This window comes from Rhinatrema bivittatum, chromosome 3 (genome assembly GCF_901001135.1).
Source record: "Rhinatrema bivittatum chromosome 3, aRhiBiv1.1, whole genome shotgun sequence".
NCBI classification, from domain to species: domain Eukaryota; kingdom Metazoa; phylum Chordata; class Amphibia; order Gymnophiona; family Rhinatrematidae; genus Rhinatrema; species Rhinatrema bivittatum.
The window spans coordinates 504,034,954-504,579,736 of NC_042617.1; the positions used below are offsets into that span (position 1 = coordinate 504,034,954).

At 42.7% G+C, this 544,783-nt stretch overlaps 3 protein-coding genes across 4 annotated transcripts in view; all 3 read left to right on the top strand.

Moving 5' to 3' along the window:
- Window positions 1–70,509, top strand: part of XKR6 (XK related 6) — a 767,984-nt gene extending 697,475 nt beyond the window's left edge. The window contains exons 2-3 of the mRNA XM_029596149.1: window positions 60,655–60,851; window positions 69,545–70,509. Coding sequence (XP_029452009.1) covers window positions 60,655–60,851; window positions 69,545–70,509 — 1,162 coding nt within the window. The remainder of the gene's footprint in view (window positions 1–60,654; window positions 60,852–69,544) is intronic.
- A 109,123-nt stretch (window positions 70,510–179,632) lies between these two features.
- On the top strand, window positions 179,633–454,333 carry PINX1 (PIN2 (TERF1) interacting telomerase inhibitor 1). 2 transcript variants are annotated; one of them, XM_029596151.1, is made up of 7 exons: window positions 179,633–179,765; window positions 199,547–199,656; window positions 205,561–205,653; window positions 212,298–212,376; window positions 233,987–234,079; window positions 264,592–264,674; window positions 453,211–454,333. In XM_029596151.1, the coding sequence occupies exons 1-7, from the start codon at window positions 179,747–179,749 to the stop codon at window positions 453,859–453,861; spliced, it is 1,128 nt and encodes a 375-aa protein (XP_029452011.1). In that variant the 5' UTR covers window positions 179,633–179,746; the 3' UTR covers window positions 453,862–454,333. The 2 variants fall into 2 exon arrangements, with proteins under 2 accessions (XP_029452011.1, XP_029452012.1); XM_029596152.1 differs by lacking the exon at window positions 233,987–234,079.
- Window positions 454,334–489,865: 35,532 nt separating this feature from the next.
- On the top strand, window positions 489,866–493,405 carry SOX7 (SRY-box transcription factor 7). Its single transcript, XM_029596153.1, has 2 exons — window positions 489,866–490,260; window positions 491,510–493,405. Exons 1-2 carry the CDS (start codon window positions 490,032–490,034, stop codon window positions 492,373–492,375), a joined length of 1,095 nt encoding a protein of 364 aa, XP_029452013.1. The 5' UTR covers window positions 489,866–490,031; the 3' UTR covers window positions 492,376–493,405.
- The last annotated feature ends 51,378 nt before the right edge of the window (window positions 493,406–544,783 follow it).

Genomic DNA, 544,783 nt, shown 5'->3' on the forward strand with positions numbered 1-544,783 from the left:
CGAGAACGGCGCTCCCACGCCGTGCTGGCTGCCGGCGTTCTCTCGCGGCTGGTCCCACCCCCTAGCCGCGCGCGCGCGCGGCAGGTTCCGGCTCTTAAAGGGGCCAGCATGGGAAACTGCAGCACTGCCCCAGGATGACGTCAGATGCCCTCAGGGTATTTAAACCCTGCAACGAGATCTTCTCCTTGCCTTGCAACGAGGTTCCCAGGTATTCCTGACTCCAGTTGCTGCGTTCCTGTATCGTCTTGGTCTCTTCCTGGCTTTTGACCACGGACTGGCTTACGGTGATTCTTTGGCTTCTGACCCCGGACTGGCTTACGGTGATTCTCTGGCTTCTGACCCCGGACTGGCTTACGGTGATCCCTTGGTTCCTGACTCTGGCCTGGCAAGCGACGATTCTCTGGTACACGACTCTGGACTGGCGGACGACGACCCTCCGGCACTCGATCTTGGACCCCGTCTGACTCGGCCCCCGCGGGCCCTCCTAAGTCCCAGCGGCCGGGTCCCTACGGGCTCCTCCTGGGGGGACTCCGGCTTCCAGGGTGAATCTCCTAAGTCCCAGCGGCCGAACTCCTACGAGCTCCTCTCGGGGGAGGATCGGCTTCCAGGGCGAAGATCTTCTCACCTCTACGCCAGCTCCACCGTCTCCTTCTTCCTCGCCAAAGCCCTTGGTCGCATAGGGCTTCCTTGGTTCTTCCTCCGGCCATCCACGACTCCGTCCTTGCCGCCTCCCGGTCGGGACCACTGCTGCCACCTCGCTCAGCAGTTCATCCTTTGGTTCCGATCGGCCCAAGGGTCCACGAAACCAACAAAAACAAGGTGGCCAGTCACAATAAATATCTGTGGAGGAGGAGCCCCTTGCCCCATTGTCATGACACCTATGGAGGAGCGCCTCATCGAATGGCTGGGACCAGATGTCTTTGAAGGGATGGATGAGCGGCTGGTCACCACACAGAGCTGGAGCTGGTAAGATCACCTCACCTGTAAATATCAAGGCTGCCACAGATGTCCACATATTTTGGCATAAGATGCTTACATTGATTTTTGTGAAGTACACATCTTATGCCAAACAGTACATATGTACTTCTTAGCATTCATACTTATCTCTTCTTCTTTGTTTCCACAACTCTTGTCCAGGAATCCAGCAGTCCCAGCCATCAAGCCCCAGGGATCAGCAGTGCAGCCCTACTTTCCATGCACACTTAACAATGGATGCAGAAACATAGGTCAGCAAAGAGGAGGAGGAGGAGCAACAGCAGCAACCTCAAGAACAGCTGCAGATGCTGGCACCCCTCAGCTCAGCAAGCCCTCTGAACATAAACCTCAACATCTCAGGTTTCATGGAAGACCCAAACCTGCAATGGGAGGCAGTGGAGCCATCACAACCTACCTCCAGCATACCATATGGCCAGCAGGAGGCAACAGGCACCCAGCAGAATCAGCCCACCAGCCCCATCATGCCACATTTGGAGGTCCAAACAGCAGCACCAACCACACCCAGCACAGCACCAGCAGCAACGGAGTGGTCTATGCATGAACCTGGAAAGAAGACCTGGAAAGAAGACATGGAGTTCACCTCCAACACATACAGGCAGAGCTAGTGCACTTGAGGAGGGCTCTCAGCACTTACACCCAGAATCTTTGCAATCAGACAGCATCCCACATTCAAGCTCTTAAGCATTGTGTCTACATCAATCTATAATATAACCAGTGTTTTGACACAAATCCTGCAAATAATGCCCAAGCCTCCACTTGTGTCTTCCCCAGCTTCCAAGGACTCCACACCACGCAGCATTCCATGACCAGAGAAATGACCCAGGGGTAGGACCCCCAAAGAGAAGCCACTCCCAATTGGAATGCCATGCCAAGGAAAAGGTCCATGAGGCTACAGTAGTGGATCCATATATTCACAGCTTACAAGACTTGTGAAAACAAGCCTGGCCAGTACTTTGTACAGAGTATCTGTTCTGGCTAAATGGAAGAAGCCAGCTGGGCCTGTCCTGACTATAGTGTTGCTGAGCTGGCTTGCTGATGGGGATGGTCTACAGTCTGCCTGTGTTGTCCTGCTGCCTACTTATAATGCCCACTTCTATGCTCTGCCCATACTCCAGCCCTCCTTGAAGTGGTCTCCAGTCACAGTCCTGCTGCTGTCTCTTTTCATCACATCTCCTGCTCCTGCTGCTGCTGTTTCATCTCATCCTGCCGCTGCCTCCATGCTGGTGTCTCATCTCATCTCATCCTGCTGCACCTCCATGCTGCTGTGTCTTCTCCTGTCCTCAACTGCCATGCTGCACTCTTCAGTCCTGTCCTGTTGCCTACTTCTTGAACTCTGCTGCCTTGGCCATTAGGCTGTCCCCTTTGAGTGCACTCTTTCAACAATGACTGTCTGGACCTTCTCTTGCTTCTTCATAGTTGTGCTAGTATCAATTCTAACATTAGAGCTGTACTGTAGCTATTGGGTTGCAACTTCCATTTTCTATGTTCTTTGCTGAAACAATTATTTTGGAAAAGGATAAGATGCTAATACTGTATATTAGGGATGTGAATCGTGTCCTCGATCGTCTTAACGATCGATTTCGGCTGGGAGGGGGAGGGAATCGTATTGTTGCCGTTTGGGGGGGTAAAATATCGTGAAAAATCGTGAAAAATCGTGAAAAATCAAAAAAACGTAAAATCGCAAAACCGGCACATTAAAACCCCCTAAAACCCACCCCCGACCCTTTAAATTAAATCCCCCACCCTCCCGAACCCCCCCCCCCCAAATGACTTAAATAACCTGCGGGTCCAGCGGCGGTCCGGAACGGCAGCGGTCCGGAACGGGCTCCTGCTACTGAATCTTGTTGTCTTCAGCCGGCGCCATTTTCCAAAATGGCGCCGAAAAATGGCGGCGGCCATAGACGAACACGATTGGACGGCAGGAGGTCCTTCCGGACCCCCGCTGGACTTTTGGCAAGTCTTGTGGGGGTCAGGAGCCCCCCCCAAGCTGGCCAAAAGTTCCTGGAGGTCCAGCGGGGGTCAGGGAGCGATTTCCCGCCGCGAATCGTTTTCGTACGGAAAATGGCGCCGGCAGGAGATCGACTGCAGGAGGTCGTTCAGCGAGGCGCCGGAACCCTCGCTGAACGACCTCCTGCAGTTGATCTCCTGCCGGCGCCATTTTCTGTACGAAAACGATTCGCGGCGGGAAATCGCTCCCTGACCCCCGCTGGACCTCCAGGAACTTTTGGCCAGCTTGGGGGGGGCCTCCTGACCCCCACAAGACTTGCCAAAAGTCCAGCGGGGGTCCGGAAGGACCTCCTGCCGTCCAATCGTGTTCGTCTATGGCCGCCGCCATTTTTCGGCGCCATTTTGGAAAATGGCGCCGGCTGAAGACAACAAGATTCAGTAGCAGGAGCCCGTTCCGGACCGCTGCCGTTCCGGACCGCCGCTGGACCCGCAGGTTATTTAAGTCATTGGGGGGGGGTTCGGGAGGGGGGGGGATTTAATTTAAAGGGTCGGGGGGGGGTTTTAGGGGGTTTTAGTGTGCCGGCTCACGATTCTAACGATTTATAACGATAAATCGTTAGAATCTCTATTGTATTGTGTTCCATAACGGTTTAAGACGATATTAAAATTATCGGACGATAATTTTAATCGTCCTAAAACGATTCACATCCCTACTGTATATGTCATGTTGCCATTTGTAACTATGTATGTATAGTTCTATACTAAATGTGTTGGTCATTTCAGTTGCGATGGCATGTGCTATTTGAACTCTTGTCCTTACAGAATGTGATTACCAAAGATGTTGACTTTCTTTGATTCTGTTGAATACAATTTTTTTGTAATAAATTAATCACAGGTTTTTAAACTTCACTTTCAGGTTGTGTCTTTTCATTGTGTGTTTTTTCCTTAAGGCTTCACAATGTTTGGGACCCACATGACCTTGCATGCTAGAATTATATTGGCCATTCTAACTAGGTACATTGCTTGCATGCAAGACTATATGGCCTAGGCTATACAACTGATGGCTCATTGTATGCTCCCAAGGAAGATAGCAAGAGCCAAACGGGAAACTCCTTACTATGGATCTTCACAAGTGGCTCTTGTTGCCTTCTCCAGAGATCATATTCTTAACTAATTCTTGGGTATATGGGCATGTATGTGAGATGGCTACTAGCTAGTTAGTATTCACCTATATATCCTAACCAGTGAAATAGGTGTAGAAAGACTTGGCTAGAGGTGCTGTTGCAATGTCTTCACGCTATTGATTACCAATAGGTCTTATAGCTACGCTAATGTTATAGTGCAGCTATAACAAATCTTTGGCCTCTCCCATTGTAAAGATAGCTCACCCCTAAACCAAACAATGACCCTTTTCTCTGGATCTAGCACCAGTGCTGTCATCACATAAGTCTTTACTCAGAAGCCCACTTGCAAAGAACATAACGCACTAGGGGGTAGATTTTCAAACCGCGCAAATTGGCGTACTTCTGCTGGCGCATCAGGCGCAAGCAAAAGTACGCGGGATTTTAGTAGATACGCGCGTAGCCGCTAAAATCCTAGATCGGCGCGCGCAAGGCTATCGATTCTGTATAGCCGGCGCGCGCCAAGCCGCGCAGCCTACCCCCGTTCCCTCCGAGGCCGCTCCGAAATCGGAGTGGCCTCGGAGGGAACTTTCTTTTGCCCTCCCCTCACCTTCCCCTCCCTTCCCCTACCTAACCCACCCGCCCGGCCCTATCTAAACCCCCCCCTTACCTTTGTCGGGGGATTTACGCCTCCCGGAGGGAGACGTAAATCCCTGCGTGCCAGCGGGCTGCTAGCGCGCCGGGACGTGACCTGGGGGCGGGTACGGAGGGCGTGGCCACGCCCCCGGACCACCCCGGGCCGTAACCACGCCCCCGGGCCCGCCCCCAAAATGCTTCCGACACGCCCCCAAAACGCCGCGCCGACCGGGCCCGCCCCCCGACACGCCCCCCTCGCCAAACCCCGGGACTTATGCGAGTCCCGGGGTCTGCGCGCAGGGCCCTGCTCGCCTAAATTGACACTCCCCCTTCATGGCATCCCCACAATCAGTAGAAGCATCTAAATCACACCCCCCCCCCTGCCAAAAAAAAACAAAAACAAAAACAACACAGTGCTTTTAACCATGTACACCCCCAAATACCAGTACAAATAGGCCCACTCCAGGTACTGGGTGGGAGAGCCTCAGGTGCCAGGGACAGGGGGTGCAGGTGGACACTACTGGCAGATATCTATTTGACAAGCAAAGTGGCATGGCATATCTGAGCTATGATACCGCCAATTTTCATACCCACTCTCGACGGAATGAATAAACAGTGTCAGGCCTTGGTGGAATTTTAAGCTATAAAGTGTTAAGACTTTTTGTCCACGTCCTATACTTTAACATATCTAAGGCAGCATCATAAAGAGTGGAAGCATAGGATTGTTTGTGTCAAAAGCCAGTGTGTGCTAAATGGGTGCACACACCAAGTATGCTCTGGTGTATGCATAAGTGTGGTAAGAAAGGGAACAATGAGCCCTACATCACACAGAAACACATATCTGTTTGGCCATTGTTTGGTACAGACTACCTCCAGCATTTAGAACCTCCACATGCCCAATGTGGATGTTCCTGGCCTGTTCTTCAACAACAATAATTGATGTCTCTGCCAAGCTTGTCCCTACCTGCTAATGAGGGAGTTAAGAGTCATGACTCCTCCCAGAAGATTATCTGCACCTGGCAGCATGACAAACATCTGTCAGAAACATAACAAAATTGTCAGGGTTACATACATGGTTCCCTCCAGCCCTCAGGTGTCTCTAAATTCTTGTCTTTCTTCAAAACAATGCTGAAAGTGCAGAAGCCATCACCTGATACCTCTGGGAGCACTTGGCCTATACATTTTGCACAGCAGCAGGCTTTAGATAGAGGCTAATGGTTGGCTCTTGAGGTCATCAGCTGACAACACCTTCTCTAGCCTACACAGAGCTGATGATTGAGAGTTTATCAGCATCTAGTGAGGCAGCCCACCACGTCGGGGATCGCTGGCAGCATTTCAGGACCACAAAGAACAGGCAGCAGCGAGGGTCAGAGAGCAACCAGGGTCAGGCAGCATTAGTGGTGAAGGCAGAGTCGGCGGTGCTCCTGTCCGCGAACACAGCTGAAGGAGATACGGCATCTGGGTGAGTCAGGACGCTCGTGGGGCACTCCTGCGAGCGGTATCACAAAAAATTTCTAGAACATTTGGGCTCCATGTCCTAGGCCTTGCTGGAGTTCCATCATACCTATGCCACTATCTCACTCACACGTAAGGGCTAGGACAGGGTCCAAGGTGTAGCCCCTGCAAGCAAGAAGGCACAAGCTAGGGCAAGCTATAGCCAATGGGTGGGCAGTCCTAAACGGATGCTATTGCAAGACATGGCTCTTTTAGTCTGACAATCACTCAGAATACATTAGGCCAGCCACATGTCTTTGGTGTAATTTTTATTTTGTGTCTATATACTATAGTCTATTGCTCCAGTGTCAAGATGTAGCCTAACTAGGCCTAACTGGTTTCTGTTACACACTGACCCAGACAGAGGACCTGTGAGTAAAAGAAAGATAGAAAGGAGACCAGCTGGAAACACTCTGCTGGGCTCTCTTTTATGGAAGGGGGAAGGAGTAGTTGAGGACTAACAGTCTGTGTGGTGTCCCCCATCTTTTGCGGGAGGACATGGGGACTCCTTGGGTAGATCTGGAACTATGTATATTGGGATACCATGGCGTAGAGCAAGATTATGGAATACAGAGCAGAGTAGCACTATCTCAGCAACTCTAGATGAGCATATATTAACACTTCCCCTGTTTTGTCCAAACACCAAAATCTACTTTTGAAAACTCTGAAGGTGCTTTCTAAGACACAACGGGTAGAACATAAAGCCTCATTGTACCTCATCTATGCCAGTGTGTTGGGAATAGTGACTGGTATGAGAAGCCAGGTTCTGCAACCACATTCTGAATCTCCTGTGGCAAAGAGAGAATGGCAAAAAAAACCCTCATTATACAGTCTCAAGCTAAGACAGCTTTGTAGAGAGCCAGCACATTCAAGGTGTCAATCCCTGATGAAGGAATAATTTTCTGAAACACTGCAGTGTCCTTAACAACGTGCATGGAGTAGCAAAGAAATCAGTGTTATGAGGAAGTTGCGGACAATACAGCACCTTGAAGTTAAGTGACTGTTGATTAACATATAAATACCAACAAAAAATAACAAAAGCACATCTCGAATAAGTGACCGATGATTATAAACATTCAAGCCTAATATCGGGTGTGTTATATTCAGAACTGATAAACCACCTGAGGTATATGATGGTCACTTTGAAATGATATATAAAAATATTCACATAATCTATATTTAGATATTGAAACAAAGATTCACAGAGTCTATTTTAGTGTAGATAACTCTATGGTGTGATCAAGATTATATGATTTTGTGTTTGTTTAGTTCTTGAAATTACTGGGTTTATTTGAAATTCTTGTAAAGAGAGAATGGCAGCATCAAGCACACCACCGTGACTTTGTGATATCGCTGCTAACCCATGGTGTGCTATAAGACAGTAGAAGCTATGCTCTAGCCTAGCGTGAGCCTTAAAAGACTCTTTCCAAACCCAAAGTCAATGCCGCCTTTGACTGTCACACTATATGAACACACTGGCACTTGCTTATGCTGTGTCAGATCTTTCTGAATGGAAAACTGCATCTGGGGTTCCTAGCAAATGTGCCATGTCACTCACAAACAAGCTATTGCGAGCATTTCTAGTACTCCTGTAACCCTGAAGTAGTTCATCACAGCTGCCACACATGTCATAGCTGATGAACATCAACCTGATGGTATGATAGTGCATGACCCTGCTGTTCTGCTGCAGATTCTCCAGAGATAAACTTTTGTCTGACTATGATAGGGCCTGAATGCACAGCCCTCAGCTTCTATAGAACCCATGTGATGGTCAAGACAAACTGTGGCTGACATCCTGGTTGACTGATTATTAACAGGCACACCTGACCTGGGAGTCCCTGCACTGTGCACAAAAATGTTTGGGTTTAACAAGTAACATTTCACCTGCTCCAAATGGGAGGATTTGAAAAGCCACTTGCTTAAAGTCAACCAGTAGAAAGTGAATAGTGCCTGGTCACATATAAAGCTTTGTGGTTATTGCCTTATTTGGGCAGGCCACATTAGCAGGCCTCTCCAGTATGGAGAGAGAAAGGCAGTGCCTGGCTCGAAGGCTGGTAGACCTAACTGTACAAGCCACGTGTCATGTAACTGATGTAGTCACATCCCGACAGCCCTCCCATCAGTGCCATTTGCTGTAAACATATAGCCACTAGAGAAAGAAACATTGTTCTTACCTACAAGCCAACCATCACTGTAGAGGCCATCCTCAAAGTTTACAAACAGGGCCGATTCCCTAAGTATAAAGGAATCGTGTGTAGCTCCCAAGTACCTGGCAACCATGTCGAGGATGTGCATTCGAGCATCACAGACCATTTGCAGACCACTCTGGAAGAGCTTTCTGTTACAGTAGATATCCTCCCTGCGAAGGGGGGGGGGGGGTGTTGGCTCTGTGAGTGCAGTCAATAGCTCCCAGTACATTTCAAAAGTTGGCAATGGCATAAAACCCTCTCTTCAGTTCCATCAAGTCCTGACTTTCACATGGGAATGTTATATAGTCATTAGTGCAGTTATGACTGGCCCAGACAGTGAGGAAAAAGAGGTTTGGGACATTCTCCCAACAACCCCCGATTGATGTTTGGAAGAAGCCAGATGCCACAAAATGCAGGATACACAATAGTTTGGTGAGGCCTGGTATAGCTTGAGACCTTTCCTTGACCAGATCTAGAGCCCTTCTGCGTTCTTGATATAATTTATTGATAGCCAGAGAGCTGAGGCGATACCTTTTAATCAAATGTCCCTCAGGCATGGCCAGAAATGTGGTGAGTGGATGAAAGATACGCTCCCTGTATTGCCACCGTGCCCTCCTGATTGGCAAGCCCTGTCGTGGGCCAGGACGCTCTACCATAAGAACATAAGAACATAAGAAAATGCCATACTGGGTCAGACCAAGGGTCCATCAAGCCCAGCATCCTGTTTCCAACAGTGGCCAATCCAGGCCATAAGAACCTGGCAAGTACCCAAAAACTAAGTCTATTCCATGTAACCATTGCTAATGGCAGTGGCTATTCTCTAAGTGAACTTAATAGCAGGTAATGGACTTCTCCTCCAAGAACTTATCCAATCCTTTTTTAAACACAGCTATACCAACTGCACGAACCACATTCTCTGGCAACAAATTCCAGAGTTTAATTGTGCGTTGAGTAAAAAAGAACTTTCTCCGATTAGTTTTAAATGTGCCCCATGCTAACTTCATGGAGTGTCCCCTAGTCTTTCTACTATCCGAAAGAGTAAATAACTGATTCACCTCTACCCGTTCTAGACCTCTCATGATTTTAAACACCTCTATCATATCCCCCCTCAGTCGTCTCTTCTCCAAGCTGAAAAGTCCTAACCTCTTTAGTCTTTCCTCATAGGGGAGTTGTTCCATTCCCCTTATCATTTTGGTAGCCCTTCTCTGAACCTTCTCCATCACAATTATATCTTTTTTGAGATGCGGCGACCAGAATTGTACACAGTATTCAAGGTGCGGTCTCACCATGGAGCGATACAGAGGCATTATGACATTTTCCGTTTATTCATCATTCCTTTTCTAATAATTCCCAACATTCTGTTTGCTTTTTTGACTGCCGCAGCACACTGAACCGACGATTTCAATGTGTTATCCACTATGACACCTAGATCTCTTTCTTGGGTTGTAGCACCTAATATGGAACCCAACATCGTGTAATTATAGCATGGGTTATTTTTCCCTATATGCATCACCTTGCACTTATCCACATTAAATTTCATCTGCCATTTGGATGCCCAATTTTCCAGTCTCACAAGGTCTTCCTGCAATTTATCACAATCTGCTTGTGATTTAACTACTCTGAACAATTTTGTGTCATCTGCAAATTTGATTATCTCACTCGTCGTATTTCTTTCCAGATCATTTATAAATATATTGAACAGTAAGGGTCCCAATACAGATCCCTGAGGCACTCCACTGTCCACTCCCTTCCACTGAGAAAATTGCCCATTTAATCCTACTCTCTGTTTCCTGTCTTTTAGCCAGTTTGCAATCCACGAAAGGACATCGCCACCTATCCCATGACTTTTTACTTTTCCTAGAAGCATCTCATGAGGAACTTTGTCAAACGCCTTCTGAAAATCCAAGTATACTATATCTACCGGTTCACCTTTATCCACATGTTTATTAACTCCTTCAAAAAAGTGAAGCAGATTTGTGAGGCAAGACTTGCCCTGGGTAAAGCCATGCTGACTTTGTTCCATTAAACCATGTCTTTCTATATGTTCTGTGATTTTGATGTTTAGAACACTTTCCACTATTTTTCCTGGCACTGAAGTCAGGCTAACCGGTCTGTAGTTTCCCGGATCGCCCCTGGAGCCCTTTTTAAATATTGGGGTTACATTTGCTATCCTCCAGTCTTCAGGTACAATGGATGATTTTAATGATAAGTTACAAATTTTTACTAATAGGTCTGAAATTTCATTTTTTAGTTCCTTCAGAACTCTGGGGTGTATTCCATCTGGTCCAGGTGATTTACTACTCTTCAGTTTGTCAATCAGGCCTACCACATCTTCTAGGTTCACCGTGATTTGATTCAGTCCATCTGAATCATTACCCATGAAAACCTTCTCCATTACGGGTACCTCCCCAACATCCTCTTCAGTAAACACCGAAGCAAAGAAATCATTTAATCTTTCCGCGATGGCCTTATCTTCTCTAAGTGCCCCTTTAACCCCTCGATCATCTAACGGTCCAACTGATTCCCTCACAGGCTTTCTGCTTCGGATATATTTAAAAAAGTTTTTTACTGTGAGTTTTTGCCTCTACAGCCAACTTCTTTTCAAATTCTCTCTTAGCCTGTCTTATCAATGTCTTACATTTAACTTGCCAATGTTTATGTTTTATCCTATTTTCTTCTGTTGGATCCTTCTTCCAATTTTTGAATGAAGATCTTTTGGCTAAAATAGCTTCTTTCACCTCCCCTTTTAACCATGCCAGTAATCGTTTTGCCTTCTTTCCACCTTTCTTAATGTGTGGAATACATCTGGACTGTGCTTCTAGAATGATATTTTTTAACAATGACCACGCCTCTTGGACATTTTTTACTTTTGTAGCTGCTCCTTTCAGTTTTTTTCTAACAATTTTTCTCATTTTATCAAAGTTTCCCTTTTGAAAGTTTAGCACGAGAGCCTTGGATTTGCACACTGTTCCTTTTCCAGTCATTAAATCAAATTTGATCATATTATGATCACTATTGCCAAGCGGCCCCACCACCGTTACCTCTCTCACCAAGTCCTGTGCTCCACTGAGAATTAGATCTAAAATTGCTCCCTCTCTCGTCGGTTCCTGAACCAATTGCTCCATAAAGCTATCATTTATTCCATCCAGGAACGTTATCTCTCTAGCGTGACCCGATGATACATTTACCCAGTCTATATTGGGGTAATTGAAGTCTCCCATTATTAATGCACTACCAATTTGGTTAGCTTCCCTAATTTCTCTTAGCATTTCACTGTCCATCTCACCATCTTGACCAGGTGGACGGTAGTATACCCCTATCACTGTAGTCTTCCCTGATACACAAGGGATTTCTACCCATAAAGATTCAATTTTGTATTTAGTCTCATGCAGGATGTTTATCCTGTTGGACTCTATGCCATCCCGGACATAAAGCGCCACACCTCCTCCCGACTGCTCCTCTCTGTCATTGCGATATAATTTGTACCCCGGTATAGCACTGTCCCATTGGTTATCCTCTTTCCACCATGTCTCTGAGATGCCAATTAAATCTATGTCATCATTTACTGCTATACATTCTAATTCTCCCATCTTACTTCTTAGACTTCTGGCATTAGCATACAAACATTTCAAAGTTTGTTTTTTGTTTGTATTTTTATTCTGCTTTTTAATTGATAGGGATAAGTTAGAATTTTTTAGCTCAGGTGAGTTTTTAGTTACAGGCACTTGGACTACTTTTCTAATTATTGGAACCTCACTGTCAGGATGCCCTAATTCTAATGCATCATTAGTATCCTTTAAAGATACATCTCTCCGAACCATGCGCTGCTGAGCGACTGTCGGCTTTCCCCTTTGTTCTAGTTTAAAAGCTGCTCTATCTCCTTTTTAAAGGTTAGCGCCAGCAGTCTGGTTCCACCTTGGTTAAGGTTGAGCCCATCCCTTCGGAAGAGACTCCCCCTTCCCAGCAGGGCTGGTGGATTTAGCTCCAGTGCAGGGACTTCCTTAGGAGGGGCTTCAATTTTCCTTGCTTGTTGTGGTTTTTGTGGTTCTTGTTGTTGTCACCACCTAGCTGCCTGAAGCAGCCAGTCCCGCTACAAGTAAACTTCCCACAAACATAGTAGCTTTAGGAAGAAAGGTCAAGTTAGAAAATCTGTTTTTTTTAGGCCTAGGAGGGCTTTGAATGTGTGTCCAATAGAAGGCCTCATTTTATCATATATGATAGCCACAAACCGCGATAACGGCTGCTGTGGCATGATAAAAAAAAAAAAAGTTCACCCTCTACCGCAAAAAAAGGTATTGTTATTTCCCACATTAAATCCCGCATGAAACGTGGTAGGAGTCCCTCATTTGCATAATTTTCTAGCTTTTGCATATTCATGATCATGTATGCATACTATCACGCTATCACACATCTAATGCATTAGACCCCTTTTAGCGCACCATACAGCCCTAACGCGATTTGATGATTGACCCTATAAAACATTTATTACCAAATTGCAAGAACAGTAAACTGAAAAAAAACTGTAATTTGCAAAAAGCCACAAGTAAAATAAGGATTAATGCAGTTAATGGTAAATGGACAATTTTCACTTATTTAGCCAATGTCTGGGGAGGTTCAGAAGAAGCTAGCCTCACAATGATGTAAAGAGCTGAGACAGGGCTCGATCCTTTGCACTCCCAGCCAAGACTAAGATTCCTGGCACATTCTGGGCTTGGGTCATTCTAGGGCTGCCCAAGGCACTGGCTTTCTGACCAATAGCAAGACAGTGTTGCAATATTACATCACCTTGTGGAAAGTGGGGAAGTATGCATTCTAAATCTCACTTTTCGGTTCATGGCAGTTTAACTTGTTCAATCCTAGCTGCCATAAACTGCAGAGCAAAGCAGAAGTTAGGTTGCCACCTGCCTGTCATTTCAATATTGCAAGGGAAAGGAGGTCTTACTAGGGAAACAAAAAGATCTCAGTGCAAAATAAGAAATCTCAACAGGCACAGACATGCTTTAGCAGTATTTTGGATGTATGTAGAGAAGGAAGGAGAGGCATCAAAGATGACTCCAAGGTTACAGGCTGAGAGGATGGAAGGATGAGGGTATCGTCCACACATAGACAGAGAAAAAGGGAAGAGGGGAAATGGGTTTGGGGGTAATTTAAGAAGTTCCATCTTGGCCATGTTAGGTTAAGGTGGTGCTGGGACATACAGGTGGCAATGTCAGAAAAGCAGGCATAGATTTGGGACTGGATCCTTGGAGAAATTTCTGGTGTTGAGAGGTAGATCTGGAACTCATTAGCATAAAAATGGGAGGAGATCAAACCATCAAAGGGACAAGTGTAGAGGGAAAAGAGAAGCAGGCCCAGGACAGAGCCTTGTGATAGCAGAACAGCGGTGGAGGAAGAATTACCATGGCAGGAAAGAGTTCCAAAATCAACTTGAGTCCACTTGAGTACTTTCATCAACTCTAGAATCCTCTCCAAACTCAGAGTGTCTCCTGAGTCCCTCTATGCATTCTTTTGGCCTTCTGCACTTCTTTGGACTTAGAATGACTTTGTTGTATAGACCTGGTTTTGTTTTTTTCACAGTTTATTCTAGTTCTGATTATCAGTTATTCCTAGGTTAAAATGCCAGTCCTAACCCACCTTCCATTCCCACAGTATTAAAGAAAATTAATTCAGTTACATAATTCATATTTTATCATTTTTGTATATAATATTTGTTTACCATAAATTTGCAGGTCTGTCTAATAAAAGATAGGTTTGGCTACCTAGATTATACAGAAAAACTGTCTTACTTTGGATGCATTAAAATGGAAATATTATTATGATGTTAATATATTGGATCCTACTATAGATTTGTATATACTTGTACATGAGCATCAGCCTCTGAGGGCATGCCTCAGGAACTGACAGTCATCTTAGCTTTTCCTCCACTCACTTGAAGCACTGCTATAATGCTGGTGTTAAGCTGTATCTGTGTCATTCATATACCAAGAAAGGAACACTATAGTTTACAAAACAAAGCTGAATGAACTCATCTAAGTGGGGTTTTTTATAGGATACCAGTTGGTTTCTCTGAACAAAGGCTGTCAATCAAACTCCACTTTCTCAAAGGAAAGATGTTTTCCTCAGTATTGATGAGAGAACACTGCTGTATAATCGGTCTTCTTATTTCATGTAACAGATGTAAAATAGATCAGAATTCCAAGATGTATTTTTAAGGTGTGAGAATATTTTCCAGCAAAAAAGCAAGCAACAAATCTTCCTGTTTTGAAATAACACATTTAGATATTAGTTAACCGATGCTTACTAAAAGAACACACTGGCTTCAGATTTGCACAAAATCTTTACGTTGGCCAGTAGTTCCAGAGGGTGGCATCTGTGTGTTTCTCAAAACTCCAGTGCAATGCCCTCAATGGACTGAACTTAGTCCACTGGGATGATGACATTTATAATGCTTTTGCATTATTAGGAAAGACTTGGGAAGGACTAGTCTAGTGGTTAGAGCAGTAGGCTACAAACCAGGGTTCAAATCCTGCTACCACTCCTTTTGACCTTGGGCAAGTCATTTTATCCTCCCTAGCCTCAGGTACAAATTTACTGGGTCATTTATCATTTCGCGTTAGGGCTCTAACACGCACGATAAATACCGCATCGCAAAATGTGTATGCAAATTTAAAATTAATATTCGAGTGGGAGGAGTTTGGGCGGAGTAAATGAAAAATGAGGGTCTGCTAGCACGGTGTGCAATAGAGTAACGCACACTGTCGTGAGATTTAACGAGATTTTTGCGGTTCGGTGAAAAAATAATTTATCGTGGGCAATAACGCAGATCACTGGTATTATCACAGCGATTATCGCACGCGATAAAAAGAGGAATGATAACGGACACACCTACCAGGCTTTCCTGGACCAATAAAAACACCTGTTCTTACCTGGTCTAGCTTCCTAAAGCCATAATGTTTGTGGCAAGTTTAATTGTTGGGGGATACCTGATGCTTCGGGAGGTTTGCCACAGACAACAAGCGGAACAACAACAACCTCAAGAACAGGTAAGGCCAGTTCCAAGCCCTTCTAGGGAAGCCCCTGTACTGCAGGCAAAGCCACGGGCCCCACAGGGTCGGGGCCCAGGGCAGCGCCTGGCAAGCAGGGGGACCACAGTGCAGGAGATACAGGGAGGGCATCTTCCCTCCGTGAACATCCTTGCTGGGCATGCCAGAGGACTATGTGGTTTGCGGGTATCGCCTCAGCTCTCAGGCTATCCTGGAATCATATGATGAAATCCGAGGGGATTTGGATCCGGTCTCCGCAAGGTCCCTCGCTGTGCCTGGCCTCACCAAACTGTTGGCCACCCTGCATTTCATGGCAAGCGGCTCCTTCCAAACGACAGTAGGGGTAGAAGGGGGGAATGTCCCAACCCACTTTTTCCTGCTGTCTGAACCAGGTCATCACAGCAATCTCTGACCACATTAATCACTACATAGAGTTTCCTCAGGACAGGCAGGACTTGATGGACTTGAAGAGAAGCCTTTATGCCTTTGCAAACTTTCCCAATGTTTTGGGAGCCATTGACTGCACTCACGTGGCCATCATTCCACCCCGTGAAAGGGAGGAGATGTACCGCAACAGAAAGCTTTTCCACTCCATCAACGTGCAAGTGGTCTGTGATGTTGCGGTCCGATCCGCGAGGCTCGCATACTGGCCCTTACCTCGAGGATCTTTTCCAGCGGGGAACAAAGCGGAGTTAGAACATGGGCGTCCCCGTGGGGGAGACGCCATTGCTGGCCTGCTTCTAGGCGCGCGCGCGCCACTGCCCCGCGGTTTTCTAGGCAGTTTCCCGACAGAGGGTGGCTCCGCCCCTGGTCTGACGTCAGACAGCGCGGCCTACTTAGGGTCACCGCGGACACCTGTTCAGCACTTTGCAACAGGGTTCCCTCGGTCCCCCGTTGCCTTGTGCCCCAGAGTCCGCCAGCGCACTGACTACTCCGTTCCTGCCTGCCTGCCTGCCGTACTGGTACTCGCCTTGCTCTCTTGTAAGGGTTCCTGCCTGTCTACAGCCCAAGCCGGGTTCCTGCCCGTCTACCGCCCAAGCCGGGTTCCTGCCTGTCTACAGCCCAAGCCGGATTATGAATTTTGTGTCTCCATTCAAATAAAGAATTTTTGGACAACATCTGGTGTCTAATCCACTATTTGCCTACATGGCGTTCTTAGATCACCTACCCTCTTGCTTCATCAGTTCTCCAAGTCCAAGGCAGAGATCCTTCCACAGCATCGACCAAACAATTGCGCCATAGACCTCCTGCCGGGTACGACGCCCCCTCGAGGTCGTGTGTACCCTTTGTCCCTGCCTGAAACAAAGGCTATGTCGGAGTACATAGCAGAGAATCTCGCTAAAGGCTTTATCCAGCCGTCGAAGTCCCCCGCCGGGGTGAGGGTCTTCTTTGTCGGAAAAAAGAACAGCACCCTGAGGCCGTGTATTGACTACCGCGGCCTCAACGCCATCACTAAGCGGGATCGCTACCCGCTCCCGCTGATTCCTGAATTACTCAATAGGCTCCAAGGAGCCAAAGTGTTTACCAAGTTGGACCTGCGCGGGGCCTATAACCTTGTACGGATTCGCCCCGGCGATGAATGGAAGACCACATTTAACACCAGGGACGGGCATTACGAATACCTCGTAATGCCCTTCGGTCTTTGTAATGCCCCCGCGGTCTTCCAGAATTTAATGAATGATGTGTTACGCGACCTGCTGCACAGCTGTGTTGTAGTCTACCTCGATGACGTCTTGATCTTTTCGCGAGACCTGCCCACACACCGACAACATGTCCGCCAAGTTCTGCAGATCCTGCGGCAGCATCACCTCTACGCAAAATTGGAGAAATGCTCTTTCGAGCAGTCATCCCTGCCCTTTCTGGGGTACATTGTGTGGGCCGATGGATTTCTAATGGATCCCAATAAAGTTTCAGCAATTCTAAACTGGCCACGCCCGAAGGGCCTGAAGGCATTACAGCGCTTTTTAGGATTCGCAAACTTCTAACGACACTTCATTCCCAACTATTCACGCATTGTGGCCCCACTAACTATCCTTACCCACAGAGGGGCCAATGCAACGGACTGGCCTGCCTCTGCCTGCCAAGCCTTCGAGGAACTTAAACAGGCGTTCCTTCAAGACACTTGCCTCCGCCACCCTGATCCAAATCGGCCATTTATCGTGGAAGTGGACGCCTCCAATATCGCAGCCGGGGCTGTTTTGAGTCAACATATGGATACGGGACAACTCCTTCCCTGTTCATACTTCTCTCGGAAGTTCACTCCGGCAGAATGTAATTACAGCATAAGTGATAAGGAACTGCTGGCGGTGAAACTAGTCCTAGAAGAATGGAGGCAGTGGTTGGAGGGAGCCAACCACCCTATCACCATTTATACCGACCACAAGAATCTCGCCTATCTCAGTCAGGCTCAGCGCCTAAATCCCAGGCAGGCCCGTTGGTCCCTGTTTTTTGACCGATTTAATTTCACATTATGATACCGCCCTGGCTCCAAAAACGTCCGGGCTGATGCACTGTCTCGAGCCACCGAGGTCGAAGAGATATCTGAGAAGCCCTGGTACATCCTAGATCCACAGAAGGTGTGCCTTGCCTCCTCCACAGTGGCCCCCGAGGAGAGAACCTGGGAACCAGCCCGTAACATCTTGGACAAGGAGCTGATTATAATCTTTCACCCGGACCACCCAGGTAAACCCGGGCCTGCTAAGAGGGGGCGTAAAGGAGGGGGTACTGTTGCGGTCCGGTCCGCGAGGCTCGCGTACCGGCCCTTACCTTGAGGATCTTTTCCAGCGGGGAACGAAGCGGAGTCGGAACCTGGGCGTCCCCGCGGGGGAGACGCCATTGCTGGCCTGCCTCTAGGTGCGCGTGCACGGCTGCCCCGCGCTTTTCTAGGCAGTTTCCCGCCTGAGGGTGGCTCCGCCCCTGGTCTGACGTCAGACGCCGCGGCCTACTTAGGGTCACTGCGGACACATGTTCAGCGCCTTGCAACAGGGTTCCCTCGGTCCCCTGTTGCCTTGTTCCCCAGAGTCCGCTAGCGCCCAGGCTACTCCGTTCCTGCCTGCCTGCCTGCCGTACTGGTACTCGCCTTGCTCTCTTGTACGGGTTCCTGCCTGTCTACAGCCCAAGCCGGGTCTCTGCCTGTCTACAGCCCAAGCCGGGTTCCTGCCTATCTACCGCCCAAACCGGGTTCCTGCCTGCCTACAGCACAAGCCGGGTTCCTGCCTGTCTACAGCCCAAGCCGGGTTCCTGCCTGTCTACAGCCTAAGCCGGGTTCCTGCCTGCCTCGTCCAAGCCTGGTACTCACCTGCTTCCACTCCATTGGCTGTCGTACCTATCCTAGGTCCAGCTCCGAGCCTCGCCTAAGTCCCAGCGGTCGAGCCCCTACAGGCTCCTCCCGGGGGGGCTCCGACTTCCAGGGTGAATCTCCTACGTCCCAGCGGCTGGACTCCCAAGGGCTCCTCCCAGGGGAGTACCAGCTTCCAGGGTGAAACCATCTCCACCTGTCCGCCAGAGGTCTGCCTCCCGGCCTGTTCAGTCGAGACCAGTGACGTCCTTCCCAAGTCTCCTGTAGGCCGGCCCAAGGGTCCACTAGTCCATTGATCACAACATGTGATGCTCAAATACGCATCCTCGACGTCGTGGCCAGGTACCCGGGAGCCGCACATGATTCCTTTATACTTAGGCAATCGGGCTTCTTTGAAAATTTTGAGGACAGCCTATACGGTGATGGTTGGCTTGTAGGTAAGAGAGATGTTTCTTTCTATATTCCATATCTGGCTCTGTGTTTTTCTGGCAAATGGAGCAGAAATGGGGCGTGGCTGGAAGGGGGGAGGGGGGAGGGAGAAAAAGCATCACTGCCATGATAAGTGGCTTGCACAGTTACCTGGCTTTTTTGCTCCATGCTGTAGAGGCCTACAAATCTTGTGATGGCAAACAATGCACCGGCCCTAGAACTCGGTGTGTGAGCTGACCCTATACACGTTCAACATGTTCCTTTTCAAAATGGCCCTGTTCCTATCCTCCCATTGGGAGCTATTAAAATCCCACTGGCTAATGTCGAGCTTGATGTGTCCACACTGCTGGTACTGCACGATCACATGTGGCCGGTTAGTGAAGTGTCATGCAGATTGTCTCCCACACTTTGTCTTGACCCTCATACACCTCAACCAGAAGCAGTGTCCTGTGTATGTTGGTGGCGTGGCATATTCCCTGGGTCTGGGCTCACAAGTTGCTTTCTATGGAGGACATACTGCAGAGCCAGCAGGGACATTCACAATCACACCATGATGAACCGTTTTTGCAGCTAACACAGGTGTGCCAGCTTTTATGTATTGCCTCAAAGGTGGCATCTTGCTACACACCAGTAGCCTTAGCTTGATTGTGAGAACCTGCCACTCAATTGTTTGAATACCCAGATATGATTTAGGAGTCCTGAAGAGGTGAGCTACTTTGGGCTACTGCTATCCTGCACATATACAGGCCCAGAACAATGTGATATGCACTTAGGCTAGGCAAATCACCCTTTAAGGCTCAGGGAAAGGTACAGGCTACCTTATACAGTCTGATAGGATGCAGTGGTTTGGCAGCCAAATCTGGAAGTGACAATACTATGATTGATGGCTTTAACCTGTCATTGCTGCAGAAGATTCTGGGTATAGTTGCAGGCCCTGGCTTGCCATTCCTAACCACACCAGCAGAGAGGAGGTACAACAAGGCTTTATGTGCTACCCACTGTGTCATCGAATGCACCTTCGGAGTTCTCAAAAGCTGCTTTCGCTGTTTGGACAAGAGAGGTGGAGCTTTAATGTATGCCCCACCCAAAGTTGCAGATACAGTGCTGCTTTGCTGTGTCTTCCATATTGTCACTCTATGCCATGGAATACGAATGGACATAGATCCAGATCTCCCCCCAGATCCCCCATGTATCCCCGCACCAGCCCAGGACAGCTCGCTGAGTGGCAGACGGCTTCGCCAAAACCTTATACAGCGCTACTTTGCCTGATAGGCTTCACCTACCACATCTCCTTCCAGGGAAGGTAGGCCATAAGAACATAAGAACATGAAATACTGGATCAGACCAAGGGTCCATCAAGCCCAGCATTCTGTTTCCAACAGTGGCCAATCCAGGTCATAAGAACCTGGCAATTACCCAAACACTAAGTCTATTCCATGTTACCATTGCTAGTAAAAACAGTGGCTATTTTCTAAGTCAACTCAATTATAGCAGGTAATGGACTTCTCCTCCAAGAATTTATCCAATCCTTTTTTAAACACAGCTATACTAACTGCACTAACCACATCCTCTGGCAACAAATTCCAGAGTTTAATTGTGCATTGAGTGAAAAAGAACTTTCTCCGATTAGCTTTAAATGTGCCACATGCTAACTTCATGGAGTGCCCCCTAATCTATCTGAAAGAGTAAATAACCAATTTACATCTACCTGTTCTAGACCTCTCATGATTTTAAACAGCTCTATCATATCCCCCCTCAGCCGTCTCTTCTCCAAGCTGAAAAGTCCTAACCTCTTTAGTCTTTCCTCATAGGGGAGCTGTTCCATTCCCCTTATCATTTTGGTCGCCCTTCTCTGTACCTTCTCCATCACAATTATATCTTTTTTGAGATGCGGCGACCAGAATTGTACACAGTATTCAAGGTGCAGTCTCTCCATGGAGCGATACAGAGGCATTATGACATTTTCCATTTTATTCACCATTCTCTTTCTAATAATTCCCAACATTCTGTTTGCTTTTTTGACTGCCGCAGCACACTGAACCGATTTCAATGTGTTATCTACTATGTCGCCTAGATCTCTTTCTTGGGTGGTAGCACCTAATATGGAACCTAACATTGTGTAACTATAGCATGGGTTATTTTTCCCTATATGCATCACCTTGCACTTATCCACATTAAATTTCATCTGCCATTTGGATGCCCAATTTTCCAGTCTCACAAGGTCTTCCTGCAATTTATCACAATCTGCTTATGATTTAACTACTCTGAACAATTTTGTATCATCTGCAAATTTGATTACTTCACTCGTCGTATTTCTTTCCAGATCATTTATAAATATATTGAACAGTAAGGGTCCCAATACAGATCCCTGAGGCACTCCACTGCCCACTCCCTTCCACTGAGAAAATTGTCCATTTAATCCTACTCTCTGTTTTCTGTCTTTTAGCCAGTTTGTAATCCACGAAAGGACATCGCCACCTATCCCATGACTTTTTACTTTTCCTAGAAGCCTCTCATGAGGAACTTTGTCAAACGCCTTCTGAAAATCCAAGTATACTACATCCACTGGTTCACCTATATCTACATGTTTATTAACTCCTTCAAAAAAGTGAAGCAGATTTGTGAGGAAAGACTTGCCTTGGGTAAAGCCATGCTGACTTTGTTCCATTAAACCATGTCTTTCTATATGTTCTGTGATTTTGATGCTTAGAACACTTTCTACTATTTTTCCTGGCACTGAAGTCAGGTTAACCAGTCTGTAGTTTCCCGGATCGCCCCTGGAGCCAGTAGACAGTGTAGGCTGCTACTCTCCTCGCTATCATCTTTCTTTCTCTCACTGTTTCTTTGTGTAGGTCAGTGTGAACAGAAAACACGTATGCTACTCAGGATTTGTCTTGTCAATAAAGCAGTAGACTGTACTTGAAAAACATTTGTGAAAGTAAAAATTTCTTCAAAGATATATGGCTGCAATAATGTGTTCTGCCCGATAGTGACACTAAACGATGCATGACAGTTTGTGGCCTAGCTACTGCTGTGTGGCTTGCTGGCCTTCCCCAATGGGCCCCATCCTAGCAGTCCCATGTGGATGACATAGTGCCACAAGTGTGATGCCACTCCAGCTGCTCCTCAAGCGTGGAGAGCTATAGCTCTAGAAATGCTGTACATCTCAAATAGCTCTGAAGCTAGGCACAGCCTAAAGGTCCAGCTAGACAGTTTAAAGTTTCACTGACAGATTTCTCATTTTACTGCCTCATTCTGTAGCTGAGAATCGTGTGCATGTGAAATAATACACCTGTAGTGGGTACATGGGTGTGCCAAGACACAGCTAACACCACTGCCTCAACAGTTTCAGAGCCAATGCAGACTAGGTTTTCCAAATGGATCCAGATTTACAGGACATGTTGATCCAGTCCTGTTATTACTTCCATGCATGCAGGCATTGATAGTCTCGGTTTTGCTCAGTAAAGCTATAGGGAAATCAGATGGAATCCCAGCATGTAATGGGTTCCAAACCAAGACAGGATTTACCTGTCCTGAAAATTTGAGACAGTAGCCAACTGTACTGCAGACATCAGAGTGCTCTATTAGTGCACCTTCCCTTACAGCCTTGGGTAAAGCGCCTGTGCTACCTGGTGCCATTCCCACAATGTGCACACATTCTTCCAAGCTAGCATTCCTCTTGGTGGTTGCATGCACCCTGACACAGATGCACCATACTACACCTAGCTATGCAATGTATAAATGATAATGTGCAGAAGGTGAGAGCCTTGCCCATTATGATGTCATGTTGTAACCGTCTCTTCAATGTAGGTTCCGTTACCTTTTCAGGTCTTGCTCTGTGAAGGCAGGATTGGAAATCAGATGGTGACCTCTGAGATGTCACCATCACAGTATAGTTCCTAAGCTCTCTTGGAGCACCCACATCTCTCCTGAGCAAAGTTTGATGTCATAGAAGCCAACGGTAAAGTGTGTTTGAACCTCCTGGCTTCAGCTCAGCTGTCACAGGTAGCCTTACTCAGATATGGAGATGTCAGGGTGCTGCAAGGCCGTTGGCTGCCATGGCTCAATGATAGGCATTTGATGCAGCTGTATGGACGTATGTATGTACCCAGAACATATACATAGTATTTTGCTTTTAGCTAGAGCTAGTATCTCTTACTGTGCTGGTGCGATCTGTGACCACCCTTAAAGCACATAGGCTGATCGCTCCTGCGCCAAACAGCTTGTAGATAGTTCCATTTCCAATGTCACTCCAGAAATTTCTGTACTTTCATGCTTGCAGGCCCTTGCTGATTGACATGCCTGTCACAACTTGGGGATGAATCAGGAAGAGCTGCTAAACCTCCAGATTGTGCCTCATGTGGTGTAAGTCACTTTTGCAGTTAGTGGGTTAGTGGTAAGCAAGGCAGGTGTGCTCCAACACTGTCAATGATCTGCTCTGTGCATATCATTATGGCTAGAGAAACTGTTGTCAACTGATGACTTCATGAACCTACAAGTTGCCTCCATTCTACTCGGGACACAGTGGTGAATGTATAGGCCTACCTCTCCCCAGTGGCATAGCCACGGGTGGGCCTGGGTGGGCAGCTGCCCACCCAATATAGACCCAGGCCCACCCAACTGACACCGGAACTGCAAGGCTGTCGCGGGATCCCATCCCCGCGACAGTGAAGAGGAAAACCCATGCCTGGTGCGCCATCATGGCACGCACACGTGGGGAAGCGGTCCTGCAACCATATGGCCGACCAATCTTCCTGTTTGGGGGGAGAAGAGAGCGGAAGTGCCGCTTCCTCCCCCCAGAGCAGGAAGATCAGCTGGCCTCTACTGCTGCCATCGGCCTCCTGCATACGGCCGACCGATCTTCCTGTTTGGGGCAGGAGAGCAGAAGCGCCGTGCACAGCTTCCGAACCCCCCCCCCCCCCCCCAGCAGGAAGATCGGTCGGCCGTACGGCCCGAAGATAGCAGGAGGCCGGTGGCAGCAGGAAAGGCCAGCTGATCTTCCTGCTCTGGGGGGAGGAAGCGGAAACTGTGCACAGGCTTGAATGTGTATGTGTGGATGAGAATGGGAGCCTTGGTGTGTGTGTGGGTGAAAATCGGAGCCTGGGTGTGTATGGGAGTGAGAATGGAGTCTTCAATGTGTGTGGGTGAGAATGGAAGCTTGAATATGTGGGTGAACATGGAAACTTGAATGTGTGTATATATGGGTGAGAATGGGAGCCTGGGTTTGTATGTGTGGGTGAGAATGGGAGCCTGGGTTTGTGTGTGTGGGTGAGAATGGAAGCCTGGGTTTGTGTGTGTGTGTGAGAATGGGAGTCTGGGTTTGTGTGTGTGGGTGAGAATGGAAGCTTGAATATGTGGGTAAGAATGGGTGCTTGAATGTGTGTATGTGTGGGTGAGAATGGGACCTTAAATGTGTGTATGTATGGGTGAGAATGGGAGCTTGAATATGTGTAGGTGTGGGTGAGAATGGGAGTATGGGTTTGTGTGGGTGGGTGAGAATGGGTGCCTGGATGTGCATCTGTGTGTGCATAAGAATATAAGCCTGGGGAGGGGTGATAAAGTGAGAGCTTGTATGTATGTCTGCAGAGAATGTGAGCTTGGGGGGGGAGAGCATACAAGAGTGAGAGCTTGAGTGTGTGAGGGAGTCTATGAGAGACTCCCTCACACACTATATATCTATATATATGTGTGTGTGTGTGTGTGTGTGTAAGGGAAGAAGACAGTAGTAGAAGAGACACTGAAGAGGAATTAGGAAATGAGCGACAAGCGAAAAAATGGGAAAAAGAGACCAGGACCAACTGATTAAAAAAATACAAATATCAGACAACAAAGGTAAAAAAAAATATATATATATATATAGAGAGAGAGAGAGAGAGAGAGAGAGAGAGAGAGAGATTTTAGCAATTTAAATATGTCATCTTTGGGAATGTGCATTCTTATATTTTTGTATTTTGCTCTTTCTTAAGTGTTCCACTGTTCAGATATTTAAGTTTCTTAGGAGGGAGGGTTATTTTTTGCTGAGATGACACCAGAATTTGAATTTTTTTTTTCATGTTACTTGTAATGTGAATTGCCCTAGCTCTGCACTGCACCTGTTCTGATGATTAATTATATTTTATTGTATTTATGAAGATTTCTGGGTTTCTGCAAAGATGGTTCATGAAAGAATACATTAATTTTTGTTTTATTATATGATTGGATTTGATTGTTTTCTATACTTGAAATAATTGAAGTAAATTATTTTAAAGTTTCATACATGACACATAATGGCTGTTGCAAACTACTTAGAAAGCCATTCTAGGGTGCAGTATATGGCATTATCAGTATGAAAACAACTAGTAGACCTGTATGCCTTGTGCCCACCCATGTTAACCTTGTGCCCACCCAAAAAAATAAATTCTGGCTACGCCACTGGTGTGTGGGTGAGAATGGGAGTCTGGGTTTGTGTGTGTGGGTAAGAATGAAAGCTTGAATATGCGCGTAAGAATGGGTACTTGAATGTGTGTATGTGTGGGTGAGAATGGGACCTTAAATGTTTATGTGTGGGTGAAATTGGGACCTTAAATGTGTGTATGTATGGGTGAGAATAGGACCTTAAATGTGTGTATGTATGGGTGAGAATGGGAGCTTGAATATGTGTATGTGTGGGTGAGAATGGGAGCTTGAATATGTGTGGGTGAGAATGGGAGTATGGGTTTGTGTGTGTGGGTGAGAATGAGTGCCTGGAGTGCGTCTGTGTGTGCATAAGAATATAAGCTTGGGGAGGGGTGAGAAAGTGAGAGCTTGTATGTATGTCTGCAGAGAATATGAGCTTGGGGGGGGAACAGCATACGAGAGTGAGAGCTTGAGTGTGTGAGGGAGTCTGTGAGAGAAAGCATGTATGTATATATGTGTGTGTGTGTGTGTGTGTGTGTGTGTGGAAGGGAAGAAGACAGTAGTAGAAGAGACACTGAAGAGGAATTAGGAAATGAGCGACAAGGGAAAAAAATGGGAAAAAGAGACCAGGAACAACTGATTAAAAAAATACAAAGATCAGACAACAAAGGTAAAAAAATATATATATATATTTTGAGATATTAGCAATTTAAATATGTCATCTTTAGGAATGTGCATTCTTATATTTTTGTATTTTGCTCTTTCTTAAGTATTCCACTGTTCAGACATTTTAGTTTCTCAGGCTTTCTATTTTGGCTTTATCTGCATGTTTCTGTTTCTAATTTATAGTCTCTTATTTCTACATTAGGTAAGGGTTGGTCTCAGTTTTGCCTGTGTGTGTGACGGAAATGCAGTATTTCTAGCATATAGTTTTTCTGTAGTAGTAGTCCATCTTGTTCTGTTATTCCAGTAGGTGATGTATTTATGTTCTAGGGCAGTGATAGCCAACCTTTTGAGCTCAGTGTATCAAAATTCATAAAAAAAAAACCGAGCATAACTCGGGTGGTGTGTCACTTCTAGAAAAATCCATAATTTTATGATATATGTAGCTCTAATTAATAACAAAAAGTTATAATTTTAATATATGTACTGTATTTATTAATAAAGCAAAAACAAATAATTCTTTACCTTACCTGCTTAATGACTTTTTTGTTGCTGAATTTCATTGGCTAAATCTTCAATTAAAACACTCTCCCCCCCCCCCCCCCCCACACACAAACTCTTACTCCCCTGGATTTCTCATATACACTTCATGCTCTCAATCTCACTGGCTCCCTCACATACACACAAACACACACACCCAGGCAGGCTCCCAGTCATTCTCACAAACACACACACACACACACACACACACACACACACTGAACCCCAGGCAGGCTCCCGTTCATTTTCACACCACTCCCGCTCCATCCTCCAGGCAGGCACCAATTCATTCTCACACACACAGATCCCCAGACAGGCACCCATGCATTCACACGCATACACCCCCAGGCAGAGTCCCATTCATACACATGCACACAGTGAAGGCAGACCCCCCTCTCTTTTGCCAGCAACCTCAGAGCCTCTCTCATTCCTCTGCTGCCACTGTCACTGCTGCCACATGGCTATTGGGGAGGCGCTGATTGCTGCTACTGACACTGAAGCCCATTCTGCTGCCTCCTCTGTGCAGGCTCCGTGGGCTTCCACTTTCTCCATGCTGATCTCGTACATTGTGAGATCTGTAGAGAAAGTGCTATTCTTGCACCTTCCCAAAGATTACATGTGCCAGTCACTAAAAAGTAATTTATTTTCTTTTTTACTTTTGCTGTCTGATCTTAGTTTTCTAATTGGTTGGTCACAGGCTTTTTTTTCCCCACCTTCCCTTTCTTATTTTTTTCCACCTTCCCTTTCTTATTTTTTTGCCAGTTCCTTTTATATTGTCTTTTTTTCTGTTTCTTTTCTCTCCATCTTCTTCCCTCAAACACACAGTCAGGTTTTCATTCTCACATGCATTTCTCTCTCTCACACAAACACACAGGCTCTCACTCTCACATGCTCTCTCTCATACAATCATTCATACACAGTCTCTCACTGGCACATACTGTCTGACTCTCACACACAGGCTCTCTCTCACTCCCACATGCTGTCTTGCTCAAGTACATGCTGTCTCTGCAAACTTTCAGGTCCTCACTCTCACACACAATCTCTCCACTCATCTCATACACGCGCGCGCACACACACACCCTCTACAGACCCTCAGCCTCTCTCTCACCTCTGGGCCTCCTCTTCGCGGGTCGCCGCAGGATGGGCTCTGCAGCGGCCCTGCTACCGGGCCTCTTCCTCTTCTCAGGCCGCTGCGACTTGGGATTTGCAGCGGCCGGTAAGCGTTGCTCCTCTTTTGCACGCGCTGATGCTTCTCCTCCTTCCTGCCCACGCGGCTCCGGCAACGTTTACTTCCAGGGCCGCACAGGCAGGAAGGAGGAGGAGCATCAGTGCGTTTAAACGCGATCTTTTTCTTCAGGCCGTGGTGACGTGAGCCACACCACGGCCCTGCCTATCTTCCTGTCGCTGCGCCGCATGAACCTCCCTGCGCCCGGGGGCATTGGGGGGGGGGAGGTACTAAAAAAGTTATTTTAAAGGGTTGGCGCAGCCGATAAAAAAAAGCCTTGGAGCAGCCGATAAAAAAAATAATAATTTCCCGATAGTCCACGAAATGCTGCGCGTGTCAGCAAAAACGTCTCGGCGTGTCACCTCTGACACGCGTGTCATAGGTTAGCCATCACTGTTCTAGGGCCTGGTGTAGTATTTGCATTGCTGCTTTTTCATAAGGTTGCTGTATGAATCCTGAGAGTCAGTGCTGTGACTGTATGGCAAGGTTCCAGATGCCTCTTTCTTTGCAAGAGTTTGTTACTTCATGGGTTTCAAACAACTAATTAAAGAACCGACCCACAAAGCAGGTCATACGCTGGACCTCATCTTCATCAACCAGGATCTTTCCACCTCCTCCCTCCCCACATGCCTCACTATTCCCTGGTCGGACCATAAACTGATCAACACCGTACTAAAAATAAACATACCTACCCCTTCAAAAAAGCAAAATAACACTATCCAATTCAGGAAAATATGCAGCCAGGAGACAATAAACAATAGCCTAACTACTGAACTCAACAATCTGGACCTCACTAACGCGGACTCAGCCATATTATCCTGGAACTTCATCACCAAAAAAGTGGCCGACTCTTCATGCCCAACCATCACCAAAACTGCCCTAGCTAATAAAGACAACAGAAAACCATGGTATACACCAAAACTAAAATCCTTAAAACAGGAGCTCAGAAAAAAAGAACTACTTTGGTGTAAAAATCCAACATCTTCCAACCTCTCGACATACAAGTCCACGATGCACCTATACAGAACATCCATCCTGCAAGCAAAAAAAGATTTTTACTCACAAAAAATACACCACTTCATCTTTGACCCCAGAGCACTTTTCTCACTGATCTCGTCCCTCACGAAACCTCCATCGACAGCCATTTCAGATGATAAAGCGGCAAGCAAAGCAGAAGAACTGGCAATTTACTTCAAGAACAAGATCCCAAACCTACTAACGCAGTCCAAGAACAACAACAGTTACACGCCAGTTTCACCACATATAACCTTCCCATCACAAAAGACATGCCTGAGAGAATTCGAAATGACTGCCTCTTTAGAAATAGAAAACATCCTAAAAAAAATGAAACCCTCCTCACATCCTCAGGATACCATTCCCATCAATCTCCTCATCTCATGCGCTAAAACCATATCCAAACCCATTGCACAAATCATCAATTGCTCCCTATCTCAAGGACTAGTCCCTGACTCCCTCAAAATGGCAATTATAAAGCCGCTCCTGAAAAAACCTAATCTATCACCAGATATCCCATCCAACTTTCGCCCAATAGCTAATCTACCTTTCATTGCTAAAATTTTAGAAAGAGTAGCAAACAAACAACTCACAGAATATCTAAACGATAACAACATTCTCTCTCCAGCCCAGTTTGGTTTCCGTCAGTCCAGAAGCACAGAAACCCTCCTAATCTCCTTAACGGATTCCATATTACTGAATCTTGAAAAAAGATGCCCTTGTCTACTCATCCTCTTAGACCTATCAGCAGCATTTGATACGGTCAATCATAATACATTATTAGATCGTCTGTCAGACATTGGAATTAGAGATACAGCTCTCAACTGGTTCAAATCGTTCCTCAATAACAGACAATATAAAGTCAAGGTCAACAAGGAAGAATCTCAACCAATCACCTGCGACCTGGGAGTCCCACAGGGATCGTCCCTCTCACCAACCTTATTCAATATTTACCTCCTTCCACTTTGCCAACTCTTGCTCAACCTAAATCTCATCCACTACCTATACGCAGACGATGTACAGATTCTAATCCCTATCACTGAATCTCTCCAAAAAACTCTAGATTTCTGGAATACATGCCAACAAGCCATCAACAACTTACTCACAAGTCTAAATCTTATTCTTAATCAAAACAAAACAGAATACCTACTCATTTCTCCAGATGGAACTCACTCACTTCCCGGCTCCAACCTCACCACTCAACTGACACTGTCACCACAAGTCAGAAATCTAGGAGTTATACTTGACAACCAAATGAATTACAGAGCTCTCATCAATAATATAGTAAAAGACGGATTCTTCAAATTACAAGTCTTAAAAAGACTTAGACCACTCCTCCATTTTCAGGATTTCCGATTGGTTCTACAAGCAATCATACTCACGAAAATAGATTATTGCAACTCTCTTCTAGTAGGCCTCCCCGCAAACGCCTTAAAACCATTACAGATGTTGCAAAACGCCTCGGCAAGGATCCTAACCAAGACAAACAAAAGAGACCACATCTCACCCATCTTAAAAAGCCTACACTGGCTTCCCGTCAATTTCAGAATACTCTTCAAAGTGCTTTCATCAATACACAAAGCAATACACAACCTGGCCCCACTGAAGCTCAAAATCCCTCTCCAACTCCACACCTCTACTAGACCAGTGAGACAAGCCTACAGAAACAATCTCCAGATACCACGAATGAAATCAACGTTAAGCAAAAGAGCATTCTCCACAGCTGGTCCCAAACTCTGGAATACGCTCCCGCCGGAACTCAAATCAGTGCAATGCCACATTATCTTCAAAAAAAGACTTAAGACTTGGCTCTTCCACCAAGCCTTTCCATAACATCAGTCTGCTGAACTATCTCTGCCAAGGTCCCCTTTAGGTCATTTCCAATCGAATTATAAAGAGAACTATTTATAAAGAGAACTATTTAAGATCCTCAGTTATTTTCAATAACCTACAAGAGAACTACACAAGAACCAGACAATAACCTACAAGAGAACTACACAAGAACAAGATCCTCAGTTATTTTCAATAACCTACAAGAGAACTACACAAGAACCAGACAAGTACCAGACAAGTACAACCCTAAAAATTCTTTGAACCCTCTATGAATACCCTAAGAACACCACAAAGAATTCTCTAAAGAATTATGCAATTCAACTTCAACTCCTTGGCAGTCCAAAACCCTGCCTACTTAGGCAATGTATATTATATCTCTTGTTATTAACCCCATATATTTATTTCCAAGTTATTTATACCTGTTCTTTGTAAGACATTTACTTGTCACTGTTATTGTTCAAAATGTAAACCGAATTGATCAGTAATTCTGTTACTGGAAAGTCGGTATAGAAAAGTTCAAAATAAAATAAATAAATAAATAAAATAGCAGTGGAGGGTTATTTTTTGCTGAGATGACACCAGAATTTGAATTTTTTTTTTCATGTTAGCTGTAATGTGAATTGCCCTAGCTCTGCGCTGCACCTGTTCTGATGATTAATTATATTTTATTGTATTTATGAAGATTTCTGGGTTTCTGCAAAGATGGTTCCTGAAAGAATACATTAATTTTTGTTTTATTATACTTGAAATAATTGAAGTAAATTATTTTAAAGTTTCATACATGACACATAATGGCTGTTGCAAACTACTTAGAAAGCCATTCTAGGGTGCAGTATATGGCATTATTTATCAGTAAGAAAACAACTAGTAGACCTGCATGCCTTGTGCCCACCCATGTTAACCTTGTGCCCACCCAAAAAATCAATTCTGGCTATGCCAGTGCTTCTCCCAGAGGTCTCATATGGTTGCCATGATGGCTGATGGCCTTTCTGTGTTGGTCTAATGCCAGACACCCATTTAGTGCCACCTAAGCCCTTGAGAGGCCCATGTCACTACCTCAGATCTCTGGGAGAAGTAGGCCTATACATTCACCACTGTGTCCCGTGTAGAATGGAGGCAGCTTGTAGGTTCATGAAGTCATCAGTTGACAACAGTTTCTCTAGCCATAATGCTATGCACAGAGCAGATCATTGACAGTGCTGGAGCACACCTGCCTTGCTTACCACTAACCCACTAACTGCAAAAGTGACTTACAGCACATGAGGCACAATCTGGAGGTTTAGCAGCTCTTCCTGATTCACTCCCAAGTCATGACAGGCATGTCAATCAGCAAGGGCCTGCAAGCATGAAAGTACAGAAATTTCTGAAGTGACATTGGAAATGGAACTATCTACAAGCACACACCTTTTGGACAGCAGTGATCGAGTGCTTGCCCTCTTGAGATTGGCACCTCTGACAGTTGAGCATATGGCCTCACGCCTTATACTCAAAAATGTCCCCAAGTACACTCACAGTTTATAACTAGTGTTGAGAGAGGGGCGGAGGTGTGAAAGTTGCCAGCGTGACACATCAGATATCCAGTCTTGCGTGTACATATTAGTTGACATTTGCCAGTCATGCACACCGTTCCCCCCTCCCCCCCCCCATACACACACACACACACATACAGGGACGCTTTTCCACCTAGTCCTTGGAGTGGGCCTAATAGTCCAGTTATTAGGGGCTGTGCAGGCTACCCAGATCTTAAGTAGTCCCAGAGGCTTGCAACTTTAGGGAGGGAGGTAGTGGGTGTTAAGAAACTCTCCTCTGAATGTGGGGATGTTGTCATGGATGGAACGTGGAGTGGCAAGGACCACGTTAATGCCAGTGGTTTGCATGATGATGGTTTAGAGCAGCATGTAGTGAGGTAGCCAGTGCAGGGGTGTGTGTGTGAGTGTGAGGGGTTGGCTTGGTTGCCAGGTGCCTGATGCCTGGCGGAGGTTCGATTTGAGAGTCCCTTTTTGCAGTCACAGGTCTGCTTAGCCTCCTCTCAGTTGATCATATCATGCACAGGTGCCATACTGGCTGCCACCCCAGGCCGCATCATTTGCCCCTCAGTCTGTCCTCTGTAGACACTGGCAGGATAGGGCTACCTTCATTCTGGCATATTTAGGTCAATAGGTTTCCTGTGCGTACATAGCATTTGTGCACCCATATGCCCTGTTAATTTTAGGGGACAGGGTTGGCTTAGCGCTTTAGGTGCTTCACTTGTACTCTAAGCTATCTTTCCTTTCCACACCCTGTGTACATGCTGAATGTTGGAACAGAGTATCAGTTGTTGTGTGACAACTAGGGAGAAGGAGTGAGGGAGTAGTGTCTTGTCCAGAATGTCCACAAGTGAAGAGCAGAGGGCCTAGAGGGCTGCTGCTGCTGCTGCTTGGGACTGTGTAGACTTCCACAGACAGTCTGCTGTCCCTGTAGTGGGCTGCCTTCAGGATCTGAATGCTACCTGTAAGGTCCTCCTTACCCTACACATATTATACAGATCCCCAAGCCATGCCAGTACAGGGGTGCCAGCTAGTCTGTGGAAGTCTGCCTGGTCCCCAGCAGCAGCAGTAGCCCTCTAGGCCCTCTGCTCTTCACTTGTGGACATTCTGGACAAGACACTACTCCCTCACTCCTTCTCCCTAGTTGTCACACAGTAGCTGACTCTGTTCCAACACTCAGCAAGTAGTTGTCATATTTGGTTTAGTGTGAAAGCTACAAATGCTGGTTTACAGAGAGGATGGCATTCTGCCCAGGGGCTCTGACCTGGGTGGGGGGGGGGGGGGCTAATCTCACTGAGGTCTATACTGGGGGTTACCTGAAAGGCTTACCCTATATAAACACACACAATTACTGGAATTATACTTGGGGGCTTAAACCCAGGAGCTTATTCCCTACACAAACAGCCACACACAAACTTTGATTCAGTACATTACGGTTCCAGATATTTAGGAATGTAAGTTTATTTGAGCAATAGGAGGATAGAAGAAATAAACTCAGATCTTACAGAAGAAATAATGGTATATAATAACAATTACTACATATATTAGAGATGTGAATCGGAACCAGAATTGGTTCGGTTCCGGTTCCGATTCAAATCTTATAATTTTTATCGTCCAGCCCGATTGGTTTTTTGTTTATCGGCTGCGCCCGATCTGATAAACAAAAAACCCACCCTGACCCTTTAAAACTGACCCCCTTAGCCTCCCCCACCCTCCCGACCCCCCAAAAAAAGTTTTAAAATTACCTGGTGGTCCAGTGGGGGCGCCGGGAGCGATCTCCCGCTCTCGGGCCGTCGGCTGCGCTAATAAAAATGACGCCGATGGCCCTTTGCCCTTACCATTTGACAGGGTATCCATGCCATTGGCCGGCCCCTGTCACATGGTAGGGGCACACGAATGCACACCCCTTTTAATTGTCAAGGAGAAAATTCACGCATATTTTCCCTTTGAAATGTATCCTACCAAAGTTACCCACACAAAATTACAGCTACTAATTTGCATGCAGATTTTTTTTCCATGCAAATTTATATCTGCGCTTTTGAAAATGCAAAACTATACTTCGAAGTACAAATTCCTCCCCAACTCTACTGCCAGGAATACTTCTGCTCACTGCAAGTAAACTTGCGCATATGCAGGCCACGTGCATGTAGATTTACCCGCATATTAGACGGGCAATTTTAGAACAGGCTACTTCCATGGGCAAAGAATTTCTGTTCTACTCACAGAAATGCCCCTTAAAAAGTTCCTTCATTGGGGGCAATTTCCAAAGGGGTTCTCCACAGGTAAATGGGAGTTAACCCATGGAGAAGGCTCCTTTGAAAACTCCCCCTCCTCCGCCTGCGGGGAAAAGGGAACAGTGTTGGAAGCAGGGGCCGGGCCAGACTCAAACCAGAAAAGCATGTGCGGGAGGTTTCCTTTGCAATCTGGCTTGCAGGCCCATGGGTATATTTGGGTCTAATGGTCAACAAGGTCTGACATTTCTTCCTATGGACACTTCAAAATATTTTTATATGTGGAAAAAGATGAAATTTAAAAGAACAAGCATCACAGCAATCTCAAATGTAACACGCACCTGACTAAACTCTCTGTAATTTCTAGAGCAAAATTATAAAATATGCCCACCTGTGCGTTCTTGAACCTAACTCAGAATTCATTGTGCAACATATATTGTCAGAAGGCAAAAGCTGATATGATAGTGTCAGCCAAGGGACCGGCTCAAAACACAGTAGGAAAAAAAATTGATTATGCTGGTGTCATAGTAGCATGTTAAGACTGTCTCAATAGACTTAACCATCATTAAAGAGACACAATTGCTGCCTCTGTCAAATAGCTAATCATTAGAGCTTGTAGTTACTTCAAAGAAATGTCAGCAGCGGGAAAAAAAAAGAATAAATATGTCATCTTTAACCAACAAAGTCTGTTTCTCACTAAAGTGTAAATTATCATGTCATCCTTGTCCATCACAATATGTAAAAACTGTAAAATATTCTGCAAGAGGCTGCAGGACACACTGCCTCAATCAGATGCTCAATGATAAAAATAGAACATATTAGGGCCAATACATAGTATATACAGCAGCTGCGCTGAAGCTGGTGTACTGGAACCAGCAGGAAGTCAGTGAAGAGGCGCACATGCATGTGGTCATGCCTCTAGAAAACTGGAATGGCAGGAGAGGTCAGCCAGGCCAGTGAGAAACCAAAAATAGAACTTATTTTTTGACAATTGCCAATTTTTTGACAATTTGCCTACTGCTGAAACAAGTTTCAGCAGTAGGCAAAATATAGAAATAGCTTCACATCAACTGCAATGGAACAGACTTTTGCCGATAGTGAGGCACATGACATTTCCTTAGGTCATTTCATAGTCCAAGACATCCTCAATAAAAGAGTTTTTAATTAATTGTTCCTGAAGCTCGTAGGCTAGGACTAGGTCTTAATAAAAGGCCATTCATAGAAAGGAGTTGATGAGTCCTTCAGAAGAGCCCAGCGAAGGGATGGGTACCTTAAGAAGACTTGGGAAAATATCCAATAGGTAGAGAGAAACCCCCAGGCATGAGTAGCAGTTCTGGCAAGATAGGATGCTATTAAAGAAAATCATGGTCCTTTAGCCCTGTTCTCTATCTGAGTGAGATAATCCAGGGTGTTACCTGGGGAGAAGATCTGCAGGGCCACATCTTTAGTCACGCAGTCCTAACTTCTCTAGCAGTCTGATCACAGAGGCCTCATCAGGATGTCCGAAAAGTAGTAGCACCACCTTAAGCCTCTACATCTAGACAACAGCAAAACCTTTTCAGGCTGCTCAGTCTGTTTCCTAATTAGCAGGCCAATACAGTAAAGTGCAGCCGCGGTTACCCTGCTTCTAACCCGCCTTCTACTCACAATTTGGCCGCGTTAGTCCAACCCGCGATTCACTATCCCCTTTAATCCATTCTTACCGCCTCTTTAAATCAACGAGTAACCCCTTCCACCCGCGGCATGTATATGAGATGTAAATGATCGGATTAGCTTTTCCCCCCATTCAGTAACGCACACCCCGACTATCACCTTTTTAACCTGCAGTTTAGCCACGCGTTTAACCTGCTAATTTACCGCCCACCCCTACCCCTGCATTAGAGGCAGGGGTAAGGGTAGGCGGCAAACGTTCCCCCAGCCCTCGCTCACCTGCCCTGGCCGCGTCCATGGGTGCCGGTCTCCGGGGCAGCCCAGTCCTCTCTACCCTCCTCCCGAAGCAACGAAAAGCGAAAAAAAGCGAAATTTGGGCACTCAAGCAGCCGGCGGCGATCCCCTCGTGACCCGACACACAAAGTTAAACTTACTTTTCCCGCAGCCCTCCCCCGGAGACGGACTGCAGCCCCCCTGCCTCCCGGGAGCTGCCCCCTGCCTCCCGGGGTCAGCCGGCGGCGAAAGCGGCCCTCGCCACCGGCAAAGACGGATGCCTGCACGGGCCCTCTCCCACGATCGCTCCCGGGCGGCTTCCTTACCAAAGCGCGGCCTCTCCTCCGCAGCTTCTCCGCCCTTCCGCCGTGACGTCCATTCGGGCCCCCAAGCCAGCAAAGCGCACAAACGGGCGTGCGTGCGTGACGTCACGGCGTACGCCCGTTCGGCGCTTTGCTGGTTTGGGGGCCCGAATGGACGTCACAGCGGAAGGGCGGAGAAGCTGCGGAGGAGAGGCCGCGCTTTGGTAAGGAAGCCGCCCGGGAGTGATCGTGAGAGAGGGCCCGTGCAGGCATCTGTCTTCGCCAGCGGCGGGGGCCGCTTTCGCCGCCAGCTGCCCCCGGGAGGCAGGGGGGCCACGGTTCGTCTCCGGGGGAGGGCTGCGGGAAAAGTAAGTTTAACTTTGCATGTCGGGTCGCGAGGGGATTTCAAATGTCATTTCAAATGTCATTTGAAATGACATTTGAAATGACAGGTACCAGAGCACCCAGGATACTGTATAGGCACTGTATAAAGCGCCTATACAGTAAAATGGGTTGCGCGGGCCTAACGCCTCACGGACGCTTCTTGGACGCGGCTTGCATTTGCAAGCTATTTAAATACAGTGTCGAGCGGTAGGTGAGCCGGACTGTGCGTGCGGCAAACGCGGGTGCGCCCGGCACTAACGCAGCTCTTCCTACCGCTCCTTACTGTATCGGCCCGATGGGAAGTATTTGGACTGGATGCAGCCAATTGCCAGGGGAAGGCAGAGGTCTGATCCCTAATTAGGGATCTTTCCACCTGATCAGTATCGGTCTTTCAAAATGTTATAGTTTTTCACCCAGCTGTGAAAACATTTGACTGCTCACTGGAGATCCTGGCCTGAATTACTAGAGAGGACTGTAATCTAATGTAAGAGCTTTGTATACTGTTAGCCACCCAAATCATCTTACTGCTGGGTGCCATCTTAAAAATGGCATTGAGGTTTCTGTAGTCTAACAGCTAAGCCAGTGAAATAATCAATTATTTACACAGTTTTATATGGCAGCCAGAGCAATAGTGTCACTTTGAACTGCAGCCACCTTAAAAAAGTATAGTGGATTACTTCAGATTTCACCATATTAGAACTACAAAATCTAACTTAATTCATAAAAAATAAAGAAAAATCAATATCTGTGTGGCAACCCTTTGGCACACACAGTCTAACTCATGAATCCTTCAAACTGATCAAACTAGTGGTCAAAACATGTACATATTGCAAAGTATGTGATTCATGTACTTAGAGGATAACTTTCAAGCATGCATATATGCCCACTTGTAGATCTCTGATAGTATTTTATAATCTGTGCATAGGATATATGCGCGTATTATAAAATACATATATCTTTACCCCGCAGCATACACACATATGCATGTTTATATGAGAATACAAGCAATGTATTAAAAGTGAGTATTTTTCTTTCCTATTTTTAAAATACACACGTATATTTTACATGCGAAAATAAAGTAGGATTTACTTGCATAAAATCCAATTTACACATGTAAATCAGCATATTTTAAAACATACACACTGAACAGTTTACCAATTAATCCACCAGTTCATCGGTTCTTCTCCAGATCATCGAGACACTCCTGGTTCTTCAGACTGAACTCCCCCCCAATCACCCAGATCTCTCACCCAGACAGCACTGTACAATAAACAAGTCTAATATCAATTACAGCAGATAATATATGGTAAAAGTAAAAGAGACCACATCACGGAAAACCTGATGGAATTACACTGGCTACCCATTGAGCAAAGAATACAGTATAAAACCCTTTGTACAATACATAAGCTAATACATAATGAAAATGCTGATTGGCTGAATACAGCCCTCCATTTACACGTTCCCAACAGAAACCTGAGATCAGCTAATAAAGCATTACTGTCCATCCCCTCAATCAAAACAGCCAAACTAACCCAAGTAAGGGAAAGAGCGCTCTCCTTAGCAGGTCCTATGCTATGGAACTCCATGCCTGTCGAGATCCGCTTGCAAAGAGACATCAAAACCTTCAGAAAACATTTAAAAACATGGTTATTCAAACAGGCATACAACAAAGAGAAAGGAGAGTAGAACACTGGGGAAAAAGAAAAGGGATTGGCAGCACACTCTAAACACACTACCCAAATCAACACGGGTACACATTCTATTTTAATCATTAGAATAAGATGACATAGTTTCTCTTTTATTCCCGCTCAAAATAAACGGACATAGCATAACACATCTAATTATGAGTTTTTTTATTACTAATTTGTTACCGTAAAGTCTTGGCACATGTATGATAGAATTCATAATCGTTTCCAATATTAATATTTGTGCCTTATTGTAAACCGTTACGATGGTACCTAACTTAGTGACGGCATAGAAAAGTTTTTAAATAAATAAATAAATAAATAAATAGATTAGCGGGCATAAAATTACACAAGTAAGTTGCCAGATGTACTTGCCTGTCTTTTAAAAGAGCAACCTATGTGTGTAACTGTTGGCCCCGCCCCAGAATGCCTCTAGCCCGCCCCTTTTTATGCAATATACATCTACTGCAAAGCGTGACGTATGCGTGCACTTTTGACTTTTATAAAATGCTGATTATGTGAGTAGAGGCTTCTTAAGTGCAGATATGCTAATTTTTACATGTATACCTCTCTGAAAATTCCTCAAACGTGGATCTATTAAAATGCACTAAGTATTGCATGTGATAGGACAAGGGGTGTGTTTTATGGTAATAGGAAGTTTATTGCAATTATACCAATGTGAAGTGCTTAGTGTAAATTGTGATAACTTTTCTATATTTTGTAATAAGTGCCAGAATTGTTGTAGTTCCCACATACAACCACTGGGGGGGGGGGGAGAAAGAGAGAGAGAGAGAAAAGCCATAATGTACTCACGCTAGATAGATATTTACATCTCTATGGGAGGCCCACCTAGTAACTCGAGGTAAGGTTTAGGTATTAGTGTAGGGGTTAGGGGCCACTTTGACATTCAAAGTGAGACGTATGAACAGAACAATGCTCTCTTGTGAAGATTTGATGACCTTCGGAGTGAGGAAATTCACCCAAAGATGAGATTTGTGCAATGCTCTCTCAACCTAGCTTGATGTAGTCTACTAATACGTAAACCTCACCTCGAGTTACTAGGTGGGCCTCCCATAGAGATATAAATATCTATCTAGCGTGAGGGCATTATGGCTTTTCTCTCTCTCTCTCTCTCTCTCTCTCTCTCTCTCTCTCTCTCGCTCTCTCACTCATAGCTTGGGTGACTCCCATCAGTATGTACAACAAAACCCTATTGCATGGCATTATACAAATAAACAAGGTATAAAAACTGTGAGCTTGGCCAACATCCTCTCATTTGCATCATACCAAACATTATGGTGCTTTTGCATGCAAAAACACCATATAGCACTTTGATAAATGACCCCCTTAGTTTGTACTTGTATATAGTTTGTTTTTTGTTTTTTTGTTTGCTTATTTGGAGGGAAGTTTGAGGTTTATTCAAATATTTGTTTATTTATTTATTTATTTATTTATTTATTTTAAATGACTTCTATGCTACATGCTCAAAAAAATATCACAGCAGTTTACAGGTATAAAATCACATGCATAAATTAAAATATAAAATGTTTTATTTCTAAGTTGGATTCTGTCTGACCCTTTTTCAGTAATAACAGCTGGCTGTAGTCCATAGTTCTGTTTTCTGGAACTTATTAGAGATTTTTACCACTCATTTCCGAATTCACACTGGAAATGAGAGGAAGTAAACAGTAGAGGAAGTAAATAGTTTTCACACTCTGTTTAGTAATATCCATGTACAACATATTACCTATTATGCTATCTTGTTTCCATTCATAATACTGATATGTTCCTTTTTTAGTGCAGTTGGAGGTAGTGGTGGAATAAAAACAATTAACTTATCTACAACTAGGATTTAGAAGAGAAAAAGGAACATGAGATTATGTACTTAAGTTATGAATGAAATCTAAAAGGATAAATCAAAAGAAGAATGATCTATTTGCTTGCTTTATTGATTATGCAAAACCTTTTGATCGAGTGTATCATAATACACTGGAGAAAATAATGTGTGGCTGGCACTAATATACCAAAATGTGAAGCTAAGCTAATCACTAATTTATATTGAGTTAAACTTTTACAGTCAGAACAATGGAAGGAAAAACAAGGTGGAAATACAAAGAGGAACATGACAAGGATGCATACTTTTTGCAATTTTATTTAATTAATATAGTGAATTTCTAATTACAGAGGCTCTGGAAAAATAGGATGGACTGAATTTCAATGGTAGACACCTAACAAGCATTCAATATGCCGATTTCATAGTACTAATGGTTTCTAGAAAGATCATTACAAGAGATGAGAAATAGATTATGTGTAGCCTATAAAATCTACGGAATGAGCTTGATCACCAAGAAGACAAAAATTGTTAATCAGCAAACTTTTTTCTGGTTACAAATATTTCAAGGACAGAAATTGAAACAAGTCATAGAATATAATATCTAAGTAGCTTGATCATGGAAGATGGAAAATAGTCAACAAAACAGATTTGAGAATGTTAAAATTATTCTTGGGATTGCATGGAGTTCCTTAGTAAGAACTTCAAATTTAAAAGTGTATAGAAATAATGCATGCATTTGAAAAGCAGTGCAACAGAAAATCCTGAAGGATAGTTGTAAGAACTTGATTTAAAATGAAAGGGTGCATGAGATGATGGAAAGTGGAAGATCATTAACAGAAAAATAAGATCTGGTCAAAAGCAAAATTAGATTTGCTGGTCATGTAGTCAGAAGCTGTAATGCCAAACTAGCTTACTGCTGGAAGACTTGATAAAGGGAAAAGAGACTGAGGAAAACAGAAAGCAATTTGGGATGATGACATAAAAAATGGTCATGATCAGGAACATGGATGACATTTAGAAGAGAATGGAGCATAGAGAGAACTGGTATATCATAGTTGGCAATCTTAATATCCAAATTAGCACGTCATGATGATGCAAAATGGGATTAAGATTTCAAGCTAATGATGCTGACTTACATTTTTGAAGGACTCTTAGATGGTAACTTTCAAACCAGTGTGCCGGCGCACATGTGAGCGCGAGTGTCAGCCCACGCCCAGGGATGCGGATATTTTATAACATACGTGTGCATATGCATGCATGTTATGAAAGAGGATGGCCGTGAATACATGTGCACCAAATTTTAAGTGGATGTGCGCCTGTTTGCACAAATGCCACTTTTACCGCGTAAGTGGGGGGAATTTAAAAAGGACATGCACCGACGCAATTGCCACTAAAACAGTCCATTCCCAATTCACCCAGTTAAGAGAAAGGTCTACCAACCCCCCCTCCCCCCTGTATTTTAATAGACTTCCTTCACCCCCAATTAGCCCCAACCCCTAAATCCCCTGCTGATCTGCCTAGTGTTGCGCTGGAGGTGGACTCTTGGGCCGAGGTGAGGTTGGCACTACCCGTAGGAGGGATCCTACAGGTCCCCACCGTCGGCAGGCAGAGAGGGCTGACGGATGGAGGCTGGCTGACTCTTCACCAATACCAGTCCTCGTTCCCCACAGGTTGAGCCTTTGGGTGCTGGGGCCGGTTGGACTTAGGTGGCCTCTGGTCAGTGGTCATCAATGGGTGGATCGAGGTCAGCCCAAAGGCAGCAACCAGTGTAGGTAACAGTCTATACTGGACGAGGCAGAGTCCCGGAGGCCCGGGCGCCAATAGGAACACAGTCTGACAGAGGGTGCCCGAGCAAGAGCAGTCCGAAGCCTGAATGAACCATGTCCAGGACAAAGGCTTTAAGCAAGCTGGATTCAGGACTGGTGGCAGGCTGGAAGCAGTGGCAAGCAATGCTGAGGTCTGGACGAGGAGATAGTCAAAGGATGGTCAGACAAAGCAGAAGTCCAGGGCTAGAGAGAAGCAACGGCATGGTCAGGCGATACAGAGGTCTGGGGTTGGAGAGAGGCAACTGAGTAGACAGGCGATGCAGAGGTCCGGGGTTGGAGAGAGGCAAAGGAGTAGTCAGGTGATGCAGAGGTCCGGGATTGGAGAGAGTCAATGGAGTAGTCAGGTGATGCAGAGGTCAAACCAGGTTAGCAATCCGAAGGAGAGACGAAGGAACAGGATCTCAGGAACAAGGAAACAGGAACGAAGGCAATCAGGATCAGGAACCAGGAACAGAAGAAGCAACGAGCACTCGACTAATGAGGGGACCTGTTGCAAAAGCAATTTGGGAGAGCGGAGCCCGACCTTATAAATCAGAGCTTAGACGACGTCATCATCTGGGGCTGCGGCCAGGTTCCAGCCGCGAGCCCTATTAAAGGATCAGCTGTACGCGAGCGCACCTAGGGAGGGGCGCAGCGTTGGTCAGGACAGCAACTCTCCATGGGCCACGCATAGAGGCCCGACGAGGAGCATCAGGAACTGTAGCAGAGCCGGAGGCCCCAGGGGCGGCCCGAGGACGGAGCCAGCGGCCAAAAGCCGCCAGAGATGAGGGACCAGGTGCTGGATCACTTTGAGAAAGGTGACGGGGCCGAGCCGCGAGTCTGCCGCAGCCTGCGCGCATAGCACCTAGTTTTCTTTATTTTGTAACTTGCATGGGATGCATAGCAGGAGTAAAGTTATGCGGCAGTGGGCATCAGCGTGCACTGGAGTATTACACGCACATCTCAGATTCATGCCTCAGAATACTCACGCCCCATTCAGACCAGGCCCACACCCCTGCCCCTTTTTTGAAAAATTCTGAGATGCACGCGCTGCGGCATTTACACGCATATCCAGGCGGCTTTTAAACTCTGCTCGGCGTGCACAAGCCTGACATATTCATGCATCCCCTAATTAATGCGCGTGTCAGGCTTTTAAAATTCACCTTTTAATTTTCAAAATGTCAGAAATCTGATTTCAGATCCTGAATTGCTATTCTTGAAAACCCTAAATAAAGTGGAATAACATTATTTGGATGGACTCATGATAAGGTGAGAGTGGGGTTTAGGGGTTTGATCATGGAGAGGAGACTGGTGGTGGTAAAATGTTTTGGAGATATGTTATTAATCTCTAATTGAAGAGTCTGAGATTTGTACAATATAAGATATTGTAATATGCAAGTTTTAAAATGTTAATATCTATTACTTTTGGACTCTGTGATGACGGACCTTTTAATTAAAAAAAAATTGTTAAAGCTGAAGCAGCACCAAACACCATCATAAATGGAAAAAGAAATTTCATTTGCTTCAGTGGTTAATAATCAGCAGGAAAGAAACTTCATTAAGAGCTGTGGAACTAGTGATCCATTTTCTGGATGATAATCAGAAAATAGTGGAACTAGTGATCCATTTTCTGGATGATAATCAGAAAATAGTGGAATGCAAAGCTTAAGATTTATAAAGGGAGAAAACTATAGCTTGAAAGTCTGAAGATTAGTACTATTCAGTGAATTCTCTTCATCTGTTGATACTGTTGGTTGGACAAACATAAGAATTTATCCAAAGACATTGTTATAGATGAGCTTTCAGTACCACACAGGCATGTGGTGACATTTAAAGTAAGGGATTCAATAAATGCAGAACATTCCCCTCTCAAACCTCTCCCCCCCCCCCCCCCTTCCACAGCATAACCACATTCCTTTCCCCTTCCACACACCCCACTCACTGGTATAATTATCTAGTGGAGGAGTACCCTAGTGATTCGAGCAGCAGGCTACAATCTAGGAAAACCAGTGTTCAAATCCCACTGTTGCACCTTGGGTAAGTCACTTTTCTCTCCATTGCCCCAGGTACAAAATTAGATTATAAGCCCTCTGGGGATAGGAAAATACCTACAATACCTGAATATAATCTGCTTTGATGAATACTTTGAAGTGCCGAAAATCAGAATATAAAAAATCTAAATAAATACCATTCCTCTACCCCCTCTATGTCAAAGAGTGAAATTTAACATCCCAAAGAGCGATACTGAAGGCCAGAGTGAGATTTTTTTGTGGTGGCTTTTCTGTTCTCTAAGTCTGGAAAGATTTGAGTATTATATTGCTTTGCAAATGAAAGCATCAACACAAAATGATATTTATCTGTAGGTGGGTCACCAGTTGTGTCCCCGTCCATGATTTGGTGTACAAGAAGCTTTAGAAGGGGGAGATTCTGGGATCTCTTTGGTTGAGAGGGTCATAGAGAAAACTTTACATTGTGCTGGCAGTATTGCTAACTGGCATTGGAGGGCAGTTGGCATAGTTCTGAGCAATTGTTTGTATTGTGTGCTACTGGGATGTTTTAACTTGAATGTAATAATGATGGATTTTCCTTTAGGCAGATTAAAGTTTCTGATTGGTGGGGGATTGGCCTAAAAGGGTATAAAACTAAGGTCAATCTGGTGTTCTTGGTTGGATTTGGGGAAGAAGAGAGGGACCTCTGGGAAATAGGGAGCATGCAGTGCCAACCCATGGTCAAGTGGTTCTGGGGCCCTCTCCAGTAATGGAGTGAGCCTTGAAGGGGCTCTTCCACGCATGGGGAGAGGTCCATGGCCAGGAGCAGGAGATGAGGGTTTTCCTCCTTCCAATCAAACAGCCAGAAGATGGAGATGAGAGAGGAGGAGAATGGGATGTTCGAAAGGAAATATTCCCTTCAAAGGACTACCATGTAAGGATACCAGGCAAGCCTACACAATGCAGGATAGGGGAACCAGGACCAGGAAGAAGAGGTGTCTAGTGCTCAGGAAGCTGTGAGTAGAAGACGGGAAAGGAGAAGATAGGGTATGGATTAAAGGACCCCAGGAGTTAGGGATGTAAGCCCCATTTCCCACAAAGGAGTTTAGTTGCAATGGTGGTGAAACTGGAGGGGGTGTTTTACATGTTCCCTCGTGAAGAAGAGATGTGTTACAATATTGGGTATTGCATAAGGTTATAGGAGAAAAGGATATAAGCTCTGCATTCTGAAGGAGTGTGGTACGGAAGGGAAAGGAGGGGAAAGGAGATTATTGAAAGGGAAGAAGGTATTCCAGACTTTGGGATGCAAATTATTACCCTTGTTTATTGAATGTTTAACTTGGCTGAGTACCTCATGAACTTTGAATAATCCAATATGCTCTTTATATCATCAATGTAATATGTATGTATAGTTGCTGGCTGAATATCCCAGAAAAAATAAAGTTGAGTGTTTGCTTGGAGTGGCATGAAATCTGTAGGACTTCAAGGATGGCCAGCACTTAAAGATCAATTGAGGGACAGGGTTAATGGAGGGGAAGGTACTGGATGACTCCCTGACCAGTCCAAGAAGAGTAACCCTACCCATCTACATTACCCCACTTCTGAACCCACCAAATAAATTAGAGAGACTCTTACTCTAAATGGGACAGATACTCTCGTTAGTTTATGTGCCTGAGGTAGAGGACCATAGCTTCCTTTAGTTTCATTCAAATTGCAATTCTTTAATCCCACATGAAAAGTCCTAAGTCTGTTCTTCCCCAACATCATCCTAGGTCCTCCCCTTCCCCCACTCCATCCTAGGCCCTTTCCAAAGAACAAAGTTTAATAAAAATGGACATTCAAAGTAGCCTTCTAAGGTATAAATATTGCTTACAACAAAATGGATATTATATGTACATGCGCTGCTGTGGTGCCAACCAAAAAAACCTGCAAAAAGCAAAGTTGACTCTTGGAACCCATATGGCATTACGCCTATTGTAAATTGTGTTCATATGGGCTTGGCTCTCAGAAAGCCATGAGTAAATTGAATCACAATTACAATATCATGAGGTTCCTATACTAAAATAGTACTAACTGCCAACATCAAACAGTAACAATCCTACCTATGGAAAGGCAACATTGAAATATTACACCAGACCCTAACACACCAATACATTACCTATTAGGAAAAAGAATGAACCTAGCTACTATAGATCCCTACACTGAAACTGCACACTAGCAGAATACCTCACCTTGATCACACATGCAGAACACAGTCAGACCCTCACCAAATACAGAATAAAGAGACCAGAAAATATAAAGAGAAACATACAGACAAAAACTGAATAGGAAATTACGACATGCTACACTGTATGCAGTGCAACGAGAAAACAGAGGCATCACCATTCCTAATAAAACATCAAGAAAAAAATCAAGAGCAATTATAATAAAAAGGATAAATATTTAAAAACAGCTGACAAACACCCAATAATTGAAAGTTCATATAAAATTTTTAAAAATTTTCCAAACACCAAGAAAATATTACAGAATAGCACGTTCATCAAATATAACACCCAATAATCAAAACCAATAAGGATTTTAAAAAACTATATATTTCCTGCCCTCCATATCTGGGAACTTTTGATTTCCACTCACTCAGAGTTTATTGTGAATTTGTAGAGGGAGAAAGGGGCACACAAACTTTCTCCTCTCTCGCTCTCATTCGCTCACACATGCATGCTGTCTCACATGTCAAGGTTGTTCTCACAGTCTCTCAATCGTCTTCATTTTTTCAGCCGTGGGTGGCCAGGCCAGATCCTCTCTCTCATGCAGAGACTGCTCTCTCTCCTCTGTTTCTTCAACTGCCAGTGTAATAGGCTCCACTGGGGCTGCTCTCAGTGCTTCATTTCTTTGGTTGTGGGGAGCCATGCCGGTGCTTCACTCTTCTGCTGGGCACCTGGACCTGTCCTGGGGAAGAATAGCAGGACAGCAATGTGCAGGAACCAGTAGAAACAGCATTTCCCTTATTCCTGCTTGTATGCCATCCCCGCAGCCTATTCAAAACACATGGGGCTGGTATTTTATCTATGCTGATCTCGTGCATCGCAAGACCAGCATAGAGGAAGGAAGTGCCAGCCGTGCAAGTTTTGAATAGGCTGTAGGGCCGGCGCACAAGGAGGAGCGACTAGTTTGTTCTCCTGGATCCAGGTCACGCATGGACTGAGGTGCAGCGTGCGCTCCTTAGAGGTAAAGGGAACATTTAATTGGTTTTCAGCAGGGGCCAATAATCAAATGAAAAAAAAATGATGTCAGTTAGGGCAGAGACTACCTTGAAGATCCTGACTGTATGCCCCTGGATAGGTCCCTTCTTCACATCAAGTCAACGACAAGGAAACATATGGATCTTGTATAGCAGAATTAACTTTTAGGGGTATTCAGAAGGTTTCACATGATGAGTAGTTTCTCTTTAATTGGCAGAAGCTTACTTGCTGGCAGTTTCTTAAAATTTATGAACAGGAACAGTAATGAAGTAATATTTCATCAGAACTGTGAGTGGAAGGTATTCAAAATAATTTTAATGAGCATTGAACCCAATGTCTTGGTTTAGGCCATTATTTGTAGAGTCTAATAGGTGAATGTACTGCAATTCCTATATCCTTCCTTTCTGTGAGGTCTTAAAGTTGCCATTAAGGACAAACGTAGATAAATCAGACATAGTGTCCCAATTGGGAGAAGTGCTGATCCAGGGGATGGTGGTGTTCAGGCTGGATATAGTGCATCGATGGGAGACGTGCTGATCCAGAAGGATGTGGTGTTCAGGATGGATATAGTGCATTGATGGGAGACGTGCTGATCCAGAAGGATGTGGTGTTCAGGATGGATATAGTGCATCGATGGGAGAAGTGTTGATCCAGGGGGACGGTGGTGTTCAGGCTGGATATAGTGCATCGATGGGAGAAGTGCTGATCCAGGGGGATGGTGGTGTTCAGGCTGGATATAGTGCATTGATGGGAGAAGTGTTGATCCAGGGGGACGGTGGTGTTCAGGCTGGATATAGTGCATTGGTGGGAGAAGTGTTGATCCAGGGGGATGGTGGTGTTCAGGATGGATATAGTGCATCGATGGGAGAAGTGTTGATCCAGGGGGACCGTGGTGTTCAGGCTGGATATAGTGCATTGATGGGAGAAGTGCTGATCCAAAGGGACGGTGCTATTCAGGCTGGATATAGTGCATCGATGGGAGAAGTGCTGATCCAGGGGGACGGTGGTGTTCAGGCTGGATATAGTGCATCGATGGGAGAAGTGCTGATCCAGGGGGATGGTGGTGTTCAGGCTGGATATAGTGCATCGATGGGAGAAGTGCTGATCCAGGGGGATGGTGGTGTTCAGGCTGGATATAGTGCATCGATGGGAGAAGTGCTGATCCAGGGGGATGGTGGTGTTCAGGCTGGATATAGTGCATTGATGGGAGAAGTGCTGATCCAAAGGGACGGTGCTATTCAGGCTGGATATAGTGCATTGATGGGAGAAGTGCTGATCCAGAGGGACGGTGCTATTCAGGCTGGATATAGTGCATTGATGGGAGAAGTGCTGATCCAGGGGGATAGTGGTGTTCAGGCTGGATATAGTGCATTGATGGGAGAAGTGCTGATCCAAAGGGACGGTGCTATTCAGGCTGGATATATTGCATCGATGGGAGAAGTGCTGATCCAGAGGGATGGTGCTATTCAGGCTGGATATAGTGCATTGATGGGAGAAGTGCTGATCCAAAGGGGCGGTGGTGTTCAGGCTGGATATAGTACATTGATGGGAGACGTGCTGATCCAAAGGGGCGGTGGTGTTCAGGCTGGATATAGTGCATCGATGGGAGAAGTGCTGATCCAGGGGAACGGTGGTGTTCAGGCTGGATATAGTACATTGATGGGAGAAGTGCTGATGCAGAGGGACGGTGCTATTCAGGCTGCATATAGTGCATTGATGGGAGAAGGTCTGATCCAGAGGGACGGTGTTGTTCAGGCTGGATATAGTGCATTGATGGGAGAATTGTTGACCCAGAGGGACGGTGGTGTTCAGGCTGGATTTAGTGCAACGATGGGAGAAGTACTGATCCAGGGGGATGAGGGTGATCAGGCTGGATAAGGTGCATTGACGGTAGGGGGACTCTTTGGTCTCTCCCACACAATCACTTGTTGGGACATTCGTTACAGTGAATGAGGTTCACTAGATTGCTGGATTTTAAAGTGAATCATTTGTGTACTTCTGAGGGTTGGGGTATGCTGTGAAGATATAGTTTATGTGCATATATGTATGACAGATTTTCATTTCTTCTTATCACAAGGTAGAGCATCTCTTTGGCCCATTGCCTGGTTAGATAATAACATTCTGAGTTCAGAGGTTGAATGTAGGCTAGGATAAGTAGTTCAGTGGGGATGTTTCTCAGTATTTGAACCACTGTTTGCTTTTCAGTGTGATCTAGTTATTCCTCTATTTCAAAGGTACCTACTGCTTGTTAAGATGTAGGAGAAAAAAAAAATTTATAAAAATTGTTTGGAGTCTTATGTGCCAGCTATATTTAGTAACATTTGCAACTGCACTGACTTATTGTGGCTTGTTCCAAAAGCAAATGCAAAATTCTTTAAAATATTCCTAAACATAAAACCAGAAGGTTATCTAGCAAAAGACTTTCCCTGCTACTTTTTTTTTTTTTTTTTGAGCTGGCAGTTTCCTCCTGCTTCTTTTTACTTCCAGCTCCATCGGAATTAGGGTGGGGATCTGGTACCATTTTCCCTATTTCATATCCCCAGCATACATAGGTGCCTATTCCAATCTGAGCTAATGTGTTTGAGCCCAGTAAACAGCATTAACACAGAAAATATGGAAATAGCATGCAAAACTTACAAGTTCCTGGCTCTCAAATCCAGCACAATGCAGGTATGCAAATGATCTGATTTGCTTACAAATGCATACAAAGTAGCCTATTGGCTGTTATGTTCGGTGTGTCTTTAACTGAATAGTGGGCCCTTGGGTCGAGGCGAGTGAAGACTCAGCCCACAAGCAGATATACAACAGAGAGACAAGGTTATTATACAGCAACAATCTTGAAGAGCAAACAGACGAGGCTGGAATCAGCTGATCAGTCCCATAGAACTCCGCAGCGCGGAGTTCTGGCTTATGCTGGCTGTCCCGGTAATGGTCCGCAGCGCGGGGTAGGCCGGAAGCCATTGGTAGAATGCATAATACACTATGGATCCGGTAGTGGTTCGCAAGCGGGGGTAACCCAAGAATCCGAGAAGGTCGAGGCAGAGATGGCAAAGTCCCGAGGATGACTGGAGCAGGATCAGCAGGAGTAGATGAGAATGATGCAGGAACTCACTGAAATGAGAAGAGAGAGAGATGGCTCTCTGAGGAGCGGATAGCCCTAAGTGCAGCAAGGCCCCCAAGGAGCAGATACCAAGGTCACCCAGTAGTCTGTGAGGAAGTCCCAAGGTAGCAGAACTAGCAGGACAAGATTCCTTGCTAACTCATAGCTCAGATGGTCAGCTGGGTTTAAGTATCGTGAGCGGATGATGTCATGCAATGGGGACGCCCCCAAGGTTCCTGCCATGACGTAGTTAAAAGGATGGCAGGCGTGCGCGCGTGCCTAAGTAACCCCAGATGAAAGATGGCTGCCGGGAGCACCCACGCTGTCCCGGGTCTGCCATGAGGGCCAGCATGTGGAAGCGGAGGCCGCCATTCTGCCCAGACTTGGAGCTGTGTAGAGAAAGGAGGTGAGAAGCATAGGTCGCAGCTGCCTGTGACCAATGAGCGCAACAGTATCCCCCTTCTTAGGGCCCCTCCCAGGGGTTTTCGGCTTCCTGGTATGAGCAAGGTGGAAGCGATGTAACATCTCTTTGTCCAGTTTGTTGGCAGCAGGCTCCCAGCTGTTCTCCTCTGGTCCGTACCCTTCCCAGGAGATGAGGTACTACCAGTGTTTCCCTTTTTTACGCACATCCAGGATATCATCTACCTTGTAGGTGATGTCATCTTCAGCATTGAGGGGTTGTGGATCAAGAGTCTTCTGAGAAAACTTGGATAGGATAAGTGGTTTCAAAAGTGAATCGTGAAAGGCATTATGTATTTTCATTGAAGGTGGTAACCTCAAGCTGTAAGTCAAAGGACCCAAACGTCGGAGGACGGTAAAGGGTCCAATGTATTGCGGAGCGAAATGAACTGAGGGTAGCTTGAGTTGAATATATCTGGTACTGAGCCATACCTTATCTCCTGGCTTAAATTGGGGAGCTGCTTGATGATGGAGATCATAGAATTTCTTTGCTCGTTGTCCAGCTTTATGAAGAAGTTCCTTGGTCTGGATCCAGAGTTGTTGAATTTCGTCAGCCGTAGCTTGTTCAGCAGGAAAAGTACCAGTCAATGGTAAAGGAAGTGGTGGAAGTGGTTGACGACCATACACAATCTGAAATGGTGAGGTCATCCTTGGGGCCTGCTCCAACCTTTGCCCATTCCAGATGAGCCGTGGACACATATTGCAACCAATTTTGTACTCGACCTGCCCTTTTCTAATGGTAACAATACAATATGGGTTACTGTGGACCGGTTCTCGAAGATGGTGTACTTTGTTGCTCTCCCAGGACTACCATCTGCTCCAGAGTTAGCCAAGCTCTTCGTTCGACACATTTTTCGTTTACATGGGATGCCGAAACATATAGTATCTGACAGAGGAGTCCAGTTCTCAGCCAAGTTCTGGAGGGCACTGTGTCGAAAGTTCGATATCTCTCTGGATTTGACGTCTGCATACCACCCTCAATCCAATGGACAAACAGAAAGAATGAACAGGACTCTTAAGCAATTCATTCGTGCCTATGTCAACTCGAGGCAAAATCATTGGGCAGAGTTACTACCCTCGGCCGAATTCGCCTTGAATTCACATCCGGCATCCGCTACAGGATCCTCACCATTTCAGATTGTGTATAGTCGTCAACCACTTCCACCACTTCCTTTACCATTGACTGGTACTTTTCCTTCTCGGACCTTCTCCCATCAATGCACTATATCCAGCCTTTACTCAACACAATGTACCCAAGGAATGGAACAGACTCTTGGGGAAAGGCACACTTCTCAAGCTTGGCATACAAATGGTTATCCCGGAGCCACTGTAAAACAGTAACAACATCTGCTTGGTGGGTTTGCACATCACGGGAAAAAATGAGGATGTCATCAAGATAAACGACCACACATTGATACAGAAGGCCCCGTAGAATGGTTCATCATATTTTGAAATACGGCCGAGGCATTACAGAGGCCAAAAGGCATTACCAAATATTCGAAGTGGCCATCGCAAGTATTAAAGGCCATTTTCTACTCGTCTCCATGGTGGATCCGAACAAGATTGTAGGCGCCCTTTAGATCCAATTTTGTGAAAATCTTCGCCCCCTGAAGCCTATCAAATCATTCTGAATTAGGGATACCAGTCCTTGATGGTGATCTCATTCAGACCTCTGTAGTCAATGCAAGGGTGAAGGGATCCATCCTTCTTGCCAACGAAAAAGAATCCAGCTCCTGCTGGAGATTTGGAGGGTCTAATAAATCCCTTTTGTAAGTTCTCCTGGATGTAAGCTGACATAGCCTCTGTTTCGACTAGGGAGAGTGGATATATTCTTCCCCTAGGTGGTTCAGAATTAGGCTTTAAATTGATTGCACAGTCATAGGATCTCTGTGGTGGAAGTACGTCAGCAGCCTGCTTAGAAAATACGTCTTGAAAGGAAGCGTATTGTGGTAGTAGACCAGGAGGAGCGGATGTAGTAGCAATACATGGCAGTGGTGTTATTTTTTTTTTTAACATCTGTTATGGCAGTCAGGGCCCCATTGAGAAAGCTCCATATTAGATCAATCAAATTGAGGAGAGTGTAGCCAGGGTATGCCTAGCACAATAGGGTGGATGGCTTTTTCGAGAACCAGGAAGGTGATGGTTTCAGTATGTAAGGATCCCGTGCAGAGGCAAAACGGCTAAGTGGTAACCTCTGCAGGCAAGGGTTCGCCATGAATGAACGAGAGTAGGAATGGCGTGGATACTGGCTCAGTTGGCAGTTGTAAATGTTCAACTAACCTCTTGAGAATGAAGTTCCCACCAGCACCTGAATCGATTAGGGCTTGGGTGGTGAATTCGAGAGGCCCAGAGATGATGGAAACAGGAAGAGAAGGAGCAGTTAGACCTAGGAAGCATCCTCCAGCAGATCCTAGGTCTGCATGTTTCCTGGACAGGTAGGGCAGGTTTGAACTGCATGGCTGGTCTTCCCGCAATACATGCACAGGCCCATCTACTTACGAAAGCACCTCTCTTTTGCTGTTAGATGGCTACGGCCTAATTGCATAGGTGCATCTTCTTCTTCTGGGCTAGGTGTAATCTGGACTGGAGTGGGCAGTAAATTCCGGGAACGGACGTCACTGGATACAGGTTTCTTCGAAGGTTTCACCTCAGTTGAGTGTTCGCATATTACGGTGGTCAATTCACCCAGCCAGGTCCATCAATGAGCTTAGAGTGTCTGGTAACTCCCGAGCAGCAAGTTCATCCTTAATGTGGGAATTAAGTCCTCATAGAAAAATAGCTCTTAGGCAACCTGAGTGCCATAGGAGTTCAGAAGACAGAGTCTTAAATTCAATTACGGAGTCTAGGAGTGGTCTGGTTCCCTGTTGTAGATCCAGGAACACTGATATGGCAATAGACTGGCGAGTGGGGTCATCAAAAACTGACTTAAAGAGAGCCAGAAACCCAGGCAAGTCATTTAATATAGAGTCATTGCGCTCCCAAAGGGGTGATGCCCATCCAACAAGGATAAAATGTAGGTAATCTTGGTAGCAGCTGTAGGAAAATAAACTGGTTGCAAAGAAAAATGCATTCAGCATTGATTGAGGAAACCCCAAAACAACAGGGAGTCTCCCGTGAAACGTGTGGGGACTGGCAGAGGAACTGGGGGGCTGGGCTGGGCAGACCACCGGGGGAGTTGCAATCATGCTGGAATTAGAAGTGTACATCAGTCTGGAATTCAGCTGGTTGAAGGCTGTAGTCAAAGTGTCAAGAGACCTCTGTTGCTCGGTGATCCGTTGGGCCAGGCCAGGAATGACCTGCAAGGCTGAGAGCTGAGCCGGGTCTATGGAGTTAGCAATCTGTTATGTTCGGTGTGTCTTTAACTGAATAGTGGGGCCTTGGGTCGAGGCGCGTGAAGAATCCGCCCACAGGGAGGAGCCTTGTGGGCCCTTGCCTTGACAGGCAAGGTCTCAGTAGATATACAACAGAGAGACAACTTTATTATACAGCAAAAATCTTGAAGAGCAAGCAGACGAGGCTGGAATCAGCTGATCAGTCCCGTAGAACTCCGCAGCCCGGAGAGTCCCAGTGTATACCTTATCTAGGCTGGCTTGTGCTGGCTGTCCCGGTAATGGTCCGCAGTGCGGGGTAGGCTGGAAGCCGTTAGTGGAATGCACAAGACACAATGGATCCAGTAGGGTCCGCAAATGGGGTAACCCGAGAATCCGTGCCACAAAGGTAGAGTACTCACACCGAGAAGGTTGAGGCAGGGGTGGCAAAGCCCCAAGGATGACTGGAGCAGGATCAGCAGGAGTAGATGAGTACGATGCAGGAACTCACTGAAATGAGAAGAGAGATGGCTCTCCTAGGAGCGGATAGCCCTGAGTGCAGCAAGGCCCCCGAGGAGCGGGTACTTAGGTCACCCAGTAGTCAGTGAGGAAGTCCCAAGGTAGCAGAACTAGCAGGATGAGATTCCTTGCTAACTCGTAGCTCGGATGGTCATCTAGGTTTAAGTATCATGAGCGGGTGATGTCATGCGGTGGGGACGCTCCCGAGGTTCTTGCCATGATGTAGTTAAAAGGATGGCAGGCGCGCACGTGCCTAAGTAACCCCGGATGAAAGATGGCTGCTGGGAGCGCCCACGCCGTCCTGGGCACGCCATGAGAGCCGTCGTGTGGAAGCGGAGGCCGCCATTCTGCCCAGACTTGGAGCTGAGCAGAGAAAGGAGGTGAGCAGCATAGGTCACAGCTGCCTGCGACCGATGGGTGCAACATTGGCATGAAAATGAGTAGCACAACTTGCATGCTGTACAGGTCCTGGAAAGTTAGCTACATCTCAAGAGGTGTCTCTAAATTTCCTCCAGAAGCATCAGAATGGTAACACACATTCTGTTGCTGCCAAGGTCAGAATTTATTTATTTATTTATTTATTTATTTATTTATTTTTTATTTTTATATACCGATGTTCCTGTAAAGAATACATATCGCACCGGTTTACAAGGAACTGAACAGACGCCTCCAGGGCGGAAATACATTAAAACAGTCGCCTCAAGGCAGAATACATTAACACAAGTATACAGGAAAACTATTAAAAGAGAACTTTCATAAACTCAATTAAATGTAACTGTGAAACATAAATCAGGAACATATGTACAGAGGTAGGTATATCGTCTGTCGCTTCACCAGATTTTAGCTCTCAGGGAAAGCTTGAGTGAATAGCCAAGTCTTTAGCTTCTTTTTGAATGTCGGAAGGCATGGTTCTTGGCGGAGGTCCGGTGGGAGCAGGTTCCAAAGATGGGGACCTGCAGTGGACAGAGCTCGTTTCCTCAATGAGGTTTTTGTTGGCTGGGTGTGAAGCATGTTCTGGTATGCACTTCTGATCGGTTATTGGAGACGTGTTGCTGTAGTTGGAAGGATAGGTTGAGGGGGGAGATGTTGTGAAGAGCCTTGTGAATCATCATGAGGGATTTAAATTGTATCCTAAATTTTATGGGCAGCCAGTGAAGATTTTGGAGGATAGGGGTGATGTGATCCCATTTTTTGGTGTTAGTGAGAATTCTGGCTGTCGCGTTCTGGACCATCTGAAGTGGTTTGATGGTGTTGGCTGGCAGGCCCAGGAGGAGTGAGTTGCAATAGTCCAGTTTAGGGAGGATGATCGATTGTAGTACCAAGCGGAAGTCTTGGAAGTGTAGAAGAGGTTTTAATTTTTTTAAGACTTGCAATTTGAAGAAGCAGTCTTTGGTAGTATTGTTTATGAACTTGGTGAAGTTGAGTTGGTTGTCCAGAAGTACACCAAGATCTCTTACTTGTGGTGTGTGGTCGATTGATGTGAAGGAGAGTTGGGTGGAACTAGTTGGGTTGAATAGAGAGCACTTGTCTGGAGCTATTATGAGGATTTCAGTTTTGCTAGTATTTAGCACGAGGTTGAGGCTTGTTAGCATGTTTTTGATTTCCGAAAGGCAGCTGTTCCAGTAAGACCACGTTTTGTGGAGGGATTCCATTATCGGGATGAGGATCTGAATGTCATCCGCGTATAGGAAGTGTGTTAGCTTGAGGTTAGATAGTAGATGGCAGAGTGGAAGGAGATAAATATTGAATAGTGTTGGTGAAAGGGATGATCCTTGAGGTACCCCCAGCTTTGATCTGATAGGGAGTGATTCTTTGTTGTTAAACCTGACCTTGTATTGTCTGTTTTCAAGGAAAGATTTGAACCAGTTGAGCGCTGAACCTGTTATACCAATATCTGCTAGACGCTGAATGAGGCAGGTATGGTTCACAATGTCGAACGCTGAGGAGAGGTCCAGTAAGACGAGAAGGAAAGGTTGACCATTTTCCAGGTTGATGAGGATGTTATCAGAAAGCGAGGCTAGTAGAGATTCAGTGTTCAGTGACTTTCGAAATCCGAATTGATTGGAGGTTAGAATGACATTCTCTTCTAGGAATTCGGATAGTTGTCTGTTTACTACCTTCTCCATGATTTTTGCAATCATTGGGAGGTTGGCAATTGGTCTGAAGTTAGCTGGGTCAGTGGGTGGAAGGTTAGGTTTTTTAAGGAGAGGCTTGAGAATAGCAAGCTTGAGTTGGTCAGGGACTTGACCTTGGGAGAGCGAGCAGTTTATGATGTCTGCTATCGGTTTAGCGATGATGTTAGGAATGGAGAACAGTAGATTGGATGGGATGTGGTCAAGTGGGTGGGATGAGGGCTTCATCTTCCTAAGGATGTTTTCAATTTCTAAGGCGGACGTCTGCTCAAGGGAAGCCATCGAAGCTGTAGTTGCTTTATATTGCATGTGGGTTGGGTGAGAGTGTTGTGTGCTGGTAGTGGGAGGGTAGTTCGGTTGAGGAGAGGGCACCTTGAGAGGAGCGAGGAGGGTGTCTATTTTTTTCTCAAAGTAGACCGCCAGTTCGTTGGCTTTGTTGGATGCTTGTGTGTCTGGTATAAGAGGGGTAGTTGGTTTAGTGAGGGCTGACACATAGGAAAACAGAGCTCTAGAATCGAAGATAAAGTGGTGGATCTTTTTTGAGAAGAATTCTTTCTTGGTTATATTGATGATGTTTCTGTAAGAGTTTAGGCAAGATTTATAAGCCAAGAGGGTAATAGTGGACGGGTTTTTTCGCCACCTGTGTTCCTTACATCTTAGCTCTTGTTTGAGCGACTTCAACTCCGGCGTGAACTCCGGCGTGAATTTAAAGGGAACTCATAGTCCCACGAAAGCCCCAAGCCCTCCTCCAACCAGAATATTACAAAAATCCCTGGGAGTCTAGTGGGACTTCTTCTCCCAACCCTACACCTGCACCTGGACCCAAAAAATGTCCTTCATCCCTTCCCTGGACTCTCCTTCCAAACCCCTGGATTCCCCCAAAGCTTACTTTAAATCCTAATGGTCTAGTGGGAACAGGAGCAAGCCCTTCCTGCTCCTGCGCCACCAGCACCATTTTCAAAAATGGTGCCAACTAAGCCCAGGTGTTCCTTTGCCCCTCTCCCATTCTGGATGCAGCAGCACCTGTGGCCCTTTCTAGCACACACCACTCAGCCTGAGCAGCAACTCCCTGTCAGTCCCATTCCCTCAAAGGCTCAGAGGCTTGCAGCCCGGGGGCAAGTCTAATTCACAGTGCTCTGAATGCTTTAGGCTTGCGAGCCCTCTGTCTCTTTAAGGAGGTGGGTTTGATCTGATGCTGCCACTCAGACCAAGTGGTGCTTGTGAGAAAGCACTGCCAGGGCAGAGAAGGAGATACCCCTTTCAGCCCAGTGACCCTAGGCAGTGTCCTACTTTGCCTGGTGGAAAATTCAGGCCTGGGTTTTGTCAGCCATCTGATTCTGTGTTTCTAGAGAATAAACACAGCATGGTAGTATGAGCTTGAGTTCTGCTGTGATCTTGAAGCCTGAAAATCACTAATCAGGATAAACGTGGAAGAGAGTAGACACAACCTTTTATTCCCAAAGAAGTGCTAAAGGGAAACCCCAGCACAGCACCATAAGGACAAACAGCCCAGCTGATACTGTGAGCAATCAAGATTACACAGTCCCTTTAACGCTAAAAGGCTGGATTTCATAGAAGGAATTAGTTCAGAGCCCCATCTTGTGGCACAGTCTAGCTTTGCCTTTCATTGTACAACAAATTCTCCCTTAAATTATTTCTTTCTTTTTCTATTGAATTTATTTGAATATGGTTCTTAAATAGAAGGAAAATGAAACTGATCACTTAGGCAAAGGAATTTGAACAGCCGTTCTCATCTAACCTTTCTAGCTAGTGGCTTTTGGTTTACAGTATTTGCTTATTCAAGGGAATATCTACGATGCAATGTGACACGTTCTTTCAGCTGGAATGCGCATAAGAAGAAAAATGCTTTTGGATTCCAGTTGGGCTTTCTCTGGAATACTTTCTTTCAGATGAAGTTTTTGCATGGAAAAAAATAGTAATGGAATTCAGTAGAAACAAAACTCACGTTTATAGTTGACATAGGGATAGGGTAAGAAGAAAATCTTAACAGTCATTTTTACTTAGTTAAAACAACATTGCCCACTGCATTGCATGCGGATCTGTAGTTACTGCACGTCCAATTAAAGCAGAAGTCCATAAAAGGATGGAGGGTTTAGAAAACTCGATTAGATCATTAAATCTTAGAGTTAATAATTTCCCAATTATTAAGAAACTGAATCCAATAGAGTTATTTAGAAATTATTTAATGCAGTTTCTGGGAATTCCTGATAAATGTCTCCAGGTAATAGTAAGAGCTTTCTATGTGGGAATTAAAAAAAAGAACCCAGGGCAAGAACAATTGATAACTGACGATAAAGATAAAGTTAATATATCTCTCGAGATAAAAACAGCTAAGGATAGTTCCTTAGATATATCAGACTTGCTACAAAAGTCTCAAGAAGAAATTGAAGTCAAACTAAGAGGAACATTACTAATCTAATGCGTTTTTGTTACAGATAAAGATACAATAATGAAATTTTTCTTTGGCAATCGCTTAAAAACTTTTTATGGACAAAGAGTCTGAATTTTTCCAGATTGTGCAAAATCCACACAATTGCGAAGGAAAAAATTCCTTTTATTGAGGAAAGATATATTGAATAAGGGAGGGTCTTTTATATTGAGATACCCTTGTCGATGCTTTGTTAAACTTGAAGGAAAGAATTATGTATTTACAGACCCAGAGGATCTCAGAAGTCTTCTTGCTTCATAGTTTTGGGTTTATTGAATGTATAGGGACATATTAATGCAAATTTTCCTTCAAACATAAAGTGTTTCTATTGAAATCTATCCGTTTGAAATAGTAGACTATCACTTTGATTAACCTAAAACTTAAATAATTGACTGTTTCTTTAGTAGGGATATTTACCCTAGGTTTCAAAATATGTATGTTTGATTTATGATTATATTTTATAAATCAATCAGTCATTATTGTATTTTCAAGTATAATTTTTATTTGTTGTACTTATGTGTTAAAACAATAAATAAAGATTTCAAAAAAAAAAAAAAAAGCATTATGGCCTCAATTCTGCAGAATTTAGGAGTAAAACCACTGGACAAATATCTGAAGATACTCAGCCCACAACATTTTCCCTCATGATGCAAACAAGATATTCAGCTAATATGTAGCTCTTCCACAAAGAGATTGCTCCTATAAATGCATATTTGTACATCTCTGATCCTCACAGAATAGAGATCTTAAGGTGGCCATATGAGGGGGTTTTGTTCACTAAAAGAAGCCATATTGGACAATTGTGTTTTCCCATTTGATCTTTTCCTAACAAATTAATCTCAATATGCAACCATATATTAGCTGAGTACAGTGTTACAATTGGGACCAGGTTAAGCATGGGGATAATGCTTTTTTCACTTGGTGCTGATTTGTGTTTACATTCATTTTTGTTATTTTGTTGTTCCAGATATATCCGAACGATGTACCTGGGTATTCAGAGCCAGAGACAGAAGGAACACCAGCGCCGCTTTTATTGGGCTATGATGTACGAATATGCAGATGTCAACATGTTGCGCCTCCTGGAGACATTCCTGGAGAGCGCCCCTCAACTGGTGCTACAACTCTGCATAATGATCCAAAAGAACCGTGCAGACACGCTGCCATGTGAGTAAGATGCAAGAGCTGATTCATTTCTGACTTTTGAGATATGCCATATTGAGGGGCCACATCACATCTCTACCCCATAAGCCACTGTTTGTTGAAAAGGAGATCTCAGCCTCACTATTGTACAGATACATTTACCAAATTTTCGCTTGCTTTCCCCTTCATTAGATGCTATGGATGTGCATTCATTTAAAATGAAATAGACAATGTCAATGATATTGCCTATTTTGTTTCAAATCATTGGAACCACAAAACTAAAGAAAAAGTGATGAAATGCCATTATTTTCTGAATTTCGTGTTAGGGCGCACTAACCTGGATTTAGTATGCTTTAAGTCCAGTCAGTGCACACTAACAGAATGTTGGAATCTGTGGGAGGGAGCGCTAGGGAACGCTCCCGATTCCAGAGGGATGTGTGCCCATGGACCACAATGTGACTGTAGAGAGGAGCTCCGTGGAAACGCTGCGGCAGGCAAGACGTGTCCCGACATGGGAGGAGAGGGCTGACCACCGCCCTAACCTCTGCTGAACCTGCATGCACCGGTAGAGACCCAACAACACAATGCTGGTCTCTGGGGTAGCCTTCCGGCCACTCGATAGCCCATTTGGACCTGCCACTGGGTAGCGGCAGATGCAGCAGGATGGACAGAGGTCGAGGACAGGCGATGGTACTGGAACCTGGAACAAGAGAAGACCTCAGCCTTAGACTAGGCTGATGGCTTGAAGAAGACGAGGAAGCTCGGAGGCTCAGATGAAATGAGGACACGTGGAGGTTGGGACTCAGACGAGACGAGGACACTTGAAGACTCAGACAAAATGAGGACGCTTGAAGACTCAGACGAGACAAGGACTTGAGGTGGCTTGGAACTCAGATGCAAGGTGCTCAGGCATAGGTAGAGATCAGAAGTGGATTCTAGAGAGTCAGGCGAGGATTCCAGATACTCCGATGAGGATTTGGAACTGTGGAAGACTCAGACGAGGATAAGGACTCAGGATACACAGACGAAGACAGAGGCTTAGGAACTAGGAGGAATCTGGGCAGTGCTCGAAGACAGATCCTGCTGGAAGAGGGCTTCAGCTACCAAACTCAGACACCAGATAGAAACGAATTTACTCCCAGGAAGTTCAGCTGAAGACGAGGTCTGGGGCGAGCGAGCTGAACCCATAACTTAAGGATTGACGGTACTTCAGGATTGGAACCTGACAGAGGGCATCAGAAGCAAGACTTGGAACATCAGGGTTGGAATGTAGGACATCGGATATGAATGGACACTGGTACCTCAGGACATCAGGACATCTATGGCATCTGGACATCAGGGGACTTCTAGAGAGGAGGACCACAGGGACGACTGGAACATGATGGACGAAGACATCAGGAGACTGGGACGTCTGGACATCCGAAGACAAGGGGACATCAGGACATCTGCAGATAGGGAGACGTTAGGACACCTGAAGATGAGAAGACATCTGCAGACACAGTGACATCAGGACATCTGAAGACACAGAGACATCGGGACATCTGAAGACAAGAGGACAGGATCCGACAAGAGACAAGAACATGGAATGAAGACAACAACGGAGGTTCAAGAACCATGGACGAAGACAAGGAGGACCAATGAAGAACAGAGTGCCTTGAAGAAGTGAAGAGGTATCACGGAGGACTCCTGGAGTGAAGAGCTGGAACTGAAGATCCAGGAGAGGTCCGACTCCATGTCCAACTCCTTGCGAAGGTGAAGACTGACTGAAGGCTGAGCCCTTTTGTAGGGCTAAAGAGGAAACGCCTGGATGACATCACAAGGAGGAGCCAGAAGGACTGGCATTTTAAATAAGCTGAAGAGGCGCGACCCCGCACCTAAGGAAGAAGGCAGGACCTCGGACAGCGGCCATGCTGTGAAGAGAAGCTGAAGCAGGCCCGAGGCATCGGAGGCAGGTTCTGCCACGAAGAAGAAAGACTGAAGATGATGGTGGCTTCCAGGCCATGTGAAAAGGAGCTCTGGAGCAACCCAGTTGATGGCGGCATGTGGGCCGCAGAAGAGGAGCTTCAGGGTGGCCTCCAGGCCACAGAAAAGGAAGGCTTCAGCGGCGGCCTCCAGGCCATGGGAAAAAGGAGCTTCGGTTGCGGCCTAGCCACACAGAAGAACGCAGGAGCAGCCCCAGGTCATGAAGAAGGAAGCAGCGGCGCTTGACGCGGCTTCCGGGCCGCGGAGAGGATATTGGCGTCTGCGGCGTCCAAGCTGCATGAAGAGCTGGTCAGCGGCGGCTCCCTGCCACAGGCAGGGGCGGTGAAGGAGGCAATGACAGTGGCCTCCAGGCCGTGAGGAGAGCGTCGGAAGGCTGGCAGAAGAAAGGTTAAGAGGCTGCTCGCGGCTAGGTCCATGGGCAGCATCGCAACACAGAACAGTGCACACTAAATAGGAAATTAGGAAAAAATGAAAAAAAAAACCCAATGAACCATTTTAAAAATGAGATCAAGCAAAAAAATGATGCAAAATGAAAACAAACAAAAAAAAATACACTGCACACCCCTATTAGATACCACCATTACAATTCATATGTCCTTTGTTCATCGAATTATGTATGCTATCAGCTAAAGAAATGTTTGTTCAGCATGTTAGTAGTAACCTGGATTCAGACATATGTTCAAGTTGTTGAACATGTATGTAGCACTTTATAAGGATACCTTGTTTGATTACTGTTAATCAAATTTACCATCTAGAGCAGCAATTCCCAAACCTATTCTGAGGGACCCCAAGTCAGTCGGGTTTTCTCAATATCTGCAATGAATATGCATGTGATAGATTTGCATGCATGCCTCCATTGCATGCAAATTTATCTCATGCATAGTTATTGCAGATATCATAAAAACTCAACTGACTGGGCTAATCTTATGGCCATGTCGAAACGTCTATTTTACTTAATCCTCATAATACAAGGTGTGTTGGAGCTTCAATTTAAATTTTACTATAAGACACAGACTTACAAAATTGAGTGAAAAATAAAACTGTGCGTCTTCAGAAGGAACAGGATAAGCTCACACTATTTTATGTTAGAGTTTAGAGGTTCTAGATTAATGCATTTACTTTTAGCCATAATTGAGGGAGTGAATTTTTCAAATAGCCAATTTATGCTAAGGATGTGCTTTTGTTTTTAATGACATAGCCAATGTCAACGATATTGCCTAGCTTGTTTCATTCTGTTTCTAGATTGAAACGATTAAAAAATTCATGAAATTTCATATATTTGAAATTTTTCAAAAGACTTATACATGTATATTTAACATGCCATCGTAGCAATTTTCCAAAGCCATTTACACACCAAAAGTGCACTTACATGTGCATAAATTATGAACAATTCAATGCCATATATTGTAGCAATTTTCAAAAGCCCACTTACATGGGTAAAGTGCATTTACATATGTAAAACCCAGTTTTATATGTGTGAATCCTTTTTTAAAATTACCCCCTATGTGAGTTAGCATGCACTATTACAACTCAAATAGTGTGCACTAAATCTAAATAGTGCGCACTAAATGAAAATTGTAAAAACACACAAAAAACTAATGAAACACAAAAAAAGGGGGGGAAATGAAAAGAAAGGAAACAAAAGTTTTATTGATACACAACACACCCCTAATGTACGCACATAAATCACTATTTACACACACAATGGTTTTGAAAATTGTCCTCATAGCTAACAATCAAGAACAAAGATGAAAAAGAGAATAGATGACAAATGAATACAGAAAGCATGGCAAGACTAAGAGAAAATGAAACAAATCAGCAAAGAGGACATTGTAGAAGAGATGACATGGAAAGGCAAAAGGGTGGCAAAGTCAGGAGAAGATAGGCTGTTAGACAACAGATTCAGTGAAGATGACACTGAGGAACATAGTTGTGGTTTGATGAACATGGTGGGCCATTTTCTAAATCATTCCAACTGATTCCTTTAATTATGATATTTAAATTGATTTTTTTTCCTATAATTTTTAATGGGCATTTACAATAGTTGTATAATCATAAGAATAAGTGGAATCAACCATAATTATTTCACACCATGAGAAGGGGGCACCTAACCACTGAGTACTGTTTGATGTCCCTTCCACAATTTGACCACTTGCTCAATACTTTCCAAGAATATTCTCTGATCATAGTATTTAAAAGTAAACTGATTACATTAACTTTGGAAATTATTTATTTGTTTATTTATTTATTTGAAAGTGTTTCTATACCGCTTTTACAAAGTTTAGTCAAAATGGTTTACATAAATGTAAAAAAACATAAAAATAATAAATAACTAAAAAATTACACGAATCACATAATAAAATAAAAGGTTAATAAGAGTTATAAATAATCTAATTAAATCAAAACAAATCAAAGTCGAAATCAAATGCCATCTTATAGCCGCTGAATATATATGGAAAAAAGGGGAAATCTGAGGGAAGGGGTGATTTTTTACAGAAATACATATAAAGACTAATGGGAGGTGAAAAGGGAGGGGAGGGAATGGGAAAAAACTAGGATTAACACACATCAACATCATAAAGGCAATGAAAATTTAGAAACCTAAAGATTAAGGCAGCTGTGCTAATCAGAGTGTGTCCGTGTTCAGAGGAAAATATTAGATAATTCAGTTGGTATTTAAAAGAAATAGAATTATTTATATTTCCTTTCCCTGTTCTGGTCTGTATGCTTCCAGTTTTGTGAGGAGAATTAGCTGTAAGGGTGGTAATAATGCCAAAATATGTAATCAAATATATCTTGGAAACCAAAATGTTGCCTAAATAGGAAAATATTTTATTATAGGGACTACAGATTCTACAAATTATGACACTAATCTGATTATAACATATGATTATACAGAAGTTTAGATATTTTGCATTCATTATGGATCATTAAAGAGAATATGTATGTAAACAAGAAGCAATCCTTGCAATTATTACAGTAGGACCTTTTGGTAGTTGGCCAAACTGCTTCTTGTAGCTCAGATGGGAGGGGAGGTTAGATTATCAGTCTGCACCTATATGTGCTTCATGATGCTAATGATGGCGAATCCACAGTTCCCTTGTCTTTTTTCATGTGTGACGGGGAATCCAAGCCATCACTATTGCCCTAATACTTTCGATATTTAGTAGGTGTAGAAGAGGTTTTTATGTTTTTGATTCCTCCCTGTGTGATGACCCCATCTTTTGGGGGTTATGGCATCTGGGGTATATATTTTCAAGGAGCAAGCTCAGAACTTTAGTAGGAAGGAGGAGCTGAAAGAGGGTAAAGGGCTAGAGACAGAGATTTCCCCTCAAGGAAGCAGTGGATTGAAGATAGAACTGCAAAGGAGAGTAAGTGATCCCTTCAGGATTTCAACTATATGGCAGAGCTTTGGATCCCCTCAGGATCTACAAGGAGGAGAGAGGAGACTGGGACTTTCTACAGGGTCTCAAAGGACAATAGCTGAGTATTTGTTGAATGGGCCTATGCTCATCACTTTTGCATTTTGATATTGAAGGACTTTTTGCTAAAAGATATTTTGGATGTTGACTTGACCAGTTTGAAGGGAAGGGCGTACTCCTAGTATCCAAGAGGATTGGGGCAAAGATCTAGTTGCCTGTGCGACCTGAAGAAGCAAGGGTAAGAAGATTTTGATACTTTTTGTTACAAGGACTCAAAAGGCTATACCCCATTTGAGACAGTGTGATACAGTTTTTCTAGTTTGAAGGAAAATTAAAATTTGGACCAACTGAAATTGGATATATTTCTACGTGGGGACAGTTGTCCTGAAGTTTTTGTACTTGGGGATTTTCTTCTATTTGGTGATTGACTTTATACTGGAAATCCCATCCCAGTTTTCCCACATTGCAAGGGACATAGTTTTTCTCCATGGATAACGGTGTAAGAAAAGTGAGAAGGGAGGTATCACCTAAGATGGACAAATTGACAATAATCTTCATTGCTATTACATATTTTATGTTATTCTTGATTTTTTTTGTATTGTGGCCTGGATTATCCCATTTAAGTTACAGTAAAAACTATTTTGTTTGAACATCGTTCTTGGACTCCAGAGAGTATTTTGTCCTGATTTTCATACTCTTTTCAGTGGTTGAACTGTATAGCTGGACATTGGTGTGAATCCATTTATATACCCTTGTTGCTGTTATTGCCTTCATTGCTCTTTCTCTGGACTGTTTGGCACCTGTTGGAGCTCCTCTACCTCCAGTGTGGGCATTGAGAGAGAAGAGTGGATAGACATGCCAGAGGTCCCTGAAGATTATTCTTCCTCCCTATCTGGACTGAACCTGGACCTGTACTACCCCTTAATGATGGTTAAAGCACTAAACACACATTTTATATCTTATTGGTAGCATGTCTCTGACTGTTACAGATAATGTCATCTTTCTCAATCATAAATCACTTAAAGGTGAATTTTAAAAAAGTTGTGTGCATAAAAATGAGCACATGCAAGCACAAATAGCACATATTTGCACAAGTGCTATTGTATAAACCTCAAACATACACGCCGCAGTGATGGTGCTTGAATAAATTTGCTTGTAATAAAAAGGGGTGGGCTAGAGTTAGGCCAGGAGTGTTCCAGGGCAGGGCCAACATTTATGCATATAAGGTATTATTTTAAAACCTGCAAATGCTAATTATCAGGTGTAAGTTGGAATATAATTCTTTATAGCCAAAAACTGACTGGGTGAGGATTCTGGGTAAACTGGGGGAGTGTAAGTTGAAGACCTAGGGAGGGTCTTAATGACCTAGAGATAGACTGGGCAAACTGGTGGACTAATTGGTTAAACTGGTTATTTCCTTCACACGTGCACATTTTAAATTTGATAATTTACACAGGTAAAAGCTGACAAGTGCAAAGGAAAATACACGAGTAACATTTCCTCGTGTTAATAATTAAAATTTGGAACACAAACACCCATGCATAGCAGATGTCCACCACTTATCCAGATAATTTTTTACTTATCTAGCAAAGTGGCGGCAAAGCCGCCACTTAGCCGGATAAGTCATAAACAGCACTACTTATCCGGATAAGTAAGAGAGCTGGACACGTCATCAAATGCTAGTTATCTGTCTATCTTACCAAGTAGCACATTGCTTTTACTTATCTGGCTATTTTACTTAGCTGAATAATTTGCCATAGCACTACTTAGCAGGATATTTGTCGGATAACTCGGAACTTATGCGACTATGTTTAAAATACATGCTGCATATTTTTTGATACGCGAACATTTTGTTGGGTAGATTACATTTATCTTATATAGTATGCATACATTTGTGCACACAATATAAAATACATGTGCATGCATGCATATCTTTATAGCTGTGTATAAGGGCTCACTTGAGTATGTTTTAAAGTTATCCTCATTGCATGCACTCAGCATAGAATCATTGTAGCTTTCCATTCAGGATGTGTTTTGGCTTTGCGAAGAGATGTGTCTTCCGTTGTTTTGATAAAGCAAGAGAAAACTAGGAGAGTGGACTTGCAATGTACGCAGAAGCTATAAACATTTTTTTGCAGTTTCAGCAAATATGTTGATCTTGGCTTTTTCAATAGCATCAGCGTTTTGTAGTATTCCATTTTGGTTAACATAAGTTGTCCAGAAGTAAGCATGACTAGCTGTTTTTGCATGAAACCTTGTTCCTTGTATCACATGCAATACTTAATGTCAGCAGAACTAAACGAGACACAATATGCACTCCATTCCTGAAGGCCTCCCAACATAAGAGTGAAATTAAACCCTGCTGCTTTTGCTGAAACTCCACCCCAGTCTCCAAAATTTGCCCCATCCCCCAAATCCTCACATGTGGGCCAAAGGGGACCTGCAGTTCAGCTGGTGCCATTTTGAAGGGCAGGGCAGAAGTGAGTGGAGATCATTCCTGCTCCTGGAGAGATCCCTTTTCTGTATAATTGGATAAGAGAGGTGAGGTATGAGGGGGCTCAGAGGCCCAGGGGATATTTAGAATAGAGGTGGGTTTTTTTTTTCAGCAAATGGGGTTTGGATTAATTTCACCCTTATGCTGGGGGTACTTGCCAGGGAGGGAGACTTGTAGAGGCATCTCAAGTGTAGGGCAGTCTGTTAAATGAGGGGAGGAATGCTTTATAGCATCGGGACAAGCAGTCTTACAATGCACTCATGGCCCCTTTGCAGTCACTGTGAGGTGAGGGTGGAGCTGGTGCCCCTAAGAGTATCAGCAGGTGGATTAGTCTCCCAATCCTCTTGTGAGTGATGTTAGTTAAACCTCTTAAGATGTAGTTAACTTTCTAGGAAGTTTATTCTGAGCCACATTACTCCATTTTAATATTAATGAACTGTGATGCATCCATTTGCATGCAGCACAGCTCATTAATCGGCACGAGTTGTATTTGAGTTTTTCCTAGAAATTTCCTGCCTATAATGTAGTTTTAGCACATGCTCAAATCCAAAATCAGTGTTTAATATAACATGTTAAGCAGCTTAATAATAGAGGCCTAAACCTAGGGAATGACTTTCAGATTTTCATAATGCATCGTATTGTTTTCCAAATTAATTAATATTTAGGCATTTCAGAGTGGATTGCAAATTGTCTTACTGTGGATCTTAATTTTTTCCCCTCTGTTTTTTTACAGATATAAAATACTACATAATCTTTGTGAGTTCTAGATGGTATGACCAGTATATCCTTTTTGTTTGATTGATTGTTTCTCCTGGCAGGTGTCTCCTCTGTGGCCTCTCTGATGTCCCTCGCTTGGGTGCTAGCCTCCTATCACAAGCTTCTACGGGACTCCAGGGATGACAAGAAGAGCATGAGCTACAGAGGGGCCCTCATTCACATATTCTGGCGTCTCTTCACTATCTCATCCAGAGTTATCTCTTTTGCCCTCTTTGCTTCCATCTTCCAGCTCTACTTTGGAATCTTTGTAGTCATCCACTGGTGCGCCATGGCCTTCTGGATCATCCATGGTGGGACAGACTTCTGCATGTCTAAGTGGGAGGAGATCCTCTTCAACATGGTGGTAGGGATTGTGTACATTTTCTGCTGGTTTAATGTCAAAGAAGGGCGGACTCGATACAGAATGTTTGCTTATTACACCCTAGTCTTGACAGAGAATGCCGCCTTGACGTTCCTTTGGTATTTTTACAGAGATCCCAATACTACTGACTCTTATGCTGTGCCAGCACTGTGTTGCATTTTTCTTAGTTTCGCTGCTGGGATTGCAGTCATGCTTTTGTATTATGGTATACTACATCCCATGGGGCCACGAGCGAAGATATTGGCCAGCTCCTGTTGCGCTGAACTGCTCTGGGGCATTCCTTTGCCACCTGAAGTTGAGCCCATGGCGCCTCACACCCCTGGGTACCGGGGGGCCCAAGCTACGCCCACCAGAGTGGTCACGGAGCAACAGGAGGATCTAACAGCTGACACTTGCTTGCCAGTTTTCCAGGTGAGACCAGTGGTGCCATCTACTCCATCTGGGCGCCCATACTACCCAGAAGGGCCCCTCATTAAGATTGACATGCCAAGAAAGAGATATCCTGCTTGGGATGCCCATTTTGTAGACAGAAGGCTAAGAAGGACTATCAACATTCTTCAGTATGTCACCCCCACTGCTGTAGGCATTAGGTACAGAGACGGACCTTTATTGTATGAGTTACTACAATATGAGTCTTCACTCTAAATCTCTTTCAAGGGGACCTTATTTTTGTTTACGGTAAACGCAGCTCATGAAAAAAAAATAATTTAAAAATGAAATGAAAAAAAGCTTTCATATAAGCTTTCTTTCTGGTTGTTCAATGTATACAAAGATATTCTCTATGTTTTGTAAGTAAAAACAAAAAGAAAATCTTTTCTTTTGTTTTTTACACACAAGAAGCAGTATTTAAACTTCCATGTTATGATGCAGGGTGGAGAAAAGGAGTCTCCACCAGAAGTTTTATATAATTACACACCAAGTGTAGAATATTTACGGGATCGGTGCTGATTGAAAAAAAATCAAACAAAAAAAAAAAAACCTGCAACTGCCTTATGCCCTTAGGTGCTGAGTTTCATTAAGTACTGTTACATTTTTTTCATGCAAAGCTCTGGTGATTTTATATCAGAATCTGCTTTTATTAAGTTAACTGGAATTAAGACAGAGAAATAAAAAGAGAGAAGGAAAAGCAGAGAACCACAGAACCAAGAAGTCTCTCACCCCAGGTGTTCTACTGTCACTGAATCACAAATAGCTGGCTAGTGCTCTCTGCTGGCTGGCTAGAGTCAGTCTGCACTAAATCCACATTGTCATTCCATGTTTATTTCTGGAAAAAGCAACATAAAACAAAAAAAAAAGTTCATCAGTAATCTTTCAATTATTTCTCATTCTTGTGTTATAATCTTCAGTAATAATAAAACTCAGCATAGTAGCAAAAAGAAGTACATATAAAGGCACAATACTTGATGGGTGACTGGCAAAATGGTTTGACCATTCATTTTAAGGCTGTATATACATATACATTATTTAAAGTACTGTTGGATTTCATTTATTCTGAGCCTTAAAGTGATCCTAAGCATTATACAGTACAATTTATTTTTAATTGCAAGGAACATCTTTGAGATAAATGCCCTTCCAGTGATAATCAATGCATTTTAACTTATAGATGGTGCTCTGTACTATTTCTGTTTTAACTGTCTGAGGATCATTCATCTCACTTGTTGCGCTCTGGGTCTGCTCTGAACACTTTTTTATAGCCTAGGTATATGCCAGAAACACTGCTGTAAACAGATATCCACTCTTGCACCGTGCTCTAGTTACAGTTCTGAGAGAAACATCTTCACCTCTGTTAAGGGAAAGCTTAAACATTTACGCTGTGCGCTGAGGGACGGCTTAAAAGGTTACGTTGTGCACTAGGGTACCATGGTGGCTGTCTGCACCCATGCATTGAACCTCTTCATTTGCTTTTTTAAACAGTTTTTGAACAAATCCTTTGCTTTTAGCATGGAATTAAAATCTCGTTGCTGAAAGTTCTGTATTGGAAACAACAAGAACATGAGTATTGCTCCTTTAAAAGAATATCTGGTTTTAGGGCACCTTTTCAATCCCACCATCCCTCTACTTGGCAAAAAGACTATATATATATATATATGAAATATTTTTAAGTAAATACTGTTAGTCTTTTCTGTGTGTAAGTGCAATTTTTTTTTTTAATTCCAAAAAACTATTGGCTAGGGTGCAACCCCATCTTGAGTCAAGCTGGAGTAATGCTCAAGATGGGGATAGTTGTTTTTGTTTTTTAATTGGTTTGTTTGGTAGGGAGTTTGTATTTACAAAGTCCTTTTTTATTTGGAAAAAAATGAGTGCAAGTTTTGTAACATCAGTGAACTGGGTGTTTTCGTTGCCTGAACATACATGAATTTTGAAACACACAAGCCCCTGCCCCTGCTCAGACGCTTTGCAGGGCTCTGCATGCATTTCTGTCTGTTCTATATTTTGCACTTCCTCTCTTGGGAGGGCGGGGCTGATTCACAATGTCTATAGACATGCAGCAAAGTTCATAAAACCAAATGGTTATGTTTTACTGTAATTTAAATCAAATCAAAGTGCTCCTAGGTTCCAATTAAATCCTGCCAAGTGCTACTACATCATTAGAAAACAACGGGTAGAGAATTGTGTTCTATGAGACCATAGATATATATATTTAATATAATACAGTCAAATATTATCCTTTGTGTATAGGGACCAGTCATCATTTTATTTAAAACCATTTTGATATTTGTTTGATTTCAGTCTACAAATATCCTGGTTTGGTTGTGTAGGTATCATTTATTTTTATTTACTCACATTTTTTTTACCCTTACTGGTCATATTTATTTCCTGCTGATTGAGTTTAGATTGCAGAATAATGAATCAGTAAATTTAAAAGCACGAAGATTTGTTAAGAATGCTGATAAGTGCGAAATCTCTTTTGTTTTGTTTTTTTCCTGTGTAGATCTTTTTGATACATAGTTGTCACTAACATGTACTTAGGGAACTTTGTTTTCAGTTTTTATTTTATTTGTCCTGGCAATTTTTCAGTATATATTGCAATAAGAGCCAAAATGATACTTACTCAGAAAAATGTCTCACTTTTTCCCACTAATCTCTCCTGTTTTTGTTCTTGTTGTAAGAAACACTGATTAATTTCCAGGAAAAAATAAAATAAAAACAGAAAATTAAGGTCTCTAAATGTTCTGTACCTAAAGTCACAAATTCATTCCCTATAGCATTAGCTTCTAGGGTTGTGCTGTTGGCTTTATTCATAGCACCATTCTCCTTAGATTTAAAAATCATCATTGACCAATGATAGAGAAGAAGGATTTTTTGTTTCATGGCTAATCTTAAAGGAAGCATCTTGATACAATATTACTTTATTTGCTTTTAATTTGTATAAATATATTGATTGCATTGATGCTTTAAGACTGTTTAGTGTGGGCTCTTGATCAGTGTGCTGGAAATCTCTTTTCAAAGCAACAATCCATTCTCTACATTCCAAAAAGTTCTAATAACATTTTGTAAAGTCAGCCCTCCAATGAGTAGCCTAGCCAGCTAATAAAGCAAAAACATGAAGCCCACAGTTGGCTATTAAATTAAGGGAAAATAAAATTGCTATGGAATAACTTGATATTGCCTTTGAGTTAACTACTTCACAATCAGCCACAAGTCAGAATAAACATTCTATCATAGGTTATTGGGCATCTTTCAGCCAGATCACCTAGTGCTTTCTGTATGCAAAGAAAAGCAGAGGCGTCAGCTAATTGCATGCTGCACCTCAGTTCATGCTGTACATTAATAAAGGGTGAAAAGTTGTCGATAAGCAGTCCTTTGCAGAAATATCAACTAGCTATTTGGAAGGGGGAGTAAAGTTCTAACATATAGGGCGTACTACGCTCCCTCTCCGCCCCTGCTGAAAAACAATGACATTTTGTATTTATTTACTTTTTTAATTAAACAGCATTAACAAAGTACCTCCTGGTCCTCATGGGGCAAATTAAAATGTGACTACGTAACTTTTGCTAAATCTATGGAAAAACCTGAGAAAATCTGACTATATTAAGCAGAGAAAATGGTTGGAGACTGGAGAGGTTGGTGACAAGAGCGGAGATAGAAAGGAAGGTGCATGTGTGTGTGTTGAAAACTTTGCCCATGTTGGGACTTAGCCATGCAGGAGATTGTCAACGTCCCCCAGAGCTGACAGATTTTTTCAAGGCAAATATCTTGGGTGCTTGTTCTCCATGTAGATTGGTAGTTCTTTTATTTTTCTGGCCGCTAGTAGTGTTTAGTGCTTTTTGCCAACAAATCTGAAAGATGAAACACCACTGAGGTAGCCATTTTCAAATCTCATCTAACCTTTTGCAAAAGTTCATGCCAAACTCACATCATTTCCCTTTTGTTTCATTTTCATTGATGATCTTTCTAGCTGATTCACAAGTTCCTCTGTTTGCATGTGCTACCTGGAAAATCTGCATCTTTCACTATGAAGATGTCATCTGGTGGGTAATGTCATCTGTGCCCCAAAATACTGTTTTACTTGGAGCCAAGGTGCACTTAGGGAAAGGGGTACTTATCCTTCTGCAACGCTCTAGTGCCTCCCTGCTTGCTCATTTGCAGGATGAAAATTTGAAAATGCCTGTAAGGTCAATAGAAAATTGTGGAGAAAAATACCTGTGTACAAAATGGTTCCTTCCCTTTATTTTTTTTTCTTTTTCTCGCCTAGATTTATATTGCTGTTGAATTTGGCCAAATAGATCCATATTTCTGGATTCATATTTACCATAAAGTACAGAAATTAGAATTATACTGTATGTATGTAACAAAACGTAGGGATGAGAAGAACCTCATTAAATAGCAACCCTCTGATGCTTCTGCAGATAATTCCTAGAATTTCCACAATTTGTCTATGACTCTGGGATTGTTTGTCTGATTAAAGACAATGGTTACTGCTAATCTGGTTTCCCCCCCCCCCCCCCCCCCCCCCCCCCCCCGGGAGCTCAGGTGTATTCTGGTACAGATATTCCCAGCCAGGGTTTGGATTATGACTGAACAGAGGTTATCCCAGTTCACAAGGGCCAACATTTCACTGCAGAATGTCCTGGAGAATGTACTATTGCACCATCATGAACTAGCGAGCCCTACTCCCTGCTTGAAAATGAACCAAGTTATGAAACTCACTATTATTCAGCATGGTTAGAGAATGATTACAATCAGTTAAACCTGAATTTCTTTCTCAATTTTTACAATTGGCATTTCAGCTGTGACTTCACCTGTTCCTATCTTCCAGGGGATGAATAGATGCATAATAAACTATTACACACTTCTGTTCTAGCAATCTGGAACTACAAAATACAACTGTAAAATTGAAATTTCAAGTCAAATACAGTTTCCATTCCTAATAGATATTTATATTTACATTAATAGTGTTTACAGTTCAAATTTCTCTATTTTAGCTTCATTTAGAAGAGAAGAAATGCTATATCATGCCTGTGTTCCCTTGACTAGGATATGAAAATAATTGAGGGATCCGTTCGTTGAAGGATTTCTCCCATAATGTGCCTATGGGAAAATTCTTAATGAAAAGAGCCCTGACTTGTCACACCAGTGATATAAAAATGCCCTATAATTATTTTTTAACTGCAGATGTTACAGACAGTACTTTCCTATATACTGTTCTAGATTACATTAGATCACTTGAAAACAACTCTGAGTAATACAGAGGTTCTTGCTCTGAGAAATACAGAGGTTCTTCTGATGCATTATAATGAGGGTCATTATCAGCAGCCGGGGAGGGCTCAGCTTTGTGTGTTCAAAGTGCACATAGCCTTTAGCTTTCATTTCCAAGCAGATTGACTCTCATACTTTCGAAAATCAAAAGTGGAGGTGGGAATGCTATCCCTGCCCCAGTTCTGCCCCAGAATGCCTCTGTGCTGTGCACATAAAAGTGCGCATGGAATCGCTTCTACGCATGCTTTCACACGCAGTTTTCAAAAGCTCATTTGCATGCATAAACCCCCATTTTATGTGCATGAATGCTTTTGAAAATTCAGCCCAATATGTTGTAATATATGCAGGAATAAACAGGGAAATAATTAAAGTAATTGCATACTTAACAACAAATATAAGAGAACAATGAACGATGAGACTCAAAGTAAAATCTTTGATTTCTTTTCTGTTGACAGAGAAATAAAATGAGTTTTGAGAAAAGCCTAAGTAAACACAGAATTATAGTGAAAACAGAGCTTGTCTTCAAATAGTCGCCTTCTTGTTTTTTTTCTCCACTTATATTTCTTTTCTTGCTCAGATTTTTTTTTTTTTTTGTGGAGGGTGGACGGGGTGGGGGGAGCAGGCAAGAAGAAGTAAATTTGCATAAGGAATCTTCTGTGCTTTCTTAGGCTTTTCCTCCAAATGTGCTCTCAATTTCTACAGTTTTTATAGATATGTTGATTCCTTTTTCTCTTTTTTTCCATTTTGTTTGACTATCAAATAGTCAATTTTGATTTTGAATATTGTAGTTTGATAGTTTCATTGGCTTCCCTGTTGATAAAACATTTTCTTGAGATTCAATGGCTGACTTTGCTTATTCAAGCAGTGAAATATTGGTGCAAACTGTTCTGGAAAATCCTTGACTTTTTAGAGAGACTGGTACACTGTTGTTTGCTGGGGACATTTATTAATTGTAGAGCATGAATCTTGACTGAAAAGAAGTTTATGTATTGTGTTGCCTTTGTTTATTGACTGCTTAAAATGATGGTCACAATTTCATTTATTATATGATTGGTTATCTGTTTTGCTTTGTTTTTTTAATGAAAAGAAAAAATGTCGTTTGGGAATGTATAAAGTAGCAAACTCAGGATTCTAAAACAAAGCATGTATAAATCTGTCCTTTATGACAGTGTTTTCAAGGTATTTGTATTTGACACTGTGCTCACTGAGAAACCTGTGAAGCACCCCTTGATTATAACATGTTTTAGAACCCTATAAAAAAAAAGTGTGTTCAGATAATTATATAATGCCACAGTAGTGACTTCTGTTATGTTGTTAAACAACTGAAGTAGTATGTCTTACCCAAACTGTAAAAAAGAAATTGGAGGGAGAGATTCCAAAGTGTTTTAAAATAATAATGCTCACATGATCCAGTGCCAATCTGTGCCCCTCACTGAGTGCAGTGTCCAAAAAGAGTGTGCAGCTATGATATGCTTCAAAACAAAAGCTTATCAGCAAGAGTTTCCATCGGTTTCCCCTTTTGGAAGTCAGAACTACAATGAGGAGATGGCACGGGTGTCTCTGGCTACAGATGTATAGCTTCTTGCATTTATAGGTCCCGAAGTTCTAGTAGCTTGATATTTCGGGGAGAAGGGGGAAGGATGGGACTAATGTTGTAAGGGGATATAGTACTAATTTCTCATGCATTTCTTTGTGTTGGATATTGTTTTTCCATTTCTTGTATTCCTTTTGAAGCTATTGAATTTGGTGCTTGTGCCATTTCAGTTCTAGATCTGTTAAGTGTTTCCCCAGAGAAAACTGAGAATGCTGTGACTTCATCCCTTTTGTGCCTTTGGATGGATGGTGTAGATCTGCCTGAGTGTTACTCACATGACCTTTGGATGCCCGCCGAACCTCATACCCTAGGGCTGTGTGGCCATCATGATTGTCATGGAGTAATCAGGATTTGGGGCATTTTCAATGACTTGGGGGATTTTCAATGAGACTTACCGTGATTTTTTATTTTCTCCAAAGTGGTTTCCAAGGGTTTGAAACATGTCTCATAGTCTTTGTGCATGCTTTTTATGACTTCATGACATTTCTAATGTTGGAAGTTGTCAAACTTCTATAGGTTCAACCCGAGCCACCTATTATTTTGAGCAATTACTTCCTTATTTCACCTTTTTAGGATACCTTGAATACAAGTATTATAAAAGAAAGAAAGTTTTGTCATAAAATATGTTGGTGATGTTCTCAGTATTTCTGCATTGCTTTCCATGACAGGACTTCTTTATCATCACCAATCCATGATTTTCCTAAAAATTCTATCCTGGCAAAATTGTAGCCCTAGTCATGTTGGTCCAGTCACATAAACAGACACAGCTTCAGAAGGTGAGGCCCTAGACATGAGTAGAGGGGCTTAAGAGGACACGTGGTACATTCAGTCTAAAAAATGTAAATATAGGTATCCTTTAAGCTAATTATGGGTTCACAACAGGAGGACTGTTGTATATAGTACAAATGATATCAAGGGCATTATATAATAGAAATAATGAACAAATAAAGTTTGCATTATTGTTCAGTAATGTTATCTGGTGCCTAAAAGCAACATTACTGAGCAGTAGTCTTAACTTTATCCTGTTTATTATTGATTGTCTTATTTTTAATTTATGTAAAATTGTTTCTTAATGCAAAGTCTATACTCATTTGTGATTTGAAAGTAACAGAAATGCATTTTGCTGATAAAAGGATATATTGTAGTTGGTTTGTATACATGCATATGTGTATACAGGAAGTGTAAACAAGTACAATTTTATATATATGTTTTAATATATATATTTATCACTGTAAATTTAGAGGGCTTTCAAAGTTAATGAACATGAGCAAACTACATAAATTTGGGGCTTTGTATTACTTGAAGTAATTCTTTTGTCTATGTCTTTCTCCTGAGGAAGTGAGAAGAAAAAACATCCCATTATAGTATGCACTTTTCAGATGAAGAAGCTGGATAGGGTCTTCCCATTACTTTAAAATCTATTCCAGAATGAATCAGAAAATGAGAACCCTGGATTTCAAACCATGCCCTATTTTACCTCCCCTTCCCTTGACCTTACATGTTCATTTAGTAACTAATTCATATTGAAAATAAAAAATGAAATTACACTACCAAACTCCAGTCTTTCAAAAGAGGAGCAAGTTGTTAACATGCAGATGGCATTAGTGTTGGTTTGAAGACCTGTGAAGCACTGAAAGCTCATGTGGAATAACATTCATCATAACCTCTAAATTATCCTATTTTTGTGAAGATCAATTCAGAAAATACTGCACTCAATGAATGACGAGCAATGATGAAAAACAAGCCAGGATATCCTCATACCTGGGTTGTTCCATATTTGATTAAATTTTAATAAGTTCTTCTTAGTATCATTCTCATTTCACTTTCATTTACGTTAAAAATGCAATCGCTTGCCCCTTTCTCTCATCTCCCACCTCTGATGATGCAGATCTACTTTTGCTTTCTCAGAAACAGTGAGGCTAGAGAATTATCAGTTCAAAAGGTTTGAGAAAGAAATGTCCAGAAGATCAGAATGGAATTAAATGGTTTAATTTCAGGATGTAGTTTAAAAAAGGCTCCAGAGGCGATCCGGGTAACTATAGACCAGTGAGCCTGACTTCAGTGCTTGGAAAAGTAGTGGAAACTATTCTCAAGATCAAAATCGTAGAGCATATAGAAAGACATGGTTTAATGGAACACAGTCAACATGGATTTACCCAAGGGAAGTCTTGCCTAACAAATCTGCTTCATTTTTTTGAAGGGGTTAATAAACATGTGGATAAAGGTGAACCGGTAGATGTAGTGTATTTGGATTTTCAGAAGGCGTTTGACAAAGTCCCTCATGAGAGACCTCTAAGAAAACTAAAAAGTCATGGGATAGGAGGCGATGTCCTTTCGTGGATTACAAACTGGTTAAAGGACAGGAAACAGAGAGTAGGATTAAATGGTCAATTTTCTCAGTGGAAAAGGGTAAACAGTGGAGTGCCTCAGGGATCTGTACTTGGACCGGTACTTTTCAATATATATATAAATGATCTGGAAAGGAATACGATGAGTGAGGTTATCAAATTTGCGGATGATACAAAATTATTCAGAGCAGTTAAATCACAAGCGAATTGTGATACATTACAGGAGGACCTTGCAAGACTGGAAGATTGGGCATCCAAATGGCAGATGAAATTTAATGTGGACAAGTGCAAGGTGTTGCATATAGGGAAAAATAATCCTTGTTGTAGTTTCACGATGTTGTGTTCCATATTGGGAGCTACCACCCAGGAAAAAGATCTAAGCATCATAGTGGATAATACTTAAAAATTGTCGGCTCAGTGTGCTGCAGCAGTCAAAAAAGCAAACAGAATGTTAGGAATTATTAGGACGGGAATGGTTAATAACATGGAAAATGTCATAATGCCTCTATATCGCTCCATGGTGAGACCACACCTTGAACTCTCTGTACAAATCTGGTCGCCTCATCTCAAAAAACATATAGTTGAGATGGAGAACGTACAGAGAAGGGCAACCAAAATGATAAAGGGGATGGAACAGCTCCCCTATGAGGAAAGGCTGAAGAGGTTAGGGCTGTTCAGCTTGGAGAAGAGATGGCTGAGGGGGGATATGATAGAGGACTTTAAGATCATGAGAGGTCTTGAACAAGTAGATGTGAATCGGTTATTTACACTTTCGAATAATAGAAGGACTAGGGGGCATTCCATGAAGTTAGCAAATAGCGCATTTAAGACTAATCGGAGAAAATTCTTTTTCACTCAACACACAATAAAGCTCTGGAATTTGTTGCCAGAGGATGTGGTTAGTGCAACTGGGTTCAAAAAAGGTTTGGATAAGTTCTTGGAGGAGAAGTCCATTAACTGCTATTAATCAAGTTTACTTAGGGAATAGCCACTGCTATTAATTGCATCAGTAGTATGGGATCTTCTTAGTGTTTGGGTAATTGCCAGGTTCTTGTGGCCTGGTTTGGTCTCTGTTGGAAACAGGATGCTGGGCTTGATGGACCCTTGGTCTGACCCAGCATGGCAATTTCTTTTGTTCTTACCAATATAGCTCATGCTGAGTGACTGTTAGAAATGATATTCAACTATATCATTAGTGACAGCCAAACTGAAAGCTACTAAAAAAAAAAAAATCTGAACATTTCTAGAGAAATTTTGAAGCCCTTCAAAACTATATATTTTTAATTGTTACAAATCACAAATTAAAAAAATATATTTTAAGCACTCAAGAGGTGTATTCCAATGTTCAATTTGTCTTTATTTCAATTTTTTGTTTACTAAAAAGTACCACAAAATTAAAGTTGATATTCCATCAAGGAGGTTCAGGATTGGACTTTGTGGTGTTCTTGTCATCTTGAGGCGTTTCTGACCATAAGTCCAATCTAGTTGTCTCTGCAGGAGCTGTGAGTTTGAGATGATATCAGGAGTCATCCTGTCTGGAGGCATAATATCTTTGCCTTTTAGGATTGTTTGGGTTGGTAAAACATTTACACCAACCGAGAACATTTGGTGAATATTTTGGTGTTTCATTTTAGTCTTTAATTTTCTGGACTCTTCTTTGGAAATCAGACTTGCAGTGCTACATTCCAAGAACTCTCTACTGCATTTTTTCCCCCATTTTAAATAATGACCTGTACAAGGCATAACTAATACTACATATTTTAGTCTATAGAAAGCGGCAATGAGTAGAATTGTTACGAAGGTTGATTGACCATTAAGGTTCATTGTAATGAATTTGACTTTTCTATTTTATCATCATATTGCATTGTACAGTATTGCTATTGACTTGTCATTGAGGTCTTTCATGCCATTTCAGTAAAATTTAATTGTGGAATCATGGTATACTGAAAAAAATTAATTAAAAGTTGTGTAACGTCCTTGCATGTTATCTGGCTTTACCAACACTATTGCTTGTTCACCCCAATCAGCGGCTAAAAGTACATCTATAGCATCTTTGCCTTTCAGTACAAGGTGCCTTCTACTGGTAACACATTTTAGAGCTTACATTTTATACTATCATGATGGAACATCTGATACCATCACAGTTTGTGCTTCTGCCTTGATTTTCATATACTCTATGTCTTCAATATATGGCAGTTTGTTCCTTTTTGGAGGACAATGGAGGATTAGTGGTTTATTATTAGTTTTTGAAGTAAACCACAATTTTAGTACTGTATGAGGAGTTATGCAACTACAATATATTTTGAGAAAAATGTGAGATACTCTTTTAAATCATGGACATAAATAAGAACATGGATGCACCGATTTTAATAATGCAAAGTGAAAAATTTCTTGCATTTTACTTTTAATGTTCCAGTATTCACTTTGAGCAAGAGCCTAAATTTGTGAAGCAAATTTGTATTTTTCTCTGGGTAAAAAGATCACACTTCAAGAGCAACACCCTTTCTGAGATCTGCTAAGACATTATTAATTTATCATTTTTCAAGAGAAAACTAAAGGAACTTTATTTTTCCACTTACTTTTTCCTGTTTTGTGTTTTGAATGATCAAGCCTGGTGAATGAGAGTCGAATAGTCCAGATATGCAGAACCTTTTATTGCTAAGAATCCATACAAAATTAATTGTTGGTGGACTGTTTAAAATTAAGTGGTGATATCAGTTCCTTTCCATTAGATGGATTGAATTTTAGATTTGATTACTCACCTTTCCAAACCTGATCTCAAGGTGAGTTGCATTCGGGTACAATTAAGTATTTTCCCTGCTGCAGAAAGACAACAGAGTATGAAATGACTTGCCCAAGGTCACAAGGAATGTCGGTGGGAGAAGTGGGATATGAATCATGGCTTCCTACCTGCTGCTCTAACCACTAGGGTTACTCATCCGCTCCAGGTGTTCCCATCCTTAACAAAACACTGTCACAATTGACATTAATTGGCACCCTTCTTGTCAGATTCAGCAAAAGCCAATGATTGAATGGGCATAGAAAATGCATTACTCATTCACCATTAGAAAGAGTCCCAGTATAACTGATCTGAGACAATATGGGAAACATTGCTTTGGCACTTTCTATGCGCCAGCTATTTTGTGGATAAATGGAGGCCTTAGGTTTCTAGTGTTTTCAGTTTAGCAACTTTCACAAATACCAAATGTTGAGAAATGAAGCCTAGAATGGAGCCTACATTATCTTTATGAATATATATATATATATATATTTTAAATTTTCAGTGTGCCCCAGGTTGTGCACTGGGATGGTATCTTTCAAACTGGCACACGGGCGCACATGTGTACACTACACATAGGTCTGCCCACACCCAGGGACTTGGCTATTTTAGAACCTTATGTGCGCAACCTTATGCGCGCAACCTTTTAAAATCCGGCCCCTACTGCGTAAGTCAGGGATTTTAAAAGGGGCATATGCCAACGCCACTGCCAGTTAAACCAGTTCATCCACAGTTTGCCCAGTTAAGGGTAGGTCTTCCAAACCCTCCTTGTTTATTAGCCTTTACTCCCCCAGAAAGCTCTGACCCTTAAAACCATGCAGATCTGCTTATTTTTCTTTATTATATAACTTACACCTCCTACAGAGCAGAAATCAGCTTATGTGGCAGAGGATTTGTGTGCATATCCAGGCGCAAAAGTATTTAGGTGCACATCTCTGGTTCACACCCAAAATACCCATGCCCTGCCCTGCCCCTTTTTGAAAAATTTGGAGATGTGCATACTGAGGGAGATATGTGTATATCTCGGTGGCTTTTAAAATACGCTCGGCGTGCACAAGCCTGACTTATTTGCACATCCCCTAATCAATGTGCACGCCAGGCTTTTAAAATTCACCTTTATGTATATTTGAAATCCAAGAGTATATGTAAACAGATTAATCAGGAGGAAGACATACACAAAACACTTTTCTGATATCTGGGATCAGACTTCTGAAAAATGTGTAACTTTAGGATAATATCAATAAAAATAAACTATTGGCTGTGACAGTAATAAATTAGAGATAGGTTCATAACCTGTTTCTTGTTCATGATCCCAGATTTCAAGCATATAAAGTCACTAATCTGATGTAGGATATTTTTTTTCTTTCAGTATTCAAAGATCATTTCTATGTGATCTGAAATTTGCCGCCTGGAAAACCATACCTGTTTGGTAATACCCAAAGTATGGGTGGGGGAAGTAGGTTTTAAGCACATGTTAGCCCAATAAAAATCACAGCTCTAGCATAAATAAAAACTGCAGTAGACCCTGCAAATAATTGAATGAACTTAATTTAGATTAAGTGAAGCAGATGGGTTGAGGGGGAACAGACATTTTTTGCAACCTCCTGTTTATGAGCGCCTCCTAATTGAGATTGCCCTCTACTAGCATGTCCTGTGCGCGGCAGATCTCTCAGTCCTTCGGTACAAATACATTTCAGTTTCATTTAATTCCTAAAGATGGCATGCTTCTGCTTCGTTAGGTGCCAACCTAATTTAGGAACCATGGCCTAAGATACATAGGTGCAAATACAAAATGGTGCTATTCTCTGGCAAACAGTGCCTGTTGACTTTTTTAGATTACCTAGCAATTTTCTTACCAAGTAAGCAGTTTGTCATTGATAATATATCTGTAGTATTGCATTTAAGAGTTCACTTTAGGAGGGCCCTACGTATGCTCTCCAACCTGTAATCAAAATGGTGCTTCTTATTTTTGAAATGCTTTAATCGTTATCAGTGCAGGAAAAAAAAGTTTAGGACTATTTATTGGCAACAGCAATGCAGGGTAGATTTGGAAACTCAGTGTCCCATTTGCATAAGTGTTTCCAGTTTATGTCAATTGCAAAAATCTCAAGAGGGAGAGAAGAAAGAAAAAATTTATAAAGGGAGGGGGGTGAGGGAGGGCTCTTTTTATTATACCATCTTCATTAACTGTGAAAGCCCTTTCTGTTTACAGACTTTGATAAGGGATAAAGGTGACAAGCAAACAACAATTAACTTCTTAAAACCTTGTGGTGCCTTTTCACATGGTGCTTATTGCTCATACCATAACTCCAGACAAGGCAACCACTTGCAGCAAACAACAATGCCAGTACTTTTTCTCTGTATTACGTGCCAGTGCAGTAACAGAATTTTATGTATACATATATAAATATATATCTCACAATAGTTACTATAACATATAATATTGAGGTTCTGATGCAGCTGTACGAGGAGTGGAACATTCCTCTACAGCAATCTTACTGTTATCAAGTGAAACGCACCACGTGTCTGACCGCGCTCAACATCCAAGGAGCCCCAATTTCAAAAGCATTACTCCTGCTCTGTGCCTCTGGCAAAGCTCTTTTGAAAATCGAGCTCTTCTGGAGTTTGCAAAAATGAAGCTTTCTCCTCAAAGGTTTTGTGCAGAGTCATTCTGTGAAAGTTGCTGCATTGCCCACCCAATAACATTTAAAATGCGAGTTTTTATGCTGTCAACGACCCCGTCCTTGAATTTTCACGCCCTCCTCACTAACATTGCCTCTCAAATTGGCCCCGGTGGCAAAGGATCACAAATCCCAAAACGCAGTCCATGGAAACCATATCTGCGATGCAGCAACTTGCTTCACATTTGAATGAATTATGTTTTCTATGCTGTTAACAGTTTGATGTCATATTTTCTTTTCCTCTTCCGTTGAGCAAAATCTTTGAGCTTTGCATAAGCGCGGCACTAGTGCTGCTGAGGATGCTGGGTAGTGCGTTTCTTTTCTACCAAGGGAACAACATCAATAAAATAAGGTGCTAGAACTGAACCTCATTTTATATACTTCGGTTCTTTCAAACAAAAATACAAAATCCACAGAACTCTTCCTGTGAAGCCTTACTGTTTATCCCAAAAAAAAAAAATGGAAAAAACAGAAAAGAACAAAAAAAGCAAGAATGCAAAGACCTTGTATATAATGTAACAAAAAATCTTTGCTATATCATATATATAAAAATGTATGTGATTTAATGTGTATCAAGATATACTTGGGGCAGACAGCAAGAGTGGAAAGCTTTTGAAATAACTTAAAAAAAAGCAAAAGAAAATTGTTACCTGCCTATCAATTTTGTTGTGATTTCCTTTTTCTAATTATTATTTTTAAACTTTTGGCTGTAGGGAAATAGAAGAGGCAAATATGCATTTCAGTTTAATTGATTCACAGATTTTGATGAAGGAAATTTGGGGAAGAAAAGACAAATTATTAACAAGGAATCCATTTGCCATCCTGTTTCTTTATTACCGACAAGGGGTTCTCTTAATCTTTCAGCTCCTCTCAAAGGCTTTCATAGCTTTGTAGTCTGCCATGGGTGTCAATAACTCTTACCTCAAGACAACTGAAAAGAAAAAGTACAGTTTATGTTCCCATCACTTTAATAACACACATTAAAACATCTACTGCACAGAGAAAACAAAAAGGAGAAAGACAAGCTGAGGTTTGGTGCAGAAACCAAACTATTATGGTGCTTTTTAGATTAATCACTTTTATTTTGCTAATGAGAAATAAACACTGAGATGGGTTAGGTAAGTCATGGTCATAAGACATAGCAAAAAGTGTATTTAAAAAATACAAAACTTGTATGGAGAGTAATGAAGATGGAATGGTTAAGGAATGGCTGTTAACATCAGGCATTTAAAGTTAACTTGTGTGCTGTGTATACCTTTTAATATGCTAAATGCAAAGTTGAGAAGGGAAAAATTATACAGAACCGAAAATAAAAATCATATACTATTTTATCAGATAATGCACTTTTCCACCTTGATGACAAGCCACTGTTCACTGCTATGCAATCTTCCAGTCTCTGTTTCTCTATTGCTCCAACCTCAGATTTACCAATAATTTTCCATATACAATTGTTTTTTTTTTTAATCTTTGGTTCAAGGTGACAGTGCTACAGTGACTTTTCTAAAACTGTAAGTGCTAAGATATATTTAAACAAGGTTGGTTTGTTCTTTTTTATTTCTGTAAAATGATATTCAATGTAATACTCTAGTTCTGTAAATGAATCAGTGTTTATGACAATGTGCCAGGCTTCTGTTGATTCTTCTGTACTCACTCACCTTGGATTTTTTCAAAACATTGTAATTCTCATTTTGTATTGTAGTTCTTAGGGATTTGAAGACTAAAGACCAAATCTGGCTTAACTTTCACACTAATTTAAAGGGTCTTCCTTGTACATCATACACACTGAGTGCAACTGCAACTTTTAATTATATTCAGCGAGTCCCTCTGAGGTATTCTGATTCACTGTGGGAAGGCTTATTCCACAGTTGCCCTTTCTCACACTAAGGAGTGAATTTTCAAAGGAGTTATGCATGTAAAAGTAGCTTATATCATAGCAATTTTGAAAAGCCCATTTACATGCATAGAACGTTTAGAAAATTCAGCCCCTATGGAATGAATTTTCAAAGAAGATACATGCGTAAAAAGTACCAATTTTCAAAAGCCCATTTATGCAGATAAAACCTTTTGAAAGTCACCTCATAAATGAGATTCCATCACCCCAATGTGTCTTTATTTTTTTTTTCTGATAGTTCATTCTATCCCATTATTTATTTTAATGTTTATTGATTTGTTAGTTTATAATTTGGCTTTATTACTCGCCTTTTTGAATAAGAAATCCACCCAAAGTGGGGTGCAACATATTAGAATGGCAGCTTACAATCAGAGAGCAGGAGGTGGTAGCAGTTAAAAACTCTAGACAGAAGAAGGTGGACAGTAACGACTAACTTAAACTAAATCAATAATAAAGACTAAGCTTAAAATCAATAAACATCTCAGCAAAACAATAGGTTGTAAAATATACTGTAGCAAATTTAGGCCTATATTTATCAAAATGTTATCATTTTAGCACCCACGATAATCACGTTGCACGTTATTTGTTTTGAGATAGGGAGAGAGAGAGCATTGTACAAATCAACTTCTCTTGTTGTTTCTTTCATCGATTCAAATGATAGAAATTCTTCAGGGATATCAAATTTGCAAGTAATTCCTCTGACTATGACCTAGATTCATCATTTTGCTATAGATTTCGCTAGAACAGTGCCCATGATAATAAAAAGGGGCATGGTTTGGGTAATTTTCCAGATACGACGTGTGCTATTTTACAACAACATGTGTTAAATGTATTTGCACTTTTGGGTCGATTTTGAAAACGTTGGGCGCATGAAAAATGGGGGTTAGGTGCATGGCTGGGCCTTGTGCGCGCTGCGCACATTTTCAAAGGGACCTGGCTGGATGTGCTCCCACTGTGAGCTGAGAAGTGCCCAGACAGACTTTTACCATATTTTGGGACTGCTGCTACAGAAAAAGAGAGAGAAAGAGAGAGAGCATTGTATAAATCAATGCTTCTTGTTGTACCTTTCATCGATTCAAATGATAGAAATTCTTCAGTTATATCAAATGTGCAGTTAATTCCTCTATGACCTAGATTCATCATTTTGCTATAAATTTCGCTAGAATAGTGCCTGTGATAAAAAAAAAAAAGGGGGGGCATCGTTAGGGTAATTTTCCAGATACCACAATGTGTGCTATTTTACCACAATATGTGTTAAATGTATTTTCACATTTTGTGGTAAAAAAATGAGGGGGAGAGAGAGAGAGAGAGTGAGTAAGAGAAGGAAAAAGAATCTTTCTAAGACTTTTATATAAGTAAACTATTTATACCACTGTAAGAGGAGCAACTAGTAACTTGGGGTGAGGTTTTGGTGACCTAGATTTTTGGGGCAGTTTTACATGCACAATCAGAGGTACGAACAGCACAGTACACATCAATGAAGATTTGATGTGATTTGGAGTGAGGAAAGGTACACAAAGATGAGATTTGTACATTGTACTCGCGACCTAGATGATAGCAGCTAGGTAGAGAATACATCAAACTAGGTTGAGAGTACACTGTACAAATCTCATCTTGTGGAATCCTTCATCTTCAGTGTTCTCTGGTACTTTACTGCAACCCATCTATAACTTTCTGTTAGATATGACAATGTCTACTATTGTCCAAAAATTACACATCTCAAATATCTCGTAAGGTATTCCACAGCATAATTTTGAACAAATGAAAAGTGTAAGAGGGTGGTAACATAAAGTGCAAAGTTTTTTGTTTTTTTTCATGGATCTGGGCTGCTGAAAATAGTTTTGATATCTTTATTTGGTTGAATTCTTTTTTTGGCCCAGTAATACCTCCTTCCAATTCAATCAAACCAATATAGGGATTCTGATGCCTTGAGCCTTCATTGGTAACTGGGGGGATTTTCCCCTATCTTAATAGACCCTCATGCTGTTCCTAGTTTGCTCATTGCAGCAATAATTCAGAGACTGGGAGCCATGCATAAGCGGTTACTGGAACCCTCTATCATGGGCTCTAAATCCAGCCACCAGGTGTCACCTTTGTTGATGACCACAACTACTTTTCTATTAGAATAGGAGGTTAACATCCCACTGCTGAACCCCATTGTGTAAATGAAACTGTCTGGAACTCAAACTAGGAGGAGTCAACCATCTATAAAAAATAATAATAATTAGAATTTTCAAATGATGCAATTTGAAATTTAATTTAAAATAAATATGTTGGTTAGCTCGGTGGCCTGGTGACCCAGTACATCAGTGGCAGTGCCATGGTCTGCCATGCGAATGTTCTTGGTTCATTCCCGAGTTAGGTCTTCCACTTGCTAGAGCTGGGGACCCTGGGAAGGCAGCAGTCACAGTCCCTGGGGGAGGGGGGAGACTAGAGTCATGGTCATCTCTCAAGGGTGACTCCTAGTGGCTGGATTCAGGGCCCATGGTTGCTGGATTCCAGAAGGAGCCCTATTGCATGATTTCCGGCCCAGGACCATTACTGCAATAACCAAGCCAGATATTTTGGGGGGGAATACTTAATAGGAGAAAAATCCACGGATAGCTGGGAATGTAGGTTCATGGTACCAGGATAGCAGCTCTAGTTCTGATTGAGCTGGAGGACCAAAGAAGCTGGAAGAAACTACTAAGTGAAAATACATATGAGGAGTAACCTAGTGGTTAGAGCAGTGGGCTAAAAACCAAGGAGACATAAATGTGATTTCTATCTTTATTATATTCCTTCAACATATTATTTTTAACCTTTACATTCTCTATGTGTCTCATAAATCCTTTTCCTGGTTCTTTCTTTTTCTTCCATATGTCAATCCCTTTTTCCATCTCTCCCTACCTGCTGCTCTTCCATGTCACATCTCTCCCCCTCTTTTCTCTGCCTCTTTCCTTTCACTCTCAACATCTTTCAGATCTCACCACTTTCTTATTCCTATCTCACCTACGATTGTCTCATCACTTCCTCCAGCCTTCCATTTGCCCAAATCTTCTTTCCAGTCCCCAAAAAACAGCTTTCTGTCTCCCTACTACTCCCTTCTCTGTTTCTCTCCATCTCCTAAAACTCCCCATCTCCCCACCCCACTACCCTGAAACCCCCATTTCTCTCAAACCCAGCATCCTCTCTCTTTCTTCCCTCAGTCTCTTTCCATCAGTGGTAATCTTCTAAATTTAAAAGGTACCTGGTGTGGTCCAGTGGCAGCCTCCAGCTTTCACTTTTTTCCAATGGGGTAAAGGAAGCAAATTCAAAAAAGTTTCCCAGTTGATGACCTGGCAGAAAATCACAACTGCTCTCCAACCCTAAGACTCCAGCAGCTTCCAGCCACGCTAAGACTAAGTGGTGTTGAAGGTGATCACCTCGGCTCGCAGGACCTACCTGAGGGCCATGAATCTTAACATCTTGATTCCCTTTCCTGCTTTACTCCTTTCCAATTTCATTTATTCTCTAAAGTCAAGCAGGGTCACAAATCATACAAATGGGTCATATGACTATATGTTGCTGAGCAAAATGAAGCTTCCAGCACTTTCTGGTAAAGATCAGATGTTTTTAATGCACATATGCCGGACTTCCTGCACTGCAGTAGCCCTACAACCTCTTTCAGCTTCTTTTTTTCCACCAGCCCAGACTCCATGTTTCCAGCAGACTCCATGTTTCCAGCAGACTCCATGGTTTCTTTAGCATTCACACTATATTTTCCTTCTTGCTTTGGCCTAAAACTTTGTTTTATCTTCTTGGTTCCCTATTCAAGTTTTTATCAATTGTTGATAAAGTGTTCTTATCTTAGTCAACATTTCTGCCAAAATAACCTCCCCTATCTTTTAAGTGGCAATTTTTCAGTTGACCTTTCTCTCACAGACATCATTTTTCTGAAGAGACAATTTTTTTATTTCATATGAATAGTTTTTCTTACCAAGTTTGATAAACAGGACAGTGGCTTCAAATTCTCTCTTAAGTGCACGTGAAAGGTGTCCATTGCTGGATATCACAAAGTGTGTGTGATGAAGTGTACCGACAATTCCCTCATTCTACCTCATTCTACTCCCTCATTTCTAACCCAGTCCTCCTTATGGCAGATCGCTGCAAAGGATTATGGATGAGGGGAGGTTCCCTTCACTTTACCAGGCCTAGAAAGATGGAGGAGGCTCCAGGAGCTGGTAGGAACAATGGATATATCCAGACAATTGTGCCTGATGCAAGGTGAGCTACTATTTTGTTTTTCTGTAATTGTGAAGCATTGTAAATAAACACTTGCACCAGAACTGGACTAATCAAGTATTGTGGTGTTCCTGGAGTGTTTCCAAGGCCGCAGCATGGCCAAATACACTACAGTGTGCTACATCTGCCTGGGGAATTACTATGATGCTGATGGCTGTAAAATCTGCTCCAGGATGTCATCAAGAGTGGTTTGATCCAGAAGAACAGACTCCAAGCCTGCCATGCAGGTAATCTTAAACTCAGTTCCAAGAAGCTGGCCTTGAAGGCTTGACTCATAGCCCAGGAAGACAACCATAATCATGCTGATGGCCAGGCCTTCAACCTCTGCAGCATCTTATTGTGTGAATAAGACTAAAAGTGAAGCCAAGTCTGGATCTCACCACTTGAGTCTGAGCAAGTTCTCCAAAGACTTGTACCAAGAGCCAAAAGTTCAACTTCTCAACATACAACATTGAGAGCCTAGATATGATAGAGGTTTCACACACTCTAAAGTAGGTGCAACTAGAAGTTAGCTCACCCTTCTCTGCCACTCTGTATAAATCTCCCAAGGGCTTACCTAAATCTTTCAAGTCATCTTTCAAATGAGCTTTTCAGGATGCACACTTCTATGAAGCCTATTCCATCATCATCATCATCCTTACTGTTCAATGCAAGTTGGAAATATTCAATGTATTATTGGTGCCAATGTTCAAGCATGAAATCCTTCAACCCCAATAGGTACATCAAGGATCCACCAGTAATTACTGTATATCTCCTGCAGCACTGAGTGTTTTGGAGCCATTCTTGTCTCAGCTTCCTGAACCTTTGTCTAAGCCAGCTATACCAATATTAAAAATATTGATGTATATCTGGAAAACCTGGTCAATTTCTCTTCTGATCTCAGTTTTAGGAAGGTCTTACTCTAAATCAAGCCCATTGGCACTGTCAGCTTCTGGGTCAGCACTGTCTTGACAGCCCTTCAGAGGTCAATATTCAAGGCTTGGTCTGGGTTACCCAGACATAAACTGAAATGTAAACATTTTCCTCTACTCTCCAGCTAAATTTTGTCTGAGTAACTCATTACCCACACAAAATTTACCCAGATAAAAAGATGCAATTTCGGGGGGAAGTGGGGCGTGAGGGGAGCCAAGATGGAGGGCTGAAGGCTGCATTGTGCTCCAGAGGAAGACCCTGATCCTGCTGCCATGGTTAAACTCAAAGGTAAATTTAGAGTATTTCTCTCTGTACCTGTGCAGTGGAACTGTCTATCCAGGGTACTATGGATGCCTTTGTTGCAATAGAGGTGGTTGGAGTGCCTCAGGGGCCTCTTCATTGGGAGATTCACTGGAGAGAGAGAGCCCAGCAGTTTCCCCAGAAGACACAGTTTATAGCAAGAGACAAGGTCTCCTCTGCTGGCTATGCCACATAGAGCTGAGCTCCCCCACCCGGGGATGCAGTTGGAAGATAGGGCTTGGCTGTCTCAGTAGATGGAGGAATATCTTTGAGGGGTACTCAGTGTAGCAGAGTTCCAGTGGTCAGCAGTTGGGTTGGAGAATGTCTTGGGAAGTTCAGAGGATTCTCTGGAAATCATTGGAAAGGAATTAACATTGATGCCAGATAAAGTTGAAGCAACTCCCTTTGTTCTTAAACACCCTGAAACTTTTGACTTTATTACTGTATGGGAAGTAATTGTAGCTATGCAGAAGTCATTGTCTGCTCAGATCTGTAATTTATCTGGATAATTCAGCATGTTAAAACAGAAATTGCTAAATGGTTGGTTTGGAACTGAAACTTAACCATTATGAAGTTTGTATTTCAAAGATGGAAACATATTAGTATTTTTTTAAATATAAGAATGATGTTATTCTTCATAATAAGTATGAAAACTTGGAAAATTTAGCCAGAAATAAAATCCTGCAGTTGATTAATTTTCCTAAAGAAATCAAGATGACACCTTTTGAGATCTTTAAAAATTATGTAGTAAAGTTTTCATAGTTCCTTTTGATTCATTTACATGCTAAGGAAAGAGGACTGAACTTGGGGGTGGGGGGGAGGGGGGACCAAGGTTTTTTCTCATTAAATGTTATTGATATTTCACAAATTTGGGGGAAATCAGAATTCAGATGTTTCCACCACTACTGCAACTTTATTGGTCCAGTTGGCATTAGATGCAAACCAGGAGCTTGTCCTTAGATATGTTTTTAAAAACCATGAAACTCTGTTTAGAGGGAGGAAGATATGCAAGTTTCTGGATATGGCTCGCTCAACTCAGAAAAGGAGGAAGCAATTTCTATTACTTAGACCTCAATTGTGTTGTGTCCGTCGCTGTCCAACATCTCTGCTCCGCCCACCTTACCTCGTTGGCGACTCCCTTCGGGGTTGATAGAAGGCTAGCTGCTGCGGTGTCTCCATGCCGTCCTCCTCCAGCATTCCCGGACCAGCTCGACGCTGCAAGCCGCCATGTTGACCAGATGCCTAAGGGCACGCGCACGGCCTGTCTGATGTACCAGAGTTGGCACGAACCTCAGGGGCGTCCCCCTGAGATGACGTCACCAGCTCCAGATATTTAAGGTCTCAGTTTTCGTTAACAAGACGAGTTAGCAAGGGTTCACTTCCTCCTGGTCGCTGCAGATGGGATTCGCTCTCCGCAAACCCAGCTACTCTGCCTCCTCGGACTTCACTAGAGGTACCCGCTCCTCGGGGGCCTCGCTCTTTCTTTTTCTTTTCAGGTCGCAGTCCAGAACCGGTACTTGCTCCTCGAGGGCTCACGTCCCGGACTTGCTCCTGAATACCACTTCTGCTAAGAAGTCATCACTGCTTACAACATTAGAGAGTTTCCATCTATCTCTCAGAGCTTTCCCTGTGTCCAGGTACTCGCTCCTCGAGGGCCTAATGCATACCATCTCCTGGGCTGCCTCAAGAGACTATTGTGTGAGTGTTACCATCAAGGACTTGTTCCAGAACTCTGCATATACTGCCTACTCACTTTCTTAGTTTCTCTACAGCTCAGCCACACTGGGATCACTGTTCCAATACCTGAGGATCTACAGCCCAGCGAGCACTTCCAGCTCACTACTGCCACCTTTGGTGGTTTAATATATTGCTTCTAAAAAGTCTTTGTTGCTTAACATCAGTGAGTCTTTATCTATCTCTCAGAGCTTTCCCTGGAACCAGGTACTCGCTCCTCGAGGGCCTAATGCATACCAACTCCTGGGCTGCCTTAAGAGACTATTGTGTGAGAGTTACCATCAAGGACTTGTTCCTGGACGCCGCATGCTTTGCCTACTCACTTTCTTAGTTTCTCTACAGCTCAGCCATCTGGGGATCGCTGTTCCAGTACATGAGGGACTATAGCCCAGCCGGGTGCTTCCAGCTCACTACTGCCACCTCTGGTGGTTTATTATATTGTCTAATAAAAGAACTAGTGTGTGTCTGTCTCCTACACTAAGCCTGACCAGTGGTCCCTCTCGGGATTTCCCCCGAGGGCGTGGTCACCTGCCACTGGTCCAAGGATCCACTCACAACTATTCTAAATAACAACAGCCTGCTAACTACCAGCTTTATCAACAGAGCTTTAATGACAGATTGCTGACTCCTCTACAGAGCTTTGTTAACAGATTAATGACAAATTGCTCAGTAAGGGGGCTACCTCTGTGTTGCACTACCCTTGCACATGTGTTGTTAAGTTTCAGGGGATGATATATGTTTTGTTGATCTTGTCCAACTTTCTATTTTTGTATCTGGGAAGATCTGAGTGGGATCTCCTACCAGTAGTACTCCTTGATTAGGAGTTTTGTAAATGCTGTGCATAGACTGGTTAAGTATTCCACTTTTTATTAGCTGCCTATTTTTCTTATTATAATTTCTTTTATGCTCTCTTTGATTTAGGTTTTTTTCCCATCATATGATTGTCTAAATTATAAATTAATTAGATTTGTTATGGTATCATTATTTCCTTTGATTTTCATAATAATGCCTTCCGCTGTAATGCCTATACATGTCGTTGTGAAATGTAACAAAATATCTGAAACAGAAAAAGGCAATTTGGGGGCATGGTCAAAGTGTAGCTGGTAAGCACTGATATTCAGAGCTAGGTAAGTTTCGGATTGAAAAAATACCCATCCTAAATTTGTCTGGCTAACTTTATCTAGGTGCATTTAGCCATGTATATTCAGCAGCAGATTTATCTGGCGAAGTGACATTGAATATCTACCTCTCAGCATATAGAACATTTGGAGTCTGAGCAATCCTGGTGCTTGAAATCTTTTTCTGCTGATAGTAGGCCTGAAGGGGACTATGTTCAGGTTTCCCCTGGGAACCCTTTCCACAACATGAGGAATTGCATTCTCTCCACTTGAAGACCTTTCCTTCCCCCATTTCATTCACAGGATGGCTACGGCCATACCTATGTATTATTTAGAGATTGCAGGAGAACCCAGAGTACAATTTGTTTAGTGTCCCAAAATACCCCGATGTTTCTCTACCCTCTTTTCCAGGATCTGCATAAGAAGATATGGGAAACTCCATACAATGTACTCCAAATGGGAAAAATGGTGGACAGAAAACAAAATACTGTAGGAAACTACTGGATTTGACAAGTCCCAACTGCTACATTAAAGTATGGTTGTCAAAATCACCCTCAAAAAGGCCATGCTCAGTACCCCCGGGTTATGAGCCTAAGAACTTGTACCTTATTGGGAGGCACAGTCATCAGAATGCTATTCTACAGTCCTGTATAACTTCTTACTAGTTCTGTATGGTTTAATGTTTGCATACCAGTTTGGAATGTTTGAAAAATCTGTTAACTGTTTCCCTCAAGAGAGGCAAAATGAATTTCACATTCTTATGTAATGTTTTCCAAATGGAATCAGTACCCTTTGCACTCCACCCCCAAAAACACAAAATGGTTTCCTGATTAAGTATTATTTTCCTCGAGACACTAGCAAGGGTCTTCTTGCCTGAGACAACTGGGATCAAGATTTTGCCACCAAAATCAGAAGAACTCTAAGCTCCAATCTTATCATCCTATTCTAATTTCATTTCCAGACCTCTCTCTTGGGAGGAGATTGAGGTTTTTCAAAGATGTGGGTGCATTATAACTTCAAACAGCTGAGTCGTTCAGACTATATGAGATGATTATAGATTACATCTATTGAAAATCCTTCCAAATCACCTGCCAAAAAAAATTGTATCAGCTTATCCCAAACTAGAATCTACTCACTTGACCTGGCCAGAGTGGTCAACCATGTTACAGAGTAACATGATAACATAAGAGAGTTTTAACTCTTGAAAGCTAGTCAAGAAATTTATTGTTAGTCCAATAAAAAGATATCACCTGATATACAGTATATATTATTTGTTTTTCCTTGTTAACCTTTATTTCTATGCATAGTAAATGACAACAGATAAAGACCAAAATAGCCCAATCCAGTCTGCTCAGTAGATTTTCAATAGATATATCCAAAGTAGATCATATTCCCACATGAAACGTAACTCCTGTTCCCACTGTGTGTCCTTTAGGATTCCAACTGCCACTCTGTGCTGGTTAGCCCATGCCTTCCAGGAAACACACTGCAGTCATAATCACTGCTACCGTGGGCTTCAACTGTCGCTCAGTGAAAACTGGCCAATGCTTCACTACCATTATCTTGCTACTAGGGATCTTCTATGTTTATCCCATGTTTTTTTAAATATGTTAGTTTTTGTCTCTACCACCAGGGAGGGCATTCCAGGCATCCATCACCCTTTCCTTGAAAAAATGTTTCCTGACATTGTTCCTGAAGCTACCCCCTTAGAGCTTCATATTCTGACCTCTAACTCTACAGCTTCCTTTCCATTGAAAAAGCTTGGCTTCTTGTGCATTAATACCATTCAAGTATTTAAATGTCTGTATCATATTCCACCTGTCACACCTCTCTTCTAGGGTATACATATTAAAATCCTGCAGTCTCATCTCTGTATCGTGTTGGTTGACCTTCTCTGGTCCATCTTTAGCCTCTCTAAATTATTTCTGAGATAGAGCCTTCAGAACTGAATGCGGTCCTCCAGGTGAGTCCTCACCAATGACCTGTAAAGAGGCATTATTAAATCTCTTTTTCTTCTGGATATGCTTCTTCCAAAGCATCCAAACATCCTCCTGGCTCTGGCCACTGCCTTATCATACTGTTTCACTACCTTGAGATCATCTCTCACTATTACACCAAGGACACTCTTATGATCAGTGTACATCAGCTCTTTACTACCTACTGCTGCCATTGATTTCTGCACCCTAAGTGCATGAGTCTGCACTTTTATCATTGAATCTTAACTGCCAAGTATTAGGCCACTTCTCAAGTTTTCTTATATCATTTTTCATTCTGACTACTCCTTCAGGGGTGTCCACTCTGTTGCAAATCTTAGTGTCATTTGCAAAATATGCAAACTTTTCCCTAAAACTCAGAATAGATCCGACCCTAGGACCAATCCCTGAGGCGCTCTACTAACCTTTTTTCTTTCTCTCCTCAGAGTGAATTCCATTTACCGTTATCCTCAGTCCTCTATCACTCAACCAGTTTCTAATCCAGGCCACTATCTTGAGACCCACCCTAAGGCTGCTCAGTTTATTAATGAGCCTTTTAACACAAGCTTTGCTGAAATCCAAGTAAACCATATGCAGTGCATGCCTTTGACCTAATTCTCTAGTTACCCAATCAAAGAAAACAATGAGATTTGTTTGACATAATCTGCCTCTGGTAAAACTAATTCACTGGACTGTAAATAGTCCACTATCCTTTCCTTCAGAAGAGTCTTTCCCACCACTGAGTTAAGGCTATAGTTTCCAACTTCCTCTCTGTTATCATTTTAATAAAGAGGGACTACACCTTCCCTTCTCCAGTCTTGTGAGACCATGTCCATCTCCAAAGATCTATTTAATAGGTGCTTCAGTGGACTCATCAGCACATCTCTGAGGTTTCTTAATATCCTAGGGTGTTTCTCATCCAGCCCCATGCTTTGTTCACTTTCACTTTTACTAGTTATACACAGACACTCTCATCTGTAAATGATGTCATATCTACACTGATCTCATATGTAACTCTCAGTGGTCCTTCTCCAACCCCTTTTCAGTTGAAACTGAACAGAAGTATTTATTTGGCATTTCTGCTTTTTCCTCAAATTTCTCTTGATCTTCATCTTCTCTCAACTGTACAATACTACCTCTGGCCTTCCTTCTTTCTCTGACATACCTCACTTTATCACTTTGCAGGAGAAAGGATGGAGATTGTACTACAGGTACTTTCTGGTCCTCCTAAATACTGGAGGATTCAGAGGAATCCTAGACCTACGGGCTTTGAACAAATTCCTAAAAAGAGAAAAATTGAAGATGATTTCCTTGGGCAGTCTTTTTCCAATTTTAAACATTCTATCAATGGACCTCAAAGAGGCCTACACCCACACAGAGCTATACACAGATCACAGAAAGTATCTCAGACTTGTGGTAGGAGCACTGCACTTTCAATATTGCATAAGGCCTTTTGCACTTGCATCAACTTTACAAGTTTTCTCCAAATGTCTAGTTGTCATTGTAGCTCATCTATGCAAACTGAGAATATCTGTGTTTCCCTACCTGAAAAATTGGCTGCTCAAGTGCACATTTAAGTCAGGTGCAGACAAATCAATGCAAGTCACCATCCGGGTGCTGGAGTCGATAGGATTTGTCAATAGCAACCACACTTCAGTTCAGATCTAGCTTTGCAAGATCCAACTTGGACCATGGTCTATCTCCCCTCAAACAGAGCCAATAACATTGGTCTGTAGTAAAACAGATATCAGCATTCTTCATGTTGAGAATGCTAGGTTTGTTGGCCTCTGTAGTGAATGCAATTCCCATTGCAGCCTCCATCTGAGACAGGCTCGAAAGACCTTGAAGTCTTAGTAGAATCACACCAAGCATTCTTCAGGATAACATTTATATGATGGAGGGGCTCAAGGATTCACTTTCCCATTATAATTTAACAGAGGATTTACCCTTCCAAATTTTCTCTCATAGAGACATAGAAACATGATGGCAGAAAAAAGATCATATTACCTATCTAGTCTGCTCATGCACACCAATCGCTCAGCTCTTCTTTCACATCACACATACATCCAGCTTGGGCTGGTGAGCCCATTTGGAAGGGCTTCATATCAGGGCCTCTGGTTCCTCCAATAAAATGTCTATACACAAATCTGGAGCTAAGGGCAGTATTGAATGGTATAAAGGTGTTCAGAAATCAAGTGGCCCTCAAAATTGTCCTAATGCTAACAACCAAATGTAGTTATCTTCTACCTGAAGAAGAAGGGAAGAACAGGTTCTCACTTGCTGTAACAGGAAACAGACAAGATGTGGAACTAACCTGTTACTCATGAGAGTCACATACTTTGTGGAAAAAGACTACAACCTGGCAGACAAACTAAGACATCACCTGGAACCCTATAAGTGGTCCCAGGATCAGGGCATAGCAAAAAGAATCTTTTTCCAATGGGGCACACTCAAAATAGTTCTGTTGCAATAGTCCTAAACAGGAAAGCACCAATTTCCACTCCAGGAGGAAATAATAGGGCAGACTAGCTGCGGCCATCTTCTCCATTTTTTGGGAGACAACCCTTTTGAATGTATATCCTCTGATATCCCTAGGAGCAAAACCTCAATATAATCAGAAGAGACCAGGGAACTATAATACTTGTAGCTCTTTTTTGGCCAAGACAGATTTAGTTTATAATTCTGCAGGAAATATCCCTCAGGAAACCAAATGGGGCTGGGACTTTCTCAACTTTAATTACATAGAACCAGTGATTGTGGTGCACTCTAGCATCCAGTCTCTACCCCTTATGGGCTGGATAATGAAGAGGATGCAATATGGTCACTTGGTTATTCAGAATGAGGTGTATCAAGTATTTTTGGCTTCTAAAAACAAATTTCCTATGGTTTCAGATGGAGTAAGTTTCTCATCTATTTTGAGGCCAGGGTCCTAGATCTCTTATCCTGTCCTTCTCAAAAACTGCTTAAATACCTTCTACATCTCAAGCTGAGTCTCATAACCATAACCAACTCTGTTGGGATTCATCTCAGTGCAATTGGTGCTTATCACCACTATGTAGAATGAAACCATATTTCTTTACAGCCTTTAAGCTGTCAGATTTATGTGGAGCTTGCTTCAATAAAGTCTCCCTCAAGTTCCTGCTGTGTCATCAATGGGACATCTACTAATAAAAGCATCATTTGAGCCTCTGAACTGTTGTAAGCTCAAATGCTTGCAGTCAGTGAGCTTCAAGCTGTAATGAATTATCACCTTATACTAGATTTTATCATAATAGGGTGGTGCCTAACATGCATAAGAAGTTCCTGCTGAAAATTATGTTAGATTTTTACCTTAATCACTCATCCTAACAACATTCTTCGCTTGGCCACATGTTCATACATTGAATTGCAAAGAGCTGCTGGCTTCTTTCTGGTAGGCAAGCTTAGAAAGTCTGCCCAGCTTTTTATTTCTTTTGACTGCAATAGGCCTGGCAATGGGGTGAAAAAATGCACCATTTCCCACTGGTTAGGAAAGTGCATCTTCTGTTAATGGTTATGCAAGACTAACTTTTATAACAGGCATGTCAAGGCCCGATATATTAGGGTTATGGCAATGTTGATTGCTAGTCTCCCAAGAGTAATTTTTCAAGGTTTTGAGGTGGAATTCACTCCTTTCTGTCACATCACATTATTGTCTGGATATGGCTTCCCACTGGGATAGTAGATTTGGATTGTCATCCTTGATGGCCTCTTTAAAGGATAAAGCACAACTCACTCCTTCCCTCCTAGATCCCATTTATATGATTTCAGGTTGTCTTCCCTGTTGTCAATGTTCTATTTATCTTGTTTTGTTTTGGAGGGTTTTAAAGAACAAAATTAAGAAAAGGGGGATCTTTGAACAAAAATATGTTTTCACCTTTTGACAATTGTCAGTTTTTCTCCTTTTGTTGAGGATAACCCTCACCTAGAAAATTCCACTTGTGTGACTGGTGAACCTTGTCAACTTTAGATAAAGTAAAGTTGCTTACCCTTGACAGGTTAACAGTTTTCTGTAGCAACAGCAATTCATCAGTCACAAAACCTTTCCTTCTCCCATTGAGAGAAGTTATCTACCTTCCATAAGGTTAATTAACATGGAAACTGAAAGAAGGAGTAAGGCTAACACAAACTGTAAAGTCCAGTGCATGTGCACTAAAGATATTTTGGGGTCTATGCAATAAACTTTATAATGCACGACAAGGCCCTTGTGTGTACACTAAAAATACTGAGCTATGCAGGAAGGCCTTACCATGGTCTTTTAAAGGGGTCCAAAATGATGTTAATGGGAGCTTGCAAAAATTGCATGCGTATGCAAATGAAGGAATATTATATGCAAATGAGGGATTACAAAGTTCACATTAAACACCATGGTATGCTCAGCTGCCACACTATTTAACAAATGCTCACTAACTAGATGCTATTTAATACTTGTTAAGACATGGTGTTAAGTAACATGCTTATGTTAGTAAATTATCAAGGACAAGATAAATAGCATGGTCATGCTAAACTGAGCATGTTTTTGAATGGGCTCAGCTAACTGGAAACAAAAGGCCTGATATATGAAGGCCATGGACAGGGGACAATAATGTACAACTTTACACATCGGCCATTGGGGATGAATACACTTGACCACACTTCTCTTTGCCAAAACAAACAAGGCACAGAGTTTTCATACTAGCATGAAAATGGGCAGGTTTCAAGGTATTGGCATGATTCTCAGGATCATTGCTATCTTGACTGTGGTGACTGGCCTCTGAGTACTACAGGCATTCAGAAGCTTTATCCTAAATATCAGTGTTGGGGGGGGGGGGCCAACCCTGCTTCCTAAATACTCACAAAAGTGGGGGGGGGGGGGGGTTTCACATGTAGGGGGAATTCTCCCAGGGAGAAGTGACTAGTTATGGGCCTTTTCAGTCCTTACCCCTCTCCCCTCTCCAATGAGAAAAGAGAGTGTTATTTCACAGGGTATCAACAAGACATGACATAAAGTGTAAAACATTGATAAGACAGACGAAGAGAGAATGTGAAATGAAGTTGGCCATAGAGGCAAAAACTCATAACAAAAACTTTTTAAAATATATCTGAAGCAAGAAACCTATGAGGGAGTCAGTTGGACCATTAGATGACCGAGGGGTTAAAGGGGCTCTTAGGGAAGATAAGTCCATTGCAGAAAGACTAAAGGAATTCTTTGTTTCCGTGTTTACTAATGAGGATGTTGGGGAGAAACTAGTTCCTGAGATGGTTTTCAGGGGTGATGAATCAGACGAACTGAACGAAATCACTGTGAACCTGGAAGATGTAGTAGGCCAGATTGACAAACTAAAGAGAGGCAAATCACCTGGACTGGATGGTTTGCATCCTAGGGTACTGAAGGAACTAAAAAATGAAATTTCTGATCTATTAGTTAAAATTTGTAACCTATCATTAAAATCATCCATTGTACCTGAAGACTGGAGGGTGGCCAATATAAGCCCAATATTTAAAAAAGGCACCAGGGGCGATCTGGGTAACTGTAGACAAGTGAGCCTGACTTCAGTGCCGGGAAAAATAGTGGAAACTATTCTCAAGATCAAAATCGTAGAGTATATAGAAAGACATGGTTTAATGGAACACAGTCAACATGGAGTTACCCAAGGGAAGTCTTGCCTAACAAATCTGCTTCATTTTTTTGAAGGGGTTAATAAACATGTGGATAAAGGTGAACCAGTAGATGTATTGTATTTGGATTTTCAGAAGGCATTTGACAAAGTCCCTCATGAGAGACTTCTAAGAAATCTAAAAAGTCATGGGATAGGAGGTAATGTCCTTTCGTGCATAACAAACTGGTTAAAAGACAGGAAACAGAGAGTAGGATTAACTGGTCAATTTTCTCAGTGGAAAAGGGTAAACAGTGGAGTGCCTCAGGGATCTGTACTTGGACCAGTGCTTTTCAATATATATATAAATGATCTGGAAAGGAATACGATGAGTGAGGTTATTAAATTTGCGGATGATACAAAATTATTCAGAGTAGTTAAATCACAAGCAGATTGTGATACATTACAGGAGGACCTTGCAAGACTGGAAGATTGGGCATCCAAATGGCAGATAAAATTTATTGTGGACAAGTGCAAGGTGTTGCATATAGGGAAAAATAACCCTTGCTGTAGTTACATGATGTTAGGTTCCATATTAGGAGCTACCACCCAGGAAACAGATCTAGGCATCATAGTGGATAATACTTTAAAATCGTCGGCTCAGTGTGCTGCAGCAGTCAAAAAAGCAAACAGAATGTTAGGAATTATTAGGAAGGGAATGGTTAATAAAACGGAAAATATCGCTGGTGGTCAATTGAATGAAAAGCTGCTGTAATATCCAGCCAAAGAAGACAGCTGTCACTGTACCTATCCCTGGCCAAACGTAAATCATCAGAAGCTAAGAAAGTGGTCTCTGTGCTATGGTCTTATCTGAAATTGGATTGATAGGGATCATAATAATCATGTTTGTCTAAAAATAAAATCAATTACCTGTTTGCCATCATGTGATAATTACCAGATTTCTTTGCATTCAAAGCTATTTTTTTCAACAGGAAATTAATTATTACTGTTTTTAGAATATCAGAGAGTGATCCCTGTTCCAAATAAGCATCAACTAATGATGCTAACAGTTAACTCAACCCTTCTTGAGCTAACTTCAACAATACAGATGGGGAAGAATCATGCTGACTTGTGGTAGCAAACATATACATCATGAACTCTTCGATCTTCACATGATTAACCGGGTGAATAATATCAAGTTATATCCATTCTTTGCATGGATAGATCAGAGATGTCTGAGGAGATAATATAAATATCAAGTTTGAGGTTTATTTCCTTGTAGACTTTCAATACTTTGATTGGGCCCCCAAATTCGGTCCACATCTTGAAGTGTGGCCTGGGAGAGATTTTGAGTGAGGGAAACCCAAGGTTTTCTCTTCAGGAAATTTGGGGGAAAATCACTATATGCAGTACTAGGGAACCAGCATTAGATGGCAAATGACATGGTTTACAGACCCTCTTTGAATGTTATTTAATAGGGAATTCTTTAGATGGCGTTATCATTGGGTATTAAGGATATTGTTTCCTTTAAAAGGGTTGGGAAGTTGATCCTCTTTGGGGAATGGTCAAAAGACTATAAAATCTGGTTCAGTGTTGTATGGGAAGAATTTTTGGAGGGAGCCTCCAGCAAGGCTGGTGAGCCCAAGAAGCCTTCCTTGTAGGACGGCAGTACAGGAGCTTTCCCCCTCGAGGGGGATCTATTCTGGGTCTGAGGAGAAGGAAGTTGTAGATGAAATTTACACCCTAGTCAGTGGAGGACCAAGAGAAAGAGAAGCATCTAAAAAAGGAGCATGCCAAGGATGTCCTAGAACACTGCTGGGGATTCAGAGTACTGGCCCTAAAGAGCGGGGATATCCTGATGCTGTGATGTGAGTACCCGATTCAAGTGGAAGCTATTGTTAAGGGGTAATAAGAGGTTGAGGTACCCTATAGTCTGAAGGTGAGATGTTGGCTGCTTGAATTTTGGTGAACTAAATTAAAAAATTTGAATAACATATGGAAGAAGGAAGAGTAATGTAGAGTATGGAGAAATCTTGAAATAATTTTCTGGAAGTTTTAATGCACCGTATTTGACAAATGTTTAATTGATATATTTTAGAGCTGTTCTTGGATGTGAAAGCCTGTGAACTCTGATTAATTCAGTAACCTTTAATATCCTCTACTATCAGTGACGGATTTACGATTTTGGCACCCTTAGACACTGTTGGTGCAGTCACCCCTCTCTCCCCCTCTCCCTACCTGAGGTTGGATAACAGGGAGCAGAAGGTCTACGGCACAGTCCCCTAGATTCCTGTGGCAGCTCAAGGGTAGATCCTGTGGCATAAATTAAAAAATTCAGAAGTAATTTGGCAAATATTTCCATCTTTTATATTACATTATAAAAATAAAGTAGTTTTACACTATAATTATTAATATAATTTATTTTATTTTTATTGGGTGAAGAAACATGGTCTTAAGTTTCAATATAAGGAGGAGACGATGGGGAGAGGAAGGGAGGAGATTCAGGAATGGGGTGAGCAGAAAGAGGGAGGAGTGTGAGGAGGAAAGAGAACTAAGGATGGGGAGGATGGGAGATGGGGAAGATCAGGAATCTTGGATGGGGACAAGGAGAGAGCGAGAGGGTGTCGCTATTCGGTGTGAAAGCCGGCAGCTGGCACACCGCAGTGGTGCAAAGGCTGCAGGCTTTCGCAGGCCCGCCCACCGTTTTCGCTGGATTCACCATTCTATGTTAGAATGGTGAATCCAGGCCTAAATCTTTTTACATCACTCATTAACCCAAGTAGAGAGTGCATCAAGTTAAGGCGAGAGTACATTGTAAAAATCTCATCTTTGTGTACCTTTCCTCAATCCAAATCACATCAAATCTTCACTGATGTTACTGTGCTATTCATACATCTGACTGTGCATGTAAAACTGCCCCCAAACCCTAGACCAGCACCAAAACCTCACCTTGAATTACTAGATGACCCTCCTACAGTAGTATAAATAGATGACTAATATGAGAACCTTATAAAGAGGTTCTCTCTCTCTCTCTCTCTCTCTCTCTCTCTCTCTCCCTGTGAAAATATCATGGGTACAATAAATTTAATAATGAACTCAAAAACTATTGTGCTCCTTAGGCTTATGAATCCTCGCTATGTAAATCTACAACTAACTAACCACAATATTAGAGGGACCTATCATTCACACTTTCTTAATTTAAACAATCTCAAAATTATTTATGGGAAATTGTATCAGAAAACAATGTGCTCTTACAGTCGTCTGGCTCTTGCCCACAAAGGGCTACAACCAGTTTCGTGTATATGGCATTCACAGTCATCTCATTTACTCTTTCCCAATGTTTATAATTTTTTGAATTTTTTTTTTTAAAAGACTCCAATCAGCTTCCTGTTAAGTATACCAACCAATCGACTTCTTTATTGAGACCTTCAGGTTGGACAGACCTATAAATTTAACACATGCTGCAGTAAAATACCTATGCAAACCACTAAAATAGCACATGTTATGGTAACTCAAAAATTAACCACACCCCTTTCTTATCACAGGCATTATTCATGCAAAATTTATAGCATTTTGATGGATCTAGGGGTTAGTGAGTAGTCCCTGAGATACCTATGCAATGTTTAAGACATTTGACCCTTAACATTTGATGAGTTTGCATATTTATTTTTTTATTTATTGCTTTTATATTCTGTCATTCTGTATTCAATCACTATGGTTTACAAGAAATAAGATAATAAAATCAATAAATCATAAAATTAAATTAAAATTAAAATAATGTCTTAGTAAAAAACAAGGAAATTACAAGAATTAATATAAAATAATAAAAACATAAGTATGAGATAAATCATGAATAACATATAATCAGTAAAAATGCATGCCTCATTCTTCAAAAAAATTATTTAACTTCCTTGCCATGATAATATCGAATTAAGCAGGTCCCTAAACGTTTTTTTAGAGCCATGTTTTTAGATTATTTTTTTTTTAAATCATAAAATCTGTTTGCAGCCTTAAATCAGCAGGTAAAGAGTTCTATAATTTAACATTGCTGTAGGGTATGGGTGAGATTTGCATAGTTTACTGCTTCTCATTTTAGGTTTTTATTCTCTACTCACAGCAGTTAATTCATAATTTTTTTTCCCACAGCTGTTTCATGGCTCTGAACCATGGTTACATTTGCTAAAATCCAACAGCAATTTGAATAGTCAGCTTGGTCAGTTTTGACAAATGTAACAGAGATGTATGACTGCTTACCGGCCCTGTAAATAATGTGTATCAACTCCCTAGAGTATGACATGACAGAAATATACGCCACTACCATATAAGAGCACAGGTTCAGATCAACATATTATCAATGCTTATACCATGAATAAAAAACAAATTTGCAATATGAACACACCTCTACAGTGCCAAAGGACGATCTGCTGTCTCTTGCCTCACAATGAGCTACAAATGGTGTCCGATATAAGGCACGAAATGCTCTCATTCATCTGCTAGTTCAACAACAAACGTGTACAAGTTTGAAAAAACATCCCAAAGAAATGGATTGGTGTACTTAGCTCAGAACAAATCACTGTGGAGTCATAACGAAAGCTGCGTTCAGTACAAAATGCCCAAGCAACACGGGCCCATGTTTCGGCATCTGAACGCCTGCATCAGGGAATTGGTTTGCTTAGTTGCCCTATAGGACCTTTAAAAATGTCTGATAGCTACAGTAACATTTGAGATTCTTGCTCATTGTGGGGTACATTTTAAAAGAAAGCGCGCGCGTGTACTTTTGTTCGCGCATCAGGCGCGAACAAAAGTACACTGGATTTTATAAGATACGCGTGTAGCCGCGTGTATCTTATAAAATCTGGGGTTGGCGCACGCAAGGGGGTGCACATTTGTGCAACTTGCGCGTGCCGAGCCCTGTGCGCGCTGCCCGTTCCCTCCGAGGCCGCCGTGAAATCGGAGCGGCCTCGGAGGGAACTTTCCTTGCCTTCCCCTACCTAACCCACCCTCCCAGCCCTATCTAGACCCTTCCCCCCACCTTTATCAGAAAAGTAACTTACGCGTGCCGGCGCATCAGGCCCCAACACAGGCCGCTGTGTCGGGGCCCTCGGCCACACCCCCGGACCGCCCACACGCCCCCGAACATGCCTCGATCCAAAACCGCGCCCCCTGGTCACGCCCCCGACCGCCCCTTTTTGCGAGCCCCGGGACTTACGCGCGTCCAGGGGCTTGCGCGCGCCGCCGAGCCTATGCAAAATGGGCTCAGCGCACGCAGGGGGGTTTTAAAAGGGTTACGCTCATACCTTATGCGCGTAACCCTTTTAAAATCCGGCCCTGTTTGTTTTAGAAATTTACACCAGCCATTACTCAAATGATTATTCTTTAATATATTCTGTATAATTCCAGAAATTTGTTTTCTGGGAATCTTGGATATAACTGAGATTTGAAAAGCTCCAATCTTCTATAAATCCTGGTGTACAAACACCAAAAAAGGCAAAGGCTCCCATCTTCTATGAATCCTGGTACACAGTATCAAAAATAGGCAACATTTCACCTTTTATGCTTTTTTAAATTTTGATCTCACAGTTTCCTTCTGCTCCTTTTGAGTTTTCAGTTTAGTCAAACCCTGCCTCTCGAGGGCTGCAGCTATGGGAGCTTTCATTCTCAACTACCTGGGAGGGTCCCCCTATTTTTGTAACCCACCTTCATTCAGCCATTGCAGCCCTTGGCCACTGGCTGCAGACTGCAATTCCTTCTGTAACCTGGTACTTGTCCACCCAATTCCAATAAGTGGGTGTCAGTGTTGAGCTATGGCTGAGACTCCTCTACCCAAGGGCTCTGATCACTACCTCTTTGCCATTGCCAGCCTGGGGAGCAGAATCCAAGGTCTGGAATCGAGCCAGGGTCTTCCACATGGCAGTACATAGCACTGCTGGTGAGCCATCAAAACGGCCCCCATATCTTATTCTTAGCAATAAGGTTCAACGTATTTAATCTATCTGGATCTAAAATCAAAAACCCGTTACTAGAAAATGGGAGGAATGTATTTTTTTATTCCAAACAAAAGAACAGTCTTGAAGAAACTGGACTAGATGCACAGGGAAGGTGTTACAGACTGAAACAGTACCAGCATTTAAAATATAAGGGGTAGATTTTAAAAAGGTTGCACGCAGGCCAGCGCATGCATATGTGCACCCTATTTTATAACTTGCGCGCACAGGCACGCACAAGTTATAAAATCAGGGGTCGGTGCGCGCAAGGGGGTGCACAATTGTGCACCTTGCACTTGTCAAGCCGCGCTGCCTTCCCCGAAATCGGAGCGGCCTGTGAGGGAACTTCCCTTCCTCCTAACCTGACCTTCCTACCCCTTCCTCTAACCTTTCCCACCCCCAGCCCTACTCTAACTCCCCCCCAAAATCTTTGTTATACCTTTTGCACCTGCATCTGGACAGGTGCAAGTTGCGCGCGCCGGTCAACTGCCGGTGCGCGATCCTTGGCACAGCAGCAGAGCCGCTGATCCCGCCCCCGCCCTGGACCGCCCACGTCCTGCCCCCTCCCCGCCCCTTTTTGCAAGCCCCAGGACTTACGCGCGTCGCCGGGCCTTTTTAAAATAGGCCCGGCGCGCGTAAGGCCATTTACGCAAGTAACCCTTTTAAAATCCGGCCCTAAGGGATAAGAGTATCATTGGATGTAAGAAATTGAGGGAAAAGCCTGTGAAAATCCCATCAGAACTGGGAAAACTAAATGGGCCTTGCAGTCCTCATCTGTTGTGATTTTCTCTATTTTTATGTAAACAAATCCTAATTTGTTCTCCAAAATCTAAAGCAGAAAGGAGAGAATTGGTAAAAGCTGAAAGAAAACATTTTTAATCTGAAATGTTCAAATAATACTGAATTATTGAAGACAAAGCACTTTATCTTAGAGTAAGGTAATGCCTGGACTAATTTTACTGTTCTACATTCAAATCTTATCTGTTTGCTGTCTTGCTATGTGTACATGTTCTTCTGGAATAGCAATAATAGTACTGTTCACATAAAATATGTGAAAAAATATGTTAATAATTAAAGAGGAGAAATGAGCTACTCGTATCCATAAGGTCAACTGGAAACACCAGAACTGGATATCAACTTCAAATGCCAAAGATATCATCACAGGGGACCAGCGTACTGATTTCCCTAATGCACCGAGGATTGTTTTCATTCCTTTGTTGGGATACTGCATCTACTATTACTATATCTTTGGCATCTGAACCTGATAGCCGGCTCTGGCATTTCTAGTTGATTTTTTTGCATACGAGTGGCTCATTTCTCCTCTTTAACTATTAACATATTTTTTCAGATATTTTGGGTGGACAGTGCTATTATTGCTGCTAATAAGTGTTCTGCTTTTTCATGATTTTTTTTTATATTTGGTAGCCTTCTCTCCATTCTTTCTGCGCTGATATTCTTCTGTCTTCATCTGCTTAAGATAGTCATGCTTTGCCTACAGAAGAGTCTCTTTTATTAGGTGTGCATATAGACCATATGATGCATGTTTGAAAGCTCTTCATGCTTAATTGAGCTATATTAATCAAGTACTTTTTCCATTGTGCACTTGTATCCTTCAATGTATCCTTATTGGGGAGAATTTGTAGGACTGTAGATTTCAGAAATGTATAGCATTTATCAGATCATTGAGAAGATGAGCTTGAGGTGACATATCTACTTGGTTAAAATAATCCTTTTATCTTAATTAATGCGAGGTATATTTTTAGCACGCTTTAGCAGTCGTTTCGACGCATTCTTAATGTTTGAGCTCTGACCCTCACAGTTTGCCTTCACATGTGTAGGATATCTATTTTGGTGAGTTTTGTTGGTTAGTATCACTTAGTAGGTGAGACGGCAATAACTTACCATTTTTGCTTTACACGTGAAATTATTTGCCGACCCTACTACTTATGAGCCAGAAATAGATTATGGTTTTTGTGACCCTTGCTTATATTTCATACCTTGATTGTTCTAAGGAGAGAGATAACCCATAGGTAATATGATGTGGTACAATTTAGATGCCACTTGAGAGCAATTTCAGTGCGTTTCATTTAACCCGTTTATTCATTTTAACTTATTTAAGGGCCTGATTTACTAAAGATTTTCTCCTACTCTGTATCTATGTGATAAAAGGCTTAGTAAGTTAGGCCCTTAATCTCCATATTTTCTCAGTGGTTTTGCATCTGCAAACCCATAATTTGCCTAAATTTTAGAAATCATTCCCAGATTGAAGCCCAGGGGTCTATTGTCTTATCTGAGTCTTCCGAAGGGGGATTTGTCTTTTGACCCACCTCTTTATCCCATCCACTTATTTAATCATTACATTTTTAAATGGTAGCACCTATTACACTGTCTGTGACCGTGCAAGTTGCTGTACAGTACAGGTATTTCATATTAATATCCACAATTATGTTAAGCCAGATTTGGTAATTTAGTTTTTTCTAGCCCTAATTGTTATGTATCTACCTCACTATGAGTTCTTTGATTTGTTTCTGCTTTAGTGTTATGTAAAATGTCAGAGTTGATATATAGATAAATATATATATAGATATATATAGATATATAGATATATATAGATATATATACAAATATATATTTTTTGCTTGCAATAAAGCTAAAAGCTATAAAACTGAATACTCCTTAAAAAAACATTACATTTACAATCCCGACCCTACATTCTGAAGATCTTTCAAGGTTCAATGTTTTGAGAGGAGCTAGAGTCAATATTGTTGCATTTGTTATTTAGTGTATATTTAGGCTTTATTTTTCTTTTTGTATGATTCTAAACATCAAACAAAACACTAGATTCCTAATAATTCTTTGTTCAAAAAAGGTGCTTTGTCTTACTGGGCTTGTCTTGCAATTGAGAGAGAATAAATCTGCAGTCCTGATCCTTCTCCAGCTTATGGTGCTATTCATAAAAATTAACAAAGTAAGGCCTAAAAGGCCTGATTCTCTAAGGCCTTTTTCTCCATTCTGTGTCTACGGAGTGAATCAGGCTCAAAATGCTCTAAATGTCTGAGCAATGAGTATGGAGCTGGCATCAGCATTTCTTTGGGTTTTCTTCCTTGTAAGGGGATCAATGAAATGACATTCTAAGCATCATTGTTTGAACTGGCTGTACAAATTCACTGTTATAGTGTAGCTTTCTTTATAGCTACAGTGCATGAACCTGGACCTCGTTTGAGTGTATTGGTCGATTTCTATTGACTCATTCTAAAAATGTACCCAAAAGAGTTGTATTTAGGACACATGTTTCTCACATAAAAAGAAAGGAAAAGAAGTGTATGAGCTTGTCTTCTAGTTGTTATTTTGGTTGTCTTATTTTATGATTATTGAAAGCAAATGCTTTGTAGCTCTTGGAAATCACTAGCCACTAGTGACTGATGTCTTGCACAAAAATGCTGACTGAGTACCAGGAAGGTCAATCCTGTACAGAAACGCCCCAAGCTGATGTTATAGGTTCAGCAAGTTACCTTTCTTTGTGTCCTATCCTTCCTAACTCTTTCACATCTGCTTAGATGAATCAATTCCAGCAGTTCATTGGTGCTCTCCCAACAGTTTCACAAACCCTTCCTTCTCCCCTTCACCACTTGCCCTCCCTCCTAACACAAACACACAAACTCTCCCCCCCTCCCCCCATTGTTTATTTTGGGCAAAAAGGGGACATAAGAGTCCATTAAGAAAAGCATTCAGTGGCAGAGGTGGTAAGAGACAATTTGAATTATAACTATAGAGTTATCCTTATAAACCTTTGGCTGTTAAGGTTTTATACCCTGATGGGGGAAAACAATCACAGAATTCTTAACTGAAAGTTTGAAATTTGGTGAATTTGAATCTAGCACTGTGAAATAAACTGAAACAGTGAATTATTATGAAATGTTCTTTGTTTTTAAACTCTATAGTGGTTTCCTGTAAATAAGACAGAACTGCACAAATGAGATGCTTTACTATTGATCGATTTCATGAGATCCAATTGTATTAATCCTTCACCTAATTTTTCACAACTTGTAAATTCAGTATAAATATATCTTTATTACTAATTTGCTGAACAGTTGTCCATATAATTCCAGATTGATTCTTTGCTTGTTCCTAGCTATTTCTCTCTGTCTCTCTCTCACTTTTTTTTTTTTTTTTTATAACTGTCTAGTATTTTGTCTTTGGAATGAGATGAAGATGTTCCATGAATTGTGTAAAGTTGCTGGAATACTGGTTGGAGATGAATAAGGAAACACAAATCTTTCAAATACAAAAAAAGATAAGAATGCAGAAAAACAGATGCTTCCAAAGTTTGCGTTCGATTGATTTAGACTTTGTCACTCTTTTGAGCTTCAGTATTTGGTTTTGTTTTTAAACAGCACTGGAGAAACCAAAAAGCACAATTACTGTTTGCATGTTCCTTTTGTTACTATTTTTTTTAATTATGTTCCTGTCGACATGTTTCATGCTTTTTCATACAAAATGAATGTAACTTCTTATCTTGAAATACTTTTCAACACGTCATACCAAATTTCATTCAGTTTTCCTAAGAAAACAGAGTACAACGCTTTATTCACTATTTAGTGTCTTGATTTGCCATGCTATCCAGAATTCTTGGACAGCTCCTTGCATATGATTTATGTAGAATTTCATTCATAACATCAGTCTGGTTTTCCAAATAATCCATAAATTTCTGCTGTAAGCTAGAAATTGTTTCTTGGTAGAGCTGTATACTCTGCAAAATAAAACAAGCTAATGATGAAAGCAAATAGATCATGAATTAGTGATCCAAATTACCCAAAGCATGTATTCCTAGGAACGAAGAAACACATTTCAACTTCAATTGTTATTTCTTTATATAAAATAGTTTCTCATAAACATATATTTCCTTTAATTGAACTATTCATGAGATACTTAAGTCTATGGAGGTGATTTTCAAATTACATGGGGGTTACATGTGTAAAATTAGCATATATGTATATAAGTAGCATGGGCATGTGCATATGCTATTTTTTAAGCCTCTAGAGTATGTACATACTTGCAGTATCATGCGTAAATGTTAAGAGGGGGAAAAAAAGAGTCGGTTTAGGTCATTCCAGGGAAGGGTTCATAAGTATGTGTCCAAGTACATGCACAAATATTTTCAGATGCAGAGTATGTGCATACTTTATAAATCACCTGACTCTGAATTTATTTCTGGGTTATTGCATGCTTATTGTTACAGTTAGTATGTATATAAAATATATGCTCATATTTTTATAAAATGGGTAAAGAACCTATGCATTTTCCTGCATTAAAGTATATGCATGTACTGAAGCATACATGAGTTCTTTCAAGGCAGAAATATGTGGCATTTTATAAACTGTGCAGCTTCCATCGCATAGTTTATAAAAGCATAAATCTCCATCCATCCACTTATGCATGCAAATGGTGTACTGGAGACAGTTTTCAAATTTGGGCTTTATCTTTATTCCTAAACTCCGATTTGAACTGCTTGTAGAAAACACTGAACACATGGTTAACAGACATATAAAAGGGCTGATTTAACTCATTTGAAACTTGTGAGCAGTAGTCCCAGTCATCAAGGCTTCAATCTTATAGGGTCATTCACGCTGAGGTAGATCTTTAAAAAGTATGCCAGATTTTATAAGATACGCGCGTAGCCACGCGTATCTTATAAAATCTGGGGTTGGCGCACGCAAGGCTGCACAAAATCGGCAGCCTGCGCGCGCCGAGCCAAGCTGCCTGCCTCCGTTCCCTCCAAGGCCGCTCCGAAATCGCAGCGGCCTCGGAGGGAACTTTCCTTCCTCGTCCCCCCACCTTCCCCTCCCTTCCCCTACCTAACCCACCCCCCCGGCCCTACCTAAATCCCCCCCTACCTTTGTTGGGCGGCTTTTCAATCGATAAAGCCACCCTTACACGATTTTTCGCATTCCACTTTCTCCTCCCCTTCATTATTGCAGGAATAAGCATCCTACATCTTCTATTCCTACACGAAACAGGCTCAAACAACCCCACCGGGTTAAATTCCGACCTTGATAAAATCACATTCCACCCATATTTCGCCTATAAAGACCTTCTAGGCTTTATTATCATACTTTCCATTCTAACTAATTTGAAGCAGGCGTAATTTGCGTGCGCCGCATCGCATCCCCCAGCACAGGCTGCAGTGCCGGGGGACTCGGGACCGCCCTCCCGTCCCGCCCCCGAACCGTCGCCACACCCCCAGACACGCCCCCTCCCGCCCCTTTTATGAAGCCCCAGGACTTACGTACGTCCCTGGGCTTTGTGTGCGCCGGCGGCCTATGCAAAATAGGCGTGCCGGCGCGCGAGTGCCCTGCGCGCGTAAATCCAGGAGGATTTACATGTGCAGGGCTTTTAAAATCTAGCCCTAAAGCTTTATCGCGTGCGTTAGGGCCCTAACGCACGCGATAAAGCCATATCGCATGCAAAAAGGGACTTTTCGCATGCGATACAATGCTAATTAGGGAGAGGGGAGGAGTCGGGGCAGGAGGAGGGAGGGAGGAGTTGACGGTGTCTTCACTGCAGGCGAAAATGTTACCAACGTTATCATCGGCAGTAGCGCGCCGAATAGCGCCACCTTTCACGCTGGCGCTATTCGGTGCGAAAGCCGGCAGCAAAGACACCACCGTGGTGCGAAGGCTGCAGGCTTTCGCAGTCCTGCCCCCCATTTTCACTGGATTCATCCTTCAGCGATGAAGGATGAATCCAGGCCTTAGTTACTGAGCATTTGTGCATCTTTCATAGCCATTCATAATTCAATTACATTAAAAGTACAAATAAAAAAATGAAGCATAAATTTGAATCTTTCATTCAGTCACCTGCTGCTTCAATTGATTGAAAACAAGGGTAGGCTTCCTGACTCTGGAGTCTTTTAAGAGCTTGCATTAGGCAATGCCAAAAAATAATACATATTTTACAAACACAATACTCACTATTTTTTCAAGCTATCACATATTTTCTGTGGAACCTATGCACCTCTTTATGGTGATGTAACTTTATCCTGGCTGTTGTGAAGTCACGTAGCATGCTTTAATCAGTGCTAAATCAATTGAAAGAACGATATGTAACCATAACACTTGAGTACCAGATTTAGCAATAATTTTGTATTGCTACATTTCAGCCAATGAAACCATCAGTTCATTCAAATCTGAAGTTTTTGCTACACTCTTTTTCCAGTTGAACTTGTGTTCATTAATCATGAAGAATGATAAAATTATAATCCAGATGCCTTAGCAGCAAGCAGTAGATCATTTATACAAAAAATGGTGCTGTCAATTGATATCCTATAGAACAGTTAAGCTTAACCCAGAGGCTTTTCTTGCAATGCCCACCCTGAAGATGGTACATGCTCATAATTCCTAAATTGTTAGGCACAAAATGGTAAAAACTGATAGTCATTACTTTAATAATAGTAAATCTGGCTTCTAATTTGGGCTCCATTTCTAATAAAAGGTAGGTTGTGAAATTCCTAACTTCTGTAATGACATACAGTAGATAAACTTTTTTTTTTTTTTGCTAGCAAATAGATTCAAAATTTAAAGTGTGATTTTTGTTGTATTAAGACTGTCTTTGAGGTACAACATTTTCTTCTTTTCTAAAAACATATTTCTGATAACATTTCTTTTTTTAACTTTTTTTTGTTTGGTTTGAGGGACTCCGTTAATGGTCCTGATTTTGCTGGTAGTATGTGTCCTTCTATTTTATATTCCCTGCTTCTCTCCCTTTGCCCACCTGACACTGCCGGCGTTTCGACGAAGGCTCGTCTGCTTCAGGGGCTAAAGGTTTAAGACATGGCGGCAGCGTACATGAGAAATGCAGCAAAACAAATAACTCTCTCTGTAGCCCCTGAAGCAGACGATCCTTCGTCAAAACATTGGCAGTGTCGGGGGGGGGGGGGGGGGGGGGCAAAGGGAGTGAAGCAGGGAATATAAATAAGAGAAGGACACATTCGAACATTTTCTCCATTAAAAGATAAGTGCAATCCCTGCAATGCCGATAATAACAGCTAAGAGAGAGGTCTGAATTTGAGATGCAAAACCGACGATGAGTGAGCCGAATGGTTCCGTAAGATTTTTAATTGCACATATAAAAAATACAAAAATAAAATATTAAAATGGTACATATTTGCACAAGCGGTTACATCCAAAGGAGCGGTGAGTGCCAATATTTATGTTACCGGACATCAGAGGTGGCCAAATAGGCTCTAACACTCTGGGTTAGTTGATTTTGATATTTTCTAGGGAGTATTAAGAAGAGGCACAGTGTTTATTGTGTAACATTCGGGCTTACACCTGATAAACAGCAGAAGTAAATGTGTGCAGGGAACAGCCGTATGCGCCCTGTATTCACGGGATATAAAATCTCTACTTAGGCATGTATGTGCTGGCCCCCACCCCGGAATGCCCCTAACCCGCTGCTATTCCATGCCTTTTTTTCAGGATGATATTCGTCTCTCAGCACTTGCGTGTGTATGTGCCGTGTTTACAAAATCACCCTAGCGCAAATAAGTGCTATACACACATCTCCAACTTTTTGAACACGCAACGCTTTTAAAATGTGCCCTTAATACTCTTCAGAAGCCTATTTATGGAAATGCAGTAACATGCATTATCCTACGTTAACCCGTGTTGTTAGTAAATAGTCCTATTAATGCATTATGGAGTTTTCATAAAGAAACCACTTCCTAAGAGGTACCTGGTACAGCATATATCCACTGATATGAATGACATTTATTAAAAGTACATGAAGAAACTGAGCAGAGGTGGTATCGATGTTCAGAAGAAGAAAGGGATTGTAGTAGCTCTGAAATCCTGTAGAATTAAACATCATGAGGTGAATTTTAAAAGCCCAGTGCGTGCTAAAATCAGGAGTTGAGTGCGCATGTGGGGCATACGTACACCTGATGGATTTTAAAAGCTGCCTAAATGTGTGTGCATCTCCCGATGCACGGATATCTCACTCTGGTTAAAGAAGGAGTGTGGTGTGGGTATGGTTTGGGCAGGGCGGGGGCGTTCCATGGCAGGACCCAGAGATGGGCATGCAAATACTTACGCGTGCCCAGGTCCAGTGCCACGTGACTTTGCTTCTGCTATGGCAGAGGAGTAAGTTAAAAAAAAAAAAATCCATCCCTGAGGTGTTTACAGGGTCCGGGGTAATTGGGGGGGAGTGCAGACTGTTAAACCAAGGGGGTTTAGAGGACCTAGCTTTATACTGGGCGAACTGGTGGATGAACTGTGAAACTGGTCATGGTGTGTACGCAAGCCAGTTATAAAATTCCCCCACTTGTTGGGCTGTGTGTACCCAGTTGCAAACTAGGGCGCACACGTACGCGTGCTCAGGCTATTTTATAATATATGCGCATATGTGTGCTTGGGATACTGTATTATAAAATAGCTGCATCCCTGGGTGCGCACCTGTGCTCCCCCTTTGAAAGTTACCATCTAATGGAATGTGTCAGCTCTAGCTGTGTTAATAAAGTTTGATGTTTGGTGGGTTAACATGACACTCCCTTTATTATGCTATAAAGAAGGAATTCCTGTCCCTGCCGCAGTCATTTACATTTCATGAAGTAGAAACACATTTAGTAATCTTCTGAAGAGTTGGACCTTGCATAATACATGTGCATGTGCTTCTTTCATAGTGCGTGATGATCTGTAGTTCGGTACGTTCATAATCTCCAGTGGGGAAAAAAAACCCAGTATGCTCTTGCTTTTGTAGGTCTCTGGTGTGATAACGATCATTCTGTTACAAGACATATATGAACAGCTTAAGCCTTCACGAACTTTATATAATCATAACTAGCTTTAAATACTTGTCACTTTGCTTGCTGCCTAACTTCCCATTTTACCATCGCCTCTCTTTGAGTAGCACACTTACTCTTCTCGTTATTCTTACAGAGCTCAATTTTATATCATAGAGCTCAGGACTGAAGTCCATGCGTGCTTTGCACGCATGGACTTCAGCCCCGATTTTCAAAGCCGAACTTCCACGCGTAAGTCCGCTTTTGAAAATTAGCAGGTGCATGCGAACCCTTACCCAGCATGCCCACCCACATTTACGTCTGCATGGGAGCGGGCGGGTGTGTTCACGCGTATATTTACAGGCATATACTTTTGATTTTCAAATGTGCACACATGAAGGGTTTCCCTGCCCCAGCTCCACTCCTGCAAGCACCAACTTCAAGTCCGCGTAAAAGTAGACGTGACATTGCTTTCACGGGTACTTTTAGCCATGCAACCTCCTTACAGGGATACTCTCTTGCCTGGAGTGGTACCTCTAGGATTATCACGGTGCCACCTCTGTTTCTCTGGCAGCCTCTGCCTCCCTGCAGCTTCCTTGGCTGCCTCCTAAAGAGAGCCCTTGCTGTCTCCAGGTAAATCCTTAATTAGCCTCGCCTGGCCGCACCAATCAATGTTACTTCTCTCTGCTATTTGTAACTTGCTCTGGGCCAGTTCTCTCCAGGACTACAACTTCTTACTTCATTTTGTTCTCATTCTTAAAGCAGTGTTACTTCTTTACTCTATTTCATTGTCTTCTCTGCTATTTCCTGCAGTAGAGTCCTCTGCCTCTCTAGCTAACTCCTCCACATCTCTGAATTCTTGCTGTTCGTGCATCACTCTGGCATTGAAACGTAAAATTGTGGCAAATTGACAAACAAGGTTGTTACAGTGAACATGCAATTTTATTTATTTTTTTTTTTTTAAAGGAAGTACTGTGCTCAGAAGAGTGACAAAACCTAGGAATCAAACTGCGCATGACCTTTCCCTCGTTCCAACTTTTCCTTTTCTTTAATTGTTGGGAATTTGAAAATACACATGGTTTTTACTACAGCAAAATATGTGCTTGTGAAATTGTGAACTTGATGTGTTATTTTGTAAATGTTTAAAACACTTGGTATTTAATGGTAAAACAATTATTATGGTGCAAGGTTCCTCTCAAACTGGTGCATAACAATTATTAACATCAGGGAGCTGCTCTACATAACGATAAGCTAACTGCACTTACTGTAACTGCATTCATACCTTTTACTGTAATAGTCAACCTTGTACCATAATGATTAATCTCTTTAAAAAAGAATTGTCAAAACAGATTTTGTATCTTTGATTATAGCTAAAAAAAAATGTAACATTTTTGTATACTATCATTATAAAAATAGCATTCAGAGAATTGATTTTCAGTTTTTGCCTAATCTAACTTGTGCATTGCTTCAGTATGTTGATGAGCCGGAACTGGGCCCAAAGAATCTGCCATGGGAACTTGATCATTATCCCTTTAGCTATTAGTTGATTTCATAAATATTCAGTAAAGAAACTGTACCGGGGTAGGCAACTCCAGCCCTAGAATGCCACAAACAGATCTATTTTTCAGGATATCCACCATGAATATGCACGAGAGATGTTTGCATATAATGAGGGCAGTGCATGCAGATATACTTCATGCATATTCATGGTGGATAACCTGAAAGCCAGACGTATTTGTGCCACTCCAGGACTGGTCAACTATACCAATCTACATTTTTGCAGTTGTCTTGTTAGCAACAAAGGTTACATAGCATGTACGCAATGCAACAGTAATTACTAATGATCATTTGGAGGTGTGCCCTTTCCCATGGAGGGGGCAGCTGCATCACCTAGCAATGCATCATGGGGTAGGTTAGAAAGCCCCATCCCCAAAAATACTACACATTGACTTTGCTGTCACAACATTTTGATTGTTTCATTTTATTCAATCCTTTGTGGTCAGACAGCATGATGTCACAATCTTTTCTTCTTTACAGTACCAATATGCCCCTGTATGTGCTGTCTTGTTTTTTCCTGGATGAGAAAATTTTAGATGTGGAGCTAAGATTCAGCCATTTTTCCTTGTGTACTGTGATTTGGATTATTTCAATATAATCATAATTTTGTGATAGGAATTTTTATTAAATTCTCATAATTTACGATGAAAATAAAAAGGAACAAATACTTTTCTTTCATTTCTCTAGGATGTGTAATGTTGTGTTGTCCAGATTCTGTATAAAAAAAATATGTATATGATGTATCTGATATTTGGCAGCCACTGGCTGTGACTTTAACCAGTATAATTAACAAAGAAGTGCATAATGTTGGTGTTTTTTAAAAACCTAGTTAAGATGTTTGTGTAATCTTGCATGGTTAAGATGTACTTAGTGCATTGAGAAATGTTGTCAAGGCCCTCCATGAAAAGGATGGTTTTTCTTTATGATTCTAATGGCGATTGGTTTGTTAACCAGAAATATTCCCCTTATATTCTGTGTGTTAATTCATTTAGCATACTTTCTTTTCCTCAAGTTCCAACCTAATGTATCTAATATCTCTATGTAATACTGTTCCTTAAAACCAGGTTGTGGAAACTATGTATGTCTGGCAGAAAAGAAAATCCAATGTTCTGGGTCACAGTTTTGATTCAGTCCCATGGATTTTATATGATGTTAAGTCCAGATCTGAGGTAGCCACATCTCAAAGCAACGTGAGGAAGGCTCACTTTGAGCATGCAGTTTCACTCTTAGCAGTTTGTTATATAAGCACCACAGCTGCAGGTACTGTATGCTATGCTGATTAAAACACTGTGCGTTCTACACTTATGTCTCCATTTTTTTTCCCATTGGCAAGTCTAGTTAATCCAAATCAGCTGGCGGAATAATGTATCTTTGTCCAGCAACTCTTCAGATGACCTGCAGTCGATTGCATATTGTTTTACACGCATCCAGATACCCAGACAAGCCAAGGGTGACTCTAACCAGGTCTGATTATTTCAAGTTTTGGTTTTGCCTCCAGACACTGCCCATGATACGTCACTTGCCAAAGGACTACAGATGATTGTTTTTCAAATACAATCTTTTCTTGTGTTTCTTGTGCTCTTATCCTCAGCACCTTTCACTCCAGTACCTAAAAGAAGTGGTATAGAGTCTAATTTATTCTCTAAGTAGGGTTTTCTTCCCATCAGGTTTAAAAGTAAGTGCATTTGACTGCAGCAGGGGGCCACAACCATGTGGCCATGCTCATCTCTGTTCCCATCAAATTCATTCTCTATGGATCAGTTTTACTGACTCGTTTTTCAATGCCGTTTGGCATCTCACTTCTTTTAACTATTCAAGAGGCTCCTATTTTAACAAGGATGATTGCCTCCCACTTCCAGTGGTCAGAGACCCTAATTGCTTGAGGTCATCAAGATAATTAGCTCCACTATATGTAAAAACGACTTCATGTAACAGTTTGCAAAATGTATGTAAATTGATCTAATGGTTTCACCTATTAGGATTTTTTCTCCAAAATAAAAATATAAGACAAGAAAGCTGAAAAATCTTTTGGAAAAGCATTAGTTCAGTTCACCTGGTGCATTTTAGTTATGCATTAGCCATTCGTGGAAGGCATTTCATGACTGTTTCCCCTCCTACGCAATAACACGGAGTGCTAGTTACTATAGCAACCCTGCTACCTCTGAACACCTTAAAGGAAAACACCCAGTCTCTCCTAGGAGCTCATGCACTTTGCAGAATATTTTAAGCTTTAAAGGAAAGATACATTTGTAATTAATAGACTTTTTATTTAGATTTTCATGGCTTAGGGAGCAAACAAATTATAAACCTTTCTAGTCAAATGAGAAAACACTAACAATATAGTAGGGGTCAAAATTAAAATAAGAGTAGCAGCTATTCAATTAAATGTGAGATACCATGCTATCTTTGACATCCAACTCATAGCAAAAAACACCTTTTGGCACCCTGCTTTGGAGTCATGGAAATGTATATTTTTATGAAATCACGACTGAATTCCATATGAGGAAGACTACTTTGGAACATCTTCACAATACCTATTTTTGTTGCTCTGTAGATTAATGTAGCCTAACATATTTATTTTGAGTTTTTAGCTCAAGCCCTGTCATTAGTAACTTAACACTAGCAGTCGTCACTCTGACTCGCTTTGGCCGTCGAGTGACCCTTATGCTTTAGACAACCTTATGTCACCCATATTCTTTGTATCATATTAAACCACACCGAAACTGATGTTGGTAGAATAAGGCCGCAGCTTTTATTTACACATCATATCATAAACCTTCTTGGGTACCCGGGCCAGTAATCTGTGTTCATCGCCGCCCGCCGTAGGGACCAAGTAAGGCAGCATTAATCCTTGCCCCCCCCCCCACCACCTTGTCCTCGAGCAAGGGGGCCCCGCCCATCGGCACCTTCCACGCCGTCACCTTTTGCGCTCCCCCCAGTGCTAATCGGCTACCCAGCCGTCTTGTGATACCGCCGGCACCACTTGCCATAGGCCCCAACCGGCCCGGGTCACCGCCCTCCCGCCAAGCTGCGACAATGTCCCCCAAACATTATACAATGGTTAAGTAATTAACTAAACATAGGTTTTCTACCTACTACCTACATAAACATGTTACATAAGTTGCACCTGTTAATCTTATCATTTCAACAACCTGACTGCTCCAGTATTTTATTATCTTCCAATTGCAGGGTGGGTGGGTGGGTGGGTTTCCGTCAGGAGGGATCCAAAAGGGATTGCCTCCCGGGTGTCACGGTCCTTTAAGGGGCCTGCGACGTCATCCTCCCGCGCCGGCATCGCTCCCTCCTTGCGTCATAGCCCTGGGCGGGGCTATGACGCTGGAGCTCTTTGTTTGCCTCGGGAGAGGCTCCTGCACTCGTGAGGGAGTGCGCGCTGGCGCCCCCCCTTTCTCCCTCTCTGTCCCTCGCGTGGGACGACCCTTCGGTTAAGGGTGAGCCCCTTTCAGGTGAGTCCCACCTATCAAGGTGAGTTATATTCAGGTACTGTACTTATTGCCCTGCCCTGAGGGCTTGCAATCTAAGGGCCTGATTTACTAAGGTTATTCTCCCATTCTGTGCCTATGGGAAAAATGCTTAATAAATCATGCCCTATGTTTTTAACTGATGCAATGGAAAGTGAATTGACTTGCCCAAGGAACATCAGTGGGATCTGAAAACTGGCATCCCTGTTTCTTTACTTGCTGCTCTAACCACTACGTTATTACTCCACTCCAACATTATTTGATTGCTTTCTCTAAGAAGGGACAGAATTCCCCCAGGAGTAATATATACAAGGGGAGTAAAACCAGAGCTGCTCAGCCTGAACCCTGGTAATGTGGTGCTCTCTTGTCACCATTGTGTAGTCAAATGTCCTCTTTTTGTACAAACAATTCAGAATAATGTACGTGTATTTCTAGCAAGGAATGGATGCCTTCCAGAGGTTTGGGGTTTTTTACATTTGTTTTGACTTCTTGTTTTCTTCACAAGCTATTTCGAGCATGTGTCATTATTAAGGCAACAATTCAGAAAAAAATATATATTTCTTCTTAACACTAAGCATACAGAAACTGCAGTATGATTTTATTTTTATTTTTTTTGCTGAATTTCCATGCAGAAAGAAACTGCTAGCTTCCAGTTATGAAATCAGAACTCTTTACAATACTTCTTGTATACTGTCCATCTGCTGCCATACAGGTAAAACAACAGAATGCTGGTTTAGCACCACAGACCTAATTTTTCCTGACACTTTAAATATGGTGCACTCTCCATAAAGACATTCAGAAGCATGGTTCTTGAAACTGAAATTGCTAAAACCAGAAAACCCTTCTCAAGTAAAATTTCTTAAGCACAGGTCAAAACAGTCAATTTTTATGTTCTGAATTGTGTTTAGAAATTTTATTTGGCGCATCTATTTTCTATTAATAGTTCAAGTAAAAGGATTCTCTAGCACTTCTGTGTAAAAGTGTGCTCTCAAATATTCAATTCTGCCTGCTGGAAGTCATCTTGGCTGTTCGCTGGTGGTTACAATTTTGGCCATAGATGAGAAACAAGACAACTATTTCAGCTATCTCCCAATGCAGCCCTCTTCCTTTTGGTTGCTAGGATCTGAAAGTAAGTACTATATGAGAACATAAGAGACTTGCCATACTGGGTCAGACCAAACGTTCATCAAGCCCAGCATCCTGTTTCTAGCAGTGGCCAATCTATGTCTCAAGTATCTGGCAGGATCCCAAACATTAAATAGATCCCATGCTGCTATTGTACAGTGAGAAGTAGTGACTAATTCTTAAGGCTTAGAACATAAGAACATAAGAAATTGCCATGCTGGGTCAGACCAAGGGTCCATCAAGCCCAACATCCTGTTTCCAACAGAGGGCAAACCAGGCCACAAGAACCTGGCAATTACCCAAACACCAAGAAGATGTTGGTTAATAACAGTTTATTAACTTCTCCTCCAGGATTTGTCCAAAATCTTTCTTAGACCCTGCTCCACTAACTGCCTTAAACTACATCCTCCGATAATGAATTCCAGAGCTTGATTGTACATTTATTTAGTGAAATATATTTTCACCAAATTTTTTTTGAATGTGCTCCTTCCTTCCTTCATGGAGTGCCCTCTATTCTTTGTATTATTTGAAATAATAAATAACTGATTTACATTTACCCATTCTATTCCACTCATGATTTTATAGACTGCTATCATATCCCCCCTCAGCCATTTCCTCACAGGAGAGCCATTCATCCCTTTATCATTTTGTTTGCCCTTCTCTGTACCTTTTCCAATGCAACATATATCTTTTTGAGATGTGGCAACTAGAATGGTACACAGTACTCTAATTGCAGCCTCACCATGGAGCGACACAGAGGCATTGTGACATTTGTAGTTTTATTCCCCATTCCTGTTCTATTAATTCCTAATATTCTTTTTGCTTTTTTGACTGCCACTGCACACTGAACCGAGGATTTCAAAATATTGCCCACTATGATGCCCAGGTCTTTTTCCTGGGCAGTAATACCTAACATAGTGTAACTATATTGTGGGTTACTTTTCCCCATTTGCATCACTTTGCACTTGTCCACATTCAATATATATATAAATGATCTGGAAAGGAATACGACGAGTGAGGTTATCAAATTTGTGGATGATACAAAATTATTCAGAGTAGTTAAATCACAAGCAAATTGTGATACATTACAGGAGGACCTTGCAAGACTGGAAGATTGGGCATCCAAATGGCAGATGAAATTTAATGTGGACAAGTGCAAGGTGTTACATATAGGGAAAAATAACCCTTGCTGTAGTTACACAATGTTAGGTTCCATATTAGGAGCTACCACCCAGGAAAAAGATCTAGGCATCATAGTGGATAATACTTTAAATTGTCTGCTCAGTGTGCTGCAGCAGTCAAAAAAGCAAACAGAATGTTAGGAATTATTAGGAAGGGAATGGTTAATAAATGGAAAATGTCATAATGCCTCTATATTGCTCCATGGTGAGACCGCACCTTGAATACTGTGTACAATTCTGTCACCGCATCTCAAAAAAGATATAGTTGCGAATGGAGAAGGTACAGAGAAGGGCAACCACTATTAACCACCCTCAAAAACAATGTAGCAGATTGGTGAGACAATTTTCCTTGTGTAAATCCATGATGGCTGTGTCCCATTAAACCTTGTCTTTCTATATGTTCTGAGAGTTTGTTCTTTAGAATCGTTCCATGATTTTTCCTGGCATTGAAGTCAGACTCACCAGTTTATAGTTTCCCCGGATCACCCCTTATTTCGAAATGCGGTGGACCTTTAAGAGGTACTCCAAATACAAAAGGATCTTTAAGATACATTTTTATATGCATAAAAAATATCAAAAAATTGTTATATATATAAGAGTGGTGTATTAAAGCCGATCATTGATTAATTATAAGGCAAAAGAAAGCAAGTATTGCCGGCAGTACCTATTATGACTGGTTTATAGCACACTTGGATGTGTTACATTTTTGGAAGAGGTTCTACCTGTGCATCATATGATTTTTAAACAATGACCATGCCTTATGTAAACTCTTAAACTCTGCAGCTGAACCTTTCAGTTTTTTTCTTTATCTACTTTCCTCATTTTGTAAATGAATCCCTTTTGAAAGTTTAATGCTAGAGGTGTAGATTTATTTAATGACTGGGAGGACAAATTTAATCACACTATAATTGCTGTTGCTGAGTGGCCCCACCACCATTATCTCTCACCCCAAATCTTACATTCCACTAAGAATTAGGACTAAATAGGCTCCCTCTCTCATCTGTTCCTGGACCAACTGCTTCATGTAGCAGTCATTTATTTGATCTAGAAACTTCTCCTCCCTAGCATGCCCTGATGTTTCATTTACACAGTCAATATTGGGATAAATTGAAATCTGCCATTATTACTGTGCTGTCAAATTTATTAACTTCCCTAATCTCTGTTAGCATTTCATCATCCGTCATCATTTTGGCCAGATGGACAGTAGTATACTCCCACTGCTAAACTCTTCCCCATCGCATATGAATTTTCCACCTGTAAAGATTCTACTGTGCATTTAGTCTCCTGCAGGATCTTTATCCTGTTGGATTCCATGAAATCCCTAACATAAAACAGAATTACTTCCCTTACTTCAATTATACAGTATACTGTGCTCAGTATGCAACATTAAGTGACACGACATAACTGGAATACAAATTCTAGCATACGAAATAGTGCCTCCCAAAAAACAAACAAAAAAAAACAAAAAACTTATGCAGCAATCAGTTTTCCCACTACCATGAATTTATTGACAATTGAAATGCTATACTACCTGTTCAATGGTTTAGATGTTACTTTGCTTACATATGCACTTACTTTAATAGCTATACATTATTTTTAAAGTCTTAACCCATTCCCCAGTTTTAATGGGGTAAAATGCAGAAGAATCAGAGGGAATGGCAAAAAAGCTTTATGGATGTTATTAAATGAAGCAATGTTTAGACAATTCATCTGTGACAGAGAAAAGATATCTGTATTCCTCTTCACATAAGCTGAGAAAGTAATGAAGTGAAGAAAGGCTCACATATTCAACATTGATAACTTATATTATACTATGCTCCTTCCATCAGGTTAAATACTTTATGGCACTATTTTGATTTCAATATGGTAGCAGTACTGTATATATAGGAGGTGACTTGGAAACTGTGAAATAGTCTACATATCACACTAATGGGCAATTAAAAGGTCTCCTGAAACTGCTCTTCTTATGCAGAAGAGTGTTAAATTAACTAATTATAGTTGTCCCTTTTTATTATAATGGGCTAGAAGCCATAAGAATATAAGAAATGTCATGCAGGATTAGACCAATGGTCCACTGAGCCTAGTATCGTTTTACAGTGGCCAGTGAATAAATAGCAAGATTAGAAAGGTGTTCTCCATTAAACATTTCTAAAAGTGTTCTTTACATTGATCACCAATTTTCAAAGTATGTTGGTGGGTGTCCATCTCCTGTCTCAGTTTATACATCTACTTTGAAAATTATGTCAATTACTCTCAGTCACGCATTTATGTTTCTGCTTATGTACAGTTGAAAAACAACACAGATGGACAAATGGTCAGGTACATAAGGCATTCAACAGTATACTTGTATATTTACTGTAAAGAACACATAAAAAGAAATAAATTAGTCTAGGGTCAACTGTCCTTGAAATTTATTAAATATGACAACATTCAAGGTAATAAATGCTTTGGTCAAATACAGTCTGTATATAGCTAGAATATTGTTTCTCTTTTTTAAAATGTTAATGTTATAAGAATGTAAACATTACACTCCCAAAAATCTCAATAACAAAAACGAAATGTACAAAAAAGAAATATAAAGTTATAAGCAAAATCATAAGAAATATATTTTTTCTCAATTACAGCCTATCTAGCCCTCAAGAAAGTGGGTGGGGGAGATCCGATACAGAAAACAAGCAGTGTTGTTTCTATTAAACAACTATATGAGCTAGTTGAGCGCTATTAGAAATAGTGGAAAATCTGCAAGAAAAGAACAAAGATTATAACATGAAAGAGGCCTGGGAGAGACTGTGGAGAATCATAGTGCTATGAAGGAAAACAGGTATGTGTTTCTGTCCATGTACCTTAGTTTTTCTTTGTATTTGTTTCCTCTTAACAGTAGCTCACCATCTTTCCTATTTTTTTTACAAATTGGGAAAGTTTAGTAATCTCAACTGTAAAAAAAAAAAAAAAATAGGGCTTCTCCCACTCCATGACTAGGACAAATATTCTAAAACTAATGTCCAATGTGCCCAGGGACCTTTATTGAAGAAACATTTCTCTTTGCACTCCATGAAAAATTAAACTTTTTTGGGTACAAGGGTAAACCAAAAAAGTAATCTGCTAGGGAAAACAATCAAGAAACTGTAACTGATCACTTTACAAAAGAAATATTCACAGCCATGTATGTGCTCCTCATGTTCTCATCCCATAAATCTTTTGGCTTGTACTGGATTTTAATTTATAATGTATATTTTCCATATAATTAGCACCACAGCTTATATAACTGATATGATCCACAACCAGAGATATATGGGATTACTTTTTTTTTTTTTTTTTTAAAGATGGTGAGGTATATTTCTGAAAGGTGCTATTTTAAAGCAATAATATCCTTCACAATGTGCAGTTACCCATGAGACAGAAACTTGAAACAGCAGGAAACTAACCACTTGGTCAAGGACAATTGCCCCTTCTTGTCCACGTGCAACCAGTAAAATACAAATAACTTCTTTCACTTGCTCTGTAAAATCTCCTCGCCTTGTAATTTTCATGTTTAAATACATAGGTATTAAGAACATATTTTAAATTTAAATCAACTGTAAAAAACTATGGTGAAGACATTTTCAATACAAACTGGTCCTTTATTAATGAGGATGTTCCTGACTGTGCACCATCAGACTACAGGATTAATTTTCCTCAAATTCTATAAGAAGAATTATAATTTCATACACTTTTATTTGTTGAATAGAATTTTTAAACTTTAAACAGTGTTTTTGTTACCTAACTTACAGGGTGCTAGTCGAAGAGATGCAAAAGCTGGGACAACAGGGCTATCTCACAAGTTGAAGACATCAATAGAACTAGCAGCCAAAATGCTAGTTTTGTAGAAATCAAGCCATAAAACGTCTTCTATAAAACAATCTTCATATAGCAGGGACATCACTACACTGCTAAAGCATTCTAGAACGTTTAGTAGTTTATTTAGTGAGGGGAAAACATTATAGCAATTGGAATGTAAAATTTGCAGTCTAGCAAATAATTCCATGTTTCATCTTACACAGATGATGATATTAAAAGAAAACCAATGTTTATTAAATCCAGCCTTCTTCTGATTGCCACATTGTCAGGATAAAACAAAATCTAATTATTCCCCCGGCCAGTTGGAATATCTGCAATGAAATATGCGTAAGACAAACGAGGTCGCCATGTTTATTCATTGCAGATATCCTAAAAACCCAGTTGATTGCAGGATCATAAGGACAGGTTTGGGGAAACCTTGAAATAAACTTAATATCAAAAATAAGAAGTATTAAACATTCAGCTATATCCTAGCTGCAGCACACAACCAAAATAGTGGCTACCCTACATGTAGGTTTATGCAGTTTTGGTGCACAATCAGTTTGACACAATGCTTAAGCTTTTCCAAAAGCCTTAAAGCAACTTCATTATAATCTGAGATTTCAAAGCATGGAAGGTCCTCTGCAAGAGAGTTTACTTATAAACATACTGCTAAGAATGATTAGCGTTTTGGTATGATCACAAAGCTAACAAGCTAACTAAGCTTCAGATCTGGACTACACACCAGCCTCTGCACCATCTTGTTTTTCTGATTGTAACTCCATGCAGTTTTTTTCAATGTTGATGTTTTTATTAATGTGTTAACTGTTGTCAGCCGCAATATATTTTGGGGGGGAGGGGCGGGGGGTTCATTTTAACCTCTTCTCTACTAAACTCTTTAGGTGAAAGTCAGTGGCTGTCTTCCCTTGGACAATAATGAATGTATTTCTCGTTAAGTGCAGACTACACAGAAAGTGGCTGAGTCATGGACAGAAAAGGATTTTGTAAAGCCTGTTTATTTTTTTAATATGTTAAGCATTTATATTTTGCCATTCACGTGGTTTTAGGGAACCCGGACTGTGTTAAGATATCATGCCAAAAGAAGCCAAAAGTTTTTATTTAACTTTTCTTCCATGAACCTTATCTTAAAATATACTTCAAATGTCATTTTAAATGTTTTATTGAAACATGTACTGCTGAAAAAAAATCATCTTGACAAGATTTATACATGATTCAGAAAGTATTTATTTCAATTTTGTACCTTTCCATTTTAATACATTATAATGTATTGACTCAATTGAGAAAACATAAACAGTTCATTTTAATAAAATGTTTGTGCATTTTTTTTCTCTCACTTCTACACTGGTAAGTGGAAAAAAGACAGACTAAAATCACCAGAGACATTTAAACCTACAAAATCAGCAGCTGAGATTTTAGTATGTAAGGTGGGACAAAAATCCAAGGGAAAGAATTGAATGTAAAATCTGAACTACTGCCAGACATACAGAAAGCTTTTCTAGTATCTTCAATCACTTAGAATTATCTTTTCATCTCTTGAGGGTCATAACCTAATCTTAAAAGGAACTTTAGAGCCTAAGGTTGATGCTAGGTGATTCATAACTCATAAGAGACTTTTGAACCTGTTCCAGCTCCAGTAATCTAACACACACACACACACAAAAAACAAAAAAAAACCCAAACTATTTTTAGCCTTGCACTTTTCCCAAGCCATTTACCCACATAAATAACAATTTATCTGGGCAAAATAGTTTAGTTGAAAATCGCCCTTCTCATCTCAGGCTTCCATGGACCGTGAGGCAGCATTCTCAGAGGTGTGATTATGTTATGGGAGGAAAACAGCACTGCCACATGACATCTTCACAAGCAGGTGTGCTATTTTATACCTTTCAGTAACCCGCACGAAAGAGCAGGTGCAAAGCACATGGGTGCCTTTAGGTGTGTACTTTATGGTCGTTTTCAAACAGAAAGTACCTTCATACTTTTTTTTTGTTTTTTTAAATTAGCATAGAATATGCAGGGCTATTTGAAAATGGCATCCATAGTGCCTTGCATTCTTCATTCTTCAGACGCTGTCCCAGTACCCAGCTGTTTATACACTGGGTACTGCTAGCCCCATAATGTCCATCCCAATACATTCTAGTGCTATATCTTATCTTCAACTGCTTCATATTTAAACACATTTCCAAGAACAACTCTGTACCTACCAGTTTTCTCCTCATTTCCTCCACCTGCTACACCATGCTCTCAATCCTCTACCTTTACTGATCTCACATCAAGCAGTATTAACACCTTGAAGTTAAAACAAACCTTTACTATCTTCGTATTGTGAAAGATATCACAGGCATGCACAAAAAATACTAAAACTCTCTATCAATTCAACATTTAACTGCTACGTCATTGCTTCTTAATTTCCTTAAACTGTTCCACTATAATGTCCCAAAATACCTCAGAAAAGCCCTGCTCTGAATAGTGTTACAAATTATCTCACATGGGACCAGATGCACTGGGTTTTTTTTCCATTTTGAATTAGTTTAAAGTTTTACTGTGTTTGCAATCTGATTATGTGAGTTCTACCAAGAACAATGTTTTGGGCTTGTGGACTATAAGTGCTAAAATAAATAAGACAAAACATGGAAAAATTCTTCAGCCCATCTGGCTCCATTGATTCGGACCTGGTCCTGGGTTCATGCAGTGTGAAATAGTTTGCATTTTATAACATCATAGCTAATGTGGATCAGTGCTATCCAATGATCATGTGTTAATTGTTTACTTTCTTGCTAGCATAGCTGCTTTCACAGTTTCTGGTGACATGCTTAAAGGTGACTTTTAAAAGCCTGGCTAAGCAAAATCGAGAGATTTGAGCACAAGTCAGGTTTCCACGCACCAACCGAATTTTAAAAGTCACCCAGATGCACACATATCTCCCGCTGCGCACACATCTAATTTGATTTTAAAAAAGTGGCATGGTGTGGGCATAGTCTGGGTGGAGCATGGATGTTATGGGGTGTGGCCAAAAGATGAGCACATAAATACTTACACCCAGGTCCACTGTCGCCTAACTTTACTTCTTCTATGGAGGAGGTATAACTTAAAAATAAAAGAAATTAGATATGTCTGCTGGGTTTAAAGCAGGGGTGTTCAAACCAGTCCTATGCCCCCCCCCCCCGGCCAGTCAGGTTTTCAGGTAATACTAATTAAGATGCATGAGATTTATATATTTGCATACCCTACCTCCTGTGCATGCAAATATTTCTTATTCATATTCATTAAGGATATCCTGAAAACCCGACTGGCTGGGGGTCCCGTAGGACTGGTTTGAGCACCCCTGGTTTAAAGGAACTGGGGTAACTGGGCAGAGTGCAAGCTATCAAAATAGGGTGGTTTGGAGGACTTAGCTCTTAACTGGGTGAATCAGTGGATGAACTGGCAAAGCTGGCAAATGCATGGAAGTGCGCCCTTTATAAAATACCCTGACTTACGTGGTAGAATTGATATTTACGCCCAATTAAAATTGGGCACAAGTGCGCATGGCCAGGCTATTTTTGTAAAGGCTAGTGTGAGCATTTGTTGCTATGGTGTATTTGACGTAGCCTCGTAGGCAAACCTATGAGGTCTATGCTGGCAGTTGGCGAATACGCCCTGTGGCAGGACAGGCTGGAGCTTCACCCTTACCAGCTGCCTTTCCCGCAGGTTGAGCCTTTGGGTTCTGGTGGCCGGCAAGTCTTAGGCAGGTCCCTAGGGCGAAGACAAGAAAAAGAGTCCAACAGTACACTTGGGTACTGTTGGACAGGAAGACAGGCCAAGGTCAGGGCAGGCTGAGAGCAGACATGGTTAGATCCAGGCAAAAGGTCAGGTCCAAGTGGCAGCAAAACATGGTCCAGGCAGAAGGTCAAGATCCAGAGAGTCAGCCTAAAGGAGGACGAAGACACACTGAAGCAACTGGGTGAGACGGGCAAAGAAGACTGGACGAGGCAGACAAGGCAAGGCTGGACAAGGCGGGCAAAACAAGCCTGGAGAAGACAAGGCTGGACGAGATGGGCAAGGCAAGCCTGGAGAAGACATGGAACACAGGAACAACAAGAAAAGCAGGAACTCGGGAATGCTGGCAACATGCACTGATAGGTAGGAGACTCGTTGCTGAGGCAATGATGAGCTTTCAAGGAGCCCTTATGTAGAGAGAGCTGTCTGATATCATCAAGGCATGCTCGGCAATGTTTCCTACCATGATCCCTTTAGATGGTTGGCTATCAAGTGCGCACATGCATAAGGGAAGCAGTGACCATGGTGGCATGGTAGCGTCTCAGGCCAGTGCTGGCGGCGTTCGGCCATGGAGAGAGGCAGGTGGCATTGTAACATCCTGGGCAGTTGTTGGCATTCAGCCACAAGGGAAACCCAGCAGATCAGTGAGCAAGATGGCTCATGGGGCTGTCCCTCAAGCCACAAAACATAACAGTAAACCCCCACCCCCCTGTCAAAAGCCCTCTCCCCTGTCTTCTGGACTTAGGTTTCCTGGGAAACCTTCTGTGAAATTCCAATACAAGTTGGGAGGCTTGTAGACTGAAAGCCAGCTCCAACAAATTTTCCTCGGGTCCATAGATCTTCCAGGGAATGAAATATTGCAATTGGTTTTGGACCCTTTGAAAGTCCAGGATTTCATGTACTTCAAATTGAGTATCCTATTCAGAGGCCACTTCAGTAGCCTGGGGTGGCGGTCTGCCCAGCCAAGAGAAAGTCACTGGCTTTAGTAGAGAGACATGTAATAAGTAGTTAATTTTCAGAGATGCTGGTACAGTTGTTGCTCCACAGGAAAAGGTCCTATGAAATGTGGTGCGAATTTCATGGAGGGAATCTTCAGTCATAGATTTCTGTTGCTAAGACAGACTAGATTTTCAGAATGAAGTGAAGGTGCTAGTGACATTTCTGTCAGCTTGCTCTTTGAAGTGCTTGGCTGTTTGGTCTAAAAGGTGGTGGGTCTTTTGCCATAGTTCATGGAGTTCTTGCCCCCTCAGGGTATCTGCTGGACAGCTGTCTGAGATGGGAATGAGCCTGGGTGACCGGGGAAGATGCCCAAAGATGATGTAAAAGGGCGAGGAACCTGTAGAACTGTTCACATGATTATTATAGGTGAACTCTGTCCAAGGAAGCAGGGGGCCCAGCTATCTTGTCTTTGGTTTACGTAGGCATGCAGGAAAGTCTTGAGAATCTATTCACCTGCTCTGTTTGATCATTGCTTTGAGAGTGATGAGCAGAGGTGAAGTCCAAAGTTATTCTAAACCTTCGACATACGCCTTTCCAATAACAAATAGTAAACTGAACCCCTCAGTCTGAGAGGATGTGACAAGGTAATCCATGTAGACAAAAGATGTGTTGAATGAAGAGTTTAGCTAATTCAGATGCAGATGGGAGGCATGGGAGAGGAATGAAATGTGCCATCTTTGAAAATGTATCCACAACCACCCATATGGTGGTGTTGCTACCAGAGAGGAAGGTCACAGATGAAATCCATGCCCACATGGGTACAGGGTTCTGTGGGGGCTAGTCACGGCTGTGAGAACCTGCATGATCATGCTCTAACACTTTTGCGCATGGCACAAGTAAGGCAGCATCTTATATAATGCTGTACATCAGTTTTCATATGAGGCCACCAATAGTGTCATACAATTAATTTGTTGGCAGGCTGGTAATGCAATTCAAAGTCAAAACAATTGAAAAATAAGGACCAGCAGGCCTGCCTGGGGTTTAATATCTGAGCTTGCACCAGATGTTCAAGGTTTTTGTAATCTGTATATATGGTTACTGGGTTCTTAGCTTCTTCCAGCAGATGTCACTATTCCTCCAGGACCAACTTGACTGCTAATAGATCACGGTCTCCCATGATATACTTGTGGCTCCCCCTTGCTTTGGATTATGAATTACCCCTATGCTTGGGGTGGGAAGTACCACATGAGAAATTATATTTACTAATATGATTTATCTTTGAGTTCGTAGCCTGAGTTGGGAATGAGACAGGGTCCCAGTTACCCCAATACCACAGTTCTGTGCCCTTCTCAAACAACCTCTCATTTGTAGCACCATAGACCAGACAAAATAATCACACCAGAATAAAATAGTAGTTAACCCTTTTACTAGTATTGTGTACATAGACAGTAAATCCAACCAGAAAATTAAATGGGAAAAGTACGGTAGTGAAGTATAATATAAACTTGAAGTTTTCTTATTTTAAATCAAGCAATGCAGAAATAACATTGGGTATGGCCTGTTAGCCAGGGGAATCAACATACTCATGTGGATAGTAAAAGAAAAAATATAAGGAACACTAATAAAGAAAGGTTGGGGGGGGGGGGGAGGAAGCAATGAAGTACACAGCTTTCAAAAATTGTCTTTACCCCTGAGTACTCAAAAAGGGGGAGATAGGAACAGATCCACCTCAATGTCACCAGTTAGTAAAGGGTGCATCCTGTTCCAAACACAAAATTGTATGGAAAAAAAGCAAGCAAGAAAATGAAGGAGTCCCTCTTTGATAGAGGAGCTTGTTGGATGACAAACCCAATAGATGAACACTACAGTATGAGAAAGGTCTCTCTATTTTGGGGACCTTCCCCAAATGGATTACTTGGTACTAAACAGAAAGCAGGCCTGGTTTCAGTCTCTTACAAAAAGACCATGGTCCATTAGCTTCTCTTTCCCTGCTCTATCTGGTGTGGCTGTGGCAAGGGTTTATGCTTGAAAGGCTGAAGCAGTTAAGATGAGATACAAAAGGCAAGAAAATAAACATTGTCCCTCCTCTACTAAGTGCAAAGTTTAGATTACTTAATTCAGTCTCTTAGGAGGATGATCCAGCCTGGATATCATCAGAAAGGAAGTCTCTCAGCTCCAGGCTCCTATGTCCCTTGTTTGGATTTTACATAAAACAAGAACAGCTGTCTGTCTCTCTATTTCCTCAGAGTGCAGACTTCTGTCTCTCCCTCTCGTTGATTAGCTATTCAGGAGAAGAACTGATTGCAGGACTTCCAGATGCACTCCTTTCTTCCTGGCTCCTGACTGCAACTCCTGGCCATCCCCATCTCACACACACAGACTTTTCTTCCTTAAATTGTCTCCCAGCATTGCTTTGACATTCTCCTCTTCTGGCTATGTAGTGCTGTTCTCTGGGCAGGCTAAACAGTACAGTCCTTTTCCCAACTTGTTAACACTGTGAGTGCTGGATACTGGTTCTTGCAGTTCTTGTCATTCATAGGAGAACACACAGGGATTTCTGATGTACTGTATTTTTATATTCCATCACTTTGGCTGTGGTGGCTTGCAGTGTCTGCAGGGGTGAAAATCCCTTTTTAACAGGTCCAAAACATATCACTCAGATCTAGATGCAGCTCAGTCCACATTGTAAGGTTCCAACACATTATAAGCTCATGGGGGAAGGACCCTGATTTATAATAGCTTGCCACATAGTTTTTCTCCACTGGGGAGAACTTTTTTGAAAAGTTGGAGCAGGTCATGAACATACCATTGAGGTTATGCTACAGGAGGTCAGTGCCTACCCTGAGGGTCAATGCATCTACTTCAAGGATGAATGGCTTGGATAGTATAAGCACAGGTCCCAGGTGAATTCCTCTTTGAGTTGCTTGAAGGCTTGAATGGCATCAGCAGTCCAGTTTTTGGTGTCAGGGTTGTGAGGGGAGCCACCAAGAAGAAGTAGTTATGGATAAATCGCCTATAGTAATTGACGAAACCCAGGAAGTGTTGCAATGCCTTGAGTCCAACAGGATGGGTCCATTACAAGATGCTTTAATTTTTATGGATCCATGCAGAAGCCTTGGCGTGAGATAATGTAACCCAGAAAGGGAAGTTCTTGCTGCTAAAAAGCACACTTCTCTAACTTGGTGCAAAGTAATATTCATGGAGCATCTGGAGGGCCTGCTTCACGTGACCATGATGTTCCATCAACTTGGAGAAGACTAGGATGTCATCCAGGTAGACTACTACATGGGAATAGAGAAGGTCCCGGAAGATCTTATTGACCAGAATTGAAATACTGCGGGGCATTACTTAACCCGAAGGGCATCACCACATATTCATGCTGTCTGTCACGGGTATTAAAGGCTTCACTTTCATGAATTCTAATTAGGTTGTATGCCCCTCGAAGATCCAACTTAGTAAATATATTTGCACCCCACAGGCAATTGAAGAGTTTGGAGATCAAGGGAAGAGGATAGTGGTTCTTCTTGGTAATGGAATTAAGATCTCAATAGTCCATGCAAGGGCATAGGAACTCAACTTTCTTGCCAACAAAAAAGAATCCAGCCCCAGCAGGTGACAAAGAGGGGTGAATAAAGCCAATGTCCAAATTCTCTTTAATGTAGTTGGTCATTGCTTCCATTTCTGGTGTGGAGAGTGGGTAGACTCGGCCATTGGGTGGGACCTTGCCTGGAAGCAGGTTAATGGCACAGTTGTAAGAGCAGTGAGGCGGCAAGTCCTCCATCTGTTGTTTGTTGAATACATTGGCAAACTCGGCATATTGTGGTAGGAAACCTGGAAGTTTAAAGGTAACGGTACAAACGATGGGAACAAAAGGTGACACATTGCTGAGACATTGTTCATGACAAGCAGGGCCAAGCTGTAATTGGCCCATTCAATATGGGGCTGATGAAGCATAAATCATGACAGGCTCAAGATAATAAGTACTTAGCAACTGGATATAAACTATGGTAATAATATGACAATCTTATTTATAATAAACCACGTTTGTTTGAGATGCCAATAAACATATATTTCTTGCAACAACAACCCTCATACGGGAGCCCAATCTTTACACTTAAGCCGGGCGGCTCCATTTTCTGAAACACGCCAAAACGCTAAGAGGAGTTCTATCCGCAGAGAAAAATTTAACTTGAAGCCCGAGCCCCTGATGAGTTCTTTAAACGAAACACACGCTATGTCGGGCGCTGTGGAGATAGCAGTTTAAGGTTGAAACTGCGGTACAGATTTGGGCATTTTGGGAAGGGCACATGAAGTTGTAATGCCTATGTGATTCAACATCACGATAAGTGTTTTTTTTGCTTTTCTTCATCTGTGGAAATATTTTGCAGTGAACAGATTGTGTGGACTTAAAAAAAAAGAATTAATTGGAAAAAAAAAGGAAAAAAAAGAAAAAACCGCCAAGGTTCACAGTCATTTTCGAATAACAAGTCATTGCAACAAACCCGATGATTATATAATATATATGGTGAGCTATTCACTTTCTAATGGGTTACAAATCCCATATATATTTAAGTGGATGAAAAAATACACACAGCTTAAGTGTAAAGATTGGGCTCCCATATGAGGGTTGTTGTTGCAAGAAATATATGTTTATTGGCATCTCAAACAAACATGGTTTATTATAAATAAGGCTCAAGATAATGGCATTTATTGCTTTAAGCAAGACATACAGGCTGATCTGTTATTTATGCAGGATTCCAGTCTGCACTGTAAGGGGTACAGTGGCTTGAGTAATGCATCCAGGCAATGGTTCTCCATATATGGAGGAGATGAAAAGGGAAGTGATATGTTTTAGGGTTTTTAACAAACAAAAATAAATTATATAGAGTTTTACTAAACATCATGGTAAAGGAAAATTTAGGGTCTAGAGAACATTATAGTGTGTGGTTTAAGTTTATATACTGTAATCTGAATGGAACCATACTAAGACTCGGTTCTTGAACTTCAGAAGCGTTGACTTCAAGATGACTGAGTGCTTAGGAGGCTCTTCTGGGGTTCTGAGAGCTGAAGAATAAGGAGTAACTTTGGTTGGTGACAAAAGAGAACATGGAGAAGGCAACAAATCTTTGCGTAAGCCCAACTTAGCAAATGTAAATAGAGCCAGAGACAAATACGGTTCTCTAAGAAAAGTAACAGAAATGGTAAGATTGATGCATTAAAAAAAAAACACGGGTGGAGGAGGACAGGGAAAATAATCAAGAAAAACAAAGGGAGGCAGGGAATGCAGTTAGAAATGAAAAGGCCCAAATGGAGGAGAAAACTACCCAATCAATAAAAAGAGAAAAAATAATCCATCTTTAGATACATAAGGAAGAGGCAGAAAAAAAACACAAAGGAGGAATAGGTAAGATAAAGGAAGAAAGTGTGATTTGTAAACAGCTGAGCTAGCAAAAGGCAAGAATTTTAAATACGCAATGGATGTAAACTGAGAAACATCTCTGATAGATGCAAAATGATTATAAAACAAAATAGTTAAATACTACAGAGGAGGAAACACTTGAAATACTTAAATGAGGATGGATGGATAAGGCCATTGATCTGCGGGATACTGAACGAGCTGAAGAATGTGTTCTCTTCATCTTGCCCTTAAAGATGGAGGACTGGAAGACAGCAGGTATGGCCCTAATAAACACAGGTGGGGATAAGGAGGAGAAGGGTCACTACCAGGGCCATAACTAGGGATGGGCAAGAGGGGCAACAGTCCAGGGGCACAAAGCCATTTGTTGTTGAAAAAATAACTGAAAAGAAAGGGCAGGCAGTCAGCAGAGGAAAAGCCAGAAAGAATGCAGTTCTCTTCCCCAGATTGGGGGGGTGAGTACAGAGTGAAAAAGGACTGGGGAACAAAGACGAGAGAGTTGAGCACTAAATCACTTGCCTCCCCTTAAGTGCTAAAATACCTAGTCAAAGCTCTGGCAAACTACTAACCAGTTAGTCTAATGTCAACAGCTGCTTTCTGTTTATGTAAAGGAGTCAGTGTATTGTGTGTATTACTCTTCCATAAAGTGTCGCTTACAGGCTAATGCAATAACCTGAGTGTTAAGAAACTGGAAACACTCGATGCAGTAGGCTAATGCTATGCAAATGCGTTGGGAGTTAAAAAGGCGCTTTGAGTATGGTTTTAAGTGCCAGCTGGAAACTAAACTCCATCTCTGACCCAGGAATTCAGTTTCCAGCGCTAAGAAAGACCCCGTTTGGCCAGCGCACTTCTCTGCATCGGGGAATACTGCTTAATACCCTCATTTGCATGGGATTTCCATGCAAGGGAGCTAAACAGTACTCCCATTTTAGAACGCACATTTTGTGGGAGTAAACATTACTGCCGATGCATTCTACTGCTGGTAAAACTGTGCATTCATCTGAATGCCCCTCTCTTTGCATTGTTCTCTAAGTTAGTGTAAGTCTTCATACAGACAGTGACTGTGTCTGGATATCAGTGTAAGAATAAAAACTCCAAGCTGCTGGTGATCTGTTTCAAATTCCATCATGCACTGGCATCAAAGGAAAAGCTGTTCCTCCAGAGAGACCAAGGGCCAAGACAAACAGAGATTTTTTTGTAAGAGGAGGAAATTAGCTAGAGAGGCAGGGTTGAGTGGAAAGCTGGAAGAGCTACTGCTCCAGTTTTCACTGTTCCTATGGTGCTGGAGCAGAAGACAGCAGATTCAGTGGATGGTATTAGCAACAGTGGTTTGGCAAGGGAGCACCAGAAGGGTCTGAGCCAAGGCCACCACACTGCTCCCTGTTTGGTTCTACGCTTAGTGTCTGAAAAAGATCTTTGAAGCTACTGATTCACATGAAGAATTGTGTCAGGTAATCAAAGAATGAGAGGAAGGGGATACTGAAAGTCTAGTAACTGCGGATGGTTTGTAGAACCTAATTACCAGCGTGATAAGTAGGTACAGGAGATAGCAAATTATCAGATCGATACTCTAAGGCCGCGGTAGAAACAGTGCGGCAGTGTCAGGCGCACCCTCGTTCCCCGCACGCACAGTTCTCTTCACCTACCGCTCGATACTCTCTTCTAATTGCATGCAAATGCATGCCGCGGCTGCGAAGCCTTAGGCAAGCGTTAGGCCCGCGCAACCTATTTTACTGTATAGAGCGCCTATACAGTATCCTGGGTTCGCGGGCCTAACGCTTCACGGCCACGCTCAAGGCGTGACGTCACGACGCTTGACGTCACGGCATGTGACTGCCTTGAGCGCCGAAATCGCACGGGCATTCATTCACTGCTGGCGGGGGCCGTGCATTCATCCAGGCAGAGGGAGCCGGAGGCCGCTTTCGCCGCCGGCTCCCTCTGCCTGGATGAATGCACGCCCACCCGGCCGCCTTGAGCGCCGAAATCGGGAGGAGAGGAGAAGGGACTACTGTAGCAGGCCCGAGCCTTGCTACTTTTTCGGGGGGTTTTTTGTTTTCCTTCGGGAGGAGGGGACAGGACTGGGGCTGCACCGGAGACCGGACGGGGCCTTGAGCGCCTGAATCGCACGGGCATTCATTCGCTGCCGGCGGGGCCCGTGCATTCATCCAGGCAGAGGGAGCCGGTGGCCGCTTTCGCCGCTGGCTCCTTCTGCCTGGATGAATGCACGCCCACCCGGCCGTGGCCTGGATCGAACACGCGCCCACCCGCCCGCCGGCTCCCACCGCCACCTGGATACAACGCGCGCCCACCCGCTCGCCGGCTCCCGCCGCCGCCTGGATGAACCGGCGCCCATCCGCCCGCCGCCGCCTCGATGCCCGCACGCCTGGGGGATTCGGAAAGTGACAGGTATTTATACATATATATAAACAACTTACGCTGCAATGTTTTTTACACTTTACGGTTTTACCCCCATTTTTTACACTTTATTCCCGTTTTAATTTTCGAACACCACACTAACACCACACTAACACCAAGTAGAGGGTAGGTGGTAAACTAACAGGTTAAGGACGCGGCAAAATAGCGGGTTACAAAGGAGATAATCTGAGCGCGCGTCACAGTATCGGAGGGGAATAGCTAATTCCTTCATTATACAGCTAATTCGTTCATTTACATATCATATACATGCTGCGTGCGGAAAGGGTTATGCGTCTGTTTTAAGACGCGCTAAGGACGCGTGAAACTGGAGACTGTATCGCTGGATCGCCTTACGCGTCCGAATTGTGCGCTCCCAGCACGTTACAGACGGGAAATTTTCAACCGCACATTACAGTATCGACCTGTATATTGCTGGGGCCAAGATCACTCTCCCAGGAAGAACAAGTAGTAGAAAGTGTGAGAGATGCCATTGGCATTGTCCCTCCTGGTTCCCCCTCAACCTCAGCTCTAGCAGTAGCACCCAAGAATTCAGAGAGGGAGAGGGGATCTAGAAAGTCAGAGGTGTAGAGGCACTTTACAGTTCTGAGGACCAGTGTTTTGCGGAATGCATTCACTGTTGGCAGTAGAGGAAAGGTACTGAGCCATCACTCAAACAATGGTAAGCAGCACCATTTGCAAAAACACCTGTTAGTATTTGTTTTAGGGGAGGCCTCCGGTACAGGTCTGGGAACCCTGTCTTCCATTCAAAGCAGCAGCATTCGGAAAGCCACAGAAAAATGGTGGGAGACCATGGAGGGGTGTTCTGCATCATTGTCTTAGGGCATGAGGGAGTCAGCATTGAAGATGGTGATACAGTGCATTGGGAAAATGATTGCTCTGCATGATCAACCTCTGCAGGTGGTAGAGAATGTGGGATTTCATTGACTGTTACACCTCTTTGCTCCCAATTACAAAGTACCCTCCAAGAAAATATTTACTAAGCAGGTGATCTCTACCCTGTATACTCAATGCCATACCTAGATGCAGGCACCATTAGCGAAGGTGAAGCGGAGTACCATCTATTTTGCCAGCCATATCTGGACCAGCCAGAATGGTATACATGCCTATTTCTCCCTGACAGCTGGATGATATAGGGTCATCAGCAGTACTATTGGGCACAGACCATAAGTGTACAGGTGGGCTGTGCTGCACACCCAGGTGATAGATCAGCGCCATACCTTGGTCCATATTTTAGCAACAATAAGAGGATGATTAGACTTGGCATCTAGGCTGAAGATACATGACTGTCGTTTTAGGGGGAGGGATATATTATAGATAATGGTAGTAACATGAGAAGGAGAGTGGAATATAGGGGCTGTAGAGACATCCTGATAGTAAGGGACATCTTGGGGGTGTAGACCAAGGAATGTATCAGCTTAGTCTTGAAGCAACTGATAGAAAGTTGCAGGGAAATAGTGGGGCATTTGCACCAGAGCTTAAAGGGTGGCCAGCAGCTCCATGAGAAGCAGGAAGTAGTGGGGAACCCCTGTACTCTCTTATTCAGATGTAAGCACTAGGTGGAATTCCACCTATGTGATGCTGCAGAGGTTAGTAGAGCAACAGACAGCCTTTCCTGATTTCTCTCCATAAACTGAAATAGGTATGAATTGCACACTAGGGTATCAGGATTTGTAGCATGTGACACAGATTGTACAAGTCCTGAAGCCATGAAGGATCTGAGTTCAGCAAGAGCCACTCTGGGCAAGATCATCTCCATAGCCATTATCCTGGAAGAGAAGTTAGAGGGGTTTCCAGCAGGAACAGGTACTGAGACCAGAGGCGTTGCTGCTCATGGACTCCTTGTAGCTACAACTGGAAAATCATCACCCACCTGGATTCCTACATGCTAGTCATGTCATAAGGCCCATGGATGAAAGGAAATATCACCATCTGGTCCAACAGTCCAATTTACTAGAATGATATGCTGATGGTGGGATCAGAAGCACCAGAGATAGAGGGACAGTAGGAATGCAGCAGAAGATAAAGTAGGCACCATACTCAGTACTGTCAACATAAGCAGCACCTGGTCAGCTACCACTTCTTCACCACTTTTATTCACCACCCTTTTCATAGCCACCGCAGAATGGACTATCCTGATATAGGCTATAGCTACAGCAGTTGGCAGCAGAGACCAATGTTCTCCCCCAGCACAGGAGACTCCTGCACAAATTTCAGTCACACACTACCTCACAGAAACCATCAAAGACATGGCTACAGATCCATTGGCATATGGAGCACACAACACTATTGTCAGACCTTGGTCAGACCTGTCCTAGGTGGCCCAGCATTTTCTTTTCTATTCATCAACCAGCATTCCTAACAAATGCCATATTCGCAATGCCATATCATTCACAAATGACACCAGAGTTGGTGAAAAGGTTGATTTTCATTCAAATAACCATTCAAACAAGTGAGAGTAGTACATTTAGAAAAATATTTTGTTGTTTCTCAACAAACACTCTTTAAAACATGGCTTCAAATGAGCAGTTTAGGCAGCTTTCTCAGCCAAGCATATTCTCTGTATTTCATCATTTGCCACTTATTATATAGAAAGCTCATTTTTCAACTTATAAATAAAAAATTCCCATTTTTCTTCAGTGTCAGTCCCAAAGAAAGTTGTACAAATTATTCTTAGCTTCATCAACTTGTAGACAAATTTCTCTCAACTCATCCCAAAATTGATGTTTCAAAATATTTGCTTCAGGGGACCTATAAAGACTGACAATATAAATCGATGTTGATCCATTTTCAAATGAATGCCAATATTGTCTTAACCAATCACACCTAAGTATCATGTGATTATATGGTCTACCATTTTCCAAAATTGTTTGTAAACATTGAAGCACTCACAAATCTGGTGGATATCTATAAAAACTGTATAGCAAAATTATCCATACCAAAAAAAAAATCTTTCAAAAAAGATTTTCTCCAAGTTCATCCAATTTTCAAGTCCCCTCCTCATTTTTCTTACAAATGGGGACAAAATCTTTTGATCTCATACATTCTTATACATCTCACTGCGATTCAAGCAAGGAAAGGTTTTCAATGATATACTAGTTGCTCAGTATGCCCCCAAGAGTTAGCTGTTCCAGTTCTTTCTTTTAAACACTGAGATCTGGTTCATTTAAAATTGAACATTCACTATAATAAGATTCATGTAGTTTATGTGTTTAGTTTGCCCTTGTGACTTATTGCACATTGGAAAAACATCAAGGCCATTTCAGAAACAGATGACAGAAAATCTGAGCTGTGTTCTCATTACCCACTGGGAAGCACCTATGGTGAATCGTTTCATTAAAAAAAATGTTCTTGAAATATGATGCATTGGTGTATTTTGGACAATGTTAGTCCATCTATTTGGGGTAAAGACGTGGCTTGCAAGCTGATCCATTTATTACAACACTGGATTTACAAATTGAACACCTTATGGGTTGAACATGGAGACAGACTAGTCAGGTTTTTTGAACACAATGAAACCCAAATGTTTTTTGTTGAGTTCAATCAAGGGTTATGGACTTTTCTGTTTTGATGTGGTTAAACTGTATAACTTTGATTGGACATTGTGTAGGTAAAAAATGAGTTTGTTAAAAAGTTTTATTTTCTTTTATTTATATTGTCAGTCTTCATAGGTTCTCTGAAGCAGATATTTTGAAACATCGATGTCAGGACGTGTTGAGAGAACTTGATTTATAAGTTGATGAAGCTAAGAATAATTTATTTGGAACTGACACTGAAGAAAAATAGGATGATTTTATGAGCAAGTTGAAAAATGAGCTTTCCATAAAAATAAGTGGCAAATGATGAATCACAGGAAATTGCTCAGTTGCAAAAGTTGCCTTTGCTGCCCATTTTAAACCATGTTTAAATCTTTTTTAGAGTGTTGAAAAACAATAAAAATATTTTTCTAAATGTACTGCTCCTGCTTGTTCGACTAGTGATTTTCATGTATTGTGGGTAGAGGTGACACGCCTTTTAGATAACATAAACCTCCTTAAAATAAACCTCCCTCTGCTGGGTTTCCCTGAATTTCCATGTGAGTGGCAGGAGGACTAAGCGCACAGCTACAGTGAACCAGTGCCCATACTTTTTTCCCTCACCAGCTTGCCATGTTGTTGCCAGCTCACCCAAGGTTGATCGAACAGGCTGAACCAGTTCTGGTTTTGCCATGCTACATGTATGGAGTTTATAATTCTGATTGTCCCATTGATTTCCCTTAATCAGAACTATAACTCCATGAATGCAATGGGTCAAGACCAAAACTGGATCAGCCTGTTCGACTGAGCAGAGGTGCATTGGAAACCCTAGAGTTGACAGTCTTATGGCTGCTTCCCAGCCTGTTCCACCCACCCTGCCTCTCCCCGGCTCATTGCCTTATTGTAGAATGTTGTTGCAGCGCCGTTATTGCTTGGCTTGTTACTGCTGCCGTGCCTGCTCCTAATGCTTTGCATATCTTCTGGCTCAGCATCTTGCAATGTGGTTGTACCACTGTTGCCCAGCCTGCTTCTCCCGCAGTGCCACTCTTTTGGTTATACTGGGGTGTTTTAGTACCCAAAACAAACTTTTTAAAACACAGCAACCCCAAAACCTCCTCCCACCCTGCCTTGCTCCTGTTTCAACACCTTGCTATGCTCTGCCAGTTTCTGCCTGGCTTGCTCCTGCCCCTCTTATGATGTCTTGGGGAACTCTTGCCACTGTTGTAGAGATTTGATCCTCTCATGATGTCTTGGGGAGCTCTTGCCACTGTAGGTGCTGCTTTGCTACTCTTAAAGCACTTTGAGGGTGTTCATGCCACTGACTGTGCCCTTTGCTCCTATTTTTGTGCTTTAGGCTGTTCATATCACTCTTGGTGGTGCTTTTCACCTTTCAGTGCCTTGTGGTTTTCATTCTAATGTTACTAGTGCCTTTTGCCCCTCGTTTGGTGGTTCTTGCCACTATTAGTGCTGCTTTGCACTGCTTTTGATGCCTTGGGTCTTCATGCCACTGTTCGTGCTGTTTTACCCTTCTCCCAGTGCCTTGGGGTATTTGGCCACTGTTAGAACTTTTTTGCCTGTCCCATGGAGCCTTATGGTGCTCTTGCCAGTGTTAGTGCTGCTTTGCCCCCTCACAGTTCCTTAGGGTGTTCCTGCCACTGTTGTTGGTGCCCTTTGCCCCTCTCACAGTGCCTTGGGCTATTCATGACACTCTAGGTACCACTTTACCCCACTCTAAGTATCTAATGCTGCCTGCCTATAAGTTTCCCATTATTAGTGCACTACCAATTTGATTAGCTTCCCTAATTTCTCTTAGCATTTCACTGCCCTTCTCACCATTCTAGCCAAGTGGACAGTAGTATATTCCTATCACTGTACTCTTCCCCAACACACAAGGGATTTCTACCCACAAAGATTCAATTGTGCATTTAGTCTCATGCAGGATCTTTATCCTGTTTGACTCTATGCCACCCCAGACATAAAGCACCATCCCGCCACCAAGATGCTCCTCCCTGTCATTGCCATATAATTTGTACCCTGGTATAGCACTGTCCCATTGGTTATCCTCCTTCCACCATGTCTCTGAGGTGCCAATTAAGTCTATGTCATAATTCCCAGCTGTACACTCTAATTCTCCCATCTTACTTCTTAGACTTCTGGCATTAGCATACAAACATTTCAAAGTGTGCTTTTTTTGTCTGTATTTACATTCTGCTTTTCAGTTGACAGGGGTAAATTGGAATCTTTTAGCTCAGGTGAGTTTTTAATTATAGGCACTTGGACTACTTTTCTTATTAATGGAACCTCTCTGTTGGGATGCCATAACTCTAATGCTTCATTAGTATCGTTTGAAGATACCTCCCTCTGAACCATGTGCTGCTGAGCGACTGTTCAAGTTAAAAGCTGCTCTATCTCCTTTTTAAAGGTTAGCACCAGCAGCCTGGTTCCACCCTGTTTAAGGTGGAGCCCAACCCTTCAGAAAACACTTCCCTTTCCCTAAAAGGTTCTCCAGTTCCTTACAAAACTGAATCCCTCTGCCTTGACTATCATCTCATCCATACATTGAGATTCTGGAGCTCTGCCTGCCTCTGGGGGACCTGAGTGTGAAATAGGGAGCATTTCAGAGAATGCTACCCTGGAGGTTCTGGATTTCGGCTTTCTACCTAAGAGCTTAAATTTGGCTTCCAGAACCTCCCTCCCATTTTTTCCTATGTCATTGGTGCCCACATTTCCCACAACAGCCGGCTCTTCCCCAGCACTGTCTAAAATCCTATCTAGGTGATGCATAAGGTCCGCCACCTTTTCACCAGGTAGGCATGTTACTAGGTGATCCTCATGCCCACCAGCCACCCAGTTGTCTACATTCCTAATAACTGAATCACCAACTATGATGGCCGACTTAACCCTTCCCTCCTGGGCAGTAGCCCTGGAAGAGACATCCTCGGTGTGAGAGGACAATGCACCACCTTGCTACAGGATCATTTCTTGCTGCACCAGGTTGATGCTCTCTGATCATGAGACCTTCCTCCTCCAAGGCATCACCAGGGCTGCCAGACTGGAGTTGGGACTTTGCTACTATGACCTTGAAGGACTCATCTATATACCTCTCTGTCTGCCTCAGCTCCTCCAGGTCGGCCACCCTAGTGTCCAGACATTGGACTCGTTCTCTGAGAGCCAGGAGCTCTTTGCATCGGATGCACATGTACAACTTCTCACCAGCGGGTAAAAAAATCATAAATGTGACACTCGAAGCAAAAGACTGGGAGGCCCCCTTCTTTTAAAATAAGTTACTATATCTTGTGATTGGGCATGCCTTCCCTCTCACTGTTCTATCACATCTACTAAGTCTCAGGGCTGGCGACCTATCAGCAATTCAAATGGGATGAGCCCAGCAGACACTTGGGGTACCTCTCTCACGGCAAAGAGGAGACAAAGAACCAGCGGGTTCCAATGCCCCTGAATCTCCTTCTAAACATTGGCACATAGCCTTTAGGGTCTGATTGAACATCAGTCTAGGGATAGTATGCTGATGTTTAATATCAAATTGAGCCCAGACTCATGCTAATTCTCGGGACATAAAATTAGCTCCCCAATCAGTATAGACGTCCTTAGGGAAGCCAAATTGATAAAATATTTTACTAATTTGCTAGCCACTACTTTTGGCAGAAGTGGAGCATAACAGAATAGCCAATGGAATAGATCATTATATATTAGTGTCTGTGCCTATTCTTCTCAAGCAGAACCACAATGTCCACCGCCAATCTATCGAGGAGTTCTTGCACTATAGGAAGAGGCATTAAAGGTGCCTGGTGGGGAAATGTGCTTCGATACTAGCTGACACACTCAACAAGAGAGACAGAATTTTTAACTGCTTGATATATCCTGAGCCAATAAAAACACCGCTTCAGGCAAGCCAAGGTGTAATGTATGCCTAGATGTCCTATTAAGGGATGAGTGTGGGTTACAAACAATACTAGCTCTTGAAATTTATGGGGTACTAGAGGTTATACCCAAGGTCTTGGCCTGCTAGACCCTCTTCAACCCTACAAACCAAATGATGGCCACTGTTGGAGACAGGATGCTGGGCTTGATGGACCCTTGGTCTGACCCAGTTTGGCATGTTCTTAAGGCAAACAAAGTGTTCTTTATTTAACAGAATTTTCTACCTCCAATACAGGATCTTTCCATTGATCACTTTGAAAATCAGAGAACTGCCTACCAATCATTTTTATAATCTTCTCCAAGCCTGCCTCTGGATATCAAGAGCACCGGAAGCCCAGCCTTGCCCGCTTTTCTTTTTTCTGTTACTCCTTAGGTTTATGTCTTTCCTGCAGACCACCAAATATGCCTGTCTCCTGAAAAGGAAAGATCTCCCCCTAAAGTCTGGCTCTCTCATAGGCCTTCATGGGTTTGTGCTCAGGCAATCACATATACTTCTCTTTCTTGCACTCTCTCTGTCAACCAGGGCCAATTGCTGCCGAGAATCTTTGGTACAGAAAACCCTTTTACCAATATTACTTCCAAGGTATTCTGGTATTCCCCTGTTGGACCTGAACGGGGTATATACCCTAGTCCTACATGTTCCCATGCACACACTTGACAGAAACCCTGCAGGAACTTCCCCTCCATGGGCCTCAGTCCCAGAGTTTTGGCTTCATACCCTGACATTAAGGTAGTTCTTCTTTGCTTCAGCTTGTCCATAGACTTCTAGGTAATCATCACATCTATCACTTACCTGGGGGGGGGGCACTAGTACCACAGTGAAGATCTAGGTCATAGGTAGTAGCTGATAGATAGGACTTGTGGCATCCTGTTGTAGCAGGATGCAGACTCGTAATCAGGTAGGCTAAATCAGGACAGGCAGTGTTCATACATAAGTGAGGGTCAATCTGAGGTCAGGAAAGGCAGTGAGCATAAGAAAATATAAGAAGCAGAATGAAGTCAAGACAAGGCTGGGTCAAAACGAGTAGCCAGAAGCAGGAACAGCAAAGAAACTCAGGAGCAAGACCTTTTGCTAAGTCACCCAGCAAGTGGAATGGGTTTCTATACATACTGGAGTACAGCTGACATCTTTAACCCCACAGGAGTCATTCCTATAAAATCTGAAAGTAGTTGCATGTCCCAGATAGAGTGAGATGTACAGTAGAAGCCAGATGCCGGGAGCCATGCTGGAGGAGCTCAACAACCGCAGGATTCAGCAGTGGGACATGGATTGTGAGACAGAAGAGCATGGTCAACAGTATGTTACAGTACACCTCCTCCAACGCCCTCTTCTAGTTTTCTGTTTTAGGGTTGCAGGAGGAAGAGCTAATGGAATCTTCGATTAGGGTTAGGTATGAAGATTTTCCACAGGTTCCCAGAATTGTTTCTCGGGGCCATAACCCTTCCAATCCACCAGATAATAAAGTTCGTTTCTTACCAGCTAGGCATCAATTATTTCATTAACTTCAAAACTCTGCAATGGAGTCAGATGAGACCAGAGTGAGTGAAGGGCCTGTCTTGGTGTACCTGTTGAGAATTAATGGTTTAAGTAATGAGACATGGAAAACATTAGGAATGTGCAGGCAGAAAATCTTGATTATATAGGTCACTGAATTAATCTGTTTTAAGATCTGATAAAGCCAATAAATCTGGGGATGAGTTTCATAAGAGGGCATCCTGAGCCAGATGTTCTTTGTGCTGAGCCACAACTTATCACCCAGAGAGAATTGAGGGACAGGCCTGTGTTTCCTCTCAGCACTCTTTTTGTAACAATCTGCAACCTTTCTGAGAAGAGACTATTTGGCCTGTTAAATCCCTGCAGGTTGGACGATATTGATTTAGCCACCAGGCTCTGTGGACAGTTTGACTGGAAGTGGTATTCTGGGGTGATGACCAAATAGTATGTAGAAGGGCGAGGAACTGGAAGATTAGTTGACCTGGTTGTTATAGCAAAACTCGGCCCATGGGAATAATGTCATCCAATCGTCTTACCTGGCGGAGACGTAGGCCCTGAAGAAGCCCTCGAGGAGTTGACTGATCCTCTTCAGCTGGCCATTTGACTGTGGGTGGCAAGCGAAGAAGTCTTGAATTATATCCAATTTTTTGTACAGGACATGCCAGAATCTTGAGGTAAATTGTACTCCACGGTCACTGATGATGCATTATGAGAGTCCATGTAATTGGAAAATGTGTTGAAAAAATTGAGCAAGAATTGAAGCGGTGGACAAGGATTTGAGCAGGACAAAGTGTGGCAATTTAGAAAATTGGTCCATAACTACCCAGATAACTGTGCATCCCATGGGGGTGGGGGGGGGGGGAGAGAGAGAGAGATCCATGATAAAATCAATGGATATGTGGGTCCGGGCTTTATGAGGGATAGGTAGCGAATGTAGAAATTCCAACGGATGCTAGAGTGGTGTCTTATTCTGGGCATAGCTGATGGAAGAGGATACATAAAGCTGTATATCTTTAGCTAAGATGGGCTAACAGCAATTATGGGAAACAAGTTCTACAATCGTGTGGATGCCCTACTGGCAGGCCAACTTGGAGGCAAGGGCCCATTTTAGGACTCTTTGATAGTAGCGTTTGGGCATGAGTGTCTTCCAAGGAGGAACCCAAATTGGTACTATAGCAGTGGATGCGATGATCTTGGCTGGATTGATGAGGTACTGGGAAGCCCTCAGAGATGTCGGTTGGGTCAAAGGATTGGGAAATGGCATTAGCCCTGATATTTTTCTCAGCTGGCCAGTATGTGAGTCGAAATTGAATCAATTGAAACACAGAGAACATCCTGGCCTGATGAGGGTTATTTTTATTTTTTTATTTATTTTTATTTATACGTCTTTTATATACCGAAGTATTGGCAGGGGCCTTCACTCCGTTTACAGTTATAACAACGCTATACATTGAAATCAGATGAACAGTTTTAACAGAGTTAAAGTTATAATGAATATATATAAAACCAGTCTCTTAGTCATCTGAAGGTAAAGGAGGTTCTTGTGATCTGTGAAAATAGTGAAGGGGTGCAGAAGATGGTGCCATTTTCCCAGGGATAGTTTAATAGTGAGTAACACTATCACCAATACTATAGTTTATTTTTCCCCAAGGGAGAAAACTTCTTTGAATAGAAAGCACAAGGTAGTAACTGGCCATTAGAAACAGACTGGGAAAGGATGACACCCACTCCTACCAAGGAGGAGTCTACATCCAAGACAAAAGTGGAGAGTAGTGTTGGGCCTGTGCAAGACTGATGTAGAGAGAAAGGTGGATTTTAGGAGAGCAAAGGATTAGCTGGCTTTGGGTGGTCACTCCTTGGTATTAGCCTCCTTTTTGTTAAGAGCAGTAATGGAAGTAGTGAGTGTGGAGTAATAAGGAATACATTGCCGGTAACTGGCGAAGCCTAAGAAAAGCTGTATTGGCTTTAAACAGACTGGTTAAGGCTGGTCCATGATAGCAGCAAGCTGGAGGGGTTCATGCGAATGCCCTGTGCGGATATGATGTACCCAAGGAAGGGAAGTTCCTCCTGTTCAAATGCATATTTTTCCAACTTGGCATACAGAATATTCATGCATAGTCGCTGCAGCATGTGACCAGTGTGATTGGAGGTTAGACAACTTAGATCATTATTCAGGCATACTATTACACAAGAATTGTCATGTCAGGGGAAAGTGAGCCCTTGTACCATGTTAAGTTTGCACTGCCTATCTTGCACAAACAAAACATAGGCCTTGACCTACAGCCACCGCTGCCTGTTTTCGCCTAGCCACACACCTCCCCCTTGGGGTGAGCCCTCAGGTTCTGGAGGCCGGCAGGACTTTCCTGTCATGATCCAAAGGTGGCAACAGAGGCTAGACAGCTGGCTGAGTGAGATCGGAGTCTAGTCTGAGGGTGAGATGAGACATGCAGGAACAACACAACAGAAGGACAATGGAAAGTAGAACAGGGACCCACTCACAAGGACAACACCAGGAGCAAGGCCAGAAGCAGGAACAGCAGTACATAAGAACACATTGGGCAACAAGTACTGCAAAAGAAGGCAGGAGACCTGTTATGAAGGCTTTGGGTAGTAGTTCTGAGCCTCCCTTTATACAAGACAGGATGTGATGTCATCAGAGCATGTCACAGGAAATCCTGCCAGCAGAACCTATAAAAGGGTTCAGGAGCTGCAGGAAGTTCAGCTATGGTCCTTGGATGCAGCATGATACTGGAGTCACTTCAGACTAGAGGTGAGGGGCATTATAGGTGTACAACAAGTCCTGAAATATGTCTTTAACAAAGTCTTGGAAGACCGCTGGGGCACTGCACAAGCTAAAGGGCATCACTAAATATTCAGAGTGACTATCCTGGGTGTTAAAGGCGGTCTTCCACTCATGTATGCAAATTAGGTTGTGTGACCCCCCCCCCCCCCTCACAGATCCAGTTTGGTAAATTTCGAAGCCCCTTGAAGGTTATCAAATAATTCTGATATCAGCATGATGGGGTATGTGTGCTTTATGGCGATGGCATTCAGCCTGCAATAATCAAGGCATGGGTGTAGTGATCCATCCTTCTTGCTTACTAAGAAGAATCTGGCACAAGCTAGGGACAAGAAGGGTCTAATGAAGCCCTACTTAAGATTCTTCTGACATAGCTTTGGTTTCAGGGATGGGTAGCAGGTACACTCTGCCCTGAGGGGGGGGGGGGGCGGCATCTTTCCAGGCAATAAGTCAATAGCACAGTCTTAAGTGCAGCCCGAAGGGGTAAGGTCTTAGTCTGTTTTTGTTTTTTTTCCGGAAGACATCCACAAATGCTGCATAGGGCCAGGGCAGCAAGATCTGAGAGACTAAGCTGCAGCGGTGGAGATAAGGAAAGCAGGCATTTCTGAAAGCAGTGAGGGCTCCAGGAACATATCTCCAGTCTGATCAGAGGATTGTGGTATTGTAACCAAAGTAGGCTGAGTACCACCGGGCTGACAGATTTCGGGAGGATAAGAAATGAGATACACTCCTGAGGTAGTAAGCCTACTCGTAGAGTTAAGAGTTCTGGGGTTTAGCAGATGGCCCCTGGCAAGGATTCCCCATATATTGATGATACAATGGATTTTTCCAGGAGTATAAGGGTGATAGAGAATTTTACTATCAGCCCACCACTCCCGAGTCCACAAAAGCCTCTGTGAAGAAGTCAAAAGTAGCAGAGTGCAGGTGAATCATCCAGATTATTCTTTACACGGGAGAGGGAAACATAGCACCTAGGGTTACTTCTGATAAAATCCAGCTGCCTTCCCAGAATCCCCAGCTCTGGATGCTCACTGTGCAGCAGGGAACTGCCAGTAGAGGCCCTGACATGTACACTATTAAGACCCAGTGGAGGAATGCACAGGCATACGTGTGCATTGGCACGCATGATTCTGTGCACATTAGAGGGAGAGCTGGACATTTGCCCCCATGATGATGTCACACGCTCCAGACTACTTAGCCTGCCTGAACCTGGACTATTTGCCTTGGCAACAGGTTCCTTAGCCTGATTCTTTCCTTGCTCGCTGCATGTCTGGTTTTGGATTCTGCCTGCCTGCCAAGACCTCGGCCTGGTTACTGGATTCTCCTCACTCGCAGCCTGCCTTGACCTCAGATTGTGTTTGATCTCATGTGCCTTCCACCTGCCGGACCCTGGACTTTCTATTGGACTCTGCTGCTGCGGTCTTCAGTTCTACATCAGTTCAGCTGTGCATTGTGCAAGCCATCAGCCTTGTTACAAGTCATCAGCCTTGCCCTTGCTAGTTCTCTACTTCAGCAAACTTTGTCAAACCTTCAGCTACAGGTCCTGCCTTCATACAGACTTGTGGACTCTGTCTGGTCTGTGTCAGGTTGCACTTGCCTGCCGTTGGTGCCAGGTTTGGGCCTTAACTTAAGGTTGCACCGCGGCACAGGGGCTCATGCATTTGCTGTTCCTGTTTGTCAGTCTGAAAAGACTTCACAGTGGCCGGAGGGCTACCCCAGGAACCAGCAGAGGGCTGCCTGGCCCTGACAGTTTGCCAAGACCATGAGCTTGGTCAACGCATCCCCATGATGGGCCATGGCTGTTCTGAGTCACCAGATGCAAGAGCAAAAAGCAGAACGGATTGGTCTCCTGCACCAGTTCGTGCAACAGACTCAGTAGCAATTTGATCAAGTAAAAGGTTCATTATTGACCTTGTCTCAGCATCTAGATAGGATGCAAGTCCCATATACGGCTCCTGCTCCAGTGCCTGTCCTGGGGGAACCTGCACTGACACCCATCTAGGCTGTGGAACCCTTGATTCAACTTCCTCTATCTCTGAGGTATAGTGGCTGTACTAAGGGGAGCAGAGGATTTCTCAATGTTTGCAAGATGCAGTTTGAACTTCAGCCAACTCGTTTTTTTCTAACTGTGTTAAGATTACCTATATTCTCTCCTTGTTGGATGGCCCTGCTTTCCCTTGTGGGAATAAAATGAGGTACTTGTCAGAAATCTGGATAACTTCAGGCAATAATTTTGCTTGATTTTTGACCAGCCCAGATGTTTCATCGTCTGACATAGAACTCCTTTGTATCTACCAAGGTACACGCTCAGTTGGCAAGTATACAGTTAAATTCCGTATCCTAGACTCTGAGCTTAGGTGGGGCGAAGATGGCCAAATCGCCATTTTCTGGTAAGGTCTGTCTGGAAGAATGAAAGATGAATTAGCAGCTCAGGATCTTCCCTCTATCCCTCGAAGCATTTATTGCCTTGGATATTCATATAGATCTAAAATTTCAAGCACAAGCTTGTGAATAAAAATAATTCCCAGCAGACTGCTCCTGTGGTTCCCAGACTTCCGTATTCCCCGCCAATTATCTCAGAAACTCCAAGGATGGCCACGTACGAAGAACTTATGCAATTGGGAAATACCTGGCAGTCGCTTGATGAGAAACAAAGGCAAAAAGCATATAACCTTTCTCTCTACTGTACTGCATCAAACCATTTTGTCAGTCTGTGTTCCCTGAGACCGGAAAATTCTGTACAAAGAAGCCTCATTGGGAAGGAAGCATTCCACGCTCCTGCTTCCTCTCCAAACATAATTATACCAGTGTGTCTCTCCTGCGGAAAACACAGTTCAGATTAAAGCCTTAGTAGACTCTGGAGCTGGGAGCAACTTTATCCAGGAGTCCTTGCTACATCAATGTGGTTGCCCTACTACCATTTTACCCACCTCTTGTATCATTTCATCTGTCTATGGAGAACCTCTAGCTGGTCATGTGACCAGTTTCCTTGCCCACTACAGTACAGATTGGGTCTCACCAAGAGGAACTTTGGTTCTATGTACTACCTAAAGCATCCAGCTCTCTTATACTTGGACTACCCTGGCTGAGTCTCCATCATTTATTGGAGCACTTTACAGATTAACGAATGGGGTCCATCTTGTCAGGAGCATTCTACTGTCTGGAATATCTCACCTGAATTACCAGAGTTGCCGCTCCAAAGTACATCCTGCTCTTATGCGAATTCTGAACCACGTGGTTTTCCTGCTAAAGATCTTTGTCCGATCAGGACCAGCCTCTGCCTCCAGCCAGGTCTTCAGTCTTGCCTTTAGCCACATCCACAGTCCTGCTTTGAGTCATAACCAAGTCCTCAGCCATGCCTGGTTCTTCAATTCAGTCTCAAAATCAAAAAATCTCTGGATCCGGTGTCTGGACCTCTGAGCTCCCAGTTGGTAAAGTAACTTCAGCTCCTCAAAAGCTGAAGAGGACTGAGGAGGGGGTGTTGTTAGAATCCAGTTCCCTTCCCAAAATCCCCGGCTTCGGATGCTTACTGTGCGGCATGGAACTGCCACTGGTCGTGCCGACACCTATGCAACTAAGACCCAGTGGAACACACAGCCGTACGTGTGCATTGGCACACACAATTCTGTGCACATTGGAGGGAGAGCTGGGCATGTGCCCCAATGATGATGTCACATGCTCCAGACCATTTAGCCTGTCTGAACCTGGACTCTTTTCCTCAGCAACAGGTTCCTAAGCCTGTTCCTTGCTCGCTGTGTGCCTGGTTTTGGATTCTCCTCTCTTGCTGCTTGCCTCAACCCTGGACTGAGTTAGATCTCGCTTGCCTTCCGTCTGCCGGTCCCTGGACCTTCTGTCGGACTCTGCTGCTGCATTCTTCAGTTCTGTCTGGTTCCAGTCTTCAGTTCTGCTCCAGTCCAACTGTACATTGTGCAAGCCATCAGCCTTGTTACAAATCAAGTCTTGTCTCAAGCCATCTGCCTTGCCCTTGCTAGTTCTCTGCTTCAGCTTGTCTTTGTCAAGCCTTCTACTATATGTCCTTCCTTCATACAGACTCATGGACTCTGTCTGGTCCATGTCAGGACGTGTGCACCTGCCGTTGGCACGGGCCTTAGGCTTTGCCTTTAGGTTGCGCCATGGCACAGGGGCTCATGCATTTGCTATTCCTGTTCCTCAGTCTGAAAGGGCTTCAAAGCTACCCCCAGGAACCACCAGATGGCTATCCCACCCTGACAACCTCTTCCACCAATTCTTGGCTTGGTCATTCCACGACTTCTCAGGGTAATAGGCAGTATATTGACCCTTGCTGGTGCAATGCAGACAGAAAGAGTTCTTCTTTGGCATTTCTTCTCTTCCAGGAATTTGGAACATCCCAGCTGTATGAATTTGTCATCCTGTATAGGCTAAGGGTGCCAGGCAAGTATGGTGTCTGAGGTGCTCCCCTTCTCGAGATCTCTCCTGAAAGCACATATCAATCTTCAGACACAAAGATATTAAGTTATCCAGCCTTGTGGGGGTATTTCATTCTGCCAATTTGTCCTTGATTTGATCCAACAGATCCTATCAGAAGACTGCAGTCTGCATCTCCTCATTCCAGGTGAGCTTGGACGCTGGGTTCGGAACTGTATCACATATTGCCCTGTCACAGACTGAGAAGCTCTGAGGTTGAAGGGAATGCTTGGGTGGGCTTGTCAAAGACCTTTCTGAAGTGTCTTAGAAATGTCTAAAGGTTGGAAAGAATAGGATTGTCTCTCCCATAAGTGGGATGCCCAAGCCAGAGCATGATCAGAGTAGAGCTATCATGAAGGTCACTGTAGCTCGCTCTGAGGCAAAACTAGTGGGCTGAAGCTCAAAATGAATTAAACATTGGTTGATAAAACCCCTGCAGGCCTTGGGATCACCATCACATCTGGGTGGAGGAGGCAGGTGTATAGGCTAGGTGGCTGGAGTTGCAGCCAATGGGGCAAGACTGAGGGAGGTGGTGCACTAGCTAAGAAGACTGAAGCTTGTTTACCAGTAAGGACAGGATTTGCAGGGCTGCCATGATGTGACTTTGTTCAGTCTGTTGTTATTGGACCTTTTGGGAGAGATCCTGAAGGAATTTGAGTAGCAGACATCCTGAGGGTTCATGGCCTTAGCAAACTGTCATGGCTATCACATAGCTAGTGTTGCATCTGTCGCTGCCCAACGGCTTCACTCTGCCTTTCTTTTTCGGCGACTCGTCCTGCTCCTTGTGGATGTCTGACTGCCGTGGCATCTGTCCGCCGTCCTCAGACCGGCTTGGGTGCTGCCTCCCGCCATGCTCCTCAGGTACCTTAGGGCACGCGCGGCCCTCATTCTTATTTCCTCTATGGCGCGAACCTCAGGGGCGTCCCCCTGTGATGAGGTCACGCTGACCGGATATTTAAGCCTTTTGTTTATTGCTGGCCGTTGAGTTAGCTCGGATTCCTACGGATGAGATTCACTCTCCGTACCCAGCTACTCTGCCTCCAACTTCTACTGGACTCTTTGCTGCTAATGGGGTACCCGCTCCTCGGGAGCCTCTCTGCTTCTTTCAGGTCACTATCAGGAACCGGTACTCGCTCCTCGAGGGCCCATGTTCCCTGACTCGCTGCCTGTGTCCATCTCCTCTGTTGTGACCATCGCTGCTCGACGTCCTCCTCTGCCCTCTTTACCTCTATGGCGACTCCCTCCGGGTCTGATGGATGGCTGGCTGCCGCGGTGTCTCCATGCCGTCTCCCTCCGGCGTCCCCTGACCGGCTTGACGTTGCAGATCCGTCATGTTGCCTGAAGACCTAGGGTGCGCGCTCCGATTGAAGTACCAGCAAGGGCGCGAACCTCAGGGGCATTCCCCTGAGATGACGTCATCCGCTTCCAATATTTAAAGGTCTCTATTTCGCTAAAAAACGGAGTTAGCAAGGACTTGCTTTGGCTGTCCAAAGCTACTCTGCCTTGGGGATTGCTTCGGCTACACCTCCCAAGCTACTCTGCCTCCTCGGACTTACCAGAGGTACCCACTCCTCGGGGGCCTCGCTCTTTTTCTTTACTTTCAGATTACAGATAGGAACCGGTACTCGCTCCTTGAGGGCCCATGTTCCTGGACACTCTGAAGATTCTCTACTGCTTGGAAGCTATCGCTGCTACAAACAATTGTGAGTTACCATCGCTCTCTCAGAGCTTTCCCTGGAACGAGGTACTCGCTCCTCGAGGGCCTAAACCTTTCCATCTCCTGAGCTTCCTTGAGACCTTACGTGAGTTTTGTCATCTAGTACTGTTCATGAACTCTGTCTATCTGCCTACTCACTTTCTACAGTTTCTCAACAGCTCAGCCATCCTGGATCTCTGTTCCAGTACCTGAGGGACTACAGCCCTGCCGGGTATATCAGCTCACTACTGCCACCTCTGGTGGTTTCAAAAACCTGTTTAATAAAAGAACTAATGTGTGTCTGTCTCCATACTCAAGCCTAGCCAGTGGTCCCTCTTGGGATATCCTCCCAGGGGCGTGGTCATCTGCCACTGGCCCAGGGATCCACCCCCAACTATATCAGATCTACATCAGATTGCTACTCCTCTAACACAGAGCTTTCCTAACAGATTGCTAACTCCTCACGGAGAATATAACAGATTGCTAACTCTACAGTCTAACTAACAGCAGATTTATAACATCCTCTTCTACTTGGAAGAATTTGCTACAGACACCATCTGTGAGTACTACTACCATCTACTCCTCAGAGCTGTTTCCCTGGAACCAGGTACTCGCTCCTCGAGGGCCTGCCTCCGTTCCAGCGCCAGTGCCATCTCCTATGTGCAACTGCTGTATGAGTACTTGCCAACGGGTCTCTGCTCCCAGGGATCTGGTACTCGCTCCTCGAGGGCCGGCTCTCCCTATCTCGAGGCTTCTCCATACTGGGGACTCTGTGAATGTCATATTGTTTTCATTCTCTCAGTTCTTTTCACTACAGCACTGCTACCGGAGGAACTGCTGTTCCAGCGCCCTGAGGAATACTAGCTCAGCCGGGCTCCATCTTCTACTCACTCCCGCCACCTCTGGTGGCTTCACAAATTGTCTAAATAAAGATATAATCTGTGTTTGTGTGTCCAGAGCTGAGCCTGCCCTGTGGCCCCTCACGGGACTTCCCCCCATGGGCGAGGTCAGCTGCTACAGTGTCCAAGAGTCCACCCAAACCTTACAAAACATAACAGCTAGAGGAGGGCCTAGGGCTGCAGTAAAAATCCAGGTCACAAAACGACCTCTGACAGAGTTATGTAGGCCTTCATAGATCTGGGTAGGACCTGGGGCACTGTGTTGTAGCAGAAGATGGAGGCGTGGTTGAGACAGGCAGCATTCAAAGGCAAAAGTCAGGGGCTAGGGCAGGCAGAGAACAGCATGAGATCAAGAATAAGGTCAGGTCACAAGGAGTAGTCAGAAGCAGGAAAAGTAAAGAAAATAAGGAGCAGAAAATAAGACTATAGCTAAGGCACCCAGCAAGTGGAATGAGCTTCTATATATACACACACATACACACATACAAGAGTAGTGCTGCAGACATCAGCCAGCGCAACAGGAAATTCAGGACATCAGACCTATAAAATCCAGAAAGTCATTGAGTACCCTAGAGAGAGTAGGATATAGAACAGAAGTCAGATGCTGTGAGCCCTGCTGGAGGACCTCAAACCGCAGGATTCAGCAGTGGGACAAGGATTGTGAGGCAGGAGCATGTGGTCGACGGTATGTTATATAATACATTAAGGACAAGTAGGAGAAAATATTTTTTTTACTCATTGTATAACTAATCTCTGGCATTCACTGCCAGAGGATGTGGTAAAAGCCGTTAGTGTAGTTGTGTTTAAATAAAGGTTTTAATAAGTTCTTTCAAGAAAAGTCCATAAACTGTTAAGGTGGAAGTGGGGAAATCCCCGAGATAAGTAGCATAGAATCTATCAACTTTTGAGATCCTGTCAGGTACTTGTGACCTGGATTGGCCACTATTGGAAATAGGATACTGGACTTGGTTTGACCCACTATTGAAAAATGGTTTATGAAAACTTAAAGAGTGGTTGAAGATTTGGCAGCTGGGATTCAATGCCATGAAGTGCAGAGTCATGCATCTGGGATTCGGTAATCCAAAAGAGCTGTATGTGATTAGGGAGTGGGGGTGGGGAAGGCTGATATGCACAGACCAAGAGCGGGATCTTAGGGTGATAGTGTTTGGCGATCCGAAGATAGCGAAGCAATGTGACAAAGCAATAGCTAAAGCTAGAAACGTACTGGCCTGCATAGTGAGAGGAATAACCAGTAAGAAAAAGGAGGTGGTAATACCCTTGTACAAGTCCTTGGTGAGGTCTCACCTGGAGTACTGTGTTCAGTTCTGGAGCCCGCACCTCAAAAGGGATAGAGACAGATGGAGACAGTCCAGAGAAGGGCTACCAAAATAGAGTGGGGTCATCAGAAAATCTATGAAGAGAGACTGAAGGATATGAATATGTATACCCTGGAAGAGAGGAGGCGCAGAAGCGATACCTTTTCTGTTGGAAAGAAATCAGTAGAAGTAGAGGTCACGAAATGAGACTGCAGGGAGGACGTCTCAGAACCGTTAGAAAATATTTCTTCACAGAGAGAGTGGTGGATGCCTGGAATGCCCTTCCAGAAGCAGTGGTGGAAACCAAACCAGTTAAAGAATTCAAAGGGGCATGGAATAAATACTGTGAATCCCTAAAGTCTAAAGGATGGAAATGAAGAACAGAGTGCATGGGGGTAACTTGCTGGTGAGGCGGTTACTACCCTCAACCAATAAGCCTTCATACTCATGATGCAACTCCATCATGGCTCTCTGCTTCAACGGCAGTGTGAAAAGGGGAACTGAATTTGTACAGCTCCCAATGAAGGCCCCGATTTTTACAGTCTGGGAAACTGACAAAGCATGAGGGTAACCTACACAGCGCAGCAGACACTACCATAAGCTTGCTGGGCAGACTGGATGGAACATTTGGCCCTTTTCTGCCATCATTTCCAAGTTTCTATGAGTGGCAAATCTTCTGTTATGACTTATTTTCAAATGATTTTTGCCTATAGGTACAGAATGAAAGAAACTCTTTTGAAGTCAAGTGCAGGAAAGAGTTCCGAAACATCACAGGCTTTGTTTTGTAGAAGTATTTTTTCCAAATCCTCTGGGTATTTGGCTCTAATCTTGAGACGATAAGGGTCATAAGTGATTTTCTGGGGTCATGGCTGTTATATTACTTCTCAGTCAAATCATAAGACAAGGAATGAAAAATGAACTCCTAGTAAATGGAAGAAGATATTATACCCTGGCATTCAGTAAAATGAAAGTCAACGAAAAAGGCAATTTTTATACTATCACAATGTTTAAAATTATAGCTTTAAAATAAGAATAATGGCTGAGGTGGAGAACCACACAACAATAAAGTACAACAGGGAACTAAGACCATATAATAAATATCTTAATTTTATGTCATGACACAGAAGCTCCCTATACAGTGCAAATAACCAAATAATTTAAGAACTCGAGTAGCCATAATCTATTACCTACATCTATTCTGACACTGCGAGTGCTACAAAAACTCTCAAACAGCCATCTTAGTTTTATTTTGCTGTTTAGTACCGTAATTGCAGAATTAGCTTATGTACAGATTCATCAAAAAAGGATGAAATAGTGACTTCAAAGGATGAGACTCTCCTCCCCCTCCCCCAATGTCAGCAGTTTCACTCCTACTTGTTCCATCCCATCCTTTTGAATTAAATCTCTTCAGCACCTCCCAAGTGAATCACTTAAGGAAAGAACCTTGACAAAGCCAAGTCTCACTAGGTCACCTAAATAGGCATCAACCCAGGTGGTAGCCTAAGATTTGTCTCAGATTTTCAAACAGTTGTGGAATGCACTGTGCTGTTTTGAAAACCCAAAGGCATATGCTGTGAGCAACAAAATGCATGCATCTTCCTGGCATGGATATGCTATGCATGTACTTTGCATGCATTCTTTTTGGTGGCTCCTGTGTGCAACAGAGCCCTCTCTCTGCCAGTACAACCACCATGATTCCCAAAACCACGGAGATGGTTGACCTTAAACTAATCAATATAAATCTTATTAGCAGATGAAATGTAGACAAGAATAACTGGAATAAGACTCTAACCTATGGCACAGATGAAAATTGAGGTCTCTTAAATACTCAGCTAAACCAGATGGAAAGCAATACTTGCTGTGGGGTTTCAGAGACAAATAGTAGGAACTGTAGCCTCAGCTGAGGGCTGCTGACTGCAAAAGGAGGATTCTCACACACAGGCTGATACAGTACAGTGAGCTCCAACGGAGCGCAAATGCATGTTGATGGCCCTATTAGGTATTCCCGCATGATTCAGAATGCAAAATGTGCAGCCAAGCCGCACATTTTGCTTTCAGAAATTAGCACCTACCCAAAGGTAGGCGCTAATTTCTCCGGGCACCGGGAAAGTGCACAGAAAAGCAGTAAAAACTGCTTTTCTGTGCACCCTCTGACTTAATATCATGGCGATATTAGGTCGGAGGTCCTGAAAGTTTAAAAAATTAAAAAAATAAAAATAAAAATTTAAATGGGCCCGCGGCTGGCGGGTTGAAAACCGGACGCTCAATTTTGCCGGCGTCCGGTTTCCGAACCTGTGGCTGTCAGCGGGCTCGAGAACCGACGCCAGCAAAAAAGAGGCGCTAGGGATGCGGTAGTGTCCCTAGCGCCTCTTTTTACAGCCGGGCCTAATTTTAATAAATTAAAATACTGACTCGCGCACACAGGAGAGTGGCCTGTGTGCATGCCGGGAGAGCAGGCGCTCGCCCGCTCTCCCGCGTTTTTACTGTATTGGCCCGACAGTGAATTCAGAACTGCCACAGTGCATAGCTTTCTGCCCACACTTAACCCAACAGAGCAAAATGTCACATTCTGCATTAAACAAGTGAACAGCCCTATTTAACAAAGGTTTTCTCCCATTTTGGGGATAATTTTGTAACTGCCCACATTGGTGTAAATTCTGTGGGCTTTTTTTATTAAATAGAATTTTCAAAGGGAAAATATGCATGCACTTTCCCTTTGAAAATCCTCACCAAAACTGCCTGCACACATTTGCACCTATTAATGTGTTTTTCCAGGGGGAAAAAAAAAATCATTCTTTCGAAAATTCTAAAGTTTGCATGTAAGCACACCACCATACCCTAACCCATTTCTGTGAACAGCTCTGTTCATGCAGGTAGAAGTACTCACGTACAAGCCCTATGCACATAATTTTACACGTGTTATCAGGCAGCTTTGTAAAAGCTCATTTCGGTGAATAAAACACTACTTTACCTGCAGAAATGGCTTAAAAGTTACCCTCTTTCGGGGTAATTTTGTCACACTGTGCATAAGTTAGCTGGCAAATACATGCACAGGTTACACTGATTTTCAAAGCAGACTTATGCACATCAATCTGCTTTGAAATTAGCACACCAAATTTATACCCAGAAAAGACACCTATTGGTGGATGTTGAAGACCAAGCCAGGCTGGGGAACCCCCATGAGAAAAGTCCAGGACTACAGGGCAAGGCAGAACTGAGCTAAGGAATCTTCAGCCCATACCAGCCACCTCCCCCGCAGGTTGAGCCCTTGGGTTCTGGCAGCTGGCAGGACTCAGACAGGGGCTGGTGTTGAGAGTAGTGCTGGACTGCAACCTGGACTGGATTGGATCTGGTGGCGGTGTGGCTGATCAGGACTGGAGGCTGAGGCAAGGCAAGGCAAGGCTGGAGGCTGCAACAAGATTGAGGTTAAGACAATGGCTAGGCACAAGAACAGGACAGGACAAGACAGACAAAACAGAGACTAGACCAGACAGATAACAGTGAAGGCTTGGAGACCATACACAGAAGACCCAAAGGTCACTTAGGCAAAAAACCTGAGAAGACCGCAGAGCTAGGCTGAAGCCAAGAGGCCACAGGACAGGGCTAGAGAAGAACACAGAGCAAGCTACAGCAGTAGGCTTAGGAAAGCCACAGAGCAAGGCAAAAGCAGAAGGCCTAGGGAGACCACTGAGCAAACACAAATGTGGGGCCAAGCAGTAGACTAGATGACAAGGCCTGAGCATAACCAAAGGCATAGTTAAATAGGGTGGGCCCTGCTGAGTCATGAGGTCATGGAAACTATGACTGGAGAGAGGGTAGAAGCAGCTCTTTGAGGACCTCTAGTAGTTGGGAGGCTGTATAACAGAATCACACGGTACCCTACCACTGGACAATAGGGCTTGAGTCTTTAAGAAGCGTGACTTGACCGTGCTACTCTGGAGTTGCAGGACCAAGCTGGAGCCGGACCCTTCCGGGGGTTGCAGGACCGAGCTGGAGCCCTCCAGGGATGGAATATTCAGGACAGAATCTGAGACAAACATAGAAACTGGAGTAGGGTTAGTGTTCTGTACAGAGATTAAGGGCAAGTTCTGGGTGCTGTGATCCTTTTCAGGTAAGGGAAAGGAAAACAGAAAATCTGAGGTGGAGTGTAACAATTCAATCTTGGGAAAAAGCATGTTTCAAAATGAGGCTCTGGGTAGGTAGTTGCTCTGGCAGGCTGAGACTCAGGGCTGGAGGTAACCTGTGCTCCTGCAGAAATCTTGAAAACTTCCTTCACATGGTCAGGCTTTGATAAACCAGGCTTCTGGCAGAAAAAGTGCAAGCTACCTTAGGTGGGGCTTGAGCTCTAATTAGCTTCTGATTAGGCCCAGCTGGAGTTTCAGGCTTCAAGGCCGAGCTTTCAGTATTAGTTAAAGAGTAGAAACCTGACCAGCAGTAGGAAGGAGTTTTACACTTCTTGTTCAAGCACTGATTCTACAGGAAAATCAACCAGAGCTGAGGATGGGATGGGATGGGATGGGATGGGATGGGATGGGGGGGGGGGGGGAATCAAAAGGTCAAATTGGTGGTAGGAGAAGCTGAAACATATGAAACAGTTAATAAAGCAGATACCTCAGAAACTGAATACTTTTCTTTGTCATGGTTCCTCTCCACAGCTTTCAAGTACAGGGATATTATTCTCAGGAAAAGTCTGGAGTAGATGTTTTAGGAGAAGAGTGAAACTGTCTTCCTTTTTCTAGTGCTTGAAAATTCACTCTTGTGCAATACAGATGTCTCTGTGAATGTTTTAACTGAAGCCACGATGGGACCAGGTTTCAGCTGCATGACTTCCTTCTCGCTAGCAGAAATATTGGAGTCCTCTAATAAAGAAAATACCTTTCTCACTTGATTGCAGTTTTTCTCTCTGTGTTCTGCTGAAACATCTTTCCTTCAGAAGAATTTAAGACAGGTAACTTAACAATTGCTCCTGTGTCTCCGTTTTAAATGTCAGTTGCTGCAGCTGAACTACACGGTGATCTAAAAGTCCCTGGGAGTGCACACTAGACAAAAACAAGGAGGGACCTGGCCTCTGTTGTAAGATTTTTTTCCCTTGTTTTTAAGTGCAACAAACTGGGGTTCTCCAACACAACAGGAACTTTACTCCTGGGTTATTGCATTTCCCTTTTGCTGCCTTCGGTGGAGAGAGGTTCTTTCTACAAGGAACATTAAGTGGTTGTAAATCAGATTTAACAGAGCTTTGTCTGGCATAGGCTTTACGAGTTTGTTTTTTTTGTTCCTTAGTGCAGGGGAAGGAGATATCAGTAGTGTTTAACACAGAAGGTATTTTAACTTGGGCATTACAGGCAACAACCTCCTCAGAGGCCAGATGCACTACGGCTGGATCTTTGTTTGGTATGACTCCACAGAGGAAACAGATTACTTCATTCCAAGGATTTACTACAGAACATTTCTCACATTTCCAAAGGGGGTTTGCATGGTTAGGATATCTGCAAGCACGAGGGACTAGGTCAGTGGTAAAGTAAAATAATGCGTAGGCAGGCTAACTAATGCTCCCCATAACCAGGGGTTGAAGGCAGAGCTCTAGGAACTGGGATTTTGTGGGAGAGCTGGTACTTTAACAGAACTAGATTTTGACAAAGCTCATCTAAAACAAGTCTCAATACATAGCATTCTGAAATTTGCACCTCTTGCACCCCGTATGTCAGAACTGATAGATATACTCATGGAGGAGTTGGGAAATCCTGTGGGTTCTAACAAGTCAGAAAAACTTTCTCTGGACGTAGCAGAAGACCCGCTGCCATGGGGACAGTATGGCCCTGTCATCCTGTTGAAGTTGAGAACCTAGCCAGACTGGAGAATCGCCTACGGGAACAGTCCAGGGCTACAGGGCAAGACAGAACTGAGCTAGGAAATCTTCAGTCTATACCAGCCACCTCCCCTGCATGTTGCACCCTTGGGTTCTGGCAACCAGCAGGACTTCGACAGGGGCTGGTGTTTAGTGCTGGACTGGAATCTGGACTAGACTGGAACTGGGACCAGTGAAGCTAAACAGGACTGGAAGCTGAGGCCAGGCAGGACTAGAAGATGCAACAAGACTGAGGTTAAGACAATAGCTAGACACAGGAGCAAGACAGAGACTATACCAGACAGTGAAGGTCCGGAGGCCATACACAGAAGACCCGAAGGTCACTTAGGCAAAAGGCCTGAAAAGGCCACAGCGCTGGGCTAGAGCAGAAGGCTTAGGAAAAGCCACAGAGCCAAACTGGAGCAGAAGGCTCCAGTTTGGCTCTGTGCATACACCAATATGGAACCAAGTAGACCTAGGCCCTGAGCATAACCAGAGGCAAGGTTAAATAGCCTGGTCTCTGCTGAGTCCTGAGGTCACAGAAAATATGACTGAAGAGAGGGTAGGAGCGGCTCCCCAAGGATCTCTGGTGGTTGGGAGGCTGCATAACAGGCAGAATCACAACACTGCTAAACCGTCCACACAAATTATTTATGAAAATGTATGTGCATTCTTTTTTAAAATCCAAAAGTATGCACATAAGTCCAAACCCCTTCCCAGCTCTGCCCCAGGAACACCTCCACTCAGTCTGGGTAAACTTACATTTATTTATTTAAAAAAAACAACTTAGGGGTCCATATTCAATGGCAACTTTTCAATATTTCCCCCACTTATTTGGCTAAAGTTTAGCCAGATAACTTATCATCCATCTAAAATGCAGGATTACTTAGGGGCACTCCGGGGCACAGTCAGCTTAGTTTGCTAAGCTATCCAGCTAACTCAGATATCCAGAGTAGCTGGATAACTTATCTAACTCTAGAGGTGCTATAGGTAAGTCCTAAAGATAACCGGTTAAACATATTCAGCTATCTTTAAGACTGCTGGCTATATTCAATGGTACAGCTCCCCTATTGCAATCCAGCCAGTGACTGATTACCACCCTTTCTGGTTCACTTTATATAACGTGTTCTAAACAGATTACATTATACAGGCATGAGAACATGACATTCACAGGCAAGGTTACCTGCACATCAGGCGGGCAATTTTCTAAAAGGCCATTTCTGCATGTAAAACAGTTTAAACCACAGAAGGCCCTTTGAAAATTACCCTTCCTGTGTCTGTGGGAAAAATGATAAGTAAATAGGGCCCCACAGTTGCAAATGCAATCTTTCCATACAACCACCAGGTGGCAATATGTTAAACCTAGGCAGGGGCACATGTGCTGCCCCCACCGCTGGTGCTGCTCTGCTCTCCCTTGCTCCCTTGGTGCAGGCGCAAAGCAAGGACCTTGGCTCCTCGAGCTCGCTCTCTGGTTCTCTGCCTGTGAGTGTATGCAGACAAAAGAAAAGAGACACAGCCAATGAGGGGAGAAGAGGACCTGCTGAGAGACATGGACATCAGAGAATTTCTGGAGCACACAACAGAACTTGAAAAGCCCAAGAAGAACAGACCTGTAATGCAAGTGTGCAAACTTGCCAGTTATAAACTGTTAGTCGTAGGCAGTTAAGAAGCATGAGAGCCTGCAGCTCTGTAGGTGGGATTCTCTAAAGGAGAGGTCCTTGCCCTTAAGATAGGGAAACTCATGCTGGGGGGAGGGGGAGAACCCGGAAGAGGCTGGGAGGGCCAGCCAGAACAAGACCAGGAAGGGTCAGTGGTATCTGCCTGTGCCTGACAGTGCCCATGCCGGAGCAGGAGCACAATCGGTGTGCTGTGCAGTCTCTACCTGCTGGACCAATCCAGCATCCCCAGAGCTGTGGGGGAAGTGCAGCATTGACAAATCAAAGTGCCCTGCATTTCGGGGAGACACAAGAGTGTGAATGGTTGGCTCCGCATGCAGTGTTCCTGTTTGTTGTGAAATTGCAATGTGACCCCTGTCTAGGTTCACTAGTCTGTACTTTTCTTTAAAATGAAGTACTTTCCAGCAATAGGCTGTTCAAAGGGTATTGTGACTGATAGGAGGGTTCTGCCCCCAAAGGGGATGAGCAAGTGGGGGTGGTATGTATGGTGCTTCCACGAGGCACTGGAGGAGCTTTGAGGAGTCATCTTTGATGCCTTGCTCTCCTTCTCTGTGGGGTGAACATCGTTGGAATAGGGGGTTGAACATCATTGGAGTGGAACAGCTTACATATGTATGAAAATATGTAATGTTAATGTAATGAATTAGAGGTTTAAATACGGGTGAACAGTGTTGGAATTGTGGGGATGGAATAGAGTAACATATGAAATGTTCAAAATAATGAGTGAATACTGAAATACTAATTGGATTTTATGGGTGGGTTTAGATTTTATGTGTATGACCTAGCGGACCCCTGCCACGCGTTGCAGTGGCTGAGTCAGATTCTTTGTCCTCCCTGCCCCTTCCCCTTGCTCATTTAGCTCAGTCACTCATCCTCTTCCCCCTTGGTCACTCTCCCCCCCCCCCCCTGTCCCCACTCCAACTCTCTCCCCTCACACTCACCTCTCCCCTCATTCTTCCTCCCCTGACAGTTACCTCCCTCCTCATTCTCCCTCCCCTCACTGTCACCTCAGTGACTCCCCACCTGGTGAGGGCTGTTTTGTAACCTTTCGGAGATGGTGCACATTTTGTGTATGTGTTTGTGTGTGCCCTCCCCCTTTGCACCCCAAAGTAATCCCCACAGAAACGTTGTGTTTATATAAGCCTCCCCACCCTCCCTTCCCACCCCCCCCCCAGGCCGGCGTAATAGACTAACCCACAAGAGTTGCAGAATCTCGGAACTGCCCCCTGGCCCCCCCTCCCTGAACGTGGACGCAAGAATATCCCCACGCCCCCTACCCCCCCCCCCCGCAGGCCCGACGATACCTTTCAAAAATGGTAGTCAGTGGAGCGGGCATTCGTTCTGGCATGGAAGTATTGGCGCCGGGCCCTCGAGGTGGAGCAATGGGAGTGGTCACCTTGCTCAGATAGTAAGGGCGAAGGTGCGCCGGTTGCCAGGTCAGAAAATGGTGTCGACGGGCCCTCGCCCTTACTATGTCACATGGGCTACTGCCGCTATTGGCGTTCCCAAGTGTCCTAGTAAGGGAAAGAGCCATTTTGATTGCTGGCAGCCGACAGCCGTAGTGTATGCGATGTGTCCCGGAGCGGTGTTGTTCCCCCCCCCGCTGGAGCAGCCCAAAGTATTCTGCAGTTTTCCGTGCGTTCGGAGGTTGAGGGCAGTAAGTAGAAAAGTCATGTGCGTGAGGGGTGTGAGGAGGGTGTTTGTGTGTGAGTTCGTAGGGTGTGGGAATTGCAAACATGTGGCATGTGAGTGGCCTCCTGGTGTAGCATGCTGGTATTTAGTGGGTTTTTGTGTGTTTTTTGAGGGTGTGTGAAATAAGTACAATTGGCATGTGTACGGGGGGGGTGTGAGGAGGGTGGATTTGTGTCTGCTCGGAGGGTGTGTGAATCGCAAACATTGGTCACGTGTGTGTGGGGTGTGAGCGTTTGTGCAAGGTGTAAGAGCTTCCGCTTACGTCCACCAGATGTCGCTGTTTTGTGGAACCAAATTTTAAAACTTTTTTACCAGCCCCCAGTGTGACAAATATGTAATGTAAGTGTAGAAGATCCTTGCCGTATGTGAGGTGAAACTTGTGTCCAAATTTGAACGCAATCGGTTAAGTGGTTGCTGAGATTAGCGATTTGGTACAAACTATTTAACATTTTTATTTATATAGATGAGTGTAAATGTGGACATGGGATATTAAAAGCATAGGGATATGAGATGTCTGGGGAATATTATAGTATGATATTATGAGATGTAAATATGACACTTCCACAGTTATAAGATGTATGAGGTTTCTCATCTTGGTTGATCAAAGTGTATATTTTATGCATATTGTGTGAATTGGTAAAGTGCAATATAAATTAATAAAAATTTGAAGAATATTATGCTCTCTTTGTATGGGATCATATACATGTTGTAATTGTAAAAAAGCTGACACCCCCCCCCCCTTTGACTAATTAATCCCATAAAGACCAGCTCTACAAAGGTCATAAAAGTAAGAGGTTTATTTATGGAGGAAGGTAGGGTTCCTCCAGGAGCAGAAGCAACACAAAACAAGTGGTATATCTGAGCCTGCTCAAAGACCTGACGTGTGTGCTCAGCAATTTAAGGGTTTCAATCAGCCAATCACAGATGTCTGCAAAATGCCCACCCATTACCTTATAGCCAATTAATACATTTTAGCATGTGTGTGTGCCCTGTTACTATGGGCAGGAGCCTCTTGTGGTCATTTTCAAAGAATAGGTCCAAGTTAACTTTTGTTTTCCCAAGAATGATGTCATCTGTGCTGGCTGATTCTCTGGTAAGTTTAGTTATCATAGTGCTTCATAGTGCTATCAATCTACTAGGTGCAATTTGGTGCTGGGTATTCTTACATAATATATAATGAATTGTAGCATTATGTAAATGTATGATATTAATTATTGATTCCTATTGTGTGATGATGATCTCCTTCTCTGCGCATATTCATAACACTGCTAAAGTATGTCAGTTCTTCCCCTATAACATTGCTAAAATCCATCCTTTCCTTTCTGAGCACATTACCAAAACGTTCATCTATTATCTCGTCTTCTCCCGCTCAGCCTACTGCAGTTTGCTCATTGCGGGCCTCCCACTGAACCATCTTTTCCCACTGCAATCTATTCAAAATTCAACTGCACGACTTCTCTTTTTTCACGTTGCTATGACTGTGTAATGCCTCAAGTTTCTACATTGTCTCCCTGAATGCTTATGCGTACAGTTCAAGCTTCACTTACTTGCCCATAAATGCATTCACTCTGCAGCTATTCATTACCTAACTTCTCTTTTCTCTCCATATCCTTCCTCATGAACTCCAGTCACTGGGCAAGTTACTCTTATCTGTGCCCGTCTCCTCCAACCAGAGGTGTTGCTATGTACCTAAAACATGCGGGGCACAGGCCCAACAATTTTGATAATTACCTCAGTCATGATCAGCAGCTTCCCTCCCCTCCACTCCAAAAACAATCCTATAAAAACTCATAACTGGACATCACACAAATAGTCCCTGTTATATGTTCCCATGCAGCTATCATTGGGGAGTCATCCTATATGACCTGTGACAAGGAACCCACCCTGTCAGTTTGATCCTGGCGGAGGTCCAATGGCTCTCTCCACACCTGCCCCTTACCAAATTCCATCCAAGCAGAGACATGACACCCCTGCTCATAAAACAGAAGGCCCCACTACAAACATTTTGCACCATTGTTGCAAGGTGCTGGGCATGCATGCCAGTGGTATCTCTAGACAGAAGAACCTCCTGTCAAGTACTTGTATCCTGCATTGGCCACTGGAAACAGTGGCCAATCCTCGGTCTGACCCAGTATGGCAACTTCTTATGTTCTTATTTTCTATGTAGCAAAGAAAGCCTGGCCAGTTTCAACCATCTAATGCAGTGGTTCTCAACCTTTTTTCGGTCGGGACACACCTGACAGATGGTTCTCACATGCGTGACACACTGAACACATGACCATCATAGGGCTAAATGTAAAAGTACAATTTGCATCCACAGGAACCCCCCTGACCGATAATTATGGATGTAAAGCAGAATTATGACATTCCCTGTGCAACTCACCTTACAAAAAAGATATTCTGGTTCTAGTGTCATCTCAGTAACAGCAACACAAACTCCTACTACCAGGCTCAACAGCCCTACATTTGAAAAGACAGCAGTTTATCACTAATGCCTGTCCTCTTGAGAAAATACTACAAATAAGACTGATGCAAACGCTTACATGCTAGTAAATACCTCACCTCGGTCACATACATAGAACCGACCTAACATACTCCCAGGATCTGCAGTAATGCACATAAACTAATCTGCACACTGTATTGTGGAATGCACTCAAACAGTAACAACCCTACCTATGAAAAGGCAACACTACAAATATTAAATCAGGCCCTAAACACTAATACGCCTCCTATTAGGAAAAAAGAACTAGCCAAGCAGCTATAGATCCGAACACAGAAATAATTGTATAATTATACTTATAAGCAGAATAAATTGTTTCACAACAACTATGAACAGAATAATATCTAACAATTAAAAACTCATAAAAATTCTTTAAAATTCTCGAAACACCAATAAAATATTTAAAAACAGCAGACACATCACATAATATTCAGTAATTAAAATGGTAGTCAATCAAGAAAAATTAACTTAAAAAGTCACCTTTATTAACCCCCTCCAGCAACTCTCCTACTCTTCTTCCACGCAGGCCAGTAGCACACACCAGAAGCAGTAGTGGCTGAAGCTCTGTACTTATTTGTATTTATTTTATTTATTTAATGAGTTTTATATACCGTCATTCGGTTTTACCATCATAACTGTTTACAAGTTTCGATGGAATAGAGTATTAAGGAGTTAATATAGACATTATGATAAAAATGACAATTAAAGATATGGTAAGGTTAAATATGTAAGTTCACACGTTGAGAGAGATTAAATAGATAAGGTTAGATATAAAAGTTATCATGATTGAGAGAGATAGACATGATGTCCAGTAACACAGTATATAGTGAGGAGGATGTATAATTGTCATTGGGTGTTTTGGTAGGCTTATGGTCCTCTTCCTTAGCCCACGACCAGTCTCTCTGTCTCTCACACACACACACACACACATACCAGTCACACCCCCATGACCAGTTTCTGTCTTTCACACACCAATCATCTCTCGACCAGCTTTTCTCTTACACACACACCAGTCACCTTCCGAACAGTCTCTCTCTCTCATGTACACCCATAAAGGCTTCCCACTTCCATGTTCTATCTACCTTATAAATGGGCTCTGACCGATGGCCCGCAAATGCGCAGTAGAGAGCAGCTCTACTGCGCATGCGCGGGCGGGAGAGCACGTCGGTCAGAGCGGAGCTAAGATGGCGCTGGGAGGAGCAGCAGCGGCGGATCGGCGGTGACAATATCGGGCGGAGCAGCGGCGGTATGCAAGTGTCAGGCGGGCCGAGCTACAATAGGTGGGAGGAGCAGCGGCGGCAGCAATATCGGGAGGAAATATGGCGGCGATGGCATGGAGCAGCTGAGGTGCGCGCTGTGGAGGGATCCCCGGAGACCTCTCATCCCCATGAGCAGGCCACACTGAAGAGCATAAGAGAGAGAGGGAGGGGATGAGAGTGAGGGAAGGGATTGAGAGAGGGTGGGGAATGACTGAGTCAGTGGGAGGGAGAAAGGGGGGAGGGGAGGGATGGAGAATGAGAGGGAGAGAGGGGGAGGGGGAGGGGAAGGGAGAATGAGTGGGAGGTGAGTGAGAGGGAGAATGAGGGGAGGTGAGAGTGAGGGGAGGGAGTGGGAGGAAGAATGAGGGGAGGGAGGGAGGATGAGAGGGGAGGTGAGAGTGAGGGTGAATGAGGGGGAGGGTGAGAGTGAGGGAAGGGGAGGGAGAATGAGGGGGGAGGTGAGAGTGAGGGAGAATGAGGGGGGAAGTGAGATTGAGGGAAGGGGAGGGAGTGGGAGAGAGAATGATGGGGGAGGTGAGAGTGAGGGAAGGGAGTTTGAGTGGGGGCAGGGGAGGGAAAGGGGGGGTGAGTGACCGAGGGGGAGGAGGATGAATGACCGAGGTGAATGAGCGAGGGGAAGGGGGAGTGAGGGAAAAGAAGTGTAGACAGGTGCAGTGTCCGAAAACAGACCGAATCTTTTTTTAATGTAGCCCGTTTTAACGGGCTTAATGGCTTGTCTTATATATACAGGCTTCTCACTCCCATGCTGTGTCTCACAGACACCCAGGTTTCTCACTCCTATGTTAGCTCTCGCCACATGCTCAGGCTTCTTATTTCCATAATCACTTTCTTTCTCTCTCACACACAAATACCAGTCACACACACACATACCAGTTTCCGTCTCTCACACACCAATCATCTCCTGATCAGTCTCTTACACACACACACACGTCACCTTCCCAAACAGTCTCTCTCTCTCATGCACACACACACACAGGCTTCCCACTCCCATGCTCTATCTTACATATACAGGCTTCTCACTCCCATGCTGTGTCTCATACACACCCACACACCCAGGTTTCTCACTCCTATGCTAGCTCTCTCCACATGCACAAGCTTCTCATTCCCATAATCACTTTCTCTCTCTCTCTCACAGACACACACACTCCAGTCATCTCCATGACCAGTCACTTCCATTGCCTCTCCTAAATATACACATCACCTCTCTGACCAGTTTCTCTCACATACATGCTCTCTCTCACACACTTACATAGATAAGAACATAAGAAAATGCCATACTGGGTCAGACCAAGGGTCCATCAAGCCCAGCATCCTGTTTCCAACAGTGGCCAATCCAGGCCATAAGAACCTGGCAAGTACCCAAAAACTAAGTCTATTCCATGTTACCATTGCTAATGGCAGTGGCTATTCTCTAAGTGAACTTAATAGCAGGTAATGGACTTCTCCAAGAACTTATCCAATCCTTTTTTAAACACAGCTATACTAACTGCACTAACCACATCCTCTGGCAACAAATTCCAGAGTTTAATTGTGCGTTGAGTGAAAAAGAACTTTCTCCGATTAGTTTTCAATGTGCCACATGCTAACTTCATGGAGTGCCCCCTAGTCTTTCTACTATCCGAAAGAGTAAATGACCGATTCACATCTACCCGTTCTAGACCTCTCATGATTTTAAACACCTCTATCATATCCTCCCTCAGTCGTCTCTTCTCCAAGCTGAAAAGTCCTAACCTCTTTAGTCTTTCATCATAGGGGAGCTGTTCCATTCCCATTCTCAATCAAATGCTCTCACTTACACACAGGCTCTCAATCACACATACATTCTCTCACTTACAGACAGGCTGGCTGGCTGTCTCTCTCTCTCTCACTTCCTGCACCCCCCGAGCACAAATGGTAGCTGCAGCAGCCTCTTCCTCCAGCCCCTGCAGGCCAAGAAAAAAAGAATCCCATCAGCCACGGGAGGCTGCCTCATTTGCCGATTGCTGGCTGCTTCGGATTTTGCTCCGGGCTCATGCTACTGCTTAGGGCTGATGCTGCCGCCACGACTTTGAAGAAAGATTTTTTTCTTTAACTAAAGAAGAAAAGAAATATTGCAAATTTAATTGATATTGATTTGTGTTTAAATTGTGAATATAGATGAGTAAACTGAGCATCAATCAACATCTTTTGGAGTAAGGAAATCCAGTGGTGTATCTATAACGGGGAGAATTTCGTATAAACAGCGTTTCAATAGCGGTAGAATACCGCACATATAGCGTATCTACAGGAACATTAGTAATTTATTGGTTACAAATTCCCCTGATGAAGCCGCAAGGTGAAACATGGGCCCGGTTGGGATAAATAAGAAGACTGAGTAATCAACAGTATGACCATATGTTTAAGTTTAAAAAAATTGAAGTAATGATAAAAATTATTGATGTTCATAGTGTGTGATTTTTGCTCTGAATGTAAACATCAAGGAGATTGTGCGTAAAAAGTTTTTGGAAAATATCCTGTAAAATAAGATCGAGTATTTATTGCTCCCTGTAAAGGAGAGTTGTTATGGTAAAAACATTGCTAGGAATTGCACAATTTTGGAAGTGAGTTATGAATGTAATCTGTGTGATTGGGTATGTATGAGAATGAGTGGATATGTTTTTTAAAAAGTTGTGAATAAATTTAACATTTTGAATGGATAATGCATTGGAAATATTGGATTTTTGATACAATTTTGTATAAATAAAAAATGTAAAAGTGATTTGAAATTGATAGTCTGTGCTTTTACTCCACTCTATAGGGAGTATTTTTTGATTCATGTTAATTAGGCACATAGTGAAACTATATAATGCCTAAATCTTGGGTTACTATATATATATATACACACACTGTGATGTCAGCTTTGCTCCATCTCCTGGTAGAGGTGCATAACCCCTTGTTCTGGTTTCACCTGTCTAAATGCTAAGAAAAAAGCAGTTTCCTATCTGATATCAGGGTCTGAGGAAGAAATTGGTCCTGGTAGTGATTTATGGAAATATTCTTAGTTGCATGAGAGAAGAACAAGTACACACTTTGATGGTAACTTTCAAACTGGAACGCGGTAGCACATGTGCGTGCACACGTCAACCTATGCCCAGGGGTGCAGCTATTTTATAACTTGCGTGCGAATATACACGCATGTTATAAAATAGCCTGGCCGCATACACTTGCATCAAATTGTAAGTGGGCATGAAAATCCCACTTCTACCGTTGAGTCGGGGGATTTTAAAAGGGGCGTGCGCTGACGCCATTCCCACTTTTACTAGTTCATCCCAAATTTGTCCAGTTAACAGATAGGTCCTCCAAACTCCTCTCATGTAATACCCTTCAATCCCCCAGTTGGCCCTGATCTTAAAACCCCGCAGATCTGACTAGTTTTCTTTAATTTATAACTTAGCAACTTTTAAAATCCGCTTGGTGCATGCAAGCACAACTTATTTGCGCATCCCCTTATTAATGCACGTGCCAGGCTTTTCAAATTCATCTTTTTGGGAATTGTGAAGTATCTAAGGACCTAATTTCCCTGCTTTTGTGTATGTGGGACTGTCTGCTGATTTTTTTTTCTGATTTTTGTAGACTATAGGCTCTTGGACTTTCAATAAATTACTTTTTGGAATTTTTGAATAACTCTGTGGTGTGGACTAGTTTTGTATAATTATTCCTTGGGCTCCACCAGTAAACCCTCCTACCAACCCAACACAGCATGTATTTTTCTAGAGGCTGCAACGAGTTAGCTAATGTTCAGCAACTACTGAAGGTGACCTCCCAGTTGGGAGGGGGCGGGGGTGGAAGGTAAGTGTTTACATGTACATCTGAATTAAAGCGTGAAGCCTTTTTTCTTACGCACCACCACCAAACCCACAGCCTCAAGAACAGGAAGGGGAGAAACCCTAAACATGTAACAGTATAACTCATAGGTTCTGTGAACACTGGACACCGGTTAAAAGAACAGTATTAAAACTTGATTCACCTCATATGTCTAAATATTAAAATACTTTAAAGCACCAAACATTTTGACACTATCCAGTACAAAGCCCATCGAAGGCGTAAATGACACCTGCACTGATGAGTAGAGAGATAGGTTTTAGCTTACCGATTGATAAAATTAACAGGCTGACGAAACACAAGGAAACTTCAGTTTACCCCAGGAACCAGTAAGTCAGAAGGACAAGAATCTCACCCCCCCTCCCGGCTTGTGCTATACTCTGCGCGCGCAGCGAATTATCAAACACGTGCATTTCAAAGGGACCAGATAACCCCGCCTACTATACAACGTCATCTACCACAGCCCAAGCCGCCCCCGATTATTACGTCCATTCCGAAATTGACTTCCGGCCACAACGCGCTGAAGGGGGCGGGCTGATTGGGATTCATTCGACCGTCCTCCAGGAAGATGGCGATGTTAGCGGAGCGTGAGTTTTCTGTCGGCGTTCCTCCATCATCATCTTTGTCGTTGGTGTCTTCACCGGGTGCCTGAAATGCAAGCTGGGAGGGATGGGGTAGTCTGACCTGCGCTCGTGGTCGCAGCGTCCTTGTGTGTGCGTGCGCGATCTAGTGAGATTCCTCTCTAATTCCCCGGTGCAGGCGAGAATGCGGAGGTCTGGGTAGCTTTACTCCTGCTTGAGGCCCTCTGGGAGTTGTAGTTTTTCCCTTCCCTCTCGCGTGTCTTTGGCATTGTCTAGGTCGGAGTAGAAACACTAGACTGACTTGGCTGAAAATAGCACGGGCGATCAGGTTAATTATTTGACAGGGATGGGCTTCGTTTTGATCTTATCGTATTGCCAAAGTTTTATTATGTTTTTCTTTTTTAAATATATGTCACCGAATACGTGGGATGACACCCTCATTTCTTAAAAAATACTTTCCTCCCTATGACTGGCAAAGTCTGACTTTATCCACTCTTTATGAAACTGATCAGGGCAGGTTTAAATAGAAACAAAAAGATTACAGTGAGTCCAAAAAATGTATAATAAAAACAGCAATGCAATACATAATATAACATTTTTTTGTTGGCAGGACGTGCATTACCACGTAACTTCCCCTAACCTGGGTTAAATGAAAAGGCTTTCTAATTTCCAATAACAAACACACTGATTGTGGAAACTTATTTTACCACCAAGGGACTGCACAAAAATATGTGCAATTCCGAATAGTAACCGACCTAGTTATCGTAAGTAACGGAACTACCTGCAGGATTTCCCCTTGGAAGCAATGCATTAATGGGTTTATAGCTCACCGACTGGTCTATCATATACACTGAATTTTTTAAGGCCATAATTAAAGTTTTAATTTTAACTCTCTGACCAATTGGTAGCCATTGGAAGGAGTTTAAAAGGATGTGATGTGAGCTCTCAGTTAACCACCAATCTGGCTGCACCATTCTGTATTAACAGCAAATGCCCTGTACTCTTAATTGGTAACCCCAAGTAGATAGGGTGCGTTTTTTAATTAACATTTATGTTCCACCAAGATCTCACCAGAGAACAACTTAATAAAACAGTATAGCAATTAACATTATAATCAAATTTCATAATGTCAGCGTAGAAGAAAAAATCTTTAATAAGAATAGGAAGAATAAAAAAATACAGCTTTTTTTTTTCTCCCTCGCATTTGCTGTGGAGGTGCGTTTCAAATAGGAGTAATCAACTTGTGATATAATAGCATAAACAATTTTCACAAAATCAACCTAATTATAAAGCCATGAATCATTCTCTACTGGCATAGATAATAGAAACAAATCTTCACCACAGAAGAAATGTGAAACTCTAGAGAGAGTGCTGCATTAGTTTTGATACCCAGATTCTGTACCTCATCCCAGATTAAGGAAGGCCACATTTATGTATTTTCCCCTTCTGCATCCATAGAACTTCAGACTTTTAACGCCTGTAAGTCTGTTCCATACATTTTGGTTCTTTGCAGGCAGTGATGAGGTTGTGATCCTTTGTATTAGGCTAAGAAGTATTCAGAGATGCTGTTGAAGCATGCCTGCATTTGTTCTTCTACTTCCTGGTCTATATATTTTCTTTGGAATCCTAGAGACTTGCTGTTATAGTTGAAAAAGAGAACAATGCATTCTTGAAAGTTCAAGTCTGACATCTTTGAATTATTTTTGTGTGCCAATAAAAAGTCTCACAACCTGCAAATGATCCAGCTTTTTCCAGGAGAAGTGTGTTTATTAGAACTTTGAGTACATTATTATTTATTGGCTTGATTAATTGGCATATCTCGCAAAAGTAAATCAATGTGATGTATGAGAATAAAACAAACCAGAATTACATGATATAAGCCTAAGCTGCTTTGTCATTTCTTCACCCTGAAAAACAAGATCACACATTTCTCAGTAGCTTTCATAGAGCTATTAGTACACATCAGTATTATTTCAGATTTTCTATAGCACTGTAACCCTAAGACATGTTAGAAAAAATTACACAGGAAATATGTCACTACCTAAGAGAGCTTAGTGTCTAAATGGGAACCTAAGGAAATGTTTCTGTACAAGAGGGAGGTACTTATACACCTTCAATTCCTGATAGATTCTCCTGATGATAGTTGATTCAGCGTTATAGAGCAAATTTATAAAATGTATAGTAATTTTCATTGTCTAAAAAGAGCTGTTGAAAATGTTACTGGCTGTTAGGTAGACTTGATAGATTAAACTAGTCGTAACTTAAAGGTAGTAATGGCAAATACCTGCTCACCTGGATGACCACATTTTCAGTCTTGGCATTTGCCAGGCTGCATTCATCTCTATATGCAGTGACAAAGTGCAGAGCCTTCAACAGCTGGAGTGAGCTCTTCCAGGGGGAGTAGAGATGGATGGAAGAGAGAGAGAGACAACCCCCCACCCTCCCCAACTAGTAGGAACAGATAAGAGATGAGAGAGAGCTTCAATAGAGGGTGCTGGGGAAAAAGAATGGAAGGAAGGTTAAAAAAAATAGTAGAAGAGGCAGGAGAGAGAAGGAAGATGGAAGAGAATGAGGCTAAGTGAGGGAAGTAAACAAAAGGAATATTTTTTTAACCCTGTAGTTGCCTCCTGCTTCTTTATACTTCTAGTTCCGGAATCAGGGGAGCATCTGGGGCCATGAGCCTTCATTCTCAACTACCTAGGCATTTCTCTCCCATTTTACATCCTCTCATCTACTCTGGTCATTGTAGTGGTGTTCCTCAGTTGCGGGGAGGGAGGCGTGTACCAGGGCTCCTTTCAGAACCCTACAATCATGGATTCTGAATCTAGCCACTAGGCGTTGCACTTAAGCAATGATCATGCCTTCCTCCCAGTGCCAGGGCTGTGAACACTACCTCTGCAGCATACCTAACTCCAGCCAACTCCGGGACATTCTGCACTGCCACTGGGCCTGCCTAATATTTGTTTAAATAAAAATCACTTTCCCCCCTTGCCCCCTCCCAATAAACCAACAAAAATAAAATTGTTCCAAAAAAATAGCAAAAAATAAAAAGCAAAGCAAAAATATAACACTCCACTACCCCCAATCCCCATTGCAAAAATAAGTGAAACTGTGAAGAGCGAAATTATATTTTGGCTGGTGACTTAACATTTCTCATTATGTTCATACCCCTTCTCTGAAGAAGGTGCTCCTTTACATTTCTGTTCCCCAGCATTCATCCTGACTCCTAGGACAGGAGGGGCACTTGAAAGACTTCCTAGGGCAAGTGGGGCCAGTGAGTAAATTATTATCCCATTGTGAGAAGAGAAGTCATTTATATTGAAGCACAGGTGGCATCTGAAATAGAATATTGTTTTCTGCATGGGATGAACTTCTGCCTCCCTCTGGGACTTCCCTAGAAGGGAGGATTATATGCAGCTTGTATGGGTCCGAGAGACATGCTCATATGCCATTGGTTTTGACATAGTTCTAGCAGTATTGTCGTGCAAGACGGCTAGTCAGAGTCTATCTACCCCACTAGAGGTGTCCAGAAATAACTCTGCGGTTGCCTATATAGTCAGGAAATGATTGATACAATTCACCATTCCCTGAGGAATGGTAACGCACAGTTAAAAGGCATTTTGTCATTGTGGTGCTATACGAATGCCTAGTAGAATATCTTTGGCACATCCTAATGGTGAAATCAGGTACGTAGTAATCCATGCTAACGTTACTGCTGCCTTGTGCACTTTGTCACTTTTTTACATTCCTACCTTTGTGGTAGGAAATGGTGGTAGGTAAACCATTTAACATTTGTTCATGGGACGTGACTATCTAAAAGTATCCCACTGCCTTACAAAATGCCCAGGCTGACCTTTGATTTTTGGATTGTAATTTTCGCTATCCAAAAGCCAGCCCACCTCTGCCAGTGAGTAATTTTGCAGAAGGTTTAGAAAGCAAAGGCTTATATATTTTTTTTTTTTCGTGGATGACACTAAGATCTGCAACAGAGTGGATACACCTAAAGGAGTAGAGAGAATTAGAAGTGATCTAAGAAAGCTTGATGAGTTGTCAAAGTTTGGTAGCTGGGATTCAGTGCCAAGAAGAGTTTTATGCATTTGGAGCGCAGTAATCCAAAGGAGCTGAACGTGACTGGGGGGCAAAAGACTAATGTATGTGGACTGAAAGAGAGACCTCGGGGTGATAGTGTCTGATGATCTGAAAGTAGAAAGGCAATGTGACAAGGCAGTGACGAAGGTTGGAAAAATGCTTGACTGCATAGAGGCATAACCAGCAGAAAAAAGGGGCAGGATCAAGCCCCTGTACAGGTCTCTGGTGAGGGCTCGCGTGGAATACTGTGTTCATTTCTGGAGGCCATATCTCAAAAAGGATGGAGTCAGGATGGAAGCAGACCAGAGCAAAGCCACTAAAATGGTGTGGAGTCTGCACACTGAAGGATCTAAATATGTATACCCTGGAGGAGAGGAGAGACAGGGGAGCTATGATGTAGACTTATTTTATTTATACCTTTCAGGTATTTAAGATGCACAAGAATCCGATCTTTTACATAAGAACATAAGAAATTGCCATGCTGGGTCAGACCAAGGGTCCATCAAGCCCAGCATCCTGTTTCCAACAGAGGCCAAAACCAGGCCACAAGAACCTGGCAATTACCCAAACACTAAGAAGATCCCATGCTACTGATGCAATTAATAGCAGTGGCTATTCCCTAAGTATAATTGATTAATAGCCGTTAATGGACTTCTCCTCCTAGAACTTATCCAAACCTTTTTTGAACCCAGCTACACTAACTGCACTAACCACATCCTCTGGCAACAAATTCCAGAGCTTTATTGTGCAATGAGTGAAAAAGAATTTTCTCCGATTAGTCTTAAATGTGCTACTTGCTAACTTCATGGAGTGCCCCCTAGTCCTTCTATTATTCAAAAGTGTAAATAACCGAGTCACATCTACTAAATATGACTGTATAGTTTACAATGGAAAGAAAGCTGTAGCACTAGAGATCATGATATGAAACTGAAAGGGGGGATAGGGTGAGGAACAGCATCATGAAATAGTTCTTCATGGAAAGAGTGGTGGATCCATGGAATGACTTCCCCAATGAAGTAGTGAAGAGAGAAATGGAATGCAAAGGGGCATGGGATAAATACACAGGATCCCTAGTGGATGCAACTAAAGAAACGGGGTAACCCGTAATAACTTTAGTTGTAACATTTTCTATGTGGGAGGTGGAACCTGCAGTTAGTACCCTGACAACTTGCTGGGCAGACTGGTGGACTGTTTGGGTCTTTATCTGCTGTCATTTTCTATGTTACTATGTCTACCCGACTAAGGTTTCCTTCTCTTACAAAGCCATTTAATGTATGTTTTAGTCTGGTTTTCATTGCTTTTGGCACTTTCCACTTGGGTGGTCATTGGAAGGGCAGTGTTATATTTGCAAATTCTGTTTAGTTCAGGGTTCTGTTCCGGTTTTGGAGTTTGTTCTGATTTCTTGTGTTCTTTCCTGCATTCAGCTTGTTTGCTTATTTGTTGTTGTTGTTCTGTTGGTGGTGGAAAGAGTGTGTAGCAGATTAAGCTTAGGTGTGTCGCCTCGATGAAGGTAACTGGAGACGGAGCTTCCCCCCTGACTGAGGAGAGGCATGGCTGATTGCTTCCAGCCCTAAAGTAAGGACATTCTAGAGAACATCGAAAGAAATCCAGACTGTTTGAAAGAAGAATTTCTGTAATTATTAATACAAGTAGCTATTATGAAGGAATTGTGTACAGTGTGAAGAAATTATCTTATATCTTTCCATTTATTTCTCTCACTGTCCTCGCCATCAGCAAGCGGACTCAGGCATAGCAGAGACCAGTTGGGGTCTTTGCCTATACTGGCCCGTGTTCCCTTTAGGTGCTGAGGGCAGAGGTCTGTTTTAAGTGTGGGTCGAGGCAGACGGAGATCAGACGAGTCCGAGGTCTGGGCGATGGTCAGAGGAATCCAAGAACAAGCTGAAGTTAAACCAAGTATCCATCCAAAAGGAGGGTAGGAATGGATAGGCAGGGTAGGCAGGCAAGGAACCCTGAACACAGAGCTGGACTGAAGGCAAGGCACTTAGGCAACTCGCAGTACTACAGGAGCAGACAGACCTGTTGCTGAGGCCTGTCTGAATGAGATCATCAAGGGGCGCCGTGGGACTTTTCCTTCCGTGGGCCCTTTAAAGTAATGTCGGGCAGGTCACGGCAGGAGGAAGTCGGTAGTGTCCTGTTGCTTAGTTGAGCAGCGGTGTTCACCGTGTTGAGAAGAGACTAGGCTGGCTGGGCGGAGGAGGTGAGTGCGGCGGACCGCAGGAGGAGCCCACGGACTGCCAAACGTAACACCCACATCCCCTCCTATCTGCTGAACAGGATTCAGCTCCTGCAAGACCTTTCAGGGCTGCCTTTTGGATGGCTAAGAGCAGCCCTAGGACACCCTCTTTTCTTACAGGCCATATGAGCGCTACTTCCAACACCAGTCAGCCTGAGGATTTTGGAATAAACTGTTCTTTTTAATCAACATCTTGAATCTCATTTTGGTGGCCTTCTCTCAGTGCTGTTGGAGTTGTGGCTTTTGATTTCCTGCTGTGCTCCCTCAATCTTGGGATGGGGGGGAGGGGTAGGCAGGAGTTTGTAGGTTCTTTGACTTCCTGTGTTTGTGACTTGGGATTCTTTGCCTTCTGGGTTGTGTTTTTCATGTATATTTGTTTGAGTGGGGAAGCCAGATTGTTCCAAAAATCCTTGCTTTCTGGTGGATTTGGGCTATAAGGGTGCATGGGAAAGGTAGAAGTTACGTTAGTAGTCATATCAGCAGGTGTTTCGAGTTTCCTATTGCATAGTAGTTTGAGTCATTTCATATTATACTTTGAGCTAAATTAACCTTGTCCACACCTCGACAAGTAGAAGCCCTATAGCTACTTGTTCAGGTAATAAACTGTTAGGATTTATTGAGCTCATGATGAAGATGAACTGGCTGATACTGCTCTGCAGTGGGTGTCTGATAATTTTCCCTGCCAAGTGTGTATGTGTTGCACCCTCGCCTGCTGCAGGTTTCAGCTGCTACAACAAACGGAGAATATGATGTGAGTAGAGACTGCAAGACCCAATCCGTCTGCTTACCCTTTCCTAGTGCAGTACCACAGTCTGCTTGCTGTCTTCTCTTCCGTTCCTCTCTGAAGATCCTCTCTCTGCATAGTGTATGCTTTCTTGAATTCTGATACCATTTTTTTTGCTTCTTCAGTATTTCCTGATGTTGCTCCTCAATTTATTTCCCCCCCCCCCCCCCCCCCAAGCAGAGACTACTATTTTTTTGGATTTATTGCCTGCATTTTTTAATATGAAATTCACCGAAGGCTGGATACAATATATTCAAGTGGTAACATAGTCGACGACCCGTAGGTATAACAGTGTTTAAATACCTCTACTAGAATAACCTTGAACTTACAACATAAGAATCTAAGGTTTGCCATACTGAGGTCAGACCAAAGTACCATCAAGCCCAGCCTCCTGTTTCCTACAGTGGCCAATCCAGGTCACAAGTACGTGGCAGGATCCCAAAAATAAAATAGATTCCATGCAAGAGGATTTCTCCCAAGTCCACCTTAATATTTATTTATGAACTCTTCTTCCAGGAACTTGTCCAAACCATTTTTAAACCCAGCTACACTAACAACTTTAACCACATCCTCTGGCAACAAATTCTAGAGCTTAATTATGCATGAGTATAAAATATTTTCTCTTATTAGTTTTAAATGTACTACCTACGTAGTAACTTCATTGTGTGTCCCCTAGTCTTTGACTTTTTGAAAGAAAATAAACAATTTTTTCATGTTTACCTGTTCCACTCCACTCATTATTTTATAAACCTCTATCATATCTCCCCTTGGCCATCTCTTCTCCAAGCTTAAGAGTCCTAACCTCTTTAGTCTTTCCTCATAGGGGAATCATTCCATCCCCTTTATCATTTTGGATGCCCTTCTCTGTACCTTCTCTTAATACAGCCAGCATGGATTTACCCAAGAGAAGTCTTGCCTCACAAATCTGCTACATTTTTTTAAGGGGTTAATAGATGTGGATAAAAGGGAACCAATAGATTTTGTGTATTTGAATTTTCAGAAGGCATTTTTCAAAGTCCCTCATGAGAGGCTTCTAAAAAATCCTAAAAGTCAATAAATAGAATGTGATGTTCTTTCGTGGATTGCAAATTGATTAAAAGATAGGAAACAGAGAGAAGGATTAAATGGTCAGTTTTCTCAATGGAAAAAGGTAATTAGTGGAGTGCCTCAGGGATCTATACTTGGACCGGTGCTTTTCAACATATTTATAAATGATATGGAAAGGGATACGAAAAGTAAGATGATCAAATTTGCAGATGACATAAAATTATTCAAAGTAATTAATTAATATGTGGATTGTGATAAATTGCAGGAGAACCTTGTGAAACTGGATAATTGGGCACTAAAATGGCAGATGAAATTTAATGTGGACAAGTGCTAAGTGATGCACATAGGGAAAAATAACCCATGCTGTAGTTACACGATGTTAGATTCCATATTAGGATTTACCACCCGGGGAAAAGATCTAGGTGAAATAGTGGGCTCAGTGTGCTGTAGCAGTGAAGAAAGCAAACAGAATGTTAGAAATTATTAGGAAGGGAATGGCAAATAAAATGGAGGATGTCATAATGTCTCTGTATTGCTCCATGGTGAGACTGCACCTAGAGTATTGTGTGCTGTTCCGGTTGCCACATCTCAAAAATGATATAGTTGCGATGGAGAAGGTACAGAGAAGGGCGATCAAAATGATAAAGGGAATGGAACGGCTGCCCTATGAGGGAAAGGCTAAAGAGGTTAGGGCTGTTCAGCTTGGAGAAGAGACTGCTGAGGGGGGGATGTGATAGAGGTCTATAAAATCATAAGAGAACTAGAATAGGTTGATATGAATTTGTTCAAAACTGTTAAATCACGAGAGGACTGAGAAATACCAAGAGGATCTTGTGAGACTGGGCATCCAAATAGCAGATGAAATTTAATGTGGACAAGTGTGCAAGGTTTCACATTAGGAGTTGCCACCCAGGAAAAGGATCTAGGTGTCATCATGGAAAATATGTTGAAATCCTCTGCTAAGTGTGCAGTAGTGGCCAAAAAAGCAAATAGAATGCTAGGAATTATGAGGAAAGGATAGAGACTAAAACAGAAAATATCATAATGCCTCTGTTTCGTTCCATGATGCTACCGTACCTTGACTATTGTGTGCAATTCTGGTCACCACATCTCAAAAAAGATACAAAAAGAATTAGAAGAGGTAAGACTATAAGAAGTTGCCATACTAGGTCAGAGTGAGAGTCTATCAAGCCCAGCATCCTGTTTCCAACAATGGCCAATCCAGGTTGCAAGTACCAAAACGTTAAATAAATCCCATGCTACTAATGCCAGTAATAGAGTGGCTATTCCTTAAGTCAACTTGTTTAATAGCAGTTTATGTACTTCTCCTCCAGGAATTTAACTAAACATTTTTTAAACCCCGCTACACTTACTGCCTTGACCACATCCTCTGGCAATAAATTCCAAAGCTTAATTGTGCACTAAGTATGAGAATTTTCACTGATTTTGTTTTAAATGTGCCCCCTAGTCCTCTATTATCTGAAAGAATAAATAAGTTTTGTATTATCTGCATATTTGATCACCTCGCTTTTTCTCATTTCTAGGAAATTTTATACATATGCTAAAATGTAGTGGTCCCAGTACAGATCCCTATAGCACTCTACTAGTTGCCTTTCTCCATTGAGAAAATCCAGCATTTAGTCATAATCTCTGTTTCCTATCTTTTAACTAGTTTGCAGTCTACAATAGTATTTTGAATCCTATCCCATGACTTTTTAAATTTTTAAATTTCCAAGAGTCTCTCATGAGGTACTTTGTCAAATGCTTTCTGAAAATCCATATACACTATGGGGCGGATTTTCAGAGCCCTGCTCGCGTAAATCCGCCCAAAACCGGGCGGATTTACGCGAGCAGAGCCCTGCGCGCCGGGAAGCCTATTTTACATAGGCCTCCCGGCGTGCGCAGAGCCCCGGGACTCGCGTAAGTCCCGGGGTTCTCGGAGGGGGGCGTGTTGGGGGCGTGTCGGGGGCGGGCCCGGTCGTCGCGGCGTTTCGGGGGCGTGTCGGCAGCGTTTTGGGGGCGGGTACGGGGGCGTGGCTACGGCCCAGGGGCGTGGCCGCGCCCTCCGTACCCGCCCCCAGGTCGCGGCCCGGCGCGCAGGAGGCCCGCTGGCGCGCGGGGATTTACGCCTCCCTCCGGGAGGCGTAAATCCCCCGACAAAGGTAAGGGGGGGGTTTAGACAGGGCCGGGCGGGTGGGTTAGGTAGGGGAAGGGAGGGGAAGGTGAGGGGAGGGCAAAGGAAAGTTCCCTCGCGCAGCCTACCCCGTTCCCTTGGAGGGAACGGGGTAGGCTGCGCGGCTCGGCGCGCGCCGGCTATACAAAATTCATAGCCTTGCGCGCGCCGATCCAGGATTTTAGTGGATACGCGCGGCTCCGCGCGTATCTACTAAAATCCAGCGTACTTTTGTTTGCGCCTGGAGCGCAAACAAAAGTAGGCTATTCGCGCGCCTTTGAAAATCCGCCCCTATATCAACTGACTTATCTTTATCCATATGTTTATTTAACTTAAAAAAAATGTGGCAGATTGGTGAGGCAAGACATCCCTTAGCTAAATCCATGTTGGCTTTATCCTATTCAACTATGACTGACTATATGTTCAGTAATTTTGTTCCTTATTATAATTTCTATCATTTTGCCTGGCACTGACATCACGCTCACCAGTCTATAGTTTGCTGAATCACTCCTGGAACCCTTTTAAAAATTGACATTAATTTGGCTACCCTTCAATCTTTGGGTACTATATTTGATTTTAATGATAGTTTACAGATTACTAATATTAGATCTGCAGTTTCATTTTTCAGTTCTTTCAGCATTCTTGGATTTCTACCATCTGCTCCAAGTGATTTACTACTCTTTAGTTTAATTTGTCTTATAATATGTTCCAGGTTCACTAAGATTTGTTTCTCTTCCTCTGAATCATCACCTTTTAAATATAATTTCTGGCATGAGTATCTGTCTACTTCCTCAGGAAAGACTGAGGCAAAAAATTAATTAGTCTTTCTACTATGGCTTGTCCTCCGTTAGTGCCTCTTTATGCCTTGATCATCTAATGATCTAGCTGACTCCCTCACAGGCTTTTAGCTTCAAATGTACCTGAAATAGTTTTTATCAGTTTTTGTTTCCATGGCAATCTTCTTTTCAAATTCTCTTTGCCTTCCTTATCAATGCTTTTGCGTCTAACTTGCCAGTGCTTATGCGACTTCCTGTTTTCTTCACTCGGATCTTTTTTACATTTTTTGAATGATGTTCTTTTGGCTTGAATAGCCTCTCTCATCTCTCCTTTTAACCATGCCACGAGTCATTTGGCCTGCCTTCCACCTTTTCTAATGCATGGAATACATCTGGTCTGAGCTTCCAAGATTTTTAAATAATGGCAATGTCTGATATAAACGCTTAACCTTTGCAGCTGCTCCTTTCAGTTTTTTTCCTAACCATTTCTCTCAATTTATTATAGTTTCTTTTTAAAATGTAAATGTTGTCGCAGTAGATTTTGTCTTCCAGTTATCAAGTCAAATTTGATCATATTGTGATCGCTATTGCCAAGTGGCCTCAGCACAGTTACCTCTTGCACCAAATCCTGTGTGAATTAGGTCTAAAATAGCTCCCTCTTTTGTTGGCTGTTGTACCAGCTTCTCCTTGAAGCAGTCATTTATTTCATCTAGAAACATTACATGTTTAGCACATCCTGATGTGACATTTATCCAGTCAATATTGGAGTAACTGAAATCACCTATTATTACTGTGGTGGTAATTTTTGTTAGCTTCTTTAATTCCTTTTAATATTTCATTGTCTGTTCATTCTGACCAAGTAGATGGTAGTACACTTACATTGTTATTCTTTTCCCATTCTCACATGAGATTTTTATCCATAAAGATTCTACAGTGATTTTTGTTTCCTGAAGAACTTTTATCCTGCTTAATTCAATGCCCTCTTTAAAGTATAGTGCCATTCCTCCACCAATTAGACCCATCCTATCATTGTGATTATAATTTGTACCTTGGGATCACAGTGCCCCATTGGTTACTCTTCTACCAGGTCTCTGAAAAGCTACCTCTTCATTCAATGCAACCTTATTAAATACTGTATCTGCCTTTCATCAGTTTGTAAGGTCTTGTTCAGTTTGAGAGTGAGCTACAGACTTTATGCTGATGACATTCAGTTTTATATGCTAATTGATACTTCTATGGATTCTGCATTATTTATATTAATCCATTATCTTTTTCTTATTAATTCTTGACTAGCCTTGAAAACGGAAATCATTTTGCTATCTCATTTTCCTTCATCTGATTTTCCATTGACCCTGTCTTTCAATGACCTACCAATTCCTATCATTTCTCAGGTTCGGCAAGATAGAAATAATCCAATATTATCACATAAGTTACGAATATGGAGACTAGCAAATAAAAATGTGGAGGAACTCCTCCCTATCTCCTCTCTGTATCTTTGGATAAATATGGATTCCCTTTCAATGTCCATAGAAATGAAAATTTGGTTTGATGGTTTATGAACCTTAGATCAATTATGGAAGGGTGAGGAATTTACAACTTTTCATGATTTACAGATAGAATTTGGGCTTCCTAATTATACTCATTATGTTTGTTTATAGTTTAAAAAAAAAAAAAGGAAGTATTGAAATTCCAGAGAATAGAGGGAGGGATACATCCTCATATGGGGTTGGAGATATTTCTTACACAACCCAGTTTCCGAAAATATCACAAATATATCTGTACTTAATGGAAGAAAGTCATGAACTTGATGCACCAATGACTTTGATCCAACGCTGGCATAATGACCTCTTTACATTTAGATGAGGATGATTGGCGTGCTATTTGGCTTGATTCCCTAAAATTATCTAGATGTAATAATGTAAGGGAATTCATGTTTAAAATTCTACATTGTAGATATCCAATGTTTTTCTCTAGATTCAGTAATTTGAGCTCTTTATTCTGGAGAGGATGTGGTGACCCAGTTTCTTACGTTCACAACTGAGCAATCCCACCACGTTTTGGGGAAATGTTCAGAAAATTGCCCAGGATATAATTGGTAGTTTAATTCCTTTTATAGCTACTCTGTTTATTGGGAAGATGGGGTGATATTGATGTAGCTTAGGAAAGGAAATTGTTGATACAAATTATACATGCAGCACAAAGATGTGGCTGGACTGCCTGATTTGGGTCCCTGCCCCCCAGACCTTACCTGGCGCAGGGAAGTGTGGTAACCCAGGGACAAGAAAAAAGGACAAAAGATAACTGGACTGGTGACAACTGTATCCCAGATTTGCAGCAATGGGACAACTGGGCACTGTTGTTTTTCCCTATGGAGCAGAGAGATATCATAATAAAACTTTTTCAGTTTAAATCCAGCATGAGACTTGTGCTGTTACAAACAAGCAGCCGTTATTGGATTACAAGAGGCACAGGGGGTTCAGTTACTAAAATGAGCCAATGGGGAGCCAGCTTACTACCCGGAGAGAGAAGAGAACCTCAGACCAATCAGTGAGGAGCAAGAAAAAAAGGCAGGAGGACAGCATGCTGTGTGGGAGATCGGGGAGAGGGAGCATCAGGGGAAGGAAAGCAGAGAGCTGTGCTTGGGCTAGGATCCCTCCTTGCCCTTCGCCCATGGCTACCAGGAAACAGAGCACAGCAGGAGAGTCCAGGAGCTGAGAGTTTACGTCCTCCTCCTGCAGGACTTTGTTCAGCTAAGTAATCCTAATTTGCTCAGCAGCCGTACAGTGATTCCTGCTGTCTTTCTGGACCCCAGACGGTTGCATCAGGGAGCTGCAAGATAAACCCCTGCTGTTTGCTACCAAGTAGAGGCCTGCCCAGACTTTCTAAATCCTTGCATCAGGGCAGGGAACCAGCTTGTTTCCTCTGTTTTGGAAGCCTCTATAAGACTGGAGTTTTCCCAGAGAGTGCCAATACATTCTCAACTTATACAGCCGGAATTGATTATGATTTAACAACCACTTTCTTACTCGTGCCCAACTTTCTTGTGATATTCCTTTTATTTATTTTTTGTGTATATACTCCTTGGACTGGGGACTAATGAAAGTAACAGTATACCATTTATTTTGTGCACTGGTATGACATCTACCCTTAAGGTCTTGGGTAACCATAAGGTTTGCCAGAGGGCAGTCTGAACAGGAGAATCCAGACTGGTACTGAAAATTCAAGATGCTCATAGGTTGCTTAATTTGCCAGAGCAATATTTGGCCAAATTGTCAGGCCAATACAGTAAAGCGCGGCCGCGGTTACCCTGTTTCTAACCCGCTTTGTACCCACAATTTGGCCGCGTAAGTCTAACCCGCGATTCACTATCCGTTTTTACCAATCCTTACTGCTTCTTTAAATCGACGCATTTTCCTTTCCGCCCGCGGCATGTATATGATATGTAAACCGTCGGATTAGCTATTCCCTCCCATACAGTAACATGCGGCCCGATTATCGCCTTTTTAACCAACTGTTTTGCCGCGTCTTTAACCCGCTAATTTACCGCCTACCCTGACCCTGGCGTTAGAGGGATGTGACAGCAATAGGCAGGCTCCGGTCAAATAAGTGGGTGGGTTGGAGCAAGCGAGTAACATGGTGTGGCCTGGTTCTCCTATGCTGGGGCATTGGGGATTGCCAGTCCTCTCTCTTCCCCCCCCCCCCCCCCCCCCCCCCCCCCCCCGAAGCAAGGCGCAGGGTGAAAATCGACTCGACATGTTATTAAAGCAAATAGAAATTGTAACAAAAGTAAACTTACTGCATGCTTCCAGGAGCCCCAGTCCTCTCTCCCCTCCTCCCGAGGCGCGCACCGCGGCTCCCCTCCCTCCCGGGGGCAGCCGGCGGCGAAAGCGGCTTCCAGCAGCCCCGCCGGCGAAGGTGCATGAACACACGTCCAAATTGGGCGCTCAAGGCAGCGAAGGCGCATGAGCGCACGCCGTGACCTGAGCGCCCGGATGGATGTCAGAGGTCACGGCGTGCGCTCATGCACTTTCGCTGCCTGCCCTCCATCCCCAGTATCCTCACCTTCGCTTCTTATCCCCATCCCAGCATCCTCTTCCCCGACTTATTCCCATCTCAAGTATCATCTCTGCTGCAGAATCTGCCTGCACACCCTTTCCCACTGCAGCCACCACATCCGCTCATTCCCCCTGCCTCCTCCCCAGGCAAAATATATATTTAACAGCAGAATTGATACTAACACTTCTTCCCCATCTGCACTGGCTTTGCAAGCTCACAAGTGGGCACTTCCTGTATGACGATCCCACAGTGCATGAGAAGTGCTGGTACGTGAGATTTGAATGTGCTGACACAGATGGAAAGGAGCCGTGGCTCAGCTCCTGCTGTTTCTCCAGATATCCCACTGGGGTCAAGAGCTAGGTCTGGGCCTGGGTCTGCACGGCCTAAAGTGCAGCGTGCACTGCTGCTTAAGGAACACCTGCTCAGGCGCACATGGAGCGCACCACAGGGGACAATGTTGATAGTGAGCCTGGACCAGCAGTGTCCCTCGTCACCCAGTGCCCTGGGCGATCACCCTGTTCACCCTATGCAAAAAACAGACTCTAACCACCTCTATACTTCCTCTTTCCACCACTCCTCCTATTGAACTCATCCATGTGCATCCAAATTTTCCTATGCATGGCCTTCACACCCATCAGCCTGGTCTGCACCTATTTCTTTCTGCTCCCCTCCCTTTCTGGTCAGCTCCTGTGACCCTGCGGCTCCCCTGCCTCCCGGGGGCAGCCGGCGGCGAAAGCGGCTTCCAGCAGCCGCGCCGGCGAAGGTGCATGAACGCACGTCCCATTTGGGCGCTCAAGGCAGGCAGCGAAAGTGCATGAGCGCACGCCGTGACCTCGGACGTCCAGCCGGGCACTCGGGTCACGGCGTGCGCTCATGCGCCTTCGCTGCCTTGAGTGCCCAAATTGGACGTGCGTTCATGCACCTTCGCCGGCGGGGCTGCTGGAAGCCGCTTTCGCCGCCGGCTGCCCCCGGGAGGCAGGGAAGCCGCGGTGCGCCCCTCAGGAGGAGGGGAGGAAGAACTGGGGCTGCTGGAAGCATACAGTAAGTTTTTTCTTTTATTACAATTTCTATTTGCTTTAATAACATGTCGAGTCGATTTTCGCCTTGCGCCTTGCTTCGGGAGGGGGGAGAGAGGACTGGCAATCCCCGATGCCCGAGCGTAGGAGAACCATCCACTTCCTGGTACCTGTCATTTCAAATGTCATTTCAAATGACAGGTACCAGCGCACCCAGGATACTGTATAGGCGCTGTATAGCGCTCTATGAGTAAAATGGATTGCGCATGCCTACCGCTTCATGGACGCGGCTTGCATTTGCGTCTAATTTAAATACTGTATCGAGCGGTATGTGATCCGAACTATGCGCGCGGCAAATGAGCGGGAGCCTGGCACTGCTGCACTTTTTCTTACACGCCCTTACTGTATCGGCCTGAGTGATTGTCAGGCTTATGGATGCGTGCTATTAATAATTATTTTCCCTTCTTTTGCTTTATCATTTCTGTAGTGTTCTGTGTCCCTGTTAATAGTAAAAGAAGTTAAGGTTTACAGTAAAGTGGTGATTTTTGTGCTGTACACTGTTCCCAGGTGTGGGGTGAGAACCACAGAGACCCCTAGAAGAGAGGATCGGGGCATTTGGATCATTTATCCCAGAGGTGCTAATGTAATCCGCAACCCCTCACTCTGATACTCATACCCACAGGTGCAGGTGGGGGTTATTCTTCTGGTGCAGCCCCTCCCCTTGGTAGCATAATACTTGAGGGGGCTACATATAACAGTGGTGTATTGGAAATCCGTATCAGTTGATATTGCAGTGATGGAGGAAACATCTTATACATTACAAAATAATATGATAGTATATGATAACATTTGGAGTAAATATTGACAATGGAGCCAGTCTGGTATATCCTCTGACTGTCTTAGAAGGTCATGCACCTTTTATTTTTCTTCCAACCTAAGATTGTATGCTTGTATTGAAGATGATAATGTAATTCTGGTCTCCTTTCTGGTGATCTACTTGTATTATCTAGTTTGCTTAAATAAAGAAATATATAGTAAAAAAAAAAAAATAGGGGGAATTCATTTGGACTCGGATCGAGAGCATGGTCAAGTTTTTTTTTTTTTTTTTTTTCTTCTTTAAGCTTCGTTTACTCCATAGTTTGAAACCCTTTCTCATGGCTGGGGACCTTAGAACTGTAGTGCAAGCACTCATTACTCCGCTCAACTATTGTTCTTCATATCTTGGACTGCCTCAATCCTCTTTGAGAGCGCTTCATCTCATTCAGAGCGCTGCTGCCAGCCTTGTTTCGGTGGTTCCTGTGCCAGGAGCAAGTTACTGCGATTCCTTATAAACTTCATTGGCTTCCAGTTTCATGGCACATTAAGTGCAAAATTTTAACCTTGGTTTTTAAGGCTATTAATAGTTTGGCCACTGAATGTTTTAATGCTGTTATGAAATGTACCATCCAGGTCAGCTACTTTGTTCATCCTTTTGTAGTTTACTTGTCGCCTCATTTAAACTCATTAGACTCACAGAATCACGTGCACACGTTTAATGTTGCAGGTCCAACACTTTGGAATGTGCTGCCAGAAGAATTGAAAAATAGAAACTCTTCACTTCATTTTAAAAGGCATCTTAAAGATCTCTTTTTTTTTTTTTTTTCTCTCAGGCTTTTAGTGAAGATTTTTCCTGATGGTTTTATCTTCTGGTTTTTCTGTTGGCATTGCCGGCAGTTGATTTTTCATATTGTTGAACCCTGTGGTATATGTAATTAAGGGTTCTCTCATGTACTGGTGTTCTTTAATGGTTTAAATGTTTATTTTAGGTATTGTTTTTAGTTATTTGTCTTGTGTGTGTGTGTGTATGTATATGGTTGTAATTTATGCTCATGGCTTCTTTATGGCAGGAGGTGGGGCGCTCTTGTTTTATCTGTATTCAGCTGTGTCCTGTTTTTGTATTATCTGTTTTATGATTGTAAGGCTGTAATCTGCCTAGATGATTGATGGTAAATAAAAGATTAAAATAATAACAGCCTGCTTATTAGTGGACAGGGATAATTTTGGAATCTTTCAGCTCTGTCTGCCCTTTTACTTAAGACACCTGGGTTATTTTAGCATTTATTGCAACCTCTTCTAAGGATGCCCTTGCTTTCCTGTTCTGTTAGTAGCCTTTAAAGATACGACATTTCGAACCATGCATCTCTGAGCATCTTGTCTGCTTTCCCCATCATCTAGTTTAAAAGCTGTGCTATCTTCTTTTTTGAAAGTTAGTGCCAGCAGACTGTTTCCACTCTGGTTAAGGTGGAGCCCATCCTTTCGGAAAAGGCCCCCCCCCCCCTTCCCCAAAATGATTCACAATTCCTAACAAACCTAAAACCCATGTCTCATCCACATATTGAGATTCCAGAGCTCTGCCTGCCTCTGGGGTCCTGCGCTTGGAATGGGGAGCATTTCTGAGAATGCTACCCTGGAGGTTCTGGATTTTAATTTTCTCCCTAAAATCCTAAATGTGGCTTCTAGATCCTCCCTCCTGTATCTTTCTATATCACTGGTACTCACTCATTGGTACTAAGACAGCTGGTTCTTCCCCAGCATTATCTATCATTTTATCTAGTGACACATGAGGTCTATCACCTTCACACCAGGCAGGCAAGTTACCAAGTAATCCTCATGTTCACCAGTAATCCAGCTGTCTACATTCCTAATGATCGAATCGCCAACTAAAACTGCTGTCTTCCTAGGCATGTTGAGGGCAGGTCCTAGCTACAGGATTGCCTCCTGCCACATGAAGGTGAACTTCCTCCTCCAAGGCAGCACTGTTGTACTATGTCCCTGAAAGTCTCCTCTCTCTCTGTCTGTCCCTCTTAGCTTCTCTAGGTCTACCACTCTAGCTTCTAGAGATTGGACTCATTCTCTGTGGGCTAGGAGCTCTTTGCACTGAGTGTGCACCCACAGCCTATTAGCAACTGGTAAATAGTCATATATGTGGCATTCTGTGCAAAAGACAGAGAGCTTTTGTTGCATTGCTAGCAATTTAAAATTTCTAAGGGAGCAGGGATGTTGAATTAATCTAAACTGCTTTTAGCCTGTTGGTTTATTTTATATTTGTCTGTCAGAGATTCTCAAGACACTACTACTTATAAGTTCCTGGTTACACACCTTATTGACTCTTGTTTTGAAATAGTTACCTTTTTAGTTTATTAAATCTGTTGTACATTTTTAAGAAGTGGTGGTATGGCACGTGCCTCTGCTGCATGAAAGTGTGTGGAGGCTGATGGCTTGCGGAGAAAACTACTGAGCAAAGTATTCTGGAAGCTTGGTCAAGGAGAAAACTGGAATACCTACAGTACCTGAATGTAATCCGCTCTGAAGTACCGAAAAGCAGAATATAAAAATAAACAATAAGTGGAATCTGTACTGGTTGTGATAGCTTTTACTACTGGATCAAAAGAAAAGGCATAGCTAGCAGGTGAAACTTTGAAACCATTCTTCAGCATCTGTTTGATTGGCCTCCTTAATTTGAAAGTGAATTTCATTGTGGTTTTGAAGCAGCTCTTTCACCCTGATAAATAACCTACTTGCTCTTTTTTTTTTTTTGGCTCTTTCACTGTAGCTCGTAGAAAGCAGAAGTGGTCGCTGGATCCAAGGAACAGTGCCTGGAGTAAGGATGAATCTAAGTTTGGCCAGAAGATGCTTGAGAAGATGGGGTGGTCCAAGGGCAAGGTAATGTGCAAGGCCCAGCTCATGGTGGTGGCTGGAGACCCAGGGTTGCAAGCGTCTCTCCCTCGCTCTTTGGGTAAGCTTGAGCAAGCAGTGCTACTAATCATGCTGCACAAGAGAATTTGCTGGACTCCTCCTCTTTCCTGACTCTTTTTTTTTTCTGTTTTGTATCAAAATGTTTGCCTGCTTGCATTTTATATGTTGCATTCTAAGGGATAAAAGCATCGCTGCATCTTGAAGGCTGTCTGTGGGACATTTGTCCTGGAAATACATCACGGTGATGCAAGTGACAGATGGTAAAAGTCACTTGATAGCAATAAGGTCATATTCTCAATATAAGGTGCTTTCAGATAGCATTTATGAATTTGGAGTTATTGGAGTTTGGGTCTTAACCAAGGGCCCTCCAAGCAGGTCCTGCTTACCCTTTTGGAAGCTCGATGATGTACCACCATTGGCTTGGGATTCGTGTGTGTGTGTGAAACATAGAAATGACGGCAGAAGAAGACCAATCGGTCCATCCAGTCTGCCCAGCAAGCTTCACACTTCTTTTTTTCTCATACTTATCTGTTTCTCTTGGCTCTTAGTAACCTTAGGTTCTATTTCCCTTTCACCCCCACTATTAATGTAGAGAGCAGTGATGGAGCTGCTTCCAAGTGAAATATTAAGTTTGATTAGTTGGGTAAGCGGCAGCATAGCTCTCTGCCCTTGAAGCAGAGAGTAATGCGGGATATGCGTGAAGTACCAGTTTTTCTTCTCCCCTGCTGTTGAAGCAGGGAGCCATGCTGGACATGCATTGAAAGTGAAGTATGCCTTGAAAGTCACATAAACTATCATCAAATATTGAAAAGCCTAATACTTGGTAATTGAATAAGCCTAATAATTGGTAATAACTATAGCCCATAAACCCATCCCTGTTTTGTTTTGTTTTTTTGTTTGTTTTTTTTACTTTTTTTAATTGGGAGATGGCAGCCCTCCATCCTTCCGCTCTGTGAAGGTGGAACACCAACCACTGGCCACTGGCATCCCGCTCCGTGAATGCCTCTGTGGCTACTGCCGCTCCGTGCAGGGTTTTGCTGCCTGCTCTTTATACGCGTCCTCTAGACCTGATGGATCCACAGTGTTTATCCCACGCCCCTTTGAAGTGCTTCACAGTTTTGGACTTCACCACTTCCTCCGGAAGGGCATTCCAGGCATCCACCACTCTCTCCATGAAGAAATACTTCCTGACATTGGTTCTTAGTCTTCCTCCTTGGAGCCTCAGCTCGTGACCTCTGGTTCTGCTGATTTTTTTCTGACGGAAAAGGTTTGCCGTTGTCTTTGGATCGTTAAAGTTTTTCACGTATCTGAAAGTCTGAATCATATCACCCCTGCTCCTCCTTTCCTCCAGGGTGTACATATTTAGATTCTTCAATCTCTCCTCGTATGACATCTGATGAAGACCCTCCACCTTTCTGGTCGCCCTTCTCTGTACTGCTTCCATCTTGTCTCTGTCTCTTTGAAGATACGGTCTCCAGAACTGAACACAGTACTCCAGGTGAAGTCTCACCAAGGACCTGTACAAGGGGATAATCACTTCCCTTTTCTTACTCGATATGCCTCTCTCTATGCAGCCCAGCATTCTTCTGGCTTTTGCTATCGTCTTGTCGCATTGTTTCGCACACTTCATATCATTAGACACTATAACCCCAAGGTCTCTCTCCTGCTCCGTGCAGATCAGCCTTTCCCCCCCCCCCCATCGAATACAGTTCATTCGGATTTCCACTCCCCATATGCATGACTTTGCACTTCTTGGCATTGAATCTCAGCTGCCATATCTTCAACCACTCTTCCAGTTTCCTTAAATCCCATCTCATTCTCTCCACTCCTTCCGGCGTGTCCACTCTGTTGCAGATCTTAGTGTCGTCCGCAAAAAGACAAACCTTACCTTCTATCCCGTCCGCAATGTCGCTCACAAAGATATTGAACAGGACCGGTCCCAACACCGATCCTTGCGGTACACCACTTAAAACCGCTCTCTCTTCAGAGAAAGTTCCATTTACCATCACACATTGTCTTCTGTCCGTCAACCAGTTTGCAATCCAGGTCACCAACTTGGCACTCACTCCTAAGCTTCTCGTTTTATTCACCAGTCTCCTATGTGGAACCGTATCAAAAGCTTTGCTGAAATCTAAGTAGATGACACAGAGCGCTCTTCCTCGATCCAATTCCTTGGTTACCCAGTCAAAAAAGTCAATCAGATTTGTCTGACAGGATCTTCCCCTGGTGATTCCATGCTGCCTCTGGTCCATCAATTCTCCGGACTGTAGATAGTTCACTATTCTCTCTTTCAACAGTGACTCCATTACTTTTCCCACCACCGAAGTGAGGCTAACCGGTCTGTAGTTACCAGCCTCCTCTCTGTTCCCACTCTTGTGAAGCGGGACCACCACTGCTCTTCTCCAATCACTCGGCACCACTCCCGTTTCTAGGGATCTATTAAACAGGTCTCACATCGGACCCGCCAGCACATCTCTGAGCTCACTCAGTATCCATGGATGAATCCCATCAGGTCCCATGGCTTTGTCCACTTTCAGATTCTTTAGCTCTTCCCATACATTTTCTACTGTAAAAGGGTTTTCGTCTGTTCCACTTCCCTCCAGTTTCTTGTTGTGTAGAGATGGTCCTTCTCCAGGGTCTTCTTTAGTGAACACAGAACTGAAGTATTCGTTTAATATTTCTGCCATTTCTTCGTCTTTCTCCACGCATTGATCATTTCCACCTTTCAATTTCACTATACCACTTTGAACTTTTTTCTTTTCACTGATGTATCTGAAAAATGTTTTGTTACCATTCTTTATCTCCTTGGCAATCCTTTCTTCCGCTTGACTTTTTTCCGTCTTGATTAATTTCTTTGTCTCCCTCAGTTGAATCAAATATTGTTCTTTGTGCTCCTCCCTTTGGGATCTTTTATAATTCTTGAATGCTGTTCTTTTAGCCTTAATTTTGTCAGCCACCTCCTTTGAGAACCAGATAGGTTTCATTTTTCTTTTGCTTTTCTTTACACTTCTAACGTGTGTGTGTGTGTGTGTGTGTGTGTGTGTCCTGTACTACACTGCCCACATTGACAGCTTTTATTGCATGATGTGAGGTGAAGGTTTACAGAAATTGAAAAAAACGTTAAAGTACTGATTCAAAGATGCATTGTTCTTTCGTTGTTAGCACTGAGTGCAGGAATTCATGGAAACGCTCAACCTGCAGCAATCCAAGCTGCTGCTATATTTTTACCTGCTCATCCCATGCCCTCTGCCTGCCGACTCTGCTGTAGATCTGGTGGTTAATTGACCATTAGAGCCTAGAGGAATAAGCTTTTGTGGTTGTTTCTCCATCGGTTTATGTGAAAGGCTTCCAGAATCCTAAGCAAAGGCATGGTGCCCGTCACTAGCCATAACCTCCTCCGAGTGATGCTTCAGTATCCTTCATCAGCTCATCGGTGTTCTGATTTCAGAGCAGTATCTGATCCCGCGCTGTGATAAGATCTCGCTAAAAACTCATAAACGTGCTGTTTAACTTTTAGCTTTGCAGTCTTTGAAGCGCTCTGGTTTAGCCCCCTGAGGAAATCCTATTTGGTGAAACAAACTTCCTCTGTCGGGGAATGAGGAACTCTTGATAGGATAGGGCGTTTCCCGAGAAATTATAAGAAACGCAAATAAGAGTGAAAAGAAGAATATTTGTTAAGCAATGTATGGACTTCAAATTATCGATCTGTTTTTATTTGTTTCTGAAAAAAAGTTAACTATGCAATGAATGCATTTCACTGTGGTGGCTAAAATGTGTGCTTTTGTGAACTTTGGTACAGGATCTGGTTCTATCCTGTTTAGCTGAAAGACAAATGTGAAACAAATGCATTTGAGCATAAACTGCAAGTATACTGTTGTTGATATATAGGGGATTTAGGTCTGTGATTACTAAAATTATACTATGTATTTCCATTACTTTGTAATAAAATTGTATTTTAATTAATAATTTGATAAATGTTTCATTAGTGCTCTATATTTCTTTAGTTCTCTCTCCATATATACACACTTTATATTATATATGTGTGTGTGTGTGTGTGTGATATATATATATATACACACACACACACACAGTACATCCTGTAGAGAGTACATACATATCTGTAGAGAGAAACTAAAGTGAAAACAACGAACAGCAGATACCTGCACAGTTTGTTCCTTCAGTAGTTACCTGTGAAGTTTTTAGCATGGCTATTTTGACACTGGAGGATGAACTACAAGTTGCAGCTTCAGCAAGTTTTCCAGTAAAAGTTCTTGGAGTTCAGTCAGGTTTTAACCCGGCTGTTGTACAGGGGGGGGGGGGGGGGGAAGGTTTCCCCTCTCTGTTCTCAGCTGTCTTTTTTAACATGGGCACATTGCCCACCTGTTCCAGCTCCTTACCCTGCATGTGTTCCTGCTCCCTCAGCTTGTTGCCTGCGAACTGTTACTCCTTCCTTGTTCTAATTCTTTTCCATACCTTGATGACACCTCCTTTTATTCCATCCTCTAGTTCCTTGCTATAAGCAGACCTCCCCATTCCCAGACTCCAGCTCCCTCTGTATACATATTTAGGAGAAGGCAGAAGTCTATGCGGAGTGGGCAGCCGTCTTGTCGTTTTGTTTTGGCTGCCCCTGGAGGTGAAGCATGCAGTTGACAGAGCTTCGTCACTGCTGTTCCTAACATTGAGTGAGTGATATCTGGTATTCTGTGAATGTTCTCACCATCTCACTGTGGGGACCAAAGAGAGGAGGTTAGGGACACGGAGGCGGCAGAGGTGGCACTGTGTGCAGTGTATGTGCTGCGTAATGCATTGCTGCATCCTGCATACTGCCTGTTAATTCCTACACTCTGGGATTTATGCTTATAATTTCTATGCTTATAAATAACTGTGTTGTGTAATCTGTGACAAAATAATCATCACATTTTCCTACCCACTACAGGTGTGGACCACTGTAATACCAAGCTGCACACCTTTTTGAACTGTATTTTAGTGTACCCACCTGTTGGTCAGCTAGGGTGAAAATCTGCTTCATATAAGATTCTGTTGCCTTACGAATGATTTCGAATCTGCCCTTTCAGTGTGAGAACAGTGCACTTCTAAGCAGTTTGCACATTGAAGGAGGACAAGCAAGGTCACTTTTGCCAGCATACATAGGCCTTACTAGGAGGGGAGGAATGAGAGCTTGAAGGGAGCAAACGTAGCAGAATTGCAGAAGAGAGGAAGAAATAGATCGACTGTAGAGGAAGAGGGGGTGGCAGAGGAGAAGAGAGAAGAAACCCAGGGCAGAAGGGTTGAGACTTCCTGAAAAGATATGAGGTAAAAGGAGGGAGAAGGAAATGTTGGGGGAGAAAAAAAGGAATGAAAGGTAAAAGCAGAGCTGAAAGGGTGAAATGAAATATAAAAAGTGGTGATCCAGAGACTCACAGCAAAAGTTGGTGTTTTATTTTTAAAGGAAATTATTGGCACATTTCTGCATTTTGAGAAATGGAAAGTATGTGCAGGTTTATGCAAATAAGCGGAAACATTTTTATCCACAGCCATAGAATCTTTCCCCAAACTTCCACAAGAGACTGGGGGTGTTCTTGGAGTGGGCATCATGACTGCAGTGTAGCTATTGGAAACTGCAGCCTACTGACTTGGTTCCTTGGCTGGTGGTTAGGCAGATTCCTGCATATTTGATAAACACTGAGGTAAAACTTTCTGTACTCATGGTTTTCTTAAGGCACTACGATGCTCATGTTGAAGTGTGCATGTATGTAGCAGTCACTGAAATGTGCAGGACTGCAGCCGGCAGTGTGCCCTGTGTCACATGAGGGAGTGTGTCTGCCTGTTAGAAATGTTTCTTATTTTTTTCCATTACTTTTGTGTTAATAGGGACTCGGAGCTCAAGAACAAGGATCCACGGAACACATTAAGGTCCAAGTTAAGAACAACAACCTTGGACTAGGAGCAACAAACAATCATGAGGTGAGATACTACCTCTCCATCTTTTATTTGTAAAGTGTCAGGTTGCCTGGGATAAAATGTTTTCCCCATGTGTGAAAACTGTATCTTGGACACAGTGTTCAGTAGAAAATGTTCCATGTGCAGATTTGCCAACTACAGGCTCCCAGTTCAGACTATTACCAGCAACTGTTTCCCTGTACGTACCCGGATCAGTCCAGACTCCTGGGTTTTGCCTCCCCTCCAGCAGATGGATTCAGAGAAGTTTTGGTGAACTCTGTCCTTAACCCTGAGGTGCCACCTACAGTCCGTCAGTATTTCTCTGTCTCCAGCAGATGGTGGAGGTGCAAAACCTACAGTCTGGTCTTACTCAGTTTTGTAAAAAAAAAAAAAAGACAGGATTTTAGTTTAAAAAAAAAAAAGAGAGAACAATCTACTGATCTTTATTTAGTGCTGAAGAGGACGGACGATCTAAATTCTCCACAGCCTTCTGAGCCTCCCAGGTTGACAGGTCCCGAGGGGACTATCCTCCCTCCACCGGGCCGGAGCAGGGGGTTGAGAACCTTCTTGTCTGCTCCGCCTCCCCCTAGGTTCTGGGGTGATACCGGGGAGCCCGGCTCACTCACCCTCAGAGGCAGAGGACCCAGGAAAACGTCGAACATGTTTAAAAAAAAAAAAAAAAAAAAAAAGTTTTGCCGTTTTGTTTTTTCCTGCTTCAGGGGCAGAATACTTTCCTGTGCCAGCTCTCCCTCCATTATCTGGCTGTGCTGGGGGCGGGCTTTTTCACTCAGTCAGCGTTCCTGTTAACTTGGTGCGGCCGTTTCGTTTTTTCTCATGCCGCGGAGAGCGGCTTGCAAAGCGTGTGGAGACGCGCGCATCTCCAAAGATGGCCTCTGTTCCACCTGCCTTCCTGGGGGGGGGGGGAGGGAACATCGGCCGCTGCCGGCAACGGCAGCTGCAGCAGGACTCCTCAGACCCGTTCCCGCTCAGGCCGCATTTTCAGGCTCCTGAGGGGGGCAAGCGAGCACAAGAGATTCCTGACGAGGAGGGACAGAGCCCCGAGGGGGATTCTGACTCCTCCTCTTCCTAATTTTCTTCTTTTTTTATTATGCTCCTCCATAAGGCCTTTAAAGCCTGCAAAGCTGCTAAGAGGGAGGCAGGAGCTGCCTCACTGGTCTCTGGGGCGCGTGGTCCTAAGCGGCCTCGGTTTTCAGAGAAAGGGGGTGCTTCAGTTCCTCAGTCCTTCCGTGGTTCTGGCCTGACTGGCGGGCGATGAGTCATCACTGGATTCTGACCCGGACGACATGAATTTGGGCGACAAGCCCCTGGGGGCGGATCCTGATGACGACTTGGACCACATCAAGCCTCCAGGCATGGAGGGAGATGACCCTAAGGTGGTCCGTCTCTTTAGAGACGGACCACTACCCCCAGATCTACGACAGGAACAATGCCATCTCGCCTTTAGAAAGAAACTGAAAACTTGGCTGTTCTCTCAAGCCTTCCCATGAGGAGACATCCCCCAACTAGCAATGCCCCATACACCTCTCCACTTCACCTTTCCTCCTCACCTGAAGCCTACAACCATTTCCCCTGCCACCCCTCCCTCTGGCCCAGGCCATCGCCCCTGTATGATGCCTCCGTGGCCAATTTTCTAAAGGTACTGTTATACTCGAACTACTTATTTATATTATCAGTTAAATTAACTCTCCTATCAAATCAATTGTTTTAGTGCTTTTTAGTGGGTTTTATTTTTTTTTTGCTATTTTGCATTACTCTTCTGGAACGTTTTCTCAAACTTCTTCTCTCTTTCTTAAATAATCCTGAATTGTACTCCCTTGTTCATTGTAACTTTCTTTCTTTCATCCAGTTAAATGGTTTCCCCTGGTTCTGCTGTAAACCGGTACGATAAGACTTGGTCTTGAGCATCGGTATATTAAAAATAAATAAATAAATAAAATAAATAGAAGCGATGAGTTGGACCCGCTCATTCCAGCTGTTTTGGAAGAATTAGGTATTGAGGTACCTAAGGAAGATTCCCATTTGGGCAACATTGACTCAGTCATGGTGGGTCTCCTGGGGCCGACAAAGTCTTTTCCCTTTCATTTGTCCTTCACTGATTTACTGTTCCGTGAATGGGACACTCCAGATTTGGGACTCAAGGTCAGCAAGGCAATGGATAGGCTGTATCCCTTGCCCAATGAGGCATTGGACCTATTGAAAGTGCCTAAGGTGGACGCGGCGGTGTCCTTGTAACCAAAAAGACCACCATTCTGGTGACAGGAGGCATCGGCACTTCGAGATCTTCAGGACCATAAGCTTGAGGTGCAACTTAAGCGCATTTTTGAAGTTTCTGCGCTGGGGGTCCGGGCTGCTATGTGCAGCAGCTTTTCTTTGTGTGCAGGGCTTTGTTGGGTCCAACATCTGCAGAATATTACCTCTCTTTCTCAGGAGCAGGCCCCTCAGGCAGTTCACCTGGAAGCCGCGGTGGCATATAGTGCTGATGCCTTGTATGACCTGCTTCGGACTTCAGCCCGGTTCATGGTGTCAGCTGTCTCAGCCCGCCGCCTACTCTGGTTGGTATCCTCTAAAGGTCAGTTGGGTTCCTTACCCTTTAAGGAATTGGAAGATATGATCCAATCCTTGGGTGAAAACAAGGTCCAGCGCTTGCCAGAGGATAAGCCTAGACCGAGGGGTGCCTTCCCTTCCCGGTCTCCTTTCTGAGGGAATCGTAGATTCCGAGCTTCTCGTTCATCAGGTTCCTCCCCCAGACAGTCTATAGGCCAGCAGCAATCTTGTTCTCAGTCCTTTCTTGGCCATAAATTCGGAAGATCCAGGGCCCCTCAATCCGCAGGAGGCGTTAATCCTCTCAATGAAATGCGGCTGGTCCTTTCTTCTGTTCTGCTTGTGGGAGGCAGACTGTCTTAGTTTTATGAGGAATGGGCCAAGTTAACATCAGATCAGTGGGTCCTCACAGTGATAAGACAAGGATACGCTTTAGATTTTGCTCGGTGCCTTCGGGATCGCTTCCTAATCTCCCCTTGCTCGTATGAGGAGAAACGTCAGGCATTCAGGGACACTGTGAGTCTCCTTATCTATCTGGGAGCGATAGTGCCAGTTCTCCCCGAGGGACAGCGAGAAAGCCATTACTCCATTTACTTTGTGGTTCCAAAAAAAGGCTGTACCTACTGGCCCATCCTAGACCTGAAGCGAGTCAACAGATGCCTCCGTGTCCCACGCTTTCGCATGGAGACTCTGCGGTCAGTCATAGCCTTGGTTCACAAGAGCTCGTTCCTAGCTTCTCTTGATCACACCGAAGCATACTTACACATCGACATCTGCCGGTACCACCAGAAGTTCCTGCGGTTCTCCATGCTGGGCAATCATTTTCAATTTTGTGCTCTTCCTTCGGTCTGGCTACAGCTCCCAGAACCTTTACCAAAATCATGATTGTAGTGGCGGCGCACCTAAGACGAGAAGGGCTTCTTGTGCATACCTATCTGGACGACTGGCTGATTCGGGCAGAGTAGGAGGATCTCTGTCGCTCGGCGATGAGCAAGGTCCTTCAGCTACTACAGTCTCTCAGTTAGGTAGTCAACCCTGCAAGAGCCACCTGGCTCCCTTGCAGTCTTTGGAATTCCTGGGAGCTTTGTTCGACACACGGCTGGGAAGAGTCTTTCTCACCAAGGACCGCATTGTCAAACTGCAAGGACAGATTTGAGATTTGTTGTCCAAAAATCATCCTCGAGTATGGGATTACTTGAGGGTTCTTGGTTCAATGGCCTCCACTCTAGAGTTAATGCCAGGGGCTTTTGCGCATATGAGACCTCTGCAGTCGCGTTGCTTTCCCGTTGGAGTCCCTTTTCCGAACAGTTTCACCTTCTCCTTCCTCTTGCGGATTCTGCTTGGTCCAGTCTCGACTGGTGGCTCCTCTCTAACAACTTGAACCAGGCTATGCCCCTGGAAATGCCCATTTGGACAGTAGTGTCCACGGATGCCAGCCTCTCTGGCTGGGGGGCAGTTTGTCAAGACAAATCGGTGCAGGGCCTCTGGTCCATGGAAGAATCAGAGACCAGAATAGTGAGGTTGGCGTTGCAAGCCTTTCTGCCGCTTCTGCGGGGGAAATCGGTCAGAGTCCTATCGGACAACGCAATAACAGTGGCTTATATCAGTCGCCAAGGAGGAACCAAGAGCCATTTGGTAGTACTGGAAGCTCAGCTCCTGATTCATTGGGCAGAACAGCATCTCGTCAGAATCGCAGCCTCTCACGTTGCAGGGGTCGACAACGTTCAAGCCGACTTTCTCAGTCGCCACTGTCTCGATCCCTGGAGAGTGGAAATGAAATTTCCACTCTCCATTTCTCTCACTGAGCGAAATCTGAAAACAGAAATTGAAGATAAGTTAATATTGTATTACTACAAACTTCACACCAGGACAGAAACTTATTATGTCCTACATTAATGGTTGCTTTCCAAGTAAAATTCTGTAACTGGAAATCATTGTTTCGGCATAACTTGGCACCTATCCAGCTAAATTTTAGCTGGCTGATAAGTTAGAGGCTAAAATGTTTAGCCGGTTAAGTTAGGGGAATTCCAGGGGTGCAATTAAGCGAAGTTGTTAGCCAGCCAAGGTAACTGGCTAACTCAGATCTTCAGAGTTAGCTGGCTACCTTAGCCAAAGAGCTTTCCTAAAGTTAGCTGGCTATCAGACTGATACAGTAAAGTTCACGGGAGAGCGGGCGCTCGCCCACTCTCTCGGCGCGCGCACAAGCCAGTGCCCTGTGCGCACGATACAGTAAAACAAAATATTTAAATTAGGGCCCGCGATAAAAAGAGGCGCTAGGGACACTAACGCATCCCTAGCGCCTCTTTTTGGACAGGAGCGGCGGCTGTCAGCGGGTTTGACAGCCAACGCTCAATTTTGCTGGCGTCTGTTCTCAAGCCCGCTGACAGTCACGGGTTCGGAAACAGGACGCCGCAAAATTGAGCATCCGGTTTTCAACCCACAAGCCGCGGGCCGATTTAAAATTTATTTATTTAAACTTTTTTAAACTTTCGGGACCTCCAATTTAATATCGCCATGATATTAAGTCAGAGGGTGCACAGAAAAGCAGTTGTTACTGCTTTTCTGTGCACTTTCCCGGTGCCGGCAGAAATTAATGCCTACCTTTGGGTAGGCACTAATTTCTTAAAGTAAAATGTGCGGCTTGGCTGCATATTTTACTTACTGTATCGCGTGGGAATGACTAATAGGGCCATCAACATGCATTTGCATGTTGCGGGCGCTATTAGTCTCGGGGGGGGGGGGGGGGGGGGGGGTGTTGGATGCGCTTTTTCGACGCGCTATTACCCCTTACTGAATAATGGGTAAAGCTAGAGCGTCAAACGCACGTCCAACCGCGTGTTAACAGTGCGCTCCACCGGCGCGCACTGTACTGTATCGGCCTGTTTATTTGATAGTATGACTGTACTATTGAATATGCCTCTAAAGATAAACCTTTCCTGCTAACTCTGCTGCCCAGACTGTGACTGAATATTGTCTTCACTGAGTTTTTCACACTAGGCCTTTGCATCTGTGTTCAAACCCTAATTCTGCTGAAATTTTAAGTTTATAAATAAACCAAAAAAATTTTTTTTTTCAAGTACAGTAACAGCAAAAGTACCTGAGGCTTCCTTGCCACATTTGCTGTTCTCCCAGCAGGCCTTCTTATTTAGCAAGTCTTATATTCTATCATCTCCACATAATGTTCGATGCAGAGTGCAGAAATAACATACACAATCAATATATGTTAAACAATGCAACAGACTAGAACAGAACACTTTAAAAATAACAAGATGAGTCATCTAATTCTATTCAGTAAAAGCAACAAAGTTCTGTTTGCTTGCAGCCTTCCATTATGGAACCAGGACTTGAGGATTGTCACTTGGGTTCAGAAGATGGGTCCTTTTTACAAATAAATGACAGCTTTGTGCTAATTGGATGTCTGTCTGAAAATACGAGAATTATGTCTGTCCTTTTATCTGTGATCTTCACAATAATATTGCTGCTACTGTTTGAGGAAAGCGTTCTTACAAGGGGCTGTATATTGACGGGAAGCTGGCCAGCTAGAAGAAGTTGGAGAAAGTAAAGGATGTTATGGGAAGGGAGATGAGAAGAGTTGCTCATGATTTAAAGAGAGGTAGTGTCTTATGAAGGATCTTCAGAACGCTGCATCTGTCAAAGAGAATTTAAACAGGAAGCCTCTTTAGCCTCAAAATGGGCGATGGGGGTTTACGTTTTTCTCTTCCTCACCTCCAAATTTTCATGCGTGAGACAGCGGAAGATCGCTTCCGGTGAGGCACCAGTCTGTGTCGTGCAGTGGGGAGAGATCTCCTATATCGCTGGAACTCTGTGAGCACCCAGCGAGCTTGTTTACCTTTTGCACATTGTGTGTGTTACAAACTCAGAAAACAGCTCATGCCTTTTCACTTTCTAAAGCTCAGCCAGTCTCTCGCCTTTGCCACTGCTTTTTATGATACTTTCAGTGTTACTCCTTCTTGGGGGAGTCTTGTGCTGCTGCTGCTGTTTTGTAGAGTTTAAACACTGAAGACTTGCTTTCCTCTCCTAGTGAAGTGCTGTTGGATTTACGACGAGAAGGCTTTGTCCTAATACGTTTTGGTTGTGCTTTACAGGACAACTGGATCGCGCATCAGGATGACTTCAATCAGATCTTAGCTGAACTGAATGACTGCCATGGACAAAGCAAAACAGGTAGAGTGGTGACTGAGCCATTCAGAGAGTTAAAACGTTAGTCTTGTGACCATTCCTCTCCTTCCTCCTCCAGAAAATCAATAATCCTTTCACTTCACTTCACTTTACAACATCCACTCCATCTGGCGCTGCTGTGGTTTTTGAAACCTGAATCAGAAATGAAATGAAGCAGGGCCCATCTAGAGCCGCAGGCACATGCTTCTTGGCATCCTGCAAGGTTTTCACGAAGGAGATCTAACCCACAGAAATTTGTGGCGAGATCGATATCTGCAGTGAAGCTTTTCTGTCTCTGATTTTACCCCACTGGGCCACTAATATTCCCTTGTGTGTGAGGACATTTCTTTCCGTACCCAGGCTGAAGACAGTCTTCACAGGATACTGTGCCACACGTTCTTTTCAGATCAAAATCACTGTCTGGTGCTGCAGATATGGTTTGATTAATTTCCTAACTGGTTTCCAGATCCAAAATCTTCAGCATAGCTGGATCGAGGATTTTACAATATGAAGGGGGAGTCTGCAAGTCATAAATAGATTTTTATGCTGGTACCCAGAATGCTTTGCCTAACCTTTTGCTGTATTTTTTTTTTAATTATACTGTATTAGATGACTAAATTAAATGTGGGGGGGTGTAATTCTGATATGGAAGGTTTGTGCCTTTTCTTAGTGTGACTTGGGGATGTGCCATGCTTAGCCACCAGGGGGCGCTTGAGACAAAGAATGTGATTAGTGTTACCTTTACATTGTGTTGTCCTTGTATTTTCAGGTTAGAGGAGGCGAGGAAATCACTCTTGGATCATTTCAACAAGCATTTACATTTTTCCACCTTTTTTGAAGGGAGGTGGGAACTGGTACAACAGGGTGATTTTTTTTTTTTTTTTAAACAGCATCTTGTTTCACTGTGTTTTTCCATACATTGAATAGAGAGGTGCGCCCTCCATTCTCTGCTTTTATTTCATACGCGCACAGCTAGTAAACCTCCCATATCAGTTGAGACATTACTATTTAAGTTCATTATTACAATTCGTTAAGCAGCTCCCTTTAACACTGGGAGCAGTCATGTTAGGGTCAGAGTGTCTCACCCTTGCGCGATTTGATTGGTCCATACAGAGTGTGGTGTCACCAGTGACTCACCATACATTCAGGGTTGCCAATTGATAAAAAGCCTTCTTTTTTTACTGGCAGTCTTCCAGATTTTCCCCAACTTTGTTTTACGGATGTTCTACCATCGCCATTCGATACCCATCTGGACTCAATATGCTGAGATTCAGCCCTATAAGTAGCACATTTACTGCCGTTCACAGCCTGGCATTCATTGTACTAACCAGTTGGATCCAATTCCTTGTGAGATAATTTGTGTCACTCTTCTGAATGTGGCCATTCCCTGGGTTTCAGGGTAATGGTATAAGCATAACCTGAAGAATTTCAAAATTAATGACTTGACAGTAAAATCTTTGAAGTAACATAGGAGAGGATGAGTAGTAACATTTGGGGTGAAAAGCATTGCACAGTAGAGAGGCTACAGCTGGCTCCCCTACACCTGTGTCTCTATTCATGCTTTCTCGATTCCTTACGAATGCCTTCTTAAATCCTGTTTCACCCCCTCCCCCCAACTCCCGCATTTCCAAACCACATTACAGTAGTGTTAAGTCAAGTGTCCTGTGGTCATTCAGAATGGGCTTCTTGCTTGTTAGCCAGTGAATGAGCATCCTTCTTAGATTATTTTTTATTTGAAATGTTACCAATATCTGTCCCCAAGGTTTTTTTCCCAAGAAGTTAAAACTTGGACACTGTACTATTATCTGGCAAAATAAGAAACCAGATCTCTCATAGTATATACATTGTGCTGAAAAAAATCAGTGGGGTTTGGATCACCCAGATTTTAGGCTTTGTTATTGGACTATATTTTTGAAATGTAGTGTTCATTAGTTTCATCACTATCCTATCAAGCATTGGGTCTTGATGGAGATGGAAATGGTGTTGGAATTAAAAAAAAAAAAAAAGTCTCCAGTTCCTAGGAGGAACTTATGGCATTCATCCTGTAATTACCTCGGTAGTTGAGTTTTGCTTTAAATTTCTAGTTATAAGAAATTAACATTTCCGTCTCCATTTTCTCCTTTGTAGGGCAGTCCTGATTGCCTTCAATATTTCTTGAAAACTTGTGAGTGCAGGTCAGCTGTTTGTGAACTGTTCCTTTTATCTCTTTTCAGCATTTTAAGGATAAATTATAGACCATGAATATTTCTGTTTACATATTTACAGTTGAAGGGTTTGTTTGCAAAAGAGCTATACAAATCAGGTTGTGTTATGGGCCTGATACCCTTTGAGAAGCTCTTAAAGGTGTATCCTTATAATAAAGGTTTCATTTCTGGAATTTATTATATATTGATTGACTTCAAGGGATAGGCTTTGGAGAAGTTAGAGTGTGGGAAGAAACAGAAATATGACAGCAGAAATAGACCTTATAGCTTATATTGTCTGCCCATCCATTCAACTTCTCCCTCAGATATCAGTTATTAGAATTCTCTTGTGGGAGGCAATTACACTCAGTGCTAATATCCAAGAAAATAGTTATAAGATTTGTTTTCTGATGATATTATACCCCGGACTGATTATATAAAATGGCTATTAAATCTTCACCATTTTGTTGGCTGATTTATGGTGTAGAAGTCATTTTTATGCATGTTTGGTGGATTGAGATAATGTCTTGGATTCATCATATCACAAGAATTCCTGCTATTTTATTAGGTCATAATCTAAATAATTTGGCTCCAGCAAATAAGAGTATTTAGTGGCAGGTAGGAGAAATATTGATATCCATTGGAGCTCTTCTAGTAGGCCTCCACTTAGCCACTTGTTTAAGTCTCTTAGATCAATTTCTCAATAGTATAGGTATGCCAGTCTGGTCAAAGAGGATCGCCTGGATGTGGCACAAATATGGAAATTCTTTATCGATTCAGTGACTGGTATCTAATTTATAAGCTGTAATAATTGGAATATTGGTGTATTTCTTTTCTGATTTAAATTTTGTATTTTGCGTGTCCTTTTTTTAGTAGAATTGCAATGTGTAGCGGGGGGGTATTGTGCATCTGTGATATCGGTATTGAATATTTTGGGATGTAACTTTTGTTGTTTGTTCTATGTCGTGTTAATGTTTTATTCGCTTTGCCTTTTGGTTATCCCAGTGAATCAGTGGTAATACTGTGCTCTACCGTGAAGGAGAGACTAGGGTTCAGTTCCTAAATCTGGCTTCTGTTTCTAAGGTCAGTTGTGACTGCAGTGGCTGTGATTGCAACGCATGGATGGAGGGAAGTCCCCCAATACCTGGGGCCTAATTCACTAACAGGTCGACTTTTTATTTATTTAATTTTTTTTTTTTAAGCGTTGCTCGCACAGAAATGGGCCGCGAGTGAGCAACGCCGATTTTAAAAGGCAGCGAAGTACGCGTGTATGTAACCATGCACGTATGAGAAATAAAGAGGTGAAGCATGGGTGATCTGGGGACAGGCCAAGACTTAATGCATGTAACTTCGAATTTTAAAAACGAAACTTGCAGTATGTGTACGGTAAATATCTGCGTAACTTTACTGCTGTTCCTGACGAGGAGCAAGTCTGCGGATCTCAAGTTTTAAAGGACAGAGTTTTAAAGGACAGGGTGAGAGGTCCAGGTCAACTGGGAAGCGTGAGAAATGAAAAACCAGAGGGGTCTGAAAGGCCTTGCTATTAACTGGACAAAACTGGTTGTCTAATTTAAAGCTGGGAATATGCCTCACGCTAGCAGGTGTTTAAAATCTGCTGACATATGTGCATGAAAGCCGCCAAAGTCCTATTGAAGATACCTGCATGCTAGCTGTACTCGAATAAGCTCTTAAAATAGAGCATACTTATGCGTGGTTGGTGCATTTTAAAACACATGCACTTAAGTGCGTGCACGATTAAAAATTCTAGCATATCCTCACTCATGCGCTCGTTTTAAAATCGACCTGTCAGTCTGTTCTCCCTTTCGGTGTATCTAGGGGAAAAAGCTTACAAAATCAGGTCCCTAGTGACCAGCTCAGGGGTTCACTTGTGACCGATATCCAAAGAGAACCTGTAGTCTTTGCCACTTAATTAGAAGTCTGTCCTTTTTGATAACTGGGCTAGATTGGAAAAACCCTGGATAGCGGCTTTTGTAAACTAAGGTTGAGGATAAAAAAAAAAAAAAAAAAAAATTGGCTTCTACTGTGCTTATGAATCCTATCTGCAGATGTCAGTAGAGAGTCATTAAACACACTCTATAGATGTCTATTAGATGATAGAGATGTACATTTTTTGCTTTGTACCAGCCCAGACTTTTTAACATTCACAAGACCAAAAGTGATATGAGCCCTGCACTGAATCCTGTGGCTAGATCAGCCTGTTGGCTTCATGGTTTTTGTTTTTTTGTCTTCAGGCAGGCTAATCCAGACCTGAGTTTGCCCCACTGCATGCAGGGACTCATAGTTATGCTTTTCATAGAGAAATGTATTTATTTCTTTAGATTTATATTCCGCTTTTTGACACTTCAAAGTGGATTTCATTCATTCTGTAGGTATTCCCCTATCCCCAAAGGGTTCACAATCTAAGGCCTAGATTCATCAAAATGCTACTTGAATACTGTGTACAATTCTGGTCGCCGCATCTCAAAAAAAAGATATAATTGCGATGGAGAAGGTACAGAGAAGGGCTATCAAAATGATAAGGGGAATAGAACAGCTCCCCTATGAGGAAAGACTAAAGAGCTTAGGACTTTTCAGCTTGGAGAAGAGACGGCTGAGGGGGGATATGATAGAGATGTTTAAAATCATGAGAGGTCTAGAACGGGTAGATGTGAATCGGTTATTTACTCTTTCGGATAATAGAAAGACTAGGGGGCACTCCATGAAGTTAGCATGTGGCACATTGAAAACTAATCGGAGAAAGTTCTTTTTTACTCAACGCACAATTAAACTCTGGAATTTGTTGCCAGAGGATGTGGTTAGTGCAGTTAGTATAGCTGTGTTTAAAAAAGGATTGGATAAGTTCTTGGAGGAAAAGTCCATTACCTGCTATTAAGTTCACTTAGAGAATAGCCCACTGCCATTAGCAATGGTAACATGGAATAAACTTAGTTTTTGGGTACTTGCCAGGTTCTTATGGCCTGGATTGGCCACTGTTGGAAACAGGATCCTGGGCTTGATGGACCCTTGGTCTGACCCAGTATGGCATGTTCTTAACTGGGCAAAGGTGTAAGCCTGCCCCCACTGATCTGACTAGTTCTCATGACTAATGCGAGCCTCCGGGGTTAGAGCTCACTGTCGGGAACTGACGGCCCAGGGGCGTTGGACCAAGGAAGAGGCGCACTGAAACATAAACTACCTGGAAGCTTGAGCAGTCAGACTGACGTATCTACAGTTCAGCCACATGCTCCTGGGTCAGGCGGGTCTGCTTGATGTGGGACAATGCAACAACGGTAGCCTACATCAACCACCAGGGAGGAATCAAGAGCCAGCAAGTGTCTCTGGAGATAGACCTCTTTCTGGAATGGGCACAATTGAATCTACACATCTCAGCCTCCCACATTGCAGGAAAGTCAGAGCAGACTTCCTAAGCAGGGAGAGTCTGGATCCAGGAGAATGGACATTGTCAGCCAGAGCCTTTCAGCTGCTGGTAGATCTCTGGGGCCTTCCATCCATCGATCTTCTGGCTGCATCTCACAATGTTGTAGAAGATCCCTTGGGATCGACGCCCTGGTTCACAGGCCTGGCCGTTGTCCCTGCTGGGCAGGGTCATTTGCAAGATCGAGCGCCACAGGTGATTAATTTTTCTAGTGGCTCCGGATTGGCCCAGACGCCCATGGTATGCCGATATGAGGAGTCTTCTAGTGGAGGCCCGTCTGTGCCTTCCACTGCACAGGGACCTGCTTAAGCAAGGGCCGGTCCTTCACAACTATCCAACTCGATTTTGTCTTATAGTTTGGCCCTTGAAAGGGCTCGCCCCATGAAGCGGGGATATTCGGCAGTAATTTCCACCTTTGTTCTGCGCATGGAGGTTTTTGACATCCTTAGAGTATATGCAGGTCTGGAGAGTATGTGAGGCCTGATGCGAGGAACGTGGTGGTGCCCCTCAGACAGCCAGGATCCCTCTGGTTCTGGAATTTTTACAGGACGGATTGAATAAAGGGTTGTCCCTTAACTCCTTGAAGGTCCAGGTAGCGGCTCTCTCCTGTTTTGGGGCGAGGCAAACGGAACCTGCCTGTTGGTGCATCCGGACGTGGTTCGTTTTCTAAAAAGGGTGAAGCACCTCCGGCCACCCCTATGGTGGGCAGTTCCCTTGTGGAATCTTAATCTAGTATTGGAGGTTTTGGCAGGGCCTTCCTTTCAGCCCCTTCATAGTCTGTCCTTACACCTGTCAACCCTTACAGGCATTGTCGTGTCAGGAACCATTCCTCCAGATGACCCCAGGAGCATTACGACTTTGTACCGTTCCTTCCTTCTTGCCTAAGGTAGTTTTGGGGTTTCATGTGAATCTGTCCATCTCGTTGCCATCCCTAGATATAAGCACAAGGACATGGAAGACTACTGCCTCCTCCGCCATTTAAATGTCAGTAGGCTTCTGATGCAGTATCTGGAACTTACAAAACTGGTGCACAAGACAGACTGCTTGTTTGTATTTCACGGTGGAAGGAGACACGGTGAACCAGCTTTATGGACTACCATAGCTTGCTGGATCAAGGAGTTGGTCTCGGGAGCTTATGTAGAGGCAGAAAAATCATTACCCTTTCAGGTTAAAGCTCATTTCACTAGGGCTCAGGCAGTATCCTGGGTGGAAGCTAAACTGCTGTCTCTCATAGAGATCTGTCAAATGGTGACTTGGTCCTCCTTGCACACCTTCTCCAGGTTCTATTGCCTGGACGTTCAGGCCAGAGTGGACGCAGCCTTTGCAAGGGCGGTGCTAACTGGACCATGGACAGCCTCCCTCCCCGATTGGGAGCAACTTTTGTACATCCCATTGGTCCTGAGTCCATCTGGTTACATGCTAGAAAATGGAGAAATTACTTACCTGATAATTTCATTTTCCTTAGTGTAGTCGGATGGACCCAGCATCCCACCCATGGCTGCCCAAGAACAATGCCAAGGAATTACCCATGAGGTGATTATAGATTCCAAAAGGTTACGGGTAAGACATTGCCCAATCCCTAGATCAGGGCATCTATTATCTTGCTGGGATTCAGCGTTTATGATTGGTTGAGTACAGTTACGGTTATCCATCTTTAATCAAGTTTTAATCAAGTTTTTCAACACTATGTTAACAATGGCTTTTGAAGAGAATATTGAGGAGCTGAGGTCAAGGCAGGGCTATATCTAAGGTGACGTCAGATTTGAAACCTGACTTCATCTCCATATGCTAGCAGGGGAGCATATAACCCATTCGTCCTGAGTCCATCTGTCTACATTAAGGAAAACAAAATTATCAGGTAAGTAATTTCTCCAGTATTTTTTACCAATTCTTTCAGGATTTATATAAAGCTGAGCCTTGTGATATTCCTTCCATACATGCTTGCTTAACTAAGGCATCTTTGCCCCAAGTTTCCAACAAGGATTTATAATGCTTAAATGTCCTGATAAAAATCTCAGAACTGGCCATGGCAATTAAATCATTTGCTTTATGTAAATCTCCTGGGCCAGATGGCTTGCCTAACATTCTATAAAATTCTGAGTGACTAGGTCTGCTTACCCTTAGGTCACTTATTCAAAACTTTAGTGGACTTTTAAGTTTTCTAATTGGCATGCTTATAAAGCCGCCATAGTAGTTCTACCCAAACTGGGATGTGGTCCCACTCTGCCTAGCTGTTATCACCCTATTTTGCTCTTAAATTGTGATATTAAATTATTGGCTAAGGTCATGGCAGGTCACTTGTCCTCTATCTTGCCCAAATTAATATTACATGTCCAGGTGGGGTTTGTTAAAAGTAGTCAAGCAGTTGTTAATGTGCGTAGGGTCCTGGCCTTTCTAGATTTCTCTCTCAAAAAGCTATTAAATTCATTATTAGTTAGTTTTGATGCCAAAAAGGCTTTTGATAGGATGAATTGGCAGTTTTATCTGAGGCTCTTAAGGGATTTGGTTTTCAAGGGCAATTTATTTTTCTCACTATGCTTTACAGAAATCCCCAGGCAGTAATTTTAGTTAATGGGGATTTCTCCAGGGATTTTATTTTGTCTAGGGGAACTTATCAGGGGTGCCCCTTGTCCCCATTACATTTTGTTCTTTCCCTAGATCCTCTTTTGAGAAATCTGAACTCTTCTGCTAATATATGTGGGATAGCATGTGGGAACACTTTTTTTTTTTTTTTTTAAGGTGACAGCATTTGCTGATGACTTGCTGATACACATTGCTGACCCCCATCAACTCTTTGTGTAACACTCTCTGTGCCATTGGAGAATACGGCCCTTTGGCTGGCTTCAAATTAAACTTTAACAAATCGGAGGCAGTGGTAATAGGCTCTTGGAGTACAGCAGAGAGGGGAATGGTTTTCCCTTGACATGGGTAGGGACCTGACTTAAATATTTGGGAGTGTGGCTTCCTAGAGACATTTCCAACCTTTATTCCATAAATATTTCCAAATTACAGGAAAAGACTGAGACATCGGTACTTTTTTGGATGCATCCCTGTCGCTCACAGGACGTGTCCACCTAGTAAAAACGGCTTTACCTCTCACATTGGCTTTATATAATATGAGTTCTCCCTTTATCTCTCTGTGAGTTTACCTTCAAAAGGTTTCACGGGGTACTTAACTGCTTTCTTTGGAGGGCAAAGGCTTCATTAACACCTTGTGAGCCAATGTCTGAGGGAGCTTGGGGGCTTCCTGATTTACAGATTTATAATCATGCCATAAATCTGAGGCATATAGGAGACTGGTTCATGAATACCACATTTTACTCAGACATCATTATAGAGACACAGCTTCCCCTTTATCTTTGAGGTTTATACTTCTGGCTAAATATTCCGCTGTGGCTTGCCATGTACTATCTAGGTTACTTCTTTCTCCTTTTCGCCAGACTTGGCGATGGCTGACCTCAAAGGCCTCTCTGTCCTCTTGTCTTTCTCCTTTCCTGCCTATCCAGGGTAATGGAAATTTTTTTACCAGGTATGGGTCTATCACATTTTCAAAAGTGGGAACTGCAAGGGTTGGTGTAATTTGTCTCAAATGTATAACATCACTGGATCCATGCTGTCATTCTCTGTAATATGCGCTAGATATCATTTGCCTTCTCAGGACGACTTCTACTATTACCAAGTGCAACATTATCTTCAAATTCTTCAGGTCCAAGACTTCAGAGATCCAAACTGGCAGTTTATTTTGGAGTAGTTTGATCAGGAGGATCCTCAACGTCGCTTTTTTTTTTTTTTAATAAGAGCCTGGAAACTCAATATAAAACTTGGTCTTTGGATGTACCCTGGACTAAATGGCAACATGAATTACAGATCCAACTTCCACTTTCAACTTTTATTGTTGCCTTCTCGACATCCCCAAGAACTCTTGCAATGCCCTGATGAGGAACCCGATATAAAGTGTTTTATCGGATCTATCTGTCCCAACGCCAAGCGTGTACCTGGCTAAGATTACAGATTCAGATCTATGTATTACATGCCAAGTGGAAGTGGTGAATTTGGGTCGCTCTTTTTGGAGCTGCAGTTTAATTCAGTCTTTTTGGAAAAAGGTTTTTCATTTTGCTGCTCCCTTTCTCTTCACCCATTGTGTTTGGGATGTTTCTGAGGTCCTTCTCGGGCACCCTGAAACACAAATTCTGGCTTAACAAAATCTTTATTCTAGCAGCAACAGCTATCTTACGAGTTTGGAGCCAAGCTGATGCCCTTTCAGTTATCCACTGGAATTATACTATCATTGCTTTATTATGCATGGAACTTTTCTCCAGCAAACACTCTTCTCTGCTGTCTAAGTGAAGGGTTATGGGTGGTGTGGATGCCCTTTACACAGTCTCTATCATACAGGACACATAGCCAAATTTTGAACAACTTTGACTACTGAACTCTGCCTTTTATTCTTAGCAGTCTATGTTCTTATTTTGTTAAATAAGACCAGCCTTCTCAGCAAGGTGAGGAGGGAGGCTTGGGTGTTTGGGGTTTAAATAAGTTCTCGACCTCGTATTCTTTGTAATAATGTGTGATATGGAGCAAAGTACATTATGTATCATATATTACCTTTTGTGTATACATCGTTCCTTTATATCTGAAAATTAATAAAACAGATTACACACAAAAAAGGTTTAGACATGTTCCTGGAGAAATCCATACACTGTTAACCAAGTAGACTTGGGGTGAATTTTAAGAGTTGCTCATATTAAAAGGCTCATATACATGAGTATATGGGCCGACCACAAGCAACTCTTATTTTAATACTGGCAAATTATGCGTGTATATGCATATGCATGAGCAACAGAACATGCAAGAAAAGGGGCATATTTAGGGTGGGTCAGGCATTTCAGGGTGGGGGCCAACATTTACATATGTAAATCCCAATTTTCACAACCAGTAAATGCAGCATGCATCAGGCTGTTACCAGTGTAGGTTTATTTCTGTTCATTTTCAGGTGTAAGAATAAAACTTGCTACAGCCAAAAAATGACTGGGTGAGATGTCTGGGTAAACTGGGGGGAATGCAAGCTGAAGAACCAGAAAGGTCTAGATGACCTAGAGATAGACTGGACAAACTGGTGGACTAAGTGGTCAAACTGGCTATTTTCTTCATGTGCTTGTTTTAAAATGTGCTCACTTGTGCGTATAAAAGCTGACAAGTCCTAAGCAAAGATACACCTATAGTGCCTGAATGTAATCCGCTTTGATGAACACTTTGAAGTGCCAAAAAGCGGAATATTAAAAATCCAAATAATTAAATAAATAAATGTTTATATGACCATCTACCCAAAGTGGACAAATCATCCAGACTGGATGGGCTGGTTTTTGGGTCTTGTGTCATTAACTGTGCCACTACCTTAGTGGTACTGGAAACCCTTTGTCCATGGTTTTGTTTTGGGTATTTTTTTAACTAGATAATGAAAACCATTGTTTTTAAACATTTTAGTAACAGTGTATTGATATCTAATTCATTGCATCCCTTTGTAAACGTGCCCAGCAAGAGCAGCCATTTTCATCCAGTACTCATGCTGAACACACACACTAAACTATCTGTGATTTTAAAATCCTGGCTTTCCCTTTTAGGCACTTAAATCTAGCAGATGTTCTCTTCCTCTAGTGTTTTCTTAGACACGAGTATTTTCCCACCTCGTTAAATTGGTCATTATTAGTCTGCCTGCGGTGTACTAAGCAGCTCATTTTACATGTTTTTCAGTGAGGTCTATATTTAATGCTAACACAGAGTAACAAGGACTAATGCAGCTTACTGTATAGACCCCCAATGTTAATTACATCATGTGAGAGTTCGATTTGATCATCCGTCACATAAGAGCATAAGCAGTGCCAGCAATGGGTCACACCGTAGCAGTTCTGGGTCACTTGGCAGCATTCACTACATCCTAATGCGGAGCTCCATACCCTTTTGCTCACTCCGTGAAATAAGAAGTGGCAATCCCTGAGTTTACTTGACTCATCATTTTTAATGGACCTAGCCTACCAGAGCTTACCCAAACCTTTTTTTTTTTTTTTTTAACTTTGCTATCCTATTAACCATAACCAAATCCACTGGCAATAAATTCCATTATTAATTGTGCCCTGATTGAAAAGAGACTTTCTTCAATTAGTTTTCCATCAGCTATCAGTTAGTTTCATGGAGTGTCCCTTGATCTGATTACTATTTGATAGGATAACAGACCAGTCCTTATTTACCCGTTTGCCCCACTCATGATTTTATATAACTCTATTCTATCCACTTTGTCACCTCTTCGCCAAATTGAAGAGCCCCTAATCTGTTTAGCCTTTATTCTTAAGGGAGCCGTTCATCCCCTTGATCATTTTTGTTGCCCTTCTCTGTACCTTCTCTAGGTTGCCTGCTTTATCTTTTTTTGAGATGGGGCAACCAGGACTGCACACAATACTCCAGGTGCAGTTGCTCCATGGACCCACATAGAGGCCTTCATTCTCCTAGTAATTATACTAGTAATATAAAGTGCCGGAGCTCTCTGAGGAAGGAGCAGCAGGGGGTGAAAAGAGGCACCATCAGACCCACAGTGCTCCCCTGGATCTCACCTTTTAGTAAATGTTGCAGTCATGGTTTTGTCTTTAAGGTGCCTGGGGTGCCTTGCCATATATCTCTTGCATTCTGAATGCCCATTGTGATGATGGGGGTGCTCATGGGAGCATTGCACAGGACAATATTGTCCCCAAGGTTCTGATGGGATGAATTTCTGTTGCAGGTTGCCTCATTATGCTTTGAGCTGACTCTGAAAGTGCAAGCACACATTTAACTGCTGGTGGGGAAAAAAATGTCTGATACCGTGTTGAAAAAAATAAAGCATGGTGCGGTGGCAGGATGGTATCACATCAGTGACAATAAGGACCCTCCTCCTTGGTGCCCTCTGCTTTGTGGAGGAGAGCAGAGTCTTTTACATAGCAAGGGATGCTGATGTGAAGAAAGTAATAAGTTATCTCCGGGGCCCTCATGTGGGAGAGATGCTGGCATTTATTTATTTATTTATTTAAGATTTTTATATACCGGCATTCATGATACAATCACATCATGCTGGTTTACATTTAAACAGGGGTGCATAATAAATAACAAAGTAACTTGGTGGTGTAGAAGAAGGCAGTTACAAATAACAAGGAGGATGGAACTGGGAGAAGAGAAATAAAGGAGAGGATAGCATTGGATAGAGTTATTTACAAGGGGAAGAGGCTGACCTGGCTGGGTAACGTATGTTGTTGGTGTGAGGGATTAATTGGGGTTAATTGCCATTGCAGTATTGGTACAGCCAGAATTCTAAGGATCGGGTATCTTGCCAGGGATGCAAAACTTTTTTTTTTTTTTTTTGCTACTGAGCTTTTGTGAAAGAGAAATCTCTGCTCTGTCCCCGTGGCCCAGCTCAAAACACACATGCAGACTTACAAACAGCAGTGAAGAGCAGGCAAAAGACAAGCTGCTGCAAAAGAAAGGGGAAAGGAGGTGAAGAAGCATTATTCTGTAAATCATATTAGCAATTGAGCTGAAAGGAAAGAGAGAGAGAGAGAGAGAATGGGACAGTGAGAGCCAGAAAAGGAGGAGGCAGGGAGGGTGAAGGTCAGCAAGGCAAGAAGGGAGGAGGGTTGCTGGATTAGAAAAGTAAGCGATCCACAAAGAGGAAAGGTGGATTCAGATGTAAGGAGACAAGGGGGGTGGGTGGGAGAGAGAGAGAGCTGCGGAGGGATGTCGTGAGAGGGAATGAGAATGTTGTGAGGGAGAGGAAGCAGAGATGTAGCTAGGTATTGTAGAGCGAAGAGTGAGGAAGAGAAAAAGGTGGATGTGGACTGGTTTGGGGAGAGAGAAACAGCAAACAGTAAAACATGGATACAGGCAGGAGTTTCAGAAGTAAAAAGAATGAAATGACAAACTAGATGAGAAGGAACAAATTGAGAGGAAAAGATCATCAGATACAAGTTTGAAAACGTTTTCTTCCTTCTGTCTCATTTACATTTGCTACCTAATTTTGATTCATTGCTATACAAGTTGTCCTTTAGTGCAGCAACTGCCACACATGCCTCTTAGTCCAGTCAACAGGGAATACTTTATGACAGTCAGGTTTGTTCCTATGCTATCTTGGCCATGGCACTGTCCTTATGGCCTTGCCTAGAGTTATCACTCAGGTGCTGTCAGAGAAGATTAAAAGGTAAGCTATGGAGCCTTTATCGTATCAACCTTCCCTCTCCCAACTCTGCCGTTTTCCAGCTTTTTCTGGAGCAGAACGTTGCGTTCTGCTTGCTTTTGGAGATCTGCCAGCATTTTGTTGAGAAATGCATCTTATCTTTCTAGAAGTAACCAAGGCCTACCATGATGGCAACAGGCAATTAAGGAATGTGCCTCAGAGCAAGTGGTGGATCTTTAATCCCAAGTTTTTAAAAACAAAATACCTGCCCCTTTGTTTAGCATGCCAACCCTTTTTGCTTATGCAGCCTCTCCCTAGAGCCCTGGCTCAGGTCTCCAGCAGGGCTGGAACCGTCACCATCCTAATGGGGTTACATGCCTGTGGGCAAAAGGCACTTACAGGAATACTGTAACATTATCACACAGCAGTTCTCCCTTTTCAGTCCTGTTTCATGTGTCTTGTCATAGATTGTGAACTTTTTTTGTACAAGGGCCCTTTATCTTCTCTAGCAATAAGTTGTTTTTTTTTCTTTTATAACTTGGCATATCTCACCAGCTTTATTGGCTGTGTGTACACTAACGGAGAACGATAAATCGTTTTGGTAAATTCCCTGCTGCAGGTGGCTTCTACCTATTTTGCTTTTTTTTTTTGCCTTTATCTGCAGTTTGCTGTGCTACCTGCTGCACATCCATACCGAACTTTCCTGCACCCACAGGAGGACTGAAACAGTTTTGAATGTTGATAAAATGCACAATTATTTTTTTTTTAATGTGTAATACCACTGTTATTCATCTGATGAATGTTTGTTTGTTCAGTGTTTTAATTATATATATTTTGTTGTTCCTCGCTCAGACTTCTATTAAGGAATTGACCATATAAGAAATCTTAAAAATATTTACATCAATTTCTATATTGCCTTTTCTACAAAAAAATATATATAAAGCTTGCACACAGTCATTTGAAATATGGCTAATATCATAACCATTTAGAAACCATCTTAAAATATCAAAAACTTGACTTGCATGTCATTGGTAAATGCTGTCCCCCTGAACTTTTTAAATATAATAAATCTTCCAAAAGCCCTGCTTTTCCATACCCCGCATTCTGAAAAAAGTTACCTGAAATCTACAGTAAATCTAGGTATGGGCTGGAGATCCTTAATTGCAGCTTCTTGCTAACCCATCCCTTCAGCCACGATCCAGGTATGCTCGTTGGAAAAGCTATGCATTAATATCCTTTCTGAGTGCAGGTAATCCTTTAGCTGCTGTAGCCCATCTGGTAGATTATTTCAAAGCTTAGGTGCAATCCCGGAGGAGGCTGTCTTCCACCACTTCTCTTTAATAATATTTATTACATACTTTACCACTAAATGATGATATGGTACAACAAGAAGATTAAAATACAGCAATACCAATGTTAACATCAAAACACTCAAAACTGAAAACCTGCCAAACCTCAAATATACATTCCTCAAGGCACAAATATAAAAATCCATTCCCAAATAAACCCCCCAACTTAACCAACTCAGTATAGTCATTTGTGTGTGTGCTTCAAATTTCTTAATCATAAACCTATTGACCATCCCCACCAAGCCCATCTCTAGCCTCGCATCTGAAACACAGGAGACACCAAAAGCTGTTTCTGGGCAGAATGCAACTGACGACATGGCACATTACTTGAAAGATAAATTGAATAGTTGAGCAAACTCAATTTGCATCTTAATGGTGGGGGATAATGATTTTGAACTTTATAGAGGTCTCCAGTGGAAGCCATTGTAGGGTTTTCAACATTGGGGACACGTGATTCCCTGATATTCAGACCACCTATAATATGAGCAGTGGTATTTTGAATAATCTGTAAATGGTGTAATTGTTTCTGAGTTAAACCAACATAAACAGTGTTACTGTAATATAGACCTAATATCATCATCGTTTATATCACGCCTTTCCAGCCAGAGAGTTCAAGGCAGTACAGTTGGTTTAAAATAACACACAGCAGTAGGATGTCTGTAGTTACAAGACTAGTATATAAATATAATATGCTAGAGAAAGAAGGATGTCATTAGACAAAGAGATTACTATAGTTTACCTAATATGTAGAGTTACTATGGTTAAAATATAAAGTGAGGGGGCCATCAAGAGCCTAAAGAGATTTATACAAAGTTATAAGGAGCTATGTACAGAAGTTTAAGTCCTTGAAATTCGGTACACTGTCATGGCATAAGGCTATCTATCAGTCATTAGGAGCCATGTACCAAGGTTTATAGATTTTATATCATTTAAATCCTGTAGACAGTCTTGGTGGGGAGGTTTAAGGTTGTACAGAATCTTTGATAGTTTTCGTATTATTAGTTGATAAAAAAAAAACCAAAACAAAACCTGCTTCAAAGAGCCATGTTTTCATTAGCTTCCTAACAAATAGGAGATCCAGAGCCAGTCTGATGTGGTGCGTCAAGGAATTTAATAGTGTTGGGACTGAGCCAGTAAAAGATTTCTTCCTAGTGCTTGCAAGGTTCATGGTTTTGTGAAAAGACACCAGTAGACGTGCCTGAACCTCTAAGTGCAGGAGGTGAGTGAATATATAAAGATGTAAGATGTCATGTCATGAGGTAGATTGGTTTATACTTTCTGAATATTCTTTAGGCTAGGACCAGTAATTTTGAATTTTGTGCAGTAAGGTGTTGGGAGCCAGTGCAGAGTTTTTAGAACAGGGGTTATATGTTCAAATGTCTTTATGTGAGCTGCAGTATTCTCTATAAGCTGCAAATGTTAGGTGTTTTGGGGACTCTAGTGTAGAGGGCCTTGCAGTAGTCTAGGTGTGAGATTGTTGAGACTTAACAGTTGCAAAGGCATTGCCATCCAAGAAGGATCATAGATGGCAGAGTTGGCAGAGGTAGAACAAAGCAGATACACTTGAATCTGGGCTTTTAGAAGTAAGATGAGTCTTACTTGAAACCTAGGCTCCGTATTTGAGAGCTGAGGGTTAAGGTTATTCCATCGAGGGCAATGGTTGGGAGGGGATAGTGGGTTCTTTTTTCCCAATTCATAACCGGATGGATTTTTAATGGCCCGCGCGCGTAAAATGGGTTACGCGCATGGCCGGGCCTTGCGCGCTTTTGAAAAGGAGCTGGCCGTGTGAGTAACCCCTGTTACGTGCACAAGAGCCGGGCCTCGGCAGAGGGGCGTGGGTAGAGGTGCCCGATACGGTGTCTATTTGCTGCTGTGCTGTGCTGGGGGATTGTGCGCTGGCGCAACTTGCTACAGCTCCTTTGCAGGAGCAAAACGTAAGGTAAAAAAATGGGGGGGCCCTGGGATAGTGGTCGGGTAGGATAGGGGGGCCCTGGGATAGTGGTCGGGTAGGATGGGGGGGCCCTGGGATAGTGGTAGGGTAGGATAGGGGAAGGGGAGGTTAGGGTAAGGGGGTAGGGAAGTTCGCTCCCAGTCCGCTCCTTAATTGGAGTGGACTAGGAGGGAACTGGGGAAGCCGGACGATGCTTTGCCACGCGATTATGGCCTATGTCTACTCCCCCTCGCACATCCTTTTTTAAAATCTACCCCAACATCTGTCTTTTTTCAGTAAAGACAGTTTTGATGCATCCAGTTGGTGATTATTGCTAGACAGTTGTTGAAGTTGGCAGTAGTTGAGTCTAGGTTTGTCTTCGGTGGAACCAGTAGTTTAGGAATAAAATGTGATGTGACAGCCCCTGAAGCTTCTGATTTAACTGTATGAATTTTTCAATTTGTGAGCTTGACACCAGTCTACCACAATGACCGAGGTTCTCAATACTCGACTTCCTCTCTGTCCCTATGGGGCATAAAATCTGCTCGTCATCTCCATATCAGTGATAGTTTAAACCTGCTTCTTGGAGAATTAAATGTAATTGAATATAGAGGTTGAGCAGATATCGAGCCTTTGGAGCACCACACACAAGCTCCCAGCCCTTAGACTCAAACTTGCCTGTAAATATATAAATTTGCTGTAGACCTTGCGCTACTTATGTAAATGTCACAAGAAGATTTGGAGAGCAAGTTAATCTTAGAGTAACCAATCCTGCTCAGTGAGGTAGTGGATTAGTATGGAAGTAACAAATATTGGGGGGTAAATGTACATGACCATAGGCAAAAGCAAACAACGTTAATTTCCTTTGTGCAGGAAAAAAAAAAGTAAGGATGAAATTTTATGTTTAAATCTGTTTATTGAAGATCAGAATTTAATTTAAATCAGATTTGGAGTATTGGAGTTACAATTTTACAGATATGATATGGGAGGTTCACAATTCTGCTCCCAGGTGTGTAATGCCAGTAAAACTTTTGTTACAGTATAGCTATGACTGGACCAGCCTCGTGAGATCTGCATCCTCTGTCTGCTGTGGCCACGTGTGCCACAGAGCCAGTGTTGCCAATCTTGCTTATTTCCTGCGAATTTGGGCTTTTCCCCCCCTAGCAATTCATTTTTTTTTTTTTTTTTTAATTCGCGGGTTGCTTATTATTGGATATTTTTTTTTTCTATCAATCGAGTTTTTTTGGGACTTGGTGGGTGGGACTTGAGCCCAGCTGTCCCTGTGATTGGCTGCTGCTGCCGATTGAGGCCTGTCCACGGTCAGAGGAGCACGTGGGCAGACAGGCACTGATGGCAAGCAACAGCATCCGGTGACCAAGGAAGATTTTATGCACCAATGTAGGCGTGAATGCTGAAGGGAATGAAGCATTTGACTGTCAACAATCATAAAGAAGTAGTACCTGGGAGGGGGGAGGAATGAGTGTGTGGGGCCAGACATGTGTCTGTGTGTGTGTGTGTGTGTTGGGGGGGGGGGGGGTGGGTGAGTGTATGGGGCCATCTTTTTTTTTTTTTTTCCCCTGCTTTGAAGGAGCTACAGAATTCAGTGGCTGAGACTGGAGTGGTGGTGCACCAGTCAACCATATAACTGGCCTGCATGGGATGAGTGGCTAGATAGAAGTCATTACTGAATAATGAATTGTGAGCTTAAAAATTTACTTTTAGTGCATACTGTCTAGAACAATCTGTGTAATGTCATGTGATCCACAAAAATCTGATGGACATTTTAGGGAGTTAAATAATATTACAAGGCACTGTGTTTCCTCCATTACACTCACAAAAGTATTTTTTAAGTGTTTTCTGTGTATAAATACCTTGTAATAAAAGTAGTTTTCATCTCATGTGTGTTGGGCTTTTTTTGGGCTTCATGTTTTGGAAAATAGTGCTTGTTCTTTCATAAAAACCTGGCAACCCTGCACAGAGCTGATGTGCTCAGGTCAGGGAGGAAAGCAGAAGAGCAGTGCTCGCTAGCTTGTGGCTGTTCAGGGCTTCTCTAGAGCCAGCTGGACTTGTCATCTGGGAATGGCGATTTGAAGAGGGATGAGGAAAAGACAGAAATGAAAAAAAAAAAATAGTAGTGACACCAAGATTAATTTCCTTGCACTTGTGAAAAGCACTTTGAGATCTCCACTGTGCACAGCGTAGGCAGGGCTTCAGTTTGTTGCCTCTGAAAGGTATCGTACTGAGCAGCATCATTCTCCCATTATTCTTTGCTGGGCTATTGTTTCAGTACTGGCCCAAGGGGACGGAAGCACCCAATGCTTATTGATGGCCTTCTGTCCAAGTGCCACTTTGCTCCTGAGATCACCTAGGATCAGAGTCTTTACCCGTCCGGCTGCAAGCAGGGGTAGGAAGGGGCAAGGCCCCCCACCCACCGGACAAGGAGCCTTGCTATCCCAGTCTGTGTGGATCACTTTGGTTGGAAGGAAAGGTACTTGGCATTTGCCCATCCTGAAATTCACTGTGTCCCCTCTATCTCTCCCCGCCCCCCCCCCCCCAATACAAAAATATTTTGGAGCCGCTGCTGGCTGCAGGAAACCAAAGAGGAACTAGAAAGCCTGCCCCCCATCCCCAAAAGCTTAAAGTAAAATGAATTGAATTAATTTTTTTTTTTTTTTTTAATTTATAGTTTATTGAATTTCTTATTACATTTTACAATGAAAAAAAGAAGCAAGAAAAATTTTTGGATTACAATACACACTTCTCCAACAAAGAAAATTAAAATAAGTAATTCAAAACATGTATTTCCAAAATTTACAGTCCACTTTATAGGGGAGCCATAGAAAAAAGAAAACTTTTATAACAGAAATCACAATGTATATTTTGGAGAGTATTAAATTTTTTCACCAGTTTATATTAATCCCAAAATCTAAAAACTGTTACTATGCACTCAGCCCACTTTGAAATACTTCAAGGTGGGCTGGTTCTGTAAAGACAAATTTATTCTTATGTAAAGTGACCAAGCACTTGCAAGGAAACTTTAGAAAGAATGTGGCCCCTAGGCCCAGTACTCTCTGCCTCAATAACAGAAACTGCTTCTGCCTTAATTGTGTGCTCCTAGAGACATCTGGGAACACCTGGACCTTTTGACCACAGAAGCTAAAATCTTTGTTTTTAAAATACTTCTGGAGGACCAGATTTCTTTCTTGTTCTAAACTAAAAACCACTATAAAATTGGCTCTAGTTTGAATGTCATCAACAGATGTCTCCAAAAAAGCTGTTAAATTTGGGCTATCTGTTGATAAAACATCTAATTCCCCCTCTTGTGCTGCTACCCTTCTTTTCAAATTAGATACATAATACAATTTAGATATAAGCATATCCTTTGAAATACACAAAACTTCTTTTGCATATTTTTTAAACAATTCTTGAGCCGAGATTAATCTGGTAGTTGGAAAGTTCAGAAATCTTAAATTTTTACACCTCATGGTGTTCTCTAATCCTTCTAATTGCTTATATATCATTAATGAGTCTTTTATAGAAGTAGTCCCAGATGCTTGTAAGGACATTATCTGTGAAGAAGAGGTTACACTCACTGATTCCAAGTGTATAATACGCTTGCTATGGTCTTCCAGTGGTTTCCTTGTTTCCAAAGTAAAATTGGTGGATTGGGCCATGGATAAAGATAACATCTTTTCCATTTTAGTGACAGCTTTCCATACATCCACCAGTGTTATATTATCAGGATTGGCCATCTCTAACTCAGAGTCCAAGGAAATACCAACCCCCATATTTTGTTTTACAAACGGTAGAGAGGTCTCATCCTGAACTGGTGGGGTACCTCCTCTGTCTGTTGGAGATGTTAATTCCAATCCAGGGTTAGTTACATTACTAGCCCCGTGAACTCCAGGGGTTAAATTGGGATCCTGGTATTGGGCGAGACTACTAGAGGCTCCCAACGAGAGAGAAATGTCAGGAATAACCTCTCTCGAGGTCTGACTCACCCTTCTGAGAATATGTTGGTCCATTGGTCCTTTAATCTCTTTTCTGACAGGAGTAGAGGCTACAGGTCTTATTTTTCCCCATCTGGGCCTGCTTTTCTGACAAAGAAACTTATAAAAAGAATTCTCTCCCAGGGGCGCGCCCCTGCACTGAGGTTTAAATAGGTGCAGCCGGCAGGCTTTGATGACGTCAAGATAGGGAAGTCAGATCTCACACCTCCGGGTTAGTCCCTCTCGCCCAAGTGCCTTTCGGCGCGGTCTCTCCGTCGGTGGGCTCCCCTGAATTGAATTAAATTCTTCCACATGCTAGTAGGGTTCATTCTTGCAGCTTGTACCTCAGCGATGATCTGCCTCAGGAAGTGAACGAGGACACCAGTTTGACAAAATCACCTACCGTATCAATGCATCTGAACTGAATGTTGACCTAATGCTTTAAATGGATGCATAAAGAAATAGTAGTTCAGAGAGAGCAATGGAGAGGTAGGATTTCCAAAATCTAAAATTTCTTTTTATATCTGTCTTTCAGAAATATCTGAGAACCAGCAGAAGAAAACATTCAGCCTTGAAGAAAAATCCAAATCCTCCAGAAAGCGCGTTCATTATATGAAATTTGCCAAAGGTACTCTTTTTTTTTTTTTTGCTGTTCAAAGCTAAAACATTTTGCTCCAGTAAGAACCTGAAAAATCCAACAACTCTGAGTTGAATGTATGTGCTCGGTTAGAAGTGCCCTTGACGGTGTTTGGTCTTGTGCCCACTGGAATTTCTGGCTCTGCACTGGAATATTGCTTTTCCCTAAACTCGTTCGGCAGGGGTGCTAACTGATCGAGATTCTCCCCATCACATCACTTTGCGGTCTGAGTACCTCATATCCTCCAAGGACAAGCAGGATGAATTGGCCATGTATTTAGGCGATGCCATGTGACTAAGTCTATGCGGAATGCTCAGCATCGTTGGATGACATTGCCCCCATGTGTGGCTGATTCATCCTGTGTATTTGTGGAGAGCTCCCATTACAGGTTAGCAGCTTACTTTTAACTGTATGTGTACGCAGTTTGTTCTGTACACACTGAAGGCAGTTTTGTTTCATAAGTAGGGCCAACCTGCCTGATTGGCACTTTTGTTTGCTGTGGTAGCAAATATGGTGTGAAAATAATCCTGATCTGTTCTTCCCTCAGTTCCCCAGACCGCCTTTCATGTGCTTTCCAGTTACAATGCTGATATGTCAGGATATAGGGTCTTGCAGCAGCACACTAGGGAGAAGGTCAGAGATCTGTAACTAAAAGCTAATACACTAGCAATACTGCAGGGCGATTTTCATGCAGATGTAATCCAGAATATTTTACAGACACAATGAGAAGTTTAGTAACATTCTACAGTATGTTTTAGGAAGGAAGAGAAAAATACAGAGGGGGCCATTGCAGTAAGACGTGTGCTCAAAACAGGCACTCATATTGAGCGCCCGTTTTCCTAACGTGCGCAGCCACATCCCCGTGCACCCGATGCAGTATTTTTAAATGAGGGAATTTGGGGCAGCGTAAAAAAGGGCGCGCTAAGGGAGGATGGTGCGTATCTGACGTTCAAAGGAATTTATTGCATCAGGCGCTCAAAATGAGCATCTGTTTTGATTGCCCTTTTTTGTTTTTTTTCGTTGAGGTGCTGATTTCAATGTTGGTTTATTATATCAGGCGTCCATTGCTATGGGCGTCTAAATTGTGGGGCCATAAGAAAAGTGCACTACTTTTTGATCAAATCAATATCCATATATTTTTCTCCATCGCAAGCAATAAATTCAAGAGTCAGGATGATACTAAGGAGGAGCACAGGAGCATATCTTTTAATTTTTCTCATGAGCTCATGACTGCAAGTTAACTTTACTCCACCTCTGGAGCTGGAGTTGAATTCCCCACATTAAAAAAATGTGTGTTGGGTGCCCAGCATTTGGGCGTGCTTTTCTGTATCGGGCAGTAATAGATAATTTCTTTATGAACACGCAATTTACACGTGTTGTGTACTATCGATTATGTGTTTGTTAGGGCGTGCTAATCTTCATCAGACGCTATTCTTGTGTACCCAAACGTGAGTAAACCCGTGTGCTAGGCTGGGCACACTTTATTGCATCGAGCCCAGAGTGGAGTTTCTTGTGTAATACAATTCTGGTGTTCGCATTTTGGTCCTGAAGATCAAGGTAGTGAGAAAAGCAGGAGGGAATGAATCAAAGGCATGATGGGACAGGTGTGTTCCAGATGGATGGTCAAGATGGAGAGCTTTGGTTTCGTGACAGGAAAAAAAAAAGTGAAATCTAGATTTTTGGGGCAGAGAAGGAACTCTTGGTCATGGATCAGTGAGGAAGCAGGAGCTGTAAGTGGCAGAGAGGGAGGGGGAAGCACTGAGTAGCAAGATGTGCCAGAGCAGCACACCCATGGAGGGTTTTGAGGACCAATAGGATAATTCTGTAGTGGAAAGAAATTTAAGGCAATTTGTAGGTTGAAAGACAGCAGTATAAACACATCTGATCCAAGGTGAAAGGAATAGATATGAATGAATATTTTGCTGTTGGAAGGACATGGCAGAGGCACGTGGAGTTATGTCGAGAAATGTTTAATACAGCTGCCAAGTTGCATTTGAAATTGATGGAGCCATATGGTCACAAAGCAGGTAATCATTTCCAGTATGCAGATTCCCGCAGAAATCCACCGTCCCTTCTCTATGTGAAATGTTGTTTGACATCATATGACAGCATTTCATGTCAGAATGTGATTCTGTTATAATAGAGCTATTCCCATCCATTTGCCTTGTGAAGAGACTGGGGTCAGGATTGGCTGCTGTCATTCAGAAGCCCACTGCAGACGAACCAGCATTGCTTCCAGTAAAAGGAACTCTATACCCTGTGCACTTAACCTTGTTATCCTTTTTTACTTTATTCAGATACAAGATTACCATAGATTTGACAGAGGCTGTATACAGATATGTTTTGATGCACCAACTTAGATCCAGGATACTTGCTAATATTAAACTCCTTCCGAAACATAGAAATGACGGCAGAAGAAGACCAAACGGCCCATCTAGTCTGCCCAGCAAGCTACGCACTTTATCCATTTTTTTTCCCCTTTTTTTCTCTCCCACCTGTTACTATTGGCTTCCAGTACCCTCCAGCCCTAATTCCCCTCCACCCCACCACCAATTTAGAGAGCAGCGCCGTATCTGCATCCAAGTGAACGTCCAGCTCAATTAGGGGTAGTAACTGCTGTAACAAGCAGGCCACACCCTTACCCCATACTCTTACCCACCCCTGTTTTTATTTTTTTTTTATTTTTTATTTTTTTGGAGATAGCAGCCCTCCATCCTTCCGCTCCGTGAAGGTGGAGCACCAACTACTGGCCACTGGCATCCCGCTCCGTGAATGCCTCTGTGGCTACTGCCGCTCCGTGCAGTGTTTGAATGCCTCTGTGGCTACTGCCGCTCCGTGCAGTGTTTGAATGCCTCTGTGGCTACTGCCGCTCCGTGCAGTGTTTGAATGCCTCTGTGGCTACTGCCGCTCCGTGCAGTGTTTTGCTGCCTCCTCTTTATTCACGCCCTCTAGACTTGATGGATCCACAGTGTTTATCCCACGCCCCTTTGAAGTCATTCACAGTTTTCGACTTTACCACTTCCTCCGGAAGGGCATTCCAGGCATCCACCACCCTTTCCGTGAAGAAATACTTCCTGACATTGGTTCTTAGTCTTCCTCCCTGGAGCCTCAGCTCGTGACCTCTGGTTCTGCTGATTTTTTTTCTGACGGAAAAGGTTTGTCGTTGTCTTTGGATCATTAAAGTTTTTCAAATATCTGAAAGTCTGAATCATATCACCCCTGCTCCTCCTTTCCTCCAGGGAGTACATATTTAGATAGTTCAATCTCTCCTCGTATGTCATCCGATGAAGACCCTCCACCTTCCTGGTCGCCCTTCTCTGTACCGCTTCCATCTTGTCCTTGTCTCTTTGTAGATACGGTCTCCAGAACTGAACACGGTACTCCAGGTGAGGCCGCACCAAGGACCTGTACAAGGGGATAATCACTTCCCTTTTCTTACTCTATATTCCTCTCTCTATGCAGTCCAGCATTCTTCTGGCTTTTGCTATCGCCTTGTTGCATTGTTTCGCAGACTTCATATCGTTAGACACTATCACCCCAAGGTCTCTCTCCTGCTCCGTGCACATCAGCCCTTCTCCCCCCATCGAATACAGTTCATTCGGATTTCCACTCCCCATATGCATGACTCTGCACGTCTTGGCATTGAATCTCAGCTGCCATATCTTCAACCACTCTTCCAGCTTCCTTAAATCCCGTCTCATTCTCTCCACTCCTTCCGGCGTGTCCACTCTGTTGCAGATCTTAGTGTCATCCGCAAAAAGACAAACCTTACCTTCTATCCCGTCCGCAATGTCGCTCACAAATATATTGAATAGGACCGGTCCCAACACCGATCCTTGTGGTACACCACTTAAAACCTCCCTCTCTTCAGAGAGAGCTCCATTTACCATCACACACTGTCTTCTGTCCGTCAACCAGTTTGCAATCCAGGTCACCACCTCGGCACTCACTCCTAAGCTTCTCATTTTATTCACCAGTCTCCTGTGCGGGACCGTATCAAAAGCTTTGCTGAAATCCAAGTAGATGACATCGAGCGCTCTTCCTCGATCAAGTTCCTTGGTTACCCAGTCAAAAAAGTCAATCAGATTTGTCTGACAGGATCTTCCCCTGGTGAATCCATGCTGCCTCTGGTCCAGCAATTCTCCCGACTGTAGATAGTTCACTATTCTCTCTTTCAACAGTGACTCCATTATTTTTCCCACCACCGAAGTGAGGCTAACCGGTCTGTAGTTACCAGTCTCCTCTCTGTTCCTACTCTTGTGAAGTGGAACCACCACCGCTCTTCTCCAATCACTCGGCACCACTCCCGTTTCTAGGGATCTATTGAACAGGTCACACCGCGGACCCGCCAGCACATCTCTGAGCTCCCTCAGTATCCTGGGATGAACCTCATCAGGTCCCATGGCTTTGTCTACTTTCAGTTTCCCCAGCTCTTCCCATACATTTTCTACTGTAAATGGAGTTACATCTACTCCACTCTCCTCCAGTGTCTTGTTAACTAGGGACGGTCCTTCTCCAGGGTCCTCCTTCGTGAGCACAGAACAGAAGTATTCGTTTAATATTTCTGCCATTTCTTCGTCTCTCTCCGCACATTGATCCTTTCCACCTTTCAATTTCACTATACTACTTTGAACTTTTCTCTTTTCACTGATGTATCTGAAAAATGTTTTGTCACCTCTCTTTACTTCCTTGGCAATCCTCTCTTCTGAGAAGTAGTGAAAATGAATTAACCGTTCCTAGTGCGCACTGTCACACTATGTCCAGGACAGGCTCCATATTTTGGTATAAGTTTCCTGGTAACCTTGGAGAGCCCCAATCAGTCTTTCGATTATGGCAATATACATACATTGTTGCTGCCAGAATTCAGGCTGAAGCTCAGATTTCCAAAAGAGTACAGTGTCTTGTTGCATGTATCAGCTGGGTGATTAATTTCTTGAGATTAGAAGGAAGAGCAAACCTTTCCCGAATCTCCAAAAAGGCAGAGAGAAAAAGTGATGGAGAAAATGCAGTTCTGATTACTGGAATTATTCTTTCTACATATGGCCAGAAAGTCTGACCTATATACTGCATGTACACCATGCATGCAGATGGGAGCCACGCCACCTGCTCCCGTTCCACCGTAAAGGTCTTGCTTAGCTAAATTTGTGCATTGGAGTGTGTGATATTTAAGTTCATTTTTGTACCGTATGTAGAATTTTTCTGCACCATCTGCCAATTAGGTCTCCAATCATCTGCATCGACATTAGCTTGGCGTGCTGCGTTTACCTTCTTATTAACTGTGTTCTTCATTATAACTAAGCCCTGATCCTTGTCATCAGAGCAGAAGGTGATATAGTGCCTGGTTCAAGTAAAAGAAGAAATTCTGTCTATGTGACTGAAGCAGAACGTTGAAGTTAATGTGCAGGCTTTAAAGCAGGTTGGCTGTGATTTGACAGGCAGTTGGATGCTGGCCAAAGGGATGGTGCAGTATTTTATTGCCGTACGTACGTAGGTACATATTATTGCCATGAATGCTCCTGTACTTTCTCATCTGTCATGCTCTTGCAGCTCTGCCAGTCTTGTTGCTCCTGTGATTATCCATTTCCTGTCATACTTGCTGCCTAGTGTAACACGAACAATTCTCATGTTAGGTATGTATGTCAGCCTTTTCTTCCCACTGAGTGGCCTGCATAGAATAAAGTGATATTGCACTTCATCGAAAACATTTGACCATCTCAACAAACTGCAGAAATGGATGGTGCTAGGGCAGAGATCTGGTAGCCACTCTGGACTTTAGAGAAAACTGGAGTCTCTACATACAGGTGGTGGTGGTACATTCCGCATTGAACTTTGTTTGAAATTGCGGCATATAAGTATGAATAAATACATTTTTATTGGATTAATAAAAAGATGTTGCAATTGAGGTTCCCTCTCTGATGGGTATGTAGTGTTCTATAACTAAGCTGAAACATTATCGAACCTGTTTACATGATGCCAGTGGCAAGCCAGTTCCCTTACCCATGAGATGGCTTTTGAAAGTCTCTTAAGCTGCTTTCCTTTGGAACCTGATGAATGAATTTTGCTGAAAAGCAAATTTTGCCTGTACTGTTATATTGGAAAAATACATATCTATCTATACTTTTTTTTTTTTTTTTGCATCAATGTTGTCAAGTGTGTCAAATGCACATAGACTATGATGTACTTCAGAACCACTCATCCTGTGTTGCCAGGAAATGTCAAAATTGGTATATTTTTGGCCAGTCAGCTCTCGACGTCTCTGGTAGCACTCTTAACTCGCATGTCTGCTGCCAGCAGAGGTGCCAGTCTCTGTGGTGATGTGCACTGGTGAGTGTCTCTAGCAGTTCCTTTCAACTGAGAACTCAGCCCGAGGATCCAAAGCTCTGCAGAAGGTGCAGGGTCCAGCATGGAGTTGGGACATCTCTTGCAGTGTGTACAGTCACATAGTAACAAAGAATATATGGAAGATAATGACCTTGCAGCTCATCTAGTCTGACCACTTTCTTTTCCTGCTGCAATTCTGCAGACCCTTACACATCTCCACCCTCGCTCCCTCCCACACCCTGTATTATACTGTGCCGCCTTGAATTTGGGGACTTTATATGGTTTTTTTTGTTTTTTTTTGTGTCTACCCTCACTGGGAGTTACATATTATTCCACAGAAAGAGTGGTAGATGTATTTCCTATTGTTACTTTTGAGTCTAATACTTTTTAGTTCCCTTCTGAAACTTCCTTTCCACTGGAAAATACCTGCATATTGTGCATTTATTTTTGCCTTGGAAGCATTTGAATGCCTCAGTCGTATAAACCTATAAAGGTAAGTCTTTCTGTTATATGATGAGCAAGCAATGAGATTTCGGTAACGAGGAGACATGTTAGTGTGCTTGTGTTTAGGCAATTGTTTGTGTTCATAATACCACTTTTTGAAAAAAAAAAAAAAATCAAAGCGGTTAACGATATTGAAGGAGCCATTTCTTATCTTGCTTTGAAAGCACTGTCTCGGTATAATTTTTTTTTTTTTTTTTTTATTAATATTCTTATGGGACAAAGCATATTCTGGCAGCACATGCCAGGAGCTGCGATACATAAGCAGTAACATCCAGCAGGGCGCCCCATCGCGCACAGTGCTGTGCTTTTTTTTTTGCAGGCACCGATGCAGTGCGGCTTCAACCCCCTGAGCACGCCACACGTTTCACGCAGTGGGAGCAACCCGAGGGCCATTTAATGCATGTTGATCTTTGAAGCAAAGAAAGAAGTGTGGGTGATTTGCAAAAAAACGAACCTATGAAGCCCAGCACTGATTTTTTTTTTTTTTCTATCACAGGGCTATAGAACTCTTACAGGGTATATAAAGTGTAGGGATGGCTGAGGCCCCGCTTGGTCACATTGCTGGCCTTGTGGATAATTTTCTGATCTGTTTTTGTGAAGGGAGATAACAGCCCCCCCCCCCCCCCCCCTTGCAGTGGGTGTCTCGTTTTTGGGTTTTGCCTTTTTATTCTACTTTTTTTTTTTTGTTTGCATCTTCGAGGTGTGGTGCTATGTGGTTAGAAGCACCCCACCCTCCTCGGTGCTTGTTGCTTAATTATGAGATGATCTACTGAGGCTGAAAAACTGGATTGTTGGAAAATGAGCTCATTATATCGGCACACTGTGTTACAGGGCTAGTATCTGTTACCGGGTTCAGAAGTTCATGGCTGAGGAGGGAGATTAATGGTGCATGTGGGGGTGGTTTCATGCACCTCCTGTATTGGCAAGGCAGTTGGAAAATAAGAAGAAAAAAAAAAAACCTACTCAAAATAAGGGCAACTGTGACCAAACGTAGCCAAACGTTGTATCTGGATGTTTGGTGCAGGCTCTGTTGTGGTGATTGTTAAAAAAAAAAATCATAAAAATAGGTAGCATGGGGACAATTGCAGTAAAATATTTGACTTTTAGCTGCTGTTTTTCTGGAATTTTTTATTCTAACCATTTTGATTTGTGAACTTCAGAGTCTTGTTTGGGGCACAGACCTGGGTAATGGAAGGAGGTCGGTGATTCTGATGTAAAACTTAGATATTTTTTTGTCCCATCTTGTTCTTGAAGTGACTCCTGATAAGCTTAAGGGCAGGTTGAGTTTGAGGGGGTGTGGTTTTTTTTTTTCTCCTTTTAATTGTGTTGAATGTGATTTTATGTGCTTTGTTGCCAGAATGGCACCTCGGTGAAATCAGGTTCCAGGGGAGCTCTGCATTTTTTTTTTTCATGCTCAGCTGTACACTGTGCTGTGTATGAGAAGGGGAAAGAAACCTTTATTAGATGGTTTTAAACAAAGGGAACACGGCCAATAAATACCCGAGAACTACAGATCCCAATTCTTAAAAAGCTTTTTGTAGGAGCAGTGGGGTACCCGGGAAGTGATAACATGAAGCTTTCATTGTTCAGTTTCCATTGGAGCCCAGAAAATGTGGGTCCCGATTAGATAAATATTAATATTTGAATTCATAGTTAAAAGATTAGGGCAGGGAAAAAGGTTTTGGGGTACTTTAGATACTGGGGATGTTCTTGGGTGGATAAAGATCTATACAAAAGGGATGCTTTGCATCCATCCAGGAGATACAATACAGTCTTCAGTCCCTAGCCAAAGTTTAAAATCCTGTTTAGAACAGCATTTAAATTGTTCTTCCCTTCAAGCAAAAACAATTGGTAAAAACAGAATAAGTCTTGAAGGGTTAAAAGGTCAACATTAACCAATAAATATTATTGGAAACAGCCATTGGTGTCTGAAGTATTTGGGGTCGAGCCTGGGTGGGGGGTAGGGGACGTAGTAGGGAGGGAGCAAACCAAAGTGACGCTTATACACATATGACACGCCAGTTCCCACAGCGTTGCCCACATCTTTAAATTGGTTATAAAAGACGCTGCAAGAAAGTCCAAAGGGCCTTCCATGCGGTATGCAATATGGGAGTGAAGCCAAATATAAACCTAAGAGCTCTTAACATATTATGCATTTGCAGAAACTCCTAAACAGCGGATGCAGAGCTGAACTAGGGCTTTTCCGCTTCCAACCCTATATGAAAACCTCACATACAACTCGCAGGCAAAAAATGTGTTCAGATTCTGGTGTCGTGTCCCCCCCCCCCCCCCCCCCCCCTCATTAACGGCAATAAAAATTCCCTCCTCTACCGGGCAGATTGTAATGCAATGCCACAACCCTGTCAAAAAAAAAAAAGAAAAGCAACCCTCTATGCCAAACCTGCCGTACCATAATGGCACCAACTCCCAGAACTCCAGCAGCAGCACAGCAATCCTACCTATGAAAAGGTAGGATTGCAAATAATGCAACGGGCCCTAGATACCAATACATCTCCTTCTGAAAAATACAGAACAAGCTGGACGCTACAGCTCCTTATACAGAAACTACCTCACCTCTGTTATATGTATAGAACAAATACAAAATAAGGGAACACAGATTATAAATAGAGGCATGCAAACAAAAACTGCCAGAATTTGCCTGTAGCTTAACATTGGAGAAAAATAAACAGGAATGTTTCCTCCTATATTGAACAAAATTAAAAGATATAAGAGATGCATGTTTCTAAAACTGACTTATTCCAATAAGTAAAAACTGAAAATAAAATGATCTGTCTTTGAAAATAAAATGCTTTTGTTTTTTTCTATCTTTGTCTGGACGTTTTAAGATAGATAATGAAAAAGGTTTGTCTGGATTACTTGTAAATTACCCAGCAAATCCTGAGATTTCAATTTCCTGTTCCGTTGACTGCCGAAATTTTACCCCAGTAAAATGTAGCCGGTAAAACAAGGCAGGACAAGGACGATAAGGGAGAATGGTCTAAATGTATCAAGGTAGCGCTGATATTCAGCGCTATCCCAGGTAACTTTAGGTGAGTATTTTAGGTGGAAGACTTGCGATAAGTCTTGCTGACTATTTTACCCGGGTAACTTGCTGCTCCTGGGCCTAGGCTGTGGCCTCTGCTTTTCAATTCGTTTTGGGGCTCCCAAATGAAACAAATCTGCTCTTATTCATAAATTTTGCATATTTGTTTAAAACAAATGCACATCCTTAATGCATACTGCTTTGGTAGAACAGCAAAAGGAATTGTACCTGCAAAGCAAAAGTTCATGGTAATTGTGAGGGTATGCGCCAAGTGCCCAGTAGCCCCTCCTGTAACCTAGAGCTGTGGGCTGGTCTCGTCCCTTCCCCCAGAACACATGTGGCAATTTGGTTCCCTCACCCCCTTCTTCTCCTCCAGGTTCAAGCCCTGTTGCATTGAGTATGACATGGAAGACAGGCGCCATATGATGACATCACTGGGGCCTTTTAAAGTGATACCTTTGCAGGTATTCCTCCTTTTCCTACAGTCAGCATTCCCTCCCACCCTCCCTAACCTGTTGCTCTGCTAGGTCTCTTCTGTCTTCTTGTGAAACGGAGGGAAAATTTCTGTGGTTTCCCTTCTTGTCTTCTTGCAATGTTTGTTAATTTGGATATGGTAGTTAGCCATTTCGATGTTAGATGATGATTCGGTTACTATACTCTTATTGATTGTCGAAGTTTATAGTTTAGAGCGGGTACACAAACTGGTGGGCTAACTTATGATGGCCCGGGTGGCCCCTCTGCTTGGAAAACAAGGGGGGGGGGGGGGGGGGGGGAGTCAGGCAGGATGGCTGTCTTGCTTGGCTAAAGGCGAATGGCATGTGTCACCGTTACTCAGGTGGCTCAGATACTGAGTAGTAGTGTTTTATGATGATAGCCATAAAGTTGTGGCCTTACACATCCAGCTGATGTTTCTACTCGTTTTTGTAGTATGGGGACAGGGTGGGTCATTTATAGCAGCTGCTGAAGTTTGTGTCTTTATATTGTTGCAATTAAAATGTAACTGACTAGCAAACCCATTTCCTAGCCCATGTTTACAGCAGATATCCATATCTTCTAGTAACGAGCCCTTGGCTGTGAGGTGATAGTGTATTTCTGCGCATGGATAGTGCTGCAGTCTCTTAGCTAGCGGTGCTTTTTTTACCTTTTGTCACAGCTTTCACCAGGAGATGATTATAGTGCTCATGAATAGGGTATAATATTTTTTCCAGATGCAGTGTGAGGTAAGGAGCAGCCAGTCAGAAAGCTTCTTACAAGAAATCCCTGATTAATTTCTGGTTCTGCTCAATGAACAGCTGAGAGCAGGAGAAAATATTTTTGTGTTTTTCGGATTAGTATAATTTAGAAGCACGGTACACACATACTTGACAATCCTAGGTAAAAAAAATTGGCCCACTGAAGTGACCACCTGGCTTATCAGCAGTGTATCTGTTTTGATAAGAGATTGTAAGAGCAGGCACTGTCTAATCTGTCCCTGTGAAGCACTGTGTACACCTTGTAGCGCTATACAAATGACAACAATAATAATGAGATGGCAGTTCTCCTGTACAATGGTGCGTTTGCTAGTGTGTTACAGCATCCCTAAATTTGTTAAAGGTTTAAGGGTGGTCGGCCCAGCCTGAGGCATTTGTAGGGCTTAGCTGTGGTCAGTGGCGGAGCTGGCAGAAATACCTAGGTGAATGCATTTGATCAGTAAATGAAAAGCATGGAAAGCCAAGAGCAGAAGATGATGCTCTTCCATATTCTGCAGTTTACTCTGTTACATCTGTTTCAGCTCTTTTTAGGCCTGGCAACCTCCTCCTTGTCCACGTTTGGGCTTCCAACCCTATTAGAAGAGTCCTCCCTTGGGCTACAGTGTCATGAGTCTTCAAGTCCCAACTAGCTGTAGTTTTCCTATTTTATGTTCTCCCAACTCTTTTAGCCCTGACATTGTAGCAACAATCCTCTTAACAGGACTCACCCACCAGGTGTCACTGTTGCATGATGACTGGGACGCCCTCCCTTCCAGGGGCTGTGAACACTGCCTCTATATCTGCGGTTGGCCTAGGGGAGGAAGCCCAGCCCAGAAACCAAACCCAGATCTTCCACATAATAGCATGTGGCACTTGCCACTGGGCCAACAAGCTGGTTCACGGTTATTTTGTTGTTGTTTTGAAGGACTTTTAAAATACAGTTTTAAGATTACTGGCCCAAATGGTGCCTAGGATAAAATGCTCGCCTGCATCTACATCACCTTAATGTTACCTTAACTTTCTAGGCCAGCACTAAATATTAGCCACCTCGCTGTCCTTGGGTAAGGTGCAGTAAAGCAGTGGTTCCCAATCCGATCTTTGAGACCCACTCCATTCAGTCGGGTTTTCAAGATTCCAGCAGTGAAAATGCACAAGGTCTGTCTACATGCGCTGAATGCAGTTATATTACAAGTGTATTCACTTAGACTATCCTGAGAAGCCAACCGGCCACTTGGGCCTTGAGGGACCGGTTTGGGAACCACAGTAAGAGTGGATAGAATGCAGTCGGCGAGGGAGGGAAAGCCGTTTTTCTCTTTGGATTGGTGTGCAACGCGGAGTGCTTCAGCGCAGGCAGTGATGGACCACGTCCTAACATGGCTAGAAAAACAAGAGCATGATTACGATGCATTATCTAAACTACAAATAAAAGACCCCAATAAAATTAAAAAAAAAAAAAAAAAAAATATATATATATATATATATATATATATATCTCATAAGCTTATTTTTAATGCAAAATTCCCAAATAACTAATAGCAACAAATCACGGAGATCATGTAACCCAATTTGAACTAGACGCGTAAACTAGAAAGAAGCAGCCATATCTGACAGAAAGTGGAAAATCAAAGCATGTGGTCATTCATTGGACACAGCTTAAATGGGATATTGCTTAGTCGTCTCCTTGGTTTTTTTATTTTTGGAAAAGTAACCTACTTTGCAGTAGTTCTCATAAAATGTGCCAGTGAGTAGCTAAGCCATTGATTGTGTTGCCTGCAGGTTGATGTAATGAATCATTTCCCCTACCTTGCTCTTTGCGACCGCATGCCAGTAGGTTTGCTGGGATGTTCTTGCGCCACGATGTGTGCAATATTTGTTGTGTAACTTAATTAACCTTGAAGGACAGGCTGGTTCCCAAACTGTTTGACTCACTGCCATGTTAGCAGATGAAACCAATCGGCGGTGGGGGGGAAAAGCAAAACTGCAGCTCTGGTTATTCTATCAGCGCGCGTGGTCCCAGTGTGTTACGTGGCAGGCTGGACGCTGCTCAGCATCTGAAGGAAAGGACCCCTGTCTTCTCACCTGTCAGATGCCGCCGCCTCCTCATTGGTGGATCCTTTGTTTGCCTAATGAGTTATTGCAACCTGCAAAGAATTTAAGAGATCTGACCTGGGCCTCCAAATCACTTGCTCGCAATAGGGGTGGTTGCATCTGTTGCAAGGTCTGCAAGTATTTTTACCTGTGGACTTATGCGCCTACTTTCCCGTTAAGAAAAGCTGCAACTTTCCCTTTTGAAAATTATCCCAGGAAAATGAAACCGTGGAGATTTGCAGCCCCTCCCCCCTCGGGTGCTTGTCCCCTTGAAAATAACACACGGAGATTTGAAGATGTAGTCTACATGCACCTAAGCACATCCCCGGGCCAGCTTACTTTTGACTCCACTAAAAGTACCCCCGTTATTGATCCCTGCATGCACTTGTAGCCAGGTAAGGGCTGGGCAGTTCTCGGACAGCTATTTTACATGGGTACATAGTAATGTTCTTTCACTTTTATATAGTATTAAACAGTTCATTCATCCGTGCTGGTACCGATGCTGCAGACGTTTTTTCCCCTGCGGAGTTTGCACTGATAATCAAAGCAAGGCTACCCAGATAGTTTTGCTTTGATTATTGTCCCCAGAAAAATGACTTGCTGTGATGTGCACTTGCTTTCTCTGAGGACAGTTTTTTTTTCTGTCTGAAACAATGCATGTAGTAGTATTTATTATTATTTTACAAAACTATATGTGGTGTGTAGTTTGTACTTCATGTGCCCCTTACCCTTTCCCCCCTGGGAATGCATCCTCGGTATCCAGATAAAAGTACCACACGTTCTTTTACACGCGCACAAGGTATGCAGTATTCAAAGACCCCCATTTCCACAAGTAAATTTACCTGTGATTATGCCCTCATATTGCGTATCTCACCCACAAGGCAGAGTTTAAAAAAATAAAAAAGTTACTACAACATATCTTCATTGAAACTGTAGCACTAGTAACAAACCCAAATGTTGTTGAGGTAAGAAGCCGAATAGCCACAATGCAACTGCATTTTGACTCTTAAAAATCTATTTCAAGTGGAATCTGGTACCGAGAGCCATTAAAAAAGTTCTTACCACCACACATAAGCTGGATTCCAGCCTATAATGCATAATTATTGGCATATATTTCAGGGTATCTTTTTATTAGTGGTTTGACTTGAAGCTGCATGGATGGTCATTTCTTCCTAATGGAAACTGCTAGGAGTTTTACGAACATACAGTTTGGATTTATAGTGCTTTTTTAAAATAATGTAGTTGTGGGATGCACCACATCACTTGCCTGGTCAGGGTAGTGGATGGGTAAGGCTGCATGGGGAACTGTGGGATTGTTTAAAATATTTTCTATTTGTTATATTGTTATGTTGGTGTAACATAACGGCAGAAAAGGACCAAATGGTCCATCCAGTCTGCCCAGCAAGCTGCTTCTGATATCTACTGCTCTGTGTAGGTCACACCCAGTTTTCTCTTAAGGGGTAGTCCATGCATTTACCCCCAACCCTTATGATAAGGGTAGTAATATTTACAATCAAAAACCAAGCAACTGTCAAACCCATTAAAAAAAAAAAAATAAATAAAAAATTACTGCCTTCCTGAAAAAAATTCTAGTAATGCTGACTTATTTTGCTTTTGGACTTGGCCGTAGAAGCAGTCCTGTGCTTATTTCCTTATCTCTGCATATCAGTATCCCCAGACCATAAAAGTCAGGGCCTGTGTTGGTTGCCACCTGAATCCAATTCCTCACCCCCCCCCCCCCCCCCCCCCACCACCATCAAAGTAGAGAGTGATGGTGCAGTTGCGTGTTTTATGTTATATTATATCAACCTTCTTGGGTCCCCTTAGGGACTAGAAAGGCAGTATATAAGCCTTAGAATGGATAACCATTAGTGATCCTTGCACATCAGCAGTGTACTTGGTGGAAGTTAACGGTTTTTAGCATGGTAGATACCATCAGCCCTTCATGGGTCTGCAGATGGTCTTATGCTTCTTGTAGTGAAGAGGAGGTAGGGCCTGACGTTTTCTGACACCAGGCCAGATAGAAACAGAGAAATGACGGCAGAAAAAGACCAATCGGTCCATCCAGTCTGTCCAGCAAACTCCCACACTTATTTTCCCATACTTATCTGTTTCATCAACCTCCAAGTTCAGGGCCCTAGTTGGTAACTGTTTGATTCAAATTTCCTGCCATCCCCTGTTATTGATGCAGAGAGTAATGTTGGAGTTGCATCAAAGGTGAGCATAAGGCTTAATGGTTAAGGGTAGTAAACACCGCATCAAGCAAGTTACCCCGATGCTTGTTGGATGTTGTCTGAATGTGAATCCTGTTTTGTTTTGTTTTTATTTAATTTTTTATTTTTATATACCGACATTTGATCTGAGATCACATCTGTTTACATTCAGGTACTGTAGGTATTTCCCTATCCCCAGAGGGCTTTACAATCTAAGTTTGTACCTGAGGCAATGGAGGGTAAAGTGACTTGCCCAAGGTCACAAGGAGCGATAGCGGGACTGGAACCCTTGTCTTCTGGTTCGTAGCCCACTGCTCTAACCACTAGGCTATTCCTCCTCCCTTCCACATTCCCCCCCTCCCCCCCCCCCCCCCTGCATAGGATAGGGTAGGAGCAGGTTCTTCATGAACTGCTTCCAAACAAAGGCTTGTGCATCACTGCATGAGACCATGGAATTCCTTGGGGTTTTGTATGTCGGAAATCTAAAACTTTTTCATGCTTTTTAGTGATTACCCAGTGCTCCACAGTGCATGAAAGGAGGTCTCCTGAGGAGAATGGCCACATTTATAAGACATGCTGTTTACTGCTACTGTCTAACTTAGCTGGCGACTGGACAAGGCTCATAGTTCAGTGCTACTTACCTTCATGAAAAAGTGTTAGGCATCATGAAATATGACAGTCGAACGCTGAAATGACAGAATTGCAAGGCCCGCGGAAACATTAGATGGGGTAGGTGGTGGCCTAGGGCACCGGGAGTGGGTGGGGTGGCAGGGTAGCCAGTAAGGGCGGCAGTTTTGAAAGGATGGACGAAATGGTAAGTGGCACAGGTGAGGCATGGAGCTGGAGGGCGTTTTCTATTTTGGGGTATGTATTTCTTTGAGGAGCTGGGGTCATTTGTCATGTGCAATTTGAGAAAGAGAGAGAGGTATCCATCATGTAATGTCATCACGGCTTAGGGTGGCTGGACACCCTTCCACCGGCACTGCAGAGCTGCAGCACTTTCCAAGCAATGTGTGACCTGCTTGACCAGAAAAGGTGAACCAGTTCACACATGCAGTGCAATACATAATTGTATCATTACATCAGCAAAAGTTCTGTACTGAAAATGAGCATGTCTTACGCTGTATGTCTCATACCCATTACAAAAGACACTTTAAAAAAAAATATCCTACTTTGAAACTTTATTATAGGTTTGATTCATTAACTGCTCCACATTGCTTACTTGGTAATATTAGAGGATAAGCAAGCGGCTAATATTATGGTCAGTCATATTATTGATAGAAAGCTTTGTCTAGTGCTTTTAGGGCATTTGACACAGGCAATCAACTGGGGTGAAATAGAACCATGAAAGGTATTAGGGAGCCTTTAATTGGGTTCAAACGTCTGTTGGTGAGTATTGGGGAAGTATCTCGCTTCACTTTACTGTTAATGTAACCCCTACCTGCTTTGGAAGAGCGTGTTATGGAATTGGTAGCTAAGTTAATCTTGGCATACCCATTTTTTATCCTTTTAGTTGGTTTTAACATCCATTTTGATGTTGACCAGCACTCGGCTACCTCTAGCTTATTTATTTATTTATTTATTAAAGGCTTTTATAATCCAACTTCTTGATACAAATCAAATCAACTCGGTTTACATCGAACTAGGCAGTAACTATAACCAACCAATCAACAAGAGACAATTTGAAGGAGTAAAAAGTTACATTATAACAAGGATGCCTTAACTGGGAGTAGGAAATAAGAAAGGGAGAACGAAGATAAAATACAATATACAAGAGAGTATGTGAGAGGGGCAAGGAGCCGTCCTCATAATAACTTGTAACATGATTTAGCGTTTATTTATTTACATAATTACTGGAACGTTATTATTATTATTACCTACACTTGCTGCAGATGTCAAATAAGAGTCTAACCATTCCTTTGCTTTTCACCTGTGCAGATAGCTCAACAGGAAATGACCTAATTTTAATTTTAGAAAATTGTTATGGGCAAGGGGAAACTCTCACCCATAATTTGTGTTTGATTTCAATTCCATTTCCAGGAATCAAAACCCATCCACTTTGCTGCTCTGAATTTCTCAACTTAATTTTTCTCCACACATATAGCTGGCCATACTGTTTATCTAATGGCAGCGTCTCAGTCATTTTTTGATAATATTGTGCAAAAATTAGATACTATCAACTGGATTTAGTCAGACCATTCCATGATGCCCCTTTCTTTAGTACAAAAGTTTAAAAGGATTAATCCTACATATATGGTCTCAGGCCAACACAGAGGCAAGATTGACCTGGAGAAATTCCAAGAGATACTTTCCCTCTGGCTGTGAAAGTTTAAAATTAGATTTTCTTGATAATGTAGTGAAGAATTTCCAAGTTTTATGCAAATATACATTGGATGTAGTTGCCAGTTCAGGGGCAAGAAAGACTTTCAGATTTATAAGGGATAAATAATTCTCTAGGCCAGTGCTCTCAATCCAGTTCTTGGGGCACACCTAGCCAGTCTGGTTTTCAAGATATCCACAGTGAATATTCATACGAGAGATCTGAATGCACTGCTTTCATTGTATACAGGTCTATCTAATGCATATTCATTGTGGATATCCTGAAAGCCTGACTGTTTAAGTGTGCCCTGAGGATTGGATTAAGAAGCATTGCTCTAGCCAGCTGAAGAGAAGATAGCAGCATTTGAAAACACATTTGTTAAAAACAAAGAGCTTAGATGTTTGTCAAGTGGATGGCTCAATTTAGAAAGCATAAACCCATATTTTCTGCTAAAAAGAGATTTTTACAAATAAGATGCTCAAGTCTAATTGCTCTTCAGAAGAGGTTTTTGATTGATCGTGATGCATTTGCATCATCTGAGTTAATTCTGCAATCTTCTAAGCCAGGATTGATGTTTTGGCTAAAGGCTATGAGGGTAAGATAAAAATATAATTCTTGAGGAACTTATCGATAGTCCCCCTGTTATACTGTACCTTTAATCTGCAAGCAATTGGTTTGACACAATCTACTAGACAGGATATAGGTCTAGAGAGGTCTGATGAGGAAACAGGTTTAAACTCTTGTTTTCAGGCAGTAGAAACAATGGAGTTACACCTTTGCTTATTTGATCTATATTCCACTTTTCAGCACTTCAAAATGGACTACAGTCAAGTACTGTAAGTATTTCTCTGTCCTCACAGGGTATATCATCTAAATTTGTTCCTGAGGCCCCGGAGGATAAAGTGACTTGTCACAAGGAGTGGTAGTGGGATTTGAACCCTGGTTTGTAGCCCACTATTCCTCCACTCTAACACTGTACAACAGAATTGACAGGTTGGCCAAAGGGGGATGTTCATGAGACCACTGCCCAGGTAGGTTATGTAAAGTCCTGCCAGATCAAGTGGCTAAGGGTATTGGCCAGTATCGTAAATCAATTATTTGAACAAGAATATTATCCAAGGCTGTTTAAAAGAGCTGCTATTAAAAACCTTTTATTGAAGGAGGCTTATTTGAATCCGGCTGATTGTAGAGGCTATTGGCTAGTTTCAAATTTGGCTATTGTCAAATTGCTAGAGTCCATTGTAACATCTTAGCTAAGATATATATATATATTTTTTTTAATGTCAGGAGGTCTGGAACTTGCGCTATCTGTTTTGTCAGTTTTTGCATGGAAACAATTTTGGTCTCCTTGGTAGATGATCTATGGCTGCTTTTGGATCAGAGGAATTGGGTATCCTGATCTTCCTTAATCTGTCAACAGCTTTTTATAGTTAAGCACCGTATCAGTCGCTGATGATTATCAGAGTATGGTCTTGAAATTGCTAGAGGTCTTTTTTGCAATATAGATCACAAAATGTGGCAATTAGGGTGCAACTGCCTAAATCTTGGCCCTTACTTTCAGGAACTCCTCGGGGATTTCCCTTATCTCCAATTGTGTTTAATATAAACCTTCACCCACTGGAATAGTATTAGGAACTGGGGGTGAGAGTATACATTTATGCGGATAATATTCAAATTGTGTCTCTTGGCAAGAGTCTTTTGGGATGATAAATATATTGTTTTAGACAATAGCAAAGTGGATGGGTTTTGATTCCTGGAAATGGAATTGAAATCAAACACAAATTATGGGTGAGAGTTTCCCCGTGCCCATAACAATTTTCTAAAATTAAAATTAGGTCGTTTCCTGTTGAGCTATCTGCACAGGTGAAAAGCAAAGGAATGGTTAGACTCTTGTTTGACATCTGCAGCAAGTGTAGGTCATCCTTTAAAAAGGCTTTTGTCTCATTGCTTTGTCCATTTTTGTAGGACTGAGACCCGAGAACTGTTATGCAGGCAATAGTCCTTTCCCATGTGGACTACGTCAATTCCATTTGTTGGGCTGCCAAAGAGACTGATGCCTATAAGTCCTATAGAATATGATTGTCAGGATAATCCATTCATGGTCCATGTTGGGAGAGAGCGTTCCCTTTGTTGATTTCATGACATTGGTTGCCTTTGAATTTATTTTAAATTTGTTAACATTGGTTTTTCATGCCCTCGCTGTGATTGATCTGTTTTATTTATCAGCCAAAATTAGGCGACATTTCTGGTTGGAGATCTAAAAAAATATTTCACCAAGGCCAGAATTATGGCACATTGTTTTTCAGGTTTGGCTCCCCTTTTGTGAAACACATTGCCTCCATTGCTCAGGAATTTATCAGATTATTTGATGACTTGAAAAATGCTGAAAAATCTGATTTTTCAATCAATTGAATTCTTAAGTAAACAGAGTAAAGACTACCTGTTTGGGTTCCATCTAATGATTTTTAGTTGCCGACTAGATGGATTGAGGTATAAAGGAAGGGCTTGATATAGGATTTATGCTGTAGGGGAGACCAAGTACATTATTCAGTCCGTCTTTATAGAAGTATAGTCTTGGATCTAAAATATACAAGCTGAAACAGAATCCAAATTATACACTCATCGCCTCAAGTTCTGTAAACAGTACCTTGTGTTCACGAAAAATCCCCTAACCAAAGGGTGCAGAATAGAGCCCAGGACATTTATTTATTTTATTTATTTAACAGCTTTTCTATACCGACATTAGTAGACACATCATATCGGTTTACATCAAACAGTAGAAAGAAAAATACAATGAACAGGGAGGGGGGCGGGGGACAAAATAACGATAGATATTGCAGCGAAGGGCTGCAGCAGAGGGCGGCTATACTGGTAAGCCTGATAAGAGAACTGGAGAGGAAACAAATTAACTTAGGAAGGCATATTAACGTACTAACTTATAGATGGCATGGGGTTGACGGTGAGGAGAGGAAAGGTGAGGTGGGCTATGGTGGTACATAGATCTAGTCTGGATATGCCTGGTGGAATAGCTAGGTCTTTAGCATTTTCTTGAACTTAAAGGGGCAGGGCTCAAGGCGGAGGTTTGTGGGAAGAGCATTCCAACGAGAGGGGCCAGCAATAGATAGGACATGATCCCTTGTTGAAGTGAGGCGAGCATTCTTGAGGGAAGGGATAAGAAGGGTACCTTTGAGGTTTGCTCTGGTTGGGCGGGAGGAGTGTGTAGGTCGGAAAGGTTCATTGAGCCATGTGGAGTTGTTTTTGTGTATGGCTTTGTTCATTATGGTGAGGATCTTAAATAGGATGCGAGATGGTATGGGAGCCAGTGGAGGTCTTTGAGGAGGGGGGTTATGTGGTCAAATTTGCATGCATTCATGATGGTTCTGGCGGTGGCGTTCTGTAGCATTTGGAGAGGTTTGATGGTGGAGTAGGGAAGGCCTAGATACAGAGAATTGCAATAGTCCAGTTTGGATGAAAGGGTTGCTTGTATGACTATTTGGAGGTCGTAAGTGTGGAATATTGGTTTCAGTTTTTTATGACGTTGAGCTTATAAAAACCTTCTTTTAAGATGGAGGTAATGTGTTTTTTTCGGTTTAGGTGTTGATCAATTAGAACACCCAGGTTTCGTACTGGAGGCTGTGATGTGAAGGTGCTGAGAAGCTGGGTCATTGGCAGGGGCGAACTTGCGTATTTTGTGGCTGTGGATAAGGAGGAGTTCGGTCTTTGAGGAGTTGAGGGCAAGGTGGAGGTTAGTAAGAAGGGAGTTAATGGACGTGAGGCATTTCTCCCAGAATTTTAGCGTTGTGGATATGGATTCTTGAATTGGAATAATGATTTGTACATCATCTGCGTAGATGTAGAATTTGAGGCTGAGTTCGGTTAGAAGATGGCATAGAGGCAGGAGGTAAATATTGAATAGGGTGGAGGAGAGGAGAAGCCTTGGGGGACTCCTTGGGAGAGGGAGAAATGCGTGGATTCTGAGTTGCCTAGTTTTACTGAGAATTGTCTGTTGGCTAGGTAGGATTTGAATCAGAGGAGGGCTGCGCCAGAGAGGCCAATGTCAGTTAGATGGGACAGCAGGAGATTGTGGCTTATCGTGTCAAAGGCAGAGGAGATGTCTAGGAAGGCAATGATGAAGCTATGACCTCTGTCTAGGCCAGTGAGGAGGGCATCAGAGAGGGAGAGCAAGAGTGTTTCGGAGCTCAAATTTTTACGAAAGCCAAATTGTGAGGGGTGGAGGATACTGTTGTCTTCAAGGTAGTCCATGAGTTAAGAGTTTACTACCTTTTCCATGATTTTAGCGATGAAGGGAAGGTTTGAGATGGGACGGTAATTGGCAGGATCTTTGGGGTCAAGGGTGGGTTTTTTGAGCAGGGGTTTAACAGCTGCATGCTTTAGGGAATCCAGGACTGTGCCGGTGGAGAGGGAGCAATTAATGATATCTGCTAGGGGTTTGGCGATTGTGTTGGGAATGGTTAGGAGGATTTTGGTGGGAATAGTATCGGAGGGATGGGAGGCAGGTTTGATCTTTTTGAGTATGGACTCAATTTCCTTGGATGATGTGAGGTCGATGGAGTCCAAAGACGCATTGAGAACAGTGTGTTGGTGGGGGGACATAGAAGGGGAAGTGTCAGGGAAGCGGGTAAGGATGTTTGTTATTTTGTTGTGAAAGAAGAGGGCGAGCTCCTCATTTCACTTTAATACTCGACATACAAAAATAATAATCACATTTTGATGTTGCCACAGTAAATCAACCCTTGGCTACCTGGAACATTGTGAAATAATACAAAACTCTGCAAAAAATATAGTCAGAACCTCTAAAGCCTACCATACTATAACACAATGCCTGCCAGATACAAACAATAACTCTGTCCTTGAAAAGGCAGCACTGCAAGTATTACAACAGGCCCTAGAGCAATTCATCTCATACTGGAAAAATAAAACAAGCTAGACTGTTCTAGATTCCTACACAGACCCTATGTTACATTTGCCAACTCATGAGGCTGGCTGTGAGCCAGATCATTCACCCCAATGCCGGCCTCCCTGAAGTGCAACAGGCCGCTGTCACCACTCCTGCAGCCTTCTGATGCACCCCTAGGTGAGTGTACATGCGCTGAACTCTAACACATTTAAAGGGTCTGCTGTGGGAAAAGACCCGCGTCATCCTCTGACACTGCATGCCTAGCCCTATAAGGGTGCTCTCTGCTTCTTCCTCACTGCCTCAGCATTGAGTTAACTAACTACCAGTAGTGTGAGTTGATGCTTTGCTGCCTTGCCTTGCTTCTTCACCTTCGTCTTCAGCCTCGTCCAGCTTTGCCTTGCCTCTTCGTCTTCAGCCTCGTCCAGCCTTGCCTCGCCTCGCCTTGCCTCGCCTCACCTCCCTTGGACTAACCCATGGTATTGACCATGGCCTGTGACCCGACCATCCTTGTACGCTGCCTGCCTTGACCACAGCCTGACTACAATAAATCTTCACCCTTCCAGAGACATTCACCTAAGACCTGTGGGCCCCAGAGCCCAAAGGCTCAACCCGCTGGGAACGGGACTGGTATATGGGAAGCTGCAGTCAAGTCTCTGCATCATCTTCCACACGGCAGTGAGGACCTACTGGGCCTTCTCAGTAGATGGCGTCACTCACTCCAACATAAGGGTCCACAAATCTGATACCTACTAGCAGAATACCTCATCTGTTTCACACAGACCTTCACCAAATACAGAATAAGGAAATTGGTTTTCTATGGGTACAGTACTACTTTACCCATAGAAATCCCTTTGAAATGGCCCTTTAGAAGATTGCTAAAATTACATGCATGCACCTACTTTTACATCCTATAGAGGAGAGGCCTTTAAGGGGGTTGGATGAGGTTGAAACTTATGCATATGTTTTCTCTAGGAAAATCTATGTGCACCAAATAGATGGAGTTATGTGCATGTAGTTTCGCTAGATAATTTTCAAAGCAACTATAAGTGTATAGGTCTGCTTTGAAATTGAACTTGAAACCCAAGAAGCCAGACACTGCACACAGTTTAACATCAGTGAAGAAAGAAAAACAGAAAAACAATTTCCTCCTGTACTGAGCAAAATACATAGATATCAGAGATGCACATCTCAAATCCAACACATTTCAATCACTAAACTGAAAATAAAATGTTTTTCTACCTTTGCTGTCTTAATATTTTATTTTTTTAATCATGTTGGTCCCAATCTCTCTTCTTCTCTATCTTCTCAACTCCATTTCCAGAGTCTTCTGTCCGTTTGCCATCTCCTCTCTCTTTTGGGAGGAGCTTTTGACAGATCTTGAAAATGTCTGTTGGAAGGAAGAAAGACTTGAGCCACCAGAGAGAAGAGAAGGGCAGTGACTACCATTGTAGCTCCCTGCTTTGAGCTCTTTCCATGACGACAGGAGCGCTATGCTGAAACTGGGGCAGGATTAGCCTACCTGGCTCCACCTCATGTGCCCCCCACTGATATCAGCTTGGCCCATTTGAAAATGAGGGAGTTGACCCTGGAGGTGCTGTTTTTAGTCTCATCAAAAGAGACAATCCAAAGTGAATCACCCTTGGTGAGCTCCTCAGGGAGTGACAGAAAGGGTTTGTTATTTAATTGGGGTTGGGAGACTTGACCTACCCAATCCCTCATTGAGAGAGGGAGATTAGTTTGGGACATTGAGGATAATTATAACTATTATATTGTATTATTGTATGTTCTATGCTGATTTTGTATTTATATGACTTTTTTGGAGTTAGTTTTCAAAAGGATTTACACGCCTAAATAGTGTTTCGAAAATTGCTACTTTTACACTCGCAGTTCCTTTGAAAATTCACTTCACAGGGCTGAATTTTCAAAAGTTTTACTCGCATAAATGCATTTTTGAAAATGGATGATGCTACTTATATATGCTTATAACTCCTTTGGAAATTCACTCCTATGCTTTTTGTTGTTTATAGCATTTTGAAATTTTTTTTCATTGTAAGCTACTTTGGGCAGCTTTGCTAAAACAAAAGGGATATTAAGAGTAAATATAAATTTTAGTCTTAATTGCATTTTGTGTGATTTGTTTTATTCAGGGTTCTATTTTATGTAATGTATTGCAATTTGCTTCTAGTGTTTTTATGCTGTTTATGAAGATGATGTGATCTGCTGTGATGTTTCTTTGGGGGTTATACAAAACAAAATATAAATGTGTACATTAAGTATGAGGGAGGGGAAAGACAAAGCAATGGAAAGCTATGAACTAAAGATAAGCTATAAATTATGAGACAAAATAGGAGCAAAAGAAGAACTGATGGGCCAAAAAGATTGATTACTTCATTTATTGAAGGACAGAGAAAAATTTTTTTTTTTTGTTTTCTGACTCTCTTCAAAGTGTGTGCTGTGACATTCCTGCTGCTGATTTGTTTGTTTTTGTTTTTTTTTACAACCAGGCCGATACAGTATACTGTTAACCTGCATTTGGACGCGCGTTTTCGACGCACTAGCTTTACCCCTTATTCAGTAAGGGGTAATAGCGCATCAAAAATGCACGTCCAACCCACCCGAGACTAATAGGGCCCGCAACATGCAAATGCATGTTGATGGCCCTATTAGTCATTCCCGCGTGATACAGTAAGTAAAATGTGCAGCCAAGCCACACATTTTACTTTATGAAATTAGCTCCTACCCAAAGGTAGGCGTTAATTTCTGCTGGCGCCGGGGAAGTGCACAGAAAAGTAGTAAAAACTGCTTTTCTGTGCACTTAATATCGCCATGATATTAAGTTGGAGGCCCCAAAAGTAAAAAAAAAAAAAAAAAATTAAAATGGGCCTGCGGCTCACGGGTTGAAAACCGGACGCTCAAGTTTGCTGGCGTCCGATTTCTGAACCCGTGGCTGTCAGCGGGTTTGAGAACAGACGGCTGTCAAACTCGCTGACGGCTGCCGCTCCTGTCCAAAAAGGGCCACTAGGGACGCGCTAGTGTCCCTAGTGCCTCTTTTTACCGCAGGCCCTAATTTAAATAAATTAATTTACTGAATCGCGCGCACAGGAGAGCGGGTGCTCTCCCGCGATTTTTACTGTATTGGCCCGGTTGTAGTCTCGCAGAACTAGGAGCTGTTCCAGAAGAATACATGAAAAATCCATTGCTGAAAACCTGCTTCTTGGTACCTTCTCCTGGATCAATGCCACGTTTTGGTTTTGTTTGAGAATGGGGGTAGTGGGTTTATCTCCAGATTTTAAAAGCAACTATAAATGATTTCTGGAAAATTTTGGCAGATATCAAGAGTTAATTTTTGGCTCTTTTAAAATAAATCTTATTCTGTTTCTTGAGGTCTTTTTAGGTTTTTTTTTTCTTTTTTCTTTTTTACTGCCAAGCCATTTTTCCTCTGTTTTCTTCATTGTAGCATTAAGTCTGAAACGTTGAAGAAACTCTAGGAGTACATAGCTTGTGATGGATGTAGAGAAAGATTGAGCATTCTCATCCATGAATACCCATATCAAGTGATGTGACTGGTTCTGTTAGTAAGAAGATATTTTTGATCACTTTAAACTGTCCACGATGGATGAAAAGAAATCGCACAACAATTGCAATAATTGTCTCACATCAGCACGCATGAAAGCAGTTTTTATGTATAAGGACCTGCATTTAAAAACTGCTTTGCACTTCACACTGTTACACCCGTCTGTCGCAGACGGCTGCGACCACTAATGCTCACCTCTTTTTATGCAGCCCTGACATCATTGGGGAAAGTGGCGACCTCCGCCAGCTACCACCAACCTCCCTGGCGTTCCCGGGACAGCGTGGGTGCTGCTGACCGCCATCTTGCTCATGGGATCACTTAGGCCCGCGCGCGGGCCAGTATTAAGTACGTCATGGCGGGAACCTCGGGGGCATCCCGTCTGGATGACGTCTACACTCTGCTGTACTTAAGCTGCCTGGCCCTGCCTATAGATGAATTAGCAAGGAGTTCCCTCATTGCTGAATCCGCTTCCTGCACTTCGGCGTGAGATGCTCTGGGTACCCGCTCCTCAGGGGCCCTTCCTCGTCTCTGGCTAACCTGGTGGTCCAGCGGGGGTCCGAGAGCGATCTCCTGCACTTGGGCCATCGGTTGCTAGTAATCAAAATGGCGCCGATGGTCCTTTGCCCTTAGTATGTCACAGGGGCTGACCAATGGCACCGGTAGACCCTGTGATGTAGTAAGGACAAAGGGCCGTCGGCAGCCCACGTGCAGGAGATCGCTCCCGGACCCCCGCTGGACCACCAGAGACTTTTGGCAGGTCTTGGGGGGTGTCAGGAAGGTGGGGGGTTGTAGTTAATTAAATTTAAAGGGTTGGGATGGGGGGTTCAGAAAGAGAACGATAAAAGTTTTCTGATCTGGGGAGTGGACCGAAATGGCCCTCCCCAGACCCGAAAATGAAATGGGGACAAAAAACAATTTTATGCACGCCTCTAATTTGCTCCATAAGACGCACAGACGCCTGGGAACAGAGCCGGTTTAGCACACCATTTAAAAAAATTTTTTGTTTTGTTTTCCCTCTCTGAATCCTAGGTGCGTCTTATGGAGCGAAAAATACGGTAATATTTATAGCATACATTTTTATTGAGATTTATTTTTTATCAAAAAATTGTATCCCTTTGAAACCTAAAAGAATACCATTCAGTTCTGGAAAATATGGTTAATTTAAAAAAAAAAAAAAAATCGTTTGATTCTGAAGATTTGGAATGATTTTCCTTTGTCTATCAGGGAAGAAACATGCTTACTATGCTTTCGCCGTAAACTGACGACCTGGCTGATGACTTCCAAGCTCTGAATTCAGGTTGTTTGCTTTAAGTTTTTAATCATGACTCCTCATTGATTACAGTATTTTATTTGCATATTTTATTTTAATATTATGATTTATTTTATTTTTGGTTGTACATTGCCTTGGAAGAACTTATTGTAAGTCCTGGAAAGTGATTCATAAATTTTTAGATATAGATTGGGGTTGATTCACTGCACCCTACCATCTGTCATAAAAGGGATAGTTGGCTGATATGCACTGTTTTCAAACTCGAAAAATTAGTTGGAAGGGCCTGATAAAGGAGATTTGGAGAAAGCAGATCTGTCTCTGTGCTACTTCCTTATTATATATACTCCAACATAGAGCAGGTATAAATGCAGCCACTCTTCTTTTTTTCTTGTGGCATTTTCATTATTTGTCTTGTGTTAAAATTTTATTTTTCTGTGCGTGGAAAATCATATCAGCCAGATGTGCCACACTTTCCTTTTACTCCATTGGAATGGAATCAGTTTCAAGAAAAAGTTGCAAAAATAGGTCCTGTTTGGATTTTTCTCCCTGCTCTTAAAGAGGTGGAGTGCTGTAGAAAAATGGCATTGATAGATCCTACCTATTGCATAAGTATCTCAACTCACTATTCACACATGTTCCCCTGGCCCTTCCCTTCCCTTCCCTCCCCTCCCTCCAGTCACACCTTATTCTCACAAAACTAGCTATCAGGACAGCTCCTGTACACAGGCATTCACACAGCATGAAGCACAGGATACACCCCAAAGGATTCCACATGTCAAATGAACAGAAGATGATGTATTTACTACAAATAAGCCCCAAAATATTTACATTCACTCCCCATTCTGAAAGGGTGGGCGGAACGGGAGGGAGCACTTTCTCCTGCTCCTGGAGACATGGTATGTACAGATGAAGCCAAAAGAGAAAAAAGGACAGTCTGTTAGTTGCAAAGCAGGAAAGAAGATAGTATGTCTCTATCTGTATCTATATATAATATCCTTCCACCTTCAATAAAGGGGGGGTATCTCTTGACCTGCAAGGAAAACCCTAAGGCATGCATGCTTTGTCTTCAGTGCAGCAGCCCTTTTGAAGAGGTTGTTACATACTCTAGGTAATCGAAGGAAAAGAGGAACTGGGAAGAAACTCAAGATAAGAGTTACAGTTATGTTAAGAAGCATAAATAAAGAATGCAAAGGTAGCATGCGTGAAAGGGTGAAGACACAGAGTAAATATTCATTAGGGTGCCTAACTGAAAAGTTAATTTGTACTTTTAAGCCCTTGCAAAATAACTCTATTTTCAAGCAGAAGGCAGTTGCATAAACTGTGTTTAAGTATGAGGTTGTTATGCAGCTAAATATGCTCCTAACTTTACCCGTTTGAAAAAGATGACATAAAGTTAGATGTGTTATCAACACGCCGATTACGCATGTACTCTGAAAATGTAAGTTGCATGTTCAGATTAATACCGCCACCCCTGGAAAACTGCTTTTGTGTGTCCAAATTTATGCATGTTATGAACTTGCGCATGTGATTTGAGTTGACCAAAAATACACGTGATCAACGTTCAGCTAATCTGCATGCAGTGCTTGATTAAGATTTTGATAATTTACCCCAGAGAGTTGTAACATGGCACACATTACTAGGAGGAACACACAAGGGTTCCTGTCCATTGCATGCATGCAAGAGAGAATAACATCTACAGCATACAGACGTGCACAACAGAGAGGGACAGAAGACGGCTGCAGGCACTGTGTTAAAGCTGGATCAATCGTACTCAAGACAGGAGAACACAGTGACAGGCCAAACAGAGATGGATACCATATGAAAAGTCATTTGCAGAAATAAAATGCCAGGCTTTATAATGGACAGATGATGTAGTGGGAATTTACAGAGTGGATCATCTCCATCAGCTGCAGCTGGTTCTGCATCGACCAGTGGGGCATCCAACTTCCTGGTATGCAGGAGCAGGTGCCTTGTGGGGTCTGGGTTGGTCTGGAAAACGTTCCAAAAAAAGTAGACTTTCATTAATGACTTGAGTCCAACAAGTGTAAAGCAAAATTTTAGTCTAGAGAAAAGATTTGCTTTCACTCTTAACAGCATGCATATTAGACCCATCAACAGTGTAGGCAGATCCTCCCTTTCTTAGACTGAAAAATAGAGGTTAAGACTTGGAGGCCTTCCTAGAGCTGGGAGGAGAACACATTAAGAATAGTCTTCCTTGTCACCGAGGACTAGTTGTAGGACTGAGCACAAGTGGAGATAAGGGCTCCCGGAAGAAGTGCTGGCCCTGACTGCCATCTTATCTCTGTCAAACAGCAAATTTGAGCATATGATGACTGCATATTTACACTGCATCCAGCTAGGGTGCCATTTTTTTACTAGCATTTGAAGGGCCCAGGTCTGTTTGTTCTGCTTGGGCACAGCTGAGAGGCATCCTGTATTCTTCAGTAATGCCAAGTAAAAGACTTCAGAGAGAGCACAAGAGTGCACGCCCTAGTGTCGCACAAGGAATGGTAGATGTGTGCTAGTGATCAGAGCACTGACTGACAAATCGGGGAAAACCTGGAATGTTTGCTCGTATCCTTTCTAGCATGTGATCTCTGTCACCAGAGAAGTCGTCTTCTCTTCCTATGCCTATATTGACCTGTCTGCAGTCAAACAAATTTCTGGAAATTTGTGTATTTGATGCACTGGTAATGAATCACTTGCTCCAGAGGTAACCTGTGTATTTTTAAATTGTTATGTACACTGAGACTCTGTTTGGATGAAAGAAGGTATTTTAGTCTCAGTTACTACTATTTACATTTTATTAATTGCAGAGTATAGAAAAATATCGAAAGCTGTCAAAAACAGAAAACTGTATTTTTAAAATTTTCATGCTTCCATTTAGAAACTCTTGCAGAAATAGGAGGGCCTGAAACATATCCAACTGCGTGACATGCTCATTGCAATCAGAAATACCAAGGTATGCATGCCCAATGGCGCAGACTCACCAGACCTGTGTGCACTCTCTCTCAATCTTGCAGGAAAGGATCTGTCTTCTCGCAGTGAAACAGACTTGGCTTGCATTTTCGGGAAACGGCAAAAGAAAAGCAAGAAAACATTTGAGGTAAGCTTATGAACATGAAAACCCTTAATATAATAAATACTTCTCCACCCCAATGATTGCAACTGTTGTGACTTATCAGAGTAATGCTGGATATTACCATCAGTATTTGGGCTGCTTCCTGATTCTGTGTCATAAGGAACAATTTGGTCTAGTCCTGATTTTATCCTATGGCATGCACGGATCTGTAGTCTTAGAAAAAGCAGGCACTACAGGTTCATGCATGCACTAAGTTAAAAGAAGGCATGATTAAGGTGGGGACACGGGGCATGAGCCCTCCCCTTAGTCCCTGTGGATACAATTACATGTGTTTAAATAAACTATGTGTAGGTCTAAACTCTAATACATAGCCTAATAGAACTGTTGATTCATTACTTAACTCCAATGAGCACATTAGTGCTTGGCGAAATTTGGGAAGAGGATCTATAAGCACATGGCAAAAAACCAACTTATTGTTCAACAAGAACCTGGCATGTTTCCTTTGAAGGGGTCTGACAAGTTGGCAACCCTGCTGCAGTAACCGAGGACCATGTGCTCGCTGATGCTATTGAGCAACTAAGGGCTTGAGGCTGCTGAGATACAATTAGAGCTAGGTTCATTTCCTGGAAAACAATACCTATGGTTTATTGCTTTTAACTTTTATGCGAGTATATAATGGTATGTAATTTAATATTATAAAAGTGCTACTTTTCAGCCTGGGAGGTGTAGCAGTAAAACTAGAAGAGACCTGCCTGGAATTATGTGACCGTCTAAGTGACACCATATTAGAAGGTGGAAAATGGTGAATTGCGAGAAAATGGAATCTCCTTTATATGGGAACCATTCCTTACATAAATTAGAATTTATACTAATACTTTAAAATAAATTGCCTAACTGTGTGTATGTTTAACTTTGGTATTCTTTTAGCTTTGTTTTTGTCAACTCTTATTTCAAAGTATGCATCAAAACACAAAAGTTTGTAATCCGTGATACTTGGCTACACAGTTAAAGATACTAGGAAAATGGGGATTGTTGTGTGTTGTCATCTTCCAACACTATTACAAAATTAAACATTAGGATATCTAACTTATTTCTCAAGTTGGAGGGTTTATATTGTATTTTGAAATTCTCTGGGGCCTATTTACCAATGTGTGTTAAAAATGCATATTGACACGTTTTAGTTTCTGGTGGCAACTCAGCATTTATTACAGATAACTGTAAGCATTGTATGTGCCCGCCATGTGGGCAAGACCACAAAGGTGCCCCCTGTTTTTAAGGCTCCCCCCAAAGTCTTAATTCAGCACTGAGTTCAGATCAGGGCTGGAGGGGGGAAATCACGTGATGTGCTGAAGGAGGTTGATGTGCACTGCTGATGCTTCCAAGTCTCTGGCATAATAACCTTCTTAATCTTCAGCACTCAGAGGATAATTGGATAGAGAGATGTCTTACAATATCCCCTCAAAATTGTTAAGAACATGCCATACTGGGTCAGACCAAGGGTCCATCAAGCCCAGCATCCTGTTTCCAACAGTGGCCAATCCAGGCCATAAGAACCTGGCAAGTACCGAAAAACTAAGTCTATTCCATGTTACCGTTGCTAGTAATAGCAGTGGCTATTTTCTAAGTCAACTTAATTAATAGCAGGTAATGGACTTCTCCTCCAAGAACTTATCCAATCCTTTTTTAAACACAGCTATACTAACTGCACTAACCATATCCTCTGGCAACAAATTCCAGAGTTTAATTGTGCGTTGCTGGCGATGTGGGCTGAGAAGCCCAGTAACCAATGAAAGCAGTAATAAAGCAGCAGCGGGCTGCAGAGAGCAGGCCGAAGAGCAGATTTCTGAGTGGGCCTCTGGTGACGAGTGGCCTGCTCTGAGAACACCAGCAGAAAGTTTGAGGCAGCTCAAGGCACTTTTCAAATAGTTTTCCACCAAACGTACTGCCACGATAAATAAAGAGCTGGTGGTGGTGGTGGTGGTGGTGGAGAAATTGGCAGAATTTGTGGCCTCCATGCAGGACATTGGCACGGATTGATGCAATGGAGACGAGAATGGAAAATGTGAAAATGGCACTGAGTAGCTTCAAGCATGGGGATGGACTTATTCCTGCTATGGAAGCAGTGGGGTATTTTTTATGAAAGACTACTCTTGTTTGGGATAGCAATGTGGAGCAAGCTGCATAACTGTGAGAAACTTTTGATTAAGAGGAATGTTACCGCTTCTAACTTTGATTGCAGTGGGTAGTACAAGGTGGATGGAGGGGTGGGAGGAGGGGTTGGGGATTTGCGGATGGATTGGAGGAGGGGATGGGCTGCATATGTTTGGTTGAAGGTGGTACAGCTTCGGCCCCAAGGAGACTCCTGCCGAAGGATGAGGTCAGCAGAAGGAGGGGAAGGAGGGAGGGGCAAGAGAGGGTGGGGAAGAGCTAGATGGTTAAGGGTTGGTTGTATGGGAAGAAGGTCTGGTTCTTTCATAGGTGGGGGAGGGGTCGGGAGGGGGGAGTTTTGGGGGAATTGTTCAAAGTTGGTTTGAAAAAAACAAAAATAGCAGACACTACATTTTTTTAGTTACAGCTCAATATTCCAGATACATATATACTGGATATTGAGAGGTCCATATTCAAAAGCATTTAGCTGGCTAACTGAGAAGTTAAACTAACTCCACCACTGAACAGTGATCTATAACTATAATCAATCACAATAGAACTATGATGTCCTGTCACTGTAATGTTATATCAGATTTTAATCACAATTTATATAAACTGTTCGTTTTTTTTATTATTTGAACAAACACCCACTGTGTTCTAACCGTTATTTATCTTTAAATTTAAAACATTCTTTAGATAAATTACTAAGAAAATATTTTTTAGAGGTAAGTTGAAAGTTTCATATGTTTAAAATAGTGCCCCTGCACCATAGTATTAATATAATCAACAACTTCCAACCACCTCCTTATATATTTTTTTAAAATTTTTTTTAATGTGCTAAAGTCCCAAAGAAATGTTTTAAATGGAATCCATTTTTTTTCTTCTTATTTTTACTAGAATCTTTAAAATATAAACCCTGCTAATAATCCTGGATAGATGTGAAAAATCACAACATGTACATGTTTCAAACAAACCGTCCTTCTTCAGGGGATGTTTACTCTGTAAACGCTGCGAAAACGGGTTCTTGCCATACTCCAATGTTATTTAAAGTGTCCTTTCTTGTTTTTCCTTCAGTCTTCAAATAGACGCCATGAATATCAGTTGATCCTAAGCGTAAAGTGTCTTTTATGCGTCACTCGAGCTGTTCAATTGAGCCAATCCAGAGTCACCTAGTAACTTCGAGCCAATCGTGAACTTACCATAAGCAAGCCTTCTTTAAACACACCTCCCATCCTACAATAACATTGCTAGATTAAGTTCCTCATTCATGCCATATGGGAGGGAGGTCTTTAAAGCCCCTGACTCTTATACCAGCTTTCACATCCTAATTTCAGTTTTAAATGTTCCTCTGTACATAGGTTTTGCCTCCTTTCCCCCTTCCGTTAATTTACTTGACTACCCTGTCAGTTTTCTGGAAGTTCTAATCTTGTTAATTTCACCATGTTCGATGTATTTTCTGACCTTGAGTTATATGTAAACCGGTGCGATATGTCTTTTCATGAGCGTCGGTATAGAAAAGTATTTAAATAAATAAAGTATATATCCAGAAGCCTTTATTGAGCTAGTTTCAATAAAGGCTTCTTTTACACCGATCATCCTTTGTCTGTTCGCTTACCAGCATATTGGATCGGCTTCCGCTTTGTTTTTTAAATATTGGAGTTACATTGGTCACCCTCCAGTCTTCAGGTACAATGGCTGATTTTAATGATAGGTTACAAATTTTAACTAATAGATCAGAAATTTCATTTTTTAGTTCCTTCAGTAGCCTAGGATGCATACCATCTGGTCCAGGTGATTTCCTACTCTTTTAGTTTGTCAATCTGGCCTACTGCATCTTCCCAGTTCACAGTGATTTGGTTCAGTTCGTCTGACTCATCTCCCTTGAAAACCATCTCCGGAACTGGTATCTCTCTAACATCCTCATTAGTAAACACGGAAGCAAAGAATTAATTTAGTCTTTCTGCAATGGCTTTATCTTCCCTAAGAGCCCCTTTAACCCCTTGGTCAGGTTTCTTGCTTCGGATATATTTAAAAAAGGTTTTATTATGAGTTTTTGCCTCTATGGCCAACTTCATTTCAAATTCAGAGTTAGCCAGATACGTTTATCCAACTAACTTTGATAGCCAGACTGTACCTGAATATGGACCTCTGGACGTGTTCCCGTTCTTCTTATAGCTGGTTCCAAAATCAGTTTGGTATCCTGGAACATCAGGGCCATTATATCCCAGATAAAAAGGAAACTGATTTTCAGTTCTTAAAGAAACGCTCAGTAAAGATTGTGATGCTGCAGGAGACTCACCTGACTGATATGGAACATGAGAAACTTCAGAGAGATTGGCTAGGACAGGTTTTACGCTTTTTTTTCATTCTAAAAGTAGGGGGATGTGCATACTTATACATAAAGACTGTAACCAATACGGGTGCACATGTACACATGTATGCCAGCTCGTGCCAAAGGATGTGACCATTTTATAACATACACGCGTATATGTGCACGTGGTATACGAACATACGTGTGCACACAATTTTATATAGACGCGTGCATGTGCGTGCAAATCCGCCTCTCCACGTAAGTGGGTGGATTTTAGTAGACGCACACCAATGCAATTACCAGTTTCTCCAATTCGTTCCCAGTTCGCCCAGGTAAGAGAGAGGATTTCCTAACTCCACTAGTTAAATAGCCTCCCTTTTACCCTCTTAGTACCAACCCTTAAAACCCTGCTGACTAGCCTAGATTTCTTTATTTTATTACTTACACGCCATCCATAGCAGTAATAAAGTTAAGCAGCAGAGGGATTCCGGCATGTGCTTGTGCGCGTAAAGTCCCGTAATGCCCGTGCCCCATCCAGATCACATCCACGCCTGCCCCTTTTTTTTTTTTTTTGCAACTTCGTATTTGTGCCCGTATTGGGAGATATGTGCGTGCATGGGCATCTGCTTAGCATACGCCAGCCGAACATACTCTCTTATCTCCCGGTTTTGGTACACGCCAGCCTTTTAAAATTCACCCCAAAGGCTTGCCCATCAAGATTCATAAAGTGCAAAAAGACCCCGGATTTAGATTTTTTGATTGAGGGGGTCCTGCGTGAGCAGCCAGCGGTGCTGGTGAGCACCTATGGGCCTAACAAAAATGAGAATGCACTTTTGTCACAGATGAAAGATGCGATGGTGGAATTTTTATCATATCCTCTTTAAGCTGCAGGGGTTTGGAATGTTTGAACTCGAGTGTGGACCAGACGCACCATGGGGGAACGGAGCAGGATAAAGGAATTAAGGTGTAGATTAAGAGGGCAGACTAGTGGCAGAGATGGCTGTGCACGACACAGTCATTTTACATGATTCCCTCTGCTTGCGGAGTCTGATGGGTCGAATAGTGGGGACTGACATTGTACGATGTTACTTGTGAGATCACCACCCTATAGAGCGCTCGCTTGATGTATCTCAGGCTCTGAGAAGGGAACGCTCATGATGGTTAAATATGTCCATCCTAGGGTAGGAGGACCTCATGGGTATGGTAATGAAGGATATTAAAGCCTTTAAAGAAATTCACTCTACAGAAGAATATAATCTGGTGGCTGTATGGGAAACACTTAAAGTGCTTTTGTGAAGTAAAATAATAGGGTATATGTGTTGTCAAAGGCAAGTCCGAGAAACAAAAGAAAAATCACTGGAAAGAGAAATCGTAAAAGTGGAGGCGCTGCATAAAAGAGGTGGCATTAAACAAGTTTGGAAGCAATTATTGGCGCAGAGACATGAACTGGAGTTGTTACATACTGATAAAATAGACTGATGTGTTTCAAGTGACAGAAATTTTACAAACATGCTAACAAGGCTGGAAAGCTGCTTGCGAATGTGTTTAAGGAAAGAACTAGCAATATAGTAATCACAAACATAGAGAGCAGTGGGGTGGCTGTCGGGCAATGCTAAGATTAATGATACCTTTCGAGTTTATTATGCAGATTTATATGCTGGGAGGAAGACCTGCTCTTTAGATGCAAATATGGAATATTTAAAAAAGGTACAATTACCTAAGATCACTGAAGAGCAGAATGAACGATTGAGGGAACCTCTTATGTTAGGGGAGTTGGAGAAGGCGGTGAAATTGCTTCCATGTGGCAAAAGCCCAGGGCTAGATGGCTTTCCGCTTGATTTCTACAAGATATTTTTCTTGGACCTTGCTCTGCCACTGGCTAATATATTTGATCATTTAAAGGAAAATCCCCAATGCCAGCATAGTTTAACAGATGGCACCATGGTGTTGGTTTACAAGAAGGGCAGAGAGGAAGAGGACGTGCGGGTCTTATAGGTCCAGGTCACTGCTGAATGCAGACATTAAAGTGTTGGCAAAGGTGCTGCAATTAAGATTAGAAAGTATATTGCCCCAATTAGTGAAGAACAATCAAACAGGGTTTGTTAAGGGAAATTATCCACCATCAATACAAGAGGGCCTTTCAAATGATCTTGCTTGCCCATTCCAGACCTGGTAGCGGCATTGGATGCTGAAAAAGCCTTTGATAGCCTGCACTGGCCTTTTCTTTTTGCAGTGCTCTGCACTTTTCATCTAGATATGGAGTTTGTGAACTTGATTTGGGCTTTATACGCGCATCCAATGGCGTGTGTTTTGACAAATGGGTCTTTATCTTAGGAGTGTTCCCAATTAGGCAGGACACTAGACAGGGGTGCCCGCTGTTACCACTATTGTTTGACTTATCCATAGAATTATTGGCACAGGTAATTTGAGAGGACAAGGAAATTGGGGGTACCATTTTTTTGGCAGGGATCACAAAATATCCTTATATGCAAACATGCTGTTGTATCTCACAGATGTTGCCAAATCAGTGCCTAAGGTTATTAGGGTTCTGGAGGATTATGTAGTGGTTTCGGGGTACAAGATCAATTATCAAAAGTCTGAGTTATTTTTGGCAGGTGGAATAATTGAATGAATGATACTGGAGAGCCAGCGGCACTTCAGGGTGGCAAAGGCTGGTTTCAAATATCTAGGTATTTATATTCCACAAAATGATCATATTTATATCGGTCAAGCTATGCATCAATTTTTAATAAGATATAAAAGGATCTGCATCAGTGATCAGGTCTCCTGACTACATGGGAGGGCCAAATAGGGATACTTAAAATGAAACATATCTGTTTCAACATGTCACTGTTGATCTGCCTAGAAAATTCTTTGATAACCGTAATGGGCAGCTATAACAGTTTATATGGCAAGGTAAGGCCCCCAAGAGAAAATGTGCATGCTATGGGAAACAACAAATGGGGGAAGGATGGTACTGCTTTACTTTTTAGTGATTATTGAGCTTCAAGACTTGTAAATTTAAGAACGTGGCTCAACAGGGATTATTCCTAACCTTGGCATTTGCTAGAGGCAAAAATAGCAGAGTGTAGGTATCGTGTTATTGTCTTGTATGTCCGCTGCCTCGGCATAGGTGCGGAAAATCAGACACTCTTGTCCAATGATGGAGCACGTGCTTAGGGTATGGTGGGCAGTGGTGATGGGGTTGGCTGTGTTTGTTCATGCATCAATGGCTGAATTGTGGAAGAACCCTTTCCTCTTAATTACCACCTTTCATGCAGTCTTTCAAAGTTGGTGGAGTGCGAGCTTAAGATATTTAGGGCAGGTGTGGGATGAAGAGGGGGGTGGTGTTCATTCGAGGATTTACCGCTAGAATATGATTTGGGAGAGGAGACCAGAGGATGCTGTGATTGGATAAAGACCCAGATGCTTAAAACAGAGGATTAGATGCTTATCGTCCCGAGTGGAACAGGTGTTACTGTCCACAGGGGCGAGTAAGAGGGGCATTGCTACTTTTATATTGTGCAATTATTTTTAAGTACAAGAAGAAGGAAACAAATGCAACAGAATGAGAAGGCATTTGGAAAACAGTGGATAACATTTCAATATGCAGTCTCAGAATGAAGTTGATGTATATATTGGTGAGATGAACTTATAGATATCCATTATATTTTGCTAAGTTTTCCCTGGAGGTGTCCCATCTTTGCTGAAGGGGCTCTGGGGAGGAAGGGCCTCATTTTCATGTATGGTGGACATGTCCTGCAGTACAGAACTTCTGGAAAGGGCTGGAAGTAAAAAATAATTGCAATTATGGGATATCTGGTGACTCTCACTCTAGTATTGTGTGTTTGGGCTATTGGCTGATATGGCGTTAGCTAGCTCTTTGGGTAAATTGGGGAATCATCTTATCCACACTGCTAGGTTCATGATTGCCACATATTGGAAGCTGCAACCTTTGATTTCTCATTGGTATAAGCAAGTACCAGGATATTGCCATTATTGAAAAAATTGACATTTGCTCTTCACAATAAGTCATTTCTGTACGTTAAGGTTTGGACGCCTTACTGGCAGAATTTGAGAGATGGGGGAGGAGGTTCCGCAATAAAGGGGGGGCTTCTGATGTACCTAATGGTGGACAGGGACACTCATTGATTGAATGGAGTTAGGATTGCATAGTTTACTGTACTCAGTGACTATGTCTAGAGATGTTACTTCAAGCTGTCTTGCTAGATGTTTATTGTTGAAATGTCTGCTGGTAGCTTAAATAGTAAAAATAAATAAATAAAATTAAAACAACCCATCAGGGCTGGATTATCCTGTTTCTTTTGACATGGAACTAGGTGTTCGCCCTAGTTCGCATCGACCATTTTTCATCTTTGGAGGACATGATTTAGATCCAAGCAAAATGTTTCCGTGCAAGCCCCTGCAAATCCGGACCATGATGGGAAGACGTGGGAATTCCTTGTAGCTATAGTCATGTCATTGTAGCCTTTTATTTTAATCCCAGTTGATTTTGTCAAGTGACATTTTATGTTTATGAGCAATGTCACCTCACGCATGCGTAGAGTTTAAGGACTATGAACTTGAAGTCATGCAGTTGTGACCCTCTGAGAATGCCAGAGGTGACCTAATGCTGCACCTGAAAAAATTGATTTAATGTGGAAAAATAAAATACAAAATAGGAAATGTTTTTTATTTTGTTGCCAGGAAAGAGGGGGAGGAGAAAGAGGAATGGTATTTAGTTAATGTAATCATGGAAGCATTTTGCACAGGCATAGGGTGGGGGGGAGGAGAGATGGTATTTCTATACCTGACCTGCTGAGACTTGAGATGTTGCATCTTGTGTTTATGGTACCCTCGTGATTGAATGTTCGTTTCTGTTGCCAGCATGCAGTCTCCCTAATTTCATTTTGTGCTTATTTATGTCTGCACAGAGGTCTTGCTAAATAATTATCCATAGCTTATAACATTTTTTTTTATACTGTAAGGTGCATTGTCCTTTAGATTTTGGGTCACTGACCCAGCCAAGTTTAAGCCATAGTGCCTAAAATGTGGATGCCTTGGTACTCGCCCTTGAAGATGGTATGTATTCTCCATACTGGTGACGTTAAAACATTACAGAGCTTTCAGATTGCAAAATGGATTTTTCTCAAGACTGAGCCTGCTATTTATTTATTTTTTTAGATAGGTCAAAATAATGAAAGCTAACTTTTCTAGAGGTGCTTCTGATGTGATATCTTAACCAATGAGAGGATAGACTTTTTTTTTTCTTTTTAGTATTTTTTGCCTTAGAATAAAGCATACATGATGCATTGTAGAGTTTACTTAGCATTAGAGCTAAAATGTGTCCCTATGTGAAAGTGTTGCAGGTACAGTAATATTACACATTTTCTGGTTTGAGATTAAAAGATTTGTTTGAGCATGTTCAGGTAAGCAGAACACCAAGTGGGTACACACATGAATTGTGACCATTCTAGCAATTGTTTTGCACACCACTTATTATGGAGTGGAGGAGTTAGAGCAGTGGGCTATGAACCAGGAGACCAGGGTTTGAGTCCTGCTGTTGCTCCTTGTGACCTTGGGTAAGTCACTTTACCCTCCATTGCCTCAGGTACAAACTTAGGGGTACATTTTAAAAAACAGCGCGCGCGTGTACTTTATAAGATACGCACGTAGCCGCGCGTATCTTATAAAATCTGGGGTCGGCACGCGCAAGGGGGTGCACATTTGTGCAACTTGCGCGCACCGAGCCCTGCGTGTGCTGCCCGTTCCACCCCCCCCCCCCCCCCCCCCCCCCCCCCGGCCCTATCTAAACCCCCCCTACCTTTATCGCACAAGTTACGCCTGCTCGAAGCAAGCGTAACTCGCATGCGCCGATGGCCCGCTGCTGCACCATCACCCGACCCGGGGGCTGGTCCGGAGGCCTCGGGAATGCCCCCGGGCCAGCACCAGGCACCCCGGAACGCCTGCCGGAACGCCCCGAACGTCGCGCCGCCCCGACATGCCCCCCGACACGGCCCCCTAGCAAAGCCCCGGGACTTATGCGTGTCCTGGGGCTTGCGCGTGCTGCCGAGCCTATGCAAAATAGGCTCGGCGTGCGCAGGGTTTGTTTTTTTTTAAGGGTTACGCGCTTAACTTAACTTTTAAAATCCGGCCCTTAGATTGTAAGCCCTCTAGGGATAGGGAAATACCTACAGTACCTGAATGTAATCCACTTTGAAGCGCTGAAAAAAGTGCGAAAAGCGGAATATAAAACAAAAAAAATTAAGCTTCTACAGATTACCCCCTATAAGTGTACTGTCAAGTACCTAGATATGTCACTAATATTTTTTTTTAATTTTGGCTGCAAGAAAAAAATTGTGATTGTTCTCTGCAACAGTCCAGCACTGGTGTTTAAAAAACAAACAAAAAATAAATATTGGGGGGAGGGGGAGAACTTGTTGACAACCCCCAAGTGTTAATTCATAAACCCTTTTGTCCGTACTGGAGAGGAAGACTTTCATGATATCTTGGATTTCAGAAGCACTTGCTAATGTGGCTACAGTTGTGTCCCTGTGCCATGCAGCTGTGCTGGATCAGGAAGCGCCTGCTGTAGCCTGGGAAATGGGGTGTTCTGGTCTGCTCCTGCAGGGAAGTTCAGGATGGAAACCCTAGGTCACAGAAAGACCCTTTCCTGCTCCTTGTTTTCAATTTTGAAAACATGAGGACTATTTGCCTGCCTTGTACATTTTACAAGTTAGATGTTTGCAGTATTCTCTCTCTGGCTTGCCTTTTTTTTTTTGTTTGTTTCTATAAATGCTTTTCACCCTTTCTTTAGAAAGTTGGTGTGTAGTCTGTGCCTGTCTGAAAAAGACATCTTTCATTGTAACCAAACTTTCTAAGGTAATTTTGTTTTGTTACCTTTTCTTTTCTTTTCTTTTTTTGTATTTCTGTTCTACCAACTTTATTCTAATCTTGTCCACGGGAAACACCTCACATCAATTGCACATGCCAGCCAGCCAATCCTCTATCCGCAAACTGTCCAGCAAGGTGGTGTCCAACAGTGCTCTTGTACCTGATAGTTCAAACACTGCTATAAGCCAAAGAAAACAATAGTGTAAGTAGAGTAGTGATTAGAAGATGCTTGAACTTTGGTTTGTTTGATAAAATATTTGAGAATAGCAGCTGGAGACTTCAAAAACTTCCTGCTTTGGCTGTAGAAGTTGCAAATATTAAACTTTCCGATGACAAGTCATTTCCTGGCACGGCCCTTAAGTTGGAATCCCCGGGAAGCTGGAGACACTCACCTCCAGGCTTGCTTAATAGAGAAAAATGTGAATTCCTGCACGAGTTGGAGGAGGAGTTATTCTCCGAGAAAAAGCAGGAGGCAGTCCTCAACCTGGGTTGATATCATCCGATGGAGCCCAGCCCACAATAACTATGTCAAAGTTTCTAGAACCTTTACTGCACCTCACTGGGCATGCCATTATGCCACATGTCAATGAAGGGTCCCTTTAGTCTCTTCTTTTCCATGGAGCCCTCTAGTTGCAGTATTGCCTCATATTTCCTATTCTGGTTTGATTTTTTTTAAGTTTTTTGAAATTTTCTCTTCTCAGCCAAAGGGGGGGGGGGGGGATTCTGCAGTCTTGTTTTTCCTCATTGTCACTAGGTAAGGTTTTTCAGCATTTCACCAAGTTTCTTTTCATGTTATTTCCCTCTGGGGTGGTGGGACCCTTTGGTGCCTGCCGGCCATCAACTCATAGCTCCCATCAAGTTCAATTTTTGTGTCCCTTTTGTTTGGTCCAACATATCTAATATGTTCCAGCGATGTCCCCGATGCAGAAGGACCATTTATGCCACAGACCCATGTGATAGATGTGTCCTTTGCTTGGGGGCATTGCATAATGTCCAAAGGTGTCACAAGTATGTGACCCATAACCTAGAAAGGACACCGATTCCAACTAGAACTTATGGAGAAACTGTTCAGGCTCTGGAAGACTAATGCATTGGAGGCATCAATATCAAGGGTCCTAGGAATTAAATCGATGGAAGGAGTCATCTGCATTGGGGGACATCAGTTCCCTCAGCGCAGTCAGCCATTAGGAAACCCAGAGACAGACCATCATCTAACTCTTCCCAATCGAAGAAAATGTCGGGTTCCATCTCTTTGACTCTAGTATCAAGGGGAGATAAAGAAGCATTAGCATTGATCTCCATTGATGCGTGATGCCAAGAGTGGGGAAGGTCTGGCGCTTGCTGAGAAACCCCTCCTAAGCAGTCCCACGGCGAGGAGAGCTCATCCTCAAGACAATCCAAGGACTTGTGACAGTCTCCATTGGTCCTGATGTTCACCATCGATCCATGTCTCAGTTCTGAAGGGTATGTGGTCTCGCCTTCTGCCTCCCATTAGTGTTGGCATTGGTGATCTCTGAGAAGGAATTGGGTAAGAGGATCCAGCAGGCCTTGGAGAAGCCACTGCAGGGCTTCAGTGTCAGGTCATCAATGACTCAGAGGCAGGTACTATCGCTCAATTCTCTCCTGGGCACTGGTTCCCACATGCTCAGGAGGGGCATTGAGGTCAATGGCTGCCATAAACCCTCCTCGGCTCCTCGGGAGAGGAAGCTTCCCCGAGACATCAAATTTCCTCGAAGTCCAGGCCAAAACAATCAATTGCCACGGTCTAAGACCTGTTAACTAAGGACAGAGCACCAAGAGAATCCTCACTGACAGACCAGGATGAGTCCGACTCTCAATATTCATAGGGGTACGGTTATGACTCTGTGGACACCTCTGAAGAAGTGTTTTCAAGTCGTCGTCCCCCTCTTTGACCTCTCTACTCTACCAGAAAGAAGAAAGTCCCTACTGAGGACCTCTCCTTTGCAGGTTTTGGAGGAAAATGGTGGAAGCCATTCCTTTTACATTATAGGTAGAAGAAGAATCCAGGACCAAGATGCTGAGCATCCTCCAGCTCATGGAGCCTCCTAAGGAGGTTGTAGCCATCCCAGTTCATGAGATCATTCAGAAGGTGTAGATGAGGATGTGAGAGGAAACACCCCCACCACCATCACCCACCCCATCTGTGGCTTCCCTCGATAGGCAGACTGACACAGTTTATTTTGTTCGGAAGACTCCTGAATTTAAAGATATCCGGTCAAATATTATTAATTTATTTTATTTATTTATTTTTTGTGCGTATATATTCTTGGTAGCTTCACACCAGTTTACATCAAATATAAAATCAATATCAGATTAAATAAACATTAAAACAATGGTAAGAAGACAACATTAATTATTAAATAAACAACAATACTAATCTAAAAATACTATTACTGTCTTTAAGGATATCCAGTTAAGTAGCATGTTATCTGGCCACACAAGGCTGGATAACTTTAAACCTGCTTGGAAGCCTAGCCAGATATACCCGATATTCAGCTAGATAGGCCGGATAACTCAGTCTCTCCCTGGAACACACCTGAATTTTTCCTTTTTTATCTTGCTAAATTAATGCCTGATAATGTTGGGATTTGCTAGGAAGTTATCAATCCGTTACGCTCTCCTTCTCCAAAGGGGAGGAACTAGCAATCTATTACGCTCGCCTCCTCCAGAGGGGAGGGGTTAGTAATCTGCTGTCACTCACTTCGCCAGGAAGGGGGAGTTGGCAAGCTGTTCTGCCATTCTCCTGAAAGGGGAAGGAGTAGCGATATGATATGACCTGCTCCTCCAAAGGGGAGGAGTTAGCTATCTGTAGATCTGTTAGCAAACTGTTGTAGATACTCCTGTAAGGAAGGAAATAGCAAGCTGTTACCAATCTGCTAAGGAGTAGCAATCTGTTAAGGATCAACTCTCCAAGGGAGAGGAGTTGGCAATAGGTATATAGTACTTCGCTACTGAGATAGCAATCCATCATGCCTCCCGCTACGGAGTAACAATCTGTGTCTATGTGTGTATATAGATAGATAGATAGATAGATATAGATATAGAAGTTGCTGGCAAGTTTCAGAGAAAGAGGAGTAGCTGTCTGTATAATACTTCTGTGAGCAGAGTTAGTGGTCTGTAGTGGTTGGCTCCCACAAGGTGACAATAGTGAAAGGAATGACCACTTAGAGGAAATGGTGAATCCCTGGGTCGATGGCAGATGACAGCACCCCCAGGAGGAGATCCTGAGAGGAACCACAGACTAGGCTAGAATATGAGATAAACACAATAGTTCTTTATTAGACTGGAAGCTGGACCACCAGGGGTGGCAGTAGGGAGGAGTCGTGTCCGGCAAGGCTGAAGTCCTTCTGATACTAGAATATAATCTCTGGGTTGCTGAGCTGTAGAGAGAGACTAGAAGTAGTGAATAGACAAGGTATACTGGATACAAGATGGTACACTCACAATAGTCGATGTCTGCAATGGATGTATGCCACAGAGAGTCTTCAGTACATACAGGAACAGGAGCCGTAGGCGAACACTGGTTCCCACAAACAGTCTGTAATAAGAACTCACAATTGTTGTATAAGATTCTAGGAACATGGGCCCTCGTGGAGCGAGTACCGGTTCCTATGTAATAGAACTCACTGTGTTCACGTCCGCGATCACCTCCAGGAGATGAGGAGTCTTCAGAGTGTACTGGCAATCTGAAATTAAGAAGAGAGAGTGGAGCCCCCGTGGAGTGGGTACTCCCGGCTGACTCGGATCGTTGGTTCAAGTAGCGTGGACTGCCGAAGCAAGTCCCATTGGAGTTCCTTGCTAACTCGTTAGAGATTAGCAAACAAAGGGGGTCATTTATCAAAATGCGCTAAGGTTTTTTCGCATGCGATAGGCCCTTACCGCATGCAAAAACGTGTTTAACGCATGCAATAGCACCATATCGTATGGTGCGATGCAAATTCGGAAAATTGGAGGAGTTAGGGGCTGAGAGTGGGCAGGGTTAGCCTGCCTGCGAAGAGCTATCGCACAGACTTAACGCCGATTTTAACTACACCTTTTTGGATGGCGTTAAGCTGTGCGATAGCTGCCGTGACCGGGCGGTAAGGTTTTATCGCCTTTCACGATTTCTCCCGCACAGCCTTTTTTAGGTGACTTGAAGCTCCCAGAGCCTCGGGGGAGAGAGAGAGCAAGATAGAGAGAGAGGTATTTGTATCCCTATGGGAGGCCCAACCAGTCACCCGAGGTGAGGTTTAGGTTTTAGTGTAGGGGGTTAGGGGCCACTTTGACATTCAAAGTGAGACGTACGAACAGAACAGTGGTCTCTTGTGAAGATTTGATGACCTTCGGAGTGAGGAAACTCACTCCAAGATGAGATATGGGCAATGTTCTCACCACCTAGCTTGATGTTACCCAGGTAGAGAGTCCATCAAGCTAGGTTGAGAGAACATTGCCCAAATCTCATCTTGGAGTGCGTTTCCTCACTCCGAAGGTCATCAAATCTTCACAAGAGACCACTGTTTTTTCGTACGTCTCACTTTGAATATCAAGGTGGCCCCTAACCCCCTACACTTAATACCTAAACCTCACCTCGGGTGACTTGTTGGGCCTCCCATAGGGATACAAATACCTATCTAGGGAGATGACATTATGGCCGTCTCTCTCTCTCTCTCTCTCTCTCTCTCTCTCTCTCTCTCTCTCTCTCTCTTTCAGGAATTATAACAGGTCTGGCACCTATCGCAAAGTCTGATAATGTTATCGCAGTTTGCACTAACTTAGCTCTTTGCATAGGCAATTAGCGCAAAGTGCGATAAACTGAATATTTGCATAAACCATGCCCCTTTTGCTATCGCATGCGATACTTACCGCATTTTGATAAATCTAGGTCAAAGACCTTTTAAAGTACAAATGGATGATGTCACTACGGGGGGATGCCCCCGAGGTTCGCGCGCTTGCTGGTACAAAGTCTGGAGCACGCGCGCGCCCTTACGTCATCGGGAACATGGCGGATCCGTAGCGTCAGGCCAGCCCGGGGGAACCGGGACCAAGAGGCGGAGAGAAGCCGCGGCTGCGCTCCGTCAGAGCCGAAGGGAGAGAAGGTGGAGCGAGGGGCGAGAAGAGGCACGAACGCAACAGATAAGTACTTATCTGGCTATAATTTAGCTAGATAAGTGGCTGAATATGCCATATTTTCCATTTAGACGGATAACTTTTCTAGCAAATGGAATGTTGGAAAGAATTCTGTAAAAGAGATAAATGTCTGTCTGTAGACATAACTACTTTCCCAAAAAGGGATGGAAATTCACCAAATTTGGCAAGCAGGAAGAAAATGTGAATATCTGAGTTCAAAAACGAGAAGCATTGAGTAAGTATTTTTAGAGAACCAAGCCTCCAAATAAATCCTCATTGTTTTCTGTGGGGAAGGATCCTATACAATAGTTACCTCTGCTTCACTGTAAAAGCACTCCTCTCACACTTCTGGCATTTTGGCACAGAGAACATAGGCAGAAAGAATTGGAAAACAATTGAAGCAGGCAACGAAGGGTGGCACCAAAAGATGCATGCAAAGCCACTTCCCCTACACTTCCAGTGTCACACAGTCACAGGCCCCCACACACAACTTCCCCGTCCCTCCACAGACACACATCGCACTTACACCTACCTCCCTCTCCACACACAGGAGAAATAACTGATGCATCTAATGAAGGAAGGTGCTAAAAGGTACCTTGCGAGCTACTTCCCCAAACACTTTTCAGTTTGCACACCCACTCACTCATCTGCCTCAACCATACTCCTACCTGCTCACACATCCATACCCCCAAAACAACATTCACACAAACCTGCCACATGCTCTCCCATTCTCCCATGGAATCCCTACCTGCTCAAACACATGCACACTCAGGGCCCACATTCATTCCCTCCCACACTCCCCTACAATTACACAAGCACATAGCTCTTAATATCCTCTACTCATACACACATTTATACTAAATCCCTTTCCTACACACAGCTGCCACCCCACAATCCCTTACACGTTTAACCCCTCCCCACATAACCCACACTCATATAGCTCCCCACACCCTATACCTTCACACATGCCCATTCCCACCCCACCCACAAACACTCTTCCCACAAGTCTGTGTTGGAGTGTGCTCCCAAAGTTATGCCTCTCCCTCTTTTCCCTACTTGTTTTCCCTGGGAAACCTGGGAGCTACCAGACTCCAGAAGATTTTGTAAAGAAAGTTAAAAGATCAAATAAATTAAAATATTCTGCAGGACTGGCAATTTCAGAATATAGGAAACACAAGAACTTAAGAAATTGCCATGCTGGGTCAGATCAAGGGTCTATCAAGCCCAGCATCCTGTTTCCAACAGAGGCCAAACCAGGCCACAAGAACCTGGCAATTTCCTAAACACTAAGAAACAGTTTGCCTGGATCTCACATTTTCAGGCTAGCTGTAGATACCCCTCAAAACCTTGCTTATTATGCAGCCAACAAATTGCCTGTTCCACCACCGGCTCTACTCCTTATCTGCAGGGAAGCCAGAACCGATTTCCATCGCAGATTCTACTCTTGCCTGCTTGAGTACCAGAAAAAAGGTGGCCTAAGGCCATTCTAGGTTGTTCTGCTAGAACTTAAGCCCTGGGCAACAGACACAAAAATAGGTTGAACTAGCACAAATTTGAAACTTGTGAACTGCAGTGCTAATCATCAAAGACAGGGTTGAAGCCTTAACGACTGCTACTGCTGCTAAGTTTCAAACTTTTTTGCTAATCTAAACTCTTTGTACCTATTCTTTACCCTGCAGTGTCTGCTTCAGTATTGCCTCTTTCCCTCCTGTTCCCCTATAGATCAGGAGGGGAAGGGGCTAGTTTAGAGAGCAGAGTGGTTCTCTGCTCTGTCTAGTCCAGACTGTCTGCAGGGGGATAGATGGAGCAGAACGCCCCTGCAACTGTGCCTCTTAAGCCTGAAAAGAAGTGGCAGAATTATATACTAACTGTTCCCCCACAAATTAAGCTCTGGAAAGGACCATAGAGACAAGAACATCATGTGACTCTCCCTGCCCGAAGAAGGCAAGGGGTAAGGCCTTTTCAGCTCTGGAATACAAGAGTTCTGATGCCAGGCATTGAGCAAAGGTGAAAAAGGTTCAGCATCTGTCTCCATTAGTGCACATTCTGGCCGCGGTCGTGAATCCCCCACAGCGTTCCTGCAGAGAGGAGCTCTCGTCCTTGATGCATTGCTGGGAACTGCAATTCTCCAGGGGTCCAGGTATCTGCCATCAGTGCAACTCTAGCTTCCCAGGAAGATGGGATCTATTTAATGTTTGGGTACTTGCCAGTACTTGTGACTTGGATTGGCCACTGTTGGAAACAGGATACTGGGTTTGATGCACCCTTGGTCTGACCCAGTATGGCATATCTTGTGTTCTTATGTAGCCTCTCCCAACTAGTGTTAGCATCATTAATCTTTGAGAATGAGCTGCATAAGAGAATCTAGCAGGCCTTGTATAAGGAGATGCAGAGAATCAGTGTTCCAGCATCAAGTTACACTGGTGCTGATGCAAGCCAGTTTCCAACCGCTGCTAGAGTCCTTGCAGCTGCTCGGTACAGGCATCGGTATCAATGTTGCTTCCTGGAGGGGAATCGCTATTGATGTTGGCTATGCCAATGGTGATCTTCAGCGCGTTAGAAGAGGAAGCTTCACTGATGCACAGGAGTTCCTCAGGTTCCAAGCCTCAACTGACAGGAAAGGCAGCATCTGGATCATCTACCCTGGCATACCAGTTGGCTTCAGACTCTGAGTATTTCTGGGGGTACAGCTACAGATATGGAGATGTCTTTGAAGCAAAGGTATCGATAGGTTTCCCCTCTGACCCCTTTCCTTCAAGCTAAAATTTGAACACAGCCAAAGATGGAGCAAAATGCTAGAATAGTAGCCCAGGTTGGGAATTCACCTATATTGTGAGTGTCTGCAGTTTTCTGAGCAAGAAAATGAAAACATCAAAACAATACTTTTGGAAATGGCATCATTATCCTGCATAGGCCTGGGGTGGGGACCTGCTGCAGCCAGTCATTGCCAGGAATCTTATTTCTTCACTTGCCCCAGAATACTAGGAGATGGCACAGACAGAAAACCAAATTCCTCTAGTTCCTATCTGGTTGAACTTCCTGTAATGCTCCCTGTACTCTTTGGATTTCCTGCCTCCGTCCAGCTGTGTTTCCTGACATGGCCTTATCACTGGAGAAAATATTCTTGGGTTGGAGTGAGGAAAGATACATGAGTTATATACCGTCCAAAACTTCTTAACTGAGTGGTGTGCTGCTGGCACCAGTTGTAGAAAAAGAAAGAAAGAGAGTGAGCCCCGCTAGTGGTTGGCATTATGGGGTTGGAGCATTTCTGCATTATTAATGGGGTTTGCAAATGCAAATTGTCACAAAATTGATCTGTCATGTCAAGAAATGAGGGTGAAAGCCCTATATTATATATGCAGTCGTTTGCTATTAGTTCTGCAGTATCGTAAGGCCTAATAAATGCAATAAAGCAATATTTTAAAATCCACAGTCATACTTCCCCTATAAGGGAATTGGTGTTAAGGCATGTGCAAGTTTTGTCATTCTTAATTAATCTTCTTGAATTCTTAGATTTCCTATCAATTTTATTTTATATCTTTATTTTCCAAATAGCATCATAGGATGCCTGCTTATTAAGAAGCAACAAATCTTTTCCATTATAGCAATTTCTGCCGGGTTTGTTTTCCCAACGGTCTATCAGAGGGGTAGACTTCCAATAGTAAGCTATGGTTATATGGGCAGCATGTCACAAGTAGTTTAACATATTTATTCAAAGAAATATCATCCCAACTACCCAATAGGCAAAGGGATGCAGTGAATGGTATTGAATAGCCCAGTATGGACTGCACCAAGTGCTGCAATTGCTGCCAAAAGTTATGAATAATAGGACAGTCCCACCACATATGAAAATAAGATGCAGATTCTCCACAGTTCCTCCAACACAAGGGGTTGGATGTACTAAATTTTAAGAAAAACATAGGGTATCAGTATGCTGTGTAACAGACAGAACATAAGTTCCTAAGCTTTATTACATCTAGATAGCTTAAGAGTAGAGCTCCAAAACTCTTTTCAATCATCTTCATCTAGGTTCAGGTATAAATCTTCATTCCATTTGTCTATTGTTGTGGGACTTGTCTACAGGGCAAGTCCTCTGAAATGTAATGAGGGTTAAGTATTGGGGAGAAGTAAAATATTGGGGTATATTATTTAGTGTGTTTGTGTATTTGTGCTTTTAATAGTCAGTAAGGCAGCTAATAAACAAAAGTTAGTGGGTTTGTATTTTCCCACCCCTAGCTCATCCTTTAATTTATAGGCAGATGCCATTTTCACTCTAAGAAAAAAAAAAATCAAATCAGCCTTTTAACTTCACTTCACGAATTCCTCACATCTTATTGAGAGTTTGATCATTCCCCTGTAGGCCACTACCAGACATATAGTGAAGTCACTAATCCATTTAAAGGATGCTAATTAGACACATTCCTACTCCCATAGCAACCTAAAACTTAACTAGGAACTGAACAAATTTGAGATGAAGGCAGCAGTCCAGCATCAAGAGGGGAGGCCTCCCAGTCTTTTGCATCGAGTGTCACATGTATGTTTTTTTTACCCACCAGTGAGAAGTTGTACATGTGCATCCGATGCAAAGAGCTCCTGTCCCTCAGAGAACAAGTCCAATCTCTGGAGGGTAGAGTGGCAGACCTGGAGGAGCTGAGGCAGTCAGAGAGGTATATAGATGAGACCTTCAGGGACATAGTAGCCAAGTCCCAATTTCAGACTGGCAGCCCTAGTGCTGCCTTGGAAGAAGAAGGTCTCATGATTGGAGAGCATCAAGCTAGTGCAGCAAGAAAGGATCCTGTAGCAAGGACCTGCTCTCCAGGTGGTGCATTGTCCTTTCGCACCAAGGATGTGTTTCCAAGGCCTACTGCCCAGGAGGATAGGGTTAGGTTGGCCGTCATAGTTGATGATTCAATTATTAGGAATGTAGACAGCTGGGTGGCTGGTGGGCGTGAGGATCGCCTGGTAACAAACCTACCTGGTGCGAAGGTGGTGGACCTCACGCGTCACCTAGACAGGATTTTAGGCAGTGCTGGGGAGGAGCCAGCTGTCATGGTACATGTGGGCACCAACGACATAGGAAAATGTGGGAGGGAGGTTCTGGAAGCCAAATTTAGACTCTTAGGTAGAAAGCTTAAATCCAGAACATCCAGGGTAGCATTCTCTGAAATGCTTCCTGTTCCACGTTCAGGTCCCCAGAGGCAGGCAGAGCTCCGGAGTCTCAATGCGTGGATGAGACGATGGTGCAAGGAAGAGGGATTCAGTTTTGTAAGGAACTGGGGAACCTTTTGGGGAAGGGGGAGTCTGATCCGAAGGGATGGGTTCCACCTTAACCAGGGTGGAACCAGACTGCTGGCGCTAACCTTTAAAAAGGAGATAGAGCAGCTTTTAAACTAGAACAAAGGGGAAAGCCGACAGTCGCTCAGTAGTGCATGGTTCGGAGGGAGGTATCTTCAAAGGATACTAATGATGCATCAGAATTAGGGCATCCCGACAGTGAGGTTCTAATAATAAGAAAAGTAGTCCAAGTGCCTGTAACTAAAAACTCACCTGAGCTAAAAAAATTCCAACTTATCCCTATCAATTAAAAAGCAGAATGAAAATACAAACAAAAAACAAACTTTGAAATGTTTGTATGCTAATGCCAGAAGTCTAAGAAGTAAATGGGAGAATTAGAATGTATAGCAGTGAATGATGACATAGACTTAATTGGCATCTCAGAGACATGGTGGATGGAGGATAGCCAATGGGACAGTGCTATACCGGGGTACAAATTATATCGCAATGACAGAGAGGATCACCTGGGAGGCAGTGTGGTGCTTTGTCCGGGATGGCATAGAGTCCAACAGGATAAACATCCTGCATGAGACTAAATGCACAATCGAATCTTTATGGGTAGAAATCCCTTGTGTGTTGGGGAAGACTATAGTGATAGGAGTATACTACCGTCCACCTGGTCAAGATAGTGAGACAGACAGTGAAATGCTAAGAGAAATTAGGGAAGCTAACCAAATTGGTAGTGCAGTAATAATGGGAGATTTCAATTACCCCAATATTGACTGGGTAAATGTATCATCGGGACATGCTAGAGAGATAACGTTCCTGGATGGAATAAATGACAGCTTTATGGAGCAATTGGTTCAGGAACCTACAAGAGAGGGAGCAATTTTAGATCTAGTTCTCAGTGGAGCACAGGATTTGGTGAGAAAGGTAATGGTGATGGGGCCGCTTGGCATTAGTGATCATAATATGATCAAATTTGAATTAATGACTGGAAGGGGGACAGTAAGCAAATCCATGGCTCTTGTGCTGAACTTTCAAAAGGGAAACTTTGATAAAATGAGAAAAATAGTTAGAAAAAAACTGAAAGGAGCAGCTGCAAAGGTAAAAATTGTGCAAGAGGCGTGGTCATTGTTAAAAAAAAAATAAATAAAAATACCATCCTACAAGCACAGTCCAGATTTATTCCACACCTTAAGAAAGGTAGAAAGAAGGCAAAACGATTACCGGCATGGTTAAAAGGGGAGGTGAAAGAAGCTATTTTAGCCAAAAGATCTTCATTCAAAAATTGGAAGAAGGATCCAACAGGAGAAAATAGGATAATGTATAAACATTGGCAAGTTAAATGTAAGACATTGATAAGACAGGCTAAGAGAGAATTTGAAAAGAAGTTGGACGAAGAGGCAAAAACTCACAGTAAAAACTTTTTAAAATATATCCGAAGCAGAAAGCCTGTGAAGGAGTCAGTTCGAGGGGTTAAAGGGGCAATTAGAGAAGATAAGGCCATTGTGGAAAGATTAAATGATTTCTTTGCTTCGGTGTTTACTGAAGAGGATCTTGAGGAGATACCCGTATCAGAGAAGGTTTTCATGGGTAACGGTTCAGATGGACTGAACCAAATCACGGTGAACCTAGACGATGTGGTAGACCTGATTGACAAACTGAAGAGTAGTAAATCACCTGGACCAGATGGTATACACCCCAGGGTTCTGAAGGAACTAAAAAATGAGATTTCAGACCTATTAGTAAAAATTTGTAACCTATCATTAAAATCATCCATTGTACCGGAAGACTTGGAGGGTGGCTAATGTAACCCCAATATTTAAAAAGGGCTCCAGGGGTGATCCAGGAAACTACAGACCAGTTAGCCTGACTTCAGTGCCAGGAATAATAGTAGAAATTGTTCTAAATATAAAAATCACAGAACATATAGAAAGACATGGTTTATGGAACAAAGTCAGCATGGCTTTACCCAAGGCAAGTCTTGCCTCACAAATCTGCTTCACTTTTTTGAAGGAGTTAATAAACATGTAGATAAAGGTGAACCAGTAGATGCAGTATATTTGGATTTTCAGAAGGCGTTTGACAAACTTTCTCATGAGAGGCTTCTAGGAAAAGTAAAAAGTCATGGGATAGGTGGTGATGTCCTTTCGTGGATTACAAACTGGCTAAAAGACAGGAAAACAGAGTGTAGGATTAAAGGACAATTTTCTCAGTGGAAGGGAGTGGGCAGTGGAGTGCCTCAGGGATCTGTATTGGGACCTGTACTTTTCAATATATTTATAAATGATCTGGAAAGAAATACGACAAGTGAGGTAATCAAATTTGCAGATGATACAAAATTGTTCAGAGTAGTTAAATCACAAGCAGATTGTGATAAATTGCAGGAAGTCCTTGTGAGACTGGAAAATTGGGTATCCAAATGGCAGATGACATTTAATGTGGATAAATGCAAGATAATGCATATAGGGAAAAATAACCCATGCTATAGTTACACTGTTAGGTTCCATATTAGGTGCTACCACCCAAGAAAGAGATTTAGGCGTCATAGTGGATAACACATTGAAATCATAGGTTCAGTGTGCTGCGGCAGTCAAAGGCAAAAAGAATGTTAGGGAATATTAGGAAGGGAATGGTGAATAAAACGGAAAATGTCATAATGCCTCTGTATCGCTCCATGATGAGACCAAACCTTGAATACTGTGTACAATTCTGGTTGCTACATTTCAAAAAGGATATAGTTGCAATGGTGGAGAAGGTACGGGGAAGGGCGACCAAAATGATAAAGGGAATGGAACAGCTCCCCTATGAGGAAAGACTAAAGAGGTTAGGACTTTTCAGCTTGGAGAAGAGATGGCTGAGGGGGGATATGATAAAGGTGTTTAAAATCTTGAGAGGTCTAGAACGGGTAAATGTGAATCGGTTATTTACTCTTTCAGATAACAGAAGGACTAGGGGGCACTCCATGAAGTTAGCATGTGACACAATTAAAACTAATTGGAGAAAGTTCTTTTTCACTCAATGCACAATTAAACTCTGGAATTTGTTTTTGTAATTTATATTTTATTTGCTTTTTCATAACTTTACATATTTAACAACAGTTACATAACCAAAATATGAAATCACGATAGGGTTGAAAGTCCTTCCCTATCTTCATTATAGAAAAATTATACATATCATATTGGAAAATTGTACTTTTGTCAACCTTTTGTAGAGGCTATATTAAACACATGGGAGAATTCCATACACAAAATTTTTTTTTTAAACCAAGAAAACACAACCTGTTCCCTAAATTAACATTGCTCTTCTCTGGATAGTGGGGAAGAGGTGGTTACTTTCCTCTGATCTACAAATAATTTTAATTGGTCTGGCGAGAAAAAAATAAAGACATCTTGATCTTTCCTTACCACACATTTGCAAGGAAATCTCAGATTATATGAGTACCCTAAATCTATTACATCCTGTCGATGAATCAAGAATTGTTTTCTTCTTAGCTGAGTAGTGAATGAGAGATCCGGAAATATCTTAACAGGATTATCATGAAATAAGACAGGGTATTTTGAGAAATATTTTTTCATGACCTTATTCAGGTCTGAAAAATTAATAAAAGATACTAAAAGGATACCCCTGTCTATTATAGGATTGTTAGAGTCCTCCAAGAAATCTGTTAAGTTTCCCTGAAAAGGTAGCTCCATAGCATTCAAATTTGAGTTTTTCTTGGGTAAGAAATAGCAATAGCTTATATTTGGAAATTCTTGTTCGGTAAATAATAATACTTCCAAGAAAAATCTCTTTAAAGTTTCTATAACAATTTCCCCTGCTACCCTAGGGAAATTAAGTAGACGTAAATTTAAACGTTTGGAGTTATTCTCAAATAACTCCATACGTCTAGATAAGCTCTCTCTATCTTTCACTAAAGCTGCTTGTAATTCAATATTCCTCTTACCAAGATCTTCTAATATCTCGATTCTATCTTCAGACTTTTTTATCTGACTTTGAATTTGTACTATATCTTGCTGATTTTTCCCTGAAACAACATCTATCTTTTTCTCTAGACCTTTAATATCTTTTGACATTGATACCATCAAGCCCCACACTAAGTCCAAAGTTACCACAGCAGGGCGTGTCGTTATCTCCATGGACCCAGCGGTGGCTTCTGTTCTCTCCCTTACACTCACAGACCCAGAGGTGCCACCTCCCTCATGCTCTAAATTCTGGTCTGTGTTAACTCCCATCCCATTAAGGGAGTCTATTTGGGCTGATGTTTTCCCCTGGTGATATCTCAATCACCCTTTGCATTGGTGGTATATCCGGATTTGGGCTCAGCGATGCCTCCTCCATATATGCATGTCTCTCTCCCACTAGACATGAATCCGCAGGATCCTTGGCCGCCGGAGTTTTGGGTACAGAAGCTGTCATAAACTTGACTATTTCCTGTTGGATAGGAGAGGCAAAGGAGGTCGAAGGATAAACCCTGACCTTACCCTTCCTTTTTGACGGCATAGTCATTAGTAGTTCAATAAACAGGAGGCCACTTATGTCAGCAAGTTGTGTAATTTCTCACCTCTGTGGCGGACTGTTGTGAGTCGCTTAGAGTCTTCCGTCCTCCCGGCCTTCTCCGGACTAAGCCGGAACAAGCCGGCGCGCCCCTTAGGGCGCGCGGCTTGGCGGCGCACCGGCGGCTGCGGTGCGCCGCTCCAGGGCCAATTTTATGGGCGCGTGGGACTTCCGCTCACGTCAGAGGCATCGGGGGGCGGAGTTCAGATCACATCTCGGGTTTGCAGGCAAAGAGGTCTCAGGTCAGGCCCAGCTGCTCCGACTCTGGCACGATGACTCCTCTGTATCCCAGGTAAAGCTCTCACCACTCACGCAGCCGCAGCGAAGTCTCTCCAAGGCCGGTTTTATGGGCGCGTGGGACTTCCGCTCACGTCAGAGGCGTCGGGGGGCGGAGTTCAGATCACGTCTCGGGTTTGCAGGCAAAGAGGTCTCAGGTCAGGCCCAGCTGCTCCGACTCTGGCACGATGACTCCTCTGTATCCCAGGTAAAGCTCTCACCACTCACGCAGCCGCCTAAACTCTGGAATTTGTTGCCAGGGGATGTGGTTAGTGCACTTAGTGTGGCTGGGTTTAAAAAAGGTTTGGATAAGTTCTTGGAGGAGTAGTCCATTACCTGCTATTAAGTTGACTTAGAAAATAGCCATTGCTATTATTAGCAACAGTAGCAAGGGATAGACTTAGTTTTTGGGTACTTGAAGGTTCTTATGGCCTGGATTGGCCATTGTTGGAAACAGGATGCTGGGTTTGATGGACCTTTGGCCTGACCCAGTATGGCATGTTCATATGTTCTTAACAAAACATCTAGTCCTGTGTAGGGGCATACCACCACAATTTATTCACCCCTTCTCACTGGGGGCCAGGCTTGTATAGCAGGTTCTCGACCCTAAGACTTTCATCATGAGGACTCGCCTTCTAAATTAAGGAGACACAATTAGAGCTGGAGACTCCCATCTGGATCTCCATCCATATGGGACCAAGACATATGTATGGGTATTGTAGAATGAGCTGAAAACTCAAATAGGACTGTTTTTCTGTGTTTGAGGTGTCACCTCCAGTAAGATTCCCATTAGGCCGCTGGGAGTTTTTGTGCACTTAAATATCACCAATGGGAAGTTCTGCCCAGACACCTGAAGTGAAGGACACCTACCCAGAAGAGAAACCCATATCTGAACCAAATTCAGCTGTAACTTCATACTTATGGATAAAATGGACTTTGATTTGACTTTTAACAGATCAGTAAACTTTTATAATTTAATACCTAGTGCCTTGCCCTGCCTGATTTGTCCCAGCATCTCTCCCCTTGGGATACTGCAGCTATCAACACACACGGGTAGATTTTAAAAACATGCACGTCTGTGTGCGTGTGCTACCCGGCGCGCGTACATGGACCTGCAATTTTATAACATGTGCGCGCTGGCTCACATATGTTATAAAATCCCAGGCGGTGCGTGCAAGGAGGGGTAGAATTTTGCAAGTTTCGCGTGGCAACGCATCACAGCCTTCCCCAGTTCCCTCCCAGTCCACTCCAGTTAAGGAGTGCACTTCCCGGCACAGTGGCAACACCTCACCTCAAGCTATTAGATGGCCCTCCTATAGAGATATAAATAGTTGACTACTATTAAGACCTTATAGTCGGTCTCAATTTCTCTCTCTCGGAATTATCGTGGGGCTACCGATGCAAAGCACTGTTACTGCGTGGTGCGGTAATTCTAAATTTTCCATAAACATGCCCCTTTTTCTTACCGCGGGCATTATCCATGCATTATTATAGCATTTTGATGAATTTAGGGGTAAGTTTGCTGAGGCAGCAGAGGGTAAAGTGACTTTCCTAAGTCACAAGGAGTGGCAGTGGGGTTTGAACCCTGGCTTCCGTTATTCACAGCCCATTGCCTAACCACTAGGCTGCTGCTTCACTCCTTGCCTCTCAGAAGTGGAGCTCAAATCTTTTAATATGAGCCACCTAGTGTTTTAGTGCATTTAAAGGCAAACTCTCAGACCAAAAAAAAATTTCTTTTGAGTTTGATCTGAAATTTAAATTTTGCCACTTCGGTGGCTCAGTGGCAGCATTATCCATTGCCATGCGGAGGGACCTAGGTTTGATTTCCACATCAAGTCTTCCATTACCCTGGTGGGGAATTCTGTGGGAGAAGGGAGACCCAGTCACTGTTGAATTATGATAGTTTGGAGTGATCTTAGAGGCTGTGGTTACAAGGTCTTGGAAGAAGCCCTGGTATGTGACCATTTCCCCCCCCCCAGTCACTGTGATGACTGGGCTAAGTGAGTTGAGAGGGCAATATAAACTAGGAAGAAACTCTGGGTGGTTGTGAATGAGGATTCATGGAGACCAGTTCCATGTGAGCTGGAGAAAACTGCCGCTCCCTCGCCGACCTCCCCAAGGAAAAGTAACTTTTCAATCCTCTATTTACTATTTCTTGAACTGACTGGAACTAGAACATACCGTGACATCATCAATTGAGGTTAAAACTGCCCTGCCATTGGTTGGTGTCTGAAATGTTTGTATGAAAAGATTTTGAGCTTCCTCGTGCCATTGCCATTCCCTTTCCCTTGTATTTCTTTCCTCAGTTTGCTGTCTTTTTCCACTGTACTCCTTATCTTCATGTCCAGGGGTGGTTCTATAATGAAGGCAGGGTGAGGCGGCCGCTTCAGGTGGCAAACTTTGGAAGCTGCAAAAACTGCCCCCCCCCCAAACTCCTCACCCTGCCACCAAAGCAAAGAACCGGTGCAAACTTACACCCCCCCAGCCCCCCCCCCCCCCCCCACGCGCACAGCCAGGGTCTCCTCCATCTTTGCCATATTCTGTGCAGAAAATGGCAGCAATGGAGAAGACCCCCATTTGCGGCGAAGATCTCTGCCCCGGTGTGCCGCACAGTGACGATCTCGGCCCTGGCGTGCCGTGCGGTGAAGATCAAGCCCCGGTGCGAGCGAGTGTGTGTAGAGGGGGGTGTGTGTGTGTGTGTGTGTGTGTGTGAGAGATTGTGAGCCTGGCGGTGTGATAGAATGTGTGAGGGTGCTTGGGGGGAGTGAGAGAGAGGGAGCCTGAGGGGGAGGGGGAGCCATCTCATCCCTCACCTCAGGTGGCAGATTGCCTTGAGCCGCCTCTGTTCATGTCCATCTGCCTCTTAATCTTTTGAATTTCATATAATTTCTGCTATCATGATGACAGCAAAAAGTGCCTGCTTATGGCTGCCAAGGCCCACAAGTTTGGGTTTTCTGACTTTTGCAAACCCGACCTCCCCAGATAACTACTGAGGCAACATCACTCCTTTGCTGGCTGAGGGCTAGAAGGGAAGTTGCTTCTGGAAATACTGTCTCTCCTCTCTAAAGGCTGCCCAATATGCCATCATATCAGATGGGTTGCATCCTGTGCTGCTCAAATTCACCTCTGTCGTAAAAAGGGCACTGCCTAGTACTTTGGGATCCCAGGTGTGCAGGAGATGGTACGGTCGCACTCTTTAGCCAGTGTTCCTAGTTACAATATTCAGGTTTTATTTTTTAATATTCCAGGTTTTGAAGGGACATTATGGAAAAAAGTTTTGGAATTAATTTTTTTCTATTGAAATCTTGTTTTTGCTCTCATATTAACAAGGTCTAGCGTAGTTGTTTAGAATTTTGTCATGGGTTTTTTTTTCTCCACATTGATCGTGGTATAAAATTGTAGGAGTTGGAAGGCTTGGGAGCAGGTTTAAGCTTCACAGAAAAAAAGAGCAAAAAAACCCTCAAATAAAAAGCTACAACTTAGCCTGCTTGCACAATTTTGAAATTACACATCTTTTGGCCAAGGATTTTATTTCCTGCAACTTCTGTAAGTGGAAAAATTCGATACCATTAAAAACTCGAGCAACATGCACTGTGGGTCGCTTTCCTCCAAAAGTTATATATTTAAGAATCAGTCATTTCCAAATTGTGCACGCGAACTAAAGAGCAGGCTTTCTGCACTTTTATTTCATTTTGCATATCTTGATGCCATACCACAGATGAAAAGAAGGATTGGCCATGCCGATTCTACATATCCCTTAAACATCTTTTTGCAGTTACTATGGCTTCCATAGTAACTGCATTGGGGGGGGGGGAGGAAAAAGGGAACCCAACAAGCGTCCAGTTTCACAGAAATTTGTGCTTTAGATGACTTGTCTGCCAGGGGTCACCGGAGGCTATTTTTCATGTGCAGATGTAGATCCTCAGCGCTTGGAATCCCTTCTTCTTTTTAGCTCTCTGTTGATGAGCAGGATTAAATCAGTGGGTGACGTCGTCTGACAGCGCTGTCATGGACCCAGCTCCCGAAGCTCGGCAGTCTTTCCAGGCGTTTGCAGGAGTTTCCATGTGAGGCAGCCGCTGCCTCATGGGATGGATTCCCACTCACTCTCTAAACTTGTCTAATTATAGTTTAGGCTTCTTAGACTGTTCAAGTTAGTTAAAGGTACTTTTCCTGGCATTTTCTCAGTCACATGACCAGCGGGTATGAATATATGTGACATTGTAAAATTCGGTTCAGTGCGCCATGAGGGTCAAGCAAACTTGAAAGTGGGCCCTGATATAAAGGAGTTTGAGAAGCTCTGTTCTAAAGAACCTCCAGATGAGGATGTGGATTTCTCCAGTGTCTTGCCTGCCTGTGACTCGTAAGATTGACTTAAAGTACGGAGTGCAGGCCTCGCTTGGATTTGAAGTAGTTCAGCTGCCACACTATTCTGTGGTGGTAGAATTGGCCTTGAAACGAGCAAAACGCTCAACAGGGCATTCTAAAACAGCTCCTGGGAAAGACAAGGGCTTATAGGGAATAAAGCCATCCCCAATGATGTACTTATTACACAGAAAGTCACATAACGAGCATACTCTTAACTGTATGCAAACTTCTGTACTAATGAAAGAAAATAAACTTTATGGTAATGTTCACACATCTTCTGGTTTTAATGGATTCAGGCCTGCTGGAAGCTGCAGACTCCCAAAGTAATGCCAGTTGGTGTTTTTATGCACTTTCCAGCTAGAGAGGCCAGATTTTTTTTTCCAAAATTCTTTTGGACAAGGTATGTGTTCATGTATGCAAGCTGCAGTTTAATTAGGTTTTACTGCTGGTTAATCTGCATTAGCTGCTGTTTCAGCTTTTCCAGCAGAAGTAATAGCCCTTTATGCCAATGCGTTTTAGTGATTCTCATGCGTCATGTCAGGGTGCTGCCGTTTCCAAACCCATTCCAGAGAGAGAGAGCATGAAAATGAATGATCTGTTATATCGGTACTTCTCTGAACAGACTATATATAAAGACATACTATCGGAATAATAGGTAATGATGCTGATGCAACATTGTGGGTATACACCAGGCTGCAGAAAACAAATTCGTAGTGCTTATGCAGTCGCTCTCCCAAGAAAGCCTGCCATCTGAATGTGAGCAGAAGAACTTTGAATGACAAAGCATCAGGGTGTAAATGCACCAGGGCTCATGTGACTGCAAGTGCCACCTGACACTTTTTTTTCTCGTTAGCTGCTAAATTTATTTTTTGATTTGCATTTGCATGCATTCATAGAGCATGGGTGCTAGTGTCAGATAGGTACTGCAGCCATGTACTCAGCGGTGGCAGGCAGCGCTCTGCAGTGCAGCTGAAACTACACCACCAAGTGTAAGAGAAACTCCCTAGCAGTTTCTTTCTGTCTTATGAGCCCTGAGTACTGCTCTTCATGGAATAAAGAACAAAATATTGACTTTTTTTTGGTTGCCTTTTCTGTAAGCACCCAGTTAATCAGCAGAGGATAAATTATGGGTCGTCAGAAATGAATCAGAAAGCGACCTCCTCTTAATCTGACGGAGCCGGAGTTGTTCCTTTGCTCATGCTGGTGCAGAGCCTTTGCCTCTAGCCGCTTGCTCCTTGGGGTTTTGTTAGGGACCAGAGTGAAACTGAGGGGAGTGCTTTTGATTTATCTTCCAGCCTTTCCTTTTGGTCACTTCAGCGGACTAAAAGAGCCGAGTTGGCTTTAATGCGCCGCCATTGGAGACCAGATATTAGCTGAAATAAACCATCGTGCCTCATGGTGAAAAATGTCCCCTGATTGGCTAATTAATCAGTCATGGGGGAATGACATGGCTCTCGGCTTGAGGGACTCTGCTGCAGAGGTAAACAGGGCCGTTGATAAATGGCTTCCCAGCCAATTCATATATCAAAAAACTTGGTCATTTTTTTTTTTTTTTTTTTAACTACTCTGTGTGAAAGCTAGATTGCATTTTTGGATTTCAACTTTGTGTTTTTGCTGCTTTTGCCTTTTAACTTTTTTTTTCAGTGGTAGGATACACATTTGTACCTTTATTTATATCCTGTTTTTATGAGCATTTAACAGTGCATTATTAACATCTGAGGTCCTGAGTTAATATAACTTTTTAATTTTTGATTTTTTTTCTAGTCAGAATTCCAGAATAGATTTTAAATAACAGTGCTACCAGATCCTTCTCTATCAAACCCTGTGCATTTGTGCTGTTAGGTCAAGATGCTTTAAGCTTTCCAACTTGATAACATTCACAGTAAACTCCTGACCTAGGGTTCAGGATGCACAGAGAAACCATGACATTTTTTTCTCTTTCAGTGGAGTTGGTGCATTCACAGAGTTCACAGCCTTCGCATACCTTCAGGTTCTATGCTGCAAAACAAACAAAGGGTCTCGTATATGAAAAGCCTGACCCATGGGTGCAAAGTGAGCATAAAAACTTTTCTTGTGCTTGCATGTTTCAGCAAACACATCACCTGAGCTTCCAGCACAGGCTCATGCAGACAGGTTCCAATGTCCACAAACCAAAGGGTTTGGAGAGGAAAAGTCTCTAAACACATCGGTTTGTGGCACGAGCACACACTGTCAGCCTGTGACAAATGGATGCTGGCAAGGGTGAGGGGGTTGTTGACAAAAACCTGGACAGAAAAGATTGTGTAAAGAAGTTGTTGAATTGTAGACCTTTAAAGGTAATAACTCGATTTTTCTCCGCTCCTCCAAGTTGCCTAACCATTATTCTCTGAGGAATCAGCATGTACGGTGTGATGACGGCATCCCTGGTGCCACTGGGGTTCTGACTATGGCCATCCCTGGTGGTGAGCGGCTTTTCTCCCATGGCACCTGATAAAACTCCAAGAGGCTGATCGCAGCCCTTGAATTGGAGTCTTGAATGACTCAATGCCCTTTCCGTCACATAACGGCAGAAGGGAAACCCATGGTAACTGACTGTGCCCATGGTGCTCCATGGTTGTGCCCTGTGGCATCCTACTGCATCCACCGGTGCCCAGTGGCAATGGCATCCCCAATGCCAATAGCGTCCTTGCTCACAAGCGAGGGATCGCATCTATGGCACTAATAATGCTGCACCCAGATATCTGATAGCATTTAACCGTGCCACAAGTACCCGGCCTGCAGCACCCTCAATGGTGCCCCTGGCACCTGGAGCCTCTGTATAGCGCCAAAAGATGCTTGGATAATGGGGCTTCCCTGTAAGTGCCCGGATCAGTCCAGACCATGGGTTAAGCCCCCGTTCCAGCAGGTGGAGACAGACCAGAGTTCTGAGGCTAGCCCCATATAAGGACGGAAGCCACCCAGGAACCCTCAGTATTCGTCTGTCTCCAGCAGGTGGAGACAGACCAGAGTTCTGAGGCTGCCCATATAAGGACGGAAGCCACCCAGGAACCCTCAGTATTCGTCTGTCTCCAGCAGGTGGAACAGCTCACCCTTTGGTTCCCTGTTAGCTTGCCCTCTGTGTTTTCTTTTTTCTTCTGGGGCAAGCTCACGCAAGTACTTTTAGTTTTGCTTCTTAAATATTAAAAAAAAAAAAAAAAATTATACAACGAAACAGAGATGTTTTCTCTGACTGACTATGTTAGGGCAGACAGTTTTGTCTCCCTCGCTCTTGGGGTTCCTAGGGGGGCTTTGCCCCTTGATTCTTATCAGCCTAGGTTCCCTTCCCAGTGACCTGTGTGGGTGATACTGATGGTGCCAGGCCCTCTCCCCACTTTTTTCTCTGCTGCCGTGCCCATTCCTCGGCTGTGCCTTTCAGGGAGGTAGAACATTCCCCTGATTCTGTGGATAGAATAAAATATTTTCTGGATTAAGGTACACAGAGTTTTTCATGGTAACTTTTTATTTATAAAGTTATTTGCTTTCTGTGCTTCAAAAAAAAAAAAAAAGGCAGCAGTTTTATTTTGTGAGGAGGGAGTGGGGTTCAATCTCCTGCCCAACTCCTCTGGGGCTCCCAGCTCAGCTGTTTTAGTATCGCGGCTGTTTCCTCATGCCGCGGCCACTTTGTTGTATTGCCTGTGGAGAGTCGGCCTCCCGACTCTCCCGTGAAGGGTTATGTTCTAGGTGTCTTTCGGGGGGTGAAGGCTCCTCTCTCGAACCGCCATCTAATAAACCTCGGGGAAGGACTCCCCGACGGGGAACAGCGGCCGTTTTAGGTTTTTCTGACAAAACTCTTCCTGCTTCTCCGGGGGCAGGGGACTCTATTTCTCCACTTTTCCCCCCCGATTTGAGCCTGGTTCACTCTCGGGAGGGTGGCTCGGACCCCCTCGGACAGATGCCAGCCTCTCAGGTTGCGGGGCTGTCTGCCAATCTCATATGACCCAAGGTTTCTGGTCCCTGCCCCAGTCTCGGTGGCACATCAATCGTCTAGAAGCCCGAGCAGTTCTCCTGGCCCTCAGGTTTTTTCTTCCTCTGATTCGCCACAAAGCGATCCAAGTGCTATCAGACAATTCCACCATGGTGGCTTACATAAATCGACAGGGGGGGACTCGAAGTCGTCTAATGGCGCTAGAAGCCAGCAAGCTTTTTCTCTGGACAGAGAGGCACTTGGATCACCTGGCGGCTTCCCACATAGCGGGCAAGGAAAATGTTCAAGCCGACTTCCTCAGTTGACAACATCTCGATCCCGGCGAGTGGGAATTGTCAGACGTAGCGATGGATCTAATCGTGCGCAGGTGGGGTTCCCCTCACCTAGACCTCATGGCGATGCTAGCCAATGCCAAGGCTCCCCTGTTCTTCAGCCGGTGGAGGGAGCATTGTTCAGAGGGGGTGGACGTGCTGGTTCTTCCCTGGCCCTCCGACATTCTTCTCTACGTGTTCCCACCATGGCCCTAAGTCAGGAAGGTTCTACGGAGAATAGAGCTCCATCGCAGACCGGTCGTTCTCGTGGCCCCCGAATTGCCCTGACAGCCATGGTTCCCAGACCTGGTGAATCTCACTTCGGATGGACCTCTTCGTCTCGTCATCTTTCCCATCTTCTACGGCAGGGTCCCGTATTTTTCGACCAGGCGGATAGCTTCTGTCTAGTGGCTTGGCTTTTGAACGGAGACATTTGAGACGCAGAGGATATAAGGAGGAAGTCATTGCCACCCTCCTCAGGGCTCGCAAACAGTCAACTTCGCTTACCTATGTCCGCGTCTGAAAAGGTCTGTGAGGAGTTGGGCGTTTCGGCTCATTCGCTTTCTGTTGCGGTGATACTCCCTTTTCTTCAGCGTGGTCTCTCCAAGGGTCTTTCAGTCAGCTTCTTGCGTGTTCAGGTTTCAGCTCTTGGTTCCTTCCTGGGCACCATTGAAGGTCGGGCGGTCGCCTCTCATCTGGATGTTGTTCGTTTTCTCAGAGGCGCTAAGCATCTAAAGCCACCTGTCCGGTCTATTTGTCCTTCCTGGAGTTTAAATTTGGTACTTCGAGCTCTTTGTACGGCTCCGTTCGAGCCTCTTCGTCATGCCACTCTCAAAGACTTGACTCTCAAGACTGTTTTCCTGGTTGCTATTTGTTCAGCCAGGAGAGTGTCTGAGCTTCAAGCTCTATCTTGTAGAGATCCTTTTTTGCGTTTTTCGGACTCTGGTGTCTCTCTCAAGACCATACCTTCTTTCTTACCCAAGGTTGTTTCGTCTTTTCATGTTAAACAGTCAGTTGAACTTCCCACTTTTTCACCAGAGGATATCGCTGCCTCTGGTGGTGGTGATCTTCGTCATCTCGATCTCAAACGAGTCTTATTGCGTTATCTTGAGGTCACGAATGATTTCCGGGTCTCTGATCATCTTTTTGTCCTGTGGAGTGGACCCAACAGGGGGAAGCAAGCTTCTAAGGCTACGATTGCTCGCTGGTTGAAGGATACGATTTCCTCTGCCTACATTTGCAAGGGCCGATCAGTTCCTGAAGGCCTAAAAGCTCATTCTTTACGTTCTCAAGCGACTTCTTGGGCGGAGTCTCAATCTGTATCACCGCAAGAAATATGTAGGGCGGCTACATGGAAATCTCTTCATACATTTGCTCGTCACTATCGCATCGACGTTCAGGCTCCAGTCTTTGGTTCCTTTGGTCGGCAGGTGCTTCAAGCGGGACTGTCTGGGTCCCACCCTTTGTAGGGAAGCTTTGGGACATCCCATGATCTGGACTGATCCAGGTACGTACAGGGAAAGGAAAATTAGTTCTTACCTGATAACTTTTGTTCCTGTAGTACCACGGATCAGTCCAGACACCTGCCCGTCTTCTTCTGTCCGCTCTAATTCTTTTTCCTTTTTATAGGATTTTCTTTTTCTATCTCTGCATCGTCTTCCTGGAATTTATGATAGGCACCGGAGGCATCGTTACGATGATCAGGGGTAGATATACAAGAGCATTTAGTTACACAGTTCATTCAATTGTTCTGTAATTTTGTTGGTTTAAATTAAATTACTAGTTATACTGTTACTTGCTTGATCTTATTCCTGTCTGCTTTGACAATGATTATACTGAGGGTTCCTGGGTGGGTTCCATCCTTATATGGGCTAGCCTCAGAACTCTGGTCTGTCTCCACCTGCTGGAACGGGGGCTTAACCCATGGTCTGGACTGATCTGTGGTACTACAGGAACGAAAATTATCAGGTAAGAACTAATTTTCCTATCAGAGGGCCCTGCAGGGCTTCAAGCACTTTCGGTGCTGCTGAGCACCAGAGTTGCTGTTAAGGCTAGCATCGGCCACAGGTAATGTCATGGATGTCATCAAGTCTGCAGCATTGACGCCCTCAGGTGCATAACTGAGCTGAAGGGAACTGTTGAAGATGCCAGCCATCAGTGGTTCCTTTGGGCATCGATGCAGCGTGTTGGTGCTGCAAAGCACCCGAGGGTGCATTGGTACCCCAGAGCCTCCATCTTCAGCTACTGCAGGTGAATTGGTACCACCGGACCATCGACGCCTTCGAGCACCGATCTCCATTGGTGCCGCTGATCTTCGTGAGTCATCAGTGACTTTGGGCGCCATGTACACCAAGGGTGCCTTGCTGGTCCATGGGTTACTATGGTAGCCTACTCCATTTGACTAGGCAGCCACCTCTAGCCAATTTGGTCACTTGTGAACTCTGTGATCAGCAACAGTAGCCCACTCTGTCTGGGAGAGTAGGAAGGTTTTTCGGAATCAGGAGGCCCCAATTACCATTGCTTTCATGTCCCTTCGGAACGCGGAGATACGACTGGGTTTCCAGAGGCAAGCCTTATGGGATACCCCTTGGCTGCCGAGTTGTCCACACCTACAAGGGGTGGCCCTTGTTTTCAGTTTCCTGAAAAAGGAGTTTCATTACCTCTGACTGCCGGTTGCTCTCTGTTCCATGTGGGATCCGAGAGCAAGTCAGGTGTTAGTGCTCATCCCTAAGGCCCAGCAGCTCTGTTCGCGATGCAGTTATTCTGGATTCAGTCTCCCTGTTGTACCCAGGATCTTTCCTTTTGGGCAGCTCCCCAGCAAAGATTAGGGGTTTCTTCCATGCAGGAGTCACCCTTTTCACATCTGGTGAACACAATTAGGCCGATACAGTAAAGTTGCACGGAAAACGGGCGCTCAGTGTTGAGCACCCGTTTTCTATTGCCGCCCAGCCACCTCTACTGGCCACACAATACAATATTTAAATGAGGGGTCACGCTAAAAGAAGACGCTAGGGACAATTGCGTGCCCCTAATGCCTCCTTGGTAGCCCAGGAGATGTGGCTGTCAGTGGGTTAGGAAGATGGACGCTCAGTATTTTCTGCTTTTCTGTATACTTTTTTGGGCTGCTCAGAAATTAATTCCTGCTCTGAGCTGGCATTAATTTCTGAGCATACAAATGTGCGGATTGGGCGCACTTTTTTTTGTTTTTTGTATTTGGGGCGAATAGCTAATAGCCTCATCAACATGCATTTGCATGTGATGAGCGCTATTAGTTCTGGGCCGGGGGGGGGGGGGGGGGGGGGGGGGGGAGGGTTGGATGCGCATTTTGGATACACTAAACCCCTTATGGTATAAGGGTTGTGGACACGCGACAAACAGTGCGCTCAGCTGAGTGAGCTTTACTGAATCCGCCTGAATGTGCAGTGTTCACAGATGACCACTCTTGCCAGTCATTCTCGCATGCGGAACCCTACCTCAGTGAGGAGCGTTCTGGTCTATTTGCATCCCAGTTGGCAAGTGTTATGTTATCTATATTTAAATATGTTATCTATGTTATCTATGTTATTTAAATATGTTATCTATATTTAAACCCCTGCTTCTTTTCTCTGATCCAAGTTATATTTACTCCCTTGTTTTATTGTAACTGCATTCCTTAGCTTTTTACTACTATTACTATTATTATTATTATTATTACTTAGATCAATGTTATTCTCTGCCTTTTGTTCCCTATCTACTTGTTAATTGTAAACCGACATGATGCGATATTTATCGCGAATGCCCGTATAGAAAAACTTAAAATAAATAAATAAAGTAGTGGGCCTTTCAACCTCTCGCCATGTCTATGGCTGCATGATTTGGGGGATGAGAGGCCACGCGACACAGGTGCTATGTTTTTGTTGCAGTGACTTGCAAACCATACTGGTTTAGGCAACCATTTTTCTATTTACTGGACTGCATGATTCCTTGGGGAAAATATATGTAATCCTGGCCTTGGGTACTGATACCTAGGTCAGGTTGTTGGGTTGTCTGTTCTGAGATCACGCCAACCCTGCCCTGGTACCCTTTGGGTTCCCAGATCAGTAAAGGAATCCTTTTTCTACAGGGGTTTGCACTTGCAGCATCCCTGCTTTCTTCCCCAGGAGGTTCGCTCTCAGTTTCGGCTGTTCCAATCATGCTGAGAGGTCTACCTCTGAGGGGTAACTTGCTACTGAAATCAGCAGTAAGTTTGGTTGGGATTAATAAATGCTGCCTAGCATCTTTTTCTTATCCCTGCAGCCCCGGGGTCGGCCTCATTGTGTTCTTCGCTCCTTCCGACTTCTGGTTGGAATGTCAGTGAGGAGGGGAGAAAAGCTAGGCTCTTTGTGATATATCTTAGTGTATACCTGCAGGGATCGGTACACTACCTTTTCCCTTTTTTTTTACGTCAAGTTCTGACTAGTACTGCCTTCAGCTTTTCATACTTCATTGGGTTGACCAAAGTGCCTTCCTGCTCACCCGAGCTATCCTGTGGACAGGATGGATAGGCCTACCCTTGACAGGGTGAGTGGGGATGAGCTTCAGGCCTATTAATTACCTACTCGGGAGGTTTTTGAGTGAGCGATCCCGTTTCAGGAATTGCTTTTCATCCCCTGACACTCTTGGTTTGTCCTGGGTGGTCAGATCTGTCTAGTACTATGGTAGGTAAGATTGGCCACAGGCTTGGCCACTGTTGCCACTTCTTTCAAGTGTTGCTTGGGTTTTTCTGCCCATTGGCTGATAGGCACATTCAATGGACATGCTTCAGTAAAGGCAGTCTGTCCTTCAGATGCTAGTGGCCTGCAGTTTCTTTCTATTGGTTTTTCGGTTGTCTTGTAACACAGGAGGAAACTGTGCGCTTCTCACTGGACTTTGCATCATGCCCCTGCCTTAGGTGCCTCTAATACGCATTGGGGGTATTTCAATCTCAGTCTGTTTTATGGTTTTCTTTTGGAGAATCCAGCTCTTTTCCCGCCTAGACCTATTTTTGGGTTGGCTGCCTCACAGGCAGATGGGAGAAAGGTAGTGCTTTCAGCACTGTGGGGCTCCCTGCTTTGTCCTGCATGGGCAGCCTATAGCTTAGGACTCACCCATGTGTGAGGACTACTATCCTGCTTGTCCTCTGAGAAAGCAGAGTGTTGCTTACCTGTAACAGGTTTTCTCAGAGGACAGAAGGATGTCTGTCCTCATGAAACCCACCAACTTACCCAGGAGTTGGTTTCTTCATGTATTAGCTATATTGTGGTTTGAGGGACTCTGCCTAGGGGGCAGGGTAATAACTACCGTATAGCTGCACCGCTCAGTAGGGCATGTTTGAAAGCTCTAAAATCTTTGAGATCAAAGTTTCAGTCGGGACTTCATCCGATGGTTTCATCCATGTATGAGGACTGACATCCTGCTGTCCTCTGAGAGCACTTGTTAGGGGTAAGCAACTCTGCTTGCTCATCCTTAGAGCTTCAGTTACTAAGCAGAGGGAAAACTGGGGTAATCGGCACTGCCCACATAACTAACACACACAGTGGTGGCCTGGCAGCTGGCCAGCTAGTGCTATTTTGGAATTGGCTACTGCCAAGTCTGGAGCCTAGGGGTTTCTCCGGACCCTCACTAGACCACGAAGGCTTATTTGGTAAGCGGGTGGGGGGAGGGGGTCTGGAGAGTGGGCGAGGGTGGGTGTGGGGTTTTTTGTTTGTTTTTTTAAAATTAAATTTAATTAATTTAATTGTGGGCTATCAAAATTCAGTAATATTAATAACTTCTGAAATGCAGATTTCTGCCACAGATAGAAGGGCACCTAGTGATATTCCTGCCCCCCAGCTCACATTTTCATGTTCCCATGACACATCGACGCTTAGAATCCCTTCTTTTTATTTCCTATAGGGAAATAGTCCAGTTCATCTCAGCTAAAATCTGAGAGGTCAGAGCATATTGTAATCTCGCTGAGCATTTTCAAAAGCTGCCTTGTCATTGGCTAATAGTCCTAACCATATGCAAATTTGGGGGCCAAAGTGGTAAACTGGGCATCATGAAATGTTTGCATATCTCCTGGTTTCTTTCTTCTGATTTGGTTAAGGTATTCCTAGAAATAGAAATTTTGGAAAAGTCTAAGATTTTTTTTTTTTTTTTAAATAGAATTTAATCTGCATTCATTGTCTGCTGGAAAAAGGAATTCCCAGCCCCTTGCTCACTGAATTATCTTTTTCTTGTGCTCAGTGCAGACTCCCATCTCCTCTAAAGAGGAGAGTAAATCCAGGGTAAATATTAATGGAGAAACATTTATATGGGGCTAAAGGTGGAGCTCCTTGCTCAGAATTTGTGGTGTTTTATTACTTGCTAAGTGAAAGGACCTCCTGGGATCATTGAGTCTGGACAAGCAGCAACAGAGCAATAATGGCAGCAAGGCTTCCTAATGGTGAGAAATAGAAATAGGCCTTGTTGACATTACTGCTTTGTTGCTGCTAGCCTAGGAGCAAGAAAGTGATCTCTCTGAGGTGAACTAGCTCACAGCTTGGGTCTAAATGAAAATAGACCAGGAGGCTATTTTAACCTGACTACACATTTGGTCACCTTGAATTCTGAACATTGGAGTTCTATAAATCTGAAGAAAATTTAGTATTGATCTGATAAAGGGGAGCATAGGCCTTGATAGACAGTCACAAACAAGTAAGTTAATCAGTCCAGTAAAGGTATCGCCTAAAACTTGTTGCTGACCTTTATTTACAGGCATCCAGCATGGCAGCCACAATACTTTGTTCATAGGCACAGCAGTTTTCAAAAGCTGTGTAAATGGCTATTTGGAAACGTATTCTTTCTGTAATCAAGTAAAAACACGCTTATTGTTCCACATCACGCATACTTTTACTCACGTTTTCATGGAGCCTCTCCCGAGGCGGGATTAGGCCCAGGGAGGCAATAACTTGCTTAGTTTGCACCGGAAAACATATCCACGGAAAAAACCCCAGGTGCATTTGTCCTTGGGTAGTTTTCGAAGGGAAAGCACACTCATACTTTCCCTTTGAGAACCGGTGCAAAATACATGGTCTTTGCTGCTGCCTGCTCAGTTTTGAAAATTGCAGGTAGAAAGTTGAGTCTGAATCATTTTTGTTCCCATTGAGCCAAAGCACAGTCCTCCAATAAGTAACTTGTCAGACAGCACAGCGGGCATGTGATGATGTTGCCCGGGATGGAGAATGCGCAACCTGCCCGGGCCCGCCCACTTGATGCTGTGCTGTCTTCACCCGGGGTTTGAAAAACTGGTTTCTCCATCTCAGCTGGCATTTAGATTACTTGTCTGACTGTCCGATTTGTCAGGCAGGGGTGCAGTGTGTAAAAAAAAAAAACCAGGAAAAATGAGTAGCTCTTTTGAAATGGGGAGGGTTCCTTGCTGCATGTTACATTTTGTAAGTGCTCGTCTGCAGGGTGTTGCAAAGCAGTTTCAGAGAGTTTTGTTTTGTGCCTCACTTGGTCTCCGTTCAGTGATTTACACTGCAGCCAGGTTGTAACAGGAGCACTTAAAAACCACTGGAGAGGACGTTTGAGTGTAAAACTCAAACTTTCAGAGTGGTGCTATTCTGAGAAGTTAGGATTGCCATTGACTAGTCTATTTGTAAGAATGACCTTTGATATCCATGCTTATTTGCAAAATTCCTCCATCATAAAAAAATAATGGCCAAGTTACAAATCTCAAAGATTGGTAGCAAGTGTTTACCTCAAGGGAGTAAGGACTGTCTGTTATGTCCCTGTACAGTGCTGTGTACATCTGGAATGCACACCACAAATCAAGATGATATATAAGAGTAGGATGGATAAAACCTAATGTTGCACCGTGGACTGCTGTTGTCCCTTGGCCCTAGTGCCACTCAGTATGTTGAAACGAAGGGACGGGACTCTTGTGAAGTGCCACGGTGAACCGGGCTAGTCAGATCCTCTGACTGACATGTGGACGCCAAGGTTTCTGTTCCCACTGGAGAAAATGGATGACTTGTTGCATCAGTTCTACCCATAAGCAGAATTGCTTTCCCGTCCCATTTTAACATTTAAAAGACCAGAACATTCTAAGCTACTTATGAATTGAAGATCCAAGGTAGATAGTTGTAGGGTAAACTTTTTTCAATAAAGTGCTTAACAACAAAAGTATGCACATACTTTTCTGCCTGCACAAACCAACCTGATAGCCAAACACAAAATACCTGTATCATTTGTCTTTGAGGATTGGGTTGTTATGCACATACAGAAGGTACTTGCATATTGTTAAATTATTTCAAATGAAAGCGTAAAGCATGCATGTTGACTCCGCACTTAAATTTTTTATACTTTGAGGTACATACATAATTTTCAGAACACCTCTTGACTGCAGCTAAAAGTACACACCTACTTTTTGGCAGCTGAAAATCCACCTAGTCTTCTTCACCCATTCTGTCCAGGTAGCCCCTGCTATTACCAACCTAGATGCTGACTAAGCCTTTGAAAATTTGCCTTAATATGTCTTACCGCTTTCAGTAAGCTGCAGTACCATTTAGCATGAAGAACCTGTGGTGTTAGTGAACAGGTCCCATTGACGAAAATGGGACCAGCAGGAAATAATGCATAATGTTTGCATAAAAACTGTACTGCAGCTTTGTAAGTCAGCCCTCCTATGTACTACCTCATGCAGGTATGAGGTAAGAGGGCCATCTCTGTCTCAGGGTGCACTTCACAGAACTTATGTGATGTAACACACTTATGTACAGAGGTACTGTAAGAGGTGTCTTGCACAGGGCGTGTTAGCTCACCAAATTCATATTTGCATAACTGGCCTAAAGTGCCCTGATGGGACATAAAATTAAAGAATTCTTTTCCTGATTTACCACAAATCTGTAGGAGGGTGTGGTGTCTGTGTAGCACTGCTAGAACAGGGAGCATTACGACCTGATGCTAACAGAGAGGCAGAGCCTGCTAATTAAGGAGGCTTGCTCCACGGGCCTTGCTATATGAGAGGAAGTGAAGAAAGCCTTCATCATCCCGCTGTCAGGCTCGTGTCGGTCAGCATTACAGCACCTCACTGCATTCCCCAGACTCCGGTCTCCGGTGAGGCCTGGCTCGAGCTGAGGGGTTTCTCCCTAGCTCTTCCCTGTCAGTAGCAGTGTCTCCTACCGATGGCAGAAAATCACATGGGCTGCAGTTTAGAGGATGAACTTTGCTCTAGTAAGAGTGAGAAAGCTAGTGGTAGTGGTGGGGGTGGTTGAGTGGGCAGTTGGGAAAAAATTTTTTTTTTAAACATTATCCCCATTTCTTAAACAGGATTTATCTGTCATGATTAGTGGAAAGAAAATGATCACCACCTTTCTATTTTTTTTTTTCAAGCTGTGGCCATCTGTTGGCTTCTTTTAGTGACCCTAAATTGTTAGCTTCAGGTGTAATAAAAAGAGGCAGGTGAAGCTGAGGCCACTGACCTGATTTTTTTTTTCTCTTCTTGTCTCTGAGTTAATTCCACACGGAGCACATCCCTTTTTTTTCCCACTTAAATTCAGGCAAGAAACAACAAAAGGCGATGCTATAGGCAGTGTAGTTGTCACCAGTAGCCTTCCTGGTGGCAAAAGTAGGAAAGAGAAACTAAACCTCAGCTGCCAGGAGCAGCCTGTGATGGAAACCACAGACCTTCTGTGCCACCATGGAGAGGTGGAAAAGACCTAAGGACTGATTAGAAATTAGGTTTGCACCCATGTGGTTGTTAGACTGGTGCCTGGCAGTGAATTGCTGATCAGTCATTGAAGCCAGGAGCAGAGCCATGCTGAAAAAAAAACCTGACAGTTATGTAAAACTCTGCTGCATCGGGCATGCCAAATGCATCCCTGCAGACACATTTCCTGAACATTTCAATTCTCTTCCCTTTCTATCCTCTTATGTTCATTTTGGGAGCCTGGCTTAGCCAACTACTGTGCGGTGTTACTGTTGTGCAGCACTGTGTGTTTCCATCTTAGACATAGGCAAGTCATTCATAATAAACCAGATTTCTAAGTATATATTAAAGCAATGGTTCATGGACCTCAGACTTTTGATTTTTCTACCTCAGCCTGCGCTTTTGCATCTATTATATTGTGGACGTGCATGTTCTGAAGAGTCATCCACATGCTTTCGGGAACCTCTCTGCCACTGAGTGTTAAAGTCACAGATTTCTCCGGGCAGGTCAGCATAGTCACATAGGTGGATCACATGACCTTGCTTGGTACCAAATGGATAGATTCTTTTCGAGCTTTCTGGGAAGGTATAAAACTTTCTCACTGCTTGTGCATGGTAGCTGCCGCAACCTTCCAGTGACTCTCCTCAGTTCTTTTTTTTATCTTTTGAGATCATCTGATGTGCTTTTCCTTCTTTGCTTAAACCCCCTCTGTACCATCCTGCTTACAGTTTTTGGCACTAAGATACTTTTGGATTTTCACCTTAATCAGTTGATTTGTTTTTCCAACATTTTTTTTTTCTCTAGGCTGAATTGCTATAAAACTGAGAAGACTCTTCATTGTATGACTTGCAAGAGAGCTGTTGCCTTCTAACTGGAGCAGACTGAAACCCATTGAAAGTCCATTAACCTTTTGTTTCTCTTGGGAGTACTGCGACTGTCCACCGTTTCTAATGGGATAGCAGTTTGCATCTCTTTCTTGTGCCCAGGCAGGCCTGACCTTAAAAGGCATGTCAAGGGCCATAAAGTAAGGGCCACTGTAGCGTTAGTCACCCTCCCAAGGTCTACATCCAGTGAGGAGCTTTGCAAGGCTGCGATGTGACATTCACTCCATAGATTTGCATGTCATTACTGTCTGGATCTAGACACAGCTTCCTGGCATGTTAATTGGTCTGGACTGTCTGTTCTCCATCCTTTCTAGGGCCCGTTTTTATAATTTTGTGATGTCTTCCCTGATGTGTAGAAAAAGGCCTGAGGGCTCAGTGCCAGCGCTGCCATGCCGACGACCTGGGTTTGATTCCTGGGTCAGACAGGACCTGGGGAAGCAGCAGAGTTAGCACCCACTTCGCCTAGAGGCACAAAATTCCAGTTGTCATGCAAAGCGACACTTAATAGCCAGATGCAGGGCCCATGATTGCAGAAGGAACCCCCGATGCACGGCCCCCGTACCAGGACTGTCACGGTGACTGTGCAAAGTGAACTGGGAGAGTTTATAAAGAAGGGGGGTGGGGAACCCTGGGTGGCTGCAAATGAAAGTTCATGTTACAAGATCCCAGCTCTGGTTCTAACCAAGCTGGAACCAAAGAGGAGGGCATTCCAATTTTGGTTACAAAATTGAAAAGATTTTCTGAATAAAAATAATATTTCTCACCCATTGGCAGTGTTTGCGTGTGTGTGTGTGTGACTGTGGTGAAGTGCTTGGCTTAGAGAAAGCAAAGTCGCTTACCTGTAACGAGTATTCTCCGAAGACATAGGTTCACCAGTTGCACAAACTCTCCCTCCTCGCTTTGAAATAGTTCTCCCCTCCCTCCCCCCCAAAGCTGTTATGAGGAACAGCTGGGGGGCTGCGCTTGCACGAGAACTTCTGCATATGAGCAGTGAAAGACTTTACGCCTTTCCAGAAAGCTGTGGAGAAGTCCATCCATTTGGCACCAAGCACCGTTCCATGTTTGTGATTTGGTGAACTGCTGTCTTCGGAGAACACCTGTTACAAGCAAGCAATTTTGCTATTTGGTGAAAGCAGCAGTCCTTTGAAGGTATTCTAAGGACATGGTGGGGGAGGGAGGTGTTTATTATCTTGGCATTTTTATCAGGTGCTGGGCAAGGCAATTCGGTTTTAGTTTATTGGTAGACTTGCATTTGTTTAGTGTGCATCTGTGACGACAGAAGCTGCAGAAAGGCAACACCCTGGGGTTCCTTTCTGTAGAGATTTTGTGATGGAAGCTGATAGTCATGGTGGCTCTTCACGGGCAGCCTAAAGGCCTCATTTTAATTCAGTGAATTTGGTCACCGGGGCGCGCTTTAATAATGAGGGCTGGTATGATTTGTTCTTTGGGTGGCAAAACAGTGTAGCATACAGTGTAGCAAAAATTGTGGTTTCTGCAAGAGGGAGAATTATATGCCCGATTTTACTCTAGTTTTAGGGAATTTCTAGCTTGGTAAATGAGTGCAGGCATCCTGTGAAGAAGGAAGAACCTGTCGGGCAGTTTTGTAATCTCTTGTTCTTGACAGGAAAATATTTATAGCCTGTGGCGGGAACTTAGTAAATTACCTGTTCTGTACATCTTCTGGCGTCATGGGCATTTATAGATTGCATCCTCCCGTATAAGTGGCTGCTGTCTCATTATAGGACAAATTTAGTTTTAAAATAGGACCGGCTATAAGAGGAGGAGGAGACGAACTGTAGAGGGAGAAATAATGTAGAAATGGAAGCAGCTTGTAAGCTCCCTGAAGCAGGGACTCTCTCTTGTGTATATCTGTACAGCACTGCGTATACCTTGCAGTGCTGTATAAACATTTACTAATAGTAGTAGCAGGAGATGGAGAGAGAAGGCGCTGTGAACCCAAGGATCCAAGGTAGCATACATTGGGCCTTGTTTGTCAAGCAGTACTTCTATATTTTGTGTCTGTGGAGAAAAGGTTTTGATAAACTGGATCCACTGTATTTCAAATATCAAAGCAGTATAGCATTGTGCTAGCACCTGCTTACAGCACACCTCCCCTGTCAAAAATGCTGCCATGCAGGAAGGTTCTGTTCATTATTTAGAAGATTGTAAGCTCTATCGAGCAGGGCCTGTCTTTTTGTATGTTTGTACAGCGCTAAGTATGTCGTGTAGCGCAATACAAATGTTAAGTAGCAGTAGTATTAGTAGCTTCTGCATCTTGGACGGGGAATGACTCTCAGCCTTTAAATGATGGTGACTCCTGCTAGCCAGATTCTAGAAGGAGCTGCAGCCAATGGCTCATGGCCAAGGGTTGTCGCTCCGAGTGCTTAAAAGGGATAGGGTTTTTGGGAGGGAGATAAAATGGGGATGGGGGAACAAAAATGGTAGAGGCAGGGTAGAAATCCTGGGTAGTTTAAAAATGGTGTTCTCATGGCACTGTAGCTCTGTTAGATGCTAGTTCTGATTGAGCTGTGAGCCCAAAAGACAGAGAGGAAAATATCCCCCTGCCCTCCCATGTACACTTCTGTTTCTCTCTCTTCCCCCCCCCCCCCTTCCCAAGGTCCTCCACTGAACTAGGGAGGGTGCAGAGAGAATGTAGGAAGAGAGCGGTGAGAGAGAGGAAGCAGGAAAGAAGCTTGCCGCTGCATGTGGTCCCTGTATTCCTGGGTGGAGGTGGACTAGTCTAGCAGAATTCAAGAGAAGAAAATGATCAGCCAAGCATAATTTAACCTGCTAGACCAGTCCATTGCACGTGGCAGAAACAGCAGCCACCTGTTGTGCAGGGCAGGAAGAAGACAAGGGCCTTCCTAAGAACCCCAGCCCCCAAAGGCCACTTAAAGGCGTGCAGGATGGACCAGGTCGCGGCTCTACAGATCTCCCCCAGGGAGACTGATAAGGCTTCAGCCCGGGAGGATGCCGGCGCCATTGTAGAATGCCCCTACAGAGCCACTGGGACATGCTTGTCATTGAGTAATGTTTACTGAAGAGAGAGCCTCCTTGATCCATCTTGCTATGGTGGATTTAGAGACTACTCTTCCTTTTGGGATCCACCAAATAGGACAAACAGTCTCTTTTCCTGAATGGATTGGTCACCCCCAGTACCATCCGCCGGACATCCAATAGGTAAAATTGCCTTTCATTACCTTTTCCTTCTTATCCCCAGAATGGCGGCAGCACCACTTCTTGATTTAGGTGGAAGGCGCGATATTACCAGAGAGCCTGCAACTCCGAAATGCATGTGGCCGAGTACATCGCAATCAAGAGAGCCATTTTCAATGATAAATTCTTAATGGAAACCCCGCCAGAGCATTCAGAACTAAATTGAAGTCTCTTAGTGGGAAAAGATCTGAAGGGCGGTCTGATGTGCTTTGCCCCTTCGGAAAGCGTACCACATCCGGGTGCCTAGCAGTAGGCTTGCCCTGCATCCCCCCCTATCCACCCACCCACCCACAGTGAAGCTACAAGGTCCCAGGATCCCTCCCCATACCGCTGATACCTTATTATTATTATTTTTTTTTTAACTGCCAGAAGTGAGGGACTTTCTGCTCCGCTCCTGGTGCCTCCAGCACTGCTCTGAGAGGCAGCTCTGGAAGTCTAAGCTTATGTTCAAGCATACGTTTCCAGCGCTGCTTCTGTTACAGCATCGTTGGAGGAGCGGGGCAGAAGGTCCCTTGCTCCTGGTAGTTAAAAATAAATAAATAAAATAAGATATGGGGCTGGGGGGGGAGGGGGCACATCATAGCTTCCCTGCGGGTGGGGGGAGGAAGTGGGGGCAAGCCTATCTTTTTATTGTGCAAAGATCGAAACAGGGGCAATGTCGGCATTTCTCTACATTTTCAACAAGTTTGGGAGTTAGCCCACTACGGCCCGACAGGGCATTTATTTTAGGTTTTAGAGGTAGGAAGGGGATTGGACTGCTGGCCCTTTTCTTTTTTTTTTTTTTTTTTTTTTTTTTGTTATGACAGCGATACTAAGCCAAGTAACTTTTAAAGATATAAGAACATAAGTAATTGCCATACTGGGTCAGACCCAAGGGTCCATCAAGCCCAGCATCCTGTGTTCAACAGTGGCCAATCCAGGCTAGAAGTATCTAGCAAGTACCCCAAAACTAAGAATATCCCACGCTATTGATGCTAGTAATAGCAGAGAGTATTTTCTAAGTCAACTTAATTAATAGCAGGTAATGGACTTCTCCTCCAAGAACTTATCCAAAACTTTTTTGAACCCATCTACACTAACTGCACTAACCACATCCTTAGGGAACACATTCCAGAGCTTAATTGTGCATTGAGTGAAAAAGAATTTTCTCAGATTAATATTAAATGTAGTACTTGCTAACTTCATGGAGTGCCCCCTAGTCCTTCTATTATCCGAAAGGGTAAATAACCGATTCACATCTACTTATTCAAGACCTCTCATGATTTTAAACATCTCTATCATATCCCCCCTCAGCTGTCTCTTCTCCAAGCTGAACAGCCCTAACGTCTTCAGCCTTTCCTCATAGGGGAGCTGTTCCATCCCCTTTATCATTTGGTCGCCCTTCTCTGTACCTTCTCCATCGCAACTGTATCTTTTTTGAGATGCGGCGACCAGAATTGTACACAGTATTCAAGGTACGGTCTCACCATGGAGCGATAGAGGCATTATGACATTTTCCATTTTATTAATCATTCCCTTCCTAATAATTCCTAACATTGTTTGCTTTTTTGACTGCTGCAGCACACTAAGCCGACGATTTCAAAGTATTATCCACTATGATGCCTAGATCTTTTTCCTGGGTGGTAGCTCCTAATATGGAACCTAACATCATGTAACTACAGCAAGGGTTATTTTTCCCTATATGCAACACCTTGCACTTGTTCACATTAAATTTCATCTGCCATTTGGATGCCCAATCTTCCAGTCTCGCAAGGTCCTCCTGTAATGTATCACAATCCGCTTGTGATTTAACTACTCTGAATAATTTTGTATCATCCGCAAATTTGATAACCTCACTCGTAATATTCCTTTCCAAATAATTTATAAATATATTGAAAAGCACCCGTCCAAGTACAGATCCCTGAGGCACTCCACTATTTACCCTTTTCCACTGAGAAAATTGACCATTTAATCCTACTCTGTTTCCTGTCTTTTAACCAGTTTGTAATCTACAGAAGGACATCGCCTCCTATCCCATGACTTTTTAGTTTTTTCTTACAAGCTTCTCATGAGGGTTTTTGTCAAATGCCTTCTGAAAATCTAAATATACTACATCTACCGGTTCACCTTTCTCCACATGTTTATTAACCCTTTCAAAAAAAAGTGAAGCAGACTTGTTAGGCAAGACTTCCCTTAGGTAAATCTATGCTGACTGTGTTCCATTAAACCATGTCTTTCTATATGCTCTATGATTTTGATCTTTAGAATAGTTTCCACTATTTTTCCTGGCACTGAAGTCAGGCTTACTGATCTATAGTTTTCCGGATCGCCCCTGGAGCCCTTTTTAAATTGGCCACCCTCCAGTCTTCAGGTACAATGGATGATTTTAATGATAGGTTACAAATTTTAAGTAATAGATCAGAAATTTCATTTTTTAATTCCTTTAGTACCCTAGGATGCATACCATCCAGTCCCGGTGATTTGCTACTCTTGTAGTAGGCCAGATTGACAAACTAATCTTCCAGATTCACAGTGATTTGGTTCAGTTCATCTGACTCATTACCCTTGAAAATCATCTCCAGAACTGGTATCAAAGAATTCATTTAGTCTTTCTGCATTGGCCTTATCTTCCCTAAGAGCCCCTTTAACCCCTCAGTCATCTAATGGGCCAACCGACTCCCGCACAGGTTTCTTGCTTTGGATATATTTTTAAAAGTTTTTATTATGAGTTTTTGCCTCTACGGCCACCTTCATTTCAAATTCTCTCTTCGCCTGTCTTATCAATGTTTTACACTTAACTTGACAATGCTTATGCTTTATCCTATTTTTCTTCAGATGGATCCTTCTTCCAATTTTTGAAGAATTTTTTTTGGCTGAAATAGCCTCTTTTACCTCCCCTTTTAACCATGCTGATCATCATTTTGCCTTCCTTCCACCTTTTTTAATGCATGGAATACATCTGGGCTGCCCCTCTAGGATTGTATTTTTAAACAATGCCCATGTCTGTTGAACACTTTTAACCTTTGCAACTGCACCTTTCAGTTTTTTTCTAACTATTTTCCTCATTTTATCAGTTTCCTTTTGAAAATTTAGTGCTAGAGCTGCACTTCCAGTTATTAGATTAAATTTGATCATGTTATGATCAATATTGCCAAGCGGCCCCACCATCGTTACCTCTCACCAAAACCTGTGTTCCACTACGAATAAAATCTAAAATAGCTTCCTCTCTCGTTGGTTCCTGAACCAATTGCTCAATGAAGCAGTCATTTATGACATCTAGGAACTCTATGCTTCTAGCAAGTCCTGATGTTACATTTACCCAGTTGGGCTAATTGAAATCTGCCATTATTTTTGCACTACCAAATTGGTTAGCTTCTCTGATTTCTCTTAGCGTTTCATCATCTGTCTGACCATTTTGTCCAGGTGGACGGTAGTATACTCTTATCCAACACACATGGGATTTCTACCCATATAGATTCTACTGAGCATTTAGTCTCTTGTATGATCTTTATCCTGTTGGACTCTATACCCTCCCAGATATAAAATGCCAACCCCCCACCAAGTTGTTCCTCCCTATCATTGCAATATAATTTGTACCCTGATATAGCACTGTCCTATTGGTTATCCTCCTTCCACCAGGTCTCTGTGATGCAAATTATGTCAATCTCATCATTTACTACTATGCACTCTAACTCTCCCATCTTACTTCTTAGACTTCTGCCATTGGCATACAGACATTTCAAAGTGTGTTTTTTGTTTGTATTAACAACCTGCTTTTCAGTTGTTAGGGGTAATTTGGAAATCTTTAGCTCAGGTGATTTTTTCATATAGGCACATGGACTACATTTGCTTTTATTGGAACCTCACTGTTGGGATGCCCTAATTCTAATGTGTCATTAGTATCCTTTGAAGATACCTTCCTCCGAACCATGCACTGCTGAGTGAATGTCAGCTTTCTCCCTTGTTCTAGTTTAAAAGCTGCTCTTTCTCCTTTTTAAAAGTAGCTTGGTTCCACTCTGGTTAAGATGGAGCCCATCCTTTCGGGAAAAGTCTCCCTCTTCCCCAAAAGTTTCCCCAGATCCTTTTCCTGGGTGGTAAATCCTAATGTGGAACTTTACATTATGTGGCTATAATTTGGGTTACTCTTCCCTAAGTGCATCGCTTTGCAATTGTCCACATTAAATTTCATTTGTCATTTGCATGCCCAGTCTCTCAATTCTGCAAGGTTCTCTTGCAATTTCTCACAATCCTCTCGTGATTTAACAACTTTAAATAATTTTGTATCATCAGCAAATTTGATCACCTCACTCGTTCTCATTTCCAGGTAGTTTATAAATATATTAAAACGCAGTGGTCCCAGAAGAGATCCGTGGGGCAGTCCACTATTCACCTTTCTCCACTGGAAAAATTTATCATTTAGCCCTACTTTTCTAACTTTTAACCAGTTGGCACACATAATAGAACACTGCCTCTTATCCCATGACTTTTTAATTTCCTAAGAAGCCACTCATGAGTGAATTTGTCAAATGCTTTCTGGAAATCCAGATATATTGTATCAAGAGGCTTATCTTTATGCACATGTTTATGTACACCCTCAAAATAGACACACTTCTTTTTAAAGACTCACTTAGAAACCTACGTTCAACAAATACTGGGCTTCTCTTAACTTCTTCACCAAGAATGATACACCATCAGTTTACAAGAGAGCGTGCTTTTTCCATTGCAGGACCAGCTTTATGGAATACTTTACCCACAGAAATAAGACTTGAAGAAGCTACTAAAACTTTCAAGAAAAAATTAAAAACTTGGCTTTTCAGTGTCTTAAGATCAATAACCCCTCTTTCACTTTCAATTATACCTTCCACTTTACTTCCCTTTTTCCCATCCCCCTTCCTTTTATTTTATCAATCACTACACTCTTTAACCCATCCCTCTCTTGTTTCTCCCTCTTCTCAATCCCCAATCTTTCACTGATCACACTTCTATTTTTAACATATATGATAATTATATATTGTAATACATATCCCATTTTCCCCTCATGTGTTATATTTTATTACATTGTATCCATTTTTTAGTTAAAATTGTTATATGTAAACTGACGTGATGACATTGCTGAATATCGGTATGTAACAGCAAATAAATAAAAATAAAATAAAAATAATGTAGCAGATTGGTTGGCTTTGTCCCATTAAACTATGCCTATCTATATGTTCAGCAATTTTGCTCTTTATGATAGTTTCTACCATTTTGCATGGCACAGACATCAGACTCGTTGGTCTATAGTTTCCTGGATCACCCGTTGATCCCTTTTTAAAAATTAGCATTATATTGGTAACCCTCCAGTCTTCAGGTACCATAGACAATTATTTTACAAATTACTAATAGCAGGTCCGCATCTTCATTTTTCAGTTTTTTTCAACACTCTGGGTTGTATACAATCTGTTCCAGGCAATTTGCTACCCTTTTTAGTATGGAGGGAATAGGCAGCCCCTGACAGTAGCTTGCCTGAGAATGTGTTTGGGACTTGTGAAGCTAAATTATATGAGTAAGCATGGTAAGGCAGGCCCTGGAACATAGCTGGCCTGTTTTGGTTCTTGATAAGATTTCTTCTGAATAGATCCATAGAATTTCTTGTCCTGTGTGTTTGTCTTATTAGATTGTAAGCTCTATTGAGCAGGGACTGTCTTTTTGTTTGTTTATACAGTGCTGCATATGTCATATAGCGCTATAGAAATGTTTTGTAGTAGTGGAAGAATCTTGGTGATATATTTGTAATGAGTTGGAGTTAATCTGATACTCTTTTTGTCTTAGTGCTCAATCCTGTGTTATCTAACCCTCCTATTTTTGGACTGAAGTTTATCGTGTAAATTTTTATTTATTGTTTAATAAATTTCCTGAATATTTTCTGTTCAATTGACCTTTCCTGTACTACAAACTGTGTTTGTTTGTAGTTGTAAAAATTATATAAATAAAAGTTAAAACAAAAAAATAAAAAAGGGACCAAACTGTGTCCTAGGACAAGTCACATTCCTCTTTAAGAATTGGTATTTGTTTGAATATACACCGTGGGAACATGACAATGGTTGTATGCCCTTTGTGCTTTTATTCTATATTCTGAAGATTGTGAGGCACGTCATAACTTTCAAACTTGGAAGGCTGTTGGAATTAATAAAGGCAACACTCCTGCCAAATTTCAGCTAAATCTGTTCAGGGGGAGGGCCCCAATAGATGATCTGTGAGAGCGGGGCCTTCCATTAAATTAACAGGAGTGAGCAGGAACAGGTGCATAAAATATAAGGAGATCAGTATCAAACCTGGCCGGCTAAGTTATGAGGTATATTCAGCGTCATGGCTAAGCCACTGAATATATCCATATATGTGAGTACTTAGCCCTGTAAGTTATATATGGCTAAGTTTAGACCAGCTATTGAGCCAATATAACTTAGCTGCATAACTTATATGGCAAATTCTCAGTATCCGTAGTTAGCCAAATAACTTATAGAGCTAACTCACTCTGCCCTGATCTGCCCACTACACTTCCACAAGTTCAACAGTAGGAAGACCTAAACTTGTTCTGCTACTATCGGGAACTTAAGCAACTAAGTGGCAGTCACTGAACGTCGGCACATATTCAGCGGCCGCTACTTAGCCGCATAAGTCCTGCTTATACGACTAAATCGCGCTGAATGCTTTTTGAATATTGAATTCCCAAAGACTAGTAAATTCACCTTCCTTGTGCTACATTACGAGCGTACATTTCAACTTATTTTGTTGAAAATTGGGTTGTTGCTACAGTTTTAACTTCCAACAACCTAAGACCTCGATTCATCAAAAAGCTATAAATACAGCAAAATAGTGCCCCGATTTATAAAAAAAAAAAAAAAAAAGACTTAGAATAATTTCCCTGCTCCCTCATTGCACAGGCAATTTCCGCAAGCTGCGATTAAAGTTTTCTCACCAGCGCTAATTTTTACATCGCATGCTGATTAATCCACCACAAGCTAGGTAGAGAGTGCATCAAGCTAGGTAGAGAGTACATTGTACAAATCAACTCCTCTTTTACCTTTCATCGTTCCAAATGACAGAAAATCTTCAGTGATGTCAACTTTGCTGTTCATGCCTCTGACTGCATATGTAAAACTGTCCCCCCCCCAACTTACTCCCCCCCCCCCCCCCCCCCCACAAGTTAAAAGTGCCCCCTCTTTCAGTAGAATAAATAGTAAAGTTACATATTGGTCCCCACAGAGGCTTTCCTCTCTCTCTCCCCCCCCCCCTCCCTCCCCATTTGAATGCTTCCAGATTCGTAACAATTAAAAAAAAATGTTCATCTTTCAAAAAAATTGTATGTTACCTGATCATTGTGCAGTTATTTTTACTTGTCTGTAAATTATTTGAGTGGAAGTTAGTTTTCCTTTAAATGTGGAGGCTGTGATTCAGGCTTTTACTCCTCCGAAGTAGATGATAGGGCCCTGGTTCACTGAACACTAGCTTTCCCCTCCTGTGTGTTTTAGTGTAAAAGGAACCTCATTTTGGTTTTTGTTTTATACTCCCTATTATATTATTTCTTGGAAAGTGTTTCCTCTCCCTCCCTTTTCTAAATAAAATTACCTGTCAGGTGACTTGAGGACCCCCCTCCCCCCCCAGAGAGCTGCAGCAGTTCCCGATAGTGGCAGAACAGGTTTAAGCCTTCCTACTAATGAATGCTGCCCTCAATCCTTCTGTGATTTGCCTCTTCCCTTCAGGTAAGTGCCAGCATATAGCTGAGTCCCAGAGCACAGGTGCCTTAAATGTGAAGAACAGCGTGTACGCTTGCACGCTGTAACAGTTCTAGGACTCGGAGTTATATATTTAGCCGTGTGTGATTTTAAAGATGTCTACTGGTTCCAACCTTTGGTAAATTTATTTAACCCTAGTTTTCTTTTGTTTTTTAAGTATAAGGTTTTGCTTAGCAGCTTTAAAGTACCTACTTCCTAAATACCTATCTAGAAGTCTCTGCTGATCTTATGCCTCACTGAACTGAAGGACTGGAAGGCGTTTTCTTTTCCTCTTTCCACGTTCTTGAGTCCCAATTGGTTTTAGAGAGCTCCCCCCCCCAACACACACACACACACACACTTCAAAGTCACGATTTCAGAATCTTTTCCTGTTTTAATCGTTTAATCTTGAAATTCCATTTTTCTAGCTCACTTATACAACCCTTGAGTGGCAATTTCCAGCAAGCCCATCACCCCTACACCACTTCTCTGGTCATCAGCAAAAAAAAAACTGACCCAAAAATTTAGTAACTCTGATGAATGGATAGGTTTTGAAAATTATTTTGTTTAAACTTTATTAAAATAAAATATTCAAACCTTTGGTGTACATTAGCTTCTTTTCTTCCTGCCCCCTCCAGGCCACCCAGGTGAATATATAAAATGTCACCTAATACTCCATATCTTCCCACACCTTCATATATAAAATATATTCTTCAACCAATAGAATGTGACTCCAGAATTTGAAAATTATCTATTCAGTTGCACCCCATAATAATTATGACCATACCTCATGAAAACTTCACAATTTCAGTTTTAGCTCTGGCAGATAGACCTTAAACATAGGTCCCCGCCCTCTCATGTGGAGAATAATTTTTTTCTCAACCCTGAAGTTTCCACTGAAGCCTCATAGTCCAGCTACATTAAATCATGTAGCAAATTCCTCCAGTGCTAATAGAAAGGACTCCCTCCAGGCCAACAAAATGCCCTACTTCCCAATCAAGAGAGCCTTTCAAATGAATAACCTTCAGTTCTTCTCAATGCCCAAGAGGAAAGAGTCATCCAGGCTTAAACTTCTAGGAAATCACCTTTCTCAGAAATGCCTATTTCAATATGCTTGAATCCATGGACAGGACTAGAATTGATGTCCCAGTGTACTTCAAACTAGCTTACACTTTTGGCAAATATCTGGTTGAGACCCTTTAGCTTTCTTTGCACGCAGTTGGAAGATGTACACTTTTTTCAACACCTTATTCTCTTAGAACGATGTTGGATACGAAATCCTTGCAGTTTGAAGTACACTGGGACATCAGTTCTAGTCCTGTCCAGTAAGTTTTAAATCAAGATCTAATTTCCATTTTTTTATAACTACTTGAATTCTCTAACACTATTCCCATATAGCACTCCTATACCTCGCTGCAGGTTACAAACTGAGATAGCCTCAAATTGATCAACTTAAAAAAAACAAACAAAAAAAAAAGCTCTAATTTCAGACTAAGGGGATTATTTTCTAGCTTGCGTTATGGCCTGTTCGCATGCGAAAAACGCCTTAACCCATGCAAAAAGCACCATAACGCATGGTGCGATGCTAATTTTAAAAGGGGAGGAGTTGAGGGCGGGATTTTGGGAAAAGTGGGCTGGCCATATTGCACAGTTTTAACCCAAACATAACTATACCTTTGTCATTGGCGTTTAAACCTTGCAATATGCCCATAAGGCAAATTGCATCAAATTGCTTTTTTGGCATTTTTAGGCTGGGGAAGGATTGAAGGAGGGTCCTGAGATGGGGGGGGGGGGAGGATTGGAGGAGGGTCCTGAGATGGGGAGAGGATTGGAGGAGAGCCCTGAGATGGGGGAGGAGAGAGAGAGAAGAGCGCCTCTGGGGGTGGCACCATAGTAAGCAGCTATTTATGCTACTATAGGAGGCCTACCTAGTAACTCAAGATGAGGTTTAGGTAGTAGTGTAGGGATTAGGGGCCACTTTAACATGCAGAGTGAGACGTACGAACAGAACGGTACACTCTTGTGCAGATTTGAAATCCTTCGGAGTGAGGAAACTCACACAAAGATGAGATTTGTACAGTGTTCTCTCAACCTAGCTTGATGTTACCCAGGTAGAGAGTCCATCATGCTTGGTTGAGAGAACATTGTACAGATCTCATCTTTGTGTGACTTTCCTCACTCCAAATGATGTCAAATCTTCATTGAGGTGTACTGTGCTGTTCGTACGTCTCACTCTGCATGTAAAACTGTCCTGAAAACCCTACACCACCACCAAAACATCACCTAAAGTTACTAGCTGGCCTTCTTATAGCAGTATAAATAGTTGACTATTGTGTGCCACCCCAGAGGCGCTCTCGCTTTCACTCTCTCTTTCAAAAATGCCTGAAACAGCATTACTGCCATTTCGGGTGTATCACACAGCTTAACACCTGCAAAAAAGGTGTAGTTATTTCCGGCATTACAAGCGTGCGATAGTGCCCCTCATTTTCATTAATCCTGCCCAAACCCCTCCCCAGTTCCACCCCTTTGACTAAATTTGCCAAATATGCATTTGCGCTGTGATAAATATCGCATATGTTATTGTGTTATTGCAGGCGTTAACACCATAATGCACTTTGATTAATGACCCCTTAAGTTCTTTGGTTGTTTTCCTTGTTCAGCATGGAGACATGATGCCTTAATTACAAATATGGATAAAAGATTTCTGCTAAATCAAAATTTTTGTGAAGTTTCTGGAAGGAATATAGCACATTCATCGTATATTTATGAGCTACTTCCTGAATCCCCTTTCCAGGCCAGTTTGAAGACTCTTGTCTGAGACCCGGGAGTGAAATCTGCATTACCACGCAAAGGAATAAAGGTGGTATCACTATGGCTGTGATTGAACAAATTGTTTTCCATGCAGATTTCATTGGAGCAATCAATACACTAGTCTTCAAGTGGATCAATAACATTTCATCCTTAGCATGCAAGATATTACATAGGTGAAAAGAAATGACTAAGCTTTATTCATAAGCTAGAGGGGTGAAAACATTGGTGACATGCAGCCAGTCGTTAAGATGACGAAGAATACAGGCCATATACACCCAAGTCAGGTAGACCCAATCCACTCCTCTGCCAATCTCCCTACTATGGGGGTAATTTTCAAAAGGATTTACACTCATAAAACTGGGTTTTACATGTGTAATGTACTTTAACTGTGTAAGTAGGCATTTGAAAATTGCTACAATATGTACCATTGAATTGTCTGTAGGTTATACGTGTATAGGTGCACTTTATGTGTGTAAATGGCTTTTGAAAATTGTTATGATAGTATGTTACATTTACACTTGAAACTCCTTTTAAAATTACCTCCAATAACTTTAAGGGGATTTGTGCTGTATAACCTTCCCAAATACCCTTAAAAGTCATTTGCAAGTCTTTTTTTCAGCAAGTACAAGAGCAGAATTTGAAGGCTATAGAGCCGCTTAAGGAATGATGCTATTTTGAACAAATTGATCTTACCCAATAATGAAAGAGGAAGTTTCCCTCTCTACTGAAGTTTATATAATTGCTTCAAGTTCACTGGCAATTTTATACCTAAATATCTAAAGGAGTCCACCCACTTCAGAGGGAAGCCCCCAGTTTGCTTTCACACCACTCTGAACTGCCAGAGCTTCTGATTTGTTTAGATTCAGTTTTAGGCCAAAAAAAGAGCCATCTTATCGGCAATACTCGCAATTTTAAATTCACATTCTCCCATCCATATCCTTCAATTTTCTTGCTACTTTGGATTTTACTTAATATTGGCTCCAAGGATAATAAGAATAATCACTGGGAAAGGGAGAAATTGTATTACAGTTTGTATAGTAATATGAATTCTTCAGCCTTCATGCCATTTGCCAACTCCACAGCCTTAGTATTAGAATACAAGAATTTCACTATCCCCCAACAATTTCCACTAGTACCAAATTCTTCTAGAACTGAAAACAAGTATCCACACGCCACTAAATTAAATATTTTTTCTGTATCAAAAATAGCAAGTAGAGAGGGGAGTACCTGAAAGGTTACAGAGTTCAATAGAGGTTATATTCTTCATTTTAGTTACTGGATATCTTTCTCACAAAACCTGTCTGATTATCTAAAATGATATTAGGCAACATCAACACCAGTTGGTCTACATAATCTTCACTGGTATCTTGAGGTCAAAATTTAATAAGGAGTTTGGCCTAGAACAATATTATTCACTTCCAGTCTTCGAGGGCCACCAACAGGTCAGGTTTTCAGGATATCCCTAATGAATATGCATGAAATAGATATGCATGTACAATGCTTCAACTGTACACAAATCTATCTCATGCATATTCATTACAAATATCCTGAAAACGTGGTCTGCTGGTGACCCTCGAGGGCTGGATGTGAATACCAATGGCCTATAAGGTTCCAGTAGCAAAGAGTCCTTTCCCCTTTTAGGAATCAATGTGATGATAACCACATTTACATCAAATCTCAACCTACTGTTCTGTATTGCTTGCTTGAACATTGGCCCTAGTAGAGGTCCAATACTATCCTGTTAGATCTTATAAAATTCCATCTTGTAACATCTGGTCCCAGAGCCTTAAAGCACTTTGCTTGCCTAATTGCAGTGTTAATTTCCTGAAGGGTAATAGCATTAAATGAGTTAGACTGGGGTTGGACTTGTCTATACTAACTTGAGGCAAATGAAGGCCCCTTAAGTTCTCCTACCTCAATATAAAGGATTTTGTAGAAATCATGGAAAATGCTGTAGATTTCCTCCCTTGAGTTTACTATTATCCCTTTCTTATCCTTTACTGCAGCTACGAATTTATGATCTTCCCAACACTTAGTAAGCTGCCCAGGCCTAATTCCTATATTTAAATACTTTGAGGTCCATAATCAGTCACTTTCCAGATAGCTGGATAAGTTTATCTGGCTAATTTTGCTAACCTTGGAAGTATATTCAATAGTGCAGCCACACTATTGAATATAGCCAGCAAACTTTATCTGGCTATCTTTAGGATAGTTCTTTGGCCTGACCAGACTTATCCAGTTAATTATGAATATCAGAGTTAGTAGGATAACTTAGCTAGCTAACTCCTCCCCCCCCTCAAACACCATAATGTCCCTAACTTAGCAGGCTAAAATTTAGTCAAATAAGTGCCCAAATCTTCATTTAGCCAGATAATGTCTGAATTATTCATCAAAATGCTTTTGTATATAGACTTCCTTATATTTATTGTAGAACATAGAGCTCTTGGTGTTCTGATGAACAATATATTTAATACTAGATGGGAGGGAAATAGAGGTACCTCCTAGTCTGAACAGAAGGATTGATAGCCAACCACTTCCTATCTCTCTGTACTTGTTTTTCCAATTTAAGTAGTCTGGCATCCAAAATCCTTCTGTTTTATCATAGGCAGTAACCGCCCCCTGAATTACTACCTTAGCTATTTCCCAGAATATTTCTTGGGTAGTAGTATGTATCTTGTTGATGCCAGCATATTCCTCCTTTATCTCTCGTATGTATATTTATTTATTTATTGGTTTTTATATACCGACAATCATCAAAGATATTACATCGGTTTACAGTTTAACAGTAACTTACGCGTAAAATGTGTTTGACTTGGAACAAGAATGGAAAGCATATACATCAAAAACAGCAACTGGGGATGGAGGTGCACTATATGCAGGGATTAAATACGTTGAACTGTAAGATTATATACATAGTTGAACTGAAAATTATTTATATTAAGGTATGCTTATTCAAGTTGTTGTATACATTGCTGGAGGAATATCCTTAGCAGAACAGGAAAGGGAAAGAAGGATTCGGCTGTGTATGCTGTGGACTGTCTGGTTTAATCGGGAAGAGTGTTGAGGAGTAAATGTGTGAGGTGAGCATGAGAGTAGGCTGATTGGTGCTAGGTGTAGGCTTTTGTGAACAGCCACGTCTTAAGTTTTTGTTTGAATGTTTTTTGGCAGTCCTCTTGGCGAAGCTCTACTGGCATTGTATTCCAAAGGGCAGGACCGGCTACCGAGAGCGCACGTGCCCTAGTGGAGGCTAGATTGGTGATTTTGGGTGAGGGTATCTGAATGGTGGCGAGGTATTGGTGTCTAGTGGGTTTAGTAGCCTGGTGGAGGCTGAGAGAGTCATTGAGCCAGTTCATCTCTGGGTTGAATAGTGCTTTGTGTATCAGAGAGAGGGTCTTGAATTGAATGCGGGATGCAATTGGGAGCCAATGTAGTTCCTTCAGGACGGGTGTTATGTGTTCATTTCTGTATGTGTTGATAAGGATCCGGGCAGCTGTGTTTTGTAGAATTTGTAAAGGGTGGATAAAACTTTTAGGTACACCTAGGAGGAGTGAGTTACAGTAATCAAGTTTGGAGAATATAGTCGTTTGAAGTACTGTACGGAAATCTGGGGGGTGGAGTAAGGGTCTAAGTTTTTTGAGTGTATGTAGTTTAAAGAAACAGTCTTTTAGTGTGTTGCTTATGAATTTCTTAAGGTTAATGTGATTATCCAGGATGACCCCTAGGTCTCGAACCTGTTGGGAGAATGGGATTGGTGGGGATTGATGGAGAGGCAGGGGCATGTTGTTGGGGTGGCTTTGGGGTGAGATAAGCATGATTTCAGTTTTCGTGGTGGTCGGGGCAAGGTGGATAGAAGTAAGGAGTTTGTTAATTGAGAGAAGTGTGGATTTCCAGATGTTCATGGCATTCGAGAGTGTATCAGATACGGAGATGAGTATCTGCACATCATCAGCATAGATGTAGTGGGGAAGCAGAGACTGGATAGAAGATGACAGAGGGGTAGGATGTAAATGTTGAAGAGGGTGGAGGATAAGGAGGAGCCTTGTGGGACTCCTTGCTCAAGGGGGATAGCTTTGGATTCATGGTTTCCTAGTTTGATTTTGAAGTTTCGATTGCTGAGATAGGACTTAAACCAGTTGAGGGCGACGCCAGTAATTCCAATTTCAGCGAGCCATTGTAGAAGGATACTGTGGCTGATGGTGTCAAAAGCGGAGCAGATATCTAGAAAGGCGAGAATGTAGGATTGCCCTTTGTCAAGGCTTTTAATAAGTTGGTCGGATAGGGACCAACTTATTAAAAGCCTTGGTAGGTCGGATATATAGCTCCTTTTTTCCCCCTCAGGTCCACTCAGATTTGGGCATGGTTCAAAATTGCCATAGGACCTGTGGTAGCTTCCACTACTTTGTATTTATTTATTTATTTAAGCTTTTTATATACAGACAATCGTTGGGAACATCTTATCGGTTTACAGAGAAAATAATGCAGCAACAGGCTTTACATGGAACGCTTTACATGGAACACGTAATATGGGTATTATTAACAGGAATCAAAAAAAAAAAACAGGAGAGGAACTATAATGTATAATTGAAGATAATATGATGTTTAAATAACATATATACATAAGTGAACAATGCAGTAGAATAATATTTACATATATACATAGTCAAATAATGAGCTAGAAAAATGTTTACTGAGGAAGGTGTGTGGCTTTGGGATGCAGAAGGATAGAAAAGAGAGGTGGGTTGAGCAGGATGGGAAAAACATGTCTTGACACTAAAATGTAATCTATTCTAGATTGAGAGATTGTTATGAATCAGAGATGTGTATAATAATTCCTCTCTTGAGCGTGGAGGACCCTCCATATTGCATCAGATGAATTATTTTGTGCTTGTTGGCTTTTCTTCAGGTGAACACTATGTTTACCCAGTAAAGGATCATGGACAATATTGAAATCCCCATCTGCTAGCACGGAGCACTGAGTAAACTCAGCCAATTTATTGATTATTGGCAACATAATTATTGGGGGCATACACATTGCAGATCAACATATCTTTCCCAAATAGTTTGCCTTTTAAAATAAAAATAAGCTGCATGAGTCCTTGACTTCTTTTAAGGGAAAAAGATATATTTTTACTAAAAAGAATGGTAGCTCCTGCTTTTCTTGTGCCCAAGGAAGCTCATCTAGTGTCACCCACCCACCAATGCTTGAGCTTACTATGCTCCGATTTATTTAAGTATTTATTTATTTAATTCTTTTCTATACCGACCTTCATGGTCATAACCATATCAGATCGGTATGTCTTTTGAAGAAGGGCAATGTCTGTTTAACTTAACACATGCACTATTTTTTGTCTCTTAATCAGTGACCCCTTACTTGCCCCATTCCAGGAAACATTTCATTCCACCCTTATTCACTGAATAGCTCTTACAGTATTTGCAGCTCTCAGACTCCAATATGTATCTAAGGTTAAGATGTCCCCTAAGCCTAGGACTCCTTCCTTCAGCCTAACATCCCAACTTCCAGCTGCACCCACATATCTGTTTGACTTTTATCTTGACAAATCCCATTCTGCCCTCTCCCCCCTCCCTGCATTTTCTAAATCCATCTCGTTCACCTTCATTAAAGGATGAGATACGTAGGTTTAGGATACTTCTCCAAGTCAAGTCATATATCCAAATAGAAAAAAAATCCTTACTCCCTCTTAAGAAACTATGTTTAAATACTCCTTCTCCCTATATAACCCAGAACAGGCTGCAAACAACTACCAAATTTCACATAATCTGAAATTTTTTTATCTAATGCCAGATGCCCAAAAATAGTCCTTCCATTCCCAAGAGCACAACTGGCATTTCTCCGTTTTTTGTTCTACCTTCAAAATGAAACCTCTTGGAAGGCAAACAGGCTCTTAGGATTGCTACCAGCTGAAAAATGATGCACAAATTAGGCAGGAAGAAACATGTGAGGAACTTCTGTTCCAGTTAAATAAGGCAATATTAGAATAGTGTGATCCAGCAGAGAAAACACACTCTGAGCTCTTGTGCCAAATAGATCTACAGCTCTAGCACAAGGTTATTGATAGACTGGTGAGCAACTTACAAATGCTGAGGTCTGTGATGAGCATTCTTTAAAAAGAGTTTGCTACAGAGGTAACAGTTGACTCAAAACAAGCTGTAAAGGGCAAGAAGGAAGAGAAGAAAAGCAGCTTTGTGACAGAAGACAAAAAAGTAGCTGATGGAAAAGGGAAAGAAAAAAAAGGCACAGGAAAAATAGTGGGGAAGGAGAAAGCAGCTGAGAGAGGGGAATGTCCAAGCAGCAAGAAATGCAAGAAAGCAACAAAACTCCAGCACCAGGCCAAGGGACTGGGCTCATCCAGAGAATATAAGCATCTTATTCTTAAGTGAAATTATCATACAGGAAAAGTATCAAGAGAGTCTTGGCACAGACTCTCTTAAAGGCTGCTGGTGGCTCTAATAGAAAACTTTGTTTTCCTTTCTGAAGTACTGAAAAGCAAAATATCCAGAAGCAAGAGGAGGAGTATAACCTTTTTGTCAAAAAAAATCCGACTCCTGGCTCTTACCTTTATAGAAATAAACCCTGATCATTCTTTACATGCATGGCACTTTCTCTGGAGACGAACCTTGAGTGTGATTAATGATATTAGTCATCGTAAAGATTAATGGGTATTGAAACAAGAGAAGGATCCGGCCTCCTTGCTTAATCTAGGAGCCTTCCTGCAAAATTATTTTAGTAACTTTTAGTATAACATTTCAGCATAGGCTAGTAGTTACAACCCTAAACAACTTGCTGGACAGCCTGGGTGGATCATTTGAGTCTTTATCTGCCACCTTCTACTATAAGTTACTAAGAGTTTATATTGCATCTTATCCAGTGTTAAATTAGGATGATGCTCCCATAACCATTGAAAATCAAGAAAGGCCCAACATTAAGTCCGAACGTCTAAATTCTTTTTTGAAACCAGGCCAAACTATAAACAAGAACTAAAAATGTATAATTGTGAGTATTTATAAACCAGCAACTGGTGAATTCACTGCTCACATCATCACCAAAACAGATATTGATTCATAATAAGAGTACTCAGACTTCCCTAACTATATTATAGTCGCTTCTCTTCACTTAACATAACTCACCCTTATTTCTGCAAGTCATCTGTCAACATTAGCCATCTGTGATCCAATAATTCTGTGCAAGTATGGATAGTTTTAGCCGCCAAATAAACAGTTGCAAAACCATTGTGTGAGAGTCTGACTTTAGCTGAGTATTGTAGTGTGAAGCAAATCTTGATCAAACAACTTGGAACAATAGGACAAAAATGCCTGTCTTTTTGCTGTTGCCTTAGATGAATAATCCTGAAACACAAAAATTCTCTTGCCTTCATAAGACACCTGAGCATCTTTCCAAATTACTTGAGTAGAGATCCCTACCAGAAACAGGTGTAGGAGCAAGCCACTTTTGTTCTGGGAGGAAACATAACCATATTATGAGTTTAGAGCCCCCCCCCCCCCAATGTGGATGAGAGTATTTGGTAAGTTCCTCTGGTATATAAAGCTAGACCACCTTCTTAGGGTGTAGATTTTAGATTTTTTTCCAGAGGCAGCATGCCTTGACTGTCCTCTGTTATTTTCTGGTGATCTTTTAACTTTCTCCATGGAGACTATTTTTTATTTTGGATATAGGTGTTTTCTGTCCACCCTCCCTATCACTTTTATATTTTATTGATGATTTATTTGGGTGCTGAGTACCCATTAGCTAGGAACTCACTTAAGTTAATTTTCTTTGCTACTTTAACATCAAAGGGAGAGGTTGCTTCCCTGAGAGAAAAATCTGTGGATCTTCAGTATCCAGAAGAGGGATGACTTACAGCCATCCAGAGGAGGAGGGGAGTAAGGAGTTAGGATGGACCTCCCTATAGAGCCCATGTATATTTACCCAAGATTTGCAAAAGAGGAGTAATAGTGTCATTCTGACACTGGAAGGGAGAAGAGCAATATACTTAGAGCAATTCAGGTACTAAGAGGAAACTAAGGAGTTCAGAGGTGAAAACTACTTGGAGAGGTAGAGATAAATGTCTGTGTAAAATGGATTTCACCTTTAATACTTCACCAACGTTGGAAGGGAAGCACTAACTAGGAAAGTACACATCACTTAAGATTTTCTGTCATTTCAATGGTATGAATGGTACAAGAGGAGTTAATTTGTACAATTATCTGGCTATAATTTAGATGGCTAAGTTACAACTGTTCAGAAAGTTGCCATTTAACTGGATGACTTGAAGTTATCCAGCTAAATGGATTTGCATATTGACCTCATAGATTTTAGGCAAACTTCTAAGACATGGTTGGCCCCAGGATCAGAAGAAGCAAATGTCCTCCTCCTGCTCATCACGTCACATGACTCTGAAAAAGATTTTTTTTAAAAAAACAATATGCCTACTGCGAACTTGAGTGTTGAATGGCTTTTTCGCTTGAAAATTCACGTGTCTTCCTAAAAAAAAAAAAATGAGGGAACCACTGATTGTGCCCAGGTCTGGATTTCCCACTAGGCAAAGTAGTTCACAGCCTAGAAGCACCACTTCCTTTATCCCAGCAGGACATTTTCCGAGACGCCCCTCAGCTTGATCAGCAGTGCCCTGTCAGACCTGTCCCCTTAAAAGAAAGGGGCTCACAGGCCAGCAGCATATTCAAGACGGTGTAATCTAGAATAGCTGCCAACCCAACCCAACCCTGTGCCATTTAAGAGATAGGTTTGATGTGCTGATGCCGCTCAATGCTGCTGGGATGGAGAAGGAAAGTGCCTTTGAACATGACATATGTTCTCATTGTGCCTTATGGAGGGAACTGTGAACCTTGTGCCTTCAGCTGCAACCGTGAAATGCAGTACAGATTTATCTACCTCAGCTCATATTTATCAATAACTCCTTCCTGGCTTTCTGATGTTTTAGAACTTGTGAAAGGCAAATACGCCCTTTTCAGAATTGCAAAAGGCTTCTGGTTGAAATAGACTAGCATTGACGCTGAGATCTGACAGTTTGATTTAAACTTCCTGATTTGAGCTCTCACTGACTGCAAATCTGAACTTTTGAGGCTAAAAACAATCCAGAGTAGCTGTTGGGATGATCTGATTCCAGGTTTCTGGTCTGCAGAACACCTGAGCTGCAGGCAAATGTGTGTTTGAAATCCTGGGTTTCACTTGGGCCCCTTGGTAGCTGTTTGAAGTGGTATTTATTTGCGTGCACTTTACCTTTTGAACTTCGCAGCCTTGCCAGTTGTGTGCCTGTAAACTATGCACTGGGCTCAGGACATGGCAACTTTTTAATTAGACTTTCTAGAAACCCTTGAGGCATGAAGGCCCGAGCAAAGCACCAGCTTCCCTGAAGTACTTCAAATGGTTTGTTTGCTGAAGAATAAAAAAAAAACAAAAAACCTGTTTACTTGAAAACGAGGAGGGAAAAAGTACTCTGGGGCAGAAAATTACCTCTATGTTGGTTTGTTTTCAGCTCTTACTTGTTTTGTGCTTGACAGCAGGCTTGATCAAGTAGCCAGAGGCAAGACTCCTCTGCCTGCAGGGGTGTTGATGTAAGCTGCTGCTACTGCTGCTGTTGCTGGTAAAGTGAAGTAGCTTCCCTCACTTTGACAGTTAGTACTTAATGCATCACTTGGGCCACTGGTTTTCTGACATCCATTCATTAAACCCAGACCTCCTCTGACCGACTTTTGCAGACCGGAATGACTTTTTTTTCCCCTTAGCTTGGTGTTTCTTAGTTACCAAATTTGAAAGGAATGCTGCACTCAGTAATCAGTGTGGATCTTGTCCAACATTGTGAAATCTGCCATTGCCCTTTCTTTTTTTTTTTTCTTTTTCAGTTTAATAAAGGAACTTGGCATTGCCAAATGTTCATCCCTATCCTTAAAGGCGAACTCCCACATTACCATATGGAACACGCGGTCTGACAAATGGCATCATTGCCTTTTTTTTTCATAGATATATTTTTCATGCTTCAATTAAAAGATGGCATAAGCAGGTGACACTGCCTTTTTTGGACCCGTTTTTCCTACTGGGAGCAATTTTGTTGCCTTAATGATTAAAACTAATTTTAAATTACAATTGCAATATGGAGGGGAGGGGTAGCAAGACCATGACTGCACTTACAAAAATAGATGAGAATTTTGAATTGATAAGAACTGTAGGGATCCAATGCAGACAAGCTAGAAGGGGAAAGATATGGAATTAGGATGAGACAAACTGTGGAGTTTGAAGGTCTAGATGTGAGGGTGAAGCCTAAAGTCAGGGAGACCAGCAAGAAGAAAGGTGTTATAATAGTTAAGCCAAAAAAGGAAAAAGCATGAAGAAATGTGTGACTTGGATCTATATTATAGAATCAGTCACTGAAAGAAGAGCATAGTCTTGAGATGTGGGAGGAAAACGAGAGAGAGAGATTGAAAATGACACCCACGTTTGGAGTCAAAAGGGTGATGACACAACAGAATGAAACCCCAGTTGAGGACAAGGAATATTAGCTGAGAAAAAAAGATAAGTTTTGGTGCATTAAGCATGAAAAAATGTGAATGTATCCATGAGATAGTAAAAGAAAGGTAAGCATGCACAGAGCCAAGCGTGCCTATGGCCACAGCCATAGGCGCCGCTACCAAAAGGCGCCAATGAGAGCAGTGCAACCAGCTGCCGGCATTTCCTCGTTCAAAAGAAAAGCAGTGCTGTCCCGTTGAAATAGACGGCGTGATCGGCACAGTCTTAGTAAGTGGAAAAGCAGGGCCGCACTGATTTTCCACTTATTAAGGCAGTGCTTACCACGCCAACAATTTTGGCGGGGCCCTGCTTCTGAGGAGGAGGAAGAGGAGCGCGTAGTACTGCCGGAAGTAGTCCAATGCTCCTTGGCTGGAAGTCGTTCCCTTAGCCACGGGGGCTGAAGAAGGAGATTGCTGCTGCCTTCCACATCAAGGAGGAAGCGAGTGAGAGAGAGATCATTTGTGTGGGGGAGTGAGTATGTGTGCTTGTTTTCCTAATAGGGGGCGTATTACTATTTTAGGTCTGGTGTAATATTTGTAGTATCGGCATTCATAGGTAGGGTTGTTGTTGTTTGAGTGCTGGCAGTTAGTGCTATTATTATGTAGAAATTATTTTTTCTAATGGTCTCTGAGGGTCATGCCCATGCCCAAGATGCATTACAGTAGGTCTATCACCATATAGATTCCAAGCAACTCTTGCTTTTTTGCAGGGTTTTCTGGTTGGCACCTCTGCAGTGCATGTAAATATAATATAATATATGTATTGCAAGTGATATTTTTATCTCAGAAGACTGTGCTTTGAATGTTCTTTTTCATGTAATATCTGTATTATAAATGCATAATTTGTGTGTGAGGAGGGTGTAATGGGGTGGGGGGTGCAAGGCTATAACATTTTCCTAGGGCCTCTAATACCCTTGCACTGGCCATGGACATGGCAGTGCAAACGTTTAACAGAATCTCCCAACTCGTGCTGTCATGTCTAGTGTAAAAGGGGAGGGTGCAGATTTTCACTTGGTCATAGGCACCAAATTGCCCAGCTACAGCTCTGAGCATGCAGATATCGAAGAGGATAAGGAGGAGGAAGTCCACTACCTGGTTGTTATTTGTGAAGCAGCAATAAGAGCAACCCTAGGGAAAAAAAATAAGAGAACCATTGCCACGAAGGTAAATGGTGAAAAAGAGGGAATCAAGAACAAGGCTTTGGAGAGCTCCAACAGTTAATGGTGAAGGGTTGGAGAAAGAATTGTTTACCAACATTATAAAAGACCAGTCAGACAGGAGAAAAGCTGGTTGAAAACCAAACCAGAAATGCCCAGCAATGAGAGTGTCGAGAAGAATAGAATGGTCCCCAGTAGTGAATGTCAGTCAAGTCTATGAGAGCAAAGAGAGGAGGAGCAAGCAAGATGTGAAGATGATTAAGCAGGTACAATAGAACATATTTGTTACAGTAAAATGAACAGACAGAATGAAAAAGAAAGGCAGATATCAGTAAGTCCAATAGCTGATGATGCACGGTTCAGCCACTTAAGGATTTTGGATCGAAGTGACAGCAGTAAGATTAGGCAGTAGTTTGGGGTAGGCAACACTGTTCCAGTGTCGCAAACTGATCGGGTTTTCAGGATGTCCACAATGAATATGCATGAGATATATTTGCATAAACAGCTTCCATTGTACGCATATTCCTCATGCATATTCATTGTGGATATCCTGAAAATCAGACCTGTTTGTAGCACTCGAGGACTGGAGTTGCCTACCCCTGCAGTAGTTAGAGTCCAAGAATGTTGTTTTGTGAATTAGATGAAAAAATAGCAGATTTGAATGTTAAAGGAAAGGTCCCAGAGGAGAGAGATGAGTTGAGCTCAGTAAGAATAGAAGGAAAAAGTAGTGAGAGATAAATAGACAAAAGGTCACCATGGCAAGCAATAGTAGGCTTAAAAGCATGGCTCAAATGGCTTGCCTGGTGGCTCAGTGGCACTGCCTACAGAAGAACCTGGATTCAACATATATCTAAGATCTTCTGCTTTCTGGGTCAGCCGGAGCTGGGGGTGCTGCAGAGGCAGGGTTCACAGCCCCTGTTGAGGGAGGCAGTATTTGTGCAGTAACACCACCAAATGGCTGCAGGGTTTTAGAAGGTGCCCTGGGTGCATGACCCCCGATCAAGGACCATTGCTTTCATTAACTGGATCAAGATCAGTTGAGAAGTTAAATTGTGGGTGTAGGTTTATGTTGCTAGTTCTTAACACTAGTTCTGATTGAGCTAGATGTCCAAAAGAGCAGTAAGAAACTGCTGGGTCATAAAAAAAAGCATGGATCAAGTCTGAGGCATCGCAAAAGCAGGGAAGAGAAGTGAGAGATGAAGTAGGATAGGTGGAGAAAGAAACTGAAGATGATGGAGTGGAGTGAAATAAATGAGCAAGTCTGAACAATCGTGTCCACAAAGAATTTGTGGAAGGAGATTGGAATTGAAAATATTTATTTATTTATTTATTTGATTTTATATACCGGGGTTCATGTATGGGATACAGATCACCTCGGTTTACAGTAAACATTAACTTCGCTCATGGGCTGTACATAGAACAATAGAAAACAAGAACAGAAGAAAACTTCGCTCGTAGGCGGTACCAATACAGAAGATAACAGGAATTGGCACAAACTGGTACAACGGGTACATTAACTTCACTCATGGGCTGTACCTAGAGCAATAGAAAAACAAAACAGTAGAAAACTTCGCTCGCAGGCGGAGCAAATAACAGAAGAAACAAGAATTGACAGAAGCTGGTACAACGGGTACAATTGGTGCAACTGCTAGGGAGGAATACAAGAATTGGTCCAGTTAGTATCTAAAAATGAGAGGAAATATAGCAGGGGGCAGGTATTAGAGTTGGATGTAAAGTACAGAAAACAAATGTGAGACCAGACTGGGGAATCGCAACGAGGAAATGGAGGAGGGCTACAAGAGAAAGGTAACAGAAGACAAATGAAGGTGAGGTAGAAAAGAAAAAAAAATATTCAAAAATATTGAAATGCTGGCAAAGATGCCCACAGGACTGAGAAGAGGATAGAGAAATAGTAGTGGGATTTAGCCAGGAGTTAAACAGGCAGATCCACAGCTAAAAGGTGTGATTAATATTTTTTGAAGCACACAGCACTGGGAGCTTTGTGTGTCAGAGCCAAAAAGCGGACGAGTAGTCAGGCACAATGAGTTACACGAATCAGAGAGGGCAGAATTGGAAGTAGAGGCTGCAATAGAGCAGAGGGAGATGGGAGACTGGACAGAACATCAGTAGAAAATTTTAATTGTGTAAGCCATGGATAGCACTATGTAAGCCAGTGTAAAAGGAGTGAGGAGAGAATGAGGTAGAAGGTATCGGAACAGTAGGGAAAATGATAGTGGCCAGAATACTCGAAGTGGAGAGAGAGAGCAGTTGCTAGTGAAAACAAGATCTATATGGTGCCCAATCAAATTTGGATTTAGATTTTAGATTTAGTGAGCCCAATATTCAAAGCTACTTAGCCGGATAAGTAGCGACTTAACTGCAATGCTCAGCGGTTACTACTTAACCGGATAAGTCAGGGGCGAGCAGGGAGTGCAAAGGGGTGGCTAACTTAGCCAGATAAGTGCCAATATTCAAACTTACCTGGCTAAGTTAACCGTATAAGTTAGACCTGCCATATAGCAGGTCTGACTCTGCTGGGTAAGACTTATCCATGGCAAGCAGTAGTAGGTTTAGAAGCGGGACATAACCGTGCCACTGGATATCCCATGTAGGTTAACCGGATAAGTCTGAATACTCTCTCAATGAGTTGGAGGGGCGAAAAGAAGGGAATAGGAGAACCAGATGGAAAGAGGAGAAGGAATAGTATTTCTCACTATCCAAGTGGCTATTGAAGTCCCACAGGAGAAGATGTAGTGGACAGAGATGAGAAGAAAAGTCCAAGTGATCCCAGTGTGTTGATGATAGATATTTTTTGTATTATTTTGTACCTGATGTATTAAGCAATTTCTCCATCAACATAGTGAGGTAGATATTCAAACGTATCCAAAGTTAGCAGGATAAGACGAATCCGGCTAACTTACATGGGATATTCAGCGGTATGGCAGATAAGTCCACATCTTGGCAGATATGTGGCTTATCTGGCTGAGTGATGACTGCTGAGCATCGCGGTTAAGTCACTACTTATCCAGCTAAGTAGCCTTTAATATCGGGCTCAATGCTTTTAATTTAATAAAACAGTCTACTTTTAAAATGAGCTATCTGTATATGTTACAAATAAGGGTAACTGACACTGTACAGCCATGCATCCTCAGCCTGATGTGCAAGAGAAGCCACCTGGCCAGGCTGTTCCAATTTGGGAACTGCTGAAAAGCGAAGATGATCTTACATACATCATGCAGCTTACCTTGCTCCAGTTGTGACATTTTTGACCACAGTTGTTCTTATAGGTTTACTAATGTAAATACCTTAAACTGCAACTCTGATTTTCTGACGACAGCAACAATCCCCTATGTAACATTAAACATACTGCTCTACGGTTACTCCCTACTCCTCATCCTGCCCTTTGATTTGAATTAGTCGGGCTTCTTCTAAGGAACCACAAGCAGGTTTTAATGATTTTTGGTTGTCAGCTCTCCTGAAAGCTCTACCACTGTGCTTTTAAAATATGCTTGCTTTTAAGAGTAGCGTCTTCTTTCTCGGGGCATCATAAAGCAAGAATGGCAAAATCCATTACTTGAGGCCAAATGCCCATCTGATTTTCATGTATTGTATTTGATTACCATGGCTTTAGCTTATGGTTTATTAACACATTTTTTTTTTTTGACAGCCAGACTCTTGTCATTGCTCGTCCCTGTTAAAAGACCCTAGATCAGAGACATTTAACTATTAGAGAACTGCACAATGAGATTTGATAAACCTGGTACTTCAAATATCAGCAAAATTCCTCAGTAACATATTAGATAAACAAAAATAGGGCACCTACTACATTTACAAAATAAACCAATTTATTATGTTACATATTGACTTTTTTCTGTCTGCCAAAATCCCTGAGAAAAGTCCGAGGTAGGAACCAAAATGTTGGCATGTTGGTAAGTTAATAAATTGCTTTGGTCTATAAATATACTGGGTGATCGATTTTTATTTATTTTTTTCAGCCTAATTTCCTACAGGGAAGCTGACCTTATAAGAGCATCACGTTGGACTGTGTGCCCATCCCACCATCAGCTAAAGCCTCAGTGACTTTTGAACATTCCTCCTGTTTCATTTAAAGTTTTCCCACAGATAACAGAATGCCCAGCAACTCCCCTATCTCCCCCATCCCTGGCCTACACTTTTCATCTGCCGATGATGCCCCCTGACTCTTAGAATCAGTCTTCTCTTTATCTCCTATAGGGAAATGAGCCAGTTCAGTACAGCTGAAGTCGCAGGGCGATGACCGCTGAACACTTTTACAGCTGCTTGGCCATAGATTAGTAGTCATAACCATATGGACATTTTTGAATGAAAAAAAAGAAATCAAGCATCACGAACTGTTCGCACGTCTGCTCATTTTGTCTTCCAGCATATAAAGTACAGTGCTTTAAAAGGTATTTAGAAATCTTGTATACTAGTTTGATAACTTTTTTTACAATTATTTTATTCAAAAAGCTGAGTTGCCTTTTTCTTTTATTTACCCTGGACTCAGTTTGAAACCAAAGAATATTGCCCCAGCATAGTTTTGATCAGTGATATAAAAACTGGTCTCTGGCCATGAGGCGTGACATTTATTTTTTATTTAACAGATTTATATACCGAAGTTCTAGCAACAAAGTTACTAATCAATTCGGTTTACATTGTAACAATAAAATTGACAGAATGTAGAATAATGTCTTACAGAGAACAGGGAAGATTTAACTTGGAAAAATAAAATAACTTAATGAGAACAATAAATAACATAGGGTTAAAACTGCCACCTCATGCAGGTTTCTCCCCCCCCCCCCCCCCCCCCCCCCCCCCCCACCTTTTGTTTAGGGTTGTAACTGCTGCTCTCTGCAGGTTAAGAGAAGCAATGAAAAGCTACAAAAATTAGTACTGAATATTTGTAGACGCATTCTGTCTGTAGTGAGTTAGAACTTCATTCTGAACGGAAACGTTCCCTGTCTGAACTTTTTTAGCCACTTTTTGGAGGACTGGGACACAAGTTTACATATTGACACAGAACGGAACAATTATATTTTATGACAACTGTGACTGATACTAATTGTGTGAATGTGTGTGTGCGCTGGCTGTAAGAAACAAGTGACCTCTGTGTAGGGCTCCTAGTGAATTGGCTGTTAAGGGGACAGTGGCTTGCTACTGAATGTCAGGAATTTCAATTAATTTTTTAGGGAAAAACCCTGAACCTGAAATAAAGGCTAACATCCATGCTCCTCACGTGAGGTAACTTAGATTGGAATTGGACTGTGCAAACCCTTGACCATATGATCCAACTGTAAATTCCTATAGTGCGGTGCTTCCCAAACCTGTCCTGGGGACTCCACAACCAGTCAGGTTTTTAGGATATCCACAGTGAATATCATGAGATAAATGTGCATACTGTGGAGTCTCAGTATATGTAAATTTATTGCATGCATATTCATTGGGGATAACCTAAAAACCCGACTGGGTGTGGGGTCTCCAGGCCAGGTGTGGGAGGCCTGGCTATAGTGCCTTATTACTCATTACACAGTGCCTCAAGCAGACTAAGGAAATCTCTATTGGGTCCTGCCATGTGCTCAGTTATGCATCTTAAGTACATTGCTGATCATCACCTAAATATAAAAATAATCTGTGTTAGTATGGTATAATAGGACTTAAAGTAGGGCAAAGACCACCTCTTCAATTGTGTTTGTGAGCAATTTATATTTGTGATATGTATGTGTTAGTCCGTGAGAGGAAGCAAAATGTTCCAGTAGTTTACATTTCAAGTAAAACATCTTCTATATCTCCATCAGAAGCAAGCTGTTGGGCAGGCCATTTTGGTCATTCCCTCTGTTGTACAATTACTCTATAAAATACCTGAATCATTTCCTCGGGCTTAAGTGTGACTGGGCTTCCTGAAGAATGAGAGTTTGTTGATCAGTCAAATCTGTTTCTCAGATCTTTCTGACTAGGGTAGAAAATGCTTTTGTAGAGGAAGCTAATTTCTTCAAGCTAAGCTTACCATGTTGTACATGTACAATACAACAGCCGGTTTTACTGTTGCAAGCCAGATACTGAAATACTTTTTACATAAAATAAAAAATCAGTTTATCTGTTATTTAGATCATAACTCACAGCTACTAAGATTGCCGGGTTGTCCTATACATTTCCTAATATTGCAGTTCTTTGCTCCCAGATTCTGCCAGAGGAATCGGCCATCTTTGAATGATAATACCTGTTCAGCTTTTGAGTACCTCAAGAAAAGCTCCTTCCTGACTCCTAAGCATAGATCATTTCTCTGTGGTTCAGCCTCCCCTGCTGCTTGGTGGCTGCGTTGGGCAGAGGGGAGCTTGGAGGGTCATCGCCAAGTTACAGACTGGGCTTGGTCTTTCATTTTGCTGTTCAGGGAATTAAATTGCAGAAGATGGTGGAGGCCCAATAACTGCGTTTCCATGCCCAAATGTAGGTGAGTTGGTGAGAAAATAAAATTCCTCATTTTTGTAAAGGAGCAATGAGAAAAAAAAAAACGGAGCTAATAAACCTGTAACATTCGTGCCATTTAAGCAGCTCTTGATTGCATTAATGAATCTAGCAGAGTGCATAGCTGCATTCTCTCTCCCCTTCACCCCCCCCCCCTCTGAAATTCATGTTAATTGGGTCCAGTAGGGACCGTCATTATTTCTCTAGCCTTCCTAATCTATAAAGTATTTCTAAAGCTAAATTTATTTCACTGTCAGAACAATGAGGTTGAAGACTCACATTGAAAAGTTTAATAATTTTAGTGGCAAATTATTGGCAACCAAAGGCGTGGAAGTATTCACAGCAGGAAAGGAGAGGAATGAGCCCTTTTAGAAGTGATGATTAGTTTCTCTAGCTGCTCTGTGCACCCCAGAAACCCGGGTTCATCTCTTCTGTCCTAGGGGGCACGCATATTATGAAAGTGTGGCTCTTCAGCCCTAGGGCAAGGATTTCTGCAGTCTGGTGACCCCCTACCTTGGGATAAGTGGTGCAGAATAGGTAGTCCTGGCTGCCCTTAACTAGCAAGGGGGGACACCGAATACTCCAGGCAATCAGCTTGAGTCAAAGGAGGGGAGAAAATGTGACATAAAGTAACTCCCCCCTCTCTCTGCACATTCCTCAGAACCAGTGAGGTACTTCTTGTTCTGTTTTTGGTAAAGTGTGATGCTTTCTCAGCCAGTCAGAAGGCCTTTTTTTTGCCAACATTCGGGCCGATACAGTAAAAGTCGCGGGAGAGCGCTCCTGTGCGCGCAATTCTGTATTCAAATGAGGGCCCACGGCAAAAAGAGGTGCTAGGGACACTAGCGCGTCCCTAGCGCCTCTTTTTGGACAGGAGCGGCGGCTGTCAGCGGGTTTGACAGTCAAAGCTCAATTTTGCCAGCGTCGGTTCTCAAACCCGCTGACAGCCACGGGTTCGGAAACCGGACGCCGGCAAAATTGAGCATCCGGTTTTCAAGCCGCAGGCCGATTTCAAATTTTTTTTTTAAGTTTTTTTTTTTAACTTTCGGGACCTCCAACTTAATATCGCCATGATATTAAGTCGGAGGGTGCACAGAAAAGCAGTTTTTACTGCTTTGTGCGGCTTGGCTGCACATTTTACTTTCTGAATCACGCGGGAATAACTAATAGGGCCATCAACATGTATTTGCATGTTGCGGGCGCTATTAGGTTCGGGAGGGATGGATGAGTGTTTTCGACGCGCTATTACCCCTAACTGAATAAGGGGTAAAGCTAGCGCGTCAAATGCGCGTCCAATCGCGGGTTAACAGTGTGCTCCACTGGAGCGCACTGTACTGTATCGGCCTATTTGACAAGTACTCTTAAATTTTCTGTGATGGGTCTCTAGTGCTGAGAAATATTTGAAAGTCTTTTTTTTTCAAGCAGACCAGTTAAAAATTGGTTACGGTGGCTTAAAAAACTATTATCGGTCCAGACTCCTAAGCCCCCTTGGCTTGGCATCACAGCTCTTGTTCCTTTCTGTAGTCATAATTATCAGAGTAAGTGAGCTGACATTTGCCCTTGTTGACTCTCTGACTTGGTGGCAGTTCGTACCACAGCAAAAGTGGCCCGAGCCTGACTCTCCTCTTCTGTCAGGCCCGGCAGTGTTTGATGGGGGGGGGGGGGGGGGGGGTGTGGAACAGAAGTGTTGCAATCAAGCACATCTAGAGGCTGACGAACATGTTTTTCCTGGGTCACTCCTGCTAGCCTCAAGGGAGCATTAATAACCATGGAGGAAGCTGCTGTGGCAGTCTGCCGTGTAAATTGAAGTATGGCTTAGGTGGTGATTTTTTTTTTTTTTTTTAAACAGCTGATAGGAGGTGGAAGTTGTGAGGGAATCAGACATGACAGTCTGTCACACAGAGACTTTTCTCACCAGAGGGCACTGTAAAAGATGTCCTTTGAATCACATGGTTGGCTTTTAATGACGCATTACTGATCTGATGCACACAATTTACCCAATAACTGCGCTACTAACAAATTGCCTCTTCTGGGTGGTCAGGTGGAATTTTACTTCCCCTCCCCCATGGGGAAAATTCAAAAAATGTAAAGTTGCTGTGAGATGTAACCACTTCTGTTTGTGCTTTTGATGCTTTTCCTGCATCTGTTTGTAGTTATTGCTTTAGAGGTAGATGACACTAAACTCTTTAGATCTAGTCTGCAGAAGGGGATCGCCCTGGACGTGTTTCCCTGCAGCAAAACCCGTTTGAAAAGAGGGCCATGAGACCTGCGATAACATAGTAACGCTGTATACTGAGTGAAGGAAGGCAGTCTTTGAAATCAGGTTTCTGGGTGATCTGAGCCCTTTTGATGCAGATTACACAACTGTTTGTTGGTTATTTTGGTTTTTTTTTCACTACTGAGAAACAGTGAGACCTTGAATGTATCAGTAATGTTTCCCATTGCACAGAAAGTCTTTGGTAAATCGGGTCTTTGCCAGCCTGATAACCCAGTTAGTGCTTTATGCTGATCGCCAGAAGACCTGCCACCTCTGACACCTGCTCCTCCGGCTCACTGCACTAGGAGGGAAGCTGAAGCAAGATTGGCAACCCTTGGAGGAAGTTTGTGTCTTACACTGTTCCTACAACAGTCACCTGGCAACCAGACCCAGAGTAGCAATGCAAAAGCAGCTCTAGAGAGAATAACACACTGCTGCCCCCGCTGCCATATGTGGCCTTCGTAGGGGAAGGATACAGGGGGGGAAATTGCCAGATGAGACTCGGTAATGGAGTGCTGTGTTTAGACGAAAGAGATCACATGACACGGTATAGTCATCCACAATCTCTGTGTCCAATTGCTTATAAAAGTGCTAGTTAGAGCCTTCCTTCCCCTCCCCAAAACTGACCATTTTATAAGTTCATTAAAACGTCTGGGTGTGGAGGGAATACCTAAGGCTACCATTTTTCCCAAGTTCCAAAAAGAGGACACGTCCAAACAATGAGTTCTCTGATTTTTTAAGTCTAATAACCAACAGCTACAGTAAACTGTATTTATAAATAACAGTACTCAATTAAACTTTACATAAAGAACAAGTGGAGCAGAGTGATGGCTAGATGAAGACCTGGCCCACGGGCTCCTGGCTGCTGGATTTGAGACTCCCCTGGGGGGGACTATCCTATCCTACCCCATCCACATGTGAGTTGGCCTGGGGGATTGTCTCTGTATGTTGGTTAACAAAAACAAATATGCTTGCAAGCTGACAAGCTATACATATTCAGTCAATCATATCCTGGATTGCTCCTTGAGTCCGCATATTTGTTTCAAGAACGCAGATTTTGTAGCAGTGCTTAGTTGTTAGTTGAATACCCATGAAAATCTTTGTAAAAATGGTCTCTAAAGTTATACTGCATAAGCAGAATCCTTTTTAGCGAGTCTATACTAAGGCTATGCCTTTCTTTTGTCCACTGGCTTTGCATCAAAAAATACATATTACGTTCACATTGTGAGAGGGGCCAAGAAAAACTGTGTGATCTTCAGTAGTTCTGAATAATATTCAGTGTATTTTTATTTTGTTTCAAAATACTTGGTCCATGTTTGATGTGACAAGTTTTGGAGCTGTTCATTATCCCTGCAGCATTCATAAATTTCTGTAGGTAACAGCACTGATCAAAGCACTTGATGTCATCAATTCCACGCTGTTCTTCCATGTCAGTCCAATTTGGTGTCTCATTTAGGGAAATCCACTTGAAGCAAGAGAAGTCTTGAAGATGTTTCATCCACATCTCCTTATACTCTATGCACGTGATGTACATATTTTCACACTCTGTCGCAGAATGTCATAAGAACATAAGAAGTTGTCATACTGGGTCAGAACAAGGATCCATCAAGCCCAGTATCCTGTTTCCAACAGTGGCCAATCCAAATCACAAGTACCTGGCAAGTATAAATAAATAAATAAATAAGTACCCAAACATTAAATAAATCTCAAACTACTATTGCTTATTAATTAATAGCAGTTTATGGATTTTTCCTCTAGGAACTTATCCACATTCTGCATCCAGCCCAGCCATATGCTTGTGGGCCAGCATCCACTTGACTTTCAGAGACATGAAGTTCTGAGTCTGGCAGGGGCGGATTTGAAAAGGGGGTACCATAGACAACAGGTACTCTCATCCCTCCGGTGTGGGGGACCCAGACCCACCATATTCAGAGCCTCCCCTCACCTTAGTTGATACCTACCTTACAACAGAGGCAGCACCTTACAGTAAATTTAGTGCAGGGCCTGGGCATTCTGGTGCGCTGACAGGCCCTGGTGCAGCCCCACTATCTCCTCTTGCATGGGTTTTATGTTACTATGGAAACCCATGTGAGGGGCAGGGCACCACTATCAGCACATGAGAGCTCCTAGGCTCCATGCTGGATTTTCTTAAAGGAACTACTGCTCCCGTGGGGCCAGGGCCACTCTGTGGGGCAAGCAGTGCCGCAGTGGGGGCAGACCCAGCTAGCAGCATGGCAGTGGCAGCACTCCGGCACCTTTGAAAATTTGGCACCTGAGGCAGTTGCCTATATTGCTCCTTCCTAAATCTGGCTCTTGGGTCATACAATTATAAAGGACATTGTGCACTGAATTCATTTTCACAATGGAATTATTTTCTTATTCCAATTGTTCAGTGAGAGAGTGCATGTGCCAGAGGTACATCACACCAAGATTGTCTAAATCTTTCTTGAGCAGAGTAGATGGTTTGCCTTGGGACAAGCGGAAAGACTTTTTATATTAGAAACATCTGAAGCAGTCTTGTAATTCCAGGAAACAAGGATAGCCAGTGTATCTTGCTATGAGAGAGCAGTTTTCCATATTCAACATCTATGAACTTGCGGTGTTTATTCAAGAGTTCGGTCTGGATAGTGTAGATATGGAAGTAATTGTACATTTTCTGGAGAATGCTTTCTATGTTCCCTTTAAGTGTGTCTACTTCAATATGGGAACAATTGTTTAAAATGTATGCTGGTAACCCATACCTGGAGCACAAGCAGTGGTCACAGAAAAGACAGTAAGTGAGCAGAGCGTTCCAGAAGGAAACCGAGATTAGATCAGCTATGCAGAGCAAGACCACTGCGTCTGGACTCCAGTGCCTCTGTCTTTTTAGCACCCTTATGTGACCAGACTGATTAATAGGCAGGAGATAATTTCCCTTATTGTGTGCATAAGCATGTTGCTCATTGACACACAAAAAGATTGCATCCCCATGAAAAAGAGAACATTTGCCTAGAAATCAAAAACCTGAAGGACACAATTGAAGAATGAGGAGATGTCATCTTAAGAGGACTGATGGTAGCCCTAGCAAGACAAATGTTACTTTGTGTGCTGGGTTGTGTATAAGGGAAGGCCCTGAAATATCTGCAGCAAAGTTTTGAGATTGAGTTGATTCTGCAGCAAATTTGCATAAATTATCATATGATTTTATATTGTTTAGTTCAGGCAAAATAGCCAGACTTATTGAAAATGTTTCATTTTCTAAAAAATGTACAAAGAACCATGGGAGAGAGAGAAATCAAACAAATTTTTAAATATTTCTTTCTCCGTTGCCAAACAGGATTAAAGTAAATCACCACCAGTGGGTGATGTCATCCTACAGTGCCAACACAGACCCAGCATTGAGAGTTCAAAAGTTTTTTTCTTAACACACATTGTTCCTACACATGGTTGCTGCCTCATGAGCCCCTCTGTCTTTCTTCATCTAAGCTATCTCAAAGGTGGTTTCTCCTAGTATCTCTAAAAATGCAATTACATTTTCATTTTTGCTAAAAATTTGCTTAGCAAATTGTGTTTTTCTTTTTTTATCACTGCCTCGACAACCCCTCAAAAGAACTTTTAAGTTCTCCCAAAAAAAAGTAAAGAAAATGATTGGAGATGGAAAAGCCAAAGGTAGGGAAATCCACAGTCAGCAGGTTCAAGGCCTGAAGGTTAGATGCCATATGTCTATCATGGACAGCTGCACTCTGTGCTACTGCTGCCTAGGCCTTGACCACAGTGCCTCAATTGCGGCTGAATGTCTCTGCAGGCTCTTCAGACCTGTGCCTAGAAGATGGAAGATCAGCAGGGGTCTACCTCAGGTAAGGCCCTGAAGTCTCTTTGCGAGTGTAGGCAGTGCAGCCACTCTCCCTCCCAGAGCAAGTCCTCTTTGGGCTCTCAGTGCCATATGTTTTGTTCATGAAGGGAATCGATCTCTCTTTCAACCCACAAGTTAGCATACAAGGCTCTCCCCTATTGCCACTAGTTTCTGGAGCCATCACAGGTCAGGGCCTGAGCATGATGCGGAAATCTAAGAGGCACCAAGAACACCACCAAGCAGCAGTGCAAGGGATCCCCTCCAAAGCTATCTCCGTGCCAAAGAGGACGGTGCAGAGACAGGCCCCAATTCAGTGTTGAGAAAATCATCTTCATTCTCCTTGATGAGGAAATTTTGCACCACAAGTGGCAGTGGCTTGCCCAACACAGAGGAACTCTGGCACTGGGCAGCTTATTCTTGGATGCTTAGGCACTGAAGCTGTCAAAGGAGTCTTCAGTTTCATTTTCTTGGATGTGGAGCAAGTTAGTGCCAGGAAACATAGAAACATGATGGCAGAAAAAGACCATATGGCCCATCTAGTCTGCCCATCCGTCCAACTAATTTAGCATAATTCTCATCACTTCCTTAGAGATCCCAAGTATTTATCCCATGCTTTCTTCAATTCAGATACTGTTTTTGTCTCCACCACCTCCATTGGGAGGTGGTTCCATGCATCCATCACCTCTGAAAAGAAATATTTCCTAAGATTACTCCTGAATCTAGCCCCTTTCACCCTCATCTCATGACCCCGTCGTTCTAGAACCTCCTGTGCTCAACTCCTGTGCATGAAAACCTTTGAGATATTTGAATGTCTCTATCATATCTTCCCTACCTCACCTTTCCTCTAGGAGTATACATGTTTAGATCTTTAAGTCTATCCCTGTATGCTTTAGAAAAAAAGACTACTGACCAATTTAGTAGCCACCCTCTGGACCTACTCCATCCTGTTTATATCATAGTAACATAGTAATGACAGCAGAAAAAGATCAAACGGTCTATCCAGTCTGTCCAGCAAGCTTCCCATGGTAGTAACTCCCGCTTCATGCGGGTTACCCCCAAGCCTTATGTTAAGTGTAGCAATAATTACAATCCAAACCAAGTAACCATCAAACCCATCACAAAATTGTTAGAAATTTTTATACAGTGTAAGAAGCCTTCACGATAAATCAGATAATGCTGCTTAAATGTGCTTTCCTTTGGACTTGGCTGTAGAAGCAGTCCTGTGTTTTATCTCTTGTCTGCATATCTCAACAGACATCCATCTGCAGTGGAAAGTAGAGCCTTGGCACGCAGGGAACTAATACCAGCACCAATGGTATAGACTGACTTCAGCCAGGTGGAGCACAGTGGTGCAACAGATATGGATTGTGTCGGTGCCAAGGTGTCCCAGGCCTCTAAGTTGCCCAGGGTGTTCACAAAGTGTCTGGTAGTTGTAGCAGCACAGCTACAGAAGTAAGGAGTGCGTTTTCCCTTATCTGAATGAATGATTGGTTAGTGATTGATTTCTCCCCTGTCAGGCATCCTGGAATCACTCTGCTTGATGATTCAGCTACTATGGCCCCTGAGATTTTTTTTTAGAGTCCAACTTGATTCCATTCCAGAGGATCCAATTCCTTGGTGCCTGGATCAATTCCCTTCAGGAGACGACCTTCTTGCCTGTCAAGAGAACTGAAACACTAATAGATTTCACAAAGTCCTTTCTGCAGCATGATCATAAATCAACAAGATCAGTCTTTGTTCTACTAGGCCATGTGATGGCAGTGGTCTGTGGGCCTTCTGATTTGCCTCTGCATGCAGGGTTTCAAGTGGGCCCTCCAGTGTCAGTAGGATCAATTGTTTCAACCATTGTCTCATATCAGTAACTCCCAATATGCGAGCTTCTTTGCAGTGGTGGAATAAACCTGGAGGTTCTGGCGATAGGACTTCCTTTGTGTGTTTCAGTGTATCAAGTGGTGTTGTCTACTAATGCCTCTGAGGGATGCACACCAATCTTTTTTTGGACTCAAGAGGGCTGGTCTCAAGTGGTAAGTTATTTGCAGATCAACCTGCTGGATCTGTGGGCATCTGGTTTCAGTTAAGAACATTTTCCCACCTGCTGTTTGGCAGAAGAATCTTGATCCAAACGGACAATTAGGTGGCCATGTTTTATATAAATAAGCAAGGAGGAATGGGCTCTTACATCCTTTGAGAAGAGATCTTGCAGATCTGGTCGTAGACCTGTTATGACAGCTCGTATTTCCAGGTGACCTATCTTCCAGGCATTCAGAATACACTGGTGGATCGACTCAGCAGAGTCCTGTAACCCCATGAGTGGATGACCTATTTCTACATTGGGGATCCTTGGTGATCAACCTATTCATGTTGGAGGACAATTGGAGGGTTAGTTGGTTCTTTTCCATGAGACCAAATAGCTACAGATCAGTTCCCAATGCTTTTGTACTAAACTGAAACATTGGTCTGCTCTACACACAACCTTCAATCCCTCTCATCACCAGGACTTTCCAGAAAATTCTACATGACAGGGTGAGGGTTATTCTCATAGACTCAGCTTGGCCATGCCAAATGTGGTATCCTTACATCCTCTGACTGTCAGTTCATCCTCCAGTCCGCTTGGAGGTATATCTGATTCTCATCACCCAAGAGGATGGAGAACTCTCTCACTCAAATCTTCCATATTTGGTCATCACAGCATGGATGTTGAGCACACCATAGTATCTTCCTTGCTTCTTCCCAGGGATATAGAGGGCATTCTAATTTCAGCTGGGAAACCTTCCACTAGGAAATTCTATAGTTTCAAGTTGAAGAAGTTCTCTGCATGGTGTGAATGCAGTCATCTAGATCCTTTCTCATATTGTATAAAAGAACTTCTTTGGTATCTCTTATTTCTCTCATCACCAGCCTCAGTATCTCTTTGATCAAAGTGCCATTGTAGCTTATCACCAGCAAGTGAATGGAGTTCCAGTCTCTCTCCACCCTTTAGTATCAAAGTTCATGAAGGGATTGTGACATTCCAAGCCTCCAGTCAGTAAACCACCAGTGTGTGAGTACCTCAGTGTAGTCCTGGCTGAATACATGAAACATCTCTTCAAACCCCTTGAATCAGTAGACCTGAAGAGACTCGCCTAAAAGGTGTGATTCCTTGTGGCTGTCACATCAGCCCAAAAAGTGAGCAAATTACAGGCTCTGATCTCCTATTTGCCTTTCTTTCATTTTTTTTCACAATTGTTACCGTATTTTTCGCTCCATAAGATGCACTTTTTTTTCCCCCAAAAGTGGGGGGAAAATGTCTGTGCGTCTTATGGAGCGAATATAAAAAAAAATTAAAAATCTAACAAAACCCCGCCCCCTCCTGACCCCCCCCCCCAGACCTTCCAAATTAATTTACTACAACCCCCCACCCTCCTGAACCCCCCAAGACCTGCCATAAGTCCCTGGTGGTCCAGCGGGGGTCCGGGAGCGATCTCCTGGACTTGGGCCTTTGGCTGCCAGCAATCAAAATGGCGCCGACAGCCCTTTGCCTTTACTATGTCACAGGGGCTACCGCTGTCATTGGTCGACCCCAGTGACATAGTAAGGGCAAAAGGCCGTCGACGCCATTTTGATTGCTGGCAGCTGACGGCCCAAGTCCAGGAGATCGCTCCTGGACCCCCGCTGGACCACCAGGGACTTTTGGCAGGCCTTGGGGGGGTCAGGAGGGTGGGGGGCTGTAGTAAATTAATTTGGAAGATCTTGGGGAGGGGTTAGGATGGTGAGGGGTTGTATAATTAATTTGGCAGGTCTTGGGGGGGTCAGGAGGGTGGGGGTTGTTAAATTAGTGTTGGGATGGGGGGTTTTGGGGGGGGTTTGGGGGGGGGGTTCCCACAGAATTAGAAAGACAAAAGTTTTCTGATCTGGGGAATGGACCGAAATGGCCCTCCCCAGACCCGAAAAAAAAATGTTATGCACTCCCCTAATTTGCTCTATAAGATGCACAGACGCCCGGGGACAGAGCTGGTTTAGCACAAATTTATTTTTTTTTAATTTTCCCCCTCTGAATCCTAGGTGCGTCTTATGGTCAGGTACGTCTTATGGAGCGAAAAATACGGTATTTAAAAAAATTATATCCTGCTCTTTTGTTATCGTTTTGAGGTGTTGGAGTGGATTCTTGGGTACTGCGGTGATGGCCATTTCCACAGGGAGGAGCCCCGTGAGGAGCCGCAATACTAGGCTAGAGTCTATACACGCAGACACAGAGAATTTATATTTATTATATAGTTTGATGGTACTGCCCGGAGTGGGCAGCAGCGAAGGTAACCCAGTAGAAGTAGTCCAGGGGTCCTCAGCAGAGGAGACCAGTCTCATAGATGATAGACAGTGCAGGGTAGCAGAGGAAGGTTCCGGATGTAGACTTGGAGCGCTGAAGCTTGTGGTGAGACAGACTGAGAGTGTTAGTACTCACTGAGTAGTAAGCTGTATTGATGAAGATCCTGGCAGGCAGAAGCAGATGCAGGCACCATAGTAGGGCGAGCAGGCCCTCGAGAAGTGAGTACCCGGTTTCCCAGATAGGTACCTGAAAGAGAGCAGAAGGGCCCCCAAGGAGCGGGTACCCAGGTTAGCGATGAATTACCCCGAAGGACAGAGAGAGAGCTTCCAGCGACAGCTGGGAAGCGCAGAACAGCTTAGACCGGAGGCATTCCAATCCAATCCTTGCTTAACTCAGTTTGTTAGCAAACGAAGGGCAGGCTAAATACCAGGATGTGATGATATCACTCGGACGGGACGCCCCGAGGATCCTGCCATGATATGGATATAGACGTGGGTGGCATGCGCGCACGCACCCTAGGAGGCCCTCAGGAAAATCATGGCGAACACAGTCACCGTTGCCTATCCGGGGACGCCGGAGAGAGCGGCATGAAGATGTGGCAGCAGCCATCTTCCCAAGGCTTGGGGAGAGAGAAGGAAGAATGGTGAGGCACAGAGGTCGAAGCCGTCTGAGACTGGATGCAACATCTATCCCTCGTTCTAGGTGGATAATGTGAGCATCCATAAAATATTTATTTAAAAGCGTTTGTGTTCTGCACACATACAGTGATTGCTTGAGGTGGATTACATTTAAAAACATATTCAGCTTAGGAAACAGAATACATATTAACATATACTCATCTTACTAAAAATACAGATATGTGTTCATTGCTTGCAGAGGTGCTTATATCTAGAACCATAGATCAAGCAAACATACACATCTAAATAAAATACAAAAGCACTGCAACTCAAAGAAGAAAAGAGCCCAACAAATATCACATGCCCAAGAATTATTATATAGTCCTACTATACTTGACATAATTAATAGCCTTTCAGTATCTACATATCACAGCTCAGTACATAATCCATCCCACTTTTGTATCTTACCAGATTAAACTCATAGCCTCAGCTCGAACTGAACTGACTTAAAATATCCTTTATCAGCAATCAAGCCTGAGATGTATCAGTGTTTAAAATGTATTAAGATGTAGCTTAAAATGTTTAAGATGTAGCTGTGTTTAAAAAAGGATTGGATAAGTTCTTGGAGGAGAAGTCCATTACCTGCTATTAAGTTCAGTTAGAGAATAGCTACTGCCATTAGCAATGGTTACATGGAATAGACTTAGTTTTTGGGTACTTGCCAGGTTCTTATGGCCTGGATTGGCCACTGTTGGAAACAGGATGCTGGGCTTGATGGACCCTTGGTCTGACCCAGTATGGCATTTTCTTATGTTCTTAGTGTAACTCATCAAAAGCCAACTGAAAAGATGTCTTAAGGAATTTCCTGACCTGCTTTTATAGAAGAAACAGATTTAATCAGCTCAGAAAGAGCATTCCAGAGTTGAGGCCTTGCAACAGAAAAACCTGCCCTCTGAATTCATCTAGTCTCACAAACCTGACTGATGGGACAACAAGCAGATTGTACTGAATTGAACACAGAGGGTAAGATGGCCAACAGATCTTTAAAATTGAATTCCGACTTTGTGGAGATCATTTATACCTTTGAAGATTGTGGTAAAGATTTTAAATTTAACCCTCCGCTGTACAAGGAAGCCAGTGCTGTCTGCTCAAGATAGGCATGATAAGATCGTGTAGCGCAATTCTGGCTACCATCCAAGAAGCTGCACTCTATTAACTGAAACGCTTTCGTAGAAGTGTAAGGAAGTTCTAAATAGAGTTGCAGTAATAGTTCTATGTACTCACCTGTTCTATCTGCATGCCACATCAAGCAAGTCAGATATGCTGCCCATGTTCCTGCCAAAACAGCATGCACATAAAAGGAGGACAGGCAGTTCGCTCTTTGGACTGTAAGGGAATCCTAGCATATTACTTGCAAATGGCTCAACCTCACTCTTAAGTTTCTTAACTGTTCATGTTCTTTGATTCCAACCAGTTGGGAAGGGCAGTAACCAACAGAACTCTTTCAAATTGTTTAGAGCATAGTCAACTACGATCCTCAAGAGCCACAAATAGGCCTGGATTTCAGCATATCCACACTGAATATACATGAAAGATGTTTACATGCCCTACACCCATTGTATGCAAAATCTGTCTCATGCATATTCATTGTGGATATCCTGAAAACAAGTCTTGTTTGTTGCTCTTGAGGAATGGAGTTGTCCACCCCTGGTGTAATAAACTGTAAGCACTCACTTGATGAACTTTGATAGAGCTCATAATCTGTAAGTGAGAGCCACGGTGACTTCAGTGGCTTATCTGAGGGACATTTTCATTGAATATGTTTGCAAAACTGATACTTTGTCGTCAGTACACAGCTTTATATCCAACTACTCTTTAGAACCATGTTCCAAAAACACAGAATCTTTGGACAAGCAGTTTCATGAAGCCTGTTCACCCATTAGTACACTCTCCATTTGTGGGTTATTCATTAAGTAGTTGCCCCACAATGTAACCCTCAGTTTGGAATGGTTATGGTTGAGTTGATCCTCATTGTTGACAGAGAAAGCAAAGTTGCTGATCTGTCTGTTCTCCAAAGACAGCGGAATAAATCAGCCATACATTTATTACACACCCATCTCTTTGGAGAGTCAACTAGCTTAAGCTTCAATCTCTGGGAAAGACTGAGGTGCTCATAATCCAATTATCATGTATGTACAATGCTAAACAGACCCTGAGAAAATCTGAAAAGCAATGGAGGAAAAACCACTCTATCGAATACCTAGAAAAAAATCCTTATTAACAAAATACTGTGAATAAATCAATAAAGCTAAAAAATAATACTATGCAAAACAGATTCATGGTGTAATATTTAACTCAAAACTACTCTTTGAAACAGTCAAAAACCTAATCAAGGATCCATCTTTCTCCATATCAAACAGCTACGACTTCACAAAGACCTAAGTCATTGTTAAACAAAGTCAAAACACTTAAATCACAATTCTCCCCTAACCAACCAGAAAAACAATCTGTCCAAGTGAAATGGAAGTCATTTGACACAATATTAAAACTTCAAGTAAACCAAATAATCACTAAAATGAATCCTGCAACCCACCCACTGGACCCTATCCCGGTATATACCCTAAAAAAATAGACAACATAACCCGAATAGTCACAACCATAATAAGCCATTCACTCGCAGAAGGATTGGTCCCCAACAAGACAAAACAAGCTGTGATTAAACCAATTCTAAAAGACAAAAATGGCAGAATCGATGATTGGACAACTACCAACCAATATCAAATCTGCCTTTCATCGCAAAAGTCCTTGAAAAAGCAGCTTTAACACAATTGGAGAACCACCTTGAAGATGACAAAATACTATATCCAAACCAATTCAGTTTCAAAAAAAAAATCACACAACAGAAACCCTACTCATCTCTTTAATTGACCCTGTGTTACAAGGCTTTGTAACAATGAATCATATATCCTGGTACTAATAGATTTAAAAGCAGCATTTGATACAGCTGAAAGAAATTGGAATAGGCAGAAATGTCAACAAATGGTTCTCTTCCTTCCTAAAAGATAGGACAGTCCAAGTCAAAATGTCAAATCTGACAACCTTTCTGATCAATACAGGCATTCCCCAAGGCTCAACCCTCTCAACCATTCTATTCAGCATCTATCTCCTGCCTATATGCGATCTATTAGCAAATCTGGGAATCAAATTCTTCCTATATGCTGACAATATACAATTCTGCATCCCTGTTGACAAAACATTCGAAAAAACTGCAGCGACTCTGTCAATATACATGAAGGCCATACAACTAAAACTTTCCCAACTGAAATTAACTCTAAACACACACAAAAAAAGGAAATTATATGGCTAAGGTGTGATAACTCGATAATCAAACTGCCTATCCTGAACCTAGGAATTATCAATATTACTCCATCAGATGAAGTACGAGACCTAAGAATTCAGATTGACGAGAACTTCACTATGACAAAGCATATAAGCAAATTAATCAAATCGGGAAATTCTAAGTTCAGGGTTCTACATAGACTAAAATCTCTGTTAACAATAGAAGACTTCCCTACTGTCTTACAAACACTATTTTCAAACTTAGATTACTGCAACTCCCTTTTACTAGGCCTCCCCGCAAGTATACTAAAACCAATACATTTAGGGGCGGATTTTCAGAGCCCTGCTCGCCGGTAAGCCTATTTTACATAGGCCTACCGGCGCGCGCAGAGCACCGGGACTCGCGTAAGTCCCGGGGTTTTCGGAGGGGGCGTGTCGGGGGCGGGCCCGAACCGCGTAGCATTTTCGGGGTGTGTCGGGAGCGTTCCGGGGGCGGCCCGGGGGTGTGGCTGCGGCCCGGGGGCGTGGCCGCACCCTCCGGACCCGCCCCCAGGTCGCGTCCCGGCGCGCAGGAGGCCCGCTGACGCGCGGGGATTTACGCCTCCCTCTGGGAGGCGTAAATCCCCCGACAAAGGTAAGGGGGGGCTTAGACAGGGCCGGGTGGGTGGGTTAGGTAGGGGAAGGGAGGGGAAGGTGAGGGGAGGGCAAAAGGAAGTTCCCTCCGAGGCCGCTCCGATTTCGGAGCGGCCTCGGAGGGAACGGGGGTAGGCTGCGCGGCTCGGCGCGTGCCGGCTATACAAAATCGATAGCCTTGCGCGCGCCGATCCAGGTTTTTAGCAGATACGCGCGGCTCCGCGCGTATCTGCTAAAATCCAGCGTACTTTTGTTTGCGCCTGGAGCGCAAACAAAAGTAGGCCTATTCGCGGAGTCTGAAAATCCGCCCCTTACTTCATAATGCATCTGCAAGACTCCTACTAGGGACAAGGAAATTCGAACACATCACCTCCTCACTGATAGCTCTACACTGGCTGCCTGTAAAATACAAAATTCATTATAAAGTGTTATCCCTAATATTTAAAATCATCAGCAATATTGATCCATGCTTATTAGGAGTGACACTACAACAGTATATACCAAAGAGACCTAAGATCACAAAACAAAGGTCTTCTAATGGTGCCCTCCACTCGGAGCAAACACCTAACACAATTAAGAGACAGAATATTTGCAATAGCAGGACCCAGCTGTGGAACTCGCTTCCAGAGCCATTATGACAGATAACAGAAAGAAAGAGTTTAAAGCGTGAACTGAAAACATGGCTCTTTAGTGAAGCATACAATTTAACGAAAACTATTATCATGATGATAATTGCATTGACAGTACCAGAGATAACACTAGTCGATCAAATAATATATAATGAATGATATAAAGGTATTGCTAGTAGAATTAGAAATTGTATTCACTGTTGTGTAGACCTAGAATGTATTAATATGAGCTAAACTATAGGGGAGCTTCTGTACCATACTAGAATATGTGTAACTATGAATAAGAATATGTAGTCATTGTGAGGTTGATTAAGAATAGTAAATGTTATCACAAAGCATATGATTGATGACCATGTATATAAATGCTAATACTGTGAACAGTTGTGATTTTCTTTTGGAACGATGGTGTATAAAACGCCGAAATAAATAAATATTTCAGCAAAAATTCTCTCGGGTCGTCAGGATTTATTTTCCAGTTATATAAGGCAATCAAAACCTGGCTTTTTAATCAAGTTTTTAAGTGCTAAGTGGACCTATTGGTTCTTGTTTTTGATTTCCTGATTTTTGTGATTGTTTTAAGATATGGAATTGTATATTTTTTTGTTTCCTTTTTATACTGTTTGAATCAGTGGTATTTGTGTTTTGATTTTTTTTTTGCGACCTGCTTTGATTTATTGAAAAGTTGGTATATAAACTAAACTAAGGAGAGGGATGAACTTAGTTTGGGCTGGCTGCTTTATACAAATCAGCCTTTGGTGCTCTACCAACTGCTGGCATGCTGGCTGAATAAAGAGCCACCTATCAGGGTAGAATAATTCAAGAATAACTGCAAGAGGTAGAGAGTAGTAGTAGAGGCTGATAAGGAAAAGAAACAGTGCTGGAGTGTGTGGGGCCGGTTGCCGAGAGACCAGTTTTCCACAGTCCCTCATCAGGCAGTAGATTCTGTAGCAGTTGCCACATTTGCAGAATGGTAAGGAAACTTGAGGCTTTGGTAAAGGTTCTCCATTGCATTTCATGCCTCTTGCACACTCAGTAGTATGTAAGGTAATATCTGTCTTGCCACAGACCCAGCCGTATTTAAAAAATTCCTGCCACTGTTTCCTCCCCCGGTTTTATGACTGCTGATTTTAAAAGTCTCATCTTCATTTTATTTAAAAGAATAAAATCATCCCTTAAGATAATTGTAAATGTACTCTATGCAGTGCCAGCCCAATAACTGGACTTGCATATCAATATTTCTATCCTATGCAGCACATTTTGCATTGGGATATCAGAGATAACCAAGAGCTTGATCACCAGAGGATGGCTTTTTCTCCATTCTTTGTATATTGCAGAAACTGAGCTTTGTGATGTAGCACTCCATCATGCCTGGACTTTAACATTATAGAAGAGTGCAATGCACGTATTTGGTATATTTCACAGGTATATGTTATTGGACACCAGATAGGATTAAAAAGTAGCTTCAAAAAGCATTATGTGGCAAATGTATGGTGCAAACACAAGTTTGCAAAGTCCATTGCTGCCAGATCTGTTGATAAAATTGTAACCAAGACACGTGCAGTATTTTTTTTTGTTTCTTGCTAATATACCAGCTGATTTTACACACTATACTTAAGTAGTCATGTGTCACTGTGGCTTGACCAGAAGATAAGCTAATAACTAGGTATGTTTAGATAGTAAGATAGTCTTACATGGTGAAAGTACATATTGCATTGCATGCTGTTTTGGGGTACAGGTGATGGTGGTGAGAGCACAGCTTGAAGAAATCAAAGGATTTTTGCCATAAGGCAGAGCGAAAGAAAGTTCTTGCTGTGTTTTGACTGTTTTCAAATATTCAGTTCACAGTCTTTTGTGTAAATGTGAAATATTGTATTTGGTTTCTGATGTAACACCTACTAGAAACCTTTTTCATGCCTTCGTCCAGCCCATGTTCACAAAATTCCAGTTTTATAGATGTCGTTATTTTCTTTTTGGTGCCAGCTTAAGCAGCAATTGTGCATGTTTATAGACTGCAATAACATTATAACCATGCAATCGGATATTAAAAAAACACACAAAAAAGCGTTTTCAATAAAATGTCCAAAGACATCAAAAGAAGGAACTTGTGTGGTTTTGAAGACTCATATGCAGCTTTGGATCATTATGCTGGTTGAGTGCAAGGTATGACAACCTGCAAAGATTCCAGTGTCCTCCAATACTAATGTGGGTACTAGATACCTTATACTTAAGAATTGATTTAGCACTTTAACAGACAATCCTGTAAGCCCCTTAAAATAGCAGTGTTCTGTTATGTGTCTGCCAGTCTGTACCTTGGTGGGTAAAGCACTACCTGACAGCTCAGCAGGCCAACATTAAACTTCTTGAGAAGAGTTCCTATGATGGCGCCTTCCTCCCAGGGTACCTTATACTGCCTTTCCCTCAGTCTTCATATAGGTCTGCTGTGGGGCAGAAGCAGAATCCTTGTGCTGCATGTCAGGGTTCTCACAGTCATCCTGCATTTCTTCTGAGGGAAGGACCATCTGAAGGCACTAAAGAACACACATCCAGTGCTATGAGGGGGCCAAGATGGTGGCACGTTAGAGGCTGCTGTTGTCTGCTCTGCCTTACCTTCTGTTTCCTTAAGAACATAAGAAATTGCCATACTGGGACAGACCCAAGGGTCCATCAAGCCCAGCATCCTGTTTCCAACAGTGGCCGATCCAGACTACAAATACTTGGCAAGTACCAAAACACTAAGTAGATCCCATGCTACTGATGCCATTAATAGCAGTGGTTATTCTCTAAGACAACTTGATTAATAGCAGTTAATAGGCTTCTCCTCCAAGAACTTATCCAAACCTTTTTTTAAACCCAGCTATACTAACTGCACTAACCACATCTTCTGGCAACAAATTCCAGAGCTTAACTGTGCTTTGAGTGAAAAAGAATTTTCTCCGATTAGTTTTAAATGTGCCACATGCTAACTTCATGGAGTGCCCCCTAGTCCTTCTATTATCCCAAAGAGTAAATAACCGATTCACATTTACCCATTCTACACCTCTCATGATTTTAAAGACCTCTATCATATCCCCCCTCAGCTGTCTTGCTGGTTTTTTCTTCTATTCAATGCTGGGGTGAGGTTTTTCCATCTCTTTCCTCCCTGCTTTCAGGTGGCCTTATTCTTCCTGGAGTAGATGCAACTACAGTGGTGACTTCAGATTTGGTTCAGGGTAACTTGGTGCCATCGAATGACCGCCCCTCTACATTAGCTACTTGTCCAGCCATTGTAACTCTAGACTCTTTCTGGGAATTGACTGGTTTCGGGATTTCACTTACGCCTGTTCATTTAAAATGTAAGCTCCTTCTACAAAATTGGAACAGATGGGGACAAATATAGGGGCAGATTTTAAAAGCCCTGCGCGCGCCGAGCCTATTTTGCATTGGCCCGGGACGCGCGTATGTCCCGGGGCTTGAAAAAAGGGGCTGGGCGTGGGCAGGGCCAGAGGCCTCCAAAGGCCTGCTAGGCCGGAGAATTGCGCGCTGGCACTTGGTCGGTGCGCGCAACCTATACCTGCCCAGAGGCAGGCGCAACTTAAATAATAAAGGTTAGAGGGGTTTTAGGTAGGCTGGGGGGGCGGGTTAGGGAGGGGAAAGTGGGGGGGCTGAGGGAAGAAGGAAAGCCATCGGGGCTCCCCTAGGGCTCAGCGTGCGCAAGGTGCACAAGTGTGCACCCCCCTACGCATGTTATAAAATCGGGTGTAGATTTGTGTGTGCCGGGTTGCTCGCACAAATCTACGCCCACGCATAGGTCTTAAAATCCGGCCCAGGATGTTTAACTTGTTTCCCTTTCTAATAAAGTCTCTAAGATGGAGCAGAATATTAAAGATATTCAAGCCTTCCACCTTACTTCATGAAGGATCATAATATACTGTCCAGAAGGATTGAACAGTTGGAAAAAAATTCCAGGCATTTGAACTTAATGTCTTCTTAATTTCCCCAAGATATTAGAGGAAATACCTGAAATCACCTTAAAAAAAATATTTCCTTGAGGTGCTTAAATTTCAACCGGATTCTATTCTGTCTATTTCCAGCATGTTTTTTTCTTCCTTTGGTTTCTTCTGGGAATTGTAACGTTCAAGCTTTGCCTGGTCTCTCTCACCTGACCGAGTTTCTTGAGAGCTCTGCACCTAAAATTATTGAAAGTGTTACCTTTTTGGTTACCTTTACTTCTTCACAGGATGTGAGTTCTGCTATGTGAAAATATCTCAGGAATTTGTCATCATTATTTTACAGTCAATTGGTTAGAGATTTTCCTGATCATTCACGAGCTACTCAAGAAAGAAGAGCTTTTTTGGTATTTAGGCATGAGGCTGTTTCCCTAGGATGTTCCTTTTCTCTTCGATATCCCTGTAAATATTTTATTAAGTATAATAATAATTGTTTCAGTTTTTTTGCTCCTGAGCAATTATGGTCATTTTTGGATTCCAAGAGACCATTAACCTCTTCACCAGTGTAATCTAGCGCATTATGGGGCGGATTTTAAATGCCCTGCGTGCGTAAATCCTGCCGGATTTACGCGCACAGCGCCCTTGCGCACCGACGCGTAAGTCCCGGGGCTTCGTAAAAGGGGCGTGTCGGGGGCGTTGCAGAATGACGCGGCGTTTCGGGGGCAGGCCCGGGGGCGTGGTCGAGGCCTCCGGACCAGCCCCCCGGGTCAGGTGATGGCACGGCAGCAGTCCGCTGGCGCGTGCAGATTTACGCCTGCTTTCAGCAGGCGTAAATCTGCCAACAAAGGTAAGGGGGGGGGTTTAGATAGGGCCGGGGGGGTGGGTTAGGTAGGGGAAGGGAGGGAAAGGTGGGGGGAGGGCGAAGGAAAGTTCCCTCCGAGGCTTGGAGCGGCCTCGGAGGGAACAGGCAGCGCGCGCTGGGCTCGGTGCGCACAAGTTGCACAAATGTGCACCACCTTGCGCGCGCCGACCCCAGATTTTATAAAATACGCGCGGCTACGCGCGTATCTTATAAAATCCAGCGTACTTTTGTTCGCGTGCGCGTATGTTTTTAAGATCTACCCCTATGGGTTTTGTAGTATATTAGTCAGTTTTTTGTTTTTCTTCTTTCTCCTTTGAGTTTCTGGCTCCCTTCTAACTGCTGTAATTTGTTTTTTGATGGATGAGGACAAGTATACAGCTTGGTTATGTATATTTTTGTAATTTTTAATCTTCTTTTCATGATTCTTTGTCCATGTATTTCTAATGCAAAGTAGATTCTTTGTATAATATTGAAAGTCCTTAAAAAGTTAAAAAAAAGAAAAACGAGTACACATGCGCCCTTGTATGTGCATATGTGGGCACACAACCACATAACGCAGGAATCTTATATCAGCCGCGCAAGTATGCATACATGTTATAAAATATGCCTAGCACGCATAAGTGTGCTCCTAATTTTAATACACGATCATCTGCTAATTGCACATTTTCTTTAAGAATTGTCAGTTTTTACACACTTAAGTGAGGTAATTCTATAGCATGCGTGTGTGAAGGAAATGATCAGTTTAACCAGTTTGTGTTTGTGGCATTGTGGGACCCTTGGTCGCAGTGGAGGTGACTCCGCCCATGAGGAGGAGCCCCTTGGGGAACCACTGCGATAGGCTGACACAGATAGCAGACACAGTATGGCTAGAGTCTTTATTGTACTGCTGTAGATAGATGGTGAAAGCAGGAAGGTAAGGCACTGATCCATGAAGTGCCAGTACGTTCAAAAGGCTCAGAAGATTAGTCTCACCCAGATGTTCACGATAGGCGGGAGCCCGCAGTGTGGGTAACGCCGCGACTGGTGGGTGGAGTTGGAGCGCCCGATCGTAGAGGTTCTCACAGAATGAAGGCATCTTCCTGATGGTAGAATGGTGGGACCGAAGGTCATTGGTACAGGATATAAGGTGGATAAGCCCTTGAGGAGCGAGTACCCAAAGGTCCAATATCCTGAAAAGTAGAATAAGAGAAAGACCCCCCGAGGAGCGGTTGTCTTAGTTAGTGAGGAATCCCGAAGGGAAATTGGAAGCAAGAGACCCCCGAGGAGCGGGTGTCGAGAGCTTCTTATTGGAGCGAGGTCCTTGGAGTGAAAGCAGCGTCTAAACGTGCAGCTTAGAGCAGTCAGAGTAGCGAAGTCTTTGCTAACTCAAGGTGGTAGCGGAGGCGGAGGCTAGATATACCCGGAGGTACTGACGTCATGCGGTGGGGCCACCCCCGAAGTTCCCGCCATGACGTGTATTTGACAGTAGGAGATGTGCACGCTCGCACCCTAGGAGGCCACGGGAGTGTGCATGGCGGATGGGGACGCCCATGCTGGTTTGGAAACGCCGAGGCACTCTGCACTGGAGGGAGCCATCTTGCCCAAAGAGAATGAAAGGGGAGAAAAAGAGGTAAGGCAGAGCGATCGCAGCTGTCTGTGACCGCCGGACGCAACACAGTTTGCCCAGTCTATCTCTAGGTCATCAAGATCCCCCTGGTTTCTTTTGTATTTCCCTGTCCCCAGTGGGCTCAGAATCTAAGTTTGCAATTGAGGCAATGGAGTGTTAAGTGGCAGTGGGATTTGAACCCTGGCTTCCCTGATTCTCAGCCTACTGCTCTGACCACTAGTCTGCTCCTCCACCTAAATATACATGGATTTAGATTACTTGTTTTGTAGGATTTCTTACATGTAAACAAAATAGCATATCATAACGATAAAAGTCCTCAGAAACAAAGTGAGAGCAAGTTATTAGCACCCTAAATGTTATTTTGTAATAATAAATATTTAAGCCCTTATTGGCTTTCTCACTGGGCAGTTCATTTTGTGTTAATGTTTTTCCTTGCTATTTGTAAATTTGTTTTAATGCTTTTCCTTGCTAGTTTTGGAAAATGCCCACTTAACTTGCCCACAATCCAAGAAAAAAAAAATCCTTTGTGTATGTGGTGTAAGAGGGAGTCCGATGTATGGGCATAATATAGTAATTAATGAGCAGTGAGATACTTTGCTGTGTTTCTCAGAATCTGTGCCCAGTTGTTTAGAAGTGCATATTATTCACTTGGTGTCTAAATATTTGGAGAAGCGTGACATTATTCTTTTGAAGTCTCCTAGTAGATCCTTCATCACTGTCTGTCGTCTTGAATAACCACATTGCTGGGAGGCAGGAAGGAGGAGATTTGTCCCAAATAAATGCTATAGATAGATAGATTGGGGTGGGGGTTTCTGTTCCTTGCAAGAATTTGTGCCTTTTCTTAGGCTCAGTAGCACCAGCAGCATGTTGGCATGCCTTCTTTTTGCAAGTACAGGCTGGAGTCGGAACTTCACAGTAGCCTGCCACCCTAGAATTTATGCTTTCACACTTCACTAGGAAGTGATAATTGGAGGGTTCTTGACGTTCTTGGCTGCCTTTTGCCTTGTAACATAAAGTTCCAAAAATATTTTTAGTACATCTGATTTTTATTTATTTTTTTTTTTTTTAAGGGTCTTAGTCAGCAAAAATTAATTGTGGCTTTCCACACTAACACATAAGGATGTGAAACTCTGCACTTGTGGTTGGTGGGCAGGAAAGGCTGACAACATACATAAACCACTGTCCCTCTGATCCAGAGTTCCAAGATAAGTTGATCTTTCATGAAAGGGTGAAGGAAGAGCTAAAGCCACTGAAGGACCTATAAATTGACTCCATTGATAAATAAATTGCATTTTCCCTCCTCCAGATAGTTCTCCATCAATAAGCAGGCATGAGTTAGTCATTATGCACATATGACATCACCTGATGGTACTGACACAAATTTGCCTCTCAGAGTTCAGTAAAGATTTTACCTAGCATGCGTGGGAGTTCCTATGTACACACATTACTTTGTGAGCCTCTCAGTCTTCATCTGAGCCACCGCATGGAATTGTCCCTATCTATCTCTAATGCTGCTTTTCTACAAAACTGCCTCATTACTTATTAATTTTTAGACATTGCCTCAGCAGCCCTTCAAGCCGAAGTTTTTAGTTCTAAAATTTTAAAAAAAGAAGATGGAAAAAGCTAAGGCCAATAAACAAGCAGTCAATGGTTTCAAGGCCTGTATCTGTGGGTATTGGATGTCCACCACAGATTCCCGTGTTTGCTACTGCTGCCTTTGCCCAGATCATGACTACTCCAACTGTCACAGTTGTGGTTGATGTCCCCCAGGGCATAGCAACATTGTTCCTGGAAGACAGAGGCCCTAATGAAGGGTAAGAGCTCTGTCTCTATGCAAGCCTGGGCTGAGGAGCCACTCCTCATCTAGGAGTAAGGCATCATACTACTGATGCAGGGAGTTGAGGCCTGATTCCCCCATCTTAATCTTGTAAGCATGGAAAACATGGTGCCGGTTCCAGGATCTGCTTCAGGTCAGGATTCAAATGAGGCACAGAAGCTAGCAATGCCAGGTGAAATTCCAAGCATCCAAGCAGTGTGAGGAAAGCTGCCTTCCACTGTCAAAATGGGTCCCTCTTTGATACCAAGGCAAGAGAGAGCCTCAATAGCACATGTGCAATCTTCATTCATGGCACAGATTTCTGTGGCATCTAGTCATCTGTGCAGCATGCCAAGGCACAGTGAGTCATAGCAGAGTGCTTCAGCATGTAATCCCAGAAGCCCTGCCACTGAGTCTAGGGTGTGGTAGAATGTGCAGCAGGCACCATCCATGGATTGATCTGTCATTCAGGAATTGTCAATGCAACCAGTGCAGTGCACCTGAAAGCCAGTCACTACCACAACAAAGACAGTGGCATGATACAGAGTTCTTCCATGACCATGCAGACAGTGATGATGACACAATCTGGGTTTCCGAAGAGAATGTATTTCCCACTTCAGTACAGAGGGTCCTCCAGCCCATGGGGGCCCAGCTGTCAGAGATGGTATAGAATTTCTTTGCCTAATGAGTACTGGAGACCAGAGAGAGAATTGGAACTTCTTCTGTCAAAGATGGAGGAAATGTTTCTGCATAGTGAGGTGGCCCCATGTTCTATACTGGTATGTTCCTTTCCTCAAGAGTTTCTAGGTTAAGTCCACACTATAAGGTGGTCAATCCTCATGATTTGGAATGGGCTTTGTTCATTCTAAGTTTTTATCAGGCATTTCTCCATCAGAATAGCAGACGTTTCCTCTTCAATTGCCTTCATCCTCTTCAGGGTCATGGTTTAGTGTTTCTCCATGGTTGGAAGAGAAGGACGATATTACAGGGATTCCTTCAGACCACCTTCCAAACTTGCTGCAGCATACTTCTCTGGAGGATCTTTACTACTCTAAGTACCTCAATAAGCTAACAAAGATGCAATCCATTAGTGTCAGGAAAGAAAATGACCAGGTTTCTTCAGTTTCTTCAACTGCCAGTTTATTCCAAGGCCAGAAAACGTTGAATCAGAAGACCCTATGGTTTCAATAGAAGAAGTTTTCAACTTGGTGTAGAACAAGCCAGCTGGATCCCTTTTCCTGTGGCCCAAGCAACTGACTTCAGTATCTATTCTGCCTTTCATCTTCAGGCCTTACCACCTCTTCAGTTAAAGTTCATCTCAGCACAATTGCAGTGTATCACCAGCAGGTGAAAGGGATTCTGTCTCTCCACTCTTTGGTATCAAAATTCACAAAAGGACAAAAGAGCATTCCAAATCTTTGGTTAGTGAACTTCCAGTGCCTTGGAACTTCAGTATAGTCTTAGCTCAAATTAGTCAACATAGTGTGTATGGACAAAGCTTCTTGTGGCCATCATTTTGGCACAAAGAGTACGGTTTCATATTCACCATACCTTCAACTTTTTCATAGTAGAATGGTTGTATGAACTCACCCTAAAATCCTTCCAGAAGTGGTGTATGCGTACCACATTAATCAAGTAATTGTGTACCCACATTCTTTCTAAGACCTTGTATGCACAAAGAAGAACTAGCTCTTCATTCCTGAACTGTCAGACTGTAGGAGAGCCCTGGCATATTACCTAAAGAGGACTCGGTCTCACTGTCAACTTATCAACTGTTTGTGTCCTTTGATCCCAATAGATTGAGAAGGGCAGTTGCCAAATCAATTCTGTCCAGTTGGCTAATGGACTGTATAGTTCATTATTATGTGCTGGCTATTTTACAGATTGACTCTGTCAAAATTCATCAAGTGAGATCCATGACTTCAGCAGCTGATCTCAGGGCCACTTTTATTGAAAACATTTGCAAATCTGCTACTTGGTCATGTGGTCACACTGTCAGGTCCTACTATTGGTTGGATAGCATGAACCCAAGAAGACAGTAGCGTTGAACAAGCAGTTCTGCACAGCCTGTTCACCTAGTAGTCCACGCTCCATCTAGTGGGACCGGTTAAGTAAGTGTTCCAGTTTAACAACCTTCAACTTAGGATTTCCCATACGTAATGGTTAATTCATGTCTGACTGCAAAAGCAATTTTGCTTACCTGTAAACAGGGTTCTTCATAGACGACAGGATGAATTAGCAATTTTTATTACATGCCCACCTCCCCGGAGAGTCTACTACCTTACTAAAACTTAAGCTCTGGAAGAGAGCAAGGGGCTGTAAGGCAGCAAGTGGGAACTCTCGCACATTCTCAGTAAAGCTTTTACTGAGCTGTGAAAGCTGGGTCTGTGTTAGCTCTTTGGATGACTTCACCTATGTGTATAGGTAATTCATCCTACTGTCCACAGTGAATCCTCTTCATAGGTAAGCAAATTTGCTTTATGGGACATGTGAGCAGGAGAATTTTGGGGCAGCTTGATTTGCTGGTACAGCAGCACTTGTGTGGATTTTGAGGAAATTGATTTTCTAGGATTTTGAGGAAATTGATTTTCTAGGATTTTCAGTCCATCTTTCACCATCAGTAAGTTCTTTACTTGGAACTACTTAAAACCATGGTGACTCACTGTACTTTGAGCTTTATCAGCATAGTTTATATCATTTTTGCACTCCACTTGCAACAGTGTCCATATATTTTAATTCTTCTTACTGAACAAAGCAGTTCATTCTTGTGTCGCGAGCATTACGAAAGATTTTCTGCTTCTCTGTGCTCTAGCCATTAATATACGAAAATGTTGTTATAGCAATTAACGGTGGCAGGGAGACTACATGAGTGGATGACTTGGTGACTTTACAGCACTGTATTTGAGTCTTCAGTCAGGATCCTAAGATATGTTCTTACACAAATCATTGCCAAAGCTCCAAACTAGCCATTCTAGGCTTGATCAGCTGCCTTCAAGGTTGCAGACTGGGGTTCAAAAAGGCCAAAATTCCTCTTCATTATAAATATACTATATATCAATTTGTCAGAATATATAGTCCATATTCAGCAGCATTTAACCGGATAACTTGTGAGTTATTCAGCTAAATACTGACTTGTGATTATTTCCACCACTTACCCAGCTAAAGTTTATATTTAGATAATATAGGGACCTTCTGGAACAGAGTTAACATAACTACATGAATTATCCAGCTAACTCCAATATTCAGAGTTAGCCAGATCCTAAGTCTGGTCATGCCATGGAATAGTCCTAAAGTTAACTGGATAAGCTTATCCAACTACCTTTAAGATAGTCAAGTATATTTACTGGTGCGACTGCACCGCTGAACATCCCGTCAAAGTTAACCAGATAAGTTTATCCAGCTAACTTTGCAAGCTGGCCAGTGGCTGAATATTACCCTGATAGATATAGGTAGATATCCCCAACTGAAATGCACTTACGGCAAGTAAATTATTGCTTTGAATGATGTATTTTGTTTTTGTTTTTTATATATATATATATATACCAAAAAAACCCCAACATTAACAAATGTATGGGAGACAACTAGCACTTTTGTGAGTTCAAAAATATTTCAAAATGAAGTGTTACTTAAAAAGAATCATTCCTTTATTGAAAAATCTGATCACCTATCACAATTTCACATAGTGAATTTTCAACATATCACAAAATACATATACATTAAAATTTGCATAGAGTCCACTAAAGTATGTCCCTCAATTCTCTCCTACTTCTTCCCTCAACCTTACCCTAATCGGACCTTGTACATCCTAATCCCATTGATGTTAGTTTAGGTCTTTGTTGGTGAATACACCTCTTACATCAAAAACCTTATGTATGTTTCTTAGATGGTAATCCTATGTATTTTCAAAAAATATGTATCCTTGGTGTATTCCATTCAACCAGTTCTATTGTATTTTAACTATGATTGCAAATTTGTTTTCTTCTAGAATATAGCTACTGGTAATTGATAGTTAATAAAATCCATTCTTAACTGTGAATCCTTTGAGGATAACTTTCAAACAAATGTGCATGGTGACATATACACATGTATATGTCCACGAGCAGATTTATGCTAATATTTTATAACCCACACCTATGATATATACACGTGTTTTATAAAATACAAGTATCTCTACCCCACATCATACATGCATATGAAGGCTTACGCACGAATACATAAATGCATTGAGCATTTGTACTTTTCCTATCTCTTTAAAAAATATAAGTGTGTATCTTTTATGCATGAAAATAAAGTAGAATTTTCTCGCGTATATATGAATTTATACACAAGTCAGTGTTTTTTATAACATGCTCGCATCAAGAAAGTTACCAGTTTTACCAATTACCGTAGTCCACCTGTGTGCCCAGTACTTCTCCAGGTTTTTCACCCAGACCTCCCACCCAGTCATATTATACAATAATCACGTTTAATATCATGCCAGAAAATTAGCAGGAGTAAAATCGTAAGTTGGCAAATCTACGTCTGTAAGGGTTTTTTAAATAGCAACTTATTTTATTTATTTTTATTTAGTGTAACTTATATGCGTAAATTTTGGCTCCACCCTGGAATGTGCCTAGACTGCCCCATTTTTAGTCACATATATGTACACATGAAAGTAAAAAATGCATGCATATTTTCCTTGTTTTTAAAATAGGAAATATGGAAATAGATGCTAGTTATATAGGTATATGTTAATTTTTTCAAGCGTAATGTTTTGAAAATTCACGCTTTTATATTTAACACCCATAACTTTTGAATTGTTCATCGAATTTCATTCAGTTTTGAGCCACAGATAGTAGAGCACCTAGTCACCCCCAGCTCACACTTTTCATGTCCTCCATGCTCCCAACACTGATGCCTCCTTTTTATTTCCTGTAGAGAAACAGTTCAGTTGATGTCTCAAGTAGATTGGACCATAGGAATGTCATCAAGCGTTTTTAAAGCTACTCTTCCATTGGTTTATACCTTGTATTTTTTAAAAGCCCCCTTAAGGTTAGTTTGTGCCTGTAGTCACTAGATATCTGCATTTCTTGCTTAGTTTCTTATAGGGGAAAACTGTCTCTTAATGATTGATTTTTTTATATAATACTTATATGTTATAATCATGTGTAAATTTCTGTACTAACAAAGGAAGCTCGGCTTCCTGAAATGTTCGTATATCTGATTTTTCAAGTGCAAAGATATTAGCTGAATTTAAAAAATAGCTTCCAATATATCTGTGACTTAAGACAAACTATAATAAATTTACCACTGTCATCAAGTCTCCAGCTTTATCTAAATTAGTGGAACAAGTGTTCTACTTCCAACTAGACTTCCTTGAAGAAAGCAACATCCTCCATTCTTACCAATCCAGATTCAGAAAGTACAGAATTGTCCTACTTGCCATAATCAATGATATTCACCTAAATGCCAACCAAGTCATAAGAACATAAGATTTGCCACACGGAGTCAGATCAAAGGTCTGTCAGCTCAGTATCCTGTTTCCAACAGTGGCCAAGTTACAAGTACCTGGCAGGATCCCAAGGGGTAAATAGATTCCATGCTGCTTATCCCAAGAATAAGCAGTGGATTTCTGCAACTCTAACTTAATAATGGTTAATGATCTTTTCCTCCAGGAACTTGTCCAAACCTTTTTTTAAATGCATCTGCACTAATAGCTTTCACCACATCCTCTAGCAACAAATTCCAGAGCTTAATTATGCGTGAGTAAAAAAAAAATGTCCTTAATAGATTAAAATATTTTACCTAGTAACCTCTTTGTGTGTCCCCTGGTGTTTGTACTTTTCGAAAGAGTAAACTACTGATTAATATTTAATCATTCCATTCCACTCATTATTTTATAGACCTCTATCATATCTCCCCTCAGCCATCTCTTCTCCAAGCTGAAGAGTCCTAACCTCTTTATCCTTTCTTCATAGGGGAATTGTTCCATCCCCTTTATCATCTTGGTCGCCCTTCTCTGTACCTTTTCTAATTCTGCTATATCTTTCTTGAGATGGGGTGACCAGAACTGCACACATTACTCAAGATAAGGTCACACCATGGAGCGATAAAGAGGCATTATGATATTATCTGTTTTTTCCTCCATTCCAGAGGTTCCCAACCTTTTTTGGAGCGTGGATCCCTTTTCAACATTCAAAATTTTCGTGGATTCCCACGTGCTTCTCTTTAATTTTTACCTGCAGTTATATGCCATATGTAAAAAAGTTATTAATGTAATAAAGATATAATTATGTGTACATCAGACTCATTCAAAATAAATAAAACATATTAAATGCTTACTGAAATAAACTGAATACCTATAATTGCAAAATACAGCAGTGAATGTATTCATTTTCATTAACTTACATAGTATAAATACAGGCAGCCACATAGCTGGATCTTTCTGGATCTGGAGCAACTGGAGGGAATGGAAATGAGAGAGAGACTAGTGGAGGAAAAGAGAGACTAGTAGGGATGGACTGGTTGGGGATGGACTGGTTAAGGAAAAGAGTCTGGCAGGGAGAGAGATGAGGGGCTGGACTTATGGAGAGAGAGTGAACAACTGGCAGGGCTGGACAAGTGGAGGGAGAGAGGGGGACTGGTTGGGCTGGATTGTGGAGCAGAGAGAGATACTGTGAGGAAGGGGAAAAGAGTGATATTTGATACAGTAATAACCCTATCTATGAAAAGATAACACTGCAAATATTACAATAGGCCAAAAAACACTAATACACTCCTTTTAAGAAAACAGAACAAGATCCTTTTTTAGAAACTACATGCTAACAGAATACCTCACTTAGTTGCACATGCGGAACACAGACAGACCCTCACCAAATACAGAAAAAAGAGACCATAAAGTAGAATACAAACGTGCATAGAAAAACTGAACTGGAAATCTCAAGAAGCCAAACATCACCTTTCCTCAAAAAACATCAAATACCATCAAAAATATAAAACATCAATCATAACAGTAAAAACACATTGATAAAAAATAAATATTTGAAAACTGATGAATATAATAACATCCAATGATTAAAAACTCACATGTTTTTAAAATTTACCAATTGCCAACAAAATATTTCAAAACAGCAGGCATAAGCAATAATAATTAAAAGTAATAGTGATAAAAAAAAAATCTGTTCTCCATACCTGGGAACTTTTGATTTTCAGTCACCCTGAGATATCTTGGTTTAGCAGGGTGGGACAGGGAGAACAAAGTTCTCCTCTCTCTGTCATATATACAAATTCTGTACACACACATGTTCATTTTCACCACACACACATACTCACATACACTTTTTCTCTTTTGCACACATACTCTCTCACACACTCTCCTTCTCTCAAGCACATGCTCATACATCTCTCTTGCTTTCTCTCTCGCACACACAGGCTATCACTCCCAAAGGCTGTCTCACATGCACTTACATTCTCACTCCCACATGCTCTCTCAAACAGACATGTTACGACATATACACTCCCTTTCTCTCATATATGAATGCTTTCGCGCACTTGTTCCCTTTCTCACATATATGCTCTTGCACACCCATGCTCCCTCTCTCATTCACACATGCTTTCACCCAGATATGCTCTCTCATACACACATGCACTCTCACACACATGCTTTCACGCACCCACACATATGCTCTCACACATACACTTATACACTCATGCTCTCACTCTCTTTTCATGGAATTTGCATGGGGAAGAGGGGTCACATGGTCTCCTCCCTCAGGCTGCCAGCAGGATGGGGTGCGTCGATGGCCTGTCAGGCCTCTTCTTTCTCAGCCAGCAGGATAGGGTGCACCGTCAGCCTGTCGGACCTCTCTTTTTCTCATACATACATGCTCACACACACATACATGTATATACACACATGCTCTCACTCTCTCTTCCTGGAGTCTGTGGGGGGAGGGAGGCAAGGTACTCCTCATTCTGGCTGCCACCGGGATTGGGTGTGCCAGTACTGTCAGACCTCTTCTTTCTCGGCCACCAGTGGGATGAGATGTGCAGGTGGCCTGTTGCGCCTTTTTTTCTTGGCCACCGAGGGACAGTGCCATCAACCCATCAAGCCTCTTTTTCTCGTCCACCAGGATGGGGTGCGCCGGTGCCTGTCGGGTCTCTTCTTTCTCGGCCTCCAGGATGGAGTGCACAGGTGCCTGTCGGGCCGCTTATTTCTTGTCCACCAGCAGGACAGAGTGCACCGGCAGCCAGTCAGGTCTCTCTTTTTCTTGGTTGCTGGTGGGATGGGATATGCTGCAACCTATTTGGCCTCTTCTTTTACAGCCAATGTGGGCTAGGGTCTGTGGCGGCTTGTCAGGCTTCTTTCACGACGCAGACCAGGCTTTCTCTTCTCTCTTCACAGTACACTTCTCGTGGACCCCCTGGTAAAGTCTGGTGGACCCCAAGTTGGGAACCGCTGCTCCATTCCTTTCCTAATAATCCCTAGCATTCTATTTGCTTTCTTGGCTGTTGCTACTGCACACTGAACAGAAGATTTCAACCTATTTTCAACAATGACAACTTTTCCTGAGTGGCGACTCCTAATATGGAACCTTGCATTGTGTAGCCATAATTTGGGTTACTCTTCCCTAAGTGCTTCACTTTGCACTTATCCACATTAAATTTAATTTTCCATTTGCATGCCCAGTATCCCAGTTTTGCAAGGTCCTCTTGCAATTTTTTACAATCTCTTGTGATTTAGCAACTTTGAATAATTGTGTCATCGGCAAATTTGACCAACTCACTTGTTCCCATTTCCAGGTCATTTATAAATATATAAAAAATAGTGGTCCCAGAACAGATCCCTGCGGCACTCCACTATTCACCTTTCTCCATTGTGAAAATGTACCATTTAGCCCTACTCTCTGTTTTCTATCTTTTAACCAGTTGGCAATCCACAATAGAACACTGCCCCCTATCCCATGGCCTTTTAATTTACTAAGAAGTCTCTTATGAGGACTTTGTCAAATGCTTTCTGGAAATCCAGATACACAATATCAGCTGGCTCACCTTTATCCACATGTTTATTTACACCCTCAAAAAATGTAGCAAATTTGTGCAGCAAGACTTCACTTGGTTAAATCCATATTGGCTTTATCCCATTAAATTATGCCTAACTGTATGTTCAGCAATTTTGTTCTTTAAGATAGTTTCTACCATTTTGCCTGGCACAAATACTCACTGGTCTGTAGTTTCCTTGATTACCCCTTGATCCCTTTTTAAAAATTGGCATTACATTGGCAATCCTCCAGTCTTCAGATACCATAGTTGATGTTACTGATAGTTTACAAATTTCCAATAGCAGGTCCGCAGTTTCATTTCTCAGTTCTTTCAGCACTCTGGAATGTATACCATCTGGTCCAGGTGATTTGCTACTCTTTAGTTTGCCTAGTACATCTTCCAGGTTTACTGAGATTTGTTTCAGTTGCTCTGAATCATCACCTTTGAATATCATTTCTGGCATTGGTATCTCTCTTACATCTTCCTTTGTGAATACTGAAGGAAAGAATTAATTTAGTCTCTCTGCTGTGGCTCTGCTGTACCTAAGTGCCCATTTTACCCCTTGATCATCTAATGGTCCAACTGACTCCCTCACAGGCTTTTTACCTCAAATGTATCTGAAAAAGGTTTTATGAGTTTTTGCTTCCAAGGCAAGCTTCTTTTCAAATTCTCTTTGCTTTCCTATCAAGTCCTACCTGATCTTTCCACCACCTTTGATTTGCTCGATCACTAGATCCTGATATAGTGATTAAGGGATATTGGCATTGAAGGCACAGCCCTCAAATGGTTTGAATCCTTCCTAGATTACAAGTCACAGTCTGTCTCATGCATGGGAAAGCTCACCAAAAGATCTAACCTGTGGTCTATCTCAGGGTTCAGTATTTTCTCCAAACCTCTTCAATATATATGTTCATCTAATCTATGACCTCATACAGTCCTTCAGTATTGAATGACACCTTTTTACTGATGACATCCAACTCTGCACCAAAATAGGTTTGGATCAAACCTCATCCATAGTGAATCTCGAACAGCAGTAGCCCAATGGTACAAAAACCATAAACTTAAACTAAACCCCACAAAATCTGAACTCCTCTGGCTAAGCCAGTAAAGCCACCTCTTTCCCTAACCTCTCTATCAGGAACCCCTCTACAACCTAAAGACTCAGTATAGAGTCTAGGGTTTCAACTAGATATGAACCTTAAAATGGAAGCCCCCATTTCAAGGGTGGTAAGGACCTCCTTCATGCACTTTTGCCAGCTTTGCCAAGTGTACAACTACTTTGAGAAACACAACCTTGCTACTATTATACATAGAGCATAGAAATGATGGCAGAAAAGGACCAAATCCATCCAGTCTGCCCAGCAAGCTTATGGTAGTATCTTCTATGCCATGTAGGTTACCCCCATGCTTTATCAGTTTCCCAGACCATAAAAGTCAGGGCCCTTGGTTGCTGTTCAAATCCAATTCCTCTTTTCCCCCTACCATTGAAGCAGAGAGCCATGATGGAGATGCATCAAGAGTATGAAGGCTTATTGGATAAGAGTAGTAACCGCCTTACCAGCAAGTTACCCCCATGCATTCTTTTCTTCATTTTCATCCTCTAGCCTTTAGGGATGCACAGTGGGTTTATCCCATGCCCCTTTGAAGTCTTTCACAGTTTTTGTCTTCACCACCTCCTCCGGAAGGGCATTCCAGGCATCCAAGACTCCTTCCTGGAGTTTCATTTCGTGACCTCTAGTTCTACTGATTTCCTTCCAATGGAAACGATTTGTCAAATATGCAACATTAAAACCTTTCAGGTATCTGAAGGTCTGTATCATATCTCCCCTGCATCTCCTCTCTTCCAGGGTGTACATATTCAGATCCTTCAGCCGCTTTTCAGAGTTCTTCTCATGCAGAGCCCACACTGTTTTGGTCGCTCTTCTCTGGACCACCTCCATCCTTTCTTTGTCCCTCTTGAGATATGGACTCAGAACTGACCACAGTTACTCCAAGTGACGCCTCACCAAGGACCTGTACAAGGGCATTATCACCTTCTTTTTCTTACTGTTTATTCCTCTTACTATGCAGCCCAGCATTCTTCTGGCTTTAGCCATCACCTTATAGCATTGCTTTGCCATCTTCAGATCTCCAGACACTATTACCCCAAGAATCCTCTCTTGGTCCACGCATCTCAGTTTTTCACCTCCCATCACATACATCTCTTTTGGATACCACATCCACTTCTTGGCATTGAATCCCAGCTGCCAAATCTTCAACCACTCTTCCAGCTTTCTTAAATCCCTTTTCATTCTCTTTACTCCTTCATTCATGTCCACTCTATTGCAGATCTTAGTATCAGTCCACAACCAAACGAGCACCACTAGCACTCTATATATATCCACGTCAGAAATTGAGTGCTAGAATAAAGGGTATACAGTCCCAAGAATTTCAATTTCAAAGTATCAGAAATTTTTTATTGTTCATTACGGCAACTCCACTGTATATATCAATAATTGTTGCAAAAAGGAGGGTCCCCCGACACGGTCCCGTGTTTCGCCAGGGGCTGCATCGGGAGTTGCCGTAATGAACAATAAAAAATTTCTGATACTTTTAAAATTGAAATTCTAGCACTCAATTTCTGACGTAGATCTTAGTATCAACCACAAATAAACAAATATTAACTTCCCGCAATATCGCTGGCAAAGATATTGAACAGAACCGGTCCCAAAACTGAACCCCGTGGCACTCCACTTAACACTGTTTTCTCTTCAGAGTACACATGCATTAATCACCAGCTGTGTTGACTACTGCAGTTTTTTTGTTTACCAGCATTGCATAATATAACATCAAATACCTCCAACTCTTGCAGAGCACAACTGCCAGAATCTTGGTTTGGGCCAAAGCAACAGATCACACAAGGCTAATTGTAAAGCAGCTGCACTGGCTCCCGGTCGATTGCAGGATACAATTCAAAACTCTCTGCCTAGTCTTGAAATACATGAAGAGACTGGCCTCTGAATATCTCTCCCATCTTCTATAAGCCTACACTCCCACAAGAGAACTTTGATCCTCCCAGATGACCCTCCTAACCTCCTCCCTCCCCTCCCCCCCTGCTTTTGATAGCTGCTAAACTAATTTTTACAGGATTTCATGGATTCAGTGCTTTGCTGCAAAACTATGGAATAAATTACCACTACCCCTTTGCTTCGAAACAAGCAACCTTACCTTTGTGAAGCAAGTCAAGGCTTGGCTGTTCACCCAGGCTCTCTCATAGGCACCATGGCAGAGACTTTCCTCCTTACAAGGACTCCCAGAACTTTTATCATAGGATCACCTCATCAATCCCTTTAAGTTTTCTTATTCTTGTATCTTATTTAAGCTCTCTCTTTCTTCTACACTGGTGCCTGCAATATGTTTGCATCTGTGCCCATACCTTTTCTACCCTTACGCTCTAACACATCAAGCAGATCAGGTACCTAGCACATGCTCTGCTACTTTCCAGCTGCCTACAGTTATTTACCATATCACTACTCTTATCTGGTTATGCCCTCCTTTATGGTCATTACTCCTTTGATTATTAACTATGATGCAACTGTAGTTATAATTTCTTGTAATCCATTTTATGAACATTTTTTTCTGAAAAAGGTGGAATATCAAATGTTTATAAATAATCACAAATTAATTAACATGACAAATTTGCCATGCTTGCCTTTTTCCCCCCTCAAAGGCAACATTTTCCTGCTGCTTTGGACTTACAGCTCAATCAAAACTTGCTTCTGTGGAAGCTATTGCCCCAGGAACCTTCATTTCCAGCTCCTTGGCACTTGTCCATCATTTTTTAGCCTTCTCCACTAGTTGTCACAGTGGCAGTCCGTGGCCAGGGGACATGGACTGCAGCTTGCTGTGGAACCCATTACACATGCACCTCAAGCCCAGTGACACATTTGCACAATAGCAGGGACTCGCTTGCATCCGCAGCTCAAGGAGCAGGATCCATGCTGGGAACTGAACTTAGACATTGTGTGCTATTTAGCAACACTGCCAGTGAGTTACTGAGCCAGCCTATCCTGCCTTATTTTCAGTAAAAACTACTGCTACTGAAGAATATACGGTAAGAGCAGGAAATAGAGCTGTAGGAAATGTGCGATTTCCAGTATGCCAAGATATGTTAAAGTACTACACTTTTTCGCTACCAGACAAGATTTTAACTGAGGGACTTTTGAGCCCTAGTTACCAAAATGTCATCATCTTTCACACACAGCAGATAGAAAACCACGGACCAGGAAAAAGGAGAATAATACGCATTGAGTTCAAAATAGCCTGCCAAAATTCCTGAATGTACATACATGAGCACAAACAGTGCAGTAGGGTGGCTCCAGCTAGAGAGCATTTCAAACATTTATCGGTTGGAGCGATATGGGCTCTGTAGGCCTTTAGAGGCGAAAAGAACAGCTTATGGACTACTTTAAACTGCATTTATCGTAAAGACGTACTCTCTGAGGCCTTATTAGCCATAGTCAGTCCTGCCAGAATGTCATCATCTTGGATGACTTCAGAGATATCCTTTGCTCAAATATTCGCTAATGGCTATAGGAAACTATAGGTGGTAGTTGAATGGATATATTTATTTGCCTTAGACATTAGGACTTTCCCCGCATTCATTAAATGCATGAGCTGTTGAAAGGCACCCGAAGAATACTTAGGCCAGACTTTTCCCAAAGTGCTTGCAAAATAGCTGCAGCTAGAAATAGGCCAGTATGTCTTTTTCACTAAAACTTAAGCGTTCAGTGCAGTAGGCTAAGGGGTATAATTTTCCTGTATTGAAATCTAGAAAATCCTGCATAGAATCCAGCCCCATACCTTCCAAGTGTTTAAACACAGCTTGTGAATCGCCTGGGCAGAACTATGGATTGCCAGTCAGGGAGGGCAAACACGGAAAAAGTTTCCAGGAAAGGTGCAATAGATTCCTATTAAACTGTCAGTCACTTCTAGCAGTTTGAAACAACAATGATTCCTAAATCAAGGGAGGAAGCTTATCCCTTGGTGTGTGCAGAATATATTTTAAGTTAGAAGGAAGGCAAAATGTCTCTCTAACTCTAAAGTTAGAGAGACCTGGCCAGGGGGAAATCACCATCAAGTTACACACCATATTATAATACTGTACGTGGCTAAACCCCACACCCCCCTCCATTTTAGGGAAAATGAGCTTGGTCACCGGAAATCTCGCCGCCTTAGATTTCCATATAAATCTAGAACCGAGTATTTATATATTTGATCTCTTTCCTCATGAGTATGATAGGAAACATTTGCAAAAGATAAAATAATTTTGGGATTAAAATCCTCTTCAGTAGAGCTTCTCGCCCCAAAACTAATATCGGATATTCCATCCAAGCTGGGGTTCTCTGCTTGAATTCTTTTAAAAGGGGTACCAAATTACATCTATACCACCGCGCAGGATCTCGATGGATCATGACTCCTAAGTATATAAGGCCGGATTTCAAAAGGCCTGCACGCGTAAAACCCGGGGTTTTACTCGTATGGCCTTGCATGCACTGCGCAAATTTGCAAAGGGCCTGGCCATGCACGAAAACCTGGATACGCACACAAGTGCCGGGCCTCTTCAAAGGGGTGGGGTGGGGGGCAGGCCGGGACAGCACCATTGTACGCTGTCCCGATGACTTGCGCGCGTGGCTTTACTTCAGCTCCGGCTGTGAAGTAAGTTGCGAAACAAAACAAAAAGGGTAGATTAGTGGGGTTTAGGGGGTGGGGAGGAGAGGGGAAGTTTAGGTAGGGAAGTTCCCTCCCAGACTGCTCCTTATGAAATTAGCGCGTCCATGTGCACTCGATGGGAACCGCGCGCCCTTATGTTTTGAAAATCTACCTCTTAATCTTTTCCTCTGCCCACCGTAATGGAAAAGTAGGCCTTCAGTCTTGAAGTGTCCTGGTTACGGCTAGGCCTTCTGACTTACGGAGATGTAATTCTAAGGAATACTTCTTTAAAAATGAAAACCTGGTGGGGGGGGTGTAAGCTGTTGTATTAGAGCGATTGATTATATGGCCTCTACTGAAGAGAGTGAGGAATTTTCAGAGTTTGGTTTGTGCACCATCTTACAAAAAGACTCTTAGGACAACATTATTTTTAGTTGTAATGTACTACCACATAGTGTGCAATAAAACAGTGGGGGGTTGGTGATTGTGCTGCCACTTACTATGTTACCAAATGTCCATATCTAATTTATACTGTTTGTTAAATGTATATTTCTTCCTGCCAGAATCTTTTTTTTTTTTTTACCTTATCAGTTTTGTTAGTAATAGATTCCTAGTTGGGCAAGTATGACCATTTCCTGTTTATCAAAGTATGCGAGGGAATTATGACTGTAGCAGGAAAATGCTTCAGCAACTGTTCTAACATTTGCAAATGTAGTTAGCGTCCAGCACATTACCTCACTAGGGAAATGAACCATTCTGGCCACCCGGCCCTGCCCTTTTTTGGTTTTGTTGCTGTGTGCTCAACTTCTGTTTCAGTAAGAGCTGCAAGTTCACCCTGTGAAATCTGAGCAGAAATTTGAAAAACAATCCCTCACTATCGGGGTCTGAAAAATTCCTCCAGGACTTACCTGTCAAGAACAAAATGCACTCGCCATGTTCTCCCCCATCCCCAACCCAGTACATTTTGTAAGGGGTAAGGCAGAGTGGTAGGAGAACCCGAGTGCACACCCCAGTGCAGCCCTCCCTGCCTTCCTCTCTCTCCTCCATTCCCCACTCAGGTACCATCTTTTTTTCTCCCTCTCTCTCCTCCAAAATGCCCCCCCCCCCCCCCCAGTGAATTGCAGTTCTCTCCTCTCAGGCCCAAATGGGCACCTGAGACAGTTCTTGCTGCTCCTTTTATGGTGTTGCACTTCCTTTTCCTTTTTGCCAATGGGGATTTGGCAGCTCCCTGGCACTCCTGCTGCTTCTCTTCTGAGACCAGCGTTGTTCCTGTGGCCCCACTTTACCGTACTGCTGCTTCCTTTTGGTGCATAGCAAGCTCCATGGGGGTGCTGCTCCAGAACGCTGTTAGCAGCGTGTACTCTGAGACCCCTCTCTACTCCTGCTTCCCGTCATTGGCAGTGGCTGGCGTGTTCTGCAGCTGTAAGAACAGCTGGATCAGACCAAGGTCCATTGAGCCCAACGTTCTATTTCCGACAGTGGCTAGTCCGGTTCATAAGTACCCAGCAGATCCTCAATAGTTGATTTGTTTTTTCTTGCGTCTTACTGCCAGAGGTAAGCACTGGTTTTCCCATTTCTACCTGGCTAATAACTGTTTATGGACCTTACCTTCAGGAACTTGTTCAATATTCCTGCTTCTTGGCCGCAGCGGGAGTGTTTCCTGTGGTCCCGCTCCTCTGTGCTGCTGCTTCTTGTCATCAGTTGGTGACATTGGCCCTGCTCCAATGTGCTTCTGATTTCTGTCAATGGCAGGGTTGTTCCCCGGAGCCTCACTCCGCCTCACTACTGTTTCATGCCAGCAGGCGCTCTTCCCTTCTGCCAAGACTGCTGCTATTGCTCTTCATCAGAGGCAGGGGTGTTTGCAGTTTTACTGCCTAACTCCTGTTCCTGCCTATGGGTTCTCACTGGCAATAAAGTCAACTTGCCATCACGTGATGTGGTGGGCTTGGTAGGACGCTATCCTCCGAGCTCCGGCTACCCCTCCGCCGCATCCTGCACCATCCAGAGTGTTTCAGGACTTTTTGGCTTTTTTCATAGCTTAAGGCAATATACAGGAGCTCTGCTTTCTAATTATTCTGGTCGGGGCACCGTATGGCTACCCGATCCGTCAGAAAAGAGAAGGAGAAGTTGAAGGCCCCTGAGACAAAAATGGCCGCCGCTCTGGAGCCGGATTTACCAGCCGCTGGCGAATCTCTGGAGGATAAGATTTCTCAAGCGGTTGTACAAGCACTGGATGTTAGACTGCACCAGCTGTCTGAACAAATAGCTGATGTTCGAGCTTCTCTGACCGAGTTCGACGCCCGTACAGAGCGTATTGAGGGCCGCGTGGGCCTCGCGGAGGACGATGTTGGAGCGCTGGAAAAACGTGTCGACGTTCTAATTAAACAAGCACAAGCCAGCGAAGACAAAATCGACGAACTCGAGAATAGATCACGGCGCAACAATATTCGATTTGTGGGTTTTCCAGCATCCTTACCTGAAGCCGAACTCCCTCGAGTTCTAGAAGCGTGGTTGCTCAGTGTGGTGCCCTCCCTAGCGTCTCCATCTGGGGGCCTATTTGAACGTGCACATCGGCTGGGTCGGAGAGCAGAGGGTGACATGGTGCGGAGACCACGAGTCATTATAGCCCGATTTCTACACTTTGCGCATTGTTCGCTTGTACTACAGCATTATCGGAAATCTCGGGAATTTTTCTACGAATCTGCTAAGATTCTTGTATTTCAGGATTTTTCACCTCGTGTGTCTCTGCAGCGGAAAGCGTTCCATGAAGTGTGCTCGGAGCTGGTAAATAAAGGTGTGCGTTTTGCCCTCATGTTTCCAGCTTGCCTCCGGATCAATCACCAAGGCCAAATGAAAATCTTTGACTCGGCGGTGGAGGCTCGAGAGTTTGTGCGGGACATTCCCAGTAACGACGCTCCTCAACCAAAGTGATACCTTCTGCTGTTTCACGGACACTCTTCAAGTTCTCGTTTCTTGAGCAGTGAGACGGAGCAAGATATTTTCTTGGGTATTAACGCTCTGGGGGGTTTGCACAGTCGAACTGCATAATTCTTTGTCATTGCTTTTTTGTTTAGAGTTTTCTTCTCTTTATTGTTTCTTTCCTTTGCCTGGTTACATGTTATTGCCATTATTAACGCGTTTGTTCATGCCTGCTAGGATATCGAACTTTTGGGATGGTGGTGTATAGTCTTTAAGAGGCATTATATCTGAGCAGTGGGGGGGTAGCCGAACACATTTACTCCATCTACGTGTTTCTCCAACCCCTTCGGGGGTGTAGCATTGGATATGGGGAATGGGGTGTTATGTGGGTTGCAGTGGGATTTGTGGTGGTTGCTGTGTTTTGTTTTCAATGGGGTTAATGGGGAGGGAGGGGGGCTTGGGTGTTTGTCTGTAGAGAATCTCTGGGGGTTTGGGAATTTCTTGGTCCTGTTTCTTGTGAGGATATGGGAAGGGCGATCAACACCTCATAAATACTTGGTGAAAGTGCCTCTTGGATTTGCCTCTTGGCTCCGGGTTCCTGGGTGCACACATTTAAACATTGGAGTAGCAGCCATGGATGCATATGTCATTTCTGTGTATAGATGGCATTAAATATGATTACCTGGAATGTGGCTGGCATGGGAACTCCTGTAAAACGTGAAAAAGTGTTGGCTCGATTAACTAAATTGCAGGCTAAAATCGTGTTTTTGCAGGAGACGCACATGCTACCCATTGAAATTCTTAAATTAAAGAAAAAATGGGTTTCACAGCTATACTACGCCTCAGGTACCTCTAAGAGTAGGGGTGTAGCCATCTTGATGCACCAAAGCACAGCTTTTCAATTGTTGGAATCAGTAGTGGATCCTCAGGGGCGTTATGTGATTGTCAAAGGCTATCTCATGGGAACCAAGGTTATATTGGCTTCCATTTATGCTCCTAACGCATATGAACACGCTTTTTACACCAAGCTACTTTCCATACTCAACAAAATGGGGGATTGCCCAATGGTGTTGGGAGGGGATTTTAATTTTGTGATGGATCCTGAAATGGACAGGGTACCTGAGAGGAGGGGTCAGCAAGCGAGTGAGCGGAAAGGGCCCAGATTTCTTTGTCGCCACTTATCATAAGAACATAAGAAAATGCCATACTGGGTCAGACCAAGGGTCCATCAAGCCCAGCATCTTGTTTCCAACAGTGGCCAATCCAGGCCATAAGAACCTGGCAAGTACCCAAAAACTAAGTCCCTGGTGGATTTGTGGCGGGTGCTTAACCCAGGAGAGCGTGAGTTTACTCATATTTCTAAAGCCCATCCCACTAAATCACGGATTGATTACCTGCTTGTCTCTGAATCACTTTTTTCTAAATTTACAAAATCGACCATTGAAACCTTGGTAATTTCGGATCATTGTCCTGTGTCTGGGGCTTTTTCAGTGGGTGGTGGCCCTGCTCAGACCCAGTGGCGGCTACCAGCGTCACTTGCCACTGATCCTGGTTTTCCAGCTTTTTTAAAAGGTAAATGGAAGGATTTTATGGCCTTTAATGCGCAACATATGGACAATCCGATCCTTTTGTGGGAGACTGCAAAATCTGTTTTAAGGGGAGATATCATTAGCTATGTTAGTTTTCGCAAAAAACAACGGGACAGAGACATTCTTTCCCTGGAAAAACGTTTACGAGGCCTTAAACGTAGGCTGCATACAACGTCCGATCCCAAGCTGACAGCCCAGTTCCGGGAGATCCAGGTTGCCCTCAATGATTTGCTGCATACTAGAGCAGCTTACGCGCTTAGACACAGGCAATATAACTTTTATAGGTATGGAAATAAGGCTGGCAAGCTGCTGGCGCGATTACTGAAAGCACAGGAAACTTCCAAGCACATTGCTAATATATGTAACCCACAGGGGGGGATTCAAACCAAATCTAAGGACATAGCGGAAGTCTTTTCGGACTATTATCAGACATTATATTCGGCGGAGCAGGTACATGCAGGGGACATAGCAGAGTTTTTGCGTGGGATTAACATGCCCTGTCTCACTGAGACCCAAACTCAACGCTTGCAGCGTGTGATTGAGGTAGATGAGGTCCTAGAGGCGATCCACCTGCTCCCGAATCAAAAAGCGCCGGGCCCTGATGGAATGAACTCCGTGTTTTATAAAGGGCTGAGAGAGGAAGTGGCTCCGGTGCTGCAAATGGTATATGAAAAAATAGCTGATATGCAGGAAATGCCCCCTACTATGAGAGCGGCCACTATTGTCGTCCTCCCCAAGGCAGGCAGGGATCCTTTACTACCATCCTCGTACAGACCACTCTCCCTGCTAAATTTGGATATCAAAATTTACGCTAAGATATTGGCCAATAGATTGAAAACCTTAATGCCCTCGTTGATATCTTCAGATCAAGTGGGGTTTGTGATGGGGAGACGGTCTACGGTGAATATACACAAAGTGCTGGCTGCTCTGGAGTTGTGCTCCAAGGGCCTGATTGACGATCCTCTGCTGGTCACATGTGATGCAGAGAAGGCGTTTGACAGAGTGGCGTGGCCTTTTCTGCGACAAATACTGGCGAAAGTGGGGATTGTGGGTAGGATCTTTGACTATAGCAATGTGCTGTATTCTAATCCCACGGCGAGAATCTTGGTGAATGGTGACCTTTCAGGGGAATTTAGCCTGCAAAGAGGAACACGGCAAGGTTGCCCTTTATCCCCTCTCCTATTCATTTTAACGGTTGAACCCCTAATCTGCAAATTGAAAGCCACACCCACGGTTACAGGCATCCCGTTGGGACGACAGACTTATCTGACCCTCTTATTTGCAGATGATATTTTGCTTTTGTTGTCAAAGGCGAAAACAGCCCTTCCAGCTGCTTTAGCTATTTTTCATATCTATCAAGGGCTGTCGGGCTTTAAATTGAACCTTGATAAGACGGAGGCATTAGATCTGTCGGGGTCTTTAACAGCTGCCTGGGGCCAGTTTCCAGTTAAGTGGGCAGCTTCCACGATTAAATACCTGGGTATAACCATTCATCCGGATCCTCACCAGTGGTATGCGCTAAATATTCCCCTGACGATTCAGAAAATGATTACTAAATTGAGAAGTTGGAAATCTCTGCCCTTATTGCTCCAGGGGCGTATTGCAGTTATCAAAATGGTACTAGCGCCTCAGCTATTGTACAAATTGTTGATGTTGCCTTTTCTTCTTCTTGCGAAAGATCGACGCACAATTTATAGAGAAATAAGTCGATTTTTATGGCAGGATAAGAGGGCGCGTCTTTCCATGGCCACCTTGATGGGGCCCAAAGCCGCTGGAGGCTATGGGCTTCCAAATTTCTACTTCTATTCCTTGGCTGCAAATTGGCGCTTTTTGGGAGATTGGTTCTTTGATACTGCTGAATATACTGATCTGGCTATGATACGCATGATGTGTCATCCCGTAGATCCAGGGTTGCTACTCCATTTACCGCCAGAGGCATTCCTACAATTACCGATGCGTTTTACTCTGATCAAAACTGTTAGGAAAGTGTGGGGCATTCTTTGTAAGATGCTGGGGTTGTCTCCGTATGTATCCCCTCAATATCCAGTGCGGGACAGCTCATTGATAGCTCAATCTCTGCTCCCCTTGCATCATTCTTTTAATTTAAGCGCTCACTGGTTATTAGGGGAATTGTTAGACCCCTTAACGGGGGCTTGCTACACCTTTGATAAATGCAGAACCCTATTTGACTTTACTCCTCAGCAATTTTTATTGTATGGATCTGTACGCGCGCTGGTGACAGAATTGGTAAGGGGTATGACAGGGAAAATAACAAATGTCCATTATTCTGCTTTGCTTACTTGTTTTAAATCCCGTAAGGGATCTCTTTCGTGTCTTTATTCTTTCTCCCATGTGATACAAGACTATAATATTTATCAAAAATTGCTTCCTAAATGGTCTCGTGACTGTCAAGAGGAGTTGGAAGTGCGGATGCTCCGAAACTCGTATGTGTCCATCAATCTCATGACTAATAATGTGGGCCTTCGTGAAATGCAGCAGAGAGTCTTTCATCGGATCGTATATTCTCCAGCGAGAGCAGCTTGTATGGGAATTGTGGACTCTGCCGCTTCTCTTAAGTGTTCCCAACCTTCTGCCTCTCTCATTCACTGCTTATGGAACTGCCCTCCTATACGGACCTTTTGGACTTCCATCCGCCAGTTCTTGTCACAGCTGTTTGCAATAGATATTGAGTGGTCCTGCTCTTTTTGTATTCTTAACAATGATGTGGGAGACCAGAGTCTTAATGTGGACAATGTTGGTTTGATGGCCAAGGCATGTCTTATGGCTAAAAAATGTGTGTTGGTAAAATGGCTTGCCAAGGAGCCCCCGATCCTCGAGATATGGTCATCTCTGATGAGGGAAATGTACCAAATGGAATACGGGTCGATGTACAGGCGTTTCTCCCCCCGGAAAAAATGAGTTTTTGAGGAGATTTGGGGACGTTATTATAGATCCTTATCTCCGCAAGTAAGGAAGTTGGCGCCCTTGGGGAGCTCCTAGAGCCATGACACTTCTAAACCCGGCTAGCCTTTTAAGGGGCCCATGCTAGAGTTTGTGTTGGTCGCTATCTGGTCCTCATAACGTCCGGAGATTCTCTAGGGGAAGGAGCTGGGGGGGAGGGGGGCTGGGAGGGGGGTTGGGGGTAGGATGGAATATTGGAAAATTTTATTTGGGTGAATTTGATATGTTGTATTACTGATCTGTTGTTTGTTACGTGTGTTGTTCACCCAATAAATATATTTTGAAAAAAAAAAAAAGTCAAGTTGCCTCAGGTGAATAAGCGAGCACATATTTCAAACCTTGCTCTTAAGATTGTCCTTTCCTGCTTGCCATCTCTCCATTTGACTGCCAGTATAATTGATTTTTTTTACATTTGAAAATGAATAAAATATTTAATATAAACTTGCATTAACTGTGCCTTTACCACCATCACTTTGATGATCGTGGTGTTCAATAGAATGAAAATTAAGAATGGAGGTTATTTTTTCCAAGGGCAAATTGCCCAGGAAAGATTTAGGATACTTTGAGGATTGGGATATCTTTTATTGAATAAATAACAAAAAAAATACCCGCCAAATTATATAATAGTGAAATCAATATTTATTACAAACAGTCTTTAAAACCCAACTTCCATATACAAAATTCCCTATTAAAACCTGAATATCCAGTATATATGTATCTGTTACACACAACTATATGCATATAATCAACACACATAAAATACATCAACCAAAAAAGCCCCAATTCTTATACATGCAGAGGTTTTAAACGCCGGGCGCACATGGACGCGCCAATTTTATAACACATATCTACTGGATATTCAGGTTTTAATAGGGAATTTTGTATATGGAAGTAGGGTTTTGAAAATTGTTTGTAATAAATATTGTATTCACTATTATGTAATTTGGTGAGTATTTTTTGTTATTTATTATATATCTTACCTTTTGGTTATAATATCTTTTAGTGAGCCAATGGAGCAGTTTTAATTAGTAAAAAAATGTATTTCAGCTCACATTCATTGGTTGATAATGATTGTATCTCTCTTTTTGAATAATTTATTGTGTGATTTTTGTTGGGAAGAAGTTTTTAATCCACCCTTTCTACCCTAGAGAGAGGAATGAAGAGAAGCTTTTTCGTGGTCATTCAGGTGTCACTTAGTCCAAGGGATCCTGTTGCCAATCCAACAATTGGTGACAGGAGGAGCGGGTATCCACTTATCCAGGAGGGTAGAGGGCTCACAAACAGCAGGGAGCTAAGGCAGTGCCCACAGCTTACAATGGAGCGAAGAAGAGAAAACTGGAGGTTTCAAGATCAAGCAGTGGATCCTAAATATTCTGGAAGAGAAACCAAACTGGGATATGATTTAAGATATTTGAATATATCTGTTATATCCTCCCTCTCTTTTATAGTTCACATATTTATGTCTTTAAGTCTTTTTTTATTTTAAAGGGCTTATGATATAGATTCTGCATCATTTTGACAGCCCCCTTTAGGACAGCCTCTAATTTTTCTCTGTTTCGAAGATTCAGCCTCTATAGTTGGATACAGTTCAGCAGATGTCTCACCAGTGACCTAGATAGAAATATAATCATCTTTTTTTATCCTACTGACAATACGTCTCCTTATTCACCCTAGAAATTGTCTTATTGTCACCATGTTTTGTTGAACCTTTGAGGTCAGCAGATATGATCACCCTATGATTTTTCTATTGTTTGGTGTGCATTAGTACTTCATTCCCCATCATGCACCCATCTCTTGGATTTCTGTATCTCAAATGCATGGCTCTCTGCTTTTTTTGCATTATTTTATTTGTCAAATTCTTGACCATTCCTTGAATTGTACTTCTCCTTTTTTTTTTTTTCACTCCATCTTGACCCAGTTATAGGGTTTTTTTTTATTGTCTCCAAAAAGACAGATATTTCCTACCAACCCCTCAGCAATATTACTTGTAAAATTGTTGAATGGAACTGAACTTAAGAATGATCTTGAGGCATTTCACTGAACCATCCCTCTGGTTTATGAGCAGTTTAATTTACTGTGGTATAGAAAATCTGAGTTCTGATTTCTCTCTAGCAGAAATGATGGTTTATGGTTGTACTGCAAATCTAAAGTGATTGGGTCTTAGAATGAGAATGCAGATTGCACAAATCTGCTTGAACCCCTGAGTGAGTGGAGGAGTTACAAGGCTGGTACTGGGCTTCGATGAGTTCTTCTGTCTAAATCCGTATAGGTGAAAACTTAAAAAAATATGTGCAGCAGTCAAAGGGGTGAAAACTCAATTAGTCATGGTGCTTTCATACCAGATCTTGGGATCCCCCAAAACCTATCAGCCTTTATGTACAACCACTACTTATTTTTAAAGTGCTTTTAGACATATGCAGTGCTGTGCAGAAACACATAAGGAACCAGTCCCTGCTCCATGGCGCTTATAATCTAGACAAGAACATAGATGACAAGAGTCTACAGGAAATATATTTATTATTTTATTTTACTTATTTATTTTAATAATATTTCTGTATCGCTTTACTGCTTTAAAATCTCTCAAAGCGATTTACAACATATTAAAATAATTCCAATTAAGATTTTAAAAATAAGGAAATAAAAAATACATAATAAAACATCAACATTAGAAATAAAAACAATATTAAACACTCAAATAATATAAAATAAAATAGTATACACATCAGACTCACAGATCTCTCTTCTTCAGTCCTACTCAGTAGCAAAGCCATATCAATTATTTATCACTGTATTCCTACTCAGTTGTAGCCACATCATATATTGAATGATTGGGATGTAAACCAAGTTTTGAGCATTTTTATGTCAGTTTCTTCCCTTAATTCAAGGGGAAGATCATTCCAAAGTATAGAGTCACTGCCTGCATATGATCTTTTAACAATCTTTTTTGTCAAAAATATTTCATAGATGGAATTTGTAACAAAAATTTCCTCTTCAACGATAAACATCTACTTGATTCTTACTATTTCAATTGTTTCTTCAAGTTTACTGAACCCATTCTGTGCAAAACCTTAAATGCTAAAATTAGGCATTTAAATATGCAACGGAAAGAGACCGGGCACCAGTGGAGTTGATATAGAAGGGGTCCATCTGAGGTTTTCCTAGACCACGCTGTAACTATGTGTGCAGCAGTATTCTGAATTATTTGAAGTTTACGTATTAACTTTCCAGGTGCACCCAAGTACAAAACATTACAGTAATCTATGCAAGATAATATCAATGCATACATCACTGCTTCCATTGCCTGTAAGTCCACATATGGACTGTAACTGCCGTACAATTTTGAATTTCCCATATGTTTGGCGTAAAACCCGGGCTACTTGTTTTTCCATAGATAAATTTTCATCTGAAATCACCCCCAAAGATCTCACCTATTTTTGGGGAGACAATTCAGCTCCCCCCCCCCCATCTGTTTTTGCACAATTTAGAAACATTCCATTGTTCCTTAACCATTCAGTCATTGATTGCAAACATAAATTTAATCTCTCAACTATAGTCTCTTGACTACATCCCAAAGGAGCCAGGATTTGAATATCATCTGCGCAGATGCATATTTCAAACTCTGAATTGCACACCATTTTACTCAAAGGAACTAGAAATACATTAAATCGGATAGGGGATAATGAGGAACCCTGTGGTACCCCTGTCTGCAACTCAGTGCATGTAGATTTATTCCCTTGCCAGAATACAAATTGCTTTCTATCAGTTAAAAAAAAAACTTGAAAGCCAATTTAAGACAGTACCACCCAGTCCTAATGCTTCACGAGATTAAGATTTAAAAGCCACCTCAAAAAGGTGAGTTTTTCGACTGGATTTGAATATGGCCAGAGGGAGTATAATGCACCAACTTAGGGATCTAATCCAGGCTTATAGCACAACAAAATGAAAGGCATGGAGTCGGAAGTTGATGGTGGAGAATGCCACAAATAAGAATGAGCTGCCTGATGAACAATGTTCACAAGGAGGGGTGTAAGGAGAAAGAAGAAAAGATAGGTAATGAGGAGCTGCAGAGTGAATGCATTTTTAAGTAAGAGAAGCTTGAACTGTATGCAGAAGCAGATGGGAAGCCAGTGTAAAGACTTGAGAAGAAGGGATTACAAAGTCATAGCGACATTAAAGGAAGATAAGTCGAGCAGCCATCTTTTGAATAGATTGTAGTGGAAAAAGACGATTCAGTGGGAGGCCCGCAAAGAGCAAGTTGCAGTAGTCTGGGAGGTGGTAAGAGTGTAATTTTAATGGTGATGCAGATGTGTATAGAGACGGAGAAAGAGACATCAAAGATGATCCCAGGTAACAAGTTGAGAGGACCTGAAGGACGAGACAGAAAAAAAGAGAAACCAGGAAGTAGGCTGGGGGAAAGGCAAGAAGTTCCATTTTAGCCATGTTAAGTTTAAGGTGGCAGTGGGCCATGTGTGCTTGTCTTCTTAAACCTGGCATGGAAGATTATTTTGTGGGTTGCATGATTGATTTGCAAAACCTATGAAGCTGAGGGCTCAGTAGAGGCTGGAAGAGACATGTAAGAGTTTGTTCAAGAGGGAGGGAAAATGTTATTGCTGGCCTGATGACCCTCTGGGTGTGTTTTCTTTTTGTCTGGAGATCTGGATAATATTTCTGTGCCTGGATCCTGCTCTTTGGGTGAATGGATACTTCAGAGGCAGCATTCACAGCCCTCAGAAGGAAGTCACAGCTCTCACTCAGGAGCAACACTTATCGGCTGGCCCAAGCGCATGCCTTGTACTGGTTTCCGAATGGAACTTCAGTTCATGCCTCTCGGCCATAGGACAGTTGCTGTAGTGATCAGGCTAAATAAAATGGAGCAGAGCAACACTAAAAAGGGGGAAAAAACAGAGGATAGTTGTGAATAAAGGCTTTTGGCTCCCTAACGCATTGTAGAGCAAGGTTCAAATTGAGCTTGAAGCACACGAGTGAGGAGGAAGCTGCTGCACACAAAAAATAAATGAAAGGTAAAATTCAGGGCTGGAAAAACATCAGGTTATCCAGTCAGCTACAATTTGGTGCCTGCCTGAGCAGAAGCGCTGCCCCTGTGGCCAGGCCTGGGCAGAGGAGCTGCTACTTCTGTAGATAGGCTAGATGGGGTGGGGAAGAGCAGCTCATAGGAAGAAGGGGAGTAGAAGCTGGAGGAAGGGGAGAGTATAGAGTCAAAGTGGAACGAAAAAGCAAAATGAGCAACTAAAAAGACAAAAAAAAAAAAAATGTCCCTGGCTCCTAAAAATTCTTGACTGGCATCTAAATTTTCTAAATATGCTTCCACCAATGTATATATGTTTATGTATATACATTGGTGGAAGCAATGTGGCAATCCAATGCCACATGTTACAGCATGTGGCATTGGATTGCCACATGCTGTAACAGTCCTGTGTTTCTTATCTGGAACAGAGTGCTTTAGGAATTTTTTCCTCCGTTTTGTTTTTTTAGACCGCAACATCAAGTCAGCTTTGTGCCAAAACAGCATGCCATAAATACAGTTGTCTTCATGCTTTGCTTATGGTTGCTATTTGACAGGGTTATCTCTTCAGTGTCATGTTGGAACTCATTCAGCCAGCAACAGTAGCACTAACAATAACCAGCATCCATTCAGTCTGACCCCTTAAGGGTTTGTTTGTTTTTTATCAGTTTGTTCTGTAATTCTTAAGAACTGGTATGCAAGAGCTGTGTACAGATTTTAACCTTAGTACTCAACAGATGTAGAATGGTGAAAAGCATATATTAATAACCAAATGTCTAGTCATCTTGACAGCTTCTTTCTATGATAGTATATTCAGATTGATTACCTGCGAGATCTTCATTTTTATATGGATCATGAACTCTTCAGATAAGCCAGTCTATTTCACTTGGCCTATCAGATACTAAGCCTAAAGTAGAGCCCATCCTCCGCACACCCACACTCACACTCAGTATTAGAATTGCACTCATACAAAAAACTGATACTTCTGATCATCCTAACACCCAGTCGAACCTTCAACCATAACCACAAAAAAATAACTTGTCTCCAACCAACACCAAACAAGCACTGCGTATTTTCTAGACTGGTAATGTTTAACCTCTGTTTTATATGCATCCTGTTATACCTTTTCACAATTGTTAAGAAAATTACAACTTGAATCTTGTAAACCGTTATGATGGCTTCACCGAATGACTGTATATAAAACTCAACAAATAAATAAATAAATGTTACTGGTATTCTTGGTGCCAGCACTAAGCTAGCTTCTTTCTGAGAACGGAAAAGCTTCTCTAACAAGCAGGTGCAATAAGGCTTCATCTCATGCCTGCCTGGAGCAGACCCACAGCCATTTGGACTTTTTTTTTCCTGGGTTTTCATTTTTGGAAGAGGATTTTCCCTAGCCTGTTTCACAGCCATTTTGTGCCTCGGGATTCCACTTAAGAGAATGTTTGCCTTTATTATTTTTCAACTAAGCTCCCATGTTTAATGAAGAATGCTCAAGGAGTTGCTGAGAGCTTCACAGCTAAGATTCAATGCAAAGCAACAATCATGCATTTGGGCAGAGATCCAAGAGAGCAGCATATAATGGGGTTGATTATACCTGATGATTATAACAATCAGACAAGAGACCCTGGATGATCATAACTGATGATCTTTAGGTTCCATAGAGCCAGAGATATTCTAGGTTGTTTAAGGAGAGATATGAGAAGGAGGTGATAATGCCTTTGTGTAAGTCATTGGCGAGATCTCATCTGGAGTATGGGAATTTTGGACACCTTCCAAAATCATATAGTCTATGTCGAGGCAGTACAAAGAAAGGGCTAGCAAGATGGTGCCAAATCTACACCAAAAGCCCTGTAAGATAGATAATGCTGCAGGATGCAAATACAGTATGTATATGCCAGAGGAAAAAGAAGGGAGGATATGGCCAGAATATTGAAATGCAGCAAAGGTATAAATGCACAGAAAGCAAACATTTTCACTAAAAAAAAAAAAGTTGTTCTAGAATAGAGCATCTTGACAATGAATTCAAAGTAGACAGACTTAGCACTAGAGTATCATTAGAACAGATCTTCACAGGAGCTGTGGGAAAGACAAAAATGATAACAGAATTTGAGTAAGCATGAGAGATCTGCTAACATAGACTGCTATTTTTACCAGTGGTTTAATTTAGAGTATAAAGCATAGCATTAATTTGAAAATGATTAAGATCTGCCAATAAAAAGAAAACAAGATGTGGAAATATTGAACACAGTGAAGCCTAAATTGAAAGTTGATCATATTTTAATACACTACAAAACTACCTTTCCTTTGTTGTGATGATAAAGCTATTATGAAATGCTCTTGAAAAAATACCTGATTATTATTGAATGGTTTTAAGTTATTTGAGCTTGTCAACGTGCACAAAAATGCAGCAGTGCATTAAACAAGAATCTGATGCACCAAAAACACATTTCAAACGGAGCTATAAAATCAGGAGAGTTAATTTAAAACATACACTAAAATGTCTCAAATTATTGTTGGTGGCAATTGTTCAAAGCTGTTAGGGTAGATTTAAATAATTAGAATGATCCCACTACGGTAATAACTGAGATAAAAGGCTAAAGGTGTGAACTAATATGTCAAGATAGAAGGTAGCCCTAGATAAGCACAGACCCCCTAAATAAGCCTGAAGGAGCAGCAGTTACAACCCTAAAAGACACCCAGCGGGCGGGAGCAGAGACAGATTTGTGTGTTTGCTGTCCCTAAGGCATTGTTATTGCTTGCTGCCCCCCACCGTGAGCCCCTGATTCCTCTGCCATTCCTCCCTGCAGTCCTCCAATTCAATTCCCACCCCACTTGCCATCCTCACATCTGAGAACGTCTTTTTGCTCACCCTGAGATTGGAAGCCTGGGGGCTACAGCTACACAGAAGACTGTCTCTTCCTCCCTCCCTCTCCCGGAGGTATGTGTCCAGGGTCTAATCTTCCCCCATCAGCAATTGTCCTCCCCCTTTTTTTGTCTCTCTCCTTCCCAGCAAGTGCCCTGCTTTGGCCGAAATCTCTCCTCTCCATCTCTGACCAATCTCAATCCCCGACCGCATACACACTTTTGTCTTCAGTCTCCATCCGGCAACTTTCTCCCCCCACCCCACACATACCTATGCCATGTTTCCATTTGGCTGCCAGCTCTGATCCTGGCTCCTCCCCTCTTCCGTCATCAGGGCCTGGGGATCCCCACCAGCCTTGCAGCAGAGAGGTAGGTAGAGGGGAGCTCTGAGGTTTGCAGAGGGCTGGCAGGAGGGAATTGAAGAAGAGAAGCATGAGATTAGAGGTCCACAAGGTTGGCAGTGGGCTGGAATTTTGCCACCTCCAAAACTGCATCTCCCTAGGCACAGGCCTAGTATGGCACATTCAGGGCTGAGCGGGAGTGGGAGGCGGGTCTGCTTTAGGTAGATGTACAATCAGCTGCTATTGGGCAGACTGGATGGACCATTTTGGTCTTTATCTGCTATCGTTTGCTATGCCTCTGCTGGATGATTCAAAGCTTCCCATGGGTCCTTCCAACAACTGCAGAATGAGCAAATACTTCTGGTGCATATACAGTAACTTTGACATTAGGAGAAGGTTGGAAGGAAATTGTAAGGGCATCATTCACTTCTTAAAACAAATGGTATAATATTTAAGTTGTGTGTGAAGAAACGCACAAGAAATTTCAATTAATTCTACAAATGACTAGACGAGTAGAGATCAAGTTTAAACGTTGAGGCTTCCTGGATAAGTACATAGTTTTGAACTTACTGATAGAGGGTAAAGTTGACAGTTGATTCTACTAAAAGGTATAGCTATGTTTTTATCTTTTTTGTATAAGGGTAAGATGTGTGTTTCTTCCCATGTAAAAGTAGAATTCCAAAAGAGAATTTAAATGTGTGGATAAGATAGTGCAAATGACTGACATGGTGACTCAGCTTCAATTCCTGGACCTGGATTTTGCTCCCTGTGTTGTTCAGGGCTGGGGATGCTTCAGAAGTAGAAATAGCCCCGGAAAAGGTACCAAAGTCATTTCACAACAGGAAATACATTGAAATCTTCTGCTCAGTGTGCAGCAGCCAAGGAAGCAAATAGAATGCTAGGAATTATTAGGAAAGGAATGGAGAATACAACAGAGAATATCATAATGCCTATGCATCTTGAGTATTGTGTGCAGTTCTGGTCATCACATCTCAAAAAGGATATAGCAGAATTACAAAAGGTACAGAGAAGGGCAACCAGGATAATAAAGGGGATGGAACAATTCCCCTATGAAGAAAGGCTAAACAGATTAGGATTCTTCAGGTTGGAGAAGAGAAAGCTGAGGGGAGACATGAGCAAGGTCTATAAAATGAGTGGAACTGTAAACATGAATCAGTTGTTTACTGTTCCAAACAGTACAAGACTAGGAGACGCACAATAAGTTGCATATTTAAAACTAATAAGAGAAATTATTTTTTTTTACTCCGTGCATAATTAAGCTCTGGAATTCGTTGCTAGAGGATGTGGTGAAAGCTATTAGTGTAGCTGCATTTACAAAAATTATGGACAATTTCCTGGAGGAAAAATCCATTAACCATTATTAAGGTAGAGTTGTGGAAATCCACTGCTTATTCTTGGGACAAGCAGCTTGGAATATTTATTTATTTATTTATTATTTTTATATACCGATATTTCGATCTCAATCAAGATATCACATCGGTTTACATTCAGGTACTGTAGGTATTTCTCTATCCCCAGAGGATATATATACCCCTTGAGATCCTGCCAGGTACTTGTGACCTGGATTGGCCACTGTTGGAAACAGGATACTGGGCTTGATGGACCTTTGGTCTGACCCAGTATGGCAAATCTTATGTACTTATATATATATATATATATATATATATATATGCAGTATGATGGTATTTTGGGTGTACATGTGTACTGAATTACAGAGGGAGCCGCAGTCTACAGCCCCTGGTTAAAGACTGTCACAGTGATAGCTGGGCTGCATGGAAGTTATAAGGGAAATAAATCCTAGTGATTACAAATGAATGCTCATAGCATTGTAATCCAATAGATGCCTGGGAGTCCAAAGGAGAAGTGCAAATGTTGATCTGCGGTGGATTACATCTCGAGTTTCATGGATCACATCTGCTCTTTGTGATTGTATTTATATACCTCAGAGTTCTCATAAAATAGATATACAGATTAAAATCTGATATGTGCTGCTTATGTTGAAACAAGTAGTGAGTGATCAACAATGTAAAGAACTCAATGAGGACATTTTTGATCTTGCCGAAACCCCAAAACATCTGAACTGCTGAATCAGTCATCTTCACTCTTCATTTGATGTTAAAATGTTGATGAACAAAGCCACTAAGACTTCTTGTACTGTGAAAAGGATTAGTACCATAAATAAATACTTACTGAAAAAAATATATCTTTTGAGTTTCAGGGGAAAAAATGATACTTTGAAATAATTGAAGTCAGACCCTTTTGAGAAATAATCAGTTTTGTTTGTTTTGGGATTTCTTTTCCTTTCTGTCTTGAGCAAGCTTAAAGGCTGCCAGACTTTGCAGTGTCTGTGCTGTAGAGTAGCAGGAAAAGCTGATAAGGCGGGTAGGACAGAATTGGTTGTGCTTATCTCACTCCAGCACATGGGGCTGAGAGTGCATCCTTTTCCTGTGCTGGGACAGGAGACGTAAACTGGCCATCTCCTGACAGCAAGGACTTCAAACACTGCTCTGGCTTACTACAGGCTGTGAATCTTCCTGCACATCTCGAGAGGCCCACACGTACTAGGTGAAAGTGGGTCATTTGGTTTTGGAGGAAGCCAGTTTCATGCCAATAAAAAAAAAAGAAAAATGTTTCTGCGAACCACAGGGTCAATAAATGGAGCAGGTAACAAAAATACAGTGGGATAAAGAGTAACGATGATGGTTCACACAGTGTTTTCAAAGAAACAATTGTAGGACTTTCAGGACTGAAAAAATAACTTGCTTCGGTTGTACTTTTACTTTCTAACTTTTCGGCTAGTTGGACAGTGATTTGTGTAGCATGGTAAGTGCAGCTTTGTGGTGCAGAGGTCATTTTACGCCTGAATAGTGAAAATGCTGAAATTGCTGAAGGCAGCCTGATGTAAATGGTACATCACCTTTTATCATTCTGTACATGCTGAACATAGTGTAGTGTGTGTGTGTGTGTGTGTGTGTGTGTGTGTGCTTAATGTATATGCGTGCAATTGTCTGCTTCATTAATTTTATCTTGGGATTTGCTTTCCTTCAGAAATATAGTTTGGCAGCATGCATCACGCACGTTGTGTACATCTTTGTGTAGTGGCCTGCCAGTTTTCAGAGGTATGTTTTGCTGATAAAAGGATGCTGTGTGATATAAATTGGTCTCACTGTTGAAGTAGATATCTTCTGTAGCCCTGTTTATACTCATTGTGATTATGAAAAGGCTATAGGAGTTCACTACTGATTCTTTCTGTTCTCACAGGACAAGCAGGATGGTTGTCCTCACAAATGGGTGACATCGAGGATGGAGCCCACCACGGAAAACTTCTGTCAAAGTTTAAACAGAACTTTGACTGGCCCCTACTGGGCATGCCCAGCAAGGCACTGACCCTGCAGCCAGCAGGGGTCTCCCTTCAGTCTTCTTTTTTCCGCGCAGCAGTTGCCACGCGGTGAAAGGAGCTCTCTAACCACGTTCCTGACAGGAATTCGGTATTTTTCTATCCGAAGAAAATTTGCCCCTCAGGGGTCTCCCTTCGACAAATTTTTGTCACTTTCGCGGAAACCGGTAAGTTTTTTCCCTTTTTTAATCGGCGGCCGTCGATTTTGGCCCTTGAGGCCTGTGGGAACTTACTGAGCCCGCGCCTAAATTTGGCCTTAAGCCATGGCGACGGGGTTCCGTCGATGTCCGGATTGTACCCGGACTATGTCCATCACTGACCCCCATAGGGTTTGTGTTTTATGTTTGGGTAGTGAGCATGATGTCCTGACTTGCACCAAATGTGCCTTAATGACACCTAAGGGTCGCAAGGCCAGGATGGAGAAGATGGGGCTCCTCTTCCATGCACCCACCCCAACGCCATCGATAGCATCGACGTCATCGGAACCGGCACCGTCGAAGTTGCACCACCATCGCCAACCCGCCGGTGACCGTCCACCATCGATGACTTCTCGGCCGTCGACTCCTGTCCCCTCCCCGGATGACCGAGGAGATCGGAAGGATAAGCATCGCCATCGACGGCACAAGTCTCGGCCCGTCGAGGATCCGCAACCATCGACCTCTGAACAGGCCGAGCCACCGAAGAAAAAGCCTCGGTCGGACCTGGCACCGTCCACGTCTCGTTCGCAGGCACCGAGGAAACCCTCACCCTCCCGGGGTGCGGGGGCCGTGATCCCACCGGTTACGGTGGTCCCTCCGGCCCTGCCTCAGCCTCCCTCTCCCGTCGAGCCGGGTATGCTTACCCCTGGTCTCCGGGCAGAACTGGACCGGCTGGTCCAGGAGGCCATCGAGAATGCGATGCGAAGATTCCAGCCTCCACCGGCACCGCCTCCGGCACCGATTCCGGCACCGCCTCAGGCACCGACCTCAGCACCGACTCTGCCACCGAGGATGGAACCGACCACCGAGCCTATAGTGGAAGCGTTGGCACCGATACTAAATCGTATGGAGGCACTTATGCGCGCCCTTCCATCGGTGATTTCATTAGCACCGACTACACCATCATCTCCGGAAGGACATTCATCGACAGGAGAAACACCGTTCCGGATTCCTCCGTCCGGTGTCGTTCCATCGGTGCCTTCACATACCTTTCCACCGATTTATCCTTCGGCTCCATCGATTCCAAGATCGGCACCGATTCCATCGGTGGCCCCGAAGCCCTCGATGCCGTTCACTGTTCCGCTTGCAGCACCGGTTCCATCGATGCCTTTGGATCCTCTACCAGGTCCTTCAGGACAGCAAACCTTACATGATCCTTATGATACCTGGGGTGATGATTCATCTTCAGATACAGATTTACCATCCCCACCATCTCCTACAGAGAGTAGAAAACGATCTCCTCCTGAAGATCTCTCCTTTATAAATTTTGTAAAGGAGATGTCAGAAGTTGTGCCTTTTCAGCTGCAATCTGAGACCGATGACAGGCACCAAATGATGGAGCTGCTCCAATTTCTGGATGCCCCCAAGATCATCGCTTCCATCCCCATTCACCAAGTATTTCTGGATCTTTTAAAGAAAAACTGGGAATCACCTTCATCTGTGTCACCAGTCAATAAAAAAGCTGACTCAACCTACCTCGTTCAGTCAGCACCAGGATTTCAGAAGTCTCAACTGGATCATCGCTCTGTTGTAGTTGAGTCTGCGCAAAAGAAAGCCAAGCGTTTAAAGCCACACTCTTCCACTCCCCCTATCAAGGACAACCAATTTCTTGATAGTGTGGGAAGGAAAGTGTATCATGGGGCTATGTTGATATCTCGTATAGCTTCATACCAACTTTATATGACTCAGTACAACAGAGCTATCCTTAAACAAATGCAGGACTACGCTGACACCTTACCGGACCAATACCAGCCACAGCTTCAAGCCCTCCTTCACAAAGGATTTGAAGCTGGGAAGCACGAGATCCGAACGGCCTACGATATCTTCGATGCTTCCACGAAAGTCTCAGCTACTGCCATCTCAGCCAGACGTTGGGCTTGGTTAAAATCATCCAACCTTCGCCCAGAGGTTCAGGATCGTCTAGCCGATTTACCCTGCTTAGGGGATAATCTGTTCGGAGAACAGATTCAACAAATTGTGGCGGAATTGAAGGATCACCACGAGACGTTGAAACAACTTTCGTCTGTTCCATCTGAGGTATCCTCCAAACCACCACCTAAGAAGGACTCCAAAAAGTCATTCTTTCGGCCACGTCGTTATTACCCTCCGTCGACTAGGCCTCGTCCGGCTCGATCCTCCACCAGACCTCAGCCACGCCAACCTCGGAAACAAAGACCTGCTGTAGCCCCACCCCCCGGGCCTGCGGCAGGCCTTTGACTTCCCGACTCGGAGCACATGCCATATCCCACTCCCCCACATCCCTGTAGGGGGTCGTCTGTGCCACTTTCTACAGCATTGGATACGGATTACCTCAGACCAGTGGGTGCTGGCGATTATCGCACAGGGTTACCACCTCAATTTCATAACTCTTCCGGCAGACTCCCCGCCGCTTCAAGCGTGGAGTCTATCCAGCCATTTGGCTCAATTACAACAGGAAGTATCTCTTCTTCTGCAATCAAATGCTATAGAACTCGTTCCTCCCTCTCAACGAGGCAAGGGATTCTATTCCAGATACTTCCTAATTCCAAAGAAATCAGGAGGGCTACGTCCAATTTTAGACCTTCGAGCCCTCAACAAGTACCTTCAAAAAGAAAAATTCAAGATGGTAACCCTGGGCACGTTACTCCCTCTGCTGCAGAAAGGGGATTGGCTATGCTCCCTCGACCTCAAGGAAGCTTATACCCATATTGCGATAACACAATCCCATCGCAAATATCTGCGGTTTCTCGTAGGCCGCGACCATTATCAATACCGAGTACTGCCTTTCGGTCTGGCATCTGCTCCACGGGTCTTCACCAAATGCCTCGTAGTTGTAGCAGCATTCCTCAGGAAGGAAGGTGTCCACGTATACCCCTATCTGGACGACTGGCTGATCAGGGCCTCCACCCCTCAGATTGCCCGGTCCTCCCTACAATTGACAATCAACACACTCCTTTCCTTAGGGTTTCTTGTCAATTACGAGAAATCTTGCTTCGTCCCATCTCAAACCTTATCTTTCATTGGGGCAGACTTGGACACCTTACAGGCAAAGGCCTACCTTCCGCTACAACGGGTCCAAACTCTCATGTCCCTAGCTCACCAGCTCCAGTCTCAAGACACTGCCACAGCTCGCCAATTCCTAGTTCTCCTAGGACACATGGCATCCTCGGTTCAAGTCACTCCCATGACCAGACTAGCCATGAGGGTAACACAATGGACTCTACGACAACAATGGATTCAAGCTTTTCAGCCTCTGTCCTCCATAATCACAGTCACACAAGCGCTGCGCCTATCCTTAACTTGGTGGACGACTCAGGTCAACCTCCTTCAGGGCTTACCCTTTCTTCCACCGGATCCGCAAGTTATCCTAACCACCGACGCTTCCCACATCGGTTGGGGGGCCCATGTGGACAATTTTCAAACCCAAGGGTTATGGTCCAACGAGGAAGCCGAACACCAGATCAATTTCCTGGAACTTCGAGCAATCCGCTATGCGCTCCGCACTTTCAAAGATCATCTCTTTCATCAGATAATCTTAATCCAGACGGACAACCAAGTGGCCATGTGGTACATAAACAAGCAGGGAGGCACAGGCTCCTTCCTTCTGTGTCAGGAAGCTGCGCAGATCTGGGCGGAAGCCCTCTCCCACTCTATGTACCTCAGGGCCACTTACCTGCCGGGAGTAGACAATGTATTGGCAGACCGGCTGAGCCGTGTCTTCCGACCGCACGAGTGGTCACTCGATCCTCTGATAGCGACCTCTCTGTTTCACAAGTGGGGTTCTCCCCGCATAGACCTCTTTGCGTCCCCTCAGAACCACAAAGTGGACGATTACTGCTCTCTCATTCGGAGCCAGAACTCTCGGCCGAGGGATGCATTCTCCCTCAAGTGGACAACCGGTCTGCTCTACGCATTCCCCCCACTTCCTCTTGTGTCAAAGACTCTCGTGAAGCTACGCCAGGACGGAGGAACCATGATCCTGATAGCACCTTACTGGCCACGCCAAGTATGGTTTCCAATACTCCAGGATCTCTCCATCCGCAGGCACATTCCTCTGGGAAAGGACCCGCATCTGCTCACTCAAAACGACGGATGCCTCCTCCATCCCAACCTCCAAGCCTTGTCCCTGACGGCATGGATGTTGAAAGGTTAGTCCTTCAGCCTTTCAACCTTTCAGATTCCGTTTCTCGAGTCCTGATAGCTTCACGAAAGCCTTCCACAAGAAAGTCTTACTCATACAAATGGAAAAGGTACACATCATGGTGCACTTCTCAGTCCCTTGATCCCCTTTCCTGTCCAATTTCCAAATTCTTGGACTATTTATGGCATCTCTCTGAATCAGGTCTTAAAACCTCTTCCATTAGGATGCATGTCAGTGCGGTAGCCGCCTTCCATAAAGGTGTACAGGGTGTCCCTATTTCAGTACAACCCCTAGTAACACGTTTTCTTAAAGGCTTGCTCCATCTGAAGCCACCCTTACGGCCTCCGGCCCCATCCTGGGACCTTAATCTGGTTCTTGGTCGTCTAATGAAACCTCCTTTCGAACCTCTGCACTCCTGTGAGTTAAAGTATCTCACATGGAAAGTGTTATTCCTTTTGGCTATCACTTCAGCTCGCAGGGTTAGTGAATTACAGGCCCTAGTTACCTATCCGCCTTACACTAAACTCCTGCAGGACCGGGCGGTACTCCGCACTCACCCTAAATTTTTACCTAAGGTAGTTTCTGAGTTTCATATCAATCAATCCATCATACTACCTATCTTTTTTCCCAGGCCCCACTCCAACTCTGGAGAACAGACCCTGCATACCCTAGACTGTAAACGAGCTCTAGCCTTTTACCTAGACCGTACAGTTTCTCACAGGAAGAGCACTCAATTATTCGTCTCTTTCCATCCTAACAAGTTAGGACAACCTGTGGGTAAGCAGGCTCTTTCCTCCTGGTTGGCGGACTGCATTTCTTTCTGCTATGAGCAGGCTGGCATTCCTTTCCAAGACCGTGTCAAAGCACACTCTGTGAGGGCCATGGCTACGTCAGTGGCACACCTTCGATCGGTGCCGCTTCCTGACATCTGCAGGGCTGCAACCTGGAGTTCTCTCCATACCTTTGCAGCCCACTATTGTTTGGACAAAGCTGGAAGACAGGACTCCATCTTCGGCCAATCTGTCTTCCGTAACCTTTTTCCAACCTGATGTACCAACACCCTTCCACCTTCCCGGTAGGGTGCGGATGCCCTTTCCCAAATTCCACCCCACTTGTACTGCCTGTTGCACGTCGTTGGGTGCATTTGGTGCAAGTCAGGACATCCTCAGCTCGGTACTCACCCATTTGTGAGGACAACCATCCTGCTTGTCCTGTGAGAAAGCAAATGTTGCTTACCTGATGTAACAGGTGTTCTCACAGGACAGCAGGATGTTAGTCCTCACGAAACCCGCCCGCCACCCCGCGGTGTTGGGTTCGTTTTGTTTTTACTTTCTAGGCACTGCCTGTAGCTTTGAAAATCAGACTGAAGGGAGACCCCTGCTGGCTGCAGGGTCAGTGCCTTGCTGGGCATGCCCAGTAGGGGCCAGTCAAAGTTCTGTTTAAACTTTGACAGAAGTTTTCCGTGGTGGGCTCCATCCTCGATGTCACCCATTTGTGAGGACTAACATCCTGCTGTCCTGTGAGAACACCTGTTACATCAGGTAAGCAACATTTGCTTTCTTATTTGTATTCTCTTTTTGTAAGCGGTGACTTTTTTTTTTTTTTAGTAGAGATGAGAGCCAAAGCAGTCTTTCTTTCAGCCATTGGATGGTTTGTCTGTTTCCTATAGCACTCCTCACTATCTGTGTTTTATAATTGCAGATCCCACTTTGTAGCACAGAGCTTTCCAAAGTGTGTGTCGCGACACTCTAGTGTGTCGCCTGCAGTTTGCCGGTGTGTCGTGCAAGCCCGGTGCACGTGACACACCGGCAAGTGGGAACCAATGCGGCCGCCGGTGGACCTCATCCCACTGGCGGCTGAGCAGTGAAGTATTGCTGTGCTGTGTACCGGAGACACACAGCAGGAAGATCAGCAGGGCCGTGGTGGAGCTCACGTCACCACAGCCCGAAGAAAAAGGTCATGTCTAAACGTGCAGGTGCTCCTCCTCCTTCCTGCCCACGCGGCCCCGGAAGAAAAATGTTGCCAGAGCCACACGAGCAGAAAGGAGGAGGAGCATCAGCCGCGTGCAGAAGAGGAGCAGCGTTGTTGCAGCGGGCTGAGAAGAGGAGGAGGCCCGGTAGCAGGGTCCCCACTGCGGATTGGCCCGAGAAGATCAGGGCCGCTGCTGCCGCGGATCGGCCCGAGAAGATCAGGGCTGCTGCAGAGCCCATCCTGCAGCGACCTGTGAAGAGGAGGCCCAGAGATAAGAGAGAGGCTGAGGGCCCGTAGAGTGTGTGTATGAGATGAGTTGAGAGATTGTGTGCGTGTATGAGATGAGTTGAGAGATTGTGTGTCTGTGCATGTATGGGATGAGTTGAGAGATTGTGTGTGGGAGTGAGGACCTGAATGTTTGCAGAGACAGCATGTGAGAGCCTGTGTGCGTGTGTGTGTGTGTGTGAGAGAGAGAGACAGCATGTGCAAGAGAGAGACTGTGTATGAATGATTGTATGAGAGAGAGCATGTGACAGTGAGAGCCTGTGCTTGAGCAAGACAGCATGTGGGAGTGAGAGAGAGCCTGTGTGTGTGAGAGTCAGACAGCATGTGCCAGTGAGAGACTGAGTGTATGAATGATTGTATGAGAGAGAGCATGTGACAGTGAGAGCCTGTGTGTGAGAGAGAGAGAGAGAAAGCATGTGAGAATGAGAACCTGACTGTATATTTGAGGGAAGAAGATACATGGAGAGAAACGAAATAGAAGAAAAGACAATATGAATGGAATTGGCAAAAAAATAAGAAAAGGGAGGTGGAATAAAAAAGCCTGTGACCAACCGATTTGAAAACTAAAATCAGACAGCAAAGGTAAAACAAAAAAAAATTTACTTTTTACTGATTGGCACATGTAATCTTTGGTAATGTGCAAGAGTAGCACTTTCTCTATGCGGATCTCACAATGTACGAGATCAACATGGAGGAAGTGAAAACCCAGGGGCCTGCACAGAGGAGGCAGCAGAATGGGCTTCAGTGCCAATAGCAGCAATTAGTGCCCCCCCCCCCCAATAGCCATGTGGCATCAGTGACAGTGACAGTGGCAGCAGAGGAATGAAAGAGGCTCAGAGGTTGCTGGCAAAAGAAAGAGATGGGGTCTGCCTTTAGTGTGTGGCATGTGTATGAATGGGACTCTGCCTCGGGGTGTATGTGTATGAATGCATGGGTGCCTGCCTGAGGGTGTGTCTGTGTATGAGAATGAATGGGTGTCTTCCTGGGGTTTACTTGCTTGGGTGTGTGTGTTTGTGTGTATGTGAGGGAGCCAGAGAGAGTGAGAGCATGAGTGTGTATGAGAAAATCCAGGGGTGTAAGAGTGTGTGAGGGGGAGAGAGTGTCTTAGAGCCTGAGAGTGTGCCAGTGCCTGTGAGAGCGAGAGGTTATGGTGGGTATAAGAGCATGAATGTGTATGTATGTGACAGTGTATGTGTGAGAGAGAATGGACATGTGAGTATGTGTGAGAGAGAGAGAGGATAACCTCCTAATCCTTGACTATCAGGGTGACTGGAAATCAAGAGCTCCTATGTATGGACAGCAGTGGCCTTTTAAAATCCTTATTAGTTTTAATTATTGGGTGTTATTTGATATATGTGCTGTTTTGAAACATTTTATTGGTGTTTGGGAAATTGTAAAAAATGTAAATGATTTAATTAATAGAAATTCTATTTATTAGTAGTTTTAAAATATTCTTTTATTAGTATGGTTTTACTATTATAACTTCTGCTTTATGTTTCTTGATTTTATTTGTTTTATGAGGAATGGTGGTTCTGTTTTTCCATTGTTAATGTTGTGCTCCGCGGCTGTGGCGCCCCACGACCGCGGCTCCCTACCTGTTTTCGCGGCGCCACAGGAGCCCTGGGGGAGGGCTCCGACTCGGGCCATCGCGCCCGCGCAGCCTCCGGCGCTGCCCTTTGCAGGGGAAGCCGTCCTGCTTCCCCCTAGCGGCATCTCCCCTCCGCGGGAGAAATCCAAAATGGCCACCGCCATGCTTCAGCTTGAGGCCATGCCCCCTCCACAGAATTAAAGGGACCCATCCCTCTAAATGGTCTCACCTGTTCTCTATCAGCCAGGGCAGAGGAAGTATAAAAGGCAACTTCCTCTGCTCATCCAGTGACTTGGCAACTTCCTTCCTCGCTGTCTAGTCTGCTTGCTTCGGTGAGTTCCCTGCACTTGGACTCCGGTTCCTGTTCTGTCTTGGTGTTCCTGGTTCCTGACTTCGGATTGGCTTATTGTGATTCTCTGGTTCCTGACTTTGGATTGGCTTACGGTGATTCTCTGGTTCCTGACTTTGGATTGGCAAGCGGTGATTCTCTGGTGCACGACTTCGGACTGGTGAGCGACAACCCTCTGGCACTCGACCTAGGACTCCTTCAAGACTCCGTCTCCAAGGGCCCACCTAAGTCCCAGCGGCCCGGGTCCCTACGGGCTCCTCCTGGGGGGACCGCGGGCTTCCAGGGCGAAGCTCCAGTTGGCCTTTGCACCGTTGCTCTGACCTCCCTAGGTCCAATTAAGTCCCAGCGGTCGGGTCCCTACGGGCTCCTCCCGGGGGGACCGCAAACCACCAGTGGTGAAGACACAGCGCCTTATCTCGTCTCTTCATCGCCTCCGTGTTTGCCTCAGTCTCCAGTGCCAAGAGTCAGCTGGTCCTGCCTCCGGTTCTGCCTCGCCACCCGACGAGAGAAGTATACCATCCTCTCGCCGGCCAAGGGTCCACACGCCTGAACATAACAGTTAATACACAGTCTGGCTTCTTGGGGTTTCCGTTTCAATTTTTGTCTAATTTGTGCTCCTTTATTTTGTATTCTGTATTTGGTGAGGGTCTGTCTCTGCTCTGTGTGTGTGACCATGATGAGAGATTCTGCTAGCATAGGGATCTATAGCAATCTGGTTTGTTTTGTTTCCTCAGTAGGTGGTGTATTGGTATTCTAGGACCCTGTGTAATATTTACCCTTGCTTATTCACAGGTAGGGTTATTGTTGTTTGAGTCCTTGGTGTTATTACTGTTATGTTACAATGGGATTGCAGTATAGATTTTGAGTGTCTTTTTTGCGAGGTTTTGTGTTAGTTCACAATGTGCCTGGCAGTGGAAGGTGTTTGTGCTGCTGTTACTGTGAGGTGACACCAGAATTTGAAAATATCTTTTAGTATGATGAGCTGTAAGGGAAACATCCAAGCTCCATTGTTTGGGGGAATTTCAGTGGATGCACAGAGTTACAGAACTGGAGGTGCAGGATTTATATTGACATTCTGTCCCTTCCTATAAATTCCAGACTTCACTCTCATAGCCATATAGAATTAGTTGAATGAAGCTATCAAATAATTATATAGTGTGAAACTGGCCAGCTTTTTAAAATTACGCGGAAGACCCTTTGGACTTTTTTATTAACACCAAATATTCAAAAGCTGTGTTCATCCCATCAAGCTCATATATCTCATTAAAGAGGTAAATTGAATAACACAATGACTTTGTTTTATTATTGTTACTCATAAATTATAACAATAACATTAATCTTGGAATATTATATATTTTTAATATAAATGAAAGGTTTTCACAAGATAGGTTGTTTGTGAAACATTTTATTATGTATATATTTAAGGAAATGTACATAAATTGTCGAAATACATTTCGTTCGTTTAACCCTTAACCTCTGGTTTGCTAGTAGACTGAATTACTGTGTCCCGAAATTATGTTTGTCTAAAAAGTGTGTCACCAACATGACAAGTTTGGAAAGCTCTGCTGTAGCACAAGGAAAGTTTATATGCAGTGGCTTGCAAAAGTATTTATCCCCCTGAAATGTCAGCAGGTTTGTGTGGATTACATAGACTGTTCTTGGCAATATGTTTATTGCAAACCAGTATGCTCTTAAAGTAAATTTTCAAACTCACAATTCATTATTTCTCTGCATTTTTTTGTAAAATAAAATAAAAAACTGAAAAATGCTGCTTGCATAAGTATTCAACCCCTTCAGACCAGTACTTGGTAGAATCATCTTTTGCTGCAATAAGAGCTTTGTCTGCTTGGGTAAGTTTCTACCAGCATTGCATACTGTTTAGAAGTGATTTGTGCCCATTCTTCCTGGCAGATTTGCTCCAGGTTGTTCAGGTTGGTTGTTTGATGCTTGTGGACTGCAATTTTCAAATAGTGCCATAGATTCTCAATTGGATTGAGATCTGGACTTTGACTTGGCCATTGCAGAACATTCACCTTTTTGTTCAGCCACTCCTCTGTTGCTTTGGCCTTGTGCTTAGGATCTTCGTCCTGCTGAAAGGTGAACTTTCTACCAAGTTTTAGTTTTTTAGCAGACTGAAGCTGGTTGTCTTTCAGGATCTCCCTGTGTATGTAGCACCATCCTTCAGTTTTAACAAGATGCCCAGTCCCCGCTGAGGAAAAGGATCCCCTGCAGCATGTTGCTGCCACCGCCATATTTTACTGTTTGGATGGTGTTTGCTGAGGAATGGGCAGTGTTAGGTTTGCCCCACACATAGTGTTTTGAATTTAGGTCAAAAAGCTCCATTTTTTTTCATCTGACCATAAAACCTTATCTGACATTTTAGCTGGGTCACTCCAGACTTGCTTTCATGTGGTTTTTCTTCAGTAATGGCTTCTTTCTAGCCACCCTCCCATGCAGGCCAGTTGTATGCAGAGCTCTTGATATAGTTGACTGGGGCACCTCCACGCCAGTCTGAGCCACTGAACTCTGTAGCTCCTCTCTGTGACTTCACTCACAAGTTTCCTTGCTCTGTTGCTGAGTTTTGAGGGACGGCCTTGACTAGGCAGTGTCTGGGTGGTATAATGCAGCTTCCATTTCCTCACAATTGGTCCAACAGTGCTCTTGGATATTATTTTGTAGCCTTTTCCTATCTTGTGCATGTCTATAACTTTACCTTTAATTTTCTTAGAATGCTCTTTGGTCTTCATTTTCACAGTTTTCCTTCAGAATCACAGTCTGACCAATGGTACTAGAATTAGGGGCTCTCTTATCCAGAAAAGCTGACCTTTTTAATGATTGACAGGGAGAGGCCAATTGCAGTAAAATTTTAGCCTGGGCGATTTTTTTCAAAACTGGCCCACAGGGTATCTGTCTGACTCCCTTGTGCGTTTTCCTTGCAGCGTGTGTTTCAACAGTTCCCAAAAGCACGCCAAACTGACCCTTCATAGATATATCATTTGACCCGGAACCTGGCAGAATTGAGCCAAAAAATCTCCAATATAAATGTCCCATTTTTCCGAAATAACTAAGAGTAGAACACACCCTAAACCTGGGGTGAGCAAAGAAACCTGCAAGCCCTCTTCCATCCATGCAATCAGTTGTCTTCTGCCCCCAAGTCTGGTTACATCTGTCATAATTATATCTTGGATTCCTAGTCTAGTATTAAGGTCTCTTGTTAACCAATCAGCTCTTGAACCAGTTGCCAAGTAATGTGACAACCACTCTGCCAGCCAGTGTCAGACGCACACCTAGACTTTTAGACACAAACACCCACACACGTTCTTTGTGTCCAAGAGAGGGGTGTGTGTAGGTGTCTCTCTCTGATACAAATGCTCCCAGACACAGTCTTGCTCTGTGTATGTGTATGTCATAGTGTGTGTGTATGAGTGTCTTTCTGTGTCAGGGAGAAAGTCTCTGTGTGTGTCTCTCTCTCTTTCCCCCCCGCACACACACAGGAAAGAATCACAGTATCCTCAGTTCAGATGAATACACCATCAAGCCCATTAGGAGGTTCTTCATCATCTCATTTGCTTGCAATTAAGTCCAGCCGTTAAGAGGTTGTATACCAAGGCTATTTGCCTCAAAGGTGACCAAGAAATACCCTCTGACCGCTACCGGAGCCTCCAGAGCATCTATCCTCTGGAAAAACCTTTCTTCTTCAAAGTTTTTAGATAAATTGGGGAAAACATTCAGCTAATGTGTGCAAAGATAAGGATTTTCAGACAGAGATCTTTGGTCTCCTTCAAATTTCGGGCACTCCAGCTTCCCCAATACACAATGTCTGAGTACAAAAATCAACAGGATTTGGACTAGTCAAATTATCTCATCAATCCGTTATCATGGAATCCTCCCTGAAAAAAAGCAAAAAATATAAATATTATATATAAAACAATACACCTCCATGAAAGGATCCCAGGTTGCTTAATTTCGGTAAGAAAGTTTTTCAGAGCTCCATGCTAAGTGCATGTATTTCTTCTCACTAATTTTACATGGTACAGTACTTACACAACTGTATACAAAAGTTAAAACTCTTCCTTCAGCTGACTGAGAGCAGATATTAATATCCACAGCCGCTTCTAGACACTGAAGAGTACATACGCCACCTTCTTTGATTGGTCTATGAATCGTTTGATACTGCATCACGTACCTTGACTGCTTCTATCAGATCTTGGTGGATGGCCTGGTTGAGAGCCAGCAGCATAATGACAATGTTCATGTCAAGTTGGCGGATGTTTCTTGTCTAGAGAAACATCATATTGGAAGACCTTGGGCTATTCACTTTACCCTCCATTACCTCAGGTACTGAATAAGGGGTAAGGGAAAATGTGCGTCCAAGAGCAGGTTAACAGTGTGCTCCGTTGGAGCGCACTGTTAACCTGATACCTGATACCCGGCCTGTTAGATTGTGAGCCCTCTGGGGACAGGGAAATATCTATAGTACCTGAGTGTAATCCACTTTGAAGTGCCTGAAAGGTGGAATATAAATTAAATAAATAAGCTCAGAGAAATGGTTGTGTAGATAAGAGCAGAATGTAGCCGTACAGTACCTCACAACAGAACCATCTTCCTTTCTGTTTTCTGAAAGTAATTGGACAAATGGATTTTTTTTTGTTTGTTTTAGAATGCTACCAGTGAAAAAAAAAATCTTTCATAATCCACTCTACAGGTTGGAGAGGAGGGTGAGGGATGTGGAAAGAGGGAGTCTTTATTTGTTTGTTTTTAACAGAAACCCAACATGATATATTGAGAGAGACAAAAATAAGAACGAAGAAAAATAGGTTTACCTGCTTCATTTTTCCCAGGTAAGAACTTAGGTGGCTTTCACTTGACATCTGTTATATAAATGCCCTGTTCTTCCTGAGTAGTTTCTGGGGGACCTTATCTTGGAATAAGATGATAGATTGTATTTGTCTTCATATTCAAAAGCCTCATTACCTTCAATAGTTTTTAAATCTTTTTTTTTTCTGTATGACCATGAGCCTGGTTATGCTGTCGCTGGTCTTTCTGAACAGCCAAGGAATATTTTGTGTGCTTTATATTAGGGCTTGCAGTTAAATGGGTCCTGGTGGGTTTTTTTGTGCCTCAGGATTTGAGAAAGGTAGATAGGGTGCACCTGTTTCTTGCTAGCTTTCTGCACGATAGTTGTCTTGAATTTCTAGTTACCTAAGAAACTGTTCCCATAGAAAAGGTCCATTCAGTATTGTTTGTAATAACTTTCTAAGCAGTTGAGAGGGCCAAAACTATTCGGTATCTGCCTTCTTGCTAAAGGTTCATTCAGTTGGCTGGGTTAAAGTTTGCAGTAGGAGTAGGTGTAATATTTTAAGTCACCCTCCTCCCAAAACCTTAGTGTAGTGCAGTGGCTGTCAGTGCTGATCCTCAGCCCATCCAAGGATGTCTCTTACGGGTAGTCTAAATATACAAATAAACTGATTTTAGGCCAAAAATAAGCAAATAGCTTGTAAATATTCATTGGAGTATCCTAAAAAGCATAGGAGGTAGTTTTAATAATATGAGTAATATAACAATTTAAAAAAGCCATTTAAGTGCATAAGGTGCACTTCCACATGAATAGCCTGTGGACAATTCAATGGCATATATTGTAGCATTTTTCAAAAGCCTGCATTTACATGTGTAAAACCCAATTTTAATCATGTAAATGCTTTTTAAAATCAGGCCTATGCTGTTTGAGGGCCTGATTTAAAAAAGTTGAGAACTATTACCAGTGTGATACCTGACCTGTGATTAGAGTCATGTGGTGTTTTTACTACGACATCACATCATTTTTGTTTTGGTTTTTTTTAATGTTTTGCCGTTTGTTTTTGTTTCTTTTTAATTTTGGAGTGAGAGAGCAAATGTTGTCTGTCCTTCCCCCAACACCTGGGATTGTAGTTTAATTGAAACATGGTTTTTGTCCTGTCTACTTTTATTTATGAAGGTAGGATATGAAGGCCGCCTAGGTATTAATTCCCATCACCTCCCTGAGGTGCAGACCAACTCCAGTCCTCAAGAGCCACAAATAGGTTTGCTTTTCAGTAAACATGCATGAAATAAATTTGCATACTGTGAAGGCAGTGCATGCAAATGTACCCCATACATATTCATCGTGGATATTCTGAAAACCTGACCTGTTTCTGGCTCTTGCGGACCGGAGTTTACGCCTCCTGTTCTAGTGCCATGGCATTACAAGGACAGTCCTCTTGCATAGCTCTGCCACCCCGCCCCTTTCAGAACACATGTGCCCTCTGACTGGCCAGGAGGTGGGACTGGTTAGTGTCGTCACCTCAGCATTCCGAGCTCTGGCAGGAAGGTAGTCTGGAGATCCGAACCAGGTCACCTGCATGGCAGTTCTACTGTTGGGTCAGCAGCCTGGCTTTGTACATCCGCAGTTTTTAAAACCACGTAGAATGGTGCCAAGAAAGTGTGATGTATGTTTCACTTTTCATTATAAGGAAAATCAGCATAGAATGAAATGGAGCTTATACTTGAAATTTAAAGTAAAAAAAATGGGCAATATCTAAATGTGGCTCAGTTTACTGATGAGTCACTGAGCAAGTGGGTTTGGGTATTAATGAACCTTCATTTCGCCTCGTCACTTGGGTCTTCTATGAGTAAAATCTACTTATAAGCCCAAAATATATTTTAAATGTTTTCCTTGTAAGCATTTTTTTTTATAGTAAACAGGAAAAAATATAATTGAGACTAATGAGCTCATGTGCTCCTCTCCCTGAGGTGTAAGTGACATCGCTACTAATGAAACATTTGCAGATCCCATTTTGAAGGTTATTCTGAAGATGCATCTTTACCTCTAAGTGATGCACAAATGTTTCCTCCCCAGCCCCACAGGCTCACACAGGCAATTCAAATTGAAATAGTTCAATTTTTGGAGGAACCATGCCATTGACAGGTGCGCAGTATAAGCAGCGTTGTAAAGACTGAAAGGTTTGCCCCGTCTAGCTCTTTAACTGACTGATATATTCCCTGCTTTCAGAGCCAAGTACAGCGATAGGGTAAGGTAGGATAAAGTTAAAGGGCACCGCATATTGAAGTGAGCCTTTCAGATAGTTCAGCAGTTGTAAGTCGTGTTAGGATGTACTGGGTGCTGTGCAGTAGTAACTTAGAGGGAACGAGGAAACTGACCCTTTTGGACAGCTATGACTGATAGTAGGCTAGACCTCCTGAAGGCTCCAGTTGTTTTATTTTGAGACGGTTGTTGTGTGGCAGCCTTCAGTTATTACTTTTCCAGTTGCTGAATTAGTTAAAACAGGATTACTTGAACATGTTATGAAGTGTCCCTTCATAGCCTATTTTCCAAATGGAGGATGGCTTATGAGATCGCCATGTCTGTGTTCCCTGTTGATAATCATGTGTTGTCCTGTCCTCGCCACATTTTCAGAACAAGTCAAGTGCTCCAAGAACATTCTAACAAATGATTTTTTTCTTTTTTAAGGGGGGTGGGATCTATATACATGGGGACGTGCATGAGCGTTCTGGAACTCAGGCTCCATTAGTTTTGCTTGGAACTTCCTGTTAATGTTCCAGATGTTGAAACAGGCACGTCTGCATGAAGAGGCCTTCTAGTATAAGAACATAAATTGCCATGCTGGGTCAGACCAAGGGTCCATCAAGCCCAGCATCCTGTTTCCAACAGTGGCCAATCCAGGCCATAAGATGGACGCCCAGGTGATGCTCTCAAGCAGTGTTAGACTCTCACTTGACTTTAAAAAAAAAAAAAAAAAATTCAACTGTGATCCTTCAAGAAAGTTCTGTTAAATCGAATCATTTTTGTCAAAGAATTAGGGCAAAACTATCTTCATTATCGCAGCATTCAAAGGTTGGAAAATATGTGATTGTGCTAACTCCTACTACTAATTAAAGGCTGTCCTTTTTTTTATTTAAACTTTGTTGCCTGTCATTTTGTCTTCCCTGTCCCTTTTACAAGCCTTTTACTAATTCTAAGGTCAGCAAACATCAGCTGTGTGTTATCATGACCCAGCCTTTCAGGATGTGAATCACTCCTGCACCTGGGGAGCTAGCAAGACTAATATAAGGTGCTTGTGCAGTCACGCTGCTGGTATTTCTAAGATCAGAGCTTATAAATGTGACCCTTTTAGGTGCTGGCACAGAAGGAGCAATGGGATGCCAACATATTTATAAAATGTATAGCCCGCCAATCCACAGATCTCAAGGGGGTTACAATTAACATGCATGGTATTAAAAGAAATATAACTCAGTACAATATTGAGATGTAGCATTTAAACAGACAGGATAAAAACATACATACAAAGTATGGTGGCTTATTCTCAACCACATGTACCACAGTGGCCAGGCATGGAAGTGACCAAAAGGGTAAATTAGACTAGAAATGCAGAAGAAAACAGATGTGATTTCAGACATTTTCTGAATTGCAGCAGGTCATTGTCTGCCTTAAGGACATCTGGGAGTTCATTCTATAGTTGATATCCTGCAACACTAAACATACAGTCGTGACATTGTGCTAATCGGATCTTTTTAAAATCAAGGACCACCAACAGACCTTTTGATGTGAATCGTAAGGAACGGGTGGGGCAGTAGATGATATGTTTGGGAAAACCACTAGTTGCAAGGCTTTGAATAGATTTAAATACTAATGTCAGGATTTTAAATCTAATGCTCCAGCATATGTGCAACCAGTGAAGCTCTACTAGACTCTGAGAGATTGGGTGCATGTAAAGGAGTCCCAGAGACCAAACAGGCTGCAGAGTTCTGTAAGGCCTGCAATGTAGACTGAGGTAATGCTAGGAAGAGGGAATTGCAGTAGTCTAGAGATGATAGAATTAAAACTTATGTGACAAGAAAGAAAACCGAGGTGTTTAAGAATGGTTTAACAGTGCAGAGCATTCAGAGTTTAAAGAAACAGATATGAACTAGTGACTGTATTTGTGGGCACAAAGAGTAGAATCTAAATCTCGAGCTTTGGATTTGGTTTGAATGTTAATATCTTTAAAGAACCAGTGGCTGGAGATGGAATCCATCTCAGTCCGTGAAAGAACAAGTATCTGTTTTACTAAAATTTGTACAAGGCTGTTACATGATAACCAATCACTGATCTGTAAAAAAAAAACAGAGCAAACGTTTGTCAAATGCAGCAGAACATTTAGAAGTGATGGGGGAAAAATTGTATATCATCGGCATACAGTTTGAAGGACATATCGAGCTGAAAGAGAATATGGCAAAGAGGGAGCAGGTAAAATGTTGAATAGTGTAGGAGAAAATGAGGAGCCTTGAGAGAAGTATAGTGAAGGAAGATGAGCTGCCTGTAAGCCCCTCAGTAAGATGGGTCTTTTAGAAAAGATGAAAACCAGTGAAGGACTGTAGAAACATTACCCAATGATTCAAGATGGCCCAAAAGAATATAGTGATTTGTAGTGTCTAAGGCTGCAAATAAATCAGTAAGGGCCACGAAATATTTGTTTCTTTCAAACCCCCTCCCTAATCATATCAAAATTACCGAGAAGCAGGGTCTCTGTATTACGACGTGAACGGAACCCGAACTGAGATTCATGAAGTATATTATTGTCAGTTGGGAAATCCTGTAGCTGATTGAAAACTTTTTTTTCAATAACTTTGGATAGCTTAGGGAAAGATGAAATTGGAGTGCAGTTCACTAATTCAAGAGAATTAGCATTTGGTTTCTTAAGGATAGGGCGAACTGTTTCCTCTTTTAAACTGGTAGGATTTTTCCCTGTGTTGTAAGGGAGACGTGAACAAGAGCCTTGACAAAATTGCTCAGATCTGACCTCATAACCTTGAGTAATGCAGTGGAGCACAAGTTAAATGGATAATAGTTCTTAAGTGAAGCTTTTACTGAGCAGATTTCAACTGTCGAAGGAAGTTCAAAGGCAAACCAAGAAAAAGGAGAAGAGGAAGAGATGGGGGGCTGTTTATAGAACCTGGCAAACCCTTCATGAGCTTGATAATTTTCTTGTTAAGGAAGTCAGCAAAGTCCTTACTTGATAGTGCGGATGGAATGGAGGGCCCATTTTGAGATGTTTTTATCAGAGAATGGACTATGCAAAATAATTCCCATGGGCAGGAAGCAGCGACTGAGATTCGTTCAGAGAAAAGTTCTCTAGGCAGTGTCTACGGTATTTTTTATAAAGGCTTCTCTATTTATCTCTGTTTTGTTTTTCCTGCCACCTTCGTTCAATTCGTCGTAACTCTCTCTTTAGAATTTTTAATTCAGTAGAGTACCAGGGTGCATAATGTTTACAAGCGACCTGAGTCAATTTAATGGGCATGATATCATCCAGGGCAGAGTGGAGTGTGGTCTGCCAGCTAGACACTAGATCTTCAACATTGGTTGACTACCCGAATGCCTCACAATTCTATTGGCTGCTGCTTTTCAAGTTCGCCATTGGCACCCAAGTACTTGACACAGTCTGGGTTCTCTACAGAATGATTTGCCTTTTTACATTGGTTTCTAAGCTAAAGTGTTAGGAGATTTTCCTTTTTTTTTTTTTTTAAAGTGATTAAGAAAGGTCATGAGACTGGAAAATACACGTACACATGCCACGTCAAAATCTCATTGTGATGCAAATGCTTCAAGCTGAACGGAGACACTTTACAGTTACCAAATTTTATTGTATTCCAGGCGTGGCCTAAATTATTAAAATCTGTACCGCATGCTCCATATGTTAAATAGATCTCCAGCTGCAAACAAGGAAGAGACTAACCTTATAAAACAAAGGTAGGGGGACACTTTTTCAGGCAGAAACAAACTAATATGTGAAATGCTGAAGTGTTCCTGTAGTAGCCAAAGAAACCTTTAATGTTATTTATAGAGTGCTACATTAAATCCAAAAATTATCACCTCTTGAATATTTGTTTCCAATCTTGTTTCTGAATGTATTACTTCAGTGTCAGGATATCCAATGCTGGATTAACAGATACATTTAATATCTTTATAACAATAGTTCAAATAAATATCAGCACCAAAAAAAAAACTTTTGAGGAAGGATGGGAAAGTTTCATACTTATGGTTTTGTTATCCCCAAACCTGGGTGATCCACGGATGCCCACTCGAGTCATTGTGCAATTGTTGGAAACTATACTCTTCAAAAATTATTTTATTTTCGGATCTGATATGTATTTACTGTTATGGTCCCGGGCCGTGCCCCAGTCCCTCTGCCTACCTCGGGGCCGGCCCAGGCCGCAGGAACTCCTCTTCGGCCATCCAGGCCCAACATGGCTCCCACCACGGCTCTCCCTTCATTGGTCCTGCTGTGCAGCTCTGACTTTCTATCCACCCATCAGATTGCTTGAATTTAAAATATCATTTCACTACTACTGCTTCTATTGTATCATTTTTAAAGCACTCCTAGATATACACAGCACTGTACAGGCAAATGTAAGAGACAATCCCCACTCCAAGGAGCTTACAGTCTAGTCACAACTGGAAATATCAAATATTTTGAAAATGCTTTTAGGCTAGAATGGATGATACATTTTATTTTTGACAGAATAAGGTTGGCATGACAAAGTAAGATCACTTTACAATTTGTGGGCTTTCATTTATTTCAGCATTGATAGTGTATGCGCTAATCTGTGGGTTTCACTGTAAGGTCTAGTGTGTGAGGCATGCAGATGAATTTTGAATTTAGATTCCTGAGGCATAGGAAGCTGACACAGTTTTACAGAGATCTTCAGGGATTAAGCTAGAGGAGCAAAAATCCTGTAACTCTTCTGCCTTTCCGTTTCAAGTTATGAGGGGGGGTAAGATGCATGGTTTGCTATTCTGGGTGACCTCATTAATCTTGGCAGTTTTTGTGGTTTTCGGTGGCAGCCTGTACTGTCACAGCCATTAGAAGTCCAACACATTGAGGTCTATTAGTGTTCAAATATTAATAACATACAGGACTCCTCAAACCCTTTACCATATAGATACTTATTTTTAAAGATGTGGGCAACGCATTTTTTGTCTATATTGAATGTTAATGTGACTTGTCTGAGAAATGAGTACCAAAACCCTTCAATTCATTATTTTCTTAAGCTGTATCTCTGCCACCACCTTGAGCACGGTTAAAGCTGGAAAAACAGGAAAGGCCTGCACCATTGCTCCTTGAGGATACATTTGATTTTGACAATTTCATTGTGAAGTTGATTTATTCCCCAGAGCCAATAATTATGTACTATCTTTTGCAAGAAATCCTCACATCTTCAGCTAAGCTTCTCTTACATAGGGAATGGGATGTATGCTTAAGACAGGTTTAATTAGTATTTTTTTTAAGTTTAAATATATGTTAAAACAATAGCACTGGTTGAGAAACTGTCATGCAAGCCAAGATTCAGGCATGTCTCAGAAACGCTGCAACTGAAATGTCCTTTGGATCCTGTTTAAATGGAATTTGATGTATTCATCTATTCAATTCTGATCACATAAATCTGAAGAGGAAGATGAATTTTGGCAGTAGGCAGCAGTGTTTGTCCCCCAGCTGTGCCCTTTCGTATGGTATAAGAAAAGATTAAAGAAAGATTTGCATGTCGGTATTTAAGGCATGACATTATCCTGTATGAGATTTTCATTGGTCGTGGAGATTATGTAGCCACTTATGATGGTGTGGTAGGGAGGGCAAATGAAGAATTTCAAAATCTCTTCTTTCTGATGAATTTTAAAATTTCCTTCTTCTGATGTGTTCTCACGATTATGGGTCTAAGCAAATCAAGGTGCTGTCAGTTATTATCATAAACTGGTACCAATACCACCATGATTTGTGTGCATTAGGAGTAAAATATAAGTAATGTGTTCCCTTAAGAAAAGACTTTAATAAAAAATGTACACCTTTATGTTCCAAAAAACCCCACTAAACTCATTAAGAGAATAATTTTCAAAGGGACTTATGCAAGTAAAGCAGTGTGTTATGTGCAGGTAGGCTTATGCACATTTATTATTTATTTATTTATTTATAGGTTTTTATATACCGATAGCCGTTTGCACATCGTATCGGTTTACAGATAACTAAAACTTTTTGACATATGTCATGTTCACATGTTCGATTACTGAGACTATTGGGAGGCATTCCTGGGGGTAGGGATGGAGCAGGGTTTGGACTTGCGCATATACTTTTGGATTTTAAAAAGCGTGCATGTACATTTTCATCAGAATATTGTGCATCAATCATATCTGGTGTTAAATGTGTACAAGCAGATTTGGTGGGACAATTTTCAAAGCGGATGTATGCGTGTATTTGCTTTGAAAATTGGTGTAATCATGCATGTATTTGCTGACCAATTTATGTGCGACTTAAAAAAAATCACCACCTAAAAAGCGTTAGACCGGAATGCCTTTAAACTAAAGAGAAAACAGGCGTCCCAGAAGTAAAATCAGCGGAGGAAGGAACTGAGCTAATAAGCTGGCAGATGTTTTGAGAGGTGAAGGTAGTGCTTGAACCTGCATTATTTTTAGGCAAGGATCTAACTATTCTATAACTGTGAATGTATAAACACTTTTAAACCAAGCATGCCTTACAAAAATATTATAAATAATAAAGATTCCATTGACTGGCACCAGGAAGAGCAGCATAGCAGAGTACAAGTTCTAGGGGAGGGCAGGTTATAATTTGCTGATAGCCACATGCATGGCGCATCTCTCCGCCTATTATTGATTCACACTTCTGAGATTTTTGAGGGTGATGCTCTTTGTGTAAGCAGAGAATGATCTGGGTTAGAGGATGCCACTTTCACAATAAAGGGTGTGATTTTGCGAAACTGTCCTCATTGGGACAAAGAATGCGTATACTTCTTATTGGTGTGTTTTGCACCATTATTTTTGTTTTAAGTGAAAGTGCATGGATTTGTTTACTTTGAAACTTGCCCCTGCGTTTTCTTTGGGTAGGATTTTGCTTGAACATGCAATCAACGTGCGTACATATCCTCCCCCAGGAACACCCTCTCTATGTGACTAAAAGCTCATGAGCCGTGGAACACAACGTGGAGTTTGATCCACATTCGGAGAGGACAATATTCAAACAGCCAGTTTACACAGGAAAAATGTCTTTTGGCTGCATACATTTCTTTGAATGTGGACCTCTAAGAGGGCAATTTTCAAATGCTGGCTGACTAGCAAAGTTAGCTGGATATTCAGCAGCACAAACACACAGTTGCACATACCCTGCTAGGTTAACATTAGCCGGATCCATTTATCTGGCAAACTTTAGGACTGCTCCTCAGCAGTCCTAAAGTTATCCAGTTATATTAGCCAAATAATACTGAAAGTCAGTGTTTATCTGGCTACTATAGCTAGCTCCATCCAGAATGCCACCGCCTTCCCCCACACTAGATGGATAACTTTTTAACCAGATGTAGTTAACCAGCTATGTCATAGCACAGCGGGATTTTCAAGTCCTGCCATTTTTCCAGCTAAGTCCAAACTTAGCTGGACAAATTATGCTAGATATGGATTATAGTGGGTTATAGTGGGAACTTCAAAAGTGAAGAATAATTTTCAAGGATAACCACATACATCTGTTCTTTCTGTGGCTTCAGCCACTGGAGTGGTGCTGATGTTGTTCCCTATCCTATGCTTTCACACTGTTCCCCTCAGCAAACACTGTCTCACTATAAAATGGCAGATTAGAATAACTACAGACTTCCCCCCTAAAGATCTTTCTTGACCACTTTTTCCCCACTACAGTACATCAGTAAACAAGTCCGCACCAGCAAGGTCTCTAAGCTGCCAGTGGTAGAACAGGTTTCTCCACTTGTCATCACTTCAGCTCATCAGAAAGAGAAACAAAACTTTAAACTAAAAAAAACTGTTGGTGCTTTTTGTGGCGTGCAGATGTATAGCAATCACATGGCATGCAGATGTATAGCCATAAATGCCATGCTGGGTCACTGAGCTCGGCGTCCTGACTCTGACAGTGGCCAATGTAACTTTGCTACATGAATTGCGGTATATAAAAATGTTAAATAAATAAATCTGGGTCCCAGCTACCGGCAGCTCCCATAAAGTAGATCTATTTCCTGTCGCTCACTCCCAGAGTTAGCAGTAACTTTCTTTAGTCTACCTTGTTAAAAATGTTTTATGGACTTTCCTCCAGGAACTTGTACAAACCTCTCTTAAACCCGCTATGCTAGTCGCCTTGACCATGTGCTCTGAGTGAAAAAGTGCTTTCTAAGATTTTTATTAAATCTGCTGGTTGTTAGTTTTGTGGCAGGTCCATTTCTTTTAGCATTATTTGAAAGTATAAATAATTGTCCTTTCTCCTAGGACAAGCAGGAAGTTAGTCCTCACATGTGGGTGACATCTGATGGGAACCCAGCATGGAAAACTTATGTCAAAGTTTCTAGAAACTTTGATTGGCACACTGATCATGCCCAGCATGCCACTATCCACTCGTCCACGCAGGGGTCTCTCTTCAGTCTCTTAAGTAGATCACAAAAAAAGAAAACAACAAACCAGGAGAATCCAACTCTGCGGGGTGGCGGGTGGGTTGTGTGAAGAATAACATCCTGCTGACCTAGTAGAACACCTGTTACAGGTCAGCAACTTCACTTTCTCCTAGGCCAAGCAGAATGGTAGTCCTCACATGTGAGTGAATCCCTAGTTGCAGGCTGGACCTGAGACCAATCCGACCAAGAGACATCAAACTAAGTGCCAACGGGCACAACAACAGAGATTAGGGCTGTTCAGCTTGGAGAAGAGATGGCTGAGGGGGGATTCGAAAGAGATTTTTAAAATCATGAGAGGTCTAGAATGGGTAAATGTGAATTGGTTATTTACACTTTCTGATTAATAGAACGACTAGGGGGCACTTCATGAAGTTAGCAAGTAGCACATTTAAAACTAATCTCAGAAAATTATTTTTCACTCAATGCACAATTAAGCTCCGGAATTTGTTGCCAGAGGATGTGGTTAGTGCAATTAGTATAGCTGGGTTTAAGAAAGGTTTGGGTAAGTTCTGGGAGGAGAAGTCCATTAACTATTTTTTTTTGCCTGAAATTTGTTAGTGAGCGTTATCTTATATTTCTAATGTATGTTCATTAATTGCTATTAATCATGTTGACTTAGGAGTAGATTTTAATATGTGCACACACTTCCCGGCGTACACAATGGACGCGCTAATTTTATAACATGTACTCATACAGGAGGCCATCTCCCCAAGGGAGAGCAAAGGCATCTGTTGCTGGCTGGCCGCCTGACCTGGACAGGAAACAGTACCGAGGAACTTTCCTGTTGCAGGGGAAGGCAAACAGATCCACGTCCAGGATTCCCCAGAGATGAAAGATCCAGTCCACTACCTCCTGCTTCAGGGATCACTCATGGGTTCGGAAGGTGCAACTTAGCCTGTCTGCTAGGGTGTTCTCCACACTGGCCAAGAACACTGCCCGGAGTGACATCCCCCAAGACAGAGCCCAAATCCAGATTTGCACTGCTTCCTGCAAAGGAGGAAGAACCTAGGGCTCCCCTGCTTGTTTATGTACCACATCACCACCTGGTTGTCCCAGAGCTGAAGAAGCAGGTCTCTGAAAATCTTGAGAACAGGCACTGCCACAACCTCCTTTGGGGCATTCAGGGGTCGTACGGACCCTCAGGCTCATCCTGACAACCCGAAGGCCCGGACCCAGGTCCCAGGAGCTCCGGACAGGGGGCACAAAGGCCCCGCAGAGCGGAGGCCATCGACATCCCCTCTTCATCAGACAAATCCCCCATGAGGACAAGCTTGGACACCTTGCGTTTCGGTGCCCAAAGGTCCACCGAGAAATCGTGGGGCGCTGGCAATAACCGGGACAGAAGGATACTGAGGAGGAACTCAAGACGATCTAACAACGGCTCCAGCCCTGGTACCGTGGGCGGCATTGGCGTAGGCACCGGCATCTGAGCAGGCACCGGCCCAGGTGTCAGAAGCACCGGTTCCCTGTTGTGCAAAGCACGTTCCACTGCCAGGTGCACCCAACGATCCAATTCCGCCTCAAAAGCCTCTAATGAAAGGGCAGGCTGAGAGGGGAGGGAAGAGGCAAACTCCTCCTCGGAGCCCCAAAGAGGATCGACGTCCAGCACCGGAACTGGTGTGGACAGTCTCGAGCCACCGGCATCAAGGGAGAATGGAACCTCCTTTTGCCGTGGCCGCTTTGGGGGCAAGGCAACAAGTGCCTGAGCCCGGCCCCGACATGCTTTTAGGGTCATTTGAGCACACAGTTCGCAGCCCCGAACATTGTGTGATGCCTCCAGGCAGAGGATGTACACATCGTGTGGATCTGTCAGGGACATCGTCCAAGGGCACTAGGGGCACTGACAGAAGCCCGTGGCCACCATAAAGGCTCACCCTGGACTGCAAAAGCATGACAACCGGCGGGTATGGGAGAAGCACGAAAAAATGCTCACTGACCGAGAAAGGAATGGGAACCGAAGAGAGAACCAGCGCAGGAAGAAAAAAGCGAGAACTCACTTTTAAGAAGTTTACCAAGAAAAAGAGTTCAAGCTCCACCTCCGCGAGACAGTAGCTCTGTAGAAAAGAAAGGACTGAAGAGAGACCACACGTGGATAGTGGCTAGTGGCATGCTGGGCTCCATTGGATGATATCACCCACATGTGAGGTCTAACATCCTGCTTGCCCTAGGAGAAAGGACAATTATTTATATTTTCAAATAATGCTAAAAGAAAGGGACACTCCATAAAACTAACAGCCAGCAGGTTTAATAAAAATCTTAGATGGACCCTTGTCTGACAGTATGGCATTTCTTATGTATGTTTATGATTTCCATTCACCCTATCTCCCACTCACCTCAGTCTCATTTTTTTATATATAGATTATCACTAGGAAGAAAATCTTCCAAATAAGTCAGTCATTTAAAGTAACATTCTGTTAACCTGATTTTAGTAATTGATTACTTTTAGTCCTGTTGCTGGTCATTCACAAACTAATCACCTACTTATCACATTTAAAAATAAGACATCTATTAAATATAAAAACCCTAATTGCATTTAACAACCCTTAAATTGAGACATTCCTACTCCTTAATCAGTCTTTATGATTTGGAAGCCCCAAACTCTGGAACACCCTCCCATTAGAACTCAGAATACAAGAAAACTTAAAAATTTCAAAAAAGAGCTAAAAACATGGATGTTTACCAAAGCCTACCAACTCACCCACTGACTCAAAACTCCGCTCCCATGTTATAACACTAGGAAAACAGATGGACCCAAGAAATTTATGATTATTTCTCAGTTCTGTTGTAGATTGTAGGAACTAGGTTTGTAGATTAATCTACAAACCTAGTTCCTAAATGATATCTTCTATGTTAGCAAACATATGAACCGTTTTGGAAACACTGTTAAACATCGTAACTTTGTAAACCGTTGTGATGGCAAAACCGAACGACGGTATATAAAACTCGATAAATAAATAAATATGACTTTATCAACTCAACAAATTAAGATGTGGATAGCCCCCAACTCGCTGCTTGGCTTCTATCTAGTATTTTATACCGACTGCCATATATATGATCTTTCTGTAGGTAGGAGGTTGTTTGTGTGCACCTGGTGTTGCGCGCGTCTGCCGTAGCACTCTGCAGCCAGTTGCACGTATCCGGCACAGGCCCCGGTCAAGCTCCGACTTCCCATGCAGCAGCTCACGCCACCGACACTCGCGCCCCCCCCAGCGTCTCCCTAGGCACACGTGCATGCCTCTCCATTGATTTTAAAGGGGCTGCAGTGAGAAAAGTTCCTGCGGCTCCCGGTGATGACATCAGCCATTCTGGCTACTTAAGCCTGTTCCTGCCTGCAGTGACTTGCCTTAGCAACAGATTGAGCTCCTTGTGAGTAGCTGGTTGCCTGACGCTGTATCTTTCTGGATTGCTTCTCTGGCCTTGGCTTGGATTGTTTTTGGACTTGTTGGATTGCTACCTGCCCTGACTTCAATACGCTTCTGGACTTTGTTGAATCACTGTCTGCCTGACGTTTGGTATATCTCTGGACTTTGTTGGATTGCCGCCTGCCCTGACTCCTGATATGCCTTTGGACTCGCTGGACTGCTGCCTGCCCTGACCCTTGGAACTCTCTCTCTGCTCTCGCCTGCGCCCTTTGTGGAGTTGTTCTTCTCCAGAGATCTGCCCCAGTACCCAAGGGCTCAACCTGCAGGGACCGAAGGCTAGTATTGGTGAAGGTCCTGTTAGGTCTCCACACCTGCCAGCTCCGCCAACCGACGGCAAAACCTGCAAGGCTCCTTCCTTGTAGTAGTGTCAACCTCGTCTCAGACTAAGGGTCCACCGTTGCAACACCTGGTACAAAAAGCTCCTGGCTCTCAGAGAATGAGTCCAATCTCTAGAGGCCAGAGGGGCGGACCTGGAGATGATAAAGCAGACAGAGAGGTATATAGAACAACAGAGAATAGTTCCATCTCCAATCTAGCAGCCCTTGTGCTGCTTTGGAGGAGCAAGGACATTTGGCAGGAGACTGTCTTCTTGGTGTGTGGCAGGATGTGGTACTGTAGCTAGGACCTGCCCTTCAGGTAATGCTTTGTCCTCTCACATGGAGAAGGTGTCTCCAGGGATCCATGCCCAGGAGGGAATGGTTAGGACAGCTATTATAGTGGGTGATTCAATCATATTATAGTGGGTGTTTCAATCTCCTTGTTATATGTAACTGTGCTTAGGCCTTCTTGTTATATGGTTATTTAGTTAGTCCCTAAGTTCCATATAAACCGGTTTGATATTAATCTTTTCATGAAGGTCGGTATAGAAAAATGTTAAATAAATAAATTAGGAAAGTAGATAACTGTATGGCTGATACGTGTAAGGATTACTTAATAACTTGTCTGCCTGGTACAATGGTAACAAATCTCATGAACTACCTATGTAAGATTTTAGAGAGTGCTGGGGAGGAGCTGGCTGTTGTGATACATGCTTAGGAAGGCTGAAAGAAAGGATCATGAACCTCCTACAATCTGGTGGGTTGCTCGATCCAAGACAGTACGGATTCACCAGGGGATGGTCCTGTTAGACGAATCTGATTGATTTCTTTAATTGGGTGACTAGAGAACTGGATCAGGGAAGAGTGCTTGGATTTTAGTAAAGTCTTTGATAAGGTCCCAAATAGAAGACTCGTGAACAAAATGAGAAGCTTGGGAGTGAGCGCCAATGTGGTGGCGTGGATTACAAACTGGGCTCCATCTGATGATGTTATCCATGTGTGAGGACTACTATCCTGCTTGTCCTAGGAGAAATAACCTGACCAGGGCCGGATTCCGGAGCATCTCATTATACTGAGACCAAGGCCCTAATAGCCTAATGAATGAGAGAGGCTTTCACGGGCTTCCCTTGTGCTTAAAATCCTTTTCAGCTTCCCTAATGCAGGCCTGGCACAGAATTGCAAGGCTGGCACTCCCACAGTGGCCCTGACATGTTGCACAGCAATTCTCATACTTAGCTGGTGCCACCTTTAACTTGTGCAGCAAGAACAATTTCTCTGTGCTCCAGAGATCCAGTTGCTCCAAATTATGGTGGGTCCCCTTGCGCCTCTGAAGGCAACTGATTTGTTGCATGAAGCTTGCTTTTTTTTTTTTTTTTAATCAAAATTTTCATGAGCAGTACAATAAGCCTCCAAAACATGGAGCTATGTCTAACAGGCAAGGCTGCCTGCACAGGCACCAACTCAACCAAATCCCTCTATTGTATTTTTTTATTCTGATGGTGATGAGGAGGAGGTGAGGCATGGTAGAGAGAACCAGACTCGTTTGAATATACATGCACCCACTCCCAGGACTGGCAAGCCACTGCTGGATAAAAACAACTGACCCTCCCTAAGCAACCCTACTCAACTTGGAAGAGAACAAAGGCCCATCACCCAGGATCAATGTTCCAGGTGTCTTCGCTGCACAGATTTGCACGTCTACTATCTGCTGGAGGCAGAGAAATAATGGATGGCGCCACACTACCCTATATAAAGGAAACTTGACAATCTAGTTCTGTCTCCATCTGCTGGAAAGGAAGCAAAATGTATGCCTTTGAACTGTCTGGTGAACAAAAAGGAATTCCTATTTCAAATACAAATACACTGCCTAATGAAGCATTGCTGCAAGGTGATTATAGAGCTATTGATATCTTGGTTCTAGGGCAAGCTGAGTACTTTTATGTTGGACACAGCTAACCAGAAACAAAAAATATACATAGAAACATAGAAATGATGGCAGAAAAAGACCAATCAGCCCATCCAGTCTGCCCAGCAAGCTCACACATTTATTTTCCCAAACTTATCTGTTTCACCAACCACCAAGTTCAGGGCCCTTGTTGGTAACTGTTTGATTCAAATTTCCTGTCATCCCCTGGCATTGATGCAGAGAGTAATGTTGGAGTTGCATCAAAGATAAGCATAAGGCTTAATGGTTAAGGGTAGTAACCGCCACATCAAGCAAGTTACCCCGATGCTTATTTATCCAGACTGCACAGATCAATGCCTTTTTGGATGTTGTCTTAATGTAAATCCTCTTTTCCACATTTCCCTCCTGCCGTTAAAACAGAGAGCAATGCTGTATATACATTCAAAGTGATGAATCAGGCTTAATTAGTTTAGGGTAGTAACCGCCGTAATAAGCAAGCTACCCCCACGCTTATTTATTTACCCAGATTGTGAAGTTAATTTCTTGTTGGTTGTTGTCTGAATGCAAATCCTCTTTTCCACATTTCCCCTTGCTGTTGAAGCAGAGAGCAATGTTGGAGTTGCATTAACCGTGCAAAGGGTTATTGAGTAAGGGTAGTAATCACAAGGTAGTAGCCTCCATTCCAGTAAGCCACCCCCAGGGCTCTGCAATCTGAAACATATGCATGAGAAAAAGGGTCATTCATCAAAATGCGTTATTGCGTTAACGCATGTGCTAAGAACATTAATGCACTGCGTGAATGCAAACTTTTCGGAGGGGCGGGATCAGGGAGGTGTTTGGGAAGGATTTAGTAAAATGCTGACAAAGTACTACTTGTTTGGAGGTCCTGTTGCTGAGCAAACTAGTAGCGAATACTGTTCACCATTAGTCATTGAATTGATGGTTAAAATTACTGTGAAACATAGTTGACACACAATTGACTATTAAGGATTGGTGGCCAGATCTAGTTTATGGTAGTTGTAGTTCACGAGTTCTGCCTCTTCATGACATTATTATATTTTGCTTCCTTTTTTGGTTAGCGTACTAGTAATCACTGTATATTTTCTACATGCACCTCTTTTGGAACACCTTGTCTTCTGAGAGAAGACAGAATTATTTGCCACTAATAGCATGAGAAGTGAAAGAGAATAGAGGGAGAAAGACGTGTGCTATTTCCTATAAAAGGGAAACAATCTAAGAATACTTTGGCAGGGTAGTTTTTGGGGGGGGGGGGGGGGGGGAAAGGAATTAAATTTTGCTGTAGCAATTCTCTCATGCTTTCAGATTTACAATATGGGATTGGTAGACCCAAATGATGATATGGGATGTGTGTTTCACATTTATTTATTTATTTAAAATTCTTGTATACTGCACTTTCAATTAGTATTGACCAAGACGGTTTACAATATTACATTCATATTATTACATATACCAAGACAGCATAACATACAACATCGTACAGTATAAAATTTAAATAAGTAACGAACAATGGACAGAGCCTCTATTTCAGTAAAGACATTCCTCCAGATCGATAGTAATGCAATGAAAAGGATATTAACCTGAGTCATCAAATGCTTTTTTGAATAGGTAGGTTTTCTGATTTTTCTTAAACTCTTTGTTATCTGATGTTCGTCGGAGGGAGTCGGGTAAAGTATTCCAGAGGGCTGGGCCAGCGATTGAGAAGGCGGGCTTTCTGGTGAGGTCAAGTCTGGCAGCTTTAATGATAGCGATGTCTAAGAGGTTTTTGTTTGCTGAGCATAGATGTCTCTTAGGTTTATAAATGCGTAGTGATGAGTATAACCAGATAGAATGGCTATTATAAATTAAGTTGTGAATCATGGAGATAATTTGTGTATTGTATATGAAAAGATATAGGTATCCAGTGTAAAGAGTGAAGGATAGGCGTGATATGTTCACGATGGATAGAATTCAGTAGTAGATGGGCAGCTGAATTCTGAATTAGTTGCAGCGGGCGGATAGAATTAGTTGGTAGACCAGTGTAAAGAGCATTGCACTATTCTAAACCAGTAAGAATCAGTGCTTGTAGAACCGAGCTAAAGTTCTCTTTGTCAAGGAGTGGTTTTAGCTGCTTCAGTAACTGAATTTTAAAGAGAGAAAATTTTAACAACTTCCTGTAACTATTTGAGTTATAGGAAGGATCAATCAGATAAATCAGTGGAAGTGTGTTGTCAGGCGTTTTCTGATGGCTGTTTTATAGTTTAGGAGGGACACTTTTATCTGTGACATCTTGACTAACTTATGGAACATACAGGTGTACAGCGCTGCATATGTTGTGTAGTGCGCTATAAAAATGTTTAATAGTAGTAGTAGTAGATCACACATATGATAAAGGTGAAGGGAGGCAGTCGTACAGCAAGCAAAAACTAGAAATTCCAGTACACGACATTCAGAGTTTGTCAGGGTTGTACAGAAGGTTCCCGTGAAAAGAACTCACATGATTAGGCCTTTCATTTAATTTGATAGCACAAGCAAATACCTGCTGTTTTGAGCGAACACTGGATAATGCTTCTAGGTGATAGAATTTTTAAAGCATTTTTTTAAGTAGGGAGCCAGAGATTACTTTCAGAAGGAACAAAGATTTATGTATATAGCATGAATTGATGTGGATGGGCAGACTAGATAGGCCGTAATGGTCTTCTTCTGCCATCATGTTTCTATGGATAATACCCCTCAGAAATATATATTTATATTTATATTCCACTTTAAAGTGGATAACATTCAGGTACTGTAGGTATTTCCCTATCCCCAGAGGGCTTACAATCTAACAGGTCTATCCAGTAAAGTGCGGCCGCGTTTACCCCGCTCCTAACCCGCGTTCTATTCACTTTCTGGCCGCATTAGCCCTTCCTGCGATCCACAACCCCCTTTAACCTACCCTTACCGCGTCCTAAAATCCCCGGGCAACCCCTTCCGCACGCGGCATGTATATTGCATGCAAATGAGCGAATTAGCTATTCCCTAGCATCCAGTAACCCGCGCCCCGACTATCGCTATTTTACCCTGCCGTTTTGCCGCGCGTTTAACCTGCTAACTTACCGCCTACCCTTACCCCTGCGTTAGAGGCAGGGGTAAGGGTAGGCGGCAAGCTTTCCCCCAGCCCCCGCTCACCTGCCCTGGCCGCGTCCATGGATGCTGGTCTCCAGGGCAGCCCCAGTCCTCTCCCCTCCTCCCGAAGCAAAAAAAAAGCGAAAAAAAAAAAATTGCAAGAGAGAGAGGGGAGAGGACGGGCAATCCTACGCTCGGCGACTTACTTTTGCAGCTCCCCTCCAGACATCGTGGCTTCCCCCGTGCCAGTCCCCTCTCCCCTCCTCCCGAAGCAGGGTGCTAAAAGCAGCCTTGCTCCGGGAGGAGGGAAGAAGGGACTGGCAGTGTGAAGCGGCGAAGCGACTTACTTTTTGCAGCCCCTCCGGACATCGGACGACCTCTCCTGCCTCCAGCTGCTCGCGAAGATGGACGCCTGCACGGCCGCTGAAGACGTGACGTCACGACGTTTGGCGTCACGGCATGTGACGTCACGTCTTCAGCGGCCGTGCAGGCGTCCATCTTCGCAAGCAGCTGGAGGCAGGAGAGGTCGTCCGATGTCCGGAGGGGGGTGCAAAAAGTAAGTCGCTTCGTCGCTTTATGCTGCCAGTCCCTTCTTCCCTCCTCCCGGAGCAAGGCTGCTTTTCGCGCCCTGCTTCGGGAGGAGGGGAGGGGGGACTGGCAGTCCCGACTTCCTGGTATCTGTCATTTCAAATGACATTTGAAACGACAGATACCAGCGTGGCCGTGAAGCGTTAGGCCCGCGCACCCAGGATACTGTATAGGCGCTCTATCCAGTAAAATGGGTTGCGCAGTCCTAACGCTTCACGATCGCTTCTTAGACGCAGCTTGCATTAGCAAGCTATTTACATACAGGATCGAGCGGTAGGTGAGCTGCACTGTGCGTGTGGCAACCGCGGGTGCGCCGGGTACTAACGCAGCTCTTCCTACCCCTCGTTACTGGATAGACCTGTAAGTTTGTACCTGAGGCAACAGAAGGTAAAGTGACTTGCCCAAGGTCACAAGGAGCAACAGCGGGACTCAAACGCTGGTCTCCTGGTTCGTAGCCCACTGCTCTAACCACTAGGCTACTCCTCCACTCACTGTGCAGTATGTAGGTTTACCAATATTGTTGCACTTTCCAGGGCAAAAGCTGAGATTATACGAATCAGGGATTACATCAGTTACACTATGAAATTTGTAGCTTGTTCAATGATTTTTTTTCATGTGAACAAACCTGCAATGATAGCACTAAGGATAGTTTAAAAGTTCAAATTCTGGAACATCTTGGATTTCTTCAAGAAATAAGCAGGCACCCATTCACTTGTCATTTCAGTGATACCCATTCTGGCAGATTTGATGGCCTTTATTTTCTGGGTATTGAAAAGGTGAGACTATCAGCAAGAAGAGAGGGGATGAAACTAAGAAGTTATTGAAAAAGAAGTTCTTTTGGATTTGTGGACTTAACACGCCTGCCTCCTTTGAATTGAATCAGAAAATTGATTTTGTGCCAAATATTAACTAAGCTTGATTGCATATCTTGGTGCCACTAGAGTTTTGATAATTGTTGTATCTTCAAACAGAAAAAGAGTTGTTTGCTTTAGTTAACAGCAGTTTTTAGCAGAGATGAGTTTCAAAACAAAATGATAGGGTGCCATAAGTGTACAGGAAGATGATTTATGTGGAATGTGATTTATGATAGGTGTGCATGCATACGATGAGGTGAGAAGAACAGTAAAAGCACTATTCTCCAGCAACCATGAGGAATAGGGGGTGCTGATTAATCAAATATGCTGGTTATCTAAGACCCCTTTGCTTCCTGCTCCAGTCCCTCCCCTCCCAGCCAGCAGCATGCAGGGATCGGATCAGTCTAGAGTGAATAAAGCACAGAGCAGATCAGAGAAGAGCTAGTCTGCTTCCTAATCCAGCTTTTTACTTCCTGTCCCTTTTAGAGAATAGAAGGGGAGGAGGCTGAGGCTATAGTAGACAGAGCAGATCAGAGAAAAACTACTCTGCTTCACAATCCATCTCCCTCCCTTCCTGTCATTCCACCACACCAAAAGTTCTGCTTGGGCAAGAATCCGGTTAACAGAACGTGGCAAAGTGCTGGATAATGGAACCTTTACTGTAAACAGACATGTTATCAGACCTATATGAACATATTTTATGCCTTTGAACATAAAATGTAATGGTTGTATTACTAATGTGCATAGTGAGTTGGGATATGTATACATTTTGAAATTCATATGAAAAGCAAGTGTTTGACGCTATTTAGAGCTTGGTATGTTTTGGCATACAGCCTGTGCTGTCTATCATATTGGTGTGCACCTGTCAAAGGCGGTTTTAAAACCCATTTTCCTGGTCAAATTTCAATTTACTTGAGTCATTAAGGAGATTGTGTCAAGATGGCTGCACATAGCAGAGCTGCTGTCTAAGGGTTTGCATTTCCTTTCTATATTTCTTTTTTGTTTGATTGTTTTAAGGGCTCATGCTCACCCCAAAGTGCCTCCCTTGCAACCTCCAGTTGGTCCTATTGCTAACGTTGGTTAGATGTGCAGCAGCAGCTGCCCTGGAGAGCTCCAGAGAGGCTTCACTGGGCTCTTCAGTAGGGAAAGGTATACTACCCAGATCTCTTGACACCCAGGATATCTGTGTCCCCAGAGCTATTACTCCACAGCCGGATGCGTGAAAAACAGAGCAATGGGAGGTGCCATCACGAGCTGGGCTGATGTGGTCCCTTGAGAGTCATCGGGCTGGATTTTCAGCAGTGGCCGCAAGTCCTGAAAGCCCAGAACATGACGTGGGAATAGTCGAGGAGTGTTGAGAGATGATGCGTGTTGGACAAGGAGTGGGAGGAGGGTTTGAAATGACCAGACTTGAAACCGTACAGCTGCAGACCCCACTGTGGAGCTCCAGTCTCAGCAATCTGTGAGCAGGTTTGGTCTGACTAAGCATAAAGTAATCACGGTGGAGGGAATTTAGTAGTCTGTTGCTCCTGGGTCATCACAAATGGGACAGCTTTAGGCTTATAAATTTTTGAAAAATTAGTGCCGCCTTTGGATATGTTGTAAAAGTATATAGTGGAAGCACCTAAGGTGCCAGGAAATGCCTTACCACCTTATAAAGGCAACTCAGGAAGTTGGTTTAAAAGATTCTTTGCCCCAAACTTGATGGCTTATTTGGAAAATTCAGTCAATGAAGAAGTTGTTTCATCAACTGTTATGGTCAATTTGGTTCTAGAATCTAATAGAGATTGCTTTTTGAAACTTTTTTTTTGTAATAAGGAAGTTCCCTTTTTAGATTTGAAGGTTCAAATGTTTCCTAATGTAGCGAAGGCAACCCAAATCAAAAGGAAAAGTTGTATCGGTTAAACTTTCTATGTAAATGTGTAGTTACTGTAAATATAGAGAGATTGGGTATTCTGTTTTTTTCATTTATAACTTCATATCAGTTCAAATTTTTCATTCAGTTTTATGAATGAGGATTTGAGATGCATCACATCTGATCAAGAGTGTCGCCAGAGGTGGACAGATGAATGACTAACGGTGGCAAAAATCCATGAGCGCTCTGCGCGACTGGATTGCAAGGAGTTTTCCTCAGTGCCACTCCATTCTGTGTGTGAGCCTGGAAGAGATGGAGAAAGCCACCGGAGCAAGCATCAGCTGTTTTGAGGCGGGTACTGAAAGCAATGCATATCCGGAGTATCATTTTTGTCCTGCCCCGATTATGGACATTCTCCTTCTGTACTTTGCGTCATTTACAAGGCAATCTCTGCTTCCATAGGGTTAAAGGAGCATCTCTCTGGTTACATTAGCTACAGTTGCAAGTCCTTGATGAAAGGATGCAGGCTTACTCGCCTCTGTAGACTTGTGCAGTCTGACCTTTCGCAGGAGATAGCATGTTATTTATGGTTTGGATTGAAGATCTTTGAATGATATCTTATTCTTTCAGTAACAATACTAAGTTGTACTAAACGTTATTAATCCTAAAAGTTGAACATTCTTTGCTCTGTGTTTGGTGCATGGGTTGTTTGAGTAGCAGTGGACTAGGAAGACATCTCCTCAACCATATTGTTCAATCTGCCAAGACTCAAGTATTCAACACTATCAAATCATGAGATAGGCAACAAATTAGTGAAAGCACTAATGTAGTATTCTTACGTGAGGCCACAGGACTTGAAATTCCTGGGAGTCAGGTTGCCATAGTGCTATCTCCTTCCCTGCTGCCTGCCTACCTTCCCAAAGCCACCATTCAGCTATCACCTTCCCTCCTAACTGCTCTCCCTCCCTAAGCCACTGCCGAGTTGTCTCCCCCTCCCTATTCCAACGTTGCCTTCCTGCTTCCCCTCCCTTTGCCAGTTGTCTTTACTGATTGCCCTCCTTTCCTGTGTCAGCTCTGTTGTCTCCTTTCCTCCCACCCTTCCACTCATGGCCACCACTTAGCTGTCACATTCCTTCCCTCCTGATGTCCGCGCTCAACTGTCTCCTTCCCTCTCTCCTGATGCAACATTATCTTATGTATTACTTAGCTTCAAGAATGTCTCTCTTCCATCCTGGTGCCTACATTTTGAGTGTGATATTTAAATTTGGGCCATATTTGTCCAGATCTGTGAAACCACAGCTGATTGTGCAGAATAGAGGTTTATGTGGGACTAAATGAGTATTTTCTATGGCAAGTGTCTATACGGTTTTATTTAAAAGTGCATTTTCTTAAAATGTCAGATGTAGGAATAATTTCTGTAGTCCCTCTTTAGGGAGCCCTCAGTATTTAACTTATTTTCTCTCACTTTCCTTTTCACATGAAAGCCAAGTACTCTCACAGCAGCATCAAGCTGGCAGTAGTTGCATAGTTGGTTAGGTTGAAAGAAGACCAGAGGGGGGGTCTCAAGTTCAGCCTTCTTTCTGTGTCTAATAGCTCTTTCCACATAGTTATCCACGGGAAAGCATGGAATCATTGTGCATCTGTAACCAAATCTGCAGCGGTGAAAAGGATTCCTTCCTAACCCCAAATATGGTGATCAGTTCAAAATCGTGGAATTAGCACTTTCCCAAGCTTGTAGCTATATTATCACCATAAGAGTAGTACTTGACTTTGTACATCCCGGGGCTTTGAATGCTGCTTGATCAGTGCTCCCAGATTAAGCAGTAGCTGGGTTGCCGACCAGCATGGGTGTGTTTCCAGAGTTTTGTCCAGATAGTTTCAGAAAACTGGTGTCCTTGTAGAACATTTTCTGCACGTGGAAATTGTCTCCACGTGGCTTGTTTTGCATATCAAACACCAAGATAGTCAACCCTAAATTTTTTTTTTTAATTTGTTTTCTATAAAATGACTTTAAATTATTGTGAAAGTCCTATAATCATAGATAAAGAAGACAACACTTTTAGAAAATGGTGAGAAAAAAAAACACTATGCTAATGCCTATATAATAGGCATTATTGTTAACTGTATGCCAAAATTTTAATCATCAGTCTGAATTTTCACACTATTTTTTTTATTTTTCATATGTACTTTAAAATAACTTATTGTCACCAAATGTCTTCTTTAATAACCCGATATAGATCCATATTTCAAATGGGATTATTGTGTCAAAAGAGGCTTTAATGATCTCTCATGTATCTAACTCTCTCGATTTACTGCAAAAAGCCAGGGGAGATAGAATTTAAATATACCATAATGAACATCGTAGCCAATTAGAAATAGGGGAATAGCTCTCAACCAATATGTTTATCGCCCCTCTTATGTGTGCAAACTACCCACTTTTTTTATATATGCAAATGCCACCAGATATAACTATATCACTACAAGATGTACCACTCTATCCCATGGTTCATGTCGTAAAGCTGGAATGCCTGTAATGAGAAAATCCAATGCTTTTCATGTTTATTGAGTTCCTCTTCTAAATCTTGACCCTGCCAATGGGGTAAGACTTGGTCAAGTATACTTCACTTGAGTTCTTGAAACACATGGTTATTTGAAATATAATGGTCCTCCATTGATGCCTGTCGTTTACAAGTATGAAGACAACTCAAGTGTTGTCAGGCATATTTTAATATTATGTTTTGTGCGTTCTACATACATCTTTGGACATGTTGACTGACAGTTTTTGATGTTTTTAAGATTATATATATTCCCGGTGAAGGGATGTGTCCAAGTGGTCCCCTTTGTGCCTGTACACAAAAAAAGAACAAGATATACCCTCTTCATGTCTGCCAAGCTGAGATAGAGGTAATACCAATCTGACCACACAGTCTTGGATATTCCTCCCTCTAGTGAAAGCAATTACTGGTTGGTCACGAAAGATGACATGAAGAGAAGTTATTTGAATGTGCATATTTAGAAATTATAAAAACAAATAGTGTAGACATTCAGACTGATGATTAAAACTTTATGTCAAAGTTAGAATCACTTATGCCTATTACATGATGGACCGTTAGCACAGCATTTTTTCTTGCCATTTTCTGTAAGTGTTGTCTTATCTATGATTATGCGACTCATACTAATTTAAAGTCATTTTATGAAAAGCAAATTAAAAAAATTACAGTTGGCTATCCTGGTGTTTGAATTGTAAGGTGTCACCAGTTTTTGGACTTGTGTGCTCCATTTTTAGCAGTATTCAACTGGCTAAATGCAAACTTGAATTGTTCAACCACTTATCTGGATAAAATTTAGCCGTATAACTCATTATCCAGCTAAAATGTAGCTGAATGACATAGAAGTGTTACCAGGTGCAGTTAAATTTGCCAGATAAGTTTTCTATCTAATTCTAATATTCAGAGTTAGCCAGATAACTTTTCCGTCTAACTCTGGTCGTGATGTACAGCAGTTCAAAAGTTTTTGTTTTTTGGGGGGTTTTTTTAATTCATTTTTATTCTGCAAAATGCACATTACAGAAAAAGACCAAAAGTACAACCAACATATAAGATGTTGCATTTTTCACATCATCCATGCTCACCATGGTACTTCAACAGTTCGCAGAGTTTACAGTCTATTCGTAATGTGCAAATATGCAGTGTTTACATATTTGAAAAGTAACCTCAGCATTCAGGAACATGACACATTCCCACTATCGTATGCCCTAAGAAAAAACTCCAATCTAAATAAAACAAGGTTATCGTGCTAACTTTAAGAAAGCTACGTTCAGCGGTGCGGCTGTGCCACTGAATATCCTACCAAAGTTAGCCAGATAAGTGTATCCGGCTAACTTTGTAAGCCAGCCAGTGACTGAATATTACTTTTGTTTTTATATTTTATATACCATGGCAGAAATGAACCTCCTTAGGCATACAGGATATGCGGCATATAATCTCACTTTCTGATTTATAGTTTGTACTTTTCTTAATGTTTGCATTGTGTCAGAGAGCTTCCTTATGGAATCTGCAAGGTGTATTGTATACAGGTAATACATCCCTGGATGCTTGGAAGTTTTTAAATCAAGCTGGTGGCATTATTTCTCTTATCTTTCTGCTGCTTTTTTTCTGTCTCTGATTGCATCTCTTTTGTACAGTACTTGATGGTCTCTCTGTCCATATGTAGTGCAAAATATTTGCTTGCCCCCAATACTTCTAGTTTCTGCGTTGCTCTTTCAGCTTTTTTTCTCTTTTAACACTATATCTGGTGTTCTGGCATTAAACTTTTAAATATTTGGTATGGTCATATCCTGTAACTCTGCTAGCAAGATTATAAATAGTCATTTTCTTTCCTAATTATTTTGGGGTTTGTTTGGTTTTTTTTTTTGCTTGCAGAACAAATCACAGTAGCCACTTTGCTGGTTCTAGCTCATCTCCGTGGTTTATTTCAACAGGCACAATGTCAAGCCCCGACTTTAGAGTAAGGGTGGATGAGAGAAGAAATTTGGCATCAAGCTGCTCTCCTGGGATGATTTATGCTTCTGCCTCAGCTTCCCTTAAGCTGAATAGGCATGCAGGGCTGGCACCACCTTGCCTGTCTCCATGCCCTGCTAGTTCTGTGCGCACTGGCCCGTGCTTATTAAAATTCTTATCAATATAGGAGTTTGCGACCAGAGTTCTTGTTTCTAGGATCAAAACACCACCTTAATTTATCAGTTTGGTCAAAACAAAGTCAGTAAAAAGGCATTCAGGAGCATTAGTTAATTTCAGCAGTCAGTTACAGTAATTAACCTGTCAGAACTGGAATTTACCAAAAAAAAGGGAACAAACAATTTATTTTTGAATCCCTTAGTGCAGTTAAGTTGAGTAACTGTTTTTGGGTTTTTTTTAAGTGGACAGAATATTTTGTGCTGTTTCCTAACAGATGCAGATTGAGCAGGTCAGTGCCAAATTGGCAGATTCATTGAAACATGCTTGGGAGAATCTGGAATAGGGAAGGACTGGAACTCAGAAGTGCTCCTCTCCATAGACTGCGCTCCTTCTTGCCCATCTAATCTTGTCATTTGTCCTTTTTTTTGCTTTGTTTTTTTTTTTACCTCTGTTTATTCTTCTAGTTTTATTTATTTTATTTACATGTTTTATTTATTTTTATGCTCATTTAATGTTTTAATTATTTGCAATGCATTCAGGAAGTATTCAGATCCCTTCATTTTTTCCACATTTTGTTACGTTAAACCTTATTCTAAAATGAATATGCATTTTTTTCCCTTCTCAGTCTACACTCAATACCCCATAATGACAAAGTGAAATCAGGATTGTAGAAATTTGTGCAAATTAATTAAAAACCTGAAATATCGCATTTACATAAATATTCAGACCCTTTGCTATGACACAAAGTTGAGCTCAGGTGCATCCTGTTTCCATTGATCATCCTTGAGATGTTTCTCCAAATTGATTTGAGTCCACCTGTGGTAAATTAAATAGATTGGACACGATTTGGAAAAGCTGCAGCATTGAAGGTCCCGAAGAACACAGTGGCCTCCATCATTCTTAACTGGAAGAAGTTGAAAACCACCAGAACTCTTCCTAGAGCTGGCCGCCCATCCAAACTGAACAATTGGGGGAGAAGGGCCTTGGTCAGAGAGGTAACCAAGAAAACTGATGGTCCCTCAGACAGAGTTCCACTGAAGAGATGGGAGAACCTTCCAGAAGGACGATGACTATCTCTGCAGTACTCCACCAATCAGGCCTTTATGGTACAGTGCCCAGACGGAAGGCCCTCACTAAAAGGCACATGACTGCCAGATCTAAGTTTGCCAAAAAGCACTTAAAGGTCTCTCAGAGCATGAGAAATAAGATTCTCTGGTCTGATGAAACCAAGATTGAACTCTTTGGACTGAATGCCAAGCGTCATGTCTGGAGGAAACCAGAAACTGCTCATTACCTAGCAAATACCATCCCTGTGGTGAAGCATGGTGGTGGCAGCATCATGCTATGGGGATTTTTTCAGATGCAGCTACTGGGAGATTGGTCAGGATCGAGGGAAAGATTTACAGAGCAAAGTACAAAGAGATCCTTGATGAAAACTTGCTCTTGGGCGCTCTGGACCTCATACTAGAGCGACGATTCAACAGAACAACAATCCTAAACACAGAGCCATGACAATGTAGGAGTGACTTTGGGACAAATCTGTGAATGTCCTTTGGCCCAACCAGAGCCCAGACTTGAACCGAATCAAAGATCTCTGGAGAGACCTGAAAATAGTTATTCATTGATCCTCTCCATCCAACTTGACAGAGCTGGAGAGGATCTGCAGAGAAGAATGGGAGAAAATCCCCAAATCTAGGTATGCCAAGATTGTAGTGTCATACCCAAGAACACTTGAGGCTGTAATCAATGCAAAAGGTGCTTCAACAAAGTACTGAGTACAGGGTCTAAATACTTATGTAATTCAATATTTCAGGGTTTTTGTTGTTTTGGTTTGGTTTTTTTTAATTAAATTGCACAAGTTTCTACAAATCTGTTTTCACTTTGTCATGGGTTATTGTGCATAGATTGAGGAGGAAAAAATGCACTTTAGAATAAGACTGTAATTTAACAAAATGTGGAAAAAGTGAAGGGATTTGAATGCACTGTATGTACATTACCTTGTGAGCTGTGCTGAACAATTATTTAATTGGAAGTCACAGAAAATAAGAATTTGTAAATAGATTACTTTAGGATAATAGATATCATGATCCTTTAGGTGGCTGCGGGGGAGGGGTTCCAGATGCAGTGGTTAGTGCGTTGCACTAGGTGATATATATTGGTCCTGAAGAATACTGGGTACTTTACAGATTGAGGGGGGGGGGGCGCTTTAATTAGAAAGAGAGGCTGATGTTTGTAAGGGTTTGAAATCACATAGGAGCCCTTCTTATAAAGAATCCAGTCTTGTATGGCATAAACACACAGCTATACAAAAGATGCATGTCACTAGAGGGCTGATTTTTGAAGTTACAGCTCATGAGACATGTGATGTCACCTCTAGCCTGTTTCTCGTCGGCATATTACTTCCTCTTAGCAGTGTCCTTTTTTTTTTTTTTCTGAGTTGTGCATGAAGGAAGGGAAATGACATCGCCTGTAAACTGATAACTGATATGTTCCAGATAAGATTTCTGTTATTTCTTGATTTGTATATAGAGCTGATTGTGTATACAGGGCTATACCAGGTGAATATAGAGTCCCCGCAACACAATTGATGAGTTACACCGTGAATGTAGGTACAATAGATGGGAGAGTACTTCTACCTCCAAAGAGCTTCCACTCTATACGACAGGAAATAGAGAACTATAAAAGAACTGAAGGTGAAGAAAGCTACAGAAGTGATGTTTTGATGATGGGTTTTTTTGGAGACTAATGAGAAGTACATCTTCAGACAGGAGGGTGTGTGGGGTAGGGGAGGCCTGGCTAATCATGAAGGGAGTGAAGTCTGTTGATAGGGGACAGCAACAGAAAAGGCACAAAGGTAGACATAAACTGAGATAACAAAAGTGGCTGGAGCAGAAAAGCCTTGGTTGACTGCTAAGTGTGGAATAGGATGTATTTGTAATGAGAGAAAGGATTGACATATGGGCAGGAGGGAAGCTTAAGGCCTTGTTAGAGAGACAACAGCATTTGAATTCTTTGCAGGATCTAATGGTGAGCCAGCCGAGGGCCTCACCCAGGAGAAGGTGAGCAGAGTTAGCCTTGCAGGAGAGGTAAATAACAGATAACAGAATAGCAGTGTGGGAGATAGAGAGGCCAGAAATAAGGAAGATACAGTACTCAAGATGAAGAATAGTAAAGAATGGATTAAGGTTTGACCTGTAGATTGTATCCTATAAACTGAGTATATTTTGGTAGCACTTTCAGCATTTAGTGTTACTTCCTATGGAGAATGTTTCCTAGTAAATTATATAGGCAACAGTAATGAATTTACTTATTAAACGGCTCCACTGTATTTATTTGGACCGTATAATACTGAATTATCATGATAAACCTATAGCTTACATAAAAATTCTATACTAATAATCTATAATAAAAGATATTGTTCCTCACATATTGACTGATTTGTACTTAGCTAAGTGAATTAGTCTGCAATGACTCAGCACTTCCCTGCTCCATCATCCTGCTCTTGCACTCATGGAAACCATTCCAGTGAAACAAAAATAACAGAAATTTCAAAATTTTAAAAAGATTTTGTTTGGGTTTTGGCAAAATTTTCATCTGGCTTGTTCAGAAGCTTTGTTCAAAACCACCATTCTTTTGGATCTGTCTGTGTGTTGTATACGACACTAATCTACAATTCTTATACAGTATCACCGCTATTTACAAAATAATAAGGTAAATGGCTGAGCTAATTCAGGGATAAAATGAATGGTCCATGCCAGATATAGGTAGGGGTCACCTCTTTATAAAAAACTTACACAATGTAATCTTTTTAAGCATTATGAGCATTATGAGCAGACAGGGTCCAGATAAGATATTTGCACCCCCTTTGTACTAAAAGCTACATTTCTTTTTTCTAATACTTAGTTTAAGGGGTTGAACAGCCATTTGAAGTGCTTATTGATCTCCCATTACAACCTGGCTGTTGAGGTGGGGGATATCTGTTTGTGTGATGGCATCTGCAGAAGAAAAAACTGTTGAAAAGAGGCAAGAAAAAAGATGATCAGTCTAAGTATGATCTGGAAGTAAGGATATCTTCCATACTGTGGGGCCGATGTAATAAGCCGCACTGAGCCTTCCAGGGGTTTTACTCTGGTTTTAGCATGGATTTATCGGCACTAACCTAACTGTTGTAATATGGGTTTTAGTGCCGAAAACCCACACTAAGAAACCCATGGTATACTTAGCATGGGTATGTAAGCTAAAATGTCAAAATTTAAGCTCTGTGGGGGTGAGTACTGAAAGTAGAATAGTACACACTTTCTGGTGCATGGTGCCAAAAACGCGTACTATTCTGCTATACCATTAAATGGGCTGGGTAAATGTAAGCTCTTTTAGGTGGCTACTAAAGGTGGAATAGTACATGCTTTCTGGTACATGGTGCCAAAGTGTATACTGTTCTGCTACACATGTAAGCTCTCTTGGATGGATACCAAAATCAATAGTACACACTTTCCAATTTATTACAGGAGATGATGGTTACAAATGCAAAACATGGCTGCTCATGCCCCTATCTGTGACATGTACAGTAGTGGAATTCTAGTATATTGAATATACGAGAACCAGAAGGGCCATGGAATATACATTTGGCATTTTGAAAAGCCGGTTCTGCTGCCTTGACCACTCTGGAGGAGCACTACAGTATGCACCAGAGAAAGTGGCCGATATCATCATGGCATACTGTGTGCTTCACAGTATTGCCCTTTGGCATGCCATTCCTCAAGACGTGGATCCGGATCTAGGACCAGAGTCGATGTGCCCACCTGCCACAGATTGAGAATGAGCTTTTCACAGAGTCATAGCAGACTTTTTTGGAAGTACTTTTCAACATGTTGGGGGGGGGGGGGGCTAAGTTGGGGGCAGGGAGATCTGTATGGAAGATAGTGTTGTAATTCCAACATTTCTCTTCTCAGATCAGCACAAAGCCCAGGGAAGATGAACACTAGGAGACATGCGCATTGTGGCCATCTACCTGTTTTTAAATGTTTTTAATATATTCTGATTTTAAATACAATTTAATAAAGTGACTTTTTAAATGACAGATTGGTTTGATTCTTCATTAGTGTTGACTCCATTTTATCACAGGCTTGTCATAGTTGGACCAGAGATTTCCACACTCTGGCCCTAGGAGGCAGCACCTGTGACAGGCCCTGCAACCTTGACCCAAGGAGGCAACAGCACCTGTGGAACATAGGCCTGGAAACTTCTGTTTCGTGGATGGAGCCATCACTCTTATCATGGGCTGGCTATCTTATGTCTGAGATTTCCAGATTATCCTGTAAATCCCAGGCCAAAAGAAGGAAATGAAAGGCCCATGACCCACTTGCAACTAGAAAAAAAAAAGAATAAAACAAGACAAACATCTGTACCAGAAGGAAAAGTAGGCGTATACCCACCATTTCTGCAAACTGCAACAACAAACACCGATGATGCAGCCATCTACAAAAGAAAGGTAGAAGAGAAAACAAAAGTGAGAAATGCAAGTCTGAAGCCATCCAATGCACACTGGGGAACCAGCAAGAATAATGTTTCAGAATGTTGGCATATAAATACTAATAGGAGGAGAACAGACAAGCGTCGGTGGCAGGTGAAGTGAGAATAGAGACTAGGCATCCAAGTGGAACATGCATCTGCGCTGGAAGGAGTGAGCATGGGGTAAGTCCTGAAAGTGGAATAGTGCACGCCTTTTGGTGCATGGTACCCAAAATGCGTACAATTCCTCTATACATTCAAACGTTAGCTGTCTAGTGGTGGGTAAATGTAAGCTCTCTGGGGTAGTTACTAAAGGAGCGTAACCACCATTTCCACAAACTGCAGTGACAAGTGCCAAGGATGTACCCACCTGCAAGAAAAAGAAAGTAAAGAAGTAGTCTTGCTGAAGAGTCTTCCAGATCAGGTCCTCCACCGGCATCAGCTACATTTCGCATGCTGGGCCTCTTCCCGTCCAGCACTTGCTGACCACTCTGGTATCCCACCAGTGATGCTTCAGCTGATCCACTGCCCTAATCGACATTGACAGGCTGTTGACATCCTTGGCGATGCTTTCCCAGATCTTCCTATTGTTCTTCAGTGATGTCTTCTGACCAAAAAGTGCACAGTGCTTCTCGCAGACCTGCTGCACCAGAAGATCCTTCTCTTCTGCCGTGAAGCGTACATCACATTGACACTGGTTCTCCAGCTGCTGGCTGCTGGTTCCTGCCTGCTTGTTGCTCCCAGATGATGACTGGTGTAGGTTCCTACCTCCCTGAGTACTGCTCCCTTCCCCCTGCTCTGACCCCCCACCTGCTTTCTCTTCCCCCCTCTAACTGTACCCGCAACCTCACTCATGTCTCTTTCCTACTACCTCATCTCCCCTCCCTGTCTACACCCTACCAACTCATGGACCACAATTCTGTCTTCTCTGTTACCACTTGTCCACCTGTCTTGCTCATCTGCTCCCCCACTCGCACCCCCTCTGTCACACTCCATTCTCTCCACAGCCACAAACACCCACTCTGCTCTTTCAGGAACCTAAACACCAAAGTGGACAAAAAGACAGGCAACAGACCAACAATAAGATGCACTCATTACGATTCACTCAAGAACACAGACAAAAGGATGGGAAACAGCAAGGGAAACACAAGCAGCACAAAAGACACCACTCAGCAATCGCAGTCGAATAACCACCACCAACTGCAACACCTACAAAACCTCCAACGTCCTACGTTTGCCTAGCACCACTCAACACTGACAAAACAACCCTGGAAAAAGCTGCCTTTTATTTCCATGCAAAGAGAAAACAGATGGAGATCTGCACCCCTAAACACACCACAGGCCTGCCTAGGTCACGACTATCAACCAATAGGGAACACTGCAACATTTTTCAACTAGCACTGTTTTTTGCCACATTTTTATTGCGGTTCTCTGCATGTCAGTTTTACTGCCAGTTTTGGCTTGCTTTTTGGGATTACCGTGGATTTTTCGCGCCAGTTTGATTTGCATACTGTTAGTTTACTGTATCAGGCGGGGCCACACGTTTTTAATGCATGATATGAAAAATCGATGCAGGTTTCATAATATTGGTCCCTGTATTACTAACTTGCATTTGCATATGGGTACTAATTTAGATTTGGTCAAACCAGTGGCCTAGCAGGAACTGATTTTTTTTGTTTGGCAGTTTCTGAGATTAAGAAATAGGACTACATAGCAATACAATAAGGAAGTTAAAACCTTTATTAACACTGGCTAACTTTCAAACTGTTCTACAAGCACTAATATTTGCAAGCACTGATTACTGCAACGCTCTTGTTTCTGGGACTACCATATACGACCATAAGACCACTCCAAATACTACAAAATTCTGCCACAAGAATACTTGCAGGTAAAAAGAGAAGAGATCACATAACTGAAACACTAGCTGAGTTACACTGGCTACCGATTGAACATAGAGTAAAATATAAAGCACTATGCACAATACATAAATTAATTCATGATGAAAAAGCGGAGTGGCTTAACACAGCACTGCGTGTACACGTACCACAAAGAAATCTGAGATCAGCTAACAAAGCGATCTTAACTGTTCCTTCTGTTAAGACAGCAAAACTTACACAAGTCAGAAAATGAGCACGGTCCCTGGCGGGACCCATACTATGGAACACACAATGCCCCTTGAGATAAGATTACAGAGAAATTACAAACTATTTAAAGGACATTTAAAAACCTGGCTGTTTAAACAGGCATTTGGTAAAGAGAACAGAGAAACGGAAAGTACATAAAGCAGGCGTCATAACATCAGCACTTAGATTTCGAGGTGCTTATTTGTTATTTTAAGACGCACTGATAACCTTAGATAAACACAATACAAGAGAGCTTTACATGTAAATCAACAAGGATACATGTATTAAAAGGACAAGACATATGTCATTTATCAAATAGTCTTAATATTGAAATTTTATGTAACCGGAAGCCTATTGGCATTTTTATAAAGTATTACCCATTTTCAATTTTTTAACATTACTATATGTGCCTTATTGTAAACCGTTGTGATGGTATATTACTTAACAGTATAGAAGAGATTTTAAATAAATAAACAATGCTAGTTGTAGTCTTATTACCAACTGCCACCCCTTCCTTTTACAGTCTCTCTTTCTCCATGCTCCTCCTCCCCATGACGAGAGAGAGAGATTGCTGAGGACTGGGATGAAACGTAAGAGAGATAGGGTTGAGAGTGGGGTTTGAGGAAAACTGCTGAGGACAGGGTGTGGTGTGTGGATGAGACTCCTTTCCCTATGTCCCAACACTCCCTCTTTCTCTCTCAATCCCGCTCATCTCCAGCAGTCTCTTTCTCTCAAATCCCCTCCTTTTCCACCTCTCTCTACTAAATTCCTCACTGAGTCCTCCCAGAGGTATTGCTACATAATTAAGACTCTGGGCCTCTGCCAAAATGTTGATGATAACTGAACCAATCATGATCCTCCTTCCATCCCTGCCACCGCTCCTCCCTCCAAAGATGGATCCTGTAAAAACACATAATTGGATATCATGCTTTTTAATATAAGATTTTAGATAAATATTCAAATTCTGGTGTCAATTCAGTAACATCAATACAGATTCCCTATACTGCCAGGTACTCTGTAATGTAACACAAATCCCTACAAAAAAGCACACTCAGTGTACATGTAGCGAACCTGCTTTGCCAAACAGCACTAACTCCCAGAACTCATACGGTTCTAAAAAATTTGTGTGAATGTTTTTATGTTACCCACCCCGAACCTTGGAGGATGCGGGATATAAGTGATTTCAAATAAATAAATAAAAGCAGCAAGGACCCTGCCTATGAAAAGGCAACACTAAACATTGCAACAGGCCCTAGAATACCAATAAAACTCCTATTAGGAAAACAGAACTAGATGGACTGGTATAAATCCCTCACTTCAGTCACACATGCAGAACACAGACAGACCCTCACCAAATATAGAATAAGCGATCACAAATTAGAAATAGAAATATGTAGATAAAATTATACTGGAAACCCCAAGAAGCCAGATTCTGCATACAGTGCAGTACTGGAAAAATACAAATAGAAATGTATTTCCTTCTGTACTGAACAAAATATAAAGATATCAGATGTACATTCCCAAAACTGCCTTAGTCCAATCACTAAATTGAAAATGAAATGCTTTATCCTCTCTTTTTTTTGTCTAGGCATTTTATTTTTCTAATAAATTTGTTCTAATCTCCCATTTTTCTCTTGTTATCCAGAGTTGTCTTTCTATTTTCAATTTTTCTCTCCACTTGTCTTCACTTCCTCACCATCTGTCTCTGAAATTGATCTTTCCCTTTCATGTCTCTTTTCTCCATTTCTCTCTTATCTATCTTTCTGTCTACTCATAGATATCACACCTATTCCACCTCCAGTCCTCAATCGGCTTCTTTTCATCTCTTACTTACTCACCAGCTTTTCATCTCCAACTCTCACCCCCTTCCCAGCCCATCTCATCATTTTTAACTTCTCATATAACATAAGAACATAAGAAATTGCCACACTGGGTCAGACCAAGGATCCATCAAGCCCAGCATCCTGTTTCCAATAGTGGTCAATCCAGGTTACAAGTACCTGGCAAGTACCCAAACAGTAAATAAATACCATGCTACTAATGCTGGTAATAAGTAATGGCTATTCCCTAAGTCAACCTGATTAATAGAAGTTTATGAACTTCTCTTCCAGGAACTTGTCCAAATGTCTTTTAAAACCAGCTATGCTAACTTCCTTAACCACATCCTCTGACAATGAATCCCAGACCTCTCCGTTTCCCCTCTCTGTGTCTCATTTCTTTTCCAGCCTCTTATTCTTCCTCTTTCACCCATTCCCAATTCTCCATGCACAAACGAGCATGAATTGGCCAAAATGCATGGTGACCTCATCCAATGGCGCCAACATGAGCCCAGCTGTCAGAATTTATTCAAAGTTCTACTGAGCATGCACGGTAGTTCCTGCCTCGTTAGCCTCTTTAACCCTTCTTCATCCAAGCAACCACATGGACATATCCCAGTCTTTCTCTTAAAATTTTTCAAATTTGTGTCCTTGTGCATTGTTACTGCCTCATTGCTGCTTCAGTTTTTTGCCGCTAACAAAAATAAAATCTAGATGATTATGGAAAATTCCAAGGCCAAGAAGCCACACATATCCATCACAAATTTGTACACCACCTGCTATCACTGCCTGAACCCGGACCATTATTCCAACTGCCACTCTATGATCATATGTCCCCTAGGGCACAACAGCACCACGCCTCAAGATGGAGGCTATAAGGAAGGTGCCAGCAGGTAAGAGCCCAAAGCCTCAGCACAAGATTGGTCAGCAGAGTTGCTCTTCATCTTGGATCAAGGCATCAGACTCATGATGCAAGAATTTGAAACTGTAACTCCATCTCAATTCTGCCTTTCTCCATGTGGGCCCCCCATGCCAGTTCCTGAATCTGCTTCAAATCAGGGGATGAGCATGTCCAAATGCGAGCCTTCGGAGCTGTCCCCCTTGGGACAAAGAAAAGATTGGCAGTGTCTGTGCAGGCCCCTCATTGATGCTGAGATGGGAGATAGCTTCCTTGGCACAGGTCCTATCATCCTTCATGGCATGTAAGATTCCCATGGTGCCAAGTCATTTATTTTACCCATACCCATGACACTGTCTTTGTCCTTGGCGCAGAGTAATTTAAGGAAATAGTTCTTTATAGAGATTGTAATGGATACATGGAACAGCCTCCCCATGAAGGTGGTGGAAACCAGGAAAGTATCTGAATTCAAAGAAGAATGGGATAAACATTGAGGATCTTTTAGGAAGTGGTAGGGATTGTAAAACCAAACAGTTGCTGTGGATAGGCAGATTAGGTAGGTCGTAATGGTCTTTTGCTGCTGTCATTTTTCTAACTTAACTACGCTTTTTTTCTCTGCTCACCTCCCCCTTCCATGTTCAAGCACTGGGGGACCTTGCATCTAACACTGTAGCTCTTGTGGACATAGGCACTACTCCTCCCCCTTCTGTGAAATTCAGCACAGCGTTCTATCTCTTTAAATGCAGGGACTTTCAGTATACAGAGGAAGAGAGAGAGAGGGGGTGCACTAGACAGGTGTCAGCTGGGTTGGGATGCTAGTGGGTTGTGGGGTCCCTCTGGCTGAAGCATACAAGGGCAGAGTCCCTCTGGTTTGGATGTCCTGGATTTGGGTATCCCAGTTCTTAAGTGTGTTTTTTATTTTTATTGTTTTAGTTTGCACTTTAATTCCGAAAAAATAAAAAAATAAAAACACTCCAAACAATATTGTATCACATTCCAATTATGTTATTTTTAAAAAAAAACTATGTACCGAAACGATATGGCACTTGTGTAAATTAATGTCTCAGCATACCTATATTTATGTGCCTACTGTAAACCGTTGTGACGGAAGCTACTTAACGACGGTATAGAAAAGACTTAAATAAAGATAGAATAAATTTAGCTCGCATTTCTTAGGCTACTGTTAGTCTGTGGTGCTGTGCCAGTGTGGTTCTGCACCAGCCAGTCATGGGACTATGATGGCACAGTGCCACAGACTAGCTCCAGAAATGTGAGCTAACTTTACTCCACCTCTGAACTAGGAGTTAGATTTCCAGTGTTAATAAATGTGAGTTAAGCCTTGAGGGCTTTAATGCACCACCCTGCATTGGGTGGAAATAGCTAATGCCTTCATTAATGTGGGATTGATATGGAGGTGTTCTAATTTTTGTACATATCTTTTTTTGTACACTAAAGTCTTTATTCGTGAGTAAAGTTATGCATGCAAACATGAGTAAAAATATGCACCTTTTGTTTCGGCCACTAAATCTTTTCTCCGTCCCTACTCTAGTGTAATGTAATAATGCAATTGATGCATTTTTAACATCTTACTTGACTGGACTTACTGGGGTCCATTTTCAGCTATTGTCTGGCCAGCAATATCAGCCAGATAAACTTACATGACCACCTTTGCTGGGATATTCAGATAGCTTTATTCATCTAACTTTAGGACTGCTCTATGGCACGACCAGAGTTACTCTGAAGATTGTAGTTAGCAGGATAACTTATTTAGCTAACTTAACTCCTTCCCAGAATGTTCCCAGAACTGCTTAGCCGGACAACTTAGAAGTGATCACCTAATGGGAATTTTCAAATCCCCATATTTGTCCGGCTAAGTCCGAACTTAAGGGACCTATTTACTAAAGGGTTTTTCCCATTCTGTGTCTAATGGAAAAATGCTTAGTAAATGACCCCCTTAGGTAGACAAATGGTGCTGAGTATCGAGCCCCCAGTATTCAAAAAATACTTTGATCTGATGCAGTGCCCTAAAAAGTGTTTTTATCACTTATCAAACAAACATTGGTATTTTATTCCACTGAATTCCGTTATGAGGTTGAAATATGAATTTGAAACTCTAAAAGCATTTACTGTAAAAGCTTTTTGCTTTGCTAATTGTTACTTCTTTTGTAGGAGGATACTAGTGCTGATTCCACTGAAGAGATTGAAAGGGAAACCAGGAATGTACCCAACAATGCTGAGTCAGCTGTCAGTGACACTACAGTGACCAGCTCACTGTCTATGAAAGAGTATTTTGCCAAACGGATGGCAGAGCTTAAGAAATCTCAGGACAACACCAAGGTCCAAAATAATTTAGCAGGTACTTCCTCAGACGAAGTTGAAGAGAATCCTAGGGATTTCGGAGAGCTGAAATCCAAGTCTAATAAGAAAAAGAAACACAGAAAAGGAAAACGCCATTCAGAAGATGCTCCTATAGCGACCTCTATGAAGTATGGGTCAGAGAGTGAAGACCTGCTGACAAAACCTCACCTGGAATCCCTAACTGATCAGAAGAAGAAAAAGAAATTAAAGGGCAAAGGCAAAACCAGCGAGAATGGGAGTGAGGGGGGCTCTGGCAGTTTTCCAGAAGGTTCAGCAATCCACATGGAAGCTTCTGAGGAAGAGGCATGCCATGAAAAAGATTCTGTGAAAAATCAAAAGAAACAAGAGATGAAGAAAAAAAGGAAACGAGAGGCAATTCAATGTAATGAGGACCATGGAGATGGTTATTGTCCGTCAGCAGAAGGACGTAAGAAGAAAAAAAAGAAGCAGCATTTTAATTAAGGAAAACTACAGCTACTTAATTTTGGACTTCCAGATGAATTAAAAGTAGACATGCAGGTTATAGTTCTTTATTAAGTATTGTAGCCCAAAATAAATGTTTACATTTGAGGTTCGTACCAGAGATATGTGTATATGGACTGCTTCCATTCTTCTATATGAAGACAAAAGTTAGTTTTATTAGGTTTTGCATCAATGGTAAGGAAATTCCACGCAACACATGAAGCTAACATGTGCAAATATAAATTTAAAGAACCAACAGCCCTTTTTAGAATGACAACTGGTATTATTAACAAAAACTATTAAAACCTGTGTACACAAACATTTTTAACAAAAAAAAGAATGAAAGAAATTCATGTCCCCAAAATATTTTTATCTCTTTCAAGCTGTACAAACTGTGTTTCTAAGAGCTATATACCAACTTTACTGTCAAACTTCTTTTATGGTCTGTTAAATAAACCTCCAGGAAGCACTGCCTAAGAGTTTTTATTTGACTCTACAGCTGGTAGGCACTGTTCTGGAATTATAACACAGCGATGAGGGCTGCCTATTTTTGACCAGTTAGTTGTTATCATCTCCAGATCAGTAGCATGCGGGAACTGCTTTTTGCATATGTCAACGATGGACTAAAGGCAAATCTTAACTGGAGAAGCTTACTTTTTATGCTGTTGCCTATTTCCCCCCTACATAACCCTTTTTAATTTCATTTTTCTCTCTCTATAGATTCACCTTCCTCAGGATCCATATCTAGACAATTCAGTATTCTTGCCAGCCCTCAGAACTTGAAGGGAGGTTTCTTCTGAGACCTACCCTCAGCACCACTCTCTCGCCAGCAAGGGTTGCCACAGTGGTAGCAGCCATCTTCCCTCCCCAGGCCCACACGTGATATGCCTGAGCCCCGATGGCTCTATCTGTCAAAAGATTAGAGCATGGCTTTTCTGTGGCCTGAGCCTTGGAGCTGAGCCCCGCTGTTTAAATTATTACAGAGCTTCATGTGTGTGGGGGGGGGGGGTTCTGGGCATGCTCATCTACCCAGGATGGTAATGAGCCAGTAAGGAAGACAACAGTAAGGGATAGATTTTAAAAAGGTGCGCGTGGGGGTACATGTGTGCGCGCTACCCGGTGCATGTACACCCGATTTTGTAACTTGTGTGCGCAGGCACGCGTAGGTTATAAAATCAGAGGTCGGCACGCACAAGGGGGTGCACAGTTGTGCACCTTGCACATGCCGTGCCGTGCTGCCTGCCCCGTTCCCTTCCCCCTAACCTTCCCCCCCCCCTGCCCTACTCTATCCCCCCCCCCCCGTCCTTTGTCTTACCTTTTGCACGCAATCCGACAACACAGCGGCATACGCGCATAACCCTTTTAAAAGCCGGTCCTAAGTGTCTTGGATAAGGAGCAGTATCCTCCCATGGGCTGTCAGGCATCTGTGGCTGGAATATAACCTTAGCAGTATGGAGAGGAATAACTGGGCAGACAGGTTTGACAAATTAGTCTTTAACTGCCATCATCCACTATGTTATGTTACATAATTGACCTCTGAAATTCTCTCACCTGTAGTTGGCAGATGGAACAAAAAAAAAATTTCTACCCTTGGTCTCCTTTTTTTTTTTTTTTCTTTTGTCATTTTTCTTGAGTTATAATTTGTCATCTTCTCCTTTAATCTGGATCTCCCTTTTCAGGACTTTCTAGAAGATATTAATGGTGATTGGATTTTTTCTTTTGTATAATTTTTGTGCATTTTTAATTTGTTATTCACCATTGTGTCTTATTTTCCTGCCAATAATTGTTTATAATTATTTGGTAAAATTTAATAAATATAAAGTTATTGAAAAAAAACAAGCAAACTAACTAGTGACAGTTGTATGGATGGCTAGTCATCTCCCATTTAATGTAAAAAAAAAAAAAAAGTTTGGAAAGTTGTACTCCCTTTCAGAGCACAGTGGAGTTTAAGCACACAAGTCCTTGTCTGCTGACATTACATGCATAAATCTGGACAGACAGATGAACATGATGCCCCCTGAATTAATTCTCTTTGTGTACTACACAAAAAATACACAATAAATCTGTACTGCAAAATAAACAACTTTGAAACACATCTAGGAAATCAAGCTGTATCTTGGGTACAAAATTCTCAGAAATGAATGAGACGATAGTGCAGGGAAGAGGGTTTTAGGTTTATTAGGAATTGAGGAACATTCTGGGGAAGGGGGAGCCTAATCTGACGAGATGGACTCCACCTTATCCAGAGTGGAACCAGGCTGCTAGCACTAATCTTTAAAAAGGAGATAGAGCAGCTTTTAAACCAGATGATGGGGGAAAGCCAACAGTCGCTCAGAAGTGTATGGTTCAGAATGTGAAGTATCTGTGAAGGATACTAACAAACCAGGGAGGTTAAGGCATCCTGATAGGTTGCAATAAATGCCAAAGGGGATCAGGTGCCTTGAAATAAAGGTAAGAAAGACTCCAAATTACCCCTGTCAACTGATAAGCAGGTTGTTAATACAAACAAAAAAATACTTTGAAATGTCTGTGTACAAATGCTAGAATTCTAAAAAAAAAAAAAAGAGATGGGAGAGTTAGAATGTAGAGCAACAAATGAAGGGATAGATATAATTGGCATCTCAGAGACCTGGTGGAAAGAGGGTAACCGATGGTGCACTGTGATTACCAGAGTACAAATTATATCACTATGATAGGATGGATCAAATTGTTGGAGGGGTGGCACTATATAGTAGAGGGCATAGAGTGAAATAGGACAAAAGCTCTGCAGGAAATAAAATGCACTGTAGCACCTATGGATAGAAATTCCATGTCAGAAGGGGAATAGAATAGCATTGGAGTTGAACTACTGTCCATATGGGCAGAATGAAGAGACAGACAATGAAATGCTAAAAGAAATTAGGGAAGCTAACAAAATTAGCACCACAGTAATAATGGGTGATTTCAGTTACCCCTGTATTGATTGGGTAAATATCACATCAGGACATGCTAGGCAGGTAAATTTTCTAGATGAAATAAATGACTGCTTCATGCTGGCACAAGAACAAATAAGAGGGGGAACTATTTTAGGCCTAATCATTAGTGGATTGCATGATTTGGTGTGAGAGGTAATGGTATTAGGGCAACTTGGCAATAGTGGTCATAACATGAACTAATTTGATTTAATTGGAGGGAGGTCACTAAGAAAATCTACTGTGATAGCATCTAACTTTCAAAAGGGAGACTATGAGAAAAATAGGTAAAAACTGAAAGGAGCAACTGCAAAGGCTGAGTTTACATCAGGCAAGGACATTGTTTGAAAATACTGTCTTGGTAGCCCAGACCAGATGTATTCTACCCATTAAAAAAGTTGGAAGGTCAAATGACTGCCAGCATGGTTAAAAAGTGAGGTGAGAGAGGCTATTCTAACTAAAAGAACATCTTTCAAAAAATGGAAATAGGATCCAAGTGAAGAAAACAGGAAACAGCATAAGCACTGGCAAGTTAGATGCAAAGCTTTGATAAAGAAGGCAAAGACAGAATTTGAAACGAAGCTTGCTGTAGAAGCAAAAACTCATAATGAAAACTTTTTCAGGTACATTCAAAGCAAAAAGCCTGTAAGGGAGTCAGTTGAACAAATAGATGATCAAGGGGTAAAAGGGAGCACTAAGGGGAGGACAAGGCTATAGCAGAAAGATTAAATGGATTCTTTGCTTTGGTCTTTACTGAGGAAGATGTAAGGCAAATACTCCTGCAAACATAGAAAATGGAATAAGAATCACACATAATCATTCAAGGCATAAAATTGGAATGTGTGATAAGTAATTGAAACTGGTTCTGTGTTGACAGGCAATTACTCCTACAGAGAAGATCTTTATTCAACCGTCTTCATGTGCAATACAGTCCCCCAACATGGCCATGTTTTGCCGATGGGGATGCAAGACCAAGATGAGAGGTTTACAAGATATTTTTGTTGGAAAATCTTAAACAATCTTGTATAAAGCGTATTTCAATATAAGTACTGTAATAATAAGGAACCCAAAAGACCACGGTGGTACATTTGTACCGAAATATAATATCTTAGAAATGTAATTCAAAGAGGCATGGCGGCATCAGTGCTAATACTGAGCAAATACACATTCCAGAAGTGATATTTAAAGGTGATGATTCAGATGAACTAAAACAAATCTCAGTGAACCTGGAAGATGTAATAGGGAAAATTGACAAACTAAAGAGTAGCAAATCATCTGGACCAGATAGTATACATCCTAGGCATTTCATAAAGTTCCTCATAAGATACTTTTAATAAAAGTAAAAAGTCATGGGATAGGTGGCGATGTCCTTTCGTGGATTACAAACTGGTTAAAAGACAGGAAACAGAGTAGGATTAAATGGACAATTTTCTCAGTGGAGCGGGGTGGGCAGTGGAGTGCCTCAGGGATCTGTACTGAGACCCATGCTTTTCAATATATTTATAAATGATCTGGAAAGGAATATGACGAATGAGGTACGGTAATCAGATTTGCAGATGATACAAAATTATTCAGAGTAGTTAAATCACAAGCGGATTGTGATAAATTGCAGGAGGATCTTGTGAGACTGGAAAATTGGGCATCCAAATGGCAGATGAAATTTAATGTGGATAAGTGCAAGGTGATGCACATAGGGAAAAATAACCCATGCTATAGTTAACGATGTTAGGTTCCATATTAGGAGCTACCACCTAGCAAAGAGATCTAGGCGTCATAGTGGATAACACATTGAAATCGTCGGCTCAGTGTGCTGTGGCAGTCAAAAAAGCAAACAGAATGTTAGGAATTATTAGGAAGGGAATGGCGAATAAAACGGAAAATGTCATAATGCCTCTGTATCGCTCCATGAGGAGACCGCACCTTGAATACTGTGTACAATTCTGGTCACTGCATCTCAAAAAAGATATAGTTGCGATGGAGAAGATACAGAGAAGGGTGACCAAAATGATAAAGGGGATGGAACAGCTCCCCTGTGAGGAAAGACTAAAGAGGTTAGGACTTTTCAGCTTGGAGAAGAGACGGCTGAGGGGGGATATGATAAGGTCTTTAAAATCATGACAGGTCTAGAACAGGTAAATATGAATCGATTATTTACTCTTTTGGATAATAGAAGGACTAGGTGCACTCCATGGAGTTAGCATGTAGCACATTTAAAACTAATCTGAGAAAATTCTTTTTCACTCAACGCACAATTAACCTCTGGAATTTGTTGCCAGAGGATGTGGTTAGTGTAGTTAATATAGCTGGGTTTATAAAAGGTTTGGTTAAATTCTTGGAGGAGAAGTCCATTACCTGCTATTAATCAAGTTGACTTAGAAAAAAATATTCACTGCTCAGGCCATCAGTAGAATGGGATATACTTTAGTTTTTGGGTACTTACCAGGTGCTTGTAGCCTGGATTGGCCACTGTTCGAAACAGGATGCTGGACTTGATGAACCCTTGGTCTGACCCAGTATGGCAATTTCTTATATTCTTAAGAGTGTTGAAAGAAATGAAAAATGAAATTGCAGACCTACGATTAGAAATCTGTAAACTATCATTAAAATCAGCTACAGTAGCTGAAGACTGAAGGGTCACGAAAATAACGCCAGTTTTTAGAAAGTGTTCCAGAGATGATCTAGGAAACTATAGACTGGTGAACCTGACATCTGTGCCAGGAAAAATGGTTGAAACTATTATAAAGAACAAAATTACGTATCCCTACAGACAGTCATAATTTAATGGGACAAAACCAACATAGATTTAGCCAGGGGAAGCCTTTGCCTCAGCAATCTGCTATACTTTTTGAAGATGTGAATATACGTGACAAAGGTGACCCAGTTGATAAAGTATATTTGGATTTTCAGAAAACATTTGACAAAGTACCTCATGAGAAGTTCATGAGGTACTTAAAAAGTTATGGGATAGGAGGCAGGGTTTTCTTGACAAAAGGTAAATTTTCTCAGTGGAGAAAAGTGTATAGTAGAGTTCCCCAAGGATCTATACTGAGACCACTGCTCTTTAACATTTATTTATTTATTTATTTTATTTAAAGCTTTTCTATACCGACTTTCGTGATACAAATCAAATCGGTTTACAAGGAACAGAGGCATTGATAAAACGATAGCCATAACCAGAAGGAGCAGAAAAGTTACAATGAAACAAGGGAATGAAACTGGGAAGATGGAAAAGCAGCAGGGAAGGAACTCAAAAAATAATGAAACTATAGAGATGGTAGGTACTAGAGAGTCCTACATCTGATCTATGGCAAGGCTGTGCTATGGCCGTGTTAGACTTGATTAGGGGAAGGCTTGTCTGAACAACCATGTCTTAAGTTTTTTTTTTGAAAGTCAGAAGACAAGATTCCTGTCTGAGGTCCGGGGGTATGGCATTCCAGATGGAAGGACCTAGAGATATTTGTAAATGACCTAGAGATAGGAACAAATGAGGTGGTGATTTTTTTTTTTTTTTTTTTTTTTTTTAGATATGTGGTCAGTAAAATAATGGAGCAGTCATCTGAATCTTAATAAATGGAGATTACTGTGCTTTTGTTGTGTAATGCACACACATACATATATTAGTTATAGTTTTCATATTTTTCCATTGCTGTCTGAAATAAACCCAGCTTCATTTTAAATAGTGGCCTAATTAAAGGCTTGCGTTTGCGTGGCAGGACTGGAGACTGGAGCAGAATGCTTCTCTAGCTAGCAGATACTACTGCTGAATAGGGTTAATTTAATTGTAAAACCACAACAAGATTCTCCCTCCCCACAGTGAGTATGTATCAGTCTGTCTTTTCTAGAACTCCAGTGACATTACTGTTATCCACACATATAGGGGCGGATTTTCAAAGGGTTACACACATAACCCCGAAAACCCGCTCCTGCGTGCGCCGAGCCTATTTTGCATAGGCTCGGCGATGCGCGCATGTCCCGGTGCTTGAAAAAAGGGTTAGGGCGAGGGCGGTTCAGGGCGGGGGCGTGGCCAGAGGCCTCCGAAGGCCTGCTAGGCCGGGGAATCACACACCTGCATTCAGCCTGCGCGTGCAACCTACGCCTGGCCAGAGGCGGGCGCAACTTAAATAATAAAGGTGGGGGATTTAGGTAGGGCTGGGGGGCGGGTTAGATAGGGGAAGGGAGGGGAAGGTGCGGGGGGGCAAAAGAAAAGTTCCCTCTGAGGCCGCTCCGATTTCGGAGGGAACAGGGAAAGCCATCGTGCACCCCCTTGTGCGAGCTGACCCCGGATTTTATAACATGCGCGCAGCTGCGCGCACATGTTATAAAATTGGGCGTAGATTAGAAAATCTGGCCCATAGTGTATATGAACTGTATCTTGCAATCTGTGTGGGCTCAATTTTTTTTTTTTTTTAACATGGATACAGAAGACAAATCAATTGGACTAAATGTGTTCTCACTTGAATATGAAGTGTGAGGAAAGCATTATCCAGTCAGATGCGTTCATCACCTTAGTTAGCCCTATTATTTTTCTGGGAGGTTTCAATTGCAAGGCATTGAGATCACATTTCTTACCTTCCCCAAACATAGGAGGGGCAGGTAAGAAATGTTTTAAAATAAATAAAGTAAACAAATAATAATTAAACTAAGACTAAAATGGCAATTATCACGCTTTTACATGCTATGGTACAACAGAAGGTGTTGGTACTCTTTAGCGACCTGTGCCTCTTGCATGTGCAAACATTTTGTAGTATTTAAGAAAGGGTAAGTAAATAACTGGATACCATTGCTTCTCCTGTTTTGTGTTCTGTACAGGTATGTTCGTAAAACTAATCCAGAGCACACTAACATTCCTACACCACTTCCTTCTAATGCAATTAGAAGAGGTCATTTTAAAACATGTTAGTGGATGGATGATTAAGGAGGGTTGGCAAAGGATTAGAGTGTTTTACTTTTGGCTTGAATTGGTTATGACCAAAAATCATTACAGTGAGAAAGTTATTTGATGACCTTTTTGAAATGTGTGGGATCTTAGTTTAGTTGCCACTGACTAAGCGTTTATATAATAAAAACCACCATGACGACCGCCAATAGCTAGCATCATGGTTGACAGTCTTGAGTAGAGGAGAAGGCACAGTGGCAGGGCAGTGTGGGGAAGCATGCATTACCATATGCCCTGCTGTACCTTTTGCCCCAGATAAATGAAGCACACAGTGGCAGCCCAAATTAATCCATGAACAGCACTGAAGTTGTATCTCAGAGGACGAGGCCCTTTAACTACTGGGCCATCAAGGGTTGACTTGATGACCTGAGCATATCATATGGAGTCGTGGATAAAAAATGGAGGAAGAAGAAAGGAGAAAGGACTTAGCATTGAAAACCAATCTATTTAGAACCTTTCATAAGCAATTATTTTTTATTTTTTTGCTAGTACAATGTTAAAAATAGAAAAAAGGAGTTGGCTCACTGCCACGCGGAATAGCAAGGTTCTGGGAGGGGGATGCTGTGGAGGCAGCATTCACAGCTACTGAGGCTGACGAGTCTCTGCTCAAAATGACAATTAGTTGCCAAATTCAGGGTTTTTGCATATCAGATTCTGGAAGAAGGTGCAGTCTGAGGCTCCTGGCCCAGGACCTTTGCTGCAATGGCTGGGCTAGACAGGGCAGGGCGCTTATAAAAAAAAAAAAAAAAAAAAAATAGGGGGAAAATCCCAGGTAGTGTTGTGAATGAAGACTTATGGTGCCTTAATCCAGTAGGGAGACCGATTCTGATTGAGCTGGTCAAAAATGAGCAGGAAGGAAAACTACTGGACCAAAATGGGGGGGGAGGCAAAATTAGCAAGAAATAGTAGATGATCACTTATGTGATCAGGGTTGGTTATATAAAAGTACCTAACTAGAAAATAGGTACACTAGCATATGCCGTATCTGTGTTAAATCATCAGGGGTTCATGGAGACTGTATCTTGAAAGTGACTGAGTTAATGGATTCACTTTATATGCTATGGGGCAGATTTTTAAAAAGTATGCTAGATTTTATAAGATGCACGCGTATCTTATAAAATCCGGGGTCGGCGTGCGCAAGGGGGTGCACATTTGTGCAACCTGCGTGCGCCGAGCCCAGCGCGAGCTGCATGTTCCCTCCGAGGCCGCTCCGATTTTGGAGCGGCCTCGGAGGGAACTTTTCTTCACCCACCCCCCCCGGCCCTATCTAAACCCCCCCCTTACCTTTGTCGGCAAAGTTACGCCTGTCGCCGGCAGCCCCGGTCCGTCCTCTGGTCCCGGGGGCTGGTCCGGAGGCCTCGACCACGCCCCCGGGCCGGCGCCATGCCCCCGGGCACGCCCCCAAAACGCTGTGTCGTTTCGGGAACGCCCCCGGACACACCCCCTCCCCTTTTCGAAAGCCCCGGGCCTTACGCGCGTCCCGGGGCTTTACACACGCCGGCGGCCTATGCAAAATAGGCGCGCGCGGCCCTTTTAAAATCTGCCCCTATATGAATGCACTGTGCAATAAATGACACACAGAATGAATCTGTGTTCCAAAGCACTTACAATGTAAAGAGATACCTGACAGACCAGGAGCTCATGACTTGCACAGGCTCACACTGAATATCAGTTGCAGAAGCAGGACTTGGACTCGGGTTCTTGGTTTCCGGCCTATTACTCTAAAAAGTAGGCTACATCCTCAGATTTGCTACTTAACCCTAAACATTGTAAGCAGTGAGATGAGACCTTATGCCATGCAAGGAAGAATCTTGACAGTACTGATAAAAATGTAAGCGAACATTCTTACTTTCTATTAAGCAGCAGTTTCGGAAATCTACTTATGGTAATTTCATTGGGGCATTCTAGTGCAGTGCTTCTGTGTGTCATTGTTGAACAACTAACTCCCATGGGTTTGGTATTTAAAAACTCTCATGAGGAGCAGCATTGTCTGCAACAAAATGTTATTGTTTAACCAAAAAAATGTGTTTGCTAAACTTGTGCTCCTGGGATTAAAAGATGAAATCAATTTAGTAAGCGGGAGTTTCAGCATATGTAACATGAAAAACTGAATTGTTCCATAGAGATTTGTGTTGGTCTGCCCATACTTTCATAGCATTTGGTACTTTTCTCTTCCTATGTTACTTCTGATTGAAGGGGAAGCACCTTCTGACTCAAAATTCTTCTGTGCTTCCTTTCTTAGCAGGACTTAGCTAGGGTAAGTGCTATTTCAGCCCTCTTCTAGGATCCAGAGACATAACAGGGCATAACCATGGGAGAAAGACTACCCATGGTGTTGTGTACTATCATGCTGCCATGACATCTGCCAGTTTCTAAATGTGCTGTGGATGATAACATTTAGTAAATACATTATCATAAGTGAAAAATAATTGGTTTATTTTCTATGTTACTGTTTTTAATTTCAAGACAATGAAAAGGAATTTTGCCTTGGAAAAAATAAAACCTTACCCATGTGTTTATGTTCTGCTAGACTTTCACCAGTCTAATCCCCCCATGATGGTTTAATGTGTGTTTGCATATAAAACAGATTTTGTCATGCAAAAATAATTGGCCACCTCTTATTACATGCTACATAGTGTCACATGCTCTTCCCTGACTTGCATATCAAATTCTAATACCCTGAGTAGATATTAATACATTTTACTTTATTTTCTTTATGTGCAATTCAATAAAAAGTGACCTGCTTAACATCCTTGGGTATTGATGAGCAGCTAAAATTAAGTGGTGGTGGTACTGTGTGCCAAGCACACGCACTTTGTATGTGCATAAGAGAATGGTAGAGACGGTTTAGTTTGATTTCCTTTTTGATAAACCGCAAATCCATAAACTGATCAACCAGTGCTTAGGGGTTTTGCTTAATTGACCGTGTGTTGAATTATATTTCTTTCTGTTTGAGAGTGTGATAGAGCTGCTTCCTTGTTCTTTTTTGCCATTTCCTCCGCTCAACTGTCGCCACTCCTCAAATCTTCACATAGACTATTGCTAGTTTAGGGGGCAAGGAGAATATTTGTATTAAAAATTAAGGTGTAGATTTTTAAAAGATGCGCGCTACCCGGCGCGCACATGTACACCCGATTTTTATAACTTGTGCGCGCAAGTTATAACATCAAGGGTCGGCACGCGCAAGGGGGCGCACAATTGTGCACCTTGCGCGCGCCAAGCCATGCTGCCTTCCTCTGTTCTCTTCCCCCTAGCCTTTCCTTCCCACCCCCCCCCCCCCCCCAGCCCTACTCTAACCCCCCCTGACCTTTATTTTACCTTTTGCACCTGCTGGCCAACTGCCAGCCCACAATCCCGCTGTGCCCGGAGCCTGACCCCGCCCCTGGAACGCCCCACCCCACCCCCAGACTGCCCCTTTGTAAAGCCCCAGGACTTACACGTGTCCTGGGGCTTTATGTGTGCCACCGGGCCTTTTTAAAATAGGCCCGGCAAGCGTAACCTTTTGAAAATCTGGCCCTAAATGTATATTATAGAAGCCAACTTGTACTCTGAACAAACTAGTGAAAAATATATTTTCATTCAAATTTATTACTCTCTGCCTCAATGGCAGGGGGTGGCAGGAAATTTGAATCAAACAGTTACCAAGAAAGGCCCTGAACTTGGTGGTCGGTGAAACAGATAAGTATGGGAAAATAAGTGTGGGAGATTGCTGGGCAGACTGGATGGGCCGATTTGTCTTTTTCTGCCGTCATTTCTATGTTTCTATATAGAGCACTGTTCAATTAGGAGTTCGAGAAATACATTTTGCTTAATAGTAATCAGTTAGTGGCATCACACCAATAAACTGAAAAATTAACCTAACTAAAATTAAAAAAAAAAATTGGTCTATTATAGAACATTGGAAAACAGATTAGGAAGAATTATGTGTCATTGTTCAGGGAAAATACTGCTCTGTAGCAATAAGGAGAAAGTAAGTTATTTAGGTCACATTTTTCACATCTGCAAACAGAGCAAAAAATTAAATAAATTTCTAAGGGACCTTGATTGGTAGTATCTTATTAGAACTCATGGTAATCCTTTCTAGTTGGTCTGGTTTACCCTAAGCAACACAATTCTACAAAGGGAGCCAAACTAAACTACACATCTCATATATACATAAAGACATACAGTAGTCAGGATGAAATAAAGTACTTCATACTTTAAAGGAACACGTGAGCAAGCAAAAGCACTACAAATGGATTCCAAGTGTGGAAGTAAAAGTTAGATTCTACAGCTAACTGATGTTGCTTGCAGGACAGCTGAGGAAAAGGTTGAGATTTGGTAGGACTTTCTAAATGTTTTCATCAGGTACTAGAAGCTCTTAACAGCTGAAGGATGGCCAAGAAACAATGTATCAAAGTTGTTGCCACTGTTCCTACTTCTGCCACTATCCAAATGGACAGATGGCAGAACTGAGAGAGGAGGTGACAAGGCTAAGAAGCTGCTGGGAGAATGAGGACTCCATCAATAAAATGCTTATTGAGGCAACAAAGATAATAAAGTTAAGCAGAGGGGAAGATGTAACTGAGACAAAAAAATTCTTTAGCTGGACTTAGATTACTACAGCCACTAGACCCTGCATCCTGACTCCAATTTCCTTCAAGCTGAAGAATTGTTAGGCAGTGAAGTGGAGGAAAGGAAAACATCCCAAGAAGCAAAGGATCGGAAACTTGTAAACCCAAAGCTCCAAGCTCAACAACCACTGCACTTAGGAGGTGGAGGGTAATTTGGTAGGTGACTCACTTCTGAGGAGCAGGGAGACTCCATTTGCCACCCACATATGTTGTCCTGGGAAGTGTGCTGTCTGCCAGGGGCCAAGATCCAAGACATTTTGGAGAGATTGCCAAGCATCATCAAGTCTACTACTAGCCAATACAGTTCATCCATGTTGGCATAAAAGATATTGCGAGCTACCATATACAACATACCAAAAGTGACTTAATGGATCGGGAAGAGAGGGTAAAACAGATAAGTGCACAGGTGCTATTCTTCTCAGTCCTCCCAGTCAAGCCTAAAGGCCCAGGCAGTGACAGTCATGTTCTGCAGATGAATGAATATTTAGGGTGTTTGGAGAGCCACAGCACCAACAGGCCCTAGGGACAGCAAAAACTTAAATATTTTGCTGTCCATCCCTGTCCATTTTCTTGGGTTTCAAATACCTAATATGCTCATGGAGCTTTTTCTCCTCCCCTCAGTTTTAAATATAGATAGTGTAAGACTAAAATGTCTACTTTTAGGTGGTAAGACAAGCTGACCCACTTCTCATTGGGTTAAAAACATTTTTTGGGAGTTTACCCCCATCTTTAGAAATAAAATAAAGAAATTTTTTTTTGGGGGGGGGGGGGGGACTTCTCCCACCCAATTTCTCTTCTCATTATTAGTCTTAGCACTAATGTGGTGCTGAGCTGCACTGCCATCACCCTGGTAAATGGAAAGTATGAAAATAGCATGAACAGCTGCTGCCTAGACCAATGTTTCTCACAGGACAAGCAGGATGGTAGTCCTCACAAATGGGTGACATCGAGGATGGAGCCCTGTACGGAAAACTTTTCTGTCAAAGTTTCAACAAGCTTTGACTGACACTGGCACACTGGGTGCACTGAGCATGCCCAGCCTGCAATTATCCCTGTGAGCCACAGGTGTCTCCCTCAGTCTTCTTTTTTCCGCTCTGCAGTCAGCATAGCGGTTGGAGCTCTGTGAGGATTTTTTAACTAATTACCTCATGGAAACACTTAACTTTTCACTTCAAAAAACACTTTTCCCTGCACAGGTCTCCCTCCGCGTACGTTTTTACGACGCTCGGTGAGTACTAATTCTTATTTTTCGGTCGGTTTCTGTCACTATCTTAAGGCTGTTAACTGACTGAAGCCTTCCCTTCCCCCATTTTTCAGTTAGCTTTAAACAGCTTGCGAGTATCTCTGTGACACTCTGCTTGCTTATGCTAGTGGGGTAGGGATTTTTTCCTGAACTTTAGGACCTCTGTAGCTTCAAGTCCTTCGTTCCCTGGTACCCTCACGCAGTCGATACCCTATCGCTACACCGGGACCCTCCTAAACCGCCCTGGGCTTTTATATGTCATCAGCGCCCCTCCCCCCACGGTGCCCTGATGCCTTTATCCATGTTTTTTGCTTTTCAGTGCTACCAGGCTTTTTCCTCCTACGCACTGTTTTTTTCCTTGGGCTTCCTCGGTGCCGTCCCTACCCGGATGCATGCCATTGACGCACACGCTGTTAGTCACTGCCATGCATACTCGGGTCGCCGCCACCGCTGCCCGAGACACTTTTTAACGATCCCAGGGTCACTTCATCGATGCCACCCCCCCTTTTGGGGATGCCATCGATGCCCCATCCTCCCCACCGATGTCCAGCCCTTTTCCATCGGTGGGCATCGGTGCCACATCGATTTGTCGGTGGGCATCGATGCCGGATGGTCCCCATCGGTGGACATCGGTGCCGGATGGTCCCCATCGATGGACATCGGTGCCGGATGGCTTGTCCGTCGATGGCATTGGTGCCGGATGGCCGTCCGTCGATGGCATCGGTGCCAGGTCCTTTTGCATCGATGGACACCGATGCCCAGGTGTTTCATCCATGGGCATCTATGTTAGAATGCATCCATCGAGGGCAGTCGATGCCAGGCTGCTCCCATCGGTGAAATTCGATGCCCAGGTGGGTCCCATCAGTGGGTATCCATGCCGGCTCGATTCCGTGGATGGGCGTTGATGCCAATGCCAGCCTTATGGCTGGCATCGATGCCCATGCCGATTCCAGGACTGGCGTTGATGCCGGGATGGAATTCATCGACTGGGAGATCCATGCCATCGATTCCATACGTGTCCATATCAATGCCACTGACACACGTGTCTGGGGCACCGATGCCATGTACACTTGGAAATCTGAGTCTGTCCAAATCGATACCGTCAACGTCTGTGGCCCTATAGTTGATGCCCGTGGCCATGCCACAAACGGCATAAATGCCCGCCTCCATGCATCGATGCCCTCGACACCTCCGTTTTCCTTCGGTGTCCTTGACGCCCTATTGATTCGACTTCGACTCAGTCGATGCCGGTATCTTTTTCAATAATGGCAATGTTTTTCGATTATTCGATTCCACATCATTTCAAAGATACCTATGCCACTGCTGTCAGTGCCCGTCACTGTCATCATTCTCCTGGCCAGTCATCGACGATTTTTCATACCCATTTTGATGATATCCTCGAAGCCCCTTAGGTTGCCTTCAATATCGTCAATACTGACATAGCACCGCCACATAATACCCTCGCCTCCTCACATTGCTCCACGCTTTGGGTTCTTTTTTAAGCCCCGTATTAGCTTAAGACACTCCATTGTGTCAGGAGCAGAGCAGGCGTGCTGACAGTTCGTCATCGATCGCCTTCCAGGACGACGAGGGCTTCCATCTCGGCGCTGGGGAAAGACCGGGCCAAGCACCGTGGCACCCATCATCGCCGACATCGTGATCGTCCGCCGCTGACGCCATCCAGCACATCGGTGCCATCCTTCTCCAGGCTGGACAACGCTCGGGCAGAGCGACATCACCACTGCCATCAGCACTGTTCCTACAGTTTTGGCAGTCCTTGGTGATCCAGAACTTCCGGATCCAGGTCCGACAGCTTCTGCATTGGCGTCACGACACATCGAGCCGCTGTGACGAGGGAAGGGAACATGAGTTCCGTTAGGGCTCCTCTGTTCCTGGCGTGCCCCACCGTCAAGTGGTGTGGGACTATGGCCATCTGTTACACTTAGCAGTCTAAACGCCACTCACGCCTGGCCTGTCTCCTCTGTACCTGTGCCACCATACCGGGTTTCAGAGCGAGATGGACGTTTACGTCCCCGGCCTTACCCTCGAGGACTCCGGAGACCGTCGGAGTCAACAATCTTCACCGGCTCGTCTTGCGGCGATCCACGTCGGATGGTAAGTACCCGCTTCGGCGGCATTCCCATAGAGTTGTGTTCTCCCAATCGGACCGTGGTTCGAAAAGTTCTGGGTCATGTGCCTTTTAGAACTGTATTAGTGTCACATATCGCTATGTTAGCTATGTTAGCCACAATATCAGGAGAACCCCTCTATCTTCTTGGGATTGCAGCAGGGCTTCTTCTCTTGTCAGTAACAAGTCCCTGTGCCGACCAATGCTCTGACTCTTGGTTCCCTCCCAACCAAGGTCCAGCTGCATTGGCTGATCTGCTAAACATGAGATACAGCAACCATTGCCCCATGTACAAGTCCACCTTGAGGCCTGGCCACAGGTCTCAGTGTCTCCTTGTACAGCATACAGAAATGCAGATACCACTTACCGCTCACACACCTGCAGGAGCCTACATGATATCCTCCATTGGGACACCTCCTGGTCTCCCATCTGGTCAGATATCAGAGCGGCCACCCCACCTTGTACCAAAGTCCCGGTACACTCCCCCAGGCGCTACGAAGTGCAGAGGGGAGAAGGGAGGGGGGTTGGGGAGTTTTAATTGCACTATTCTTTCTTTTAACAGAAAATAGTTACTCTCCGCACATCCTGGACCTAAGAAAATCCAACTTTCTTTAGACGTCACAGGTACAATGGTATCTTTGGTTACCATCACTCCATACTGCAGTAAGTACATTATTTTAATGTTTCTATGTGCTTTATGGTGAGTCAACATTACAACCCCAAGCTCTGCTGCTGGCACCAGCTTCGGTAAGTGAACTGTCTCTTGCATCACTGTTGGTGAATGCTGTTTTCTCTGCGGAGTGTAACATCATTCACTTTCCTTGCATAGACTATTGCTAACCACTTTCAGTACATGCAAGGAGCTCTCACTTTTTTCAGGACTCACTATACATTTACTAACTGGGATTACTGTCACTGCCATAAATCCCTTCTGTAACACTTCTGGACACCACAGTCTTAAGACCCTCTTGTCCAGCATGCGCACAGACATTCTGATACATTGTTATATGTCCCTGCGCATATTTTCCATAACCTCAGCCTTTCAACTTTTCATGGTTGGGCTATGGGGTTTCTTCCCACTATGCATTTTTCTCATAATTCAAAACTGCTATGGGTTATATTCAGTGACATTCTATACTCAATGGACCTAAGTGGTTTCATTGCTTTCGTCCCTGATTCTTATCCCAGTTCGAACTAGGACCTAGTCTCCTTCGACTCATGCTCGCAATTCCTTAGGGTTATAAAGTTTCTCCTGAAAGCTGTCAACCCATTATGCATCTATTGCACTCCAGCATAGTTTCTCATAAACTTCCTGGACGTTGCACCCATGAGTTATGCCCTTATGCCTTCCAATACTGCTTTTGCAACAATTCTTTGTGCATACAGACAGACAGCATAGGGACAATGTGCTTTCCAACTCATAAGCACGCATTACCTCTTAGCTGCTCTGCTAGACAGCTGCGCAGCTCTACCCTTGGCCCTTGTTCACTTCATGCGTCCTTGGGCCACATATCTAAGAGATTTAATGAACGCTCTATCAGACCTTCTCCACGTAGGTTCTATCCTCTCGAATGGTCTCAATTACATGTGTACAGGGCAAATCTTTTAACGCTGAGTTTAACTAAACTTTCCTCGGCGTCTGCATCATTCCATACGATGCACAGGTTCTGCTCCCTCCACATGTTTCCTATGCGTTCCCTTAGATGCCTTTTCTTCCATCAAAGGCCTCTTCAATATATCTCTTCTGCTGCCTCTCGTAGCCAGCATTCTTCTAATGTTGAACTGGGATGGGGTTCAGTATTCTTTTCCCCACTCCCTGACTGAGATCAGTATGCTTTCCCATACTTCTCAATCCATCATATCAGTAACCTTTTATTCTCTCACCAGTCAGTCCCAAATCATAGACTTACTGATGTTCTTAGGTTCTGGTAGCGTCACAAAACCTTCTAAACATAAATCTTGCCGTTTAATATGGCAGGCTTTACCTCCTGACGCTAAAAAAAAAAAAAAAAAAGAGGTATTACCCCTTTTACTTTTCCACCATTTTTTCTTACTCCCTCGGATTCTGTTCTCCAGACATCCTCCACATAGATACACCTTTCTCTTAGGAGGTGTATCGTTTTGGGAGTTGGGTTCCCGTTTTCGGTAATCCTCTCTGAGTCGGCTTACCATGGATTATCCACTGATCAAGCCGCCTCTATTTCTCTAATCACGGAATGAACATATATATTCTCCTTATAAGTCTCATACATTCTACGTTTGAGCCTTTCCATTCCTCTCTTCCACAGTTTGGCAAGGGTCTTTCCCTCTTAATGTCATTCCTGCCAGCAGGGTCCGTGAGTTATGCACTCTTTCCATACTCACCTGACTCCGTTCCTCTGCCACTGAGTAGTTCTACGCATTCAACTTTCTATCCTTTTCAGGTAGATGTTGTATCTCCTTTCCTCAGGAAATACTCTATTAATTTTTCCTAACCTCTCTCTCTCGCCCTAGGGAGAGACTGGGTTTTCCACATTCCTGGACAGTAATGCTGCGCTTACATTCTATCTACATTGCACTGCATTCCATGTGAATTCCACTTGACTCTTTCCTTCATGCAAGGGTCAAGCTGCTACTTCCAGTGGCCACACAGACCTAATCCTTCTGATTAAGTGGTCTATATTTCCTTTCCTACCAACAAGCAGACATTTCACTACAACACTGTGGGTATCCACATACTGTTGTGTCCGTCTTAGCCTTAACAGCTTCCCTTTGGTTACTGCTGCTTGTACTTTTTTATCAGGTTGCAGCCTGGAGTCCTCTCCATACCTTCGCAGCCTATTATTGCTTACATTTGACTAGCCGGCATGCTCCATGTTTGGCCAGTCCGCCTACTCTTACTTTTTTCAATTCACTACCCAACATCCTTCCACGAACCCATTATGGTGTTGCGGATGCCCTCCGTTCCCATTTCCACCTCGGTCGTTACGCCTTTGCGCATCTGCGGTGTATCTGGTGCATTCCTGGGCATCCTCAGCTCGGTACTCACCCATTTGTGAGGACTACCATCCTGCTTGTCCTGTGAGAAAGCAAATGTTGCTTACCTGATGTAACAGGTGTTCTCACAGGACAGCAGGATGTTAGTCCTCACGAAACCCGCCCGCCACCCCGCGGAGTTGGGTCTGTATACTTTTATTTTAGTTTCGCTTGCGCTTTTTAGCTATAAGATGAGACTGAGGGAGACACCTGTGGCTCACAGGGATAATTGCAGGCTGGGCATGCTCAGTGCACCCAGTGTGCTAGTGTCAGTCAAAGCTTGTTGAAACTTTGACAGAAAAGTTTTCCGTACAGGGCTCCATCCTCGATGTCACCCATTTGTGAGGACTAACATCCTGCTGTCCTGTGAGAACACCTGTTACATCAGGTAAGCAACATTTGCTTTCCCAATCCTTTCCTGGAGGCACACCTAGCCAGTTGGGTTTTCAGGATATCCATAACGAATATGCATGAGATAGATTTGTATGGATATTACCCTGGGTCTCCATCTCATGCATATTCATTTTGGAAATCCTGAAAACCCAACTGGCTAGGTGTGCCTCCAGGAGAGGAGTTGGGAAACTGACAATCATAAAAAGGAGATCTTTAAAACAGGTATGGCTATAATGAAAGGTATCTTAATGGCGTGAAACAAAGTTTCAAGATGCCAGCCAGTTTTAATACCATTATGCAATCCATGGAAGTCTATTGAAGCATATAAGCAACGCTATATTTAAATAGATGATTTATTGTGGCTCCATCTACAGCCCCCTTACGCAGACCAACGAAACATGATCCGTGTTGGGGTTGATCTAAACTGAAGATGGACTGACTCGAGACTTAAGAAAAGTCAATTTTTATTTGCAAAAAAAAATACAAAATATTCTTTAGCCTGGTTTAGTAATGACCTATGATTAAATATAAGCAAAGAAGGCACAGATTGCCAGTAGAGCCTATTATGATTGATCATTTAATTTTCATGGTCTAAAATGGTTCTCATAGCAATATAAAGTGGTGCACGTGAGGGTTATATACATGTTCAGAGATTTCATTCCCCCACCTGTTTCTGACACAGAGTATTGAGCTTTTGTGTAACGAAAGGTGCACGTCTTTCATGCCAAAAGAGTCTAATAAAATAAACAAAATAGGCCAGAACAGAGTTTTATGAATAATATTAAAGGCGTAGACAACAGAACCCAAAAATTGGCATGTCATTAATTGGCACAACCTAGTGAATAGTAATAGGTAACATTGTGGCATCTGTCCTGGCGACTGGCTTTTTTTTTAAAAAATAGAGAAAATGTTGGTCCAAGGAAACATTAATTCTCATAAGTTTTAAAAAATGTATTTTCAAGTGCCCTTGCAGATGGGATATTTGTAGGTTGTATATCATCTAAAGGAGAGTGTGCACCTGCAGTACTATGGAGACAATATGCCATGGTGCTTGGGAAGTTTGGATCCACTGTGCTGCTCTTCTCCCCACATTATCCTCCCAGCAGTACAAATGTGAAAAATTAAAGAAAAAAAAAATCCACAGTCATGTTAGAAACTGCCAAAATTAATGACCTGGACTTTCTTTTTCTTTTCATTTTTGTAATCTTTATTTAGAAGTGTATTACCAGAGACGGCTTAGGGGGGGATATGATAGAGGTCTTTAAAATCATGAGAGGTCTTGAACGAGTAGATGTGAAACAGTTATTTACACTTTCGGATAATAGAAGGACTAAGGGGTACTCCATGAAGTTAGCAAGTAGCACATTTAAGACTAATCGAAGAAAATTCTTTGTCACTCAACGCACAGTTAAGCTCTGGAATTTGTTGCCAGAGGATATGATTAGTGCAATTAGTGTAGCTGGGTTTGAAAAGTCCTTGGAGGAGAAGTCCATTAACTGCTATTAATTGAGTTGACTTAGGGAATGGCCTCTGCTATTACTGGCATCAGTAGCATGGGATCTTGTACTTGCCAGGTTCTTGTGGCCTGGTTTGGCCACCATTGAAAACAGGATACTGGGCTTGATGGACCCTTGGTCTGACCCAGTATAGCAATTGCTTATGTTCTTATGAGATAGAGGCTATTTATTTCTATTCTACCTTCGATATGCAGCCATATGGTATGTGCAAGTGTTTTGACGGTAATTTTTAATTATTATTTTTTTTATCAGTTTTGAGGTTTGGGGCTTGGTGGGTTGGAATACGTACAGATTGTTTTGGGCAAGAGTTTTAATAAGATGTTGCTTTTGTTTTTATTTGCAATTTTTATGTTTATTTTACTGCATTTGAATTAGTTATATTTTTCTGTTCTTATTTTGAAGCTTATGTAAATTTTGATTTATGTTGTAATCTGCTTTGAAGAGGTCATTGATTTTGGAAAGTGGAATATAAATTCACAAATGAAATTGGATTGAAGAGAATATTTTCAAATCTTGATTTCATACGTAAATTAATCTATTTGATTTTGGATGACAGATGTCTATCATTTGGGGGTATTGCAGTTACTAATGCTTAATTCATTTCTCTTGAGAAGGATCCAGTCTCTGATATATCTGAACAGAAATTCTTTAATGAGGGTAAGCACAGCATCTCCTAATATAGTGTCACAGTAATGTCGAAGATGACTGCAAAAAAAGGCCATCCAACCCATCCAGTGTATCCATTTATTCCTGCCCACACTACCAGGGATTTAGCCCAGCTGCCAGCTGTAGAGTGTGACCACTTGTAAGATATTGATCCTTATCCAGAACAGTTTTGTCATCATTCTCCTTTTTATATTCTACTATCTTGAGCAGATGAGTATAAAAGATCCTTCCCTTTCCATGTCTAACCAGAAGATTTCGCATTTAATCAAAATAGTCCATATGGATACAGTATTTTGCCAACTTATGCAGATTACATTCAGGTACTGAAGACATTTCCCTAACCCCAGAATGCTATAATCTAAATTTGTACCTGAGGCAATGAAGGGTAAAGTGATTTGCCCAAGGTCACAAGGAGCAGCAGTGGGATTTGAACGCTGATTTCCCCGGTTCACAGCCCACTACTCTAACCATAAGCCAACTTCTCCACTTCAACTTCAATTTCTTTATATCCAACTTCAATTTCTGTTTCATAGATAGGTTTATCAAATCTGGATCCCCATCTAGTACAGGGGTTTTTGAATCACAGAAGAAGACCTTTCTCAACTGTACTTAGAAATTATCTTTTGCATACCGCAAATCTATGTAATATGTCTTGAAGTGACAAGCAAAATGTATCTCCTCCTGTTATTTTGTGATTATATTATGCTTAGTGCTATTCAGTAGATGCTTTGCCAGAAGATTGCTTTAGCTTATGACCACATCTATGAGATTTATACTTATAAAATAAAATACTTGTTACTGCTCTCTAAGCCAATAAAATGTTTAAATTATTCTTGGTCCCCATCAATTGTGTCTTGATGTCGCTTTTGTTACCTGCTTAGAAAGAGATCTGTCAGATAATGTGGGCTACAACTATTTAAAATAAATATAACCCTTTTCCCTATTTTAGTAATATTTTATTAAGTTTGGGGATTTTTTTTTTGTTTGTCACATGTAATGTTCTTTATGAACTATCTTAGAGAAAACTTGCCAAAAAATTGTAGGAATCACTTCTGAATTAATATTTCCCTGATAATAATTCTACCAACATGCCTGTAAACATTTCTGGAATCTCTTATATTGTCCTAATATAGACATAGATTCATTTGCCACAGACCTTTTTTGAAAGGGACAACTTTCCAAATGTATCCTCAAAGATACCAGAGCATGATCAGAGAGAATTTTTGCTGAAGAACCAAACCTTGAAAATAATTCTTCAGATATCCGAATATAATCGATTCTAGAGCATACTTCCTGTGAATTAGAATAGAAAGCAAAATTTGATACTCCAGGATGCGTAATCCTCCAGATGTCTAACAAATGTAATTATTTTTTCAAAAACTCGACCCCAGTATTTGAATGGTTACTCATTACCATCTTTGGGGATTTACCATATAATAAAGCCCCTTCCTATTACCAAGTAATATTCTGGGAACATAGATAATTTTGCTATAATTGCAGATATTAGGTGGTTAGTTATTACAGAACAAACATTTTTTTATGGGATCCTCAGTTAGTTTTTCTAAATAAAATGGTACATTTTATTAATTAATATTACTGCCCGTCTGTATTCTTGAGCATGAAGAAAATCCACTTTGCCCAACCCACTGTTTTAAATTTAAGATGTTCTCTTTCCATGTGAGTCTCTTGCAAAAAAAAAAAAACAAACCAACAACTTTTACTACCCTTTAAATTGGTTGAACATCTCAAACAATTTCTTCCTTTTTATAGGTGAATGTCCATTTAATGAATGCAGGGAGCCCCTCAGTAAATGCACATGGATTAATGATGGGTATGTGTAGTTACTTTTGACATGAAGAGCCGGGTTTTCCATGACCTGCTCCATTTCTGGTTGCAGTAACTTTATGGATTCTAATGACAGTGCTGGTACAGGCAAAGGATGGCGTTACTGGTTTTATTTAGAAACATTTCATTAAAAAAAAAAAAAAAAGCAGATCACTGATATACGAGAAAGATATCTCACTGTTCATGCTGACTGCTCATTTGTCTGTGTCCACCAGTGGACCCCATCCCACAGGCGGCGGAAGAGAGAAGGAGGACCTAGTGCCGCTAGCAGATGCTATCCTGCTGGCAACTAAAGAAGAGGTCCAGGCCCTGTGTGTAGAGACATTCGGATTTTACCCCTTTTTGTGTGATGCCACTGATCGGATAGAGCATCGGTTAGAGCAAGGTTTATCCTTGCCTGATCCGATGTTATTAGGTTGGGTGGCCCTTGCCACACCGTAATGACAGCTGTGGTCTGGGGTTTCACTGGATCCCTTGAAGGCCCTGACCGCACACCTCTGCATACCATCCATACCAACCCTTCCCCCCTCAACGCGACTCTCTCCTCTCCCTTCCTTCCTTGTGTTCTTCAGAAGACAAGTTCCATAAAGAGATCTCACACCTCATGTGCAAACATTACATCCACAAATACGGCCAGTTTCCAACTACTTTTGTCCATCAAGCCACTGCACCTGTTCACAATGAGTTCGCTAAACTTGTAGATTTTAAAAACCCTGCCTTTCACTCATTTCTCTACCTGCATCCATCCAGTGTCTCTAAATTGCTTAATTCCACATTGTAGTGATTGCCAGATCCTCACCCAAGCCTCGGAATTGCTTAAATCGTATTTAAAGTACTGTTTCCTTCCATTTCTATGTTTCCTGATGCCTTGCACAATACTTGGTCATCTTTTATAAACTGCACAGTTTCTTATTGATACGTGCGCTCCATCTGCAGAAATTGTTCACTTCACTATCAGACATTCAATGTGTTTGCAAAACGTTTCCTTTTATCCATGTTAAGTCACAGTGCCACTGTAATTAACAGAAGCACGAGGTCTGGATTGTATTTATTCATGTGGTTTATATTCTGCCTTTCAGGCACATTAAAGCAGATTTCGTTCAGGTAATGAAGGTATCGCCCTATCCCCAGAGGGTTCACAATCTAAATTTATACCTGAGGCAAGGGAGGGTGAAATGACTTGAACAAAGGTCACAAGGAGCGGCGGCAGGATTTGAACCCTGGCTTCCCTGCTTTGCAGCTTGCTGCTAGGCTTCTCCTCCACTCCAGGACTACTTGTCTTTCCAAGACCCAGCTTAAGGACAGTTAGATTTCAGGTTTGGTAGGTGTTTCTCTGCTCCAGATCTTGGGCCTGATTTTACTAAGCACTTTTCCCATAGACACAGAGGTAGATTTTAAAAACATACGCGTTTGCACACCAGGCGCAAACAAAAGTACGCTGGATTTTACAAGATACGCGTGTAGCCGAGCGTATCTTATAAAATCCAGGGTCGGCACGCGCAAGGGGGTGCACATTTGTGCAACTTGCGCGCGCTGCCCGTTCCCTCCGAGGCCGCTCCGAAATCGGAGCGGCCTCGGAGGGAACTTTCTTTCTACCCCTCCGCACCTTCCCTTCCCTTCCCCTACCTAACCCACCCCCCGGCCCTATCTAGACCCCCCCTACCTTTATCGGAGAAGTTACTACTGCCTCCGGGCAGTAGTAACTTACGCGCGCCGGCACAGCAGGCCCCAACCAGGCCGCTGTGTCGGGGCACTCGGCCACATGCCCCCGGACACGCCCCCGATCCCTAACTGTGCCCCCTGGCCACGCCCCCGACCGCCCCTTTTTGCAAGCCCCGGGACTTACGCGCGTCCCGGGGCTTGCGTGCGCCGCCGATCGTATGCAAAATAGGCTTGGCACGCGCAGGGGGGGTTTGGGGTAGGTTTTCGGGGGGTACGCGTGTATCCCTTTTCTACCCCACAGAATGGGGAAAAGCCCACAGAATGGAGAAAAGCCCTAGTAAATCAGGCCCTAAGTTTGTACTTGAGGATGAGATAATTTGCCCAAGGTCACAAAAGGCATCAGTAGGAGAAGCTAGATTTGAACTCTGGTTTTGCTGCTTCTTAGCCCATTGCTTTAACCAGTAGACTGACTATTCCTCCACTAAGACATGTGCATGCCTGACCTTCAAATCACTGGATCCCATTTTGTTATGCATTAGAACTCAAAGGTGTAGAAAATGTTCAGGTTTGCAGGAAACTAAAATCCTTTTGCTGCATAACTGGGCACCGTATGGGGTAATTTCCTTTTACTTTGCCATTGCCTTCACTGAGAGATTCTGGAACATCAATAATTTCTTTCCTCCGTTAGTTAACTCTTTGCTCACTCTGTATGCAGCCAGCATTTTAATTGTGTCCTCCTGATTCAAAATATGCACTTGCCTTGGCTTCTGCTTATTTCTTCTTTTCCTAAATGAAGTGAACATTTAATTTGTATTTTCTTCCCCCTCTTGCAGTTCCTAGATTTTCAGACTTCACACATTTTTAATAACTCATTAGCAGCTGATTCAAGAAGTCCCGCTATTCTGTCATTGCATCTTGACTTATTTTCCATTTGTTGATTCTTTTCCTCCAGCATTGTGGGTTGCAATCCGTGATATTCAAAGACCATGTCCTCTTGTGAAAAATAATTCTGCTTCCCAGGTCAGACTGCCTCTTGTACTAGAGTTCATCTTTTATTTAATCTTATCCAACGAAAACTGTAAATTAGAAAGTTTGTCCTCAAATGCTGCAATTACCATTCTAGAGCTTTCTTTCCACATCTCTTCAGCAGCTTTCAGCACATTGTTCCCTGGTTTCAGCACCACTTTAGTCTCTGATAACTTGCTTTTTTACAGTGCAGTTTTTCTTGGGTGGTTTGATTTTTTTTTTTGGTTTGTTTTTTTTTTGCTGATGTCTTGAAAGATTATTCTATAAAAGGTACTTACACATCTCCAAGGAATCCTTTATAAGATATCTGTCCGTAAACTGCCCTCTTATTGCTTATTCCATTTGGTCTCAAATAAATTAATTCTAATTCTAATTTCCTTTCAGAGCTTCACTTCGGTTTCCTTTTTGTTCATCACAGGATTCCCCTTGTTTTCCTTATCTAAAGAGCCAAGGGCACCACCCACTGTAGTAAGAGCTGTGGATTAACCATAGTGTTGGGTTTTCTTTTTCTTCCCTTCCTTCCACTCCCGTCTCATGAATTCTGGTCCCCCGTCTATACACAGCATCTCTGGTGCAGCCCAAATGCATCCCTCCTATAGCATGCATGAATCTTATCATCCCATGAAGGCTGGAGCTGGGGGATACGCCCTGTCTACTCCAGGCATGCAGCAGGTAGGCCGCAAGGCACAGAACGGACTGTGCATTTATATCAAACTGGGTTTTCACAAGAATCTACTAGGTGAAGTGATTTTGTGGATACTCATTAGCAAGTAGGAGTTTATGGCAAATTATAATTCTACCTTTAACAAGTGGAGAAGAAATGAATAGTTCAGGGTATTGGAATATAAGTGCAATACAGAGCCTGTTCCCTCTCAGTAAATGTGTCCTAGGTCAGCACTATGCTTTATGTAGTATCTGAGTTGAGTAGTAAACTAAGCATGAAAGTCAATTCAGTTTACAAGTGAAATAAAACGATGTATACAGCTTCTATTTCAAACTTTGCTAAAATATAGAAGGCGAATCATTCAGCTCCAGAATTGGACATAGACATATATGCAGTCAGCATGAACATCGAGATATCTTTCTTGTATATCCGTGATCTGCTTTTTTTTTAAAAAATGAAATGTTCCCAAACAAAGCCAGCAACACCATCCTGCCTGTACCAGCACTCTGTCATTATGGATGTATGAGGAAATGAGAGAGTGCAGTACAAATGCATTGGTACTGTAGTTCAGGGGAGCTCAAACCGGTTCTTGGGTGCCCCTGCCCCACCCCCACCAGCCAGTCGGGCTTTTAGGTTATCTATAATGAATATGCATGAGATGTATTTGCATGCATTACCTTCAATATATGCAAATATTTCTCATGCATATTCATTGGTGATATCCTGAAAACTGGATCAGTTGGTGGAGGAGGGGGGAGAACTGGTTTGAGCACCACTGCTGTAGGTGAATTAAAGAGGTTTGAATTTATATGACGTGGATGGGCAGCCAATGGAGTGATTTGAGAAAAGAGCTTGAATGGTTATAATGGCATCAGAGCTGGATAAGTCTTTGTCCTATTTTAGTGTTATATTACCGTTACCTGTTATTTACTAGGCATATCTTGGATATTAGGTTGTTGTTATTACATCAATAGCAGGATTGGGTAACTCCAGTTCTCAAGGGCCATCAACCATCAAATATTGAAGACTCAATATCTAAATGGAACTCAGCTATTACCTCTACGTTAGATCTGATCGCTCCATATAAACAACACCAAATAAATAACAGGAAACAAAAGACCAATGCTCCCTGGTACTCAAATTCTTTACATCAACTAAAAACACACCTTAGAAAGTTGGAACGAAAATGGCGACATAAAAAAACAACCGAAGCAAAAAACACATATCGATGTACCCTTCGGCACTATTACAAAGAAATAAATCAAGCCAAAAAACTCTATTATGGAAAGTTAATCTCTAAAGCCAATGGAAATCCAAATACTTTATTCAATATAGTTAAAACATTAATTACTCCACACAACGAAAACTTCACAGAACACGATACAACATTCTGCAATAAAATTGCCAACCATTTTAAAACAAAAGTAACCACCATCTCCACAGAATTCTCACAACTACCTTACCCCACCTGTGTCAAGAAAGAACCTAATTATCAATGGTCCGAATTTAATCCAGTTTCAGACAATTCAATTCAAATTATAATCAGCAAACAAAAACCCTCAAACTCACCATACAATCCTTGTTCAGGAGCTTTCTTTAAAGCTATTGGTCATCATGCATACTCTTTTCTTAGTAGTCTAGTTAACCAATCTTTAGAAACAGGACAATTCCCATCCAATTTGAAAAAAACATCCATTCTACCTATTCTAAAATCAAAAACAAAAGGTACAGCTGATCTCAATAATTACAGACCTATCGCCTCTCTCACATCATTAGCTAAACTAATAGAATCTGCAGTCTTACGTCAATTTTCCGATTTTCTATCCGAAAATAACATTCTCCACATTAACCAGCATGGCTTCAGAAAGGGACACTCTACAGAAACACTTCTTCTATCTACCTTTGACACATTATTCCGGGCCTTTGATTCATACACAGACTATATTATAGTATTTTTAGACATCTCAGCAGCATTTGATACGGTTGATCACCAAATTCTCATCTCAGGACTACAAGCAATAGGTATCACTGGAACAGTATTAAGTTGGTTTTCATCCTTTCTTACAGATCGCCCTCAACAAGTTAATATCAATCATCAATTTTCCACTCCCTACACAATTCCCTCTGGCGTTCCCCAAGGATCTTCATTGTCTCCCATACTATTCAATATATATCTTCTTCCACTTTGCCACATCTTATCTTCACTCAATTTACAATTCAAAATTTATGCAGATGACATTCAATTTCTGGTACCCTATAAAACTTCCTGGTCTGACACCCTTTCATTAGTTTCACTCTACCTATCTACCATTAATTCTTGGCTATCTCATAATCGTTTAAAATTAAATCCATCAAAAACTGAATTGGTTCATTTAACATCCATTACAGATTCCTCTATAGGTCCGCCATCCCATTTCACATTCAATGGTTCAACCATCCCAATTAATTGTCACGCCATAAATCTAGGAGTAACCATAAATACAGATTTATCCATGAAACAACAAATTTCCTCCCTAACAAAGAAATCATTCTATAAATTACAGCTTCTGAAACGTCTTCGTCCTCTTCTTTTCTATCGTGATTTCAGGACTGTCCTTCAATCTCTCATTTTCTCTGGTCTAGACTATTGTAATGCTCTCTATCTAGGTCTATCTGATTCATCAATTCATCCGCTACAACTAGTTCAAAATAGTGCTGCTCGCTTATTATCCGGTACCTCCATTCGCAATCATATTACACCCATCCTACATTCTCTTCATTGGCTACCCATAAAGTACAGGATAAAATATAAAGTAATCTCAATCATTCACAGTCTAATTAATAATTCCTCATCCACCTGGCTTTGCACCTTACTCCGTATTTACAAACCCACCCGACACTTAAGATCACTTACTCAAAATCTCTTAGACATTCCATCACCACGACAGGCCAGATTAGACATCACCAGGAAAAGAGCTTTTTCAGTAGCAGGACCATCACTCTGGAACTCACTACCCAACCCTCTTCGCTTAATATCAAATCCTCATCATTTCAAAAAAGCTCTAAAAACATTCCTCTTTCAACAAGCATTTAATACTTCCACTAAGCAACCCCCTGATCATAAATGAAACTTCATCTCCCAAATTTCTCTCATCAGTTACATGTCACTTTAACTTCTCCCTTCCCCTATCTTCCCATCAGTGTTCTTTAAGGATATTACGATTCGTCCCCTCTCGTTCCCCCTTTTTACCCTCCCTGCCCTCCTTGCTCAAGGCACGCTACCTTTATTTTATTTTAATTTTAATTAATAATTTGTTTTTAGCTAGTTATCATCTAGCTATTTAGTCAAATTTATGTATTTAAGTTTATTTTAGTTATATTTTATTTTTATTTTTAACATGTTGTAAACCGTTTTGATAAAATTTTATTTTAAAAAACGGTATATAAATACCTTTAAATAAATAAATAAATAAACCAGTCGGGTTTTCAAAATATTCCTAATGAATATGCATGAAAGAGATTTGCATGCACACGGCCTCAGTTGTATGCACATCCATTTCCTGCCTATTCATTAGGGTAATCCTGAAAGGTGGCCCTCAAAGACTGGAACTGCACACCCCAGTATATAGTTTTGTTTATAATTACTCTGTGTGTGTGTGTGTGAGAATTTTGTATTGTACTTTGCATAGACTGTTAATTGGTCTTTAAGCAAATCATTAAAAAATGAAATGAAATAAATAGCCATGTTGCTGAATTTTAGATAGACTGCAGTGGAGAAAGATCATTCACGGTAGGAACAGGTTGCATTAATCTAAGTGGGAGCTGATGAGATTGGGATTCTGGCAGCCTGTTCAGAAAGGAAGGGAGGGATTTTGGAGATGTTGTAGACTCGAGGGATGAACTACAATGGAAACGGAATATAAGCAAACACTTTTGAGAGAGGGTCGGATTTAAGACTCGGGTGTTGCTCGGCCGGAAAGGTGACGACTGCTTGCCGGTATCAGGCACTAGGACCATGCTAAAACGCAGCTGCCTCGGGATGGGAAGATAAATTGTTTCCTCACCTGTATAACAGTAAGGATGGGATGAGATGCAAAGCAATGCTGCTTTGACATGAATTTGGGCACATGGTGCTGTATTTTGCTGAGCAGACTGAACATTATGAAAATACAGAGAGTTTATGTAACAATTTTATGTGCAAAAAAAAAAAAAGGTAAATTATTGGAAGAAGCTATGATTGATTATAAAGGACGCCCACACTCTCTCGCATATATTTTTGTATTGTATTTTTTTTCTTAGCGAAAAAAAGGACGTTGTGTTGTGAAAGAAAATGGAGCCAATTTGTTTCAACTGTTTCTAGTTCTATGAGCCTCTGTTTCTATATGCTGATCAGCTGACGTGAAATCATATATACTGTATGTGTTGGGGGGAGGACTGAAGAAGGGGATATCGAATTACATAATGTGATGCCCCAAAGTAACCATGAAACGTTTGAATACACATCCTACATTTATTTAAAACATTTTTTAAAAAATTAGTATCTACTAAAATAATTATCTGGAGAAATATACTTATTTAAATAAGGCAATACGTTGCACTACAAAGATGACATTAGAAGATTTTTTTTTTAAATTAATTAAAACCCTCTGTACGCTTCAGTGTAGGTAAAATACTCTGGGGATGTTCATGAAGAAAAGAGAAAAGAAACTAACAGCTTTGACAGATGGGACCTTAACAAATAACTATTTGTTTGATGGCAGTGCCAAAGTTTTTGTTTCACTTGTAACAGCCTATGTTCTGAAAGTCTTGTACAGAATTGTAGTCACCGTAAATCTCAGCCAGTTTGCACAAATGCCTCTATAAAGACAAGTCCTCAAACGGAGATAATAACATTTTGTATCACTATCATTTTGTTAACGGATCTTTAAAAAAAAAAAAATCCCTTCAAGACACATTGCATGAAAAGATGCACTTATTTTTCATTGCATTTAAATACTGCAGACTTTTGTCCATCTGTTTTCGTTACGGCCTGTAAAAAGCTGTCGTAAAACCGGTTTGTCCGCCTGCACGGGATCCTTCCTGGCCCCTAGTGCAGCTTCAGGATCGCAGCAGTCTGTAGGTGCGCGTGCACAGTCCCATTTCTAACTGGGCTAATGAGGGCTCCCGCTGACGTCTCCAAAGAGCAAGTTGGGGAAATTCTCAGCTTCCTGTGCCCGGCCTCGGTGAATAGGCTGGACTAGTGCTGCCACACTCGTATAGAGTGCGTGCTAGGAATATCTGTTGCACATCAAGCAAATAAAATGAGAAAAAAAATGCCTACGGAAACACAATCAAAACACCATAAACATGTAAAGCGCGTAAAAAGTTGTTACCTAGGTAGAATGTCGAGGAGGTTGGCATAAATCTATTTTTAAGAAGGGATGTTTTCTGAAAATATTCGTTTTAAGAAACCAATGAGTGGTGTGTAACTAACGTGTATTAAAGGGAAAGAAACACCATTTTATAAATATGTATGTATATGAAAGGACTCGTGGATTTTTAATTATAACCTAAAAAGGCTATCAATTTAACGAATATGAAAGGAAAAAGGTTTTAATCACATGGCTGAGATTATCCTGGTATTATCGATATTATAGGCCCTAATTTATAATAGGAAAACTTTATTTTTGTTAGAACAAGCCTTTGGTAAGGCTTTAAAAAAGCTGGCTGAGCTTCCTACCCCCAATGATGTCCCAAATGATCTCGTATCCGTGTCACTTGCAAGAGAGAGCGAATTGATTCGGCACTGCAGATCATGTGGCCTTGATTTCCTAGTAGATAGTTCAAGCTACAAATTGTCCATGCCAAAATTATTTTTCTAAAAGTGCTATAGTTTTGCCTCCAAAACTCCTACCAGCCTTTCCTAATACACCAGCCTTTCTTTAAAAAAAAAAATCTTTTCATATCTGTTTATTCTAGTTTAAAATATGATAATGCTGTAAATCACGGATGATTAAAGCTGTTCATTTTTAGTTTTTGCACAGTGAATTACTCGCCAGTGATCCAACTGAACCAGACAATTCTTTGGATCTGTCCTTTCCGATCCCCGATAGAGCCTGAGATGAATCGTTGGGAGTTTCTCTATTTGCCACTGTAATTAATCAACCTTAATATTGTTGGTTTGTTTTTTTTAAGGAAGCTTTGTTGAATCTCGCAAAAGTATTAATAGTACTTCCAGTGGAAATATGGCTTGATGGTGACACTGGAACCAGTTTTCATTGACAAAGCTACGGAATTCACAGCAGACCTGATGGACTTAACCTTTTTTTAATTTCCTTCTTAAGTGTTTTAGATGTGTTGAAGGAATGTGAATAAAAAGCAGTAAATGATAAAAATTAAAAGTACATATATACACACACTTCTGTTATAATTTATTGCATTTATATATAGTGTGTGTGAGAGAGAGGGACTTGCGATACTTTTTGTACCTACCAATCGAGTAATACATGCTAGTGTACAGGACTGTGATTAGTACACCTAATGTCTTTTAACATATTTGGTTTTCATTACATTAATAACCGTGCCTGGCTTTTCAGCTAGGATTGTCGTGGGAGGACTTGCATTGGAAGGAGGAGGAGGAGAGCCGCCGAGCGACGGGGGTAGAAGAATCAAAGGGGGCCAGAAAGCAGCAGCCCCGCCCCCTCTCTCGCGCAAAGTTACCTTTTTGCTTCCGGGAAGCTTTCGCCCTGCGCGCTGCCCTGCTCCGGGCCTAGCAGTTCTTGTCGCTCTCCATCGTCTGGAGAGCAAGTTTAAGGGCTTTGTGGCTGGAGAGCGAAGAAGCTTGGAATCTGCTCAGCCTGTTTCACAGAGGAAATACTCCCCCCCTCCCAGCCTTGCTCTCTCATGCACGGGTGTAAATGTCCCCCAGAGCATCCAAGATCTTTGCAAGCGATACAGCCTGGGACTGCTACTAGCCCTTCTCCTGACTGCATTCCTCCAGGTGCGCCAGTAAGTTCAGGCTAGAAATGGCATGAAGAAGAACGACTGAACATGCAGCGGGGACGCATAGATGTACTCGGATTTCTGTGCTCCTTTTTAGGGTTGTTTTTAAAATAGTTAAAAAAAAAACAACCTGTCCTTGCTGGCAGATCTAATGGTACGGTGGAATTTTTCTGGTTAATTAGAACTTAGTGAAACCAGCAGTAGTACAAAGTCTGGTTATCTTCTAAGGGTCTGTGTAGAAGTGGAACGTATTGTTCCTTTTTACAAGCTTCTTTTCCTCACCTTAATACAGTTATCTAAATAGCTCTGAAAAGTTTATCATCAGGCACTATAACCTGGGATCACATAACAGGAAAGGGGAGTACTGGATGTATGGCATTATCCCCTGCTCTGCATAATTTTGAATTCTTATACATTTGTTTAAACCACTCAGCTCCTAGTTCAGGAGCCACAGGCTGCTCTTCCGGGCCCTCTTGCGCACTCACAGCCCTGACCCCCTGATGAAACCCCAAATTGTGAACCCTAAGCCAGGATAACAGTTCTGCCAGCACCTACCACCTTTAATAGCTCACTCTGTGCCTCCTTCAAAGCTGCCCCACCACATGCCAAAGCACAGTCTGTCCTCCCCAAGCTGAACACCCTGCTAGCAGGCTTCAGAAATCTTAAAACTATCAGGGAGTAAAAAGGAACTGATATGTAAAGGTTGCCTCTCTCCTCAAATATAGATTATAGATAGATAGATATAATATAAAACACAATTGGTGAATAAATTGACTCCCTGGGAAAGATTAGCACTGTAAAATCATCTAGCACCATCATTATTTTTTATCTCCAGGTGTTTTATATGGGGGGGGGTTTCCATTTCATGAACCATAATATATCTTTGTGATGCAGCAGTTTCCTCTGCTCTTTTTTTTTTTTGCTTCCAGCTCAGCAGGAACTGGCCTTTGTAGTGCTATGAGCATTTTTTTTCTCCTAGTTGTATGCCCCCTATCCCCTCCCCTGCCATCTCAGCCCAGCAATCCCAGCCTTAATACTCAGTGGAGGAGTAGTCTAGGGGTTAGAGCAGTGGGGCTGTGAACTAAGGAAGCCAGGGTTAAATCCCGCTGCAGCTCCTTGTGACCTTAAGCAGGTCACTTTACCTTCCACTTCCTCAGGTACAAATTTAGGACCTGATTTACTAAGACTTTTCTCCCAATCTGCGTCTATGGGAAAAATGCTTAGTCCATGAGGCCCTTAAATTGTAAGCCCCTTGGGAGTAGAGAAATAAATATAGCACCTGCTTTGAGATACATGAAAGGCAGAATGTAAGCAAATAAACACAAACTATGGCTTCCTCAGTACCCTGGCTAAACTGGACCCATAATCTGGCTACCAGGTATCATCACTGAGCAATGGCCTGGGTTTCCTTTCTTCCCCTTCCTCCTGAAAGATTCCTAAGCTGCAGCTCCAGCCCTGTCCCCTGGGAAAGCAGAGGCCCTGCACCAGGATCCAAACCAGATGTTCAATAGGGCAGCGCTCAGCAGTTCCTATCGAATCACCCGGCCACCCAAATTATTTTAAAGGTAATCTGAAAAGTTTCTATTTTTCTTTTTTTGTGGTATTTTTTTTCCAGCCAATATGCCTTTCATGCATAGCTCAATAGAAATGAAAACTGATTTAGAAGTAGCAAAGGTCCAGTATTAAATTCATCTACTCTTCTGCCCCTGGGCCATCTGGAAGCCACAATGTGACTTCACAGCTGCCAGGCATCTCCTTACACAGAAACCCCACACACTTTCTCAGCAGACCCACAGGAGCCTGAACCCTCTTTTATTAACCAGTCCCTTACTCTTTCACATAAAACGTCTGCCAGTCATCTCCAAGCCAAATTTTAGGTCAGTGGGGGCTGCTGCTGCTGCACTGACGCGTTTTCTTTCAGTCAGATTCTCTTTGTGACATCATCTTCAGTCAGATTCCCTTTGTGACATCATCTTCCATAGATGATGTCACAAAGTTTTCCAAGAGCTTATCGGCACGTTTAAAATGAAAGAGAGTTTTTATTTCGGAAGTCCAGCAATAACTGTATTCGTTACCCAGAGCAGGTGAATTCACCTACCAACCTGCTTTAGTCAGCGACTACCGCCTGAAACGAATCGTTTCTATAGGAACAAAGAAAAGAATAAACTTGGACAGAGAGATCCCAGGAGAGAAACTTTTTTTTTAAGTAAAATACAGGGAAAGTTAGGTGCAGGAAAGCCGGTCTCTGGGTGCCGGAGGAGAAGTTTCTCTTCTGGCTCAGGCTCGTCTCGTTCCAAACGAGGAGGAGCCGAGGCCGGGAGCACCTCCTGTGTCATTGGAGGAACCTGCGCTCAGGAGCTGATAAATACGGACGGGCAGCAGGAACTGGAGGCAGACTCGTCAAGGAAGGAGAGAGCCCCTGCTGTCATCCTCTCGGGACAGAGCGAGCCTGAGTCACCGGGGGAGGAATCAAATCGTCCAAAGGAAAGGACAACAAAACAAAACAAAAAAAGAGAGCGAGAGCGAGGTGCCCCGCTGCCCTCCCGGCGCCATGACGTCCCTGCTGGGCTCCTACTCGTGGCCAGAGGGCCTGGACTGCTCGCCCCTGCACGGGGAGCTCTCGGACGGGCCGCCCGCGCACAGAGCCCCCGGGGACAAGGGCTCGGAGCCCCGCATCCGCAGGCCCATGAACGCCTTCATGGTGTGGGCTAAGGACGAGAGGAAGCGGCTGGCCGTGCAGAACCCGGACCTGCACAACGCCGAGCTGAGCAAGATGCTGGGTAAGGGCCCCCCCGACTCTGATCGCCGCCTGCTAGGAGAAAGCCGGTGCCCTGCTGCTGCTGCCGCCCCCGGCGCCGTTCCCCCGCCTCCACGCCGACAAACGCTTCTGACCCCCCATTGGCTTTCCGCTTGTAACATCCAAACTGCTCGGTTTTCTCAGCTCCCATTTGTTTCACAAGTAAAACGGGGGGGAATCTGATATTTTCACTGATTTTCTTTTTTTTCCTTGCCCAAAACTCTGAAACTATTTCGTGGCAAACGAAAAAAAACAAACTACCCCCCCCCCCCAAAAAAAAACCCAATAATCAGCAGCACGTTTTAAATGTTTATTTTTCTTTCCAATTTATTTATTGTCACACCTAATTACCGACACAGTTTATTGCGATGATGAAGGTGGTTATTTCGTAGGACAAAATACTATGTTTTCGTTAGTGACGAAACCTTTTCACTTTAATGTGGCCCCGCTCTTTCCTGGTCCTTTAGCATCCGCTGCTTTGCTGCTTGGGCTGGAGGAGAGATGAGTGCTCTCTGCTTCTTCCTTGGGAACCTGCCATGAACACTTGTTTTTGTAGTTGTTTCAACTCTGGGAATTCAGAGGAAATCAACTGATTGCAGAGATGGCTCCCGATAAAAAAAAATAGTCATTAGGGCTCCATTAAGTATTCGTTTTCTAATCGTGTCAAGCCAAACGTTTCTCAGAAATGCCCCCTTTTTTATTTTTTTACTATCTCCTGTAGCATTTAGCGGTAATGTAAAAATAAACGACACACATTATGGCCAACCCTGAGAATAACGTTCAGCTATGGTAGTGAATCAGCAGAACTGTTACCGTACTAGTAATCGAATTAAATAGTCTCATTATTGTTATTATGCCTTGCAATCGCACTGTTAGCGCGAAAACTGCATTTTCAGTGCGATATTAGCAATGAAAATGACGAAAAAATCCGAAAATAACTTTTTTAAGGGATTAATTTTTTTTAAAGGGTTTGCAATTTTTATCTTTTTAGCGCAGCTACAATAGTAATAATAATAATATTAATTGGACAACCGTGTAAGGAAACGACGTAGCATTTCTAGACGCATGAATCTTTTTTCTTTTCACTAGAGCATCCGATAGGCTCGGGATGCTTTGCGCAAAATGTTCTCTTACAGAAACTTTTTTTTTTTCAAAGTTTAATGTTATAGACCTGGCTCTAAGTGGTTTTCTTTTTGAAAAAAAAAACCCAAAAACGTTGTGTTTGTTTTTAGGGAAGTCCTGGAAAGCGCTGTCACCGTCGCAGAAGAGGCCTTACGTGGAAGAGGCGGAAAGGCTAAGGATTCAGCACATGCAGGATTACCCCAACTATAAATACCGTCCCAGGAGAAAGAAACAAATCAAACGGATCTGCAAACGGGTGGACCCGGGCTTTCTGCTTAATAACCTTTCCAAGGAGCAGACCTCGGCCACGGAGAACCGAAACTGCAGGGCAGCAATGAAGGACGAGGACAGCGCCGGCTACTCCTCCGGGGCCACCCTGCAGAGCCTCCGAAACTACCGAGAGCCCCGGGGAGGCAGCGCCAGCCTGGACGCCTACCCTTACGGGCTCCCGACGCCCCCTGAAATGTCCCCTCTGGAGGTGCTGGAGCCCGAGCGGACCCTCTTCTCGCCCCCGTGCGCCGCCGAGGACCCTCGCGCCCATATGAGTGGAGCCGCTTACCCTGCCGCCTACTCCCCTGCGCCCCTGCACTGCGCGCACCTCGGCCCGCTCGCCCTCCCGCCTCGGCCCGGCGCGGGGCTCCCACCCCCTCCCCCTCCCGCTTACTACCCCCCGGCTTTCCGTTCCCTCCACCCCAACCTCCAGGCCCACCCGGGCCAGCTCTCCCCGCCGCCGGATCACCACGGTTACGACGCCCTGGATCAGATCAGCCAAGCGGAACTTTTAGGGGAAATGGACAGGGACGAGTTCGACCAGTACCTAAACACGGCCGGGCCCCCGCCGGACCCCAGCGGGCTGCCCATGAGCGGACACAGCCAGGCGGCCCAGTCCGCCGGCGCCCACCCCCCGGAAACCAGCCTCATCTCGGTCCTAGCGGACGCCACTGCGACTTACTACAACAACTACAGCGTGTCCTAAACGAAGAAACCCCCCCCCCCCCCCCCAAAAACAAAGAGAGACACTGGAAATGGAAAAGAGTCACAGTATTATTGGCGTCCCTTCCCCACCATCTCCTCAGGGTTGCTAACTTAAGTCTCAACAGAATGACTGCTCCTCCTTTCCTTTATTATAAGTGAGGGCTTTTGATTACCAAACCCAAATGCGAGTCTCCGGCTTCCGAATGTGTGTCAGTTCCTTTTACAGAGATGCATCGAAAAAAAAAATCTTGTTTAGTCATTTCATAACCATTGCTTAAATATAATCTACATACATGTGGACGGACACCCCCCCCGCCCCAAATGAAAGATCCCCCGAATTAGCAGGTGACAGTAAATATATGTATGCGTGCATACATTTTTATGCACACATATATGATGCACATGAATATTTTCGTTTAAAATTGGTGTGTGATCGTGGATATCATTTTAAAGGTCAGGCCGTCTGTAGTTTTTGATCTTGGATGGCCTACAGAATACACATTTTAGAGAAGCTCTTTCGTTTGGAACTGGAAAAAAATGATTTATGCAGGCATTTTTTTTTTAAAGTAAACAATGTGAATACATTTTTATTATGTCAAACATCGGAGGAAAATACTTGGAGTCTAGAAATGAATTACCAAATGATGTCTTTTTAGTCAAAGTATATTATCGCTTGTGACAAACTGCTGTAAATTAATATTCTATTCGATTTTCTCTTGTGTTTCTAAAGTTATAATTAAAACATAAGAATGAAGTCTTATTGTAAATCAATTATATGAGCTGATTAACCTTAGTAGTACTTTATGACATTTGTTAATGAGTAGCAATTAGTGCGCACATGATTACTGGTTTGAAGTCCTAAAAATATGTACTATTATTAATAATAATTATAAATAATCCTTCAAAAAAATTTTCAAGTTTTTTTTGCAACATATGGTCCCTGCTTCTTTGCCCCTTAATATGCATTTTGAATGGCTGTACATATCTGTTTGCCTAAACTATTTAATTTAAATAAATATCTTTTTATACAAGGGCCGCTTGATTGTTTATAAATCCGAATTCTAAAAGCTTATTTCTCCAATAATATTTTTCATAGTTGGTTAACTGATTCTAAATCTTTATTTAAAAAAGACCAATTGATATGAAGTGTAATATTTTACAGCCTGCCGGTGAAACTAAAGACTTTTTTTTTTTTTCTTAAAGCGGTGCAGGAACTCTTAAAAAAAATATATCATGCAACATTTTTTTGTTAGAAAGTGCAGAGTGCTGCTATCGGTGAACGGAAAAAAACACTTTAACATCAAACATTGTCCTTTTGATGGAAATGTGTCAGTAGTGTAAATGCCCAGTAAACTAAATAAAGGATACCTAGAGCGAATTTTTGGTATACAGAGATTTCAGATATCTATATTTAGCTTTTCAGACTTACTCAAAATGCTAAAGGAAGCAGGTGGTTGGAGCAGAGTCGGGATGCCACGAGAGTGCAAGGAACAGGGTCAGAAGAATATAGGATACAAAGCCAGGCAAGTATAACTAGGACACCTGGTTTTGTTAAAACCATTAATTACCCCATAAAAGAGAATTTCAAAATTAGATGAAACTTGATAAAGCCTTGACAGCAAAAAGTCTTCAAGACAAATTAAACATTAAGGGGGGAATGTTCATGAGGGTCCCTTCAGCTATTCCGTAGTCGGGGAGTGAAACCAGGGAGCAGCCCGAGCTCTGCCTTTGTAATGTTAGGTTTTGACGTCACACGGATTTACCTGCATTCTGATCAACTCCCAGTCCACTCGGAAAACAAGGCGTATAACTTGTGAAGGAGAGTATGGAATCAAGGACCCTTCTGATGAGTATTCAGGGATCACAGATCTACTTGCTTCTTGCCGTTGATTTTAGCCTCTTAGTCTTTGTAAAACTTCCTGGGTCCATCCACGCAGGAGAAGATTCTGCAGAAAGGGTTAAAATGTCTGCCACCGATTTTCAAAATTCTGCAGCAATTCTGTGGCTCATGTGCATAAAATTGCATACAATTTGCTAACATGTATGTATATTACAAGTCTTCAAACCTATATTTGTGCGTATCTGTCTATATCTGACATTTCTTCCTAACTTTGTTGTGTATCAGGATAATCTCTCTGTTCCTTCTCGTTCTCTATTGCAGTTATTTCATTCCTCTCATTAATTTTCTCTTTTTTTTTTCCACTTCCTTCCCTGTCTCTTTCTTAACCCACCTTATTTCTTTTCTCAGATCTACCTCTTTCCCCTCTCCTAGGCCTCCACTTCCCCCGGTCTACGCTTACTGCCACACTCTCTTCAGTCGGTCCTTCCCTCCATATCTAGTCTCTCCCCCCAAATTCCCAGCTCTTTCCTCTTTTTCTAGTCACCTCTCCTCTAGCCTTCTTCCCCGCTAGTATCTCTCTTCTGACTTTTCTGCGGAACCCGGACTTCTCCTCCCTCGGATTTACTGCTGCTTGCCTGCCTCCCTGCGCCCCAGTAGCTGTCATCTTTTCCTATGCGGTGCATGGCAGCAGGCGAGAAGGCTGTGGTGGTGGGTCAGTGGCCCCCATAGAGCAGTAGGAGGGGGTGCAGCTGGGGGCCAAGTAGCCAGAGCATGGGAAGGAAGCTACAAGTCAGTGTCGCAGCAGCAGCAGCAAGAGGAAGTCAGCTTGGAAGAAGGCGCTGCATCAGGGTGTGGTGCCAATGCCAGCTGGCAGCTTCCTGAGTGCACATTTGCAACAGGAGGCTGCCATGGCTATGGGAATTGCAGGAAACTGGTGGCTTCTGTTCTCTGTGTCTAGGGTTCAGGATTCCTGTTTAACACTGGTTACCAGCTCGGTTAAGACACGACTAACGTGAGCAGTCCCGCTTTATTTTCTAACACGGTTTGAGTATTTTCCCTTTTTATTTCCTAGGAGGTTCTAACTTAATTCATGAGAAACAAAAGTTTAAACTGTTGTGTGTACACAATAAAAAGAATGACTTTTAAAGATTTATGTTCCGCCTGTTTTCTTTTCATTTGAATTGATACATGCTCTTCTAGATATAAATAACACATGGAAAACTTGCACCAACGGTATAAAAAGGGGGTTCTCACTTCCACTCCTTGTGGTCCCATGTGCATGCATTTGATCTGAAATCAGTGTTAATGCGCATAGTGCAGTTACCTAACAACCTCCCCAGACCTCCGAGGGGCGCTGAGGACTGGAATGCTGATCCACGGGTGTAAAAATAATGTTCCCACAACTCTCAGTTTTTTGGTCGCCTGCTCAGAGTGTATGTAAAAAAGCAGATCATTATTTACTTAAGAGGAGGGGCAAGGCTGATCAATACACTTTTACCTTACATCTGGTTTTCCCAAACCTGTCCTGGTAACCCCACAGCCAGTCAGTTTTTCCAGCTATCCGCAATGAAAATCCATGGAAAAAATCTGTATTTACTGGGTCTCTGGTGTATGCAAATTTATGTCATGCATATTCATAATGGATATTCTGAAAACCCGACTAGCTGTAAAGTCACCAGGAGAAGTTTGGGAAGCCTAATCTTACTTCCTGAAATCCTTTTAAAATCAGGGTGTAACTATAAGTACTTAAGAAAGGATACAAATCAGTTTAAAATATCAGCAAATAAGCAAACCCTCAGAAAGTGGCTTAAGGTAAAAAAGTTTACAGGGCAACTGGACTAAATAAAAGGAAGAGCATCCCTGGACAAGAACTGTTTTACTTTATTACCCAACAAATAAAATATGAAAACACAATATACTGTAATAAATATAAAACTTGAAAGGTGAATTTTCAAAATATAAAGAGCATAAAATATAGCATATATATACGTAAGCAGCCTCTTCTTGCATATTCCATATTTTCAAAAAGTTGAAAATGTGCATGTATGTTCACTTGTGCATGCACACATATGCATGTATAAAAGGGGGAGTCTAGGCACGTTCTGGGCATGGTTAATAGTTAGACGTTTAACTTCCTATTTTAAAAGACGCTTACATGCGTGATTTTAAACGTGTTTATTGTGTAGGTGGGAGGTATGGGAGGATTGAGGTGAATTTAGGTTGAAGAACCAGGAGGGTCTCCATGAGCTGCAGAAGAACTGGGCAAACTGGTGGACTAATGGATAATCTGGTTAATATCCTCGGTGCATGCATGTTTCAAAATTGGCCAACTTGCATGTGTAAATCAGGACTTATGCAAGTAAATCCTAGTTCACTTTCATGCATAAAATAGGTGGGTAAAGTAGCATATTCAATCCATCGATATACATGGTTTCAATGCATTGCATGTATTTGCATGTAAGCGTATATATATGCATGTATGTTATGTGTAGAATGATGCATATTTTATTAAAAATGCACATAAATGCGCATATTATAAAATGCTAAGCAAATATGTGCACAGCCACATACACACATATATGCCACCATGTGCAGTTGTTGTTTGAACTTTTACCCTACAGATTATAAACTTTTCATCCTCAAAAATATAATTTTTTATATAAATGCATTCAGAAAATCATAGGTCCACAAAAAGGTTTGTATTGTAAAATGCAGTACATGTTAACCAAAAATTAGTGCAAAACGTAATTTGTGGTAAGTGCACAGCAGAAAAGTACAATATATAGTCTCTTAAGCAGTGCTTCTCAGCTCTAGTCCTCATGGCGTCCAAACAGATCTAGTCTTCAGATATCTAAAACAAAGACATTAACTTTGGTTCTAGATTACATATATGAGTATATGTATCTATATTGATGTCTCTCTCTCTCTCTCTCTTATATTCATTGTGGGTATCTTGAAACCTAGACTTCCATAAGGACTGGGACTAAGAACCACTGCTGTCAAGCATTGCTTTAAAACACTGAGCAAGAGCTGCAAATGGCATTTTGCTCTCTTCTCTTTGGGCTTGAGATGTTTTAAGTTTTCAGTACTGCTCCTAGGTCCTAGAATTTGCTAGAAACTACTGCATAGAACAAAATAAGCAGCACAGCTTCTAGTTATACTGCTGTATATACTGTATGATCCCCTGATGTAGAGAAAACCTGGTTTAAGGCTTTTAGAAAATTAAGTTCATACATATTGAAGAAAAAAATCTGCTCTCCCCTATCTATCCCAGTAATATGGTTCTATAAGGACAGCTCCAGAAATAAATCAGCTCCTGAATTATCTGAAATTCTATGCAGATCATGTTCACACATGATTTTTTCTGCACTGAAATTTTAGGGGGAAAAAAGCTTTGAAAATCAGATGACCTATGGTTATCAATGCACCTTGTAATATTTGTTACATTAAAGTAAATGACTTGCATTGCAAGCCATCTTTAGTTAAATACATCCATACACATCTCAATTTTTTCTTGTTGCCCACTGCCCTCTGAGTTACGCATGCTGTCCGTGGCAGACCCGCGGCACGGCCCTCTCACCTTCTTACATGGACTCCAGCTCCTGGTTCCTCCTCGCTAGCAGCAGTGGGCCACCAGCTCCGACCTCGGGTCTCCCCCAGTGCCTCCGGCTCTGCCGTGGTTCCCAGTGTTGCCAGTCAAGATGCCATTGCTCATCGGGCCTCTCCACTGGGCCCGCGGAGAGACGCTGCCACCCGCGCTGCACTCCTCCCTAGGCGCGTGTGCATCACTAATCCTTTTAAAGGGCCCGCGGCGGCAACCTGGCCATGGCCCCTGATGATGATGTCAGACTCTCCAGTGTATTTAAGCCCAGGCCTCGCTCCATAGCGTTGCCTTTGCAACAGGTCTCCTCGTACTCCAAGTACTCGTTGCTGATAGAGAATCCGCTCTATTCCGTGTTCCTGACCTTCTTTGTTCTCGGTTCCTGTCTTCTTCGTTCCTGCCCTGTCTATGTTATGGACTGACTCTATGGATATCGACTTTTCCTTGTTTGACTACTCTTTAGCTTATCTCCAGACCCAGACCTCCACTATTCCTGACTACTCTTTAGCCTATCTGCAGACTCAGACCTCCACTTCGCCCGACTACTCTTCAGCCTATCTCCAGACCCAGACCTCCACTACGTCTGACTACTCTTCAGCCTATCTCCAGCCCCAGACCTCTGCTACGATTGACTACGCTATAGACTTCTCTGTGTTCAGAATTCTACATTGCTTGCCATGACCTCCACTTGCTGCTGGCTCCGACCCAAGTCTGTCATTGACGCCTCTCCTAGCCTATCCTCTGGACATGGACTTATCAGGCTTCAGCCTATCTTTGCTTGAGTGCCTTCAGCTACTCTCCATTTCATTGGCGCCTGAGTTCCAGTACCGTACCCAATCCAAGGTAGGACTACGCCATCTATCGACTGCTGTCTCTGGGCTGAACCAACTTCTCTCGCAAACCAACCTTGAGGCCCCCCTAAGTCCTGCCGGCTCTGGTACCCAAAGGCTCAACCCGCGAGGAATGAGGGCTGGTATAGGTGAAGCTCCAGTGGTCTCTACCTTCCGCCCACTCCACCTGCCGACAGTGGGGACCCGTAGGCCCTTACCTACGTGTTGCGTCAACCCCACCTCGGCCCAAGGGTCCACCTCCAACACAACACTCTGTTTTAATTGTATAAATAACATGCAGCAGTTTTCACTGGCAAGTCACAGAAGTAAATGTAAATGATTTTGTGTATTTATACATCTTGTTTTCCACATTTGGTTGAGAATCATAAACCTGAGACACTCTTACACATGTTGCTGAAATACAGTATAAAGAAAGAGAGTATATCCATACAGTGAAACACTCTCTTTTAAAACCCTCAGATCTTTTGGCGTGACTTATCAAAGACTTTCTCCTATAGGCACAGATAATCAAGCTCTTAGCTGGCAAAGGATATTGGGAACAGTTCACCATCCACTTCATTCAGTATAAAACCACCCACTATGATAGAAGGTGGTGCTAGTGCTGCATTGTCCACTGCTGCTTTTAGTTAGGGCCTAACAGTCTAAAAATACAGATTAGCGGACCATGCCAAGCAACAAGCACATACGTATACAATGTCCTGCTGATCATCCAGCTCTTCATTCAAAGTGGCTTCTTCTTTAAAGATGAAACCCATCTCCTGGCTCCAGTCCAGATAAGATGAATGCTTAAAAAGGCAAATTGGGAATAATACCCTTTTTTAAACACTTTCGGCCCAATTTTAAATGTCCCGCGCGTAAAGAAACAGGGGTTATGCACGTGGCCGGGCCTTACGCGGACTGTGTGCATTTTAAAAGGGGTGCGGCCGCGCGTGTAACCCCTGTTACGTGCACAACAGCCGGACTTCAGCAAAGGCGTGGGGAGGGGGCAGGGAGGGGTGGTCCAGGGGATGGGGCAGGACTGGAGGCGGCCGGTGCAGCGGCCATTTGCTGCAGTGCTGGTGCGCGCAGCTTGCTACTGCTCCTTTGGAGGAGCAAATGGTAAATAAAAAGAAAACAGGGGTACCTAGGATAGGGATAGGGGGTGGATAGGAGAGGGGAAGGGGAAGGGAGGTTAGGATAGGGGGTAGGGAAGTTCCCCCCAGTCCGCTCCTTAATTGGGTAGCGTGCGTGTATTTTTAAAAAACCTACCTTTAAATTTGTAAATCAGACAAGTGCAAAACAATACAACTCTTTACACATGTTCAGTGCTGACTCCACTTAAGTACAGAGAATTTGCAAATCACACAAAGGCACTGCATCATGGCTTTCCCCCTCATATTGTACTTATTCACTAAAACCACTCAGTTTCATCAGCCCTTTTTTCTCGACTATACTTCCAGTAATGATCCCAAAATTTTCATACATGCTAGTCTTCTTCCGTAAAGCTGAGGTGAGTTTTTAATAGTTCACAAGAGCAGTAGATTGGCCTCCTAGTTTTGGAATATTAGGATAATCAAAATTTTAAGATGCTCTAGCAAGCTGAACATTTGTACATACGGTGCCGATCCTGAAGGATGCGATGTTTGGAATTTAGAATTCTTTGGAGAGTAATAAAACTGAGTGTGCACTAGGGTGGCCCTTATTGTTCAACTTTTGAAATTCTTTGCTCCCAACCCCTAATCTTGCCCCAGTATATGAAAAAGTGCTCCGTGCCAAAGTTCAGTTCAGTTGAACTATTTTAAGGTGACCCCCAAAAGCCTTAAGTTTCAAATTTCACCGAAAACTAGTATTTCTTATTTAAAACTTAAGTAATTCATTTTGAAATGTTGTTTGGGAAAATAATAGTCAAGCATAATCGAAAGACAATTTTATTGATAGCTATTTTCTTCATACAGTTATTTACATGAAATAAAAATTAGCCAAGATATTGAGCAAAAATTGAAACCAAAAGAAAAATAGATATTTTGCAAAATAACATCTAAAATGGAAATAATAACAATAAAAATGTAATAAGATACCAGATTTTACTGCTTCATTAGGCCAGTTTTGGTAGCATCTGGTTACATTTTTCTGTGTTTACTAACAATCTGCACAATTAATTGCTTTTCTTTTTCATTCTTGGTCAGAATGTTCTGATATTCTTGGATTAGCTTCACTCCTCTCTCAGCCACGTTGTTAACTATTACAATGCTTTTATAAGAACAAAAGAACTTAAGAAATTGTCATGCTGGGTCAGACCAAGGGACCATCAAGCCCAACATCCTGTTTCCAACAGAGGCCAAACCAGGCCACAAGAACCTGGCAACTACCCAAACACCAAGAAGATCCCATGCTACTGATGCAATTAATAGCAGTGGCTATTCCCTAAGTAAACTTGATTAATAGCCGTTAATGGACTTCTCCTCCAAGAACTTATCCAAACCTTTTTTGAACCCAGCTACACTAACTGCAATGTTTCCAACCCACGTTGGAAGGTGATATCATCCTTCCAAGTAGATGGGCAAGTTTTTAGAAAATTTGTGTTTTTAGAAAATCTTGAGAAGCACATCTTCGATTCTGCAGAAATAAAATCACAGAAGTGTTTTTCTTTGAAACGGTTGAGGTCTTTACTACTAACAATTTATTGTATTTATTATTTGATTTTCTGCATTGCTGTCTTCTGTAATCATCATTATAGTAGCCATTTTTTGCTTAGGGGCAGATTTTCAAAGGGATAAGCGCGTAAGATATGCACGTACCCCCCAAAAACCTGCCCCAAGTTCCCCCTGCGCGCGCAAGCCTATGTTGAATAGGCTCGGTGGCGCACGCAAGCCCTGGGGCTTTCCTGGGGGGGGGGGGGGGCAGGGGCGTGTCATGGTGGCGCGCCATCTGGGGGTGGAGCCACGGGCGTTGTTCCGGCTTGGGGGCGTTTCGGGGGCGTGGCCCGGGCCTCTGAAACTGCTCCTGGGCCGGGGAATTGCGCGCCGGCTGGCAGGCAGGCGTAACTTTTCTAACAAAGATAGGGGGGTTAGATAGGGCTGAGGGGGTGGGTTAGGTAGGGGAAGGAAGGGGAAGGTGCGGGGGGGGGGGGGGTGGTGGTGGAAGGAAAGTTCCCTCCGAGGCTTCTCCAATTTCGGAGGGAATGGAGGCAGGCTGCATGGCTCGGTGCACGCAGGCTGTGGATTTTGGGCAGCCTTGCACCCGCCGACCCTGGATTTTAAAAGATTTGCGCGGCTACGAGCGTATCTATTAAAATCCAGCGTACTTTTGTTTGCACCTGGTGCATGAACAAAAGTATGCGCGGGTGTAGTTTTTAAAAATCTACCCCTTAATGTCTAGTGGAACTTCATCACCAAAGAATGCGAATTGCGCAGTTGCTGGTAATAGACACTGTAAATGGTTTGCAAATTTTTTCATGGCAGCACTACTAATTTCTGGATCTACGTCCCTATACTCGATTCATTTCAGTAAAAAATTGTAATCTAGATACGGAGCTTTCAGAGCCAGCGATGCTAGGAACCAGGCTCATAAATAGAGTCTGATAAGAAAAATGCATGTTCTTCTGATTGAATCGTTCTCTTTTTTGGTCAGTTTAAATTGATCTTGGAATAAATATATTTCAAAGGCATAAATAGCCTTTGCCATCCACCGAGCTTGGCTCACAGCTCCAGGAACGTGAAATGAGACTCCTTTTGGGGGAGTACCACCGAGGAAGGTCATGGCCAAAACTAATAATTCGTGGTAATCGATGCTGTTTATGATGTAACTGTTCTTGTAGAGATTCCAGCATACTGACACAAACATCTTCGGTGGCATCTTCTATCCCACTTCGGCATTTTTTGTTGTCTATGGCTAACCAGATTTCCCTAAATCTTTTAAACAAATTCACATCTGGCCCAGAACTGCAACCATTACTGCAACAAAACTACCTATCAAGACTAATTCGAAGATGTGATGTCGAGACGGAAGGTAGAGCAAATCACGATCAAACATTTTCTCAAGATTTGTACAGGCAAAAAACAGTTTAATATTAAAAATATCGATTTTATTAAAGTTTGAAACTTCAGGGCCTTTGGGGGCCCATTTTAATATTATCTGATTGAGCTGAAATTTTACAGAGAGTACTTTTACACAGATTGGAACAATTTTGGGGGTTGGGAGATGAAAAATATTTCAGTTCTCAAAATCATATTCAACTAAGAGCCACCCTAGTCTGTACTTGTATCACACTAAACTGGATGTATTTTTGCTTTTAAATATAGGAGGTTTTGTTTGAATTGATTTATAGAATCCTCTTGTCTATGCTCCTATTTGAAAACTCTGTATAATCTTATATGAGGAATATTTAACATTATATTTGTATTTATTATCTTACCTGCTTTGTTTTTTAAGTGGTGAAAATCAAATACATTTCATTTTTAAGGGAACTAAAAAAATGAAAACCAAAGCAATGCCTTCAGAATGCTTTTGTGTGACCACTTGTAGGATTTCTGGATCATTATATTTGGGCACCTTACCAATTAAAATAATTTTATACACACTCAGTTACTGCAGAGTGAAAATGGATTTGGAAGCTAAGGCTGTTTTAAAAATCATCCTGAGTTTTGGATGCTGTTCTAATGACATTTATCCCTAGATGGCAGGATACAGGTTCAAATAAAAAAACAAAAGTACAAAAGAAAACCCCAAGCAAATTCTTCCTACTAAATTAAATTGTGAGATTTCAAGAGGACACATTTTTTAATATATATCATTTGTGATGTTATATTGCCCAAAAAAGTAAGAAGACTTGGTAAGTTGCAAGGATTTCAGGTAAAACCAAGATACAATATATGAATGTAAACCTTTAAAAAAAATTAAACCCTCAACCACAAAACACATGTATTAGAAATAGATTTTTTTTTGTTGGAATGTGGGAAAAATAAAATATTTACTCATGCACAAGAGCCATGAATAGCAAAAAGAAGTTGTGAAACATCCTAGTAGGCTGGAAAAGGTTTCAGCTTCATGGTGGTTCATGCTGACAACTGGCTGCTTTTAGATCTCTTTCAGTTAATCAACTCTGCTTTATTTCAAGTTGGTTAAATCAAATCTGCAGTTTCAATCCATTTTAAATAGAACACACTTGTAAGCAATAGCAAAGATCTGCCTGTCTCTCTGTACTGCTATAACCGTATGTCCTGAATGTGTCACAATGCTTGATGAAAAACCTTTTTCAACCTCTGCTCCTAGCATTAATGCACACTCCCTATTGTGTTATCAAATGTATAAAATGGTTTCTATTACTGCTTTCACCCATACCGCACCAAGAAAAAACTAACATAGAAATTCTAAATTCTACATCTGTGACTTGTCTCATAGTCAATCAAATTGCTTATTTTACACAAGCTGTGATATACAGCATGTTGAGGGTCTCTACATTTCATAAGGAGAAGGTATTTTACATTTATAGGAGGTAATTTTCAAAGGGGTTATGCATGTAAATGTAACATACTATCATAGCAATTTTCAATAGCCATTTATATACATAAAGTGCACTTACACGGGTAAATCCTATGGACAATTCAATGGCACGAAGGTGAATTTAAAAGCCTTATCCGTGCCAAAGCCAGGAGATATGCAAATATCTTGGGCCAGAGCACACCGCAAGGATGTTAAAAGGCACCTGGTATGCACATAAATGGGAAAACAAAAAAAAAGGAGCAGGCATGAGCAGTGACTGGATAGGGCATGGGTGGGAAATGGGTGGTCCGGGTATGTAACATGAAATGTGCATATAAGTATTTATTTATTTATTTATTTATGATTTTTATATACCGATGTTCATTTCAAAAAGAGATATCACATCGGTTTACAATAAGATACAATAGGTAATTCACTATCCCCTAAAAGGGCTTACAATCTAAAATTTTTGTACCTGAGGCTAAGAGATTACAAAAATAAAATCATCAAAATCAAAGTTCTTAACAATTAAGCAAAAGGTATAACAAGGAGCATATTAAACAAATAACACAAAGGGGTGCACAAAGGCTCCCCTACTGCATAACTTTACTTCTGCTATGGATGGCGTGTAAGTAATAAAAAAAAACAACCCGAGGCTAGATCACATGACACTGTGATGAGAGCTACATGTTTGCTGGTGCTGCTGTTGGGGTCTATCTATCATTCTACTTGTTTATCTGACATCCAACATTATCCAGATTGGGTTTTTTTTATATTTTACGATTTCTGATGTTTATCCTAGTTCTTTTCAATTCCTTGGACGGCGGAATGACAACTAAAGTGACCCGCAAAGAAAAGGTTAAAGAGCCAGTACACAATGCCGAACTGATAGAGGCGGTGACATCGGTGGTAACCAAAGTATTGGATGACAAATTTGAACAAGTATTTGCAAAATTCAATACTATATTGGCTTCCATGGAGGCTGTCACTCACTGGGTAACTGCTGTAGAACAACACGTCTCTGACGCAGAGAATACTTCCCATGAGGTGGACAAAATCATGGCAGATTTGCAAGCCAAGGTAGCTTGGCTTGAAGAGAAGGTCGAGGATCTAGAAAATAGATCCTGCCAAAACAGCATAAGGTTGGTGGGAATGCCGGAGAACATAGCTGAGGCGGAGTTGCAGGGATTCCTGGAGACATGGCTGGTGCAGGAGCTCTTCTTGGGGCTTGCTCCAGGCTTGATGCAGATTGAGAGAGCACATCGTTGGGGCCCGTGCCTGGAAAATCAAGGGCGCCCATGAGTGGTAATTGCACGCCTTTTGAATTTTGTCCATAAAGTAGTTATCATGCAGGCAGTACAAAGAGACCATCTTCTGAAGACAGGAGATCAGAAAAGTTTGATATTTCAAGATTATTCGGTGAAAGGGTTGGGCTTGCATAGGGCCTTCTCTCCTATTTGTACTTTGTTATATGATCGCAAAGTGTGTTTTGTTCTACAGTACCCAACCAAACTACACATAACCCACGATGGGAAAAGAACCGTTTACAATTCACTGGGAGAAGCTCAACTATTTTTGGATTCTTTGAAAGAGACTGAGGGAAGTAGCTCTATCGATCCTGATCCCCAAGGCTGAATTGGCTACAATGTTTTCTTCCGATCAGTTGTCATCTTTCTGGGTACTGAGGCAATGCTCCTAGGAGGACAGCTGTTCTGATTTGCCATGACTGATGCTGTCCACTTTCAGTTATAAGTTTGGACACAGTTGGATCCAGTTGGTTTTCTTTGTTCCTGTCACCTGGCAGCTTCAAATATCTGGCACTGCCTAAAGTTAAGGGGAACATATCAGTACATAGTTTAACTCTATCTTTGTAGCGATTTGGATTCTGTGCTCTTAATTTGGGTCTAACTTCCTTCCCTTGAAGGATTCTGTTTTTTTTACTACTAATAATCCATGGAAGGGGAAATAGAATGGCTCTCTTTATAATGATACTTTTGATATGGACACTGGAGATGCCTTCAGTTATATGGCTGTTATCTTTGTTTATCTCATGTTTGGGTGTAGTGGGGTGGTAGATAGGCCCCATGGCATCTAATATGTGATATCCTCTCTTTGTAGATGGGGGGATGGATAGGGATCCGGAGGGCTAGAGAGTGGAGGATAGGGGGATAGGGGGGTAGGGATGATGTTGAGGGGTTGGGAAGTTTTGGATTAAGGCTCAGAGAACCAGGGAGACGGGGTAGGTTCCTTTGTGGAACTATTTGGAGTATTGGGGGCACAGTTCCAAGTTTTCTTTGGTTGTGAAGGGGTCCTTCCTAGGCTGGGGGGAGGAACCCTTAATATGGGTATTTGCTATTTTCATTGATCCTTTTGTAATTGAATGCTTAAGGAGGGATTCCGAGTGACTTCCTGGAATGTAGTGGGTTTGGGTTCCTTGAGCGCCATAAGATTTTGAAAGCATTGATGAAGCATCAAATGGATATTGCCATGATACAAGAAATCCATCTGAATGATAAGGAGAACAGTAAATTAGCCAGATGGTGGGAGGGGGAAGCTTTTTGGGCTTCATCTGGCTCACACAAAGCTGGGGTGGCTATCTTAATTCATAAGGCTTTGACATTTCAGATCTGGGACCAAAATAAAGATCCAGGAGGTAGATTTTTGATAATTCGGGGTGATTTGAATGGGGAATCTGTAATATTATGTAATATTTATGTACCCAATGTATATGACCATGTTTTCTTTCAGGGATTTTCAGAAACTGCAGGCATTGGGGAAGGGTTCTGTTGTGGTGGTGGTGGTGCTGGTGGATTTGAATGCAGTATTTGATCCTAGTATTGACAGATCCCAGTGCTCTACAGGAGAGTGAATGGTGAAGTATAAGGGGATTCCATGGTTTTGTGATTGCCGGTGTGCGCAACTTGCTCCTGCTCCTTTGCAGGAGCAAAAGATTAGATAAAAAAATTAGGGGAAGTTAGGATAGGGATGGGGGGAGGGAAGGATAGGGGAAGGAGAATGGAGGTTAGAGCAGGGGGTTGGGAAGTTCCCTCCCAGTCTGCTCCTTAATTGGAGCGGACTGGAAGGGAACTGGGGAAGGCCCTGATGCATCGCCGTGCGTAATTGCAAATTTATACCCCCCCTTTACACAATGATCCAAAATTTTATAACATGCATGCACCAGCGTGCGCATGCTATAAAATTGCGCGTTCATGTGTGCGCGCCAGGTAGCGCGTGCAAATGGATGCACATGTGTACTTTTTGAAAATCTACCCCATAATAGGGAACATATGATTGAGCCTGCCTTGCATTGGGAAACAGCAAAAGCTGTTCTGCGAGGGGATATAATAGCCTTTGTGAGCTGGTGGTGGAAAATGCTTGATAAAAGAATATTCTTACTGGAAAAGCAGGTGAGATGAGATAAGCTAATACTGGCAGCTTCTCGTACCTCTAGTGCAAAGGTGACTTATGTGGCCTCACAGGTTGCCCTAAACTCTCTTTTACACCAGAGGGCTCAGAAGTCCATGTTTTATTATAAATATCAGCTTTTCTAATATGGCAATAAACCTGGAAAACTATTGGTATCTCTGGTGAAACATAGAGAGGGGACTCAATATATAGCTGCAATTAGAGATAGGAAGGGGAAAGTAGTGAATACCACTGAAAATCTCAATTGGGTATTTTGAAACTTTTTTTGGACTTTATATGCCAAAGATAGTATGGATGAGGGACATAGAACTGCTTTTTTTTTAACACACTCTCTTTACCTCAGCTAACCAACTCACAGATAGAGGTTTTGAATGCACCGATCTCGGCTATGGAGGTACAGGTACAGATAGAACAGGAAGCTCTGTGCAAAGCACCAGACCCAGATGGTTTTGGGGGGGAATTCTACAAATTGTCAAAGGACCAGGTAGCGTGTCTTCTACAGGCCCTGTTTACTCACTTGATATAGATGAAACGGTTCCCCTAGGATTCAAATAAGGCACTAATTACGATTCTCCCAAAAAAGAGAAAAGATTTATTGCTCCCAGAATCGTACAGGCTGATTTCCTTGATTAATTTTGAACTTAAATTGTTGGCTAAAATATTTGCTGATCGTCTAGCTATTCAATTACCAAAATTAATAGCGGAACACCATGAGGGTTTTATATGGGGGAGACATTCAGCCTTCAGTGTTTGGAAGGTATTATTGTTTATATCCAGGAATGGGCAAGCGGGTATTCCTTCTCTGCTTGTCAGCTTTCACACAGAAAAAGCATTTGATAGGGTGCATTTGGATTATTTGATTTTTTTTGTACTGGGGAAATTTGGGTTTTTAGGGGCTTTTTGCAAAGTAGTGCAGTTGTTATATTCTAATCTCAAAGCACAAATTTTAGGTAATAGAGGAGTTTGATATTCAAAGAGGGACATGCCAGGGCTGTCTCCTTTCTCTGCTGTGGTTTCTTTTAGCTCTGGAACCCTTTCTGACAACAGTACAAGCGAATGAGAATGTAACAGGTATCCCAATTGGTACTCAGCTATTTAAAATTTCAGCTTTTGTGGATGACTTACTGGTTCATTTATTTATTTATTTATTTATTTATTGAATGAGTTTTATATACCGTCATTTGGAAACGTCAAAATAACACCATCATAACGGTTTACAAAATAAGGTTACAGGGATAAGGGGGATTAAACAAGGGATGCAAAGTACAAACTGTTATTAAGCATAGGGGATACCATGTGTAAGGATTTAGTTCAGTTTTTTGTTTCATTTCTTATTTATGAAAACATAGATGTGATGAATTTCATTTATTTATTCATGAGGTTGGATTGGAGGGCGATGATGTTGTGTTGTTCATTGGGTGAGTTGGTATGCTTTGTTGAACAACCACGTTTTTAACTCCTTTTTGAAGGTTTTTAGGTTTTCTTGAGTTCTGAGCTTAGTCGGTAGGGAGTTCCAAAGTTTTGGGCTACCAAGAGAGATTGCTCTTTTTTGGGTTGAGGTGAGTTGATTTGAGTGTGTTGGTGGTGTTTTTAGGAGTCCCTTATTTGCTGATCTAAGGTTTCTGCTTGGGGTATGTAGTTGTATGTAGGGGCTTAGCCAATTTTCTTGTTCTTCATATATAATTTTATGTAGGATGGATAGGACTTTGTATTCAATCCTGTATCTTATTGATAGCCAATGAAGTGAAATAAGTGTTGGGGTGATGTGGTCATGCTTTTTTGCTCCTGTGAGTATTCTTGCAGCTGCGTTCTGCAGGATCTGGAGTGGGCGAATGGTGTTTAGAGATAAGTTGAGAAGAAGAGAGTTACAGTAGTCTATGTTGGAGAAAATTAGTAATTGGAGGACTGATCTGAAGTCATTGTTGGAGAGAAAAGGTTTTAGATGATGGAGTGTAAGTAGTTTATGATAACCGTCTTTGATTTTTGTTGATATATAGTTTTTGAATGAAAGTTCTCTGTCAATTATTAGTCCGAGGTTGCAGGCATGGTTGATTGGAGATATGATCAAATTTTGGTTCATGAGGTTGAGCAGTGGTATTTGAGGAGAGTTGTTCTTTCTGTCTAGTAATATTAATTCAGTCTTGTCGAAGTTGAGGATGAGTTTTAGGTTGGCTAGTATTTCCTTTATGCTGTTTAGGTAATTGGCTGTTAATTTGTATGTTTCTTCTAGTGATTTTTTTTATTGGGATTAATATTTGAATATCATCAGCATAGATGAAGTCGGTTAGATTCAGATTTGAAAGGAAGTGGCATAATGGTAGCAGATAGATGTTAAAGAGCATCGCTGAAAGAGCGGATCCTTGGGAAACTCCAGTGTTTAGGTTGATTTTCTTTGAGAGGGAATCATTAAGTAGCACTTGGTAGGATCTTTGTGACAGGTACGAGGAGAACCACTGAAGGGTTGTTTTGTTAGCTCCTATTTCAGATAGACGATTAATCAATATAGAGTGATTTACTGTATCAAAGGCTGCTGATAGGAAGAGCAGGATTAGAAGGTAACTTTGGCCTTTTTCAAAACCTTTGAGTATGAAGTCATTCATTGCAAGTAGTAGGGTTTCAGTGTTCAGTTGCTTTCTGAAGCCAAATTGAGTGGGTAGGAGGATGTTGTTTTATTCTAATTGGTCAGTGAGTCGAGTGTGGACAACTTTCTCAATGATTTTGGCAATGAATGGGAGGTTTGATATGGGTTTGTAGTTCAGTGGGTTTTCTGGATCTAGATTATTCTTTTTTAGAATGGGTTTGATGATTGCCGATTTTAGGCATTCTGGGTAGTTTCCTTCCATGAGGGAAAGGTTTACAATTTTAGTTAATGTCTTGGTTATTGGTGGTTGGAGATTTTTTATTGTTGTAATGGGTATGGCGTCAATAGGGTGTTTAGCTGGGTTCATTTTTTTAATGATCATTTGGATTTCTAAGGAAGATGCTATTTCAAAGTTGGACCAGGTTTTTGTTTGAATATTCAGTAATTTCTGGTCTTGTGAGTCATTTTTTAGGCTGTTCTTTATGAGGATTTTGATTTTTTCGTTAAAGAAGTCTGCAAAGTCATTGCTATTGATCTTTGGTGTTGAAAGTGATTGATCGTTAAAAGATGATTTTGTTAGGCTTTTTATTATGTTGAAGAACATCTTAGGGTTTTGTTGGTATTTGGTTATTTTTTTGGTGTAGAAGTCTATTTTTGTTTTATGGATGAGTTTTTTGTATTCGGCTAGTTGTGTTCTGTATGCGTTTAGTAGTGTGGTTGTTTTGTTTTTTCTCCATAATTTCTCTATTTTTCTGAGTTTCCTTTTGGCTGCTCTGATGTTTTTATTGTACCAGAGATTCTGATTTTTTGGTTCTTTTATAATTTTTGTTATTATGGGATTTATCGTATCTGCTATTGTATTCGTTATGGTGATCCAGGAAGATGTTGCGTTTTCTGTGTTTGATAGATCTATATTTGTTAGTTCAGTTTGAAGATTTGCTTGAAGAGTTTCAATGCAGAAAGGTGGACGATAGGAGAAGGATTTGATTGTGTTTTTTTCTTGTGGTGCGTTTATAATTTGAAAATAGATTTGTGTGGATGATAGAGTGGTCTGACCATGGTATTTTTGATATCTTCGTTTGGTGGTTAGACCAAAAATTGGTATTGATGAAGATTATGTATGACCTGCTTTGTGCGTAGGGCCATTGATAATTTGATTGAGACCCAGTGATGATAGTGCATCAATGATTGAGGAGCAGGCAGGCGAGTAGGGGGTAGAGTCAATGTGTAAGTTGAAGTCACCAAGAATAATTATGGATTTGTTAATAGATAATTTGGTCAGGAAAAATGTAATAAGTGGTAAGCAGTTTTTTTTCGAGAGTATTGGGGGGCAGTATACTAGGCAAATTTGTAAGTGTAGAGAATCAAATAGTGCAATTTTCAGTGGAGAGCAATTGCTTGTTGGAATTAGTTTCATCTGTAGGGTTTTTTTTTTATGATGAGCATTAGGCCTCCACCTTTATTTTTAGGTCTGGGTAAAGAAAAGGTTCTATAGGTGGAGTTGTTGATTTGGTTGATTATTACTGTATCTGTGTTTTTTGCCCATGTTTCTGTGATGGCTATAAAGTCTTGTTTTTCATCTTGGAGAAGGTCGTTGATGATTGGTATTTTTTTTATTATTGATTGGGCATTAAAAAGTAGGCAAGAAAGTGTTAGATAGTTACAGAGAGATGTATTGTTGTTGTTGTGAGTAATGGTTGTGTGTTGATATTTAAGTTTTGTTTTAGATTTTGTACCTCTTTCATTCCAGTTGTTGTCAGTGTTTGGTCCGTTTCTATTGTCCTTGCAGATTGTGGAGGGTTGATGGTTTGCCATTCTTCTTAACATTCGGAGAAAATCTGGAGATTATGTACTGCTGGCACTGCGGATTGCACGAAGGGGTACACAAAGGGGAGAACCCCTTTAGAGCACGACACATGGCGTGCGACGCCTGGAGGTGTCGCTGTCTTTCTAACCCATTGGTATCTCTGGCTGTACTGCTAAAAGAAATTTCTATATATTGCTCCTTTCTGGCTTTAAGCTCAACATGGAGAAATCTGAGGCTTTGGCATCTTTTCCACAGGTGAAATCTTTATGGCAGGGCAAATTCCCGTTACGATGGGCAAGGCGGTTGTTTACATACTTAGGGATTGTTCTTACTTTGGATCTGGATCAGATTTATGATTTAATCATTATCCCTTTGTTGAAACATATGAAGAATATGTTCTTGTTGGGGAATTCTCTACCATTATCATTAATTGGGTACATTAACCTCTTCAAAATGATTAATGGTTTATGGTTTTATTATTTTTCTATACCGTCACATTGGCAAGGCCTTCACAACAGTTTTCAGTCAATTAAAATAGAGAAATACAATAATACAGTAAAAAGTAATAACAGCTAAATAATTAAAAAGAAGGGTATTGTAATTTAGCTGATAAAATAAAGTTAAGAAACTAAAACATAATGCATTACTCTTCCTAAAAGCAGATGCTAAAAACACTTAAAACATTAGACTTCAGTGCTGCTATCTTAAAATATAGAATAAAAAATATATCTAAAAAGAAGTGTTAAGCCTGCATGTGCCTTTTACTCGTGTTCTATATGAATGCATTTAAAAAGCCATGTTTTTAGCTCTGCCTTAAATTTTGTCTTATCTGCCTGTAATCGTAATTGCGTTGGTAATGTGTTCCACACCTTTGGTCCTGCTATTGATATTACTCGTTCCCTTACTTGGCTGAGTCTAGCGGATTTTATTGTCGGGATTGGCAAGAGTCCTTTGTTCGCTGATTTCAAATTTTTTGGTGAGATGTGCAGTCGTATAGCTGTATTTAACCATTCTGTTCTTTCGCCATAAATTATATTATGGATTATGCACGCTGTTTTATGTTGTATCTGGTAAGATATCGTAAGCCAGTGTAAAGAGATCAAAATTGGTGTGATGTGATCACATCTTTTTATGCCAATTAACATTCTTGCAGCTTTGGCTGCAATGGTTGAATGTCCTGCAGGTGCTGCCCATATATTTGCAAAAGCAGAATGTGAAATTGGGATACGCTATGCTTTCTAGGTTTCTTTGGAGGGGTAAGTGGGCTCATATAGCTATTAACTGATTGTTGGGTAACTGGAAGTAGGGAGGATTGGGAGTCCCTAACATTGAGCTATATAATTTAGCTTGCATATTACACCGTTTAAGGGACTGGCTTTTTGACACCTCTTTATATAACTTTCACTCTTGGGAGGAGAGTTGGGTGTCACCTTTAACACTTCATTCTGCATGCAGATACCACTGCATTACCCATACTCTTCAGGAAACATTGGATCATAATTTCTTTTCGGTGTGCCTGGCAGTTCCTCTCTGATAGGTTTAGTCATAATTTTCGAGAATCTATCTTTTTACCGTTGCAGAGCAATGGGAGTTTCCTTCCTAGTTCCCACTCCAGATCTTTCATTGAATGGGCACACAAGGGGTTATGTCACGTGGCTCAAGTAGTGCATTCAGATGGGCAAATTCTCTTCCCTTATACGTTTTTACGTATATTCAGTTAAAACTCTATTGGAGGTCTTTAACCAGCTGTAATCTTCTAGACAATTTTAGGGTTCAGATTGAAGAATTTTTTTCAAATAGGGGAATGAAAGAAAATGAGAATCTCTTGTTTATGTTCAGCATTGTCCACGCTACAAGCTGGTGTTGAGTTTGGCTGTCTATTGGAGAAATGGAAAGCTGAATTCTCAATTCAAATGGTGGTTAAACAGCTGGCCGTCTCCTTTGCTAGGATTCCAAGATTGGTAGGAAATGCTAATCTGAGGGAGCCACAATACAAATTTTTATTAAAGCGGGAGTGTTACAATCTGATCTCTGCCCTAAGTGCTCAGCTACCAGAGGACATTTGGGGCATTATTTTTTGGACATGCCCTGTAGTTCAAAAATTTGGGGATAAAGACAAATTTACAACAATTGTTGTGTAATCCCCTCTCTTTCACCCCAGAAAGTGTCCTGTTTGATTGCAAAGAGGCGCTAGCTTCAGTAGGTAAAGGGGAATGCCTGTTCCTTAGAAAAGCAAGGGTATTGGGGGAAAAGGCTGTGCTCTCTGTGAGGGTGTGAGATAAAGATGTGCCTGCCTATTGGGCTTGGAGAAATAGTTTACACATCTTAACGCAAACAGAGAATATGGATACTGTGAGATCTTTCAAAAGTAAGCAACAATTTATAGCTATTTGGAACAAATCTATACAATCGCTTCCTCACATGGCTAGGAGTATGGTGCTCAACTATGCCAGATTTCCTGTGCCGTTCAATGACAAAGCTTTTATTCATATTGAACAATTACTGAATGCTCCTTGCGGCACATTTCTCCTCGGTGGGGGGGAGGGGGAGGCAGGGTGGTAAAGGGATGGGGAGAAATGTAAAAGAAGTAAATTGCTGTTGGCTTGTAATGTTATCGTGGTGCATTTCAGAGTCACAAATGCACCGGTGTTTGATGTCTTGCTCTTTCTTACAATAAAATGTTTTCAGATAAAAAATGAGGCTAGTTAGCGGGGTTTTAAGGGTAAAATGGAGGCATATTAAGTAGGTGGGTTAGGAAGTCCTCTCCTTTACCTGGGTGACCTGGGAATGGACTGGGGAAACTGGTAATTGCGTTGACATGCGTATCTAATAAAATTCCCCGACTTATGTGATAGAGCCAGCATTTGCACGCACGTGTGCATGTCATATAAAATTGCACACAATATACACGTGTTCAGCCAATTTTTTAATCATATACGCATAAACGCATATATGTTACAAAATGGCCTTGTCTCAGGGTACGAGCTGGCATACGTGCATACATGTACAGCCCACGTCGCTGTTTGAAAGTTACTATCATAAAGTGTGGCAATTTTCAAAAGTCCACTTACAAGGGTAAAATGCATTTACATATGTAACACACCCATTTTTAAGTGAGTAAATGCTTTTGAAAATCAGGCCCTAAGAGTACTGTTGAAATACAAAGCAGTATACAAGCTTTATGGAGAGTCCAAGAGAAGTACTGGATTTTTTTCATGTAAACTGAGAGTCTAGCTTTCTAAAGCAGTGGTTACTGTATTTTTATACAAACAGGGACATAAGAAACAAGTAATAAAACAAGATGCACATAAATCCCTTCACTAGTTAACTGGTTGAAGAGGCTACTATAGCACAAAATGTGAGGAGCAGAGCACAGAGAATCCATAGCTGACATCTTCTTAGATCACATTATAGATAGGACTATCAATATTATTAGAGAAGGCTCATCTCACCTTTAGTATCATTTTTGTATTACACTCTGGTAGTAGATATCCTAGAACAGAGTTCCCCAAACCTGTCCTGGGGGACTCCTCAGCCAGTTGGGTTTTCTCCAGAATGAATATGCAAGACATAAATTGGTATATGCTAGGCCTTTAATGCATACAAATTTATCTCATGCATATTCATTGTGGATATCCTGAAAACCCAACTGGCTATGGGGTCAATAGGACAGATTTGGGAAGCCCTACCCTAGAACATCTGTGGAATCAGATCACAAATATCAAGACATCCTGACTAATTAGTCACTAATGTCCTACTGGTCACTGCTTGGAAAATGTAAGACATAAATTCTGTTAAAAGCACAGAAATGCATTTTTTCTCTCCATTTCAGTAGTAGGGGCAGTTCTTAGGACTTTGATTTATATTAATGCAAAGATAAGATTTTCTCCACCTCTTGCTGCTCTCAGATTAAGAAGAGGGAATGAGACAAGTTGCTGAGTGTTTTCCTGCCTGTGCCTGCCAATGGGAGCTGCTTTTTCTGCATGAAGAGAAGGGAGGATGTGTCCACAGCCGAGTGTTTCCTGCCTGATAACACCAACCGATCCTGCCGGATGTTATGGGGTCAGGTCTGATCAGCGTGTTTAAAACAAGTACTCGGGGAGAAAAATCCAGGCTGTTTATGTCAAGAAAAATAACTCACCTTATTAACATCTTACAGAACTCGAACACCCCTCATCCCGAGGCCCTTTTTCTACTCTTGCTCTGGCATTTCCCCCTTCCACAGGAGAGTGAGAGAAGAAAACACTTGACTAAACAACTCAAAGGCAAGAACGTAGCTGAAGCTGCCCAATGAGTCATTGGGGCTGATTCATCAGGGCTTTTCTCCTATGCTGTAGCTAGGAAAAATAAATCTCCGATGACTCAGGCCCAGGAAACTTAAGCCGGTGGCCTGCTTCTGGTTCTGAGCATTGCTACCTAAAATGTTTTCTCTTAATATTAATGGTAAGAATATTTCCATCAGTTATTGAATTATAGACATAACAATCAAGGTTCTGTGCAAAGGACAGGGGGCACTGTATACAAATCAGAAACTGTTTTTGCTTTCCTGACAGCAGTATTGCAAGAATATTTCCCTTTTGGCAGTGTGATATAAAGATTTGCAGAGTTGTCACTACAAAATATAGCACAGAGCTAAAACACGTACAGGGAACATTTGTGTTCCAGGTTAACAGTTTCTAATGTCAGGCCATTAACGTAGGTGTACTCCTGGTCAGCTTGGAAGAGCACCCTTGTTTCAACTGGGGGTGGGCAGGAAGCATTCTTACACTGTCCCAGCTCTGACTCCTTAGGCAGTGTCCTGTGAGCTAATGATGGTCTGTGCTGAAAGGGAGATGAGGGAGGCTCAGAGCTGCTATAGGACAGCAAGAATAGTTTTGTAGATGCCAACAAAGGAGGGGTTAGCTCAGACCTGCTGGATGGCTGACAGCATTAACATTTTTTATGCTTGGACATCATTGTTTTCTGTGAGTTGATACTTTGCTTTCACTTACTGTCTGGATAGACACAGAGGAGTAGATTTAAAAAAAAAGCGCGTTCGCGTACTTTTGTTTGCGCACCAGGCACAAACAAAAGTACGCTGGATTTTATAAGATACGCGCGGCTACGCGCGTATCTTCTAAAATCCTGGATTGGCGCGCGCAAGGGTGCCGATTTTGGGCAGCCGGTGCGCGCCAAGCCGCGCAGCCTGTCTCCGTTCCCTCTGAGGCCGCTCCGAAATCGGAGCGGCCTCGGAGGGAACTCTCTTTCGCCCTCCCCTCACCTTCCCCTCCCTTCCTCTACCTAACCCACCCCCCTGGCCCTATCTAAACACCCCCCCCTTACCTTTGTCCGTAGATTTACACCTGCGAGAAGCAGACGTAAATCTACGTGCGCCAGTGGACTGCTGGCGCGCCGTGCTCCGACCCGGGGGCTGGTCCAAAGGCCTGGACCACGCCCCCGGGTTGGCGCCACGCCCCGGTCCCGCCCCCGAAACACCGCACCCCGCCCCCGAAACGCCGCGTCATCGGGTCCCGCCCCTGACACGCCCCCTTCCAAAAACCCCGGGACCTACGCGCGTCCCGGGGCTCTGCGCATGCCGGCGGCCTATGGAAAATAGGCGCGCCGGCGCGCAAGACTCTGCTCGCGTAAATCCGGGCGGATTTACGCGAGCAGGGCTTTTAAAATCCGCCCGAGAAAATTTAAGCAAAAGTCAATCCACCTCTATACTAAAAATAGAATGTGCACTTCAGCTTATTTGGAGGTTGTATTTCTATAACTATTGCTTGTTTGTAGATTCCCTTACTGCAGAAAACAAGCTTCGGGATGGTGCACAGAAAGGGGCAGATTTCCATAGGATTTACGCACTTAGGGGGGGTTACGCGCGCTGGGCCTATTTTATAAAGGCCCGGCGACGCGCATAAAGCCTCGGGACACATCTAAGTCCCAGGCCTTCGAAAAAGGGGTGGGGATGGGACGGGGCAGGGCCAGAGGCCTCCGGCACAGCGGCCATTTGCTGCTGTGTTGGAGGATCGCGTGCCGGCAGGCACAAGAGGTAAGATAAAGGTCAGGGGAGGGGGGGGGGGGGTTAGAATAGGGCTAGGGGGTGGGAAGGTTAGGGGAAGGGGTAGGAAGGATAGAGTAGGGGGAAGGGAAGTTCCCTCACAGGCTGCTCCTAAATTGGAGCAACCTGGAAGGGAACGGGTGAAGGCCGCAGGCGTTGGCACGCGCAAGATGCACTAGTGTGCACCCCCTTGCGCGCGCCGACCCCTGATTTTATACCATTCACGCACCTGCGCGTGCATGTTATAAAATTGGGCCGGGTAGTGCGCACGCATGGACGTCCGCACATAACTTTTAAAATTTACCCCAAAATGTATTCTTTTACAAAGCAATATATTTATTTTACATTTAATGTCATTACACATTTATTCTTTGAGCTAGCTTATTCTTTTGCTAGGCATTCATTTTAGCTTCATCGCACAGTGAACTTGGATATGTTAAATTTCCAGATTATAGAGAACATTTGCTGAAGACCTATTTCCTTCTGATTTATTTTATAGGAGGTTATAGTTTTGACACAGTAGTTTGAATCTTCTTTCATTGTGAACAATAACTGGCAACACAAGTTATTTTATTGGCAACATTATTATTAATAAAGTCTTCACATTTCTTTCCCATTCTAAATGTAAAAGAAAAATGTTCCAAAACATACCATAAAGACAGATGACATATGAATGCATATACATGCTTTTTACTCCATATATGATGTCATTATATTTTTCCTTTGTTTCATAAACAAATAAGAAAACATATTTCTTTCTTACTTTGGTATACTGAGTTTTGTTGCTATGAAAAACAGGAGTTCCAAAATAGGCCTAACTTTAGGGACCTACTTTTAGGGTTGCTATTCATTCACTTAACTTTAGGTTCTTAGTAGCAGATTTTAAAAGGTACGCGCGCGGGGGTACATTTGTGCGCACTACCCAGCGTGCACAAATGTACGCCTGATTTTATAACTCTAGTGCACCTTGCATGTGCCAAGCCCTCGGGGAGACCAGCTGGCTTTCCCTGTTCCCTCCCCCCCTTTCCCTCCCTTCCCCTACCTGTCCCGCCCCCCAGCCCGAAAAAGAAACAACCCCTTACCTTTGTTTTGGAAGTTACGCCTGCCAGAGGGATGGGGCATGGGCGGGGAATGGGCATTCCTGGATTTCACCTTGATGTTATCAGGTCGAGAGTCCATCAAGCTAGGTTGAGAGAACATTGCACAAATCTCATCTTTGGGTGAGTGTCCTCACTCCGAGGGTCATCAAATCTTCACAAGAGAGCACTGTTCTGTTTGTACGTCTCACTTTGAATGTCAAAGTGGCCCCTACCCCCTACACTAATACCTAAACCTCACCTCGAGTTACTAGGTGGGCCTCCCATAGGGATATAAATATCTATCTAGTGTGAGGACATTATAGCTAGTTTCTCTCTCTCTCTCATCCCCCCAGTGGTTGTATGTAGGAAATGCCACATTCTGGCACTTATCTGAAAGTGCAAAAAAGTTATCACAATTTGCAGCAACTTAGCTGTTCACATATGTATTATTGCAATAAAGTGCCTATTACCATAAAGCACACCCCTTTTTCTATCACAGGTGATATTTAGTGCATTTTGATAAATCCAGGTCTAAGTTAGGTGCCTAGTGCTGTAAATCAGCACTGGATGCCTATCTTTGTTCCTCGACCTACCCTCTCCTTTGATCATACCCACTTTTTAGGAGCATAAATTCAGAAACCTGGTAAAAAACAGACACCTGAATTTAGGTGCCAGAATAGAGAAAAATTTCAATTTATTAGATTTACGTGCCTAACTCCTTAAGTTAGCCGCCTAGATCTTTTGAACATAAGAAATGCCATGCTGGCTCACAGCAAGGGTCATTCAGCCTAGCATCCTGTCTCTGACTTTAACTAGTCCAGTCACATGTACCCGGAAGATCCCATAAAGTAGATCTTTTTCCTGTTACTCACTCCCAGGGATAACAATGGCTTTCTTTAATCCATCTGGCTAATAAAGTTTTATGGACCTTAACTCCAGGAATTCTAAGTGAAAAACTACACCCTCATCCATTATAGAACACATGACATCACTAACTCTATTAAATATTTGTTTCTTAAATTTAAAACATAACACTTATTATTTATAATCCATAGTAGACTCAATTGTGATCCTGGTCCCAAAAGTGTGACCTTAATATCTGTATAATTCTTAATTTGTACAAGAACTGACTCTTAACCTCTACCCAACTGATTACCAATCTCTACCTTGTTAAACCATGATGATGTCATCCATGACCCATCATGGGTATAAAAGGTGAAACTCATAAGGGGATGCATTTTTTTTGTAGGGACTTTACTGAGGATATTCAGTTTATAGTTATCAAAACTACCATCAACTGTTCTGAAGAAGTAATTTTTGAATATGACAAAAACATTAGATTTTAAAGAACATTAGTAGAAATATACAAGCATTTAAAAAATTTGCCATTTCAAAAGTTAAAGAAGTGTGTTTTGGGCAAGTGATAATTATCGGCCAAATTTTAGAAGGCCTGTGCGAGTAAATCCTGGGGTTTACGTGCGTGGCTGGGCCTTGCATGTTATCTTTTCATAGGGAGGGTTGTTACTGTTTCAGTGCTGGAAATTAGTGCTGTTTAGTATGGGAAGTTTATTATATAGTAATTGTAATTCAGTTTATTCATGGCTTTCTCAGGGCCATGCCCACACCCAACACACATTACCATAGACATATTACCATACAGCAGAGTATATAAATGTAATATATATGTTATGATAGTTTTACCTCAGTAGATTGCACTTTGTTCTTTTTCCTGTATTCTAAATACATAAAGGTACATTTTAAAAGCTGGGCATGCATCAAAATCAGGAGATGGGCATGCATGTAGCACATGTGTGTGTCCATCTGATTTTATAAGCCATCCGCATGCGTGCACAAGTCCCGATGTGCGAATATCTTGCATCGGAGGAAAAAGGGGTGGAATGTGGGCGTAGTGGGGGTGTTATGGGGTGGGGCCAAGAGATGTGCATGCAAGTACCTATGTGCCTGGGGGCAGGGCGTGACACTGTAAACCATGAGATCCTCCTAGCGACTAGCAGAGATTGGAATCAAAAACACCGCCCTCAATTGGTTTAAATCCTTCCTACAAGACAGGTTTTACAAAGTCAAGATTAACAACAATGAGTCTCAACCTATCAGTTCCACTCTAGGCGTCCCTCAAGGATCCTCCTTATCGCCGACCTTATTCAACATTTATTTGCTCCCTCTTTGTCACCTACTATCTAATCTGAATCTAGCCCACTACTTATACGCAGACGACGTCCAAATCCTCATTCCAATTACTAAATCACTGCAAGAAACACTTCATTTTTGGAATTCATGTTTTATTTCCATATCCAATCTCCTTGCTGATCTTTGCCTAATTCTCAATACCAACAAAACTGAATTTCTCCTCATCACCCAGGATGGCAACTACCAGCTCTCTAATACTCACCCAGTGGCACCACCTTCTTTATCTCCCCTGGTCAGAAACCTAGGAGTTATCATGGATAACCAACTGAATTTCAAAAGCTTCATCAGCAACACCGTAAAAGAATGCTTCTTCAAACTTCAAGTATTAAAAAGACTCAGACCCTTACTTCACCCCCATGATTTCAGATCAGTTCTGCAAGTAATAATATTTTCAAAGATTGATTACTGCAGTTCTCTTTTACTTGGTCTCCCAGCTATTTCCCTAAAACCTCTCCAAATGCTACAAAATGCCACAGCTAGGATTCTAACTAAAGCAAACAAAAGGGACCACATTACACCAATTTTAAAAAATCTCCACTGGCTCCCTATAAAATATAGAATCCTCTACAAAACCTTTTCAATCATCCACAAATCTATCTACAAAACTTCCCCTCTTGACCTCAGGATCCCTTTGCAGCTATATTCATCCTCCCGTCCTTTGAGATCTGCACAAAAAGGCTCTCTAAAAATCCCTCCAATCAAAACATTTTCAAACAAAAGCGCCTTCTCCACAGCCGGCCCAAACCACTGGAACTCTCTCCCTTCAGATCTTAGGCTAGAACAATGCCCAATTACCTTCAAAAAAAGACTCAAGACCTGGCTTTTCACCCAAGCCTACTCATTACTTTGTCTTTACTCACTCCTACCCACCCTGGTCAATTCAGTTTATCTCCTACTGCTTAATATTCCTAGATGCTATTTACAATTCTTTAGACAACAATTGATCACATGTTACATTTTTGACCCTAATCCCTTGCATTTTTGATTTCTGTTATTTAACATGATCTATTTCATAATCGGGCGGATTTTAAAAGCCCTGCTCGCGTAAATCCGCCCGGATTTACGTGAGCAGGGCCTTGCGCGCCTATTTTCCATAGGCCGCCGGCGCGCGCAGAACCCCGGGATGTGCGTAGGTCCCGGGGTTTTTGGAAGGGGGCGTGTCGGGGGCGGGGCGAAACGACGCAGCGTTTTGGGGGCGGGACGAGGCGTTTTGGGGGCGGGCTCGGGGGCGTGGTTTCGGGCCGGGGCGTTCTGGAGGCATGGCCGCGCCCTCCGGAACCGCCCCCGGGTTGGGTCTCGGCGCACCAGCAGCCCGCTGGCACGCGTGGATTTATGTCTCCCTCCGGGAGGCGTGAATCCATGGATAAAGGTGGGGGGGGGGGGGTTTAGATAGGGCCGGGGGGATGGGTTAGGTAGAGGAAGGGAGGGGAAGGTGAGGGGAGGGCGAAAGAGAGTTCCCTCCGAGGCCGCTCCGATTTCGGAGCGGCCTCGGAGGGAACGGAGGCAGGCTGCGCGGCTTGGCGCACGCCGGCTGCCCAAAATCGGCAGCCTTGTGCGTGCCGATCCAGGATTTTAGAGGATACACGCGGCTATGCGTGTATCTTATAAAATCCAGCGTACTTTTGTTTGCGCCTGCTGCGCAAACAAAAATACGCGATCGCGCAGTTTTTAAAAATCTACCCCAATGTGTTTAAAATGAGTTATATCCTAGTTCTTCATTCCTTGTTCTCTGTAAGACTCACCTTCAAGTCATTTCAATGTTGTATGTAAACCAACATGATTAGTAACATTGTTACTAGAACCTCGGTATATAAAAGTGTTAAATAAATAAATAAAATAAAATATATTTCAGCATAAAGCTATTTCTGCTACGGAGGTATAAATCTCAATAAACCTACTTCCCGATATCTCTGAGGTGTTTGAGGGGTCCGGGTTAACTGTTAGAAATGAAGGCTAAAGAACCTAGAGGGTTTGAAGGACCTAGCTATAGAGTGGGTAAACTGGTGGACAAACTGGTGAAACCGGTCAAGGCGTGGATGTACACCTCTTATAAAATTCCTTCACTTGTGCAATTCAAAGCCAACATTGCGCAGCTGTGCGTGCACACCTGTATAATTAGGGGCACACATACGCGCGGCAGGGCTATTTTATAGCAGACATGTGTATGTGCGTGCAGGATATAAAATCAATGGGGTAGATTTTAAAAGGTGCGCACGGGAGTAGATTTGTTCACGTAACCCGGCGCGAACAAATCTACTCCTGATTTTATAACATGCGCACGTTCCCTCCGAGCGGCCTCGGAGGGAACAGGGAAAGCCATCAGGGCTCCCCTAGGGCTCGGCTCGTGCAAGTTGCACAAGTGTGCACCCCCTTGCGCGCACCGACCCTGGATTTTATAACATGCGCGCACAAATCTATGCGCTCGTGTAATTCTGAATATCCGGCCCTATATGTTTAATAATAAAAAAAAAATACCCTATAATTTGAACTAAAGGCTGTGTCTTGTGTGGATTATAATATTTGACCTCAGCAAGGTCAAGGGTCTGTGCTGGGCTAAAGCAGACTACAGAAGTTGCAACAAGCCATGGAGCTGTCTTTGGTTTCTTCATATATATTACATATATATACATATATATATGTATATATATATATTTATTATTTATTTATTTTTAATTTTTATATACCGACATACATATATTTCTATTACAGTGTATATTACATTTATATACTCTGCTGTATGGTTTCTTCAGATGAAAAGGTAAATTATTAAAGTTTCTATTTTAGAAAAAAGTAATATACCATTGCACAGCTGTTAGCTCTGTTTTTGATATTGCTCAGAGGTTGATTTTTTTTTTTTTTGGTTCAAAACGATAGACTGAGAGAAACTGAGACAAAGGCTGGACACACGCCATGAAAGAACATTTCAGAAAGAAATACAATATGAAAGTTTATCCTGTAATGTAAGCACTCGTTTCATTTTTATGGTGTCCTGTAAAAAAAATCAGGTGATGAGATTTTAATACAGTTGTATGTTTGCTTTTTATTGTATCACAGTTCAGGAAAAAAGAAGTTTACAAATTAAAAGAGAGCATGCCTTTTCCAGAAAGAAACAATTGTAGAGGCAAAAAAAGGTGTAAATGAATTGCAAGTGGTGTTATACACAAAGATCATACCTACAGTGTGCAACAAGGTGGAAATGCATTAAAAGAAAAGGATGCTCAGAGCCATAGTAAATGTTTTTTATTTTGGGTCTTACAAAATGTAAAAAAGCAGGCGGTGTATGTATTAATATCCATCAGAGAACCCTAAAATAGGGTAACACCACTAATGTTTGAAATGATTTGAAAGGTGCTTAATGTTGCAAGCTTTATTACACAATGACAAAGAATATCAAAACTATTCAAAAGATAAAATTGGAACAATAACACACACGTATATTGATCAATTCAATCATTCTTCATTCACACCACTTCCAAACTCTCTTTAGTGTTATGCATTTATAGCATGTATAAATACCAACATACAACATTGCCAAAATATATAGAGTGCTTGTAATGAAACAATAAAATACTTGCAATAGAGTTGAACTTCAAGAAAGATACTTTGGGGCAGATTTTAAAAGTTATGCGCGTGGCCTACATTTGTGTGCGCTACCCGGCGCCACAAACGTACGCCAGATTTTATAGCATGCAGCATGCGCAGCCGCGCGCATGTTATAAAATCAGGGGTCGGTGCGCGCAAGGGGGTGCACACTGGTGCACCTCGGGGAGACCAGCTGGCTTTCCCCGTTCCCTCCGAGGCCGCTCTGAAATCGGAACGGCCTCGGAGGGAACTTTCTTTCCCCCCCACCTTCCCCTCCCTTCCCCTATCTGTCCCGCCCCCCCCAGCCCGAAACCCCCCTCCCCGAACCTTTATCTGACAAGTTTCGCCTGCCAGATAACTTTAGTTGGCTAACTCTGAATATCAGAGTTAGCTGGATTATTTAACTGGCTAATGTAACTCTTCCCCAAAATGCTCCTAAGTTATCTGGCTAAATTATAGCCAGATAATAAGATATATGGCTAAAATATAGCTGGATAAGTGCTTTATTTAGCCAGATGACTTCTGAATTATTCATCTAAATACTTCTGAATATGGACCTTGCAGGGTTTGTAATCAGGTGGTACAGGCCTACGGTACATATCATTGGCGTGATCTATTCAGACAAATTTCATTTTATTAGTATGGAAAATATCACCATGTTCAGGGAAGCACAGGAAGCTTTATATTTGGACATTCAACAAGCTTTAGAGGAGATAAACAGTAAAGCAGAGCCAGGTGATCATCAAGGCTGGGTGGTGATCATCATATCCTGTATTCCAGGAGACAGTGTCCTGGCAATCTGGATGCAGATGCTTTCTTAGAGTCAGCAAATTTCTTCAGAGGTACATAGAGATACACATGAGCACTGTCATGTGGGTCTTTGTGACAGTGATAGAGAATTAGGGTGGGGATGGGCGAGGGCATAGAGTTTTAAGAACTATCCTGTATAGCAGCATCATCGATAAAAAAAGAGCATTTAGTAGGGCTAACAACTTGTGTTTTGCAGAGAGCCTTATGTCCCTCTTGACTATTGAAAAGCTCAGAGATGTAGAACTGTTAGAGAGGGATAGAAAATTGCACACTGAACTGTAGTGGTCGGAACAGAAAAAGATCATGTTCAATGATGTGTTTGTTTTTTTAGCAGCACCTGGGTGAAAAAATCCAAGTCGTCCATTGTGATAGTAAAGGGGCCTGGGACACTTTTAAAACAAGCAACCACCCAGTATTCACCAAAACTGTGTTTCTTTTACTCCATGATGATCATTACTAAGGTATATTAGATATCAAGAAGTTATTCGGGGCACAAAACTTGTGTAACGTTTTGCCTGAAGCCGTACAATCATGATCATAGTTGTAAGCTGCAGTGCCATCTTTATTTGAGAGAAACTTGCATAGATAATGTGGGCGTGCAGCAGAGATGTCCTGACTGCAGGATGTATTGTCTGTCTAAACAATGTTTAGACAAGGATATGGTCCTGGCTGCAAAAAGAGAGGTCAATTGCTTGACTAAAATACTGAGCAATAAATGAGAGTCATGCACAGAAAAGGGGGCATCAGTGTAAGGGCAGACACTGTAAATAGTGCGGCGAAACATGTGAAGGCCTGTTTCTCATTGGACATCATGCTCAAACATATCATTGAAAGGTGAGAGACAAAGATAGGCAATGGAAAAACCCCAGAAAGGTACATATTTTACGACTGTGAATGTGTGCAGGAAACAGGGGTGCACAAGCCCAATTGCATCTTTGCCATGGACCTTTACAAAAAACAGAATTGGGAATTTGCAGGCTTAGCCTCCCCACTTTTATTGGGACTTTTATTGAAAAAAATTCCGAGTACACCTTCACAGCTCACAGTTCCAAGGTTTACAATGGGTATTTTATAGTAAGCCAGTTGCTAAAGGAAAAAAATGGAGGATTTGCTAGCTCAGGTTCGTAAACTTTTACAAATCATGGTTGAAACCCTGGGCATTCGATTCATAGATTCTTTAAATTTCCTGATCATGAAACTGAACAAGCTCCTGTAAGCAAAGTTTCAAAAGGGTATTTTCCCCTCATTTTTAACACCAAGGAAAATCAAGATTATGTGGGTGCAATGCCTGAGGAAAAATACTGTGGGGTTGAAAACATGATGTCCGATGAGAAAGAGGCCTTTACACGGTGGCATAGCACAAACATGGATAAAATATTTCCTTACAAAAAGAACTGGCTGATTATTGCTAACAGGACATGTCCATTTTTCTTGTACAGAGAAAAATCATGAAAATGACAGAGAGAGAGAGAGAGAGAGAGGAATATAAGAAATTGCCATAGTGGGTCAGACCAAGGGTCCTTCAAGCCCAGCATCCTGTTTCCAACAGTGGCAATCCAGGCCATAAGAACCTGTCAAGTACCCAAAAACTAAGTCCATCCCATGCTACTGATGCTAGTAATAGCAGTGGCTATTTTTCTAAGTCAGCTTAATTAATAGCAGGTAATGGACTTCTCCTCCAAGAACTTATCCAATCCTTTTTTAAACACAGCTATACTAACTGCACTAACCACATCCTCTGGCAACAAATTACAGAGTTTAATTGTGCGTTGAGTAAAAAAGAACTTTCTCTGATTAGTTTTAAATGTGCCCCATGCTAACTTCATGGAGTGCCCCCTAGTCTTTCTACTATCCGAAAGAGTAAATAACCGATTCACATCTACCCATTCTAGACCCCTCATGATTTTAAACACCTCTATCATATCCCCCCTCAGTCGTCTCTTCTCCAAGCTGAAAAGTCCTAACCTCTTTAGTCTTTCCTCATAGGGGAGCTGTTCCATTCCCCTTATCATTTTGGTAGCCCTTCTCTGTACCTTCTCCATCACAATTATATCTTTTTTTGAGATGCGGCGACCAGAATTGTACATAGTATTCAAGGTGCGGTCTCACCATGGATAAAATGAGAGTGCTCAATGCAAACTGCAAGCATAAAAGAGTTGTGTTACAACAATCATAAACTGTTGATTACTCTGCCTGGGTGATGGCTGCTAGGCGCAAACTGATGTCATACTGCTCGTGCTTGTTTGCCAAAGGAATTAAATTCACCCTACAATTTCCTGCACACTTGAGAATTTCTCAACTGGGGGAAACCCACACGTTCCCTGCCAAAGTGGATGTTGGTGTGTATATGGTCGGCTCATAGAAAAAGAAGAAATACCGGGGCGCGATGCAGAGATCACAAAAAAGTGTATAGACCACTTCCAATACATAACTCTGGTGTCTGTGTGCCTGGCCATATACAGGTTTATTTATTTAAAGTTTTTAAACAGCAAAACTGTAGCACTACCCCTGCCAGATAATTATCACCGGAGGACCAAGAGATCTTTGATCCCCAGCATACAACACAGCAGCCCCCACCGGGGAGCTATAATTCACTTGGAATACTTTGTCTCCATCTACCTAATGGTATGGTCTTCATAAAAACCCAGTAGGGTTCTCTACAGTAGCAAAATCCTTCACCTCTGTCACACTCACCAAATAAATAAAAAGGGACCACAAATTGGAAACAGAAACATGCAGACAAAAATTGAACTGGAAACCCCAAGAAGCATACCTGGAAACCTTAAAGTTTTGGTCACCCTTCTATGGACTAGTGGGAAGGAAAGACTCCAGCATTCTCTCCACCATCTTCTCCTTTCCCACCCTCTCCCTCAAGGACAGACTCCAGCAATTTTCCCTCCCCAGGATGACCCCACACACTATCTTGCTTCTTCCCTCCCCAGCACTCTCCCCCTTCCTTCTGGACCCCAGCCCAGCAAGCTGAATCTCAGCAGCAGCACTCTTTTCTTTAGTACCCTCCCCCAAGCTGCCTGTTCCCCTACACTTTTCCCCATATAATCTCATCCCATCACAGATTATGTCGCTCTACATTTCTTATCCCTTGGCTCCATCAACCCTCCATTTTCCTCCTCTTCCTCATCTGCTATCTGCCTCTGTCCCCTTCACCTGCAACCCCTTCGTCTTCTTCAATATCGGTCACCTCCTCTCCCCATTCTCCAGCATCTGCCACATGCATCTCTCCACTTTGTAGCATTACCCCCTGCTTCCTCTCTTTCCCAAATATCAGAACCCTGCCTGTCTCCCCTTTTCTCTTCAATACTATCTTCTCCTTGCCTCTCTCCCCCTTTTGTAAATCTACTCCTTGCCTCTTCCTCCTTACCTAGCATCTGCCCTTGCTTGCCTCTTAACTCTTCCTCAGCCTCTGCACTGTCTATTTCTGCTCACACACCTTTAATAAATGTATGCAGCAGCTCTCACATGGCACACTGGGGACTCATCCTGCAACAGCATAGCCTGTAGCAGTGTCAAAGCTCAGGGGTGGGCTCTGCTTGCTGCTGATCTTGTGCTTCATGAAATCAGCACCAGGAAGTGCTGGCCAGTCAGAGTTAAATCTGCCAGTGGCTGTGTGGTGCAAACAATCTAGAGGCGTGGAGGCAGATGGGTTCTTGCTCCTCTTTTGTGTACAGGGGGGGGGGGGTAAGAGAGCAGCACTTCTTTTGTACTGCCAGTCCATTGAAGAGTATGAAGACAGTAAATGCATGTGGTTGGCCAGGAGTGCTATGGGCCCTTTGGGTGGTGGCTGAGGTCATATTGGCCATAGGCATGCTACAGCTCTGGGATGATGTGACAATACCTCATCTTATTCTTGGTTCATTATCTATAAGGATGCTGAGTTGAACCAGAGACATGTGCCTGGCTTAAAACATAAGAAATGCCATGCTGGGTCATACCAAGGTCCACCAAGCCCTGCATCCTGTTTCTTAAATGGCCAGTCTGGGTCAAAAGAACTTGGCAGATCCCAAAAAGTAGAGCTATTTCTTGTTACTCACTCCCAAGGATAGCAATGGCTTTCTGTAGTCTACCTGGCTAATAAAGCGTTATGCACTTTTACTCCAGGATCTTAACCAAACCTCTTTTAAACTCCGCTATGCTAGTCACCTTGACCACATCCTCTGGCAATAGATTCTACAGCTTGCTAGTGCACTGAGTGAAAAAGTACTTTCTAAGATTTGTTTTAAATCTGCTGGCTGTTAGTTTCTTGAAGAATCCCCTTTATTTATCTGTTCCACCCACTTATGATTTTATAAACTTATAAAATAATTTATCCACTACATACTCCTAAGATCATGGCAATTTACAAAAGCTTAAACATACATAAAAATGAAAATTCTTATTGTTATGGTTCCGGACTGGTCAGAGCATGGGGAACACCATTCCTGGAGTGGCGTGCAATGGCAAGGGGAGGCTGGTGCAAGACTTGGACAGTCTAGCAATGCTGGAGCAAGACCTAGACAATCTGGTACATCTGAAGCAAGGCTTGGACATGTTAGTAAGGCTGGTGTGTGGCTGGAACCAAGGCATGCAGATAAGATTGGAACAGGCTTAGACTGGAACAGTGTGCAACTAAGGCTGGAACCGAGGCATAGACTGGAACAGCGTACAGCTAAGACTGGAACAGGCTTAAATTGGAAAAGTGTGCAACTAAGGCTGGAACTGAGGCACAGACTGGAACAGCGTACAGGTAAAACTGGAACAGGCTTAAACTGGAACAGTGTGCAGGTAAGGTTGGAACTGAGGCACAGACTGGAACTCAGGAACAGTGTGCAGGTAAGATTAGAATTCAGGAACAGCATGCAGGTAAGACTGGAATTCAGAAACAGACTAAGATAAGACAAGACAGAGCAAGACAAGGACAACACAGAACGTGTAACATAAAGCCCGAAGGCAGCAATACAGGAAGAGGCCCAAAGAGGCCATGGGGTAGGCAAGGCCTGGATAGGCTAGAAGTCAGGAGAAGGCCAAGATAGGCTGTAAAGCAAGGAAGAGATCCTGAAGGCCTTAAGGCCACAAGGCAAGGTTAGGAACTGAAGGCTGGATGGCCACAAGGCAAGACAAAGTTAGGAGCAGAAGGCAGGATAGCCACCAGGTAAGGAAAGGCAAGGCTGAGGTCAGAAGGCCCAGAGGCCATGACACAAAGCAAGGATAGGCATTGAGAAAGCTGCAAGGCAAGAGTGGCTAGGGCAAGAAGCCAATAGACTCAATGCAGAAGCATTGAGGGAAGGGGAAAGCCGACAGTCACTCAGCAGCACATGGTTCGGAGGGAGATATCTTCAGAGAATACTAATGAAGTATTAGAGTTAGGCATCCCAACAGAGAGGTTCCAATAATAAGAAAAGTAGTGTTATGAGCACGACCTCCGGCAGATGTAGGGACTGAGGGCTAGGGGTCTTCGGATCCCGTTACAACCCAAGGGTTCGGTGGCCTTCGGGTCCTGTTACGAGTACAAGCTCTGGCAGCTTTTACACTCCAAAGCACAGAAGCGCGGTCATCTCTGAAGCTGGTGATGTGAGCCCTTGGACCACGGCATGGCCCAGGGAGGAGCCCCAAGCCACACCGCGGGAGGTGAGCTGGTGCGAGCATGGGTAACGAAAGTAGGACAAGACTGAAGCAAAGACTAGGGAACAAGGTCTGACCCTTAACCGGACCTGCACGCCCCAGGATAACCAACAACGCAATGTTGATTGATGAACAGTCCTCCGACCGTTCCAAGCCCTTTTGGACCTGCCGCTGAGTACGGCAATGGGTGGCAGGCTGGACAGAGGATGAGGGCAGACGGAGTCCTTAGAACACAAGAGACTTTGGATGAAGACTGAAGCGAGAACATTGAAGACAAGGATGCTGTAGACAAGGACTGAAATGAGGATGCTGTAGACGAAGGCTGGAGTAAGACATCATAGACGAGGACTGAAGCAAGACACCACAGATGAGGACTGGAGCGAAGACATCATGGACGAGGACTAAAGCAAGACATCGTAAATGAGGACTGAAGCGAGACACTGTAGATGAGGGCTGAAGCAGGATCAAGAGCTGGTGTGAGTCTGCGACGCAGCACGCCCTACACAGTCCACCTGCGGGACTGGTCGCGGACCACGCTGGACTAGAGGCAGTACTCCAGGAGGAATAGTGGAAGCTGATACCGGAACATGACAAAGCAACTGCAGAGACCTGCACTGGGGCGTGCCCTACACAGCCCCCCGCGGGACTGGTCGCAGAGCACGCTGGGCACAAGGCAAGTTCAAACAGAGACTTGACATGGACTTCACGCAGGTTGCAATAGGCTCTGAAGACCGGGACAACTCTGAAGCAGGATTCGATTCTCAAGGATTAAAAACAATGGACTGAAGCAGGAGGTCTTCCAGAGGGTTGCGCTGCGGAGATGAAGATGGCCTTGTACCATGAGGCGCCCTACACAGCCCACCCATGGGGCTGGTCACGGACATGACAATGGTATGCCAGGAAGGTGGACATATGGGAACCAAGGCATGGAGGCAGAGACAAAGGCAAGGACATTAGGAACATTGAGACAACAAAAGACCTGGACGAAGAAAATCTGGAACACGGAGAGGACTGAAGACCTGGATGAAGGACATCTGGAACATGGAGACGAAGCCGTCAAAGAAGAAGAAGACCATGGAGGACCTGGACCAGTCAGAAGACACAGACGACTGTGGAACCCGATCCGAAGGCAACGAGAGACTGAAGAGGAATCCCTTTTATAGGGCTGAACCAGGAAGTCATCATCAGAAGGAGCCAGCAGCACTTCCTGTGGCTGGCCCTTTAAATGGAGTGAAGAGGCGCACGCCAGCGCTTAAAGAAGGCTGGAGTTGAAGAGAGGAACTGGAGCACCGTGGACAGCAGCACCCGGCCACACAGGAGCAAGGAGGAGCAGGCAGGCCACAGGATGGCCTCCTGCCATCCAAGGAGGACCCCAGGGATGACACCACGGCTCCCTGCCGTGAAGACAGGTTGGTGGCGGCTCCATGCTGCAGAGGAGTCGGAGAAGCACAGCCTCCAGGCTGCGGGTCTCGGCGGCGGTTCAGGGCCGCAACAAGATGGCGCCTGCGGCAGCCCTGCCGCATGAGACCCGGCGTGGGCATCAAGAGAGGCCGCTGCTCAGCGGGGCCGGCCCTGCCGAGCAGGGCAGGAACCACTGCAGCCTCCGGGCCACAGGAAACGGGGTCAGCAGTGCCCGGCTGAGCTGAGAATCAGGTGGGTGGAGAGACCTGCTCGCGGAGATTAGCTGCGCGGGCAGGAATCGTAACAAGTAGTCCAAGTGCCTATAATTAAAAACTCACTAGAGCTAAAAGTTTCCAATTTATCCCTGTCAACTGAAAAGCAGAATATTAATACAAACAAAAAACACGTTTTTAAATGTTTGTATGCTACTGCCAGAAGTCTAAGAAGTGAAATGGGAGAATTAGAGTGTATTGCAGTGAATGATGACATAGACTTAATTGGCATCTCAGATACATGGTGCTATACATGGGTACAAATTATTGGCATCTCAGAGACATGGTGCTGTACAAGGGTATAAATTATATCGCAATGAAAGAGAGGAACATCTTGGTGCCAGGGTGGTGTTTTATGTCTGGGATGGCATAGATTCTAACAGGATAAAGAACCTGCAGGAGACTAAATACACAATTGAATCTTTATGGGTAAAAATCTCTTGTGTGTTGGGGAAGTGTATAGTGATAGGAGTATACTACCGTCCACCTGGCCAAGATGGTGAGATGGACAGTGAAATGGTAAAAAAATGGTCAAAGTCCCCCGACACGGTCCCGTGTCGGGGGACTTTGACCCTACACGGAATTGAATACCCTAATTGAATACTGTCGCGTGAGACGCATACCAAGGGGTCTCCGTATTCAGAAGGAGCCGAGACTTCATACAGATAATTCATCTTTCCTGACACGTTGGAACCAAATCCTGAACAAGTGCTCACTTGATCTTATGGTTCTCATCACTGAGACCAATAAGGAATTACAGGAAACTTTACAGGAGGAACTTTTACAAAAATTGGACAGTATAAAACAGGCCTCACCTCTCGAGTCCTTCGATCAACAGCTTGGGGAATTCCAAGATAATCTTACTAAGTTTCGCAACGACCTGAAATCGGTTAAATACAGCAAGTTTCAGCGGGAAGAAACTGACTATAAAACTGGATACGTCTATAAATGGATGTCCAAGAAACCTCAGAAGAAGGTTACCTTCGCACAGGATTTGTCTTCCTCAGAAGACTCTTCGGGCGAGGAACTGCAACGAAGCCATGGGCATGGCCGTCGAAACCGCGGCACCACCGCTCCTGCACAAGACCTGTCAACTACTTCAATACCAGCACCTGCCTCTTCATGTTATTCATCTATTGCTGCCTTTTTTTTAGACTCGGGTCAGGCACCCTGAGACAATCACAACATTCGGTCTCGGACGGCAGCAGCAGCACAAACCACTCAGAGAATCACTCGAGCGACCCGCCTACAGGCAGACCCCTGGCAGTAACTTCTGAGACGGTATTTAACTTGTCATCACGTCCCTTAACTGTTTGTGAACTGGGGGCATTACACAAGGGACTTTCATTTGTACCTACGGTTAAATGTGATGCATTTGATTTACATGTACATTTACATCGCTTTTTTAGACTGCTTAAGCTTAAACTGTTTTTTGCAGATTCTCCACCTTCACAAGATGACTCTATAGTTTTTAATAAGTCCCGGTGGGTTCCCCCAGGCCCTATAGATCCGTTACTAGGTGCCTTTGAACGTCTGGTATGTGCCGACGTCCAACACTTAGCCTCTAAGAGACAGTACATACGGCATAATTTGTCTAAACAAGAGGAACTAGCCATTTGTCACCTGGCTAATGATGACTCTATTGTGGTTAAACCCGCCGATAAAGGGGACGGGATTGTGGTCCAGGATAGGGCTGCATATGAGGCTGAGGCATTACGACAGTTGAGCGATACTTCATTCTATATACCTCTGCCAGGGGATCCCACAGAATCACTTATGAAGGACATTAAATTGTTGGTTCAACAAGCGGTAGATAGCAGAATGATCACAAGTAGGGAGGCTAAGATTTTGGTTGCTTCCTCCCCAATCACGCCGGTTTTCTATACTCTCCCTAAGATTCATAAAACACTCACTTGACCTCCTGGCCGTCCAATTGTCTCTGGAATTGGCTCTTTACTAGAGCCCCTGTCAAAATTTGTAGATGTCTTTTTAAAACCTTTTGTACCTCAGATTCGGTCATATGTGAGAGATTCCTCCCATTTAATTTCTATTGTGTCTGATTTAGTGGTGCCAAATGAGAAGTTTTTCTTTGTCACCCTGGATGTCATCTCGCTATACTCTAACATCCCCCAGGATGCTGCTCTTCGAGTCATAGAGGATGTTTTGAACTCGCGTCCGGTTCCCCACCGAGTCTCCACATCCTTTTTGGTACAGCTATCGGAAATAGCCCTCACGAAAAACTCTTTTCGGTTTGATGAGACTTATTACCAACAAATAAAAGGCACAGCCATGGGGGCCACTATGGCCCCCAGTTTGGCGTGCCTATACATGGATCATTTTGAATCGGCTTTTATTTATTCTTCTGAGTGGTACTGCTTTATACATCTATGGTTACGTTTTATTGATGATGTGTTTGTGATTTGGGTGGGCACTGACCTACAATTCTACATGTTCATAGATTGGTTGAATGCATTGAGTTGTCATCTGCAATTTAATTTTTGTATTCATTCGACTCAAATTTCCTTTTTGGATATTTCAATTTCAGTGGAGGGGGATAAGTTTGCGACTACGTTATTTCGAAAAGACACGGACCGCAATACGTTGTTGTCATATAATAGCTGTCACCCAAAGGCTTTGCGGGATAACATTCCAACCGGCCAGTTTTTAAGACTTCGCCGCTTGTGTTCATCTCGATCTGATTTTTTGATTCAAGCCCAGGTTATGACTGCTCGGTTTATGGAAAGAGGTTATCCGCCACGAGTGATTAAGAGAGCGTTTAAACGAGCCTTATACACTAATCGGGACTGGCTTTTTCTTCCCCCCTCTGGATCGGACGAGGGGTATAACAACTGCATTCTCCCATTCTCAATTTTGAGCAAATCAGTAGCCGATATGATCCGGAGGCATTGGAACGCGCTATCACTGTCTAATCTTTTTCATGGTCCCCTGCGGTTTACATTTCGGATGGGTAGAAATATCCACGACCAGCTGGTTCATACTGTATTTCCTAGCATTGTTAAAACATCAAGTTTGGGAGGTACTCATAGACCTTGTGGGCCCTGTACCATGTGTAGTCATACGGACACAATTTCATCTTTTGAACACCCTGTTACTGGACGCACTTTTCAACTACGATCTAACTCTGATTGTACCACTAAAGGTGCCGTTTATATAGTAAAGTGCCCTTGTCCTCTCTTGTACGTGGGTAAGACTATTAGGATGGTGAAAACACGGATGATCGAGCACTGTTCGAATATTCGGCATCAAAGAGTGGATGAACCCTTGGTAGCTCATTGGTCTCACAGTGGACATTCCATCTCTGATCTCTTCTTCTCTGTATTGGAGGTAGTCGCCCGCCCACCCCCGGGGGGGGGGGGGTGACGTTACCGAAGTGCTGGGTCGAAGAGAACAGAGATGGATATATATTCTTGATACTGTTAGCCCGAAAGGTCTTAACAAGGAGATTGAGTGGTATCTGTTTGGTTGAGTGACATGATGCTCTGTTGTGATTGGTTAATCTGAATCTCGCGATGGATTCCCGTTTCGCGCCTTTTCTCTTCTTTAAATGTCTGTCACCTATGTGGGTGTTCGCGCTCCTTGATTGATACAAAAGGTATGTGTTTACATTATTGTTTGAAATATAGTAGCCTCTTCTTTTTTCGTTCCACTATTTGTATGTATATATTTTTTTGCAGATTCTTTTGAAATACTTGGGCCCTCCCGATGCAGCCACAGCGAAACACGGGACCGTGTCGGGGGACTTTGACAATCCATTGTTGTTATTAGTGGAGTTGCCAGTTTAACACTTTTGAAATAAACAAAACATTATTTGAAATATTTGGTGGAGCTCGGACTTATTCTTGCACTATTGTTCTTCAGTACCAGATTTCAATTACTCCAATATTGACTGGGTAAGTGAAACATCAGGACATGCTAGAGAGATAAAGTTCCTCGATGGAATAAATGACAGTTTATGGAGCAATTGGTTCAGGAACTGAGGAGAGAGGGAGCAATTTTAGATCTAATTCTCAATGGAGTGCAGGATTTGATAAGAGAGGTAACAGTGGTGGGGCAATAGTGATCATAATATGATCAAATTTGAATTAATGACTGGAAGGGGGTCAGTAAATAAATCCATGGCTCTAGCACTAAAGTTTCAAAAGGGAAATTTTGAAAAAATGAGAAAAATAGTTAAAAAAAAACCTGAAAAGTGCAGCAACAAAGGTAAAAATTGTGCAACAAGTGTAGACATTGTTAAAAAATACCTAGAAGCCCAGTCCAGATGTATTCCATACATTAAGAAAAGTGGAAGGAAGATCAAACGATTGTCAGCATGGGTAAAAAGTGAGATGAAAGAGGCTATTTTAGCCAAACGATCATCATTCAAAAATTAGAAGAAGGATCCATCAGAAGAAAATAGGATAAAACATAAGCATTGGCAAGTTACATGTAAGACACCGATAAGACAGGCTAAGAGAGAATTTGAAAAGAGGTTGACCACAGAGGCAAAAACATACTATAAAACATTTTAAAATATATCCAAAGCAGAAAGCCTGCAATGGAGTCGGTTGGATCATTAAATGATCAAAGTGTTAAAGAGGAACTTAGGGAAGATAAGGATATGGCTGAAAGAATAATTTATTTCTTTGCTTCAGTATTTACTGAAGAGAATGTTGGGGAGATACTCATTCGGAGATGATTTTCAAGGGTGATGTTTCAGATGAGCTGAACCAAGTCATGGTGAATCTGGAAGTGTGGTAGGCCAGATTGATAAACTGAAGAGTAGTAAATCACATGGACTGGATGGTATACACCCCAGGGTTCCGAAAGAGCTAAAAAATAAAATTTCAGACCTATCTCAATTAATTTGTAACCTATCATTAAAATCATCTGTTATACCTGAAGATTGAAAGCTGGCCAATGTAACCCTGATATTTAAAAAGGACTCTAGGTGTGATCCAGGAAACTATAGACTGGTGAGCCTGACTTCAGTGTCAGGAAAAATCATAGAAACTTTTTAAAGAATAAAATCACAAAACATTTAGATAGACATGGTTTAATGTGATACAGCCAGCATGGATTTAGCCAAGGGAAGTCTTGCCTCACAAATCTCCTACACTTTTTTGAAGGGGTGAATAAATGTGGACAAAGGTGAATCGACAGATGTGGTGTATTTGCATTTTCAGAAGGTGTTCGACAAAGTCTCACATGAGAGGTTTCTAAGAAAACTAAAAAGTCGTTGGATAGGAGGCGATGTCCTTTTGTGGACTGCAAGCTGGTTAAAAGACAGGAAACATAGAGTAGGATTAAATGATCATTTTTCATAGTGGAAAAAGGTAAACAGTGGAGTGCCTCAGGGATCTGTCTTGGACCAGTGCTTTTTTTTTTTTTAAATTTTATTTTTATTAAGAACATAAGAACATAAGAACATAAGAAATTGCCATGCTAGGACAGACCAAGGGTCCATCAAGCCCAGCATCCTGTTTCCAACAGAGGCCAAAAACCAGGCCACAAGAACCTGGCAATTACCCAAACACTAAGAAGAACCCATGCTACTGATGCAATTAATAGCAGTGGCTATTCCCTAAGTATAATTGATTAATAGCCATTAATGGACTTCTCCAAGAACTTATCCAAACCTTTTTTGAACCCAGCTACACTAACTGCACTAACCACCTCCTCTGGCAACAAATTCCAGAGCTTTATTGTGCGTTGAGTGAAAAATAATTTTCTCCGATTAGCCTTAAATGTGATACTTGCTAACTTCATGGAATGCCCCCTAGTCCTTCTATTATTCGAAAGTGTAAATAACCGAGTCACATCTACTCGTTCAAGACCTCTCATGATCTTAAAGACCTCTATCATATCCCCCCTCAGCCATCTCTTCTCCAAGCTGAACAGCCCTAACCTCTTCAGCCTTTCCTCATAGGGGAGCTGTTCCATCCCCTTTATCATTTTGGTTGCCCTTCTCTGTACCTTCTCCATCGCAACTATATCTTTTTTGAGATGCGGCGACCATAATTGTACACAGTATTCAAGGTGTGGTCTCACCATGGAGCGATACAGAGGCATTATGACATTTTCCGTTCTATTAACCATTCCCTTCCTAATAATTCCCAACATTCTATTTGCTTTTTTTGACTGCTGCAGCACACTGAGCCGACGATTTTAAAGTATTATCCACTATGATGCCTAGATCTTTTTCCTGGGTGGTAGCTCCTAATATGGAACCTAACATCATGTAACTACAGCAAGGGTTATTTTTCCCTATGTGCCACACCTTGCACTTGTCCACATTAAATTTCATCTGCCATTTGGATGCCCAATCTTCCAGTCTTGCAAGGTCCTCCTGTAATGTATCACAGTCTGCCTGTGATTTAACTACTCTGAATAATTTTGTATCATCCGCAAATTTGATAACCTCACTCGTCGTATTCCTTTCCAGATCATTTATATATATATTGAAAAGCACCGGTCCCAATACAGATCCCTGAGGTACTCCACTGTTTACCCTTTTCCACTGAGAATATTGACCATTTAATCCTACTCTCTGTTTCCTGTCTTTTAACCAGTTTGTAATCTACGAAAGGACATCGCCTCCTATCCCATGACTTTTTAGTTTTCGTAGAAGCCTCTCATGAGGGACTTTGTCAAACGCCTTCTGAAAATCCAAATACACTACATCTACCGGTTCACCTTTATCCACATGTTTATTAACCCCTTCAAAAAAATGAAGCAGATTTGTTAGGCAAGACTTCCCTTGGGTAAATCCATGTTGACTGTGTCCCATTAAATCATGTCTTTCTATATGCTCTACAATTTTGATCTTGAGAATAGTTTCCACTATTTTTCCCGGCACTGACGTCAGGCTCACTGGTCTATAATTACCCGGATCGCCTCTGGAATCTTTTTTAAATATTGGGGTTACATTGGCCACCCTCCAGTCTTCAGGTACAATGGATGATTTTAATGATAGGTTACAAATTTTAACTAATAGATCAGAAATTTCATTTTTCAGTTCCTTCAGAACCCAAGGATGCATACCATCTAGTCCAGGTGATTTGCTACTCTTTAGTTTGTCAATCTGGCCTACTACATCTTCCAGGTTCACAGTGATTTCGTTCAGTTCGTCTGAGTCATCACCCCTGAAAACCATCTCCGGAACTGGTATCTCCCCAACATCCTCATTAGTAAACATGGAGGCAAAGAATTCATTTAGTCTTTCTGCAATGGCCTTATCTTCCCTAAGAGCCCCTTTAACCCCTCTGTCACCTAATGGTCCAACCGACTCCCTCACAGGTTTCTTGCTTTGGATATATTTAAAAAAGTTTTTATTATGAGTTTTTGCCTCTATGGCCAACTTCATTTCAAATTCTCTCTTCGCCTGTCTTATCAATGTTTTACACTTACCTTGACAATGCTTATGTTTTATCCTATTTTCTTCAGATGGATCCTTCTTCCAATTTTTGAAGGATGTTTTTTTGGCTAAAATAGCCTCTTTCACCTCACCTTTTAACCATGACGGTAATCGTTTTGCCTTCCTTCCACCTTTCTTAATGCGCGGAATACATATGGACTGCGCCTCTAGGTTTTAATAATCTTACAAACGAATAAAGCAATCTTGACAAAGAAACTCTGAAGTATGAATATCAATTTTACATAGTTATAACATCATCGGATTAATCATAACCCTATCATATCCCAATCACAACTCAATACTTCAGAATAATGAGGTCCCCTATACTAAATACTTATTAAAGGATCAACATTCTAATAATTACACTATAATTAATAAACATTACGTTTCAAACAGCTGGGAGGAGAATATTTCTATGTGAGAGATAGTATCAGTGTATTTAGGGGGTTCTTGGATCTAGCTGGAATTTTATTCCTTTACCCCCTCTTTTACTCTATCTTTATCAGACAGGAAATTAACTAACTGTTCTGGAAGGAAGAAGAGATAGGTTGACCCTTTGTATCCAATTTGACATCTACAGGGAAATTTCAAGAGGAAACTTGCTCCTACTTGTTGGACCTGAGATCTTATAAGCAAAAATTGTTTTCTTTTCCTTTGTGTCATTCTTGACACATTGGGGTAAATCCTCACCTGCATGTTCAAAAATTTATTCAATCTATATTTAAAAAGTAATCTAAATACCCATTCCCTGTCCATTTCTAGTGCAAATGTTATTATCATGGTACTAGGTTCAGCTAAAGTGGAGTCTGAAGTTTCTAACATTTCTGTCAGATTTAACAATGGATTCTCTATATTAATTTCAAGAGTTTCTCCTCCATTCCCTCCTTCCTTTTTCCCTTCTAAAACTTTTTTCCCTTGGAGGTAAAAAGCTCTCACCACTGGGGGTATATTTCCTTCTGGTACTTTTAAGATCTCAACTAAATACTTTCTATACATCGCTTTTGGCGATATATGAGATAATCTGGGAAAATGAACAAATCTTAGATTCCTTGCCCTTAATGAATTTTCCATACTTTCCAGTTTATTTAACATTTTTGTATTATCCCTCATTATAGATTATTGAGACTCTTTATTTGAATCCATAAGATTATCTCTGTATTCTGCACCATATCACTTTTCATTGCTTCTCTATTGAAATAATCTTATTTCATGGTTTTGTACATCGTTTATAGGAGACATTTTATTAGCTATAAAATTTCCTAAACTCTCAAATGCAGTCCATAAAAGATTCTAGAGTAAATTCAGCAGGTTTCTGTAATGAATAAGAAGGAGTTGAGGAGTCAAGTCCAGCAATTAATCCTTGATCCCCCCTCACTGGACTGCCAGCAGACTCGCCGGGTCTCAATCTCCCAGCATCCTCACTTGGTTCTCCCCGTTTAGGAGTCCCTAGACCTTCAAAACTGCAGGCAACGTCGGTCTGCAGCATATCCGACTCCTACTCTGGGGCCCTAAGTATGGCAGGGTTTGCTGGCACCTCTCTCAAAATCGGGGATAGTGAGATGTCAGAGTCAGGCAGTGGAGCTTGAGATGATTCTGAAGCTCCCTGCACTAGTGACTGCATACCCAATTCAATTCCTCCCTGTAAAATATGTGTGTCCATTGGTCCAGGTTTTTCAGGGTTTAGGGAGGTTCCAGGGCACACCTTCTCCTTAGCCCTTCTTTTTCTAACACTATGACGCATTTAAAATTAGAAACAAACGTCCAAGTCCACACACTGCAGCGGTTTGAAATGTGTCTATTGGTCCTTTAATAAGGGAGGTGAATAGTAAGTTCAGTAATTTTCCTTCAAATAATTTCAAGAAAGAAGAAAATAGTTAATGCTTACCAGAGGTGGGGGAGCATTCAATTTAAGAGAGGTATGATTTGGAGCAGATTCATACAAAGCGGCTTGGGCAACGCTCCAGCAGGTGCGACGTGACGCAGGGGGGACGGCCTTATATCTCCCAGGCCCGTCCCACTCTGATGACGTCAGCATCCTGAAAGGTCCACCTTCGGGATGCTGATCTTCGTCCAGTTTCAACCTCCTCAAGAAAATTTGTAGTTCGCTCTCACCTCCACCTCGAAATCTTTGGACGAGGGGATGGCCTTATATCTCCCAGGCTCGTCCCACCCCGATGACTTCAGCATCCCGAAAGGTTAACGGAGGCCCCTGCTGGGCTAGGTAAGGTAAAACCTTCATCCAGTTTCAACCTCCTCAAGAAAATTTGTAGTCCACTCTCACCTCCATCTCCAGACTGGTGCTTTTTAATATATTTATAAATGATCTGGAAAGGGGTACGAGGAGTGAGGTGATCAAATTTGCAGATGACACAAAATTATGCAGAGTAGTTAAATCTCAAGCGGATTGTGATGAATTGTAGGAAGACCTTGTGAGAATGGAAGATTGGGCTTTCAAATGGCAGATGAAATTTAATGTGGACAAGTGCAAAGTGATGCATATAGGGAAAAATAACCCTTGCTGTAGTTATACAATGTTAGATTCTATCTTAGGAGTTACCACCAGGAAAGGCATTATAGTGAATAATACATTGAAATCGTCAGCTCAGTGTGCTGTGGCGATCAAAAAAGGAAACAGAATGTTAGGAATTATTAGGAAGGGAATGGCAAATAAAACGGTGGATGTTATAGTGCCTCTGTATCGCTCCATGGTGAGACCGCACCTTGAATACTGTGTACAATTCTGTTCGCCACATCTCAAAAAAGATATAGTTGCACTGGAGAAAATGCAGAAAAGGGCTACAAAAATGATAAGGGGCATGGAACGGCTGACCTATGAGGAAAGGCTAAGGAAGTTAGGGCTGTTTAGTTTGGAGAAGAGATGACTGAGTGGGGATATGATAGAAGTCTACAAAATCACGAAAGGATGTGAACAAGTTAATGTAAATTGGTTATTTATCCTCTCAGATAATAGAAGGACTAGGGGACACTCCATGAAGTTAGCAAGTAGCTCATTTAAAACAAATCAAAGAAAATTCTTTTTCACTCAGCTTATAGTTAAGCTCTGGCATTCATTGCCAGAGGATGTGGTTATGGCAGTTAGTATAACTGGGTTTTAAAAAGGTTTGGATAAACTGTTATTAATTAATAAGCAATAATAGCTTGCGATTTATGTTTGGGTATTTGCGAGTTATTTGTATCTTGGATTGGCCATTATTTGAAACAGAATACTGAGCCTGACACAGTATGGCATATCTTATGTTCTTATGACAGGGTTAAGTAGGGCTGGAGTCAGGGTGTGGTGTAGGCAGGAAGGAGGAGCTTGGCCAGCCTGTAGAGTATGTTCACTGGGGTCCCCTGGTGGAGTGGAGGCTGCATAGCTGCTGAAACTATAACACTTATACATATTAAAAATTAATATCCATCCACAAAACATCATAGAAAATCAATAAATCACTGAACACAAAACTCAGTATAAGTATCCCTCAAAAATCATTGCTGCATTACTCATTATCTCCAGGGTATCATGTCCTCTTAGAGCCATCTCTTTACCAAGCTGAAGAGCCCTATCTTGTGTAGCCTCTCTTCACAGGGGAGCTATTCCATTCCCTTTCTCATTTTTATTGCCCTCTTCTGTGCTTTTTCTAGTTCTGTTATGTCTTTTTTGAAATGGGCAATCAGAACTGCACACAAAGCTCAAGGTGCTGGATTGATAGAGAGAAATTTTGATATATTCTGTTTTATTTTCTATTTCTTTTTAGATCATTCCTATCATTCTACTCACTTTTTTGAATGCTGATGCACTCTGAGATGAGGAAGCCATTGCATTGTTCACAAGGACTCCATGACTCTTTTCCTGGGTGGTAATTCTTAACACAGGACTCAGCATTGAATACCTATAGTTGGGATTATCTTTCCTTATGTCCATGCACCAAAATCAGGAGATCCACGCACTCACTGAATTTTAAAAGCCACCCAGATGCGCGCATATCTCTTGCTGTGTGCACATCTCACTTGATTTCAAATAGGGGCATAGTCTGGCAGGACATGGGTTTATTTATTTATTTGAGTGTTTTATATACCGTCATTCCATGTGAGAATCACTAGTTCACAATGGTATACAGGTCTGACACTCACAGAAGGTGAGTTATAGAGGTAGGCAGACACACCGGTGATAAACTGGGAAAACAATCTAAAACTACAGAGGTAGGCATACACACCGGTGATAAACCCAGAGAAACAATCTAGAACTAAGGATAGATACATACTGTGCAAGCGTAACCAGAATATAGGAAGGGTTGAGAGTAGGGGGGTAAGGTTTGGGACATATTTGGTCATTGGATTATAGGAGAATGGGTGAACCAGTTTATAGGGAGGGATGACAGTATGGGGGCAAAGTTCAGGACATATTTTTGGTCATC

Bases quoted from the DNA above. Each gene is read 5' to 3' on its own strand.
- PINX1 (XM_029596151.1), top strand. The intron at 199,657-205,560 runs GTAATGTGCAAG...TTGTGTTAATAG, and splicing joins TGGGGTGGTCCAAGGGCAAG to GGACTCGGAGCTCAAGAACA. The intron at 212,377-233,986 runs GTAGAGTGGTGA...TCTGTCTTTCAG, and splicing joins CCATGGACAAAGCAAAACAG to AAATATCTGAGAACCAGCAG.
- SOX7 (XM_029596153.1), top strand. From the start codon at position 490,032: ATGACGTCCCTGCTGGGCTCCTACTCGTGGCCAGAGGGCCTGGACTGC. The intron at 490,261-491,509 runs GTAAGGGCCCCC...GTTTGTTTTTAG, and splicing joins CGAGCTGAGCAAGATGCTGG to GGAAGTCCTGGAAAGCGCTG.